The 576,716-nt window shown below is 44.8% G+C and overlaps 18 protein-coding genes, 1 long non-coding RNA gene and 2 pseudogenes across 23 annotated transcripts; 10 read left to right on the forward strand and 11 right to left on the reverse strand.

The window, feature by feature from the left end:
* Positions 1–7,355: 7,355 nt before the first annotated feature.
* On the forward strand, positions 7,356–23,452 carry LOC143956173 (uncharacterized; annotated as a pseudogene). The gene is made up of 12 exons (XR_013269858.1): positions 7,356–7,486; positions 7,598–7,747; positions 7,856–7,928; positions 8,427–8,524; positions 18,601–18,750; positions 18,849–18,990; positions 19,244–19,341; positions 19,455–19,604; positions 19,718–19,867; positions 19,981–20,145; positions 20,769–20,910; positions 21,513–23,452. The product of XR_013269858.1 is annotated as an uncharacterized LOC143956173 (transcript).
* A 5,586-nt stretch (positions 23,453–29,038) lies between these two features.
* Positions 29,039–33,128, forward strand: LOC143956399 (uncharacterized). The gene is made up of 5 exons (XM_077466613.1): positions 29,039–29,430; positions 30,254–30,351; positions 30,461–30,610; positions 31,214–31,352; positions 31,683–33,128. The coding sequence occupies exons 1-5, from the start codon at positions 29,346–29,348 to the stop codon at positions 32,987–32,989; spliced, it is 1,779 nt and encodes a 592-aa protein (XP_077322739.1). The 5' UTR covers positions 29,039–29,345; the 3' UTR covers positions 32,990–33,128.
* Positions 33,129–42,595: 9,467 nt separating this feature from the next.
* Positions 42,596–263,648, forward strand: LOC143956391 (uncharacterized; annotated as a pseudogene). The gene is made up of 11 exons (XR_013269903.1): positions 42,596–43,370; positions 43,482–43,631; positions 43,744–43,816; positions 44,290–44,387; positions 114,053–114,194; positions 205,257–205,354; positions 238,401–238,539; positions 238,785–238,882; positions 239,408–239,549; positions 240,436–241,224; positions 261,745–263,648. The product of XR_013269903.1 is annotated as an uncharacterized LOC143956391 (transcript).
* On the forward strand, positions 67,463–74,467 carry LOC143956181 (uncharacterized). Its single transcript, XM_077466334.1, is given in 10 exon segments — positions 67,463–67,929; positions 68,018–68,058; positions 68,174–68,287; positions 68,418–68,559; positions 68,817–68,914; positions 69,028–69,177; positions 69,799–69,940; positions 71,833–73,906; positions 73,908–74,012; positions 74,014–74,467. Coding segments are annotated over 10 exon segments (2,943 nt in total). The 5' UTR covers positions 67,463–67,895; the 3' UTR covers positions 74,057–74,467.
* Positions 77,121–93,035, forward strand: LOC143956252 (uncharacterized). 2 transcript variants are annotated; one of them, XM_077466442.1, is made up of 7 exons: positions 77,121–77,222; positions 85,973–86,092; positions 86,230–86,421; positions 86,509–86,629; positions 86,746–86,843; positions 89,599–89,731; positions 91,483–93,035. In XM_077466442.1, exons 1-7 carry the CDS (start codon positions 77,199–77,201, stop codon positions 92,622–92,624), a joined length of 1,830 nt encoding a protein of 609 aa, XP_077322568.1. In that variant the 5' UTR covers positions 77,121–77,198; the 3' UTR covers positions 92,625–93,035. The 2 variants fall into 2 exon arrangements, with proteins under 2 accessions (XP_077322568.1, XP_077322569.1); XM_077466443.1 differs by lacking the exons at positions 86,746–86,843; positions 89,599–89,731.
* On the forward strand, positions 151,486–208,208 carry LOC143956199 (uncharacterized). Its single transcript, XM_077466357.1, is given in 9 exon segments — positions 151,486–151,589; positions 152,413–152,524; positions 152,651–152,785; positions 152,872–152,995; positions 153,102–153,397; positions 153,496–153,711; positions 153,810–153,989; positions 154,638–154,779; positions 206,760–208,208. Coding segments are annotated over 8 exon segments (2,487 nt in total). The 5' UTR covers positions 151,486–151,589; positions 152,413–152,446; the 3' UTR covers positions 208,076–208,208.
* On the forward strand, positions 178,432–186,248 carry LOC143956228 (uncharacterized). The gene is given in 9 exon segments (XM_077466403.1): positions 178,432–180,389; positions 180,513–180,675; positions 180,796–180,930; positions 181,017–181,140; positions 181,257–181,339; positions 181,431–181,634; positions 182,355–182,496; positions 184,143–185,210; positions 185,213–186,248. Coding segments are annotated over 8 exon segments (2,013 nt in total). The 5' UTR covers positions 178,432–180,389; positions 180,513–180,579; the 3' UTR covers positions 185,374–186,248.
* Positions 215,674–218,278, reverse strand: LOC143956412 (uncharacterized). Its single transcript, XR_013269912.1, has 2 exons — positions 216,701–218,278; positions 215,674–215,841 (listed from the first exon to the last, which is right to left on the reverse strand). It is a non-coding gene; the product is annotated as an uncharacterized LOC143956412 (long non-coding RNA).
* Positions 218,857–227,858, forward strand: LOC143956266 (uncharacterized). The gene is made up of 7 exons (XM_077466473.1): positions 218,857–218,919; positions 219,358–219,477; positions 219,602–219,736; positions 219,823–219,946; positions 220,419–220,507; positions 221,027–221,168; positions 226,410–227,858. Exons 2-7 carry the CDS (start codon positions 219,373–219,375, stop codon positions 227,558–227,560), a joined length of 1,746 nt encoding a protein of 581 aa, XP_077322599.1. The 5' UTR covers positions 218,857–218,919; positions 219,358–219,372; the 3' UTR covers positions 227,561–227,858.
* LOC143956366 (uncharacterized) lies at positions 257,890–261,601 on the forward strand. Its single transcript, XM_077466586.1, has 6 exons — positions 257,890–257,970; positions 259,274–259,390; positions 259,515–259,649; positions 259,736–259,859; positions 259,976–260,073; positions 260,569–261,601. Exons 2-6 carry the CDS (start codon positions 259,289–259,291, stop codon positions 260,713–260,715), a joined length of 606 nt encoding a protein of 201 aa, XP_077322712.1. The 5' UTR covers positions 257,890–257,970; positions 259,274–259,288; the 3' UTR covers positions 260,716–261,601.
* An 18,392-nt stretch (positions 263,649–282,040) lies between the features above and the next one.
* On the forward strand, positions 282,041–288,335 carry LOC143956192 (uncharacterized). Its single transcript, XM_077466347.1, is given in 8 exon segments — positions 282,041–282,112; positions 282,651–282,770; positions 282,897–282,957; positions 282,960–283,030; positions 283,119–283,242; positions 283,359–283,456; positions 283,973–284,114; positions 286,184–288,335. Coding segments are annotated over 7 exon segments (2,589 nt in total). The 5' UTR covers positions 282,041–282,112; positions 282,651–282,665; the 3' UTR covers positions 288,172–288,335.
* An 18,038-nt stretch (positions 288,336–306,373) lies between these two features.
* On the reverse strand, positions 306,374–350,592 carry LOC143955209 (uncharacterized). Its single transcript, XM_077465295.1, has 17 exons — positions 350,489–350,592; positions 347,871–347,990; positions 347,571–347,741; positions 347,361–347,484; positions 347,147–347,244; positions 346,920–347,058; positions 343,522–344,283; positions 338,599–338,792; positions 338,394–338,532; positions 338,074–338,242; positions 337,938–337,989; positions 329,027–329,170; positions 328,827–328,953; positions 328,613–328,710; positions 328,375–328,516; positions 324,431–325,684; positions 306,374–307,074 (listed from the first exon to the last, which is right to left on the reverse strand). The coding sequence occupies exons 2-17, from the start codon at positions 347,964–347,966 to the stop codon at positions 306,431–306,433; spliced, it is 4,353 nt and encodes a 1,450-aa protein (XP_077321421.1). The 5' UTR covers positions 347,967–347,990; positions 350,489–350,592; the 3' UTR covers positions 306,374–306,430.
* A 12,989-nt stretch (positions 350,593–363,581) lies between these two features.
* On the reverse strand, positions 363,582–368,437 carry LOC143956340 (uncharacterized). 2 transcript variants are annotated; one of them, XM_077466557.1, is made up of 2 exons: positions 368,114–368,437; positions 363,582–365,720 (listed from the first exon to the last, which is right to left on the reverse strand). In XM_077466557.1, exons 1-2 carry the CDS (start codon positions 368,175–368,177, stop codon positions 364,609–364,611), a joined length of 1,176 nt encoding a protein of 391 aa, XP_077322683.1. In that variant the 5' UTR covers positions 368,178–368,437; the 3' UTR covers positions 363,582–364,608. The 2 variants fall into 2 exon arrangements, with proteins under 2 accessions (XP_077322683.1, XP_077322682.1); XM_077466556.1 differs by having other exon boundaries at positions 363,582–365,723.
* A 348-nt stretch (positions 368,438–368,785) lies between these two features.
* LOC143956364 (gastrula zinc finger protein XlCGF53.1-like) lies at positions 368,786–373,289 on the reverse strand. Its single transcript, XM_077466583.1, has 5 exons — positions 372,188–373,289; positions 370,308–370,416; positions 369,953–370,120; positions 369,743–369,866; positions 368,786–369,626 (listed from the first exon to the last, which is right to left on the reverse strand). Exons 2-5 carry the CDS (start codon positions 370,401–370,403, stop codon positions 369,328–369,330), a joined length of 687 nt encoding a protein of 228 aa, XP_077322709.1. The 5' UTR covers positions 370,404–370,416; positions 372,188–373,289; the 3' UTR covers positions 368,786–369,327.
* A 611-nt stretch (positions 373,290–373,900) lies between these two features.
* On the reverse strand, positions 373,901–404,732 carry LOC143955210 (uncharacterized). Its single transcript, XM_077465296.1, is given in 14 exon segments — positions 373,901–377,719; positions 379,836–379,983; positions 385,714–385,802; positions 385,919–386,042; positions 386,129–386,299; positions 386,514–386,633; positions 390,358–390,427; positions 397,991–399,245; positions 400,846–400,987; positions 401,086–401,220; positions 401,283–401,429; positions 401,516–401,686; positions 402,124–402,243; positions 403,650–404,732. Coding segments are annotated over 14 exon segments (4,056 nt in total). The 5' UTR covers positions 403,875–404,732; the 3' UTR covers positions 373,901–376,580.
* Positions 404,733–407,843: 3,111 nt separating this feature from the next.
* LOC143956184 (uncharacterized) lies at positions 407,844–429,112 on the reverse strand. The gene is made up of 8 exons (XM_077466339.1): positions 429,020–429,112; positions 417,979–419,092; positions 412,367–412,486; positions 411,922–412,092; positions 411,712–411,835; positions 411,228–411,595; positions 410,995–411,136; positions 407,844–408,919 (listed from the first exon to the last, which is right to left on the reverse strand). Exons 2-8 carry the CDS (start codon positions 419,089–419,091, stop codon positions 408,132–408,134), a joined length of 2,826 nt encoding a protein of 941 aa, XP_077322465.1. The 5' UTR covers position 419,092; positions 429,020–429,112; the 3' UTR covers positions 407,844–408,131.
* A 9,814-nt stretch (positions 429,113–438,926) lies between these two features.
* On the reverse strand, positions 438,927–476,755 carry LOC143956406 (uncharacterized). The gene is given in 12 exon segments (XM_077466619.1): positions 438,927–442,164; positions 442,166–443,029; positions 457,767–459,286; positions 473,527–473,665; positions 473,779–473,922; positions 474,039–474,188; positions 474,317–474,457; positions 474,581–474,672; positions 474,789–474,912; positions 474,999–475,166; positions 475,290–475,409; positions 476,654–476,755. Coding segments are annotated over 12 exon segments (3,705 nt in total). The 5' UTR covers positions 476,741–476,755; the 3' UTR covers positions 438,927–442,008.
* LOC143956371 (gastrula zinc finger protein XlCGF66.1-like) lies at positions 446,096–448,961 on the reverse strand. Its single transcript, XM_077466590.1, has 3 exons — positions 446,719–448,961; positions 446,415–446,585; positions 446,096–446,328 (listed from the first exon to the last, which is right to left on the reverse strand). Exons 1-3 carry the CDS (start codon positions 446,800–446,802, stop codon positions 446,137–446,139), a joined length of 447 nt encoding a protein of 148 aa, XP_077322716.1. The 5' UTR covers positions 446,803–448,961; the 3' UTR covers positions 446,096–446,136.
* A 10,315-nt stretch (positions 476,756–487,070) lies between the features above and the next one.
* LOC143955212 (uncharacterized) lies at positions 487,071–504,043 on the reverse strand. The gene is given in 9 exon segments (XM_077465297.1): positions 487,071–488,467; positions 489,847–489,988; positions 490,101–490,271; positions 490,357–490,452; positions 500,802–501,895; positions 502,530–502,649; positions 502,652–502,910; positions 503,041–503,158; positions 503,784–504,043. Coding segments are annotated over 8 exon segments (3,120 nt in total). The 5' UTR covers positions 503,119–503,158; positions 503,784–504,043; the 3' UTR covers positions 487,071–487,307.
* Positions 490,461–493,084, reverse strand: LOC143956368 (uncharacterized). Its single transcript, XM_077466587.1, has 3 exons — positions 491,466–493,084; positions 491,073–491,192; positions 490,461–490,965 (listed from the first exon to the last, which is right to left on the reverse strand). The coding sequence occupies exons 1-3, from the start codon at positions 491,550–491,552 to the stop codon at positions 490,567–490,569; spliced, it is 606 nt and encodes a 201-aa protein (XP_077322713.1). The 5' UTR covers positions 491,553–493,084; the 3' UTR covers positions 490,461–490,566.
* A 5,786-nt stretch (positions 504,044–509,829) lies between the features above and the next one.
* On the reverse strand, positions 509,830–548,995 carry LOC143955213 (uncharacterized). The gene is given in 17 exon segments (XM_077465298.1): positions 509,830–511,023; positions 523,592–523,600; positions 528,410–529,837; positions 531,494–531,629; positions 531,723–531,820; positions 532,605–532,746; positions 532,855–532,952; positions 533,069–533,175; positions 538,229–538,464; positions 538,576–538,850; positions 540,632–541,696; positions 542,798–542,942; positions 544,049–544,140; positions 544,257–544,380; positions 544,467–544,637; positions 544,759–544,870; positions 548,929–548,995. Coding segments are annotated over 16 exon segments (5,253 nt in total). The 5' UTR covers positions 544,843–544,870; positions 548,929–548,995; the 3' UTR covers positions 509,830–509,980.
* Positions 548,996–576,716: the final 27,721 nt, after the last annotated feature.

Genomic DNA, 576,716 nt, shown 5'->3' on the forward strand with positions numbered 1-576,716 from the left:
GACGTAACGCGTAGGAGAGAGGCATACAAACACCGGAAGTGATGTCTGGAGACGAGCGCGATGCTCGTTTTTACACTGCGCTGTTTATGCTGACTGAATGTGAGTAAATTTAATGCTAAATAAATTCAACAGATGGTTTTAAATTACTACACTATAGTAGGCTCTTTATCTCTCTAATTGCTCACACCAAGTGCTCAAGCGGTCCCTACGGGACTCACCTGCGGGTGAGAAGCTGACTGACCCCCGCTGGATAAATTATACTGTCACTGTTATATAGTAGGAACGCGCTGGATCCATCCCCTTTCCATCTCCCAAATGCTGTTTACCTTATAGCAGTAAGGTAATTACCCAGTATATTCCATGGGTGTCACTAACACCGAAGGATCACTCTTCACAGTGTCACCAGATGTGGTTTATTTTAGGAAGCTTCCACTTGTCGTTCCCTTAAGAACTTTCACTTACCTGCACTTTGCACTTTGGATCCAGATCCATGTCCAAATATTCACTTATTTATGTTGAACTGTTATATTGATTTTCTTGTGTTTTTTTCTCCTTTTATGGCAATATTCCATATTTTTTCTATGGATTGAGTCATTGACTCATCACTATAGTCACGTTTGCTTTCACATTGTTTGTGTGCATTCACATTTGCATGTAAATATTTGCTAGCACATCAGCACTTTATGCACTTTTTACTGTTTATGAATTTTTATTCTGTATATGTTTTTTATATATTTATTTGATATTTAGTTTGCCACGTAGGAGATACGGTGATAGATATATATTTATTTTTTCACATATAAGAATTGTTTTCACAAGATTAATTATTTTTATTGTATTAGGAGCGCAACACCATCATTTTATCGATGGTAGAGGAGAGCTGTCAGAGAATGTAGTGTGGAAGGTGGGCGGAGAGCTGTTGGGCAATGTAGTATGGATGGAGGGAGGAGAGCTCTCAGAGAATGTAGTGTGAATGGAGGGATGAGAGCTGTTGGAGAAACTTCGAAACGAGCGGACGAGGAGGAAAGGTGTAAGCCATCTTGAAGTTCCAGTGACACGATAATGCATCTACTCCCTCTGCTTGTGGGTGTGGAAGGCGAGAGAAGAACCTTCTGAGCTTGGTATTCTCCTGGGTAGCAAAGAGGTCCACCTGTGGGGTCTGTAATAGATGGGAAATCTGGTTGAACACATGGGGGTGGAGTGACCACTCGTTGTTCCCAAATCTCCTCGATAAGACGTCTGCCTCTGTGTTCATTTTGCCTGGGAGATATATCACTCTGAGGTCCACCAGGTTCCTTTTGGCCCAGACCATTATAGGTTCCACTTTCCTCAGAAGCGTTTTGCTGTGGGTGCCTCCTTGTTTGTGAAAATATGAAACTGCAGCTTTGCTGTCCAGGCACAGAAGCGCCCTCTGTCCCTTGATTTGGGGTGCAAACTAAGTTAAGGCTAGAAAAGCTGCTCTGATTTCCAATATATTGGACAGTATGCCCTTGGTGGGAAAGGACCATCTCCCCTGGATCCTGATCTCTCTGCAATGGGCACCCCACCCCCGACCACTCGCGTCTGATGTAATTATGGTCTGAGTGTGGGAACCCAAATGATGAGACCGGGGGAGATTTTCTGGCTTGGTTCACCAATGCAGGCTCCTGGTCATCAGGGCCGACAACAGAATTGTCTGAGATGGTTGTTGCTTTTTCCATTGTCTGGAAGTGCCTCAGATGCCAGTGAGACCATGGCACCAGAGGAATACAGCAAGACATTGTGCCTATGAGGCTCAAACATTGTGAAGCTCTCAGCAGCCAATCTCCAGACGACGTCCTATCGTGACAAAATGCATAGGGAGGAGCTTGTGTTACTGACGTCATCACATTTTCCTCTCCGGAGGTGATGGTTTGCAGCGGACAGCGAGCAGAGGAAGCTTAAAGCGGGGTTCCACCCTAAAGTGCAACCTCCGCTGATCGGATCCCTCCCCCCCTCCGGTGTCACAATTGGCACCTTTCAGGGGGGAGGGGGGTGGAGATACCTGTCAAAGACAGGTATTTACACCCACTTCCGGGCATAGACTCCCGTGGGAGTCTACGCCATTTCCTGTCCTGCTGCACTGTCTGCTGGGACACACACGGGTCCCAGTGACAGCGCGGAGAATTTCTATTGCGCTGCGCGACTCGCGCATGCGCAGTTGGGAACCGGGAAGTGAAGCCGATTCGCTTCACTTCCTGATTCCCTCACCTAGAATGGTGGCGGCAGCAGCCGAGGGCCGAGCGATCAATCGGCCTCGGCTGCCGGCATCGCTGGGACCCGGGACAGGTGAGTGTCCATTTATTAAAAGTCAGCAGCTGTAGTATTTATAGCTGCTGGCTTTTAATATTTTTTTTTTTTGGTGGAATCCCTCTTTAAGGAGATGTCGCCATTTGAAACTATTGAGATATGTTGTGATACACCACGCATAGCAATCTATATCCTGTAAGTGCAATCTTTTTGAGCCTATTAAATTTTATACTCAAGTACTGCACTATGGGAGCCTTCCTTGCTTATGTCTTTTGAGTGAAACGGATCCAGGATTCTCATACATCGGTATAGGTTTTTGGGAGACCGAATTCCCAGAGCTTGTTGAGACCAATTTGTTGGTCTTTTGAGTTGGTGAGGAGAATATTTGCTCACTTTGGGTGCTCAGCTGCTTGAAGGAGGGATCCTATTTCACAATTTAGTGTTGTCAATTTACTCAAGATTCATTGGCTTTTTTCATCACTATACTATTGTTCAACTGGGACTGTTCATTCAGTTTTTTTACCACTTGGGACTTTGCTTTAGTTTTCTTTTTATTTGGGCCTTTGCTTTAGTTTTCTTTTTTCAGATTATTTTTATTTGGGACTTTGCTTTAGTTTTCTTTTTTTAGATTATTTTTGCATTAGATTGCATAAGATTGCTTTCACATATGAATTTTTGAGATTGATCATTCAATGTTTTTTTAAATTACTCATGATTATTTTATGCACATTTATTATTTATGTATGTATACTCAGTGGTTTTCACCAATTTTTTTGCTATATTTATTTAGAATGTTTTCTCTTTTAAGTTTGGGATTATCACTGGTCTAATTATTTTCCCTCTTTTTCGTATTTTGGGATTTTCATCTGTTTAGAGCTGCACCTGTTTTTTTATTTTTAGATAATTTGTTGTGTTGGAATCACCTGGCTCTTTCGGTGATTCACTAACCAACCTAGTTCTGATAATGACTGCAGAAGTATTTCTCTGTGGGTTATAATTTGATCCGGGTTGTTTGATAATAAGAGGATATCGTCCAGATAGTGATAAATTCTTAATCCTCTCTCCCTTAGAGGGGCCAGGACAGATATTAACACCTTCGTAAACACTCGAGGGGAGGTGCACAGCCAAAAGGGTAGAGCCTGGAATTGCAGGTGGACATGACCCACTGCGAACCTTAGATACCTTTGAAAAGATGGTAGGATAGGGACATGGCGGTAGGCGTCCTGTAGGTCTACTGATATACAACCAGGAGATTGGTTGATGACTTGAATGATTGTCTGCAATGACTCCATCTTGAAACTCTCAAGATAAATGTATCTGTTGAGTCTCGTCAAATCTATTACAGGCCACCAGTCGTCTGTTTTCTTCTGTACCAGGAAAAGGGTGGAATAGAAACCTGTAAATCGTTCCGATTTAAACAGATTTAAGGCCAGAGCTTTCTCTGGAGAGGTCGGCATCTTGGTTTCTTTGACGGATGTGTGAAGAGGCTGATGAGAAAAGGTCCGAATTGTTGATAGGACCCATGGGTCCTGGCATCTGGTAGCCCAGCCTGGGGAGAAACATTTTAGTCGAGCTCCTACTGGGGGCATCTCCACCCCTCTGGCATCAAAAATACTTCGTCCCCTCCTGAAGAGCGGTGAGGGTCTTGTTCTTTCTACTGCCCAGAAAGGACAACTAAGTGCCTCGCCATGATCTCTTGTTATGTTTAAAGGGGCGAGACTGCCTAAAATCTCTGGAGTTTGATTGTCAGAAGCAAGATAAATAATTTCTTGTTCTCCGGACCTTCCTGTCCTGAGGAAGCAAGCCGGATTTCCCCCCTGTTACCCAGGAAATTGCTTTATCCAGCTTCTCGCTGAAGAGGGATTTGCCATCAAAAGGAATCTTGCACCAATTTTGTTTGATGCAAGATCACCAGTCCATAGTTTCAGCCATAGGGCCCACTTCGTCATGACTAAATGTAGCAATGAGTTAGCTGAACAGCAGACCATGTCAGTGGCTGCTTCACCCACAAAATCCACTGCCAACTTAAGCTCCTCCAGAGCTTTGATTATATCATCCTTGGGGACATCCTGGCGGAGGGCTGCTTCTGTTTTCTGTCCATGACCTAATAGCATTGGAAACAGACGCTGCAGGCCTGCAAGCTGCTCCTGCAGCCAGATAGCTCCTCTTGAGATCCAGATCAATTTTTCTGCTCAGGGGATCCTTGAATGATGTTGAATCCTCCATCGGCAAGGTCACGTTCTTTGCTAGCTGTACAAGTGCCGCATCAACCACAGGCATTGAACTTACAGATTGTTTATCTGTATCTCCTAAAGGATACAACTTGGACAGATGGGCTAAGGAAAACTTCTTGTCTGTTTTGTTCCATTCATCCTCTATGATTTCCTTGATTTCCCCCATTAATGGGAAAAAGACTTGTTTTCTTTTGAGGAAAGGAAAATAAGCCTTTGACTTCTGAGGTGGCTCTTCCTGGTCCTCCCAACCAATAGCATTTTTCACTGCCTCAACAAATGGCAAGGAGAAACTGAAAGCAAATGGTTCAGTGTCCTCTGACAACTCTCCAGAAGGATCCTCAGGTGAAGAGTGTCTACCTGTGCTTCCTGAAGCAGGTAGCTGGTTACTTCCCCACAAAGGATCTGGAGTGTCTGGATCTAGGCCTTATGCCTGGACAGCCTGAGATGCCGAATGGGCGGGAATTATGGCCGCCAGTTCTGAGAAAGAATCTTTCATGGTCTGTTTGAGCAGATTGACCTGACGACTCTAGTTCTCGGTTGGCTGCGTAGTCCCTGAGACAGTCCTTACAGACGACTAATTTATCAGGGAGTGGTACAGCGCCACATGCCCAGCACTTTTTGTTTGACCCTCGAGATGGGGGTGAAGGAGAGCGATGATGTCTTTGAGACCCAGATCTCCTGGAAGACTTATGACGTGAAGAACGTGACTCTCGCTCAGGATTGTCATAGCCTCTTGAAGACTTTCTGGACCGCTTTGTGGGAACAAGGCTGCAACAAACAGGGTTTGCAGTGGTGCACTTTTTTTTTATACTCGCATAAAGATGGTCCCATACCTTTTAGACACCAGAGGATCTTGACTGCGAGATGAATGGCTCATGGTGAAATGGGCAGGAAGATCAGCTGCAGGGAGACGCAGTAAGAAAGAAAGGATAGAACCCAAAAGGGGAAAACTAACAAAATCAATATCCGAAGTGTTCGAACAAAAAGTGGCACATACCTGCTTGCTGAAATGTTTTCGAGCTGCAGGGCACACATTGGCTATGTGGAGCAACCCTGAGCCCAAAAGGAGCCAAGCTTTTACAGGAAGAGGGGGTGGGAAAACCTAATTAATGAACCCACCCCCCTCCGGGCAACAATTACCAATCTGGAAAGTTCCTTTCCAAAAGAAAGATGGTGGTCCAAGCCTCACCGCCCTATGCGCCTGCGCGCGTGCACTAGCATCAGCAGAAGGCTTCATTGATAATTGTGTCACGCTATGTGTTCCGGGCTGCGCACAGAGCTTCGGGGGACTTCGTGCCATGCCAAGAAGGATGCCACCGTCCCCCGTTTTCCCACCTCTCGTACAGTGAGTGGGGAGCAGGAACGACAAACCGGAGGTCACAGTAAGACCTCCCGATCGCCTTGAGAGTGGATAGCACCATTTCCTGCGATTCAGATCTCAGGAAAAGGACGAACATATTAAAGGGGACAAGAAATACCATTGTGTATATATATATATATATATATATATTCCCCCTTTTCTCACTTTTTTTTTTTTAAAAAGCTCAAACTTACTTATCTTTCTTAATTTACGAAATAAGGAAGAAAGTCTAACCTGACCAAGGAAACAAAAAGACTGATCCTCCTGCTGCATTCACAGACATTTGTTTGTTCTTAAAGTACCACAAGAATGTGTTCCTGTGAGTAAACTCTGCAAGACCCCAAAAGATCCACAGAAGGGGTTCCCAGTCTTATTAGCGCTTATTAGCTCTGCCGACTGCAGAGGTATGGACGTAGTGCTACTCTTCACCAGTTCCAGAGGTATGAGGGAAAAAAAGGAGAATTTTGGGGGAGGGGCTATGCCTTTAATTTACGCTATTCACTAGTCCTCAAGGAGAAGTCGAGGTGGAGCTCTATCACATGTATGCTGCTATGGAGGCACCAGGAAAATATTTTATGGAGATGAAAAACATGACAGGTAAGCAATTAACATACCTTACTTTATTTGCTCATTTACCTGCAATGTTGTAAGATGGTAACAGGTCTAGTGGCTCCTATTTTTTAACCATTGTAGTGTTATCTTATAATGTTCACATACCGCAAATAGACATGACCCCCCTTTAATGACCTTACTCTCAAGGTGGTCTTTTCCATTTATATTGAGTGAAACAAAAGCACGACTGGAAGAGTGTGTTTGTACAGACACAGGAAATTATGCCAGAGATGGGGAGGAAAAGATGTCAGGTGCAGTCAGGAAGTGATCTACAGACAGGAAGTGAGGTACCATATGAACAGGAAGTGATGTAGGGGCATAAAAAAGAAAGTTCCGGGTCAGAGGTGGGTCGGGAGGAAGTCGAGTGGAGACATTGCTGGAACTGGCAGCAGAGGAGGTAATCAGATAGACAAATTAGGCTTTAGCTGGAATTATACTTTAAACCTCACCCTGGGGATCATCCACCTGATGACCGGAGAGGTGAGGAGGATTCTGGGAGCTCACATGACAATATTATTGCTTTTTCAAAGCACACTGTTCATCTAGTGAAATCTGGTGACCGACCATTAAACTTCAGAGTGCCTTCACCTCAATTCCTGAAATACAGTAGAAATAATGACAAGAAGATTCTAGACATTACTAAGAAGATAATTTTGCTGTTGACAGGAGAGGTGAGCGGTGGTGGGAATTCTGGGACATTATCCAGTAACAGACAAGGGATGTGTCTGGATGGTGACTGTATCATTGTGTGTGTCAGGTTCCTATAAGGTGTCAGGATGTCACTGTCTATTTCTCCATGGAGGAGTGGGAGTATTTAGAAGGACACAAGGATCTCTACAAGGACGTCATGATGGACAATCAGCCGCCCCTCACATCACCGGGTAAGAAGAGACTTTATTGTAAAGGAGAGAGCAGTATGGAGGGTCCACCTCGATCCCCCATCACCTTTCCTTTTCCTCTGCATTCCTGGGATTCCACACAGGAAGATCACACCATCCCTCACCATCATCAGGTAGGTGGGAGTGAGCCACAAGAACTGAAAAGGAACTCTAAGCTATGAGAAGACATTCCAATGTGTAATTTCTTGTTCCTTTTTACAAATATATTCTTTTTTGGGGTTTAGGGTGAAGAACTAAAAAACATCAAACCTGAGGTAAAAGAGGAAGAAGAAGAGACATTGATAAGTGGAGGTCAGCCATTCATGGAGGAGGGTGTTCCTCTGTATTCCCGGGATTCCACACAGGAAGATCACACCATCCCTCACCGTCATCAGGTAGATGGGAAGAACACAAAACGTGACTCTAGACTGTATGAGATTATACTCTTCTTTCGGCCTATTTGTTGTCACATTTTCTTTTTTTTTTTCTTTTTAATGGCTTAGCATAAAGAACAGACGTATGTAAAAAATGAGGTGACAACTAAAGAGGAGGAACCTTTTAAAGATATGAGCACGGGTGAGTAATAAACACTAAATAAATAAACTGCTTAAGAATATAGATTGATGATCGGGGATATGTAGACCTTCACGTCAAGTAAAATGCTCTTTACAAGGACGTCATGATGGAGAATCAGTCGCTCCTCGCATCACCGGGTAAGAGGAGATTTTATTGTAAAGGAGAGAGCAGTACAGAGGGCCCACCTAGATCCCCCATCATCTGATAAACACAAAGAAGCAATGGGGATTATTTACTAAAGGAAAATCCCTTTTGCACTGCACGTGCACTTGGAAGTAAAGTCACTGTAGATCCGAGGGGGACATGCAAGGAAAATAAAAAAACAGCATTTTAGCTTGCACATGATTGGATGATAAAATCGGCAGAGCTTCCACTCATTTCAGATCTACCCCTTAGATTTAGAGTGACTGCACTTCCAAGTGCACTTGCAGTGCAAAGTGGATTTGCCTTTGGTAAATAACCCTCACTGTATTCAGTCAGTGTGTGTGTTTCCTACAGATGGATCCAGTAATGGGAACCCACCAGAGAGATGTCCCCGTCCTCTGTATTCCCGGGATTCCACACAGGAAGATCACACCATCCCCCACCATCATCAGGTAAATGGGATTGAGGAAACAGAACGCAAAAATAATTCTAAGCTATGAGAACTTTCTTATACGTAATCTCTTGTTCCATTTTACAAATGTTTTCTGTCATCTTTGGGGTTCAGGGTGAAGAACTGAAAGACATCAAAGCTGAGATTAAAGGAGAAGAAGAGGAGACATTGATGAGTGGAGCTCAGCAGTTTATGGAGGAGGGTGTACCTTTGTATTCCCGGGATTCCCCACAGGAAGATCTCACCATCCCTCAGTATGATCAGGTAGGTGGACTCGATGTCTGGAGCACAGAAATATTTTGGAATTAGTAAGATGGTATTCTTCTATGTAGTCTGATGTTTTCATACTTCTACTACTATATCCGAATTGCTGCCTGCACCCCCCCATCTTCATTTGCAGCTCCTTCTTTGAGCACCTCACATTTTTCACCCCTCCTTCCTTTCTTTCTTCTGTGGGTCTTAAGTCTAGTCATATGTCATCATGGGTCCTCTTCCTCCTTGTGTCCCTTTAATGGGGGGGATGCTAATTGACATAATGCTGCTTCTCTGTTCCTGTAAGTCCAGGCTGAGGTGATCATCTGCCCCTAGGGGGTGGGTCCCTGGCTTCCATGATTTTTAGGAAATGGCCAGTAGACCTGGTTTATCTCTGCTTCAGGTTAGTAATGACTACCGGTCTTGTCCCTCCCCTAGTGCTTATGCACAGGTACTGCAAGAGCCTGATATCAGGCCACATTCTTAAACGTATACTGCTTACATTTATGAAAATAAATCTGATTCAATAATAAATGCACCGCATTAATTTGTGTCATTTATATCTGCCTGGAGTCCAGCTTTAATAAATATTTTCTAGAGATGCACTGAAATTTCGGCCGCCGAAACAATTCGGCCAAAAATGGCCTTTTCAGCAATTTGCCGAAAGAGAAAAATGGCTGTTAATGGAGCCGAAAATGGGGCAGCCCCCCCACCCCGGGGCCGCCCATCATGGGGGTGTCCTATAGCGCAGAATAGAGAGGAAAGCCGCCGCCTGCTTGATAAGAGCACCAGGAACATAAGCAGCTTTCATTTCCATAGCTGTGTGTTCCTCGCTGCGTGCAATTATATACAGCCCTTCCCCCTTGTCTGGGGAACTGTGATAGACAGATCACCCGTCCCAGGATTGGACGGGTGATCTGTTTATCAAGGTGCACGGACAAGGGGGAGGGGCTGTATGTGACGGCGCGTGGCAGGGAACACACTGCTATTGAAATGAAAGCTGTTATGTTTCCAGTGCTCTAATCAACCAGGCGGCGGCACTCCTCTCCTCTCTCTTCCCCCGCACAGACTGGCTGCACTGGGGACACAGGCAGGCTGCATCTGACAGGCACTGGTGAGGCTGCATTGATCTATTGTGTCTGCAGTCTCTGACCATCTCCTATGCCATGTCCCCAGTCTCTGACCATCTCCTATGCCATGTCCCCAGTCTATGACCATCTCCTGTACCATGTCCCCAGTCTCTGGCCATCTCCTGTACCATGTCCCCAGTCTCTGGCCATCTCCTGTACCATGTCCCCAGTCTCTGGCCATCTCCTGTACCATATCCCCAGTCTCTGACCATCTCCTGTACCATGTCCCCAGTCTATAACCATCTCCTGTACCATGTCCCCAGTCTCTGGCCATCTCCTGTACCATGTCCCCAGTCTCTGGCCATCTCCTGTACCATGTCCCCAGTCTCTGGCCATCTCCTGTACCATGTCCCCAGTCTCTGGCCATCTCCTGTACCATGTCCCCAGTCTCTGACCATCTCCTGTACTATGTCTGCAGTCTCTGACCATCTCCTGTACCATGTCCCCTGTCTCTGACCATCTCCTGTATAAAAATATTTTTTTTTAAATAAGTTTCAGTATCGGTCATTTTCGGTATCGGTTTCGTTTTTCGGTCGAATGTATTTTTCATTTTCATTATCCGTTTTCGGCACCAAGAAACCCATTCGGTGCACCCCCTAATATTTTCTATTATTTTTGTGTTCAGGGTGAAGAACGGATTAATATAAAAGTTGAGGTTAAAGAGGAAGAAGCAGAGACGTATGTTGGGGGTGGTCAGCCATCCATGGAGGAGGTTGGGATGATTATGAAGAGTGAACAGGATGAAATTTCTCCACCTTTCGACACAAGTAAGTAACAGACACTGAAAGCGGGGAATAAAATGTACAATTCAGTTAGCCCTTGAGGGTATAAAGTGAAGCTTGATAAGAAGGAGAAGCAGCCAATTCCTGAGAGGGAACCGTGGTGACCATTGATGGAGGTTCTGTTGGTAGGGGTAGGTCTGTCAGTGCGAGTGGAGAAAAGCTGATACACGGCTCTTCATGTTTACACCGTGATCAGCTGTGATTGGACACAGCTGATCACATGGTAAAGAACCTACTCCACTTGTTACGGAGATGAAGCTAAAACTCCAGGTATTTGTGAACTATTGAAATGTTTTACTTTTTTTTGTCCCATCAGATGGATGTGATGTCAGGAATTCCTCGGAGAGACGTCTTCTATTATCTGCTGATTGTAAGTCAGAAGATAATGTCATCACACAGGATCCTCCAGGAGGAAATCCAAATACACAAAATATACATCACAGACCTTCCTGTCCGGAGACATCAATGGATCCCTCTGATCAGGGGGAATCTTCTCATCAATCACATACTATGATTGGAAATATCCATGTAAGATCTCACACTGCAGATCCATCAACAGATCCTTCTAATCCCGAGGAAACGTCCTCACCCCATGAAGGAGATCACCGAGGTCAGAATCTCTTCTCATGTTCAGAGTGCGGGAAATGTTTCACTCGCAAACGAGACCTTGTTCAACACCAGAGAATTCACACGGGTGAGCGCCCTTATTCATGTTTAGAGTGCGGTAAATCTTTCACTCAAAAAGGAGGCCTTGTTATGCACCAGATAAGTCACACGGGTGAGCGCCCTTATTCATGTTTAGAGTGCGGGAAATCTTTCACTCATCAAGGAGCCCTTGGTATACACCAGAGAATTCACACAGGTGAGCGTCCCTATTCATGTTTAGAGTGCGGGAAATCTTTCACTCATCAAGGAGCTTTTGTTATACACCAGAGAATTCACACAGGTGAGCGTCCTTATCCATGTTTAGAGTGCGGGAAATCTTTCACTTACAAAGGGGCCCTTGTTGAACACCAGAGAATTCACACGGGTGAGCGCCCTTATTCATGTTTAGAGTGTGGGAAATCCTTCATTCAAAAAGGGGCCCTTGTTGAACACCAGATAAGTCACACAGGTGAGCGTCCTTATCCATGTTCAGAGTGTGGGAAATCTTTCACTCATCAAAGAGCCCTTGTTAGACACCAGAGAATTCACACAGGTGAGCGTCCCTATTCATGTTTAGTGTGCGGGAAATCTTTCACTCAAAAAGGGGGCCTTGTTAAACACCAGAGAATTCACACGGGTGAGCGTTCTTATTCATGTTTAGAGTTAGGGAAATCTTTCACTCAAAAAGGGGCCCTTGCTGAACATCAGATAAGTCACACGGGTGAGCGTTCTTATCCATGTTTAGAGTGCGGGAAATCTTTCAATCAGAAAAGAGCTCTTGTTAGACACCAGAGAATTCACACAGGTGAGCGTCCTTATTCATGTTTAGAGTGCTGGAAATCTTTCACTCAAAAAGGAGCCCTTGTTGAACACCAGATAAGTCACATAAATGAGCATTGTTATTCATGTTCAGAGTGCGGGAAATCTTTCATTCTTCAAGGAGCCCTTGTTCGACACCAGAGAATTCACACAGATGAGCGCCCTTATTCATGTTCAGAGTGTGGGAAATCTTTCACTCGGATAGGAGGTCCTGTTAGACACCAGATAAGTCACACAGGGGAGCATCCGTATTTATGTATAGAGTGTAGAAAAACATTTTACTCTGTAAGGAAACCTTGTGAAGCACCACAGAAGTCACACAGGTGAGCGTCCCTATTCCTGTTTAGAGTGCAGGAAATCTTACATTTGTAAAGAAGACCTTATTAGACAACAGATAATTCACATGGGTGGGGGGGCTTTTTCATGTTCAGAGTGCGGGAAATCTTTCAATAAGAAAGAGAATCTTATTAAACATCAGAAAATTCACACGGGTGAGCGTCCTTATTCATGTTCAGAGTGAGGGAAATCTTTCACCTGGAAAGGACAACTTCTGAAACACCAGAAAAGTCATGATATGCTCTAAGTGCGGGAGTGTGTCATCCTCATTTCTCCAGCCTGTAACTGTCCTTCCCCCTGTGCTCATAAGGCCGGGTACAAGGTATATCCTCTTATTGCCACATGTGAATGCAATCTTTTTATGAATGTATTTATATCTCAATAAAGTTTTCATTAGATTGTGTACTTCCTTGTCTTCTCTTTACGTCATATGGGTGAGCATTAGAGCATAGAAAATCCTTCACTCTGAAGGGAAACCGTACGGAACACCAGAGACGTCACACAAGAAAAATACTGCGTAAATGGCCAACTGACAGCTGAACCACGAAAAAATAAAAAAGTTGGTAAAAGAAAAAAGTAAAAAAATAAATAAATAAAAACTTGGTGTTCCCCTCCCAAAATCCATGCCAATCCCCTATCCAAGCATCATCAAAGCACCACCGGAGCTTCATCGAAAAACACCACTGAAGTATCAAAAACACATCAGAAAAGCATGTTGAAGCGGTAGGAGCTTTAATATGCGTTGAAGCCGAAGCAAGCGTAAATGAGCCCTAACACCCAAGTTTGGATTACCCCCCTCATACACTACATATACTGAGCCCTGGATATGTGTGTGTGGCCATATGGTACCAGTAACTTCAGTTCCTTGGAAGAAGAAGGCCTTGAATCTTCAGATAGCCAAAAGTAGTTGGTGCACTTAGATGTCTTGTTTGGCAGGAGTGATGCAAAGTGTACCGTGAAATCGAAGCAGAAAGAACACTTTTGCTGGCTGGCAGAGGATGAGGGCAGCAGAGTGTTCTACTAGTGTAGGCAAAAATAGGCAACGCTGTCTGGATTCAGTGTGTCTGTAAGATGGGCAAGTTCCCACTCACCAATCCTGCAGCCAAGGCCCAAAGGAGATGTCCTGGCAGGCAGACTCTTCAGGTAGCCCCACTGGCTATGTCATAACTGGAATGATTCATGCTGTCTGTACAGGTGTGACTGGAGATGCAACTGGGATCCCCCTCTCAGGTAGGATGTCCCTGACCGGCCATCGATCTCTGGGAGGAACGGTGCACCGACCCGGGAAGGCAGCACCTCAACCCTACGTCTGGTCTTCTCACTTGCCTTGTGGTGTCTGCCTAGCTCCCAGGCAGCCTCTTGATATTTTTCTCTTCTTTGCCTCTGGGGCATGCTGGGCTGTGTGAAAGCTGGGGACTACATGTCCCAGTATTCTTTGCTCCTCTGTGGTCCCATTTGTTCCCTCCCCCTGCTAATGAGTAAGCAGGGGAGAGAGTAGATTGGGCGGCTGTGTCTCCTGCACTGCAGAGTGAGGGGGAGAATTACCCCACAGGAGCTGACAGGCTGTGTCTCCTGAGTCTGTATCAGTCCCGGTGGGGGCGAGCAGGAAATGCGGGCCTGAAGGCCACTCGCTACAACTGCATATCCTTTCCTATTACATTCATCCCTGGTGATGGAATTCGCAGCACTGTAAGTAGAAGTTATTAAATGGAATATAAATTGGTAGTATGAGCAGAAACCCCCCCGTTATGTCTGTCCTCTTCCTCCATAGTCACTGTGACGTCTTTTATCTCCAGCACATACTACGTATACATATAGAGGGATATAAAAATGATATAATTTCACCTTTACCACATTTCCTGTGACAGAAAACAGAACCCATTCCACCGTCACTTCTGGCACCAATGTAAAACAAAATGGAGAATTCAGTCATAGAAGAGCTGAGGAGAGCCGGATACCTCACACCTCAGAGTTCCCGCTTCACACCACCTCCACTGTCATTGGCTGCACTGCCTCCACACCAACCAATCACAGGGCAGGATCTCAGTCACCAGGGGGATTCTACTTTCAACTCAGACTATCCTAACAGCTCTGCACTGCCACTGGCTGCATTCCCTCCACAGGAACCAATCACAAGTTGGGACACTTGTGCTGGTCACATTAGTCTCTACACAAACGGAACTGACAAGAATATCTGGTTTTTAGAGCGGATACATTCTAAATATAGAACCATTTCTCCAACTGTCCATCCAGAGCCTCTGGTTTATAGACCGGATACATCCTAAATATAGAACCATTTCTCCAACTGTCCATCCAGAGCCTCTGGTTTATAGACCGGATACATGCTAAATATAGAGCTATTTATCCAACTGTCCATCCAGAGCCTCTGGTTTATAGACCGGATACATGCTAAATATAGAGCCATTTATCCAACTGTCCATCCAGAACCTCTGAACACAAATAGAACTTTCTAGCATCTACAAACTATGGGATTGTTTTACATAATTATTTTTTTTACTAGTAATAGCGTCAATTAGCGACTTATAACGGGACTATAACATTGTGGCGGACAAATCGGAAACTAAGTGACACTTTTTTGGGGACCAATGACACCAATACAGTGCTAAAAATCTGCACTGTCACTGTACTAATGACATTTTTTTTATAAATTCTTTATTTTTCATAAAACTCACAATACAGTACAATCCATCAAAATCATACAATATCTTTATATAGTGTCTTTGATAATTCCATCTAACTGTGTACATTATATTACCCTTTAATCAGCTCATTAACTCAGTGTGACTTCTCTTTTTCTTCTTTACCCACAAGCACTTTCTAATAATACCACAAACCAAAATAAAAAACCTTTCCCGACATATCCCTCCTCCTCCCCTCTCAGCCGATTTCACTACCCTCTTACCTATCTACTCTCAGCACCTCCCTATATGCAAGATAAGGGGCCCATGTCTGTCGGTACTTCTCATTTTTCAGTGTCAGAGTAAGATTCTCTATTTGTTGGATTTCTGCAATTCTAGCGAGCCACTGTGCTCTAGATGGAGGACTATCCTTCTTCCACAGGACTTGCTGCTGAAAGAAGGTGTTTCAACAATTTTTATATTTTTCCAGTGGTATAGGGATGTCATGTTACAAAAAAGCTGACGGTCCTTCTCCGAGAGACACTCCTGTTATTATTTTAACGGTTTCAGCAACCATTTTCCAAAACTCCTTCATTTTCACACACTCCCCAAAAAGGTGCCCCATGACACCTCCAGCAGACATCTGACACCTGGGGCTTTGATTGAATAAAGTCGTCTAGTTGCATCACCCTGAAAAATCTAATTCTGGTACTATCTCTCGTTCAATCTCTCTTTTTGTCATTAAACGGTTATCCACTGAATAATAGATGATCCTACTATTACCACTTCGCTGTATGGCTCCAAACCTCAGATCTGTCATACCTGGCTGAAAAGCCGGCATACCCAGAATCTGGGTCATGGGGCTTGAGTGTGTCGACATAGTCGTTTTAAAAAAAATCTATGGGTAGGGTGGCACCTATCATTGGGTGTTCCCTCACTTCCACTGGAACATCGGCTTCCGGTATCCATACCAGACCTTCCAGAGGAATGTCTATCGTCGCCTGTTCCATTTGTACCCAAGGTTTCTTCTTATTAAGCCCACACCACTCCCCCACTCTGACTAAGTGTAAAGCTTTCTGGTATCTTATTGGGTCAGCAAAACCAATACCTCCTTTTTCCTTAGGAAGTCTTAGTCCCTGTACACACGGTCGGAGATTCCGACAACCAAATCCGTCGGATTTTGTTTGTCGGATTTTGTCCGTCGGATCTTGTCCGAAACTGTTGCATACACACGGTCAGACTAAGTTGTCAAAAAATACGATCTTTCAGAACGTGATGACGTAATTTCGTTACGATGGGACTACGTTCAGGCTAGTAGCCAATAGCTTTGATGTAGGAATTTGATCTGAGCATGCGTGGCACTTTGTCCGATCAAAATTCTCTACACATGATCGGAGTATGTCCGATTGAACCAGTTGGTCGGGAAATATTTCCAACAAGTTGGAAAATTGGATCCGACGGATATTCCGACGGAATCAGTCCGATGCATACCACACACAGTCGGATTATCCGACAACACGGTCTGATAGGACACATTCCGACGGATTCTCCGACCGTGTGTACAAGGCTTTAGGATAGCTCTACATACTCTTGCTGGCTTCCCGGCCCAGAGAAACCTCAAAAACCTTGATCTAAGATCTCTTCAAAAATTTGGAGGAATCTTAATTGGCAGGGTCTGTGTCAGATACATAAGCCTTGGCATCACATTCATCTTTATAATATTTGTCCTCCCGAACCATGTAAAGATTTCTTTATCCCATGTCTGGAAATCAAGTTTCATCCGTCTCCCCATTGGAGCATAATTGAGTTCAAATAGCTTATTCAAATTCTTCGATATTTTAGTTCCTAAGTAGCTTATATGGGATTCTGTCCACCTGAAATCAAATCACGTAGTTATCAGATGTAATAGAGACGTATTTATTTCCACCCCCATCCTTTCCGATTTTCCGTAGTTTACTTTAAAATTTGATATTCCCCCATATTCGCGTAACTCCGACAGTAGGTATGGAAGAGAAATGACTGGGGAGGTTATAAAAAAAAAATTAAATCATCGGCGTATGCCACGAGTTTCTGTTCCTCTGCCTTTATTGGTATACCCCTAATGTTTGGATTAGCCCGTATACGTCTAAAAAAAAAAGGTCCTATTGTAATAATGAAAATAATGGGTGACGGTGGGCATCCCTGCCGTTGTTCCATTTCGAATGGAAAAAGGCTCAGAGATTCTATTGTTTATCTTTACCCTAGCACTCGGTACTGAGTATAGATTTGAAAGCCAGCTCAACATCCCATCTCCCAGACCTATATGTTGTAGAGTAGCTTTTAGAAACATCCAATCTACCCTATCAAAAGCTTTTTTTGTGGAGAGGAAAAACACGGCAGGTAAACAATTAAGATACCTAATTTGTTTTTGCTCATTTGCCTGCAATTTTGTAAGATGGTTACAAGTCTAGTGGCTCCTATTTTTTAACCATTGTAGTGTTATCTTATAACGTTCACATACTGAAAATAGACAGGACTCCCCCTTCAATGATATTACTCTCAAGGTGGTCTTTCACAATTATATTGAGTGGAACAAAAGCACGACTGGAAGAGTGTGATTGTACAGACACAGGAAATGATGCCAGAAATGGGGAGGAAAAGATGTCAGGTGCAGACAGGAAGCGAGGTAACATATTAACAGGAAAGGATGTAGAGGTCTAAAAAGGAAGTTCCGGGTCAGAGGTGAGTCGGGAGGAAGTAGAGTGGAGACATTGCTGGAACTGGCAGCAGAGGAGGTAATAAGATAGTAGAAAATTCCATCTAAAACCTTACTAGTCTTAAAAATGCTGCATATCCCTGCTAAGACCTACATTAACTAACCTGTGCAAGAAAAACTATGAACAGTATATACTTACCTATTTTCAACCCTCTCTGGACTGGTCATGTGATCCAGCTTCCATGTGTCATTGACAACTGCAGAGAGGAGGGACCTCCGACAACGGCTGCATGATGGGAGCCTATGGACGCTTTCACAGTCATTGTTGGGTGTTCTTTAAAGACTAGTTAGGCTTTAGCTGTATTTCTACTCGTCTACTGAGGAGGAGTCTGGGAGGTCACATGACAATATTGTTGCTTTTTCAAAGCAGACTGTTCATCTGGCGATGTCTGGTGACCATTTAACCTGCCTTCACCTCACTTCCTGAAACAAGGACGTCATGATGGACAATCAGCTGCCCCTCACATCACCGGGTAAGAGGAGACTTTATTGTAAAGGAGAGAGCAGTACGGAGGGTGCACCTAGATCCCCCATCATCTGTCTCTTTCCTCTGTATTCCCGAGATTCCACACAGAAAGATCACACCATCCCTCACCATCATCAGGTAGGTGGGAGTGAACCGCAAGAACTGAAAATGAGTTCTAAGCTATGAGAAGACATTCCAGTGTTTAATCTCATGTTCCTTTTTTCAAATATATTCTATAATTTTTGGGGTTTAGGTTGAAGAACTAAAAAACATGAAACCTGAGATTAAAGAGGAAGAAGAAGAGACATTGATAAGTGGAGCTCAGCTGTCTATGGAGGAGGGTGGTCCTCTGTATTCCTGGGATTCCACACGGGAAGATCACATCATCCCCCACCATCATCAGGTAGATGGGAAGAACACAAAATGTGACTCTAGACTGTATGAGGTTTTACTCTTCTTTCAGCCTATTTGTTGACACATTTTTTATTTTTAATGGCTTAGCATAAAGAACAGATGTATGTAAAAAACGAGGTTAAAGAGGAAGAAGAGGAGACGACTGAGATGGGGTTTCAGGAGTCTACAGAGGAAGTTGGGATGATAGTGACAACTAAAGAGGAAGAACCTTTTATAGATATGAGCACGGGTGAGTAATGAACACTAAATAAATAAACTGATTAAGAATATAGATTGATGATTGGGGATATGTAGACCTTCACATCAGGTACAATTATCTCTATAAGGACTTCATGATGGAGAATCAGCCACCCCTCACATCACCGGTTAAGAGGAGACTTTATTGTAAAGGAGAGAGCAGTACGGAGGCTCCACCTAGATCCCCCATCATCTGATAAACACATAGAAACAATGTATTCAGTCAGTGTGTGTGTTTCCTACAGATGGATCCAGTAATGGGAACCCACCAGAGAGATGTCTCCATCCTCTGTATTCCCAGGATTCCACACAGGAAGATCATGTCATCCCTCACCATCATCAGGTAAATGGGATTAAGCAACCAGAACTCAAAAATAATTCTAAGCTATGAGAACTTTCTTATACGTAATCTCTTGTTCCATTTTACAAATGTTTTCTGTCATCTTTGGGGTTCAGGGTGAAGAACTGAAAGACATCAAAGCTGAGATTAAAGGAGAAGAAGAGGAGACATTGATGAGTGGAGCTCAGCAGTTTATGGAGGAGGGTGTACCTTTGTATTCCTGGGATTCCACACAGGAAGATCACACCATCCCCCACCATCATCAGGTAAATGGGATTGAGGAAACAGAACGCAAAAATAATTCTAAGCTATGAGAACTTTCTTATACGTAATCTCTTGTTCCATTTTACAAATGTTTTCTGTCATCTTTGGGGTTCAGGGTGAAGAACTGAAAGACATCAAAGCTGAGATTAAAGAAGAAGAAGAAGAGACTTTGAAGAGTAAAGTTCAGCAGTTCATGGAGGGGGGTGTACCTCTGTATTCCAGGGATTCCCCACAGGAAGGTCACACCATCCCTCATCATCATCAGGTAAATGGGATTGAGGAACCAGAACTCAAAAATAATTCTAAGCTATGAGAACTTTCTTCTACGTAATCACTTGTTCCATTTTACAAATGTGTTCTGTCATCTTTGGGGTTCAGGGTGAAGAACTGAAAGACATCAAAGCTGAGATTAAAGAGGAAGGGGAAGAAGAAGAAGAAGAAGAGACGTTGATGAGTGGAGGTCAGCAGTGTATGGAGGAGGGTGTACCTCTGTATTCCTGGGATTCCCCATGGGAAGATCACACCATCCCTCACCATGATCAGGTAGGTGGGCTCGGTATGTGGAGCACAGAAATATTTCGGAATTAGTGAGATGACATTCTTCTATGCAGTCTCTTGTTTTCATACTTCTACTACTATATCTATATAATTGCAGCCTTTGCTGCCTGCACCCCATCTTCATTTGCAGCTCCTTCTTTGAGCACCCTCCCCCTTTTTTTTTGCGGTTTTAAATCAGTATATGTTTCTTTCTTCTGTGGGTCTTAAGTCTAGTCATATGTCATCATGGGTCCTCTTCCTCCTTGTGTCCTTTCAATGGGGGGATGCTAATTGACGTGATGCTGCTTCTTTGTTCCTGTAAATCCAGGCTGAGGTGTTCGTCTGCCCCTAGGGGGCGGGTCCCTGGCTTACATGGTTTTGAGGAAATGGGCAGTAGACCTGGTTTATCTCTGCTTCAGGTTAGTAATGCCTACAGGTCTTGTCCCTCCCCTAGCACTTATGCACAGGTACTGCAAGAGCCTGATACCAGGTCACATTCTTAAACTTATACTGCTTACATTTATGAAAATAAAACTAATTTAATAATGAATGCACCGCATTAATTTGTGTCATTTATATCTGCCCGGAGTTCAGCTTTAATCAATTCTTTCTCTTATTTTGGGGTTCAGGGTGAAGAATGGATTAATATAAAAGCTGAGGTTAAAGAGGAAGAAGAAGAGACGCATGTGGGGGGTGATCAGCCATCCATGGAGGAGGTTGGGATGATTATGAAGATTGAACAGGAAGAAATTTCTCCACCTTTGGACACAAGTAAGTAACAGACACTGAAACTGGGGAATGAAATGTGCAATTCAGTTAGCCCTTGAGGGTATAATGTGAAGCTTGATAAGAAGGAGAAGCAGCCAATTCCTGAGAGGGAACCGTGGTGACCGTTGATGGAGGTTCTGTTGGTAGGGGTAGGTCTATCAGTGTGAGTGGAGCAAAAGGCAATACACGGCTCTTCATGTTTACACTGTGATCTGCTGTGATTGGACACAGCTGATCACATGGTAAAGAACCTACATGAGAGGCTCTTTACCAAGATCGGTGATGCGGTGGGTCAGACTGACAAACCACACCAACGATCTCCAGCGGGTGCGCGATCACGGCTTATCCCGCTGGACATCATGTGACACCCAGTCAGGATAACTTAACTACTTTGCGCACATCATTCTGTTATATGGCGTGTGGGAAGTGCTTAAAGAATTTTCAAATTGTATACAGACTCCAGTATGAACACTTTTCTGATTAATTTTGGAGGGAGCTCAGATTAGAGATTAGAAATTTTCCACTCACTCCACTCGTACGGAGATGGAGCTAAAACTTCAGTTATTTGTGAACTACAGAAATGTTTTACATTTTCTTTCCAACAGATGGATGTGATGTCGGGAATTCCTCGGAGAGACGTCTTCTATTATCTGCTGATTGTAAGTCAGAAGATAATGTCATCACACAGGATCCTCCAGGGGGAAATCCAAATACACAAAATATACATCACAGACCTTCCTGTCCGGAGACATCAATGGATCCCTCTGATCAGGGGGAATCTTCTCATCAATCACATACTATGATTGGAAATATCCATGTAAGATCTCACACTGCAGATCCATCAACAGATCCTTCTAATCGCGAGGAAACTTCCTCACCCCATGAAGGAGATCACCGAGGTGACAATCTATTCTCTTGTTCTGAGTGTGGGAAATGTTTCACTTGCAAACGAGCTCTTGTTAAACACCAGAGAATTCACACAGGCGAGCGACCTTATTCATGTTTAGAGTGCGGGAAATCTTTCACTCATCAAAGAACCCTTGTTAGACACAAGATAATTCACATGGGTGAGCTTCCTTATTCATGTTTAGAGTGCGGGAAATGTTTCACTCAAAAATGGAGCCTTGTTATACACCAGAGAATTCACACGGGTGAGCGTCCTTATTCATGTTTAGAGTGTGGGAAATCTTTCACTCATCAAAGAGCCCTGGTTAGACACAAGAGAATTCACACGGGTGAGCGTCCCTATTCATGTTTAGAGTGCGGGAAATCTTTCACTCATCAAAGAGCCCTTGTTATACACCAAAGAATTCACACAGGTGAGCGCCCTTATCCATGTTTAGAATGCGGGAAATCTTTCACTCATCAAAGAGCCCTTGTTCTACACCAAAGAATTCACATGGCTGTGTGTCCTTATCCATGTTTAGAGTGTGGAAAATCTTTCACTCACAAAGGGGCCCTTGTTGAACACCAGAGAATTCACACGGGTGAGCGTCCTTATCGATGTTCAGAGTGCGGGAAATCTTTCACTCATCAAAGAGTCCTTGTTAGACACAAGAGAATTCACACGGGTGAGCGTCCCTATTCATGTTTAGAGTGCGGGAAATCTTTCACTCAAAAGGGGGGCCTTGTTACACACCAGAGAATTCACACGGGTGCGCGTCCTTATTCATGTTCAGAGTGTGGGAAATCTTTCATTCTTCAAGGAGCCCTTATTAGACACAAGAAAATTCACATGGGTGAGCGCCCTTATTCATGTTTAGAGTGTGGGAAATCTTTCACTCAAAAAGGGGCCCTTGTTGAACATCAGATAAGTCACATGGGTGAGCGCCCTTATTCATGTTTAGAGTGTGGGAAATCTTTCATTCAAAAAGGGGCCCTTGTTGAACATCAGATAAGTCACATGGGTGAGCGCCCTTTTTCATGTTTAGAGTGCGGGAAATCTTTCACTCAAAAAGGGGCCCTTGTTGAACATCAGATAAGTCACATGGGTGAGCGTCCTTATTCATGTTCAGAGTGCGGGAAATCTTTCATTCTTCAAGGAGCCCTTGTTAGACACCAGAGAACTCACACAGGTGAGCGTCCTTATTCATGTTCAGAGTGCGGGAAACCTTTCACTCAGATAGGAGGTCCTGTTAGTCACCAGATAAGTCACACAGGGGAGCATCCTTATTTATGTGTAGAGTGTAGAAAAACATTTTACTCTGTAAGGAAACCTTGTGAAACACCAGAGAAGTCACACAGGTGAGTGTCCCTATTCACGTTGAGAGTGCGGGAAATCTTATGTTTGTAAAGAAGACCTTATTAGACACCATATAATTCACACAGGTGAGCGTCCTTTTTCATGTTCAGAGTGCGGGAAATCTTTCATTTGTAAAAGAAAATTAAACACAGAAGAATTCACATGCGTGAGCCTCCTTATTTATGTACAGAGTGCGGGATATCTTTCACTCCCTCATTTCTTCAGCCTGCCACTGTCCTTCCCCCTGTGCTCATAAGGCAAGGTATATCCTCTTATTGCCACATGTGAATGCATTTTTTTTTATGAATGTGTTTATATCTCAATAATTTCTATGCATTAGATGTGTACTTCCCTGTTTTCTCTTTACGTCATATGGGCGAGCATTAGAGCATAGAAAATCCTTCACTCTGAAGGGAAACCGTGTGAAACACCAGAGATGTCACACAAGAAAAAAAACAGCGTAAATGCCCCACTGACAGCTGAATAAGGAAAAAAAATATTGGTAAAGAAAAAAAGTAAAAAAAAAATCAAAACATGGTGTTCCCCCTAAAATTCATACCAGACCCTTATCCTAGCATGCAGCCTGGCAGGCCCAGAAAGGGTGGGGGACGTGTGAGCATCATCAAAGCACCACCAAAGCTTCATCAAAGCACCACCGAAGCATCAAAAACACATCATAAAAGCATGTTGAAGCTGTAGGAGCTTTAATTTGTGTTGAAGCCGAAGCAAGCATAAATGAGCCCTAACTCCCAAATTCAGATTACCCCCTTCATACACTACATATACTGAGCCCTGGATGTGTGTGTGTGTGCCTGTATGGCACCAGTAACTTCAGTCCCTTGGAAGAAGGCCTTGAATCTTCAGCTAGCCAAAGTGGTTGGTACACTCATATGTCCTGTTTTGGCAGGAGTGATGCAAAGTGTACTGTGGAACTCCCGAAGCAGAAAGAACACTTTTACTGCCTGGCAAAAATAGGAAACGTTGTCTCTGTAAGATGTGCAAGTTCCCACTCACCAATCCACAGTGGGGCGGCAATGTGATGTAGTGGGTAGCACTCTCGCCCAGCAGTAAAAAGGGTCACTGGTTGGAATCCCAACCACCACACTACCTGCCTGGAGTTTGCATGTTCTCTCTGTGCCTGTGTGGGTTTCCTCCAGGTACTCCAGCTTCCTCCCACTCTCCAAAGACATGCTGGTAGGGTAATTGGCTTCTGTCCAAAATTGAATAATTATAATGAATAAATATATGAATGTGAGTTGGGGACCTTGGATTGTGGGCTCCTTGAGGGTAGGGACTGATGTGAGTGTGCGATGTATGTGTGGAGCGATGTGTAAATTTACAGTGCTATATGGGTACCTTAAATAAATAGGGATAATTGTAGACTAGCACCCACACTCACTCAGGATGGACTGGTCTCTTTATTCAACCTTACTAACTATGTAAACCAAGGCCCAAAGGAGATGTCCTGGCAGGCAGACTCTTCAGGTAGCACGACTGGCTACTTCACAACCGGAACACTTCATGCCGTCTGTACAGATGTGACTGGCGATGCAACTGGGATCCCCCTCTCAGGCAGGATTTCCCCTGACCGGCCCTGGATCTGTGGGAAGAACGGCACACCGACCCGGGAACGCAGCACCTCGTCCCTGCGTCTGGTCTTCTCACTTGCCTTGTGGTGTCTGCCTAGCTACCAGGCACCCTCTTGGACCTTTTCTCTTCTTTGCCTCCAGGGCATACTGGGCTGTGTAGTTCTTAAACTAGGGTAAGCTGTGGGCCTATGCTGGGGAATACATGTCCCACAATTTTTTGCTCCTCTGTGGTGAAGTCCCATTGGTTCCCTGCCAATGAGGAAGCAGGGGAGAGAGTAGATCGGGCGACTGTGTCTCCTGCGAGCGCCGCTCGCACACTGCAGTGTGTGGAGGAGAGGGAAGGGGAGAATTACCCCGCAGTTGCTGACAGGCTGTGTCTCCTGAGCCGGTGTCAGTCCCGGTGGAGGCGAGCAAGAAATGCGGGGTGCCCGCTACAACTGCATATCCTTTCCTAGTACATTCATCCCTGGTGATGGAATTTGCAGCACTGTAGGTAGAAGATATTAAATGCAATATAAATTGGTAGTATGAGCAGTAAACCCCCCGTCATGTCCATCCTCTTCCTCCATAGTCACTGTGACGTCTTTTATCTCCAGCAGACACTACATATACATATAGAGGATATAAAAATGTGACTCTGATAGTATTTTACCTTTACCATATTTCCTGTGACAGAAAACAACCCATTCCACCATCACTTCTGTCACCAATGTAAAACAAAATGGAGGATTCAGTCATAGAAGAGCCGAGGAGAGCCGGACACCTCACAGCCATCACCTCAGAGTTCCCGCTTCACACCTTCTCCACTGTCATTGGCTGCACTGCTTCCACACCAACCAATCACAGGGCAGGATCACAGTCACCAGGCGGATTCTTCTCTCAACGCAGACTAACAGCTCTGCATGACCACTGGCTGCATTCCCTCCACAGGAACCAATCGCAAGTTGGGATAACAGTCACCAGATTCAGCTTTCCACAGAGATTCATCTCAGACTTCACCACAGTCACACACTATTATTATTATTATTATTATACATTTATATACCTCTAACCTATACCACAGTGCTGTACAGAGAACACTGTGCTGGTCACATCAATGGAATTTACAAGAATATCTGACTTATACAGTATCTCACAAATGTTACTACAATGTAAAGTAGTGAGTGTACAGCTTGTATAACAGTGTAAATTTTCTGTCCCCTCAAAACAACACACAGCCATTAATGTGTAAACTGCTGGCAACAAAAGTGAGTACACCCCTAAGTGAAAATGTCCAAATTGGGTCCAATTTGCCATTTTCCCTCCCCGGTGTCAGGTTACTTGTTAAAATTACAAGGTCTCAGGTGTGAATGGGGAGCAGGTGTGTTGAATTTGGTGTTATCGCTCTCACTCTCTCATACTGGTCACTGGAAGTTAAACATGGCACCTCAAGGCAAAGAACTCTCTGACAATCTGAAAAAAGGAATTGTTGCTCTACATAAAGATGGCCTAGGCCATAAGAAGATTGCCAAGACCCTGAAACTGAGCTGAAGCACTTTGCCAAGACCATACAGCGGTATAACAGGACAGGTTCCACTCAGAACAGGCCTCGTCATGGTCCACCAAAGAGGTTGAGGTCAGCCTGTCAGTGCTCAGACCATACGCTGCACACTGCATCAAATTGATCTTCATGGCTATTGTCTCTTCTAAAGCTGGAGCTCAAGAAAGCCTGAAAACAGTTTGCTGAAGACAAGCAGACTAAGGACGTGGATTACTGGACCCATGTCCTGTGGTCTGATGAGACCAAGATAAACTTATTTGGTTCAGATGGTGACAAGCGTGTGTGGTGGCTACCAGGTGAGGAGCACAAAGACAAGTGTGTCTTGCCTACAGTCAGGAATGGTGGTGGGAGTGTCATGGTCTGGGGCTGCATGAGTGCTGCCGGCACTGGGGAGCTACAGTTCATTGAGGGAACCATGAATGCCAACATGTACTGTGACATACTGAAGCAGAGCATGATCTCCTCCCTTTGTGGGCTGGGCCACAGGGCAGTATTTCAACATAAACGGATAACGAACCCAAACACAACCCCCAATTTGGACATTTTCACTTAGGGGTGTACTCACTTTTGTTGCCAGTGTTTTAGACATGAATGTCTGTGTGTTAAGTTATTTTGAGGGGACGGCAAATTTACACTGTTATACAAGCTGTACACTCACTACTTTACATTGTAGCAAAGTGTCATTTCTTCAGTGTTGTCACATGAAAAGATATAATGAAATATTTACAAAAATGTGAGGGGTGTACTTACTTTTGTGAGATACTGTAGACCAGATACATTCTAAATATAGAACCGTTTATCCAACTGTCTATCCAGAGCTTCTGTTTATAGACTGGATACATTCTAAATATAGAACCATTTATACAACTGTCTATCCAGAGCCTCTGAACACAAATAGAGCTTTCTTTTGGTGGTATTTGATCACCTCCTGAGGTTTTTATTTTTTGTGCTAGAAACCAACAATTTTGAAAAAAAATAAAAATGTCTTACTTTCTGCTATAAAACATATATACTAAAAAAAAAAAATAGAAAAAATCTATTTTTTTCATCAATTTATGTCAATATGTATTCTGATACGTTTTTGGTAAAAAAAAAAAAAAAAATCCCATTAAGCGTTTATTGAATGGTTTGCACAAAAGTTATAGCGTCTACATACTATGGGATTGTTTTACATAATTTTTTTTTTTCACTAGTAATGGCGGCAATCAGCAACTTATAGCAGGGCTGTGACATTGTGGTGGACAAATCGTGCGCTAAGTGACACTTTTTTGGGGACCAGTGACACCAATTCAGTGCTAAAAAATATGCACTGTCACTGTACTGACATTGGCAGGGAAGGGGTTAACATCAGGGGTGTCCCTAAGGGGTACTTTCTAAGTGTGTGGGGGATGGTTGCACTGTGGGAAGACAGAGATCCTTATTCCTGCTTAGCAGAAACACAGGATCTTTAACTTCCCTACTAGCAGAATGGCGTTCTGCCTTGTTTACAAACTGCTGCTCTGCTTCCCTCGGAAACAAGCGCTGGGTGCCAGCGGACATCGGGTCCGCTGATTGGCTCCCGCTGTGCCCACTCACAGCAAGAGTGGGTTGCCAGAAACACGCCCCAGACCCGGAAGAGTGAAATTGCGTACCTGTACGTGATTTCACGCAGGAGAGCCGCCGCCCCGCAGTATAGGTACGCGGGGCAGTCGGCCAGTGGTTAATTACAGAGGAGCAAATGGGAGTCTTAGAGACACATCAATGCACATTGCAAGGGAGGAAAAAAATACTTTATGGAGATGAAAAACACAGCAGGTAAGCAATTAACATACCTCATTTTTAAGGATGAGCTCAGGCGTGTTCGCAAACAGCACGTGCAGAGCCTGACAGGTATTCGGCACTAGGAAGCGCTAATGGCAAGCAGTGAGACATTTCCCGATCTCTGCAGCCGCTCATCGGGACAATGTCTCACTGCTTGTGATTAGCGCTCCGCAGTGCCGACTTCCTGGCGGCTCTGCACATGCTGTTTGCGAACACGCCTGAGCTCACCCTTGTTCTTTTTATTTTCTAATTTACCTGCAATTTGTAAGATGGTAACAGGTCTAGTGGCTCCTATTTTTTAACCATTTCAGTGTTATCTTATAATGTTCACCATACTGAAAATAGACAGGACTCCCCCTTTAAAGCTGGGTTCCACCCTAAAGTGTAACTTCCGCTCATCGGAACCCTCCCCCCCTCTGGTGCCACAATTGGCACCTTTCAGGGGGGGGGGGGGTGCAGATACCTGTCTAAGACAGGTATTTGCACCCACTTCCGGGCATAGACTCCCACGGGAGTCTATGCCTCTTCCTGTCCCTGCGCGCTGTCTGCTGGGACACACACGGGTCCCAGAGACAGCGTGGACAATTCTTATTGCGCTGCGTGACTCGCGCATGCGCAGTAGGGAACTGAGAAGTGAAGCCGCAACGCTTCACTTCCTGATTCCCTCACCTAGAACGGCGGGGGCAGCAGCCGAGAGCCGAGCGATCGATCGGCCTCGGCTGCTGACATCGCTGGATCCCGGGACAGGTGAGTGTCCATTTATTACAAGTCAGAAGCTGCAGTATTTGTAGCTGCTGGCTTTTAATAATTTTTTTCACAGTGAAATCCCTCTTTAATGACATTACTCTCAAGGTGGTCTTTTCCAATTATATTGAGGGGAACAAAAGCACAACTGGAAGAGTGTGATTATACAGACACAGGAAATGATGCCAGAAATGGGGAGGAAAAGATGTCAGGTGCAGTCAGGAAGTGATCTACAGACAGGAAGTGAGGTAACATATGAACGGGAAGTGATGTGGGGACCTAAAAAAAAGAAGTTCTGGGTCAAAGGTGAGTTGGGGGAAGTAGAGAGGAGACGTTGCCGGAACTGGCAGCAGAGGAGGTAATAAGACAGACCAGTTAGGCTTTAGCTGGATTTCTACTTTGAACCTCACAATGGGGATCATCCATCTGCTGATTCTGGGAGGTCACATGACAATGTTGCTTTTTTAAAGGTCACTGTTCATCTAGTGACTATTTAACCTTCAGACTCACTGTCCATTTCTCCATGGAGGAGTGGGAGTATTTAGAAGGACACAAGGATCTCTACAAGGACCTCATGATGGAGAATCAGCCGCCCCTCACATCACCGGGTAAGAGGAGACTTTATTGTAAAGGAGAGAGCAGTACGGAGGCTCCACCTAGATCCCCCATCATCTTTCCTTTTCCTCTGTATTCCCGGGATTCCACACGGGAAGATCACACCATCCCTCACCATCATCAGGTAGGTGGGAGTGAGCCACAAGAACTGAAAAGGAACTCTAAGCTATGAGAAGACATTCCAATGCGTAATCTCTTGTTCCTTTTTACAAATATATTCTTTTTTTGGGGTTTAGGATGAAGAACTAAAAAGCATCAAATCTGAGATGAAAGAGGAAGAAAAAGAGATATTGATAAGTGGAGGTCAGCCGTTCATGGAGGAGGGTGTTCCTCTGTATTCCTGGGATTCCACACAGGAAGATCACACCATCCCTCACCATCATCAGGTAGGTGGGAAGAACACAAAACGTGACCCTAGACTGTATGAGATTATACTCTTCTTTCAGCCTATTTGTCATCACATTTTCTTTTTTCTTTTTAATGGCTTAGCAGAAAGAACAGATGTATGTAAAAAATAAGGTGACAACTAAAGAGGAGGAACCTTTTAAAGATATGAGCATTGGTGAGTAATAAACACTAAATAAATAAACTGCTTAAGAATATAGATTGATGATCGGGGATTTGTAGACCTTCACGTCAGGTAAAAGGATCTCTACAAGGACGTCATGATGGAGAATCAGCTGCCTCTCACATCACCGGGTAAGAGGAGACTTTATTGTAAAGGAGAGAGCAGTACGGAGGGTCCACCTAGATCCCCCCATCATCTGATAAACACATAGAAACAATGTATTCAGTCAGTGTGTGTGTTTCCTACAGATGGATCCAGTAATGGGAACCCACCAGAGAGATGTCCCCTTCCTCTGTATTCCCGGGATTCCACACAGGAAGATCACACCATCCCCCACCATCATCAGGTAAATGGGATTGAAGAACCAGAACTTAAAAAGAATTCTAAGCTATGAGAACTTTTATGTAATCTCTTGTTCCATTTTACAAATGTGTTCTGTCATCATTGGGGTTTAGAGTGAAAAACTGAAAGACATCAAAGCTGAGATTAAAGGGGAAGAAGAAGAGACGTTGATGAGTGGAGCTCAGCAGTGTATGGAGGAGGGTGTACCTCTGTATTCCTGGGATTCCCCACAGGAAGATCTCACCATCCCTCACCATCATCAGGTAGGTGAACTTGGTGTCTGGAGCACAGAAATATTTTGGAATTAGTGAGATGGTATTCTTCTATGTAGTCTGATGTTTTCATATTCCTACTACTATATCTGAATTGCTGCCTGCACCCCCCCATCTTCATTTGCAGCTCTTTCTTTGAGCACCTCACATTTTTCACCCCTCCTCCCTTTCTTTCTTCTGTGGGTCTTAAGTCTAGTCATATGTCATCATGGGTCCTCTTCCTCCTGGTGTCCCTTCAATTGGGGGGGATGCTAATTGACGTGATGCTGCTTCTTTGTTCTTCTAAGTCCAGGCTGAGGTAATTATCTGCCCCTAGGGGGCGGTTCCCTGGCTTCCATGGTTTTGAGGAAATGGGCAGTAGACCTGGTTTATCTCTGCTTCAGGTTAGTAATGCCTACCGGTCTTGTCCCTCCCCTAGCACTCATGCACAGGTACTGCAAGAGCCTGATACCAGGTCACATTCTTAATCTTATACTGCTTACATTTATAAAAATAAAACTTCTTTAATAATGAACGCACCGCATTCATTTGTGTCGTTTTATATCTGCCTGGAGTTTGGCTTTAATAAATATTTTCTATTATTTTGGGGTTCAGGGTGAAGAACGGATTAATATAAAAGCTGAGGTGAAAGAAGAAGAAGAGACGTATGTTGGGGGTGATCAGCCGTCCATGGAGGAGGTTGGGATGATTATGAAGAGTGAACAGGATGAAATTTCTCCACCTTTGGACACAAGTAAGTAACAGACACTGAAAGCGGGGAATGAAATGTACAATTCAGTTAGCCCTTGAGGGTATAAAGTGAAGCTTGATAAGAAGGAGAAGCAGCCAATTCCTGAGAAGGCACCGTGGTGACCGTTGATGGAGGTTCTGTTGGTTGGGGTAGGTCTGTCTGTGTGAGTGGAGGAAAAGCCGATACACGGCTCTTCATGTTTACACTGTGATCTGCTGTGATTGGACACAGCTGATCACATGGTAAAGAACCTACTCCACTTGTACGGAGATGAAGCTAAAACTCCAGGTAATTGTGAACTACTGAAATGTTTTACTTTTTTTGTCCCAACAGATGGATGTGATGTGAGGAATTCCTCGGAGAGACGTCTTCTATTATCTGCTGATTGTAAGTCAGAAGATAATGTCATCACACAGGATCCTCCAGGAGGAAATCCAAATACACAAAATATACATCACAGACCTTCCTGTCCGGAGACATCAATGGATCCCTCTGATCAGGGGGAATCTTCTCATCAATCACATCCTATGATTGGAAATCTCCATGTAAGATCTCACACTGCAGATCCATCAACAGATCCTTCTAATCCCGAGGAAACTTCCTCACCCCATGAAGGAGATCACCGAGGTGACAATCTATTCTTATGTTCAGAGTGCGGGAAATGTTTCACTCGCAAACAAGACCTTGTTCAACACCAGAGAATTCACACGGGTGAGCGTCCTTATCCATGTTTAGAGTGCGGAAAATCTTTCACTCATCATGGAGCCCTTGGTATGCACCAGAGAATTCACACAGGTGAGCGTCCCTATTCATGTTTAGAGTGCGGGAAATCTTTCATTCAAAAAGGGGGCCTTGTTAAACACCAGAGAATTCACACGGGTGAGCGTCCTTATCCATGTTCAGAGTGCGGGAAATCTTTCACTTGCAAATGGGCCCTTGTTGAACACCAAAGAATTCACACGGGTGAGCGCCCCTATTCATGTTTAGAGTGTGGGAAATCCTTCATTCTAAAAGAGGCCCTTGTTAAACATCAGATAAGTCACACAGGTGAGCGTCCTTATCCATGTTTAGAGTGCGGAAAATCTTTCGCTCATCAAGGAGCCCTTGGTATGCACCGGAGAATTCACACAGGTGAGCGTCCCTATTCATGTTTAGAGTGCGGGAAATCTTTCACTCAAAAAGGGGGCCTTGTTAAACACCAGAGAATTCACACGGGTAAGCGTTCTTATTCATGTTTAGATTTGGGGAAATCTTTCACTCAAAAAGGGGCCCTTGTTAGAAAGCAGAGAATTCACATGGATGAGCGCCCTTATTCATGTTTAGAGTGCGAGAAATCTTTCACTCAAAAATGGGCCCTTGTTGAACACCAGAAAAGTCACATGGCTGAGCGTTGTTATTCATGTTCAGTGTGCGGGAAATCTTTCATTCTTCAAGGAGCCCTTGTCAGACACCAGAGAATTCACACAGGTGAGCGCCCTTATTCATGTTCAGAGTGTGGGAAATCTTTCACTCAGTTAGGAGGTCCTGTTAGACACCAGATAAGTCACACAGGGGAGCATCCGTATTTATGTGTAGAGTGTAAAAAAACATTTTACTCTGTAAGGAAACCTTGTGAAACACCAGAGAAGTCACATAGGTGAACGTTCATATTCATGTTCAGAGTGCGGAAAATCTTACGTTTGTAAAGAAAACCTTATTAGACACCATATCATTTACACAGGTGAGCATCCTTTTTCATGTTCAGAGTGTGGGAAATCTTTCATTTGTAAAGGAAAATTAAACACCAAAGAATTCACACGGGTGAGCCTCCTTATTTATGTACAGAGTGCGGGAAATCTTTCACTTCCTCATTTCTCCAGCCTGCCACTGTCCTTCCCCTTGTGCTCATAAGGCTGAGTACAAGGTATATCCTCTTATTGCCACATGTGGATGCAATTTTTTTATGAATGTGTTTATATCGCAATAAAGTTTTTTTCTATGCATTAGATTGTGTACCTCATTGTCTTCTCTTTAAAGAGGAAGTAAACCCGGATGGGTTTACTTCCTCTTTCATTCCCTGCAAAGGCAAAGCATAATGGACTACTATGCATCGCATAGTAGCCCATTATGTGTCACTTACCTGACACAGGAGACAGCGATGTCACCGCTGTCCCCTGTAGTCCGGCACATCCATCTTTTCGGTGGGGTCTGGCAGCTCCGCCGCTGTCATTCGGCGGTGCCATGATGACGTCACTCCCGCGCATGCGCACGGGAGCCGACACGCGCGGCAGCTCCGTTGTTGGAAATGCCGCGCTCAGTGCGCCTGCGCGCCGCTGTCTACGGCGCATGCGCCGTAGACAGCGGTGCCTGTCTTCGCGCAAATATCTCCTAAACCGTATAGGTTTAGGAGATATTTCTTGGACCTACAGGTAAGCCTTAATCTAGGCTTACCTGTACGTCAAAGTGGTTTGTAAGGGTTTACAACCACTTTAAGGCTGCTTTCACACTGAGGTGCTTTACAGGTGCTATAGAGCTAAAAATATCGCCTGTAAAGAGCCTCTCCTCTCACTCCAATGCTTTCACACTGAAGCAGTGCGCTGGCAGGTCGCCCAAAAAAGTCCTGCATGTCGCATCTTTGAGACGATGTAGAAGCGGTGTATACACCACTCCTACAGCGCCCCTGCCCATTGAAATCAATGGGCAGTGCCGGCAAAGTGCTGCTGCAGCAGCGCTTTGCGGATGTATTATCCCTTTTTCGGCAGTTAAAACAACGGTAAAGAGCCACTAAAAATAGTGGCACTTTACCGCCGACGCCCCCAACAGCATAAATGCCGCACTGACAGATGAATCACAAAAAAAAAAAAAATATTGGTAAAGAAAAAAGGTAAAAACATGGTGCCCCCCCCCCCCCCCAAAAAAAAATCCATACCAGACCCTTATCCTAGCACGCAGCCTGGCAGACCAAGAAAGGGGCGGGACATCTGAGCGTCATCAAAGCACCACCGAAGCATCAAAAACATCATAAAAGCATGTTGAAGGGGTAGAAGCTTTAATTTGTGTTGAAGCCGAAGCAAGTGTAAATGAGCCCTAACTCCCAAGTTCAGATTACCCCCCCCCCCCATACACTAAATATACTGAGCCCTGGATATGTGTGTGTGCCCATATGGCACCAGTAACTTCACTCCCTTGGAAGAAGAAGGCCTTGAATCTTCAGCTAGCCAAAGTAGTTGGTACACTTAGGCTGCGTACACATGGCTGGAATTTCTGATGGAAACAGTCCGATGGAAGCTTTTCATCGTATTTTCCAACCGTGTGTATGCCCATCGTTCTTTTTCTGTCAGTATTTCGGACGGTCTTTAGATTGAGAGCCTGTTCTTAATTTTTCAGACGGAAAACCTTTCTATCAGATTTTTCGATCGTGTGTATGCAATTCCGACACGCAAAATTCCGACACATGCTCAGAAGCATTAAACTTCCCTTTTTATAGTGCCGTCAAACGTGTTGTTTGTCACTGTGTTATTGACCGTCGGAATTTGGTGTGACCATGTGTTGGCAAGTCAGTTTGAGCGAAATTCCGTTGGTATTCCAATGGGAAAACCATCAAAGCTTTTTCCTACGAGAATTCTGATCGTCTGTACGTGGCATTAGATGTCCTATTTGGCAGGAGTCATCCAAAGTGTACTGTGGAACTCCCGAAGCAGAAAAAACACTTTAACTGCCTGGCAAAAATAGGCAACGTTGTCTCTGTAAGATGTGCAAGTTCCCACTCACCAATCCACAGTGGGGTGGCACATTGGTGTAGTGGGTAGCACTCTCGCCTAGCAGCAAAAAGGGTCACTGGTTTAAATCCCAAACACAACACTAGTTTGCATGTTCTCCCTGTGCCTGTGTGGGTTTCCTCTGGGTACTCCGGTTTCCTCCCACACTCCAAATACATGCTGGTAGGTTAATTGGCCCTAGTATATGAATGTGAGTTGGGGACCTTGGATTGTGGGCCACTTGAGGGTAGGGACCGATGTGAATGTGCGATGTATGTGTGGAGCGATGCGTAAATTGACGGTGCTATATGGGTACCCTAAATAAATAGCGATAATTTTAGCCCCTGTACACACGGTCGGAGATTTCGACAACCAAATCCGTTGGATTTTGTCCGTCGGATCTTGTCCGAAACTGTTGCATACACACGGTCGGACTAAGTTGTCGAAAAATCCGATTTTTCAGAACGTGATGATGTAATTTCGTTACGATGGGACTACATTCAGGCTAGTAGCCAATAGCTTTGATGTAGGAATTTGATCTGAGCATGCGTGGCACTTTGTCCGATCAAAATTCTCTACACATGATCGGAGTATGTCCGATCGAACCAGTTGGTCGGGAAATATTTCCAACAAGTTGGAAAATTTGGGTCCGACGGATATGCCGATGGAATCAGTCCGATGCATACCACACACAGTCGGATTATCCGACAACACGGTCCGATAGGACACATTCCCTATACCTATGTGTACAAGGCTTTAGACTAGCACCCACACTCAATCAGGATGGACTTGTGTCTTTATTCAACCTTTGTAATTGTCAGGGCTGGCTTAGCCCTTCCTCCTCTGGGCTGGCTGCTCAGCTGATAGCTAATTGCCATCTCTCTTCTCTCTCCACTGTTACCAGCTGTTTCCGATGATGCTCGTCTGGGCAGCCTATTTTAAGTCTCCAGCTCATTTCTCCATTGCCTTCACGTTTGGTCACATCACTAGGAACCATCTCCTGCTGTTGTTTCAAGACTGGCTTATTGACATCCCACCTGGCTTCCATCCTGCTTGCAGTTGCTCACCTTGGATCCCTGAAGTCTGGACTGGCTGATTACCCGATCTGGTTTATGAACTTTGGACTGGCTGACTACCCAATCTGGAAAACGATGTCCTCCGAGATTTGTTGCAGTTGTGTGTGGTGGTGTATCTCGATGATATCCTCATATTTTCCAAGTCCCTGGAGAGCCACCACACAGATGTCTGTCGTGTACTTAAGAAACTAAGAGAGAACAATCTCTATTGTAAACTGGAGAAGTGCAAGTTCCATCGTGAACAGGTTACATTCCTGGGCTATGTCATTTCCAGTGCTGGTTTTTCAATGGACCCAGAGAAACTTTCAGCAGTCCTACAGTGGCCTCGACCCGTGGGTTTACGTCCTCTGCAGCGTTTCCGGTGCTTTGCCAATTACTATCGGAAGTTTATTCGTAACTTCTCGTCTCTGGTCAAGCCTCTGACTGATATGACCATAAAGGACGGTAACCCACAGAGTTGGTCTTCGGAGTCCATTAAGGCCTTTGAGACTCTCAAGGCTGCCTTTGTTTCTGCTCCTGTGTTGGCACATCCTGATCCTACGTTGCCTTTTATCCTAGAAGTTGATGCTTCTGAGACTGGAGTGGGCGCCCTTCTGTCTCAACATCCTAACTCTGAGAGCGCTATGCATCCATGTGGCTACTTTTCCAAGAAACTGTCACCTGCTGAGTGCAATTATGAGATTGATGACAGAGAGCTGTTGGCGATCATTTTAGCCCTGAAAGAATGGAGACATCTCCTTGAAGGTACCACTGTGCCCGTTCTTATTCTTACTGACCATAAGAATCTTACATTCTTGTCTGAGGCTAGGCGACTCTCTCCCAGAAGGGCACAATCGGCTCTTTTTTTTGTGGAGCTTTAATTACATTGTCTCATTCTTACCCGGTACTAAGAATGTAAGGGCTGATGCCTTGTCACGACAATTTTCCTCCACTTCCAAGTCGGAGTTGGTTCCAGTTCCTATGATTCCTCCTGATCGTATCTTAGCTACGGTTCGCACCAGTCTTACTTCTCCTTTGGGTGACAAAATTCTTGCTGCTCGGGCCCATGCTCCTCCTGATAAACCTTGTGACCGCTGCTTTGTCCCAGAGAGTCTCAGTACTGCAGTGCTCCAGACTTATCATTCTCCTAAGGCAGCTGGCCATCCTGGGAAGAATCAACTCATTTGGGCCATCTCCCAAAAATTCTGGTGGCCCTGTCTATGGGCTGATGTTACTGCTTTCGTAGCTGCCTGTTCCGTGTGCGCTCAGAGTAAGACTCCACGACACCAGTGGGCCTCCTACAACCCATACCCAATGGAGAGAGGCCCTGGACTCACCTGTCTATGGATTTCATTGTGGAATTGCCCAACTCCCATGGCAACACTGTTATCCTTATGGTGGTTGACCGGTTCTCAAAGATGTGTCATTGTATTTCACTTAAGAAGTTGCCCACCTCTAAGGAACTGGCTTGCATTTTTGCTCGGGAGATCTTTCGCTACCCAAGGTCACTGTCTCGGATAGGGGCAGTCAGTTTGTCTCCCGGTTCTGGCGAGCCTTTTGTACACAGTTGGGAATCCAGCTTGCGTTCTCTTCTGCTTATCACCCGCAGTCTAATGGGGCTGCAGAACAAGCCATGGAGCAATTCCTGCTATATTTCTGACCATCATAACAACTGGTCTGACCTATTACCTTGGGCAGAGTTTGCTCACAACAGTGCCTTGAATTCTGCCTCCCGATTGTCTCCATTTTATGGCGAATTATGGTTTCCAACCTTCCATGTTGCCTGACTTGTTTTGTTCCGCAGAGTATTCATGCATTAGAGGAGCATCTCCGTGGTCTTCGTTCCACTTGGGTACAGATCCAGGAGGCTTTGCGTCATGCTAATGATAGGTACAGACTCCATGCTGACCGCAGACGCCTGCTAGCGCCTTCCTACCAGGTTGGGGATGGGGTCTGAATGTCATCTCGCAACTTCCGACTTCGTGTTCCCTCACTGAAGTTTGCACCTTGGTTTATTGGACTGTTCCGTATCCTTCGCAGGATTAACCCAGTAGCTTACGCGTTGGAACTTCCTCCTAGTATTCGCATCTCAAATGTGTTTCATGTCTCCTTATTGAAACCGATGGTCTGTAACCGATTTACCACCTCTGTGCCACGTCCTCACCCTATTCAGGTTGAGAACCATGAGGAGTATGAGGTACGATCCATTGTTGACTCCCGTAGGCGCATACAGTACCTGGTGCATTGGAAGGGGAACGCTCCTGGGTTTCATCCTGGGACGTACATGCCCCTGTCCTCCTCCGCGAGTTCCATAGACGGTTTCCCCTCAAGCCCGATGGCCCTTCGAGGGAGAGGGGTTATTGAGGGGGGGGGGGTACTTTTAGGGCTGGCTTAGCCCTTCCTCCTCTGGGCTGGCCGCTCAGCTGTTGGCTAATTGCCAGCTCTCTTCTCTCTCCACTGTTACCAGCTGTTTCTGATGATGCTCGTCTGGCCAGCCTATTTGAAGTCTTCAGCTCATTTCTCCATTGCCTTCACGTTTGGTCACATCACTAGGAACCATCTCCTGCTGTTGTTTCAAGACTGGCTTGCTGACATCCCACCTGGCTTCCATCCTGCTTGCAGTTGCTCACCTTGGATCCCTGACGTCTGGACTGGCTGATTACCCGATCTGGTTTATGAACTTTGGACTGGCTGGCTACTGGACTCTGGCTTGCTTGACTATGCTTTTTCCTATTTACCTTTTTATTTCTATTAATAAACAAGAGTGATTTGATTGTACTTCTGTCTCTGTCTGTTTCATGGTTCCTGACAGTAATCCTGCAACCAAGGCCCAAAGGAGATGGCAGGCAGACTCTTCAGGTAGCCCAACTGGCTACTTCACAACTGGAACACTTCATGCCATCTGTACAAGTGTGACTGGCGATGCAACTGGCAGACAGGATGTCCCTTGACTGGCTATGGATCTGTGGGAAGAACGGCACACCAACCCGGGAAGGCAGCACTTCGTCCCTGCGTCTGGTCTTCTCACTTGCCTTGTGGTGTCTGCCTAGCTTCCAGGCAGCCTCTTGGACTTTTTCTCTTCTTTGCCTCCAGGGTATGCTGGGCTGTGTCGTTTTTAAACCAGGGTAAGCTATGGGCCCATGCCCCACAATTCTTTGCTCCTCTGTGGTGAAGACCCATTGGTTCCATCCCCCTGCCAATTAGGAAGCAGGGGAGAGAGAAGATCGGGTGGCTGTGTCTCCTCCGAGCGCCGCTGGAGGAGAGGGAAGGGGAGAATTACCCCGCAGTTGCTCTCTTGAGCCGGTGTCAGTCCTGGTGGGGGTAAGCAGGAAATGCAGGCCTGCAGGGCACCCGCTACAACTGCATATCTTTTCCTAGTACATTCATTCCTGGTGATAGAATTTGCAGCACTGTAGGTAGAAGATATTAAATGCAATATAAATTGGTAGTATGAGCAGTACACCCCCCGTCATGGCCATCCTCTTCCTCCATAGTCACTGTGATGTCTTTTATCTCCAGCAGACACTACATATAGAGGGATATAAAAATGTGACTCTGATATTATTATTATTTTACCTTTACCACATTTCCTGTGATAGAAAACAGAACCCATTCCATTGTCACTTCTGTCACCAATGTAAAACAAAATTGGAGAATTCAGTCATAGAAAAGTTGAGGAGAGCCGGACACCTCACAGCCATCACCTCAGAGTTCCCGCTTCACACATCCTCCACTGTCATTGGCTGCACTCCCTCCACAGGAACCAATCACAGGGCAGGATTAACGTCACCAGGCAGATTCTACTCTCAACACAGACTATCCTAACAGCTCTGCATGGCCACTGGCTACATTCCCTCCGCAGGAACCAATCGCAAGTTGGGATAACAGTCACCGGGCGGATTCAACTTTTTTTACAGAGATTCATCTCAGACCTCATCACAGTCACACACTATTATTATTATTATTATTATACATTTATATACCTCTAACCTATTCCACAGTGCTGTACAGAGAACACTGTGCTGGTCACATCAATGGAATTGACAAGAATATCTGGCTTATACAGTATCTCACAAATGTTACTACAATGTAAAATAGTGAGTGTACAGCTTGTATAACAGTGTAAATTTGCTGTCCCCTCAAAATAACTCAACACACAGTCATTGATGTCTGAACGGCTGGCAACAAAAGCGAGTACGCCATAAGTGAAAATGTCCAAATTGGGTCCAATTTTCAATTTTCTCTCCCCGGTGTCAGTTTACTCATTAGTGTTACAAGGTCTCAGGTGTGAATGGGGAGCAGGTGTGTTGAATTTGGTGTTATCGCTCTCACTCTCTCATACTGGTCACTGGAAGTTAAACATGGCACCTCATGGCAAAAAACTCTATGACGATCTGAAAAAAGGAATTGTTGCTCTACATAAAGATGGCCTAGGCTATAAGAAGATTGCCAAGACCCTGAAACTGAGCTGCAACATGGTGGTCAAGACCATACAGCGGTATAACAGGACAGGTTCCATTCAGAACAGGCCTCGCCATGGTCAACCAAAGAGGTTGAGTGCACGTGTTCAGCGTCATATCAACAGAGCTTGTCTTTGGGAAATAGACGTATGAGTGCTGCCAGCATTGCTGCAGAGGTTGAAGAGGTGGGGGGTCAGCCTGTCAATGCTCAGACCATACACCGCACACTGCAACAAATTGGTCTGCATGGCTGTTGTCTCTTCTAAAGATGGTGCACAAGAAAGCCCGCAAACAGTTTGCTGAAGACAAGCAGACTAAGGACAGGGATTACTGGAACCATGTTCTGTGGTCTGATGAGACCGAGATAAACTTATTTGGTTAAGATGGTGTCAAGCGTGCAAACAGGTGAGCGCAAGGGCTCTAACATCCACCAGCTCCTTGATGTCGTCATGGAGAAGTGGAAGAGGTGGCAACCTGTGAAGCTCTGGTGAACAACATACCCAAGAGGGTTTAGGCAGTGCTGGAAAATAATGGTGGTCACACATAATATTGACACTTTGGGCCCAATTTGGACATTTTCACTTAGGGGTGTACTCACTTTTGTTGCCAGTGGTTTAGACATTAAATGGCTGTGTGTTGAGTTATTTTGAGGGGACAGCAAATTTGCACTGTTATACAAGCTGTACACTCACTACTTTACATTGTAGCAAAGTGTCATTTCTTCAGTGTTGGCACATGAAAAGATAGAATGAAATATTTACAAAAATGTGAGGGGTGCACTTACTTTTTGTGAGATACTGTAGACCGAATACATTCTAAATATAGAACCATTTATCCAACTGTCTATCCGGAGCCTCTGGTTTATAGACTGGATACATTCTAAATATAGAACCATTTATACAACTGTCCATCCAGAGCCTCTGAACACAAATAGAGCTTTCTTTTGGTGGTATTTGATCACCTCTGAGGTTTTTATTTTTTGTGCTAGAAACCAACAATTTTGAAAAAAATTAAAATGTCTTACTTTCTGCTATAAAATATATACTAAAAAAGAAATAGAAAAAATCTATTTTTTTCATCAATTTATGTCAATATGTATTCTGATACATGTTTTTGGTAAAAAAAATCTACGAACTATGGGATTGTTTTACATAATTTTTTTTTCCACTAGTAATGGCTGCGATCAGCACCTTATAGTGTGACTGTGACATTGTGGCGGACAAATCGCACACTAATTGTCACTTTTTTGGGGACCAGTGACACCAATATAGTGCTAAAAAATATGCACTGTCACTGTACTAATGATATTGGCAGGGAAGGGGTTAACATCAGGGGTGATCAAAGGGTTACACATGTCCCTAGGGGGTACTTTCTAAGTGTGTGGGGGATGGTTGCACTGTGGAAAGACAGAGATCTGTATTCCTGCTTAGCAGAAACACAGGATCTCTAAATTCCCTACTAGCAGAACGGCGTTCTGCCTTGTTTAGATAGGCAAACCGCTGCTCTGCCTCTCTCGGGAACGAGCGCTGGGTGCCAGTGGACATCGGGTCCGCTGATTGGCTCCTGCTGTGCCCAATCACAGCAAGAGTGGGTCACCGGAAGAACACCCCAGACCCGGAAGAGCGAAATCACGTACCTGTACGTGATTTCGCGCAGGAGAGCCGCCGCCCTGCAGTATAGGTACGCGGGACAGTCGGCCAGTGGTTAATTACAGAGGGACATATGGGATTCTTAGAGACACATAAATGCACAAGGGAGGGAAAAAACACGGCAGGTAAGCAATTAACATACCTCATTTTTTAAGGATGAGCTCAGGCTTGTTTGCAAACAGCACGTGCAGAGCCCGCCAGGTATTCGGCACTGTGGAGCGTTAATCGCAAGCAGTTAGACATTTCCCGATCTCTGCAGCCACGCATCGGGACAATGTCTCACTGTTTGTGATTAGCGCTCCGCAGTGCTGACTTCCTTGGCAGGCTCTGCATGTGCTGTTTGCGAACACCCCTGAGCTCACCCTTGTTCTTTTTATTTGCTAATTTAAATGCAATTTTTAAGATGGTTACAGGTCTAGTGGCTCCTATTTTTTAACCATTGTAGTGTTATCTTATAATGTTCACATACTGAAAATAGACAGGACTCCCCCTTTAATGACATTACTCTCAAGGTGGTCTTTTCCAATTATATTGAGTGTGATTGTACAGACACAGGAAATGATACCAGAAATGGCGAGGAAAAGATGTCGGGTGCAGTCAGGAAGCGATCTACAGACAGGAAGTGAGGTAACATATGAACAGGAAGTGATGTGGAGTCCTAAAAAAGGAAGTTCTGGGTCAAAGGTGAGTTGGGTAAAGTAGAGAGGAGACGTTGCTGGAACTGGCAGCAGAGGAGGTCATAAGATAGACCAGTTAGGCTTTAGCTGGATTTCTACTTTAAACCTCACCCTGGGGATCATCCACCTGCTGATTTCGGGAGGTCACATGACAATGTTGTTGCTTTTTCAAAGCACACTGTTTATCTGGTGACCGTTTAACCTTCAGAGTCACTGTCCATTTCTCCATGGAGGAGTGGGAGTATTTAGAAGGACACGAGGATCTCTACAAGGACCTCATGATGGAGAATCAGCCGCCCCTCACATCACCGGGTAAGAGGAGACTTTATTGTAAAGGAGAGAGCAGTACGGAGGGTCCACCTAGATTCCCCATCATCTTTCCCTTTCCTCTGTATTCCTGGGATTCCACACGGGAAGATCACATCTTCCCTCACCATCATCAGGTAGGTGGGAGTGAGCCACAAGAACTGAAAAGGAACTCTAAGCTATGAGAAGACATTCCAATGTGTAATTTCTTGTTCCTTTTTACAAATATATTCTTTTTTGGGGTTTAGGGTGAAGAACTAAAAAACATCAAACCTGAGATTAAAGAGGAAGAAGAAGAGACATTGAAAAGTGGAGGTCAGCCGTTCATGGAGGAGGGTGTTCTTCTGTATTCCTGGGATTCCACACAGGAAGATCGCACCATCCCTCACCATCATCAGGTAGGTGGGAAGAACACAAAACGTGACTCTAGACTGTATGAGTTTATACTCTTCTTTCAGCCTATTTGTCATCACATTTTCTTTTTTCTTCTTTTTTTTTTTAATGGCTTAGCATAAAGAACAGATGTATGTAAAAAATGAGGTGACAACTAAAGAGGAAGAACCTTTTATAGATATGAGCACGGGTGAGTAATGAACACTAAATAAATAAACTGCTTAAGAATATAGATTGATGATTGGGGATATGTAGACCTTCACATCAGGTAAAAATAATCTCTACAAGGACGTCATGATGGAGAATCAGCCGCCCCTCTCCAGGTAAGAGGAGACTTTATTGTAAAGGAGAGAGCAGTACGGAGGGTCCACCTAGATCCCCCATCATCTGATAAACACATAGAAACAACGGGGGTTTTTTACTAAAGGAAAATCCACTTTGCACTGCAAGTGCACTTGGAATTAAAGTCACTGTAGATCCAAGGGGGAAATGCAAGGAAAATAAATAACAGCATTTTAGCTTGCACATGATTGGATGATAAAATCAGCAGAGCTTCCACTCATTTCAGATCTACCCCTTAGATTTTGAGTGACTGCACTTTCAAGTGCACTTGCAGCGGAAATAAACCTCACTGTATTCAGTCAGTGTGTGTGTTTCCTACAGATGGATCCAGTAATGGGAACCCACCAGAGAGATGTCCCCGTCCTCTGTATTCCCGGGATTCCACACAGGAAGATCACACCATCCCCCACCATCATCAGGTAAATATGATTGAGGAACCAGAACTCAAATATAATTCTAAGCTAAGAACTTTCTTCTACGTAACCTCTTGTTCCATTTTACAAATGTGTTCTGACATATTTGGGGTTCAGGGTGAAGAACAGAAAGACCTCAAAGCTGAGATTAAAGGGGAAGAAGAAGAGACGTTGATGAGTGGAGCTCAGTGGTTTATGGAGGAGGGTGTACCTCTGTATTTCTGGGATTCCCCACAGGAAGATCACACCATCCCTCACCATCATCAGGTAGGTGGACTCGGTGTGTGGAGCAAAGAAATATTTCGGAATTAGTGAGATGGCATTCTTCTATGTAGTCTCTTGTTTTTATACTACTATATTATTATTATTATTATTATTATTATTATTAATGTAGCACTGACCCCTGAAGGAGCTGCTGGTTTTATTGGGCTTACCGTTACCTTCTTGTTTACTTCTCCGTCTAGGGACTCCCGTGGTAGATGGCCCAAAGAATGTGGAAAATGACACTGAATCTTTTATTTTGGGTTATTTATTTGTAACAGAAACAGAGTCTTTCAATAAAGGGTAGAGGGTTAGGAGTGAGTTCAGGTACTTAGATTGCAAAAATAATGGAAGTCCTTAGAGAAAATCCAGAGTATAAAGACTGTTTTTCACAACTGGATTTAACAACCCCTGGATAGACCTCTCTCACTAGGCCTAGCAGCCAGTAGGGATGCTCGACAAAGTCTCTGCCACAGACTTGTGATGTACACTCGAGTGTTACTGAGGGACGTAGATAAATTTAAAGAGCTAACATACGGTACCAGGTTCTCTCAGCCGATCTGGCGATACCATATGTGTGTTGATCCAGGTTGCGTCCTTCAACTAAGCCTCCAGGCTCCTTCAGAGAAGCCAGCTTTGCGCACGGCCTTCTCCTGAAGAGTCCTCCCCTGGGGTTCTTCAGTTGCTGGGCCTCTCCCTTCAGATGAGATGGCACCGGACCACCCTTGGATCAGTAGGCCCCGAAATCCAGTCAGGCCTGTCCCTACAGTTGCGTCGCCTTGGGCCAGCCAGCCCTCCGAGATTTAGGATGCATGGTTCCGCACCCCAGGCCAGGAGGGCCATGGGGCTGGTTCAGGAGGACCACCAGAATCGAGCAGACAGAAAATAATCAGCTCCCCCGCCACGTGGCATCAGTACCTTAAATACCACCCCCCAGAATGCACAGCAGGAAAACACTCCCACTGGGTTGGTTCCGAGAGAACTAGCGGCATTCAATGCACCCAGCTAGACTGCGTTTCTACTCTTGCCGGCGGTGACCGCGACACCTGCAGTCAAGGAGAACCCAGTGCAACCCAGCTGGACTGCTACAGAAACCAGAAATTTTGAGAAATAATCCTGAAACCCAACTGTGGTTTCAGGAAAATTAACTTTTCAAAAAACCATAGAGCCTGCTCGTCAGGAGCCAACACTACATACACGATTTATATAGCGCTAACAGTTCATGCAGCGCTTTACAAAGTATAGGGGGGACAACACAATTACAGTACAATACAAAAGGTACAGGAGGGCCCTGCTCGTAGAGCTTACATTCTAAAGGGAGGGGGTGGTGGTACAAAAGGTAATAGATGTGGGGAATGATTTGATGGGGGGGTGCTAATTGAAGTGATGCTGCTTCTTTGTTCCTGTAAGTCCAGGTTTAGGTGATCGTCTGACCCTAGGGGGTGGGTTCCTGGCTTACATGGTTTTTGAGGAAATGGACCTGGTTTATCTCTGCTTTAGGTTAGTAATGCCTACCGGTCTTGTCCCTCCCCTAGCTCTTATGCACAGGTACTGCAAGAGCCTGATACCAGGTCACATTCTTAAACTTATACTGCTTACATTTATGAAAATAAAACGCATTTATTAATGAATGCACCGCATTCATTTGTGTCGTTTATATCTGCCTGGAGTTCGGCTTTAATAAATATTTTCTATTATTTTGGGGTTCAGGGTGAAGAACGGATTAATCTAAAAGCTGAGGTTAAAGAGGAAGAAGAAGAGACGTATGTGGGGGGTGATCAGCCGTCCATGGAGGAGGTTGGGATGATTATGAAGAGTGAACAGGATGAAATTTCTCCACCTATCAACACAAGTAAGTAACAGACACTGAAACCGGGGAATGAAATGTACAATTCAGTTAGCCCTTGATGGTATAAAGTGAAGCTTGATAAGAAGGAGAAGCAGCCAATTCCTGAGAGGGAACCGTGGTGACCATTGATGGAGGTTCTGTTGGTAGGGGTAGGTCTGTCAGTGTGAGTGGAGGAAAAGGCAATACACGGCTCTTCATGTTTACACTGTGATCAGCTGTGATTGGACACAGCTGATCACATGGTAGCGAACCTACATCAGAGGCTCTTTACCAAGACCGGTGATGCGGTGGGTCAGACTGACACACTACACCAACGATCTCCAGCGGGTGCGCGATCGCGGCTTATCCCGCTGGACGTCATATGACACCCAGTCAGGATAACTTAACTAATTTGCGCACATCATTCTGTTATATGGCGTGTGGGAAGTGCTTAAAGAACTTGCAAATTGTATACAGACTCCAGTATGAAAACTTTTCTGATTAATTTTGGAGGCTGAACAGGACCTAAGATTTTAGATCGGAATCTTCCCCTTACTCCGCTCGTACGGAGATGGAGCTAAAACTCCAGTTATTTGTGAACCACTAAAATGTTTTACCTTTCTTACTTTTTTTTTTTTACATTTCTTTTCCATCAGATGGATGTGATGTGAGGAATTCCTCGGAGAGACGTCTTCTATTATCTGCTGATTGTAAGTCAGAAGATAATGTCATCACACAGGATCCTCCAGGAGGAAATCCAAATACACAAAATATACATCACAGACCTTCCTGTCCGGAGACATCAATGGATCCCTCTGATCAGGGGGAATCTTCTCATCAATCACATACTATGATTGGAAATCTCCATGTAAGATCTCACACTGCAGATCCATCAACAGATCCTTCTAATCCCAAGGAATCTTCCTCACCCCATGAAGGAGATCACCGAGGTAGAAATTCATTCTCATGTTCAGAGTGCGGGAAATGTTTCACTTGCAAACGAGACCTTGTTCAACACCAGAGAATTCACACGGGTGAGCGTCCTTATCCATGTTTAGAGTGTGGGAAATCTTTTGCTTATCAAGGAGCCCTTGGTATACACCAGAGAATTCACACAGGTGAGCGTCCCTATTCATGTTTAGAGTGCGGGAAATCTTTCACTCAAAAAGGAGGCCTTGTTAAACACCAGAGAATTCACACAGGTGAGCGTCCTTATCCATGTTTAGAGTGCGGGAAATCTTTCACTTGCAAAGGGGCCCTCATTGGCCACCAGAGAATTCACACGGGTGAGCGCCCTTATTCATGTTTACAGTGCAGGAGATCTTTCACTCAAAAAGGGGCCCTTGTTGAACATCAGATAAGTCACGTGGGTGAGCGTTCTTATCCATGTTTAGAGTGCGGGAAATCTTTTACTCATCAAAGAGCCCTTGTTAGACACCAGAGAATTCACACAGGTGAGCGTCCTTATCCATGTTTAGATTGTGGGGAATCTTTTACTCAAAAATGGGCCCTTGTAGAACACCAGATAAGTCACATGGGTGAGCGTTGTTATTCATGTTCAGAGTGTGGGAAATCTTTCATTCTTCAAGGCGCCCTTGTTAGACACCAGAGAATTCATACAGATGAGCGCCCTTATTCATGTTCAGAGTGTGGGAAATCTTTCACTCAGATAGGAGGTCCTGTTAGACACCAGATAAGTCACAAAGGGGAGCATCCGTATTTATGTGTAGAGTGTAGAAATACATTTTACTCTGTAAGGAAACCTTGTTAAACACCAGAGAAGTCACACAGATGAGCTTCGCTATTCATGTTCAGAGTGCGGGAAATCTTTCCCCCAGAAAGGACAACTTCTGAAACACCAGAGAAGTCACTTGCGGGAGTGCGTCATCCTCATTTCTCCAGTCTGTCACTGTCCTTCCCCCTGTGCTTATAAGGCTGGGTACAAGGTATATCCTCTTATTGCCACATGTGAATGCAATCTGTTTATGAATGTGTTTATATCTCAATAAAGTTTTCATTAGATTGTGTACCTCCCTGTCTTCTCTTTACGTCATATGGGTGAGCATTAGAGCACAGAAAATCCTTCACTCTGAAGGGAAACTGTATGAAACACCAGAGACATCACACAAGAAAAATACTGCGTAAATGCCCAACTGACAGCTGAACCACAAAAAATAAAAATAAAAAATGTTGGTAAAAGAAAAAAGTAAAAAAAAAAAAAAAATGTGGTGCCCCCCCCCCCAAATCCATGCCAGACCCCTATCCAAGCATCACTGAAGCATCAAAAACACATCAGAAAAGCATGTTGAAGCTAAAAAGTAGTTGGTGCACTTAGATGTCCTGTTTGGCAGGAGTGATGCAAAGTGTACTGTGAAATGGAAGCAAAAAGAACACTTTTACTGCCTGGCAGAGGATGAGGACAGCACAATGTTCTACTAGTGTAGGCAATAATAGGCGACGCTGTCTGGATGCAGTGTCTCTGTAAGATGGGCAAGTTCCCACTCACCAATCCTGTAACCAAGGCCTAAAGGAGATGTCCTGGCAGGCAGACTCACCAGGTATCCCACTGGCTACTTCACAACCGGAACACTTCATGCCGTCTGTACAGGTGTGACTGGAGATGCAACTGGAATCCCCCTCTCAGGCAGGATGCCCCTGACTGGCCATGGATCTGTTGGCAGGAATGGCAGACCGACTCGGGAAGGCAGCACCCTGTCCCTGCGTCTGGTCTTCTCACTTGCCCTGTGGTGTCTGCCTAGCTCCCAGGCAGCCTCTTGGACTTTTTCTCTTCTTTGCCTCCAGGGCATAATGGGCTGTGTAGTTTTTAAACCAGGTAAAGCCGTGGGCCTGTGCTGGGGACTACATGTCCCACAATTCTTTGCTCCTCTGTGGTGAAGTCCCATTGGTTCCCTCTAGGGATGCACCGAATGGTTTTTTTGGTGCCGAAACCGATACCGAAAATGAAAAATACACTAGGCCGAAAACCGATACCGAAACAGCACCGATACCGAAAATGACTTTTTAAAAAATATTTTTATACAGGAGATGGTCAGAGACTGGGGACATGGTACAGGAGGTGGTCAGAGACTGGGGACATGGTACAGGAGGTGGTCAGAGACTGGGAACATGGTATAGGAGGTGGTCAGACTGCGGACATGGTACAGGAGGTGGTCAGACTGTGGACATGGTACAGGAGATGGTCAGAGACTGGGGACATGGTACAGGAGATGGTCAGAGACTGGGGACATGGTACAGGAGATGGTCAGAGACTGGGGACATGGTACAGGAGGTGGTCAGAGACACTGGACATGGTACAGGAGGTGGTCAGAGACTGGGGACATGGTACAGGAGGTGGTCAGAGACTGGCGACATGGTACAGGAGGTGGTCAGAGACTGGCGACATAATAAAAGAGATAAGTGCAGCCAGTGTTGCCCCAGTGATGCAGCCAGCGTTGCCCCCAGTGATGCAGCCAGCGTTGCCCCCAGCAATGGGGGCAATCACAGCTTTAATTTCAATCACAGCTTTAATTTCAATAGCTGTGTGTTCCCGTCACGCGCCGTCATACACAGCCCCCCCCCCCCCCCTTGTCCAGGCACTCTGATAGACAGATCACCCGTCCAATCTAGACAGGTGATCTGTCTATCAAAGTTCCCCGGACAAGGGGGGGGGGCTGTGTGTGACGGCGCGCGACGGGGAACACACCGCTATTGAATTAAAGCTGTGATGTTCCCAGCACTCTATTCAACCAGACGGCTCTCTTCACTGCAGAGGGGCATCGCTGGCTGCATCAGTCCTGCGCTATTCACCCCCATCATGGACGGCACCTGGGGCGGGGGCGGAGTTCCGCCCCCACGCCCCGCCCCATTTTCGGCTCAATTATCGGCTGTTTTTTCCTTTCGGCAAGTTGCCGAAAAAGGCATTTTCGGCCGATATGTTTCGGCGGCCGAAATTTAGGTGCATCCCTAGTTCCCTCCCCCTGCCAATGAGGAAGCAGGGGAGAGAGTAGATCGGGTGGCTGTGTCTCCTGCGAGCGCCGCTCACACACTGCAGAGTGTGGAGGAGAGGGAAGGGGAGAATAACCCTGCAGTTGCTGACAGGCTGTGTCTCCTGAGTCGGTGTCAGTCCCGGTGGGGGCGAGCAGGAAATGCGGGGCCACGGGGCACCTGCTACAGCTGCATATCCTTTCCTAGTACATTCATCCCTGGTGATGGAATTCACAGCACTATAGGTAGAAGATATTAAATGCAATATAAATCGGTAGTATGAGCAGTACACCCCCCCCCCCCACGTCATGTCCATCCTCTTCCTCCATAGTCTTTTATCTCCAGCAGACACTACATATACATATAGAGGGATATAAAAATGTGACTCTGATATTATTTTACCTTTACCACATTTCCTGTGACAGAAAACAGAACCCATTCCACCGTCACTTCTGTCACCAATGTAAAACAAAATAGAGGATTCAGTCATAGAAGAGCCAAGGAGAGCCGGACACCTCACAGCCATCACCACAGAGTTCCCGCTTCACACCTCCTCCACTGCCATTGGCTGCACTGCCTCCACACCAACCAATCACAGGGCAGTATCACAGTCACTGGGTAGATTCTACTCTCAACTCAGACTATCCAGAAGCTCTGCACCGCTATTGGCTGCATTCCCTCCCGAAGGAACCTATCACATGTTGGGATAATAGTCATCGGCCGGATTCAGCTCTCCACAGAGATTCATCTCAGACTTCACCACAATCACACACTATTATTATTAGACATTTATATACCTCTAACCTATACTACAGTGCTGTACAGAGAACACTGTGCTGGTCACATTAGTCTCTACACAAACAGAACTGACAAGAATATCTAGTTTATAGACCGGATACATCCTAAATATAGAGCCATTTATCCAACTGTCCATCCAGAGCCTTTGGTTTATAGACCAGACACATCCTAAATATAAAACTATTTATCCAACTGTCCATCCAGAACCTCTGGTTTATAGTCCAGATACATCCTAAATATAGAGCCATTTATCCAACTGTCCATCCAGAACCTCTGGTTTATAGAGCAGATACATCCTAAATATAGAACAATTTATCCTACTATCCATCCAGAGCCTCTGGTTTATAGACCAGATACATCCTAAATATAGAAACATTTATCCAACTGTCCATCCAGAGCCTCTGAACACAAATAGAGCTTTCTAGCGTCACCAAACTACGGGATAATTTTACATATTTTTTTTTCTTTTTTACTAGTAATGGCGGCGATCAGTGACTTATAACGTGTACAGTGTATAGTAACATTGTGGCGGACAAATCGGACACTAATGCCACGTACACACAATTAAACAATCAGGTGGAAAAGTCTGGCAAACTCAAGTCCGCCGGACAATCCCCCGTGTATAGCCTCCGGCGGACTTTTTTTACCCGAAAGTACGGCGGACTTAGAAAGTATTTTTGCACTCCAATCTTCCCGCCGGACTCGCATTTCGGCGGACAATCCGGGCGTTGGTATGCCAGTCCGCCGTACTTTTGAAATGAGCGGACTTTTCCCGCGCAGAGAAAAGTCCGCTCATTTTGAGCACGTCTCCATGTAGACGGGGCCAGCGAAGGAGGCGTCGCTGGCCCCGTCACCTGGTATGGACTTAAAGGGGAACCCCAATGCCGAAAAAAATCGGCGTGGGGGTCCCCCCCAGGTCCACATCAGACCCTTGTCCGAGCACGCTACCCGGCCGGCCAGGAAAGGGGGGACGAGCGAGCGCCCCCACCCCAAAGCACCCAGTCCCCATGTTGACGAGGACAAGGGCCTCTTCCCAACAACCCTGGCTGTTGGTTGTCGGGGTCTGCGGGCGGAGGGCTTATCGGAATCCGGGAGCCCCTTTTAATAAGGGGGCCCCCGGATACCGGCCCCCCCACCCTATGTGAATGAGTATGGGGTACAATGTACCCCTACCCATTCACCTGTAAAAAAAAGTATAAAAAAACACAACACACAAGGGTTAAAATAGTTTATTGCACAGCTCCGGGGGTCTTCCGTCTTCGGGGGTCTTCTCGCCGGACTCCTCCGCTATCTTCTTTGGCTCACGGCCAAAGTTAAAAAAGCTATAAACTATAAAAAAAGAGCTTTTAAAAAATATAAAAATGAAGGAACGCTAGTGTAATTTAAATGTTACAAGGAATATAACAGAATATGTAAAAAGGAAATCAAGGATGCAAAAATTCAAAATGAAAGACAGATTGCAAAAGATAGTAGGACAAACCCAAAGAAATTCTTCAAATATATTAATAGTAAAAAGGTTAAGTCTGAGCATGTAGGCCCTTTGCAAAATAATCTGGAGTGGGTGACTGGGGACAAAGAGAAGGCTAACTTATTAAATACTTTCTTCAGCTCTGTGTATACAAAAGAGCATGGGGGAGCTCATATCCATAATGGGGGTGGTACTGACGCAGCCCCAAATCCACAATGGCTCAAAAATGATATGGTCCAGAAATATTTGGACAGAATAAAGGTGGATAAAGCACCTGGACCTGATGGCATCTACCCACGGATCCTAAAAGAATTGAGCTCTGTAATTTCAAAGCCATTGTATCTAATTTTTAGGGACTCATTAATGACAGGAATAGTACCACTGGATTGGCGCAGGGCCAATGTGGTGCCTATATTTAAAAAGGGAACAAAGTCTTTACCAAGTAATTATAGACCCGTTAGTTTAACTTCTATAGTTGGGAAGATCTTGGAGGGATTATTAAAGGACCACATAGACGAGTTCTTTCAGGAAAAAAATATTTTGAGCAACAGACAGCATGGATTCATGAAAGACAGAAGTTGTCAGACAAACCTGATTTCTTTTTATGAGGTGGTAAGTAAAACCTTGGACAGAGGGGTGGCAGTGGACGTGATATATTTGGATTTTGCAAACGCGTTCAATACAGTTCCGCACACACAGCTCATGTGTAAGGTAAAGTCTACAGGTTTGGAAATATCAGTTTGTAAATTGATAGAAAACTGGCTAAAAGACAGAATTCAGAGAGTAGTGGTTAATGATTCTTACTCTGAATGGTCTAAGGTTATCAGTGGTGTACCCCAAGGTTCAGTGTTGGGACCCTTACTTTTTAATATCTTTATAAATGATATTGGGTCTGGGATCAAAAGTAACATTTCCGTGTTTGCAGATGACACCAAGCTATGCAGTGGAATAACGTCCTTACAGGATGTCACCAATTTACAAGCCGACTTCGATGCTCTGTCTACTTGGGTTTCTTCACAGTAAGAGCTGTGAAAATGTGGAATAGACTCCCTGCAGAGGTGGTTATGGCCAGCTCAGTGGATTGCTTTAAGAAAGGCCTGGATTATTTCCTAAGTGTACATAATATAACTGGTACTAACATTTATAGGTAAAGTTGATCCGGGGAAAATCCGATTGCCTCTCGGGGAGATCAGGAAGGAATTTTTTCCCCTGCTTTAGCAAATTGGATCATGCTCTGCTGTTTTTTTTTGCCTTCCTCTGGATCAACTGTGGGTATATGGGCTGGTATGATATTTATTGTGTATATGTATATATGTGTATATATATATATATATATATATATATATATATATATTGTAATATTTGGGGGTTATTTTAGCTTAAAGGTAGAGCTTACCAGTGAGCTGAGTCCACGCCAGATATGCCGTTTTAAAGGCTTGTAGGCCCACTTTTATTAAAGAAAGAAAAGTCTGATAACAAAATAGTTGCCCACACAGGGGTTACAGCTTTCCACAGCAATAATGTAAGTAGAAACCAAAAATACCAAGCCACCTGGCTCTCTTTAGCAGCACTGCTGCTCAGACTTCGGCTGCAGCCCTCTTGGCTCTTTAACAGAGTTCCTGTACACCCAGTACCTCAGCACTATTTACTAGCTTCGTTTTTTCAGTCCACAAGCTTGGACCCTCTGTCTGCTCTGACAGACCGACCTGTGCAGACATGCACACTTCTTCTCCCTTACACGCCTGGACTCCTCGGGAGGGTGGAGCCCAGAACCATGGTGTTGGCTTTGTTTTAAGCCCAAGACCCACCTGTGCAATCATCCAGCCAGACTGCTGGCTGTTCCCAAAACCCGGTCCCAGGATTGGAGATTCCGTACTACCACATATCCCCCCCCCTTTGTTTCGACCCAGAGGGCGGAACACCCAAGTTACTTTTGGCACCTCTGTGCCAGATACCATTTACAGAAGTACCCTCCTGTCCAACCTCGCTTCTCCTAACGGGGAACTCCACCCAATGCCTCCTTTGGTGTCTCCCTCTAAGCCTTACTGTCACTCTGCTATGAGCTTTGATGCGACCTTCCCAACTTTTCTTCCGAGTGCATTTCCACAAGCACTTCCTCTCCTGAAATCTTAATGGGTTCCCATTGGTCTTCCTACCAACCCTTCTGCCTCCACGCTTCAGGTTCCCAGGTTTCCCCAAAACTTTCTCAGCAGTACTGTTCTGAGACTGTAGGGGGCCTATTTCTATAGTGTTTAGAACGGAAACCCACCTCTTATTTCTGGTACCTGACTCAGCAGTCACTAATTGATTATCAGGTTTACCTGTACCTTTGGACACCACATTATCATGTACCATTAACACATTATTTGGTTCATCATTGACAGACATATTCAAACCAACATTAGACCTCTCAATGTTGCACATGTCACCAATGCCTTTTTTTCCAACATTTGCTAGGGTAGAGTCCACAGAGGGCACACATACTGGAGGGCCGCCATCACCCACAGGAACCTCACAGGACGCCACCTCCCCTGGGTTCACCCACTCTGCAGGCAGCTGTCCTACCACTTGACCCGTTCTGATGCTACCTGTATTTTTATCCACCGGAACAGGCAAGCTCTCGTCTGATCCACATACAATTTTTACCATGCTCCTTGTCCATTCCCCTGTCCCAGGGACCTTATTAGGTTTGTCACCTAAACCAACCATTGGACTGGGGATCCCAGTCTCTTTAACCACCTTTGTTTGAGCCCTAGTCAGGATCTCTGCTGCTTTCAGGTCCACACATGGCCCTTCCACCTCATGTGGTTTTTCTACTGGTGCAGTATACACGCCCTTCACCAACTGACCAGCACCACACTGGACCATAGCAGCAGAAATGCTTCCCATCTGGCTGTTAGGAGGTGTAACCACAGGCAATTTAGGCTTATTTTCAACTTCTCCAACTTCTGTCTCAAATATTTCTTCTGGATCTAATCTAGCAGCATACGTAGCGGCAACTTTTAACAAAAGTAGCAAATTTAGGAATAAACCATTCCTGTCCTGTTTTGCTTTGCTCTGTACAGCCTGCCATACAGTGCTCCACCTAGTGGTACTGCGCAGTACCAGCCCATCAGACTGTGGAGGAGACACACTAGTATAGATTGGCTGTACATCCCAAAGTTCAAGCATCTCTTTTAATGCTTTGGTTAATAACCAGGCCCTTGACTCCAGACCCAAGTCCTTCCTGGGAATTTTCATGACACTGGGGATGCAGAGAGACTCACTTGCTGAGACTTGAAAAGTTGCAATGGTTAACGGAACCTCCTCCCGGCTGGAGGTAAACACAGCCTGGTGCTCCACCAGAGCGCTGCCAATTGCTGGACTCATACCCAACTTCTCAGGCTCAGCATCAGTGAACTGCTCCAGAACATTACCAGTGACGTCACGTTGACACTCCATGTCAACCTCAGTTTTGTGGGTCACGGACAATGTCTCTGCTGTGCCCTTATTTGGTTCATCCTGCTCACCAGGGTTAACTCCTGCAGCAGCCACCGCGCCCTCAGGTACAGGCTGTTCTGCAGCCCCTCCTGCTGGCCCAGCAGAAACCGTGTCCACCTTATCTTTGTGCATAAAAGCCCTATCTATCAGGGAGATAAGATTTTTGCTCCAACTATCCCAATCTGTTGTATGTGCGCTCCCTTCTGCGGTATTCCTCAGCACCGATCCATCTGCCCAAGGAGACACATAAGAACAGACTGGCTCAGCTGCAGACTCATTACACCAGTCATTGTAAATCATGTCAGACTGTGGTAGCACAGGTTGCAATACACCATATACCTGCACATTTTTAGTACTAGCAGCTTGCACTAACACATTACCATTACACGGTACAGTTCCATTCTGTCCCACCAGAGTGACATCGCAGTTGTCCAGGGCAACCTCTGACTCCAACACATGAAGTTCCCTGGAGATTCCTGTGGACAACTGTGCTGTCTTACCACCAGTTGCTACAGGCAACGGCCCATTTTTGATAACCCCAGGTTCTTTCAGAGCTAAAGTTTTCCCAACAGCATTAAACTTTTCATTAACAGTAACACTTATAGCATTTTTCGCATTTGTAGGCTGTCCTAGCCCACGGTCAACTTGAGCCTGATAGTCATTAGACACAATACTTTTAGACATCAACACAGGTTCTATTTGGATTTTAACCCTTGCATTCCCACTATATAGGGAAAAGTCATTCTCAAGTGCACATTCAGTGGCCCCACTAACTGGGGTCACTCTCACATCATCATGGACAGTCTCGTAACCAGTCCTTTTATACATGAAATCAGCAGTTCCAGCCATCATTTCATTAAAGACAGTCTTACCCACCGCAGTAGTTGGGGTCACCATCTTCATTTGAGTACGTCGTCTTATGCACCAGTCCTCTGCTGCACTTTTACTGGCCAACTCCTCCTGGTGGCCATGGGATGAAACTACAGCAGGCATCTCCCACCGTTTAGCACCCCCTGCAGGCACAACAGGAAACTTCTTGTTGCTAGGGGTGACTGCAAACATATTTTCACCGGACTCTGGGCCTACAGACAAAACTTTCTCAGCAACATTATCTCCAGCCGTATTCCACAACCTAGGGCAAGAAAACATGCCATGCCCCAGCTGGCCACATTCCAGGCATGGTACTGGACGACTTTTTCCCAAAGCGATTCTCTCCTGGTGATTCCCAGCTGGCCGGAATGCACAGGCCTCTTTATGGGGACGCTGAACCAAACCTCTATTGCAGCTCCTTTCAGGCATAAATTTCACTCCGGTTGCCATGGGAGACCGCACTCTCCCAGCAGAACTTTGCTGGCTCTCTCCAACATGATAAATTGGCTCCTCCTTAAGCCACTTTCCACGATCCTTATTAGACATAGCCCATGGTACAGAGACAGCCCGATTGGCTTCCTTTGCGTTGCTATGGGCAACCACTCTCATCCTAAGCCTTTGATCAGCCTCTCTCCTTGCATATCGCATGGGCTTCGCTCTGCTGGATCCCATCTCATGCTGTGACACATTCACATCTTTCACAATAGCTGTTGTTTTAACTGCAGCAGCTTTGCCAGGGGCAACAACAGCCCTCTTCCAGTTATGGACATCCAGCGGCTTTTCCCTTGCACTGAGGGTTGGCTTCCTTTCCTCTGTAGCTTGGTTCAGTGCTGCTAAATGCCGCTTGCACCAATCCACTGCAGATTCAAATGCTGGTGGACTCTCCATAACAGCAGTCACCTGTGCACTCATTGCACCAGGGTTGCTAGGGACAACCCCAGCCCTTTTTCTCCTTGATAAACTCTGATCAGGTATGTATGGGGCTCGTTCAGGCGGTAACATCCCCTCCAACCACAGAGCTCTGTCTCTCATTTCAGCAAACCTGGCTTCTTTTAAGAGCTTTGACCGCCCCATACTTAGAGACTCCAGAACAACTTTAAACAGTCCAGGAAAATGAAAGTGTCTCTTTTAAAGCAAGTTGCTTTTCTCTTCATGCAAGCTTTTCTCACCTGCACATTGCACACACTGATTGTGCGGTCTCATGCACACAAACACAGTTCATAGCAAGAGAAAAAAAAAAATTGACTTTTCATTCACAGGTACACCACCTGCAACACGCAATGCCTTTTGCCTGGCTGCACTTCCACACACAGCCAATAGTTCCTGACTTGAACTTACTGTGGAGCAAGGACCCGGATTCCACCATCTAATGCCCGCATTCGAACACCACTTGTAATATTTGGGGGTTATTTTAGCTTAAAGGTAGAGCTTACCAGTGAGCTGAGTCCACGCCAGATATGCCGTTTTAAAGGCTTGTAGGCCCACTTTTATTAAAGAAAGAAAAGTCTGATAACAAAATAGTTGCCCACACAGGGGTTACAGCTTTCCACAGCAATAATGTAAGTAGAAACCAAAAATACCAAGCCACCTGGCTCTCTTTAGCAGTACTGCTGCTCAGACTTCGGCTGCAGCCCTCTTGGCTCTTTAACAGAGTTCCTGTACACCCAGTACCTCAGCACTATTTACTAGCTTCTTTTTTTCAGTCCACAAGCTTGGACCCTCTGTCTGCTCTGACAGACCGACCTGTGCAGACATGCACACTTCTTCTCCCTTACACGCCTGGACTCCTCGGGAGGGTGGAGCCCAGAACCATGGTGTTGGCTTTGTTTTAAGCCCAAGACCCACCTGTGCAATCAACCAGCCAGACTGCTGGCTGTTCCCAAAACCCGGTCCCAGGATTGGAGATTCCGTACTACCACAATATATATATATATATATATATATATATATATATATATATATATATATTATTATTATTTTTTGTGGTTGAACTGGATGGACTTGTGTCTTTTTTCAACCTAACTATGTAACTATGTAACAATATCTTTCTATAGAGTCTTTGATAATTTCATCTAACTGTGTACATTATATTACCTCTTAATCAACTCATAAAAGAATAAGTAAAGGCAGGAAAAAAAAAAACACACCCTGTAAGGCAAAGGCATAATGAGCTAGTAGGCATAGCTACTATCTCATTATGAATAACTTACCTGTGATGGAAGCCCCTGAAGTGACCCTCGTTCTTTTCCTCAATCTCCGCCATCTATCCCAGAGTGACTTCCGGGTATCGTCACAACACCGGAGCCGCAATCACATCACTCCCACGCATGCGTGTGAGAGCCGCCACTAATGGCATGATCGCTGCTAGCAGCAGCATGCTCAGTGCGCCTGTGCGCTGCTGTCTACGGCACATGCGCCATAGACATCGCTGCCAGTCTTGCAAATATCTCCTAAATCGTGTAGGTTTAGGAGATATTTGTCGCACCTACAAGTAAGCCTTAATCTAGGCTTACCTGTAGGTAAAAGTGGTCCCAGAGGGTTTACAACCACTTTAACTCAATGTGACTTCTCTTTTTCTTTACCCACAAGCACTTTCTAATAATACCACAAACAAAAAAAAAAACTTTCCCTGACAAATCCCTCCTCCTCCCCTCTCAGCCGACCTCACTACCCTCTTAGCCCTTATACACACGGTCGGACATTCCGACAACAAAATCCGTCTGATTTTTTCCGATGGATTTTGTCCAAAACTGGTGTTGCATACACACAGTAGGACAAAGTTGTCGGAAAATCTGATCGTTCAGAACGTGATGATGTTCATTCGTTAGGACGGGACTATGTTCAGGCTAGTAGCCAATAGCTTTGGTCTCGTAATTTGATCTGAGCATGCGTGGCACTTTGTCCGATCGGAATTCTCTACAAACGATCGGACAAGGTCCGATTGAATCATGTTGTCGGAAAATTTTATAGCCAAGCTCTCAAACTTTGTCCGTCGGATATTCTGACGGAAACAGTCCGATGGAGCCCACACACTGTCGGATTATCCGACAACACGGTCCGATCAGACATTTTCCGTCTGAATATCCGACCGTGTGTACAAGGGCTTACCTATCTACTCCCAGCCCCTCCCTATATGCAAGATAAGGGGCCCATGTCTTCCAGTACTTCTAATATTGATCTTTCAACGTCAGAGTAAGATTCTCCATTTGTTGGATTTCTGCAACTCTAGAGAGCCACTGTGCTCTAGAATCTAGATGGAGGACTATCCTTCTTCCACAGGACAGGGATACACACCCTTGCTGCTGTAAGAAGGTGTTTCAACAGAGAATTTTTCTATTTTTCCACTGATATAGGGATGTCATGTAACAATAAAGCTTCCGGTCTTTCTCCGAGAGACACTCCTGTTATTATTTTAATGGTTTCAGCAACCATTCTCCAAAACTTTTCACACAATCCCAAAAAATGTGTAATATAGTACCCTCCACCTCATGACACCTCCAGCAGACATCTGACACCTGGGGATATATCCGATGTAATGCGGTCGGTGTTCTGTACCATCTAGTAAGAATTTTATATCCTCCCTCCTGATATCTACTCGCTACTGATGCCTTATGAGTAAATAGCAAAATCCTGTCTGCACTTGGGAAAATGTCACACCTAAATCCCTTTCCCATACCTGAAGGAAAGTAAGTTCTTGTGCTTCTAATCCAGTTAGTGTGGCATAAAAATATGACAAAGAATGCCTCAGTGACTCCCCCTCCAAGCATATCTGCTCAAACCTTGACGGTGCCCTGACTTTGGAGTATATATTTGACTTTGATCGAATAAAGTCATCTAGTTGCATCACCCTGAATAAATCTAATCCTGGTACTATCTCTCCTTCAATCTCTCTTTTTGTCATTAACCAGTTCCCGACCAGCGCACGCCGTTGTACGTCGGCAGAATGGCATATTGGCGTACAGGTACGTCCAATCTTTAATGCCGCCCTGCCATCGTGAGCACGCCGCCAGCGGCGCGCTCGCGTGCTGGTCGGGACCCCCGTGAGTCCGGTCACGGGTCCAGCGGACTCGATCGCCGCGGGCATACCCCCGATCGTCTCACGGGGCGGCTGAATGGAGAGATGCCGTTGTAAACAGCATCTCCCCGTTCTGCCTAGCAACAAGTGACGCTGATCTCTGCTCCATGTGATTGGAGCAGAGATCAGTGTTCACTAAATGAAAGCCCAGCCCCCAACAGTTAGTAACACACCCCTAGGAACACTTAACTCCTACACTGCCACCCACTGGTTAACCCCTTCACTGCCAGTGTCATTTACACAGGAATCACTGCATTTGTTTAGCAGTGAAGTGATTGCTGTATAAATGACAATGGTCCCAAAAATGTCCGATGTGTCCGCTATAATGTCGCAGTCACAATAAAAATCACTGATCGCCGCCATTTCTAGTAAAAAATAAATTATTAAGAAAAATGCCATAAAACTATCCCCTATTTTGTAAATGCTATAACTTTTGCGCAAACCAATCAATAATAGCTTATTGCGATTTTTTTAACCAAAAATATGTAGAAGAATACGTATCGGCCTAAACTGAGGGAAAAAAATGTTTTTTTATATATTTTTGGGGGATATTTATTACAACAAAAAGTAAAAAATAATGCGTTTTTTTTCAAAATTGTCGCTCTATTTTTGTTTATAGCGTAAAAAAAAAACGCTGGGGTGATCAAATACCACCAAAAGAAAGCTCTATTTGTGGGAAAAAAAGGACGTCAATTTTGTTTGGGAGCCAAGTCGCATGACTGCGCAATTGTCAGTTAAAGCGACGCAGTGCTGAATCGCAAAAAGTGGTCTGGTCTTTGGCCAGCAAAATGGTCCGGGGCTGCAGTGGTTAAATGGTTATCCACTGAAAAATGGATGATCCTACTATTACTCTGTCACCGCATGGCTCAAAACCTTGGATCTGTCATACCCGGCTGAAACACCGGCATACCCAGAATCTGGGTCATAGGGCTTGGGTATGTCGACATAGTCATTTTAAAAAAAAAATCTGTTTGGTAGTTCGTAGGGTGGCACCTACCGTTGGGTGTTTTGGAACATCGGCTTCCGGTATCCATACCAGACATTCCAGAGGAATGTCTATCGTCGCCTGTTCCATTTGTACCCAAGGTTTCTTCTTATTAAGCCCACACCACTCCACCACTCTGACTAAGTGTGAAGCTTCCTGGTATCTTTCTGGGTCAAGAAAACCAATCCCTCCTTTTTCCTTAGGAAGTGATACCGGTAGGATATCTCAACGTATTCTTACTGTCTTCCCGGCCCAGATAAACCTCAGAAACCTTGATCTAAGATCTCTTAAAAAACGTGGGGGAATCTTAATTGGCAGGGTCTGTATCAGATACATAAGCTTTGTCATCACATTCATCTTTATAATATTTGTCCTCCCGAACCATGTAAAGATTTCTTTATCCGATCTCTGGAAATCAAGTTTCATCCGTCTCGTCATTGGAGCATAATTGAGTTTAAATAGATTCAAATTCTTCGATATTTTAGTCCCTAAGTAGCTTATATGGGATTTTGTCCATTGGACATCAAATTGAGTAGTTATCAGATGTAATAGAGATGTATTTATTTCCACCCCCATCGCTTCCGATTTTCCGTAGTGTATGTTAAAATTTGATATTCCCCTATATTCTAGTAACTCCGACAGAAGGGATGGAAGAGAAATGACTGGGGAGGTTATAGAAAAAAATGTAATCATCGGCGTATGCCACGAGTTTCTGTTCCTTCCCCTTTATTGGTATACCCCTAATGTTTGGATTAGCCCATATCAATCTTAAAAAAGGTCCTATTGTAATAATTAAAATAATGGGTGAAGGTGGGCATCCCTGCTGTTGTTCCATTTCGAATAGAAAAAGGCTCAGAGATTCTATCGTTTATTTTTACCCTAGCACTCTGTACTGAGTATAGATTTGAAAACCAGCTCAACATCCCATCTCCCAGACCTATATGTTGTAGAGTAGCTTTTAGAAACATCCAATCTACCCTATCAAAAGCTTTTTCCGCATCAGCGGAAACCAATACCAATGATTTCTGCTGTCTTTGTGCAAAATAGGTAGCACTCACCCGCTGTGTGTTCTCTCTTCCCTCCCTCCCGGGAGTGAACCCCACTTGGTCTAGATGTGTCAGACATGGGATATGATCTGCTAATCTGGTGGCGAGGATCTTTGTGAACACTTTAAGATCTACATTCAACAGGGAGACTGGACGATAGCTAGTACATTGGGAAAGGTCTTTCCCTTCTTTTGGGATAACTGTTATGTGTGCTAATAATGTTTCTGTCGGTATTTCCTGCCCCTCGTGTAGTGAGTTAAAAGCTGCTATGACTCTCTGGGCCAATTTCTCAGTACTAATGACACTGGCAGGGAAGGGGTTAACAGCAGGGGCAATCAAACGGTTTGGCGTGTCCCTAGGGGGTGCTTTCTAACTGTGTGGGGGATAGCTGCACTGTGGGAAGACAAAGATCTGTGTTCCTGCTTAGCAGAAACACAGGATCTCAATCTTCCCTACTAGCAGAATGGTGATCTGCCTTGTTTACATAGGCAGACCGCCGCTCTGCCTCTCTCGAGTATGAGCGCCGGTTGTCAGTGGACATCGGGTCCACTGATTGGTAGACATGTGCAGAGTAAAATATTTCGTTTTGGAATTTCGTTTTCGTCTGAAAACTTAATTTATTTAGTTACTCCCGAAATTCGTTTTTATTTATTTCGTTTTTCGTTCAAAAATTGCATTCGTCCGAAAATCCACATGAATTACGGTCGAATCTGTCTTGGAAGGCTTATGGTGTCTGTCGAATGTATAAAGAAGATTCGACGGAGCTAACTATATAGCATACTTTAGAACCCTATTAAAGTCTATGGGACTCCAACGTTCAAAATCTAAAGTGCTAATTTTAAAGGCTAATTTGCAAGTTACTGTCCTAAAAAGTGTTTGGGGACCCGGGTCCTGCCCCAGGGGACATGTATCAATGCAAAAAAAAGTTTTAAAAACGGCCGTTTTTTCGGGAGCAGTGATTTTAATAATGATTAAAGTGAAACAATAAAAGTGTAATATTCCTTTAAATTTCGTAGGGGGGGGTTGTCTATAGTATGCCTGTGAAGGGGCGCATGTTTCCCATGCTTAGAATTGTCCCTGCACAAAGTGTCATTTATGCAGGAAAAAAAGTCCTTTAAAATCACTCGCAGCTATAATGAATTGTCGGCTCCCGTAATACAGAGAACACTCATTGAAAGTCATTGATAAAAAAAAAAAAAAATAAATAAATAAAAAAAAAAGCGTGGGGGTCCCCCAAATTCAATTACCAGGCCCTTCAGGTCTGGTATGGATATTAAGGAGAACCCTGCCTCAAATTTAAGAAAAAATTTGACGTGGGGTTCCCCCTAAATATCCATAACCAGACCCTTCAGGTCTGGTATGGATATTAAGGGGAACCCCGCGTCAAATTAAAAAAAAAATTGACGTGGGGTTCCCCCTAAAAATCCATACCAGACCCTTTATCCGAGCACGCAACCTGGCAGGCCGCAGGAAAAGAGGGGGGGACGAGAGAGCGGCCCCCCCTCCCTCCTGAACCGTACCAGGCCACATGCCCTCAACATTGGGAGGATGCTTTGGGGGTCTGTGACCCCTCAAAGCACCTTGTCCCCATGTTGATGAGGACAAGGGCCTCATCCCCACAACCCTGGCCGGTGGTTGTGGAGGTCTGCGGGCGGGGGGCTTATCAGAATCTGGAAGCCCCCTTTAACAAGGGGACCCCCAGATCCCGCCCCCCCCCCTGTTTGAAATGGTAAGGGGGTACAAAAGTACCCCTACCATTTCACAAAGAAAGTGTAAAAAATGTTTAAATAAAACAAACACACTTTTTAAAAATTCCTTTATTAAAAATAAAAAAAAGATTCCAGCGGCGGTAATCCACTCTTGCTATCCAGCGACGGACGGTCAGCTCTCCATCGATGTCTAATGTCATCCAGCGCAGCGCAGCATCCTTCTTCTGTCTCCTCCACGGAGACACTGGAGGCATTCCGGCGCTGACGTTTCTTATATACGGAGGGCGGGGCCACCCGTCACCTGACCCCGCCCCCCTCTGACGCAAGGGGAAACCCGGGGTTCCCCGTGACGTATGGGTGACCCCGCCCCCCTCTGATGTAACGGAAACCTGCCTGTGTTACATCAGAGGGGTGCGGGTCACCCCTACGTCACAGGGAACCCCGGGTTTCCCCTTGCGTCAGAGGGGGGCGGGGTCAGGTGACGGGTGGCCCCGCCCACCCTATATAAGAAACGTCAAGCCGCCGGAATGTCTGTAGTGTCTCCTCCACGGAGACAGAAGAAGGATGCTGCGCTGCGCTGGATGACATTAGACATCGATGGAGAGCTGACCGTCCGTCGCTGGATAGCAAGAGTGGATTACCGCCGCTGGAATCTTTTTTTTATTTTTAATAAAGGAATTTTTAAAAAGTGTGTTTGTTTTATTTAAACATTTTTTACACTTTCTTTGTGAAATGGTAGGGGTACTTTTGTACCCCCTTACCATTTCAAACAGGGGGGGGGCCGGGATCTGGGGGTCCCCTTGTTAAAGGGGGCTTCCAGATTCTGATAAGCCCCCCGCCCGCAGACCTCCACAACCACCGGCCAGGGTTGTGGGGATGAGGCCCTTGTCCTCATCAACATGGGGACAAGGTGCTTTGAGGGGTCACGGACCCCCAAAGCATCCTCCCAATGTTGAGGGCATGTGGCCTGGTACGGTTCAGGAGGGAGGGGGGGCCGCTCTCTCGTCCCCCCCTCTTTTCCTGCGGCCTGCCAGGTTGCGTGCTCGGATAAAGGGTCTGGTATGGATTTTTAGGGGGAACCCCATGTCAAATTTTTTTTAAATTTGATGCGGGGTTCCCCTTAATATCCATACCAGACCTGAAGGGTCTGGTTATGGATATTTAGGGGGAACCCCACGTCAAATTTTTTCTTAAATTTGAGGCAGGGTTCCCCTTAATATCCATACCAGATCTGAAGGGCCTGGAAATTGAATTTGGGGGACCCCCACGCTTTTTTTTTTTTATTATTTATTTATTTTTTTATCAATGACTTTCAATGAGTGTTCTCTGTATTACGGGAGCCGACAATTCATAATAGCTGCGAGTGATTTTAAAGGACTTTTTTTCCTGCATAAATGACACTTTGTGCAGGGACAATTCTAAGCACGGGAAACATGCGCCCCTTCACAGGCATACTATAGACAACCCCCCCCTACGAAATTTAAAGGAATATTACACTTTTATTGTTTCACTTTAATCATTATTAAAATCACTGCTCCCGAAAAAACGGCCGTTTTTAAAACTTTTTTTGCATTGATACATCTCCCCTGGGGCAGGACCCAGGTCCCCAAACACTTTTTAGGACAGTAACTTGCAGAATCTTTTCTCTCTGTCAAATCTTTTTTCTCTGTCGAATATTTTCTCTATATAATCTTGGACTAATAGAGGTAAGGTTAAGCACATTCGACCACAGGTTCTATAGACAGATTGTTATCGTCAGAGTCATGTCGAATCTCCTATTCTATATCGAACTGTTGTAACAATGAAAACGAAAATAAAGCATTTATTTATGTCGGATCTTTCGTTTTTCGGATTTTGTGCTTTCGTTATCGTTTGTCAAAACGAAAACGAAAATAGCTGAAATTCGGACGAAAATGCATTCGGACGAAAACGAATGCACATGTCTACTGATTGGCTCCCGCTGTGCCAAATCCCAGTGAGAGTGGGTAAACCGCAGTATGCCCTAGACCAGAAAGAGCATAATCACGTTTTTCTGTATGTGATTTCAGGCAGAAGAGCTCTGCAGTACATGTACGTGGGGCGGTCGGCAAGTGGTTAGCTACAGAGAAACTAATGGGAGTTTTACAAACACATAAATGCTCTTTGCAAAGGAGGGAAACAATGTTTTATGGAGAGGAAAAACATGGCAGGTAAGCAATTAGCATACCTAATTTGTTTTTGCTCATTTACCTGCAATTTTATAAGATGGTAACAGGTCTAGTGGCTCCTATTTTTTTAACCATTGCAGTGTTATCTTATAATGTTCACATACTGAAAATAGACAGGACCCCCCCTTCAATGACATTACTCTCAAGGTGGTCTTTCACAATTATATTGAGTGGAACAAAAGCACGACTGGAAGAGTGTGATTATACAGACAGGAAATGATGCCAGAAATGGGGAGGAAAAGATGTCAGGTGCAGACAGGAAGTGAGGTAACATATTAACAGGAAGTGATGTAGAGGTCTAAAAAGGAAGTTCCGGGTCAGAGGTGAGTCGGGAGGAAGTAGAGTGGAGACATTGCTGGAACTGGCAGCAGAGGAGGTAATAAGATAGTAGAAAATTTCATCTAAAACCTTACTAGTCTTAAAAATGCTGCATATCCCTGCTAAGACCTACATTAACTAACCTGTGCAAGAAAAACGATGAACAGTATATACTTACCTATTTTCAACCCTCTCTGGACTGGTCATGTGATCCAGCTTCCATGTGTCATTGACAACTGCAGAGAGGAGGGACCTCCGACAACGGCTGCATGATGGGAGCCTATGGACGCTTTCACAGTCATTGTTGGGTGTTCTTTAAAGACTAGTTAGGCTTTAGCTGTATTTCTACTCTTCTACTGAGGAGGAGTCTGGGAGGTCACATGACAATATTGTTGCTTTTTCAAAGCAGACTGTTCATCTGGCGAAGTCTGGTGACCATTTAACCTGCAGAGTGCCTTCACCTCACTTCCTGAAACAAGGACGTCATGATGGACAATCAGCCGCCCCTCACATCACCGGGTAAGAGGAGACTTTATTGTAAAGGAGAGCAGTACGGAGGGTCCACCTAGATCCCCCATCATTTGTCTCTTTCCTCTGTATTCCCGAGATTCCACACAGAAAGATCACACCATCCCTCACCATCATCAGGTAGGTGGGAGTGAACCACAAGAACTGAAAATTAGTTCTAAGCTATGAGAAGACATTCCAGTGTTTAATCTCATGTTCCTTTTTTCAAATATATTCTATAATTTTTGGGGTTTAGGTTGAAGAACTAAAAAACACGAAACCTGAGATTAAAGAGGAAGAAGAAGAGACATTGATAAGTGGAGCTCAGCTGTCTATGGAGGAGGGTGTTCCTCTGTATGCCTGGGACCAGGTGAGGTCACATCATCCCCCACCATCATCAGGTAGATGGGAAGAACACAAAATGTGACTCTAAATGATGAAATTATACTCTTCTTTCAGCCTATTTGTCATTTTTGTTTTTTTTCTTTTTAATGGCTTAGCATAAAGAACAGATGTATGTAAAAAATGAGGTTAAAGAGGAAGAAGAGGAGACGACTGTGATGGGTTTTCAGGAGTCTACGGAGGAAGTTGGGATGATAGTGACAACTAAAGAGGAAGAACCTTTTATAGATATGAGCATGGGTGAGTAATGAACACTAAATAAATAAATAAACTGATTAAGAATATAGATTGATGATCGGGGATATGTAGACCTTCACTTCAGGTAAAATGATCTCTATAAGGACTTCATGATGGAGAATCAGCCGCCCCTCACATCACCGGGTAAGAGGAGACTTTATTGTAAAGGAGAGAGCAGTACGGAGGCTCCACCTAGATCCCCCATCATCTGATAAACACATAGAAACAATGTATTCAGTCAGTGTGTGTGTTTCCTACAGATGGATCCAGTAATGGGAACCCACCAGAGAGATGTCCCCGTCCTCTGTATTCCCGGGATTCCACACAGGAAGGTCATACCATCCCCCACCATCGTCAGGTAAATGGGATTGAGCAACCAGAACTCAAAAATAATTCTAAGCTATGAGAACTTTCTTCTATGTAATCTCTTGTTCCATTTTACAAATGTGTTCTGTCATATTTGGGGTTCAGGGTGAAGAACTGAAAGACATCAAAGCTGAGATTAAAGGGGAAGAAGAAGAGACGTTGATGAGAGGAGCTCAGCAGTTAATGGAGGAGGGTGTACCTCTGTATTCCCGGGATTCCCCACATGAACATCACACCATCCCTCACCATCATCAGGTAGGTAGACTCAGTATGCGGAGCACAGAAATATTTCGGAATAAGTGAGATGGCATTCTTCTTTGTAGTCTGATGTTTTCATACTTCTACTACTATATCCGAACTGCAGCCTTTGTTGCCGGCACCCCCATCTTCATTTGCAGCTCCTTCTTTGAGCACCTCACATTTCCCCCCCCCCCTTTTATTTTTTTTGCTGTTTTAAATCAGTATATGTTTCTGTCTTCTGTGGGTCTTAAGTCTAGTCATATGTCATCATGAGTCCTCTTCCTCCTTGTGTCCCTTCAATATGGGGGGGGGGAAGCTAATTGACATGATGCTGCTTCTTTGTTCCTGTAAGTCCAGGCTGAGGTAATCCATCTGCCCCTAGGGGGTGGGTCCCTGGCTTCCATGGTTTTGAGGAAATGGGCAGTAGACCTGCTTCAGGTTAGTAATGCCTACCGGTCTTGTTCCTCCCCCAGCTCTTATGCACAGGTACTGCAAGAGCCTGATACCAGGTCACATTCTTAAACTTATACTGAAAATAAAGCACATTTAATAATGAACGCACTGCATTAATTTGTGTCGTTTATATCTGCCTGGTGTTCGGCTTTAATAAATATTTTCTATTATTTTGGGGTTCAGGGTGAAGAACGGATTAATATAAAAGTTGAGGTTAAAGAGGAAGAAGAAGAGACGTATGTGGGGGGTGATCAGCCGTCCATGGAGGAGGTTGGGATGATTATGAAGATTGCACAGGATGACATTTCTCCACCTTTAGACACAAGTAAGTAACGGACACTGAACCTGGGGAATGAAATGTACAATTTAGTTTACCCTTGATGGTATGAAGTGAAGAATGATGAGAAGGAGAAGTGGACAATTCATGATGGGGAACTGTGGTGACCGTTGATGGAGTTTCTGTTGGTAGGGGTAGCTTGGCACTTTGAGAACTTTACTGAGAGTCTGGGTCCTTAACTTGGGGTCCGCTACAGAACCCTCCTATGAAGCATGCCTGGACCCGTGATGTTCAGGTCCTCCTGTGGTGGTTTTCCTCTTTGGGTTGGACATCATGGTGAAGTGTACAATGCATTTTTGTAAAGAGCTGGTGGAGGACAACCGGGGCTCAGCTCTATTCCCCTCAAAAGGTCTCTGTAGTCAGTGCCAGGACAGGTGTCACTGGTAGGTGATAAGACTGGATCCTTCTGGTGTGGGGACTGGAGAAATAACGTGACCTCCAGCCATGAGGTGGCACTAATGCCGCATATACATGACCGGACTTTCTGGCAGACTAGGTCCGACGGTCTTCCTGAATGAATGGACTTGGCCACACACAATCACACCAAAGTCCGACGGATTCAACCACGATGACGTACGACCGGACTAGAATAAGGAAGTTCATAGCCAGTAGCCAATAGCTGCCCTAGCGTCGGTTTTCGTCCGTCGGATTAGCATTCAGAAAAATTGATTTTTCGACCGGACTCAAGTCCGTTGGAAAAATTTGAAACATGTTCTAAATCTTTAGTCTATCTGATTTTTCGACAGCAAAGGTCCGATGAAGCCCACACACAATCGAATTGTTCGCCGGATTTGTTCCGTTGGACCTTTTCTGTCGAAAAGTCCAGCCGTGTGTATACGGCATTACCCATAGTTGAGACCCATGCAAATGCAAGCAATCCGATGTATTAACAATTGACCAACGCGTTTTGGCTAATGAGGTCATAGCCGGCTATTGAATATTAACCACTTCAATACGGGCCACTTTAACCCCTTCCTGCCCAATATAATTATAAGCTTTTAGCGCTGTCACGCTTTAAATGACAATTGCCCGGTCATGCAACACTGTACCCAAACAAAGTTTTCATCATTTTGTTCCCACAAATTGAACTTTCTTTTAGTAGCATTTGATCACCACTTGCATTTTTATTTTTTGCGCAACAAATAAAAAAAAGACCTAAAATTTTGAAAAAAAAAAAAAGTTTTTCTTTTTGTTTCTGTCATAAAATGTTGTAAATAAGTACATTTTCACCTTCACTGATAAGGTGGCACTGATAAGGTGGCACTTATGATGAGGCCCTAAGGTGGAACTTTTAGGTGGCACTGATGGACACGTTTAGGTGGCACCGATGGGCATTGATAGGCTGCACTGATGGTCACTCATAGGGGGCACTGATGGGCACTGATAAATGGATCTGATAGGCGGCACTGATGAATTACTGGCAGGCATTACTGATGGGCACTGATTGGCACCTCTAATGGACACTGATTGGCAACCCTGGTGGCCATGGGTGGGCATCCCTGGTGGTCCTGGTGATAATTAATCAGCGTAAACCCTCCTCTCAGGAGAGCAGACGACTGGCTCTCCTCTACTTGTGTCTGTCAGTGCGAGTGGAGGAAAAGCTGATAAACGGCTCTTCCTGTTTACGCTGTGATTGGACACAGCTGATCACATGGTAAAGAACCTACGTCAGAGGCTCCTTACCTAGATCGGAGATTTGGTGTGTCAAACTGACAAGCCACACCAACTATCGCCAGCAGGGAGTAAAGGTGCCCAGATCTGAAATCTGAATTTTCCACTTACTCCACTCATACGGAGATGGAGCTAAAACTCCAGTTTTTTGTGAACTACAGAAATGTTTTCATTTTTTCTCTTTTTTTTTTTACATTTCTTTCCAACAGATGGATGTGATGTCGGGAATTCCTCGGAGAGACGTCTTCTATTATCTGCTGATTGTAAGTCAGAAGATAATGTCATCACACAGGATCCTCCAGGAGGAAATCCAAATACACAAAATATACATCACAGACCTTCCTGTCCGGAGACATCAATGGATCCCTCTGATCAGGGGGAATCTTCTCATCAATCACATACTATGATTGGAAATATCCATGTAAGATCTCACACTGCAGATCCATCAACAGATCCTTCTAATCCCGAGGAAACTTCCTCACCCCATGAAGGAGATCACCGAGGTGACAATCTATTCCCATGTTCAGAGTGCGGGAAATCTTTCACTCGAAAAGGAGACCTTGTTAAACATCTTAAAATCCACATAGGCGAGCGTCCTTATTCATGTTCAGAGTGCGGGAAATCTTTTCCTGAAAAAGGAGACCTTGTTAGACATCAAAGAACTCACACAGGTGAGCGTCCTTATTCATGTTTAAAGTGCGGGAAATCTTTCACTCAAAAAGGAAATTTTGTTACACATCAGAGAATTCACACAGGTGAGTATCTTTATTCATGTTTAGAGTGCGGGAAATCTTTCACTAAGAAAGGAAGACTTATTCAGCACCAGAGAATTCACACAGGAGAACGTCCATATTCATGCCCAGAGTGCGGGAAATCTTTCACTGGGAAAGGAGCACTTATTCAGCACCAGAGAATTCACACGGGTGAGCGTCCTTATTCGTGTTCAGAGTGCGGGAAATGTTTCACTAAAAAAGGAGCCATTGTTGCACACCAGAGAATTCACACGGGTGAGCGTCCTTATTCATGTTCAGAGTGCGGGAAATCTTTCATGCAAAAAGGAGCGCTTGTTGACCACCAGATAAGTCACACGGGTGAGCGTCCCTATTCATGTGTAGAGTGTGGAATATCTTTCACGCTGAAAGGAAACCTTGCGAAACACCAGAGAATTCACACGAATGAGCGTTGTTATTCATGTTCAGAGTGTGGGAAACGTTTCACTCTAAAAGGAAAACTTATTCGGCACCAGAGAATTCACACTGGTGAGTGCCCTTATTCATGTTCAGAGTGCGGGAAATGTTTCCCTCGGAAAGAAGCACTTACTAGACACCTGGAAACTCACACGGCTGAGCGTGCTTTTTCATGTTCAGAGTGCGGAAAATGTTTCAGTCAAAAAGGAACACTTTCCAGACACCAGAAAATTCACACAGGTGAGCGCCCTTATTCATGTTCAGAGTGTGGGAAATCTTTCATTCAAAAAGGGGCGCTTGTTATTCACCAAATAAGTCACACAAGTGAGCGTTCTTATTCGTGTTCAGAGTGTGGGAAATCTTTCGCTCATCAAGGAGCCCTTGTTATACACCAGAGAATTCATACAGGTGAGAATCCCTATTCATGTTTAGAGTGCAGGAAATCTTTCACTCACAAAGGGGGCCTTGTTGAACACCAGAGAATTCACACGGGTGAGCGCCCTTATTCATGTTCAGACTGCGGGAAATCCTTCATTCAAAAAAGGGCCCTTGTTGGACACCAGAGATGTCACATGGGTGAGCGCCCTTATCCATGTTTAGAGTGCGGAAAATCTTTCAATCAGAAAAGAGATGTTGTTATACACCAGAGAATTCACACAGGAGAACATCCCTATTCATGTTTACAGTGCGGGAAATCTTTCACTCAAAAAGGGGGTCTTGTTAGACACCAGAGAATTCACACGGATAAGCACGTTTATTCATGTTTAGAGTGCGGGAAATCTTTCAATCAGAAAAGAGCCCTTGGTAAACACCAGAGAATTCACACGGGTGAGCGTCCTTATCCATGTTCAGAGTGCGGGAAATCTTTCAATCAGAAAAGAGATCTTGTTAGACACCAAAAAATTCACACGGATAAGCTCCCTTATGCATGTTTAGAGTGCGGGAAATCTTTCACTCAAAAAGGGGCCCTTGTTGAACACCAGATAAGTCACACGGGTGAGCATTCTTATTCATGTTCAGAGTGCGGGAAATCTTTCATTCTTCAAGGAGCCCTTGTTAGACACCAGAGAATTCACACAGGTGAGCGCCCTTATTCTTGAGTGTGGGAAATGTTTCACTCAGATAGAAGGTCCTGTTAGACACCAAATAAGTCGCACAGGGGAGCATCCTTATTTATGTGTAGAGTGTGGAAAAACATTTCACTGAAAGGAAACCTTGTGAGACACCAGAGAAGCCACACAGGTGAGCGTCCCTATTCATGTTCGGAGTGCGGGAAATCTTACATTTGTAAAGAAGACCTTATTAGACACCAGATACTTCACACAGTTGAGTGTCCTTTTTCATGTTCAGAGTGCGGGAAATCTTACAATAAGAAAGATAATCTTGTTAAACATCAGATAATACACACAGGGGAGCATCCTTATTTGTGTCCAGAGTGCGGGAAATCTTTCACTCGGAAAGGACAACTTCTGAAACACCAGAGAAGTCACGATATGCTCTAAGTGCGGGAGTACATCATCCTCATTTCTCCAGCCTGTCACTGACCTTCCCCCTGTGCTCATAAGGCTGGGTACAAGGTATATCCTCTTATTGCCACATGTGGATGCAATCTTTTTATGAATGTATTTATATCTCAATAAAGTTTTCTATGCATTGATTGTGTACTTCCTTGTCTTCTCTTTATGTCATATGGCTGAGCATTAGAGCACAGAAAATCCTTCACTCTGATGGGAAACCATGGGAAACAGCAGAGATGTCACACAGGTGAACTAGGGTGACCACATTTCCAAACTGCCATTTGGGGACACCACCCCCCCCCCCCCCCAAAATCCATACCAGACCCCTTTTCTAGCATGCAGCTTGGCAGGCCAGGAAAGGGGGGGGGGAGAACAAGCACCCCCTCCCTTCTGAACCATGCCAGGCCACATGCCCCCAACACGGGGTGGGGGGGGGGGTGTGGTTTATGCTTTGGGGCCCTGCCCCACAACCCTGGCCAGTGGTTGTGGGGGTCTACAGGCAGGGGCTTTTCAGGATCCGGAAGCCCCTTTAATGTTGAAGGCTCCACCGTTTGACAGTTCTTATATAGATAAGGGTGGGGCCACCTGGTGGTACCGCCCCCCGTGTGACATCACAGACTGGTGCATGCTGGGTTGGTAACGCCACGGAAGCGTGACCCACCCCTTACCTATCTAAGAACTGGGCCCGCAGATCCCGCCCTCCCCCATGTGAATGAGTATGGGGTACATGGTCCCTATACCCATTCACCAAAAAAGTGTCAAAAAGTTATAAAAACACAGAGACCATTTTTGATAATTTCTTTATTTAAAAAATAAAAAAAACAATGCCCCCTGATGTAAATCCATCATAAATCACACCGCACTCATTAAAATCCACACCAGACCAGAAAGGCCTGGTATGGACTGGGAGAGGGGGGCCGCACACTGTTTTTTTGTTTTTCACCGGCGGTTGTTTTTTTAAATTATTCAGATGTCAGCAGAGAAGCCCGCTGACAGCTGATCAGTTGTTAAGGATGCGGCGGCCAGCTTCCTGGTCCAGCTCCCTAACAACAAGCTTTTACTGCGCCCTGATTGGCTGCAGCGCGCAGTGCATTGCAGGGCCAACACCCTGCAAATTCGGGTCATTAGGGTGGCTGTTTTAAGGTACCCGGGACAGACCTGCAAAATGCGGGCAATGGAGAACACATTGTCACCCTAAGGTGAACGTCCCTATTCATGTTCAGAGTGTGGGAAATCTTTCTATAGGAAAGAGAAGATAGATGATGTTCAGCAGAGAAATCACATGGCTGAGCATCCCTATTCATATTCAGAGTGCAGGAATCTTTATTCAACCGCTTTCAGCCCCGGACCATTTTGCTGGCTTAAGACCAGACCACTTTTTGCGATTCGTCACTGCGTCGCTTTAACTGACAATTGCGCGGTCGTGCGACGTGGCTCCCAAACAAAATTGATGTCCTTTTTTTCCCACAAATAGAGCTTTCTTTTGGTGGTATTTGATCACCCGTGCGGATTTGTATTCTTCTACATATTTTTGGTAAAAAAAAATCGCAATAAGCGGTTATTGATTGGTTTGCACAAAAGTTATAGCGTTTACAAAATAGGGGATAGTTTTATGGCATTTTTATTAATTTTTTTTTTTTACTAGTAATGGTGCGATCAGCGATTTTTATTGTGACTGCAATATTATGGCGGACACATCGGACATTTTTGACACATTTTTGGGACCATTGTCATTTATACAGCAATCAGTGCTATACAAATGCACTGATTCCTATGTAAATGAGAAGGGCAGTGAAGGGGTTAACCAGGGGGTGGCAGTGTAGGGGTTAAGTGTTCCTAGGGGCGTGTTACTAACTGTGGGGGGGCTGGTCTTTGTGTTAGTGAACCTGATCTATGCTCCAATCACATGGAGCAGAGATCAGCGTCACTTGTTGCTAGGCAGAACAGGGAGATGCTGTTTACATTGGCATCTCCCCGTGAGACGATCGCAGGTATCCCCACGGCGATCGAGTCCGCGGGACCCGCGACCTGACTCACGGGGGTCCCGACCGGTACGTGAGCGCACCGCTGTCGGCGCGCACACGATGGCAGGGCGGCATGTAGAAATGGACGTACCTGTACGCCAATATGCCTGCCTGTGCCATTCTGCCAATGTACATCGGCGTGTGCCGGTCGGGAAGTGGTTAAAAAAAGGAGGCCTTGTTCAGAATTCCCCCAGGTCAGCGTACGTTTTCACATTCAGAGTGCAGGAAAACATTCTGAAAGGAAACCTTGTGAAACACCAGAGAATCCACAAGGGTGGGCATCTCTATTCCGACTTAAGAATATGAGTAAGAGGGGCACACAAAGGAGAAGAGGGCCTGTGGCCAAAGGAGGGGGTGTTTAACCCCTTCCCTCAAAAAGATGTACACATATGTTCTCTGGTTGAAGGGGTTATACCAAGACCATGGCTGCAGCTGCAGGAATGTCCACGGCATTGTTTCTTTACATCTAGCAATGTTAAAAATATAAAATCAATCTGAGCAGCTAAAAAAAATGCTGGATTGCTTTTACAAGCGGCGGAAGGGGCCTGCTGACACCCTCCTGGGCTCTCCCACCAGGCAGCCCAACACTGAAGCATGGCGGTTCTGCCGGGTGACCATAGAGAGGACCGAAGCCTGGAGCGACAGGGTGGAGATCTTTACCAATTATATTGAGTGGAACAAAACGACAATTCATGGTGGAATGTAGATACGGGAAGAGCCTGATTGTAGGGGAGGAAGTGATGTCAGGTGCAGACAGGAAGTGAGGTAACCAATGAACAGGAAGTGCTGTTGGGGTCCAAACAGGAAGTTCCTGGTGAGAGCAGTGTTTTGAGGGAGTAAAGAGAAGATGTTGGAGATGGAAGCAGAGGAGGTATTAAGATTTACTTTTATAAAGTAACCCCCACTATGTCTGCCTTTTTACTCCTATATACACTCACCGGCCACTATATTAGGTACACCTGTTCAGTTGCTTGGTAACACAAATTGCTAATCAGCCAATCACATGGTAGCAACTCAATGCATTTAGGCATCTACACGTGGTGAAGATGACTTGCTGAAGTTCACCAAGATTAAAAAAGGGGATTTAAGTGACTTTGAACATGGCATGGTTGTTGGTGCCAGACCGGCTGGTCTGAGTATTTCAAAAACGGTTGATCTACGGGGATTTTCGCACACGATCATCTCGGGTTTACAGAGAATCGTCCAAAAAAGAGAAAATATCCAGTTATGTGGAGGAAAATGCCTTGTTGGTTTCAGAGGAGAATGAGGCAGACTGGTCCCAGATGATAGGCAACGGTAACTCAAATAACCCCTCGTTACACCCAAGGTATGCAGAATACCATCTCTGAAAGCACAACACATCAAACCATAAATCAGATGGGCTACAGCAACAGAAGACCACACCGCATGCCGCTCCTGTCAGCTAAGGACAGGAAATTGAGGCTACAATTTGCACAGGATCACCAAAATTGGACAATAGAAGATTGGAAAAACGTTGCCTGGTCTGATGAGTCTGGATTTCAGCGGCAACATTCAGATGGTGGGGTCAGAATTTGGCATAAACAACATGAAAGCATGGATCCATCCTGCCTTGTATCAACGGTTCAGGCTGGTGGTGGTGGTGTAATGGTGTGGGGGGGGGATATTTTCTTGGCACACTTTGGGTCCCTTAGTACCAATTAAGTATGGTTAAATGCCACGGCCTACATAAGTATTGTTGCTGACCATGTCCATGTTAGGTGTGACTACTGCAAGTCACCTATTCATAAGTTATGTTACCGTTTCCCAATTATTATTAGAGTCTTATCTAAGCAAGGAGACACGGAAAGAGTTCTCAGTATGTCTGCTCAGACGGTCGCACTCACTCACTCTGAGACTCTTTATTAACACAGGTCTTATATACACAAAAGACAGGCAGGCGTTAAAAATGTTGAAACAAAACAACTTCTATAAAAGGCAATTTCTAAGTGTCTTCTGCTTTTAGAGCTGATGCAGCAGTTGACCCTTATGACATGGCTTCCTCTTTGTGTGTACGTGACTGGATGTGACTGCACCCATCCGGCCTTTAAGAATGATGTCTTTAAAACAACTGAAAACAGACGAGATAAGCATTTAAAGAAACATACTGTCAACCATTTTTATTCTTATACCTTGATCCTCACAACTTCCCCCTTTGACATCACCCTTCCCTCTTACCCTGGGTCCACCTGAACAAGTTCTAGTCGGCCTATGTCCAAAGTACTCTCCCTGACCGCGAGTTGTCAGAGGGGTATACACCCATCCCCCTGGATAGTACCAACATCTAAAATTCAGGAAGAGTGGCTTTTCTAACAGATGGGTGATATCAAGGAACCAAATCCACCTATCTTATCCAACTTATCAACTTACAAAAGTTCCATCTTTTCTACAGCATTTACCTTGGCTTTCTTGCAAAAGCACATAAACAACTTAAAACACAAATAAATGAGAAATATGAATATAAGCACTACTATAATCGTCATTGCTGCCTTCTTGAACCAAGAAAATAACCCTGAGAAACTAAAAGTTCCACCAAAAGGATCCCAGTCACGGCCAATATTACGGGCCTTCTCCTGTAGATCCTTTACTTCCGTGCGGTGTCGTGCAATGATGTCATAATAGTCGGGTATCTCGATGCTGGTGTTATGTATCCAAGTACAACATTCATAGTCTTCTGTAGCCTCACAGAGTCCTGTTAATGCTGCACTCATACTTTCAATCGCTAACTCATGTAATTCTATTTGTTTTGTGATGGCTCTGGTCTCTAGATTTAACTTAGTAATGTCATCAGAGTTTTTCTCCAAAATATCATTAATTATTCCAGTATAGTTATTTAGTCGCTTCATTAAGTCTATACCCCATCCTGTCCAGGACGGGAACCAAGCCCATGCCATGTCCTGCTCTAAGAATATTTCTCTCTTGCTACGATATCTGAGGGGATATCTGGGGTGCATACTAGCTTCTAGTAGGTGATCACCTCGTTCATCACCCACTACTCCCATTACTGGTACCAAACTTGCGAGGTAGCACCATCCCTGAGCCCTTCTAGGTATCCAGGTATAACACTTATCCCCACAACAGATGTATATATTGTTTCCTAGAGCTACTGATCTTGAACTGATATCATTTCTATAACGAGAGGTGTATCCATAGAGGGATAAGTTGGATACTAACCACCTAACATTATTATCCACAATGTTAGTGAGGAAGTCAGATAATGTCTGGTGTGTGCTGGAATTACTGGGGTAGAAGCTTCCATTTAATACGACAATGGACAAGTTAAACTTGCTGTCTTGGCATTTTCTATTTCCTCCCGTTGTGTTCCCTAAGTTGAAACACCAGGCAGGGGGAAAGGCGAGACCATTTGATTTAAACATTACTGTCTTGCTGGTATTTGTTCCAGTTATGTTAATGCTACTGTTAGCAAGGTCAGTATAATTTATAGGAACTGCCATCAGTGGTATGTTTGCTGTACTGGGGTGTAATTTACTGCAAATCCAACATTTCTCATATCCTGACTTCCGAGCATAAGCATATTTAAACTTCAGTAATAACATTTTTTTAGAAAATCCTTCATCCTTGTGAATTTCATTCTGTGAGGTAACCAAACTATTGGTCAGGATTACGGAAACAAAAAGAATAAAAAGATACATGTTGTCATTTGCCAACTGGCTCCTTTTTACAGTGTGAAGCGTGGATCCAGGCTGCTTTACCCTCCAACTTGACCGATGTGGGAGTGGTCAGCAGTACTTGATATGGTCCTTCAAACCGTGGCTCTAAAGCTTTTCTGGTATGTTTCTTTACATAGACCCAATCTCCGGGGCTCAGCGAATGAGTACCTGCTATTGAGTTAGGGTCTGGAAGAGAAGAATACACACTTTTGTGGATCTTAGTTAGATGCTGTTGTAATTGTATCACATATGCAGTCAAACTATCACATTGCAATTGCATACTCTGTGGAAAGTATAAACCTAGTCTGGGTGCATTCCCAAAAAGTATTTCATATGGGGATAACCCTGTTTTTCCCGTTGGAGTATACCTTATGGAGAACAAAGCTAAAGGCAGACATTCTGGCCAAGGTTTATTTAACTCTTGCATAGCTTTTTGTATTTTTAACTTTATTGTCCCATTTACTCTTTCTACTGATCCTGAACTCTGTGGGTGGTAAGGGGTGTGGAAACTTTGTTGAACCCCTAACATAGCCATTACATTCTGCATGATTTCTCCTGTAAAGTGTGTTCCCCTATCTGATTCTATGGTTTCAGGAAGACCAAACCTAGGTATTAACTCTGTGATCAGTTTCTTCGCTGTGGCTTTCGCTGTAGCTGATTTCACTGGATAACTTTCTGGCCAGCCTGAAAATAAGCAGATGCACACGAGACAAAATTCAAATGGGCCGCTCTTAGGCATTTGGATATAGTCAATTTGCAGTCTCTGAAAGGGATACTGGGCCCGAACCTGATGTTTACGTGGGGTTTTCACTCTCTGTCCTGGGTTATTTAACAGACAGATTTGGCATGCAGCACAGTAGTTCCTTGCAGTACTACTGAATCCAGGGGCTAGCCATCCTTGGCTTACAATCCTATACATAGAATTGGAGCTGACATGAGTGGGCAAGTGGACAGCCGCTGCCATTGCTGGGTATAGAGAGGCAGGTAGGCATATTCTGCCTCCTTCCCTCCATATATTGTCAAGGCCTGGTGCTGCTCCCATTTTTACCCATCTATCTTTCTCGCTCTCTCCTGCTTGCTCCTGTAGTTTACTCATCTGCTGCCATGTCGGTTCTGGGATGCTCACCTTTACCGTAGCTAAGGTCTCAGGGCTTACTTCCCCTAGAGCTGCTTGTTTTGCAGTTAAATCTGCAAATGCATTTCCTTTTGCCTCAATTGTTTTTGCGCTCGTGTGTGCCGCTATCTTCATAATGGCTACTCTTCTAACTTTTTGAAGATTGTTCAGGACTCTTTTGATTCCTTCACCATGTTTTACAGGTGTGCCTGCTGCTGTAAGGTAACCTCTAGCTTTCCATATGTGGCCATAATCATGTGCAACACCATAAGCATAGGCAGAGTCAGTGTAAATGTTCCCTTCTTGTCCCTCTAAGTGTTCTAAGGCTTTTTCTAAGGCCGTTAGTTCCGCTTCTTGTGCCGACATGTGTGCTGGTAATGACTTTGCCTCAATTACCTGTGTGTCCGTTACCACAGCATAACCTGTGTGATATTTACCTTTGTCATCGGCAAATCTACTACCATTTATGTACAGTGTGTGTTCTGCATTTGCAATGGGTGTGTCTGTGACATGTGGGAACCCCGTGATCTCTTGTTCCATAAGTTGAAAACAATCGTGTTCATCAGATGTTATGTCATGAAATGAAAGTGTGTCAGAATCCTGAGTTTCTTGTGCTGTGCCTTCACCATTACTCCCCCCTGTCAAATCTGTCTGTAAGGGTAGAAGTTGTGCTAAGTTAAAGGAAGTGCATCGCTGGAAGGTAACATTGGGAGGTAGGAGCAAGGTGCATTGCAGACGCAGCTGCCTCGCCATTGATATGTGCTTTGGCTGAACTTGCGACAAGATGGCGTGTATGTCATGTGTGGTATGTACCACTACAGGATTGTCTAAGACAATTTCTGAGGATTTGTCAATGATAATTGACACTGCTGCGACTGCTCGTACACAGGACGGTGATCCTCTAGAGACAGGATCGAGAGCCGCTGAGAAATATGCTACCGGCCTTTGTTTGATGTGTTGTTGTGTCAACACCCCTGTTGCGTGTCCCGTGATTTCAGCAATGTACAAATGAAATGTTTTGGTATAGTCAGGGATCCCGATCGCAGGTGCCAAAATTAGTAACTTTCTTAAGGTGCTAAAAGACTTATGACCTGCTTCTGTGAGTACATAGGGTACTATTTTCAAGCAATCATATAATGGCTGCATCAGAGAACTGGCATGTGGTATCCATTGTCTACAATATGATACCATTCCCAGAAACATACGAAGTTGCTTTAAGTTGCGTGGGACATTCATTTGTCTTATGGCCTGGACTCGTTCTTCAGTGAGGTGTCGAGTACCCTGGGATATACAGTGGCCCAAAAAGACAACCTTTTTCTGGCATACCTGTAACTTAGTTCTATTCACTTTGCACCCTTTTTCAGCCAGGAATTGTAACAATGATAGAGTGGCTTTTAAACAAGTATCGTTATCCGGACAACATAACAATAGGTCATCTACATATTGCAACAATACACAAGTGTCAGGTGGTTGCCATTCCCTATTTTTACTTTTAAAGGTTTAGTCAGTGGGGCATCGGACAAAAGACCGTCATAACCACTTATGGGTATGGTGTCACGGGATGTCATGTGTGGAGGGACTACTGAATCAGATAATAAGCTGCGTGATGCTCCTGTGTCAACTAAACAAGGAATATGTTTACCTTCCACCTTCATCAACATGTGGAGCATTTTATTCTCTGATTCAGCTAGGACTGGGGCAAGTCATGCGGTCGGATCGTCCCTATCGTTGGTACGCCTCTGTCTGTAGTCCCTCGTGTCTCTGTCCGTGTTTCCTTCCTGTTCGTCTTTTATTCTTTTCCTACAGTCTCTTTTTATATGTCCCACCTTGTTGCAGTAATAACAGGTAAGAGGTTTACGGGAGGAATTCCCTCCTTCATTGACCCGGGCAACAGTGTTAACTCCCGGTGTCCTTCTGGGTTTAGCTTCTGCTAAATCAGCCTCTATGCCTTGTGCTTTCTGCAACAATGTTCCTCTGTCCCGTATGGCTCTCCATTCGGGAGTACATGCCTTCAGTTTGTCACCTATTTGGGGTACTAGTCCTTCCATAAACTGTCGATTGAAAGCCCTAATGGTGACGGGTAAGGCTAAATCTAGACCTTCGTCAGCCATCATGCTTTCCATGTTGAGGTAAAATTCTGTAACAGTCTGACCTGGGGCCTGTTTTATGGGCGCTGTCGAACCCCTTTCCTGCTGTTTCCCTTGGCAAAATTCTCGTAACTGATTAATAAACAGGAGTCTAGAGTCTATATGACGGGGGTGTACTCCTGGTGGATTTGTCGCTGGATCCCCTTGTGGTCTATGTGGAGCAATTTCATTCATAAATTGATTAAACATCGTCAGTGTCATTTTATGTCTACACAAATCTTCCCCATCTTGCCAAGCTGCTTCATGTGTGTCTAGTAATTGTGTCACGAATCTACAGAATGCGGCAGGTTTTGCTACGGGATCAGGAGCATTCTGTATTAATGCCATAAGAGTGTCAGCCGACCAAGGTGTCCATGTCCTCAGAACGACTTGTTCAGTCACTGTAGGTGGCTGTCCTGCTTGACCCGCATTTGGATTATTTACTTGTATTACCCTAGTCCGACTGTGGACTGGAGCTACGGGCTCTGGTCTTTGAGCTCCGCAATGTACACATTCCTGTGCCCAGTCTGTATTTTGGGTACCGCATACTCGGCATACCCATCCTCTTCCTCTTAAGGAAGGATAAAGTTTTGGTCTTTCGCTACCCGGTGTGGTAGTGGTATAAGGAGGTGGAGTACCTTCCATTTTTACTCCATCCTCGGGAGCAGAAGGGAGACTCTTGCGTCGGACCTTCATGTCCCATCCACCCTGTTCATGACAATACTTCCATCCCTCCTCTTTAGCCCTGTTGGAAACCTTAATTAAACATTGTATTTGTGATACCCATCTGTTCTGCAGGACCTCCCCCTGTCTGTCTCTCTTTATATTCTCCCAACCTTCTACACTTAGCCCATTTTCTCCATCCATTCCAAATTTCTTGAGAACCCTATTCGTGCCCTGTGCCTTGTCCTTCCCATACAACATTGTAATTATGTCTTTAACAGCATAACATTTCTGAGATTCCTCCTGGGGTTTACCATGTTTCTGGCCAATTTTGACAGTCCTGCCTAGGTGGCGTTTGGATCACTTACTAAGTGTCTCGTTGCCTTCTCCTCCTAGGGTGCCAAAATACTAAAAACCTCTCCTGGATGAGATTTCTGAAATCAAATTACTTTATATGCTAGCCAACTGACAAATATTATGACCAGACTGACGGCTACAACATGTACAAGCATTCCTTTTGGTGGCCAAACACATATAACTAGATCTCCGGACTTTGTGGAGACCTTATTCCCTTCCCATTACCATGGAATCTCTCAGCATTCGTTTCTTATTCCTGCTTTATCGAGGCAGTCAGGACTTATACTTTCAACCCGTTTTTAGGCTCATGAATCAAAAAGCGTATATCAAACTTAAGTGTCGGACCCCCAAGTACTCTTACGAGTTAAGGGCGCATTCCGTTACCCATTGGGATGATATATGTTTCAATTCACACCATACAAACAGGGCTTATCTCAGTCACAACAGACAGATGACAAGGAGACAGACAAGAAACAACGGTAACATAAGTCAAATATTAAATTCAAGACTCCCTTACTACAGAGGTTGGTTTTACCTGAAGAACAATACAGACAGATCGGGTGGGCACAAATCTAAGAAGCACAGAGTTTATAAGAAAATAAAGCTTTTCTTACCTGCGCAGGATTTGTCTGTGGTTCCTGATGTGCCCGACCTCTTTGTTCCGTCCTTATGTTCGTTCGCCTCTTGTAGTTTCTTTAGCGAAGTCCCTTGTTCGTGCGCCAAAAATGTTAGGTGTGACTACTGCAAGTCACCTATTCATAAGTTATGTTACCGTTTCCCAATTATTATTAGAGTCCTATCTAAGCAAGGAGACACGGAAAGAGTTCTCAGTATGTCTGCTCAGACGGTCGCACTCACTCACTCTGAGACTCTTTATTAACACAGGTCTTATATACACAAAAGACAGGCAGGCGTTAAAAATGTTGAAACAAAACAACTTCTATAAAAGGCAATTTCTAAGTGTCTTCTGCTTTTAGAGCTGATGCAGCAGTTGACCCTTATGACATGGCTTCCTCTTTGTGTGTACGTGACTGGATGTGACTGCACCCATCCGGCCTTTAAGAATGATGTCTTTAAAACAACTGAAAACAGACGAGATAAGCATTTAAAGAAACATACTGTCAACCATTTTTATTCTTATACCTTGATCCTCACATCCATCCCTTTATGACTACAGTGTCCCCATCTTCTGATGGCTCCTTCCAGCAGGATAATGCACCATGTCACAAAGCTCCAATCATCTCACCACTGGACAATGAGGTCACTGTATTCCAATGACCTCCACACTCACCACATCTCAATCCAATAGAGCACCTTTGGTATGTGGTGGAACGGGAGATTGGCATTGTGGATGTGCAGCCGACAAATCTGCAGCAACTGCATGATGCTATCATGTCACTATGGACCAAAATCTATGAGGAACGTTTCCAACACCTTGTTAAATTTATGCCACGAAGAATGAAGGCAAAGAGAGGTCCAACCTGGTACTAGCTAGGTGTACTTAATAAAGTGCCAGATGAGTGCATATAGTCAACACATGGTTTTCATGTTGAATATATTTGGTATTTATTGACACAAATACAGTTCTAAGCCTCCCTCACCTTTGGACGGAGGGTTTAAAATTAATCTATTCTTGTCTAATGATCAATGATAAAAAATTATCTGTCTACAGAGATCAGAGTCTTGTATGGATCACATGATCTCATCAGTGAGGATGGAGGAGAACCCGAGTCACATGACTGAGAGGATATTAAACCTCACCCTGGAGATCATCTACCTGCTGACTGGAGAGGTAAGGAGGATTCTGGGAGGTCACATGACATCACTCTTATCTCTATTAATAAAACACAGACCTGATTGGAGAGGTGAGGAGGATTCTGGGAGGTCACATGACATCACTCCTTGTATTCTGCTCTTCCCCTTTAATAGAAATATGCTGCAGTAAAGATAACATGTATTGAAGGTCTTTTACAAGGGATGTATCCAGCGATGTCAGAACGATGGGGTCGAAGCCAGAACTCCATTGCAGTGCCTCCACCTCACTCCCCCGTTCTTGAGAGAAACAACATGCAGAATATTCTAGAAGTCACTGAGAAGATCATTGAGCTGCTGACAGGAGAGGTGAGCGGTGCCGGGAATTCTGGGGACATTATCCAGTAACAGACAAGGGATGTGTCTGGATGGTGACTGTATCATTGTGTGTGTCAGGTTCCTATAAGGTGTCAGGATGTCACAGAGAATATCTCCAAGGAGAACAAATATTTAGAAGTGCGTAAAGATCTCTACAAGGACGTCATGATGGAGAATCAGCCGCCCCTCACATCACCGGGTAAGAGGAGACTTTATTGTAAAGGAGAGAGCAGTACGGAGGCTCCACCTAGATCCCCCATCATCTGATAAATTCATAGAAACAATGTATTCAGTCAGTGTGTGTGTTTCCTACAGATGGATCCAGTAATGGGAACCCACCAGAGAGATGTCCCCGTCCTCTGTATTCCCGGGATTCCACACAGGAAGATCACACCATCCCCCACCATGATAAGGTAGGTGGTCTTGGGGTATAGAACACAAAAGAGATTGTGATTTTTGTGACATGACATTCTATGTATTTTCTTGTTTTAATGTTTTCTTTTACATCGGAAGTCCAGACTTTGTTGCCCCTCCCCCATTCCCATTTACAATATTCATTTTTTTTAATCGATATTGATTAAAAATTTGTGGGCGGCACAGTGGTGTAGTGGTTAGCACTCTCGCCTAGCAGTAAAAAGGGTCACTGGTTTGAATCCCAACCACGACACTACCGGCCTGGAATTTGCATGTTCTCCTTGTGCCTGCGTGGGTTTCCTCCGGGTACTCCGGTTTCCTCCCACAATCCAAAGAAATGCAGGTAGGTTAATTGGCTTCTGTCCAAAATTGGCCCTAGTATATGAATGGAGACTTTGGATTGTGGGTGCCTTGAGGTTAGGGACCGATGTGAGTGTGCAATGTACAGGGATAGGGACAATTGTAGACACACACTCAGGTTGAACTAGATGGACTGGTGTCTTTATTCAACCTTACTAACTATGTATGTTCCTTTTTTTCTGTGGGTCTTGGGTCATATGTCACATGACATCCTCTGTGTTCCTCCAATGGGGGTCATGTTTTTTTTTTTTGAAATTTTTTTTATTTGGTTTTACAAATAAAAGGTTACAGAAGATAACTGTACAAAACAAAAGTATACAGATACAAACACTTATGTAGCGAGTAGAAAAGAACCAATGGCAGGGTCGGGGCAAACGGACCCGAGTGGGTCTCAATAGTCTATACAATCCGAATATACCAGAGATATGAGTAAAATCGGTAGCCTCAGGGTCACAACCTCTAGAACAAAGGAAAGACGAGGAAACACACAGTTATGATGAGAAATGCACATCTTAGGGTCAGAATGTCAAGGTGGCCTATAGGCCGCAGGATCTCCCCGGGGAGACAGTTTAAGTCTACCCAAAGAGCCAGCCAGATCCTTTTGGAGATACCAGGCCGTAAATCGGAATGGATGCATTGCTGTCTGAATGTCAGCGTGAGTTAAAGTGACCTCCATATAGTTACGCCATCTCGCAAAGAAACGGTGTGTAGGACGAGGAGTTCTGGTGATGGCGTCCAGTCGTTCCATATAGAAAAGTGATTTGATAGCCTTTTGTACCGCTAGCAACGTGGGGGGATGTTTGGATATCCAAGATTGCAGAATCGCCCTACGAGCAACAAGAAGTGCCAGTTGTGCCCAGTGAGAAACAGACGTCGGAATCCCGTCTCCCGCTGGGGGAGTTTGAGGTGCCCATCCAAATACACAAAGCATAACATCTTTCGGAATCCGCTGTTTAGAAACAGATTCAACGTAGGTAGTTACTGTGTCCCAGTAGCTTGCTATGGCAGGGCATTCACACAGACGATGGAGTAGAGTGGGGCGAGGTGAAGAGCACCATGGACATATTTTCAAGTTCATATTGCTATTATCATTGTACATGGGGTAGTAGGCCCTGTGAATTATCTTAAATTGTGTTTCACGCCACGTTTCGGAGAGTGTGAGTTTACGTATTTGCCGGTAACCATCTATAATTTTAGTAGGGAGATTGTCATCCCCTAGGAGGGTCGCCCATTTCTGGAAAGGTGTGAGATGGTATTTATCTGAATGGTATTGAATGAGGCAAGAGTAAAGGTTGGAAATGGAATATTCCCCCGAGTTCAACACAGTGTCAATGAAGGACTGCTGGAAAGGATTCGTCTGGGGCCCATATTGCGAGCTCAAGTAGTCGATTAGCTGGTTATAGTAGAAAACATGGGTCGGAGGTAGCGAGAATTCCTGAGACAGGGTCTCAAACGACTTAAACTCACGATGATCTGCTTGATATAAAGCTTTCGTGGAGGCGAGTCCCTTGAGTTTCCATTGTGAATATGTGCCGTGCAAAGTGGAAGGGATGAACATAGGGTTTCCTTGAATGGGCAGAAAACTCGAGATGGTTGTGGGTAGTCCTAATAATTTGCGTATTTCTCTCCATGCAATGTTGGTGTCTCTGATAAGCAGATTAGATTTAAGATGAGGTGGCAGAGCATGTAGGTTGGAGTGAAGGACTGCTGCCAACGTGTAAGGAGAAGCCATAGCCCCTTCCAGATGTACATTACAATACCTAGAGGTGCCCGAAAGCCAGTCTAGACCCTGCCTTAACAAACATGCAAGGTTATAGAAACGAACACTGGGTAAACCCGCACCCCCCTCAGCCTTCGGGAGGCATAATTTATGTAAAGCTATGCGCGCTCTCTTACCCGACCATATAAAGGTAGACAGTGCCCTGTACAGTTTCTGGATATCTGCGTGTTTTAGCGGGGGTCATGTTTTGAATGTCATGTTGCTGGTCTTTGCTCCTGTGATTCCAATCCAGTGTGATGCTGCGCCCCCCAGGAGATGGATCCCTGGCCCCCCTGTGTTCACAGGAAAGGGGCATGTGATCTGTTCTGAAATAGACAGGAGAGTAGACCTGCTGGTCAGTAACACCTGCAGATGCTGTATTGTCCCTCCCTCAGTCTGTGATTAGAAAGTTAAAGCCCAACTCCTGGAAACTTAAAAATGAGTGGGACTGTATCTGCACTGCAAGGGTCAATGGGACAGATTAAAGAAGGTCTAATTACAGTACACAATACCCAGTCCATAGCTCTGCACTGTCTGGATGTTATGATGCCAAGGTCCACTGCTGATGTGTGGGGGAACGCCATCTGCTGGGGGAGCAGAGGAAGGCAAATAAAAGTGCTTCTCTTCACCCCTAGGGCGAAGAATCGATTAATATAAAAGATGAGGTAAAAGAGGAAGAAGTGGAGGGGGGTGATCAGCTGTCCACAGAGGAGGTTGGGATGATTATGAAAAGTGAACTGGGTGAAATTTTTCCATCTATCGACACAAGTAAGTACAGGCACTGTGGGGTTACATTCTCATTTTACTTCTGAGTATAAGGATTGTATTTATCAGATCTTCACATCTCCATTTCCACGTACTCACAGTATACCACGGCCCTAGTCCCAGCGTACAACAAAGGATTTATTATCTATTTTACCTCCCTCTATTTACTTAAAGAGATCTCCAGTCTTAGGCAACAATTCTTCATTTGTTTATCCAGACAACAAAGATTTGATACTTTGTATGAGGACCAACACAAACATTTTACCTTTTTACTGCCACCCCTCTTTTTTTAGTCTTACCTCACTCTCCTCAGGATAGGACTGTCATCTATTCCTCAATATATCGTCATGTTCCCAACAAATGAGGAGATACTGTACACCATATGAAAGGTCCATCTCCATTCCTCAATATAACGTCATGTTCCCAACAAATGAGGAGGAGATACTGTACATCATATGAAATGTCCATCTCCATTCCTCAATATAACGTCATGTTCCCAACAAATGAGGAGGAGATACTGTACACCATATGAAAGGTCCATCTCCATTCCTCAATATAACGTCATGTTCCCAACAAATGAGGAGGAGATACTGTACACCATATGAAAGGTCCATCTCCATTCCTCAATATAACGTCATGTTCCCAACAAATGAGGAGGAGATACTGTACACCATATGAAAGGTCCATCTCCATTCCTCAATATAACGTCATGTTCCCAACAAATGAGGAGGAGATACTGTACACCATATGAAAGGTCCATCTCCATTCCTCAATATAACGTCATGTTCCCAACAAATGAGGAGGAGATACTGTACAACATATGAAAGGTCCATCTCCATTCCTCAATATAATGTAAAGTTTCTATAAAATTATTTGATATCTCCAATATGCCTCTTATGCCGTGTACACACGACCGGACTTTTCGACGGACTAGGTCAGACGGTCTTTCCAACTGACTTTCGGCAGAGGTCCGACGGACTTTCTGAACGAAACAGACTTGGCCACACATGACCAGACTAAGTCCGTTCGAAAGTCAGTTTGTTTTGAACGTGATGAGGTAAACAGGACTAAACAAGGAAGTTCAATCGCAAATAGCTGCCCTTGCGTCATATTTGGTCCGTCAGACTAGCACACAGATGAACAGTTTTCCCGATTTTTATTTTTTTATTTTTTTTATTCCGTCAGATAGATTTGAAGCATGTTTTATTTCTAGGTCCATCGGACTTTTAGGAAAAAAAGTGGAGCCCACTCATGATCGAATTGTCCGACGGATTCCAGTCCGCCGGACCAAGTCTGCCGGAAAGTCCGATCGTGTGTACGCGGCATTATCTGTCTTTAATGCACAAAGCAATGTTACCCAGTATGCCAGTTTGCAGTTCATTGCTAGTCCAACGTACTTGAGTCTTTTATTACTGCCGTTTTTTTTTTAAAGTGTTCAGATTGGAGTCCATATATGATCTGCAAATTCTTTATTATTTAAAATCTAGACTTATGCAGGCAATCCAATTTAATAACAAATCACTAACCCATTTTGGATAGTGAAGCCTTAGTCATACAGTAGCTATTTAATATGAAAGTATTTACAGATCATATATGGACTCGATGTGAAAACTTCCTGATAGGCTACTTACTGTCCTCCATAATCTATCTGTAAGATTGGCATTTCCGTTATTGTATTGGCCTGGAGGAAAAGCTAAAGCTCTAATTAAAACTACTGACATCATTACATTAATTTAAACCTTGTTTTCCAACAGATGGATGTGATGTCAGGAATTCCTCGGAGAGACGTCTTCTATTATCTGCTGATTGTAAGTCAGAAGATAATGTCATCACACAGGATCCTCCAGGAGGAAATCCAAATACACAAAATATACATCACAGACCTTCCTGTCCGGAGACATCAATGGATCCCTCTGATCAGGGGGAATCTTCTCATCAATCACATACTATGATTGGAAATATCCATGTAAGATCTCACACTGCAGATCCATCAACAGATCCTTCTAATCCCGAGGAAACTTCCTCACCCCATGAAGGAGATCACCAAGGTCACAATCTATTCTCATGTTCAGAGTGTGGGAAATGTTTCACTCAAAAAGGAGCACTTACTAGACACCAGAGAATTCACACGGGTGTGTGTCCTTATTCATGTTCAGAGTGTGGGAAATCTTTCACGCAAAAAGGGGCCCTGGTTGACCACCAGATAAGTCACACGGGTGAGCGTCCTTATTCGTGTTTGGAGTGCGGGAAATCTTTTGCTAATAAAGGAGTCCTTGTTATACACCAGGGAATTCACACGGGTGAGCGTCCTTTTTCATGTTCAGAGTGTGGGAAATCTTTTACTCTGAAAGGAAATCTTGTGCAACACCAGAGACATCACACGGGCGAGCGTCCCTATTCATGTTCAGAGTGCGGGAAATCTTTCACTGTGAAAGGAAATCTTGTGCAACACCGGAGATATCATACAGGCGAGCGCCCCTATTCATGTTCAGAGTGTGGGAAATCTTACTATAAGAAAGATACGCTTGTTAAACACCAGAGAAATCACACAGGTGAGCGTCCCTATTTATGTTCAGAGTGCGGGAAATCTTTCATTTATAAAGGAGACCTTGTTAAACACCAGAGAATTCACACAGGTGAGCGTCCCTATTTATGTTCAGAGTGCGGGAAATCTTTCATTTGTAAAGGAGACCTTGTTCAACACCAGAGAAGTCACACTGGTGAGCGTCCCTATTTCTGTTCAGAGTGTGGAAGATCGTTCACTTGGAAAGGACACCTTATGAAACACCAGAAAAGTCACACGGGTGAGCATCCTTATTCGTGTTCAGAGTGCGGGAAATCTTTCACTCAGAAACAGCACCTTGTGAAACACCAGAGAAGTCACAATACTCTCTAAGTGCGGACGTGAGTCGTACTCTTTTTTTTTTTTTTTTTTCTCCTGGTCTGTCGGCACTTATAGAAAAGGTTACTAGCTACACCGCACCACTGGCCATGGTGGCTGCTATCACCCATCATACACTGGGCTTGTGCGTTGGCTGAGATTTTTCTCTACGTGTTCTGTGGATTACATGGAGTCGGGATGGACTCTAAACCTGACCTGCTCCCTCAGTGGAACACGCCGAATGGAGGACATAGATGCCGCAGCAGAAACCCTAAAGTCGATTTAGGTTCACCACTGGCCATGGTGTTGGTGTCCATCACCCTGTGGACCTAAGGCTGCGTACAAGGTCTCTCTCTTTACTGAAAAAGGTGAATTCAACTTTTTCTATGAATTTTCTTTATATTGATTAAAGCGTTTTCAACTGCACTAGGCTGTGCGCCTCCCTGTCTTCTCTTTAACCACTTAAGGGCCGAGCCTCTTTTTTAAAATTTTTGTTTACAATTTAAAAACAGGGTTTTTTTGCTAGAAAATTACTTAGAACCCCCAAACATTATACTTTTTTTTTTTTTCAAAATACCGCAGAGAATAAAATGGCGGTTGTTGCAATACTGTCTGTCACACCGTATTTGCGCAGTGGTCTTACAAGCACACTTTTTTTATTTATTTTTTTTAGTAAAAATACACTTTTTTTTAAATTAAAAAATAAGACAAATGGTATAGTTAGCCGAATTTTTTTATTTTTTTATATTGTGAAAAGATAATGTTAGGTCAAGTAAATTGATACCCAACATGTCACGCTTCAAAATTTCACCCGCACGTGAAATGGCGACAAACTTTTACCCTTAAAAATCTCCATAGGCAACGTTTAAAAAATTCTACAGGTTGCATGTTTTGCGTTACAGAGGAGGTCTAGGGCGAGAATTGTTGCTCTCACTCTACCGATTGCGGCGATACCTCTCATGTGTGGTTTGAACTAGGGCTGCAACTAACGATTATTTTCATAATCGATTAGTTGGCCGATGATTGTTTCATTGGTTAATAACCTTAGAAAAAAGTGTGGTATATAATTTAGTTAATATGTAAAGTTTAAAAAAAAAGGCAATTTATTCTTAAATATCTCTATATGCAATGGTAACTATAAATAACCAACTATATGGTTAGGGAGCAAAATATCTAATCCACTCTGAGAATAACAGACAGAAGAGATATACTGTACATTCGAGGGGATATATACTGTATATACTGTTAGAGGAGATACACTGTATAAACTATTGAAGATATATTCTACTGTATATCCTATTAGAGGATATATAAGAAGGCCAGTATGGTGGCCTGAAAATTATGGGAGGAGCCTGGATGGGTATTTAATCAGCCCGTTCGGCTGCGTTCCTTGTCGGTTCCTGTGTGCAATATCTGCTACGTCAGAGATTTAGGGCCGACTATTCGAGACCATTCGTTAGAGTGAGTTCAGTGTTCGTGAGTTCCCGTGTTCGTTAAAGTCTCGTCTTCGTCTCCGTGTTACGAGTCTTTCTTGTCTTCGTGAGCGTTCGTGTATTATCCTTGTCTGAGTGTCGCAATACTCGAAACTTGCCGTTGTCGTACAACGCATCTGGTCCAGCTGCTTGCAGGTAGGGCTTCGGCTCCCATTTCTCATTTCATGTTATTATGTCACTAAACTGTGATACGTTGAACTCACGAACCACTCACTAACATGTCACAATCGTATTACGATCTTGTCGCACGCATTCGTTACCACAAAACATTGTTGCTCCTTAGCTTCTCGAAAGAAGTCGTTGTCACTCGTCCGTGACACCATGTTGAGCATTCATTTCACAGACATTTCACTATGCGGACCGAATCATTGGTCTCTACCAAACGTCCCGAATTGTTCGGATCATTTAAAAAAAATGTTTTTCAAACAAATTGCTCACCATATCCAAAGTTCTAATCAAACCGGATCATTTCAAATCATTTCATAATAATTTCATTCATTTTTGTCGCAAGTTGCGCTCCGATTCGAATCTAGTTGCATCTCCGATGCACCGATTTGCTCCGGTGTGCCCCAGTTTTCGGTCTCATTTCAGTACATGCTCCAGAGAGAGAATCATTCGCAGGTTCAGGCACAGTTTGGATTCTTGTCTTTGTCATGGAATATCATTTCTGGTCACGTATTACGCCCCGTTACGAATCCAGTCGCATTTCAGCAATGCACCGATTCGCCTTGGTGCGCCCAGTTGTTTGGCCTCATTTCTGTACATGCTCCAGAGACGGATTCTTTGTCGAATCGTTGGTCCAGTCGCTGATTCCCGTCTCTGTCATGGCGTATCATTTCTTGTCACTTATTACGCTCCGATTCGAATCCTGTTAAAATGCACCGATTTGTTCCGGTGTGCCCAGCTGCCTGGCCTTATTTCAGTACATGCTCCAGAGACAGGGTTCATTATCGAGTCATGGGCGCATCCACTGATCCTTGTCTTTGTCATGGGTATCATTTCATTTCACCTACCACGCTCCGACACAAATAGTCACGCCTGTGCACTAATTCGTCTCGGCGTGCCCCAGGACAGGCCTCATTTCAGTACATGCTCCAGAGTCCGTTTTGTGCTCGGTCGCAAAGTTATGGTATGGCGATCCGGGCCTCTGTCATGGCGGACTCACTCATTTCACTGTCACCTCCTGCACCCTGGTTCAAACCCAGTTGTTTTGCAATGTTCAGGTTCTAGCCGAGGGGCCTTGCTCATTTGGCCTCATTTCAGTACATGCTCTGTCTTGTTGTCTGTTGCGTCAGCGACACGATTGAGTCGCGCCTCTGTCATGGCAGATTTCTTACTGAAAGGCAACATTTCATTTTTTTGTTTGTTCGTCTCATTTCATTTAAAAAAAAAGGAAAAAGGAAATAAAAAATAAAAATAAAAACCCCATCACCTCACCGAAGTCACTATTTTAGCTAGTTGTGTGTAATCAGGGTGGAACTCTCAACAAATTTTACTTTCATGTTCTCAGGTCAGTCGAGTCACAGTAGGTCCACCCTGCACCTGTTTGGACGGTGCCTCCTTAGGTAAGGAAAAAAAAAACGGGGGGAGGAGGCGCAAGTAAGCAGGAGTGCCCCTCCTCTTCATTAGGTATGTATCCCATCAGAGAGTCTTGTAATCCATGTCACCCTGAATAGGTTCCGCTCAGAGGAAAATCCAACTCCGAGGACAAGTTGATCCGCCCAGGCCTGGACTACACCATCATGTCTCTGGGCGGCAGTGAGGATCTCACAGCCCCGTTGTCCCTATCCCCAGCTTCAGAGGGTGGCACCCTGCGGTCCCCCAGGGCATGGACCATTCCTAGGCTGACGGCGAAGTTGAGGCGTAAAGGTGTTCCCTTCCCTGCGACTGCTAGGAAGGCCGAGCTCTTCAAGCTCCTCTTTCCACCTCCAGCCATGGCAGGTCCCAGTATCCAGCAGGCCTCCCTGGATTCCATCGCCTCTTCCATCACGCAACATCATGCCCTAGTGTCTTCCCTGGCTACCTCAGTTTCTGATGTCCAAAATAGGGTGGCTCTCCTGGAGACTCCCCTGCCCGTCTCTTCTCCTGGACCAACAGGAGGCAGTGGCTGTTCCTCTCACAGGTACCTCAGGAGGCGGGACCGTGGTCTACCCTTCCCATCTGGTCCCGGCCAGCGTCAGGAAGGACATCCTGGAGGGCAAGGACGTCAATCTCGCTTCCTTGCTCATCTCTGTCCATGATCTCGCGGAGAACAAGGCGTACACATGGGGGGATGTGTCAGTGGTCCTCAAGGCCAAAGACCCCAGGCTGGACAGAAAACTTTCAGTTATAGAGTTCACCTTGGCCTTTGGCATGTTGAGGGACGTTGTCTGCTCAGCCTCCCCCAGCAAGAGGGAGGAGCTGGAGCGGTACCATCCACACAGTTGTAGATCTGGGCTACAAATACAGTGGCTTCGGGTTTTACGACTACCACCGCTCTTTCTCTGCCAAAGCAGCCGCTAGACTCCTACAATTTCAGATGCCTACTGACTGGAGCATCATGGGCACGGAGTTGTTCTGCCGCTACTTTGCGGGCCTACGTTCTCCCCTTTGTGTAATTTGCCAGTCAGCCACCCACACTGCCACCTGGTGCGCCAACTCAACAGCAGTTCGCCCCTCAGAAAACCCTTCAACCTTGGGTACCGCTCAGGGCCAACAGGCCCCCGCACGCCTACCTCAGCTAGACAAGTTCGGGCGTCCGGTCAAAACCGTAGGAGGTGCGGCCATCTGTAACAATTATGGCTGGTGCAACTTCAGCCAATGCCGGCTGCTCCATATCTGCACCCTGTGCCAAAGGGCTCACCCCAGGCTCACGTGCGAGGTGAAACGACTCAAAAAGACATGACTAAGCCGGGTCGACGTTTCTTGGCTCAGCTTCTACCTGGCGGCTCACCCCACTCCAATGCTGTCCGTCTACCTTGTTCAAGGCTTCACCCAAGGCTTCCACACGGGTCTCATATCTCTCCCCCATGTTACGCATGAGCGCCGGAACCTACGGCCAGCGGCCTTTGACGAACCAGCCATAGACCAGCTCCTGCAAGCTGAGCTAGATCGGGACTTTATAATAGGCCCTTTCACCCAGCCCCCCTTCAACACCTGGAGAGTCAGCCCTATTGGGCTTGTTAAGGGTAAATTTTCAAATAAATTGAGATTGGTGTACGACTTGTCAGCGCCTCATTCCTCTCCTATCCCCAGTCTTAATTCCCTCACCCCCTCCGAGGAGTTCTCACTCAAATATGCCTCCGTAGACATGGCTATCCAGGCCATACTCAAGACAGGCACGTGCACCTGGCTCTCTAAGGCCGATATTGCGGATGCTTTTAAGCTCCTCCCCATCCACCCGTCCCTTTGGTGCTGGCAAGGCATCAAGTGGAGGAAGCTCTATTATTTTGCTACCAAGCTGACCTTCAGATCTAAAAGCAGTCCCTGGCTCTTTGACACATTTGCTCAGTCACTTACGTGGGTCCTGCTACACGTAGCCCGATGTCATGAAGTTATACACTATCTGGACGACTTCCTGTTGATTGAGCCACCCGGCTCACCGCTAGGGGACTTAGATAGATTGAGGGTAGTTTTCAGTAATCTTAATATCCCTATTGCGGAACACAAGGTGGATGGTCCAGCACAGTCCATCACTTTTCTCGGGGTTAACCTGGTCTTCTGGGGTCCCTCGGCAGCTGTCTCGGCTCCCCCCCGCAAGGACTCAACACCTTCATGCGAGCTCCCGCATGGTGTGGAATGCTTGCGGCCGCGCTCCCGTGATAAAGCCGGCGGCCATAGCCGCTCACTGCATCACTCGGCCCTGCTCCCCAGCGCACCGCGTCACTGAATGTGATTGACAGCAGCGCGAGTCAATGGCTGCGCTGCTTTCAATCCATCCACTGTAACCAATCAACGGCCGGGCTGAGCGGCGAAGAGGATGTCGGGGCGAGTGCAGGACTTTCGGGGGGGTCAGGGAAGTAAGACAGGGGGCTGGGGGTGCCGGCATCGCCGGGTGTTTTTTCACCTTAATGCGTAGAATGCATTAAGGTGAAAAAAACTTTTACCTTTACAACCCCTTTAAACGCAATAAATAAAAAATGGCATTTAAAAAAAAAATGGCCCTTTAAGAGCTATGGGCCGGCAAAAGTGACGTTATGACGTTGTTTTGACCCTGCATTGTTATGGAGACAGGTGAAGATCCAATCGCCTCCGCCACTACCGACACTGGAGCACAGCGGGGGGGAGGGGGAGCCCCTCTCCTGCCACCGATAAAAGTGATCTTGCAGCAAATCCACCGCAGAGACCACTCTTATTGGAAACCGGAATGCCAGCCGAACACGAGGATACCGGGGTTATTGCAGGCTAGCTGCTGCCATAACAATGAAATCCCCCTTCAACTTAATGACGTATATCGGCGTGCGGCAGTCCGGAAGTGGTTAAGTCGTACGAGTGAGCATCCTTCTCCTCCATATTCAGAGTGCGGGAAATCTTTCACACAGAAGGGACACCTAGTTGAACAGCTGAGAATTCACACTAGTAAACATCCTTTATTCATGTAGAGTGCGGGAAATCTTTCACTCAGAAAGGAATCCTTGTTACACGCCAGAGAACACACACCGCACAATGGGGTTGATTTACTAAAAGCAAATCCACTTTGCACTACAAGTGCAGTTGGAAGTGCAGTCGCTGTAGATCTGAGAAGGACATGCAAGGAAAATAAAAAACAGCGTTTTTGTTTGTACATGATTAGATGAAAGAAATCGGCAGAGCTTCCCCTCATTTCAGATCTTCCCCTAAGATCTACAGTGACTGCACTTGTAGGGCAAAGTGGAATTGCCTTTAGTAAATCAACCCCATTGTCCTCCATGTGGGGAGACTGTGGGGGAATGATTTACAGATAAAAGAAGTCTATATAGACATCAGAGGGAAAGCAATTGTGGATTCTTTTGAGAAACGAACATAAACGAAATATAAATGAAATATTTTCTTCTATGTGCTAAGGGGAGGCATCTTGGCAAAGGTGATAATAAATTTATAGGTGGAATTTGATGGGCTGAGTCTTGTCTTTGCTTCTTGTACTTGTTTCTGCCTGTAATTTTTGTTGATAAATGTGTATATGGAACTAGTCTACTGGATGAAGAAAGGGTCACCATAAAAAAAAAAAGCACTGAAGCATCCACTCAGGATTTCCACCTGGTAAGTGAAAGACCATCTTTCATAGGTGGAAAGTGCAGAAGGACTTACTTAAACTGGTTATCGGTGGGAAGAAGAATGTAGCTTACGCTGGTGGTCAGTTGGGTAAAATCACACTTATAGACAACCTAAAAGAATGCTGCAGTAAACACATTGAGAAGCTCACAAGTAAAGTTACTGCAGAGAGTGAGGTGTCAGAAAATGATGCATGAATGTGAAGAAGAGCTGCCAAGAGAATGTAGTGTGGATGGTGGAGGAGATCTGTCGGAGAATGTAGTGTGGATGGTGGGAGGAGAACTGTCTGAGAATGTAGTGTGGATGGTGGAGGAGATCTGTCGGAGAATGTAGTGTGGATGGTGGGAGGAGATCTGTCGGAGAATGTAGTGTGGATAGTGGGAGGAGATCTGTCGGAGAATGTAGTGTGGATGGTGGGAGGAGATCTGTCGGAGAATGTAGTGTGGATGGTGGAGGAGAGCTGTCGGAGAATGTAGTGTGGATGGTGGGAGGAGAACTGTCTGAGAATGTAGTGTGGATGGTGGAGGAGATCTGTCGGAGAATGTAGTGTGGATGGTGGGAGGAGATCTGTCGGAGAATGTAGTGTGGATGGTGGGAGGAGATCTGTCGGAGAATGTAGTGTGGATGGTGGGGGGAGAGCTGTCGCAGAATGTAGTGTGGATGGTGGAGGAGAGCTGTCGGAGAATGTAGTGTGGATGGTGGGAGGAGATCTGTCGGAGAATGTAGTGTGGATGGTGGAGGAGAGCCGTCGGAGAATGTAGTGTGGATGGTGGAGGAGAGCCGTCGGAGAATGTAGTGTGGATGGTGGAGGAGAGCCGTCGGAGAATGTAGTGTGGATGGTGGAGGAGAGCCGTCGGAGAATGTAGTGTGGATGGTGGAGGAGAGCCGTCGGAGAATGTAGTGTGGATGGTGGAGGAGAGCCGTCGGAGAATGTAGTGTGGATGGTGGAGGAGAGCCGTCGGAGAATGTAGTGTGGATGGTGGAGGAGAGCCGTCGGAGAATGTAGTGTGGATGGTGGAGGAGATCTGTCGGAGAATGTAGTGTGGATGGTGGAGGAGAGCTGTCGGAGAATGTAGTGTGGATGGTGGAGGAGATCTGTCGGAGAATGTAGTGTGGATGGTGGAGGAGAGCTGTCGGAGAATGTAGTGTGGATGGTGGAGGAGAGCTGTCGGAGAATGTAGTGTGGAAGGTGGGAGGAGATGTGTCGGAGAATGTAGTGTGGATGGTGGGAGGAGATGTCGGAGAATGTAGTGTGGATGGTGGGAGGAGATGTGTCAGAGAATGTAGTGTGGATGGTGGGAGGAGATCTGTCGGAGAATGTAGTGTGGATGGTGGGGGGAGATCTGTCGGAGAATGTAGTGTGGCTGGTGGAGGGAGATCTGTCGGAGAATGTAGTGTGGATGGTGGGAGGAGATCTGTCGGAGAATGTAGTGTGGATGGTGGGAGGAGATCTGTCGGAGAATGTAGTGTGAATGATGGGGGGAGAGCTGTCGCAAAATGTAGTGTGGATGGTGGGAGGAGATCTGTCGGAGAATGTAGTGTGGATGGTGGAGGAGAGCTGTCGGAGAATGTAATGTGGATGGCGGAGGAGAGCATGTCGGAGAATGTAGTTTGAATGGTGGGAGGAGAGCTGTCAGAGAATGTAGCATGGATGGTGGAGGAGAGCTGTCGGAGAATGTAGTGTGGATGGGGGAAGAACAGCTGTCGGAGAATGTAGCATGGATGGTGGAGGAGAGCTGTCGGAGAATGTAGCGTGGATGGTGGAGAACAGCTGTCGGAGAATGTAGTGTAGATGGTGGGAGGAGAGCTGTTGGAGAATGTAGTGTGGATGGTGGGAGGAGAGCTGTCGGAGAATGTAGTATGGATGGTGGAGGAGAGCTGTCGGAGAATGTAGTGTGGATGGTGGAGGGAAACTGTTGGAGAATGTACTGTGGATGGTGGAGGAGAGCTGTCGGAGAATGTAGTGTGGATGGTGGAGGAGATCTGTCGGAGAATGTAGTGTGGATGGTGGGAGGAGAGCTGTCGGAGAATGTAGTGTGGATGGTGGAGGAGAGCTGTCGGAGAATGTAGTGTGGATGGTGGAGGAGAGCTGTCGGAGAATGTAGTGTGGATGGTGGAGGAGAGCTGTTGGAGAATGTAGTGTGGATGGTGGAGGAGAGCTGTCGGAGAATGTAGTGTGGATGGTGGAGGAGAACTGTCGGAGAATGTGGTGTGGATGGTGGAGGAGAGCCGTTGGAGAATGTAGTGTGGAAGGAGAGCTGTCAGAGAATGTAGTGTGGATGGTGGAGGGGAACGGTTGGAGAATGTAGTGTGGAGGGAAACGGTTGGAGAATGTAGTGTGGATGGTGGAGGAGAGCTGTTGGAGAATGTAGTGTGGATGGAGGAGGGAAACTGTTGGAGAATGTAGTGTGGATGGAGGAGGGAAACTGTTGGAGAATTTAGTGTGGATGGTGGGGGAGAGCTGTTGGAGAATGTAGTGTGGATGGTGGAGGGAAACTGTTGGTGAATGGTGGGGGAGAGCTGTCGAATGTAATGGGGATGGAGGCGCAGAGATGTTGGAGAATGTAGTGTTGGAGAGCATGTATTGTGTATGGTAGAGAAAAGCTGACAGCAAGTTATTGGGGATGATTTGTTATAACTGGAGAGTGCAAAATCTGGTGCAGCTCTGGACAGATAACAATCGCCTTCCAGGTTTTTTTATTTGTTACAGCTTAAAGGCAAACTACAGCCAAATTTTCTTCATTCTGCACTCCTGTGACCCGTTTTCAGCAGACAGCAGGCGGAACCCTGCTGTCGGGAGAAATCACAGAGCCGATCCAGGCTTAAGCAAGAGAGCGACCACATGGGCGGGGTCTGCCCATGAGCCTGGATCAGCCTCTCAGCGAGACTGACCGTGACTAGCTCTCTGCTCAGGGAGCCTTAAGAACCAAGCGATCAGCGGTGTTTGATCGCTTGGTTCTCAGTCTTAGAGGCGGCAGGGAACGGATGCAGCATCCACCTAGGTACTGTAACTATGAATCTGAAAAAACAAAACAAAAAAAACATACTTCTCTTTCAAATGAACAAGGTGAAGTTATGCTCTGATTGGCTATCATGCACAGTTCACTAAATTTTGTACTCTCAGTCTTAGCAAATCAACCCCACTGTGTGGATGGGATGGATTTTCTAGAGATTATAGTACAGATATTGGGAAAAGATGTATAATAGACAAAGAGTGCAGAGAGTGTTTAGTGATGTGGACTCTGCTGAGAGAACAATGTGTGTTAGGGATGTAATAACTGGTGAGAAAGGAGTATCTCTACCAGGGTTCGATATTATTGAGGAAACCCAATGTAGACTTTTCTGCATTGCTGTCATAGCTGCATATCGTTTACAATTTCATGCATTATTCCAAGGACCACGGCTATGGAATGCTCTACCTGCGGACATCCGCTCAGACGAAAACTATCTGGCCTTCAGGAAGAAGCTCAAGACCCATCTCTTCTGAAAACCCAGACGGACACTGGCGGCAAAAGCGCCCCTGAGGCGATTCCGTTTGCATATGTAGCTCTATACAAGTTCTTCATTCATTGCTGGTTATAGAATTTGCAGCACTGTAGGTGAAAATTATATTATGGAATATAAATTGGTAGTATGAGCAGTACCCCCCCCCCCCTCCCCCTGTCACCCCCATCCTCTTCCTCCATAATCACTGTGAGCTCTTTTATCTCCAGCAGACACTACATATACATATAGAGGGACATAAAAATGTGACGCTGATATTATTTTACCTTTACCACATTTCCTGTGATAGAAAACAGAGCCCATTCCACTGTCACTTCTGTCCCGCTTCACACCTCCTCCGCTACCATTAGCTGCACTGCCTCCACACCAACCAATCACACAATGAGATTACAGTCACCAGGCAGATTGTGATCTTAACAGAGAATCACCTCAGACCTCTCAACTACCACTTTTTTCACAGGAACCAATCACAGGGAGTGATCACAGTCACCGGGCAGATTCTACTCTCCACAGAGATTCACCTCAGACCTCCCCACAGTCACACACTATTATTACTATACATTTATATAGCTCTCACATATACCGCAGTGCTGTACATGGAAAACTGAACCAATCACATCATTCTCTGTACCAGAGGAGCTTACGCTCTAATGTCCCCCCACAGTCTCACACACTATTATTATTATACATTTATATAGCTCTCACATATACCGCAGTGCTGTACATGGAAAACTGAACCAATCACATCATTCTCTGTACCAGAAGAGCTTACACTCTAATGTCCCCCCACAGTCTCACACACTATTATTATTATACATTTAGCTCTCACATATATCGCAGTGCTGTACAGAGAACACTGAGCCAGTCACATCATTCTCTGTATCAGAGGAGCTTACACTCTAATGTCCCCCCACAGTCACACACTGTTATTATTATTATTATACATTTATACAGCTCTGACATATACCGCAGCGCTGCACAAAGAACACTGAGCCAGTCACATCATTCTTTGTACCAGAGGAGCTTACACTCTAATGTCCCCCCACAATCACACACTGTTATTATTATACATTTATATTAGGGGTGCACAGAAAGGACATTTTGTTGTCAAAAACAAAAATGAAGGACGCACTAGGCCAAAAACCGATACCGAAAATGAGTTTTTAAAAAAAAATGATATTTTATATACAATTGTATTATATTTGACTTTTTAACTCTCCTGGCGGTCTGATTATGTTTTTTTCCCCCTCATTACATTGTTTTGCATAGATATTTAGTGTTTTATATTGTAGGCCTGTAATTCTTATGCCGCGTACACACGAGCGGAATGTCCGACAGAAAAAGTGCGACGGGAGCTTTTCATCGTATATTCTGATTGTTTGTGTGCCCCATCGGGCTTTTTACGTCAAAAATTCTGACGGACCGAGAAATAGAACACGTTCTAAATATTTCCGTCGGGAACCAATTCCTATCGGGAAAACCGCTCGTCTGAATGCTGTTCCGACGGACCAAAAACAATGCATGGTCTGAAGCAAGTACGAGACGGAAGCTATTGGCTACTGAACTTGCTTTTTCTAGAACCGTCGTATGTGTTGTACGTCACCGGCTTCTTGGCGGTCGGACTTTGGTGTGATCGTGTGTACGCAAGACAGTTTCAGCGGAATTCCGTCGGAACTCCATCGGAAAAACCTTCAGAGTTTATTTTGACGGGAAAACTGGTCGTGTGCACAGGGCATAAGTAATAACTCACTTAAATCTGTCCAAACAAGAGTCTAGTAGACATCCAGGTTTTCTATCGATTTGAGCCCTCCGTCGAAAACTGCCCGCGAATGCGCAGAGCGGAAGGACACTCCAGCTGAGTCGCTGGTCAGCTGGAGTGACGTCACCATAGTGCATGCGCACATCGTAGGAGTTTTTTTTTTCTCCGACGGGCGATACCATTTCACGGCCACAACTGAAAGGTATGCAAAGAGCGGAGGGACACCGTAGATGTTAGATTATACCTCGCTGTAAACCCACGGCGCAACAGCAAGGCAGAATATGACAAATACGGTGTCCCTCAGCTGCTTGCAAAGCATTAAACTCCTGTCGAAAAAAAGGCTCCTACAATATGTGCATGCACTATGGTGACGTCACTCCAGCTGACCGGCAACTCAGCTGGAGTACCCTTCCGTTCTGCGTGTGCGTGGGCACTTTTCGACGGCAGGCACATCTCGACAGAACATCGGGCATGATAAAGTTTGAAACACGAAATCTTAAATTCTAATATAATAAATAATTATAAAAAATAATAACATAATAATAAAATTAATTTCCCCACAATTCACTTTCGCTGAATTCTGCAAGTGTTCTAATTTATTATCGCTGTGGTCTAAAACCACTCTTGAGGTTAAAGGACACTTTTACCATGGACAATCTCAAGTTTCCAGACAGAAAGAACAGTATATATATATATATATATATATATATATATATATACATGTATGCAGAGCACTGGACAAAGCACTAGGGACAAAAAGGGATGTGAAATGATTTCATACAGTAATGTAAGCTGTAAGATTGCAGTGTACTGTATGTGTTGTGTTTTTGTACTTTTTGAATTTGCCGCTGGGCTCCGCCCTATGCGTTGCGACACTCACAGGGAAGGGACAGCATTGGGCGAAGGACACGGCCCGGGGACACAGCGGGGGACATTGCAGGATCCTGGTAGGTAACTTAGACCAGGATCCTGATATGCAATCCCGAGTGTGGCTCGGGGTTACCACTAATGGTACTGAAATTTAACCCCCTAGCCACACTCGAGATTACTGCCAGGGAGGTTAATTAACCACTTAAGCCCTGGAAGATTTGCCCCCTGAATGACCAGGCCATTTTTTGCAATATGGCATTGCGTCGCTTTAACTGACAATTGCATGGTCGTGCGACGTTTTGTCCAAACGAAGGTATTTGATCACATCTGCGTTTTTTTTTTTTTTTTTGCTATAAACCAAAAAATTCACAATTGTGTAAAAAATTTATATTTTTTACTTTTTGCTATAATATATATACCCAAATTTTATTTTTTAAAAACGAATTTCTTCCTTTAGTTTAGGCCGATATGTATTCTTCTACATATTTTTGGTAAAAAAATCGCAATAAGTGTATATTTATTGGTTTGCGCAAAAGTTATAGCATCTACAAAATAGGGCATATATTTATGACATTTTTATTATAAATTTTTCTTTACCAGTAATTGCGGCGATCTGCGATTTTTATCGGGACTGCGACATTGCGGCAGACGTATTGTACACATTTGACACTTTTTTGGGACCAGTGACATTTATACAGCGATCAAAGCTAAAAAATAGCCACTGATTACTGTATAAATATCATTGGTAGGCAAGGGGTTAACACTAGGGGGCAATCAAGGGGTTAAATGTGTTACCTAGGGAGTGTTTCTAACTGTGAGAGGATGGGACTGCCTGGGGGAAGAGACCGATCGTTGTTCCTAAGCATTAGGAATAACTGATCAGTCTCCTCACCCCTGATATAATGGAGATCTGTCTATTTATATTGACAGAGTTCCGTTTTGTCTATCTCAGGAGCGATCACGGGTGCCCGGTGGACATTGCGACCACTGAGCATGTGCATCGACTCTGTCGTCGGGCACCCCCTAGTGCTCTTAAAGTGGCCGACGTACAGCTACGGAGGCTTGCCCAGGGGAGCCAACCTGCTGCAGTATAACTGTGGCGGATGGTCCTTAAGCAGTTAATATCATCAATTTAAATTAATATGTATTTGTTGTTGGCCATTATTGGCATCTTTAGTGCAAGAAAAGCTCAAGGAAAATGCAGTCTGCAGTCTCTAACCATCTCTTGTATCATTTCCTCAGTCTCTAACCATCTCTTGTATCACGTCTGCAGTCTCTAACAATCTCTTGTATCATATCTGCAGTCTCTAACCATCTCTTGTATCATGTCCACAGTCTCTAACCATCTCTTGTATCATGTCCACAGTCTCTAACCATCTCTTGTATCATGTCCACAGTCTCTAACCATCTCTTGTATCATGCCCTCAGTCTCTAACCAGCTCTTGTATCATGTCCTCAGTCTCTAAAAATCTCTTGTATCATGTCTCCAGTCTCTAACCATCTCTTGTATCATGTCCACAGTCTCTAACCATCTCTTGTATCATGTCCTCAGTCTCTAACCATTTCTGGTATCATGTCCTCAGTCTCTAACCATCTCTTGTATCATGTGTCCATTCTCTAACCATCTCTTGTATCATGTCCTCAGTCTCTAACCATTTCTGGTATCATGTCCACAGTCTCTGACCATATCTTGTATCATGTCCTCAGTCTCTAACCATCTCTTGTATCATGTCTCCAGTCTCTAACCATCTCTTGTATAATTTCTCCAGTCTCTAACCATCTCTTGTATCATGTCCTCAGTCTCTAACCATCTCTTGCAGTATGTCCTCAGTCTCTAATCATCTCTTGTATCATGTCCTCAGTCTCTGACCATCTCTTGTATCATGTCCCCAGCCTCTAACCATCTCTTGTATCATGTCTGCAATCTCTTACTTAAACTTAAACACTCTGCTAATAGAATTAGAAAAATTTCCATTCGGTGCACCTTTGGCTAACATGATATAGGAGATGGTCAGAGACTGTAGACATGATACAAGAGATCAATGCAGCCTCACTAGTTTCCATCAAATGTAGCTTCACCAGTGCCTGTCAGATGCAGCCTACCAGTCAGATGCAGCAGCATGGCTGTGCCCATCAGATGCAGAAGCCTGCCTGTGCCCGTCATGCAGCCTCACCGGTGCCTGTGCCCATCAGATGCAGCAGCCTGCCTGTGTCTGGATCAGAGCAGTGATCTCCGTGTGTCACAGAGCTGGATTTTTTATCAATTTTTTCACAAATAACACAGAGCTGGATTTAAATTGTCTGGGCCGCAGTAACAATGTCCCACCTCCTGTGATCATGTCACACTGATTCAATGCCCCGCCATTGGATCAGTGTGCCATCAGGACCTGGACCAGGATGATACTCTGCAATGGGTGGCACCCGGCAGTGCAGCCACCGCTACTGCGCATGCACAATTATCGGCTTTAATTATCTGCATTTTTTTTTCTTTCGGCAACATGACGAAAACATATGCAGCTTTAAAAAAAAAAATAGAAAAAAAGTGACAGTTTTTTCCATCTGAGAACAACGAGATTAGGAAATGAGAGTCACATGGCTAAAATAGAGATGTGTACACTTGTTTTAAAGCTTTCTATATTGAGCCTTATATGTTGTATTTAAGCTTGTAATATGTTTTTCATTATTTAGTTTCACCTTATACATTTTAAAACGCTATCAAAATGTTGTTCTTCATTTTAGTCTGGATTTTATCTGCGGTATAATCAGCTTGTGTAATCATGGATATAACATAGAGGAATGGATGATGAGGCAGCGAGCAAAATGCTGAAACATAATGTAGACTGCAGTACTTATATTAAACACAAGGTGGTGATCTCACCTCAAAATACATAGACAGGAAGTGATGTAAGGTAGAAAAATAAACAAAAACGTGAATTAGAAGGAAAAAACATTCCTGGAATTGGTAGAGATAAGGAGGTAATACGATTTCTTTCATATTTACAACCAGTAATATAGAGCCATTTATCCAACTGTCCATCCAGAGCCTCTGGTTTATAGACCGGATACATCCTAAATATAGAATAATGTATCCAACTGTCCATCCAGAGCCTCTGGTTTATAGACCAGATACATCCTAAATATAGAACCATTTATCCAACTGTCCATCCAGAGCCTCTGGTTTATAGACCGGATACATCCTAACCATTTATCCAACTGTCCATCCAGAGCCTCTGGTTTATAGACCAGATACATCCTAACTATAGAGCCATTTATCCAACTGTCCATCAAGAGCCTCAGGTTTATCGACCGGATACATCCTAAATATAGAGCCATTTATCCAACTGTCCATCCAGAGCCTCTGGTTTATAGACCAGATACATCCTAAATATAGAACCATTTATCCAGCTACCCATTACTAAAATCGCTGAACCCAGTCAATCTGAGTTTTTATAACTTTTATTTTGCTTTGGGACATAGTACTCTGGGTCATAGCCATCACAAGGTACAGAGCTGCTCAGATTGACTCAGTACATTATCTCCGTCATCTGAGCCATCTAATGATGACTCAGATCATAGTCATTTACAGACGCACTGGCTACCCATGTGAAATACATGTCTACTACTCCACAATTATTAAACAATATAACAACATATGGCAGTAGTAAAGTGTTTAAACAATGCACCTTTTAAACCCCCCCCCCCAGGATAGTGCAATTTGGCACCACCCACCATTTGGTGTCACTACATTGGTTGCCCCAGATCTTTTCCAATCACAGCAATGCTCCTGGTCTCTGCAGCAGCGGACATTGGAACACTATGTCCCTTTTCTCAGGAAGTTAGGGGGGAGTGGTGACATCACCCCCTCTGTCATGTGACAGTGCGTGGGCCTTGCAATTGGCTGTTACACTTGTGTAACTGTCATTGGGAGGAGGTCAAATGCTCCCACATACAGAAGCACCATGGGATCCCTGGTAGTGTGAGTATATCTGCGGGGAGAACTTAAGAAACATACTTTGTCCTGAATGTTTAAAATGAGACAAACTGTCATCAGACCATTATTTTTAACAATGTTCTTACCATAGGGTGTGCATCTAATGCATTTTATTCATTTTCATTACCTATAAAAGCCCCCCCCCCCCCCTGTTTTGATCTCCAAAATCCCTCTGACTGCTCATTGGAGCTCATAGGGCTCCACCTTTATGTGTTACGGCCTTCTTTTCCTGGATAAGCTGTTATATTTGTGATGCTGCTTATTGACTATCTTTGTGATATTATTTTTGGAGCGATGCGTAGACACCCAATACTGCTGCTGGCCGCTGCCAGGGCGGTCTTTAAGGCAGGGCAAAAGGGGCAGCTGCCCTGGGCCCTGCCATTGATGTGGGGCCCAAAGCAGCTTCCCCATACTTGTCAACTATCCCAGTTTAAATTCCATTGTCCCTTGAAGATTTAGTCCTGTGCTGTGTCCCGATATCTCAGTGTGAAGTGCTGATACTAATGCTGCCCAGCTCTGCCATATTGTTGTGTACAGATGACTCACCAGCGGACCCCATGTTTAGATGTAAATAACTGGCATTCATATTAAATAGCAGTGGCCGGCGGCAATGATATGTAAATAAAGGCGGCATTCATATGTATAGCATGCTCCCTTGCAATGAGGAGATGATGTGCTGTAACCTCTAGCAACTAATCAGTGAGCCATAATGTGTGCTGTAACCTCTAGCAACCAGTCAGCAAACAGTAATGATAAAGGTGGCATTCATATGTATAGCATGCTCCCTTGCAGTAAGGAGATGATGTGCTGTAACCTCTAGCAACTAACCGGTGAGCCATAATGTGTGCTGTAACCAGTAGCAACCAGTCAGTAAGCAGTAATGAGAAAGGCGGCATTCATATGTATAGCATGCTCCCCTGCAGTGAGGAGATGATGTGCTGTAACCTCTAGCAACCAATCAGTGAGCCTTAATGCATGCTGTAACCTCTAGCAACCAGTCAGTAAGCAGTAATGATAAAGGCGGCATTCATATGTATAGCATGCTCCCTGCAGTGAGGAAATGATGTGCTGTAACCTCTAGCAACTAATCAGTGAGCCTTAATGTGTGCTGTAACCTCTAGCAACCAGTCAGTAAGCAGTAATGATAAAGGCGGCATTCATATGTATAGCATGCTCCCTGCAGTGAGGAAATGATGTGCTGTAACCTCTAGCAACTAATCAGTGAGCCTTAATGTGTGCTGTAACCTCTAGCAACCAGTCAGTAAGCAGTAATGATAAAGGTGGCATTCATATGTATAGCATGTTCCCCTGCAGTGAGCAGATGTGCTGTAACCTCTAGCAACTAATCAGTGAGTGCTGTAACCTCTAGCAACTAATCAGTGAGCCTTAATGTGTGCTGTAACCTCTAGCAACCAGTCAGTAAGCAGTAATGATAAAGGCGGCATTCATATGTATAGCATGCTCCCCTGCAGTGAGGAGATGATGTCCTGTAACCTCTAGCAACCAATCAGTGAGCCTTAATGTGTGCTGTAACCTCTAGCAACCAGTCAGTAAGCAGTAATGATATGCTGTAACTGCTGGCAACCAATCACACTGTCTGATCTGATACAGTAAACTGATTTTAAGCCTAGCTGCTATTTATTGTATGTCTCAGAGCAGGTGGGAAGTGAAATTGCATAGGGGGGGCTCAAGAATTTTTTTGCCCAGGGTCCAATCAATATTAAAGATAACCCTGGCCGCTGCCATCTTGGATGTGATCTCAGCAGACTCAGAGCTGGCACTCAAGTGGCACTTTATAGCAGTAGCTCCCAAACTCCTTTCCAACCTTAGATACCCCTAACAAGCCGTGCTTTGGTAATTTCCCTTAGATATAATAGCTGTCATAAATACCAAGCAGTTGAAATTGATTTAAAGCAATTAAGCAAGGTGAAGGAAATCCTGAAAACTTGACCTGTTGGGGGTAAGATTTTGTTCGCATTGGCGTCCAAACTTGGAGGGCCATTTTTACCCACACAGGTGTGCATCTCCGTGCAGGTAGTCCCAGTGATGTCAGTTGGGGCACAGTGGCTCCATAAGACACAGACAATGATCCCATTCAGACATCCATGTGGGTGGAGGTGTACGGCCACAAATGTCCATTGTCTTAATTTAAAATGCATCTCTACTTGTCTGTGAGTTATAGCGATCAGCGGGTCTGTAATATGATCTGTCTACAGAGATCAGAGTCTTGTATGGATCACATGATCTCATCAATGAGGATGGAGGAGGATCGAAGTTACATGACTGAGAAGATATTAAACCTCACCCTGCAGATCATCTACCTGCTGACCGGAGAGGTGAGGAGGATTCTGGGAGGTCACATGACATCACTCTTATCTCTATTAATAAAACACAGACCTGACCGGAGAGGTGAGGAGGATTCTGGGAGGTCACATGACATCACTCTTATTTCTATTAATAAAACAGACCTGACCAGAGAGGTGAGGAGGATTCTGGGAGTTCACATAACATCACTCTTATCTCTATTAAAGCGTTTGTATACCCGCTGAAGTTTTTTTTTTTTACTCACCTGCAAAGGAAAAGGCATAATGAGCTAGTATGCATCGTATACTAGCTCATTATGAAATACTTACCTTAGAAGGAAGCCCCAACATCTGGCCTGATCCACGCCGAGAGAGCTGACATGTTCCTTCGACGTTTCTTCTGGGTATCGCAGCTCCGGCGCTGTGAGTGGCCGGAGCCGTGAAACCGTCACTCCCGTGCATGCGCACGGGAGATTTCTCCCGGGCAGGGTCCGGCGTCTGCCAGACTTTCAGCCGAGAATCCCCTGTGCCCATGCGCCGCTGCAGTCAGCGGTGCATTGCGAGGGGAATATCTCCTAAACCGTACAGGTTTAGGAGACATTTTTTTTACCTACAGGTAAGCCTTATTATAGGCTTTCCTGTGGGTAAAAGTCCCAAAATTGACTATACAACCACTTTAATAAAACAGACCTGACCGGAGAGGTGAAGAGGATTCTGGGAGGTCACATGACATCACTCTTATCTCTATTAATAAAACACAGACCTGACCAGGGAAGTGATCTCTAGCTCTATTAAAGCAGAGTTCCACCCACTTTTTCAACTAGATCTTAAAGGAAAGACTACCCCTCCACTACTCGTTTTTGGCTATTGATTTTTTCTTCTCCTTCCTACCTTTATCGAAGTGCCTTGTGTACTTCTGTCCCAGCATCGCCGTGCCCCAGGGCATCATTTCCTGCTGCTCGCCTGCTGCCTTCTGGGACCTGTGTGTGTTCCAGAAGACAACAGAGCCATTCAAATCGTCAGTGAAGCCTGAAGGCTCCACTTCCGGTTTCCCTTATGCCGCGTACACATGACCGTTTTTTCCATCAGAATAAACTCTGACGGTCTTTCCGACGGAGTTTGGCTGAAACAGACTTGCCTACACGGGATCACACCAAAGTCCATACATTTAGAACGTGATGACGTACAGCGGGACTAGAAAAAGGAACTTCAGTAGCCAATAACTGCCCTTGCGTCGTTTTTGGTCCGTCGGAATAGCACACATACGAACTGTTTCCCCGATAGGAATTGATTCCGTCGGAAAGATTTAAAACATGTTCTATTTCTAGGTCCATCAGAATTTTTGAAAAAAAAAAATCTGATGAAGCCCACACACGATCGGAATATCCGATCAACTGATTCCGTCTGACTTTTTCTGCCCGGAAAGTCCGACCGCGTGTACACGGCATTAGAATGGCGGCGGCTGCACCCGATCCGATCGATGGATCGGCCTCGGGGGGGTTGACAATGCAGGCTCCGTGCACAGGTAAGTGACCTTATTAAAAGTCAGCAGCTACAGTGTTTGTAGCTGCTGACTTTAAAAATTGGGGGGCTGGAACACTGCTTTAATAAAACAGACCTGACTGGAGAGGTGAGGAGGATTCTGGGAGGTCACATTACATTATTGTTGCTCTTTCAATGCAGATTTTTCCTTCGTTGAAGTCTGGTGACCATCTAACCATCACAGTGCCTTCACCACATTCCTTGAAATCCAAGAGGAACAATGATAAAAAGATTTTGGACATCACTAACGAAATCATTGATCTGCTGACAGGAGAGGTGAGCGGGGCCGGGAATTCTGGGACATTATCCAGTAACAGACAAGGGATGTGTCTGGATGGTGACTGTATCATTGTGTGTGTCAGGTTCCTATAAGGTGTCAGGATGTCACAGCCTCTGTGGAGGAGTATTTAGAAGGACACAAGGATCTCTACAAGGACGTCATTAGGCCCCTCACATCACCGGGTAAGAGGAGACTTTATTGTAAAGGAGAGAGCAGTACGGAGGCTCCACCTAGATCCCCCATCATCTGATAAACACATAGAAACAATGTATTCAGTCAGTGTGTGTGTTTCCTACAGATGGGTCCAGTAATGGGAACCCACCAGAGAGATGTCCCCGTCCTCTGTTTTCCACACAGGAAGATCATACCATCCCTCACCATCATCAGGTAGATAGGACTGAGCATGTAGACCACAAAAAGGTATTCTTAGCTATGAGAAAACATTATTCTGTGTGACTTCTGTGAGTTTTAGGGTGAAGAAATTAAAGTCATCAAAGTTGAAGTTAAAGAGGAAGAAGAAGAGAGGTTGGTGAGTGGAGATCAGCAGTCTATGGAGGAGGGGGAGATGACTATGGAAAGTAAACAGGAGGAATCTTCTCTACATATGGACACAAGTAAGTAATAAACACTAAATACAGAAACAATTGACATTTCCATGTTACATCTGTGAGTATAAGCCCTTGTACACACGGTCGGAGATTCCGTCGGAATGTTTCCTACCGGAGCGTTTTGTCAGATATTCCGACTGTGTGTGGTCTGCATCAGACTGTTTCCGTCGGAATATCCGTCGTACCAACTTTTCCAACTTGCCGGAAATATTTTCAGACAAAATGCTCCGATCGGACATACTCCGATCATGTGTAGGCTACTCCGACGGACAAAGTGCCACGCATGCTCAGATCAAATTCCTAGACCAAAGCTATTGGCTACTAGCCTGAACGTAATCCCGTTGTAACGAAATAACGTCATCACGTTATGTACAATCGGATTTTCCGCCAACTTAGTCCGACCGTGTGTATGCAACATCACTTCCGGACCTGGTCCGGAATTAATCCGTCGGAATAACTCCGACGGATTTGGTTGTCGGAATCTCCGACCGTGTGTACAAGGGCTTAGGTACTGTATGTATTTAGATCTTTTCAAAAGTCCATTTAGTTCACCCTGCCAAAAAAAATAAAAAATCGAAAAATACATAACTGACCAAGAGGTAAGCAGAAAAAGCATGTAAAAGCTTGTCCAAATTTGCTCAAAGAAGGATTAAATAATTCCTTCCTGATTCCAAAGCAACCAGATCATGGTATAAAAAGTCCATCTCCATTCCTCAATATAACGTCATGTTCCCAACAAATGAGGAGGAGATACTGTACACCATATGAAAGGTCCATCTCCATTCCTCAATATAACGTCATGTTCCCAACAAATGAGGAGGAGATACTGTACACCATATGAAAGGTCCATCTCCATTCCTCCATATAACGTCATGTTCCCAACAAATGAGGAGGAGATACTGTACACCATATAAAAGGTCCATCTCCATTCCTCAATATAATGTCATGTTCCCAACAAATGAGGAGGAGATACTGTACACCATATGAAAGGTCCATCTCCATTCCTCAATATAACATCATGTTCCGAACAAATGAGGAGGAGATACTGTACACCATATGAAAGGTCCATCTCCATTCCTCAATATAACGTCATGTTCCTAACAAATGAGGAGGAGATACTGTACACCATATGAAAGGTCCATCTCCATTCCTCAATATAGGGTGGGGGTGGAGTAATAGCTAAAACTCCAGTTATTTTTGATATACTGACATTTTTAAATTTCATTCCAACAGATGGATGTGATGTGAGGAATTCCTCGGAGAGACGTCTTCTATTATCTGCTGATTGTAAGTCAGAAGATAATGTCATCACACAGGATCCTCCCGGAGGAAATCCAAATACACAAAATATACATCACAGACCTTCCTGTCCGGAGACATCAATGAATCCCTCTGATCAGGGGGAATCTTCTCATCAATCACATACTATGATTGGAAATATCCATGTAAGATCTCACACTGCAGATCCATCAACAGATCCTTCTAATCCTGAGGAATCTTCCTCACCCCATGAAGGAGATCACCGAGGTGACAATCTATTCTCATGTTCAGAGTGTGGAAAATGTTTCACTCAGAAAGGAACCTTAGTTAGACACCAAGAGATTCACACAGGTAACCGTCCCTTTTCATGTCCAGAGTGTAAAAGATCTTTCCTTTATAAAGAAGTCCTTGTTAGACACCTGAGAGTTCACACGGGTGAGCGTCCCTATTCGTGTTCAGAGTGTGGGAAATCTTTCACTGTGAAAGGAACCCTTGTTAGACACCAGAAGATTCACACAGGTAATCGTCCGTTTTCATGTTCAGAGTGTAAAAAATCCTTCCTTTATAAAGAAGTCCTCGTTAGACACCTGAGAAGTCATATGGGTGAGCGTCCCTATTCATGTTCAGAGTGCGGAAAATCTTTCACACAGAAAGGAAGCCTTGATGAACACCAGAAAATTCACACAGGTGAGCGTCCCTATTCATGTCCAGAGTGCGGGAAATCTTTCACTAGAAAAGGAGACTTTGTTAGACACCAGAAAACTCACACAAGTGAGCGTCGTTATTCATGTACTGAGTGCGGGAAATGTTTTACTCAGAAAAGACACCTTGTTAAACATCAGAGAACACACACCGCACAGTATCCTCAGTGCATTCAGACTGCGGTAAACGTTTTACAGATAAAAGTCTAATTAGAATTCAAAGCCACCTATCTTATTCTATACATTGACAAATGTATGATGGTTTTACTATTGGAACTGTTTAGTCCAAAGAACAACTATAGGAAGAAAATACTTCATTTATAAAGGGGCGCACCCTGGCAAAAGTGATATTAAATATATAGGTGAAGTGTGATGGACCGAGTCTTCTCTTGGCTGCTTGTATTTTTCCGAGACTCCAATGGTGAGATGTTCCTCCTGCAGTTTCTGCCCCCACTTTGCGGTATCCCCCTTCTCCTTTGTAATTTTGCATACTTTAAAATAAAAATACAATCCAGAGAGTGGTAGCCCCTCATAATAGGTAACCGGGGGGTATACAAGGATATGAGTATTCCAGGGAGCACTTGTAACTTGATGAACCTTAGATTCTCCTGGGAGGGGGGGCAAGTAGGCCCAAATGGTGTACAATTCACATCACAGTACATTGGGGCCTTAGAGAAAATATCAGCATTTTTAAGGGGCTGGTTTGATTGTTATATACAGAGCCTTGAAAAAGTATTCATCTACCCTTGTCATTTTCCACATTTTGTCATGCTACAACCAAAAATCCCAACCACGACACTTCCTGCCTGGAGTTTGCATGTTCTCCCTGTGCCTGCCTGGGTTTCCTCTGGGTACTCCGGTTTCCTCCCACACTCCAAAGACATGCTGGTAGGTTAATTGGCTTCTGTCCAAAATTGGCCCAAGTATATGAGTGGGGACCTTGGATTGTGGGCTCCTTGAGGTTAGGGATAGGGTTGTCACCTTTTCTTCAAGCCAAACCTGAACACTTTAGCGGCACAGGGCACATTTGTTTTCGTAGTATACACAATGGGGTTATAAAAGACCTGGGACACCTTTGGGTGCCCCAAGGAGCAAACAGTGGGTGTGGCCAAACTGCTCTTTCTGATATCATGCCCCCCCCCAGTGATGCCAAACCTGCCCCCAGACAGCGGCCCGCAGCTCCCGAATGGCAACAGATTTTTGTGTGACTACAGTGGAACCTTGGTTAATGAGTAACGTGGTTAACAAGCGTTTTGAAAGACGAGAAACTTTTTTTTTTATTTATTCTGACTCGGCAGAAGCAGAATTCAAGCTAATGGGGTGTGCAGTACCACATTTGGCCAGAGGTGCAGGGGGCACCGGTGACACTCGGAACTGTTTGGAGCCATTTGGAAATACATAGAATCACTTGGAAATACTCAGAAACACTCAGTTCTCAGGCTTTCTGAGTTCAGTCGAGCTGTCCTTGGTTATTTCTGGCGCCCGCCCCCCCCCCCACCTCTGGCCACATGCTGTGTTGCATGCAATAGAAGTCAATGCGGAACAAATTATCTTTGTTTCCATTGACTTCTGTGGGGAAACTCATTTTGATATGCGAGTGCTTCATTCTCCTGGAGCGGGTTATGCTCGTAATCCAAGGTTCCACTGTATCTCCGTTACTTGAGGAGCCAAAGCCCAGTCTATATAATGTGTCCGGGTTTCAGTCAGTCTGACAAGATTCCAAACCCGAACTGTCCGGGTGAATCCTGGACAGGTGGCAACCCTAGGTAGGGACCAATGTGAGTGTGCAATGTACAGGGATAGGGACAATTGTAGACACTCACTCAGGTTGAACTGGATCTACTGGTGTCTTTATTCAACCTTACTAACTATGTAAAACGTAAATGTGTTTTATTGGGATGTTACATGATAGACTAATACCCTTAAATCCAACACAGAACAGTCTGATCGGCCTGTTACCGACCACTGAAGTAACCGATCAGACTGTTCTGTGTTGGATGCCAGAGGAGAGATATTGCGTGTAATAGACCCCAGATCTATCCATAAAGAGGACTTGTCATGGCCCATGCTTTCACAAGGAATGTTGTTCATCCCTTGTGATAGCAATAAAGTTGATTTAAAAAAAATGAAAGGGACAGTGTAAAAAAAAAAAAAAAACTCCCCCTGTCCTCCATGCTCATGTGCAAATACGAAAGAATGCGTAAGTACTGCACATGAACAGTAATTGCACCACACAAAGGATGTATCATCACGAACGTTAGAAAGGGACCAATAATTCTAGCTCCAGACCTCTTGTGTAACTCTAAACTGCTAAGCTGTAAAGGCTTTTAAAGTGTGGCCTATGGAGGTTTTTAGGTACTGTAGTTTGGCACTATTTCACTAATTCATCGGGGCTAAAAACAGGATGATGCAGGCCTTTCCAATCCAAGCGCTGACCTGTTTTTAGCGCTGATAAAGGGTGTTGAGCCCCCGAAACACTGTCATAGTATTTGGTCAATGAAAAACTATCTGCTATTTTGTATGAGGAAGTAGAGAAATAAAAAAATACAACCCCTGGATTTTAAATTATTTAGGGGGGTGATCAAAATTACCTGTTGTGGTCACTCTAACTGGCATCTAGCTATCACTCGGAGGTCCACCCTGTGGGCGCGGGATAGCCCCTGGGCCAGCTCCAACCCAGTACTTGTTCCCCTCCCGTCCACTCCTCTCTTTTTTCTTTTTTTTTATTCTCGTTACTTTTCTTACTTTTTTGCCTGGACTATGTCTAAATTATGTTTCACAGGGTTCGCTATCTGTTATGGGGTTCTTTTCAACCCCCTTTCATGGGGCAATGTAACTTTTTAAAGCTACATGTATTACAGTTATGCTTCCCTTACTTTTTTGGGGGGGCTTGACTCCCTTACGTTATGTGCCTTTTTGGTGCTCACACTCTTGCTTCTCATCTTCGGATGGAGGAATGGTTGTCATCTGTTTTTTTTTTTTGTGGGCCGGGAAAAAATAGTTCTGAAGTTATAGGTGCCTATTGTTTACCATCAATGTAAGATTGAAGTTGTTTTCTCTACTGCAGTTTGATCATAGGCCAATGTAAAACATACTGTAGTCCTTGTTTGATAAGTGTACTATCACTTTTCTAAAACCTCCAATAAAAATGATTGAAACTGAAAAAATTTGATATTTTAAAAAAGACTAAAAAGTAAGAAAGAAAAAAAAAAAAGTCGGGCCCCCCCCCCCCCCCCGACTTTTTATTTTTTCTTTCTTACTTTTTCAAGGGGAAGTTTCGAGGGGAAGTTTGTGTCTGATTTGTGTCTGATTTTGATGTATACAAAAGAAACAATTTTAATAAAGAAATAAAGTTTAAAAAAAAAAAGTCCGTACAAGCTGGTGCTCCAATCATTTCAAAACTTCAACTAATATGGTGTTGGACCGCCTTTTGCATCCAAGCCGGCCTGAGTTCTCCTGGGAATTGAAAAATGTAAGTCTTGCATAGTGGATAATGGAATCTGTTGCCACTCTTCATGGAAAAAATCATCACAGTTCTCACAGAGATGTTAGAGGCAGAAAACTAGCCTTAACCATGTTCTCCAAAATGACCACAGTGGCTCTATGATATTGAGGTCTGGTGACAGCGACACAAGGGGAAAGTGTGAGACTTCGTCTGCACACTCGTCAAATCACAGTTTGACAACACCAGCTGTGTGAATCGGAGCATTATGGTCTTGGTAAATGGCGCAGTCTTCAGGAAACAATGTCTGTGCCATGGGGTGCACATGGTCGGCCAAAAGTTGTGTATCTGCTTCTCTTGCTTCTCCTCCTGCACATATACGTCGGCAGAATGGCACGGCTGGGCACAAGCACGTGCCGGTACGTTGCTATTTAAGTGCCCAGCCGTAGGTTAGGAGCACGCTCCCGACACGGTCCTGAGCTCCGTGACCGTGGTGGCGGGACCAGCGGACCCGATCGCCGCTAGTGTCCCGCGATCGGGTCACAGAGCTGAAGAACGAGGAGAGGACTGTGTAAACAAACCTCTCCCCCGTGCTTCCTACTGTGGCTGTCACCGATCATCTGGTCGCTGATATAGGGAAAGACGATCAGTGATGTCACATGCCAGGCCACGCCCCCTACAATAAAAAAAAAACACATAACGTCACACATAACCCCTCCTCGCCCCTAATGGTTAACTCCTTCACTGCCAGTGTCATTTACACAGGAATCAGTGCATTTAAATAGCACTGATTGCTGTATAAATGACAATGGTCCCAAAAATGTCTAATGTGTCCGCCATATTGTCGCAGTCACAATAAAAATCGCTAATCGCTGCCATTACTAGTAAAAAAAATATTTTTTAATAAAAATGCTATAAAACTATCCCCTATTTTGTAAACGCTATAACTTTTGCGAAAACCAATCAATAATCGCTAATTGCGATTTTTTTTTTACCAAAAATATGTAGAAGAATACGTATCGGCCTAAACTGAGGAAAAAATGTTTTTTTTTATATATTTTTAGGGGATATTTATTATAGCAAAAAGTAAAATTTTTTTAATTTTTTTCAAAATTGTCGCTGTATTTTTGTTTATAGCGCAAAAAATAAAAACCGCAGAGGTGATCAAATACCACCAAAAGAAAGCTCTATTTGTGGGGAAAAAAGGAAGCCAATTTTGTTTGGGAGCCACGTTGCACAACCGCGCGATTGTCAGTTAAAGCGACGCAATGCCGAATCGCAAAAAGGGGCCTGGTCCTTTGGCTGCGAATTGGTCCAGGGCTTAAGTAGATATAGTCATTGGCGGTGACTCTACCTTTTAAGGGGATGATGGGGCCTGTAGAATACCAAGATATGGCTGCCTAAACCATGATTGCACAGCCACCATGCTTTACCGTTGGCACAAGACAGTCCTGGTCGTAAGTTTGGGATGGTGTCCAGCACACGTCAACACATCCGGTGTCCTATTGTCTCTTTCGGTCAGTTGTCCGCGTAGACCGCGCTTATGCTTATCAGACGAAGTTTATATGCCATCCTAACTTTTGATACTGTACCTCACGACACCGCAAATAACTTGGCATCTTCAGTCACAGAGGCACCAGCTAAGCGGGCACCAACAATTTGCCAGGTCCAGAGGGCCGCATCATTCATTCACAATTTCCTGTGAATGAATGCCTACATGTTCCATCAGCTGTTGAGGCAGATGGCTTGTAGTTCTCAGTGAACTGCCATGGTGCTGGTGAGTGCTCCAGGAGTGGGTGAATGCTCCCTGCTCTCACGTAACTGCCTGCCCATAGGAGGTACGGGCAGACAGCTATGCTGAGAGTCTGCAGGAGGCTGAGTTTGTGCCTATGATCTACTGATCACAGGTGCGATGCTCTGCAGGCTCCAGAAAACAAAAAATGCTAATTTTTTTCACCAGCAAAAAAAAAATTTGCAGTCATTTTATTTTTCTTGAAAAAGGTGAATTTATCCTGTAAAGTTTTCTATATGGAACATTATATGTTATATTTCAGCTTGTAATATCTCATTCATTTTTTAATTTAACATTTATCAGAATGTTGTCCATTTTATTTTGGTGTGGATTTTATCTTGGCTATAATCTGCTTGTGTATTCATGGATATAACAGAGGAATGAATGATGTAGCAGGGGACAAAATGCTGAAACATAATGTAGACTGCAATATTTAAATTTACCACAAGATGGTGATGTCAGTTCAGAAATACACAGACAGGAAGTGATGTAAGGTAAAGACAGGAAGTGGTGTAAGGGAGACACAGGAAGTGATGTGGAAATAGTAACAGGAAGTTCCAGGTGAAAGGTGAATTGGAAGGACATAAAGAGGAAACATGGCTGAAACCGGTGGAGCAGAGGAGGTAATGAGATTCTGATAATATTTACACCCAGTAACCCCCCTTCGTGGCTGTCCTCTTCTTCCATAGTCACTTAGACATCTTTTATCTCCAGTAGATGCCACCATAAACGTTTATAAAGGGTTATAATATGTAAACCAATACAACCTAAATATAGAGCCATTTATCCAACTGTCCATCCAGAGCCTCTGGTTTATAGACCAGATATATCCTAAATATAGAGCCATTTATCCAACTGTCCATCCAGAGCCTCTGGTTTATATACCAGATCCATCCTATATATAGAACAATTTATCCAACTGTCCATCCAGAACCTCTGGTTTATAGACCAGATACATCCTAAATATAGAACCTTTTATCCGACTGTCCATCCAGAGCCTCTGGTTTATATACCAGATCCATCCTATATATAGAACCATTTTTCCAACTGTCCATCCAGAGCTTCTGGTTTATAGACCAGATACATCCTAAATATAGAACCTTTTATCCGACTGTCCATCCAGAGCCTCTGGTTTATAGACCGGATACATCCTAAATATAGAACCATTTATCCAACTGTCCATCCAGAGCCTCTGGTTTATAGACCAGATACATCCTAAATATAGAACCTTATATCCGACTGTCTATCCAGAGCCTCTGGTTTATAGACCAGATACATCCTAAATATAGAACCATTTATCCGACTGTCCATTCAGAGCCTCTGGTTTATATACCAGATCCATCCTATATATAGAACAATTTATCCAACTGTCCATCCAGAGCCTATGGTTTATAGACCAGATACATCCTAAATATAGAACCTTTTATCCGACTGTCCATCCAGTGCCTCTGGTTTATAGACCAGATACATCCTAAATATAGAACCATTTATCCGACTGTCCATCCAGAGCCTCTGGTTTATATACCAGATCCATCCTATATATAGAACCATTTTTCCAACTGTCCATCCAGAGCTTCTGGTTTATAGACCAGATACATCCTAAATATAGAACCTTTTATCCGACTGTCCATCCAGAGCCTCTGGTTTATAGACCGGATAGATCTTAAATATAGAGCCATTTATCCAACGTTACTAAAATCGCTGAACCCAGAGCCTCTGTGTTTACACACACAGGGAGGCATAGGTGTGCACCCCCATACAGGCAGTCCCAGTCATGTTAGTTGGGACCCAACAGCATTTAATAATGAATTTCTAGTTGTCTATGAGTTCTAATGATCAGCAATGCCGTTATATTATCTGTCTACAGAAATCAGAGTCTTGTATGGATCACACAATTACATCAGTGGGGATGGAGGAGGACTCGAGTGACATGACCGAGAGGATAATGGACCTCACTCTGGAGATCATCTACCTACTGACCGGAGAGGTGAGGAGGATTCTGGGAGGTCACATGACATCACTCTTATCTCTATTAATAAAACACAGACCTGACTGGAGAGGTGAGGAGGATTCTGGGAGGTCACATAACATTTTGGTTGCTCTTTGAATGCAGAGTTGTCCTCCAGTGAAGTCTGGTGACCATCTAACCATCAGAGTGCCTTCACCTCACTCCTTGAAGCTCAAGAAGAACAATCGCAAAAAGATTCTAGAAGTCACCAAGAAGATCGCTGAGCTACTGACAGGAGAGGTGAGTTGCTGGGAATTCTCAGTCACTATCCAGTAACAGACAAGGGATGTGTCTGGATGGTGACTGTATCCTTGTGTGTGTTAGGTTCCTATAAGGTGTCAAGATGTCACTGTCTATTTCTCCATGAAGGAATGGGATTATTTAGAAGAACACAAGGATCTCTACAAGGACATCATGGTGGAGAATCAGCCGCCTCTCACATCACCGGGTAAGAGGAGACTTTATTTTAAAGGAGAGAGCAGTACGGAGGTTCCACCTAGATCCCCCATCATCTGATAAACACATAGAAACAATGTATTCAGTCAGTGTGTGTGTTTCCTACAGATGGATCCAGTAATGGTAAGCCACAAGAGAAATGTCCCCTTCCCCTGTACTCCCAGAAACCCACACAGGAAGATCACACCATCCCTCACCATCATCCGGTAGATGGATCCAGTAAAAGAAACCCACCAGAGAAATGTCCCCGTCCTCCATATTCCCGGGATTCTACACGGGAACATCAAACCATCCCTCACCGTCATCAGGTAGGTGGACTCGGTGTATAGATCACATACCTTGTTCTGAACTTTGTGAGATGACTTTCTTTGTGAGATGACTTCCCTTGCTTTAATGTGTACTTTTAAGCCTTTGATCCCTCCATCCATACTCAGAGTTCAGTGCTTGTTTATGCCTAGGGTTGTAGGGGGATATACTTATCTGATACCCACTCCATAGCCTTGCATTGGACATCATGACGCCGAGGGACATGTCCACCACTGAAGTGTGGGGGGGCACCATCTGTCAGAGGAGTGGAGAAGGGTAAGAAAAGGTGCTTCTCCTCTTCCCTAGAACATTCGACCCATTATCTCTTGCAGTACGGGTGCAACCCCACTGCAAAGGATCATTTTTGTTATGTCCTCCAGGGTTGGGAATTAAAGGCGAAGCAGCATTCAGATGATCTCATCTCTCTCACTTTGCTCTCTCCTCTTGTCAGCATGTACTTTGTTAGCCCTGCAGCAGAGCCTATCGGGTCCTTAGTCTGCTTCCCCCGGTCTGAGCTCTGCTGCACAAGGGTCAGCAACTTACACTGCTTGCAGTAATAAAAATACAACTTATTTAATGATGCATGAAGGATTGCAGAGCTGCATTGAATTTTCTGTCTTTCATATCTGCCTGACGTTAATAGAGTTTTTAATTTTTGGGGGGGTTTAGGCTGAAGAGCTGCTTAATATAAAAATTAAAGTGGAAGAAGAAGAAACGTACGTGGGGCATGGTCAGCCGTCCATGCCGGAGGTTGGGATAATGACGAAGAGTGAACAGGAAGAATCTTTTCTACTTATCGATGAAGGTAAGGAACAGAGACTATGGAGGAAAAAGGTCACAGTCTTATTTTACTTCTGAGTATAGAATTGTAGTTTATTCATTTAAATACTGTTGCAAGTTGTAAAAATCTGCATCTCCCCCTCCCAATGTATGTATTACCTGAAAGCAGAGATCCTGGAGAATGAAATAGTGATAGTTGCAATTATTTTACATTGCACAAACACATTTTCATTTTTCATATATTTTTTTTTTTTATTACGTTTTCTTTTTTAATAGTTTTTCAATTTGTATCAGCAGCAGTCCTCAAATTTATAGTGCCCCAAACCCCACATTTCATTCAATAAAGTGCATCCAATCACCCATTTCCTATTATCTAATAAATTTGTGTACTAAGCACCCCCCCCCCCCCATCATGTCTGGGAGGCCAACAAGGAGAGGCAGATGTTCCCATGGCACTGTGAGGGAGCCAGCAGCGTCTGTATCCACAGGCAAAGATGGACGTGGACCTTCTTCAGGCAGGGCACCTTTTGTCTCTGTTTAGTGATGTGGCCCGTTCTATCCAGCCACAGCATGCAAATGAGGTGGTGGACTGGCTTACCAAACCATCCTCATCCTCTATCACTCAAGCTGACACTAGTGCGCAGTCCACCACAGCTGCAAGAGCGGCTTATTCTTCCTCTTTGTCCACAGCTACTCCTGCCATAGCCCCACTATCATGCATGGAGGAGTCAGCTGAATTATTTGAACACAGTGTCAGCCACTTGCTTCTTGATGCACAGCCAATACTTGATTCTGATGTTGGTTCTGACTGGGGTTGAGGAAGGGAGTAACATGAGCCTACTGAGAGGGGAGAACACTGATGAACAACAAATTGCCAGTCCTGTTCCCCCAGCCGCAGCGTATAGCCAACTTGGCTCCAGTGATGAGGATGGAGGAGATGATGATGAGGGACACAATTCTTCTTCTTCTCACCTTTCATCTCTACCCCAGCTACATCTCATGATGACCTCTTAGCAGCCTCCATTGACGAGAATAATGGTATAGCAAAGGGCGTCCCAGGTCCTTGCAACAAGTCTGCCAGCAGCACACCACCATCTGTAGAGTATAGCAGGTGCATTTCTCTGCCCCAGCTGCTGCAGCAAACAAAACAATACACTCCCTCCCACCCACATGCTCACTGCCTAAATTTAAAGCGGGGTTCCGCCAGTTTTTTTTTTTTTTTGTTTTTTTTAAGTCAGCAGCTTCAAATACTGCACCTGCTGACTTTTCAAATATGGACACTTACCTGTCCAGGGCGCCCTCGCTGTCGGCACCTGAAGCCGATCTGTCCCTTGGCTCTTGGGTGAAGGTGCCGCCATTTTTAGTAAGGGAATCAGCCTGGTTCCCTACTGCGTATGCGTGATCCCACTGGTCCCTGTGATCTTCTGGGACCTGTGTGTTTCCCAGAAGACACCAGGGGAAATGGAGGAGGCGCCAGGTATGGCATAGATAGCCTCAGATACCGCGGCTATCTATGCCCGGAAGTGGGAGCAAATACCTGGATTATACAGGTATCTGCTCTCCCCTCTCCCTGAAAGGTGCTAAATGTGACACCGAAAGGGGGGGAGGATTCCGAAAAGCGGAAGTTCCATTTTTGGGTGGAACTCCGCTTTAAGCTTGACCAAATTGTTGGGTTTACAACTCTTGCCTTTCCGTTTGGTGCATTCTGTCCCCTTCCCTAAATGTGAAGCATGTGCTGTACCACAATGACAGGTTCCCAGTCACTATTACTTTGCGTAAGGCCATTCCAGCTCTGTACTATCATGTGGAAGCCAATGTTTTGGCATTGTTGGGGAGGGCAGTCAGCAGTAAGGTCTATGTTAATGCTTACACATGGTCCAGCAGACATGGTCAGGGACAATATATTTAATTCACAGCACACTGGGTAATTCTGCTTGCAACTCCGAAGGATGCCGGATAGGGCACAGTGCTGCAGCTTGTTTTGCCTCCACGTCTCCATACAGCTAGTGGTGATGACCTGAGATCTGTCAGCTCTACCCCTCCTCCTCAATGCTTTCTTCTGCTGAACTGTCCTGTGAACCATCAGTACCCCCTAAGCGTTGAAGGAACTTTTAAACAGATCAGGCTAAAAGATGCTATGCAGTGCTTCAGCTTGTCTTTGTAGGGGACAGGAGCCATACCGAGATTCTTTCAGCTCTGCAGGAGCAGGCCCAGAGGTAGTTAACTCCACAGCCAGGAATGGTGGTATGTGATAATGTCTCAGAGGAGCTCTGCTTTTTTTCCCTACGCCAATGGCTGCTGATAAAGGATGCATGTAATGTACTGTCACCATTTGAGGAGGAGAGAAGGATGGTGAGCCGTGACAATGCATACACCAGTGTCCACCATTATGGATAGGACACTCAAGGCAGAACAGGAAGAGCCCTGTTTTCTGCAGACACCATTCTTCAGAGGCCATATAACAAACAAGAAGTGGTGGAGGAAGAGGAGGATTCTTGCAGTTGTGGAGGCATTGAAGTAGAGGAGGACTTATGTAAATCTTTATGAAATGGTTTTCAGTCTCCAGAAACCTTAGGAGTAGTACATGGCTGGGTGGAGGCAGTTCCAAATAGTGTACTCCTCAGTGACCCTCGAGGACTCTGATTCTCATTCCTCTGAAAACTTGTGGTGCATGGGCTCCCTTATTCAAAGCCTGGGAAAGGACCAAAGAATTTGTGGCTTCAAGGAGAATGATCGTTATTGGTTGGCAACCCTCCTTGACTACCATTTACAAGGTGAAAGTCTCGGACTCATCCTGCCCTTGCAAAGGGAGCACAGGATGAAATATCTTTAGGACGCCTTAAAAAGGAGTTTATGTAATACCTTTGCAGACAGGTAGGCTACAGTCTAATGGAAAGGGTATTTTTGAGGCTTCTGTTGGTCAAAGGAGGAGTGGTGGAGAAGGGGGTCGCCTAAGTGACACATTAAAAACATGTTTTAGTCCTCATTACCCAGGGCTCTCTGCTTCAGCATTCCATTGGCAGCATCTGCATCATATGGTGGGAGATTATCTAAGGGCAAAAACAGACATGGAGAGCTTTCCAGTAGACGATCCACTGAATTACTGGGTCATAAGAATAGACCACTGGCCAAAATTTTCCTCATATGCAATTGAGCTGCTGGGCTGCCGGGGAGGATTTGTGTCAGTTAAAAGATCGCGTCTGTCCACAGACTCTGTTGACTGGCTGACGTTTCTCAAAATGAATCAGTCCTGGATTAGCAGCAGCTATCAAGCCCCTGATGCTGATGTTGTTCATTAAATTTGTTGGGGATCTGGAATCTCTGAAATACTGTCTAGGCTGCCTAGCTTTGTGGGTGTTTGTTATCTTAAAGTAGATCCAGTCCTGTGCTTTCCAAGAGTAACTCTGAGGGGTTACAATGTGCAGGCACTACCAACACTTAAGGCCTGTTCGATAGGTGCATTTAATTTACATTTTTTACAGCAAGGCCAATTCTTACTTTCATCAAGAGTACCTCTAAAGCAGTGGTTTTCAACTCCCTGTCCTAAGGACCCACTAACAGGCCAGGTTTGCAAGATAACTGAAATACATCACAGGTGATATAATTTGCTGCTCAGTGATTGCAGTATTCTAGTCTGCATCCCCCTCCAAGGTAATACGTCACACCTGTTAGTGAGTCCTGAGTACAGGAGTTGAGAATCACTGTTCTCTATAGGGTTACGGTCTGGAGGTACCACCAACCACTCATATAATTAGAGTTTTTTTTTTTTTTTGCAGCAGAGTCCAGTCCTGCACTCAGGATAACTGTGAAGGGTTATGGTGTGAAGGCACCACCAACACTCAAGGCCCAATCTTTCTGCACCTGTCACTTCTATCCAAAGTCTATGAAAGAGACACCAGACTTCATCAAAAAAAAAAAAAAAAAATCATTAATCTTGGCCTGAGTGTACTATAATTTGGCCTCTTCACATAAGGCTTGCTCACTGTGCTGCAAAAATGTCCAAACTTTCCATCCAAAGTCTACCAATGAGACACCAGAATTTATCCAAATAAATCTCTAATCCTGTTTACCGAGTGCACTAAATTGTAGCCTCATCATACAGACTGGTTCCCTAAGCCGTTGTTTGTAAAATAAAGAAAGCTTACAGGGAAAATCATTCTAAATGTCTTTTTTTTTTTTTTTTCCTTTTTAGCTGCAGCAGGTTCTATACATGGTACAGATAGCTAACTTTACTGCCAGACTAAGGAGATTTTCCACATTTTGTCATGTTACAACCAAACACGTAAATGTATTTTATTGGGATTTTATGCGATGAACCAACACAAAGTGGCACATAATTGTGAAGTGGAAGGAAAATGATAAATGGTTTTCAATATTTCTTTTACAAATAAATCTGTGAAAAGTTTTGTATACCGTACATTTTGTATTCAACTCCCCTGAGTCCATACTTTGTAGAACCACCTTTCGCTGCAATCACAGCTGCAATTATTTTTGGGGACGTCTCTACCAGCTTTGTACATCAAGAGAGGGACATTGTTGCCCATTCTTCTTTGCAAAAATATCTCAAGCTCTGTCAGATTGGATGGAGAGCGTCTGAACAGCAATTTTTAAGTCTTGCCACAGATTCTCAATTGGATTCAGTTCTGGAATGTGACTGGGCCATTCTAACACATGAATATGCTTTGATCTAAACCATTCAATTGTAGCTCTGACTGTATGTTTGGGGTCATTGTCCTGCTGGAAGGTGAACCTCCGCCCCAGTGTCAAGTCTTTTGCAGACTCTAACAGGTTTTCTTCTAAGATTGTCCTGTACTTGGCGCCATCCATCTTCCCATCAACTCTGACCAGCTTCCCTGTCCCTGATGAAGAAAAGCATCTCCACAACATGATGCTGCCACCACCATGTTTCACTGTGGGGATGGTGTGTTCAGGATGATGTGCCGTGTTAGTTTTCTACCACACATAGCGTTTTGCTTTTAGGCCAAAAAGTAAAATTTTGGTCTCATCTGACCACTTCACTTTCTTCCTCATGTTTGCTGTGTCCCCCACATGCCTTCTTGCAAATGGGACTTCTTATGGCTTTCTTTCAGCAATGTTTTTAGTCTTGTCACTCTTCCATCAAGGCCAGATTTGTGGAGAGCACCACTAATAGTTGTCCTGTGGACAGATTCTCCCACCTGAGCTGTGGATTTCTGCAGCTCCTCCAGAGTTACCACGGGCCTTTTGGCTGCTTAGCTGTTTAATGTTCTCCTTGCCCAGCCTGTCAGTTTAGGTGGACGGTCATGTCTTGGTAGGTTTGCAGTTGTGCCATACTCTTTCCATTTTCAGATGATGGATTGAACAGAGCTCTGTGAGATGTTGAAAGCTTGGTATATTTTTTTTATAACCTAACCCTGCTTTAAACTTCTCCACAACTTCATCCCTGACCTGTCAGGTGTGTTCATTGGCCTTCATGATGCTGTTTGTTCACTGAGGTTCTTTAACAAACCTCTGAGGGCTTCACAGAACAGCTCTTTTTATATTGAGATTAAATTACACACAGGTGGACTCTATTTACTAATTAGGTGACTTCTGAAGTTAATTGGTTCCACTAGATTTTAGTTAGGGGTATCAGAGTAAAGGGGGTTGAATACAAATGCACACCACACTTTTCACTAATTTATTTGTGATTTTTTTTTTTTAAAACCATTTATAATTTCCCTTCCACTTCACAATTATGTGCCACTTTGTGTTGGTTTATTACATGAAGTCCCATTTAAATACATTTACATTTTTGGTTGTAACATGACAAAATGTGTAAAACTTTAAGGGGTATGAATACTTTTTTAAGGCACTGTAAGTCTTCAAAACGGGAACTTTAGAATTTTTTAGTTCGGGTCCCATTGACTTTAATTGGGTTCTGGGTTCGGGAGTTTTGGGTGTCGAACCGAACCCGGGGTATTCAAACCCATCACTACCAATAAAAAAATGTTTTATAAAATTTTTCATATTGATTGGTTTGCGTGAAAGTTATAGCGTCTACAAATTATGACCTGTGTATTTGTACTGCAATTTTTTTTTTATACTACTAATGGCGCCAACAGCGACTTATAACGGGCCTGCGATAGTGCAGCGGGCAATCTGACACTTAGGGTGGCCATACATGGTTTGAATCACCGGTGGAGATTCGAACCATTAATGAGCAGGTTGAATGTACCAAGTCGATCGATTGATCATCTTGGGTACAACCAGCCTGCTGGATTCACTTATGATTATCCCAAGTGGCTACTGAAGCTGCTAGCAATAGTCACTGTCCTGGGGCTGCCATGTAAAATTTGATTGTGAAACACGTTGTATATCGCCACACACTCCAGAGTGAGAGCAATCATTCTAGCAGCAGACCCCTCTGTAACACTAAACTGATGACCTATAGGGGGCTTTTAAAGTGTTGCCTATGGAAAATATAGGAAATTTAAGTTTGTCGTCATTTCACGGGCGCACGCAAATTTAAGGTTTGACATGTAAGGTATTTACTTTGTGCAACCTCGTCTTTTTTTGTTAATTCTTTATACAAAAGGAGGCAGAGAGTCCATTAATACATCAAGTTCCACAGAATACATACACAATCTCTTTTAGTATCGATACATTTTTATACTCTTTACTTTAACCAAGGCCTGTGGAGTGGAGTAAACCTTGGCAATCCACTGAAGCATATGGTCTCCCAAGCCCATATTCCTTAATGCCTTAGGACTGCAAACATAAAGTGCCAGTTTACTCTATAAAAAGCTTTTTCTGCATTGGTACTCAAAAAGGCGCGAGGGGTGTTCGTTTTGTTAGCATAGTGAACCAAGTTAAGTACCTTAACCACTTGCCATCCGGCGCAAGGCGACGTACGTTGGCAGAATGGCACAGACAGGAAAATGGGCATGCAGGTACGTCCTTTGAAATTTGGCTCCGTGCGGTCGGGACCTCCATGAGTCCGATCGCGGGTCCCGCGGATTCGATCGCCGCGGGGAGGAAGAACGGGGAGATGCTAATGTAAACAAACATCTCCCTGTTCTGCCTAGTGACAGTGTCACTGATCACCGCTCCCTGTGATCGGAGCAGAGATCAGTGATGTGTTGCACACAGCCACACCCCCCCTCCCCCACAGTTAGAAACACTCCCCAGGGCACACGTAACCCTTACACTGCCACCCACTGGTTAACCCCTTCACTACCAGTGTCATTTACACAGAAATCAGTGCATTTGTATAGCACTGATTGCTGTATAAATCACAATGGTCCCCAAAATGTCCGATGTGTCTGCCATAATGTCGCAGTCATGATAAAAATCACTGATGGCCGCCATTACTAGTAAAAAAAAAATATATATATATATATATATATATAATTAAAAAAAAATGCCATAAAACTATCCCCTATTTTGTAAACGCTATAACATTTGCGCAAACCAATCTATGCTTATTGCGATTTTTTTTTTCCAAAAATATGTAAAAGAATGCGTATCGGCCTAAACTGAGGAAAAACATTTTTTTTATATATTTTTGGGGGACATTTATTATAGCAAAATGTAAAAAAAAATGCGTTTTTTTTTTCTTCTAAATTGGCGCTCTTTTTTTTTGTTCATAGCGCAAAAAATAAAAACCGCAGGGGTGATCAAATACCACCAAAATAAAGCTCTATTTGTGGGTAAAAAAGGACGCCAATTTTGTTTGGGAGCCACGTCGCACGACCACGCAATTGTTGGTTAAAGCGACGCAGTGCCGAATCGCAAAAAGTGCTCTGGTCTTTGGCTTGCAAAATGATTCGGGGCTTAAGTGTTTAACGGTATTGTCTCTCACTTAATGAGAGGGAATAAAACCCACTTGGTCTAAGTGAACCAGCTGGGAAAGCTGTGATTGAAGATGAGAGGCAAGTCATTTAGTAAAAAGCTTTAAGTCCACATTAACCACTTACGGACCGCCACGCGCTGATATACGTCATAACTTTGAAGCGGAATATCGTTGTTATGGCAGCAGCTAGCTACCATAAGGCCGGTATCCTCTTCTTTGGCCAGCAGTCCGCTGTCCGATAATGGTGGTCTCTGCGGCGGATTCGCAGCAAGATCACTTTTATCGGCAACGGGAAAGGGCCCCCTCCCGCCGCGCTCTGGTGCTCTCTGCCGCTTACTAGAGCCGTCGGCAGAGGCAATCATATGTTACCCCTTGCTGGGTATGGAGACGAGTGAGGGGAAGATGGCCCCCACCCATCTCCATACCATTGCAGAGTGGAAGCGACGTCAAAACGTCACTTCTGCCCATAGCTTTTAAAAGACCATTTTTTGTATTTTTTTGTTTTTTATTGCATTTTTGTGTTAATATGAGATCTGAGGTCTTTTTGACCTCCAGATCTCATATTTAAGAGGTCCTGTCATGCTTTTTTTCTATTACAAGAGATGTTTACATTCCTTGTAATAGGTAAGAGTGACAGTTTAAAAAAAAAAAAAAGAACCGGGTACAATAAATGAGGGGTGCAATTTTGAAGTGCGACATGTTCGGTATCAATTTACTCGGCATAAAATCATCTTTCACAATATAAAAAAAAAATTGGGATAACTTTATTGTTGTCTTATTTTTTAATTCAAAAAAGTGTATTTTTTCCAAAACTGTGCTTGTAAGTCCGCTGCGCAAATACGGTGTGACAAAAAGTATTGCAACGACCGCCATTTTATTCTCTAGGGTGTTAGAACCCCCAAACATTATAAATATTTTTCTTTTCTAAGTAATTTTCTAGCAAAAACAACAAATTGTTTTTAACTTGTAAACAACAAATCTCAAAAAGAGCCTCGGTCCTTAAGTGGTTAAGCAACTAAATTGTCCGGTAACTACCGCCTTCCGGCGGGTCTTTCCTTTCTTTTGGGATAACTGAGATATGTGCCAGGAGTGCATCTGGGGGAAATGCGGTCACCTGGCCTTAAGCATTGTACGCTTTTATCATATGCGTACCTAGCAGTGGGAGGACATTTTTATAATACTGTATGGTAAATCCATCAGGGCCTGGTGCCTTCCCAGGTTTAAACATCTTTATCACCGTATTTAATTCCTCATTGGGGATAGGGGCTTCTAGATTGCAATGAACCGGGGAGGGTAGTCGAGAAAGGTGTGCTGAGGAGAGATATTCCTCCTGGGAAGAAGGGAGTAAAAGTGATGGTGCCACATTATAGGAGTAATATTCTACAAAATGTCTGAGCAATATCTTTTGGCAATGAGTAATTGTCCATCCCTTCCCTGTATATGGGGCATGTATGATGCCGTACCCCTTTTTCTTGGGCTTGTCCTCAGTCTCTGACCATCTTCTGTACCATGTCCTCAGTCTCTGATCATCTCCTGTACCATGACCTCAGTCTCTGACCATCTCCTGTACCATGACCTCAGTCTCTGACCATCTCCTGTACCATGTCCTCAGTCTCTGATCATCTCCTGTACCATGTCCTCAGTCTCTGACCATCTCCTATACCAGGTCCTCAGTCTCAGTCTCTGACCATCTCCTATACCAGGTCCTCAGTCTCAGTCTCTGACCATCTCCTGTACCATGTCCTCATCTCCTGTACCATGTCCTCAGTCTCTGATCATCTCCTGTACCATGTCCTCAGTCTCTGATCATCTTCTGTACCATGTCCTCAGTCTCTGATCATCTCCTGTACCATGTCCTCAGTCTCTGATCATCTCCTGTACCATGTCCTCAGTCTCTGATCATCTCCTGTACCATGTCCTCAGTCTCTGATCATCTCCTGTACCATGTCCTCAGTCTCTGATCATCTCCTGTACCATGTCCTCAGTCTCTGATCATCTCCTGTACCATGTCCCCAGTCTCTGACCATCTCCTGTACCATGTCCTGTACCATGTCCTCAGTCTCTGATCATCTCCTGTACCATGTCCTCAGTCTCTGACCATCTCCTGTACCATGACCTCAGTCTCTGACCATCTCCTATACCAGGTCCTCAGTCTCAGTCTCTGACCATCTCCTGTACCATGTCCTCATCTCCTGTACCATGTCCTCAGTCTCTGATCATTTCCTGTTCCATGTCCTCAGTCTCAGTCTCTGATCATCTGCTGTATCATGTCCTCGGTCTCTGATCATCTCCTGTATCATGTCCTCGGTCTTTGATCATCTCCTGTATCATGTCCTCGGTCTTTGATCATCTCCTGTATCATGTCCTCGGTCTTTGATCATCTCCTGTATCATGTCCTCAGTCTCTGACCATCTCCTGTACCATGCCCTCGGTCTCTGACCATCTCCTATACCATGCCCTCGGTCTCTGACCATCTCCTGTACCATGTCCCCAGTCTCTGACCATCTCCTGTACCATGTCCTCAGTCTCTGATCATCTCCTGTACCATGTCCTCAGTCTCTGATCATCTCCTGTACCATGTCCTCAGTCTCTGACCATCTCCTGTACCATGTCCTGTACCATGTCCTCAGTCTCTGATCATCTCCTGTACCATGTCCTCAGTCTCTGATCATTTCCTGTACCATGTCCTCAGTCTCTGATCATCTCCTGTACAAGGTCCTCAGTCTCAGTCTCTGATCATCTCCTGTATCATGTCCTTGGTCTTTGATCATCTCCTGTATCATGTCCTCGGTCTCTGATCATCTCCTGTATCATGTCCTCGGTCTCTGATCATCTCCTGTACCATGTCCTCGGTCTCTGACCATCTCCTGTACCATGTCCTCAGTCTCTGACCATCTCCTGTACCATGTCCTCAGTCTCTGACCATCTCCTGTACCATGTCCTCAGTCTTTGACCATCTCCTGTATCATATCTGCAGTCTCTGACCATCTCCTGTACCATCTCTGCAGTCTCTGACCATCTCCTGTACCATGTACCCAGTCGCTGACCATCTCCTGTATAAAAATATTTTTAAAAACAGTCACTTTCAGTATGGGTGTTTGTTTCGGTTTTCGGGATCAAGGAAGATTTATTTTCGCTATCGATTTTGGCACCAAAAAAAACATTCTGCAGTAGACTCTCATTCAAATGACAGCGCCACTCTGGGGAGTAAGTCGAGCCAGACAGGGAAAGGCTGTGTACTGGATGGGTGGCTGTATGATGGGGGGGGGGGGGCTGTGGACTGGATGGGGGGCTGTATACTGTATGGGTGGCTGTATACTGGGGAGGGTGACTGTATACTGGATGGGGGGCTGTGTAGTGGATGGGGGGCTGTGTACTATGCAGGGGAGGGGGCTGTGTACTGTCCACGGGGAGGGAGGGCTGTGTACTGGATGGGGTGGCTGTATACTGGGGAGGTGGGCTGTGTACTGCATGGGGGAGCTGTGTACTGGGAGGGGGGGGGGGCTGTGTATTGGGAAGGGGGGCCTGTGTACTGGGGTGGGGGGGGGGCCTGTGTACTGGGCAGGGGATATACGGAATCCGGTGTGAACACTTTTCTGATGGCCAAACTGGAGCCAGCTGTGGGATCGCCATTTCCACTAGAAGAAAGGGAGTTGTGGGGGGTGGAGCTAAAACTCCAATTTTATTTGAACTACAGTACTGATATTTTTACATTTTCTCTCCAACAGATGGGTGCGATTTCTGGAATACTGCCGAGAGACGTTCCATGTTATCTGCTGGAGTAAATCCAAATACACAAAATATACGCCACAAACCTTCCTGGCTGAAGAAATCAATGGATCCCTGTGATCGGGGGGAATCTTCTCATCAATCACATACTATGATTGCAGATGTCAATTTAAAACCTTACACTGCAGATAAATCAACAGATCCTTTTAAGCTCGAGATATCTTCCTTACCCCAAGACGGAGTTCACCCAGGTGAGAATCTGTTCTCGTGTTTGGTGTGCGGGAAACATTTCACTCGGAAAGGATCACTTATTGCACACCTGAGAATTCACACGGGTGAGCGGCCCTTTTCATGCGCAGATTGCACGAAAACTTTCATTCATAAGGGCGATCTTGCTAGGCACAAGAAAGTTCACATGGGCGAGCGTCCCTATTCATGTTCAGAGTGCGGGAAATCTTTCATTTATAAAGAAATCCTTGTTAGACACCAGAGAATTCACTCGGATGAGCGTCCTTATCCATGTTCAGAGTGCGAGAAATCTTTCCATAACAAAAATAATCTTGATAAACACCAGAGAATTCACACGGGCGAGCCTCCCTGTCCACCCCCACCCCGTGAAGAAATTATCCAAGTTGAGAATGTATTCCCGTGTTTAGAGTGCGGAAAATGTTTCACTCACAAAGGAGAACTTGCTGAACACCAGAGAATTCACACTGGTGAGCGTCCTTACGCGTGCTCAGTGTGTGGGAAATCTTACATTTATAAGGGAGATCTTGGTAGGCACCAGAAAGTCCACATGGGTGAGCGTCCCTATTCGTGTTCAGAGTGCGGGAAATCTTTCATTTATAAAGAAATCCTTATTAGACACCAGAGAATTCACACGGGTGAACGTCCCTTTCCATGTTCTGAATGTGGAAAAGCTTACATACAGAAATCGGGCCTGAATGAACACATGAAAATGCACATGAAGAAGAATGCTATTCAGGCTGAGAGTGCGGATAATCATCAATAAAAAAAGAGAACCTTGTTGAACACCGGAGAAATTGCAAGGGTGAGCATCCCTATTAATATTCACAGTGCGGGAAATCTTTCCATAATAAACGTGATCTTGTTAAATACCAGGAAGCTCACATGGGTGAGCGTACTTATTTATGTTCAGAATGCTGGAACTTTTTCACTACAAAAGGAAACCTAAAAAAATACCTGAGAATTCACACAGTTGAGCATCCTCATTCATGTGCTGAGTGCGGGAAATCTTTCACAAGAAGCCCCCTACTTGGACACGCGAGAATTCACAGGGGTGAGCATCCTTCTCAATGTACTGAGTGTGGGAAATTTTTCACAAGGAAGAAATCATAGTTGGTGTGCAGAGTACGGTAAATCTTTCACAAGGAAAAAAAAAACATACTGGGACACCTGAGAATTCACACGGGTGAGCATCCTTATTAATGTACTGAGTGCGGGAAATCTTTCGATCAGGAAGGAGAGCTTGCAAAATCAAGGACACATCGCATAGCTCATCCAGAGAATTTAAGCATGAATAGAGCAGGAAATCTTTCACTCATCAAGGAGACCTTATTAAACAGCAGAGAGTTCCCACGGGTGAGGGTCCATATTCATCTTCAGTGTGTGGGAAGTCTTTCACCCATCAAAGAGACCTTGTTAAACACCAGAGAGCTCACACAGGTGAGGGCCCTTATTCATGCTCAGAGTGCGGAAGATCTTAAACATACGAAGCAAACTTAGTTGAACACCTGAGAATTCACACGAGTGAGCATCCTTATTCATGTTCATTTGTGGGAAATCTTTCACTCATCAAGGAGACCTAGTTGAACACCTGAGAATTCACACCTTGTTAAACAGCAGAGTGTTCACAGGGGTGAGGGTCTATATTCATGTTCAGAGTGTGGGAAGTCTTTCACCCATCAAAGAGACCTTGTTATACACCAGCGAGTTCACATTTGGGAACGTCCTTTTTCATTTCAGGGTGTGAGAAGTCTTTCACCCATCAAAGAGACCTTGTTAAACACCAGAGTGCTCACACAGGTGAGGGTCCTTATTCATGTTCAGCGTGTGGAAGATCTTAAACCTACAAAGGAAATTCAGTTGAACATCTGAGAATTCAGCGTGTGGGAAATCATCACGGAGACATTGTTATACACCAGAGTGTTCGCATGTGGGAACTTCCTTTTTCATGTTCAGGGTGTGGGAAATCTTTCACATATAAAGAAAACCTAGTCGAACACCTGAAAATTCACACGGGTGAGCATCCTTATTCATTAACTGAGTGCAGTAAATTTTTCACTTATCAAGGCAACCTTGTTATACACCAGAGGGTTCACATGGAACGTCATTAATGTCCGGGGTGTGGGAAATCTTTCACATACAAAGGAAACCTAGTTGAACACCTGAGAATTCAAACGGGTGAGCATCCTTTTTCATGTTCAGGGTGTGGGAAGTCTTTTACCCATCAAAGAGATCTTGTTAAACACCAGAGTGTTCATATGTGGGAAAGTCCTTATTCATGTTCAGGGTGTGGGAAATCTTTGCCATATCTAGGAAACCTAGTTGAACACCTGAGAATTCACACGGGTGAGCGTCCTTATTCATTAACTGAGTGCAGTAAATTTTTCACTCATCAAGACAACCTTGTTATACACCAGAGAATTCACACGTGTGAGCATCCTTTTTCATGGTCAGGGTGTGGGAAGTCTTTCACCCATCAAAAAGACCTTGTTGTACACCAGAATGTAGACATGAGGGAACGTCCTTATTCATGTTCAGCGTGTAGAAGATCTTAAACATACAAAGGAAAGTTAGTTGAACGCCTGAGAATTCAGCGTGTGGGAAATCATCAAGGAGACCTTGTTATACACCAGTGTGTTTGCATGTGGGTACGTCTTTATTCATGTTCAGGGTGTGGGAAGTCTTTAACATATCAAGGAAACCTAGTTGAACACCTGAGAATTCACATGGGTGAGCTTCCCTTTTCATGTTCATGGTGTGGGAAGTCTTTCACCCATCAAAGAGACCTTGTTAAACACCAGAGTGCTCACACAGATGAGTCCTTATTCATGTTCAGCGCATGGAAGATCTTAAACATACAAAGGAAAGTTAGTTGAACACCTGAGAATTCAGCGTCTTTATTCATGTTCAGGGTGTGGGAAGTCTTTAACATATCAAGGAAACCTAGTTGAACACCTGAGAATTCACACGGGTGAGCACCTTGTTACACTTCAGAGAAGACACACTGCACAGCGTCCTCAAGGCATTCAGACTGCAAAAAAGTGTAATTAGACTTCTAATTGAAAGCACCTGCCGATTTCTTTTGACAAATGTACAATAGTTTTTTTTTGTTTTTTTTACTGATGGAAATGTTTAGTCCGAAGGACAACTATGGAAAAATATATATATATATATATAGTTTATAAAGGGGTGCACCCCTTAAATTTATAGGTGACGTTTGATGGGCTAAGTCTTCTTTTTGCTTCTTGTATTTCTTGTAGACTCCAATGACGGGGATGTTCCTGTCCCCCACTTTCCCCATTCCTCTTCCTTTTGATTTTGCATTCTTTAAAATAAACATACAGCACAGAGAGTGGTAGCCCCTCATAATAGGTTAGGGGGGAGGGGTACACAAAGAAATAAGCATAACAGGGAACACTTGTAACTCTATGAGCCTCATATTCTCCTAGGGGGGCAGGTAGGCCCAATTGCTTGTACAGTGCACATCACCGTATATGGTGGGGGTGAGGGGCACAGAGAAAATATCTGAGTTTTTAGGTGGGTGGTGTGATAGTTCTATATCTATATAGTAATAAATGATAGTAATACAACCTTCATTTGAACCAATACTGAGCTACTCCAATACTTAGCATAGCTGGCACCACATAAATTGTCCAATAGGTGGGTAACAAACTAGCAATTGTGACAGCAGGTGGGTAACGTTTTAATGGGGCACCAAAGGTGAAATTGTGAGAATTTTATGAATACGTGGGCAAGAAACGAGCAATAGCAGCAATACATGGGCAGTAAAATGCAGGAACAAATAACTGGAGCCCGGAATGCCTTTTATTTTTGTGTTCTGCTGAAAAAATGTGTATTGGGAGTCTCAAACTGGTGGCCCTCCAGCTGTTGCAGGACTACAAGTCCCATGAGGCAGTGCAAGGTTAACTCCCACAGCAGAGGCATGGTGGGACTTGTAGTTTTACAAGAGCTAGGGGGGCCACCAGTTTGAGACCCCCCCGGTGTATATGGATCTAGCCTACTGCATACATAAAGAATCATTGTTGAAAATGTACTGACCCCCAAAGCATACAATCAGGATTTCCACCCTTTTATTGGTGGTAAGTGAAGGACCTTTCTACATAGGTAGGTGATCAGTGCGTAAGGACTTCCTTAAATTGGCCGTCATTGGGAAGAATGTTCTTACACTGGTGGTCAGTTGGCTAAAAGCACACGTGCAAACAACACAAAAGAATTCTGCAGTAAATGCATTGGGAGCAGTTGGCAAGAGAAGTTACTGCAGACAGCTAGGGGTTAGCTGTCAGAAAATGTTCCATGAACAGGGGGGGAGAGCTAGCAACAAATTAGGTGTTGGATGTGTTTTTTTGGGGGCGCCCCCCCCCCCCCCGATTCCAGATATCCCCATCTTGGCTAGGGGGGTCCTGGGAAAAACAGAGTATTGCCATTCTAGGAGAAGCTTATACCAACTTGACATCTTATCTCTGTATTTAACCTATGGTCTGAATGGAGTGCATATAGTAATAAGCTCTTGTTTGTTTTCTTAAATTTTTTTTGTATTATGTAACTATTGAGCCAGGGTATGCCCATACGGCTCTGTTTTTGTATCATTTATACTTACAAATTCATTAAATAAGAACTTGGGCAAAAAAAAATGTGGTGTGGATGGTGGGGGGAGAACTACCAAATAATGATGTGGACGGTGGAGGAGAGCTGTCGGAGACCGTAGTGTGGATGGTGGAGGAGAGCTGTCGGAGAATGTAGTGTGGATGGTGGGAGGAGAACTGTCGGAGAATGTAGTGTGGATGGTGGGAGGAGAGCTGTCGGAGAATGTAGTGTGGATGGTGGGAGGAGAGCTGTCGGAGAATGTAGTGTGGATGGTGAGAGGAGAGCTGTCGGAGAATGTAGTGTGGATGGTGGGAGGAGAGCTGTCGGAGAATTTAGTGTGGATGGTGAGAGGAGAGCTGTCGGAGAATGTAGTGTGGATGGTGGGAGCAGAGCTGTCGGAGAATGTAGTGTGGATGGTGGGAGGAGAGCTTTCGGAGAATGTAGTGTGGATGGTGGGAGGAGAGCTTTCGGAGAATGTAGTGTGGATGCTGGGAGGAGAGATGTTGCAGAATGTAGTGTGGATGGTGGAGGAGATCTGTGAAGGCAATGTAGTGTGGATGGTGAGGAGGGGAGAGCTGCCGGGGAATGTAGTGTAGAAGGTAAAGGAGATCTGCCAAGAGAATGTAGTGTGGGGGAGAGCTGTTGGAGAATGTAGTGTGGATAGTGGGGGCAGGAGCTGTCGGAGAATGTAGTGTGGATGGTGAAGGAGATCTGTCAGAGAATGTAGTGTGGATGGTGGAGGAGAGATGTCGGAGAATGTAGTGTGGATGGTGGAGGAGAGCTGTTGGACAATGTAGTGTGGATGGTGGGAGGAGATCTGTGAAGGGAATGTAGTGTGGATGGTGGGGACGGGAGAGCTGCCAGGGAATGTAGTGTACATGGTAAAGGAGATCTGTCAAGAGAATGTAGTGTGGGGGAGAGCTGTTGGAGAATGTAGTGTGGATAGTGGGGCAGGAGCTGTCGGAGAATATAGTGTGGATGGTGAAGGAGATCTGTCAGAGAATGTAGTGTGGATGGTGGAGGAGATCTGTGGGAGAATGTAGTGTGGATGGTGGAGGAGAGATGTCGAAGAATGTAGTGTGGATGGTGGAGGAGAGCTGTCGGAGAATGTAGTGTGGATGGTGGAGGAGAACTGTCAGAGAATGTAGTGTGGATGGTGGAGGAGAGCTGTCGGAGAATGTAATGTGGATGGTGGGAGGAGAGCTGTCGGAGAGAGTATTGTGGATGGTGGGAGGAGATCTGTCAGAGAATGTAGTGTGGATGGTGGGGGGAGATCTGTCGGAGAATGTAGTGTGGATGGTGGAAGGAGAGCTGTCGGAGAATGTAGTGTGGATGGTGGAGGAGAGCTGTCGGACAATGTAGTGTGGATGGTGGGAGGAGATCTGTGAAGGGAATGTAGTGTGGATGGTGGGGACGGGAGAGCTGCCGGGGAATGTAGTGTGGATGGTGAAGGAGATCTGTAGGAGAATGTAGTATGGATGGTGGAGGAGAACTGTCGGAGAATGTAGTGTGGATGGTGGAGGAGAGCTGTCGGAGAATGTAATGTGGATGGTGGGAGGAGAGCTGTCGGAGAATGTAGTGTGGATGGTGGGAGGAGAGCTGTCAGAGAATGTAGTGTGGATGGTGGGAGGAGAGCTGTCGCAGAATGTAGTGTGGATGGTGGGGAGAGATCTGTCGGAGAATGTAGTATGGATGGTGGGGGGAGATCTGTCGGAGAATGTAGTGTGGATGGTGGAGGAGAGCTGTCGGAGAATGTAGTGTGGATGGTGGGAGGAGATCTGTCGGAGAATCTAGTGTGGACGGTGGAGGAGATCTGTGAAGGGAATGTAGTGTAGAAAGTAAAGGAGATCTGTCAAGAGAATGTAGTGGGGGGGGGGGGAGCTGTCGGAGAATGTAGTGTGGATAGTGAAGGAGATCTGTCGGAGAATGTAGTGTGGATGGCGGAGGAGAGATGTCGGAGAATGTAGTGTAGATGGTGGAGGAGAGCTGTCGGAGAATATAGTGTGGATGGTGGAGGAGAGCTGTCGGAGAATGTAGTGTGGATGGTGGGGGGGACATCTGATGGAGAATGTAGTGTGGATGGTGGGAGGAGAGCTGTCGGAGAATGTAGTGTGGATGGTGGGAGGAGAGCTGTTGGAGAATGTAGTTTGGATGGTGGGGGAGATCTGTCGGAGAATGTAGTGTGGATGGTGGGAGGAGAGCTGTCGGAGAATGTAGTGTAGATGGTGGGGGGAGATCTGTCGGAGAATGTAGTGTGGATGGTGGGAGGAGAGCTGTTAAAGCGGAGGTACACCCTAAAGTGGACCTTCCGCTCATTGGAACTCTCCCCCCCTCCGGCGCCACAATTGGCACCTTTCAGGGTGGAGGGGGGTGCAGGTACCTGTACAGTACAGGTATTTGCATCCACTTCCGGGATGGCTCTCTGCGGAAAGGGGCGTAGATTACGCCCCTTTCCGAAAGTCCCCCGCTGCCTGCTGGGAAACACACAGATCCCAGAGGCAGCGGGTTCATCCTTATTGCGCAGCGCGACTAGCGCATGCGCAGTAGGGAACCGAAAGGCTCCACTTCCTGATTCCCATACCCAAGATGGCGGCGGCAGCACCCGAGAGACGATCGAGAGATCGGCTTCGGGTGCCGACATCGCGGGCGCGCTGGGCGGGTAAGTGTACTTATTTTAAAAGTCAGCAGCTGCAGTATTTGTAGCTGCTGGCTTTTAAAAAAAAAAAAACGGCGGAACTCCGGGAGGACTCCCGCTTTAAAGAATGTAGTGTGGATGGTGGAGGAGAGCTGTCAGAGAATGTAGTGTAGAAGGTGGAGGAGATCTGTCGGAGAATGTAGTGTGGATGGGGGAGGAGAGCTGTCGGAGAATGTAGTGTGGATGGTGGAGAACTGTCGGAGAATGTAGTGTGGATGGTGGAGGAGGGCTGTCGGATAATCTAGTGTGGATGGTGAATGAATGAATGAATGAAATACTTATATAGCGCACAATGCGAACTGAATCGCCTCTAGGCGCTGTGGCGAGCTTTGATCATCTGCTAAAAGAGGAAGGTCTTGAGTTTTTTCCTAAAAATGGAGGAGGGCTGTCGGAGAATGTAGCGTGGATGGTGGAGGAGATCTGTCGGAGAATGTAGTGTGGATGGTGGGGGAGATCTGTCTGAGAATGTAGTGTGGATGGTGGAGGAGAGCTGTCGGAGAATGTAGTGTGGATGGTGGAGGAGGGCTGTCGGAGAATGTAGTGTGGATGGTGGAGGAGATCTGTCGGAGAATGTAGTGTGGATGGTGGAGGAGAGCTGTCGGAGAATGTAGTGTGGATGGTGGAGGAGGGCTGTCGGAGAATGTAGTGTGGATGGTGGAGGAGATCTGTCGGAGAATGTAGTGTGGATGGTGGAGGAGAGCTGTCGGAGAATGTAGTGTGGATGGTGGATGAGGGCTGTCGGAGAATGTAGTGTGGATGGCGGAGGAGGGCTGTCGGAGAATGTAGTGTGGATGGTGGAGGAGATCTGTCGGAGAATGTAGTGTGGATGGTGGAGGAGATCTGTCGGAGAATGTAGTGTGGATGGTGGAGAAGATCTGTCGGAGAATGTAGTGTAGATGGTGGAGAAGATCTGTCGGAGAATGTAGTGTAGATGGTGGAGGAGATCTGTCGGAGAATGTAGTGTGGATGGTGGAGGAGAACTGTCGGAGAATGTAGTGTGGATGGTGGAGGAGATCTGTCGGAGAATGTAGTGTGGATGGTGGAGGAGATCTGTCGGAGAATGTAGTGTGGATGGTGGAGAAGATCTGTCGGAGAATGTAGTGTAGATGGTGGAGAAGATCTGTCGGAGAATGTAGTGTAGATGGTGGAGGAGATCTGTCGGAGAATGTAGTGTGGATGGTGGGAGGAGATCTGTCGGAGAATGTAGTGTGGATGGTGGGAGGAGAGCTGTCGGAGAATGTAGTGTGGATGGTGGGAGGAGAGCTGTCGGAGAATGTAGTGTGGATGGTGGGAGGAGAGCTGTCGGAGAATGTAGTGTGGATGGTGGAGGAGATCTGTCGGAGAATGTAGTGTGGATGGTGGAGGTGAGCTGGCAGAGCGCAACTTACCGCTCACTGGATATTTTTTCTTTTTTCGGACTATTATCTGTAACCCTGAGAGATGGTTGTGTGTGAAAATCCCAGTAGATCAGCAGTTTTTGAAATACTCACACCAGCCCGTCTGACACCAACAACCATGCCATGTTTAAAGTCACTTAAGTCCCCTTTCTTCCCCATTTTGATGCTCGGCTTGAACTTCAGCAAGTTGTTCACCACATCTAGATACCTTAATGCATTGAGCTGCTGCCATGTGATTGGCTGATTAGCAAATTTGTGTTGCCACCAAAAGTGTTTGGTGAGTGGCGCCTTTGCTTTTCATTGGTATTGCTCTGAATGGCGAACTGATGCCAGCTCCCTTCATTGCAACCGATGGGAAGATCTCTGTATCTGCTTAGAGTGGCGCAACACATTTGGATCACAAAGAGAAAACCTAGTTGGACATCCTATTTTATTTATTCCATGTGTATGGTCATGATCCAACAGTACCACAAATCTATATACAAAATAATATAAGCTTAGACTCCAATGCTGTGTATTTAAATAACACATAGATACATCGCATACTGCGGTCAGAATCATGGTGTATTCACTTAAGAAACACCCAACAATCAGTAATACGTATGTAATTGAGGCCTATGCTACAAAGCCAACAATTAGCATAATCATGTGGCCTAAATCTATCTGGGCTACAAGCCCATCATACAGTGTCTCACAAAAGTAAGTACACCCCTCACATTTTTGTAACTATTTTATTCTTTTTTTCATGTGACAACACTGAAGAAATGACACTTTGCTACAATGTAAAGTAGTGAGCGTACAGCTTGTATAACACTCAATTTTCTGTCCCCTCAAAATAACTCAACAAAAATGAGTACACCCCTAAGTGAAAATGTCCAAATTGGGCCCAAAGTGCCAATATTTTGTGTGGCCACCATTATTTTCCAGCACTGTCTGAACCTTCTTGGACATGGAGTTCACCAGAGCTTCACAGGTTGCCACTGGAGTCCTCTTCCACTCCTCCATGAGGACATCACAGAGCTGGTGGAGGTTGGAGACCTTGCGCTCCTCCACCTTCAATTTGAGGATGTCCCACAGATGCTCAATAGGGTTTAGTTCTGGAGACATGTCTGGCCAGTCCATCACCTTTACCCTCAACTTATTTAGCAAAGCAGTGGTCGTCTTGGAGGTGTTTTTGGAGTCGTTATGTTGGAATACTGCCCTACGGCCCAGTCTGCGAAGGGTGGGGATCATGCTCTGCTTCAGTATGTCACAGGCATTCATGGTTCCCTCAGTGATCTGTAGCTCCCCAGTCCCGGCAGCACTCATGCAACCCCAGACCATGACATTCCCACCACCATGCTTGACTGTAGACAAGACACACTTGTTTTTGTGCTCCTCACCTGGTTGCCACCACACACGCTTGTCACCATCTGAACCAAATAAGTTTATCTTGGTCTCATCAGACCACAGGAAATGGTTCCAGTAATCCATGTCCTTAATCTGCTTGTTTTCAGCAAATTGCAGGCTTTCTTGTGCATCATCTTTAGAAGAGGCTTGCGTCTGGGACGACAGCTATGCAGACCAATTTGATGCTGTGTTCGGCGTATGGTCTAAGCACTGACAGGCTGATCCCCCACCCCTTCAACCTCTGCAGCAATGCTGGCAGCACTCATACGTCTATTTCCGAAAGACAACCTCTGGATATGACGCTGAGCACGTGCATTCACCTTCTTTGATCGACCATGGCGAGGCCTGTCCTGAGTGGAAGCTGTCCTGTTAAACTGCTGTATGGTCTTGGTCACCGTGCTGCAGCTCAGTTTCAGGATCTTGGCAATCTTCTTATAGCCTAGGCCATCTTTATGTAGAGCAACAATTCTTTTTTCAGATCCTCAGAGAGTTCTTTGCCATGAGGTGCCATGTTGAACTTCCAGTGACCAGTATGATAGAGTGAGAGTGATAACACCAAATTTAACACATCTGCACCCCATTCACACCTGAGACCTTGTAACTCTAATGAGTCATATGACACCGGGGAGGGAAAATGGCTAATTGGGCCCAATTTGGATATTTTCACTTAGGGGTGTACTCACTTTTGTTTCCAGCGGTTTAGACATTAATGGCTGTGTGTTGAGTTATTTTGAGGGGACAGCAAATTTACACTGTTATACAAGCTGTACACTCACTACTTTACATTGTAGCAAAGTGTAATTTCTTCAGTTTTGTCACATGAAAATGTATAATAAAAATATTTACAAAAATGTGAGGGGTGTACTCACCTTTGTGAGATACTGTACATCTATCTAGTGGAGGAGCCCATGGAGTTTCAGATGATAGAAGCCTAAGGTACATATTCAGCCCCTAGACATAACCAACATTTTAGTTGGAACAGAAGCAAATTTGAGTCCCCTTAATTCTACATATTTAATCAATGCATATAGACAGTGATTTGAGTTGGCCCACCCTTTGCAGCTATAACAGCTCCAACTCTTCTGAACGGGCTGTCCACGAGGTTTAGGAGTGTGTCTATGGGAATGTTTGAGCATTCTTCCAAAAGCGCATTTGTGAGGTCAGGCACTGATGTGGACGAGAAGGCCTGGCTCGCAGTCACTGCTTTAATTGATCCCAAAAGTGTTCTATCAGGTTAAGGTCAGAACTCCACCCCAAACTCGCTCATCCATGTTTTTTATGGACCTTGCTTTATGCACTGGTGCACAGTTATGTTGGAACAGGAAGGGGCCATCCCCAAACTGTTCCCAGAAAGTTGGGAGCATGAAATTGTCCAAAATGTCTTTGGATGCTGATGCCATAGGAATTCCTTTCACTGGAACTAAGGGGCCAAGCCCAACACCTGAAAAACAACCCCCCACCATAACCCCCCCTCCAACAAATGATTTGGACCAGTGCCTGACCTCACAAATGCACTTCTGGAAGAATGGTGAAACATTCCCATAGACACACTCCTAAACCTTGTGGACGGCCTTCCCAGAAGAGTTGAAGCTGTTATAGGTGCAAATCCACGGTACAAGGGTAAGGTTGCCGACCTTATCTTGCCGTCGCAGAGGATGAGACATCTCCGGGAGGCCTTGCAGAAAGGTCTGTGCAACGCGTTCCCAGAGACTGGGTGGTTACAGACTCCTGGTCCTGGACAACGTGTTGCTGAGGCTTCAGTCAGAAGGAGCGGTGGAGAAGGTGGCCATCTGACCGATGCGTTCAGACAATTGTTTAGTCCGCAGCCCCAAGGTATGATTGGTTCCAGCAACCATCGCCAGCGTCTGATTTACATGGTGCAGGAATACCTAGGGGCAAGGTCAGACTTGGACACCTTTCCCACCGAAAATCCTCTGGCTTACTGGGTCTTGAGGATGGATCACTGGCCAGAGCTTGCACAGTATGCAATTGAGCTACTGGCCTGTCCTGCATCCAGCGTTCTTTTGGAACGCAATTTCAGTGCTGCTGGTGGTTGGCCCACCCTTTGCAGCTATAACATCTTCAACTCTTCAGAAAGGCTGTCCACAAGGTTTAGGAGTGTGTCTATGGGAATGTTTGACCATTGTTCCAGAAGCACATTTATGAGGTCAGGTACTGATGGTGGCTTTAATTCATCCCAAAGGTGTTCTATCGGGTTGAGGTCATGACTTTGTGCAGGTCATTCAAGTTTCTCAAACCCAAACTCGCTCATCCATGTCTTTATGGACCTTGATTGTGCACTGGTGTGCAGTTATGTTGGAACAGGAGGGGGACATCTCCAAACTGTTCCTACAAAGTTGGGAGTATGAAATTGTCCAAAATGTCTTGGTATGCTGATGCGTTAACAGTTCCCTTCACTCGAACTAAGGGACCAAGCCGATCCTCTGAAAAACAACCCCACGCCATAATCCCCCCTCCACCAAATGATTTGGACTAGTGCACAAAGTAAGCTCCATAAAGACATGGATGAGCGAATTTGGGGTGGAGGAACTTGACTGGCCTGCACAGAGTCTTGACCTAAACTCGATACAATGCCTTTAGGATGAATTAGAGCGTAGACTGCAAGCCAGGCCTCCTCGACCACATCAGTGCCTGACCTCACAAATGCGCTTCTGGAAGAATGATCAAACAATTCCATAGACACACTCCTAAACCTTGTGGACATCCTTCCCAGAAGAGTTGAAGCTGTTATAACTGCAGAGGGTGGGCCAACTCAATATTGAACCCTACGGACTAAGACTGGGATGCTACTAAATTTTATGTGCGTGTAAAGGCAGGCGTCCCAATACTTTTGTTAATATAGTGTGTCTGCAAGGGGGTAGTTCTTCCCAGTAACCACACATGTAATGATCATTCTTCCCACTGACCATCACACATAATAACATAATGTATCATGAGTTATGGTCATTTTCAGCAAGGGTTTCTTGATACCAGCAGGGCTTTTTTTCAGCTGGAACATGGTGGAACTCAGTTCCACCACCTCTGGCTCAGGCCCTCTGCTCACCACTATCACTTGTAATCACTGAAGTTCGGCTGAGGTCAGAGCTAAAGAGGGGTGAAAGTGAAATGTGGATGGGGGATGCAGAGGTAAGCAGCTGTAGAAGAAGGCTGAACTCTGCACTCTGTGTGTCGTGCACCCCTGAACTCTGCACTCTGTGTGTCGTGCACCCCTGAACTCTGCACTCTGTGTGTCGTGCACCCCTGAACTCCGCAATCTGTGTGAAGCGCACCTCTGAACTCCGCGTGTAACTGTGTGATCTGTACATAATGCACCCCTGGCATTTAATGCCCCTTTAAGACCCTTCCACTGTTTGACATAAAATGTGACTACACTCACTATTTGATGCAGTTTAGAGGGTGGGTGTGTGTGGGACATGGTTGAGGGGTTGGGGGGGGGGGGGGGGCATGGTTGAGTTCCTGCACCTATTTTCTAAAAAAAAGCCCTGGATACCAGAATGTTATTTTGAGGGTTCCTCTGTGTTCTGGTCTAGAACTACGTCTCCACAGTTCAGTGTTGGTGTGATAGCGGTGGTGGGAGACGGGGCCAGCTTTCCTGCAACCGCTGCTCAGCAAAAGCTGCACAGATATATACAGGAACAAGTACACTAGTGCAGTGTAAAAAGGATCCCCTGGGGATTTAATAACCATGTTTTAATTTCTGGTGAAAGTTCTCCTTTAAGGACAAAAGTGAAGATCTCCTTCAGTTATATCAAGTGGAACGAAAACATACCTCCCAACATTTTGAAATGGTAAATGAGGGACACCTACTAGCAAATGTTTGTTGGCATAGGACATGCCCCCTGCCACGCCCCCTTAAAGGACAGTTAACCCCAAAAAAGGTTAAACCGGTTGTATACCCGCTGAATTTTTTATTTTTTTGCTGACCTGCAAAGGAAAAGGCATAATGAGCTAGTATGCACCGCATACTAGCTCATTATGAAATACTTACCTTAGAACAAGGCCCCGACATCTGTCCCGATCCACGCCAAGGGAGCTGACATGTTCCCTCTGCGTTTCTTCCGGGTATCGTCACTCCCGCGCATGCGTGTGGGAGATTTCTCTTAAGCAGGATCCGGTGCCTGCCGGGCTTCCAGCCGGGAATCCCCTGTGCGCATGCGCCGCTGCAGTCAGCGGCGCATTGCGAGGGGAAAATCTAAACCGTACAGGTGTAGGAGATATTTTTTTTTTACCTACAGGTAAGCCTTATTATAGGCTTTCCTGAAGCTAAAAGTCCCCAATTTGACTATACAACCACTTTAATTAAATCCACGAGGGCTTTTTTTTTTTTTACCAACACTATTTTTTTTATATTGGCTTTTAAAATATAAAACTGCAGCAATTTAGAAATTGGATGAAAGGTTTAGCACTGAGAAACTTTTTTTGAAAGATAAAAAAAGTGAATTTTATCTATAACCATAGAGATCAGACCAAAATGAGGGACAAATGAGGAGGACAGAGGGACTTTGTTCCAACTCAGGGACAGTTCCTTGAAATCAGGGACAGTTCCTTGAAATCAGGGACAGTTGGGAGGTATGCAAAAAGCAAGAGCGTGATCATACAATCAGAGGATGTGATGTCATAAACAAGGAGGAAGTTCTGTCAGGGGAAGAGAGGAACCGCATAAAGACAGGAAGTGATCCCCCATGAAACAGGAAGTTCTGGGTGAAAGGTGAGTCGGGAGGAAGTAGAGAGAAGACATTGCTGGAACTGGCAGCAGAGGAGGTAATAAGATATTATTTTATATTTACACCCAGTAACCCCCCCCCTCATGACCGTCCTCTTCCTCTATTTTCATTGTAATGTCTTTTATCTCCAGGAGATGTAAATACCCAAACACACACACATCTAAGGATTATATTATAATCTATAGAGAGATATAACCTAAATACAGAGTAATATATTCAACTATATAAACGTATGGTGTCTCCATAAATAGAACTTGTAATTTCTATAGCAATACCAATAATAATGATAAATGAAATATATTTTTAAACGAAATAATTAAAAAGTATGAAACACGCCCTTACACACACAGTTCAGATGCACTTAGATATGTAAACCCATATAGCATTATAATTATAAAACAGTGAATATAACCCCCACAAAACATTCTCTGGTGGTGAATAAATGACTGTCATTTTAAAACTCATACATTCAAAGATTCATCTAGTGAGAAAGTTTGATAAATATCGTATTTACAGCTTTATAAACATACCCCTTATTGTGATTGATATATATATATATATATATATATATATATATATATATATATATGTTAGGTTTTCCTACACAAATGCCAGAGGTAGAAGGATTATTTTAGGGCCACCATTGAGCTTTATCTCCAAAGTGATGAGGGTTTAAAATTTTTTGTATATTTACCATTTTGGGTATCGTCGTTTTTTGTTTTGGTTTTGATGCCGAATGTAGTTGGTGTTTATTAACACTGACACAGTTCTCTATCTCCCCAACATTTGGACGCAGAGTTTGAAAAAAAAAAATCTTCACTTGTAATAATCAACGAAATTGATATGTTATCTGTCTACAGAGTTCAGAGTCTTGTATGGATCACATCAATAAGGATGAAGGAGGACCCGAGTCACATGACTGAGAGGATATTGAATCTCACCCTGGAGATCATCTACCTGCTGACCGGAGAGGTGAGGAGGATTCTGGGAGGTCACATGACATCACTCTTATCTCTATTAATAAAATACAAACCTGACCGGAAAAGTGAGGAGGATTCTGAGAGGTGACGTGACATTATTATTGTTCTTTCAATGCAGAGTTTTCCTCCGGTGAAGTCTGGTGACCATCTAACCATCACAGTGCCTTCACCCCACTGCCTGAGAACAGAGGTAACAAGTGCCAAGAAGATTCTAGAAGTCACCAACAAGATGATTGATCTGCTGAAAGGAGAGGTGAGCGGTGGTGGGAATTCTGGGACATTATCCAGTAACAGACAAGGGACGTGTCTGGATGGTGACTGTATCATTGTGTGTGTCAGGTTCCTATAAGGTGTCAGGATGTCACTGTCTATTTCTCCATGGAGGAGTGGGAGTATTTAGAAGGACACAAGGATCTCTACAAGGACGTCATGATGGAGAATCAGCCGCCCCTCACATCACCGGGTAAGAGGAGACTTTATTGTAAAGGAGAGAGCAGTACGGAGGGTCCACCTAGATCCCCCATCATCTGATAAACAATGTATTCAGTCAGTGTGTGTGTTTCCTACAGATGGATCCAGTAATGGAAACCCACCAGAGAGATGTCCCCGTCCTCTGTATTCCCGGGATTCCACTCAGGAAGATCTCGCCATCCCTCACCATCATCAGGCAGATGGATCCAGTAATGGAAACCCACCAGAGAGATGCCCCCGTCCTCTGTATTCCCGGGATTCCACTCAGGAAGATCTCGCCATCCCTCACCATCATCAGGCAGATGGATCCAGTAATGGAAACCCACCAGAGAGATGTCCGCGTCCTCTGTATTGCCAGGATTCCAAAAAGGAAGATCACACTATCACACATAAGGTTAAGTTGAAAGATAAAAAATACTAGCTGATACTTACATTTTGACATGTTTAGTAGATATATTGTTAGAGCTAGTTTTGTTTTTATGAAATATTCAGGGTATAAACCAGAGTGATTGGACTAATGCTGTTAGAGAAGAGATAAAAGAGGATGATGATGATGAGATTGGTGTGGTGGAGAAGTTTTTAGGACACAAAGATCCCTTCAAGAACATCATGATGGAGCCTTTTGGTGACACAAACTCACCAGAGAGATGCCCCAGTCCTCTGTATTCCCGGGATCCCACACAGGAAGATCACACCATCACACATAAGGTTAAGTTGAAAGATAAAAAATAGTAGCTGATACTTACATTTTGACATGTTTAGTAGCTATATTGTTAGAGCTAATCTTGTTTTTATGAAATATTCAGCGCATAAACCAGAGTGATTGGAATAATGCTGTTAAAGAAGAGATAAAAGAGGAGGAGGAAGAGGTTGGTGTGATGGAGAAGTTTTTAGAAGGACACAAAGATCCCTTCATGAGATGTCCCAGTCCTCTGTATTCCCGGGATTCCACACAGGAAGATCACACCATCCCCCACCATCATCAGGTAGGTGGGCTGTATGAAACACAGAAGTGACTCTGAACTTTGCAAAATGACATTCCTCAATGTAGCCTCTTGTTTTGTTTACCTTTACATCTGAAGAGTTCCCTTTCCACCCCTTCCCCCGTCTCCTGTTCTCCCTTGGAGCAGCCTAACTTTAGTTTTTTTTTTAAATGAACATACTTACCTTTCTTCCATGGGTTTTGGTTCCAGTCTCATGATATCATGGGTCCTTTCTTCCTTGTGTTCTTCCAATGATGAGCACATGTTGAATGATGCAGTGCTGTTCTTTGCTCTTGAAAGTTCAGGTTGCTGTGATGATGCAATTCCTGGGGGGAGGGGGCTCACAGAAAATGGGTAGAAAACCAAATCTTTACCTGCAGCAGGTCAGTGACACCTGCCGGACTTGTCCCTCCCCCAGCCTGTGACTAAACAGTGAAAAAAGGAGCAGATTGGCTCCTATTGCTATTCCTCTCTTCCTCATTCTAAACTGTATAGGGCCTGCAAGAGTCTGATACCGGGTCACATTTCAGGTGCTTGTATAAAAAAAAATTCAATGGTGTATTAATGGATGCAGAGCTGAAAGCATTTGTGTCTTTTAAATCCACCCGGAGATCAACTTTAAGAGATATTTTCTAATATTTTGGGGTTTAGGGTGAAGAACGAATTAATATAAAAGTTGAGGTTAAAGAGGAAGAAGTGGAGACGTATGTGGTGGGCGATCAGCCATCCATGGAGGAGGTTGGGATAATTATGAAGAGTGAACAGGAAGAAATGTCTCCACCTATCAACACAAGTAAGTATAGGCACTATGGAAGAAACGGTTCACAATTTCATTTTATTTCTGAGTACAGGGATTGTAGTTTAACAATAGATATTTACTGTATCAGATCTTCACATTATCAGACAAGATGAGACAGAATTATAAATGGTGTACCATCGGAGTTGGGAAGAAAGATTGAACCCTGTAAGATAAAGGGGGTCGTCGTTTCCCGATAAGCATTAGCCCTTGTACACACGGTCAGAAATTCATAGTTACATAGTTAGTAAGGTTGAATAAAGACACCAGTCCATCCAGTTCAACCTGAGTGTGTGTCTACAATTGTCCCTATCCCTGTACATTGCACACTCACATTGGTCCCTACCCTCAAGGGGCCCACAATCCAAGGTCCCCATTCATATACTAGGGTAAATTTTTGGACAGAAGCCAATTAACCTACCTGCATGTCTTTGGAGAGTGGGAGGAAACCGGAGTACCCGGAGGAAACCCACGCAGGCACAGGGAGAACATGTAAACTCCAAGCAGGTAGTGTCATGGTTGGGATTCAAACCCGTGACCCTTCTTACTGCTAGGTGAGAGTGCTAACCACTACACCACTGTGCTGCCTGACGGAATGTGTCCGATCAGACCGTTTTGTCGTATATTCTGACTGTGTGTGGTCTCCATCAGACTGTTTCCGTCAGAGTATCCGACGGACCAAGTTTTCCAACTTGTTGGTAAAATTTTCCGACAAAATACTCCGATCGGACATACTCCGATCATGTGTAGAGAATTCCGATCCGACAAAGTGCCACGCATGCTCAGATCAAATTCCTACATCAAAGCTATTGGCTACTAGCGTGAATGAAATAACATAATCACGTCGGATTTTCCGATAATTTGGTCCGACCATGTGTATGCAACAGTTTCGGACAAAATCCGACGGATTTGGTTGTCGGAATCTCCGACCGTGTGTACAAGGGCTTAGGATGATCCCTTCTGGCAAATAAACTCTAATCATATGACCTACATACGCATGTTTGGCCCATTGTCATGGAAAAATTAAGGAATTAAGGCTTTTGACAATCCCGTTTCCTCAAGTCTGTGCCAATCTTGTTCAATACAGAGAATTTCTTATCCTAGTGAGATTGAAAAGATGTGTCCATCAAGTTCAACCAAAAGAACATCTTAGGTCTGAGGTTGATCCAAATAAAACCTTCAAATACCTGGATTGATTAATCAAATTTTTCCCAGGATTCATTGGGGAAAAGAGCATATAGCCTTTGGGTATACGAGGAGCAACAATATAATTCCTGGAATGCCCGTGGCATAGCACTATGGTGGTGGGTCACACAACCATTCACACTCGAGCGTGTTCTGACATGGTCTAACTTGCCCTCGCCTGGGTTGCAGACCAGGGGACTCAGACTTTATGGAGTAGTAGAAGAAATAACACGTGTGTGTTGCGCTATTGGTGGAAAATGAGTGACAGGAATCTGGAGCAGCCAATTAACGTCAAATTATGTGTGAAAATTGGCAAAAGTGAGAGTGAAACTTTAGCTTTGTTACACCAGGTTTATGGTGAACACTCTGTGGAAAAAAAATCCAGTGTTTTTAAAGGCAGGGGTTGACAAATTTGCTTGGAATCTAGGAGCCAGCTTAAAAAGTTAGGAGCCAGGTCCGTGACGACGATCCGGACCTGTCCCTGGCCTGACATGGAGACGAGTGAGGGGAAGATAGCAGCGCCGTCGCCGCCCCCCCGTCTCCAAGTCATTGCCCATAGCTCTTAGAGGGACATTTTATTTTTTTTAAATGACAATTTTTTTTTCAATTGCATTTTAGTGTAAATATGAGATCCGAGGTCTCTCTGACCCCAGATCTCATAAGAGGACCTGTCATGCTTTTTCTATTACAAGGGATTTTTACATTCCTTGTAATAAGAATAAAAGTGACACAACATTTTTTTTAAAAGAACAGTGGAAAAAAAAAAAGTTAAAATAAAGCAGAAAAAATAATAATTTTTAAACGCGCCCTGTCCTGCCCGCATATAAAAATCGGTGTTCGAACCACACATAGGAGGTAGCGCCGTGATCGGTAGAGCGAGAGCAATAATTCTACCCCAGACCTCCTCTGTAACTCAAAACGTGCAACCTGTAGAATTTTTTTAAACGTCGCCTATGGAGATTTTAAAGGGTAAAAGTTTGTCGCCATTCCATGAGCGGGCGCAATTTTGAAGCGTGACATGTTGGGTATCAATTTACTCGGCGTAACATTATCTTTCACAATATAAAAAATAATTGGGCTAACTTTACTGTTGTCTTATTTTTTTATTAACTAAATTATTTTTCCCAACAAAAGTGCGCTTGTAAGTCCGCTGCACAAATACGGTGTGACAGACAGTATTGCAACAACCACCATTTTATTCTCTAGGGTGTTAGAATAAAAAATATATATAATGTTTAGGGGGTTCTAAATAAAGGGAAGAAGAGGCAGGTAATATAATACAGGCAGAGGAATCTTCATTAACATTGCTGGTTTGTCATACCAACGGCGACCACAAGAGGGCGCCAGATTCCATAAGGAATCATAGGACCGCAGAAGGCCTCAAAGCCGCGGCCTAAATTTTCGGCCGCCGGCGGAACGGCCCGACGCGATCACGCTGGGGGGGTCCACAGACACAGGATACCCCCAGCTGTGCTGCCCCAGGCGCGAGGTCGCTATTTCTAGTCGCCAATGCGACCTGGCGACCGGGTTTTGTCGAGCCCTGTTTAAATGAATAGACAGTTTGGGGAGTGGGGGGGGGTTGTTTTGCTTTGGTGTCTATTAAAGGTTCTTGTTGAAAACCCAAGGAAGCTTAGACCTCAGTATATTAACCACTTTGCGCCCAAGCTATAGCGAAAAGACAGCTACAGCACAAGCTTAAAATGGCGTGAGGGCGTCCATGTACGTCCTCCCATTCTCGTGCTATCCATGTGCCCCAGAGGGCGCACTCTGTGATCCCTGAGTTCTTGGGAATTGGCACATCACAGAACAGGGTAAAGGGCCAATCACAGAGGGCCCTTTACCATGTGATCAGCTGTCAGCTAATTACGGAAGAAAACAGAAGCCGGTTTCTGGATTTTTTTTTTCCCTCACACTGTCGGCATGAAGAAAACAAGAAAGCCGTTAACCGGCTTCTGTTAGAGGGACATCAGTTCCCTTAGTGATCACAAGCAAAGGAAGAGGCGCCTCTGGGTGTAGAGATAACATACACTTTAATTATAAAAACTTATTTAATACAGGCAACTCACATTTTGGATGTGATGTATGAGCATGCATGTGGTCATCTGATAGTCCGTCAAGCTGAGGCACTGAGTTGCCTGTATTAAAGCGGTTGTATAGTCTATTTTGTTTACTTTTACCTACAGGTAAGCCTATAATAAGGCTTACCTGTAGGTTAAAAAAATATCTCCTAAACCTGTATGGTTTAGGAGATATTTCCCTGGCAATGAGCCACTGACTGCAGCAGCGCATGCGCACAGGAGATTCTCAGCTGGAAGCACGGCAGACGCTGGACCTTGCCAGAAAGAAATCTCCCGCGCGCATGCGCGGGAGTGACGATACCGCTGCTCTGGCCACTCACAGTGCCACGATTTTGGTTTCAATTGGTGAGAGACTGGTGGACATTGGGGAAAATCTTTGACCCTGTTTTTGCGCATTTACTTGTGTATTGTCCCTTAGTGATCACCAGTGCTGTTAATCAGTGCTCTCTAGTGCCGATAATCAGTGCCCACCAGTGCCACCTATCAGTGCACATCAGTACTGCTAATCAGTGCCCACCAGTGCCACCTATTGGTGCCCATCAGTACTGCTAATCAGTGCTGTCAATTAGTGCCTCCTATCAGTGCCGCCTTTCCTTGCCGCCCATCAGTGCAGCCTCATCAGTGCCCATCAGTGAAGGAGAAAAATTACCTGTTTGCAAAATTCTATAACAAAATATGAAAAACATTTAGTTTTTTTTCTCAAAATTTCGTTTGTTTAGCAAAAAATAAAAACCCAGTGGTGATTAAATACCACCAAAAGAAAGCTTTGTGTGAAAAAAAAAATGCAAAAAAATTCATATGGGTACAGTGTTGCATGACCACACAATTGTCATTCAAAGTGTAAGAGCACTGAAAGCTGAAAATTGGCCTGGGTAGAAAGGGGGTAGAAGTGTCCAGCAAGCAAGTGGTTTACCACTTGCTGCCCGTAGGACATCCATGGACACCCTCAGGTTTCAGTGGTTACACCGGGATGATGCCTGCACCTACAGGTATCTTCCTGGTATGTATCTTTTCAGCCAGCGATTCCCTCGAAGGCAGAAGTGATCGGAGTGGCTAATCAGCCACTCGATCACTTTTGCGGGTGGCGGAGGGGGGCCCATATTGGCCTAAATTGATGAAGAAATTTGATTTTTTAACATTTTTTGTTATTATTGGATCTGTTTTATAGCAGAAAGTTTTTTTCAAAATCGGCGGCTTTTTTGTTTATAGCGCAAAAAAATAAAAATAAATGCAGAAGTTATCAAATACCACCAAAAGAAAGCTCTATTTGTGGGGAAAAAAGGACATCAATTTTATTTGGGTACAACGTTGTATGACCGAGCAATTGTCAGTTAAAATAATGCAGTGGCGTATCACAAAAAATGGCCTGGTCATGAAGGGGGGGGTTAAAATTCAGGAGGGCAATTGGTTAACACAGTATTTTGATCCCCAGACAAGATGAGTGGGAAAAGAAAGAGCTATTCTGTTGAGTACAAGAAAGCCATCGTGGAGGACTCCCAAGGCAAGAATCTTACGGCTTTCTGCAAAGAGATGAAGTTGGATCTCCGAATGGTCCGAAAATGGCGAGCAGAGTACGGTAACCTGAGTCAAAAGGTGGACGAGGGAAATGCTAAGAAGCGCAAGTGTGGATCAGGTCGGCATCCGTTATTTCCCGAGCTGGAAGACATCATCTGTGAATGGATTGCTGACAAGAGAGCAAAGGCTGTGGTTGTGCACAGGGCTGACATTCAAGCATTTGCCCTTACAATGGCACCAAAGTTTGAACTATCCTCAGAAGAGTTCAAAGCATCACAGCACTGGCTGAATGGCTTCCTTCAGCGATATGACCTGTCTCTAAGAAGAAATGTTAATTTTGGCATTGAATTTTGATTTAGTTTTAGTTATAGTCTTTTGAATAAAATGCAGTTTTAGTGCCATTTTAGTCATCTGCAATTGTTTTAGTTGTATTTTAGTCAACTAAAATCTCCAGTACATTTTAGTCGAATAAAATCATTTTAGTCAACTGAAATCCTAATGTGTTTAGTTAAATTAAGCAATGAATTTATTGAAGCATTTCTATAGAATTTACAAACTCATTATATACTCCTAGAGTAAAGAAATCTAATATCATGTTATTATTTATGGCATTAAATTGGTTGTAAACCCTTTACAGCCACTTTATACTACAGGCAAGCCTATAATTAGGCTTACCTGTAGCTACACTGGATAGCTCCAAAACCTGCACTGTTTAGGTGATATCCCTGTATTTGCATGTGCCGTACTAGGAAACTGAAGCAATGGCACGTACTGTGCCATTACCGGCGACGTCATCGTGGCTGTGGTCAATCACAGCACTGGAACAGCAATACCTGGAAGTAACCCCCTGGGGAGATGTCGGCCGCCGGAGCAGTGAACGAGTGCTGCTGCGGGGGCTTCGATCTCAGATAAGTAATTCATAATGCCTTTGTCCTGCAGGTGTTTTTTTTTTTTTTTTCTTTAAAGGGTTTACAACCACTTTAAGGTTTGAACAAACTAACAGATTCATATTTAGCCACTCTGGATGGTCTGAGGAATTCTGTAGTGATGTGCACAGTGCTCTGGATGGTGGTCTGAGGTGTACTGTAATCCTGCACACAGTTCTCTGGATGGTGGTCTGTCTGAGGAGTCCTTTTAATGCAGCACAGTGCTCTGGATGGTGGTCTGAGAAGTACTGTAATGCTGTGCACAGTACTCTGGATGGTGGTCTGAGGAGTACTGTAATGCTGCGCACAGTGCTCTGGATGGTGGTCTGACTCCAAGGAGGCCTATTATGATACACAGTGCTCTAGATGGTGGTCTGAGGAGTACTGTAATGCTGCACAGTGCTCTGGATGGTGGTCTGACTCCAAGGAGGCCTATAATGATGCACTGTGCTCTAGATGGTGGTCTGAGGAGTACTGTAATGCTGCACATTGCTCTGGATGGTGGCTGTAATGCTACACAGTACTCTGGCTGGTGGTCAGAGGAGGCCTGTAATGCTGCACAGTGGTCTGAGGAGGCCTCAGGCCTGTAATTGTAATTTACACACTTACAGTGCTTCCTGCTCTGGACGGTTGTGAGTCAGGACTCTCGTCGGGAGGCCTGTAATGCACAGTGCTGATCTGGACAGTCGTCTGAGAACTCAGAGGAGGCCTGTAATGCTGGATGCACAGTGCTGCAACTGCTGTTAAACGAAGCGCGCTACGGACTCAACTTGCTTGCTGGGATCAAAAGCAGGCGGAGCTCCATGGAAACTGGAAGTTCATGAGGGTAAACGTCCCCACCTCACATTTTCGTTTTGTCTTTGTTCATTAACGAAAACAAAATAGATTTTTGTTAGTGGACGAAATTGTGGTGTACCTTTCGTTTAGATTTCGTCACTGTAAAAAGGGCGCTGACGAAAATGTTTTTGTCTATGAAATTAACACTGCTAAGGACATTGACAACACTGTTCAAGCTGGAAAATAAGTCATGGGTCAAGTTCATGGCATTCACTTTTCTAAATACCAACTCCCCAACATGATTGCAATGGATGAAACTGCGGTGTTTATGGGCCAAGGATCTTATACGACAATTGATCAGAGGGGTGCCTTGCCAATCTACATTCCCTCCACTGGTTATGAAAGTGCACGTGTTACCTGTATTTTAGCAATTCCTCTGGATGGAAAGAAAGCCACACCTCTAATCATCAGAAAGGGCAAGAAAGATAAGATTGAACCAGCGGAAGCCCATCCATAAGGGCACTACGAGCAGGCTACATGGACAAGAATTGCTTGTTTAAGGAGAGCTCTGGAAGCTGGGACTGGCCCTCTAGTGGCGGAATTGTATCATTGCATCCCTCCTTTGGATTTCCTGATGGCTATTATTTATTATTTATGAATGAAATAAGAGAATCCTGGAGTTTGTTTGATTTGCTTATTCACTTCGTTTAAAGGTGAGAGTTCTGGGAGCCTTGAGTAGCGGACATTTTATTATTGTTCTATCATTAAACCTTTTTTCCATTTTTTTATATATTTTTTATATATTTTTATGCGTGCTGTTTTTTGGACTATATTTTTTTTCACGGCATTGTATGTATGCACATATTTATATTATTTTGAATTTGTGTATTTTATTTGAGTGGCACGATTTGCGCAGGACCCACCCCTTTATATACACCTGTATCTACCCTTTATTGCTGGTGTTCTATAATACAGCCATCTGCAGGAGTTAGTGGGTGTTGTGTGCCTCCAGCACAGTATACACCTATATCGACCCTTTTTTGCTGGTGTTCTCTAATACAAGCATCTGCAGCCTTTACAGTGGGTGTTGTGTGCCTCCAGCACAATATACATTACCCAATTGCTGGTTTTCCCATCTCCCTGCAGGCCCTTACTATGTCTGGAAGGCCAACAAGGAGAGGCAGACAGTCATGAGCCAATAAAAGAGGGCAACAGGCTCTGTGTCTAGAGACAACAGTGCTGGTCGTGGACGTGGTGCATCGTCATCAGCACGTGGCCATGGGACACGCTTGTCCTTATTTTTGGCAGCTGGACGTGTTGAGCTGCATCATGCCGAAGACTTGGTAGAGTGGATGACCAAGCCCTCTTCATCCTCTCTCACCCAGGCTCAGGGTACGAGCAAAGCAGCTGCCAATGCATTCTCTTCCCTCGTCTTAATGTCATCAGTCACTCTTTCCCTAGACCCACCATGAAGAGTCCCCCGAACTGTTTGATCACAGTGTTGGGTATATGCTCCAGGAGGATGCCCAGCGTTTTGAAGGCTTTGATGATGATAGCCAGCTAGAGGAAGGCAGTGGCGTGAGCGCAGAGAGAGGGGATGCTCAAGAAGGACAGCAATCTGGCAGTCATGTTCCACCAGCTGCAGCATACTGCCAGGTTTGCTCCAGTGATGAAGAGGGAGGGGATAATGAGGTCACTGACTCCACGTGGGTGCCTGATAGGAGAGAGGAGGAGGCATATCTCCAATGAGGCAGGATGCCCTCCAGGGGCCAGCTTAGGGGCAGCACACCGACGGAATCACACCACAGAGCTCCACTTGTGCAGGGCGCTGCCTCTGCGCGTTATTCCAAAAGTTCTTTGGTGTGGGCCTTTTTTGAGACCAGTGCATCAGATAGCACCGCTGCTATTTGCAACATATGTCTCAAGCGTATCTCGCATGGCCAAAACGTCAGCCGCTTGGCACCACATGCTTGACCAAACATATGTTGACCTGCCATGCAGCTCGTTGGCAAGCGTACCTGAAAGACCAACACCAAAGAACAAAGTGGACCTCTCCTTGCTCCACATCAGCTGGGATCTCCAACCCCACTAGACCTCCAATCCTCTCTGAAACCTGCACTGAGAGGAATGAAGGTATAGAATTAGGTGTGTCACAGCCAAGTACTTGCGGCACTCTGCTAGCAGTACACCCACGTCTGATTGTAGCAGGCAAATTTCCCTGCCCCAGCTGCTGGACCGTCAAAATAAGTTCACTCCCAGCCATCCACATGCCCAGTGGTTAAATGCTAGCTTGGCTAAATTGCTAGCACTTCAACTGCTGCCTTTTCAGTTGGTAGACTCGGCCCCCTTCCGTGAGTTTGTGCAATGTGAGGTTCCTCAATGGCAGGTCCCCAAATGCCACTTTTTCTCACGGAAGGCGATTCCGGCTCTCTACCGGCATGTGGAAGGCAATGTCCATGCCTCGCTGGACAGGGCGGTCAGCGGTAAGGTGCATTTTACCGCTGACTCATGGTCCAGCAGGCATGGACAGGGACGTTACCTATCCTTCACGGCCCATTGGGTCACTCTTCTTGCAGCTGGGAAAGATGTAGGACAAGGTGCAGTAGTGTTGGAGGTAGTTCCGCCTCCACGCCTCGAAAATGCTACTACTGGTTGTGACAAAACCTCCTCTTATTCTTCCTCCATGGCCTCTTCCAGTGCTCTGTCCTCAGAACCAGCGGTGCTCCGTAGGCACTCAAGGGGCTACGCAAGTACGCAGGCAAAAAGATGCCATGCCGTACTTGTGCTAGTTTGTTTGGGGGACAGGAGCCACACTGGGGCAGATATTTTGTCAGCTCTGCAAGGGCAGGTCGAGAGGTGGTTGATGCCATGCCAGCTTAAGCCAGGAATGGTGGTTTGCAACAATGGCACCAACCTCCTCTCCGCCCTCCGACAGGGACAACTGACCCATGTGCCCTGTGTGGCTCACGTCCTTAACCTGGTGGTGCAGCGGTTCTTGGGCAGGTACCTGGGCTTACAGAATGTCCTGAGGCAGGCCAGGAAAGTCTGTGTGCATTTCCGCTGATCAGTTAATGCCAGGGCACGGCTGGCTGAGCTCCAAAAGGAGTTGAACCTGCCCAAGAACAGCCTTATATGTGATATGCCCACCAGGTCGAACTCAACGTTGGCCATGCTGCAGCGGCTGCACACGCAGCAGAGGGCCATCAATGAGTACCTGTGCGACTACGGCACCAGGGGAGCTCGTTTTTTTTTTTCACCACGCCAGTGGGGCATGATCAGGTATGCATGCACTGTCCTGTCACCATTTGAGGAGGCCACGAGGATGGTGAGCAGTGACACTGCATGCATCAGTGACACTGTACCTCTTGTCCACCTCTTGGAGCATACGCTGCATGGAATAATAGACAGGGCACTTGAGGCAGAACAGAGGCAGGAAGAGGAGGACTTCCTTGCCTCTCAAGGTCCCCTTTATCCAGACAGTGTTCCTGCTGTCCCACCCATCACACAGGAAGAGGAGGAGGAGGAGGCTTGTGTCAGCATGGAGGTGAAGCCTGGCACTCAGCATCAGCAGCAGCAGTCTTTTGGGGATGATTTACAGTCCCAAGAAACACATGGACTTGTACGTGGCTGGGAGGAGGTAGTTGCTGATCATGTTGTCCTTAGTGACCCAGAGGACTCCGGACCGAATGCCTCAGCTAACCTACGCTGCATGGCCTCCCTGATCCTGCAAAGCCTGCGGAAGGATCCTCGTATTCTTCGGATCAAGGAGAGGGACCATTACTGGCTGGCCACTCTCCTTGATCCACGGTACAAGGGTAAGGTTGCAGACCTTATCTTGCCGTCGCAGAGGGAGCAAGGCCATCTCCAGAAGGCCTTGCAGAAAGGTCTGTGAAACACGTTCCCAGAGACTGGGAGGTTACAAACTCCTGGTCCTGGACAACATGTTGCTGAGGCTTCAGTCAGAAGGAGCGGTGGAGAAGGTGGCCGTCTGACCGATGCGTTCAGACAATTGTTTAGTCCGCAGCCCCAAGGTATGATCGGTTCCAGCACCCATCGCCAGCGTCTGATTTACATGGTGCAGGAATACCTAGGGGCAAGGTCGGACTTGGACACCTTTCCCACCGAAAATCCTCTGGCTTACTGGGTCTTGAGGATGGATCACTGGCCAGAGCTCGCACAGTATGCAATTGAGCTACTGGCCTGTCCTGCATCCAGCGTTCTTTTGGAACGCACTTTCAGTGCTGCTGGTGGTTGGCCCACCCTTTGCAGCTATAACAGCTTCAACTCTTCAGAAAGGCTGTCCACAAGGTTTAGGAGTGTGTCTATGGGAATGTTTGACCATTGTTCCAGAAGCACATTTATGAGGTCAGGCACTGATGGTGGATGAGAAGGCCTGGCTCGCATTCTCCGCTCTAATTCATCCCCAAGGTGTTCTATCGGGTTGAGGTCAGGACTTTGTGCAGGTCAGTCAAGTTTCTCAAACCCAAACTCACTCATCCATGTCTTTATGGACCTTGATTGTGCACTGGTGTGCAGTCATGTTGGAACAGGAGGGGGACATCTCCAAACTGTTCCAACAAAGTTGGGAGTATGAAATTGTCCAAAATGTCTTGGTATGCTGATGCGTTAACAGTTCCCTTCACTCGAACTAAGGGACCAAGCCGATCCTCTGAAAAACAACCCCACGCCATAATCCCCCCTCCACCAAATGATTTGGACTAGTGCACAAAGTAAGCTCCATAAAGACATGGATGAGCGAATTTGGGGTGGAGGAACTTGACTGGCCTGCACAGAGTCTTGACCTAAACTCGATACAACGCCTTTAGGATGAATTAGAGTGTAGACTGCGAGCTAGGCCTCCTCGACCACATCAGTGCCTGACCTCACAAATGTGCTTCTGGAAGAATGATCAAACAATTCCATAGACACCCTCCTAAACCTTGTGGACATCCTTCCCAGAAGAGTTGAAGCTGTTATAACTGCAGAGGGTGGGCCAACTCAATTTTGAACCCTATGGACTAAGACTGGGATGCCATTAAAGTTTATGTCTGTGTTAAGGCAGGTATCCCAATACTTTTGGTAATATAGTATATGTGGACCTACGGCTCATACCCCTAAGTCTCTCAGGGCACGTCTTGTATTTCCAAAATACCTAGTTGGTCACATCCTTGCCCATGTCATTATTATATATGCTTGATGTGCTGTACCCCTGCATGGGTGATTGACTGTTTTATTATTGAGCTTTTTTTTTTACAATAAAAATTATTGTACCAAAGAATATCCAATCTAGCTGAGCAGGACAGAAGGACGGGGGCTTGATCAAACATTACACACGTTTTCACAATCTAGCACAAGCATGAGAATGCAGGTTTGGCTGGCTTAAATCAGGTGTGGTCTCCACTCAGAGTCTGGCCACAATCAATCAGCTTGCAGTTGCACAGACAGACAAGGAGAATTCCATAGCAGAGAACCAGCAGCTTTGACGGAGCAGGAGCGCATGCGCTCCTGAAAATGCCGTTGCAAACAATGGGCTGCGACTTGTCATGTCACAGTCGCATGGCAAGTCGCACAAGTCTGAATGGGGCTTTATACCCAATTTCATAGTAGAGCCCTGTTAAACTGTTGAATGCTAAAATAGCATACATGGTAGATGTGCTAGACTCTTTATTTGAAACAGATGCATGTGATGTCAGGAATTGCTTGGAGAGACGTTCTCTATTATCTCTGGATCAGAACTCTGAAGATGGTTCCATCACACAGGATCCATCAGGAGTAAACCCAAACACACAAAATATATATCACAGTCCGGAGACATCAATGGATCCCTCTGATCAGGGGGAATCTTCTCATCAATCACATACTATGTTCGCAAATATCTGTTTATGCTTCCACACTGCAGAAAGATCAACAGATACTTCTAATCCCAAGGAATCTTCTTTACCCCATGAAGGCTTTCTCATAGAGGTGACAATCTATTCTCACATTTGATGTGTGGGAAATGTTTAATTGAAAACAAAAACCTTCTTCAACATCGGAGAGTTTACACTGGAGAGCGTCATTCATGCTCAGAGTGCGGGAAATGTTTAACTGAAAGGAAAACTTCTTGTACATGGAGATAATACATGGTTTAGTGTCCGGTTTCCTGTTCAGAATACGGGAAAAGTTTCTCAGAGAAAAAAAGATCTTCTACACCAGAAAATTCACACAGGTGAGCGTCCTTATTCATGTTGAGAGTCCAGAAAATCCTTAATTCATAAAGGAGACCTTTTGAAGCACCAAAAACTTCACACAGGCGAGCGTCTATATTCATGTACAAAGTGAGGGAAATCCTTCATTCACAAAGGAGACCTTGTGTAACACCGGAGAATTCACATGGGTGAGTGAATGTATGATGGAGGGTTGAGCAGAGCTGTCGGAGAATGTACTGTGGATGGTGGGAGGAGAGCCGTCGGAGAATGTAAGGGTGGAGGAGAGCCGTCGGAGAATGTAGTGTGGATGGTGGGGAGAGCCGTCGGAGAATGTAGTGTGGAACTGGGGGAGAGCCGTCGGAGAATGTAGTGTGGAACTGGGGGAGGAGAGATGTCAGAGAATGTAGTATGGATGGTGGGGTGAGAGTTGTCGGAGAATGTAGTGTGGATGATGGAGGAGAGCTGTCGGAGAATGTAGTGTGGATGGTGGGGGAGAGCTGTCGGAGAATGTAGTGTGGGTGGTGGAAGGAGCTGTCAGAGAATGTAGTGTGGATGGTGGAGGAGAGCTGTCGGAGAATGTAGTGTGGATGGTTGGGGGAGATCTGTCGCAGAATGTAGTGTGGATGGTGCAGGAGAGCTGTCGGAGAATGTAGTGTGGATGATGGAGGAGAGCTGTCGGAGAATGTAGTGTGGATGGTAGGAGGAGAGCTGTCGGAGAATGTAGTGTGGATGGTAGGAGGAGAGCTATCGGAGAATGTAGTGGTGGGTGGTGGGAGGAGAGTTGTCGGAGAATGTAGTGTGGATGGTGGAGGAGATCTGTCGGAGAATGTAGTGTGGATGGTGGAGGAGAGCTGTCGGAAAATGTAGTGTGGATGGTGGAGGAGAGTTGTTGGAGAATGTAGTGTGGATGGTGGAGGAGGGCTGTCGGAGAATGTAGTGTGGATGGTGGAGGAGATCTGTCGGAGAATGTAGTGTGGATGGTGGAGGAGAGCTGTCGGAGAATGTAGTGTGGATGGTGGAGGAGAGCTGTCGGAGAATGTAGTGTGGATGGTGGGGGGAGAGTTGTCGGAGAATGTAGTGTGGATGATGGAGGAGAGCTGTCGGAGAATGTAGTGTGGATGGTGGGGGAGAGCTGTCAGAGAATGTAGTGTGGGTGGTGGAGGAGAGATGTCGGAGAATGTAGTGTGGGTGGTGGAGGAGAGCTGTCGGAGAATGTAATGTGGATGGTGGAGGAGAGCTGTCAGAGAATGTAGTGTGGATGGTGGGAGGAGATCTGTAGGAGAATGTAGTGTGGATGGTGGAGGAGAGCTGTCGGAGAATGTAGTGTGGATGGTGGAGGAGATCTGTCGGAGAATGTAGTGTGGATGGTGGAGGAGAGATGTCGGAGAATGTAGTGTGGATGGTGGAGGAGAGCTGTCGGAGAATGTAGTGTGGATGGTGGAGGAGAGCTGTCGGAGAATGTAGTGTGGATGGTGGAGGAGAGCTGTCGGAGAATGTAGTGTGGATGGTGGAGGAGAGGAGTTGTCAGAGAATGTAGCGTGGATGGTGGAGGAGAGGAGTTGTCAGAGAATGTAGCGTGGATGATGGGGGGAGAGCTATCCGAGAATGTAGTGTGGATGGTTGGGAGAACTGTCCGAGAATGTACGCTTTGTCCTGAATGTTCAAAATGACAGGCTCTGTCATCAGAACATTAATTTTCACAACATTCTCCCCATAGGATGTGCTCTTAAAGTATTTTATTCATGTTATCTACCTGTAAAAGTCTCCCTGGCGTAGACATCCAAAATGCCGAGACTGCTGCTGGGGGCCATCATCTTGGATGTGATGTCAGCTGACTTAGAGCTGTCACCCAAGTAACACTTTATTGCAGTAGTTCTTAATCTCAGGTACCTCCTTTGTACGCTTAGATACCCACAACAGGTCGTGCTTTGGAAATTTCCCTAAGATATAATAGCAATCATGAATACCAAGCAGTTGACATGGATCTAAAGCTTCTATGCAAGGTGAAGCAAATCCTGAAAACATGAGTTATTGGGGGTAGGACCTCATTCATACAGGGCAAACTAAATGGTATACCCTTGCAGGGCCACATTTCCCTGTGCAGGCAGCCTTAGTGATGTTGAGGTGTAGCAGCTGCATAAAGACATGGATACCATTCTGACTAGTGATGAGCGAACCCCCCCTGAACTGTAAAGTTTGGGTTCGTACCGAACTTTTGGGTTTTTTGGTCCTGAACCCGAACTCGAACAATTGACTGTATGTTCGGGTTCGGTGTTCGGTAATGTAATGGTGCTTTTTTAACAGCTGCAGGGCAGCCGATTAACATTTGTTTAACTGGTGTTCCCTTAGAAGCCATCACAGCCATGCCTACTAATGGCATGGTTGTGATTGGCCAGTGCAGCATGTGACCCAGCCTCTATTTAAGCTAGAGGCACACAGCACAGCACGTCACTCTGCTTTTAGTGATGGGAAGTCCGGATCTTTAAAGTGGTTGTAAACCCTTACAAACCACTTTGACCTACAGGTAAGCCTAGATTAAGGCTTACCTGTAGGTCCAAGAAATATCTCCTAAACCTATACGGTTTAGGAGATATTTCCCCGAAGACAGGCACCGCTGTCTAAGGCGCATGCGCCGTAGACAGCGGCACGCAGGCGCACTGAGCGCGGCATTCTCAACGACGGAGCTGCCACGCGTGTCTGCTCCCGTGCGCATGCGCGGGAGTGACGTCATCGCAGCTTCGCCGAATGACAGCGGCGGAGCTGCGAGACCCCACCAAGAAGATGGATGCTCCGGACTACAAGGGACAGCGGTGACTTCGCTGGCTCCTGTGTCAGGTAAGTGACACATAATGGACTTCTATGCGATGCATAGTAGTCCATTATGCTTTGCCTTTGCAGGGAATGAAAGAGGAAGTAAACTCATCAGGGTTTACTTCCTCTTTAAAGTGAATCGGTTCATTTCGAACTACTCACTGAAATGAACCGATTCAATGAATCGATTCTTCAGTTCACCTGTTGAGTCTCCTGACAAGCAAGTGAACCGAAGCTCTGACTCAACCATATTAAATGATTGGAATCAGAAGACTGATTCATACAGAAGGTTGGCAGCTCCTCCTGGGGACATTTACTTTTATTTAGTTCATTGGCGCAGAGCACAAGCCTATTGTTGTCCGACTACAATTTGTCAGATTAGCCGCGTCATGAATTTTGGTGATACACAAACAGCTGTGTTAGGCTGGGTTCACACTTGTGCGATGCGGGAACCCTGCGACTCCACTGTGGGTTCCCGCATCGCACCCGTCTCGCACGCCAGTTCACACTGACATACAGTGGTGTGAAAAAGTATTTGCCCCCTTCCTCATTTCCTGTTCCTTTGCATGTTTGTCACACTTAAGTGTTTCGGAACATCAAACCAATTTAAACAATAGTCAAGGACAACACAAGTAAACACAAAATGCAATTTGTAAATGAAGGTGTTTATTATTAAAGGTGAAAAAAATCCAAACCATCATGGCCCTGTGTGAAAAAGTGATTGCCCCCCTTGTTAAAACATACTATAACTGTGGTTGTCCACACCTGAGTTCAATTTCTCTAGCCACACCCAGGCCTGATTATTGCCACACCTGTTCACAATCAAGGCATCACTTAAATAGGAGCTGCTTGACACAGTAAGGTCCACCAGAAGATCCTTAAAAGCTACACATCATGCCAAGACCCAAAGAAATTCAGGAACAATTGAGAAAGAAAGTAATTGAGATCTATCAGTCTGGAAAGGGTTATAAAGCCATTTCCAAAGCTTTGGGAATCCAGCGAACCACAGTGAGAGCCATTATCCACAAATGGCGAAGACATGGAACAGTGGTGAACCTTCCCAGGAGTGGCCGGCCACCCAAAATTACCCCAAGAGCGCAGCGACGACTCATCCAAGAGGTCACAAAAGACCCCACAACAACGTCCAAGGAACTGCAGGCCTCACTTGCCTCAGTTAAGGTCAGCGTTCATGCCTCCACCATCAGGAAAAGACTGGGCAAAAATGGCCTGCATGGCAGAGTTCCAAGGAGAAAACCACTGCTGAGCAAAAAGAACATCAAAGCTCGTCTCAATTTCTCCACAACACATCTTGATGATCCCCAAGACTTTTGGGACAACATTCTGTGGACCGATGAGACAAAAGTGGAACACTTTGGAAGGTGCGTGTCCAAGTATATCTGGCGTAGGAGGAACACTGCATTTCATAAAAAGAACATTATACCAACAGTAAAATATGGTGGTGGTAGTGTGATGGTCTGGGGCTGTTTTGCTGCTTCCGGACCTGGAAGACTTGCCGTGATAAAAGGAACTATGAATTCTGCTGTCTACCAAGAGATCCTGAAGGAGAATGTCCGACCATCTGTTTGTGTACTCAAGCTGAAACGAACTTGGGTTCTGCAGCAGGACAATGATCCTAAACACACCAGCAAGTCCACCACCGAATGGCTGAAGAAAAACAAAATGAAGACTTTGGAGTGGCCTAGCCAAAGTCCTGACCTGAATCCTATTGACATGTTATGGTATGACCTTAAAAAGGCCGTTCATGCTCGAAAACCCTCTAATGTAACTGAATTAGGACAATTCTGCAAAGATGAGTGGGCCAAAATTCCTCCAGGACGCTGTAAAAGCCTCATTGCACGTTATCGCAAACGCTTGGTTGCAGTTGTTGCTGCTAAGGGTGGCCCAACCAGTTATTAGGTTTAGGGGGCAATCACTTTTTCACACAGGGCCATGATGGTTTGGATTTTTTTTCACCTTTAATAATAAACACCTTCATTTACAAATTGCATTTTGTGTTTACTTGTGTTGTTCTTGACTATTGTTTAAATTGGTTTGATGTTCCGAAACACTTAAGTGTGACAAACATGCAAAGGAACAGGAAATGAGGAAGGGGGCAAACACTTTTTCACACCACTGTATGCGAACTGCTGGGGAGTGTCATACAATGTTAATGACACCCCCATTTCAGCTCACATGTCGCACTGTGAACTGTCAGTTCGGACATAAATCGGATTGCATAGGTGTAAACACCCATGCGATCCGATTCTGGTGCGGACCAAAAAAGGTGCTGTGCGAGTTTAGTCCGAATGCGATACGATTTCAGCCATACTATCTGTATGGCTGAAATTGCATCACACGGACATCACATGCGATTTTGCACCACTCAGCAATGTGAACCAGCCCTGAGCCTAGGTTTCCACAAATTTGAAACCTAGGCCCATCAGAATGCAGTTCACATGCACAAAAGCCTGCTTTTCATTTAGGCTCCGTTTCCACTTGTGCAACTTGTCCTACGACTTGTGACTGCAACGTTGCATGACCTGTCGTACCCAATGATTTCCAATGAGAACCATTCATATCTGTGCGACTTCAAAGTAGTCCCTCCATAGACCTCCAGAATACATAGGCATTGCTTCAAGTCGCTGCAAATTAGTGGCAAAAAATTGCAGCCGAATCGTGCGACTTTCAGGCTTTTCAGGCTAACGCAGCCTGAAAGTTGCATGATTCTGCCTCAATTTTGATGCGACTTAAAGCAATGCCTGTGTATTCTGGAGGTCTATGGACCTCAAGTCACATCAAAGTGGACCAAAGTAGTGCAGGGACTACTTTGAAGTTGCTGTGACTTGAAGTCGCACAGATATGAATGGTTCTCATTGGAAATCATGGGGTACGGACTTGTCATGCAACTTTGCAGTCGCAGGACAAGTCGCACACGTGTGAAAGGACCTCAGGCTGTCTGTACCACCTTATCACTGCTGCAACCTGATCATTGATTTAGTGTATTGTTCTACTGGTGGGGACTCATGAATCTTTGAGTGTACTGTGTTCTAACAACTCGTATGATTCTTTAAAGAGGAAGTAAACCCTGATGAGTTTACTTCCTCTTTCATTCCCTGCAAAGGCAAAGCATAATGGACTACTATGCATCACATAGTAGTCCATTATGTGTCACTTACCTGACACAGGAGCCAGCGAAGTCACCGCTGTCCCCTGTAGTCCGGCGCATCCATCTTCTCGGTGGGGTCTCGTAGCTCCGTCGCTGTCATTCAGCAAAGCCGCGATGACGTCACTCCCGCGCATGCGCATGGGAGCCGACACGCGCGGCAGCTCCGTCGTTGAAAATGCCACGCTCAGTGCGCCTGCGCGCCGCTGTCTACGGCGCATGCGCCTTAGACAGCGGTGCCTGTCTTCGGGCAAATATCTCCTAAACCGTATAGGTTTAGGAGATATTTCTTGGACCTACAGGTAAGCCTTAATCTAGGCTTACCTGTAGGTCAAAGTGTGTTGTAAGGGTTTACAACCACTTTAACTCAGTAACTCGTATGATTCTTTAACTCTATGTACTGTGTACATCTGGTTATGAGTGTCAGTGTGCTGTGAGCCGGTTGATTGGTTGCAGGGAGGGGCGGAGCTCTCTCACTCTTGGATCATATTACCAGGCCTGCCTTGCTATGCTAGTATTGAGTCCATAGTGAACTGTTTCAAACTAATCAGTTCAGTTAGATCAGGGATAGGGAACCTATGGCTCTCGAGCAAGATGTGGCTCTTTTGCTGGCTGCATCTGGCTCTCACCTCTCAATCCGCGGATTGCATGGTGTGCCGTTACGTGGATTAAGCCCATAGGAAAGGCCGCAGCTTTGGCCTAGCTCCGGAGCTGCGGCCATCTTAGTACACCCAGCGGCGGCCTAGGTGAGCGGAGCGCTGACGTCATCATCACCCGCCTCAACTCCTTGTGGATCTGCCTGCCTGTGTAGTGGTAAGCAAGCAGACAATCGTAGGGGAGATGTGGATATTACACAGGGGGAGATGACGTGGATATTACAGTTATAATTGAAATTAGTCGATTAAAAAAAAATAAAAAATAGTTTTAAACATATTGTATGGCTCTCGCGGAATTACATTTTAAAATATGTGGCGTTCGTGGCTCTCTCAGCCAAAAAGGTTCCCTACCCCTGAGTTAGATGAATCGATTCATCCAGTTCACTGAAAAGAATCGATTCAAAAGAACGATTCGTTCATGAAGTGGACATCACTATCTGCTTTAGACAGTGTAGGGAAAGGTTCCTGTCTGCTGTTAGTGAGAGAATAACATAGGAGTCCTGATTCTGAAACCTATTCTAATTAGTCAGCGATTTTACACTGCACTGAGAGAAAAGATAGACAGTGTAGGGCAAGGATTTGGTTGTCGAAATCTCCGACCGTGTGTACAGGGGCTAAGATACACGTTTACATACTCTGGGTGTATTCTGCTATTGCAAAAACATCCATTTAGTGCAAAAAAAAACTTTGCAGTGTTTTCTGCATATGTGGAGGTGCGTGTTACACAATTTATATATTTTTCTTCTATTGTGCTATTCAAAAAAAAAATTTTTAGGGCAAAAACATTTTTTTTTAATAGCATTTTCACCATTTCTGCAGCTCTAAGATACACTTTTACATACTCTGGGTGTATTCTGCTATTGAAAAAACACCCATTTAGGGCAAGATCCTCAATTTGGAAAATATGAGGAGAACGTTAAAGAAGGGACGTGGCTCCGGTCGTGGTGATGCTGGTGGAGATTCTGTTGCAGGGAGAGGACGTGGTCGATCTGTGCCAGCTACACGCACAAGTGAAAACAAACGTACGCTGGTAGACGCGCTGCTGGTGGCATTCCCACCTGACAGTGGGGGTACAGTGGAAGCACAAGGCGAAGGCAGAGGAGGAGGAAGAGGTCGCCAACGCAGCCAGGGCACCGCCAGCACCTCAGTAGGCAGGGTTAGCATGGCCGAAATGTGGAAAAGCTTTGTCAGCACGCCACAAGAACCAGCACCACCAGCTGAAATGGAACGTCTTAGCAGGAGGCAGCATTTCACCAACATGGTGGAGCAGTATGTGTGCACACGCTTACATGTACTGAATGACGGGTCTGCCCCCTTCAACTTCTGGGCCTCCAAATTGAGCACATGGCCTGAGCTTGCCCTTTACGCCTTGGAGGTGCTGGCCTGCCCTGCAGCCAGTGTATTATCTGAACATGTTTTAGCCCGGCAGGGGGCGTTATCACAGATAAGCGCAGCCGCTTGTCCAGAGCCAATGTGGACAAGTTCACGTTCATTAAAATGAACCAGGCATGGATCCCACAGGACTTGTCCATACCATGTGCAGAATAGACATGTATACCGTTGTTCTGACAAAAACTGTCTGGCCATCGGATAGTGTCCGGCCCGAGGACAAGGAGATTCCAAAAATCTCAGAAGATGAACGGCGCCTGCCCCGTGAGTGCAGGTTCAAACCCCACCATCCAAGTGGACATACGGTAGCACATAGTAACAGGGCCCCTCACAGGCTCGCTTCGCTCGCCACGCTTCGGGCACGGCCTCACTTCGCTCGGCTTGAACCTCGGGTGCTGTGGCTTGAACCTGGACTCACCGCGCAGCGCCGTTCATCTTCGGAGATTTTCTAAATCCCCTTGTCCTACATACTGAGCAAACGCAGTACAGGGCGGACACTATCCAACGGGGGACAGAATTCGACACATCGCCGGCCTTACCCAGCCATTGTTGTATTTTTGAACCAGTGTTGGCTACCTTGTCCTCCTCCACCGCCGCTTCCACCTACACCGCCACATCCACCGTCACCTCAACCTCCTACTCCATATGGACCTCGTCCTCCTAGGTCAAGATTATAATTTTTTATTTCAAAGTTTTTATTTTCCCACTAGCTTATCCATTAAATGGAATAATTTTTTCCAGAAAGGGTGTATTCTGGGGCATTCCCACCATATATGTAAGGGAGTTTCTGAGGTTCTTAATCACATCCTGTACCTCTTCTTCTGAGAAGGGGGCCTCCAGCATAGATATTCATATTTTTTTTTTATGTTATTTTAAGTTATTTCCCTATCCACATTTGTTTGCAGAGCACTTGCCATGCTCTTAACAACATTTTGTTGCCATTTGCAGCCCTCTAGCCATTTCCATTACTTTTTTAGAGCCATTTTAGTCCTCAAAAGTTTGGGTCCCCATTGACTTCAATGGGGTACGGGGTCAAGTTCGGTCCCGAACCCGAACTTTTTTCCGAAGATCGGCCGAACCCGAACATCCAGGTGTCCGCTCAACTCTAATTCTGACATCTGTGCAGTTGTATGGCCCCAAATGCACACTGTCTGCTCTCGGGGCCATACAACCACATGGGTGCAGCATCTGTGCCCATGCAACTGCTGCATCCAGGGGTCAAGTCCTAGGGAAAAAAAAAGTGTGGGAACTCCCACCCAAGATCCACTCCCCCACCGAAAAATAATTAAATAGGACATCAGGGCACATTATGGGGCACATAGCACATAAGGGCACGGGGCACATCAGGCCACATGGCACATCAGGGCACGTGGGCACATAGCACATCAGGGCATAGGGCACATTATGGGGCACATAGCACATCAGGGCACATTATGGGACACATAGCACATAAGGGCACAGGGCACATCAGGCTACATGGCACATAGCACATCAGGACATGGGTCACATCAGGGCTCGGGGCACATATTGAGGCACATAGCAAATCAGGGCACATTTTGGGGCATATAGCACATCAGGGCACTGGGCACATAGCACATTAGGGCACATCAGGGCATCTTACTAGCCAGCATGCAGAGTAGCGCAGAAAGCGTTTGTAGTAAGTTTTCTCTCACGTCACGCATCGCTGCTCGCTCCTCGGTGGCCCATCCTCTCTTCTCGTCTATCCCCATTGGCTTGTGATATCATCTGGGATAGACAAGAAGAGAGGAGGGAATGCCGGGGAGCAAACAGCGCTACGTGACATGAGAGAAAACTTACTATAGACCAACGCTTCCTGCGCTACTCTGCATGGATCTTGACATTTGGCTCGGACGGCTCTGGTCCTGCAAAGGGAACGGTGTTCCTGCTGTGAAAAAAGTGCAGGGACGCCATTCCAGCAGGACTCGAGCCCTGGCTGCATCCCATTTGACATCACTGCGGCTGCCTACACAGAAAAACGTGGGCCCTCCACGGGCGTATGCTTTAGTACGCCCCACGTGAACAAGGCTTCATTGAGAACCGAGGTTGGGCACCACTGCTCTACAGTATTCCCCTTCACTCCTCCTCAGCATTTACATAAAAATTACATAGCAGGGCATTCCTCCTGAATTAAGAATTTAGGTAAGAGGGACAACAAGGGACCTTTGGCCAGAAGTGGGGGTGTTTAAGTTACACTGAATACTGGGTGTGTAGAAATAGAGTATAGGCCTACTTGTGTATAGACCACACGTGCCCGAGGTTTAATTCCTGAAATGGACAGTAAAAAATAAATAAAATCAAGCACCTCTGAATTCTTCAAAAGATTGGATCATATTTGAAGATGACCTTCTTTTTGGCCTTCTGTCAATATTGGAGGCGCAATATTTGGGAGAAACCTCCTTTAGAATCTGCCACAGCGTTTCCCTGTTCATGTTCAATTCTTCTGCCATAATTCGCATACTCAGTCTTCAATCTGAGCAAAGAGGCTTCGCACTCTGTCCACACTTGCATCCATCCTTTGTGTTTTTGGCTGCCCACTTTTTGCCCACTATCATTGCTGACATCTTCTTACTCCTCCTTAAACCACCTATGCCATTCAAAAACACTTGATTTCTTCATGAATGTTCACCACAAAAAACAGGAAACAAACAATCAGCGCAAACACACTATAGCCCCATACACACTATCAGATTGTCTGCTGATTTTTTCCATCAGATTTACCAAAACCGTATAATATGAGGTCAAACCTTAGGGGTTTCAATGTGTATGCAATCAGGCAGGCCCTTGTACTACATGGTTTTGGTAAACCTGAAGGAAAAAATCAGCAGACAATCTGATAGTGTGTATGGGGCTTTAGAGAACGTGAACTAATGCAAGCTGAACACTATAGGCAATCACATTCACCTAAAAAAAAAAAATCTAACAATATAATATAAGTCCAGCGCAAATAACGGGGGGCAGAGCTTTGTTGCATGGACGTCACCCACTGCCACCTCTGTGCACTGATCCGTGGATCGTGCTAAAATATCTTTTTATATATTGCTACTGTTTAACTAGTGTGCTAATGAGCGCTTGTTTTTAGTACTTTCATATGTCAATAAAAGAAGGAGTACACTTAGAGCGTTCCCTCTTTTTTTCTTTTTGGGATGGTCTTCATAATATACTGCCACCACCGGCTTTATGAGGTATCCGGTTCGGTGGGATCTCACTGCTGGACAGGAGCTCCATGCTGTTTGGATTGAAGACCGCTCAGGCTGTATATGAGGTTAGCACCATCCCTGTGGGGAACTATACGCATTTGAACTTCTGTGATAAAAGGTCCACCATTGAGGGTAAGCGTATTTTGGCTTCCTAATATTGAAATTATTTTTTCACCTTTCTTCACAAGGAATTTTTATGAGGTATCCGAATTTTTATGAGGTATCCGGTTCGGTGGGATCTCACTGCTGGACAGGAGCTCCATGCTGTTTGGATTAAAGACCGTTCAGGCTGTATATGAGGTTCGCACCATCCCTGTAGGGAACTATGACCATTTGAACTTCTGTGATAAAAGGTCCACCATTGATGCAAAGCGTATTTTGGCTTCCTAATATTGAAATTATTTTTTTACCTTTCTTCACGAGGGATTCTTTCATCTCATCTGTCCGGTTATTGGAGCCATTTATCTAGATTGGACTTTCTTTTCATCTATTGCACTGCACTTAATATTGTTTTAAAAGTTCACCACAAGCCTTTTGTAACAGAGCACTCAAACTTTTGACAAATTTCACACAAAATTTGATGTTAATCCATTGCTCCAGATTCCTGTCACTCATTTTCCACCAACAGCGCAACGCTGGTCCACTGGTCTGTGACCCAGGTGAATGCAAGTTAGAACATGCCAGAACCACGCTTGAGTGTGAATGGTTGACCACAGTGCTACTCAGTGGGAATTAAATTACCACACCTCCTGTGTCATAATCCTTGCACTCACAAAATACTCTTTAAAGCGGTGCTCCACTAAAAAGGGGAACCTCCACTCGTTTGCTTCCTCCCCCCTTCCGCTGCCACATTTAACACCTTTCGGGGGGAGCGGGGACCTGTTTTTGACACTTCCGGGGGACCGCACCTAGGGTTGCCACATCGTCCCTTTAATCCAGAACACATATGAATTACATGGGTTCTGAGGCTGATTTAATGCAGATAAGGCACCAAGTGAGTTTAATTACCACCTTAATCAGCCACAGAACCTGTGTAATTAATGTGCGTCCTGGATTAAAGGGTGCTGACATTGTGGGATCCCTGAAGGGGTATGTGTCCTAAAATTAAGTCAGCAGTATTTGTAGCTGCTGACTTTGAATTTTTTAGTAGGGGGCTGGAGCACCTCTTTAATTACAGTGGAACAAATGAGAGTCTGACACATAAAACACACAAGAGGAAAAACACGGCAAGTTAGCAGTTCACATACTTAATTTTTCTGTGCTTTTATCTGCAATTTTTTAAGATGTTTACAGGATTTGGTGGCCATTGCTGTGTTATCGTATAATAATTCACATGTACAGACAAAGGGAGACAGAAACAGGAAGTGATACCAGAAACAAGTGATATCAGGCACAGACAGGAAGTGAGGTAACACACAAAAAGGAAGTGATGTAAGGTTCTAAAAAAAAAAGGAATTTCCGGGTGAAAGGTGAGTTGGGAGGAAGTAGAGAAGAAGCATTGTTGGAACAGGCAGCAGAGAAGGTAATAAGATATTATTTTATATTTACACCCAGTAACCCCCCCCCCACCCTGTCATGTCCGTCCTCTTCCTCCATAGTCACTGTGATGTCTTTTATCTTCAACAGATGGGGATACACAAGCACACTGAGAGATGGAGAGAAAGACATATAATGCCTTCATAAATAGAACTTCTCGCTACAGTAATAATAACGATAAATAAAAAATATATATTTAAAGAATATAAAATATTAAACAAATTGTTGTAGTTCTAAACCTCCCTCTGTGTTGAAAAGAGGGTTTAAAATGACTCTTTACTTGTCTAGGGGTTATAACGATTAGCAAGGCCATTGTATTATCTGTCTACAGAGATCAAAGTCTTGTATAGATCACATGAAGTCATCAATGAGGATGGAGGAGAACCCGAGTCACATGACTGAGAGGATATTAGATCTCACCCTGGAGATCATCTACCTGCTGACTGGAGAGGTGAGGAGGATTCTGGGAGGTCACATGACGTCACGCTTATCTCTATTAATAAAACACAGACCTCACCGGAGAGGTGAGGAGGATTCTGGACATGACATTATTGTTGCTCTTTCAATGCAGAGTTTTCCTCCAGTGAAGCCTGGTGACCATCTAACCATCAGAGTGCCTTCACCTCACTCCTTGAAGCTCAAGAGAAACAATCGTAAGAAGATTCTAGAAGTCACCAAGAAGATCGCTGAGCTGCTGACAGGAGAGGTGAGCGGTGCCGGGAATTCTGGGACATTATCCAGTAACAGACAAGGGATGTGTCTGGATGGTGACTGTATCATTGTGTGTGTCAGGTTCCTATAAGGTGTCAGGATGTCACTGTCTATTTCTCCATGGAGGAGTGGGAGTATTTAGAAGGACACAAGGATCTCTACAAGGACGTCATGATGGAGAATCAGCCGCCCCTCACATCACCGGGTAAGAGGAGACTTTATTGTAAAGGAGAGAGCAGTACGGAGGCTCCACCTAGATCCCCCATCATCTGATAAACACATAGAAACAATGTATTCAGTCAGTGTGTGTGTTTCCTACAGATGGGTCCAGTAATGGGAACCGACCAGAGAGATGTCCCCATCCTCTGGATTCCTCAATGGAAAATCACATCAGCTTACATAAGGTTAAGTAGAAAGATAATAGCTGATACTCACATTTTGACATGTTCAGTAGCTATATTGTTTAAGATAACTTTGTTTTTATAAAATATTCAGGGTATAAACCAGAGTGATTGGAAACATGTTAAAGAAGAGATAAAAGAGGAGGAGGATGAGGTTGGTGTGATGGAGAAGTTTTTAGAAGGACACAAAGACCCCTTAAAGAATGTCATGATGGAGCCATCTGGTGACACAAACCCACAAGAGGGATGTCCCCGTCCTCTGTATTCCCCAGATTCCACCATCCCTCACCATCCTCAGGTAGGTGGGACTAAGAATATAGAATACAGAAGTGATTCTTACCTTTTTAAAATAACATTCTTCAAGGTAGTCTCTTGTTTGGTTTACTTTTACCACGTCCACTGTTTCTAGTTCTCCCTTGGTGCACCCCCACTTTTGTCTTTTGAAAATGAACATACAGTGCTTAACTTTCTTGGGTCCAGTCACATGACATCATAGATCCTCTCCTTCTTTCTGTTCCTCCAATGGCGAGTGCATGTTAAATGACGCAGTGCTGTTCTTTGCTCTTGTGTGTTCAGACTGGCGTGATGATGCTCCCAGAGGGCAAAGGGCTCCCTGGGCTCACATGAAATGAGTAGAAAAACACATTTTTATCTGCTGCAGGTCAGTAACCCCTACCAGTCATGTCCCATCCCCAACCGGTGACTGAACAGTGAAAGGAGAAGCAGCAGACTGATGAGTTCATCTTTCTGTCACTCTGCTCTCTCCTCCCATGTTAGCACTTTAGCACAACGGCTTGGCTCTCAGTGCTGCCTTACTCTCCTAGTCTGAGCTCTGCCGTATAGGACCTGTAAGAGGCTGATACCAGATCACATTCAAGTACTTACACTGCTTGTATTATAAAAAGAAAAAAATGACTTTAATTGTGTATTAATAAATACAGGACTGAATATTTTTGTGTCTTTTATATCCATCTAGAGATCGACTTTAATAGATTTTTTTTATTATTTTGGGGTTTAGGGCGAAGAACGGATAAATATAAAAGTTGAGGTTAAAGAGGAAGAAGTAGAGACTGATGTGGGTGGTGATCAGCCGTCTATTGAGGAGGTTGGGATGATTATGAAGAGTGAAGAGGATGAGATTTCTCTACCTATCAACACAAGTAAGTATAGGCACTATGGAAGAAACGGTTCACAATTTTAGTATAGGGATTGTAGTTTAAGAAAAATTATGAAAACAGGGGTCCAGCTCGGCATTACTGTGCAAATATGTTGTGCCACATCTTATAGAGACAGCAAAAAAGGGAAAAAAAACCCTATTGGTGGACTTTAAGGGTACGTACAATAATCAAATAAAGTAAGAAAGTTTTTTATTGTAACAATTTATAAAAGGCATAACAGCAAAAAAAGTATATATCACAGAACAATTTAAAACACATGCGACGGTGTCCGTAGTGTGATATAGATAATGAATAAAACGTGTCACCCATACAAAGTACGATAGACCAAGGTACTTAATACCCTACGCGTTTCTGAGATATTCTGGTCTCCTTCATCAGGGGTGAGTATGGGGCATAAAGCGTATTTCTGATAAAGAGCATAAATAACAAAACTTTAGGATATAAAGACGGCAGACAGGAAATGGAGGTACATCAAAACATTGTTATACTCACATATCAAGGTACAAAAATAGACATATGGAGCATGTTGATGGTTAAAAACACAGTGTTTTTTAACGCGTAGGGTATTAAGTACCTTGGTCCATCGTACTTTGTATGGGTGACACATTTTATTCATTATCTATGTCACACTACGGACACTGTTGCATGTGTTTTAAACTGTTCTGTGATATATACTTTTTTTGCTGTTATGCCTTTTATAAATTGTTACAATAAAAAACTTTCTTACTTTATTTGATTATTGTATGTGCCCTTAAAGTCCACTAATAGGGTGTTTTTCCCTTTTTTGCTTTAAGAAAAATTATTTGATAATTATCAAATCTTCACATTATCTGATTAAGATGAGACTGAATTATAAATGGTGGACCATCGGAGCTGGGAAGAAAGATTGAAAAAGAAAAAAAAAAAAAAAGGAACAAACGTAGTCAAAACATAGCCAAAGTTCAGTAACCGAAACGGATAGTCAGCCAAGCCAGAAGTCAGGGATCAATGTAGTGGAACAGCAAGCAGGATCTGGAGCCAGAAGGGATGTCAGCAAAGCAATCTTTAAACAGGCATGCAGGAGAATTGTCTCTGTGATGTTGACCAAGGCGAAGGCAGAGATCCTCTGGACTGGACGGCTTAAGTAGGCAGGACTGACGAGCAGGATATCATCAACAGCTGAGTACCTGTGGAGAGATGGGATCTGGCAATTAGCTGACAGCTGAGCGGCCAGCTCTGAGAAGGAAGGGCTGAGCCCAGCCCTGACAGTTTTGCTTCTGGGAAGGTGGACTCCGGACACAATCATTGGCATAATATACCTAGTGGTTATTAATTGATTTCTATTCATACTTTAGGGTCCTCCCTTCAAACCATTGTTTGAAATCCCATCTATAACCTTCTCTCGGGAGCTAGGCCTTCCTATTGGCAGAAGGGTATCAAACGTGGCAGCACTTTCTTGTAAATCCAACTTTCTTGTTCTTCACAAGTACAAGGTTGTGTTATTATCCTAGAGCTGTTTTGTATCCTTTAACTGGTTAATTTTCATAATTTACTATTTGTATCCAAGAGCTCTGGGAAACTGTTAAATGCCAAAAAAAAAAACATGGTAGTTATATGATAGACACTTTAATGTAAACATTTATTTCCAGCAGATGGATGTGATGTCAGGAATACCTCAAAGAGACATCTTCTGTTATCTGCTGATCAGAACTCCGAAAATGGTTCCATCACACAGGATCCCCCAGGAGGAAATCCAAATACACAAAATATAAATCACAGACCTTCCTGTCCGGAGACATCAATGGATCCCTCTGATCAGGGGGAATCTTCTCATCAATCACATACTATGATCGCCAATATCTGTTTAAGCTTCCACACTGCAAACAGATCAACAGATCCTTCTAATCCCATGGAGCCTTCTGTACCCCAAGAAGGCATTTACAGAGGTGACAATCTATTTTCATATTTGGTGTGCGGGAAATGTTTCGCTGAAAACAAAAACCTTCTTAGACATCAGAGAATTTACACAAGCGAGCGTTCTTATTCATGCTCAGAGTGCGGGAAATGTTTAACTGACAAGGGAAAACTTCTCGTACACCGGAGATATCACATGGTTGAAAGTCCGGTTTCCTGTTCAGAATGCGGAAAATGTTTCTCTAAGAAAAAAGATCTTCTTGTACACCAGAGAATTCACACGGGTGAGCGTCCTTATTCGTGTACCGAGTGCGGGAAATGTTATACCCGAAAAGGCGCACTTTACGAACACCGGAGAATTCACACGGGTGTGCGTCCTCATTTATGTTCAGAGTGCGGGAAAGCTTTCACTGAGAAAAAGGCACTTCTTAAACACCAGAGGACGCACACGGGCGAACGCCCTTATTCATGTTCAGAGTGCTGGAAAACTTTTGGTTACAAAGAGAGCCTCGTTAAACATGAGAGAAGCCACACAGGGGAACGTCCTTATCTATGTACAGAGTGTGGGAAATCTTTTGTTTGTAAAAGAGACCTTGTTACACACCAGAGAATTCACAAAAGTGAACGTCCTTATTCATGTTCAGAGTGCGGGAAATATTTCAGTAAGAAAGATTATCTTGTTAAACACCAGAAAATTCACACGGGTGATCGTCCTTATTCGTGTTCAGAGTGCGGGAAATCTTTCACTAGGAAAAAGTTATTTCTTACACACCAGAAAAGACACATGGGTGAACGTCCTCAGTGCATTCAGACTGCGGAAGGAGTATAACCGATGAAAGAAGTCTAATTAGAAATCAAAGTAATACATATATGATGACTTTTGATAGGTGGAACTGTTCAAAGAACAACTGTAGAGTAAAGAAAACGAGTTTATTAAGAAGTACATCCTGGCAAAAATATATTTAAAGGGGTTGTAAAGGTAAATGTTTTTTCACCTTAAAGAGGAAGTAAACCCTTCCAAACAACTTGGACCTATAGGTAAGCCTAGATTAAGGCTTACCTGTAGGTCCAAGCAATATCTCCTAAACCTATATGGTTTAGGAGATATTTGCCCGAAAATGGGCACCGCTGTCTACGGCGCATGCGCCGTAGACAGCGGCGCGCATGCGCACTAAATGCGGCAAGTCCAAGAATGGATTTGCCAAATTTGTCGACTCCCGTGCGCATGCGCGGGAGTGACGTCATCGCGGCCTCGCCGTATGACAGCGGCGGAGCTGCGAGGCGCGACTCCCGTGCGCATGCGCGGGAGTGACGTCATCGCGGCTTCGCCGCTGTCATTGGTCGGAGCTGCGAGACGCCACCAGCAAGATGGACGCGGCGGACTACAGGGATCAGCGGCGACTTCGCTGGCTCCTGTGTCAGGTAAGTGACACATAATGAGCTACTATGCGATGCATAGTAGTCCATTATGCTTTACCTTTGCAGGGAAAAAAAGAGGAAGTAAACCCATCAGGGTTTACTTCCTCTTTAATGCATTCTATGCATTAAGGTGAAAAAACATCTCACACTGCCGCCACCCCCAGTCCCCCCCTTTTACTTACCTGACTCCTCGAAAGTCCCGCGCTCGCCCCAGCCGTCCTCTCCGCCACTCAGCCTGGCTGTTCCACAGGAGCGTGCCCGCAGGTGCTTCTCACCATGCGAGGGAGCTGGCATGAACGTGAGAAGTACCTGCGGGAGGAAGCAGAGACAGCCGCCGAGGGACCCCAGAAGAGCAGGTTCGGGGCCACTCTGTGCAAAACGAGCTGCACAGTGGAGGTAAGTATAACATGTTTGTTATTTAACCACTTCAATACCAGGCACTTAAACACCTTCCTGCCCAGACCAATTTTGAGCTTTCAGCGCTGTCGCACTTTGAATGACAATTGCGCGGTCCCACTGGTCCCATTGTACCCAAATGAAATTTTTATAATTTTTTCCCACAAATAGAGCTTTCTTTTGGTTGTATTTGATCACCTCTACGGTTTTTATTTTTTGCTAAACAAATAAAAAAATACCGAAAATTTTGAAAAAAAAAAGGTTTTTTTGGTTCAGTTTCAAAACTTTGCAAATAAGTAAGTTTTCTCCTTCACTGATGGGGTTACACTGATGGGCAATGATAAGGTGGCACTGATGGGCACCGATGAGGTGGCACCAATGAAGTGGCACTGATGAGGTGGCATTGATGGACACCGATATGTGGCACTGATGGGTGGCACTGATGGGCGACACAGATGGGCACTGATAGGTGGCATGGATGGGCATGGATAGGTGGCACAGGTGGGCATGGGTTAGGCGGCACAGGTGGGCATGGGTAGGCGGCACAGGTGGGCATGGATGGGCACTGATAGGTGGCATGGATGGGCACTGATAGGCGGCACAGATGGGAACTGATAGGCGGCATTGTATTATAATATATTGTACTAATGGATGCCAATCAGTGCCAATCAATAATGCATGCCAATCAGTGATGCCCATTGTGGGCACTGATTGGCATCCATTATGGGCACTGATTGGCATCCATTGGGGCACTGACTGGAATCCCTGGTGGTCTAGGGTGGCATACCTTGTCCTGGGCATCCCTGGTGGTCTGGTTGCGTCCCTGGTGGTCCAGTGTGGGCATCCTCGGGGGGGGGGGGGGCTGTGCTGATGATCGATCAGCACAGACCCCCCCTGTCAGAGGAACAGCCGATCGGCTCTCCTCTACTCGCGTCTGACAGACGCGAGTGAGGAAAAGCCGATCACCGGCTTTTCCTATTTACACTGTGATCAGCCATGATTGGACATGGCTGATCACGTGGTAAAGAGTCTCCGTCGGAGACTCTTTACCGAGATCGTAGTTGCCGGGTGTCAGACTGACACCCCGCAACAACGATCGCCGCGATGCGCGCCCCCGGGGGCGCGCAGCGGCTCATAATCCTGATCACGTCATATGACGTCCGGTCAGGATTATGCAACCACTTTGCCACCGTCTATTTGTTATAGGTATAGGGCGGGCGGCAAGTGGTTAAAAAAAAATGTTTTTACTTTACAATCACTTTAATTTGTAGATGGAGTTTGATGGGTTGAGTCTTCTCTTGGGTGTAAATGCAAATCACAGTACATTGTGGCCATAGAAAAATATTCAAGTTTTAAATAATGTGGTTTTATAGAAATAAACAATTATAGTAATATGGTCCTCCTATGAAACAGTACTGAGTCTTATGCCCTGTACACACGGCCGGCCTTTCCGACGGAAAATGTACAATTGGACTGTGTTGTCGGAAATAGCGATCCTGTGTGGGCTTCATCAAACTTTTTCCGTTGGAATTTCCGACACACAAAGTTTGAGATCTGGATCTAACATTTTCCGACAACAAAATCCGATTGTTTCAATTCTGATCGTGTGTATACAATTTCGACACACAACGTGCGATGCATGCTCAGAATAAATTACGAGTTGAAAGCTATTGGCTACTGGCCTCTTTATAGTCCCGTCGTACGTGGTTTACGTCACATCGTTCTGAACGATCGGATTTTCCGACAACTTTATGCGACCGTGTGTATGCAAGACGGGTTTGGGCCAAAATCTGTCAGAAAATATCCAACGGATTTTTTCGTCGGAATGTCCGATCGTGTGTACAGGCCATAATACTTGGAAAGAAGGCAACATAAAAATATCCCAGTAGGAGCGCAACACACTGGCAACTGTGACAGCGGGTGCATAAGGATCTGGGTAACACATCATCAACAAGGACAATACATGGAGCCACAAATCAGCAATTGTGACAATATATGGAAGCAATACATAGGAAATAAAATGCAGAAACAAGAACTGGCCTGCTCGTTATTTTTGAGGTTATGCTGAAAATGTGCTTATGGATCTAGCTAGATCTGCCAGGATGTAGTGTGAATGGTGGAGGAGAGCTGTCGGAGAATGTAGTATGGATGGTGGAGGAGATCTGTCGGAGAATGTAGTGTGGATGGTGGAGGAGATCTGTCTGAGAATGTAGTGTGGTTGGTGGGGGAGATCTGTCGGAGAATGTAGTGTGGATGGTGGAGGAGATCTGTCGGAGAATGTAGTGTGGATGGTGGGAGGAGATCTGTCGGAGAATGTAGTGTGGTTGGTGGGGGAGATCTGTCGGAGAATGTAGTGTGGATGGTGGAGGAGAGCTGTTGGAGAATGTAGTGTGGATGGTGGAGGAGATCTGTCGGAGAATGTAGTGTGATTGGTGGGGGAGATCTGTCGGAGAATGTAGTGTGGATGGTGGAGGAGATCTGTCGGAGAATGTAGTGTGGATGGTGGAGGAGATCTGTCGGAGAATGTAGTGTGGTTGGTGGAGGAGATCTGTCTGAGAATGTAGTGTGGTTGGTGGGGGAGATCTGTCGGAGAATGTAGTGTGGATGGTGGGAGGAGAGCTGTCGGAGAATGTAGTGTGGATGGTGGGAGGAGATCTGTCGGAGAATGTAGTGTGGATGGTGGAGGAGATCTGTCTGAGAATGTAGTGTGGTTGGTGGGGGAGATCTGTCGGAGAATGTAGTGTGGATGGTGGAGGAGAGCTGTCGGAGAATGAAGTTTGTGAGCCAGCAGAGCAGAATGACTCTTGAATCTATGAGTGACTCATCAGAGCACATTAGAATCATGAGCTGCTGTGAGAAGTCTCTAAGCGAGGCTAGCTTCGCATTGGTGCAATAATGCGGGAAACCCTGCGGTTCGCGCATCGCACCTGACTCGTAGGCAGTTTCGCCCTATGCGATTGCGAACTGCTGGAAGTGCCAATACAAAGTTAATGACACCCCCAGGTCAGTTCACATATAGCAATGTGAACTGTCTAGTTGGACAGGTATTGGATCGCATGGGTGTGTGAACACTCATGCGATCTGATTCTGGTGCGGACCAAAAAAAGGGTCCTGCACGACTTTGGTCTGAATGTGATGCGAATTCAGCCATACATATCTGTATGGCTGAATTTGCATCACACAGACATTGCATGTGATTTGCACGGAGCGCAGCACTATGAGAACCCAGCCTAAATCAGAGAGAGCACACAATCATTCTGTATTTTAAAATGAGCTGTGTATGTATGAACCAGCAACATGACTCTTGAATCTATGAATGACTCACAGACTAGAGAGCTCACAATGAGTCTCTATTGAATCATGAGCAAACAATAAGTCCTAGTTGCAATCTCAGAACACCTAATAAGAGGATACTATGCAACCCGGTCTAAACTACGTGGCATGTTCACCAATGCCAGGAGCCTGGCAAACAAGATGGGTGAACTAGAGATACTGTGGTATGAGGAGGATTTGGATTTTGTGGGAATTTCAGAGACCTGGTTCAACAGCTCTCATGATTGGCTGGCAAATATTCAAGGGTATACCCTTTATCGCAAGGATAGAGAGGGTAAAAAGGGGGAGGGGTATGCCTACATATCAAGAATAATGTAAGTGAATGTGAGAGATGACATCACTAAGGGAGCAAGGGAGGAGGTGGAATCCTTATGGGTAGAGCTCCAAAGGGATAAAGCTAAGGGGGAAATAATACTGGGAGTATGCTATAGGCCCCCAAACCTGAGGGAGGGAGGAGAGACAGAGGGGGAGACAGATCTCCTATCACAATTTGGATTAGTAGCATGGATGGGAAGTGTTATCATAATGGGGGATTTTATCTATCCAGACATAGACTGGGCGGAGGGAACCACGCATTCATCTAAGGCTCACCAGTTCCTACCGTAAATGTCTTGCAGGACAATTTTATGGGTCAGATGGTAGACACACCAACTAGAAATAAAGCATTACTGGATCTACTGATTACCAACAATACAGATCTGATCACAGATGTGGAAATATGGGGCAATTTAGGTAACAACAATCATAGGTCAATTGGCTTCAGTATAAATCACACAGATAGGAAACATAAGGGGAATACAAAGATAATGAATTTCAAAAGAGCCAACTTCCCTAAACTACGAGCCTTGCTAGAAGGCATAAATTGGGATAAAATCTTAGGAACAAAGAACACAGTGGAGAGATGGGTTTGCTTTAAGAGCATATTAAATAAGGGCATTAGCCAATGCATCCCATTGGGTAAAAAATTTCAAAGAGTGAACAAAAGTCCTGGATGGCTTAACTCCAATGTAAAAATTCATATAAAAGCAAAGGAGAAGGCATTCAAAAAATACAAGGTTGAGGGATCATCATCAGCATTCAGACTTTATAAAGAATGCAACAAGAAATGTAAGGGTGCAATAAGGACAGCCAAGATAGAACATGACAGACATATTGCGTAGGAGAGCAAAAAAAAAAATCCCAAGAAATTCTTTAAGTATGTAAGCAGTAAAAAAGGAAGGACAGACAATATTGGCCCCATAAAGAACGAGGAAGGATATCTGGTTACAAAGGATGGGTGAGATGGCAGAGCTATTGAATTTATTCTTCTCCTCAGTCTTCACGAGGGAATCAGGGGGCTTCAGTAGCCAAAACTGCAGTGTTTATCCTCATGACACATCACAGGAAGCACCTCCATGGTTAACAGAGGACAGAATTAAAATTAGACTTGGGAAACTTAACATTAACAAATCAGCGGGACCAGATGGCTTGCACCCGAGGGTACTTAGGGAACTCAGTCAAGTAATTGCCAGACCATTGTTCCTAATTTTTACTGACAGTCTACTGACTGGAATGGTACCAGCTGGTTGGAGAAAAGCCAATGTAGCACCAATATTTAAAAAGGGGCCCAAAATACATCCCTGGGAATTACAGACCAGTTAGCCTAACATCAATAGCATGTAAACTCTTGGAGGGGATAATAAGGGACTATATACAAGATTTTAGTACAAGAATGGTATCAGTAATCAGCATGGAATCATGAAGAATCGTTCTTGCCAAACCAATCTATTAACCTTCTATGAAGAGGTGAGTTGCCATCTAGATAAAGGAAGGCCCGTAGACATGGGGTATCTGGATTTTGCAAAAGCATTTGACACAGTTGCCCATAAACGTTTACTGTATGAAATAAGGTCCGTTGGCATGGACCATAGGGTGAGTACATGGATTTAAAACTGGCTACCAGGGGCGAGCTCAGAGGACGGTGATAAATGGCGAGTACTTGGAATGGTCAGGGGTGGGTAGTGGGGTCCCCCAGGGTTATGTGCTGGGACCAATCCTATTTAATTTGATCATAAATGACCTGGAGGGTGGGGTAAACAGTTCAATCTCTGTATTTGCGGATGATACTAAGCTAAGCAGGGCAATAACTTCTCTGCAGGATGTGGAAACCTTGCAAAAAGATCTGAACAAATGAATGGGGTGGGTAACTACATGGCAAATGAGGTTCAATATGGAAAAATTTAAAATAATGCATTTGGGTGGTAAAAATATGAGCGCAATCTATACACTGGGGGGAGAACCTCTGGGGGAATCTAGGATGGGAAAGGACCTGGGGGTCCTAGTAGATGATACGCTCAGCAATGGCATGCAATGCTAACAAAGCAAACAGAATATTGGCATTATAAAGGGGATACACTCCAGAGATAAAACGATAATTCTCCCGCTCTACAAGACTCTGGTCTGGCTGCACCTAGAGTATGCGCTCCAGTTCTGGGCACCAGTCCTCAGGAAGGATGTACTGGAAATGGAGCGACTACAAAGAAGGGCAACAAAGCTAATAAAGGGTCTGGAGGATATTAGTTATGAGGAAAGGTTGTGAGCACTGAACTTATTCTCTCTGGAGAAGAGACACTTGAGAGGGGATATGATCTCAATATGCAAATACCGGACTGGTGACCCCACAATAGGGATAAAACTTTTTCGCAGAAGGGAGTTTAACAAGACTCGTGGCCGCTCATTAAAATTAGAAGAAAAGAGTTTTGACCTTAAACTACGTAGAGGGTTTTTTACTGTAAAAGTGGCAAGGATGTGGAATTCCCTTCCACAGTTGGTGGCCTCAGCGGGCAGCATCGATAGTTTCAAGAAACTATTAGATAAGCACCTGAACGACCGCAACATACAGGGATATACAATGTAATACCGAGATATAATCACACACATAGGTTGGACTTGATGGACTTGTGTCTTTTTTCAACCTCACCTACTATGTAACTATGTAATAAATGAAAGACGTTCTCAACTTTCCAGAAATAAAGTTTCAAAAATCCTGTTTTTAAATGTTTACTTAAAGTGGGAGTCCGCCGGGAGTTCCGCCATTTTTTTTTTTTAAAAGCCAGCAGCTACAAATACTGCAGCTGCTGACTTTTAAAATAAGGACACTTACACGCCCAGCGCGCCCGCGATGTCGGCCCCCGAAGCCGATCTCTCGATCGTCTCTCGGGTGCTGCCGCCGCCATCTTGGGTGTGGGAATCAGGAAGTGGAGCCTTTCAGCTTCATTTCCCGGTTCCCTACTGCGCATGCGCGAGTCGCGCTGCGCAATAAGGATGGTCCCGCTGCCTCTGGGATCTGTGTGTTTCCCAGCAGGCAGCCGGGGACTTTCGGAAAGGGGCGTAATCTACGCCCCTTTCTGCAGATAGCTATGCCGGAAGTGGGTGCAGATACCTGTACTGTACAGGTACCTGCACCCCTATCCCCCCTGAAAGGTGCCAATTGTGGCGCCGGAGGGGGGTAGGATTCCAATGAGCGGAAGGTCCACTTTAGGGTGGACCTCCGCTTTAAAATAGGAGCAGATAATAATGTTTTTCAATGTTCAGGTCAGGATCCATTTCAACTTTATTTTTTCATGTTTTTGTTGCGTCAGAACAAGCCATAATTTGTATTTTTGGTTATGTTAATATTTTTGGATAATTCAAGGTATTTGTTTTTTATTTTACTGTATTGCAGTTTATAGAATAGTTATTGCAGCAAAATGAAGTTACTTAACATCTAATATGCTGACTTTACTGACTGAGTGTATCACAAGACTGAACTGACAATTCAGTGATTCAAATCATTTCACTGAACTGATCCAAATGATTCCAATCACTAAAATTAATCACTCTGCCTAAGTCTATCCCCCACCCCCTCTTCCCCTCCCTGTCTCACCCCACCTCTTCCTCCTGCCCCCCCCACCTCTTTTCCCTCTCCTGTCTTTCTCACCCTCCTCTTCCCCTCTCTGTCCCACCCCACCTCTTCCTTCTCTCCCCCAACCTCTTTCGCTCTCCTGTCTTTCTCACCTTCCTCTTCCCCCTTCTTTCTCTCTCTCACCCCACCTCTTCTTTCTCTCTCCCCCCACCTCTTTCCCTCTCCTGTTTTACTCACCCTCCTCTTCCCCCTTCTTTCTCTCTCTCCCCCCACCTCTTTCCCCCTCCTATCTTTCCTACCTTCCTCTTCCCCCTTCTTTCCTTTCTCTCACGCCACCCCTTCCTTCACTCCCCCACCTCTTTCCCTCTCCTGTCTTTCTCACCCTCCTCTTGCCCCTTCTCTCTCTCACCCCACCCCTTCCCTTTCTCACCCTCCACTTCCTCCTTCTTTCTCTCTCTCCCCCCACCTCTTTCCCTCTCCTGTCTTTCTCACCCTCCCCTTCCCCCTTCTCTCTTTCACCCCACCCCTTCCCCCCTCCTATATTTCTCACCCTCCTCTTCCTCCTTCTTTCTCTCTCCCCCCCACCTCTTTCCCTCTCCTGTCTTTCATACCCTCCTCTTCCTCCTCCTTTCTCTCTCTCACCCCACCTCTTCCTTCTCTCTCCCCCCACCTCTTTCCCTCTCCTGTCTTACCCTCCTCTTCCCCCTTCTTTCTCTCTCTCCCCCCACCTCTTTCACCCTCCTATCTTTCCCACCCTCTTCTTCCTCCTTATTTCTCTCTCACCCCAGCTCTTCCTTCTCGCTCTACCCCCACCTCTTTCCCCCTCCGATCTTTCTCACCCTCCTCTTCCCACTTCTTTCTCTGTCTCACCCCACCCCTTCCTTCACTCCCCCACCTCTTTCCATCTCCTGTCTTTCTCACCCTCCTCTCCCCCCTTCTCTCTTTCACCCTACCCCTTCCCCCCTCCTATCTTTCTCACCCTCCTCTTCCTCCTTCTTTCTCTCTCCCCCCCACCTCTTTCCCTCTCCTGTCTTTCATACCCTCCTCCTTTCTCTCTCTCACCCCACCTCTTCCTTTTCTCTCCCCCCACCTCTTTCCCTCTCCTGTTTTACCCTCCTCTTCCTCCTTCTTTCTCTCTCTCCCCCCACCTCTTTCCCCCTCCTATCTTTCTCACCCTCCTCTTCCCCCTTCTTTCTCTGTCTCACCCCACCTCTTCCTTCTCTCTCTCTCCCCCCACCTCTTTCCCTCTCCTGTCTTTCTCACCCTCCTCTTCCCCCCTTCTCTCTCTCACCCCACCCCGTCCCCCCTCCTATCTTTCTCACCCTCCTCTTCCTCCCTCTCCCCCCATCTCTTTCCCTCTCCTGTCTTTCTCACCCTCTTCTTCCCCCTTCTCTCTCTCACCCCACTCCTTCCCCCCTCCTATCTTTCTCACCCTCCTCTTCCTCCCTCTCCCCCCATCTCTTTCGCTCTCCTGTTTTTCTCACCCTCCTCTTCCCCCTTCTTTCTCTGTCTCACCCCACCTCTTCCTTCTTTCTCCACCCCCCCCACCTCTTTCCCTCTCCTGTCTTTCTCACCTTCCTCTTCCCCCTTCTTTCTTTCTCTCACCCCACCCCTTCCTTCACTCCCCCACCTCTTTCCCTCTCCTGTCTTTCTCACCCTCCTCTTCCCCCTTCTCTCTCTCACCCCTGCTCTGAAGAGGTTGAGTTCAAACAGGAAGGGGTGGAGTTTACAGATGAAGGGGTGGATCTTAAACAGGAAGGGGTGGGACAAATTTAGATGAGGGGTGCCCGATTTTAGTATTTTCTAGGGCAGCACAAAACCACAATACACTACTGCCCACATGGATGTCAGTTTGGGAGCCACATCTGTTTCTGTGCAGCTGCTGCACCCCGGGCAACATCACTGATTCTTCCTACTCTGGGAAACATGTCCCTTTAAAAGCGTATGCTTTAGTATGCCCTATGTGACCAAGGCTTAATTGTAGATTGAGGTTGGTTACCACTGCTCTGCACTTTTCCCCTGCTCTCCTCAACATTGACATAAAAGATTATGTAGCATACCTCCCAAATGAATGCATTTGTAAACCCAACATTTCATATTCCTGTTATGTGGCTGCTGTACCATGTTCTTGTATGAGAAAATATCCTGTTCTCTCTGTATTGCTTCCTTTATTTGAAATCCCTGGTGTTCCTGCCAGTCCTTCTGCTTTCCTATTAAAAACTTACCACACTAAGCAAGAGAGCAAAGCGTGGTTAGTTTTCTAGTTTTCCGCACAGTCATTTACTGGGAAGGTAAGTGTGCTGCTGTTTCTCCTCCCCTAACTCTTATATAGCTGAGAACAGAGGTAATGTGATCACTTGTAAAAAAAAAAAAAGGAAAGAAAATGTGTTTATCGTAGTTTTTTTGATCTATACACAAATGTTTTGCTGTTCAATTAAGTTTTCGACCGAATGTGTTGTTTTACAAGGTGATTGTTTGTTTATGATCACTTTAGACATTTAAGTAAGGACACCCATGGGAGAAGAAGACCTGCGCCAAAATAATATTTTTTTTTTCAATTACACTGAATACTGGGTGTTGTAGAGTGAGCTTCCTTGTGTATACACCACACATGTATGCTGTATTCCATCTACTCACAGACTACTCCTTCATCACAGAGGAACAAGTGAGAGTCTTATGCCACGTACACACGACCGGACTTTTTGATGGACTAGGTACGACGGTCTTCCCGACTGACTTTCGGTGGAGTTCCGATGGACTTTTCGAACGAACGGCCTATGCCACACACACAAGCACACCGAAGTCTGACGGATTCAAATGTGATGATGTACGACCGGACTAGAATAAGGAAATTCATAGCCAGTAGCCAATAGCTGCCCTAGCGTTGGTTTTTGTCTGTCGGACTAGCATACAGACTAACTGATTTTTCGACCGGACTCAAGTCCGTCAGAAAGATTTAAAACATGTTTTAAATCTAAAGTCCGTCTGATTTTTAGACAGCAAAGGTCCGATGAAGCCCACGCACGATCAAATTGTCCGGCGGATTCGTTCTGTCGGACCTAGTCTGTCGAAAAGTCCGGTTGTGTGTGCGCGGCATTACAGACATACAAACACACAATGCACGGGAGGAAAAAATACATTTTATGGAAAAACATGACAAGTAATTACCATACTTAATTTTTCTGTGCTTTTACCTGTAATTTAATACAGGATCTGGTGGTTTTTATTTTTTTTTAAACCAGTGCAGTGTTATCTTATAATATTCACATACTGAAAGCGAAGTCACCGCTGTCCCCTGTAGTTCCGAGCGTCCATCTTCTTGGTGGGTCTTGCTGCTCCGGCGCTGTGATTCGCTGGAGCAGCGATGACGTCACTCCCGTGCATGCACACGGGAGCCGACACTCGCGGCATATCGCTGCGATCTGCGGCCTGCCCAGTGCGACTGCGTGCCGCTGTCTACGGCGCATGCGCCGTAGACAGCGGTGGCTGTCTTCGGGTAAATATCCCCTAAACCGTATAGGTTTAGGAGATATTTCTTGGACCTACAGGTAAGCCTTAATCTAGGCTAGCCACTTCCTGGTCCGCGGAGCTTTTCGTCACTTCCTCCCTCGCCTGAGTCTGTGGGCAGTACTGTGATCAAAAATCGTGTTATTTCCTGACAGGAAATGACGCAATTTAAAAAATAAATAATGCTCGGATTAATTTAAAAACAAAATATTTGGCCGGGACTCCGTTATAAAGGGGTTGTACTGGGATGATGCATGCAGCTGCACGCATCACACCTGTACCATTTTTATAGAGCCGGCAGTTGGCTTTCTTTGGATAACAACTGATGCGGCTAAGAAGCCGCTTGGCTGTTATCCCAAGCAGCGGGAGGGTCACATCCGGTCTACAAAAGACTTAAAGTGGTGTTGCCACCAAAAAAAATAAAATAGCTTAAAATTAATAAAAAATAAATACAATAGGAAAAAAAAATGTTTTTACTCACCTCTAAATGCCTGTTGCTAGGGGGTCCCTCGTAGTCTGCCTTCTTCAATGCCTGGGCTGGTGACATCACTTCCCCTCACACCACACAGTCACCTGGGACCTGTCAAGTGTCCCAGATGACTGTGTGGCGTATCAAGGCGCCCTGCGCCGCTCGCGCATGTGCAGTGGGTGCCTGGCTGTGAAGCCACAGCCGGGTGCCCACAGTGAGAATGCCAGAGTCGCGAGCAGAGCGGAGAATGAGGGGGGGGGCTTCGTTCCCCCCCATCGCTGGATCCTGGGACAGGTGAGTGTCCAATTATTAAAAATCAGCAGCTGCAGTATTTGTAGCTGCTGACTAGGGATGAGCTTCGTGTTCGAGTCGAACATACGTTCGACTCGAACATTGGCTGTTCGGCCGTTCGGCGAATTCCGAACGTTTGGGCCGTTCGCGTCAAAATTCGAGTGACGCGCGCGCGGACCACAATGCACTGCGGTGGCGCAGTGCATTGCTGCCCCATGATTGGCCAAGCATGCACTGTGACCCCGCATGCTTGGCCAATCGCAGCGCCGGCAGCGAGGAGAGCCATGATTGGCCACAGGCATCCTGCCTGTGGCCAATCATAGCTCAGGCTGTGTAGTGCACGCCCCACACTATATAAGGCCGCCTTTGAGGCGGCCTCGTGTAGTGTGTTACTTAGCACCTGAAGCAGTGGGTGTTCTGTGTACCTTCAACACAGTACACACCAATCGTTTTTGGCTGATTTCCTATCTTGCTGCTGTGTAGTGGTTGTTGTCTGTGCCCTGACTGCAGTATACACCACTATATTCACCTCACCTATATAGCTAGTGATCTAGCTTTAACCACTTAACAACTGCCCATTGCCGATTAACGGCTTCAGGGCGGTTGTTTAACTCTGAGAGGCCTTCCAGAATTCTGCTCTCGCGTGCCCCGAGGTGCGCGCACTCGAGAGCATCTGTGACCGCCGGGTCCACAGGACCCGGCGCATCACGGATCACGGTAAACGGCCGCTCATAGCGGCCGTTTACCACGTGATTGCTCCGTCAAATGACGGAGTGATCACTTGGAAACAAACCGGCGTCATGTTATGACGCCGGTTCCTCCCTCCCCTCTCTGTACCGATCGGTACAGCGGAGGGGAAAGAGATCGGTGTCAGCAGCGATGTGGGCTGCATCTGCAGTACCCACATCGCTGCTCACCGAATTTAACCCCTCAATTCCCTGCCAATACTCTGCAATACCAGTGCATACTCTGCAGTACCCTGCCATTACTCTGCAGTACCCCGCCATTACTCTGCAGTACCCCGCCATTACTCTGCAGTGCAGTACCCCGCCATTACTCTGAAGTACCCTGCCATTACTCTGCAGTGCAGTACCCCCCATTACTCTGCACTACCCTGCCATTACTCTGCAGTACCCCCCATTACTCTGCAGTAACCCCCATTACTCTGCAGTAACCCCCATTACTCTGCAGTACCCCCCAATACTCTGCAGTACCCGCCATTACTCTGCAGTACCCGCCATTACTCTGCAGTACCCCCAATACTCTGCAGTACCCTGCCATTACTCTGTAGTACCCCCCAATACTCTGCAGTACCCTGCTATTACTCTGTAGTACCCCGCCAATACCCCGCCAATACTCTGTAATACCCTGCCATAAATTGCCATACCCAGCCATACTCAGAGATACCCAGCCATACTCGGTGATACCCTGAAATACCCAGCCATAGACGCCCCCCACCCCTCACCGCCCTCCGGTGCTTCTACCAACTCGCCAGTACGATCAAAGCCAGAATCTTTTTTCTATTTTTTATTTCAGGCTTCCCAGCCTAGAGGTGAGATGTGGGGTCATATTGACCCCCCAGATTTCACTGTAAAGAGGACCTGTCACCCCATATTCCTATTACAAGGGATGTTTACATTTCTTGTAATAGGAATAAAAGTGATCAAAAATATATTTTTGGGGAAAAAAATGTCAAACTAAAATAAATAAAGTAAAATGAACAATAAAAAAATAAAATTAAAATTAAAGCGCCCATGTCCCCATGTGCTCGCATGTGCCACACATGTGAGGTATCGCCGAGAATGTTAGAGCGAGAGCAATAATTCTAGTCCTAGACCTCCTCTGCAACTCAAAACATGTAACCAGTAAAAAAAAATTTAAAGCGTCGCCTATGGGGATTTTTTAAGTAGCGACGTTTGGCGCCATTCCACGGGCATGTGCAATTTTGAAGAGTGACATGTTTGATATCTATTTACTCAGCATAACTTCATCTTTCACTTTATGCAAACATTGGGCTAACTTTACTGTTTTTTTTGTTTGTTTTTTAAGCACAAAACTGTTTTTCCCCCCAAAAAACGCGTTTGAAAAATTGCTGTGCAAATACCGTGTGAGATAAAAATTTGCAACGACCACCATTGTATTCTCCAGGGTCTTTGCTAAAAAAATATATATATATATAATGTTTTGGGGTTCTCTGTAATTTTCTAGCAAATAAATGATGATTTTTACATGTAGGAGAGAAATGTCAGAATTGGCCTGGGTGCTCCAGAACGCCTGATGGCGCTCCCTGCATGTTGGGCCTCTGTATGTGGCCACGCTGTGTAAAAGTCTCACACATGTGGTATCGCAGTACTCGGGAGTAATAGCAGAATGTGTTTTGGGGTGTAATTTGTGGTATGCATATGCTGTGTGTGTGAAAGAACCTGATAATATGACAATTTTGTGTAAAAAAAAAAAAAAGGAAATAGGCCGTCAGTACTTCAGGTGTGATCAATTTTCAGATATTGGCACCATAGCTTGTGGACTCTATAACTTTCACAAAGACCAAATAATATCCACCAATTTGTACTTATTTTTACCAAAGATATGTAGTAGTATGAATTTTGGCCAAAATTTATGAAGAAAAAATGACTAATCTGCTAAATTTTATAACAGAAACGAAGAAAAATTCATTTTTTCGCAGAATTTTCGGTCTTTTTTTCTTTTGTAGCACAAAAAATAAAAAACCCAGCAGTGATTAAATACCACCAAAAGAAAGCTCTATTTGTGTGAAAAAAGGACAAACATTTCCTATAGGTCCAGTGTTGCATGACTAAGTGACTGAGTAATTGTCATTCAAAATGTGAGGGCACCGAAAGCTGAAAATTGGTCTGGTTATTAAGGGTGTTTAAGTGCCCAGTGGTCAAGTGGTTAATAATAGAGCTTGCAGTCAGTAGTGTTAGGAGATAGTGCGTGCTGTCTGTGTGCTCTGTACCCAGTACATACCGCTATAATATAGGGCAGGCCCCTACTTTCAAACATCCAACTTACAAACATCTCCTACTTGCAAACGCAAGGAGACAGCAGCAAGTGAGATGAAAAAAGATGGACGACAAAACAAATTATACAGGGGTGATAACCCTTCCCTATGTTTTCCAAAAAGCTTAAAAATCGTTTTTTTGACTGGAGCTACACTTTAAAAATGTACCGGTTGAAAATGACAAACAGATTCAACTTAACACAACAAACCTACACAGTCCCTGTCTTGTTTGCACCGCCCGTATACTGCTGTTCTGAGTATATAGGGCCTGGGGGCCACACGCATTTCCTTTTTTTAATATGGGTACGGGGTTCCCCTTAATATGCGTACAAGACCCAAATAGGCTGGTAATGGGCAGGGAGGGCTACCCATGCCATGTTTCTCAATGATTTTCAACCATATTGCAGGAACCAGATATAACATTAAAACCGCAAGCAGTTTTAAATGGTGTTATTTCCGTTTAATGTCATTTTGTGCAGGGACTGTTCTAAACACGGGAAACACGTGGCACTTCACAGGCATACTACAGACACCCCCCAGGCACCATATTTAAAGGAATATTTCACTTTTTTTTTTCACTTTAATCGTCATTAAAATCAGTGCTCCCGCCAAAACGGCAGTTTTTAAAACTTTTTTTTGCAGTGACCCATGTCCCCTGAGGCAGGAGGCAGGTCCCCAAACCCTTTTTAGGACACTATCTTGCATATTAGCCGTTAAAATTAGCACTTTCCATTTCGAACGTTCGAGTCCCATAGACTTCAATGGGGTTCTAACGTTCGTACCGAACGCGGGGGTCGTTCGCAAGTTCTGGTGCGAACCGAACCGGGGGGTGTTCGGCTCATCCCTACTGCTGACTTTAAAAAAAAAAAATTTTTAGGGGGCACCCCACTTTAATGGCGCCAAATATAAAAAAAAATATGACAGCATTCAAAACAGCCAAACTTGGGGTTTTTGTTACTTTTAAGTGCAAAAGGAGGGATTTGGGGTAAAGAGCACCTGTCACATGTCTATTACCGTCACAAGGGATGTTTACATTCCTTCTGACAGCAAAAAAAGAATCAGAATTATTTTTCAAAGGGTCAATGTAAAAATAAAAAATAAAAATAAGTAAGAAAAAAAAATATTTAAAGCACCCCATCCCCCCCGAAATCGGGTGTCAGAAGCAACCGCATGCATAAGTCGCGACCGCAAATGTAAACGGTTTTCAAACCACACATGTCAGGCATCGCTGTGATCGTTAGAGCGAGAGCAATTATTCTAGCACTAGACCTCCTCTGTAACTCTAAACATGTAACCTGTAGAAAATTTGAAAGCGTTGCCTATGGAGATTTTTAAGTACCGTAGTTTGTTGCCATTCTACGAGAGTGCGCAATTTTAAAGCATGACGTGAAAGGTATCTATTTACTCAGCATAATATCTTTCACATTATAGAAAAAAAAAATTGGGCTAACTTTACAGTTTTTTTTAAATTCATAAAAGCGTATTTTTTCCAAAACAATTGCGTTTGAAAGACCGCTGCACAAATATTGTGTGACATAAAATATTGCAAGGACCGCCATGTTATTATATAAGTTCTCTGTTAAAAAATAAATAAAAAAAATTAATATATATATATATATATATATATATATATATATATATATATATATATATATATATATGTATATATATAATGTTTGGGGATTATAAGTAATTTTCTAGCAAACAATACGGTTTTTAATTTTTAAGCAACAAATGTCAGAAAAAGGCTTAGGCAGGAAGGGGTTAATGACATTGCTGTCAAGGTGGAGATCTTTTCTCATTATATGGAGACAATTCATGGTGGAGCACAGACAGAAAAGCATACTCAGACATCAGAACCAGGAAGTAGTACCAAAAACAAGGAGGAAGTGATGTCACTTGCAGGAAGCCATGACATTTAGACAGGAAGTGAGGTAATATGTAAACAGGAAGTGATGTAAGGTTCAAAAAAAAGGAAGTTCTGTCCAAGTGAGAGTTGAGGCGGGAGGAAGTAGAAAGGAGACATTGCTGGAACTGCCAGCAGAGGAGGTAATAAGATATTACTTTATATTTGCACCCAGTACACCCATAAAAAAAGTGCATTAATCTAGCCTGCAATGGTTTGTACCCATGATCAGCAGATCATAACTGCAATTTCAGGCTCCTGCGGACACTTACTGCTGCTTTCTGCCCGTACTACCATACAGGCTTTCAGTGAAAAGAGCATAAATGTCAATGAACTAAGACAGCACTCATCAGCACCCTCACGGGTTTATTCAGAACTATAGCTGTCTGCCATTGTGGAAGACAGGGCTCGTCATTTCCTTATTCACAGACAGATGTGAATGAATGGCTGTGAGCTAATCCCTGCAAAGCCACACTCATTTTGAAAGAAGACAGTGGGTGCAAGGAGAGGACCCTCCAATGACTTTAACAAGAAAGGGAACCTTTGAGCATGTTACATGTTACACCCTAAACACGGGTTTAACATGTAACATGCTCCAAAGGTGTACTTAGCCTTTAAAATTAATCTTCACTTGTCTGTGTGTTATAATTAGGGTTGCACCGATACTAGTATCGGTATCGGCGCCGATACCGAGTATTTCCCCCGAGTACTTGTACTCAGGCAAATGCTCCCGATGCTTCGCCCGATACCTGCATCCTGGAAGTCAGTGGAGGGGCGGAGTGGGTGGGAGAAGGCGGAGCGCGGGTCCAGGCATGGTGAGACCCAGGCATGATCCTTGCAGTGGAAGAAGGTAAGCCTGTGGGCAGGGTTGTGGGTCGCAGTACAGGCCGTGTGTAGCCGTGCATCCATTGGTGACCGGGCCATCAGAATCGTTAACGGAAATGACAGTCCGAGTCTCCGTCAGAGGCTGTACACAGCAACGCCCATCTTGGTACACCCTGCACTCGGCCTCAGTAGCCTGCATTCACGCAGCGGACATCTTGTTACACCCAGCCCATATACTATATGGGCTGGGTGTAACAAGATGTCCTCTGCTGCATTCTGACTAGGCTTACTGAGGCTGAGTGCAGGGTGTATCAAGATGGGCGTTGCAGTGTACAGCTCACTCTTTGATTTGATTTTAGTGCTGCGTTATTTTCAGTGCCACTGCCTACCATTGCCACCCATAAGTGCAACCTATTAGTGACCATAAGTGCCACATATCAGTGCCAGCCATCAGTGCCCCATACAACTGCCACCTATCAGTGCCAGCCATCAGTGCCGCATATCAGTGCCCATCAGTCAGTGCCGCCTATCAGTACTCATTAGCGCTGCTGCATATTAGGGCCTCCTCATCAGTGTCAGTTACAGTTCTTCATAATTATAAAGAAGATATCGTTAGTCTGTATTGTGCTTTGAAAACTGTCACTTAAAAGTATCGGTAATCGGTATCAGCGAGTACCTGGAAAAAAGTATCGGTACTTGTACGCGGTCTTAAAAAAGTGGTTTCGGTGCAACCCTAGTTATAATGATTAATGAGGCCACTATAATATCTGTCTACAGAGATCAGATTTTCGTATTGGATCACATGATGTCACTAATGAGGATGGAGGAGGATCGGAGTTACATGACTGAGAGGATATTGAACCTCACCCTGGAGATCATCTACCTGCTGACCGGAGAGGTGAGGAGGATTCTGGGAGGTCACATGACATCACTCTTATCTCTATTAATAATACACAGACCTGAACGGAGAGGTGGGGAGGATTCTGGGAGAATGAGAAATGTCACCAGCACACCATGGATCTCCAGAATGGGTCAATGCTTTATTCAGAAATCACATTTTTACAGCAAATAGCAATGTTTCAGAGTCACGCAGGACTCTTTCATCGGGAATGTGACGATGAAGGGGTCCAGCATGACTCAGAAACATTGCTATTTGCTGTAACTATGTGATCGCTGAATAAACCTTTGGACCCATTCTGGAGATCCATGGTGTGCTGGTGACATTTCTCTCATTGACTATTCACTGTTCCAGCCGGTGGTCCCTTCAGCATCCACTTGTGTGTGTTGGGAATAGTGCATTGCATGATTCTGGGAATGACATTGTTGTACTTTCAATGCAGAGTATTCTTTCGGTGAAGTCTGGTGACCATTTAACCATCACAGTGCCTTCACCTCATTTGCTGAAACCCAAGAGAAACAATGATGAGAAGATTCTAGAAGTCACCAACAAGATCACCGAGCTGCTGACAGGCGAGGTGGGTGGTGGTGGGAATTCTGGGACATTATCCAGTAACAGACAAGGGATGTGTCTGGATGGTGACTGTATCATTGTGTGTGTCAGGTTCCTATAAGGTGTCAGGATGTCACTGTCTATTTCTCCATGGAGGAGTGGGAGTATTTAGAAGGACACAAGGATCTCTACAAGGACGTCATGATGGACAATCAGCCGCCCCTCACATCACCGGGTAAGAGGAGACTTTATTGTAAAGGAGAGAGCAGTACGGAGGGTCCACCTAGATCCCCCATCATCTGATAAACACATAGAAACAATGTATTCAGTCAGTGTGTGTGTTTCCTACAGATGGATCCAGTAATGGGAACCCACCAGAGAGATGTCCCCGTCCTCTGTGTTCCCGGGATTCCACACAGGAAGGTCACACCATCCCCCACCATCATCAGGTAGGTGGACTTGGTGTAAATAACACAGAAGTGATTCTGAACTTTGTGAGATGACGTATGTCTATGTATTCTCTTGATTTAACCTTTACTTCTACATCTAAAATGTTGCCTCTACTCCCCCCTCCCATTTCCAATTCTCCCTTGGAGCACCTTTCATTTTAGATTGTTTTTATCAATATTCACACTCTTCTTCGGTGGGGTTTGTGGCCTAGTCATGTGACATCATGGGTCCTTTTTCTTCTTGTGTTCCTGTTAGCAATGGGCATGTGTTGAATGACATGGTTCTGCTCTTAGATCCTGTGAGTCCAGGCTGGCATGATGACGAGCCTTCAGAGGTTGTGTCACTGCTCCTCTGGGCTCACAGGAAATTGGCAGGAGACCTACATTTTCTCAGCTGTAAGTCAGTGACACCTACTGGTCTTAAGGAAGGATTAATGAATGCAGAGCTGCATATTCACTTGTCTCTTTTATCTGCCTTGAATGCAGCTTTAATAAAAGGTTCTCTATTAATTTGGGGTTTAGGATGAAGAACGGATTAATATAAAAGCTGAGGTTAAAGAGGAAGAAGTAGAGATATATGTGGGGGGTGATCAGCCGTCCACGGAGGAGGTTGAGATGGTTATAAAAAGTGAACAGGATGAAATTTCTCTACCTATCAACACAGGTAAGTGACACTATGGAAGAAATAAGTTATAGCTTAATTTTACTTTTAAAAGCAACAGGTTTGGGCAAAACCTTGAGATAAGTGAATCTTTGCATCCTTATATAAGATGAATCTAAATTATAAATGGTAGACCACCAAGTTGGGACAACCTACCTATTACTAAATGATGTGGCCTGCATTTTGCCACCCATTCATAAAAATGTGTGCCATGGTATTGAGTTTTAAAATAACTCTATTTATTTTTATTCTGCGTTACCTTTTTGTAGTGAAGAGGCTTTGCACAGGAAAGTTTGCTGAGTTTCATCAGCCAGGGATGCAGGAATCGGGGTCCTCAACTGCTCTCAATTCTCTGACTACCCTTTAGTCAGTAATGATCACTTTTACTTTGCTGGCAGGCAATATTCAGAATAGTTCCATGATTATAGCAACTCAGAAGGGAAAATCAGGCCGTCTTTGTTCCTAGATATAACATCATGTTTCCAACAAAAGAAGGGTAGCTACTTTATATCATATTAAAAAGGACCATTGCTGCTAGTCAATAGGACATCATGTTTCGAGCAAATGAGGAGGAGATACTGTACACCATATGAAAGGTCCATCTCCATTCCCCAATATAACGTCATGTTCCCAACAAATGAGGAGGAGATACTGTACACCATATGAAAGGTCCATCTCCATTCCTCAATATAAAGCTCTAGGTTATTTGTGAAATACTGACATTTAAACCTTGTTTTCCAACAGATGGATGTGATGTCAGGAATTCCTCGGAGAGACGTCTTCTATTATCTGCTGATTGTAAGTCAGAAGATAATGTCATCACACAGGATCCTCCAGGAGGAAATCCAAATACACAAAATATACATCACAGACCTTCCTGTCCGGAGACATCAATGGATCCCTCTGATCAGGGGGAATCTTCTCATCAATCACATACTATGATTGGAAATATCCATTTAAAATCTCACACTGTAGATAGGTCAACAGATCCATCTAATCCCAAGGAATCTTCCTTATCCCATGAAGGAGTTCATGGAGGTCAGAATCTATTCTCATGTTCAGAGTGCGGGAGATGTTTTACTGACAAAGGACAGCTTCTTGTACACCAGAGAATTCACGTGGGTGAGTACCCTTATTCATGTATTGAGTGCGGGAAATGTTTTTCTCAGAAAGGAGACTTTGTGAAACACGAGATGATTCACACAGGTGAGCACCTTTATTCATGTACAGAGTGCGGGAAAGGATTTTCTCAGAAAGGAGACTTTGTTAGACACCAGAAAATGCACATGGGTGAGCGCCCTTATTCATGTTCAGACTGCGGAAAATTCTTCACTAAAAAAGATCACCTTGTTAGACACCAGAGAATTCACACGGGTGAGCGTCCTTATTTATGTTCAGAGTGTGGAAAATCCTTCACTAAGAAAGATCACCTTGTTAGACACCAGAGGATTCACACGGGTGAGCGCCCTTATTCATGTACGGATTGCGGGAAATGTTTTTATCAGAAAGGAGATCTTATTGTACACCAGAGAATTCATGTGGGTGAGTACCCTTATTCATGTACAGAGTGCGGGAAATGTTTTTCTCAGAAAGTAACCCTTGTTAGACACCAGGAAATCCACACACGTGAGCGCCCTTATTCATGTACGGAGTGTGGTCTATTTTTTTCTCAGAAAGGAGACTTTGTTACACACCAGAGGATTCACAGGGGTGAGCGCCCTTATCAATGTTCAGAGTGCGGAAAATCCTTCACTAAGAAAGATCATCTTGTTAAACACCAGAGAATTCATACGGGCGAGCGTCCTTTTTTCTGTACAGAGTGTGGAAAATCCTTCACCAAGAAAGATCACCTTGTTAGACACCAGAGAATTCACACTGAGAAGCGTCCTCATTAATGTACGGAGTGCGGGAAATGTTTTACTCAGAAAGAAGATCTTATTGTACACCAGAGAATTCACACGGATGAGCATCCTTATTCATGTACAGAGTGCGGGAAATGTTTTTCTCAGACAGAAGACTTTATTGGACACCAGAGAACTCACACGGGTGAATGTCGTTGATGATACACAACCTTTCATTGACTTCTTCCACAAATGACAAATGTTGAATTAGGAATCCATCAGTCTGGTGTGCTTTAAACTACCATCACATGTGTTCAGTCTTTGTACGAATAAAAAAAGGATTTTAAGGGAATTGAATTGTAGTCTTTTTTTTTTTAATGTAGTATAATAGCATTTTGTTTTTCTATATATTGGTCGATAAATCAGGGTTTGGTCTTTGACTGGTATACATTAACAATAATGACAACACATAACACAACACATAATGCAAAAAAACGAGCAGTTGTGACTTTACTTGTGACAACTGTATTAGTACATGAGCAAGAATCAAGCAATGGCAGCAATACACAGACAATAAAATGCAGGGGCTTCAGATCAGTGTATTCAGACAGCCTCACCTGACGTTAACCACTTGCCGACCGCCGCACGCCGATATACGTCAGCGCAATGGCAGCGGTGGGCAAATGGGCGTACCTGCACGTCCCCTTTAATTGCTGGGGCTAGCAGGCGCTTGCGCCCGCCGTGTACAGCTTCAATGTGCCCGCGGGACCCACGGACTTGATGTCCACTGGTGTCCTGACGATCGTGTCACGAAGCTGCAGAACAGGGAGATGTCTGTAAACAAGGCATTTCCCCGTTCTGCCCTGTGACATGACAGAGATCACTGCTCCCTGTCATCGGGAGTGGTGATCGCTGTCATGTCAGTGGTAGCCCATCCCCCCCCACAGTTAGAATCCCTCCCTAGGACACACCTAACCCCTTGATCGCCCCTTAGTGTTTAACCCCTTCCCTGCCAGTGTCATTTACACAGTAATCAATGCCTTTTTATAGCACTGATCGCTGTATGAATGACAATGGCCCGCCATAATGTCGCAGTCATAATAAAATCGCAGATCTCTGCTAATAAAAAAAAAAAAAATATAATAAAAAAATGCCATAAATCTATTCCCTATTTTGTAGACGCTGCAACTTTTGCATAAACCAATCAATATAAGATTATTGCAATTTTATTTTTATTTTTTTTACCAAAAATACGTAGAAGAATACATATCAGCCTAAACTGAGGAAAAACATTTATTTTATTTATTTTTGGGTGATATTTATTATAGTAAAAAGTAAAAAAAATTGTTTGTTTTTTTCAAAATTTACACTTTTTTTTGTTTATAGTGCAAAAAAATAAAACCCGCAGAAGTGATCAAATACCACCAAAAGAAATCTCTGTTTGTGGGGAAAAAAAGGACATCAATTTTGTTTGGGTGCAACGTTGCACGACAATTGTCAGTTATAGTAGCACAGTGCCGAAATCGGAAAAAGTGCTCTGGTCAGGAAGGGGATCAATTCTTCCGGGGCTGAAGAGGTTAATGACCAAATATGGTATTACCCACGTTTAGTCAACAACATCACCCGGAATGGCCGTTGGCTTTTTTTTACAAATTTCATAAAAAGCCTGTAGACAAGCAGGATCCTTGGTTGTTAGGATGCTGTCAGCTGCCTGCGCCCTAGCAACCAAAGATGCTTGCGGCCCACACACCAGGGAGTGTTGTCTTTTAGTGGCAGTACTAATACTGCCACAAAATAAACGACTACCTTCTGCAGCAGCTGCAAGAGGTTTGGACAGGCGAGTATTGCCAAATCTGGCCTTTGACTTTAACCAGTTTGCAAACAAACTGTAACAAAACATTTTTTTAGTAGTTTTTTATAAAATTTTGCAAATGGGCAATTTTTCTCCTTCACTGATGTGCTCTGATGAGGCTGGGACTGATGAGCATGGATTGGCAGCACTGCTGGGAACTGATTGGCAGCACTGGTGGAACTCCACTGATAATCAGGAAAATGATAATCTGTGCTGATGTTCCTTTAACATAAACTGGTTATTGGCTCCAGTTTTCTCTCCTCGCGCTGTCAGGATGAGGAGTAAAAACCCGATAACCGGCTTGTGTTGACATCCGTAATCAGCTGTCATTGGACTCCGCTGATCACGTGGTAAAGGGCCACTGTGATTGGCCCTTTACGCCGATCTGTGATCAGCTGAGGCCAAAGGACAGAGCGCACCGCAGCGTGATCACGGGAGGACATCCATGTAAACCCTACTGCCAGTGGCCTAACTAGAACCTTCAGGGCCCCGATGCAAGAAACCATGAAGGGCCCCCCTGAACCCCAGCCAGGGCCTTTCCCTCTGATTCCGGCGGTGGAACTCCAAGGCGTGGTCACAGGTATGACCTTTGTGAGCCCTGTAGTTCCACCACTGGTATCAGTAGTTTTTTTTTATTATTTTATTTTTTTATTTTTAGGTGCCCCATTGGGGGACTGTCCCTAGGCAGGATGGGGTCCCCGTCCCCAGAAGAGATGAGGGCCTTTTCTCCAGGGCAGATGAAGTTACTTCCCCCAGGTGAGAAGGGGTCCCTGTCCCCAGGGGAGGTGGGGGTCCCTGTCCCCACGTGAGAAGGGGTCCCTGTTCCCAGGGGGAGATGGAGGGGGTATGTAATGGTGTGTGGGGGATGGGGTCCTCTCACTCACCATGACCAAGCTGTAGGCCGTGCACTCATTCATGTTGGCCTGGGCTCCATCCAGTGTGCTGGACGGGCAATCTGCATATCTCCCAGAAAGACCTTTCATCATCTGTGTATGACGGGGAGGAGGGGGGCTGGCAAACAAGCCTGCAGTGTCCTCCAGGGGGCTCTCATAGGGCTGCACTGCATCTGTGTGCTTAAAGTTTGTTTACCCGGGAGAAGTATGCAGTGCAGTGTGGGCCGGACTGGGGGGGCGGGACTCTGGCTGGGGAGAACAGACATCGGACTGAGCGGCAGTGCATGGAGCAGGAGAGGGGTACTCTGAGGAGCCGGCCGAGGACACAGGTCATGCGGGGAATGCACAACTAAAGAGCAGCCAGTGCGATAGTAGAGCATGGAGCTCTTCTAGTCACCCTCCACCTCCAGCCACCCGTGTGCATGGTGCACTGGTACCCCTAGCTGCCTATGCTGCTGCCGGCCATATGTAGAGGGGGCTGCATGGGCCCCCTGCATCACAGGGCCTGGTTGCGGTCACGACTGCTGCACCCCCTGCCTACTGGCATTGTAAGCTCGCATTGTAGCCGTCCTTTGGCTATAGCACGGGCGGCAAGTGGTTAATCAAATATATAAATTAATAAAAATGCGGCGCTACCAAAAAAATGCTAAATTAAATCAGTGTATAATGATCTCAAAATAAATGTGAATCATATATTGTCCACTAAATATAAATACAATAGGAAATGAATCAATTTCAAACAATCCAAAAAATATATACGTGTATGCAATAAATGTGCAAAAATAGTGAATAAAAGTCTGTGGAGAAATATTCAGACACCTAGACAATCCACATAGACAATCCAAATGCAAACAAACATAATAGAATATCCATATGAAAAATATAAAAAATATAAAAAAACAATAGTGAAATATCGTGAAGAAATAAATATTTAAACATTCGATATACACACGTGATAGTCCATAATTAAAGTGCATTAATGACTGATGCCATTGCAAAATTAATAAATAAAGTTCATGCAAAAAATGTGAAAAGGCGATTCCCACAAGTGACAAATCACTGCAAACTTCAGTGCTTAATGGGTGCACCACCTATTTCCCCCAGCCTCTCACCTCCAATATCTGGTATACAGGCACTGTGTAGAGGGGTAACTGCTGGCTTCTATTTCGTTCACACTGCTTCACCGCTGATTAAATTTTCACTGTGAGGATATATATTACATGCCCTCCCAATAGCTCCAGGATATCCAGGCCATAAAGAGTGGAAAAACACAGAGGGCTCTCATGTGTAGTAACTTCGCTATTTTATTGAAAACAACAGTAAAATGCACACTTACATTTAAAATAACAGCAGAGTGTGCAGCAGACGCGGACTTCCGGTTTCGGCCGTAAACCGGAAGTGATGGGTCCGACACTGAATTCCTTCCCTTAAGTGGTTAATCAAGATATCAAAAAATCAGTATTGCGTGTAGCTCCGATGCTTATGTGCTAGTCTAAATGGTGGCTGGGTACCGTTGCCAATTTGAAACAAACCAGTAGACAGTAGGATCCTTGGTTGCTAGGATGCTGTCAGCTGCCTGGGCCCTAGCAACCAAAGATGCTTGCAGCCCACGCACCAGAGAGTTTTCATTATGTGGCAATAGTAAAACTACCACCAAACAAATGACTTCCTGCTGCAGCTGCTCCAAGACTATTGGACAGGCGAACATGGTCAAATCTGGCCATTAACTTCAGCCGCTACACAAACAAACTGAGCCCTAAGCAAGAGACATATCAAAGAATCAAAATCGCGTGGAGCTCTGGTCCTCTTGTGCTAGGTACCAGTCCCAAAAAAGCTTGTCCTCACTCCACGAAACACCATCAATATAAAGTGGAGCCGTACACTGATGATATCGCCCTGAAAGTCGAAAATTCAGCCAAGCTGGCTTCCTAAGACAGTCCCAGCCTATTGGCCATGCTGCTGACGCATTTTACCCTGATTATAGAAATAAGCCCAAAAGGGGGCATTTCTTCTAGCCCCTGAAATGCATTGGCTGTTTTTTAGTGTATAACAGTACGTTGATTTGGACTCCCTCATGATTTGGTCTGGCGCTCCTTCTATTGATAAATTTTTGTTTTCTGTTAACCGCTTCCCGACCGCCTCACGCAGATATACTGCGGCAGAAGGGCACGTACAGGCAGATTAACGTACCTGCACGTTACCCTTTAAGAGGCGGCTGGGGGCTCCATGATCGTGATCGTGATCGTGATCGTGATCCTGGGTCCTGGCAGACTCGTCTCATGGTGAGGAAGAACGGGGAGATGCTAATGTAAACAAGCATCTCCCTGTTCTGCCTAATGACACTGTCACTGATCACCGTCACTGATCACCGCTCCCTGTAATCGGGAGCGGTGGTCAGTGTCGTGTCACACACAGCCCCTCCCTGCCACAGTTAGAATCACTCCCTAGGACACACTTAACCTCTACCGCGCCACCTAGTGGTCAACCCCTTCACTGTCAGTCACATTTACACAGCAATCTATGCATTTTTAATCGCACTGATCGCTGTGTAAATGTGAATGGTCCCAAAATTGCGCCAAAAGTGTCCGATGGGTCTGCCATAATGTCGCAGTCACAATAAAAATCGCTGATCGCCGTCATTGCTAGTAAAAAAATTATCGATAAAAATGCCATAAAACTATCCCTTATTTTGTAGATGCTATAACGTTTGCGCAAACCAATCAATATGCGCTTATTGTGATTTTATTTTTTTTTTACAAAAAATATGTAGAAGAATACATATTGGCCTAAACTGAGGAACAAAAATGTTTTTTATATATTTTTTGGGGATATTTATTATAGCAAAAAGTAAAAAAACTATTTTTTTTTCTTTTTCAGAATTGTCGCTATTTTTTGGTTTATAGCACAAAAAATAAAAACCGCAGTGGCAATCAAATACCACCAAAAGGAAGCTCTATTTGTAGGGAAAAAAGGACGTCAACTTTGTTTGGGTGCAGCGTCGCACGACCGCGCAATTGTCAGTTAAAGCGACGCAGTGCCGAATCGCAAAAAGTGCTCTGGTCAGAAAGGGGGTAAATTCTTCCAGGGCTGAAGTGGTTAACCTGCTGGGTACCCACAGGAGGGTAGCCTTGTCTGTTGTCAGCAGCCTAACCTGGGCTAGCGAGCTTTGTATGAACTCACATCAAAGTCCCAGAGCCTCTTGGGTGTTTTTTGGACCTCTTGCCCTATAACAGCCACATATCACATAGTCGCTGTATGTACAGTGTCTATGCCCCCCAATCCAGATCAATACAGTCACATATAGAGCCCCTGTCTATTCACAATGTAGACCCCTTTCACACCACACCGCTCATAGCGTCGGCGGTAAAACACCGCTATTTTTAGCGGCATTTTACCACTGGATTTGCGGCGCATTTCGGCTGCTAGCAGGGAGCTTTTACTACCCCGCTAGCGGCCGAGAAAGGGTTAAACCCGCCAGCAATACGCCGCAATAGCGGCGTTTTGCCGGCGGTATTACAGCGCTGCCCCATTGATTTCAATGGGGAGCAGCGGTGGAGGAGCGGTAAACACACTGCTCCTTCACCGCTCCAAAGAAGCTGCTGGCAGGACTTTTCCCTGATGTCCTGCCAGCTCACCGCTGTAGTGTGAAAGCCCTTGGGCTTTCACACTACAGACAATGGTGCAGCTTTTTTCGGGCGGATTGCAGGCACTATTTCTAACGCTATAGCGCCTGCAAAATGCCCTGGTGTGAAAGGGGTCTTATAGAGAATACCAGGATTGGTTTTCTCTCATCAGCATAGCAGATACACATTGTTGGAGATCACAGTACTCCCACTGTGCAGTAGGTGGTGAGCTCTACTGAGTGGAAGACAGGAAGTGATGTCACATGCACGCAGGAAGTTCAAAGTTGTGAGGAAGTAGAGAGGAGACATTGCTGGAACTGGAAGCAGAGGAGTTAATAAGATATTATTTTATATTTACACCCAGTAACCCATCCCCACTCACTGTGACGTATATTATCTACAGCAGACACTACTTATACATATAGAAGGATATAAAAATGTGACTCTGATATTATTTTACCTTTGCCACATCTCCTGTGACAGAAAACAGAACCCATTCCACTGTCACTTCTGTCACCAATGTAAAACAAAATGGAGGATTCAGTCATAGAAGAGCCGAGGAGAGCCGGATACCTCACAGCCATCACCTCAGAGTTCCCGCTTCACACCTCCTCCACTGTCATTGGCTGCACTCCCGCCACACCAACCAATCACAGTGCAGGATTACAATCACTGGGCAGATTCCTCTCTCAATAGAGACTCTCCTCAGAGCTCCGCGCTGATATTGATTGGTGTGAAGGGAGTGCAGCCAATCACAGGAAGAGATCGCAGTCGCCGGGCGGACACCACTGAGATTGTATGCGCTTCCTTCACAGCAACCAATTACAGGCTGGTATCCCAGTCACCGGGCCGATTCTGCTCTCCACAAAGACTCGCCTCAGATCTCTCCACTGAGATTGTCTGCACTTCCTTCACAGGAACCAATTAGAGGTCGGGATCACCGCAGATACTCACCTCAAAGCTCACCACAGTCGCACACTATTATTATTATTATACATTTATACAGCTCTGACATATACTGCAGTGCTGTACAGAGAATACTGAACAAGTCACATCAGGTTCTGTGACAGTTTTATTTTTTACTAGTTATACCAGCGACCACAGACTAGCGGGACTGTGATATTACGAGATTATATTGGGACTGCGATATTGTGAATTATAGCGGGACTGCGAGATTATAGCGGGACTGCAATATTACGAGATTATAGATGGACTGCAAGATTATAGCAGAACTCGATATTGCGAGATTGTAGCGGGACTGCGATATTGCGAGATTGTATCGGGACTGCGATATTATGAGATTATAGTGGGACTGGGATATTGCAGCGGACATTCTGACACTGGCACTTTTTGAGGACCAGTGGCACTAATACAGTGATCAGAGATAAAAACATTCACTGTGACTGTACTAATGAAGATAAACGAAAAAAGGATGGCCGCACTCCCAGGTCAATGAAGTAAATTTATTTCAGGAGATATTAAAAGCAAATATAATTATTGCTCTCGCTCCAACGATCGCGGTGATACCTCACATGTGTGGGTGGAACACCGTTCTCATATGCGGGCGCTACTCACGTATGCGTTTGCTTCTGCGTGCGAGCTCATCAGGATGGGGCGCTTTAAAAAATATATATATATATATATATTATTTATTTTACGTTTAATTTTTTATTTTGACACAGTTTTAAAAAAGATAAAAAAAATTTGGGTAACTTTTATTCCTATTACAAGGAATGTAAACATCCCTTGTAATAGAAAAAAAAGCATGACAGAATCTCTTAAATATGAGTTCTGGTGTCAAAAAGAGCTCAGATCTCATATTTACACTAAAATGCAATAATAATAAAAAAAAAAGTTGAAAAAAAAGTCTCCTTTAAGAGCTATGGGCAGAAGTGACGTTTGACGCCACTTCCGCTGCCTTCCCATGCCTCCCATGGAACCAAACAGGGGCCATCCTATCCACCCCTCAGTCAGCAGCCAGACATCCACAGGAGAGGACACGATCATCGCTACCGGTGGGTCTGGTAAGCGGGGGAGACCACCGGATCGTGGCAGGAGAGGGGTGAGCACCTCTCCCGCTGCCGATAAAAGTGATCTCATGGCGAATCTGTATCTTAAAGAGGAACGCACGCCGTTCCTAAAAATACCGGAGGTTATGGTGGCTAGCTGCTGCCATAACCCCCCATATTAAGCATCAAAGTACCGACGTACGGGTACGGCAATTTGCGTGTAGTGGTTAAGGTAGCGCAGGGGTTTTACACTGGAATTAGCCATCAGAAGATGGGTACACTATAGTCATAAAGGGATGGACATGTTCAACAATAATTTAAACGATGCTCAGTTGGTACTAAGGGGCCCAAAGTGTGCCAAGACAATATCCCCCACACCATTACACCACTACCACCAGCCTGGACTGTTGATACAAGGCAGGATGGAGCCATGCTTTCATATTGTTTACGCCAAATTCTGAACCTACCATCTGATTGTTGCAGCTGAAATCGAGACCAGGCAACGGTTTCCAGTATTCTATTGTCCAATTTTGGCGATCCTGTGCGAATTGTAACCTCAGTTTCCTGCTCTTAGCTGACAGGAGTGGCACCCGGTGTGGTCTTCTGCTGCTGGAGCCCATCTGCTTCATGGTTCGATGTGTCGTGCATTCAGAGATGGTATTCTGCATACTTTGGTTTTGTAACGAGTGCCCATTCTCCTCTGACCTCAACAAGGCATTTTCGTCCACACAACTGCTGCTCACTGGATATTTTCTCTTTTTCGGACCATTGTCTGTAAACCCGAGAGATGGTTCTGCATTAAAATCCCAGTAGATGAGCAGTTTTGAAATACTCAGACCAGCCCAGTATGGCATCATCAACCATGTAATGTTCAAAGTCACTTAAATCCCCTTTCTTCTCCAATCTGATGCTCGGTTTGAACTTCAGCAAGCCATTTTCACCACGTCTAGATGCCTAAATGCATTGAATTGCTGCAATGTGACTGGCTGATTAGCAATTTGTGTTACCAAGCAATTGAACAGGTGTACCTAAAAAAGTGGCTGGTGAATGTACATTACTTTCATTCAAGTAAGGGCACCCAAGAGAGAAGAAGACCTGCGGCCAAAAGTGGGAGCGTTTAAGTTACAGTACAGTGAATACTGGGTGTGGTATAATACAGTCTGAGCCTATTTGTGTATACACCACACATGTATGCCGTATTCCTTCTACTCACAAAATACTCCGTAAATACATTGGAACAAATGAGAATCCTACAGACACATAAACACACAATGCAAGGGAGGAAAAAAATCCTAACGGGATTACCTTTACATAGGCTATCCCCCCTTCAGTCCACCATGAATGTTGCTGCCAGGCTCATCCACCTTACCAACTGTTCTGTGTCTGCTACTCCTCTCTGCCAATCCCTCCACTGGCATCCGCTCCCGCAACCGCTCTGTGTCTGCTACTCCTCTCTGTCAATCCCTCCACTGGCATCCACTCACCCAACCGTTCTGTGTCTGCTACTCCTCTCTGCCAATCCCTCCACTGGCATCTGCTCAACCAACCAATACAATTTAAAATATTAACAATAACTTACAAAGCCATCCACAACTCTGCCCCCAGCACATCACTAACCTGGTCTCAATATACCAACCTAATCGTTATCTTTGTTCCACCGAAGACCTCCTGCTCTCTAGCTCCCTCATCACATCCTCCCATGCTCACCGCCAGGACTTCTCCCGAGCCTCCTCTTCAGAGAAGCCTTTCCTGCCCCCACCTAGCAACTGTACTTTTATTTTCTCCATCAGCTCATCCCCCCACAGTTATTACATTTTGTATCACTTGACTCTCCCTCCTAGATTGTAAGCTCTAATGAGCAGGACCCTCTGATTCCTCCTGTACTGAATTGTACTGTATGACCTCATGTAAAGCGCTGCGCAAACTGTTGGCACTTTATAAATTCTGTATAGTAATAATTTTTATGGAAAAACACAACACGTTAGGAATGAACATACTTAATTTTCCTGTGCTCTTTACCTACAAATGTTTTGGATGGTTACAGGATCCGGTGGTTCTTATTTTGTTAAACCATTGCAGTTTTATCTTATAATAATCACATAATGAAAATAGATGGGACTCCATCCCCTCCCCCATAAAAGGCGATTTGTACAAAAAAAATGATTGGTTAAAACCACAAGTGCTTTTTTTACTACTACTATTCCTTTAGATTTTAAATTTAGATTTGGAATTCACAAATGCAGCAATTTAGAAATTAGATGAAAGGTTTAGCACTGGGAAACACTTTTTTTATAGACATTTTATATACAACTATATAGATCAGACCAATATGAGGAAGAAAGAGGGATGTTGTTCCAAATGAGGGACAGTCCCCCCAAATCAGGGACAGTTGCAAGCTATGCTTTTCTAATTATATTGAGTGGAAGAAAAAAAAATGACAATTAATGGTGGAATGCAGAAAGAGAAAACCACGATCATACAGACATGAGAAGTCAGAAACACGATGTGGTAACACAAACAAGGGGGAAATGATGTCAGTTGCAGGAAAGAAGCGACATTTAGAAAGGAAGTGAGGTAATATACAGACAGGAAGTGATGTCAGGTTTTAAAAAGGAAGTTCCGGGTGAAAGGTGAAACGGGAGGAAGCAGAGAAGAGGAGAAACTGCAGAAACTGGCAGCAGAGGAGGTAATAAGATACTTTATATTTACACCCAGAAAAAAAAGTGCATTTATTATTTAGCCTGCAAAGCTTTGCTCTCACAATCAGCAGATCGCAGGTGCAATTTCAGGCTCCTGCAGACACTTACTGCTGCTTTCTGCCCGTACCGCCATACGAGCTTACTGTAAAAAGGGCTTGGAGTAAGTGTTAATGAAATAAGGAGGTGCTCAGCAGCATCTTCACAGTTTACAGCCGCGCCAATTTTGAAATTTGACAGATGGTGCAGGGAAGGGAACCTTCACCCTCTCTCTCAGGAAGGGGAAGCTTGGAGCATGCTACATGTTACACCCTAAACACAGGTTTGATATGTAACATGCTCCAAAGTTGCACTTAGCCTTTAAGATTAATCTTTACTTGTCTGTGAGTTATAATGATCAGCGATGCCACTATAATATCTGTCTACAGAGATCAGAGTCTTGTATGGATCTCATGAAGTCATCAATGAGGATGGAGGAGGACCCGAGTCACATGACTAAGAGGCTATTGAACCTTACCCTGGAGATCATCTACCTGCTGACTGGAGAGGTGAGGAGGATTCTGGGAGGTCACATGACATTACTCATATCTATTAAAAAAACACAGACCTGACTGGAGAGGTGAGGAGGATTCTGGGAGGTCACATGACATGATTGTTGCTCTTTCAATGCAGAGAGTTCCTCCAGTGAAGTCTGGTGACCATCTAACCATCACAGTGCCTTCACCTCATTTGCTGAAACCTAAGAGAAACAATGATGAGAGGATTCTAGAAGTCACCAACAAGATCACTGAGCTGCTGACAGGCGAGGTGGGTGGTGGTGGGAATTCTGGGACATTATCCAGTAACAGACAAGGGATGTGTCTGGATGGTGACTGTATCATTGTGTGTGTCAGGTTCCTATAAGGTGTCAGGATGTCACTGTCTATTTCTCCATGGAGGAGTGGGAGTATTTAGAAGGACACAAGGATCTCTACAAGGACGTCATGATGGACAATCAGCCACCCCTCACATCACCGGGTAAGAGGAGACTTTATTGTTTCATAGTTTCATAGTTAGTAAGGTTGAATAAAGACACCAGTCCATCCAGTTCAACCTGAGTGAGTGTCTACCCCTATGCCTGTACATTGCACACTCACATTGGTCCCTGCCCTCAAGGAGCCCACAATCTAAGGTCCCCATTCATGTACTAGGGCCAATTTTGGACAGAAGCCAATTAGCCTACCTGCATGTCTTTGGAGTGTGGGAGGAAACCGGAGTACCCGGAGGAAACCCACGCAGGCACAGGGAGAACATGCAAACTCCAGGCAGGTAGTGTCGTGGTTGGGATTTGAACCAGCGACCCTTTTTACTGCTAGGTGAGAGTGCTAACCACTACACCACAGTGCTGCCACCAAAAGGAGAGAGCAGTACGGAGGGTCCACCTAGATCCCCCATCATCTGATAAACACATAGAAACAATGTATTCAGTCAGTGTGTGTGTTTCCTACAGATGGATCCAGTAATGGGAACCCACCAGAGAGATGTCCCCGTCCTCTGTATTCCACACAGGAAGATCACACCATCCCTCACCATCATCAGGTAGGTGGACTTGGTGTAAATAACACAGAAGTGATTCTGAACTTTGTGAGATGACGTATGTCTATGTATTCTCTTTATTTAACCTTTACTTCTACATCTAAAATGTTGCCTCTACTCCCCCCTCCCATTCCAGTTCTCCCTTGGAGCACCTTTCACTTTTATTGTTTTTATCAATATTCACACTCTTCTTCGGTGGGGTTTGTGGCCTAGTCATGTGACATCATGGGTCCTTTTTCTTCTTGTGTTCCTGTTAGCAATGGGCATGTGTTGAATGACATGGTTCTGCTCTTAGATCCTGTGAGTCCAGGCTGGCATGATGACGAGCCTTCAGGGGTTGTGTCACTGCTCCTCTGGGCTCACAGGAAATTGGCAGGAGACCTACATTTTCTCAGCTGTAAGTCAGTGACACCTACTGGTCTTAAGGAAGGATTAATGAATGCAGAGCTGCATATTCACTTGTCTCTTTTATCTGCCTTGAATGCAGCTTTAATAAAGGTTCTCTATTAATTTGGGGTTTAGGATGAAGAACGGATTAATATAAAAGCTGAGGTTAAAGAGGAAGAAGTAGAGATGTATGTAGGGGGTGATCAGCCGTCCACGGAGGAGGTTGAGATGGTTATAAAAAGTGAACAGGATGAAATTTCTCTACCTATCAACACAGGTAAGTGACACTATGGAAGAAATAAGTTATAGCTTAATTTTACTTTTAAAAGCAACAGGTTTGGGCAAAACCTTGAGATAAGTGAATCTTTGCATCCTTATATAAGATGAATCTAAATTATAAATGGTAGACCACCAATTTGGGACAACCTACCTATTACTAAATGATGTGGCCTGCATTTTGCCACCCATTCATAAAAATGTGTGCCATGGTATTGAGTTTTATAATAACTCTATTCATTTTTATTGTGCGTTTCCTTTTTTGTAGTGAAGAGGCTTTGCACAGGAAAGTTTGCTGAGTTTCATCAGCCAGGGATGCAGGAATCGGGGTCCTCAACTGCTCTCAATTCTCTGACTACCCTTTAGTCAGTAATGATCACTTTTACTTTGCTGGCAGGCAATATTCAGAATAGTTCCATGATTATAGCAACTCGGAAGGGAAAATCAGGCCGTCTTTGTTCCTAGATATAACATCATGTTTCCAACAAAAGAAGGGTAGCTACTTTATATCATATAAAAACGACCATTGCTGCTAGTCAATAGGACATCATGTTTTGAGCAAATGAGGAAGAGATACTGTACACCATATGAAAGGTTCATCTCCATTTCTCAATATAACGTCATGTTCCCAACAAATGAGGAGGAGATACTGTACACCATATGAAAGGTCCATCTCCATTCCTCAATATTACGTCATGTTCCCAACAAATGAGGAGGAGATACTGTACACCATATGAAAGGTCCATCTCCATTCCTCAATATAACGTCATGTTCCCAACAAATGAGGAGGAGATACTGTACACCATATGAAAGGTCCATCTCCATTCCTCAATATGATGTCATGTTCCCAATAAATGAGGAGGAGATACTGTACATCATATGAAAGGTCCATCTCCATTCCTCAATATAAAGCTCTAGTTATTTGTGAAATACTGACATTTACTACCTAAGATACTTTATTTGGTGTGGCATGCACCCCTGTATATACCACAAAAGTTTTTCAAAACAATTGAATCAATTCTTAATTCATTCGTATGGGGTCACAGCAGACACAAATTGTCTTGGAAAATTCTGAAGAATCCAATGACATTAGGAGGGGCTGCTCTTCCAGATTTCCAGGATTATTATCTTGCCTCCCAATTGTCCAATTTTTATCATTTTGACAAGAGCGAGCTACCAAGATACCAGACATTACTTTGTCAACGCCCTGACGACCCGGCCCATACCCCACTTCAGTCAGTCCTTCGGGCCCCTTTGTCAGGACGTTCCCCCCATCACAAAGTAGACATGCTGACACACCACTGGAGGATATGGCAGACGGCCCTGAAAAAATTTGGGACCCCGCAGGTCCATTCCTATACTCCTCTCTGGTTCAACACTCATTTGCCCAAACTGTTGTCCGTTCCAGACCCCGCTGCTTGGATACGTTATGGGATCCTGTGCATGCACCAAATTATGACTAACACTGGGCTCAAATCATTTTAAACGCTAAAGGAAGAATTCTCACTCCCTAACCATCTCCTCTTCAGGTACTTACAGCTCCGACATGCTTTACAGACTCAATTCGCCAGCTCCAACCCAACCCTGACAGTCCCTCCTATAGTTGAAATAATCACAGGTGATGAGCCAACCAAGTTGATTTCCACCCTATACTCCACCATCCGTCTCCCAGGCACTGTGACATTGGCTTATGCTGCTAAGACCAGATGGGAGGTGGATGTTGGAATAATTGAGGATGAGGAGTGGGATGAAGTCTTGGGGGATGTGAAGAGAGTTTCCCCCAGGCTGTCGGACTGCCTTACACAGTTGTACATCATACATAGGACATACTTGACTCCTCAGAGGATAGCACGGTTCAAACCAATGTATAATCCAGGATGCCGCTTATGCAACCACACCCCGGGCTCCTTTTATCACCTTATATGGTCCTGTCCGGTTATCCAAACATACTGGATACAGGTGATTCGCTTTCTCCATGATCAGATGGGCTCTCCTGCTAGCCTTGACCCAAAGATGTGCCTGCTTGGTCTGTTACCAGAGTTAGATGCTGACAAACCCCTTCGCACCTTTTTACATGAAACGCTGTTCCTAGCGAGAAAATCGATTGCTCGTGGCTGGATGCAGGCCCTCCCCCCCCCCCCCCCCACGGTCCAATGCTGGAAGAAAGAGATTAACGATACCCTTCCTTATAAGAAATTGATCTATGCACATAGAGGATGTCCACTTAAAGGGGTTGTAAAGTAAAACATTTTATTTTTTTAAAATAACAAACATGTCATACTTACCTCCACTGTGCAGCTCGTTTTGCACAGAGTGGCCCCGAACCTGCTCTTCTGGGGTCCCTCGGCGGCTGTCTCAGCTTCCTCCCGCAGGTGCTTCTCACGTTAATGCGAGCTCCCTCGCATTGGTGAGAAGCACTGCGGGCGCGCTCCCGTGATACAGCCGGCGGCTATAGCCGCTCGCTGTATCACAAGGCCCCGCCCCCCCGGCGCGCTGCGTCATTGGATGTGATTGACAGCAGCGCGAGCCAATGGCTGCGCTGCTTTCAATCCATCCACTCCAGCCAATCAGCGGCCAGGCTGAGCGGCGAAGAGGACGGCGTGAGCGAGCGCGGGATTTTCGAGGGGTCAGGTAAGTAAAACGGGGGGACTGGGGGCGCCGGCAGTGTCAGATGTTTTTTCACCTTAATGCATAGAATGCATTAAGGTGAAAAAACATTTACCTTTACAACCCCTTTAAATATGAGCAGATCTGGGGTAGATGGTTGGGAGATGGGGAGACATGTACCTGATTTGCTGCTGTATTGATCCCTTGCCCCCCTCCCCCCTCTGCTTCTCCCTTTCTGTGTTTCTTCCACCCCTTGGGCCTCCTCTTATTATATTTCCCTCCTCCCCCCCCCCCCCCTCTCTTTCCCCTTTTTTCTTTTATTTATTTATTTTTATTTTTTTCCTTTCTCTGTTTGCTCCCCCCTTCCCCAGCTGATACAAAATGGCTTTATAGGTCATGGGGGTAGCACTGCCGCAAGCGACCATGCGAGGGCTTCGTTCCAGCTTTAATTTTAAATGGACATCCACGGCTCTGTCGTACCTGGGGACTTTTGTCCCTGCAAATCTAAATCACATCTTTAAATTTAACTTCCCTCCCCTGCTGGCCAGAACCAGGACCCTATGAGAATCCTTGAATAAGGGCCTTCACTCCTGGTTTGGCAGGTGTAATCTTCTTAAGATGTGCATCTTGCCCAAATTTTTATATTTGCTGCAAGCACTTCCTATTTTGGTACCTACGATGTTTTTTAGACACGTACATGGTCTGTTCACCGGCTTTATTTGGGCACATAGAAAACCAAGACTAGCCCGGACTTTACTCTCCATGCCCAAGCTCTACGGCGGCCTCGCCGTTCCGGATGTAAAGAAATACTATCAAGCGGTGCATCTCAGTAGAATTATAGACTGGTGCCGACACCAAGATCTGAAGCTGTGGATACGTCTGGAACAAGCCCAGATGCAGGTGCCGCTACAGGGGTGCCTGGTGTTATAAGCATCTCCCAGCCCACATGAAGAGACATCCCCTGATAGGGACGACCCTCCGGGTGGGGTCACAGATTTACTCAAGAGTCATTCTCTGCTATATCCTATTATAGGGAACCCGCAATTCTCTCCATGGCTGGACCCCCAACTTCTGAAGGCCATGTCCAGTAGCAAGTGCACACAAGCACGACACTTCCGGGCGAATGGGGACTGGCCATCCATAGAGACGCTCTGTAGCACATCGGGACCCTATAAACTAGCTTTTTGGACTGCTGTCCAACTTAGACACTTTCCTTCGAGCTCTCCATGCGATTTGACGAACTGTTGACCGCCTTTGAGGAATACTGCTCTGGTAACGGGGCGCTTCCGAGAACGCTGTCCACAATGTACAACCTTCTTATCACACCCGTGGACAACACTCATTTGACCTTCCTGACAAAATGGGAGAGGGAATTGAACTGTACATTTACTCCGAGCCAGACTCAAAGTATTGTAACATTAGTCTACCATCTGTACGAACATACAGGAAACTAACTACAAATTCCTGACGAGATGGTACTTAACCCCTCAGGCTCTACATTCCTTCTATCCGAACACCTCTGCGCTTTGTTGGAGATGTGGACAAGAGCAGGGCACATTGTTGCATATATTTTGGTCATGTTCAAAGTTGTCTCACTTTTGGTCCACAGTCAGGACCGTTATTCAAAAATTTACAGAATACAATGTCCCCAATGACCCGGCCTTCTTCCTACTGCACGTAAATACCATGTCCACTAAAAAGTACAAAAAATCCATTCTATGTCACTTAGTAAATGCTGCTAGAGCATGTATACCGCTCCACTGGAAAAGCCAGGCCCCTCCATCGGTGGCATCCTGGATTCGTAGGGTGGAGGATGTTAGTAAACTGGAAGACCTGGTGCTCACGGGGAGGCAATGGCAGGAAAAATTTAGGAAAACATGGGCGCTCTGGCACCAGTTCATATTCTCATCCGAAGGAGTATCTTTGAGGACCTTGTAATATGGTCGGCATTATAGACTACATATAGGTTAGGGCAGTCCTGAATCAACCCCTCACCTTCCCCCCCTTCAGTGTCCCTTTCCCCCACTCCCGATGGCCTCTGCCCTCTGGTACTGGGCTTTTGCCGGGGTACTGAGGTTCTGACGAGAGCAAAAGATGAGGGAAATGAACGGACTTAGGCTCTTGAATACACTTCTGGCTTCTTAATGAAGATTTTATGCTTGGATAGGCGGTAATCACCAGATGGCAGATTGAATTAGGTCTTCCATAGAGTTATGATTGGTATGCCACGTAAAGTGTATACTGTGTACCTACCTCTTCCTTGCTCTCGGTAATATATTTACTATGTACTCCCCTTTCCCTCCCTCCCCCTTATGTATCCCACTTCTATGTTGTATGATATGTCCATGCCCATGTTGGGCATTGTTTGAAATTAATAAAAATGTATATTTGAAAAAAAAATGGCTTTATAATGACTTTACCTATGATGAGTATCTATCCTTATACAGCACAGCTAATCCAATGTACTCATGTATGCAATACTGCTTTGGCCAGGCTGGCCCATGTTACTTGTTGTACCTTAGGTATGTTTGCTATGTCTGCTTTTTACCCTGTCTCTTGCTCCTTTCAATAAAGTTTGTTTTTCAATAAAAAAAAAAAAAAGAAATACTGACATTTAAACCTTGTTTTCCAACAGATGGATGTGATGTCAGGAATTCCTCTGAGAGACGTCTTCTATTATCTGCTGATTGTAAGTCAGAAGATAATGTCATCACACAGGATCCTCCAGGAGGAAATCCAAATACACAAAATATACATCACAGACCTTCCTGTCCGGAGACATCAATGGATCCCTCTGATCAGGGGGAATCTTCTCATCAATCACTTACTATGAGACCAAATATCCATTTAAAATCTCACACTGTAGATAGGTCAACAGATCCATCTAATCCCAAGGAATCTTCCTTATCCCATGAAGGAGTTCATGGAGGTCAGAATCTATTCTCATGTTCAGAGTGCAGGAGATGTTTTACTGACAAAGGACAGCTTCTTGTACACCAGAGAATTCACGTGGGTGAGTACCCTTATTCATGTATTGAGTGCGGGAAATGTTTTTCTCAGAAAGGAGACTTTGTGAAACACGAGATGATTCACACAGGTGAGCACCTTTATTCATGTACAGAGTGCGGGAAAGGATTTTCTCAGAAAGGAGACTTTGTTAGACACCAGAAAATGCACATGGGTGAGCGCCCTTATTCATGTTCAGACTGCGGAAAATTCTTCACTAAGAAAGACAACCTTGTTATACACCAGAGAATTCACACGGGTGAGCGTCCTTATTTATGTTCAGAGTGTGGAAAATCCTTCACTAAGAAAGATCACCTTGTTAGACACCAGAGGATTCACACGGGTGAGAGTCCTTATTCATGTACGGATTGCGAGAAATGTTTTTATCAGAAAGGAGATCTTATTGTACACCAGAGAATTCATGTGGGTGAGCACCCTTATTCATGTACAGAGTGCGGGAAATGTTTTTCTCAGAAAGTAACCCTTGTTAGACACCAGGAAATCCACACACGTGAGCGCCCTTATTCATGTACGGAGTGTGATCTATTTTTTTCTCAGAAAGGAGACTTTGTTACACACCAGAGGATTCATAGGGGTCAGCGCCCTTATCAATGTTCAGAGTGTGGAAAATCCTTCACTAAGAAAGATCATCTTGTTAAACACCAGAGAATTCATACGGGCGAGCGTCCTTTTTTCTGTACAGAGTGTGGAAAATCCTTCACCAAGAAAGATCACCTTGTTAGACACCAGAGAATTCACACTGAGAAGCGTCCTCATTAATGTACGGAGTGCGGGAAATGTTTTACTCAGAAAGAAGATCTTATTGTACACCAGAGAATTCACACGGATGAGCATCCTTATTCATGTACAGAGTGCGGGAAATGTTTTTCTCAGACAGAAGACTTTATTGGACACCAGAGAACTCACATGGGTGAATGTCGTTGATGATACACAACCTTTCATTGACTTCTTACACAAATGACAAATGTTGAATTAGGAATCCATCAGTCTGGTGTGCTTTAAACTACCATCATATGTGTTTAGTCTTTGTACGAATAAAAACAGGATTTTAAGGGGATTGAATTGTAGTCTTTTTTTTTTTTTCTGTAGTATAATAGCATTTTGTTCTCCTATATCTTGGTCAGTATTGGTCGATAAGTCAGGGTTTGGTCTTTGACTGGTATACATTAACAATAATGACAACACATAACACAACACATAATGCAAAAAAACGAGCAGTTGTTACTTTACTTGTGACAACTGTATTAGTACATGAGCAAGAATCAAGCAATGGCAGCAATACACAGACAATAAAATGCAGGGGCTTCAGATCACTGTATTCAGACAGCCTCACCTGACGTTAACCACTTGCCGCACGCCGATATACGTCAGCGCAATGGCAGCGGTGGGCAAATGGGCGTACCTGTACGTCCCCTTTAATTTCTGGGGCTAGCAGGCGCTTGCGCCCGCCGTGTACAGCGTCAATGTGCCCACGGGACCGACGGACTTGATGTCCACTGGTGTCCTGACGATCGTGTCACGAAGCTGCAGAACAGGGAGATGTCTGTAAACAAGCCATTTCCCCGTTCTGCCTTGTGACATGACAGAGATCACTGCTCCCTGTCATCGGGAGTGGTGATCGCTGTCATGTCAGTGGTATCCCATCCCCCCCCCACAGTTAGAATCCCTCCCTAGGACACACTAAACCCCTTGATCGCCCCTTAGTGTTTAACCCCTTCCCCGCCAGTGTCATTTACACAGTAATCAATGCCTTTTTATAGCACTGATCGCTGTATGAATGACAATGGCCCCAAAATAGTGCCAAAAGTGTCCGATGTGTCCGCCATAATTTTGCAGTCATGATAAAAGTCGCAGATCTCTGCTAATAAAAAAAAATATATAATAAAAATGCCATAAATCTATTCCCTATTTTGTAGACGCTGTAACTTTTGCATAAACCAATCAATATACGCTTATTGCAATTTTTTTTTTTTTTTTTTTTTTTTTTACCAAAAATGCGTAGAATACATATCAGCCTAAACTGAGGAAAAAATTTTTTTATATATTTTTGGGGGATATTTATTATAGCAAAAAGTAAAAAAATTGTTTTTTTTTTTCAAAATTTACACTCTTTTTATTTTTTTGTTTATAGCGCAAAAAAATTAAAACCGCAGAAGTGATCAAATACCACCAAAAGAAATCTCTGTGGGGAAAAAAAGGACATCAATTTTGTTTGGGTGCAACGTTGCACGACCGTGCAATTGTCAGTTATAGTAGCACAGTGCCTTAATCGCAAAAAGTGCTCAGGTCAGGAAGGGGATCAATTCTTCCGGGGCTGAAGAGGTTAATGACCAAATATGGTATTAGTCAACATCACCCGGAATGCCCGTTTGTTTGTTTTTTTACAAATTTCATAAAAAGCCTGTAGACAAGCAGGATCCTTGGTTGTTAGGATGCTGTCAGCTGCCTGCGCCCTAGCAACCAAAGATGCTTGCGGCTCATGCAGCAGGGAGTGTTGTCTTTTAGTGCCAGTACTAATACTGCCACCAAATAAATGACTACCTCCTGCAGCAGCTGCAAGAGGTTCGGACAGGCGAATATGGCCAAATCTGGCCTTTGACTTTAACCAGTTCGCAAATAAACTGGAACAAAACATTTTTTTAGAAGTTTGTTATAAAATTTAGCAAATAGGTAATTTTTCTCCTTCACTGATGTGCTCTGATGAGGCTGGGACTGATGAGCATGGATTAGCAGCACTGCTGGGAACTGATTGGCAACACTGGTGGAACTCCACTGATAATCGGGAAAATGATAATCTGTGCTGATGTTCCTTAACACAAGCTGGTTATTGGCTCCATTTTTCTCTCCTCGCGCTGTCAGAATGAGGAGTAAAAACCCGATAACCGGCTTGTGTTGACATCCGTAATCAGCTGTCATTGGACTCCGCTGATCATGTGGTAAAGGGCCACTGTGATTGGCCCTTTACGCCGATCAGCTGAGGCCAAAGGACAGAGCGCACCGCAGCGTGATCACGGGAGGACATCCATGTAAACCCTACTGGCATTGTAAGCTCGCGTTGTAGCCGTCCTTTGGCTATTGCACGGGCGGCAAGTGGTTAATCAAGATATCAAAAAATCTGTATTGCGTGTAGCTCCGATGCTTATGTGCTAGTCTAAATGGTGGCTGGGTACCGTTGCCAATTTGAAACAAACCAGTAGACAGCAGGATCCTTGGTTGCTAGGATGCTGTCAGCTGCCTGGGCCCTAGCAACCAAAGATGCTTGCAGCCCACGCACAAGAGAGTTTTCATTATGTGGCAATAGTAAAACTACCACCAAACAAATGACTTCCTGCTGCAGCTGCTCCAAGACTATTGGACAGGCGAACATGGTCAAATCTGGCCATTAACTTCAGCCGCTACACAAACAAACTGGAATTCTGAGCCCTAAGCAAGAGACATATCAAAGAATCAAAATCGCGTGGAGCTCTGGTCCTCTTGTGCTAGGTACCAGTCCCAAAAAAAGCTTGTCCTCACTCCACGAAACACCATCAATATAAAGTGGAGCCGTACACTGATGATATCGCCCTGAAAATTCAGCCAAGCTGGCTTCGTAAGACAGTCCCAGCTTATTGGCCATGCTGCTGACGCATTTCACCCTGATTGTACGAATAAGCCCAAATGGGGGCATTTTTTCTAGCACCTGAAATGCATTGGCTGTTTTTTAGTGTATAACAGTACGTTAATTTGGACTCCCTCATGATTTGGTCTGATGTTCCTTCTATTGGTACATTTTTGTTTTCTGTTAACCGCTTCCCGACCGCCTCACGCAGATATACTGCGGCAGAAGGGCACGTACAGGCAGATTAACGTACCTGTACTTTACCCTTTAAGACGCAGCTTGCGGCCGGGAGCTCCGTGATCATGATCCTGGGTCCTGGCGGACTCGTCTCATGGTGAGGAAGAACGGGGAGATGCTAATGTAAACAAGCATCTCCCTGTTCTGCCTAATGACAGTGTCACTGATAACCGCACCCTGTAATCAGGAGCGGTGATCAGTGTCGTGTCACACACAGCCCCTCCCAGCCACAGTTAGAATCACTCCCTAGGACACACTTAACCCTTACCGCGCCACCTAGTGGTCAACCCCTTCACTGCCAGTCACATTTACACAGCAATCTAAGCATTTTTAATCGCACTGATTGCTGTGTAAATGTGAATGGTCCCAAAATCGTGCCAAAAGTGTCTGATGTGTCTGCCATAATATCGCAGTCACAATAAAAATCTCTGATCGCCGCCATTGCTAGTAAAAAAAAAAAATTATCAATAAAAATGCAGGGGCTATAACTTTTGCGCAAACCCATCAATATACGCTTATTGTGATTTTTTTTTTATTTTTTTACCAAAAATATGTAGAAGAATACATATCGGCCTAAACTGAGGAACAAAAATGTTTATATATATATATATATATATATATATATATATATATATATATATATATATATATATATATATATTTTTTTTTTTTTTTTGGGGGGGATATTTATTATAGCAAAAAGTAAAAAAATGTGTTTGTTTTTTTTTTTCAGAATTGTAGCAATTTTTTTGTTTATAAGGCAAAAAATAAAAGCCGCAGTGGCAATCAAATGCCACCAAAAGAAAGCTCTATTTGTAGGGAAAAAAGGACGTCAATTTTGTTTGGGTGCCACATCGCATGACTGCGCAATTGTCAGTTAAAGCGACGCAATGCCAAGTCGCAAAAAGTGCTCTGGTCAGAAAGGGGGTAAATTCTTCCAGGGCTGAAGTGGTTAACCTGCTGGGTACCCACAGGAGGGTAAAAAAAGGGAAAAACTGCGCTACGGAATACAAATGGTATTGAACGGAAGCTGCAATTCAAATGTACACCAAGAATACACCAAACAGAAATAGAAAAAAAAAAAAAAAAAAAGAACTGCGCTAACCACGAATACCCAATGTGAGTAGGGTATGTATATGTGCCAGACCCACGATATGGGTCTAAGTATCTTAATGTCTCCAAGACCACCTCTAAAATATAATGCAAACCATATACAAATAAGTGCAATTTAAATACAAAAACAAACCATAAATGCGTGTCAAGAGTGTGAGTTCACCAAACACAATATGAGTATATCAAACTCAGTGCATATACCTCTAGAAAATAAAAAGTTAAAAAATAGAATAGAATATGAAAAAAAATGTTTGCAATTTTTTTACATAAATGAACTATCAAGAAAAAATATTGTATTTAGAGACACTCTATATAATGTCCATATAGTCATATGTCAAAAAATAATAATAGAATGTCCATATAGTAAACAAACACCAGTGAAGTAAAGCTTCAAGTGGAGTACAGCAGTGAAGGACAAACTTCAAACAGCTGAGTTATAAGTACACAAATTAAAATCTTCTCCAAAGATGTACTGTGCTTTTCCCAACACCGAATGAGTGAATTGGCTCCTTACCAGATCCAAGCGACCCCCCGTTACAGAGGGTCACCACAGGCGACAATAGTCAAAGGATATCCGGATAGCGATTCCTCCTCAAGCGATCCTGAATCTTTCACGCGATAGGGTTATGGCTGTTATTCCACATATCACTCCCAACTCAACGTGGTATCACATAGGGAAAAACATAGGCTCCACTTCCGGAAGTGGAGCCTATGTTTTTCCCTATGTGATACCACGTTGAGTTGGGAGTGATATGTGGAATAACAGCCATAACCCTATCGCGTGAAAGATTCAGGATCGCTTGAGGAGGAATCGCTATCCGGATATCCTTTGACTATTGTCGCCTGTGGTGACCCTCTGTAACGGGGGGTCGCTTGGATCTGGTAAGGAGCCAATTCACTCATTCGGTGTTGGGAAAAGCACAGTACATCTTTGGAGAAGATTTTAATTTGTGTACTTATAACTCAGCTGTTTGAAGTTTGTCCTTCACTGCTGTACTCCACTTGAAGCTTTACTTCACTGGTGTTTGTTTACTATATGGACATTCTATTATTATTTTTTGACATATGACTATATGGACATTATATAGAGTGTCTCTAAATACAATATTTTTTCTTGATAGTTCATTTATGTAAAAAAATTGCAAACATTTTTTTTCATATTCTATTCTATTTTTTAACTTTTTATTTTCTAGAGGTATATGCACTGAGTTTGATATACTCATATTGTGTTTGGTGAACTCACACTCTTGACACGCATTTATGGTTTGTTTTTGTATTTAAATTGCACTTATTTGTATATGGTTTGCATTATATTTTAGAGGTGGTCTTGGAGACATTAAGATACTTAGACCCATATCGTGGGTCTGGCACATATACATACCCTACTCACATTGGGTATTCGTGGTTAGCGCAGTTCTTTTTTTTTTTTTTTTTTTCTATTTTTTTTCTACCCACAGGAGGGTAGCCTTGTCTGTTGTGAGCAGCCTAACCTGGGCCAGCGAGCTTTGTATGAACTCACATCAAAGTCCCAGAGCCTCTTGGGTGTTTTTTGGACCTCTTGCCCTATAACAGCCACATACCACATAGTCACTGTATGTACAGTGTCTATGCCCCCCAATCCAGATCAATACAGTCACATATAGAGCCCCTGTCTATTCACAATGTAGACCCCTTTCACACCACACCGCTCATAGCGTTGGCGGTAAAACGCAGCTATTTTTAGCAGCGTTTTACCACCGGATTTGCGGCGCATTTCGGTCGCTAGCGGGGCGCTTTTACCCCCCGCTAGTAGCCGAGAAAGGGTTAAAACCGCCAGCAATACGTCGCAATAGTGGCGTTTTGCCAGCGGTATTATAGCGCTGCCCCATTGATTTCAATGGGGAGCAGCGGTGGAGGAGCGGTAAACACACCGCTCCTTCACCGCTCCAAAGAAGCTGCTGGCAGGACTTTTCCCTGACGTGCTGACAGCACACCGCTGTAGTGTGAAAGCCCTCGAGCTTTCACACTACAGATAATGGTGCAGCTTTTTTAGGGCAGATTGCAGGCGCTATTTCTAACGCTATAGCGCCTGCAAAACGCCCTGGTGTGAAAGGGGTCTTATAGAGAATACCAGAATTGGTTTTCTCTCAGCAGCATTGTTGGAGATCACAGAACTCCCACTGTGCAATAGGTGGTGAGCTCTACTGAGTGGAAGACAGGAAGTGATGTCACATGCAGGCAGGAAGTTCAAAGTTGTGAGGAAGTAGAGAGGAGACATTGCTGGAACTGGAAACAGAGGAGTTAATAAGATATTATTTTATATTTACACCCAGTAACTCCCCCATCATGTCCGTCCTCTTCCTCCTTAGTCACTGTGATGTCTTTTATCTCCAGCAGACACTACAAATACATATAGAGGGATATAAAAATGTGACTGATATTATTTTACCTTTACCACATTTCCTGTGACAGAAAACAGAACTCATTCCACTGTCACTTCTATCACCAATGTAAAACAAAATGGAGGATTCAGTCATAGAAGAGCCGAGGAGAGGCGGATACCTCACAGCCATCACCTCAGAGTTCCCGCTTCACACCTCCTTCACTGTCATTGGCTGTACTCCCTGCACACCAACCAATCACAGTGCAGGATTACAATCACTGGGCAGATTCTGCTCTCCATAGAGACTCTCCTCAGAGCTCCTTTACATGGCTATCCCCCCTTCAGTCCATCATGAATGTTGCTGCCAGGCTCATCCACCTTATCAGTCTGACACCCGGCAACTACGATCTCGGTAAAGAGTCTCCGACGGAGACTCTTTACCACGTGATCAGCCGTGTCCAATCACGGCTGATCACAGTGTAAATGGGAAGAGCCGGTGATTGGCTTTTCCTCACTTCCGTCTGTCAGACGCGAGTAGAGGAGAGCCGATCGGCTGCTCCTCTGACAGGGGGGGGGTCTGTGATGATCGATTATCAGCACAGCCCCCCCCCCCCCCGAGGATGCCCACACTGGACCACCAGGGAAAAGGTAATCCTCCCTAGACCACCAGGGATGCCAGTCAGCACAGTGGATGCCAATCAGTGCCCATAATGGATGCCAATCAGTGCCCACAATGGGCATCACTGATTGGCATGCATTATTGTTTGGCAATAATTGGCATCCATTAGTACAGTATAACACCAATGCCGCCTATGAGTGCCCACCTGTGCCGCCTATGAGTGCCCACCTGTGCCGCCTATGAGTGCCCACCTGTGCCGCCTATCAGTGCCCACCCATGCCCATCTGTGCCGCCTATCCATGCCCATCTGTGCTGCCTATCCATGCCCATCTGTGCCGCCTATCCATGCCAATCCGTGCCGCCCATCCATGCCAATCCGTGCCACCTATCAGTGTCCATCCATGTCGCCCATCCGTGTCGCCCATCAGATATCAGTGTCCATCAATGCCACCTCATCAGTGCCACTTCATTGGTGCCCATCAGTGCCGCCTTATCAGTGCCCATCAGTGTAGCCCCATCAGTGCCAATCAGTGAAGGAGAAAACGTACTTATTTACAAAGTTTTGAAACTGAAACAAAAAAATAATTTTTTCAAAATTTTCGGTATTTTTTTATTTGTAGCGCAAAAAATAAAAACCGTAGAGGTGATCAAATACCACCAAAAGAAAGCTCTATTTGTGGTAAAAAAATGATAAAAATTTCATTTGGGTACAGTGTAGCATGACCGCGCAATTGTCATTCAAAGTGCGACAGCGCTGAAAGCTCAAAATTGGTCTGGGCAGGAAGGTGTTTAAGTGTCCTGTATTGAAGTGGTTAAATTTACAAATGCAGCAGTTTAGAAATTAGATGAAAGGTTTAGCACTGGGAAACACTTTTTTTTATAAATAAGTAGTGCAACTATAACAGGGCTAAGTTATTGTTACCCTTTACATCCGCCTATGTTTTTTTTTTTACTTCATAAATTTTTTATTTTATCAAAAGAGAACATAACAATTAAGATTGTTGTAAATGGTACATATAATTGTAATGGCATATAAAATAGGTTTTGTTCAAATCTTGATGGTCAATGTGGTGACCTCCCAGACCTACAGCATGGACCCATTAGGGGTAGGCTGGATTGGTCCATCAAGATTTGAACGAAGCCTATTTTATATGCCTTTACGATGTTTTTTCATTACAATGATATGTACCATTTGCAACAATCTTAATTGTTATGTTCTCTTTTGATAAAATAAAAAAATTATGGATAAATAAGTAGTGCATTTTATATACAACTATATAGATCGGACCAAAATGAAGAACAAATGAAGAAGAAAGAGGGACAGAGGGACTTTGTTCCAAATCAGGGACAGTCCCTCCAAATCAGGGACAGTTGGGAGCTATGCTTTTCTAATTATATTTAGTGGGAAAAAAAAAGAGGATTCAAAAAAAGACGATTAATGGTGGAATGCAGAAAGAGAAAACCACGATCATACAGACATGAGAAGTCAGAAACACGATGTGGTACCACAAACAAGGGGGAAATGATGTCAGCTGCAGGAAAGAAGTGATATTTAGAAAGGAAGTGAGGTAATATACAGACAGGAAGTGATGTCACGTTTTAAAAAGGAAATTCCAGGTGAGAGGTTAGACGGGAGGAAGTAGAGAGAAGACGTTGCTAGAACTGGCAGCAGAGGAGGTAATAAGATATTATTTTATATTTACACCCAGAAAAAAAGTGCATTTATTATTTAGCCTGCAAAGCTTTGCCCTCGCAATCAGCAGATCGCAGGTGCAATTTCAGGCTCCTGCAGACACTTACTGCTGCTTTCTGCCTGTACCGCCATACAAGCTTACTGTAAAAAGGGCTTGGAGTAAGTGTCAATGAAATAAGGAGGTGCTCAGCAGCAGCTTCACAGTTTACAGCCACGCCAATTTTGAAATGTGACAGAGGTAACCTTCACCCTCTCTCACAGGAAGGGGAAGATTGGAGCATGCTACATGTTACACCCTAAACACGGGTTTGAGACACGCTGGTTGTCTCTGCCTTCTAAACAATCTGTCAGCTGTGCTTTTTACTTTTGTTACTTTTACAAATAAAAACATTTTCAACCCTAAACACGGGTTTGATATGTAACATGCTCCAAACGTGCACTTAGCCTTTAAGATTAAAGGGATTGTAAAGTTAAAATTTTTTTTTTTTTAAATAACAAACATGTTATACTTACCTCCACTGTGCAACTCATTTTGCACAGAGTGGCCCCGAACCTGCTCTTCTGGGGTCCCTCGGCGGCTGTCTCAGCTTCCTCCCGCAGGTACTTCTCACGTTCATGCGAGCTCCCTCACATGGTGAGAGGCACCTGCGGGCGCGCTCCCGTGATACAGCAGGCGGCTATAGCCGCTCGATGTATCACACGGCCCCGCCCCCCGGCGTTTCGCATCAGTGGATCTGATTGACAGCAGCGCGAGCCAATGGCTGCGCTGCTTTCCATCCATCCACTCCAGTCAATCAGCGGCCAGGCTGGATGGTGAAAAGGACGTCGGGGGCGAGCGCAGGATTTTAGAGGGGTGAGGTAAGTAAAACGGGGTGGGGGGGCCCGGCACTGTCAGATGTTTTTTCACCTTAATGCATAGAATGCATTAAGGTGAAAAAACATTTACCTTTACAACCCCTTTAATCTTTACTTGTCTGCGAGTTATAATGACCAGCAAGGCCACTATAATATCTGTCTACAGACATCAGAGTCTTGCATGGATCACATGAAGTCATCAGAGTCTTCTATGGATCACATGAAGTCATCAATGAGGATGGAGGAAGAAGACCCGAGTCACATGACTAAGAGGCTATTGAACCTTACCCTGGAGATCATCAACCTGCTGATTGGAGAGGTGAGGAGGATTCTGGGAGGTCACATGACATAATCCATATCTATTAAAAAAAACACAGACCTGACCGGAAAGGTGAGGTGAATTATGGGAGGTCACATGACATGAGTGTTGCTCTTTCAATGCAGAGTTTTCCTCCGGTGAAGTCTGGTGACCATCTAACCTTCACAGTGCCTTCCCTGCATTTGCTGAAACCCAAGAGAAACAAGGACAAGAAGATTGTGGAAGTTGCCAACAAGATCATTAAGATGCTGACAGGAGAGGTGAGCGGTGGTGGGAATTCTGGGACATTATCCAGTAACAGACAAGGGATGTGTCTGGATGGTGACTGTATCATTGTGTGTGTCAGGTTCCTATAAGGTGTCAGGATGTCACTGTCTATTTCTCCATGGAGGAGTGGGAGTATTTAGAAGGACACAAGGATCTCTACAAGGACATCATGATGGAGAATCAGCCGCCCCTCACATCACCGGGTAAGAGGAGACTTTATTGTAAAGGAGAGAGCAGTACGGAGGCTCCACCTAGATCCCCCATCATCTGATAAACACATAGAAACAATGTATTCAGTCAGTGTGTGTGTTTCCTACAGATGGATCCAGTAATGGGAACCCACCAGAGAGATGTCCCCGTCCTCTGTATTCCTGGGATTCCACACAGGAAGATCACACCATCCCTCACAATCATCAGGTATATGGGTAGAACACAACGTTTCTCCAGACTGTATGAGATTATACTCTTTTATGTAGTCTTAGCCTATTGGTGATGAGATTTTCATGATTTTATTTTCCATAATTTTGTTGGTTTAGCATGAGGAACAGATGTATGTGAAAGTTGAGGTTAAAGAGGAAGAAGAGGAGGTGTGCGTAATGGATTATAAACAGTCTACAGAAGAGTTTGGGATGACAGCAAACATTAAACGGGAGGAATCTTTAAATATAATCACAGGTGAGTATTAAGCACTAAATATAGAAATTGTTTTGTTATTAATAACTGAGGATATGTAGTCCTTCACATAATAAGAATTAGTTCTAGGAGGACATCATGATGGAGAATCAGCCGCCCCTCACATCACCGGAGAGGAGACTTTGTTGTAAAGGAGAGAGCAGTAAGGAGGCTCCACCTAGATCCCCCATCATCTGATAAACACATAGAAACAATGTATTCAGTCAGTGTGTGTGTGTTTCCTACAGATGGATCCAGTAATGGGAACCCACCAGAGAGATGTCCCTGTCCTCTGTATTCCCGGGATTCCACACAGGAAGATCACACCATCCCCCACCATCATCAGGTAAATGGAACACAGAAGTGATTTGTGAAATAACATTCTTCTATGTACTCTCATATTTTAATGTTTACTTCTACATCTAAAATGTTGCCTCTACTCCACCTTCCCATTTCCACCTTGGAGCACCTTTTTATTTTTTTATTTTTTTTAATATCAATATTCACACTCCTCTTTGGTGGGGTTTTTGGCCTAGTCATGTGACATCATGGGTCCTTTTTCTTCTTGTGTTCCTCTTAATGATGGGCACGTGTTGAATGACATGGTTGTGTTCTTAGATCCTGTGAGTCCAGGCTGGCATGATGTCATGTGAACCCAGGCTGGCATGATGATGAGCGTTCAGAGGTTGGGCCCCTGCTCCCCTGGGCTCACAGGAAATGGACAGGAGACCTAATTTTTCTCTGCTGTAGGTCAGTGACACCTACTGGTCTTAACAATGGATTAATGAATGCAGAGCTGTATATTCATTTGTCTCTTTTATTTGCATTGAATACAGCTTCAATAGATGTTTTCTATTATTTTGGGGTTTAGGGTGAAGAACGGATTCATATTAAAACTGATGTTAAAGAGGAAGAAGTAGAGACGTATGTAGGGGGTGATCAGCCGTCCACGAAGGCGGTTGGTATGATTATAAAAAGTGAACGGGATGAAATTTCTCTACCTATAAACACAGGTAAGTGATGCTATGGAAGAATTCCTCAATATAAAAGTCATGTTCCCAACAAATGAGGTGGAGATACTGTACACCATATGAAAGGTCCATCTCCATTCCTCAATATAACGTCATATTCCCGACAAATGAGGAGGAGATACTGTACACCATATGAAAGGTCCATCTCCATTCCTCAATATAACGTCATGTTCCCAACAAATGAGGAGGAGATACTGTACACCATATGAAAGGCCCATCTCCATTCCTCAATATAACATCATGTTTCCAACAAATGAGGAGGAGATACTGTACACCATATGAAAGGTCCATCTCCATTCCTCAATATAATGTCATGTTCCCAACAAATGAGGTGGAGATACTGTACACCATATGAAAGGTCCATCTCCATTCCTCAATATAACGTCATGTTCCCAACAAATGAGGAGGAGATACTGTACACCATATGAAAGGTCCATCTCCATTCCTCAATATAACGTCATGTTCCCAACAAATGAGGAGGAGATACTGTACATCATATGAAAGGTCCATCTCCATTCCTCAATATAACGTCATGTTCCCAACAAATGAGGAGGAGATACTGTACACCATATGAAAGGTCCATCTCCATTCCTCAATATAACGTCATGTTCCCAACAAATGAGGAGATACTGTACACCATATGAAAGGCCCATCTCCATTCCTCAATATAACGTCATGTTTCCACAAAATTATGTAGGTAAAGATGCACAAAACTATTTTACCCAGTGTAGCATAGATGTTTTGTATCCTTAATCTGATATGTTTTCATATTTTGTACCTTTTTTTTGAACTACGCAACTGTTGACTGCTAGATCAAAATACATGACTTTTTTTTTTTTACATTAATTTAAAAATTTCTTTCCAACAGATGGTTATGACGTCAGGAATTCCTCAGAGAGACATATTTTGTTATCTGTTGATTGTAAGTCAGAAGATAATGTCATCACACAGGATCCTCCAGGAGGAAATCCAAATACACAAAATATACATCACAGACCTTCCTGTCTGGAGACATCAATGGATCCCTCTGATCAGGGGGAATCTTCTCATCAATCACATACTATGATTGGAAATATCCATGTAAGATCTCACACTGCAGATCCATCAACAGATCCTTCTATTCCCGAGGAATCTTCCTTACACCATGAAGGCGTTCACCGAAGTGACAATGTATTCTCATGTTTAGAGTGCGGGAAATCTTTCAATGAAAACGAAAACCTTCTCAAACACCAGAGCATTCACACAAGTGAGAAAGTTTATCCATGCTCAGAGTGTGGGAGATGTTTCACTGACAAAGGAAGGCTTCTTGTACACCAGAGAATTCACACAGGTGAGCGTCCTTATTTATGTACGGAGTGCGGGAAATGTTTTACTCAAAAAGGAGACCTTGTTAAACACCAGAGGATTCACACACATTAGCACTCTTATTCATGTTCAGACTGCGGGAAATCCTTCACTAATAGAGATAACCTTGTTAGACACCAGAGAATTCACACGGGTGAGCGTCCTCATACATGTACGGAGTGCGGGAAATGCTTTTCTCAGAAAGGAGACTTTGTTAGACACCAGAGAACTCACATGGGTGATCGTCTTTGATATACAGAGTGCGGAAAATCTTTCACTGAGCAAAAGCTACTTCTTACACACCAGAGACATTGTGGATTCAACGTTGACTTAGGCATTCATAAGTCTCGTGTGCTTTAAAACTACCGTCATATATCTTTAGTCTTTGTATGAATGAAACAGGATTGGATTTTAGTGTATTTCTTTTTCTGTAGTAAAATAGTATTTTGTGCTCATATATCTTGGTCAGTATTGGTCGATAAGTCAGGGTTTGGTCTTTGACTGGTATATGTTAACAATAATGACAATACACGGGGCAAAAAAAAAAACAATAGTTGTGACATTACTTGTGACAATTGTATTAACACATGGGCAAAAATCAAGCAATGGCAGCAATACTCAAGCAATGAAATGCGGGAGCTGCACATCAATATATTCTGACAGCCCCACCTGACGTTATTGACTAAATATGGTATTACCCACGTATGGTCAATAACATCACCCAGGATGCCCGTTGGCTTGTTTACAATTTGAAAAAAGCCAGTAGACAAGCAGGATCCTTGGTTGCTAGGATGCTGTCAGCTGCCTGCGTCCAAAGATGCTTGAGGCCCACGCACCAGGGAGCTGCCATTTAGTGGCACTAGTAAAACTGCCCCCAAATAAGTGACTTTTTGCTGCATTAGCTGCAAGAGGTTTGGACAGACGAACATGGCCAAATCGGGCCATTTAATGATTCAATCGGTCCACAAACAAACTGGAATCTCATTCTAAGTCCTAATCAAGATATCAAAGAATCCATATCACATGTAACTATGATACTTATATACTAGTCTTAACCACTTGTTAACTGGGCACTTAAACCCCCCTCCTGCACAGACCAATTTTCAGCGCTGATGCACTTTGAATGACAATTGCACGGGTATACAACACTGTACCCAAATGAAATTTTTATAATTTTTTTCCCACAAATAGAGCTTTCTTTTGGTGGTATTTAATTACAACTGGGAGTTCTATTTTTTGCTAAACAAACAAAAAAAGATGCAAAAAAATAAATAAATCATGTTTAATAGTTTGTTATAAAATTTAGCAAACGGGTAATTTTTCTCCTTCATTGAAGTGCGCTGATGAGGCGACACTGATAGGCTGCACTGGTGGGCACTGATAGGCATAGTTAAGGCGGCACTAATAGGCACAGATAAGGTGGCACCGATAGGCACAGATAAGGCAGTACTGATGGGCACAGATAAGGCGGCACTGATGGGCAAAGATGGGCACAGATAGAGTGGCACGGATGGGTGGCACTAAGGGGCACTGATAGGTGGCTCTGATAGATGGCACTGCTGGGCGGCACTGATGGGCACTGGTAGATGACACTGATGGGCATGGATATGTGGCACTGGGGTGCAGCACTGTTGTTGAGGCAGATTGTGGGCACTGCTGGGTGGCACTGTGGGCATTGCTGGGTGGCACTGACGGGGGCACTTATTTTTTAATGAGGTGGCACTGGCAGGGGGCAGGTGGGCACTGGCAGGGCTGGCCGTGATCGGGACTGATGTCCCGATCACGGCCGTCGGTGATCGGCTCTTTTTTTTTCTCCTCGCGCTGAATAATAGCCGATTACCGGCTCCGTTGTATCACATGATCAGCTGTCATTGGCTGACAGCTGATCCCGTGGTAAGGGGTCGGGATCGACCTCTTGTTCAGATCAGTGATCAGGCGAGTCTCATAGACTCGCCGATCCCAGAGCGCGCCGCGCGCGCCCCTCGTGCACGGGACGACGTCAATAGACGTAGTCCCGGCAAAGGAGGTCCGTGCTGTAGCCGTCATTCGGCTATAGCGCAGGTCTCAAGTGGTTAAAGATGGCTAGGCACTGGTCCCAATTTAAAACAAGCCAGTAGACAGCAGGAGTCTTGGTTGCTAGGATGCTGACAGCTGCCTGTGCCCTAGCAACCAAAGATGCTTGTGGCCCACACAGGAAGGAACTGTCATTCAGCAGCAGGAGTAATACCGCCACTAAATAAATGACTTCCTGCTGCAAATGGTTTGGAGAAGTGAACATGGCCAAAATCTGGTAATTTACTTCAACCGGTCCACAAACAAACTGGAATCTCATTCCAAGCCCTACTCAAGATATCAAAGAATTAGAATCACGTGCAGCTCTGATGCTTATGTGCTAGTCTTAAAGATGGCTAGGTACCGGTCCCAATTTGAAACAAGCTAGTAGACAGCAGGAGCCTTGGTTGCTAGGATGCTGTCAGCTGCCTGTGCCCTAGAAACCAAAGATTCTTGCAGCCCAGACACCAGAGAGTTGTCATTTAGTGGCAGTAGTAACACTGCCACCACATTAATGACTTCATGCCGCAACTGCTCCAAGAGATTTGGACAAGCGAACATGACCAAATCTGCCCATTTACTTCAACCGCTCCACATACTGAAATCTCATCCGGCGCCATAATCAATATCAGTATCGTGTGTAGCTCTGGTGCTTATGTATTGGTCCACAAAATGCCCAGGTACGGGTTCCAAAAGAGCGTATCTTCCCTCCATGAAACACCATTGATATAACGTGGAGCAGTACACTAATGATATTAGAGAAAGTCTTACATTTAGCCAAGCTGGCTCCACCTCAGTACAGTCACATATAGAGCCCCTGTCTACTTACAATGTATAGAGAATACCAGGAGGGGATTGGTTTTCTCCCGGCAGCATTGTAAATACACGTTATTGGAGGTTTCGCTACTGAGTGGAAGACAGGAAGTGATGTCAAATGCAGACAGGAAGTTCTAAGTTGTGATAAAGTAGAGAGGAGACATTGGTGGAAGTGGCAGCAGAGGAGGTAATAAGATATCATTTTATATTTACACCCAGTAACCCCCCCCCATCATGTCCGTCCTCTTCCTCCATAGTCACAGTGACGTCTTTTATCTCCAGCAGACACTACATATATATATATATATATATATATATATATATATATATATATATATATATATATTAGGGATATAAAAATGTGACTCTGATATTATTTTACCTTTACCACATTTCCTGTGACGGAAAACAGAACCCATTCCACTGTCACTTCTGTCACCAATGTAAAACAAAATGGAGAATTCAAGAATAGGAGAGCCGGACACCTCACAGACATCACCTCAAGAATTCCCACTTCACACCTCCTCCACTGCCATTGGCTGCACTGCCTCCACACCAACCAATCACAGGACGGGATCATAGTCACTGGGCAGAATCTACTCTCCATAGAGACTCTCCTCAGAACTCACCACTGAGATTGATGGGTGTGAAGGGAGTGCAGCCAATCACAGGGAGCAATCTCAGTCACCGGGTGTTTATGCTTGCGTCTATCTAGCAAAGGTTACTTTGCGGTATAAGCAAGGAAAACTCAGACCTCTGCAGTGTGTAAATGTGCTTTTACTAAACAAAAATGCTGTACATACAATACAAGGAATACAGTACAAGGCTGACAGATATCTATAGCGAGATGCCTAGCAAATAAGCAGAAACTATGGTCTGTAAAAAGTAGAAATATGCTTAAAAAGTTACTTAACCACTTGCAGACCGGACCAATTTGCTGGTCAAAGACCAGACCCCTTTTTGCGATTCGGCACTGCGTCGCTTTAACTGACAATTGCGCGGTCGTGCGACGTGGCTCCCAAACAAAATTGACGTCCTTTTTTTCCCACAAATAGAGCTTTCTTTTGGTGGTATTTGATCACCCCTGCGGTTTTTATTTTTTGCGCTATAAGCAAAAAATAGAGCGACAATTTTGAAAAAAACGCATTATTTTTTACTTTTTGTTATAATAAATATCCCCCAAAAATATATAAAAAGAATATTTTTTCCCTCAGTTTAGGCTGATACGTATTCTTCTACATATTTTTGGTAAAGAAAAATCGCAATAAGCGATTATTGATTGGTTTGCGCAAAAGTTATAGCGTTTACAAAATAGGGATAGTTTTATAGCATTTTTATTAATAATTTTTTATTATTTTTTTTTTTTACTAGTAATGGCGGCGATCAGCGATTTTTATTGTGACTGCGACATTGTGGGGGACCCATCGGACATTTTTGACACATTTTTGGGACCATTGTCATTTATACAGTAATCAATGCTATATAAATGCAGTGATTCCTGTGTAAATGACACTGGCAGTGAAGGGGTTAACCAGTGGGTGGCAGTGTAGGGGTTAAGTGTTCCTAGGGGTGTGTTACTAACTGTGGGGGGGTTGGGCTTTCATTTAGTGAACACTGATCTCTGCTCCAATCACATGGAGCAGAGATCAGCGTCACTAGTTGCTAGGCAGAATGGAGAAATGTTGTTTACACAGCATTTCCTCCATTCGGCCGCTCCCGTGAGACGATCGCGGGGATGCCCGCGGCGATCGAGTCCGCGGGTCCCGCGACCGGACTCACGGGGGTCCCGACCAGCGCGGGAGCGCGCCGCCGGCGGCGCGCTCCCGATGGCAGGGCGGCATTGAATATTGGACGTACCTGTACGCCAATATGCCTGCCCGTGCCATTCTGTCGACGTACATCGTCGTGCGCTGGTCAGTGGTTAAAGAGGAGGTCCACCTAAAAAATAAATAAATAAATAAATAAATAAATAAATAAATAAATATATATATATATATATATATATATATATATATATATATATATATAAATATATTTATTAAAAGCCAGCAGCTACATATACTGCAGCTGCTGACTTTTATAAATGGACACTTAGCTGTCCCAGGGTCCAGTGATGTCGGCAGCCGAAGCTGATCAATCGCTCGGCTCTCAGCAGCTGTCGCCGCCATCCTCGGTGAGGGAATCAGGAAATTAAGCATTGCAGCTTCACTTCCCGGTTCCCTACTGCGCATGCGCGAGTCTTGCTGCGTGTCCTAACTGGTCCCCGCTATCTCCTGGGACCTGTGTGTGTCAAAGCAGACATCGCTGGGGGACGGGAAGAGGCGTAGACTCCCGTGGGAGTCTATGCCCCGAAGTGGGTGCAAATACCTGTCTTAGACAGGTATCTGCACCCCCCCTTCCCCCCGAAAGGTGCCAAATGTGACACTAGGGGGGGTTCCGAAAAGCGGAGGTTCAATTTTTGTGTGAACCTCCACTGTAACTTCGGTTACTGTGTGTTCGTGATCTCCTTTGACAATGAGGAGGCAGTTACTTTGGAAATCAGGTATCTTTCTTCTTGGCTGGTTACAAACCTTCTACCTGCTATGGTGTTAATCCATGTTGAAGTCGCGTGTGTTTAAGGCTTGATAAGTCCTTTTATATGTCAAGTTATTTATTATAACAACCGACTAACCAACATTTCTGTAGCTTTCCGTTTGAGAGACACTCTCTTACCTGTTTACTGCAGCTATAGAGACAACAGACTGTTCAAACTGTCAACTGAATACAACAATGGTTCTACGTTCCCATTGTATCCAACAGCACATGTTTGAGAAGTTCTGTGTCTGTGAAACCAGAACGCTGTTTAAAAAAAATCATATTTTATATCACACACCACACCGGGCAGATTTTGCTCTCCACAAACACTCACCTCAGATCTCTCCACTGAGATTGTCTGCACTTCCTTCACGGGAACCAATTAGAGGTCAGGATCACAGTCACCTCAAAGCTCACCACAGTCACACACTATTATTATTATTATTATTATTATACATTTTTATAGCTTTGACATACACCACAGTGCTGTACCGAAAACACTGAGCCAGTCACATCAGGTTCTGTGCTTGTTTTATTTTTTACTATTAACCCCCCCTAGCGGTATTCCCGAGTCTGGCTCGGGGTGGAAGTTTTATACTAAAAGCGGTAACCCCGAGCCAGACGTGGGACCGCATCGCTGAATGCAGGGAGAGTTTGCTTACCTTCTCCCCTGGATCCAGCATAGTCCCCCCGCTGTACGAGCGGCTCGCCCTCCGCTCGATTCCCCCACGGAGCCGATCTCCATTCCCTGCGAGCGTTGCGATGCACGGGGACGGAGAACGGCGCCAAATTCAAAAAGTGAAACACACCGTATACATACAGCATAATGTAATCTTACAGATTACATTACTGTATGTAATTATTTCACATCCCTTTTGTCCCTAGTGGTCTGCCCAGTGTCCTACGTGCAGTTTTATATTATAAAAACTGTTCTTTATGCCTGGAAACTGGAGATTGTCCATAGCAACCAAAACTGTCCCTTTACATCAAAAATGGTTTTAGACCAGCTAGAAAACAGCGATAATAAATTAGAATCACTCGCAGGAATTGAGCGATAGCGATTTGTGGGGAGATCCGTCATCAAATATTGAAAAGTAATGACAGCGACAATTCTGAAACTGAGCAAATTTCAGTGTTTTTGATTACATTATTGAATCATTTTTATTATTGTTATATTATTATTTGGTATAATTATTTATTATATTATAATTTATGATTTCATTTTTCAAACTTTATCATACCTGAGATGTCTGCTAGACTCTGGTTTGGACAGATTTAAGTGAGTTATTCCTAAGCCCTTGTACACACGGTCAGACATTCCGACAACCTTCCTTGTTTAATAATCTTTAGTGTTTAGTAATCTTTAGTGTTTAGTAATCTTCCTTGTTTACATAGATTGCCATTCTGTCTCTCTGCCTAACGATCGGCAGGTGCCGGAAGACATCGGGTACCATGCACCCAATGAACGGCTTCTGCTCTGTGTAATCACAGCAGAAGCAAGACACCGGCTACCCCTACCTGGAAGCGTTGCATCATGTATATATATGTGATCCGATGCACAGATGCCACCCTGTAGCAGTAAAACTGATATAGAATGAACCTGAAGCAGTTAATATAGCAAGATCACTATACTGGTCGCATTGGAGTGGGTTAAAATGTTGTCAAGGATGAATTTTATCACCAATTCGCTGGAAGCATATACTTTATAGACTGAATATTTTTATTGTGCACTTTATTTGGATATTGGGCAGAATATATTAATTTATATTTGTTAATTCTATATGTTTATTTAAGTACTTTGGTTTATATATGTATGCACACCATTATACAGGTTTGGCAGCACTACACTATTATCACACATACACACGATCAGACATTCCGACAACAAAACCGTGAATTTTTTGGTGACGTACAAGACGTACGATGAGCCGAGAGAAATTAAGTTCAATAGCCAGTGCGGCTCTTCTGCTTGATTCCAAGCATGCGTGGAATTTTGTGCATCGGAAATGTGTACACACGCTTAGAATTTCCGACCAACAAGTTTTGTTGTCAGAAAATTTGAGAACCAGCTCTCAAACATTTGTTGTCGGCAATTCCGACAGCAAATGTCCGATGGAGCATACACATGGTCGGATTTTCCAACAACAAGCTCACATCGAACATTTGTTGTCGGAAATCCTGACCGTGTGTACGCGGCATAAGGGTTGCCACCTGTCCGGGATTTGAATCATGTGTTCGGGGTTTAGGCGGACTGAAACTCAGACACATTATTCAGACCAGGCTGTGGCTCCCCAAGTAACCAAGATAGTCAAACAAACATCTGTTGTCACCCAGGAGCTGTGGGCAGCTGTCTGGGGGTAGGTTCGGCAAACTGGTGGCAGGGCAATTATCTCAGCAAGAGCAATTTGGCCACACTCACTGTTTACTGCATTACTACCCTCCTTGGGGCACCCAAAGGTGCCCCAGGCCGTTAAAGCGTTTGGGTTTGGCTTGAAGAAAAGGTGGTAACCCTGAACACTACACTACATCTGTTCACTTTGTGATTTGTGAAAACACAAATAGGTGTATTAGCAGCAGCTTACCTCCCTTTTAACCCTAATGCCGCGTACACACGAGCGGATTTTCCATCTGAAAAATCTTGGATGTTTTTTTCGGACGGAATTCGGCTCAAGCTTGGCTTGCATGCACGGTCACACAAAAGTTCTCTGAACTTTCGACCATCAAGAACATGGTGACGTACAACACTACAGAGAGCCGAGAAAATTAAGTTCAATGCTTCCGAGCATGCATCGAATTGTTTCCGAGCATGTGTAGGAATTTTGCATGTTGGAATTGGTACAAACGATCCGAATTTCCGATCAAACTTGTTTAGACCGAAAAATTTACAACCTGCTCTCAATCTTTTGCTGGCTGGAATTCCACCAACAAAAGTCCAATGGAGCATACACGGTCGCATTTTCCGACCAAAAGCTCTCATCAGACTTTTGCTGGCGGAATTTCCGATCGTGTGTACGCAGCATTAGTCTGACTTATCAGGCTTTATTCTATAAAGTTTAATTTAGTTTGTTTTACACTTTTACACTTCACCCATCAATGAGTATATATTTAATTTGTTTTCAGTTTTTTGGTTGCTAATTACATTCCTTAAAGTAGCGCAGTGGTTATACACGGGAAGTAGCCATCAGAAGATGGGTCCACTGTAGTCATCAAGGGATGGACATAGTCAGCAACTATTTAAACAATGCTTAATTGGTACTAAGGGGCCCAAAGTGTGCCAGGAAAATATCCCCCACACCATTACACCACCACCGGCAGTCTGAACAATTGATACAAGGCATGATGGATCCATGCTTTCATGTTGTTTATGCCAAATTCTGACCCTACCATCTGAATGTTGCAGCTGAAATCGAGTCTCATCAGACCAGACAACGTTTTTCAAATCTTCTATTGTCCAATCTTGGTGAGCCTGTGCGAACTGTAGCCTCAGTTTCCTGTTCTTAGCTGGCAGGAGTCACACCCGGTGTAGTCTTCTGCTGTTGTAGCCCATCTGCTTTAAGGTTCAATGTGTTGTGCGTTCAGAGATGGTATTCTGCATACTTTGGTTTTGTAACGAGTGGTTATTTAACCACTTGCTTACTGGGCACTTAAACCCCCCTCAGTCCCAGACCAATTTTCAGCTTTCAGCGCTGATGCACTTTGAGTGACAATTACGCGGTCATACAACACTGTACCCAAATGAAATTTTTATCATTTTTTTCCCACAAATAGAGCTTTCTTTTGGTGGTATTTAGTTACAGCTCGGAGTTTTATTTTTTGCTAAACAAACAAAAAAAGATGCAAAAAAAAAAAAAAAAAAAAATCATGTTTTAATAGTTTGTTATAAAATTTTGCAAACGGGTCATTTTTCTCCTTCATTGAAGTGCGCTGATTAGGCGGCACTGATAGGCTGCATTGGTGGGCACTGATGGGCTGCATTGGTGGGCACTGATGGGCTGCATTGGTGGGCACTGATGGGCTGCATTGGTGGGCACTGATGGGCTGCATTGGTGGGCACTGATAGGCTGCACCGGTGGGCACTGATAGGCATAGTTAAGGCGGCACTAATAGGCACAGATAAGGCGGCACCGATGGGCACAGATAAGGCGGCACTGATGGGCAAAGATGGGCACAGATAAGATGGCACGGATGGGTGGCACGGATAAGTGGCACGGATGGGTGGCACGGATGGGCACTGATAGGTACCACAGATAGATGGGACTGATGGGCACTGATAGGTGGCACTGATAGGTGGCTCTGATAGGTGGCACTGCTGGGCACAGATGGGCGGCACTGGGGTGCAGCACCTTTGAGGCAGATTGGGTGGCACTGTGGGTGGCACTGTGGGTGGCACTGTGGGGTGGCACTGTGGGCACTATGGGCACTGACGGGGGGCACTTACTTTTGCTTTTATTTTCAGGATGACACTTCAGGATGGCACTGCGGGAGGCAGGTGGGCACAGGCAGGTGGTCCCTAGTATTATGGCCGTGATCGGGACTGATGTCCCGATCACGGCCGCCGGTGATCGGCTTTTTTTTTCTCTCCTCGCGCTGTCAGCGCGAGGAGGAATAATAGCCGATTACCGGCTCCGTTCTATCACATGATCAGCTGTCATTGGCTGACAGCTGATCACGTGATAAGGGGTCGGGATCGACCCCTTACACGGATCGGTGATCAGGCGAGTCTCACGGACTCGCCGATCACAGAGCGCCCCGGAAATGTAGGTCCGCGCTAATGCCGTCATTTGGCAATAGCGCGGATCTGTAGTGGTTAAGTTACTGTTGCCTTTCTATAATCTGAAACCAGTCTGCCGCTTACTGGATATTTTATCATTGTTGGACCACTCTCTGTAATCCCTAGAGATGGTTGTGCCTGAAAATCCCAGTAGATCAGCAGTTTTTGAAATACTCAGACCAGCCTGTCTGGCACCAACAACCGTGCCATGTTCAAAGGCACTTAAATCCCCTTTTTTCCCCATTCTGATGCTCGCCTTGAACTTTAGAAAGTAGTCTTCACCACATCTAGATGCCTAAATGCATTGAGTTGCTGCTATGTCATTGGTTGATTAGAAATTTGTGTTACCAAGAAATCGAACAGGTGTACCTAATAAAGTGGCCGGTGAGTGTATATTACTTTTATTCAAGTAAGGGCACCCAAGGGAGAAGATCTGCGGCCTAAAGTGGGAGCATTTAGACCCCTTTCACACTAGGGGCATTTTTCAGGCGCTATAGCGTTAAAAATAGCGCCTGCAAACCGCCCTAAAACAGCTGCTCCATTCACTTCAGTGTGAAAGCCAGAGGGCTTTCACTTTGGAGTGGTGCGCTGGCAGGGAGTCAGAAAAAGTCCTGCCAGCAGCTTCTTTGGAGCTGTGAACTCGCCCCCATTGAAATCAATGGGGCAGCGCTGCTATACCGCCGGCAAAACGCCACTGCGGCGGCGGTTTGCAGGCAGATTTAACCCCTTTTTGGCCACTAGCAGGGGGGTTAAAACCTCCCCACTAGCGGCCGAATAGCGCCGCTAAAACAATGCTAAAATAGAGCCGCTTTACTGCTGATGCCGGTGGCGGCACAGTGTGGAAGGGGTCTTAGGTTACAGTACACTGAATACTGGGTGTGGTATAATATACTTTGAGCCGGGGCGGCACTGTGGTGTAGTGGTTAGCACTCTCACCTAGCAGTAAAAAAGGTCGCTGGTTCGGATCCCAACCACGACACTACCTGCCTGGAGTTTGCATGTTCTCCCTGTGCCTGTGTAGGTTTCCTCCGGGTACTCTGGTTTCCTCCCACACTCCAAAGACATGCAGGCAGGTTAATTGGCTTCTGTCCAAAATTGGCCCTAGTATAGGAATGGGGACCTTGGATTGTGGGCTCCTTGAGGGTAGGGACCAATGTGAGTGTGCAATGTACAGGGATAGGGATAATTGTAGACACTCGCTCAGGTTGAACTGGATAGACTGGTGTCTTTATTAAACCTTACTAACTATGAAACTATGAGCCTACTTGTGTATACACCACACATGTATGCCGTATTCCTTATACGCACAAGATTACAGTGGAATAAATAAGAGTCTTACAGACACAAACACACAATGCAAGGGACTAAAAAAAAATCCATCATGAATGCTGCTGCCAGACTCATTCACCTTACCAACCATTCAATGTCTTCTACATATACATATAGAAGGATATAAAGATGTGACTCTGATATTATTTTACCTTTACCACATTTCCTGTGACAGAAAACAGATCCCATTCCACCGTCACTTCTGTCACCAATGTAAAACAAAATGGAGGATTCAGTCATAGGAGAGCCGGACACCTCACAGCAATTACCTCAGAGTTCCCGCTTCACATCCCCTCTACTGTCATTGGCTGCACTGCCTCCACACCAACCATTCACAGTGCAGGATTACAATCACTGGGCAGATTCTGCTCTCCATAGAGACTCTCCTCAGAGCTCCCCACTGATATTGATTGGTGTGAAGGGAGTGCAGCCAACCAGAGAAAGGGATCGCAGTCGCCGGGCAGATTCTGTTCCCCACAGAGACTCCCCTCAGGTCTCTCAACTGAGATTGCGTGTGCTTCCTTCACAGCAACCAATTAGAGGTCAGGATCATCGCAGATACTCACCTCAAAGCTCACCACAGTCACACACTATTATTATTATACATTTATATAGCTCTTACATATACCACAGTGCTGTACAGAGAATACTGAGCCAGTCGCATCAGGTTCTGTGGCAGTTTTATTTTTTTACCAGAAATACCAGCGATCACAGACTTACACCGGTGTCTTGCCAAAAAAAGGTCCCCCGGCGGATAATGTCCCCCCTGTACTGCGCAGGCTCAGTACGAATGACTACGGAGCTGCCGCAAGTCCCTGAAGATGAACAGCTGATCGTCAGCTCTATGCGGCGCCTGCGCACTACATTCTGCCCTGAGTCCAGGTTCAAGCCCCACCATCCAAGTACACATAGAGTTAGAATATAAATATGCCGAGTGAAGCGAGGCTATGCCCAAAGCGTGGCGAGCGAAGTGAGGCCATGCCCAAAGCGTGGCAAGCGAGGCCATGCGGTGGGACTTTTCTCGGCAGAACACACCGGGACTGCAATATTGCGAGATTATAGCGGGACTGCAATATTGCGACATTCTGGCACTTTTTGGGGACCAGTAGCACTAATACAGTTATCAGTGCAAAAAATAGTCACTATACTAATGAAGATAAAACGAAAAAAAAGGATGGCCGCACTCCCAGGTCAATGCAGTAAATTAATTTCAGGAGGTATTAAAATTAAATATAGTAGGCATATGGCATATTGCAGGGAATAAGGTGATGTGTTTCACATGACTAGCGTGCTTCGCCACTGTACTAATGACACTGGCTGGGAAGGCTTTACAAATCTGGGGCGATCAAAGGGTTAACTGTGCCTAGCCAGTGTTTTACTACACTGGGCGAGGTGCATTTACTAGTGGAAGAGATGGAATTTATTCCTTGCTTTGCAGAGAAACAAATTCCATCGCTTCCATTCTGTCAGAACAGCGATCTGCCTTGTTTACAAGATTGCCATTCTGGCTCTCTGCCTAACGATAGGTGGGTGCCGGAGGACATTAGGTACCCTGCACCCAACGATCGGCTTCCGCTGTGTGTAAAAAAAAAAAGTGTTCGGGTTTGGCTTGAAGAAAAGGTGGCAACCCTATAAGGTGAATTTGGTTTGTTTTACACTTCACCCATCAATGAGTATATATTTATTTTGTTTTCAGTTTTGTGGTTGTTAATTACATTTTTTAACCACCAAGCCTTTTTTTTACACTTAGAACCCCAAAACATACATATACATACATATTTTATATATATTTTTTTCTAACACCCTAGAGAATAAATTGGTGGTCGTTGCAATACTTTCTTTCACACTGTATTTGCGCAGCGGTCATGCAAGCACACTTTGGAAAAAATACACTTTTTTAAATAAAAAAATAAGACAACAGCAAAGTTATCCCAATTTTGTTTTATATTGTGAAAGATAATGTTACGCTGAGTAAATTAATACCCAACATGTCACGCTTCAAAATTGCGCCCGTTTGTGGAATGGCGACAAACTTTTACCCTTATAAATCTCCATTGGCGATGTTTAAAAATGTCTACAGGTTACCAGTTTTGAGTTACAGAGGAGGTCTAGGGAATTATTGCTCTCGGTCTAACGATTGCGGCAATACCACCCATGTGTGGTTTGAACACAGTTTTCATATGCGGGTGGTACTCATGTATGCGTTCACTTCTGCGTGCGAACTCGTCAGGATGGGGCGATTTAAAAAAATGGATTTTACTTTTTAATTTATTATTTTAACACAAAAAATTTTTTCGGTCACTTTTATTCCTATTACAAGGAATGTAAACATCCCTTGTAATAGTAAAAAAAAGCATGACAAGACCTCTTAAATATGAGATCTGGGGGTCAAAAAGACCTCAGATCTCATATTTATACAAAGATGCAATAAATAAATACATTTCTCCTTTAAGATCTATGGGCGAAAGTGACGTTTGACGTTGCTTCCGCCCTCCCCTCCCATGCCATGGAAGCCGAGCAGGGGCCATCTTCCCCTTCAGTCGGCAGTCAGGCATCCACAGGAGAGGACCGGTGGTGGGTCCGGTAAGTGGCAGAGACGGCTGGAGCGCGACGGGAGGGGGTGGGCACCCCTCCCGCCACCGATAAAAGTGATCTTGCGGCAAATCCGCCACGGAGATCATTTTTCTCTTAAAGAGAAACGCACGCCGTTCCCGAAAATAACGGGGTTATGGCAGGTAGCTAGCAAATAAGTGTATTAGCAGCAGCTTACTTCCTTTTTAACCCTAAATCTGATTTATCAGGCTTCATATCTATAAGGTGAATTTAGTTTGTTATACACTTCATCCATCAATGAGCATATATTTAATTTGGTTTCAGTTTTGTAATTGTTAATTACATTCTTTAAAGTAGCGCAAGGGTTTTACACTGGAAGGGGCCATCAGACGATGGGTCCACTGTAGTCATATAGGGATGGACACGGTCAGCAACAATTTAAACAATGCTCAGTTGGTACTAAGATGTCCAAAGTGTGCCAAGAAAATATCCCCCACACCATTACACCACCAGCCTGAACCGTTGATACAAGGCAGGCTGGATTTATGCTTTCATGTTGTTTACGCCAAATTCTGAACCTACCATCTGACTGTTGCAGCTGAAATCGAGACCAGGCAACGTTTTTCCAATGTTCTATTGTCCAATTTTGGTGAATCTATGGGAATTGTAACCTCAGTTTCCTGCTCTTAGCTGACAGGAGTGGCACCCGGTGTGGTCTTCTGCTGCTGGAGCCCATCTGCTTGAAGGTTCAATGTGTCGTGCATTCAGAGATGGTATTCTGCATACTTTGGGTTTTGTAACAAGTGGTTATTCGAGTTACTGTTGCCTTTCTATAATCTGGAACCAGTCTGCCCATTCTCCTCTGACCTCAACAAGGCATTTTCGTCCACACAACTGCTCCTCACTGGATATTTTCTCTTTTTCGGACCATTGTCTGTAAACCCGAGAGATGATTCTGCTTTAAAATCCCAGTAGATGAGAAGTTTTGAAATACTCAGACCAGCCAAGTCTGGCACCATCAACGATGTAATGTTCAAAGTCACTTAAATCCCCTTTCTTCCCCATTCTGATGCTCGGTTTGGATTTCAGAAAGTCATCTTCACCATGTCTAGATGCCTTAATGCATTGAGTTGCAATGTGATTGGCTGATTAGCAATTTGTGTTACCAAGCAATTGAACAGGTGTACCTAAAAAAGTGGCCGGTGAATGTACATTACTTTCATTCAAGTAAGGGCACCCAAGGGAGAAGAAGACCTGCGGCCAAAAGTGGGAGCGTTTAAGTTACAGTACAGTGAATACTGGGTGTGGTATAATACAGTCTGAGCCTATTTGTGTATACACCACACATGTATGCCGTATTTCTTCTACTCACAAAATACTCCTTAACTACATTGGAACAAATGAGTCCTACAGACACATAAACACACAATGCAAGGGAGGAAAAAAATCCTAACGGGATTACCTTTACATAGGCTATCCCCCCTTCAGTCCACCATGAATGCTGCTGCCAGGCTCATCCACCTTACCAACCGTTCTGTGTCTGCTACTCCTCTCTGCCATTGCCTCCACTGGCATCCGCTCAACCAACCGTTCTGTGTCTGTTACTCGTCTCTGCCAATCCCTCCACTGGCATCCCCTCACCTAACCGTTCTGTGTCTGCTACTCCTCTCTGCCAATCCCTCCACAGGCATCCGCTCAACCAACCGTTCTGTGTCTGCTACTCCTCTCTGCCAATCCCTCCACTGGCATCCCCTCACCCAACCATTCTGTGTCTGCTACTTCTCTCTGCCAATCCCTCCACTGACATCCGCTCACCCAACCAATACAATTTAAAATATTAACAATGACTTACAAAGCCATCCACAACTCTGCCCCCAGCTACATCACTAACCTGGTCTCAATATACCAACCTAATCGTTCTCTTTGTTCCTCCGAAGACCTCCTGCTCTCTAGCTCCCTCATCACCTCCTCCCATGCTCACCGCCAGGACTTCTCCCGAGCCTCCTCTTCAGAGAAGCCTTTTCTGCCTCCACCTAGCAACTGTACTTTTATTTTCTCCATCAGCTCATCCCCCCCACAGTTATTACATTTTGTATCACTTGACTCTCCCTCCTAGATTGTAAGCTCTAATGAGCAGGACTCTCTGATTCCTCCTGTACTGAATTGTACTGTATGACCTCATGTAAAGCGCTGCGCAAACTGTTGGCACTTTATAAATTCTGTATAATAATAATTTTTATGGAAAAACACAACATGTTAGGAATTAACATACTTAATTTTCCTGTGCTCTTTACCTACAAATGTTTTGGATGGTTACAGGATCCGGTGGTTCTTATTTTGTTAAACCATTGCAGTTTTATCTTATAATAATCACATAATGAAAATAGATGGGACTCCACCCCCTCCCCCATAAAAGGCAATTTGTACAAAAAAAAATTATTGGTTAAAACCACAAGTGCTTTTTTACTACTACTATTCCTTTAGATTTTAAATTTAGATTTGGAATTAACAAATGCAGCAATTTAGAAATTAGATGAAAGGTTTAGCACTGGGAAACACTTTTTTTATAGACATTTTATATACAACTATATAGATCGGACCAAAGTGCAGGACATATGAGGAAGAAAGAGAGACGTTGTTCCAAATGCGGGACAGTCCCCCCAAATCAGGGACAGTTGGGAGCTATGCTTTTCTAATTATATTGAGTGGAAAAAGACAATTAATGGTGGAATGCAGAAAGAGAAAACCACGATCTTACAGACATGAGAAGTCAGAAACACGATGTGGTACCACAAACAAGGGGGAAATGATGTCAGTTGCAGGAAAGAAGCGACATTTAGAAAGGAAGTGAGGTAATATACAGACAGGAAGTGATGTCAGGTTTTAAAAAGGAAGTTCCGGGTGAAAGGTGAAACAGGAGGAAGCAGAGAAGAGGAGACATTGCAGAAACTGGCAGCAGAGGAGGTAATAAGATATTATTTTATATTTACACCCAGAAAAAAAAAAGTGCATTTATTATTTAGCCTGCAAAACTTTGCTCTCACAATCAGCAGATCGCAGGTGCAATTTCAGGCTCCTGCAGACACTTACTGCTGCTTTCTGCCCGTACCGCCATACGAGCTTACTGTAAAAAGAACTTGCGTAAGTGTTAATGAAATAAAGAGGTGCTCAGCAGCAGCTTCACAGTTTACAGCCGCGCCAATTTTGAAATTTGACAGAGGGTGCGGGGAAGGGAACCTTCACCCTCTCTCACAGGAAGGGGAAGCTTGGAGCATGCTAAATGTTACACCCTAAACACGGGTTTGATATAGGGTTGCCACCTTTTCTTCAAGTCAAACCCGTACACTTTAGCGGCGCACAGAATTATTATATATTTTTTAATATAAACTATACATATATTTTGCTATTAAATAGCATTTCTAATCATATGAATTTAATAACAAGAGTCCCGATTTACATCAGAGTCCACAGAGTTCTCCTTTTACATTTGAACTCTCAGAGTTCCCATCCACTGTAAGGGGGGGTTCTGCAGACTCTGATGTAAGGGAGAACTCTGGGGACTCTGACATAAGGGATGCTCTGGGAACCCTGATCTAAGGGGGAACACTGAGAACTCTGATGTAAGAGGGAACACTGTGGCTTTGGTGTAAAGGAGAACTCTGATGTAAAGGGGGCTCTAAGAACCCTGTTTTACCTTAGTGTACTCACTCAGAGGCAGGAAAGAGAAGGTGGGAGACTTCAGTCACAAACAGGGATGGATGGTGAGCTCACTTACCCATTGGCAGTCAGCACCTTTCATCCAGATGTCTCTGAGGCTGCTGGACTTCAAATTTCCAGCCCCCACTTTCCATTTCCGAGGCACATCCCTGGGGATTGGAATGTGGACAGAGGGGTAGGGGCGGGAGGAAGAGGTGCAGATCGAGCCTTCGCTCCTCTCCCATCTGTACGTGTATTTGGGGGGGGGATTGTTAATAATGGCTTTGGGCAGTGTGAAACAGAGCGTAACAGACACTCTCAGCTTAGACAAATGCAGACAGCAACCCTTCTGGGAAGCCATAGTCCAGTCTCAATAATGTGTCCGGTTTTCAGGCAGGCTGAAACCTGGACACATGATGCCAAACCCGAACTGTCCGGGTGAATCCTGGACAGGTGGCAACCCTAGTTTGATATGTAACATGCTCCAAAGTTGCACTTAGCCTTTAAGATTAATGTTTACTTGTCTGTGAGTTATAATGATCAGCGAGGCCACTATAATATCTGTCTACAGAGATCAGAGTCTTGTATGGATCAGAAGTCATCAATGAGGATGGAGGAGGACCCGAGTCACATGAATAAGAGGCTATTGAACCTTACCCTGGAGATCATCTACCTGCTGACTGGAGAGGTGAGGAGGGTTCTGGGAGGTCACATGACATCACTCTTATCTATTAAAAAAACACAGACCTGACTGGAGAGGTGAGGAGGATTCTGGGAGGTCACATGACATGATTGTTGCTCTTTCAATGCAGAGAGTTCCTCCGGTGAAATCTGGTGACCATCTAACCATCACAGTGCCTTCCCTGCATTTGCTGAAACCCAAGAGAAACAAGGACAAGAAGATTGTGGAAGTTGCCAACAAGATCATTAAGATGCTGACAGGAGAGGTGAGCGGTGCCGGGAATTCTGGGACATTATCCAGTAACAGACAAGGGATGTGTCTGGATGGTGACTGTATCATTGTGTGTGTCAGGTTCCTATAAGGTGTCAGGATGTCACTGTCTATTTCTCCATGGAGGAGTGGGAGTATTTAGAAGGACACAAGGATCTCTACAAGGACGTCATGATGGACGATCAGCCGCCCCTCACATCACCGGGTAAGAGGAGACTTTATTGTAAAGGAGAGAGCAGTACGGAGGGTCCACCTAGATCCCCCATCATCTGATAAACACATAGAAACAATGTATTCAGTCAGTGTGTGTGTTTCCTACAGATGGATCCAGTAAGAGGAACCCACCAGAGAGATGTCCCCGTCCTCTGTATTCCCGGGATTCCACACAGGAAGATCACACCATCCCTCACCATCATCAGGTAAATGGAACACAGAAGTGATTTGTGAAATAACATTCTTCTATGTACTCTCATATTTTAATGTTTACTTCTACATCTAAAATGTTGCCTCTACTCCACCTTCCCATTTCCCCCTTGGAGCACCTTTCACTTTTGTTTTTTTTAATATCAATATTCACACTCATCTTTGGTGGGATTTTGGCCTAGTCATGTGACATCATGCGTCCTTTTCCTTCTTGTGTTCCTCTTAATGATGGGCACGTGTTGAATGACATGGTTGTGTTCGTAGATCCTGTGAGTCCAGGCTGGCATGATGATGAGCGTTAAGAGGTTGGGTCCCTGCTCCCCTGGGCTCACAGGAAATCGACAGGAGACCTAATTTTTCTCTGCTGTAGGTCAGTGACACCTACTGGTCTTAACAATGGATTAATGAATGCAGAGCTGTATATTAATTTGTCTCTTTTATCTGCATTGAATACAGCTTTAATAGAGGTTTTCTATTATTTTGTGGTTTAGGGTGAAGAACGGATTCATATTAAAGCTGATGTTAAAGAAGAAGAAGTAGAGATGTATGTAGGGGGTGATCAGCCGTCCACAGAGGAGGTTGGTATGATTATAAGAAGTCGGAATGACATTTCTCTACCTATCAACACAGGTAAGTGATGCTATGGAAGAATTCATCAATATAATATCATGTTCCCAACAAATGAGGAGGAGATACTGTACACCATATGAAAGGTCCATCTCCATTCCTCAATATAACGTCATGTTCCCGATAAATGAGGAGGAGATACTGTACACCATATGAAAGGTCCATCTCCATTCCTCAATATAACGTCATGTTCCCAACAAATGAGGAGGAGATACTGTACACCATATGAAAGGTCCATCTCCATTCCTCAATATAACGTCATGTTCCCAACAAATGAGGAGGAGATACTGTACACCATATGAAAGGTCCATCTCCATTCCTCAATATAACGTCATGTTCCCAACAAATGAGGAGGAGATACTGTACACCATATGAAAGGTCCATCTCCATTCCTCAATATAACGTCATGTTCCCAACAAATGAGGAGGAGATACTGTACACCATATGAAAGGTCCATCTCCATTCCTCAATATAACGTCATGTTCCCAACAAATGAGGAGGAGATACTGTACACCATATGAAAGGTCCATCTCCATTCCTTAATATAACGTCATGTTTCCACAAAATGATGTAGGTAAAGATGCACAAAACTATTTTACCCAGTGTACCATAGTTGTTTTCTATCCTTAATCTGATATGTTTTCATATTTTGTATTGCAATTATACCCTTTTCCATATAAGAACTACGCAACTGTTGACTGCTAGGCCAAAATACATGACTCTTTTTTTACATTCATTTAAAAATTTCTTTCCAACAGATGGATGTGATGTCAGGAATTCCTCGGAGAGACGTCTTCTATTATCTGCTGATTGTAAGTTAGAAGATAATGTCATCACACAGGATCCTCCAGGAGGAAATCCAAATACACAAAATATACATCACAGACCTTCCTGTCCGGAGACATCAATGGATCCCTCTGATCAGGGGGAATCTTCTCATCAATCACATACTATGATTGGAAATATCCATGTAAGATCTCACACTGCAGATCCATCAACAGATCCTTCTAATCCCGAGGAATCTTCCTCACCCCATGAAGGAGCTCACCAAGGTGAGAATCTATTCTCATGCTTAGAGTGCGGGAAATCTTTCACTGAAAACGAAAACCTTCTCAAACACCAGAGCATTCACACAGGTGAGCATCTTTATTCATGTTCAGAGTGCGGGAGATGTTTCACTGACAAAGGAAAGCTTCTTTTACACCAGAGAATTCACACAGGTGAGCGTCCTTATTCATGTACGGAGTGCGAGAAATGTTTTACTCAAAAGGGAGACTTTGTTAAACACCAGAGGATTCACACAGGTGAGCGTCCTTATTTATGTTCAGACTGTGGAAAAGCCTTTACTAATAAAGATCAGCTTGTTAGACACCAGAGAATTCACACGGGTGAGCGTCCCTATTCATGTTCAGAGTGCGGAAAATCCTTCACTAAGAAAGATCACCTTGTTGGACACCTGAGAATTCACACTGGTGAGCGTCCTTATTCATGTACGGAGTGCGGGAAATGTTTTACTCAAAAAGGAGACCTTGTTAAACACCAGAGGATTCACACGGGTGAGCACCCTTATTCATGTTCAGACTGCGGGAAATCCTTCACTATTAGAGATAACCTTGTTGGACACCTGAGAATTCACACGGGTGAGCGTCCTTATTCATGTACAGAGTGCGGGAAATGTTTTTCTCAGAAAGTAAGCTTTGTTAAACACCAGAGGATTCACACGGGTGAGCACCCTTATTCATGTTCAGACTGCGGGAAATCCTTCACTAATAGAAATAACCTTGTTAGACACCAGAGAATTCACACGGGTGAGCGTCCTTATTCATGTTCAGACTGCGGAAAATCCTTCACTATGAAAGATCACCTTGTTGGACACCTGAGAATTCACACGGGTGAGCGTCCTTATTCATGTACAGAGTGCGGGAAATGTTTTTCTCAGAAAGCAAGCTTTGTTAAACACCAGAGGATTCACACGGGTGAGCACCCTTATTCATGTTCAGACTGCGGGAAATCCTTCACTAATAGAGATAACCTTGTTAGACACCAGAGAATTCACACGGGTGAGCGTCCTTATTCATGTTCAGACTGTGGAAAATCCTTCACTATGAAAGATCACCTTGTTGGACACCTGAGAATTCACACTGGTGAGCGTCCTTATTCATGTACAGAGTGCGGGAAATGTTTTTCTCAGAAAGTAAGCTTTGTTAAACACCAGAGGATTCACACAGGTGAGCACCCTTATTCATGTTCAGACTGTGGGAAATCCTTCACGAATAGAGATAACCTTAATAGACACCAGAGAATTCACACGGGTGAGCGTCCTCATACATGTACGGTGTGCGGGAAATGCTTTTCTCAGAAAGGAGACTTTATTAGACACCAGAAAACTCACACGGGTGATCGTCGTTGATGATATACAGAGTGCGGAAAATCTTTCACTGAGCAAAAGCTACTTCTTACACACCAGAGACATTGTGGATTCAATGTTGAATTAGGCATTCATAAGTCTGGTGTGCTTTAAAACTACCGTCATATGGTGGCACAGTGGTGTAGTGGTTAGCACTCTTGCCTAGCAGTAAAAAGGGTTGCTGGTTTGAATCCCGACCAAGACACTACCTGCCTGGAGTTTGCATGTTCTCCCTGTACCTGCATGGGTTTCCTCTGGGTGCTCTGTTTTCCTCCCACACTTCAAAGACATGCTGGTAGGTTAATTGGCTTCTGTCCAAAAAATTGGCCTTAGTATATGAATGTGAGTTGGGGACCTTCGATTGTAGGTTCCTTGAGGGTAGGGACCACGGTGAGTGTACGATATATGTGTGGAACGCTGCGTAAATTGATGGCACTATATGGGTACCTTAAATAAATAATATATAATAGAGGAGCATCTTAATGAGACACAATGTACAGTTTCATTTTTGCATGAATAAAACAGGATTGGATTTTAGGGGATATTTTTTTTTTTTTTGTAGTATAATAGCATTTTGTGCTCATATATCTTGGTCAGTATTGGTCGATAAGTCAGGGTTTGGTCTTTGACTGGTTTACATTAACAATAATGACAATACATGCTGCAAAAAAAAAAAAAAACAATAGTTGTGTCATTACTTGTGACAATTGTATTAACACATGGGCAAAAATCAAGCAATTGCAGCAATACTGAAGCAATGAAATTGTCAGAAACCATAAACCAGACCGAGACAGATGTACATTAAATCACACTTGTTTATTAAGAAAAAATAAAAAGCTAAATAGAGTAAGCGTAGTCAAAGCATAGCCAGAGTCCAATAACCAGGGTAATCAGCCAGGCCAGAAGTCAGGGATCCAAGCGAAGGAACAGCAAGCAGGATAAGGAGCAAAAAGGGATGTCAGCAAGCCAGTCTTTAAACAGGAATGCAGGAGATGGTTTCTTGTGATGTGACCAAGGCGAAGGCGGAGATGAAGTGAACTGGACAGCTTTAAGTAGGCAGGTCAGACGAGCAGGATCAGGAACAGCTGGGTAACTGTGAAGAGAGATGGGAGCTGGCAATTAGCCGGCAGCTGAGCAGACAGCCCAGAGAAGCAAGGGCTAAGCCAGCCCTGACAGAAATGTGGGAGCTGCAAATCAATATATTCTGACAGCCCCACCTGACGTCATTGACTAAATATGGTATTACCCACGTATGGTCAATAGCATCATCCAGGATGCCCGTTGGCTTGTTTACAATTTGAAAAAAGCCAGTATACAAGCAGGATCCTTGGTTGCTAGGATGCTGTCTGCTGCCTGCACCCTAGCAACCAAAGATGCTTGAGGCCCACGCACCAGGGAGCTGCCATTTAGTGGCAGTAGTAAAACTTCCCCCAAATAAGTGACTTCTTGCTGCATCAGCTGCAAGAGGTTTGGAAAGATGAACATGGCCAAATTGGGCTATTTACTTCAACCGGTTCTCAAAAAAACTGGAATCTCATTCTAAGTCCTAATCAAGATATCAAAGAATCCATATCACATGTAGCTCTGATACTTATGTGCTAGTCTTAAAGACGGCTAGGCACCAGTCCCAATTTGAAACAAGCCAGTAGACAGCAAGAGCCTTTGTTGCTAGGATGCTAGTGCTACCACCACTAAATAAATGACTTCCTGCTGCATGTGGTTTGGAGAGGCGGACATGGCCAAAATCTGGTCATGCACTTCAACAGGTCCATAAACAACCTGGAATCTCATTCCAAGCCCTAATCAAGATATCAAAGACTCAGAATGACGTGTAGCTCTGATGCTTATGTGCTAGTCTTAAAGATGGCTAGGTACCAGTCCCAATATGAAACAAGCCAGTAGACAGCAGAAGCCTTGGTTGCTAGGATGCTGTCAGCTGCCTGCTCCCTAGCAAGCAAAGATTCTTGCAGCCCAGACACCAGAGAGTTGTCATTTAGTGGCATCAGTAACCCTGCCACCAAATGAATGACTTCCTGCTGCAGCTGCTCCAAGAGCTTTGGACAGGCAAACATGGCCAAATACTTCAACCGCTCCACATACTGGAATCTCATCCGACACCATACTCAATATCAGTATCGTGTGTAGCTCTGGTGCTTATGTGTTGGTCCACAAAATGGCCAGGTAAAAGAGCTCGTCTTCCCTCCATGAAACCATCGATATGAAGTGGAGCCGTACACTGATGATATTAGAGAAAGTCTTACATTTAGTCTCAATACAGTCTCGTATAGAACCCCTGTCTACTTACAATTTATAGAGAATACCAGGAGGAGATTGGGTTTCTCTCAGAAGCATTGTAGAAACACATTATTGGAGGTTTTGCTACTGAGTGGAAGACAGGAAGTGATGTCACATACAGACAGGAGGTTCTAAGTTGTGAGGAAGTAGTGAGGAGACATTGGTGGAATTGGCAGCAGAGGAGGTAATAAGATATTATTTTATATTTACATCCAGTAACCCCCATCATGTCCATCCTCTTCTTCCATAGTCAATGTGATGTCTTTTATCTCCAGCAGACACTATATATATATATATATATATATATATATATATATATATATATATATATATATATATATTGTAGCGGGGTCTCTTTAAGAACTATAAAACTACTGTTCCCAGAACCCTGCTGGTTCCCAGGATTCTTTGAGTTATGCCCCAGAGACTTATGGGGGAGGAAATATAAGGAGGGGGAGAGGCCTAGTTCGCTCTCTTTGGACACCCCCCTCTCTTCAAGCAAGAGGAGATCTGTGCTGAACTGCTGAGGCACAAGGCCTGAAGCCTGGGCCTTGTGCTCTTTTCCAAAGAGCTCTCTGCCAGCCTAGTTGTACCTGAGAGACATTTTCTCATTCCTTGCTGCTGTACACCAGAAGGATTGAAGACTCGGAGGTCGGTGGATTCCTGTTCCTAGACGAAAAGGCAGAGAAACCGGACTTGGACTTGTCCGGGTGGTGAGAGCTGTTTAAAGACAGATGATTTATCATTTATGATTTTATTTTCCATCTAGATCAGTCAGGCCTGACTGCATAGGTAGACAGTGCTGGGTGTTTACCCATGTGGGGAAGTAGCTGAAAAAGGGCAGCGCTAGAGTTGCATAGCAATACTTTATTATGCTGATTACTCTGTTTATCTTTATTACTGGTTACTGCAGGGACCTGATTATGTGTTGCAATCCAAATGTTTGATTCATGTTATTCCTTTTATAAAAACAATAAGTAAAGTCAGTTATATACTTTCAAAGATTGTCTATGAGCTTGAGTTACCCACGCACACACACACACATATTTAGAGTATAAGTGATTTAATGTGTATTGCTAGATACTAACTGTGCCAGAGTGGGTAGTGCAGATTGCCGGGGGGTTGGCGGAGCTGTGCTCAGGACCCAAACCAAACTTGCGGCCCTCTTAAGTGAGGGTATCGCTATACGTGGGGGCTCATAAATCCGGAATTTCTGAGACAGCGGTGAACACACCAGAGGTACCGGCATGGACCCACAGGGAGTCAGAGCGTGGTGTGAAGCGGCTAAGGCCGACCCAAGTCAGTCAGTGGTCATTAGCCTCCCAGGGGAGAAATGGTCGACAGAGACTGTAGAGGAGTTAATGAAGTCAGTGTCCCCAGACCATGAACCATGGGTGATGGAGATAAAATCAGACCCAGACATCTCATATCAGTATGCGCTAGTGAAATACTGGGATGGGATGCCGGAGGCTTGCAAGCGCAACCGTGTACGGACACAAGACAACAGATCCTATAGGTTGGCGCACGCAACAAAGGAGGAGCCATCGCCAACGGGATCACCGCAGGCTGCGGCCCGTACCTCACCCGAGAGTCTCAGATCAGCACCGGCCACCCTTAGCGCAGAACTGTGTGCTGTCCTGGGGGAGATTGTGGCCCAGTGCAAGAAGGATCCCACAGATTACCCGATGTCGGGGTACAGAAAACTCCGGATGTTTTCAGGGAGGAAACCTGTACCTTCGGAAGAAGAGGGATTTGAAGATTGGTTAGATAGCGCAACTCAGGCACTAGAGGAATGGGAAGTTCCAGAGCGCAGAAAGAAGCAGAGGATTGTGGAAAGTCTAAAGGGGCCTGCTCTAGAGGCCGTTCGCAACCTGAAGATGAGCAGGACAGACTGTAATGCGCAGGAGTACCTAGATGTACTACAGACTGTGTTTGGTGGGACAGAGAAAATCTCTGAGCTTGCTTATCAGTTAGAGCATTGCTACCAGAAGAAAGGTGAAAAACTATCAGACTACATGGGACGTTTAGATAAAATCCTGCATAGGATGATCCTAAAGAAGGGGATCAGCCCAGGAAAAGTAGATGAGGCCCGTGCTCAACAGGTACTGAGGGGAGCTCAACCCATGGATCCTATTGCATGGACACTGCGTGCCCGACTGGATGGGAAGAATCTGGAGTACACTGACCTCATCCGAATGATCAGAGAGGAAGAGGCCCTACTGGAAGAGAAAAGGGAAGAACATCTCACCGAGCCCGTCAACCAACCGGTAGCAATAGTTACACCGGCCATGACTCCCGCTAGAGATAAGGAGCTGGACACTTTGAAGTTACAGATGTCCCAGGTGATGGAGATGTTGACTGCTATGATGGCGAAAGGTCAAGGGGGAGCCGAGAACCCAAGTCCTAGGAAGGAGTTGTTTCCAGATACACCAACACCAAGCCCCACTCGAGACCGAGAAGAGATGCTATGCTACAACTGCGAGGGCAGTGGCCACTTCGCCAGTAGATGTTCCAGTCCCAAGAAGAACAAGATAGATAACTGCCAGCCGGCGGGAAACTTCAGAGGGCCCCGGTGAGGGAGTCAACCGGGTGCCCATGCCTTTCAGTGAACTCCAAACTGAATAGAAGAAAGAGAGAGAGAGGAAACCAGACCCCTCAGAAGGAATGTCTACAAATAAGAGACAATAACATCCCTCAGCAGGTTTGTACTCCCATTACTGTGGGGAGGGTCAATGCATACCAGGCTCGAAAAAGAGTAAAGTCAAAAACCAACTGGATGAAGACGGGTCCCCAGAAGAGGGTGGCCTCAACCCAGCCGTTCCCAGAAGAATTGGTCGGCCCGTCCCCCACTGTCTCCATCCAGGTGGAAGGAGTCTACACGAAGGCCCTCCTGGACACTGGAGCTCAAGTGACTTTGTTGTACAGAGACTTCTATGATAGGCACTTGAGCCATTTGCCTATACAGAAGATAGAAGAGCTGGAGATATGGGGCCTTGAAACTCAGAGTTTCCCCTACGATGGTTACATGCCCATAAAGCTGACCTTCGATCCATCTGTGGCAGGGAAAACGGAGGTGTTTGACACCCTGGCAGTTGTGTGTCCTAGACCGCCCGGGGCCAGCAAGATGTCCCTCATCATAGGGACCAATACGGATCTGGTGCGAAGACTTCTGACCCCTCTAGTGGAGACGAGTAACCATCAAGATCCCAATATCCATCCCATGCTGAAGACAGCCTACCAACGGTTGGTCCTATAGCAGAAGACCCCAGGAGAGGGGATAGGGAAGGTGTGGAGACTTGGGAGAGAGGGAGTGGTGCTGCAGCCCGGAGAGGTAGCCTGCCTCAGGGCCACGGTGAAGCTTACCTGGGAGCAGCCTGGCCCCTTTGTCATGCTGGAATCCGATCCAAGGGAGGATCACTCAGGCCTGGAAGTGATACCGGAAGTGATTTCAATCAAGGCCCTGAAGAAGGCTCGAGGAAGAGTCCCAGTGAGTGTGAGAAACCCTACGGAGAGACCCATAGAGATCCCTGCCAGAATGCTGTTGGGGCAGGTGAGTCCTGCGGCCCCAGTCAGCTGGTCTGAAGTAAAAGGAACGGGCGAAGGAGGAGATGTTTGGGAAAAACTTTCCATGGAGAACCCGGACCTACCTGGAGCCTGGAAGGAGAGAGCCAAGGCCCAGCTGACTAGATGGGAGAGGATTTTCTCAAAGGATGAGTTTGATGTTGGATGTGCCAGGAGTGCCACCCACCGAATCTGCCTCCAAGAAGACAAACCCTTCAGGGAAAGGGTTAGGCGGGTCCCTCTAGCTGACCTGGAGGATCTGAGGGAGCAGCTTGCGGAGTTGAAGAAGACTGGTGTGATTCGGGAGTCTAGAAGTCCCTATGCCTCCCCCATAGTGGTGGTCAGGAAAAAGAATGGGTCGTTGAGGCTTTGTATTGACTACAGGACTCTCAACGGGAGGACCATCCCTGACCAGTATACCACACCGAGAATAGAGGATGCCCTACAGAGTTTGGCTGGTGCCAAGTGGTTCAGTGTAATGGACCTCAAGAGTGGGTACTACCAAATCCCCATGCACCAGGAAGACCGAGAGAAGACAGCTTTCATAACCCCAGTGGGATTCTTTGAATTCAACAGAATGCCTCAGGGCCTGTCTGGAGCCCCTGCTACCTTTCAACGCCTTATGGAGAAGACCGTTGGAGACATGAACCTCATAGAAGTCCTTGTGTACTTGAACGATGTCATTGTCTTCGGGAAGACTTTGGAAGAACATGAGGCCAGGTTGGAGAAGGTGTTGAGAAGACTCAGCGAAGAGGGACTCAAGCTTTCTCCCGAGAAGTGCCGGTTTTACCAATCCTCTGTGAACTATCTGGGACACATAGTGTCTGAAAAGGGAGTGGCTACAGACCCTGAGAAGTTGGAGGCAGTTACCTCCTTGGCCAAGACCGACAACAGTCACAGAGCTCAGATCTTTCCTGGGGTTCTGCTCCTATTATAGAAGATTTGTGGATGGGTTTGCCCGGATTGCCAAGCCACCGAACGAATTGCTCAAGACTGAAGGAGAAGAGGATGGTTTGGGACCCAGGAGGGCCGGTGAGTCGGTTCAAGATCAGTGGAGCCCAAGGTGTGAAGAGGCTTTCCGAACCTTGAAGAGGAGCCTTACCACGGCCCCAGTCCTGGCCTATGCCGACCCCACCAGACCATATGAGCTACATGTCGATGCCAGTCATGAGGGCCTAGGCGGAGTGCTCTATCAAGAGCATGAAGAGCAGCTGCGACCAGTGGCCTATGTGAGCCGGAGCCTGACTCCCTCAGAGAAGAACTACCCCACTCATAAATTGGAGTTCTTGGCCCTCAAATGGGCAGTAGTAGACAAACTGAAGGACTATCTCTATGGGGCGGAGTTTACCGTAAAGACAGATAACAATCCTCTGACCTACCTCTTCACTACTGCAAAGTTAGATGCAACCGGACACAGATGGTTGGCTGCATTATCCGGATTCAACTTCAGTCTAAAATACAGACCAGGGGCTGGAAATAGGGATGCAGATGCCCTGTCCCGAAGATCTCATGTCATGGTCGATGACTGGGAAGACTGGACTCAGGTAGCACCGGAAGGAGTGCGAGCACTCTGTCAGGGTGCTGAGTTTCAAGCAAGAGGGGGCTCCAGAGCAGAGGAGATAGGAGTCACCGCAGTGGGAGTCCCTCAACCCTACTGTGGGGTAATTCAACTAGCAGAGGAACTCCTGCCAAAGCTGTCCAGAAAGGAGCTGAGCTATGACCAATTGGAAGACCCCATGGGGAGATTGGTCCTTGAAGCTTTGGAGAATGAGAATCCAGAGGGACTTCGACATCACCCTTCCAAGGAGGCTCGCCTGCTGAGGAAAGAGTTGGATAAGCTACAAGTACATCAGGGAGTGGTCTACCGAAGGGGCCCCTCTGATAACTCAGAAGATAAGTGGCAGTTGTTTCTCCCAGAGAAGCACCGAGAGACGGTACTAATTGCCTTACATGACCAGCATGGCCATCTAGGGGCGGAGAGAACTTTTCAGCTTGTCAGAAGCCGGTTCTATTGGCCCTGTATGAGGGCAGAAGTGGAGGAATATTGCCGTTCTTGTGCACGATGCATCCAGAGGAAGACTCTACCCCATCAAGCTGCCCCAATGGGCCACCTACAGAGTCAGGGTCCAATGGATCTGGTGTGTATTGACTTTCTCTGCCTCGAACCCGATTTGAGTGGATTGGGAAATGTTCTGGTGGTAACCGATCATTTCACCCGTTATGCCCAGGCTTTCCCCACCAAAGACCAAAAGGCCTGCACTGTGGCCAAGGTGCTCATGGAAAAATACTTTGTCCACTATGGATTACCACAGAGAATCCACTCAGACCAAGGAAGGGACTTTGAGAGTCGTCTGATCCGGAACCTACTGGACTGGGAGTAGAGAAGACCAGGACTACACCTTATCATCCACAAGGAGATGCCCAACCTGAGAGGTTTAATCGGACCTTACTAAACATGCTTGGAACTCTAGAGACAGAGAAGAAGCAACACTGGAGCCAACACATATCAGCTCTGGTGCACGCTTACAACTGCACCACAAGTGATGTGACAGGTTACTCCCCCTACCGGCTCATGTTTGGGAGAGAAGCAAGATTGCCGGTGGATCTGGCCTTTGGCATTTCCCTAGACCATGCCTCTGCTACCTCCCACAAGGGATATGTGGACCGACTTAGACACAATTTGAAAGTGGCCCATGAACGAGCTCAGGCGGCCTCGGACCAAAGGGGAGCCCGCAACAAGAGGAACTTCGATCTGAAGGTTCGAGTGCAAGACCTGCAGCCTGGGGACCGTGTACTGCTACGCAATCTGGGGATCCCTGGGAAGCACAAGCTTGCTGATAGATGGAGATCGGACCCTATGTCATTTGCAGAAAGCTACCTGGATTGCCTGTGTATAAGCTAAAACCAGAGGGGAAAGTGGGGCCCTTGAAAACTTGGCACAGGAATCATTTGCTCCCGCTTACTGAAGCAGTCAGAATACCTCCAGTGAGAAATCCACCTGAATCTGTTTCCATTCTGGATACCCTAGGACCTAGCACTCGGTCTCAGACCTCCCGGGTTAGAGATGGACAAGATTCCCAACAAGGTGAAGGTGGAAGAGGAGAGCTTGAGTGGCTGTGGCCTTCATCAACTCCAGGAAATTCTGCCATAGATCTCCCACCTACTGAGGATACACAGGATGGGACACTGAACCCAGAAGCTACAGAGTTCATTCCATCTAGTGGTGTGCCTGAAGGCTGGGAAGATATCCCTAGCATTTACTCAGAAGAGGAAGAAACTGATGTTCCAGAACCAGTGATGCTGTCAGAATGTGTTCCTGAAGTAGAGCCTGTGGCACCAGAGCCTGAAGTCCCAAGAGAACAGAGAGCTCGCCGAGTTGTGAGACCCCCCAAGAAGCTAACCTACTCTCAAATGGGAGAGAGCTCTGAGGACTCTGTTGTGACTGCTAGAAGAAGTGCTGAACGCTCTAATCCTTCCACTGACCATTTGGTGGAGGGCAACCCCAGCTCACTCTCTGGCACAGTTAGGCAGGCCACTCATGTCAGTGTGACCTGTGGGACAGGGAATCCCACCTCTGAGTTCTGGTGGAAATTCCCTGTACCAACATCATACTCAGCACTTTCAAAATTGGTACAGGATATGTGTTAAAAGTTTATCTTTGGGGACCAAAGAGTTTAAGTGGGGGGAGTGTGTAGCGGGGTCTCTTTAAGAACTATAAAACTACTGTTCCCAGAACCCCGCTGGTTCCCAGGATGCTTTGAGTTATGCCCCAGAGACTTATGGGGGAGGAAATATAAGGAGGGGGAGAGGCCTAGTTCGCTCTCTTTAGACACCCCCCTCTCTTCAAGCAAGAGGAGATCTGTGCTGAACTGCTGAGGCACAAGGCCTGAAGCCTGGGCCTTGTGCTCTTTTCCAAAGAGCTCTCTGCCAGCCTAGTTGCACCTGAGAGACATTTTCTCATTCCTTGCTGCTGTACACCAGAAGGATTGAAGACTCGTAGGTCGGTGGATTCCTGTTCCTAGACGAAAAGGCAGAGAAACCGGACTTGGACTTGTCCGGGTGGTGAGAGCTGTTTAAAGACAGATGCTTTATCTTTATTATTCGTTTGGATTACAAAGTTGTTCTTCAAGTGCACCACCGAAAGATTGCTAGCGAATATTGTTTTACTGGACTTCCATCTAGATCAGTCAGGCCTGACTGCATAGGTAGACAGTGCTGGGTGTTTACCCATGTGGGGAAGTAGCTGAAAAAGGGCAGCACTAGAGTTGCATAGCAATACTTTATTATGCTGATTACTCTGTTTATCTTTATTACTGGTTACTGCAGGGACCTGATTATGTGTTGCAATCCAAATGTTTGATTCATGTTATTCCTTTTATAAAAACAATAAGTAAAGTCAGTTATATACTTTCAAAGATTGTCTATGAGCTTGAGTTACCCACGCACACACACACACACATATTTAGAGTATAAGTGATTTAATGTGTATTGCTAGATACTAACTGTGCCAGAGTGGGTAGTGCAGATTGCCGGGGGGTTGGCGGAGCTGTGCTCAGGACCCAAACCAAACTTGCGGCCCTCTTAAGTGAGGGTATCGCTATAATATATAGGGATATAAAAATGTGACTTTGATATTATTTTACCTTTACCACATTTCCTGTGACAGAAAACAGAACCCATTCCACCGTCACTTCTGTCACAGATGGAAAACAAAATGGAGAATTCAAGAATAGGAGAGCCGGACACCTCACAGCCATCACCTCAAGAGTTCCCACTTCACACCTCCTCCACTGGCATTGGCAGCACTGCCTCCACACCAACCAATCACAGGACGGGATCACAGCCACTGGGCAGAATATACTCTCCATAGAGACACTCCTCGGAACTCACCACTGAGATTGATGGGTGTGAAGGGAGTGCAGCCAATCACAGGGAGGGATCACAGTCACCGGGTGTTTATACTTACGTCTATCTAGCAAAGGTTACTTTGCAGTAAAAGCAAGGAAAACTCAGACCTCTGCAGTGTGTAAATGTGCTTTTAATAAACAAAAATGCTGTACATACAAAACTATTACAATACTAGGGATACAGTACAAGGCTGACAGATATCTATAGCGAGATGCCTAGCAAATAAGCAGAAACTACGGTCTGTAAAAAGTAGAAATATGCTTAAAAGTTACTTAACTTCGGTTACTGTGTGTTCGTGATTTCCTTTGACAACTAGGACTCAGTTGGCAATTGCTTTGGAAATCGGGTATCTTTCTTCTTGGCAGGTTACAAACCTTCTACCTGCTTTGGGGTTAATCCATGTTGAAGTCCCTTGTGTTTTAAGGCATAAGTCCTTTTATATGTCAGGTTATTTACTTTAACAACTGACTAACCAACATTTATGCAGCTTGAGAGACACTCTCTTACCTGTTTACTGTAGCTATAGAGACTGTTAAAACTGTCGACTGAATACAACAATGGTATCTACATTCCCATTGTATCCAACAGAATTTGTTTGAGAAGTTCTGTGTCTGTGAAACCAGAACGCTGGATAAAAAAAAGTGATATTTTATATCAAACACAACACACCGAGCAGAATCTGATCTCCACAAACACTCACCTCAGATCTCTCCACTGAGATTGTCTGCACTTCCTGTGTTCGGGTTTGAGGCGGACTGAAACCCAGACACATTATTCACACCAGGCCGTGGCTCCCCAAGTAACCAAGATAGCCACACAAACATCTGTTGCCGCCCGGCATCACTGGGGGCAGGGTGATTATGTCAGCAAGAGAAATGTGGCCACCCAAAGGTGCCCTAGGCCGCTAAAGTGTTTAGGTTTGGCTTGAAGAAAAGGTGGCAAGCCTATACACTATAGATTATCAACATCTGTTCACGTTATGATTTGTGGGAACACAAATAGGTGTATTAGATGCTTGCCTCCTTTTTAACCCTAAATCTGACTTATCAGGGTTCATATCTATAAGGTGAATTTAGTTTGTTTTACACTTCACCCATCAATGAGTATATATTTAGTTTTCAGTTTTGTCGTTGTTAATTACATTCTTTAAGGTAGTGCAGTGGTTATACACTGGAAGGAGCCATTATAAGATGGGTACACTGTATTCATAAAGGGATGGACATGGTCAGCAACAATACTCAGGTAGACCGTGGCATTTCAGCGATGCTCAATTGGTACTAAGGGGCCCAAAGTGTGCCAAGAAAATATCCCCCACACCATTACACCAACAGCATGAATCATTGATACTCGGCAGGATGGATCCATGCTTTCATGTTGTTTACGCCAAATTCTGACCCTAACATCTGAATGTCGCAACTGAAATCGAGTCTCATTAGACCAGGCAACATTTTTCCAATCTTCTATTGTCCAAATTTGGTGAGCCTGTGCGAATTGTAGCCTCAGTTTCCTGTTCTTAGATGGCAGGAGTAGTGCTCAGTGTAGCCTTCTTCTGTTGTAGCCCATCTGCTTTAAGGTTCAATGTGTTGTACATTCAGAGATGGTATTCTGTATACTTTGGTTGTGTAACAAGTGGTTATTTGAGTTACTGTTGCCTTTCTATCATCTCAAACCAGTCTGCCCATTCTCCTCTGACATCAACAAGGCATTTTCTTCCGCTCACTGGATATTTTATCGTTTTTGGACCATTCTCTGTAATCCCTAGAGATGGTTGTGCCTGAAAATCCCAGTAGATCAGCAGTTTTTGAAATACTCACACCAGCCCGTCTGGCACCAATGACCATGCCATGTTCAAAGTCACTTCAATTCCCTTTCTTCCCCATTCTGATGCTCATTTTGAACTTTAGCAAGTAGTCTTCACCACATGCCTAAATGCATTGAGTTGCTGCCCTGTCATTGGTTGATTAGCAATTTGTGTTACCAAGCAATCGAACAGGTGTACCTAATAAAGTGTCCGGCGAGTGTATATTACTTTTATTCAAGTGAGGGCACCCAAGGGAGAAGACCTACGGCCCAAAGTGGGAGCATTTAGGTTATAGTACACCGAATACTGGGTGTGGTATAATGCTGGGTGTGGTATAATAGACCGAGCCTACTTGTGTATACACCACACATGTATGCCATATTCCTTATACTCACAAAATTACAGTGGAATAAATAAGAGTCTTACAGACACATAAACATACAATGCAAGGGAGTAAAAAAAAAATCCATCATGAATGCTGCTGCCAGACTCATTCACCTTAACAACCATTCAGTGTCTGCTACTCCTCTCTACCAATCCCTCCATTGGCTTCCACTCACCCAACAAATTAAATTCAAAATATTAACAACTTACAAAACCATCCACAACTCTGCGCCCAGCTACATCACTAAGCTAGTCTCAAAATGGGGGCGTGTCTGGAATGGAGCTGGGAGCAGACATGTTTGTCTGAGCTCCCTGAGACCGGAGCTGCAATCCTGCATTTATAGGGTGCAGACTCACAAAAAACTACCCTCCAGCTTCGGCAGCCTTAATGGGATATGCACAGGAGGAAATCCCAGCCGAAATTCCAGAAAAAGGCCGCAAAACTGGACATCGCGGACAAGGCCACAGGCGCGGTTTTGCCTAAAAAGCCTGCCCGGATGGAGAACCAGGCCAAGGACCCCAAATGGCTGCCTGCTACTGCAGCCGATTTCAAAGCAGTCATGCAGGCTATAACCACCCTCACTGATAATATCGACCACATACAGACCAATGTGGAGTTTATAAGGAAGGACTTTGACACACAATTCATGGCCAAATGACTGAGGTGGAAAAAAGGGTCTCTCAGACCGAAGACACGGTACGTGATCATGAGGCAGACCTCCATACACTTAAAACAAGGGTTAAGGTGCTAGAATCCTGCACAGAAGATGCAGAAAACCATAACAGAAGAAATAACCTGCGTATCTTGGGACTCCCTGAGGGTGCAGACCCCACTTCCTTTGCTGAACACTTATTGCAGCAATTACCCCCCTCAGCATGTTTTTTTTACCCTTTTTCACTGTTGAGAAGGCCCATCATATACCCTCCACTAGGGGGCCCCAGGGAGTACGACTCCGCACTTTTATTTTCAAGCTGCTAAACTTCCGAGACAGAGATACAGTGATGAAAGAAGCTACAGCTCAAGTTGAACTCCACTTTGAAAACACCAAACTCCTAATCTTCCCGGATTATTCGCTGTAAACCCTGAAACAGCATAAATCATATGACGCAGTAAGAGCCAGGCTCCGCTCCAAACATGTCAAGTATAGTATGTTGTTCCTGGCCAAACTGAGGGCAGAGGACGGGGAAGCTGTACGTTTTTTCACATCTCCAGAGGAGCCTTCCATGTGGATCGGCACTCTACCGCACAGATAAGTAGCTAACATGGTTGCTGGCTCAAGCAGGCCAAATTCTCTTCTTGCCTTATGAACGTGCCTTCTTTGTATAAACTGGTCTAGCTCTGCCTCATGGGTCATGCCAATCTCCACGTGCCACCATGTTCCTTATTGCATGACCCCTGGAGACCAGGAGATCATACTCCGCACTATCCCCTGAGGTCTCACAGCTGGATGTATACCTACAGGACTGTATCCTGTTTCTCTCCCCCCTCCATCCCGAGGCCCAGGCCTCTGAGCTTTAAGGCGCAAGCATCGTTATAGTTAAAGTTTGTACCCCCAGCACTGCTGGGAGACTGCACTCACATCTTTTGATCCGGTCCCCGGCAAAGGACTAGACGCATGTCATCTAACTGCTGGACTGTGATGGCGTTCCGCACATTTCCCCATTGCAGGCGTGTTCGCCTTTGGTTTGAGTTGGGATCCTAAGTCTCCCCAAAGTTGGGCTTGGGGTTGGTGGGTTGGTTGGGACTGTTTGGTTATGTAGGTTATCTCATTATACTCTCATAAGCGATGTTTTAATATGCGACATAGGATGTTTGGGTTGTCATATCCTGATATGTGTGATGGTCCGGGTTTGGCTGCTGGGCCTCATAGTTGTATTCCAGCTTAATCTAACCACAGAGCGAATATGGCTATGTGCAATATAATCTCGTGGAACATTAGGGGCCTAAATTCCTCTGTGAAGAGATCACTGGTGTTTAAGTTCCTTAATAGCTACCGTCCCCAAATATGCATTCTACAAGAGACCCATCTAATAGGCAGCAAACTTTTAAGCCTTAGAAGGCCCTGGGTGGGTCACCAGTATCACAGTACCAGTTTTGTGAGTGCAATGTTTGATGGTTTTATAATTAAATAAAAGACTTGTTTTTTATGGAATTACACTATATGTGTTTTTTCTGAATATTTATTTTTGAGATATTTAATTAACGAATTGCACATGATGGTGAAGGAGAATTAAGCCGAGAACCAACAGGAGATTCTGATAAGGCTTGTGAAACCAGCTGGTTCTGGTAAGAGGAATACCAAAGGGGGATTCTCATCCATCACATATCCCCCTGTGTTTAGTGTTTTTGTGCACGTGTGGAGGTGTTTTGGGGTAACGGGCAGAAGTGCAATATATGTTAAGACACTTAAAGAGGAAGTAAACCCTGATGAGTTTACTTCCTCTTTCATTCCCTGCAAAGGTAAAGCATAATGGATTTCTATGTATCGCATTATGTGTCACTTACCTGACACAGGAGCCAGCGATGTCACCACTGTCCCCTGTAGTCCGGCGCATCAATCTTCTTGGTGGGTCTCGCTGCTCCGCCGCGGGAGCCGCCACGTGCGGCATATCGCCTGCGCGCTGCTGTCTATGGGTTTACAACCACTTTAAGAACCTCTCCAGAGTCTTCTCACATCTATATCAATAATTGCTGGATAAAGATGGACATTTGATATGAACTATATGATTATATGCATGCTTTGATTTCACGTTTTCTTAGACCATATGAACATTTATTACACTTAACAAGCATCCGAGTTTGCATAAATTGATAAGCGCTGCTTGATCGATTGATGGATTGATTCATTGTATCATTAACTGTTTGATTGATTTATTTATTTATAGATCTGGTGGGGTCACCAGTATCATTCGACCTATACCAATTACTCCAGGGGCGTTAGCATTTTAGTCCTTACCCTTCAGATGGCACTGGAGCTGGACCCGGACGGGAGATATCTCATACTACATGCTGTGATAGACAGGCTGGAGCTGGTGGTGGTGGGTCTTTATCTACCTCCCCCGGCCTCCATGAGGTTACTCAACCAACTAATATCCAAGATTGCTATATTTGCTATGGATAATGTGGTGATAATGGGTGATTTTAATTTGGTCCCGGGCCCTGGATTGAACAGAGTGGGACCAATTTCAGACCTGCTATCGTGGGCGGATGCCTCCAACTTGACTAATATGTGGAGGTGGCGCTATCCTCATCAGCGGACCTACACACGCCACTTAGCCTCATACAAAATGTTCTCCCGCATAGATCTGGCCTATGCGGGGGGGGGGGGGGGGGGTGTCTGTCCTCCCTAGAGTTCGAAACATTTCTATCCGTCCCCGGGGAATATCGGATCACGCTCCCTTGGTGTTGACGCTGAGCGTGTCCGCGACGTCCTGGGAGAGTCTATGGAGATTATCCAAATTCTGGCTATCTGACTCCAGGATCTTTGAACCATACCGATCTGAGATGATAAAATACGGGCGGGACCTTGACCATTCTATACCCTTGACCACATCGTGTGTAAAGCGGCAGACCTCCACGTTTAGCCATCTCCACTTTTCAACTCCCAATCACACAGAGAGGCCTATCCATACCGGACTTTCAGGTGTATTTCTGGGTGGCGGTTCTGGTAACAGTCAGATGGTGGTTCTCCCAGCCCAAAGACAATCCAGCAGTAACCCTCAAGCCGTGATTAAGGGATCTTACTCCTCCCTCAGCAATCTAGTGTTCAGAGGCCCGAGATCTCACCCCGGCCTTACAAAACATATACGTACAACAATTTTGGTGTGGTGCAGAGTTGGAATACGAAATAACTTCCCCAGGATGTACTCCTCCCACCCCCCCCCCCCCTGGGATAATTCTAACCTCCCACACCTGAACAAAGTCCCGGATCCTCAGATTTGGGCAAAAAAGGGGATAGTGAACCTTAAACATATAGTTACTGGCGGCTAACTGCAAGCATTCCCTGACCTCAGAGATGCATATCAGCTACCAGGCTGGATGTTATTTAGATACTACTAACTGCACCATGCATACAGTAAAAAATTCCCCCATTATCCTCAAGTCGGACTCCGTGGAGGGGCTACTCACTGCCAAGGTTATAGATAAACCCCTGTACCTTCATTTGTCAGTAGTGCCCAAAAAAAAACTGGAGAAGACCCTAGCCAAATGGAGAGTGGACATCCCTGACTTAACAAAGGAGGAATGGGAAGCTAGCCTATCCTCCTTTGTGACAAACATGATCTCAGCCAAGGACCATTTCCTACAGGTTAAGTTCCTCCACAGAGCCTACTTCACCCAAACGACTAACACTTATTAATCCAGCGACCCCAGTGACTTGTCCTAGATGTGACCTGCGGGCTGCCTCCTTTCTTCACATGGTCTGGTCCTGCCCACGCTTGGTAGACTATTGAGCAGGGGTCGTGGATAGCCTCAACAGTGTCACATCCCTGGACATGGGATCTGACCCTAGGTTGATGCTGCTCAATATTTTTGACACCGGTATTCGGGGCAATTATACTAGACTGTTCCTAGGCTATGCCACATTCTATGCCCAGAAAGAGATATTCCTTCATTGGAAGGACGCTGCACCGCTGACTGTGTCTTCGTGGAGTAAGGCGATGAATTCAGTATTACCAATATATAAAATCATATCTATTAACCGAAACTGCCCTGCCAAATTCAATAACATATGGTCAGGCTGGATAGATGGCTGGGGGGGAGGAGTTCTTGGACGATGCTCAAGATGTTATAGCTGAAAATCCACCACAACAATCAATCATGTGATCTGATTTCCTGTGGGTTGATGACCTGTTATGATGTGTAAATTACCCACTTGCACATGGTCCCCTTCCTCCCTCTTTGTTCCCCTTCTCTATCCCCCCTACACACACACACACACACACACACACACGACCTCCCTGGGAAATTGTGCTGGAATATCCACTTAATGTATTAATATTCAAATGCGAGATAAGGATTTTGCTCCCATCTATCCTATGAATAGTAACAATGATGGTTTCTATTTCATTCTGTATAATTTCACGTGACAAATTGTGTATATGCATCTATTGTACTGTAAAGATTTCAATAAAATATTTTCTTGTAAAAATAAAAAATAAATTAAAAAGCTGGTCTCAAAATACAAACCTACTTGTTCTCTTCATTCCTCCTAATCTCTAGCTCCCTTATTACCTCCCCAATGCTCTTCACCAGGACTTTTACCCAAGCCTCTCCTTTCCTATGGAACTCCCTACCTCAATCTGTCTGACTATCTCCTAGTCTGTTTGCTTTTAGACGATCCCTGAAAACCCTCCTCTTCGGAGAAGCTTTTTCTACCCCCACCTAACAACCGTTTCTCCATCAGCCCATCCCCCACAGTTATTACCTTTTGTATCACTTGACCCTCTCTTAGATTGTAAGCTCTAACAAGCAGGACCCTGTGATCTGATTCCTCCTGTATTGAATTGTATTATTAATGTACTGCCTGCCCTCATTGTACAGTGCTGTGCAAACTGTTGGCGCTATATAAATCCTGTATAATAATAATTTTACAGAAAAACACGGCAAGTAAAGAATTAACATACTTCATTTTTCTGTGCTTTTACCTGCAATTTGTAAGGATGATTATAGGATCTAGTGGGTCTTATTTTTTAAAGCATTGCAGTGTTATCTTATAACAATCACATAATAAAAATAGATGGGACTCCCCCCTTTTTTGACCATACTGCCAAGGTGGAGATCTGTTCTAATAACATCCAGTGGAATAAAATGCCGATTCATGGTGGAATTTTGAGAAAGAAATGCATGACCATACAGACAGTCAGACACATGAAGTGTTATCACAAACAAGAAGGAAGTGATGTCAGTTGCAGGAAGGAAGTGACATTTAGACAGGAAGTGAGGTAATATGTAAACAGGAAGTGATGTCAGTTTTTAAAAAGGAAGTTCCGGGTAAAAGGTGAGTTTGGAGGAAGTACAGAGGAGACATTGTTGGAACTGGCAGCAGAGGAGGTATACATATATTATTTTATATATACACCCAGAATAAAAGTGCATTCATTAGTTAGGCTGTAAAGCTTTGCACCCACGATCAGCAGATCGCAGGTGCAATTTCAGGCTCCTGCGGACACTTACTGCTGATTTCTGCCTGTACCGTCATGGGTATTCAGTAAAAAGAACTTAAGTGTCAATGAATTAAGAGGGTGCTCATCAGCACCCTTAAAGCTTATTCAGAACTACAAGCCATCTTCCATAGTGGAAGACGGGGCTTGTAGTTTTCTCATTCACAGATTGTTGTGAATGAATAACATGGCTGTGGGAGCCATTACCTTCACAGTCGTGCCAATTTTGAAATGAGACAGTGGATACGGGGAGAGGACCCTCCACTCACTTTAACAGAAAAGGGAAGCTTTAAGCATGCTATATATTACACCCTAAACACGGTTTTAACGTGCAACATGCGCCAAAGGTGCACTTAGCCTTTAAAATGAATCTTTACTTGTCTGTGAGTTATAATGATTAGCAAGGCCACTATAATATCTGTCTACAGAGATCAGAGTCTCGTATGGATCACATGATGTCATCAATGAGGTTGGAAGAGTACCCGAGTCACATGACTGAGAAGATACTGAACCTCACCCTGGAGATCATCTACCTGCTGACTGGAGAGGTAAGGAGGATTCTGGGAGGTCGCATGACATCACTCTTATCTCTATCAATAAAACACAGACCTGACTGGAGAGGTGAGGAGGATTCTGGGAGGTCACATGACATTATCGTTGCTCTTTCAATGCAGAATTTTCCTCCTGTGAAGTCTGGTGACCATCTAACCATCACAGTGCCTTCATCGCATTTGCTGAAACCCAAAAAAACAATGAGAAGAAGATCATAGAAGTCACCAACAAGATCATTGTTCTACTGACAGGAGAGGTGAGGAGGATTCTGGGAATTCTGGGACATTATACAGTAACAGACAAGGGATGTGTCTGGATGGTGACTGTATCATTGTGTGTGTCAGGTTCCTATAAGGTGTCAGGATGTCACCGTCTATTTCTCCATGGAGGAGTGGGAGTATTTAGAAGGACACAAGGATCTCTACAAGGACGTCATGATGGAGGATCAGCCGCCCCTCACATCACCGGGTAAGAGGAGACTTTATTGTAAAGGAGAGAGGAGTACAGAGGCTCCACCTAGATCCCCCATCATCTGATAAACACATAGAAACAATGTATTCAGTCAGTGTGTGTGTTTCCTACAGATGGATCCAGTAATGGGAACCCACCAGAGAGATGTCCCAGTCCTCTGTATTCCCGGGATTCACCACAGGAAGGTCACACCATCCCTCACCATCATCAGGTAGGTGGACTCTGTGTATAGAACGCAGAATTGATTCTCAACTTTGTGAGATTACATTTTTCTATGTATTCTCATTTTAACATTTACTTCTACATCTAAAATGTTGCTTCTACTCCCCCTCCCATTTCCAATTCCCCCTCGGAACACCTTTCACTTTTATTGTTTTTTTAAATATCAATATTCACACTTTTCATGTTTTTTTTTTTTTTTTTGGGCTTAATCATGTGACATCATGGGTCCTTTTTTTTTTTCTTGTGTTCTTCTTAATGACATGGTTCTGCTCTTAGATCCTGTGAGTCCAGGCTGGCATGATGACGAGCCTTTTAGGGGTTGTGTCACTGCTCCTCTGGGCTCACAGGAAATTGGCAGGAGACCTGATTTTTCGATGCTGTAGGTCAGTGACACCTACTAGTCTTAAGGAAGGATTAATGAATGCAGAGCTGCATATTTATTTGTCTCTTTTATCTGCCTTGAATTCAGCTTTCATAAAAGGTTTTCTATTATTTTGGGGTTTAGGGTGAAGAACGGATTAAAATAAAAGTTGAGGTTAAAGAGGAAGAAGTAGAAACATATGTGGGGGGTGATCAGCCGTCCATGGAGGAGGTTGAGATGATTATAAAGATTGAACAGGATGAAATTTCTCAACCTATCAACACAGGTAAGTGACGCTGAGGAAGAAATTTACAGTTTAATTTGACTTTGAAATGTCACATACATGGTTTAGGCAAAACCTTGAAATTGGCGGATCTTTGCATCCTTTGATAAGATTAAATTATAAATGGTAGACCAGCAAAGTTGGGACAACCTACCTATTGCTAAGTGCTGTGGCCTGCATTTTGCCACCCATTCATAAAAATATGTGCCATGGTATTGAGTTCTCTTTGCCTAATGCAGCAGAGAGGACACCATGACTAAAGTAGATATGGGCATGTGACTATGAAAGGTCACTTGACTGGAATCTCCTCCTGCCATTTTTCTTCTTTAGAACAACCCTATTTATTTTTATTGTGTGTTTCCTTTTAGTAGTGAAGAGGTTTTCTGTGTTTCATCAGCTAGGGATGTAGGAATCGGGGTCCTCAACTGCCCTCTATTTTCTGCCTACCCTTTGGTCAGTAATGCTCACTTTTACTTTGCTGGCAGCCAATATTCAGAATCCTGGCAACTCAGATGAAGGGAAAATCATCCCATCTTTGTTCCTAGATATAACATCATGTTCACAGCAAAAGAGGTATACAATATAAAAGGAGCATTGCTGTTCCTCAATAGAATGTCATGTTCCCAACAAGTGTGGAGATACTGTACACCATATGAAAGGTCCATCTCCATTCCTCAATATAACATCATGTTCCCAACAAATGAGGAGGAGATACTGTACACCATATGAAAGGTCCATCTCCATTCCTCAATATAACGTCATGTTCCCAACAAATGAGGAGAAGATACTGTACACCATATGAAAGGTCCATCTCCATTCCTCAATATAACGTCATGTTCCCAACAAATGAGGAGGAGATACTGTACACCATATGAAAGGTCCATCTCCATTCCTCAATATAACGTCATGTTCCCAACAAATGAGGAGGAGATACTGTACACCATATGAAAGGTCCATCTCCATTCCTCAATATAACGTCATGTTCCCAACAAATGAGGAGGAGATACTGTACACCATATGAAAGGTCCATCTCCATTCCTCAATATAACGTCATGTTCCCAACAAATGAGGAGGAGATACTGTACACCATATGAAAGGTCCATCTCCATTCCTCAATATAATGTCATGTTCCCAACAAATGAGGAGGAGATACTGTACATCATATGAAAGGTCCATCTCCATTCCTCAATATAATGTCATGTTCCCAACAAATGAGGTGGAGATACTGTACACCATATGAAAGGTCCATCTCCATTCCTCAATATAATGTCATGTTCCCAACAAATGAGGAGGAGATACTGTACACCATATGAAAGGTCCATCTCCATTCCTCAATATAACGTCATGTTCCCAACAAATGAAGAGGAGATACTGTACATCATATGAAAGGTCCATCTCCATTCCCCAATATAATGTCATGTTCCCAACAAATGAGGAGGAGATACTGTACACCATATGGAAGGTCCATCTCCATCCCTCAATATAACGTCATGTTCCCAACAAATGAGGAGATACTGTACACCATATGAAAGGTCCATCTCCATTCCCCAATATAACGTCATGTTCCCAACAAATGAGGAGGAGATACTGTACACCATATGAAAGGTCCATCTCCATTCCTCAATATAACGTCATGTTCCCAACAAATGAGGAGATACTGTACACCATATGAAAGGTCCATCTCCATTCCCCAATATAACGTCATGTTCCCAACAAATGAGGAGGAGATACTGTACACCATATGAAAGGTCCATCTCCATTCCCCAATATAACGTCATGTTCCCAACAAATGAGGAGGAGATACTGTACACCATATGAAAGGTCCATCTCCATTCCTCAATATAACGTCATGTTCCCAACAAATGAGGAGGAGATACTGTACACCATATGAAAGGTTCATCTCCATTCCTCAATATAACGTCATGTTTCCACAAAATGTTTTGTATCCTTGATCTGATATATTTTGGTGTTGTAATTGTACCCTTTTCCACGTAAGAACTATGCAACTGTTGACTGTTAGACCAGAATACATAAATCTTTTTTACACTTATTTAAAAATTTATTTCCAACAGATGGATGTGATGTCCGGAATTCCTCGGAGAGACGTCTTCTATTATCTGCTGATTGTAAGTCAGAAGATAATGTCATCACACAGGATCCTCCAGGAGGAAATCCAAATACACAAAATATACATCACAGACCTTCCTGTCCGGAGACATCAATGGATCCCTCTGATCAGGGGGAATCTTCTCATCAATCACATACTATGAGACCAAATATCCATGTAAGATCTCACACTGCAGATCCATCAACAGATCCTTCTAATCCTGAGGAATCTTCCTCACCCTATGAAGGAGATCACCGAGGTGACAATCTATTCTCATGGTCAGAGTGCGGGAAATCTTTTACTGAAAACAAAAACTTTCTCAAACACCAGAGCATTCACACAGGTGAGCATCTTTATTCATGCCCAGAGTGCGGGAGATGTTTCACTGACAAAGGAAAGCTTCTTGTACACCACAGAAGTCACACAGGTGAGCGTCCTTATTCATGTTCATACTGCGGAAAATCTTTTACTAAGAAAGATCACCTTGTTAGACACCAGAGAATTCACACGGGTGAGCGTCCTTATTTGTGTACGGAGTGTGGGAAAAGGTTTACTCAGAAAGGAGGTCTTATTGTACACCAAAGAATTCACACAGGTGAGCATCCTTATTCATGTACCGAGTGCGAGAAATGCTTTACTCAGAAAGGAGACTTTATTAAACACCAGATGATTCACACTGGTGTGCGTCCCTATTCATGTTCAGACTGCGGGAAATCCTTCACTAATAGATCTCACCTTGTTAGACACCAGAGAACTCACACAGGTGAGCACCCTTTTTCATGTACAGAGTGCGGGAAATGTTTTTCTCAGAAAGGCGTTTTTGTTAGACACCAGAGAATTCACACAGATGAGCACCCTTATTCATGTACAGAGTGTGGGAAATGTTTTTCACAGAAAGGAGACTTTGTTAGACACCAGAGAATTCACATTGGTGAGCGTCCTTATTCATGTTCAGACTGCGGAAAATTCTTCACTAAGAAAGATCACCTTACTAGACACCAGAGAATTCACACGGGTGAGCGTCCTTATTCGTGTGCAGACTGCGGGAAATCCTTCACTAAGAAAGATCACCTTATTAGACACCAGAGAATTCACACGGGTGAGCGTCCTTATTCATGTACGGAGTGCGGGAAATGTTTTTCTCAGAAAGGAGACTTTGTTAGACACCTGAGAATCCACACAGGAGAGCACCCTTATTCATGTACAGAGTGCGGGAAATGTTTTTCTCAAAAAATAACCCTTGTTAGACACCAGAGAATTCACACAGGTGAGCACCCTTATTCATGTACGGAGTGCGGGAAATGTTTTGCTCAGAAAGAAGACTTTGTTACACACCAGAGGATTCACAGGGTTGAGCGTCCTTATTCATGTTCAGCCTGCGGGAAATTCTTCACTAAGAAAGACCACCTTACTAGACACCACAGAATTCACACGGGTGAACGTCCTTATTCATGTTCAGAGTGCGGAAAAACCTTCACTAAGAAAGATCACCTTGTTAGACACCAGAAAATTCACACGGGTGAGCGCCCTTATTCATGTACGGAGTGCGGGAAATGTTTTTCTCAGAAAGGAGACTTTGTTAGACACCAGAGAATTCACACAGGGGAGCACCCTTATTCATGTACAGAGTGCGGGAAATGTTTTTCGCAGAAAGGAGATTTTGTTAGACACCAGGGTAGTCACACGGGTGAGCATCCTTATTCATGTTCAGACTGCGAAAAAAACTTCACTAAGAAAGACCACCTTGTTAGACACCAGAGAATTCACACAGGGGAGCATCCTTATTCATGTACAGAGTGCGGGAAATGTTTTACTCAGAAAGGAGACTTTGTTAAACACCAGAGAATTCACTCTGGTGTGCGTCCCTATGCATGTTCAGAGTGTGGGAAATCTTTCACTAATGGCTCTCACCTTCTTAGACACCAGAGAACTCACAAAAGTGATCGTTGTTGATCATATACATAGTGCGGAAAATCTTTCACTGACCAAAAGATACTTCTTACACACCAGAGACATTGTGGATTCAACGTTGAATTAGGCATCCATCAGTCTGGTGTGCTTTAAACTACCATCATATGTGTTTTAGTCCTTGTATGAATAAAACGGATTTTAGTGGATTTTGTTTTCTGTGGTATAATATTGTAGCATTTTGTGCTCATATATCTTGGTCAGTATTGGTCGATAAGTCAGGGTTTGGTCTTTGACTGGTATACATTATCAATAATGACTATACATGGGGGGGAAAAAAAAAGACTAGTTGTGACAACTATATTAGTACATGGGCAAGATTCAAGCAATGGCAGCAATACTTGGGCAATAAAATGCAGGCGCTGGAGATCAGTGTATTCTGACAGCCCCACCTGATGTTATTGACCAAATATGGCACCCAGGACGCCCGTTGGCTTGTTTACAGTTTGAAAAAAGACAGTAAACAAGCAGGATCCTTGGTTGCTAGGATGCTGTCAGCTGCCTGCACCCTAGCAACCAAAGATAATTGAAGACCACACACCAGGGAGTTGCTATTTAGTGGCAGTACTAATACTGCCACCAAAATAAGTGGCTTCTTGCTGCAGCAGCTGCAAGAGGTATGGACAAGTGATCATGGCCAAATCTGGCCATTTCGTTCAACCGGTCCACAAAGAAAATAGACTCTCATTCCTAGTCCTAAACAAGCTATCAAAGAATCAATATTGTGTGTAGCTCTGGTGTTTATGTGCAGGTCTGTAAGATGGCTAGGTACCGGTCCCAATTTGAATCAAGCCAGTAGATAGCAGGATCCTTGGTTGCTAGGATGCTGTCAGCTGCCTGCACCCTAGCAACCAAAGATACTTGAAGACCACGCACCAGGGAGTTTTGTCATTTAGTGGCAGTACTAATACCACCACTAATAAAATGAATCGTACTACGGAAGCTGCAAGAGGTTTGGGCACACAAACATGGCCAAATCTGGCCATTTACTTCAACCGGTCCACAAACAAACTGGAATCTCATTCCAAGCTTTAATCAAGATAACGAAGAATCAGTATTGCGCGTAGCTCTGATTCTTTTGTGCTAGTCGCAAAGATGGCTAGGCACCAGTCCCAATTTGAAACAAACCAGTAGACAGCCCTTGGTTGCTAGGATGCTGTCAGTTGCCTTTGCCCTAGCAACCAAAGATGCTTGCGGCCCACACACTATCAAAGAATCAACATCACGTGTAGCTCTGGGGCTTATGTGCTGGTCCACAAAATGGTCAGGTACCGGTACCAAAAGAGCTTGTCCTCACTCCATGAGACACCATCACTAGAAAGTGGAGCCGTACGCTAATGATATCACCAAGAAAGTCTTCAATTCAGCCAAGCTGGCTTCCTAAGACAGTGCCAGGCTGTTGGCTATGCCACTGATGCATTTCACCCAGATCATATGAATAAGCCCAAATGGGGCATTTCTTCTAGACCCTGAAATGCATTGGCTGTTTTTTTTAGTGCATACCAATACATTTATTTGGACTGCCTCATCATTTGGTCTGGCGCTCCTTCTATTGGTACATTTTTGTTTTCTGGTAACCTGCTGGGTACCCACAGGAGGCTAAGCCTTGTCTGTTTTGAGCAGCCTAACCTGGGACAGTGAGCTTTGTATTAACTCACAATCAAAGTCCCAGAGCCTCTTGGATGTTTTTTTGGACCCCTGACCTATAACAGCCACATACACAGTTCCCACACCACATACCCTGTTTCCCCCAAAATAAGACCTAGCATGATTGCTGTGATGGCTGCAATATAAGCCCTACCCCCCAAATAAGCCCTAGTTAACGCCCTTGTAGGTCTTATTTTCAGGGTAGGGCTTATTTTTGGGGAAACGGGGTAGGGCTTATTTGGGTGGTAGGGCCTATATTGCAGCCTTTACCGACAATCACGATAGGTCTTATTTTCAGGGAAACAGGGTAGTAGCTAAGGATGAGCTCCGGCGTGTTCACATGCTCCACGTGCTCCGATGCACGGCTGTAGAGATTGGGCAATGTCTGCCTGTGATTAGCGCAGCGCTGCGCTGACTTCCTGGCGGGCTCTACATGTGGAGCGTGTGAACACGCTGGAGCTCATCCCTAATAGTAGCTGCATGTATATTGTCTATACCCCCCAATCCACTCACATATAGAACCCCTGTCTACTTACAATGTATAGAGAATACCAGGAGGGGATTGGTTTTTCTCTCAGTAGCATTGCAGATATACAATATTGGAGGTTTCTCTACTGAGTGGAAGACAGGAAGTGATGTCACCTGCCGACAGGAAGTGATGCCACATGCCGACAGGAAGTTACACATTGTGAGGAAGTAGAGAGGAGACATTGGTGGAACTGGCAGCAGAGGAGGTAATAAGATATTATTTTACATTTACACCCAGTAACCCCCCCCCCCTCCCCCGTCATGTCCGTCCTCTTCCTCCATAGTCACTGTGATGTCTATTTCCAGCAGACACTTCATATACATATAGAGGGATATAAAAATGTGACTCTGATATTATTTTACCTTTACCACATTTCCTGTGACAGAAAACAGAACCCATTCCACCGTCACTTCTGTAAAACAAAATGGAGGATTCAGTCATGGAAAAGCCGAGGAGAGCCGGACACCTCACAGCCATCACCTCAGAGTTCCTGCTTCACGCTGCACTCCCTCCACACCAACCAATCACAGGGTGGGATCACAGTTGCTGGGCAGACTCTACTCTCCATTCATACTCACCTCAGAGCTCACCACTGAGATTGATGGGTGTGAAGGGAGTGCAGCCAATCACAGGACAGGATCACAGTCACTGGGCAGATTCTTCTCTCCACAGACACTCAACTCAGATCTTTACACTGAGATTGTGTGCACTCCCTTCGCAGGAACCAATTAGAGGTCAGGATCACAGTCACCACAGAGACTCACCTCAGATCCCTCCACTGAGATTGTGTGCACTCCCTTCACAGGAACCAATTAGAGGTCAGGATCACAGTCACCACGGAGACTCACCTCAGATCCCTCCACTGAGATTGTGTGCACTCCCTTCACAGGAACCAATTAGAGGTCAGGATCACAGTCACCACGGAGACTCACCTCAGGTCTTTACAGTGAGATTGTGTGCACTCCCTTCGCAGGAACCAGTTAGAGGTCAGGATCACAGTCATCACAGAGACTCACCTCAAAGCTCACCACAGTCGCACACTATTATTATTTTACATGTATATAGCTCCGACATATACCACAGTGCTGTACAGAGAACACTGAGCCAGTCATGTCAGTCTCTGCACCAGAGGATATATATCTTCCAAAAATCAGCTTGTGAAAAGCCGGCATTTTTCTGGTGGTTGTGGAAATGATTGGGCCTTATATGTCATATTTCAATTTTTAGTTTACTTTTTTCATTCTTTCGTTTCACGATTATAAATATATTAAAAAAAATGTTTTGTCTGGATTTTAGCTGAGGTATGACCAGGGAGTTTAAGAAATCTAGGAATCTAGAGTTTAATCATTTGTCTGCTGCCTCGTGGTATAGGAGGCAGCAGACAAATGATTAAACTCTAACATAAGCTGCAGTATCTAAATTCAGGTTGCTGGTGTCACTGGGAATGCACAGGCAGGAAGTGAGGTAAGGTACAGAGAGGAAGTGATGTAGGCTTATCAACAGGAAATTCCAGGTGAAAGGTGATTTGGAGGGAAGAAGAAAATACACATTGCTGGAACTTGCAGCATTGGAGGTAATGAGATATAATTTTATATTTACAGCCAATATCTCTACCCCTGTAACTTTCATTCTTTCTTCATATTTCCTGTAATTTCTGTTTATGGCACAACCCCAACCTAAATATAGAACCATTTCTCCAGATGTTCCTCCAGAGCCAATAGTTTATAGACTGGATACATCCTAAATATAGAGACATTTATCCAACTGTCCATCCAGAGCCTCTGGTTTATAGACCGGATACATCCTAAATATAGAACCATTTATCCAACTGTCCACCCAGAGCTTCTGGTTTATAGACCAGATACATCCTAAATATAGAGCCATTTATCCAACTGTCCATCCAGAGCCTCTGGTTTATAGACCAGATACATCCTAATTATAGAGCAATTTATCCAACTGTCCATCCAGAGCCTCTGGTTTATAGACCGGATACATCCTAAATATAGAGCCATTTATCCAACTGTCCATCCAGAGCCTCTGGTTTATAGACCAGATACATCCTAATTATAGAGCAATTTATCCAACTGTCCATCCAGAGCCTCTGGTTTATAGACCGGATACATCCTAAATATAGAGCCATTTATTCAACTGTCCATCCAGAACCTCTGGTTTATAGACCAGATAGATCCAAACTATAGAACTATGTATCCAGCTGTCCATCCAGATCCTCTGGTTTAGAGGCCAAAACGATCAGAACTATAGAACCATTTATCCAACTATCCATATAGAGCCTCTGGTTTATAGACTGGATACATCCTAAATATAGAACCATTTATCCAACTGTCCATCTAGAGCCTCTGGTTTATAGACCAGATACATCCTAAATATAGAGCCATTTATCCAACTGTCCATCCAGAGCCTCTGGTTTATAGACTGGATACATCCTAAATATAGAACCATTTATCCAACTGTCCATCCAGAGCCTCTGGTTTATAGACCAGATACATCCTAAATATAGAACCATTTATCCAACTGTCCATCTAGAACCTCTGGTTTATAGACCAGATACATCCTAAATATAGAACCACTTATCCAACTGTCCATCCAGAACCTCTGGTTTATTGACCAGATAGATCCAAACTATAGAACTATGTATCCAGCTGTCCATCCAGATCCTCTGGTTTAGAGGCCAAAACGATCAGAACTATAGAACCATTTATCCAACTGTCCATATAGAGCCTCTGGTTTATAGACTGGATACATCCTAAATATAGAACCATTTATCCAACTGTCCATCTAGAGCCTCTGGTTTATAGACCAGATACATCCTAAATATAGATAAAGGTGTCCAATTGCCGATACAGAGCCTCTGGTTCATAGACCAGGTACATCCTAAATATAGAGCCATTTATCCAACTGTCCATCCAGAGCCTCTGGTTTATAGACCAGATACATCCTAAATATAGAGCCATTTATCCAACTGTCCATCCAGATACATCCTAAAGATGTTGCCATTATGCAGTGTGCAGAAAAGCCATTTGTCACTGTGAGCTAAAGGAAAATCCACTTTGCACTGCAAGTGCACTTGGAAGTGCAGTCCCTGTAGATCCGAGGGGGACAGGCAAGGAAAATAAAAAAAAAACAGCATTTTAGCTTGCACATGATTGGATGATAAAATCGGCAGAGCTTCCCCTCATTTCAGATCTACCCCTTAGATTGAGAGCGACCGCACTTTCAAGCGCACTTGCAGTGCAAAGTGGATTTGCCTTTCGTAAATAACCCCCAATGTCTACTCCGGAGCTAGATATAGATGGTGCCATGACCAAACCGCAGGAGAAGTCCTAAAAGGGCAACGAATGTTAATACTGTTGTTTCAAAGTGTGTTAGAGAAGATTTGGTTGGCAGCAAATGGTGTCGCTGCGAATAAGAAAAATCAAAGCGAATTTTAGTAAAAAAAAGCTCTACTGTTACATATACCTCTCTACACACAGAATATAGACCCAGAGATAATGTATTGTCTGAGTCTGCCTTAAAATAGAACTTGATTAATATACTCTGGGACTAATTTACAGTCAGCAGATGCTGAGACAAAGAACAATTTATTCTTCTTTGGTCTATAGAGGGCACCAGTCAGGAGACATAGAATATAGTGGGTAGTGGTCAGAAGAATGTAATTACAATAAGACCTATAGAGTGCAGTGGTCAGGAGTATGTAATGCACAATATGGCATATACAGTTCAGTGGTCAGAAGTATGTAGTTGCAATAAAACAGAGTGCAGTGGTCAGGAGTATGTAATGTACAACGTAGCATGTAGCATTGGGCGGCACAGTGGTGTAGTGGTCTCACCTAGCAGTAAAAAGGGTCCCTGGTTTGAATCCCTACCTGCCTGGAGTTTGCATGTTCTCCCTGTGCCTGCGTGGGTTTCCTCCGGGTACTCCGGTTTCCTCCCACACGCCAAAGACATGCAGGTAGGTTAATTGGCTTCTGTCCAAAATTGGCCCTAGTATATGAATGGGGACCTTGGATTGTGGGCTCCTTGAGGGTGTAGGGACCGATGTGAGTGTGCAATGTACAGGGATAGGGACAACTGTAGACAGTCACGTTGAACTGGATGGACTGGTGTCTTTATTCAACCTTACTAACTATGTTACTACTATGTAACTATGTAGCGTGTAGCGGCCAAAAGTATGTAATGTACCACATAGCATATGGGGTGCGGTGGTCAGAAGTATGGAATTATAATAAAACGTATCAAGTGCATTGGTCAGGAGTATGTAATGTAAAGCATAGCATAGAGCGTGCAGGGGTCAGAAGTATGGAATTATAATAAACCGTATAGAGCGCAATGGTCAGGAGTATGTAATGTAAAGCATAGCATAGAGCGTGCAGGGGTCAGAAGTATGGAATTATAATAAACCGTATAGAGCGCAATGGTCAGGAGTATGTAATGTATAACATAGCATATGATGCAGGGTTCAGGGGTATATAACATACAACATAACATAGGACATAAAGCTTCTTACATTGTTGGTCAGTGGGCACAAAATGAAGTACTGTACTTTTGTTGGTGCCAGTGAGAGCCTCTGCATTGGTGTTCAGTGGTTACTGACCTGACCACGCACTCTTCTCCTGGTCTGCTGTTCTGTCTGTATTATTCCACTGGTACTATGCTGACACTGTTGATCACTCCACCCCACAGCATCCTCTTTAGTGCAGAAAGTACACCCGTAAACTACCTTCACTCTGGACGGTGTCCCGGGTCACATGTCCATTTTATGAGGACAGGTCTCCCTTTCTAGAGGTTTATATAAAGGTGAGAAGTTTTTTGTAGGCCAATAATACACAGCAGCTGTCTTCACACAAAGACCCCTTTTTAAGACATCATAATGGATTCATCCAATGACACAAACCCACCAGAGAGATGTCCCCGTCCTCTGTATTCTTGGGGTTCCACACAGGAAGATCACACCATCCCCTCACCTGATCAGGTCAGTGGACTCCGGTGTAGACAACTTTGTGAGAGGACATTCTTCTATGTAGTCTCTTGCTCTACAAAAAACCTAGTTTGCAGTCTGTAGTGTAGCCTCCACCCCCCCTTCGCTACCCATTTCCACCCCCGCCCCCCCCCCCCCCCCCCCAGAGCATCCCCCACTTTTGTTTTTTAACTTTCTTCCTTAGATCTTGGGTCCAGTTACGTGGCATCCTGGGTCCTCGTCTTCCTGCAATGGTGGGCGCGTGCTGAATGATATGGTGCTGTTCTTTGCCCCTGTGAGTCCAAGATGGGATGATGGCAAATTCCTGGCCCACTGGAAATGGGAAATTATTTCTTTATGATTCTGATCAGTAACATCTCAAGGACTCCCCCCCAGCACGTGACTGGACAGTGAAAAGAGAAGCAGCAGACTGAAGAACTCATATTTCTTTCACTCTGCTCGCTCCTCCTAGCAGCATGTCCCTTGTTGGCACCTCAGCACAGCTGATTGGCTCCTGCTGTTTCCACTTTCCCCAAATCTGAAGTTTGCTGTACTACAAGAGGCTAATACCAGATCACATTCAGGTGCTTGCATTATAAAACACGCATTTATTGATGTATACGTGAATACAGAGCTGCATCCATTTGTCTTTTTATATCTGCCTAGAATTTGGCTTTATTAGATGTTTTCTATTATTTTGGGGTTTAGGGTGAAGAACGGATCAATATAAAAGCTGAGGTTAAAGAGGAAGAAGTAGAGAAGGCTATCTGCGGAGGAGGTTGGGATGGCGAGTGAACAGGATGGAAGTTCTCTATAAATTGACCCACGTAAGTACAGACGCTATGGACAAAATGGTTCACAGTTTTATTTTGCTTCTGAGTATAAGAATTGTCATTTAACCAGTTCCCGACCAGTGCATGCCGATGTACGTCGGCAGAATGGCACGGGCAGGCAAATGGGCGTACCTGTACGTCCCTTTAAATTTGGCGCCTGCCATCGGTAACGTGCCGCCGTCAGCGCGCTCCCGTGCTGGTCGGGACCCCCGTGAGTCCGGTCGCAGGTCCCACAGACTCGATCGCCGCGGGCATACCCGCGATCGTCTCACGGGGCGGCCGAATGAAGAAATGCCGTTGTAAACAGCATTTCTCCATTCTGCCTAGCAACTAGTGACGCTGATCTCTGCTCCATGTGATTGGAGCAGAGATCAGTGTTCACTAAATGAAAGCCCAGCCCCCAACAGTTAGTAACACACCCCTAGGAACACTTAACCCCTACGCTGCCACCCACTGGTTAACCCCTTCACTGCCAGTGTCATTTACACAGGAATCAGTGCATTTATATAGCAGTGATTGTGGTATAAATGACAATGGTCCCAAAAATGTGTCAAAAATGTCCGATGTGTCCACCATAATGTCGCAGTCACAGTAAAAAATTGCTGATCGCCGCCATTACTAGTAAAAAAAAATTATTACAAAAAATGCCATAAAACTATCCCCTATTTTGTAAACGCTATAACTTTTGCGCAAACCAATCAATAATCGCTTATTGCGATTTTTTTGTTTACCAAAAATATGTAGAATACGTATCGGCCTAAACTGAGGGAAAAAAAAGTTTTTTTATATATTTTTGGGGGATATTTATTATAACAAAAAGTAAAAAATAATGCGTTTTTTTTCAAAATTGTTGCTCTATTTTTGTTTATAGAGCAAAAAATAATAACCGCAGAGGTGATCAAATACCACCAAAAGAAAGCTCTATTTGTGGGAAAAAAAGGACGTCAATTTAGTTTGGGAGCCACGTCGCACGACCGCGCAATTGTCAGTTAAAGCGACGCAGTGCCGAATCGCAAAAACTGGTCTGGTCTTTGACCAGCAAAATGGTCCGGTCTGTAAGTGGTTAAGGAAAAACATTAGAAAGTCATCAGATCTTCACATCATCAGATACGACGAGACTGAATTATAAATTGTAGAGTAGCCTTTCTCAACCTTTTCAACACAGAGGATCCCTAAAATAACTTTCCAGTCTCAGGGAAACCATATTTTTATTACTATATCTGCAACTCCTGATACATTAGTGTGATGGTCAATGGGAAGAATGTTCCTTACACTTGTGGTCATTGGGAAGAATTACCCCCTTACAGATAGCTGAAAAAATCAATGGTGTCAGTGGAAACTTATCTGGGAGGCAGAAGTTGCTCAAGGAACCTCTAGCAACCTCTGGAGGAACCCTAGTTGAGAAACCCCCACGGGACACCATTAAAGATGGGTATTCAGGTTCAACTGAAAAAGTAATCTTCCCTATTGTAAGATGAAAGGGTCGTCAATTTCTGATTAGTGTTGGGATAGTTGTAGTCATTTGCAGCCACTCCTGATCCGATGATGATACCTCTTGGCTTTGTGTTGCTCTCCTATGTTTTACCATTGGGAAAGGATGATGTATATCTCCTTTTTGAAGTTATCACACACACACACTGTTTACTTTGAACCACTTGAGCTCTGGGAGATTTTACTCCCTTCATGACCAGGCCATTTTTGCAATTCGGCAATGCTCTACTTAAACTGGCGATTGCGCAACCATGCAACGCTGTACCTAAACTAAAATTTATATAATTTTTTTTTTCCACAGTAGACCTTTCTCTTGGTGGTAGTTGATCACCACCGGCTTTTTTATTTGTGTGTACAATCACACACACAACCCTCAAACTTCCTCTGTGCCGTACACCGGGAAGTGATGTCATCCTTGGGGCACATACACCTGGAAGTGTACATCACAATCTCGATGCAAGGAGCAATAGGTGGTGGCAAAGACGCCATTACTGGAGTCGCCACAGACACAGATAAGGCCCATACACACGATCAGGCTTTTTGACAACAAACATGCAAATTAGCTGTTTTGGAGCAACATCCGACCGTGTGTACGCTCCATCGGACAGACTTTTTTGGTTTTCATCGGACTTTTGTTGGCTGTGCAAACGGACAAACTTTCTGGCAACAAAAGTCAGATGGAGCAAAGTCTGATCGTGTGTACAGAAAACCATAGAACTTTTGTACAAAGTACAAACAGGCATGCTCAGAACCAATTCAAAAGATCAGACAACAATACAGAAGTTGACCAAAGGTGGCGGTAAAGAGCAGAAAAAACACTTGATTTGGTGAAAGTTGGCTGAAAAAGTCCTGCTGTGTGTATGCAATACAAGTTCACAGCCGACGCCCTTTGTACAAACTTTCCCTTGGATTTTTGTACAAAGTCCTATCGTGTGTATGAGGCACCCACTGAACAGCATAGCTACGGTGTCCAGGCAAGACAAGTGTGTCTTGCCTACAGTCAAGCATGGTGGTGGGAGTGTCATGGTCTGGGGCTGCATGAGTGCTGCCGGCACTGGGGAGCTACAGTTCATTGAGGGAACCATGAATGCCAACATTTACTGTGACATTCTGAAGCAGAGCATGATCCTCTCCCTTCAGAGACTGGGACGCAGGGCAGTTTTCCAACATAATGATCCCAAATACACCTCCAAGATGACCACTGCCTTGCTAAAGAAGCTGAGGGTAAAGGTGATGGACTGGCCAAGCATGTCTCCAGACCTAAACCCTATTGAGCATCTGTAGGTCATCCTCAAACGGAAGGTGGAGGAGCGCAAGGGCTCTAACATCCACCAGCTCCGTGATGTCGTCATGGAGGAGTGGAAGAGGACTCCAGTGACAACCTGTAAAGCTCTGGTGAACGCCATGCCCAAGGGGGTTAAGGCAGTGCTGGAAAAGTATGTCAATGTACAAAAAGAATATCATATTATAGTAGATTTTTTGGATTACAGAGTGGTAATTTACATCCCTGAAGAAGATAATCGAAACTTCGGAATCAAAACCATTGGATACAGTACCCATTCTATGTCATTGCTGTAGTGCAATCAATCAGCCTTCTTAGTTTGGGTATCACCACTTTACATATGTTTTCTATGCAACAATTCTGTATGTACAACATTGTTTTTACATGTGGGAGTTTTATGAATATTTCAATAAACCTTATTTTTTTATATATATACGGTTGTTATGTTGGTTGCCTTTAAGTCTCAATTTAGAAATTTGTCATTTTGTAGACAATGTATCAAAGGTTCACCTCAATTCCTCCACGTAATGTCATGCTCCCAACAAATCTGGAGATACTGTACACCATGTGAAAGGTCCATCTCCATTCCTCAATATAACGTCATGTTCCCAACAAGTGAGGAGGAGATACTGTACACCATATGAAAGGACCATCTCCATTCCTCAATATAACGCCATGTTCCCAACAAATGAGGCAGAGATACTGTACACCATATGAAAGGTCCATCTCCATTCCTCAATATAACGTCATGTCCCCAACAAATGAGGAGGAGATACTGTACACCATATGAAAGGTCCACCTCCATTCCTCAATATAACGTCATGTTCCCAACAAATGAGAAGGAGATACTGTATACCATATGAAAGGTCCATCTCCATTCCTCAATATAACGTCATGTTCCCGACAAATGAGGAGGAGATACTGTACACCATATGAAAGGTCCATCTCCATTCCTCAATATAACGTCATGTTCCCAACAAATGAGGAGGAGATGCTGTACACCATATGAAAGGTCCATCTCCATTCCTCAATATAACGTCATGTTCCCAACAAATGAGGAGGAGATGCTGTACACCAGCCCTCAAAAATTCCACTCGCATTTGGCAAGTGGATATTTAGGTAGGGCGAGTGGAGCAGGTAGAAGCAGCCAGGATGCTGCTGAGGGAGGAGAAGAGGCACCTGGTGGATGCTGAGGGGATAACCCCCAACTGTCCTGGTTTGCTGGCAATTTCTGCTCGCCCCCTTCCTCAATGCAGACATCGATCGTGCAATTTTCAGGCCAGCTCCGCCCTCCGTCTTCCGCTCCTGTTCCCGCTTTCTGCCTCGGTCTCAGCGGCTCCCCTGGTAAGGAATCTCGCAGCCCCTGCATCATGTTTTCGTTTGGAGAGACCGCTTTTTTGTGCGAGCGCCAGGCACCCAGGGCATATGCTGATGGGTGTCCTGGCGCCGCAACCGCCCACATTGCTTTTGTTCCAGTCTGAGGCGCCTTCTTTCTCCGACTGTTGGAACTGTAGTATGTAGCCGAGTGAAGTGCTGTGTAACTTCTCCTCGGCCCTGTGCTACAGTCCCAACAGTTGGAGCTCTGTCAGCGGCACTTTCCTGAAGAAAACACCAAGCAACACAGTGCCAGCTGCATTCTATATTTCCAAGAGGCAACAGCTGCTGGGGGTGTATTAGTAAGAGAGCTGAGGGGGATTGGTGAGAGAGCTGGGGGGCAGCATTGGTGAGAGAGCTGGGGGGGATTAGTGAGGGAGCTAGGGGGCGCATTGGTGAGAGAGCTAGGGGGCGTATTGGTGAGAGAGCTGGGGGGGATTAGTGAGGGAGCATAGGGGTGGCACATTGGTGAGAGAGCTAGGGGGCGCATTGGTGAGAGAGCTAGGGGGCGCATTGGTGAGAGAGCTAGGGGGCGCATTGGTGAGAGAGCTAGGAGGCGCATTGGTGAGAGAGCTAGGAGGCGCATTGGTGAGAGAGCTAGGGGGGAACATTGGTGAGAGAGCTAGGGGGGAACATTGGTGAGAGAGCTAGGGGGAACATTGGTGAGAGAGCTAGGGGGGAACATTGGTGAGAGAGGTAGGGGGGCACATTGGTGAGAGAGCTAGGGGGCGCATTGGTGAGAGAGCTAGGGGGGAACATTGGTGAGAGAGCTAGGGGGGAACATTGGTGAGAGAGCTAGGGGGGCACATTGGTGAGAGAGCTAGGGGGCGCACTGGTGAGAGAGCTAGGGGGGCGCATTGGTGAGGGAGCTAGGGGGGCGCATTGGTGAAGGAGCTAGGGGGGTGCATTGGTGGGAGAGCTGGAGGGGCATTGGTGAGAGAGCTGGGAGGCTTTGTGAGAGACCTGGGGGACATTTGCAATCATGGCATACCGTGTTTGATCTAGATAAAATTATAATTTATGAGGGCATTTAAGGGCGGGTTTAGGGACGGGGCAACTGGCGGCGAGTAACACTTAAGGCCTGGTGAGTAGCTTTTTGGCTCTGCTGTACACCATATAATAGGTCTATCTTCATTCTTCGAGGTTACGTCATATTCCCTACAAATGAGGAGAAGATACTGTACACCATATAAAAAGGTCCATCTTGATGGATTCACTGGGTCTAGGTGAGTGGGTCCAATGAAGGCCACCATGTGAGAGGGTAGCTGAAGAGGCAGCGTCAGCTTCTTGAAGCCAGATTCCAGCAGGCACATAAGAAGGGGGACCTGTCTTAGGCATCAGGGAGCTATAAGAAGCCGATGACAGCCCAAGAATCCTGGTCTATAACTTAGTTATAAGAAAGCTTTGACGTTTTTTTACATTTAAAATAATAAACCTGTAGGTGCTTATTCTGGAGTTACTTGGCAGGGGGGGGCCAAGCGCCTGGGCGGGGGACCCAAGAAGAGGAGGATCGGGGCTGCTCTGTGCAAAACCATTAGAAAGAGCAGGTAAGACAAGCTCTCTGTAATGGTTTTGGACAGAGAAGCCCCGATCCTCCGCTTCTTGGGTCCCCCGCGAGCGCTCCTCTCCTGCCAGTAACTCCAGAGCAAGCAGCTGTTTGCTGTGGGGACACACAGGCAGGCTTGCTTGAGAGCTGCTGCTCTGTGTGTCTATTCACACACACAGCAGTGGCTCAACCCTGCCCCCCCCCCCCCCTCTCTTCTCATTAGCTCACTAGCTGTGATGCCAATGGCTCCTGCTACGGTCTCAACCAATGAGGAGGGAGAATCCCCAGAGAGCTGAGTGTAGCAAAGTGCTATAAAAAAATTAGGCTCAAGTAAGTATGGACTGAATTCTAAACTTCTTCTAGAACTTGCTACTGCTATAACCCACATTAATATAGATCTGCAGGTCCACAAATGAAGAGTAGGTCCTTCCCCTTCCATGCTGCACTTACACACCAGGTCATAGGGTGAGCAAAGAAAGATGAGGCCAAAAGGGTTTGAGAAATTCTGAAGAATCGAAGTGCTATATATATATATATATATATATATATATATATCTCTAATACTTTGGTTGACCTTCACCTTCCTGCTTGACCGCAGATAAGTTTTGCTTGTTAAGGTCACTCGGTGTGCATTACCACATTGTTTTTCAGTTCCTGTCATAAGATCTATTCTGTAGCATACTCATGGATTTTCAAGTTAGAGCAATAATTTCATTAAAGTGGTTGTAAACCCTTCCATATACCCAGTGTAGTGACTGGCCTCAGGTGATACACAGAGATTAAACAAATCTTCCTATCTACGCTATATTACCAAAAGTATTGGGACACCTGCATACTTGCCAACAATCCCGATTTTGGGAGGCCGTCCAAATTAAAATCCTGGGATTTTGTTTTTGCCAGCTCCGCTGCCAAAAAAAAATAGATAGCAGCAGCTCTCTCTCCAAAAATATGGCCACCGCGAGATCGCTTTCCTGCTTCCCCCTAGCTCCCAGCTCAGATCTGAACTCTGCCCCTCCAGCCCTCTGCACTGCAGCTCCTCCCACTCTCCCTCGCAATGTTATGCGGCCGTCTACCGCCCCGTCCCCTGTTTTCATGGTGTTGTATTGAGACAGCTTTCCCCATGAAAACTGGGTTGCGCACGGGAGCAGTAGACTGCCGAATAACATTGCGAGGCAGAGTGGGAGGAGCTGGAGTGCAGAGGGCTGTAGGGGCGGAGTTCCGATTTCAGCCAAGGGACTCTACTGCACTGGGGATACCTGATGTAAAAAGGGACTCCGCTGGAGACTCCTGATGTAAGGAGGGGCTGCGCTGGGGAAGCCTGATGTAAGGAGGGACTCCGCTGGGGATGCCCGATGTCAGGAGGGACTCCGCTGGGGACGCCCGATGTCAGGAGGGACTCCGCTGGGGACGCCCGATGTCAGGAGGGACTCCTCTTGGGACACTTGATGTAAGGAGGGACTCCTCTGGGGACGCCTGATGTAAGGAGGGACTCTTCTGGGGACGCCTGATGTAAGGAGGGACTCTTCTGGGGACGCCTGATGTAAGGAGGGACTCTTCTGGGGACGCCTGATGTAAGGAGGGACTCTTCTGGGGACGCCTGATGTAAGGAGGGACTCTTCTGGGGACGCCTGATGTAAGGAGGGACTCTTCTGGGGACGCCTGATGTAAGGAGGGACTCAGCTGGGGATGCCCGATGTAAGGAGGGACTCAGCTGGGGACACCTGATGTAAAGAGGGACTCTGCTGGGGATGCCTGATAGCATGTGGTGGCAGGCAACGTGACAGGTAATACGTGCAGGGCTCCCACTGATTCTGCATTATGTTGAACCATTTCATTTTATATTACAATGTAATAATAGAAATAATGTGCTTCAATCATCCTGACACCATAACAACCATGGTGCCGGGTTGATTGAAGCACTAGCACCAGGTGTTTGGAGTATCTTTATCTGCTGATTGTTAACCTTTCTGGAATACACATTTCTATTGTGGTGTAGGATCTGGGTCTACTGTCCCTTTATTTCTCTTTCCTTCCTTCTCTCTCCTTCCCTTCCTATCTATTTCTTTCTCCCTCCATCCCTCGTTCATCTTAGACTCGGAACACATACTCTTGAGCCATGCCCACTATTTCATTTTAACCACAAACTTTTTTTCTTTTCCTTCTACACCACACTTTAAAACAAATGCCCCGCTCCCTAATTATAATAAGACGCCTACAGACGAAAAAGTGTCCCTATAAATTTTTTTTCCAATGTTGGAAACTATTCACCTGCCTTTACACGCACATGAACTTTAATGGCATCCCAGTCTTAGGCCTGATTCACACCTATGGCATTTTTAGTGCTTTTGCATTTTGCAGATTTGCACTACAGAACGTGTTCCATAGGAAACCATGCTAAATGGAATGTAGTGCAAATCTGCAAAATGCAAAAAGCACTAAAGATGCATAGGTGTGAATCGGGCCTTAGTCCGCAGGGTTCAGTATTGAGTTGGCCCACCCATCGCAGCTATAACAACAGCTTCAACTCTTCTGGGAAGGCTGCTTAGGAGTGTGTCTATGGGGAATGTTTGACCATTCTTCCCAAAGCGCATTTGTGCGGTCAGGCACTGATTTCGGACGAGAAGGCCTGGCTCGCAGTCTCCGCTCTAAGGCTGGATTCACACCTATGCATTTTTAGTGCTTTTTGTATTTTGCAGATTTGCACTACAATGTATTTACCATGGTTTCCTATGGAACACGATCTGTAGTGCAAATTTGCAAAATGCAAAAAGCACTAAAAATGCCTAGGTGTGAATCCAGCCTAATTCATCCCAAAGATGTTTTATCGGGTTGAGGTCAAGACTCTGTGCAGGCCAGTCAAGTTCCTCCATCCCAAACTCGCTCATCCATGTCTTTATGGACCTTGCTTTGTGCACTGGTGCGCAGTCATGTTGGAAAAGGAAGGGGCCGTCCCCAAACTGTTCCCACAAAGTTGGGAGCATGAAATTGTCCAAAATGTCTTGGTATGCTGACGCCTTAAAGTGGTTGTAAACCCATGGAAAAAAAAAAAAGCAACCTGCAAGGCAAAGGCATAATGAGCATATACATAGCATACTAGCTTATTATGAATGACTTACCTGAGAACGAAGCCCCCGAAGCGGTCCTCCGTCTTCATGTCCGCCGCTGCCATGGATCCCGGAGTGACTTCCGGGTCTCACTGCTCCGGCACCGTGATTTGCCGGAGCAGCGATGACGTCACTCCCGCACATGCGCACGGGAGCCGATACTCGCGGCATATCGCCGCGATCTGCAGCCTGCCCAGTGCACCTGCGTGCCGCTGTCTACGGCGCATGCACCGTAGACAGCGGTGGCTGTCTTCAGGTAAATCTCTTCTAAACCGTATAGGTTTAGGAGATATTTCTTGGACCTACAGGTAAGCCTTAATCTAGGCTTACCTGTAGGTCAAAGTGGTTTGTAAAGCCCCGTACACACGAGAGGACATATGTCCGACAGACTTCCGAAGGAGTTCCGTCGGAGTTCTGCCGGAGTTCTGACGGACTTTTCGGCGGAGCGGACTTGGCCACACACAATCACACTAAACTCCGACGGATTCGAACGTGATGACGTACGACTGGATTCGAATACGGAAGTTCATAGCCAGTAGCCGATAGCTGCCCTAGCGTCGGTTTTAGTCCGTCGGAATAGCATACACACGAGCGGAGTTTTCGAAGGGACCCGGGTCCGGCGGAGTTCGGTCGGGAAAATTTGAAGCATGTTCCATATTCTAAAGTCCTTCGGACTTTGGCGAGTCAAAAGTCCGTTGCAGCCCACACACGATCGAATAGTCTGACGGACTCAGTCCGTCGGACTTTGGATGTTGAAAAGTCTGCTCGTGTGTACGCGGCATAAGGGTTTACAACCTCTTTAAGAGCTCCCTTCACTGGAACTAAGGGGCCAAGCTCAACCTCTTAAAAACAACCCCCACACCATAATCCCCCCCTCCACCAAATGATATGGACCAGTGCACAAAGCAAGATCCATAAAGACATGGATGAGCGAGTTTGGGGGGGGAGGAACGTGATTGGCCTCAACCTGATAGAACACCTTTGAGATGAATAAGAGCGGAGACTGCGAGCCAGGCCTTCTCGTTCTATATCAGTGCCTGACCGTACATATGCTGTTCTGGAAGAATGGTCAAACATTCCCATAGACACTCCTAAACCTTGTGGACGGCCTTCCCAGAAGAGTTGAAGATGTTATAGCTGCAAAGGGTGGGCCAACTCAATATTGAACCCTACGGACTAAGACTGGGATGCCATTAAAGTTCACGTGCGTGTGCAGGTGTCCCAATACTTTTGGTAGTATAGTGTAAGTTGTCCATGTTTATCTGCAGTCTTCTCTCTACATCTGTTCAAAGTCCAGAGTTTATAAAGCTTGCCTGATTCAGCCCATCAGACTTCAGCTTTAACCAAAATATTACTTTCACGTTTGCTAGGATGTTCCCCATTATAAACCCATTTTAATCATACAGTTGACTGAACAGTTGCTTTATTAGATCATTGTCTTGTGTAAAACATTTCCCACACTCTCAACATGAAAAAGAGCCATCCCGAATGTGAATCTTCTGGTGCCCAACCAGACTTCGTTTCCTAGAAAAAGCCTTCCCGCACTCCGAACAGGCAAAGGGCCGCTCCCCAGTGTGAATACTGCGGTGTCGAAAAAGTATGCTTTGCTGAGTGAAACATTTCCCGCAATCCAAACAGGAAAAAGGACGTTCGCCCGTGTGAATTCTCTGGTGTCTTATTAGGCTTCCTCTCCTGGAGAAACTTTTCCCGCACTCCAAACATAGTAAAAGACCATCCTGAGTGTGAATTTTCTGGTGTTCCACCAGACTACATTTCCTAGTGAAACATTTCCCGCACTCTGAACACGAAAAAGAACCCTTGCCTGCGTGAACGCTCTGGTGTCTAAGAAGTATGATATGTTGAGTAAAACTTTTTCCGCACTCTGCACAGGAATAAGGCCGCTCATCAGTGTGAATTCTATGGTGTAAGATGAGGCTTCTTTTCTCAGTGAAACTTTTCCCGCACTCTGAGCATAAATACGGGCGCTCGTCTGCGTGAATTCTCTGGTGTAGAATAAGTTTTCCTTTACGACTGAAACACTTCCCGCACTCTGAACATGAATAAGTGCATTCACCTGTGTGGCTTTTCTGGTGATTAAGGAGGTTTCCTTTTTGACTGAAACACTTTCCACACTCTGGACATGAATAGGGACCCACAATTGCATTACTTTTCTTGTGTTTGACAGGTGCTTTGTTCCCACACACTGAACTTGACAATGAACTCGATGCTGTGTGAGCTCCATCATTTAAAGGAGATGGGACCAGTGTTCTTTCTGCACTTTGACAATTCACATAGATATCTGGAATAAGAGTATTTTCTTCACAATAGTCTGTAGGTAAAGTAAGATGTCTCTCTGCTGTATTCCAGACATAATGCCCATCTGGGAGAAAGCAAGATTTTTTAAAAAGTTATAAATATCCTTCATGTTATTTAATCATATATATATATTTGATGTAATTATAACTCCAAAATATGAAGACAAACCAGTTAAATCACACAGTACATCCATATTGCACCATAAACCGTCTTTCATACTGTGATAATGGAGATGGACCTTTCATATGGTGTACAGTATCTTCTCCTCATTTGTTGGGAACATGACGTTATATTGAGGAATGGAGATGGACCTTTCATATGGTGTACAGTATCTCCTCCTCATTTGTTGGGAACATGACGTTATATTGAGGAATGGAGATGGACCTTTCATATGATGTACAGTATCTCCTCCTCATTTGTTGGGAACATGATGTTATATTGAGGAATGGAGATGGACCTTTCATATGGTGTACAGTATCTCCTCCTCATTTGTTGGGAACATGACGTTATATTGAGGAATGGAGATGGACCTTTCATATGGTGTACAGTATCTCCTCCTCATTTGTTGGGAACATGACGTTATATTGAGGAATGGAGATGGACCTTTCATATGATGTACAGTATCTCCTCCTCATTTGTTGGGAACATGACGTTATAGAGGAATGGAGATGGACCTTTCATATGATGTTCAGTATCTCCTCCTCATTTGTTGGGAACATGACATTATATTGAGGAATGGAGATGGACCTTTCATATGGTGTACAGTATCTCCATCTCATTTGTTGGGAACATGACATTATATTGAGGAATGGAGATGGACCTTTCATATGGTGTACAGTATCTCCTCCTCATTTGTTGGGAACATGATGTTATATTGAGGAATGGAGATGGACCTTTCATATGGTGTACAGTATCTTCTCCTCATTTGTTGGGAACATGACGCTATATTGAGGAATGGAGATGGACCTTTCATATGGTGTACAGTATCTCCTCCTCATTTGTTGGGAACATGACATTATATTGAGGAATGGAGATGGACCTTTCATATGGTGTACAGTATCTCCTCCTCATTTGTTGGGAACATGACGTTATATTGAGGAATGTAAATGGACCTTTCATATGGTGTACAGTATCTCCTCCTCATTTGTTGGGAACATGACGTTATAGAGGAATGGAGATGGACCTTTCATATGATGTACAGTATCTCCTCCTCATTTGTTGGGAACATGACATTATATTGAGGAATGGAGATGGACCTTTCATATGGTGTACAGTATCTCCTCCTCATTTGTTGGGAACATGATGTTATATTGAGGAATGGAGATGGACCTTTCATATGATGTACAGTATCTCCTCCTCATTTGTTGGGAACATGACGTTATATTGAGGAATGGAGATGGACCTTTCATATGGTATACAGTATCTCCACCTCATTTGTTGGTAACCTGACGTTATATTGAGGAATGGAGATGGACCTTTCATATGGTATACAGTATCTCCTCCTCATTTGTTGGGAACATGACGTTATATTGAGGAATGGAGATGGACCTTTCATATGGTGTACAGTATCTCCTCCTCATTTGTTGGGAACATGACGTTATATTGAGGAATGGAGATGGACCTTTCATATGGTGTACAGTATCTCCTCCTCATTTGTTGGGAACATGACGTTATATTGAGGAATGGAGATGGACCTTTCATATGGTGTACAGTATCTCCTCCTCATTTGTTGGGAACATGACATTATATTGAGGAATGGAGATGGACCTTTCATATGGTGTACAGTATCTCCTCCTCATTTGTTGGGAACATGACGTTATATTGAGGAATGGAGATGGACCTTTCATATGGTGTACAGTATCTCCTCCTAATTTGTTGGGAACATGACGTTATATTGAGAAATGGAGATGGACCTTTCATATGGTGTACAGTATCTCCACTTCATTTGTTGGGGAATATGCGATGGTGGTGTTCCTACAGCATTGATTTTCTTCCTGTTGGCAGTTATGGTTTCCCAATCTTTTTGCCTTACCAAAGGATGCCAAGTTCTCTATCTTGGATAGTAACAGAACAAACTGAGTTACAGGAGGAAATAATGTTTAACCTCCAAATATTGAAAAGAGTACTTTGCTGAAGTGAAAATCAAAAATGGTTTTCTACAGAAATTGTCTTTTGCCAAATCAATCTTTTTTATTGTATTGGATGTTTTAAGCACAAGATATACCAATGCATTCTATTATTTGTAGAAAGAATGTGGCAGAACATTGATTGATTCTGCTGTTCATCTGGATCAACTGTGGGTTTTGCCTTTTTTTCTTCTAATTTTTATTATTTTTTTGCTGGGTTTATGGACATTTGTCTTTGCTTAACCCAGGAAGTTATTTAAATATATATATATATATATATATATATATATATATATATATATATATATATATATATATATATATATATATATATATATATATATATTTTTTTTTTTTACTTCTATAAAGTAACTGGAAATTGTCTCTGCCTTTTGTGTTTATTACTTACTTGTATCTATATGTAGAGAAGATTCCTCTTCTTTAATTTTCACAGTCATCTCCCCCTCCTCCATAGACTGCTGATCTCCTCTCACCAACCTCTCTTCTTCCTCTTTCACCTTAATTTTTAGGTCTTTCAGATCTACAGCCTAAACCCCAAGATAATATAACAAGGAGCAAAAAGAACGTTATCCAATTGCTTGAAATATGTTTTCAGGTATATATGTTCACTTTCTACCTACCTGATGATGGTGGGGGATGGTGTGATCTTCCTGTGTGGAATCCCGGGAATACAGAGGACGGGGACATCTCTCTGGTGGGTTCCCATTACTGGATCCATCTGTAGGAAACACACACACTGACTGAATACATTGTTTCTATGTGTTTATCAGATGATGGGGGATCTAGGTGGATCCTCCGTACTGCTCTCTCCTTTACAATAAAGTCTACTCTTACCCGGTGATGTGAGGGGCGGCTGATCCTCCATCATGACGTCCTTATGGAGATCCTTCTGTTCTTCTAAATGCTTCTGTTCCTTCATTGAGAAAAAAAGGTGTAACATTTTGACCATTATAGGAACCTGACACACACAATGATACAGTCACCATCCAGACACATCCCTTGTCTGTTACTGGATAATGTCCCAGAATTCCCGTCACCGCTCACCTCTCCTGTCAGCAGATCAATGATCTTCTTGGTGACTTCTAGAATCTTCTTGGCACTGGTTACCTCTGTTGTCAGGCAGTGAGGTGGAGGCACTGTGATGGGTAATGTCCCGTGAAGATGGCTGCTGGGTGATAATGGATCACCAGATATTTTCTTCACTGATTTATAATCCTGTATAAAGATAGAAAGTAAAAATTGGCACTAGAGTCTTCCCAGAATCCTCCTCACCTCTGAGGTCAGATCTGTGGTTCATTAACTATTTATTATTTAGGTTGGATATCATGTGACTCTCCGAACATCCTCCACACCTCTCCAGTCAGTAGGTAGATGATCTCCAGGGTGAGGTCCAATATCCTCTCAGTCACTTGGCTTTGGTCTTTGTCCATCTTCATTGATGTGCCCACGTGATCTATACAGTCCAAAGACAAAGTAAAAATGAGGAGATGGCTATAGATTTTTAGAGGATCAATTGAATTACCACATGACATACTAGCTATGGTTGGGTAACACTTCGTAAAACAAGGACACCCCTTAGAAATGGGGAAAACCCAGAGTAGAGGATAGTGAAAACGCAGGGTACAGAATCCACGAGGATGTGTCACATTTTAAGTTGGGGGCATGTAGAAAGATCTTATTTCCCCTTCTACTATTCAACCTGCCCTGAATTACTTAAAGTGGTTTTAAAGGCTGAAGGTTTTTTTACCTTGCATTCTCTGCACCCCCCCTCCCCTCACATACTTATCTGAGCCCGACTTCGATCCAGTGATGTGCTTCAGATCAACGGCTCTCTTCCCCCCTCATTGGCTCAAAGATAGCAATCACAGTCAGTGAAAAGGGAGTGGGGCAGAGCCGTCAACGAACACACAACCAGCTCAGAAGTTAACCTGCCTAAGAGCCCCCATAGCAAACGGCTTTGCTATGGTGGGCACTCTGTGTGGGGTGGAGCCATGAGTGCTGGTGTCATGTCACATTCGGCTACCGATCACATTTTGCTACCCACTTGAGCGTGCATGAGCGACGCCGCCATATGCGTTCCAACACAGGGCCGCTCGCCAGGCTTTGGGCACGGCCTCGCTTCGCTTGGCATAATTATAACCTAACTCTATGTCCACTCGGATGGTGGGGCTTGAACCTGGACTCAGGGGTGGAACGCACATGGCGGTGTCACGCATGCACAGTCCAGCGGGTAGCCAAACGTGATGGGTCGCCATATGTGACAAAACACCGGCAGGAGACTTGAGAAGAAGAGGATTGGGGCTGCTCTGTGCAAAACCATTGCACAGAGCAGGTAAGGAAAAAAAATAAAAAATAAGGGTTTACAGCCATTTGAAGGGAGGAGAGGGGTTCCTAGCGGATGAGTGGAGTGGTTTGACTATTGCTAATAATGAGTGCTCTCCCCTTTGAAAATGAGGGTTGTCATCCTTTAATGGAAATCTAAGAATTAGAAGACACGGCACAGCAATCGTGAGTAGCGCAGTTCTCGCTCCTTCTACCCTTCGGTTTATTGAAGCACCACCCTCTAATGGGACTACTACCATCTTCTCAGACTGCTAAGGTACCAATATCATAATTATGGAGTTGTACTGATCCAACAGGAAAGTTAGTAAAGTTAGCCCACTTTTTTATATATTGTAAAAGATAATATTATGCTGAGTAAATTGATAGCCAACACGTCACGCTTCAAAATTGCGCCCGCTCGTGGAATGGCGACAAAAAAAATTAAAACATTTCTACAGGTTACCAGTTTTGAGTTACAGAGGAGATCTAGGGCTAGAATTATTGTTCTCGCTCTAAAAGCATGGCGATACCTCACATGGTTTGAGCACCTTTTTAATATGCGAGCGCTAATCGCGTAAGTATTCACTTCTGCACGCGAGCTCGGCGGGACTGGGCACGCTAAATTTTTTTTTCTTTATTATTTAATTTAATTTTTATTTTGACACTGTCCTTTTAAAAAAAAAAAAAACATTTTGTGTCACTTTTATTCCTATTACAAGGAATATAAACATCCCTTGTAATAGAAAAAAAGCATAACAGGACCTCTTAAATATGAGATCTGGGGTCAAAAAGACCTCATATTTACACTAAAATGCAATTTAAAAAAGAAAGTCTCCTTCAAGAGCATTGGGTGGAAGTGACGTGTTTGACAATAGCTTCTGCCAGTCAATGATATGGAGCCGAATGGGGGCCATCTTCCCCTCACTCGGCAGCCAGCCAAACAGGAGAGAGGACCCGATCGTCTCCGCCAGCTATCGGCGGGTCCGGTAAGCGGCAGAGACCACTGGAGGGTGGTGGGAGGGGGCCCTCCCCCACCACCGATAAAATGTGAATCCGCCGCCGAGACCACTTTTATCTGAAAGCTGACCGCCCGCTGAAGAAGAGGATACCGGGGGTTATGGCAGCTATGTGCTATGTGTCATATGTGCCATAACGATATTCCTCTTCAAACAGCCAACGTATAATGACGGTGGGTGGTCGGCAAGTGGTTTATGGTAGGGCCCCAGCAGTAGGGTTTGGCCCCATGGTACTGTTTCTGTATTTAGTGATTACTTACTTGTGGTCATATGTAAAGAAGATTCCTCCTGTTTACTGTCCATAATCATCTTCCCCTGCTCCATAGACTGCTGATCTCCACTCACCAACCTCTCTTCTTCCACTTTAACCTCAACTTGGATGTCTTTCACTTCTTCACCCTAAACACCAACGATGACCGAATACATTCATAAAAAAAAGCTGACACCTTATAGAAGTGATGGCGAACCTTGGCACCCCAGATGTTTTGGAACTACATTTCCCATGATACTCCTCTATACTGCAGAGTGCATGAGCATCATGGGAAATGTAGTTCCAAAACATCTGGGGTGCCAAGGTTCGCCACCACTGCCTTATAGGAACCCGACACACACAATGATACAGTCACCATCCAGACACATCCCTTGTCTGTTACTGGATAATGTCCCAGAATTCCCGGCACCGCTCACCTCTCCTGTCAGAAGACCAATGATCTTCTTGGTGACTTCTAGAATATTCTTGGCTCTGGTTACCTCTGTTGTCAGGCAGTGAGGTGGAGGCACTGTGATGGGTGATGTCCTGGGAAGACGGCTGCTGGGTGTTAATGGATCTTCAGATATTTTCCTCACTACTTTATAATCCTGTGTATAGAGAGAAAGTAATAATTATTGCTAGACTTCCCAAAATCCTCCTCACCTCTCCGGTCAGGTCTGTGTTTCATTAATAGAGATAAGAGTGATGTCATGTGACCTCCCAGAATCCTCCTCACCTCTCCGGTCAGGTCTGTGTTTCATTAATAGAGATAAGTGTGAAGTCATGTGACCTCCCAGAATCCTCCTCACCTCTCCGGTCAGGTCTGTGTTTCATTAATAGAGATAAGAGTGATGTCATGTGACCTCCCAGAATCCTCCTCACCTCTCCGGTCAGGTCTGTGTTTCATTAATAGAGATAAGAGTGATGTCATGTGACCTCCCAGAATCCTCCTCACCTCTCCGGTCAGCAGATAGATGATCTCCAGGGTGAGGTCTAATATTCTCTCTCTCGCATGGCTTTGGTCTTTCTCCATGCTCACTGATGTGGTCCTGTAATTTATACAGTCCAAAAACAAGAAAAAAAAACGGGGAGCTGGATATGGATTTCCAATGGGTCAGTTGAATTATCACATGGCGCTCTAGCTGCGGTTTGGCCACACTCCACAAACGGGGACACCTCTTTAAGACTGGGGAAAAACCAAGAGTTAAGAATTCAAGTACATACAGTCCAATGAGAGTACCAACCAAACAACCACATTTTTACTGATGAATCTGGGTCATAGCAGAAAAACCAACGCATTTTGGAGGCCAGACTCCCCCGTTCATCAGGGCTACAAAACAAATGCAAACATATAAATCATATAAATATAAAAATAAAGATGCAAATAAAAATGATATACTGTATACAAAACTCGAGTTCGCACATGACTTATTGTTGTACGTCACAAACCCCCACACGACCACGCCTCTATCATTTATGGCTTGCTTAGTAACTTTAAAGTCAACTATTCTGAATCTTGGATCTTATGCATTTCCTTACTCAACCAAAACATTCCTTTAAAAAAAAATGCGCCCTATCAGGACCTGGATCTGAACTCAGGACCTCTGCTATGTCTGACAGTAATTGTTCTTGCTGAGCCACCTGACATGCTGGACAGCTCCCTGCCTGATCCGTTAGACAATCTGGTCTTGAACCTTGTTTCTGGTGAACCTTGAATGCTTTGCTCCTCCTATTAACTTCCTATTTATGCCATGTCTTTGGACTTTCTGTTTGCCAGATTATTAGGCTTTCTCCAGCCAATTTCTTACACTTTTCACTGTAGCGGTTGTCCTTGTGTTCGCCACTAGTAGTTACCAACCTTTGACTTGTTTCTTGACTACGCTTCCGCTAGATCCCAACCTGCAACCACTCGTTACCGACCATTGGCTTGTTCCTTGACTAAGCTTCCACTAGATCCCAACCTGCAACCACTCGTTACCAACCTTTGGTTTGTTCCTTGACTACCTTTCCGCTTGATCCCAACTTGTATTCACTTATTACCAACCTTGGCTTGTTTACTGACTACACTTCTGCTTGACCCCCTTCTTTCTATATCTGCTACTGGACCCCAGCTTGCTCGCCTTCTGGTGGGGCAATCCTGAGGACCACGACACGGTACTAACATGCAGTAAAACCCATCTTCACTATCTGGAGCCTTGGGAGAGCCCATGTAAGCTTTGGAACAAACTTTCCTCTCAGCTGTTGGCTACTGGCCATTGAACTTCCTTTTCTAGTCCCGTCTTACGTCATCGCGTTAGAAACAAATGGACTTTGGTGTGATGGTGTTTAGGCAAGTCTGTTCGGTCCGAAAGACCGTCAGTTTATTCTGACGGAAAGTCCGGTCATGTGTACGCGGCATTAGTCCATGCCCTTTGTTGGTGATGAATGGCTCTATGTTTAGGATGTATCCAGGCTATAAACCAGAGGCTCTGGATGGACAGTTGGATAAATGGTCCTATATTTAGGATGTATCTGGTCTATAAACCAGAGGCTCTATATTTAGGGTGTATCTTTGTACATATTCTAATACAGTAAATTAAGTATGTAGCAATAGCTGATGGAGATAACAGACATCACAGTGACTATGGAGGAAGAGGACGGACATGACGGGGGGGGGGGGGGGTTACTGGGTGTAAATATAAAATAATATCTTATTACCTCCTCTGTTGCCAGTTCCAGGAATGTCTCCTCTCTAGTCAATCCCGCTGACCTCTCACCCAGAACTTCCTGTTTGTACCAGACATAACTTCCTGTCTGTCTCTGACATCACTTCCTGTGTGTGCTTTTCATGTACTGCCAGTGAAATCCCCACCTTGTGTATAATATAAAAACTGCAGCCTACATTAAGTTTTAAAAGAGAAGTATGGCCAAAGCTTTTTTCCATATTTCTCTTCTGGGTCACAGCTAGGGCTACCACCTCATCCCTTTAAAACTGAACACATTTTAATTACACGGGTTCTGTGGCTGATTAAGGTGGTAATTAAACTCACTCGGTGACTAATCTGCATTAAAATAGCCTCAGAACCCGTGTAATTCATATGTGTTTGGGTTTAAAGGGATGATGAGGTGGCAACCCTAGTCACAAGAGTGCACTTGCTTTTGCCCGCTATCAGCTGATGCCACAGAGCCACACTACCCTGCTTCCCTGAAAATAAGACCTAGCGTGATTGTCGGTGATGGCTGCAATATAAGCCCTACCCCCCCAAATAAGCCCTAGTCCTTGTAGGTCTTATTTTCGGGGTTTGGGCTTATTTGGGGGGTAGGGCTTATATTGCAGCCATCACAGACAATCACGCTAGGTCTTATTTTCGGGGGAAACAGGGTATATGGGCACCATAGGCTCCGGAAGGATCCTGACCGTTATGTTGGGATCAACCCAGCTGCCTGATTGACAGCTGGCTCCGACTCTCATGTCTGAAATCTCAATTCGGTGCTCCGGGGGAAAGTCGGCGGGGCAGAGCAAAGTACAAACATGCATGCTCGGAATCAATGCTCACCAAACACATTAGCAGAAGGTGTCCAAAGGGTGGCGCTCAAGAGCTGAAATTACACATCCTACTCTGCTTGCTTTTAGACTCTCCCTGAAAATCCTCCTCTTCAGAGAAGCCTATCCTACCCACACCTAATAACTGTACTTTTACTTTCTCCATCAGATCATCCCCCATAGCTTACCTTTTTGTATCACTTGATCCTCCCTCCTAGATTGTAAGCTCTAACGAGCAGGGCCCTCTGATTCCTCCTGTATTGTAACTGTACTGTCTGCCCTCATGGTGTACAGCGCTGTGCAAACTGTTGGCGCTATATAAATCATGTATAATAATAATAAGACCTGCTGTATGTTAGTAAATGGTGGTCTCTGCCTGGACCCCCGCCAGGCTATGCCTCCAACACATTTCACTTCACCCACCAGAGCTTTCTGTGTAACTCACTCAATTAAGCTCTGGTGGGAGGAGTGAAACTCATTGGGGGCGTGGCCTAGCAGGGGTCCAGGGTGAGACTACCGTTCACTATCATACAGCAGGTCTTGACTTGATGTGTGGCTCCCGGGACACCTAGTCACTCACTACCATTACCTGGAGTATAGATGACCTGGCCAGTACTCACAGCGGTGGGCACAGGACTTCATTCCCATACAGCCTGAGCGGCTCACACACATACCCTTGGTTGTATTCTTTATGATATGTGCATATTATAGCTGCATTAACTGCTTCCCGACCACCTCACGCAGATATACTGCGGGAAAGAAGGGCACGTACAGGCAGATTAACGTACCTGTACGTTACCCTTTAAGAGGAGGCTTGTGGGAGCTCCGTGAGCACGATCACGGGTCCCGCAGACTCGATGTCCACGCGGACACCCGCGATCGTATCATGGTGAGGAAGAACGGGGAGATACTAATGTTCCTGTAATCGGGAGCGGTGATCAGTGTCGTGTCACACACAGCCCCTCCCCCCCACAGTTAGAATCACTCCCTAGGACACACTTAACCCCTACAGCACCACCTAGTGGTTAACCCCTTCACTGCCAATGCCATTTTTACAGTAATCAATGCAATTTTTTTTAGCATTGATTGCTGTATTAATGCCAATGGTCCCAAAAATTTGTAAAAATTGTCAGATGTGTCTGCCATAATGTCGCAGTCATGATAAAAATCGATGATCGCCGCCATTACTAGTAAAAAAAAAAAAATTATCAATAGAAATGCCATAAAACTATCCCCTATTTTGTAGACACTATAACTTTTGCGCACACCAATCAATAAATGTTTATTGCGAAGGAGGGGGCAGGGAATATACACGGGCCACGGCAGAAGCTCCTTCTTTATCAGTATATCAGTATAGGTAAGTTGTAGCTGATCTTTTGCATAAGGAGAGGATTTGTGGGGAGCTCTGTACTTGGGGAGAACTTGGGAGTACACAGCACACCCTTCAATTATGCACTCAGTACGCAGCGCATCCCTCAACCCTACAATCTGTATGTATCGCACTCTTTAACCATGCACTCTGTACAAAGCACATCCTTCAGCCCTGCAATCAGTACGTAGCACACCCCTCAAACCTGCATTCTGTACGTAATACACACCTTAACCCTGTATTCTGTATGTAGCACACCCCTCAACCCTGCACTCTGTATGTAGCACATCCCTCAGCCCAACACTCTGTATCTAGCACAACCCTCAGCTCTGCACTCTGTATGTAGCACACTCTTCAATCCTTGACTCAGTATGTAACACACCCCTCAACCTTACAATCTAATTGTAGCACAGTCTTCAACCCTGCACTCTGTACGCAGCACATATCTGAACCCTGCACTCTGTAAATAGTGCACCCCCTCAACCCTGCACTCTGTAAATAGCGCACCCCCTCAACCCTGCACCTAGCACATCTCTTAGCCCTGCACTCTGCACGTAGCATACTCTTCAACCCTGCACTCTGTAAATAGTGCACCCCCTCAACCCTGCACTCAGTACGTAGCACACCCCTCAACCCTGTATGTAGCACATCCCTCAGCCCTGCACTCTGTACGTAGCACACTCTTCAACCCTGTATTCTGTAAATTGTGCATCCCCTCAACCCTGCACTCTGTACGTATCACACACCTCAACCCTGCATTCTGTACCTATCACACTCTTCAACCCTGCACTCTGTACGCAGTACACCCCTCAACCCATTATGTAGCACATCCCTCAGCCCTGCACTCTGTATGTAGCACACTCTTCAACCCTGCACTCTGTACATAGAGCACCCCTCAAATCTGCACTCTGTATGTAGCACATCCCTCAGCCCTGCACTCTGTACGTAGCACACTCTTCAATCCTGCTCTGTGTACGTAGCACACTCTTCAACCCTGCACTCTGTACGTAGCACACTCTTCAACCCTGCACTCTGTACGTAGCACACTCTTCAACCCTGCACTCTGTACGTAGCACACTCTTCAACCCTGCTCTCTGTACGTAGCACACTCTTCAACCCTGCACTCAGTATATAGCACATCCCTTAACCTTGCACTCTGTGCATAGTGAACCTCTCAACCCTGCACTCTGTACATAGCACACTCTTCAACACTGCAGTTTGTACACAGCACACCCCTAAGTCCCTCCCACTTTGGCCACACCTACATTTTGACAGGGCACACAGGCCACTTCCTCCTTTCAGTGAGGTTCAAAAGTTGGGAGGTATGAGAAAGTGAAACTGTAACCCAGCTTTTGTGTAATTAAGGAATTCACAGTTTAATGTTTCTATATTCTCTGAAACAAAAAAATTGCAGAACTAAAACATTTTAATGCAAAAATGCCACAATAGTGATTTCAATGCACCAACCACACTACATTCTCCAACAGCTCTCCTCCCACCATCCACACTACATTTTCCGACAGATCTCCTCCCACCATCCACACTACATTCTCCGAAGCTCTCCTCCCACCATCCACACTACATTCTCCGACAGATCACCTCCCACCATCCACACTACATTCTCCGACAGATCTCCTCCCACCATCCACACTACATTCTCCGACAGATCTCCTCCCACCATCCACACTACATTCTCCGACAGATCTCCTCCCACCATCCACACTACATTCTCCGACAGATCTCCTCCCACCATCCACACTACATTCTCCGACAGCTCTCCTCCACCATCCACACTACATTCTCCGACAGCTCTCCTCCACCATCCACACTACATTCTCCGACAGTTCTCCACCATTCATACTACATTCTCCAACAGCTCTCCTCCCACCATCCACACTACATTCTCTGACAGCTCTCCTCCACCATCCACACTACATTCTCCGACAGCTCTCCTCCACCATTCACTACATTCTTCAACAGCTCTCCTCCACCTTCCACACTACATTCTCCGACAGATCTCCTCCCACCATCCACACTACATTCTCTGACAGCTCTCCCCCACCATCCACACTACATTCTCCGACAGCTCACCATCCACACTACATTCTCCGACAGATCTCCTCCCACCATCCACACTACATTCTCTGAGAGCTCTCCTCCTCCATCCACACTACATTCTCTGACAGATCTCCTCCCACCATCCACACTACATTCTCTGACAGCTCTCCCCCACCATGCACACTACATTCTCCGACAGCTCTCCTCCCACCATCCACACTACATTCTCCGACAGCTCTCCTCCCACCATCCACACTACATTCTCCGACAGATCTCCTCCACCATCCACACTACATTCTTCGACAGCTCTCCTCCACCATCCACACTACATTCTCCGACAGCTCTCCTCCACCATCCACACTACATTCTCCGACAGCTCTCCTCCACCATCCACACTACATTCTCCGACAGCTCTCCTCCACCATCCACACTACATTCTCTGACAGTTCTCCACCATTCATACTACATTCTCCGACAGCTCTCCTCCCACCATCCACACTACATTCTCTGACAGCTCTCCTCCACCATCCACACTACATTTTCCGACAGCTCTCCTCCACCATTCACTACATTCTTCAACAGCTCTCCTCCACCTTCCACACTACATTCTCCGACAGATCTCCTCCACCATCCACACTACATTCTCCGACAGCTCTCCTCCACCATCCACACTACATTCTCCGACAGCTCTCCTCCACCATCCACACTACATTATCCGACAGCTCTCCTCCACCATCCACACTACATTCTCCGACAGCTCTCCTCCACCATCCACACTACATTCTCTGACAGTTCTCCACCATTCATACTACATTCTCCGACAGCTCTCCTCCCACCATCCACACTACATTCTCTGACAGCTCTCCTCCACCATCCACACTACATTCTCCGACAGCTCTCCTCCCCCATCCACACTACATTCTCTGACAGTTCTCCACCATTCATACTACATTCTCCGACAGCTCTCCTCCCACCATCCACACTACATTCTCTGACAGCTCTCCTCCACCATCCACACTACATTCTGCAACAGCTCTCCTCCACCATTCACTACATTCTTCAACAGCTCTCCTCCACCTTCCACACTACATTCTCCGACAGATCTCCTCCCACCATCCACACTACATTCTCCGACAGCTCACCATCCACACTACATTCTCCGACAGATCTCCTCCCACCATCCACACTACATTCTCTAAGAGCTCTCCTCCTCCATCCACACTACATTCTCTGACAGATCTCCCCCACCATCCACACTACATTCTCCGACAGCTCTCCTCCCACCATCCACACTACATTCTCCGACAGCTCTCCTCCACCATCCACACTACATTCTCCGACAGCTCTCCCTCCAACATCCAAACTGCAGATTTCTAGTTCTGTATGGATACAGTGGGTTATTATGTTTTTTTTGTTTTTTTGTTTTGTTTTTTAATATGCGGATCCGTTGAAATTAGTGGGCTAGATCTGTACACACATTTTTCAGTAGAACAAAAAAATAATAGGCAGACAAGATTCAGTTGTTATTCCTGTTTTGTATCGCCTTTTATTGTCATTGTTTGTTGTCCACAAATTGGTATAGTTTTTTGTTATTATGACGAGTGTCCATTTGTTGCCCCTATGGATTTTCATGATTGCCAGTGTGTTACCCATCTGCTGTCACAATCACCAGTGTATTGCCCATGTATGGCCTTATTTGCCCGATGAATTACCACAGTTTAGGACTGTGATGCCACCTTTGTAATACGAGTACTGAGGATCATTACTATAATTTAATCGTCACAAGCCTATAAATATAAAATTATTGATAAGCCCCAACTTTACTCTATAACCAGAGAATGTGAGGAATGTGCAGTTAGAAAATGTCTCTGGTATAGAGGTGCATCTCAAATTTAAATATCATGAAAAAGTTCATTTATTTCAGTAATTCAATTTAAAAAGTGAAACTCATATTATATAGATTCATTACACACCGTGTAATATATGTCAAGCATTTCTTTCTTTTTGTATTTATTTATTTTTTATGATTATGGCTTACAGCTAGTGCAAACCCGAAATTCAGCATCTCCGAAAATTAGAAATATTACATAGGACCAATAAAAAAAGGATTTTTAATACAGAAATGTTGGCTTACTGAAAAGCTATGTCCGTGCACAGTATAGTATGCACTCAATACTTGGTTGAGGCTCCTTTTGTATGAATTACGGCATCAATGCGGCGTGGCATGGAGGTGATCAGCCTCTGGCAATGCTGAGGTGTTATGGAAGCCCAGGTTTCTTTGATAGTGGCCTTCAGTTCCTCTGAATTGTTGGGTCTGGTGACGTGCATCTTCCTCTTGACAATACCCCACAGATTCTCCATGGGGTTTAGGTCAGGCGAGTTTGCTGGCCAATCAAGCACAGTGATACCATGATTATTAAACTAGGTATTGGTACTTTTGGCAGTGTGGGCAGGTGCCAAGTCCTTCTGGAAAATGAAATCAGCATCTTCATAAAGCCGGTCAGCAGAGGGAAGCATGAAGTGTTCTAGAATTTCCTGGTAGAGGGTCTGCGCTGACTTTGGACTTGATAAAACACAGTGGACCAACACCAGCAGCTGACCTGGCTCCCCAAATCATCATGGACTGTGGAAACTTCACACTGGACCTCATGCAACCTGGATTCTGTGCCCTGCCACTCTTCCTTCAGACTCGGGGACCTTGGCCCGCCACTCTTCCTTCAGACTCGGGGACCTTGCCCTGCCACTCTTCCTTCAGACTCGGGGACCTTGCCCCGCCACTCTTCCTTCAGACTCGGGGACCTTGCCCCGCCACTCTTCCTTCAGAATAAGGGACCTTGCCCCGCCACTCTTCCTTCAGACTCGGGACCCTTGCCCCGCCACTCTTCCTTCAGACTCGGGGACCTTGCCCCGCCACTCTTCCTTCAGACTCGGGGACCTTGCCCCGCCACTCTTCCTTCAGACTCGGGGACCTTGCCCCGCCACTCTTCCTTCAGAATCAGGGACCTGGATTTCCATGAAATGCAACATTTACTTTCATCCGAAAAGAGGACTTTGGCCTGCTGAGCAACAGTCCAGCCCTTTATCTCTGTAAGACGCTTCTGACATTGCCTCTGGTTCAGGAATGGCTTGACACAAGGAATGTGACAGTTGTAGCCCATGTCCTTGATACGTCTGTGTGTGGTGAGCTCTTGAAGCACTGGCACCAGCCGGAATGTCCACTCCTTGTGAATCTCCCACAAATTCTTGAGTGGCCTTTGATTCACAATCCTCTCAAGGCTTCGGTTATCCCTGTTGCTTGTGCACCTTTTTTCTACCACACTTTTTCCTTCCTTTCAACTTTCCATTAATAGGCTTGGATACAGCACTCTGTGAACAGTTAGCTTCTTTAGCTCTACTGTCTTCTGATCAACTGTCAAGTCAGCAGTCTTCACCATGATTGTATAACCTTCTGACCCAAACTAAGAGACCATTTAATGGGCCAGCAACCCTTCACAGGTGATTGGACTGTGACACCATAAGTATACAATATTGAACTTTTTCACAATTTTCTAATTTTCTGGGTTTTTACTAGCTGTAAGCCATAATCGTCAAGCTTTTTGATGATATTCTAATCTTTTGAGATGCAACTGTACGCATACCTATTGAGTTCCTGGGTCTGTATTCATGCTGCGTCCAATGTAAGGGGCTCCCCCTCTCTCTGATGCATAGTTTTCTGTTTCATGAAGAATGTAAAAATAAATGAGGAGATCCCAATGTAGGTGAGAAAAGAGAAACGATTGGTTATAGTCTGGTCTTACCAATGGATTCTCCAAGGAATGTAAGTGACCGACAAGTGTCTCAACAACTTATGCCCTGTACACACGGTGGGACATTACGACCAGAAAATCCATCAGATTTTTTCCTAAACTGGTGTTGCATACACACGGTCGGACAAAGGTGCCGGAAAATCTGATCGTTCGGAACGTAATGACGTTCGTTCGTTACAACGGGACTACTTTAAGGCTAGTAGCCAATAGCTTTGGTCTCGTAATTTGATCTGAGTATGCGTGGCACTTTGTCCAATCGGAATTCTCTACAAACGATCGGAAAAAGTCCAATGTTTTTTTTTTGTTGTAAAATTTGAGATCCTGCTCTTAAAATTTTTCCATCGGAATTTCCGACTGAAAAAGTCCGATAGAGCCCACACACACGATCGGATTTTCTGACAATATATTCCGATCTGACCTTTTCCGTCTGATTTTCCGACCGTGTGTACAAGGCATTAGACTTCACCTGTAACCAAATATCACTTTTGCTAGGATGCCCCCCCCCCCCCCCCCCTATAAATTAATTTGATTCGCACAGTTGTTCAATTGGCTGAACGGTTACTTTATTCGATTTTCTTTTTGTGTAAAAAATGTCCCGCACTCTCAACATGTTAAAGGGCGTTCCCGCGCGTGAATTTTCTGGTGTTCACCCAGACTATCTTTCCTAGAGAAACATTTCCCGCACTCCGAACATGGAAAATAATTTTCACCCTTGTGAATACTCTGGTGTCTAAGAAGTACACTATGCTGCGTAAAACTTTTTCCGCACTCTGAACAGGGAAAAGGACGCTCGCCCGTGTGTAGCTTTTCATGTGCTTGAAGGCTTCTTTTCTCAAGGAAACATTTCCCGCACTCCGAACAGGAAAACGGCCGCTCGCCGGTGTGACTTCTCTGGTGTCTAACGAGATCTTCTTTCTGAGTGAAGCGTTTCCCGCACTCTGAACAGGTAAAAGGACGTTCGCCGGTGTGAATTCTCTGGTGTCTCATAAGGTGTCCTTTCTCAGTAAAACATTTCCCGCACTCTAAACAGGAAAACGGACGCTCGCCTGTGTGACTTCTCTGGTGTCTTTTGAGGTCTGCTTTTTTAGTGAAACATTTCCCACACTCTAAACATGAAATTAAGCCATCCTGGGTGTGAATTCTCTGGTGTAATTGAAGGCTTCCTTTCCTAGAAAAACATTTCCCGCACTCAGAACAGGTAAAGGGACGCTCGCTGCTGTGGCAACTCTGGTGCCTTATAAGATCTGCTTTCTCCGTGAAACATTTGCCGCACTCTGCACAGGAAAAGGGACGTTCGCCTGTGTGAATTCTCTGGTGTCTAATAAGTCTTCCTTTCTCAGGAAAAGATTTTCCACACACTGAACAAGAATACAAATGCTGACCCGTGTGACTTCTCTGGTGCACAATAAGATTTCCTTTCTTACTGAAGCACTTGCCGCACTCTGAACAGGAAAACGGACGCTCGCCTGTGTGACTTCTCTGGTGTACAATAAGTTTTCCTTTCTTATTAAAACACTTCCCACATTCTGGGCATGAATAGCGATGCTCAGCTGTGTTACTTTTCTTGTGCCTGACAAGTGCTGTGCTCCCGCACACCCAACCCGTCCATGAGCTCTCTCCTGTGGGATCCCCGAAACGTAGATATTCCTTGGAATTAGGTGGATCCATAGTTCCTTCCGCAGTGTGAGGTCTCAGATGGACATCTGGAGTAACCGTAAGTGATTGGTCAGAAGATTCCTCAGGATTAGAGGGATCCATTGATCTCCCCAATTGGTAAGCTCTGTGATTTATGTTTGGAGTAACGAGATTCACTCCCGGAGAATATTGAGTGATATCCTCCTCATCTTCTTTATAACAGTCTCTGGATAAATGATTATGTCTCTCTATGGTATTCCAGACATGGCTTCCATCTGTAGGAAAGCAAATAAATGTTATGGGTTTCTCGGAGATCAGGCATGGAATTGGTTTTCGGTTATAACCACAAAATATGACAAAAAATCAGATTAACCACTTCCGGACCGCCCACCGTCATTATACGTCGGTACTTTGAAGAGGAATACCATTGTTATGACAGCAGCTACTACCATAACCCCGGTATCCTTCTCTTCAGTGAGCGGTCCGCTTTCAGATAAAAATGGTCTCTGCAACGGATTCGCCACAAGATCACTTTTATCGGCGGAGGGAGAGGGCCCCCCCCCCGCTTACCGGTGCCGTCGGTAGCAGCGGAGGCGATAAAGTCCTCTCCCTGGCTTGGTATGGAGATGAGTGAGGGGAAGATGGGGGCCCCCCACCCGTCTCCATATCATTGCAGGGCGGAAGCAACGTCAAAACGTCAGTTCCACCCATAGCTCTTAAAGAGACTTTTTTTTTTTTTAATGACATTCATTTTTTTTTTTTATTGCATTTTAGTGTAAATGTGAGATCTGAGGTCTTTTTGACGCCCCAGATCTCATATTTAAAGTGGTTGTAAACCCTTACAAACCGCTTTGACCTACAGGTAAGCCTAGATTAAGGCTCATCTGTAGGTCCAAGAAATATCTCCTAAACCTATAGGGTTTAGGAGATCTTTACAAAAAGACAGCGGCGCGCAGGCCCACTGGGCAGGCCGCAGCGATATGCCACGAGTGTCGGCTCCCGTGCGCATGCGCGGAAGTGACGTCATCGCTGCTTCGGCGAATCACAGCGCCGGAGCAGCGAGACCCGGAAATCACACTTCGGGATCCATGGCAGCGGCGGAAAAGGAAGACAGAGGACTGCTTCGGGGGCTTCGTTCTCAGGTAAGTTATTCATAATGAGCTAGTATGCTATGCATACTAGCTCATTATGCCTTTGCCTTGCAGGTTGCTTTTTTTTTTGTCACATTGGTTTACAACCACTTTAAGGCTTATCTGTAGGTCCAAGAAATATCTCCTAAACCTACACGGTTTAGGAGATATTTACTAAAAGACAGTGCAGGCGCACTATCGCCGTTAGCGGCATGCCGCTGCTAACGGCGATATGCCATTAGTGGCGGCTCCGTGCGCATGCGCGGGAGTGACGTCATCGCTGCTCCGGTGCTGTGAGTGGCCGGAGCAGCAATACCCGGAAGAAGATGGATGCTCGGAACTACAGGGGACAGCGGTGACATCGCTGGCTCCTGTGTCAGGTAAGTGACACATAATGGGCTACTATGCGATGCATAGTAGCCCATTATGCTTTGCCTCCCTGCAAAGGTAAAGAGGAAGTAAACCCATCAGGGTTTACTTCCTCTTTAAGAGGTCTTGTCGTGCTTTCTTTCTATTACAAGGGATGTTTACATTCTTGTAATAGGAATAATTTACATTCTTTGTAATAGGAATAAAAGTGACACCATTTATTTTTAAAAGAATAGTGTAAAAATAAATGGTAAAATAAATAAGAAATATATATATATATATATTTTTTTTAAATGTGCCCCATCCCACCGAGCTCGTGTGCAGAAGCGATTGCATACGTGAGTAGCCCCCGCATATTCAAACCACACATGTGAGGTATCGCCGCAATGGTTAGAGCGAGAGCAATAATTCTAGCCCTAGACCTCCTCTGTAACTCGAAACATGCAACCTGTAGAATTTTTTAAACGTCACCTATAGAGATTTTTAAGGGTAAAAGTTTGTCTCCATTCCATGAGTGGGCGCAATTTTGAAGCGTGACATGTTGGGTACTCGGCCTAACATCATCTTTCACAATATTTAAAAAATAATAAAATCTGGGATAACTTTACTGTTGTCTTATTTTTTTCATTCAAAAAAGTGTATTTTTTCCCAAAAAAGTGCGCTTGTAAACCGCTGCGCAAATACGGTGTGACAGAAAGTATTGCAACAACTGCCATTTTATTCTCTAGGGAGTTAGAAAAAAATATATATAATGTTTGGGGGTTCTAATTTTCTAGCAAAAGAAAATGTTTTTAATGTGTAAACACCAAAGTTCAGAAAGAGGCTCAGTCCTTAAGTGGTTAAGAATACAATTTATTCAAATCGCACCGGATAACCGTGTTTCTATATTAATTACAATTTAAAACTGAGAATGAGAGATGAACCTTCTTCCACTTAATTTCTTGGAAAAAATGTCGTCATGCTGAGGAATGGAGATGGACCATTCATATGGTGTACAGCAGGGGTAGGCAACCTGGGGCTCTGCAGCTGTTGCAGAACTACAAGCCCCATCATGCCTCTAGGAGAAATTATAACTTCCAGCCTTGCAATGCCTCATGGAAAATGTAGTTCCACAACAGCTGGAGGGCCCCAGGTTGCGTACCCCTAGTGTACAGTATCTCCTCCTCATTTGTTGGGAACATGACGTTATATTGAGGAATGGAGATGGACCTTTCATATGGTGTACAGTATCTCCTCCTCATTTGTTGGGAACAGGACGTTATATTGAGGAATGGAGACAGATGGTCTTATCCGACTCATCTGGAATTAGGAAGAATTGTGTTTTCTTCCTTCATCTGGATCTCTGGTCATTTTAGTGGGGTGTACTTGATATTTGTCTTTTGTTAATCCATAAAATCATTTGAATACACATAATATATACTCAGAAGTAAAAAAAACTGTTTTTGCATTTGAAGTTGATTACTTACATGTGTCCATATGTAGAGAAGATTCCTCCTTTTCACTTTTCATAATCATCTCCCTCTCCTCCATAGACTGCTGATCTTCACTCACCAACCTCTCTTCTTCTTCTTCTTTTATCTCAACTTTGAGGTCTATTAGTTCTTCATCCTAAACCCCAAAAGATGATACAATATATTTATAAGAAGGAAAAGAGGATACAGAAGAATATCTGGCTCTTAGAATAAATTTCTAGGTCCCACCTACCTGATGGTGGTGGGGGATGGTGTGATCTTCCTGTGTGGAATCCCGGGAATACAGAGGACGGGGACATCTCTCTGGTGGGTTCCCATTACTGGATCCATCTGTAGGAAACACACACACTGACTGAATACATTGTTTCTATGTGTTTATCAGATGATGGGGGATCTAGGTGGAGCCTCCGTACTGCTCTCTCCTTTACAATAAAGTCTCCTCTTACCCGGTGATGTGAGGGGCGGCTGATTCTCCATCATGACATCCTTGTAGAGATCCTTGTGTCCTTCTAAATACTCCCACTCCTCCATGGAGAAATAGACAGTGACATCCAGACACCTTATAGGAACCTGACACACACAATGATACAGTCACCATCCAGACACATCCCTTGTCTGTTGTCCCAGAATTCCCGGTACCGCTCACCTCTCCTGTGAGCAGATCAACGATCTTGTTGGTGATTTCTAGAATCTTCTTGGCACTGGTTACCTCTGTTGTCAGGCAGTGAGGTGGAGGCACTGTGATGGGTGGCAATGGAACACCAGGTATTTTTTTCACTACTTTATAATCCTGTGTATAGAGAGAAAGTAACAATTGTCACTAAAGATTTCCCAGAATCCTCCTCACCTCTCCAGTCAGGTCTGTGTCTTATTATTAGAGATAAAAGTGATGTCACGTGACCTAAAAGAATCCTCCTCACCTCTCCAGTCAGCAGGTAGATGATCTCCAGGGTGAGGTTTAGTATCCTCTCAGGCACATGAGTTTGGTCTTTGTTCATCGTTACTGATGTGGTCATCTCATCTATACAGGACGGGGCTCTCTGTAGATGGATAATAAACTGAGAATTATCTGGACTGTACTGGGATGAATAACGTCTGCACAGAGTTCCTCCATAATTTGGAAACCTCAAACTACTTCCTTTACGATATTAAAGCAGTTGTACTCCCAGCATTGTTATTTTTACCTACAAGTAAGCCTATAATAAGGCTTACCTGTAGGTAAAACGAATATGACCTAAACGTGCATCGTGTAGGAGATATTCACCCTGCGTGTAGAAGCTGATGCCAGTGGCGCATGCGATCTGAAGGTCTGGTATATCGTGCTGGGACTTCAGAGCTTCTTGCTGGAACTGAGGGCTCCGGGAGTGACATCACTGCGACTCTGACCACTCACAGAGCCCGTTCCTTCCCGTGAACTGGGAAGGAACGCCGGGGAACATGTCAGCTCCCTCAGCAGTGTCCAAGTGCCGCTGTGGTGGGCTTTGTTCTAAGGAAAGTATTTCATAATATGCTAGCATGCAATGCATGCTAGCATATTATGCCTTTGTCTTGCAGGTTTTTATTTTTTATTTTTTTATTCCAGAGGTTCACTACTGCTTTAACCACTTGCTTACTGGGCACTTAAACCCCCCTCCTGCCCAGACCAATTTTCAGCTTTCAGCGCTGATGCACTTTGAATGACGATGGCACGGATGGGTGGCACAGATGGGTGGCACGGATGGGTGGCACTAAGGGGCACTGATAGGTACCACTGATAGATGGGCACTGATAGGTGGCACTGATAGGTGGCTCTGATAGGTGGCTCTGATAGGTGGCATTGCTGGGCACTGATGGGCGGCACTGATGGGCACAGATGGGCGGCACTGCTGGGCATGGATATGTGGCACTGGGGTGCAGCACCTTTGTTGAGGCAGATTGTGGGCACTGCTGGGTGGCACTGTGGGCACTGCTGGGTGGCACTGTGGGCACTGACGGGGGGCACTTATTTTTTAATTATGTTTAGTGATGAGGGGGCAGGTGGGCACTGGCAGGGGGCAGGTGGGCACTGGCAGGGCTGGCCGTGATCGTGACTGATGTCCCGATCACGGCCGCCATTGATCGGCTCTTTTTTTTTCTCCTCGCGCTGTCAGCGCGAGGAGGAATAATAGCCGATTACCGGCTCCGTTATATCACATGATCAGCTGTCATTGGCTGACAGCTGATCATGTGATAAGGGGGTCGGGATCGACCCCTTGCTCGGAACGGTGATCAGGCGAGTCTCAGACTCGCCGATCACAGAGCGCGCCGCGTGCGCCCCTCAGGGGGTGCGCAGGCCGCTCGTGCATTGACGTCGTCCCGGCAAAGGAGATCTGCACTGTAGCCATCATTCGGCTATAGCGCGGGTCTCAACTGGTTAAAGAACACTTAATCTCACTTCATGTAAACCAGAGATCCCTGTATAGCTCAACACTAACCAAAAACCTTTTAATTTAGGTTTGAATTGCCAAGAAACTGATTGTCTCAGCACCTGGACCTAGCCAGCAAGTCCACTGTTAAACCCTGCTGGGACCCACCAATTCCCAACAGTCCTTTAAAATGGCACTGGACCAAATAGCCACTAACGGGTTTGGAACTGTAAATACATGGACAGTTAGTACTTGATGTGATTTGTAGCCGTATTAATGCAATTGTGACAGAAAATTGAGTACTGTCCGTGATACTTTTTTATTTGGTGGTGGTGGAAATTGGTTGGTTTAAGTGCTGTCACTAGGCGACAAATCTCTGGTGATTGGTCCTCTTTAATGAGACATCATGGGTCCAATAGCTGAAGACACCATACATCTGCAGGCCATAAACCAGGGGTCTTCAAACTACGGCCCTCCAGTTGTTCAGGAACTAAACTTCCCAACATGCCTAGTCACGTCTGTCAATGTCAGAGTTTTACGTTACCTCATGGCATGTGTAGTTCCACAACAGCTGGAGGTCCATCGTTTGAAGATGCCATAAACTGTCAAGTACATAAACTGTCAAGTACGTAAGAGCTCCAGACCCAGCAAGCTGGAAGCTGTTCTGTTTCTATGAAACCCCTGGTTTTAATGCATTCTGTTAGACAGGTTTAATTGGTTGTCTGCGAGCTGATCAGTAATTTAAGCTTGGTTTTTCCTTGGATTTATCCTTGGCCTTGTTTGTACCTGTTCCTATCAAAGGCTTGTGTCCAGGACAGTGAAAGGGTAATTAGAGTTCGTTAGAGTCCAGTCCTCCAATAATATTTCTTGAAGCTACATATGGGGTCACTACCATGAAATAACGAAAATCACAAACGTTATCCCCTATGTACTGTAGGGATGTTCGTTCCTTCGGCTGCCTTGATTAGAACTTGTAATGTAGTTCAGTCTTCTTCCTTCCCATATCCTGATGCAGAGAATACATGGTATCCATTAGTTTACGAGGATGGACATGACGGGGGTAAATATAAAATAATATCTTATTACCTCCTCTTCTGCCGGTTGTAGTCTCCTCTCTACTTCCTCCCAACTCGACTCTCTCTGGGAACTTCCTATTTATATCTCTACCTTACTTCCTGTCTGTACCCTACATCACTTCCTGTCTGTACCCTACATCACTTCCTGTCTGCACCTTACATCACTTCCTGTCTGTGCGTTCCACGCTCTCTAAGGCAGATTGCCACCCTGTGTGAGAATGTAGAAACTGCCGTTCCTATCATGTTATAACATTTTATCCATGGCCTCGTTCTTCAATTACGTAGCACTTGTTCTACACAACCAAATTAAAACATAAACAATATAAAAATTATAATAAAAGAAGAAGGGGGTACAGCTTGTTCTGAAAAATTGTATGTTAGTGCAAATAAAGTCTCACGGACAGTATTCAATAGTTTCTGCTAAAAAACAGAAATGCGATAGTATATTAATACTTACTACTGAATAAATTTATATACCATGATATGAAATTATTATTATTATTCAGGATTTACCATATATATTGCTATCAGTTTGTGCAGTGCTTTACAATTGGATTACCTTTACATAGGCTTTCCCCCTTCAATCCACCATGAACACTGCTGCCAGGCTCACCCACCTTACCAATTCTTCTGTGTCTGCTACTCCTCTCTGCCAATCCCTCCACTGGCATCCACTCAACCAACCAATAAGATTCAAAATACTGACAACAACTTACAATGCCATCCACAACTCAGCCCCCAGCTACATCACTAACCTAGTCTCTAAATACCAACCTAATTGTTCTCTTCATTCCTCCTAAGACCTCCTGCTCTCTAGTTCCCTCATCACCTCCTCCCATGCTCGCCTCCAGGACTTTTCCAGAGCCTCTCCCATCGTATGGAACTCCCTACCCCAATCTGTCTGATCATCCCCCACAATTATTACCTTTTGTATCACTTGACCCTCACTCCTAGATTGTAAGCTCTAATGAGCAGGGCCTTCTGATTCCTCCTGTATTGAATTGTAATGTAACTGTACTGTTTGCCCTCCTGTTGTAAAGCGCTGTGCAAGCTCTTGGCGATATATATATCCTGTATTATAATAATAATAATAATAATAATAATTCAATTCACTATAAGAGGTATCAGAAGGTCCTGTTCGTAAAGCTATATAGCCATTCTCATTCATGAGAAGTCAATCTATCAATCAACTTCTCATGAACTGGCTTGTTTTAAAATGTATCTTCGAGCAGCGCATGCAGCCAGTGGGGTTTGCGTTCGGTTTGTGAAAAAAATAAAATGAAGCTGGTTTTAAAGAGTAATTTGGCGGCAATTTAACCACTTCAGCCCCAGAAGGATTTGCCCCCTTCATGACCGGGCCATTTTTTTGCGATACGGCACTGCGTCGTTTTAACTGTCAATTGCGCGGTCATGCGATATTGTACCCAAACAAAACTGATGTATTTTCTTTCCCATAAGTAGAGCTTTCTTTTGGTGCCATTTGATCACCTCTGAGGTTTGTATTGTTTGCGCTATAAATAAAAAAAGACCAACAATTTAAAAAAAAAACTATATTTTTTACTTTTTGGTATAATACATTTCCCAAAATCTTTTTTTTTTTTAAAACACATTTTTTAAATCAGTTTAGGGCAATATGTATTCTTCTACATATTTTTGTTAAAGAAAATTGCAATAAGTGTATATTGACTGGTTTTCGCAAAAGTTATAGCGTCTACAAAATAGGGGATATATTTATGGCATTTTTATTATTATTTTTTTACTACTAATGGTGGTGATCTGCAATTATTAGTGAGACTGCGACATTGCGGCAGACAGATTGGACACTTTTTTGGGACCACTGACATATATACAGCGATCAGAGCTATAAATAGTGACTAATTACTGTATAAATGTCACTGGCAGGGGGCGATCAAGGGGTTAAGTGTGTCCTAGGGAGGTGTTTCTTAAACCTCATACACACAATCAGACTTTGTACAAACTTTCCTGTGGATTTTTGTACAAAGGGCGTCAGCTGTGAACTTGTATTGCATACACACAGCAGGACTTTTTCAGCCAACTTTCACCAAATCAAGTGTTTTTTCTGCTCTTTACCACCACCTTTGGTCAACTTCTGTATTATCTGATCTTTTGCACTGGTTCTGAGCATGTGTGTTTGTACTTTGTACAAAAGTCCTATGGTTTTCTGTACAGACGATCGGACTTCGCTACATCGGACTTTTGTTGCAGGAAAGTTTGTCCGTTCGCACAGCCAACAAAAGTCAGATGAAAACCCGAAAAAGTTTGTCCAATGGAGCGTACACGCGATCGGATTTTGCCTTAAAACAGCTAATTTGCATGTTTGCTGTCAAAAAGTCAGATCGTGTGTATGGCCCTTATCTGTGGAGACATTGCTGTTTCTAACCACTAGCCACTCTCTCCCTGATGGAACGGGGGATCTGTCTGTTTACATTGACAGATCCCCCATTCTGTTCCGTTCGTAATCCATGTAAAAAAAAAAAAAAAAAAAATGGAGGTCTCCCTGAAAAAAAACAATCCAAGCCCCCTCATCTGAGCACACAACCTGGCTGGCGACAAGCATGTGCTTCCCCCATAACAAAACCAGGTCACATGCCCTCAAAATAGGTGGTGCTTTGCCAATGGGGAAGGCCTGGCAAAGCATCTTTCCCCAATGTCGATGGGGGATAAGGGCCTCTTCTACACAACCTTGGCCCAGTGGTTGTGGGGGCCTGTGGGGAAATGCTTATTGAAATCTTGAAGACTTCTTTAAGTGAATGAATAATGGGTACATAGTAAGAATTAGTAATCTAGAATAAAAGATACCTACATGTTTGATGAGCGCTTTATTAAAAAATAAAATTCCCCAAAAAGTCCAGAGTATTAAATCCACCATCAATCACAATGGTAGCCGACTCACCAAAAGAAAATGCCAACCAACCTGGTGCACACAACTGATACAGCTGCCCCTTTCTGCTAAATGACAGCTTCCCGAGCTATATACTGGTGATAACATTCATCAAATGTGGCTGTGGCCATGTTTCGTCAATGTCATGTCACTGACATTCCTGTCCCTTTGCATGCATTGCCAGAGATTCCTACCCATGTAGGTCAGTGTGCCGATGACACCGGTGATTGCTAGGGAGGCTGTGCGTGGCCTTCCTTAGCAATTAATGGAACCGGGAAGCTGTCATGTATAAAAGAGATATAAATACCACTTCTAGATATGATGTTCAGCTCTCGCAAAACAAAGACCAAAACAGGCAAAAGTTCAAATGCTCATTTGTATACCTGAACAGTCAAAGTTTGGTCCAAACCTGGGTTTCCCTACCCAATATGCACACAAAGATCTCCAGCTCCTGTCCCATCCACACTACATTCTCCGACAGATCTCCTCCACCATCCACACTACATTCTCCAACAGATCTCCTCCACCATCCACACTACATTCTCCGACAGATCTCCTCCCACCATCCACACTACATTCTCCAACAGATCTCCTCCACCATCCACACTACATTCTCCGACAGATCTCCTCCACCATCCACACTACATTCTCCGACAGATCTCCTCCACCATCCACACTACATTCTCCGACAGCTCTCCACCATCCACACTACATTCTCCGACAGCTCTCCTCCACCATCCACACTACATTCTCCGACAGCTCTCCACCATCCACACTACATTCTCCGACACATCTCCTCCACCATCCACACTACATTCTCCGACAGATCTCCTCCACCATCCACACTACATTCTCCGACAGCTCTCCACCATCCACACTACATTCTCCGACAGCTCTCCTCCACCATCCACACTACATTCTCCGACAGATCTCCTCCACCATCCACACTACATTCTCCGACAGCTCTCCACCATCCACACTACATTCTCCGACACATCTCCTCCACCATCCACACTACATTCTCCGACAGATCTCCTCCACCATCCACACTACATTCTCCGACAGCTCTCCACCATCCACACTACATTCTCCGACAGATCTCCTCCCACCATCCACACTACATTCTCTGACAGCTCTCCTCCACCATCCACACTACATTCTCCGACAGATCTCCTCCACCATTCACACTACATTCTCCGACAGCTCTCCTCCACCATCCACACTACATTCTCCGACAGCTCTCCTCCACCATCCACACTACATTCTCCGACAGCTCTCCTCCACCATCCACACTACATTCTCCGACAGCTCTCCTCCACCATCCACACTACATTCTCTGACATTTCTCCCTCCACCATCCACACTACATTCCCCGACAGCTCTCCCCAACCATCCACACTACATTCTCCAACAGTTCTCCTCCCACCATCCACACTGAATTCTCCGACAGCTCTCCTCCACCATCCATGCTACATTCTCTGACATACCTGCCTCCCCACCCTACATTCTTCAACAGCCCCCCCCCCCCACCATCCACACTACATTCTCCGACAGCTCTCCTCCACCATCCACACTACATTCTACGACAGCTCTCCTCCAACCTTCACATTACATTCTTCAACAACTCTTTTAAGTTGTAAGGATCCATTCCCCTCACTCCTCCGGCCTCTTTTGTATTGTAGGAACCATTCTCAATACTGACCAATAACGTAAGGGAGCCCTTCTGCACCAATAGCCAATGTAAGTGGTCTCTTTACTTACCAGTGATGTAAGAGGTCTAATACTGATTGGATGCAGTGGGTTATTACATTTTTTACAAAGATCCTTTCTGAATTTAGTGGGCTAGATTCATATACACGTTTTTTCAGTAGAACACAAACAAAAAGAACTAGGCACACCAGGCTCAGTCATTAATTTTGCTTTTCTTGATTCTTTATAGGCACAACTGCATACTTGTTGCCCACATATTGATATGGTTGGTTATGTATTATCAAGACTGCTCATTTGTTGCCCCTATGGATTTTTGTGATTGCCAGTGTGTTGCTCACCTTTGTTTCCCACATTCTGTCACAATCAGCAGTGTGTTACCCATGTATGGCCATATTTGCCCATGTATTACCACAGTTTAGGACCAGGATGCCATCTTTGTAAGTGTGGGACCAGCTCAAGATAGTTTATTTTGAGGGCCGTTAACATAATTTATTCCCTATAGGCCTAAAATTATACACACACCCATAAATATCTACAATATGATTGAGAAGTCCCAACTTTTCCCTCTACCCAGATATTCTAAAGAAAGTCAAATTAGAAAATGTCTCTGGTGAAAATGTCTCTGGTATATATATATACAGTATATCTCTTAAGTTCCCAAGTCTGCATTCCTGATGCGCTTCCATTATAAGAGACTCCCACCTCTCCCTGATTGGGAATATGTTATTTCATGGAGAATGTAAAAAGAGAAATGAAGCCACCCCAATGTGGATGAGATAATAGTCAGATCTTAACAATGGATTCTTTGAGGAATGTAAGTAACCAGCAGTGAAAATATGCACTGCCGAAACATTGTGTTCATTTTCGTTTAATTTGTTTTTCATTTTTCGGGTCATTAGTTATGATTGCAATTCGTAAATTCATAAATCTGTAAATTCGTAAATTAGAAAATTCCTAAATTGGCACATCTGAAAATCCAAAAATAAGAAAGAAAATCTGAAAATTAGAAAGAATAACTAACTAATAATAACTAACTATTAAATGATAGGTATTGGAATTTTCTTTCAAATTTGGCTGTTAGTGAACGTAACGAATACAAATTTATCCGAAGTTACGAATTATCCGAAATAACTAATGCCGCATCTAAACAAATGGAACAAAATTAAATAATAATAATAATATATGTTTTCTTTTATTATTGTTATTTATTATTATTAATTTGTTACTTTCCATTTGTTTAGATGCGGAATTAGTTACTTCGGATAAATTTGTATTCCTTACGTTCACTAACAGCCAAATTTTAAAGGAAATTCCAATACCTATAAAATAATAGTTAGTAATAGTTAAGATTTTATTTCAGATTTTTGAATTTCCCGCTCTCTGAACATGAAATAAGGCCACCCTGGGTGTGAATTCTCTGGTGTAATTGAAGGCTTCCTTTCCTAGAGAAACATTTCCCGCACTCTGAACAGGTAAAGGGATTACCTGTGTGACATTTCTGCCGTCTAATAAAATCAGTTTTCTGATTTCCCACACTCTGAACAAGAAAAAAGGACGTACACCAGTGTGAATTCTCTTTTGTCTAATAAGTTTTCCTTTCTAAGTAAAACATTTTCCACACTCTGAACAGGAATACAAATGCTTGCCCATGTGACTTCTCTGGTGTACAATAAGATTTATTTTCCTACTGAAACACTTCCCATACTCTGAACAGGAAAAAGGATGTTCACCCCTGTGTATTCTCTGGTGCTCACTAAGCTGTCCTTTTTTGCGAAAACACTTTGCGCACTCTGAACAGGAAAACAGACGCTCACCCATGTGACTTCTCTGGTGCTCAATAAGTTATCCTTTCTTGCTAAACCTCTTCCCGCAGTCTGAACAGGAAAACGGATGCTCACCCATGTGAGTTTTTCTGGTGTTCCTTAAGTTTTCCTTTCTTACTAAAACATTTCCCGCACTCTGGACATGAATAGCGATGCTCAGCTGTGTTACTTTTCTTGTGCCTGACAAGTGCTGTGCTCCCGCACACCCAACCCGTCCATGCTCTCTCTCCTGTGGGATCTCCAAAACGTAGATATTCCTTGGAATTAGGTGGATCCATAGTTCATTCCGCAGTGTGAGGTCTCAGATGGACATCTGGAGTAACCCTAAGTGATTGGTCAGAAGATTCCTCGGGATTAGAGCGATCCATTGATCTCCCCGATTGGTAAGCTCTGTGATTTATGTTTGGAGTAACGAGATTCACTCCCGGAGAATATTGTGTGATGTCCTCATCTTCTTCATAACAGTCTCTGGATAAACGATTATGTCTCTCTATGGTATTCCAGACATGGCTTCCATCTGTAGGAAAGCAATGTAATGGAATGGAAATGGAAAAAATTTCCTCTTGCTGAAGAATGGAGATGGACCTTTCATATGGTGTACAGTATCTCCTCCTCATTTGTTGGGAACATGACGTTATATTGAGGAATGGAGATGGACCTTTCATATGGTGTACAGTATCTCCTCCTCATTTGTTGGGAACATGACGTTATATTGAGGAATGGAGATGGACCTTTCATATGGTGTACAGTATCTCCTCCTCATTTGTTGGGAACATGACGTTATATTGAGGAATGGAGATAGACCTTACATATGGTTTACAGTATCTCCTCCTCGTTTGTTGGGTTGAGTGTTTATATAGTAATTACAATGTAACATTGAGAATAGAGATCAACCCCCTACATAGAAAATCTAAAAAATGTGCTGTAAGGAATTTCCCTGGTATACATTCACTCACTGGCCATTTAGCTACAACTGCTCAATTGCTTGGTAACACAAACTGCTAATCAGCCAATCGCATGGCAGCAGCTCAACACATTTAGGCATTTAGGCAGACGTGGTGAAGGCAACTTGCTAAATTTCAAACTGAGCATCAGAATGTAGCAGAAAGGGGATTTAAGTGACTTCGAACGTGGCATGGTTGTTGGTGCCAGATGGGCTGGTCTGAGTATTTCCTGGATTTTCATGCACAACCATCTCTTGGGTCCAGCAGGATAATGTCACCATGTCACAAAGCTCAAATCATCTCACCACTGGTTTCTTGAACATGATAATGTGGTCACTGTACTCCAATGGCCTCCACAGTCACCAGATCTCATCCAATAGAACATCTTTGGGATGTGACAGAATGGGAGATTGGCATCATGGATGTGCAGAAAACAAATCTGCGGTAACTGTGTGATGTTATCATGTCACTATAGGTCTAAATGTCTGAGGAACGTTTCCAAGACATTGTTGAATCTATGCCACGAAGAATGAAGGCAGTTCTGAAGGCAAAAGGGGGTCCAACCCGGTACTAGCAAGGTTCCTGGGTCTGCATTCCTGCCGTCCCCATTATAAGGGGCTCCCATGCTCCCTGGTAGGATTTTTTTTTAATTTTAATGAAAATGTAAAAAGAGGAATAAGGACACCCCAATGTGGGCAAAAAGAGAGAGAGGATGTGTAGTAGTCAGGTCCTACCACTGGAGACTCCAAGGAATACAAGAAGGAAGAGGGTGATTCACCCCATCAGACTTTATACCCAGAACAGTGGCAGAACCACCAAGGCTGTACTTGCGACCAGGCCCTGATGTTCTGCCATCATGGGGGGGTCCAAGACAGCAGGAGGGGGACGGCTGCAGAACATGTGTGGGACTGTGATAAAGGGGCCTGTTGATCAGTGGGAAAGGCCTTGGGCTCTGAGCAAAGGGCCCAGTAACCAGAGGGAAGGGTCCCAAGACTGATGGAAAGGTCCACAAGACTGATGGAAAGGTCCACAAGACCGATGGAAAGGGCTACAAGAACGATGGAAAAGGGCCACAAGACCGATGGAAAGGGCCACAAGACCGATGGAAAGGGCCACAAGACCGATGGAAAGGGTCACAAGAATGATGGAAAGGGTCACAAGAACAATGGAAAGGGTCACAAGAACGATGGAAAAGGGCCACAAGACCGATGGAAAGGTTCACAAGACCGATGGAAAGGGCCACAAGACCGATGGAAAGGTCCACAAGACTGATGGAAAGGGCTACAAGAACAATGGAAAGGGCCACAAGACCGATGGAAAGGGCCACAAGACCGATGGAAAGGGCCACAAGATTGATGTCAATGGACCCAGGACCAGTGGCAAGGGACACCAGGACTAGTGGCAAGAGCCCCAGGAGTGATGGAAAGGGCAACGGGACTGATGGAAAGGGCCTTGAGACCAATGGAAAGAGACACAAGACTGAAGGAAAGGGACACAAGGCCAGTGGAAAGGGACCCAGGACCGATGGAAAGAGCCCCAAGACCAATGGAAAGGGCCACACGACTGATGGAAACGGTCACAAGACCAATGGAATAGGACCTGGGACCAGTGGAAAAGGGGGTCCCGGGACAGATGGAAAGGTTAAGCTGCTTCCCTACTTAGGTCCCCCCATGTGCCACCGTCGTTTATTCCAACATTGTCCTTAAGACAAGTTGAAATTCGAAACAGAAATGTTTTGTTTTATATACTGAAAAAAAAAAAAAGGATCAATATTGTGCTTTTTTTCGGGGGAGGGAGGGATGTCAGGGGGTCCCCTCATGGTTTCTTGCACCGGGGGCCCAGTCAGGGTACCAGAAGTTGAGAAGTTGCATTAGTTCTGTAATTTCAAGAAGTTCAAGTAAAAGTTCTCAAAGTTATGAAGTGCCTGGTCTGAAGTTCCTACAAAGGGATGCATGCAAGGCGTATATAAGAACAGGGTTTGTACTAGAGGGGATGGAGAGGCAATGCAAGAAGGTCATCATGGAAGGATTAACCATGCTTTGGAGTTGGTGGGAGATGAGGCCAAGTGCCATTTGTTTGGTAACCAGTGAAGTGGTGAAGAATGTTAGAGCAGTCAGCCAGGGGAAAGTTAGTGCTTTGGCATGAGGGACGGTAACCTTGGAAGTGAGAGGGTTGGTTAGCATGATCCACTCCCTAGCGATCGCCACCCCGTATTATGGACCAACATCACGGCATGGGGAACCTATTGACCCAGCCTGGAGGCTTGAGAGGAGAGAGAAGTGGAACCAAACAAAACGTTGGGGCTCGTTGGCTAGAGAGGTCTCCGTTGTGTGAATGGCGGGATTCTCACATTGTCACTGGGCGTGAGGTGGCAATCATAGCTGTGCTGGTGGAGCGGGACCCAGGCTCCATGGTGTCTGCTCAGAAATGCTGCAATCGGAAGAGAGGAGAAGGTACAGTGCCTTGCAAAAGTATTCGGCCCCCTTGAAATTTTCAACCTTTTGCCACATTTTAGGCTTCAAACATAAAGATATAAAAAAAATTTGTGGGATACAATTGTGAAGTGGAACGAAATCTATTGGATTTTTGAAACTTTTTTAACTAATAAAAAAATGAAAAGTGGGGCGTGCAAAATTATTCGGCCCCCTTGCGTTAATACTTTGTAGAGCCACCTTTTGCTGCAAGTCGCTTGGGGTATGTCTCTATCAGTTTTGCACATCGAGAGACTGAAATTCTTGCCCATTCTTCCTTGCAAAACAGCTCAAGCTCAGTGAGGTTGGATGGAGAGTGTTTGTGAACAGCAGTTTTCAGCTCTTTCCACAGATTCTCGATTGGATTCAGGTCTGGACTTTGACTTGGCCATTCTAACACCTGGATACGTTTATTTGTGAACCATTCCTTTGTAGATTTTGCTGTATGTTTGGGATCATTGTCTTGTTGGAAGATAAATCTCCATCCCAGTTTCAGGTCTTTTGCAGACTCCAACAGGTTTTCATCCAGAATGGTCCTGTATTTGGCTGCATCCATCTTCCCCTCAATTTTAACCATCTTCCCTGTCCCTGCTGAAGAAAAGCAGGCCCAAACCATGATGCTGCCACCACCATGTTTGACAGTGGGGATGGTGTGTTGAGGGTGATGAGCTGTGTTGCTTTTACGCCAAACATATCGTTTTGCATTGTGGGCAAAAAGTTCGATTTTGGTTTCATCTGACCAGAGCACCTTCTTCCACATGTTTGGTGTGTCTCCCAGGTGGCTTGTGGCAAACTTTAGACGAGACTTTTTATGGATATCTTTGAGAAATGGCTTTCTTCTTGCCATACTTCCATAAAGGCCAGATTTGTGCAGTGTACGACTGATTGTTGTCCTATGGACAGACTCACCCACCTCAGCTGTAGTTCTCTGCAGTTCATCCAGAGTGATCATTGGCCTCTTGGCGGCATCTCTGATCAGTCTTCTCCTTGTCTGAGCTGAAAGTTTAGAGGGACGGCCAGGTCTTGGTAGATTTGCAGTGGTCTGATACTCCTTCCATTTCAAAATGATCGCTTGCACAGTGCTCCTTGGGATGTTTAAAGCTTGGGAAATCTTTTTGTATCCAAATCCGGCTTTAAACTTCTCCACAACAGTATTACGGACCTGCCTGGTGTGTTCCTTGGTCTTCATGATGCTCTCTGCGCTTTCAACAGAACCCTGAGACTATCACAGAGCAGGTGCATTTATACAGAGACTTGATTACACACAGGTGGATTCTATTTATCACCATCAGTCATTTAGGACAACATTGGATCATTCAGAGATCCTCGCTGAACTTCTGGAGTGAGTTTGCTGCACTGAAAGTAAAGGGGCCGAATAATTTTGCACGCACCACTTTTCAGTTTTTTATTTGCTAAAAAAGTTTAAATTATTCAATAGATTTCGTTCCACTTCACAATTGTGTCCCACTTGTTGGTGATTCTTCACAAAAAATTAAAATTTTATATATTTATGTTTGAAGCCTGAAATGTGGCAAAAGGTTGAAAAGTTTAAGGGGGCCGAATACTTTCGCAAGGCTATGTATATGGTTACACAGGACGAGTGCCTACAGAGAAGTTCTTAATGTACAAGGTGGAACTGTGGAACTGTGCAAGGCAAACGACTCGTTCCTAAATTAGGACGCCGCTATAATGCTGGTCTTTAAATGACGCGTTTCCCGTCCCGTTCTGGCCATTAGCGCTCACGTTGGTGAGGGATTCCCTCTGGGCACGCTGAGACCCGCCAACAAGTTGCTTTATTAGATCATCTTTCCGTGTCAAATATTTCACACACTCTCAAATGTAAAAGGGCGATCCCGGGCATGAAGTTTCTGGTGTCCAACCAGACTTCCTTTCCTAGAGAAACGTTTCCCACACTCTGAACACGGAAAATAATTTTCACCCGTGTGAATATTCTGATGCCTAAGAAGTATGCTCTGCTGAGTAAAACATTTCCCGCACTCCGAACAGGAAAAAGGACGCTCCCCCGTGTGAATCCTCTGGTGCGATTGAAGGCTTGCTTTCTCAGCGAAACATTTCCCGCACTCCGAGCAGGAAAAAGGACGCTCCCCAGTGTGGCTTTTTTGGTGTCTAATAAGAACGCCTTTCTGAGAGAAACATTTCCCGCACTCCGAACAGGAAAAAGGGCGCTCTCCCGTGTGAACTCTCTGGTGTTTTAGAAGGTTTCCTTTTAGAATGAAACATTTCCCGCAGTCTGGACATGAATAGGGACGAATAGATAGGCTACTTTGCTCGTGTCTAACCAGTACTAAGTTCCCACACACCAAACTTGACAATGAACTCTCTCCTCTGTGAACTCCATAATTTAAAGATTCCTCAGAATTAGATGGATCTAATGTTTTTTCCGCAGTGTGAGATTTCTGATGCATATCTGGAGTAATAGTATGCGATCTCCCTAATGGGTAAAGTCGGTGATTTATGTTTGGAGTAATGGGATTCACTCCTGGAGAATATTGAGTGATGTTATTATCTTCTTCATAACAGTCTGTAGATAAATGATTATGTCTCTCTGTGTCATTCCCAACATGGCTTCCATCTGTAGGAAAGCAACATAAAAATACATGTTATGAGTTTCTCGGAGATCAGGCATGGAATTGGTTTCAATTATAACCACAAAATATGAATAAAAAAACGTTTAGGAAGACAAATTACTAAAATCGCATGGTAACAGTATTTATTAGGGTTGCACCGATAGCGATACTAGTATCGGTATAGGTGCCGATACCGAGTATTTGGCCAAGTACTTGTACTGGGGCAAATGCTCCGATGCTTCCCCCGATATCTGGACAGCCAAGGGGTGATCGGTGCGGCGGTGGGGGGGAGTTACAAGCATCGATCCACCCTGTATAGGTTTCAGTAAAGTAGCTGACAGCTGCTTCTCCTCTCCCCTCTGCTGCTTCCAGCTGCTTTATTGAAATCTATACAGGGGGGGGAATCGGTGCTTTTAACACCCCCCACTGCCGCACAATCACCCCCTGACCATCCCTGTATACTCATCCAGTCCCCCCCTGTGTCCCCCTCCGTGTGCTCCAGTCCCCGTCCTCCCCCTCTGTGTGTTCCGGTCCGGTCCCCCCCTCCTCCATGTGCTCCGCTTCAGTCCTCCCCTCCTCCGTGTGATCCGGTCCCCCCACCTCTGTGTGATCCGGTCCCCTCCTCCGTGTGCTCCGGTCCCCCCCCCCCCATGCTCAGGTCTGGTCCCCCCCTCCGTGTGCTCCGGTCCGGTCCCCCCCTCCTCCGTGTGCTCCGCTCCAGTCCCCCCGCCTCCGTGTGCTCTTGCCCAGTCCCCCCCGCCTCCGTGTGCTCTTGCCCAGTCCCCCCTCCTCCGTGTGCTCCGCTCCAGTCCCCCCTCCTCCATGTGCTCCAGTCCCCCCCTCCATGTGCTCTGGTCCAGTCCCCCACTCCTCCTCCGTGTGCTCTACCCCAGTCCCCCCCTCCTCCATGTGCTCCGCTCTGGTCCCCCCTCCTCCGTGTGCCCCCCCCCCCCCCCGTGTGCTCCGCTCCAGTCCCCGCTCCTCTATGTGCTCCGGTCCCCCCCGGTGTGCTCCGCTCTGACCCCCCCCCTCCGTGTGCTCCGGTCCAGTCCACCCCCCTCCGTGTGCTCTGGTCCAGTCCCCCCCTCCGTGTGCTCTGGTCCAGTACCCCCTCCTCAGTGTGCTCCGCTCCGCCCCCCCCTCCACGTGCTCCAGTCCCCCTCCCCTCCGTGTGCTTCGGTCCAATCCCCCTCTGTGTCAATCTTTCAGGATGGAGAGCGAAGGAAGGAGCCAGTAAATCTGTTGGCTCTTTCCTATTCCAAATGAACAGAATCAGTGATTACTGACTGTGTCCATTCATAACTGAGAATCATAAACTGTGTTTATGATACTTCAGTTTATGAATGGAGAGGAGCTTCTGTCTCCTGTCCATTCATCTCCAGTGCAGCTGAGGCTGCTGAGAAAAGGACTGGGAAATCTCTATCCCCAGTCCCTTTCTGTGTCTCAAAAGGGAGATGTCAGGGGTCTGTTAAGACCCCTGATATCTCACCAAAGCCCCCCCCCCCCCCACATGGCTGATTAAAAATAAAAATAAAAGAATTGTAATAAATAAATATTTTAAAAGGTTAAATTGTAACAATAATTATAAAATAAAAAACGCACTGACACCAAAATTATTTTAATACACTTTCTTTATACTCATAGAAGTAAAATGTCACTGTGAATTGTTTCTGCATTTAATGTTTATTACTTACCGTATATACTCGAGTATAGGCCGACCCGAATATAAGCCGAGGCCCCCAATTTACCCCCAAAAAAACTGGCAAACTTATTGACTCGTGTATAAGCCGAGGGTGAGACATGCCTGTCCATCCCTGTGTGTGTGTCCGTCCATCCCTGTGTGTCCGTCCATCCCTGTGTGTCCGTCCATCCCTGTGTGTCCGTCCATCCATCCCTGTGTGTGTGTGTGTGTCCATCCATCCATCCATCCCTGTGTGTGTGTGTCTCCATCCATCCATCCCTGTGTGTGTGTGTCTCCATCCATCCATCCCTGTGTGTGTGTGTCTCCATCCATCCATCCATCCCTGTGTGTGTGTGTCTCCATCCGTGTGTGTGTGTGTGTGTGTGTGTGTGTGTGTGTCCAGCCTACCTGTGTCCCGAGCCTTTGTCCCGAGCCTCCGTCCCGTGCCTTGCCTCCTTGCCTCCGTCCCGTGCCGTGCCTTGCCGCCGTGCCTTGCCTCCGTCCCGTCCCGTCCCGTCCCGTGCCGTGCCTTGCCTTGCCTCCGTCCCGTGCCGTGCCTTGCCTCCGTCCCGTGCCCTCTTCGTCGGCGCCTCGGCGGCCATTGTAAAATTCAAAAGCTGCGCCGCCGCCTTCGCCTGTGATAGGCGGAACACTGAATTTCCCAGCAGCCTGTGTTCCGCCTATCACGGACATCGTATCATCCTCGTCCGTAGTACGAGGATGATACGATGTCCGTGATAGGCGGAACACAGGCTGCTGGGAAATTCAGTGTTCCGCCTATCACAGGCGAAGGCGGAGCCGGAGGCGCGGCTTTTGAATCCTAGAATGGCCGCTGTCTGTCTGCTCGACACGCTGATCGAGCGGGCAGACAGCGATGACTCGAGTATAAGCCGAGGGGGGCACTTTCAGCCTCAAAAAAGAGGCTGAAAATCTCGGCTTATACTCGAGTATATACGGTACTTGTGTCCATATGTAGAGAAGATTCCTCCTGTTTACTTTTCATAATCATCTCCCCCTCCTCCATAGACTGCTGATCTCCACTCACCAACCTCTCTTCTTCATCTTTAATCTCAACTTTGATGTATTTCCGTTCTTCATCCTAAACTCCAAAGATGATAGAATACATTTATAGAACAGAACAATCGATTACAACACATTTTTAGGTTTACATGTTCAGTCCCACCTACCTGATGATGGTGGGGGATGGTGTGATCTTCCTGTGTGGAATCCTGGGAATACAGAGGACGGGGACATCTCTCTGGTGGGTTCCCATTACTGGATCCATCTGTAGGAAACACACACACTGACTGAATACATTGTTTCTATGTGTTTATCAGATGATGGGGGATCTAGGTGGACCCTCCATACTGCTCTCTCCTTTACAATAAAGTCTCCTCTTACCCGGTGATGTGAGGGGCGGCTGATTGTCCATCATGACGTCCTTGTAGAGATCCTTGTGTCCTTCTAAATACTCCCACTCCTCCATGGAGAAATAGACAGTGACATCCTGACACCTTATAGGAACCTGACACACACAATGATACAGTCACCATCCAGACACATCCCTTGTCTGTTACTGGATAATGTCCCAGAATTCCCGGCACCGCTCACCTCTCCTGTCAGCAGCTCAATCATCTTCTTGGTGACTTCTAGAATCTTCTTGGCACTGGTTACCTCTGTTGTCAGGCAGTGAGGTGGAGGCACTGTGATGGGTGATGTCCTCCGAAGACGGCCGCTGGGTGGTAATGGATCACAAGATGTTTTCTTAACTACTTTATAATCCTGTGTAAAGAGAGAAAGTAACAATTGCCACTAAAGGTTTCTCAGTATCCGCCTCACCTCTTTGGTCAGGTTTTCATTTTAATAAAGAGATAAGTCTTATGTCATGTGACCTCCCAGACTCCTCCTCACCTCTCCGGTCAGCAGGTAGATGATCTCCAGGGTGAGGTTCAATATCATCTCAGTCATGTGACTTTGGTCCTCCACCATCCTCATTGATGTGGTCATCTGATCTATACAGGACTCTCCTCTCTGTGGATAGATAATAAATTGAGAATTATATGGACTGTACTGGGATAAATAATATCTGGCCAGAGTTCCTCCATAGTTCTGACCCCTCACACTGCTTCCTATAACACATTAAAGAACACTTAATCTCACTTATTGTAAACCAGAGGACCCCCTTATAGCTCAACGCTAACCCAAAACTTTTATTTTAGGTTTGAATTGACTTGGAGAAGAATTAGAACCTCTGATGGGGATATCTAAGTTTAGAGCGATTTCTTTTCACTTTCTGACAAGGTGGTCAATATCATACAGAATGGGATGGGAGGGGAAATCATCTTGATGAGGACAAAATCGGCTGCATAAATTGACGGCATTATATAAGCAGTTGTAAGACTTATATGGGGGGGGACTTTTGATGAAATTGTCTAGGCAGTTCCAGCAGGGAGGTCTGGAGGTCACTAGGTGGGATCTTGGTAGTGACAGCAACGACTGGAAGGTTGGTGACCTGATCGAATAGCCAAAAAAAAAAAGCTCACATCCAGTGATGCCAGATGCCCCAGTAGAAGTCCTAGTAGGATGAAACGCGTCGGGATTGGTTTCACCGTTCCCCATATTGCTTTTACTCGTGATCACAATTTTACTCATGTGACGCTGACGTCACTACTGAAATTCCACCTAGTGACCCCCGGACCTCCCTAGACTCCTTGGACTGTTCCGGCCGATTTGCTGATTCGGATGTTCATGCCTGATTGACCTGTTGTCGCTGACATGCAGGTCCACTGGTTCCGGTAAGAGTAAACCACCTTTTATACTGGAAGATAAATTTTCTTGGATGTTTCATATGCTCAGTTTACCATCTGTGTACATACGAGAACAACTACCCTGGCCGAGGTGTATGGTGCCATCTGTCTGGATTGACCGATTTTGGACTTGTTCTGTTTTCTTATTTGCACATATATGGACTTTAAATGTTACTTTGAGTCTCCACAGTCATTCATCACTGTTTATCACATTCAGTGCTACATTTTCACATTCCTCTACTTTTGAATTTTTGTCACATTCTTATGCAGCAGCTTCAGCCTTTTGCTTTTTATGTGTTAGCGCAAATAATTATTTACACTTTATAGTTCCAGCAGGAGCTGGTACCTTCCAAAACGAGGTACCCCCCAAAAAATAAACGTCCAATAATGTTGGGGGGCATTCTTTTTTTTTTTTTTTTTTTATAAATTCTTTTTATTCGTTTTAAAAGAAAAGTTACAAAACTGAGCTTTTGGGCATTCCCCTGGCTCGCATAATACAAAACAGTAGGTAAGGCATAACAACCTAAGAACTATCCAGCCTAACCCTAAGAACATTCATCAAAACAACCCCGTAGCTTGCTGCTAAAGTTAACAGGAGAAATATATTTCCTAGTGATCGACTTAGGCCTATTGATTCACTACAGGCAGTCCACTAAAGCAAAAGTCTATAAGTGGGTGTCTATTGGCATGCGGGCAGCTCAAATGCTCCCCCAGATGGAACCACTAGAAGAGTTATCTACGGATTCGATTGGGCTGATAATCCTATAGGGTTTTCCTGTTCCATAGTTGTTGTCTCAGACTCCAACCATATATTCCAAACCTTCTGAAACTTTTGAGGGCATCCTCGGTTAGAATATACTTCCTTGTACAAGGGTACTGCAAGGTTAACAAATGATTTCCATGCACTCAGGCTGAGGGCCGCCGTGGGGGCCGGAAGGGGCATTCTTAAAAGCAGAAATTCTCATTCTGGGTGAAGTTCTGTTTTAAAATACAGTCATTAGGAGGCAAAATCCTTTTTAATGAGACATCAAGGGCCCAACAGCTGAACCGCCCACACGTTTGCAGCCTCTGGAACTGCAATGGTCGTAGGAGCTACCGACCTGGCAAGCTGGAGACAGTTCTGTTCCAGTTGTGGCAGTGAACGGGTTAATAAGCGTGTTTTGTATTCAGTCTTCCAATAACATATTGTGAAGCTACAGATGGAGTCATTGCATGAAATAATGAAATTCACAAACTTTATCCCTTATTCTATGTACTGTCGGGATGCTCATTCCTTCTGCTGCCTTGATTAGAACTTGTACTGTAGTCTTCTTCCTTTTCACAGAAGACATGTCCATCATTTTACAAGGATGGACATGATGGGAGGTTACTGGGTGTAAATATAAAAGAATAAGGAAAGGGATGGTTGGCACTCAGAATGACATCCAAAAGAGCATTTCTTTATTACGTAAACATGCACAATGCTGTAAAACAGCCTACGCGTTTCTAACGTTAGCCTTTAGTCATACAAAGAATACTATTTTGGATGTCACCCTGAGCGCCGACCATCACTTTTCTTACTCTGGAGGTGTCAGCAGCCTCAATGTCTGAGCACCGGGTGAAGCCTTTATGTGGAAAGGTTGTATCGCCTATACACCGGTTTTACTTTTTTTTTATCCATAAATGTTTTTATTATATCAAAAGAGAACATAACAATTAATCTTACCTCCTAGAATATCTTACCTAGAATTATTACCTCCTCTGCTGCCAGTTCCTTCAACGTCTCCTCTCTACTTCCTCCCGACTCACCATCTCTGGGGAAATCCTTATTTATATCCTTACATCACTTCCTGTCTGTACCAGACATCACTTCCTGTCTATGCCTGACATCACTTCCTGTCTGTGCATTCTCCTCACTCTAAGAGAGATCGCCACCTTGTGGAGAATGTAGAAGCAGCTTCTTAACTCATGTTTTAACATTCTCTTATCTTACCGGCCTCGTTCTTCAATTATGTGGCACACTTTATCACACACCTGAATGATAAATAATTTAAAATATAAACAATATGACATTTCTTAGTTCTTTTAGTTTTTTTTCTCTTTGGTTTTTATTTTATATGTATATACACAGGGCCGCTGATAGGGCAGTACAGCCAGCCCTGTTTTACCGGGCCCGGCCCCCAGCAGCTCCACAGGGGGGCCCGGACAACTTTACAGTTAATTTCCAGCTATTACAAAATAGAGCTTTCTAAACTTCACCATCGTTCCCCGCTACTACTTGCTTAGGGAAGGGGGTGTAATTATATTTTCCTGGACCCCATCAGGTCATCAGAGAGGCCCAGGAGGTGAGAGCAGTGTTTGGACTATTTCTTGTTTTTCGGGCGGATGTACATAAAAGCACACCGCACATTGCTCTGCTTTTTAATTAGTTCCGGCCACTGCTGCTCACTGCCTTCCCTGGAGGAGGGATACTACGATGCTCCGCTCACAGTGAGTGGAGTACAGAGGATAGAATCCTCACTGTGTGTCGTTTACACACTTGGCAAGTTATGATTACTCACGCAGGCAGCACAGTCAGCATGTGCTCTGTAATCTGTCACAGTGTGTCATATTTCGGTTGGGTGCTTACTTTGTTATGGCTGTACTGGGTTAGAGATTGTAACACACAGTATAGTCAAAGTCAGAACCCAAAAGCCATTTGACACTGACAGATCCATGACAGAACACATGCTGACTGTGCTGCCTGTGTGATTTTTATAATGCTGGTAAGGACGCAGTGAGATGCTGCTTTACACTTGCATTTGGGGGGCAGTAAACATGTGCCCCCCAACCACCCACCAACCACTTCCCTTTAACCACTTCCTGTCCAGCGCCCTACTGGTAAATTGCTGATTTGAAAGGGTGAAATCTTGATTATCGCTACAGCAATGATCAAGATATAATTTTTTAGACCCAGCAAATCCGCACAAAGTAAAAGTAATCTTAGTGGCTAAGAAGCCCCTCTTATATTTTACAGGCAGTCAGTTGAAGGGGGTTCCATCACCATCCCACCACCACCTTTACTGGGCTCTCTGTGCAATCAGGGGTCCTGTTAAGGATGTGAGCAGCAGCATCCAGTTCCTGAGACACAGTGAGGGGAACTGATGTCGTTCCTCCCACTGTGTGACATCAGAAACCTGAAGCAATTACCAGTTTGAACAAGCATCTGATCAAACAGATCTGGGTTTGATCAGATGCTTTGGAGGCCAGAGGATAGGTATGGGGTCTAATAGACACCAGATCTCTCCATAAAGGGGGCCTGTCACTGCCCCATGCTATCACTAGGGATGTTGTTCATTAATTCTGATAGCAATAAAAGTGATACAAAAAAAATTAAAGACACAGTCTCTGTCCCCCTGTACTGATAAGCCATAATGATTGTGTGCGCATATGTAAATGGTGACAAATCTGCAGAAGTGGGGACAGGGGAGGGGCCTGGGGTGGGGTTGAGGGAAGGATTAAAGGGGGCCCCATCAGGTAGGCTGTATGGGGCCCCATGAATTCTAACAGCGGCCCTGTATATACATAAGAAATAGAAAATGTGCCTGTGCTGTAAATAAAGTGCTATCAGTGGAAATATTACAAATTATTCAAGTGCTTTCAGTGCCATAAATATAACATGTGCAATTCATAGATAGAAAGGAGGAATTATGTGCGACTTTAAATGAAGGTACGCCATGTATAAGAGAAAATGAAAAAATAAAATGAAATTGCAGTAAATGATTTATTTATTATAGTCTAGAATACATAGATTTTTTGTATCAGATAGATAGGTAGTCACCAGACTTATGCTAAATATGCTGCTACATTGCATGCAATACAAATAAAAAGACATGGCAAATATACATAGTATAGTAAATCGTTGGAAGACAAATGTAATAAAGACAAGTAACTGTTGGCATCTAGTGGCACTCTACACATTTTCTGGCATTTCAGCCATTCATCAGGAGTGTTATGAAGTAATAAAATGAGAAAGAAGGAACAGGGGTTAACGATAATGCCCTTAGAATAAGGGAGGACAGGGGAATTAGGTCCCAACATGGTGGAGATAAATTGGGATACTTACTAACAGCCTCAAGGCCAAGTCCGATATCTGCCAAGGAAGGCAGGGGGTAAGAGGCATGATGTCTCCCCCGGAGTTGAAACGGGGGAACCCGTATCTGCCAAGGAAGACAGGGGTAAGAGGCATGATGTCTCCCCTGGAGTTGAAACCATGTTTAGGGTTCCCCCGTTTCAACTCTGGGGGAGACATCATGTCTCTTACCCCCGTCTTCCTTGGCAGATACTGGTTCCCCCGTTTCAACTCCGGGGGAGACATCATGCCTCTTACCCCCGCCTTCCTTGGCAGATACTGGACTTGGCCTTGAGGCTGTTAGTAAGTATCCCAATTTATCTCATGTTTAGGGTTCCCCTGTTTCAACTCCGGGGGAGACATCATGTCTCTTACCCCCATCTTCCTTGGCAGATACGGGGTCCCCCGTTTCAACCTCGTGGGAGACATCATGCCTCTTACCCCCGTCTTCCTTGGCAGATACCGGACTTGGCCTTGAGACTGTATAGTAAGTATCCCAATTTATCTCATGTTTAGGGTTCCCCCGTTTCAAATCCAGGGGAGACATCATGCCTCTTACCCCATCCTTCTTCCTTGGCAGATACCGGACTTGGCCTTGAGACTGTATAGTAAGTATTCCAATTTATCTCACGTTTATGGTTCCCCCGTTTCAACTCTGGGGGAGACATCATGCCTCTTACCCCCCGTCTTCCTTAGCAGATACTGGACTTGGCCTTGAGGCTGTTAGTAAGTATCCTCCCTTATTCTAAGGGCGTTATCATTAACCCCTGTTCTTTCTTTCTCAGTTTATTACTTCATAACACTCCTGATGAATGGCTGAAATGCCAGGAAATGCGTAGAGTGCCTCTAGATGCCAACAGTTACTTGTCTTTATTACATTTGTCTTCCATCGATTTACTATACTATGTATATTTGCCATGTCTACTTTTTATTTGTATTGCATGCTATGTAGCAGCATATTTAGTGTAAGTCTGGTGACTACCTATTTGATACAAAATCTCTATGTATTCTAGACTGTAATAAATAAATCATGTACTATAATTTTTATTTTATGTTGTCATTTTCTCTTATCCATGGCATACCCTCATTTAAAGTCCCACAAAATTCCTCCTTTCTGTCTACCAAATCAGGAAAGGAGGCCACCATATGTTGTCATATAATGTGTGTCAGGTCACGTCCATTTACTGTATGTGCAATTCATAATAAATGTGTATCACAAAAATGGAAATGAATAAAAAAAAAATATATATATATATATACACATATATATATATATACACATACACATACACATATATATATATATATATATATATATATATATATATATATATACACACACACATACACACATATATGCTCAAGTGGTGTATGCGTTTTTAGGAACACTAGTCAGTCCAGACTGTATTTTGTTTTTAAGGGCACGGCAGTTTTATTTAAAGGACACAAAGTTCAAAGAAAATAACAGCAATATTCCCTCCCAGGGGGTTCCACCATCGCTGTATAACACAAACTTCAGTCTCCTGGCTTACTCGCTGTTGCTTATTCAAACTCCCTCCTGGAGCTTATTTGGTCAGCTTCACGCTGCGTGGTCACAGGCCACGTCTGTGGACATGCATGCTCAGACTGCCACCTGCAGCCTTAGACTCCTAGACCAGGCCTCCTGCCTGCAGGGTGGAGCTGTCTCCAAGTGCGAGCACTGAGCTCACTTCCTGAGGGGAATATAAACCCAGCCCACATTCAATCATCGTGCCTGTCTTTACAAAGACCAGGCTGAAGGTGCTAATACACACGGTGAAACTGGGTCACCTTGCCACAATATATATACTGTAAGGGATCTTCCCGGGGTAGGGTGTGTTTGGACACAGTTCACAGCAGACTTGGAATTTATAAAGCAGATCTTGGCATTTATTCGTGGTACAAACAGTCCAGCAAACAAAATATACAGCAACACCGTGCTTTCTAAGTACAACAAAAATAAAAGTCCTAGCCCGGCTGGGCGCTTACTAACAGGTTCTGCTCACCTATCTGACACTTACAAACACAGCGTCTTTCGCCTGGATATCGCAGGGTGAGTTTTAGCTCCAGCAGTGGCTGTGCTTGCAGCTTCCTTCAACACACAGATTGTTCGTTCCCTGGCTGAGAGCAACCACCTGCAGACCCTGCAGTGCCTTTAGCTTCCCAGGCTAATTAGGATCAAAGCTCACCTGATCCCAAACCCAGAACTGGATCGGGGGATGTGGAATGACAGGTCCCTCTACCAAACCTACCTGCCATTCCATATAAACCCAGGCCCGGCAAAATTAAATAACAACTCAGCAGCATATCGCTGCTGAGAAACTGATCCATCCTGGATTTACCATCTCACACTGTGTAGCAACCTAGGTGAGATGTACACCCCCTCAACCACTTCTCCAGTGACATGTCTACATATCCCCCCCCTCTTTTTCAGACCGGAGGGCTGAGCCTTTTGTCCCCACAGACAACTCACCCTTGACAATGCGTCAGCATTTGCCTGTAATTTCCCTGGCCTGTGTTCCACAGTGAAATTAAAGTTTTGTAGGGAGAGAAACCATCTAGTCACTCTTGCATTTCTCTCCTTGTTTAACTTCATCCATGTTAGGGGGGCATGGTCTGTCACCAACTTGAATTTCCTGCCTAGCAAGTAATACTTTAACGATTCTAGGGCCCACTTTACTGCCAAACATTCTCGCTCCACAATGGCATAATTTTTCTCGGCCGGGGTTAGTTTTCTACTCAAGTACGTCACTGGATGCTCCTCACCATTCACTACTTGTGAGAGTACTGCACCTAAGCCTGTGTTAGAGGCATCTGTCTGGACCAGAAATTCTCGCCTGAAATCGGGGGTAACTAACACAGGTGGTTGGCACAAGGCAGACTTAAAGCTTTGGAAAGCCTTCTCGGCCTCTGGGGTCCACGTGACCATTGCTGTCTTTCCGCCCTTTGTCAAGTCAGTTAGTGGAGCAGCAACTGAGGCAAAGTTCGGCACAAATCTACGGTAATACCCCGTAATACCCAGGAAAGCTCTAACCTGTTTCCTTGTCAGGGGTCTAGGCCAATTCTGTATTGCCTCAATTTTATTTAGCTGTGGCTTAATCAACCCTCTCCCAATAATGTAGCCCAGATATTTGGCCTCTTCTAGGGCTAGAGCACACTTCTCAGCATTTATGGTCAACCCCGCATCACTTATGGCATCCAACACGGCCTGTACCTTACAGAGGTGACTTTCCCAATCAGGGCTAAAAATGACCACATCATCGAGGTAGGCAGCTGAGTAATCACGATGTGGTCGCAGAATCAAGTCCATCAACCTCTGGAAAGTTGCAGGCGCTCCATGTAACCCGAATGGCATCACTACATACTGGAATAGCCCATCAGGGGTGGAGAATGCAGTTTTCTCTTTAGCCTCACCAGAAAGTGGAATCTGCCAGTAGCCCTTTGTGAGATCGAGAGTGGTTATGTACCTGGCGTTACCCAACTTCTCAATCAACTCATCTACCCTGGGCATAGGATACGCATCGAACTTGGAGATCTCATTCAACTTTCTGAAATCGTTACAGAACCTCCAAGTTCCATTGGGCTTTGGGATTAGCACAATTGGGCTGGACCATTCACTCTGTGACACCTCAATTACCCCCAGATCAAGCATACGTTTTACCTCGGCAGATACGGCTTCCCTACGTGCCTCCGGTATCCTATAGGGCTTAAGGTTTACTCTGCTTCTAGGCTCAGTTTCAATGTGATGATGGATGAGGTGTGTACGCCCTGGGAGGTCAGAGAACTTGTTTTTGTTTTTCTGTAAAAATTCCTGAGCCTCCTGTTTCTGTGACACTGATAGAGTATCACCTACCTTGACTGGAGGGATTGGTTGTGACAAATCATTAACAGTATTTGTCGCCACCAAGGATTCCCTGTCTTTCCAGGGCTTGATCAAGTTTATGTGATAAACTTGGAAAGGCTTCCTTCTACCTGGTTGGTGCACCTTGTAGTTCACCTCACTGATCTTTTCAACATATGTTTCAAAGTTTTATTAAATCTCTCCACCAATCCGTCCGTCTGGGGGTGGTACACAGAGGTACGGATGTGTGAGATTTTAAATAGTTTGCATAATTCCTTCATTACTTTCGACATAAATGGCGTACCTTGGTCAGTTAGGATTTCTTTGGGGATCCCAGTCCTAGAGAACATATAAAACAACTCACGTGCAATTGTTTTAGATGCAGTGTTTCTTAAGGGTACAGCCTCAGGATAGCGGGTCGCATAATCCAGGACTACCAAAATATACTGGTGTCCTCTAGCTGACTTTACAATGGGACCCACTAAATCCATGGCAATACGCTCAAAAGGCACCTCTATAATAGGGAGCGAAACCAAAGGACTGCGAAAATGTGACACTGGGGCACTAACCTGACATGTGGGGCACGACTCACAGTATTTTTTAATGTCATCATATATGGCCGGCCAAAAAAACCTCTGGAGAACCCTCTCTCGCGTTTTGTCAGTCCCCAAGTGTCCCCCAAGAACATGGTTATGTGCCATGTCAAGCACCTGACGCCGGTACGGCTTAGGTACCAGAAGCTGTTCCACAATCTCATCTTTAACCTTATTGACTCTATAGAAAAGATCATTAGTCACCGAAAAATGTGGAAATCTTTTTTCAGCATCTGGTTCCTGAGGTACCCCGTTCATAACAGCAACCTGCTCTCTCGCATTTTTGAGAGTGGGGTCCTGTAATTGTGCAGTCCCAAAATTATCGCTAGACACCTCTAAGTCTAGTATATTTTGCTCAGTGGGAGGAGCCTCCTCCTCCCCAGCCAGGACCTGCAAAGGAAAACAATCATTTTCATCCTGCACATTTTTATCATTCACAGTGGACAAGGCAACCCCCTTAGAGGTATCCTCACTCCTTTTGGGGATTTTTCTTTTTTCCCAAAGAGCCCAGAATAATGGAAAATCGCGCCCCAATATTACATTATGCATGAGGTTTTTAACCACACCCACTTCATATTGTACGGTGCCTTGTTCAGTCCCGACTTTAGCCAGCACTATAGGGTACACTTTTGTATCACCATGTATGCACACAACACTCATATGCTTTTTAGACTCTAAGTCCCCAGTCACCAGGCTAGCATGCACCAAGGTTACAAGGCTTCCTGAGTCCATTAACGCTTTAACAGGAAAGTCATTGATTGTGATGTTGCAGATTTGCGGTTCAGTCTCTAGTCCAGGAACTGCAGCACAAGATGGTTCCGCAAATAGCGACTGACGCCGGCTAGCGTCACATTCCATGGGTTCAGAGGTAAGAGGGCAATGGGCAGACACGTGTCCCGCCTCATGGCATCTCCAACACTGGATAGGGCCTGGTCTCTTTGGCAAGGAGTCCTTTTCAGAGCCCCTTAGCCACCCGGGACCATCACCAGTCTTTTGTCCCTGAGACACCACTTGAGCCCTTTTCCCCCCATCAGCACCCCTCCACACTCCCCCAATAGATGGAAGTCTCTTACCAGCTGACGGCACAGATCTGGCGCTCCGGGGAGGTGAAGATGCTGCAGGAACATCACGGAGGTAGTCCTCAGTCGCCTGGAACCTCTCCACAAGGTTGACAAGTTCGTTTGCGTTCCTAGGATCACCTTGTCCCACCCAGCGTTGCAGGTCAGTAGGAAGCGCTCGGAGGTAGCGATCCATCACGACCTTCTCTAGGATTTGTGCAGGAGTAGAAGTGTCTGGCTCCAACCACTTTCTTGCCAAATGGATTAGGTCATACATCTGGGACCTCGCTGATTTGTCCAGACTGTAGCTCCAGTTGCGTACCCTCCGGGCACGGACTGCAGTAGTAACTCCTAGTCGGGCAAGTATCTCCTCTTTTAGCCGAGTATAGTCCTTAACCTCTTGCTCACTGAGGTCATAGTAGGCCTTTTGAGGTTCACCTGTTAAATAGGGCGCAATTACCTCTGCCCACTCAGCGGCTGGTAACTTCTCTCGCTCAGCCACGCGCTCAAATACTGTTAAATAGGCCTCAACATCGTCCTCAGCAGTCATCTTTTGCAGCGCTTTCTGCACAGTCCTTCTCCCAAAAAAAATCTCTGGAGCGGCTCCCTCCATTGTGGGTGGATTAGCAACCACAGGCGCCTCTCGATTTACTATCAGGTGCTCGATAAGTTGTTGTTGGCTTTGGCGCAAAGCTTGCAACTCTTCCTTATGCATCCGCTGTTGTGCAGCCATCATCTGCTGTTGTGCAGCCATGGACTGTTCATGTCGTCTATTGGCCTCTGTCTGCGCCTGCTGTTGTTCAGCCATGGACTGTTCATGTCGTCTATTGGCCTCTGTCTGAGCCTGCTGTTGTTGCAAACTCACTTGCATAAACTGCTTCAGCATCTCCTCCATGTTGCTGGACTGTTTTTGGAGTGTAGTTGCAGCTTTCACCCAGGACATCAGCAGCTGTAGCCAAGTCTGTCCACACCGTTGCCCCTAGCAACCGCGTTGCCCGCTACCTCCACCAATTGTAAGGGATCTTCCCGGGGGAGGGTGTGTTTGGACACAGTTCACAGCAGACTTGGAATTTATAAAGCAGATCTTGGCATTTATTCGTGGTACAAACAGTCCAGCAAACAAAATATACAGCAACACCGTGCTTTCTAAGTACAACAAAAATAAAAGTCCTAGCCCGGCTGGGCGCTTACTAACAGGTTCTGCTCACCTATCTGACACTTACAAACACAGCGTCTTTCGCCTGGATATCGCAGGGTGAGTTTTAGCTCCAGCAGTGGCTGTGCTTGCAGCTTCCTTCAACACACAGATTGTTCGTTCCCTGGCTGAGAGCAACCACCTGCAGACCCTGCAGTGCCTTTAGCTTCCCAGGCTAATTAGGATCAAAGCTCACCTGATCCCAAACCCAGAACTGGATCGGGGGATGTGGAATGACAGGTCCCTCTACCAAACCTACCTGCCATTCCATATAAACCCAGGCCCGGCAAAATTAAATAACAACTCAGCAGCATATCGCTGCTGAGAAACTGATCCATCCTGGATTTACCATCTCACACTGTGTAGCAACCTAGGTGAGATGTACACCCCCTCAACCACTTCTCCAGTGACATGTCTACAATACACAAACCGTTAATTCAATAACATGTTTGTTCAATAAAATATATATCCCTGTCTTGTGTCCAAGTCCATGCAAAAATAAATAAATGGAGGTTTGTGTACTTCCAGTCCGTGGAACGACCTCACTGACTCCTCCTCCCTATGTGTTGCGTCACAATGCCACGTGACTTCATCAGGGGTTACATGTCATGTGATGATGAGGAGTATCTCCTCTTTAGATCTGTCATACTTCTTTATTTTGCTTATGATTCTGTACTGATTGAATAAAACAAAACAAACAAAAAAACGATAAACAATATATAAAAAAAAAAGATAATTAAAGAAACAAAGTCAATTGCGTTTTTGCATTAAAAAAAAAAAGTGTAAAAGTTGATTATCAGGCTGTGCATAAGTGATTGTAGGTTTCCCAGACATGCTGTAAAGATAATTGTATAGAATCTCCTATTTACTATATTTAATGCTTATTTGCTGTGTTTTGTGGGTGACCTCTGTTAAGTGTGATGTATTGTATGCATGATGATATTTTATGATGAGGTTATGTATAGTATTTCTTATTATTTCAATATTTGCTATTTATACACTTTTAGTCAAATCCTTTTGCAGTATATTTAGTGTGAGCGGTCGGCAGGTGGTAATGGGGGGGATCCCATTCAGAAAGGGCAGATAGGTCTTCTTAAAAATCCATACCAGGCCCTTAATGTGAGCATGCAGCCTTGCTGACAACGAGCATGTGCTTCCCCCCCCCCCCCCCCAAACCAAACCAGGTCACATGCCCTCAACAAGGAGGGATGCCTTGCAATGTACATTTTCACCATGTTGATAAGGGCCTCTTCCCCACAACCCTGGCCCAGTGGATGTGGGGGTGAATGCTTATTGGAATTGGGAAGCCCCCAGATACCGTCTCCCTAGGCACCAAGGGACCATAGTAATATAAAGTAATTGAGAAATAAAGATATCCAAATGTTAGACAAGCCCTTGAAATCCACAAAAAGAAGTCATAGGTAATCCATCATCCATCACAATGTCTGCCAACTTGCAGGGGAAAAAAACGGGCGCACACAACTTATAATGCCGCCCCCCTCCCTTCTAAATTACAGCTTCCCAAGCTGTCATCAGCTATATATTGGTGACAACAATGAACAAATGTGGCTATGGCCATATTTGGTCAATATCATTCCTAAACATAGTCAATGACCATGTTCGTTCAATGTCATTGCCCATATATGGAGTGGCCATTATCGGTCCCGTTGCATACATGGCCGGGGATTCACAGCCATGTAAGTCAGTGTGCTAATGACGTCATAGATTGCTAGGGAGACTGTGGGTGTCAGCAGCTGGCCTTCCTCAGAAACTTATTACACCAAGAAGCTGTCATATATAAAAGCGATAGAAATACCATTCCTAGATATAATGTGCAGCTCTTGCCTAACAAGGAACCAAACAGGCAAAAGTTTGAGTGCTCGTTTGCTTGCCAGAACAGCCAAAGTGTCGTCCAAACCTGGAGTTGGAATCCCTACCCACTATGCACACTAAGGTCTCTAGCAGCCCTTCTCCCACTATCCATACTACATTCTCTGGCAGTTCTCCATCTCCACCCACTGTCTGCAATAGCTTCTTTTGCTGGTTCTTCTCAATCCCTTCACTAGAGCCATCAACTTTTTAGTATGTAAGTATCGGGACCAGTATCTGAACCCATAACCTCTGTTGCATCCGGTAGTGGCTGTTCTTGCTGAGTCCCCCGAGATGCTGGACAGCTCCCCGTCTGATCCTTTGGACTTTCTTGCCTTGTCTCGTTTCGGGTGAACTTTAAACTCTTTGCTCCTCCCATGAACTTCCTGATTTAAAGTGGTTGTAAAACCTTATGCCGAGTACACACGATCGGAATTTCGGCCAGCAATAGACCGATGAGAGCTTTTCATCGGAAAATGCGACCGTGCGTATGCTCCATTGGAATTTAGCTGGCCGAATTCCCGACAGCAAAAATTTGAGAGCATGTTCTCAATTTTCTCGATGGAAAAACTTTCTATCAGAAATTCCGATCCTGTGAATGCAATTCCGACGCACAAAAACTCACGCATACTCAGATTCAACTACGAGATGGAAGCTATTCGCTACTAGCTATTGAACTTCATTTTTCTAGTTCTGTCAAACATGTTGTACATCACCGCGTTATTGGCGGTCGGAATTTGGTGTGACCATGTGTATGCAAGACAGCTTGAGTGGAATTATGTCTGAATTCCGTCAGGAAAACCATCAGACCTTTTTCTGACCATAATTCCGATCGTGTGTACGCGGCCTTACAAGCCGCGTACACGTATAAGGCTTACCTGTAGCTACCATGGAAATCTCCTAAACCTGCATGGTTTAGGAGATATCCCCTGTATCAGCATGTGCCGACATCATGCTTTGAATACACTTTCGCTTGATTCTGACCTGCAATCACTTGTTACTGACCTTTGGCTTGTTCCTCAACTACGCTTTTGCTTGATCCCAACCCGAAACCGTCTGTTCCCAACCTTTGGCTTGTTTCTCGACCACAGTTTCACTTGATCCCAACCTGCAACCACTTGTTATGGACCTTTTGGCTTGTTCATGAACTACACTTCTGCTTGATTCCAACCTGCAATCACTTCTTACTGACCTTTGTATTGTTCCTCGACTACACTTCCACTTAAAGAGGAAGTAAACCCTGATGAGTTTACTTCCTCTTTCATTCCCTGCAAAGGCAAAGCATAATGGACTACTATGCATCGCATAGTAGCCCATTATGTGTCACTTACCTGACACAGGAGCCAGCGAAGTCACCGCTGTCCCCTGTAGTCCAGCGCATCCATCTTCTCGATGGGGTCTCGCAGCTCCGCCGCTGTCATTCGGCGAAGCCGCCACTCCCACGCATGTGCACGGGAGCCGACACGCGCGGCAGCTCCGTTGTTGGAAATGCCGCACTCAGTGCGCCTGCGCGCCGCTGACAGCGGTGCCGGTCTTCAGGCAAATATCTCCTAAACCGTATAGGTTTAGGAGATATTTCTTGGACCTACAGGTAAGCCTGTAGGTCAAAGTGGTTTGTAAGGGTTTACAACCACTTTAATCCCAACCTGCAACCAATTGTTACTGACCTTTGACTTGTTTACCGACTATGCTCCTGCTTGATCCCCTCCTGCTATATCTGCTGCTGGACCCTGGCTTGCTCATCAACTGGTGGGACAATCCTGAGGAAAGCGACCTAGTACTAACACACAGAAAAACCCATCTCCACCATTAGAAGGTCTGATGAACACTGGCTAGTGCTTAGACTCTGCACCTCTGATGAGCCAACGTCATATGCAAGGGTGACCTGATTGTTTACTTATCCTGCTGGTCTTTACTGCTATAGCTACTAGTCTTCAATCCTGACCCCTAACTGTGACAGTAGGTGTGCTTGTTTTCTGCTTACCACCAATCTAAAGATGTCCACATTGATCACCATTTGTTATTACTGATGTAAGAGTGCAAATCCTGGTAAGATACTAAGTATTGCTTTTTTTTTTTTACATTCATCTTTTCAAGTAGTCTAGACCCTTGTACACATTTTTCAGAATGCAAAAATAAGACAGACTAGACAACTGTTTCTGCATTTTATTGTCTATGTATTAAAGACGTTTATTTTCATGTATTGCCATAATTTTCCAATTTCCTAAACACTCGCTGTCATAAATCACCACTGTGTTGCCCCATGATTTGCCATGTTTTACCACAATTTAGTGCTATGGTACCAACTGCATGAGGGTGGAACAAAATGTCAATGCTGTTTTTGTTTTGGAGTATCCTATTACTATCATTAAAACCCTGCAAATCTAGCAAACCACACCCCTAAATGCTCTTATTTTATACCTTTTAATACCCCATTTTATCACCAAACCACAATATGACATGAGTCGCATTTTTCACCACTTGGACAGATCCACCAACTTGCCGCCATAGAAGGTGAGATCATGGGATTTTGCTTTTTATCAAGAATTCCCAGATCTTTATACCGGTCACGCCTAATATGAGGAGCTCCCAATCTCACTGCTGATTTTTATTTTTTTTACATTATAGTGTATCAAAAATAGACAAGGTGTAGTTCAGCCTCCCTGCACAGGTGGTGCTGCTACGCACAGGAAAAGAGTAACACTTGTTCCTCTGAGGCCTCCCTAGACTTCATCAGGGGAGCAGCCATGCGTTTGGATGCTGCTGCACTGGGTGACCTTGGCAGCCATCTTTAGTGAAGACAATGCTAATAAATTCCACTATCCCACTGCAGTTGGCAAAGTCAGGGACAGAAACTCGCTAGTGAGGGACAGTGTGTCTAGCATAGGGCAAGGTTATGGTGGAGGAGGGACAGTGTAGGAACCTGAGCTGCTACCTTGGACCTGCTTCTTCTGCCTCTCAGGTTACTTTGTCACCACACCGCCTACCAGTCACCTCCTTCATCAGAGGTCGGGTACTGCAAACCTGCCAACGTGTCTTCTACAGTATTGAAACTGGGTACCACAAGTCTCGGGTGTCCAACAAGGCTTCCTTTCTCAGTGGACATTTCCTACGCTCCGAACAAAAAAAAAGGACGACCTTCTGTGTGACATATCTGATGTACAGTATGTCTTCCTTCTCATTGAAACATTTCCTGAACCCTTAACATGAAAGGATGATCACCCGTGTGAATTCTCTGATGTCTACGAAGTTTTCCTTCCACAATAAAACCTTTCCCACACTCTGAACAGGAAAATGGATATTCCCCCGTGTGAATTCTTTGGTGTCTAAGAAGGTCATTTTTCTGAACGAACGATTTCCCGCATTCTGAACATGAGTAAGGGCGCTCACCTGTGTGTATTCTATGGTGTCTAATAAGTTTTCCTTTGTCAGTGAAACATTTCCCGCACTCTGAACAGAAAAAAGGACGCTCACCTGTGTGAATTCTTTGGTGTATAACAAGTTTTCCTTTTTCAGAGAAACATTTTCCACACTCTGAACAGGGAAAAGGACGCTCCCCTGTGTGACTCCTCTGGTGTATCATAAGTTTTCCCTTACGATTGAAAGACTTCCCGCACTCTAAGCAGGAAAAAGGCCGCTCACCCATGTGCATTCTCTGGTGCTTTAGAAGGTCTGTTACCTTAATGAAACATTGTCCGCACTCTGAACAGGGAAAAGAAGGCTTACGCACGTGAAATCTCTTGTGTTTTTGAAGTTCTGCTAGCTTAATGAAACATTGTCCGCACTCTGAACAGGGAAAAGAAGGCGTACGCACGTGAATACGCTCGTGTTTTTGAAGTTCTGCTTCTTTAATGAAACTTTGTCCGCACTCTGAACAGGAAAAAGGACGCTCACCCATGTGAATTCTTTTGTGTCTTATGAGGTGCCCTTGATGAACGAAACACTTCCCACACTCTGGACATGAATAAGGGCGCCCTTTGTTACTATTCTTGTGTCTAACAAGTGCTGTGTTCCTACATGCCAAACTAGACAGTGAACTCTCTCCTGTGTGATCTCCATAACTTAGAGATGTCTTGGGGTTATGCGGATGTAAGGTTGTTCCAAAACCGTGAGAAGATTCCTCTGGATTATAAGGATCCATTAATCTTTCCAAATAGTTAGGTCTGTGTTGTGTGTTTTGGGTAACAGAATTTATTCCTGTAGAAACTGGGGCGGTGTCATTATCTTCTTCATAACGGTCTATAGAGAAAAGATTGTGTCTCTCTGTGGCGTTCCAGACATGGATCCCATCTGCTGGAAAACAATTTGTAAACAATTGCTGTGAGTATTATTTCATTCTATTCATTTAGTCATATATACACATACACACACACACACACACAGTCTAATGCCATGTACACACGATCGGAATTTCCTACAACAAATGTTCAATGTGAGCTACTGTGAAGGAATATAATGTACATACTGATAATCAGAAAACGTCTATTTGCTTATGTGTATACATGTTTCTATGCAACTCCTTACTTATTATGTAGTCTACAGATTGACTCTGTTTGGAACTAAAGATGGCGTCTATACCCTGCTTCCCATGCATTTAGAAGGATGCATATGTGACAATGGAACCAGTTTCAATCAACCTTCAAGCATCAAGTTTCTCTATTTCTCTTGTATTTCAACCAATGAGATGTACCCGTTAGCCCTTGTACACACGGTCGGACATTCCGACAACAAAATTTGTCGGATTTTTTCCGATGGATTTTGTCCGAAAGTGGTGTTGCATACACACGGTCGGACAAAGTTGTTGGAAAATCCGATCGTTCAGAACGTGATGACGTTGGGTTGTTGCGACGGGACTACGTTGCGGCTAGTAGCCAATAGCTTTGGTCTCGTAATTTGATCTGAGCATGCGTGGCACTTTGTCCAATCGGAATTCTCTACAAACGATCAGAGTCTGATCGGATCATGTTGTCGGAAAATGTTATGTCCAGCTCTCAAACTTTGTTGGTCGGACATTCCGATGGAAAAAGTCAGATGGAGCCCACACACGGTCGGATTATCCGACAACGCGGTCCGATCGGACCTTTTCCGTCGGAATGTCCGAACGTGTGTACAAGGGCTTAGACTGACATAGCAATGACGTATCTTTGTGTATAAATTATTAACGCCGCCCAGGAATAAATCAGAAGTGTAAGAAGTAACCAATCTGAACACTGTGTCAGAGAGCTTTGCTTCTAGAATGCATGCATGTATACACTTTTTAATTAGAAACAGCAGAAGATAACCTTGAACTAGATTGTAGTTCTTATCTATTGCCCTTGGTGTCGGAAAATCTGACCGTATGTGCCACCGGACATTTGCTGTCGGAATTTCCGACAAATGTTTGAGAGCAGGTTCTCAAATTTTCCGACAACAAAACTTGTCGGAAATTCCGATCGTGTGTTCACAATTCTGATGCACAAAATTCCACACATGCTTGGAATCAAGCAGAAGAGCCGCACTGGCTATTGAACTTCATTTTTCTCATCCTACGTCTTATATGTCACCGCGTTCTTGACGTTCGGCATTTCCGACGTTTGTGTGACCGTATGTATGCAAGACAAGTTTGAGCCAACATCCGTCAGAAAAAAAAATCCACGGTTTTGTTGTGGGAATGACTGATCGTGTGTAAGTGGCATAACACTTAACAGATTTTCAGAGCTCAGGAATAGAACTGGTTGCATTTAAAACCTCAAAATACACATAAAAAAAAAAATTGACCTCATACTAAGGAATGGAGATAGACCCATCATGCCTTTGGGAGTGATTGTAACTGCCAGTCTTGCAATGCCTCATGGGAAGTGTAGTTCCACAACAGCTGGAGTGCCCCAGGTTGCCTACCCCTGGTGCACAGTATCTCCTGCTCGTTTGCTGGGAACATGACATTGTATTGAGGAATGGAGATGGACCTTTCATATGGTGTACAGTATATCCACCTTATTTGTTGGGAACATGACGTTATATTGAGGAATGGAGATGGATCTTTCATATGATGTACAGTATCTCCTCCTCATTTGAGGGAAACCTGTTATATTGAGGAATGGAGATGGACCTTTCATATGGTGTACAGTATCTCCTCCTCATTTGTTGGGAACATGACGTTATATTGAGGAATGGAGATGGACCTTTCATATGGTGTACAGTATCTCCTCCTCATTTGTTGGGAACATGACGTTATATTGAGGAATGGAGATGGACCTTTCATATGGTGTACAGTATCTCCTCCTCATTTGTTGGGAACATTGACGTTATGTTGAGGAATGGAGATGGACCTTTCATATGGTGTACAGTATCTCCTCCTCATTTGTTGGGAACATTGACGTTATGTTGAGGAATGGAGCTGGACATTTCATATTGTGTAGAGCAGGTATCTCCAAACTATGGCCCTCCAGCTGTTAGGGAATTACACGTCCCATGAGGCATTGTAAAACTCTGACATTCACAGGCATGACTAGCCATGATGGGAATTGGAGTTCCCGAACAACCGGAGGGCCATAGTTTGAAGACCCCTGATGTAGAGTATCTCCTCATCATTTGTTGGGAACATGACGTTATATTGGGGAATGGAGATGGACTTTTTGTCAGGAATGCAGTGCGGTTCCTTTGCAATTCATAATGTGAACCTAGACTTAGTGTTTATTACTTACCTGTGTCCATATGTAGAGAAGATTCCACCTGTTTAGCTTTCATAATCATCTCCCCCTCCTCCATAGACTGCTGATCTCCACTCACCAACCTCTCTTCTTCTTCCTCTTTAATTTCAGTTTTAATGTCTTTTTCACTTTTTCACCCTAAACTCCAAATAAGATAAAGCACATTTATAAAAAGTAACAAGACATTATGTAAATGTGATTTCATAGCTTATAATACATTGTGAGTTCTTTTTTAAATTGCTTCCTTTTTTATTTTTACTTTTTCATACAGACAACAACAAAAATAACAAACCGCATACAAACCAGGCACGTAATGAGATGGGGAAGAAAAAATAAAAAAAATAAACGCCCCCCCCTCTCTCCCCATTGTCCCATCTAATTATACCTCCAAAATGTCAGACCATCTTCTCCATATCTTTTCAAAGTTCCCTGGGCATCCTCTGTGTAGAGAAATGTTATATTTTCCTTAACTAAGGTTTCCCTTATTTGTATCCTCCATTCTGATACTGTAGGTGGAAATGGTGATGTCCACGTTTATGCTATAAGCTTTCGAGCCTGAAATAGGCTCCTTGTTGTTGATATACTGTATTTCCCCCGGGATTCCCAATTCATCCAGGATACCCAAAAGGCACCCCCCCCCCCCCCCGACTCTGGAGACAGCCTGGTCCCGAAAACATTATTGATCATTAATACCACATCATACCAGCAACCGTGGAGTTTAGGGCATCTCTATAACATATGGATCAAGTTAGCTAGGGGCTCCTTTTACATCTGGGACATTGGGCTGCATCTCTACATTTCTATTTAAATAGTTTCTCTGGTGTGTAGTGAGCCCTGTGTAATATAAATAATTGTGTTAAGTTTTGTGTTGGGGATAGGGATGCCAGAGGTGTTACCGATAATGCCAATGCTCATTGTTCATCTGAGATTGGCCCTATATCGCAAGACCAGGCTGACCTTGCTGGTATGTTCACAGCTCCTTTTAAAATTTATCATATAATTGTGATATAAGACCCATTCTTCTCTGCTTTTTCCACCAGGGCTATTACCTCTGATTTATTAAATTTCAGTTCATGCGATCGATCCTGTGCTTGTAATGCATGCCTAAGCTGTAAAAATTTAAAGAATCTTTGATTTGGGATATTATTCATTTCTTAGTTCAGTCGAGGTTTTTAATCATATCTTCCTGGAATAGCTGTATCATATAGCTAGTCCCTTAAGCCTCCAAACCCTTCCATTTTCATCAATTGCCCATAACTACTATTATTCCATATAGGGGTATATAACGCATAACCCTTTATTTCCGTAATTGTTTTCATTTCCTGCCATACCTTTTCAAATAATTTACTCGTAACAAACCGCTTGTCGGACATTTGATTTCTCGTCTCATTGTCATCATTGTGAGTTCTAGTTCCACCTATCTGATGGTAAGGGATGGTGTGATCTTCCTGTGTGGAATCCAGAGGACAGGGACATCTCTCTGGTGGGTTCCCATTACTGGATCCATCTGTAGGAAACACACACACTGACTGAATACATTGTTTCTATGTGTTTATCAGATGATGGGGGATCTAGGTGGAGCCTCCGTACTGCTCTCTCCTTTACAATAAAGCCTCCTCTTACCCGGTGATGTGAGGGGCGGCTGATCCTCCACGATGACGTCCTTGTAGAGATCCTTGTGTCCTTCTAAATACTCCCACTCCTCCATGGAGAAATAGACAGTGACATCCTGACACCTTATAGGAACCTGACACACACAATGATACAGTCACCATCCAGACACATCCCTTGTCTGTTACTGGATAATGTCCCAGAATTCCCACCACCGCTCACCTCTCCTGTCAGCAGATCAATGATCTTCTGGGTGACTTCTAGAATCTTCTTGCCACTGGTTTCCTCTGTTGTCAGGCAGTGAGGTAGAGGAACTGTGATGGGTGTCCTATGAAGACAGCTGCTGGGTGTTAAGGGCTCATCACATGTTTTCTTTACCACCATATAGTCCTATGTAAAGGGATATTTACCATTATCACCACAGAGTTCCCAGAATCCTCCCCACCCCTCCAGTCAGGTCCGTATTTATCTCATGTCACGTGACCCTACCAGAATCCTCCTCACTTCTCCGGTCAGGTCTGTGTTTTATTAATAGAGGTAAGCATGCTGTCATGTGACCTCCCAGAATCCTCCTCACCTCTCTGGTCAGCAGGTAGATGATCTCCAGGGTGAGGTCTAATATCCTCTTAGTCACATGGGTTTGGTCTACGTCCATTCTCCTTGAGGTAGTCATGAGATGCTCCTTTCTGTAGAGAAATTAACAAGAATTATCTGGACTGTACTGGGCTCCTCGTTCCTCCATAATTCTCACCCCTTACACGGATATTATTTTGCGGGGTTCTTCCATCGCGCTGAAAGTAAACCAAATATTCCCTTTAAATTACAGCTCTAATCAAACCTTTTTTTTAGGTTTGGATTGGCAGCTGAAGACTTAAACCTCCATTGAGGCTTGCTGGATTTAGGGAGAAATTATTTCCCTGGTCATGAGGGTCAAGCCAAAAAAGACGTTAGGGGAGATCAGCCTAATGGGGACATAGACAAATAACAATCTTACACAGGATCTAACCCTTCCAATTTCCATCTAAAAAAATAAAATAAAAATAGAAAATCGGGACACCCCCTATATAACCCTTCACACTCCCAGCTAGTAGTTTTGTAACAAGCAATAAGGAGATTATAGGAACAGAGGAGAGGGCCCTGTGGCCCGTATTGTACTTCAGGAATCAGATTTTACTAGTAATTCACAAATCCTATTGCCCTGATCATATAGTACAGGTAGGGTTGCCACATCATCCCTTTAAACCAGAACGCATATGAATTATACGGGTTCTGAGGCTAATTTATTGCCGATAAGGCACCAAGTTAGTTTAATTATGTGTAATTACGTGTTCGGTTTTAAAAGGGATGAGGTGGCAACTCTACGTACAGGACACAGGCTTCTTTAAATCATTAGGACCGGGAGGTCCAAAAGCAGTCCAACTGAGAGGTGGGCAGCAAAGCAAGCAATGCCAACAGGCTAGGGTTGCCACCTCCACCTCCCTTTAAACCCGAACACATATGAATTACACGGGTTCTGAGGCTAATTTAATGCAGATAATGCACCAAGTGAGTTTAATTACCACCTTAATCTGCCACAGAACCTGTGTAATTAATATGTGTTCGGTTGAGGTGACAACCCTACAAAAGGCCCATATATCAAACAGGGCATGCAGGGCTCAACAGACTCCGAGAGCAGCCCTTACGTCTACAACTGGCACCAGATGAGGCTTGAACATCCAACTGGTAGATCTTACAGGGGTTGTAAAGGTTCGTTTTTTATTTTCTAAATAGGTTCTTTTAAGCTAGTGCATTGTTGGTTCACTGACCTTTTCCTTTGATTTCCCTTCTAAATGTTTTTTTTCTTTGTCTGAATTTCTCACTTCCTGTTTCTCCTCAGTAAACTTCACACCATCATCTGAGCGGTGTTTAGTCAGCCAGAACAGCTTACTGAGGAGGAACAGAAAGTGAGAAATTCAGACAAAGAAAACAAAGAAAAAAAACATTTAGAAGGGAAATCGAAGGAAAAGGTAAGTGAACCAACAATGCACTAGCTTAAAGGAACCTATTTAGAAAATAAAAAACAAACCTTTACAACTCCTTTAAACATGTGAACCAAAGTCCACGTGGCTTTGCAAATAAGAGAAACAGACCTGAAAGGCCTGGTATGAGATTTGGGAGGACCCAATGCCATCTTTTTTTCTTCTGACAATTTTTTTTTTATTGCTTTGGTACCTGTTCCCCAAGTGCCCACCACCATATAGCATTTCCCTGACAATCTCTATTAGCCTAGAAAATGCCCAGAGCCGATTTTTAACATTCGGCTCTCGTTGATTTCAATGGGGTTCAGCTTTGGCACCTGAACTTTAGTCATGTCCGTTGAACCCTGCCCAAGGTAAACTCAAGTACGTTGGACACATCCCTACTCCAATAACATGCTGCCAAGCAGAGATCTGTAAATATAAAATAAGATCTTATTACCTCCTCTTCTGCCAATTCCAGCAATGTCTCCTCTCTACTTCCTCCCGACTCACCTCTCACTCGGAAATTCCTATTTATAACCCTACATCACTTCCTGTTTTTACCTTACATCACTTCCTGTCTGCAGCTACATCACTTCCTGTTTTTACCCTACATCACTTCCTGTCTGTGTGTTCCATTAAGATTTCCAGCTTGTGGAGAAATGCAGAAAGTGGCGCTCACTTCACGTTATACCATCTACTGTATTTCTGAAGCCTCGTTCTTCAATTCTGTAGCATGTTTTATTATGCGACCAGATTATAAATAGTTTAACCACTTGAGACCCGCGGTATAGCCGAATGACGGCTACAGCATGGACCTCCTTTGCCGGGACTACGTCTATTGACATCGTCCCGTGCACGAGCGGCCTGCGTGCCCCCTAAGGGGCGCGCGCGGCGCGCTCTGTGATCACTGATCCAAAAAAAGAGCCGATCACCGGCGGCCGTGATCGGGACATCAGTCCCGATCATGGCCAGCCCTGCCAGTGCCCACCTGCCCCCTGCCACCTGATTAAAAAATAAGTGCCCCCCGTCAGTGCCCATAGTGCCACCCAGCAGTGCCCACAGTGCCACCCAGCAGTGCCCACAATGCCACCCAGCAATGCCCACAATCTGCCTCAACAACGGTGCTGCACCCCAGTGCCACATATCCGTGCCCATCAGTGTCATCTACCAGTGCCCATCAGTGCCGCCCATCAGTGCCCAGCAGTGCCACCTATCAGAGCCACCTATCAGTGCCACTTATCAGTGCCCATCAGTCCCATCTATCAGTGGTACCTATCAGTGCCCCTTAGTGCCACCCATCCGTGCCACCCTATCTGTGCCTATCAGTGCCGCCTTATCTGTGCCCATCAGTACTGCCTTATCTGTGCCTATCGGTGCCACCTTATCTGTGCCTATTAGTGCCGTCTTAACTATGCCTATCAGTGCCCACCAGTGCAGCCTATCAGTGCCCACCAATGCAGCCTATCAGTGCCGCCTCATCAGCACACTTCAATGAAGGAGAAAAATGACCTGTTTGCAAAATTTTATAACAAACTATTAAACATGATTTTTTTTTTTTTTTTTGCAATTGTCATTCAAAGTACATCAGCGCTGAAAGCTGAAAATTGGTCTGGGCATGAGGGGGGTTTAAGTGCCCAGTAAGCAAGTGGTTAAAACCAAAGTGATGGAAAAAGATAACATAAAACACATACCTCCCAACATTTTGAGATGTGAATGAGGGACACCTACTTGCAAACGTATGCAGGCATAGGACACGCCCCCTGACACACACCCTTAAAGTAGAATTAACCAAAAAAAGGTTAATAAAATCCACAAGGACTTTTTTTTACCACTACTATTCCTTTATATTGGCTTTTTAATTTACAAATGTAGCAATTTAGAAATTGGATGAAAGGTTTAGCAGCAACAATTTTGAAAGATAAAAAGTGCATTTTAGATGCAACTATATGGATCAGACCAAAATGAGGGGCAAAAAGGGACAGAGGGAGTTGCTCCAAATCAGGGACAGTTGGGAGCTATGTAAAACAACAATTTGATAGCATAATAAAACTCATTATTATTGTAGCGCTAACCCCGCAGGAGCTGCTGGTTACCGATTCCCACTATTCCTGCACAGCCAGGCAACACACATTTCCAACTTGCATCCAGAACCAAGAAATCAGTCCATGGGTTTGTTTTTGTTCTTTTATTGGGGAAAAGTACTCTGATAGGGTATAGGGATTATGGGAAGGCCAACTTGACTTGAAGAACAAGAGATGAGGCCAACTTCCTTCTCTATGTTCAAAAAATGAAGATCCTGTACTGTACTCCCTCCAGAATAATCGCAGTCTATGGATCAGTGGCAAAGTTCTTTAGTCTCCTTTGGTGAAATGTCCCAAACTGTATGCAGGAGTATAGTGTCTCCTCAGTAGAGCCTCACACAGTCCTGAAACTTGTAGATACTACCAGCCCACCTGGCTGCTTGACTACCAGCCCACCTGGGGCTGCTCTGAAGTACGCCCCAGGACAAGGGATCAGGATTTAGCACAACGCTGTCCTTTGTAAAGTATATTACGTCTGGTAGTCTTTCCCCTGGTATGCCCCTGGGTATGCTGAGGTACTTGCGCTGTCCTTTGCTTTCTATTGCACTGGGCAAGACTTCTGTTTAGGCCTCAAACTGAAGAGATCTTCCCATGCCAGCCTGGAAATCCAAAGGTAAAGAATACTCCTCTCTTTTGCCGCGTACACACGATCGGAATTCCGGACAGAAAAAAACCGATGAGAGCTTTCCATCGGAAAATGCGACCGTGTGTATGCTCCATCGGAATTTAGCTGTCCGAATTCCCGCCAGCCAAAAATTTATAGCATGTTCTCAATTTTCCCGACGGAAAAACGTTCTATCTGTAATTCCGATCGTGTGTATGCAATTCCGACACGCCAAAAATCACGCACGCTCCGATTCAACTACAAGACAGAAGCTATTGGCTACTGGCTATTGAACTTCCTTTTTCTAGTCCCGTCGTACGTCACTGTGTTATAAACGATCAGAATTTGGTGTGACCGTGTGTAGGCAAGACAGCTTGAGCCGAATTCCGTCAGGAAAACCATCAGAGCTTTTTCCGACGAGAATTCCGATCGTGTGTACGTGGCATTAGGCTTCCTTCCTTCCTTTCCTCAGCTCCAGCCTGAAGGCAGAGCCCCCACACTCCGGGGTTCCCCTCCCAGGCCACACAACAGCAACCTCAGCACTCCATCTTCTACCCGACTCCCCTGCTGGCCAGGCTCCACCATATTTAAGGGCTGACCCCAGCCACCCTCACAGGCCCCTTGCCTTGGGTTTGGCCAGATTCCCTCAAGTATGCAGATCAGTACCTCCTGGTCTTCACCCACTAACTTCCAGATGCTTCTCAAAGCTTCTAGATTCAGGGGGAGGTACCAGAGACCTACCCTGTAAAGCCGTCCAGAATGATCTGCAGTAACCCGACCTACTTACAACTGCAAACACAATGGCCTGATGAAGGGGCCTTGTGTGCCTCTGACATGTTTATATAGCACCAACCGCTTACGCAGCACTTTACAATACAGTTTAATACAGTATCAACTAATACTACATCAAACCAAAACTGGGAACAGGGATGTGGTGAAGAGACTCCTGCCCCCATAAACTTGGGGACAAGGTGTATTGCAAGGAAGTTGGGGAGATTTCCTAGCAAGTTACCCCCCCACCACCCCATATTGAGGGCATGTGGTCTAGTATTGTTCAAGAGGGGTAGGAGAACATGCTACATGCTCACTGCCTCCCCCCCCCCCCCCCAGGGTCTTGTATGAATTTTGGAAGGGAACCTACAGTTTTTTTTTGCATTGGGCACCCCTTAAAATACATAGCAGACCCTCATCTAGGATAAGGATCTGGTTTAGCTGGAGGGATGGATTTTGAACAAAATCCATCAGATCCCTTAGTAAAAGCACCTAACATAGCAAACAAAAACACTGGCTAGGCACACAGTTAACCCTTTGATCGCCCTAGATGTTTAACCCCCTTCCCAGCCAGTGTCATTATTACAGTGACAGTGCATATTGTTTAGCACTGATCACTGTATTAGTGTCACTGGTTACCGCAAACTGTCAGCTAGTGTCCGACTGTCCGCCGCAATGTCGCCGTCCCGCCATTTTTAGTATAATAAAAATAAATAAAAATTACCAGGATATATATCCCATCGTTTGGAGACGCTATAACTCTCACGTAAACCAATTAATATTCGCTTATTAGGATTTTGCTTTTACCAAAAATATGTAGCAGAATACATATTGGCCTAAACTGATTTTTTTTCCATCTTTTTTATTGGCTATGTTTTATAGCAGAATGTAAAAAATATTGGTTTTTTTTTTCAAAATTGTCGCTCTTTTTTTGTTTATAGAGCAAAAAATAAAAACCACAGGAGGTGATCAAATACCACCAAAAGAAAGCTCTATTTGTGGGAAAAGAATGACGTAAGTTTTATTTTTGTACATGGTCGCACGACCGCACAATTGTCAGTTAAAGTAACGCAGTACCATATTGAAAAATACGGCCTGGTCATGAAGGGGGGTAAATCTTCCGGGGCTGAGGTGGTTAAAGCTCTCATAGACTTCAATGGGGTTTGGCACTATAGTCGGGGGTTCACACATGCCCTCTATTGTTCAGCAAATATCCAGCAGAGCTGGAGATGACGTTTCGTTTTGCCATAGCGAACGGTAGCGAGCTTCAAGGACATTGAGTACAGAAAGTCTTCCTTCGATGGAACGTTTCCCGCACTCATAACAACAAAGGCCCCTCACCAGTGTGAATTATCTGATGTCTGCAAACATTCCCCGCACTCTGATCAGGAGAATCACCGTTTTTCTGTGTGAATTCTTTGGTGTCTAAGAAGGTCATTTTTCTCAATGAACCGTTTCCCGCATTCTGAACATAAGAAAGGACGATGGCCTGTGTGTATTCTCTGGTGTCTAAGAAGTCTCCCATGCTCAGCAAAGCACTTCCCGCACACTGAACAAGAAAAAGGACGCTCCCCCGTGTGAATCCTCTGGTGTATAACAAGCTTTCCTTTCCCGGTGAAACCTTTCCCGCACTCTGAGCATGAATATGGACGTTCGCCAGTGTGAATGCTCTGGTGTGCAGTAAGTTTTTCTTTATCACTAAAACACTTCCCGCACTCTAAACAGGAAAAAGAACGTTCGCCCGTGTGAATCCTCTTGTGCCTTAGAAGGTCTGTCTTCTGAATGAAACATTTCCCGCACTCTGAACAGGGATAAGGACGCTCACCCGTGTGGCTTCTCTGGTGTACAGTAAGTGTTCCTTTCACAGAGAAACATTTCCCACACTCGGAGCATGAAAAAGGACGCTCGCCGGTGTGAATTCTCTGGTGTGTAGTAAGTTTTTCTTTGCCACCGAAACATTTCCCGCATTCTGAACAGGGATAAGGACGCTCACCTGTGTGTCTTCTCTGGTGTACAGTAAGCGTTCCTTTCACAGAGAAACATTTCCCGCACTCTGAGCATGAAAAAGGACGCTCACCCGTGTGAATTCTCTGGTGTATTATAAGTTTTTCTTTACCACCAAAACATTTGCCGCACTCTAAACAGGAAAAGGGACGCTCAGCTTTGTGGATTTTCTTGTGTCTTAGAAGGTCTCCACGTTGAATGAAACATTTCCGGCACTCTGTACATGAATAGGGATGCTCAACCGTATTACTTTTCTCATGTTTAACAAATGCTACGTTACCACACACTACACATAGAGATTCCTTGGAATCAGATGGATCCATCGTTCTTCCCATAGTATGCGATCTCAGATGGACATCTGGAGTAACAGTATGTGATTGGTCAGACGATTCTTTAGGGTTAGAGGGATCCATTGATATCTCCATATGGTAAGGTTTGAGATGTATGTTCTGAGTAATATTTTCTTCCGTATAACAGTCTGAAGATGAAATAAGATGTCTCTCTGTCGTATTCCTGACATAAGTCCCATCTGTTGGAAAGCAATTGTTAAATTGTTTTAAAAAGTATTCATCACGTCTTCCATTTAGTCATATATTGTATATCCACACTGGACCTTTCATATGGTGTACAGTATCTCCTCCTCATTTGTTGGGAACATGACATCATAGTGAGGAATGGAGATGGACCTTTCATATGGTGTACAGTATCTCCTCCTCATTTGTTGGGAACATGACGTTATATTGAGGAATGGAGATGGACCTTTCATATGGTGTACAGTATCTCCTCCTCATTTGTTGGGAACATGACATCATAGTGAGGAATGGAGATGGACCTTTCATATGGTGTACAGTATCTCCTCCTCATTTGTTGGGAACATGACGTTATATTGAGGAATGGAGATGGACCTTTCATATGGTGTACAGCAGGGGTTGACAAATTTGCTTGGAATCTAGGAGCCAGCTAAAAAAGTTAGGAGCCGGGTCCGTGACGGCGATCTGGACCTGTCCCTGGCCTGACATGGAGACAAGTGAGGGGAAGATAGCCCCAAGCCCCTCACCTGTCTCCAAGTCATTGCCCCCCATAGCTCTTAGAGGGACATTTTATTTATTTTTTCAAATGACAATTTTTTTTTTTAAATTGCATTTTAGTGTAAATTGAGATGTGAGGTCTCTCTGACCCCAGATCTCATATATAAGAGGACCTGTCATGCTTTTTTCTATTACAAGGGATTTTTACATTCCTTGTAATAGGAACAAAAGTGACACATTTTTTTTTTTTTTAAAGAACAGTGAAAAAAATAAAAATAAAAGTTAAAATAAAAAAAAAAATACAGAGACCTCCTCTGTAACTTAAAAAGTGCAACCTGTAGAATTTTTTAAATGTCGCCTATGGAGATTTTAAAGGGTAAAAGTTTGTCGCCATTCGATGAGCGGGCGCAATTTTGAAGCATGACATGTTTGGTATCGATTTACTCTACGCAACATTATCTTTCACAATATTAAAAAAAAATTGGGCTAACTTTACTGTTGTCTTATTTTTTTTTTTTATTAAATACATTTTCCCCAAAAAAGTGCGCTTGTAAGTCCGCTGTGCAAATACGGTGTGACAGACAGTATTGCAACGACCACCATTTTATTCTCTAGGGTGTTAGAATAAAATATATATATATAATTTTTAGGGGTTCTGAGTAAAGGGAAGGAAGATAGGCTGGCAGGCAGGGAAAATTAGCATTGCATCCATTAGCATTGCTGGTTGTAATTCCAACGGCCACCACAAGAGGGCGCCAGATTACAGAAGGAACCATAGGATCGTAGAAGGCCTCAAAGCCGGGGGCTAAATTACCGGCCGGCGGCGGCGCGGCCCGACGCGATCGCGCCGGGGGGGGGGGCCGCGGAGACAGCATACCCCCAGCTGTGCTGCCCCAGGCGCCAGGTCTGGAATTCTAGTCGCAAATGCGACCGGGCGCCCGGGTTTTGTCGAGCCCTGGTGTACAGTATCTCCTCCTCATTTGTTGGGAACATGACGTTATATTGAGGAATGGAGATGGACCTTTCATATGGTGTACAGTATCTCCTCCTCATTTGTTGGGAACATGACGTTATATTGAGGAATGGAGATGGACCTTTCATATGGTGTACAGTATCTCCTCCTCATTTGTTGGGAACATGACGTTATATTGAGTAATGGAGATGAACCTTTCATATGGTGTACAGTATCTCCTCCTCATTTGTTGGGAACATGACGTTATATTGAGGAATGGAGATGGACCTTTCATATGGTGTACAATATCTCCTCCTCATTTGTTGGGAACATGACGTTATATTGAGGAATGGAGATGGACCTTTCATATGGTGTACAGTATCTCCTCCTCATTTGTTGGGAACATGACGTTATTTTGAGGAATGGAGATGGACCTTTCATATGGTGTACAGTATCTCCTCCTCATTTGTTGGGAACATGACGTTATATTGAGGAATGGAGATGGACCTTTCATTTAGTCTTTTCTCCAGTAGATTTTTTGTGAGGTTTACTTGATGGATATTTGTTTTTTGTTAACCCACTAAATTACTTATATACACATACTTTGTACTCATAGAAGTGCAAAGAAAACATTGTGGTTTCAGTATTTAGTGTTTATTACTTACTTGTGTCCATATGTAGAGAAGATTCCTCCTGTTCACTTTTCATAATCATCTCCCCCTCCTCCATAGACTGCTGATCTCCACTCACCAACCTCTCTTCTTCTTCTTCTTCTTCTTTATGTTCAAGTTTGATATCTTCCAGATTTACACCCTAAACCCCAATGATGATAAAATGGAAAATTCCTATCAAAATACTTACCGTAATTTTCCTTTCCTGATGGACTCCATGGCAGCAACGTGTGGGTTAAGTCCCGCCTCCACTACCCATAGGACACTACTCCCATAAATCTTTGCTCCCTGCCCCTGGCCGTGTTCGGTAACTAGCCTACTCCAGCCATTTGGGAGGGAACTCCTGCTGCCATGGAGTCCATCAGGAAAGGAAAATTACGGTAAGTATTTTGATAGGAATTTTCCATTTTCCTGACAGACTCCATGGCAGCAACGTGTGGGAAATAACTCGCCAAACACACCCGGGTGGGCAAAAATGCTGAACAAAAGATTTATTTAACACTGTCGGCCGACAGGACTTTCAAACCAAAATCAACAGAGGATAAGGAAGCTGGCTCAACACAATAGTGAGACATGAAAGTATGAATAGAAGACCAGGAGGCCGCTCTGCAGATTACATCAGGTGCAACGTGGCGCGAAGCCGCCCATGAGGTTGAGAGACTTCTGGTAGAGTGAGCTGTAACCGCCTCAGGAGGAGCCAAGCCCTTCTCTCTATAAGCCCATTGAATTGCCTGAACCACCCAAGCAGCGATGGATCTAACGGAGGCCTTGGCGCCTCTACTTTTCCCGTTAAATAGTATGAAGAGGAAGTCAGATTGACGAAAAGAAGCTGTAATATCCAGATATTGTTTTAGAGTAACTCCCAAATCGAGTGGATGTGGATCTTGACTTCCAGCAGAATTGAAGGTAGGAAGAGTGATTTCCTGGTTTTCATGGAAAACAGAGGTCACCTTGGGATTTGTCCCCAACATCGGAATTAGGACCACCCTATCTGGAAAGAAGGTGAGAAAAGGTTCCTTTGTACCTAGAGACTGAATTTCGGAGATTCTCTTCGCCGAAGTTATGGCTACCAGAAAAGAGGTTTTAAGGGTTAATTCTCTGATTGAGAGCGTTCTGTCAAATTGAGAGAAGAAATCTAGAACCAATGGAAGGTCCCATTTGGGGAATCTAGGCTTCCTTTGTGGCCTAAGCCTGACTGCTCCTTTGAAGAATTGTTGGACCAAGGGATGATTGGCCCATGCGACTCCAGAAAAAGCTGAAATTGCTGAAACCTGGACCCGGAGAGAACTAACCGAAAGGGAGATATCCAATCCTGATTGCAAGAAGCTTAAGACGTCCCGGACTGTCAGGGTATTACAGGAACTGGACCTTGAAGACAAGTGATCTGCAAACTTCGCCCAAATTCTCTCATATACCCGGTTAGTACTGCTTCTTCGAGCACTAAGAAGAGTGGGAATGACTTCTTCAGGACAGCCTAAAGCCTTCAACCGTCCCCTTTCAAAAACCAAGCCTTTAGGCGCAGGTGATCCGGGCAAGGATGTAATCTCGACCCTTGGGACAGAAGGTCTGGCCTGGATGGTAAAGGAATTGGATCCCTGACACTGAGGAGCATCAGAAGCGGAAACCAGGGTCTGTTGGGCCAATAGGGAATTATGGCTATCACTTCTGCTGACTCTGACCTGAGTCTCCTCAGGAACTGATGAATAATAGGAGTTGGGGGAAAGGCATAGGCCTTGTGGAACCACCATTTCTCTGTCAAGGCATCCACCCCGTAGGCTTGAGGATCCCTGTACCTTGAATAATACTTCTCCAGTTTTTTGTTGCAAGGGGAGGCAAACAGGTCGACTTCTGGGGAGAGCCCCATTGTCAGGATCCAGTTGAACACTTCCTCGTGGAGAGACCACTCGTTGTTGTCCAGAAGTATCCGGGAAAGAAAGTCTGCCTGAACGTTCTGAATCCCTGGGACATAAGATGCTGTCAGATCCTTCAGGTTCCTCTGAGCCCAGGTCATGATCGGTTCCACCTCCTGGAGAAGGGATAGACTTCGGGTACCCCCTTGCCTTCTTATGTACGCCACTGCTGTGGTATTGTCTAGCCTGAGTGAGACCGAGGCTCCTGAAATCAGATGCCGAAAGGCTAGCAGAGCTTGAAAGGCTGCCCTTAACTCCAGGATGTTCGACACCGTCCCTCTGGAGGGGAGAATCCAGGTGCCCTGAGCCACTTCCGCCAGACAGTGGGCGCCCCAACCCCTGTTGCTGGCATCTGTTGTTATGGTGACCCATGAGATGGGGAGAATGGAATGGCAGTTGCAGAGATTTTCCCGTTGGAGCCACCACAGAAGGGAATTCCTCATGGATAAGGTGATCCGAATCAGCTGGGTTTTGTTGCCTGACCATTGATGAAGGAAACCCTTCTGAAAGGGCCTCATCCTCCACTGTGACCACCTCACCATCGGGATTGTCGCTACCATAGTGCCTATAATTTTCAGGCACTGGAGAGCCTGGAGATGAGAGGCAGAGAGGGCTGGACGGATTCTGTCCCTGACCACTGACAACTTCTCTTCTGGTAATGAGATGGTGCCTCTGACAGTGTTGAATAGGGCCCCTAAGAACACCAGCCGCTGAGATGGGACCAGCTGGCTCTTCTCCAAGTTCAAGATCCACCCGAATTCCTGTAGGGTGGAGATGACCTGCTTTCTGTGTACTAGAAGTTGATCCTTGTCTTGAGCCAACAACAGAAGGTCGTCTAGGTAGTGATGTAGACGAATCCCTTTGGTTCTCAGAAGAGCTACCACTGCCAACAATACTTTTGAAAATACACGAGGAGAAGTTGATAGCCAGAAGGGAAGGCAAGTAAATTGAAAATGGCTTTCGCCCACGGAGAAGCGGAGATACTGCTGGTAATTTTCTGCAACTGGGACATGAAAATAGGCGTCCCTGAGGTCTATGGAGACCATCCAGTCCCCTGCTTGGACAGATTGTTGAATTGTGGATAAAGACTCCATCTTGAATTTTTCTTTTTTGATAAAACTGTTCAAGTGGGTTAGATCTATGACCGGCCTCCAGGCCCCGCTCTTTTTCCGGACCATAAACAAAGGAGAGTAGATTCCCATGCCTCGCTGAATGACTGGAACATGGATAACGGCGCCTTGAGCCAACAAAGATTCCACGTAGGCTAGAAGAATTAGCCTTTTTTCATCTGAGGCCGGGAGAGAGGTGGGGACCCATCTGAGTCTGGGAGATTCCTTGAAGGTCCAAACATGACCTGAGGAGACGGTCTTGACGGTCCAGAAGTCTTGGATCGAGGCCGCCCAGACATGGCGAAAGTGGAAAAGACGAGCCCCCACCTGCCCTGTCTGAGCGGGCCCAACCTCAAAAGGATTTAGTTGGTTCCCTCTCTCCCTTCAAATCACTTTTTGTAGATTTTTTAAAAGAGGATTGTCTTGATTTCCAGGACCTGGAAAATTCACGGCCTGGTCTGTAACTGCGAGCTTCCCTGGCTCGTTCCTGGTACTGTCTCTTTGGAAAAGACCTTCTCTGGGCTTGCAAACGCCGGTCCTGGGGGAGGAACCCCGACTTCCCACCAGTGGCTCGGGTAATAGCCTCATCCAACTTATTGCCGAAAAGGGAGGACCCTTCAAAGGGGATGCGGCACCATACTTGTTTTGAGGCTGGGTCTGCCAGCCAGGGGCGGAGCCAAAGAGCCCGTTTAGCCGTAACAGAAGAAAGCATCACCCGAGCCACCAGGCGTATAATGTCGATAGAGGCCTCCCCATGAAAGGCGGAGGCCAGCCTAAGCTCTTGGATAGGCGAGCTCTTAGCTGTATCTTCAGAGATATTTCTAAGTGTCTCATCTACACTATCTGTCCATATCTCCATTGCTTTGGACATAGCGGCCAGAGCTAGCGCTGGCTTACAGGCCATTCCTGCTGTGAGATACACTCTCTTCAAATCAGCATCAATTCGTCTGTCCAGAACATCCTTAAAAGACACGGTATCCTCTAAGGGAAGAGTGACATGTTTCACCAGCCGCATGACTGCTGCGTCTACTAATGGCGCTGACTCCAAATGCTTCACCTCTTCTTCATTGAAAGGATAGAGTTTCGAAACCTTTGATAGCATGGAATTTTTCTTCTCCACCTTGCCCCATTTATCTGTGATAATCTCACCTAGCTCAGAGATAAAAGGAAAATTAATCCGTTCCTTCTTTAATTGCTTAAAGAATTTTCTTTGTTTGGAAGGAGCAGCCACAGAATCTTCCCAGTTCAGTGTCTCTCTAACAGCTCTGACCAGAGGAGGCAGTAGAGCGAAATCAAAGCCCACACAGGGATCACTTTCATCAGTGTCACTGTCAGATATGGCAGCTGAGGGGTGGCTATGCGCAGAGGATTCCCAAGTATCCTGCAGCTAAGTCTCCCTTCGTGGAGAAAGTGGCGGCTCTGCCGGGGGAACATAGGACTGGCCCTCAATATTTCTGAGGGACTCCTTAACAACTTTTTCCACCAGGGTTTTAAGTTGTTGATCCGCGTCACCCCTTTCATTGGAAGCCTTGGCGTAGCAAGGATCGCACAAAGATTTTGCTGCCGGTACAAGAGCTCTGCACCCCCAACAGGCACTAGCTGAGTGACTAGATTGAGTCCTCGAGGAGTGCGATCTTTCTTCACTACGGTGTCCTGATCTTGAGGAGGAACCATAATGTTTAGATTTGGAAGAGGAGTGCCAGTGATGCGACTTGGAGGAGTCGCTCCCTCTATGAGAGCTGCGATGCTGTTCTGACCTGGAAGGGCTGAAAAAGGAACAAGACAAGAAACCACAGAGACAAGACATCAGGACAGAGCTAACAGATAAATACCCCTCCCCCACCAGACCTTCAGGTGATCATTAGAAATACCTTTTATGAGAGGGCTGGCCACAAGCAGGCGGTAAGGAATCCATGTCCTCAGCGATATCCATACGCGCTGAAAAGATGACAAGGGATCAGTGCAAGGGACAGGGAAGGGATAGCCTCCCTATCCCAGAATGCCACTTACCAGTGGATGCAACACAGAGGCAGGGGGAAGTCACCGCAACAGCCCGCAAGCATTCCCAAAGCTTGCAGACAAATTCCACATTTAAATAGCCCGCCCCTGTGATGTCACCGCCGTTCCTGTGCGCATGCGCGAAACAGCGGCAATTTGCCGCTATCGCGCATGCGCGAAACCAAGCCTCAATCTCAACCGCGTTCTCGCATGCGCAGTACGGCCGAAAACGCAAACCCGGAAGTAGAACGGCGGCTGGAACGTGGAAGAACCAGCCGCCATGCCTGCACATACAAACAAACAGAAACAAACGAAGACAGATAATAAGATACAAAAACTGCTGCCATAAAGAACTTTTAGAACCTCTCACCACTCCCACCACGATCGATCACTCGGCCGAAGATAAGGTAAGATGACACCGGACTTTCCAGGGGGCAAAACAGGTCACCTGCTAATAGCTGGCTATCCGACCAATGCGCAGCCTGCCTGCCAGTGGCCAGGACATGGGCTTCTTCACAGCGCCTCTTCCACTGCCCACTCCATACCCTGCTAATAGCTAGGGCTTAGCGGAGTAATGCGACTTTCCAGACCCAGAGTCGCAGACCGGCCGACCTCGATCGTGGGGATGATAAATCTTCAGGTAGGAAGACCACTTCTGGGTCCTTCAGAGGAGGACAAAAAAAGAACACGGCCAGGGGCAGGGAGCAAAGATTTATGGGAGTAGTGTCCTATGGGTAGTGGAGGCGGGACTTAACCCACACGTTGCTGCCATGGAGTCTGTCAGGAAAATACATTTGTAGAACAGAACAAGACATCACAATAAATGTTTATGTCTACAAGCTAAGTTCCACCTACCTGATGATGGTGGGGGATGGAGTGATCTTCCTGTGTGGAATCCAGAGGACGGGGACATCTCTCTGGTGGGTTCCCATTACTGGATCCATCTGTAGGAAACACACACACTGACTGAATACATTGTTTCTATGTGTTTATCAGATGATGGGGGATCTAGGTGGAGCCTCCGTACTGCTCTCTCCTTTACAATAAAGTCTCCTCTTACCCGGTGATGTGAGGGGCGGCTGATTCTCCATCATGACGTCCTTGTAGAGATCCTTGTGTCCTTCTAAATACTCCCACTCCTCCATGGAGAAATAGACAGTGACATCCTGACACCTTATAGGAACCTGACACACACAATGATACAGTCACCATCCAGACACATCCCTTGTCTGTTACTGGATAATGTCCCAGAATTCCCAGCACCGCTCACCTCTCCTGTTAGCAGACCAATGATCTTTTTGATGACTTGTAGAATCTTCTTGGCACTGGTTACCTCTGTTGTCAGGCAGTGAGGTGGAAGCACTGTGATGGGTGATGTCCTGGGAGGACAGCTGCTGGGTGGCAATGGCTCATTGGATGTTTTTTTCACTACTTTATAACCCTGCAGAAAGAGATACAGTAAAAAGGTTAATCACAGATTTCCCAGGATCCTCCTAATTCCTCCAGTCAGTTCTATGTTCAAATTAACAATAAGTGAACATGATAAGTTGCATGCCATGTGACCTCCCAGAATCCTCCTCACCTCTCTGGTCGGGTCTGGGTTTTATTAATAGAGATAAGAGTGATGTCATGTGACCTCCCAGAATCCTCCTCACCTCTCCGGTCAGCAGGTAGATGATCTCCAGGGTGAAGTCCAATATCCTCACAGTCACATGGGTTGGGTCTTTGTCCATCCTTATCGACATAGTCATGAGCTTCCTATAAGATGCTGATTTCTAGCAATAAAAATTGAGAATTATCTGTAGTGTGATGAATAATGTCTGCACAGAGTTCCTCCATAGCTCAGACTCTGACTACAGACAAATATTAATCTGAAAACGGTTCTGATATTTTTCTTTTCTCCATCTAACTGAGAAAAAATACAGAGTTTCTGATTAGGCTTTACAAGGAAGTGTTACTTGATATATGTAAATCATTTCTAAATTGTCACCTTGGCAGCTTAAAGAGGAAGTAAACCCTGATGGGTGTTACTTCCTCTTTGTCTCCCTGCAAATGTAAAGCATAAAGCATAATGGCATACTATACATCTCCCTAGGGAACACTTAACCCCTTGGTCGCCCCCTTCCCTGCCAGTGACATTTATACAGTAATCAGTGGCTATTTTTAGCCCTGATCGCTGTATAAATGTCACTGGTCCCAAAAAAGTGTCAAAAGTGTCTAATTTGTCCGCCGCAATGTCGCAGTTCTGCTAAAAAAATAAATTAAAAAAAATTAAAAAAATAAAAAATTTGCAGCTCAACGCGATTACTAGTAAAAAAATTTAATAATGGCATAAATATATCCCCCATTTTGTAGACGCTATAACTTTTGCGCAAACCAATCAATATACGCTTATTGCTTTTTTTTTTTTTTAACCAAAAATATGTAGAAAATACATATTGGCCTAAAGTGATGAAGAAATGTATTTTTTTTTATTTTTTTAAATCGTCGCTCTTTTTTGTATATAGCGCAAAAAATAAAAACCACAGAGGTGATCAAATACCACCAAAAGGAATCTCTATTTGTGAGAAAAAAAGGACATTAATTTTGTGTGTGTGTAGTGTCGCACGACCGCGCAATTGTCAGTTAAAACGACGCAGTGCTGTATGCCAAAAAATGGCCTGGTCATTAAGGGGGAAAATCCTTCCGGGGGCCGAAGTGGTTAAAGCGGTAGTAAACCCGCTATTTTTTTTTTTTTTTTACACCTGCAAAGCAAAAGGCATAATGAGCTAGTATGCACTGCATACTAGCTCATTATGAAATACTTACCTTAGAACGAGGCCCCGACATCTGGCCCGATCCACGCCAATGGAGCCGACATGCTCCCTCTGCGTTTCTTCCGGGTATCGCGGCTCCAGCGCTGTGAGTGGCCGGAGCCGTGATATCGTCACTCCCGCGCATGCGCGCAGGAAATTTCATTCCGGCCGGTCGGCCACTGCCGGATTTTCAGGCCGAGAATCCCCTTGTGCGCATGCGCCACATACCGAGGGGAATATCTCCTAAACCGTACAGGTTTAGGAGATATTTTTTTTACCTACAGGTAAGCCTTATTATAGGCTTTCCTGTAGGTAAAAGTCCCAAAAATGAGTATACAACCACTTTAACAGGAGTACCTCCGACCCATTAGTAGCATGGAGGTCAATTAAAGTGAAGGTGGAAGGTAAATGGTCACATTATATCTGAAATTTATACTTCCCTAGACACTTATGCCCCGTACACACGGTCGGAATTTCCGACAGAAAAAGTCAGACGGGAGCTTTTCATCGTATATTCCGATCGTGTGTATGCCCCATAAGACTTTTTACGTCGAAAATTTCTGAAGAACTTAGAAAGAGAACATGTTCTATATTTTTCTGAAGGACCAAATTCCTATCGGGAAAACTGCTAGTCTGTAGCCGATTCCGACGTTCCAAAAACGAGGCATGCTCTGAAGCAAGTATGAGACAGAAGCTATTGGCTACTAGCTATTGAACTTCCTTTTTCTAGTCCCGTCGTACGCGTTGTACGTCACGCGTTCTTGACAGTCGGAATTTGATGTGATCGTGTGTATGCAAGACAGTTTCAGCGGAATTCCGTCTGAAAAAAAACTTCAGAAATGGGAAAACCGGTCGTGTGTACACGCCATTACTGATAATGGCTAATGGTTCAGAAATTGCTTTATGCTAGAGGTATTTGTGGCTCACAGTATAGGTTATATTGGTGCACATGTTATAACCATGTATTTGGGCGTAGTGCTGGAGATAAAAGACATCACCATGACTATGGAGGAAGAGGATGGACATGATGGGGTGGGGGTTACTGGGTGTAAATATGAAATAATTTATGAATTAGCCGTCTCCTTCAAAACCGTGGTTGGATCAGAGAGGACAGGCCAGACCTCACAACTAGGGTTAGAAAGCACTTAAAAGTATGGGAGAAGGTACTACATGTACTTTGTCTAATACGGGACAGGACTGCAAAACATGGAATGATAGATCTTCTTTAAAGAGATTGGCTCTTGTTTCCTGTTAGGTCTACTGAACAGCAAGTGAAGTTACTAATGGGAGACATAGCAATACGATATTGAAAGGGTTATAAATAGAGTTGGGCTTGGGCATGTTCGAAAACCCCATGTGCCCATTTCCCGGTCGGCCATTACACAGATCGGGAAATGTCTCAATACCTGTGATTAGCCGTTTGCAGTTTCGGCTTCCGGGTGGGATCGGGCAGGCGGGGTTTCCAACATGCCTGAGCTCATCTCTAGTTATAACCAATCTCTGCTTTATCCTAAACAAGAAGAAAACATTTGGTTTGAATACAATTTAAGTTCAGAGATCGGAATAATATCATGTGACCTCCCATAATATTCCTTGCTTCTTCTCTACCTGCAGGTAGATGATCTCCATGTTGTGATCACCTGAGGTGCGGAGATGGTTGTGGACCGTGATGGCCAAATGGGGGGATATTTTCAGTGCTGGCAGAAATAGAAAGGAGATACAGCGATACATCTACCTGTTTTTATTTTTTCTGATGATTCTTTTTAATAACTATACAAAGTATATATGAGTATGTGTCAGCATCTGCTGGAGATAAAAGACATCACAAATGACTATGGAGGAAGAGGACGGACATGACGGAGGGAGTTACTGGGTGAAAATTTATGAATAAGCAGTCTCCTTCAAAACCGTGGTTGGATCAGAGAGGGCAGGCCAGACCTCACAACTAGGGTTAGAAAGCACTTAAAAGTATGGGAGAACATACTACATGTACTTTGTCTAATACGGGACAGGACTGCAAAACATGGAATGATAGATCTTCTTTAAAGAGATTGGCTGTTGTTTCCTGTTAGGTCTACTGAACAGCAAGTGAAGTTACTAATGGGAGACATAGCAATACGATATTGAAAGGGTTATAAATAGAGTTGGGCTTGAGCAAGTTCGAAAACCCCATGTGCCCATTACACAGATCGGGAAATGTCTCAATACCTGTGATTAGCCGTTTGCAGTTTCGGCTTCTGGGTGGGATCGGGCACGCGGGGTTTCCAACACGCCTGAGCCCATCTTTAGTTATAACCAGTCTCTGCTTTATCCTATACAAGAAGAAAACTTTTGGTTTAGCTACAATTTAAGTTCAGAGATCTGAATAATATCATGTGACCTCCCATAATATTCCATATTTCTTCTCTATCAGCAGATTGATGATCTCTCCATGCCGTGATCACCTGAGGAGATGGTTGTGGACCTTGATAGCCAAATGGGTGGATATTTTTAGTGCTTTCAGAAATAGAAAGGAGATACGGCGTTACGTCTACCTATGTTTTTGTTTTGTTCTGAGGATTCCATTTAATAACTATACAAAGTATATATGAGTATGTATCAGCATCTGCTGGAGATAAAAGACGTCAATGACTATGGAAGAAAAGGACGGACATGACGGGGGGGGGTTACTACTGGGTGTAAATATAAAATAAGATCTTATTACCGCTTCGGCTGCCAGTTCCAGCAATGTTTCCTCTCTATTTCCTCCCGACTCACCTCTCACCCAGAACTTCCTGTTTATACATCTACATCACTTCCTGTCTGTACCTTACATCACTTCCTGTCTGTACCTTACATCACTTCCTGTCTGTACCTTACATCACTTCCTGTCTCTACATTCACACCCCACGAAACAACTGTTTTTTTCAGGTCCTCCTGGCCTTTCTACTGATGGTTTGCCCTGTAGCTTCATCCAAAGAGAACATGCACACCGCAGCTCAAAAAAAAAAAAAAGCTGCTTTTACAGGCATTTGAGCTTTTATTTCTCTGTCCAAAAGCTTGGAGAAACTCGTGCTTTGTTTGTGCTTTTAAAATTTCGATTTAGTTTTAGTCTTTTGACTAAAATGCCATTTTAGTTTTAATCTTATTTTAGTCTTTTGACTAAAATGCCATTTTTGTTTTAGTCATCTGAGTTGTTTTTGTTTTAGTCAAAATTAAGTGACTAAAATCTCCAGTACATTTTAGTCTACTAAAATCGAATGGGTTTAGTTACATTTTAATGCATTATTTCTTTAGAACTGCCAAACATTGTATATTCCAGGAGTAAAAATCTGATAACATGTTTATTATTTAAGGTCTTAAGGTCTTAAGGTTTGAACATGCGCTACAGACACAGATTTAGCTGCTGTGATATAAATTCAATTTCGTTTTAGTCATAGTCTTTTGACTAAAATTACATTTTAGTTTTAGTTGTATTTTAGTGTTTTGACTAAAATGTTATTTCGTTTTAGTCGTATTTTAGTCATCTGAATTGTTTAAGTTTTAGTCCTATTTTAGTCGACTAAAATAGTATTAATTTAGTCGAAAAAAATATTTTAGTCACCGATATTAACTCTTTTTCACAAACGCTCCCCTTTGCTCATTTTTTTAATTTTTTTTGTGAATTTTCGAGCTTCCTTGAGCTTCTTTGCTGCACTTAGGCGTCTTTTCTGCTCGAAAGCTACTCTCAAAAACGCGAGTTTGGTGGGGGATTTTTTCTGCCTGTAGGAGCATATGCCTGTAAACTCCTGAAAAAGCCATAGTGTGCATGGACACATTGGCTAACATGGAGGGGAGTTTTCAGAAAAAAAAAATGAGAGCTCAAAAGCCTGTAGGAGCCGCTTCTTTGAGATGCAGTGTGCACGAGCCCTAAAAATTTATAAAATTAAAACCAAACAATACAAATGAATGTGAAGTGCAGACATAAATAAAATGTTCATTACCAAAGACTGTTTCCTCCTTTCTGATGCTTTGCCGGGCTCTAACTGCAGCTGTCTTCGGTTGTTCTTTGTTTGTTGGTCTTTCTGCCTTTAGTTTTGCCTTCAGCAAGTGAAATGCATGCTCAATGGGGGTTGAGATCAGGTGACTGACTCGGCCATTGCAGAATATTCCACTTCTTTTCCTTCAGAAGCTCCTGGGTTGCTTTTGCAGTGTGTTTTGAATCACTGTCCATCTGTACTGTGAAGCGCCATCCAATCAACTGAATTTGGCTGAATCTTGGCTGATAGTCTATCTCTAAACACTGCAGAATTCATCCGGCTGATTCTTTCTTCTGTCACATCAATAAACACCAATGATGCAGTGCCACTGGAAGCCATGCATGTTTTACAGAGGACGTTGTATGCTTCAGATCATGAGCTGTTCCAAGCCTTCTCCACACTTTTTTCTTCCCGTCATTCTGGTAAAGATTAAAGCGGGAGTCCGCCGGGACTCCGCGTTTTTTTTTTTTTTTTTTTTTAAAAGCCAGCAGCTACAAATACTGCAGCTGCTGACTTTTAAAATAGTGACACTTACCTGTCCAGCGCACCCGCGATGTCGGCACCCGAAGCCGATCTCTAGATCGTCTGTCGGGTGCTGCCGCCGCCATCTTGGGTATGGGAATCAGGAAATGGAGCCTTTCGGCTTAATTTCCCGGCTCCCTACTGCGCATGCGCAAATCGCGCTGCACAATAAGGACGGTCCCCGCTGCCTCTGGGATCTGTGTGTTTCCCAGCAGGCAGTGGGGCACTTGCGGAAAGGGGCGTAATCTACGCCCCTTTCCGCAGAGAGCTATCCCGGAAGTGGGTGCAGAATACCTGTACTGTACAGGTATCTGCACCCCCCTCCCCCCTGAAAGGTGCCAATTGTGGTGCCGGAGGGGGGGAGGGTTCCAATGAGTGGAGGTCCACTTTAGGGTGGACCTCCGCTTTAATCTTAGTTTCATCCGTCCAAAGAATGCTTTTCCAGACTTGGTCTGGCTTTTTTTAGATGTTTTTTGGCAAAGTCTAATCTGGCTTTTCTATTCTTCAGGCTTATGCATGGTTTGCACCTTGTGGTGAACCCTCTGTATTTGCCCTCGTGAAGTCTTCTCTTGATTACTTGTCTAGATGTTGTGAATGGTTTTTTCTTTACCATAGAGAGGATCCTGCGATCATCCACCACTACTGTCTTCCATGGACGTACCGGCCTTTTTATGTTGCTGAGCTCACCAGTGCGTTCTTCCTTCCGCAGAATGTACCAAACTGTTGAGTTGGCCACTCCCAATGTTGCTGCTATCTCTCTGGTGGATTTGTTTAGTTTTGAAGCCTTACAATGGCCTGTTTCAATTGCATGGACTGCTCCTTTGAACGCATGATGTAGGTTCACAGCAATAGATTCCAAATGCAAATACCACTCTTAGAATCAACTCCAGACCTTTTACCTGCTTAATTGATAAAGAAATAATGAAGGGAGTAGCCCACACCTGGCCATGAAACCGCTTTTGATTCAATTGTCCTATTACTTTTGGTCCCTTAAAAAAAGGGGGGTGGCTATTCTTAAGAGCTCTAATTCCTAAACCCTTCCTCCGATTTGGATGTACATACACTCAAATTAAACCTGAGAGTGTGCACTTTCAGCCCATATCAATTATATAACTATAGCTTGAATACGTTTTGGTAAATACCTGGAAAAAAAAAACTTAAATTGTGCCTGTGTCCAAATATATATGGACCTAACTGTATACTCACATACAAACATAAACGTGCGCATCCAGATGCCCACTCCTGAAAATATTGATTGCAATACACGTTACATATCGCTGCACGTGCCGGAATGAGCAATGTTTCTACTACCAGACCTCCTCTGTAATGCTAAACTGATGACCTATAAGGGGCTTTTAAAGCATCGCCTATAGAAAATATAGGGTACTGAAGTTTGTCACCATTTCACGGCCACATGCAAATTCAAGGTTTGACATGTAGGGTATCCACTAGCATGAATGATGAGGCACTATTCTCCCCACTTTCCCTGACAATGGTGCAATATTCCTCCCACTGACACCAACGATACCACTAATATTACCATAGATACCAATGATGAGGCTCTATTAGTCCCACTGATACCAATGATGGGGCACTATTCCTCCCACTGATAGCAATGATGGGACACTATTCCTTCAACTGATATCAATGATGGGGCACTATTCCTCCCACTGACACCAATGATGGAGCACTATTCCTCCCACTGATACCAATGATGGAGCACTATTCCTCCCACTGATACCAATGATGGGGCACTATTCCTTCCACTGATACCAATGATGGGACACTATTCCTCCCACTGATACCAATGATGGGACACTATTCCTCCCACTGATACCAATGATGGGACACTATTCCTCCCACTGACATCAATGATGAGGCACTATTCTCCCCACTTTCCCCGACAATGGTGCAATATTTCTCCCACTGACACCAACGATAGGGCACTAATATTACCATAGATACCAATGATGAGGATCTATTAGTCCCACTGATACCAATGATGGGGCACTATTCCTCCCACTGATAGCAATGATGGGACACTATTCCTTCAACTGATACCAATGATGGGGCACTATTCCTCCCACTGATAGCAATGATGGGACACTATTCCTTCAACTGATACCAATGATGGGACACTATTCCTCCCACTGATACCAATGATGGGACACTATTCCTCCCACTGACACCAATGATGGAGCACTATTCCTCCCAATGATGGGACACTATTCCTCCCACTGATACCAATGATGGGACACTATTCCTTCCACTGATACCAAAGATGGGACACTATTCCTCCCACTGATACCAATGATGGGACACTATTCCTCCCACTGACATCAATGATGAGGCACTATTCTCCCCACTTTCCCCGACAATGGTGCAATATTTCTCCCACTGACACCAACGATAGGGCACTAATATTACCATAGATACCAATGATGAGGCTCTATTAGTCCCACTGATACCAATGATGGAGCATTATTCATTCCACTGATAGCAATGATGGGACACTATTCCTTCCACTGACACCAATGATGGGACACTATTCCTCCCACTGATACCAATGATGGGGCACTATTCCTCCCACTGACACCAATGATGGAGCACTATTCCTCCCACTGACACCAATGATGGAGTACTATTCCTCCCACTGATACCAATGATGGAGCACTATTCCTCCGCTGACACCAATGATGAGACACTATTCCTCCCACTGACACCAATGATGGGACACTATGCCTCCGACTGACATCAATGATGGGACACTATGTCTCCCACTGATACCAACAATGGGGCACTATTCCTCCCACTGATACTAATGATGGAGCACTATTTCTCTTACCGATACCAATAATAAAGGACTATTCCTCCCACTGATACTAATGATGGGACACTATTCCTCCCACTGATACTAATGATGGAGCACTATTTCTCTTACCGATACCAATAATAAAGGACTATTCCTCCCACTGATACCAATGATGGGACACTATTCCTCCCACTGATACCAATGATGGGACACTATTCCTCCCACTGATACCAATGATGGGACACTATTCCTCCCACTGATACCAATGATGGAGCACTATTCTTTCCACTGATACCAATGATGGGAATCTATGCCTCCCACTGATACCAATGATGGGGCATTATGCCTCTCACTGATACCAACAATGGGGCACTATTCCTCCTACTGATACCAATGATGGAGCACTATTCTTTCCACTGATACCAATGATGGGACACGATTCCTCCTTCTGATCGCAATGATGTGACACTATTCCTCTCACTGACACCATGGCATTTTCTTCTTCCACTGGTCACAGTGCCCCCCCCCCCCCCCCCTAAAATTAGGACAATTAACTGGCCCTTTTCTTAGACATTTAGAGACCCCTGATTTAGACTCTGAGGGTTTATTTTTTCTTTCCCCTCCCCCTCTCATCCCTTATCAGCCACCATCTCTCCTGCCGTTGACCAATGAGATTGGATGAGGTTTTTTCTTTTATTTGCTTTTTTCTGTCTTCTTACCCCAAGAGTAGTTTTGTTTCAAATATAACATGTTACATGGCTATTGGCTTTTGTGTCCCACATACCCTTCCGACCTTACCCAGTCTGATGTGGCAAAGGTTTATGGAAATACTTTATTTCTGCTATGAGAACACCCTCATATTGACTTATGGAACATACTACCAATGATTCATCTCCCCAACTCATGGCACTTTCCCAAGATTTGTCATCTAATGTTTTCTTTTTTCTCTTTACGAGACACACCTGGCTGAATGTCTGTACCTGGGATTTGCTGATTTTATCATTTTGTTTTCTGTATTGTCATACTCTATAACATGGGTCTCCAAACCGTGGCTCGGGGGCTGAATGCGGCCCTTTGCTTGCCTTTATCTGGCCCTTGGGACACAATTTCTCCCACTGACACCAGTAATGAGGAACTATACCTCCCACTGACACGAAAGATTAGACACTACTCTTCTCACGGGCACCATTGATGGAGCAGTATTCTTTTCACTGACACCATTTTCTACTCCCACAGCCCAGCCTTAAGTCTAAAGGGCAGTCAGCTGGGCCTTTGTTTAGAAAGTTTGAAGACCTCTGCGCTATAAACTCTTACAAAAATATAGAATTGAAAAAAAATGAAGAGATTTCCAAGGATTTAGTCCATGTAGCAAAGTCTGTTTTAGGGCTTTATTCATTCACACATCATTGTAATACAGTGTTCTGCCCACGCAGGGGTTGTTTAGCACAACAATAAATGCAAATGTATTTCAGACTCCTGACTAGTTGTACAGCTCTGTCTATGCTTCCTTAAGATAGAGTTGCCTAATTTTCTCATCACCCGAATTGACCTGTTCCATCAGTCGCCTGACTGGACCTGTTCCATCAGTCTCCCAACTGGACCTGTTCCGTCACTCACCTGACTAGACCTGTTTCACTAGTCTCCCAAATGGACCTGTTCCATCAGTCTCCCAACTGGTCATGTTCCATGAATTTCCCACTGGACCTGTTTCATCACTCACCCTATTAGGCCTGTTCCATCAGCCTCCCAACTGGACCTGTTACATCACTGGCCCCACTGTACCTGTTCCATCAGTCTCGCAACTGGACCTGTTCCGTCACTCACCTGACTAGACCTGTTCCATCAGTCTCCCAACTGGACCTGTTCCATCACTCGCCAGACTGGACATCTTCCATCAGTCTCCCAGATGGACCTGTTCCATCCTTCACCCAACTAGATCTGTTCCATCCCTCACCCAACTAGATCTGTTCCATCCCTCACCCAACTAGATCTGTTCCATCAGCCTCTCAACTGGACCTGTTCATTTAGTTTTCCAACTGGACCTGTTCCATCAGTCTCCCAAATGGACCTGTTCCATCAGTCTCCCAAATGGACCTGTTCCATCAGTCTCCCAAATGGACCTGTTCCATCAGTCTCCCAAATGGACCTGTTCCATTAGTCTCCCAAATGGATCTGTTCCATAAGTCTCCCAAATGGACCTGTTCCATAAGTCTCCCAAATGGACATGTTCCATCGGTGTCCCAACTGGACATGTTTCATTGCTCACACGACTAGACCTGTTCCATCAGTCTCCCAACTGGACCTGTTCCATCAGTCTCCCAACTGGGCATGTTCCTTCAGTCTCCCAACTGGGCATGTTCCTTCAGTCTCCCAACTGGACCTGTTCCTTCAGTCTCCCAACTGCACCTGTTCCATCACACTCCCAACTGGACCTATTCCATCACACTCCCAACTGGACCTATTCCATCACACTCCCAACTGGACCTGTTCCATCCCTCACCTGAGGAGACCTGTTCCATTAAACTCTCAACTGGACCTGTTCCATCCCTCACCTGACGAGACCTGTTCCATTAAACTCTCAACTGGACATGTTCCATCACTCAGCCAACTGGACATGTTCCATCAGTCTCCCAACTGGACCTCTACTCTGCTCACATACTGCCAGTTGCTTGACTCCACTATCTAATCTCCAACTCTCAGACATCTGGCTTGGTGGACTGCCTGTGTAGACCAGACAGGCCTGGACAGGTTCTCTCCACGTCAGGCTTCAAACTACTTTCACAGGAGCGAAACCCTGACTAGAGAAGACTCCCTTTTGCTGGCAACACGGGCCTGACTTTAATCAATTGCAGACACTCTCCCTGCTGAGACAGACACCATGTGCATCTTTACACAGTGGCAGACCATCGCACTTCAACTATAACTGAAGTATAAGTTTTGCGAGGATGTTCCTCTCTATAAATGTATCTTTATTCACACAGTTGTTCTACTGACTGATCAGTTGCCTTATTAGATTATCTGTATTTGACAAAGGCTTCCCACATTCTCAACATATAAACGGTCGATCCCGAGTGTGAATTTTCTGGTGTCCAACCAAGCTTCCTTTCCTAGAGAAACATCTTCCGCACTCTGAAAAGCAAAATGGATTTTCTCCAGTGTGAATAGTCTGGTGTCTAAGAAGTATACTCTTCTGAGTAAAACATCTCCCGCACTCTAAACAAGCATACGGACGCTCACCAGTGTGGATTCTTTGGTGTATGATAAGTTTTCCTTTCTCAGTGAAACATTTCGCACACTCTAAACAAGCAAAAGGACGCTCACCCGTGTGAATTTTCTGGTGTCTAATAACTTTTCCTCTCTCTGTAAAACCTTTTCCGCACACTGAACAGGAAAACGGACGCTCGCCAGTGTGACTTCTCTGGTGCACAATAAGTTTTCCTTTCTCAGTAAAAGACTTTCCGCACTCTAAGCAGGAAAATGGACGCTCGCCCGTGTGACTTCTCTGGTGTACAATAAGTTTTCCTTTCTCGGGGAAACATTTCCCGCACTCTTGGCATGAAAAAGGGAGCTCATCAGAGTGAATTCTCTGGTGTCTATTAAGGTTTCCTTTCTCAGAAAAACATTTTCCACACCCTGAACAGGAAAACGGACGTTCACCCGTGTGACTTCTCTGGTGTGCAATAAGGTTTCCTTTCTCCGTGAAACACTTCCCGCACTCCACGCATGAATAGGGACGCTCATCTGTGTGAATTTTCTGGTGTAGAGTAAGTTTTCCTTTACAACTGAAACATTTCCCACACTCTAAACAGGAAAAAGGACGCTCACCCGTGTGAATTCTCTGATGTTTTAGAAGGTCTGCATTCTGAATGAAACATTTCCCGCACTCTGAGCAAGAAAAAGGACGCTCGCCATACTCTGAACATTTATAGGAACGTTCAGCTGTGTTATTTTTCTTGTGTATATCAAGCTCTGTGTTCCCATTCAGAAAACTTGACAATGGACTCTCTCCCGTGTGATCTCCAAAACGTAGAGTTTCGCTGGAATTAGATGGATCTATTGTTCCGTCCGCAGTGTGAGGTCTCAGATGGATATCTGGAGTAACCATATGTGATTGGTCAGAAGATTCCTCAGGATTGGAGGGATCTATTAATCTCTCTAAATGGTAAGGTGTGTGATGCAAGTTTCGAGTAATGGGATTCACTCCCTGAGAAAAGTCTGATAAAAGGTTTCTCTCTGTGGTATTCCAGACATAACTTCCATCTGTTGGAAAGAAATGTTTAACAAATCTTATAATTATTCTTCACGTCTTCAATTTAGTCATATATATTGGTGTAGCACTTTCTGAGAACTCAGCAAGGAATTGGTTGCAATTATAACTCCAAAATATGAATACAAGGCATATTAAGAATACAATACACCCAAACCTCCCCAGGTAACAGTGTTTCTACGTTAAAGACATTGTTAATGTAAGAATGGAGGTGAACCTTCTTCCATCTCAATACTTGGAAATATGACATTACATGGAGGAACGGAGATTGACCTTTCATATGGTGTACAGTATCTCCTCCTCATTTGTTGGGAACATGACGTTATATTGAGGAATGGAGATGGACCTTTCATATGGTGTACAGTATCTCCTCCTCATTTGTTGGGAACATGACGTTATATTGGAGGAATGGAGATGGACCTTTCATATGGTGTACAGTATCTCCACCTCATTTGTTGGGAACATGACGTTATATTGAGGAATGGAGATGGACCTTTCATATGATGTACAGTATCTCCTCCTCATTTGTTGGGAACATGACGTTATATTGAGGAATGGAGATGGACCTTTCATATGGTGTACAGTATCTCCTCCTCATTTGTTGGGAACATGACGTTATATTGAGGAATGGAGATGGATCTTTCATATGGTGTACAGTATCTCCTCCTCATTTGTTGGGAACATGACGTTATATTGAGGAATGGAGATGGATCTTTCATATGGTGTACAGTATCTCCTCCTCATGTGTTGGGAACATGACGTTATATTGAGGAATGGAGATGGACCTTTCATATGGTGTACAGTATATCCTCCTCATTTGTTGGGAACATGATGTTATATTGAGGAATGGAGATGGACCTTTCATATGGTGTACAGTATCTCCTCCTCATTTGTTGGGAACATGGTGTTATATTGAGGAATGGAGATGGACCTTTCATATGGTGTACAGTATCTCCTCCTCATTTGTTGGGAACATGACGTTATATTGAGGAATGGAGATGGACCTTTCATATGGTGTACAGTATCTCCTCCTCATTTGTTGGAAACATGACATTATATTGAGGAATGGAGATGGACCTTTCATATGATGTACAGTATCTCCTCCTCATTTGTTGGGAACATGACGTTATATTGAGGAATGGAGATGGACCTTTCATATGGTGTACAGTATCTCCTCCTCATTTGTTGGGAACATGACGTTATATTGAGGAATGGAGATGGACCTTTCATATGGTGTACAGTATCTCCTCCTCATTTGTTGGGAACATGACATTATATTGAGGAATGGAGATGGACCTTTCATATGGTGTACAGTATCTCCTCCTCATTTATTGGGAACATGACGTTATATTGAGGAATGGAGATGGACCTTTCATATGATGTACAGTATCTCCTCCTCATTTGTTGGGAACATGACGTTATATTGAGGAATGGAGATGGACCTTTCATATGGTGTACAGTATCTCCTCCTCATTTGTTGGAAACATAATCACATATTGAAGAATGTAAATGGAACCCCCTCTTCTTTTGCTACACTAATAAATTCCATAAATACACGTTATACCGTTTCTACATTTAGCATGTTTTACTTACTCATGTCTATGTGTAGAGAAGATTCTTCCTGTTTAATTTTCATAATCATCTCCCCCTCCTCCATAGACTGCTGATCTCCACTCACCAATGTCTTTTCTTCTTCCTCTTTAATCTTAAATTTGATATATTTAAGTTCTTCACCCTAAACCCCAAAGGTGGTAAAATACATTTGTAAAAATGATAAAGAAAAATACATAAAAGAAAAATATCTCATAGCTTAGAATATATTTTTAGGTCTACATCTTCCTGATGATGGAGAGGGGTGGTGTGACCTTCCTGTGTGGAATCCCGGGAATACAGAGGACGGGGACATCTCTCTGGTGGGTTCCCATTACTGGATCCATCTGTAGGAAACACACACACTGACTGAATACATTGTTTCTATGTGTTTATCAGATGATGGGGGATCTAGGTGGAACCTCCGTACTGCTCTCTCCTTTACAATAAAGTCTCCTCTTACCCGGTGATGTGAGGGGCGGCTGATTCTCCATCATGAAGTCCTTGTAGAGATCCTTGTGTCCTTCTAAATACTCCCACTCCTCCATGGAGAAATAGACAGTGACATCCTGACACCTTATAGGAACCTGACACACACAATGATACAGTCACCATCCAGACACATCCCTTGTCTGTTACTGGACAATGTCCCAGAATTCCCGGCACCGCTCACCTCTCCTGTCAGCAGATCAATGATCTTGTTGGTGACTTCTAGAATCTTCTTGGCACTGGTTACCTCTGTTGTCAGGCAGTGAGGTGGAGGTACTGTGATGGGTGATGTCCTGTGAAGACGGCTGCTGGGTGTTAATGGATCACCGGATGTTTTCTTCACTACTTTGTAATCCTGTGCAAAACGACAAAAACAATTATATCTACAGATGCCCCAGAATCCCCCTCACTTCTGTAGTCAGGTTTTAGGCTGCATTCACACCTGAGCGTAGCTTTTTCAAGCGTTTTTTACCGCGATTTGCGGCATTTTTTATCGCGATTCGCAGCAATTTTTGCCGCGTTTTGTCGCAAATTTGCGCAGGGCAAAAGGTCACCAATGTTAAAAGAAGAAAAACGCACAAATCAGCCCGATTCGCGCGACAAAAAAGGGTCCGAAACTTGTTTGCGCTTCAGGCGTACGGCTTCAGGCGACTTGGAGTGGAGATGTGAACCATCTCCATTGAGAATAATGGATTTTTTCCCCTCCAGCGTTTTGTAGCTTCAGGCGTCAAGCTACAAAACGCTCAGGTGTGAATGGGGGTCTTAATGTCAAGTGATCATAGTCCTCCTCACCTCTCCGGTCAGCAGGTAGATGATCTCCAGGGTGAGGTTTAATATTCTCTCAGTCATATGGATTTGGTCTTTGTCCATCTTCATTGAGGTAGTCACGAGAATCCCAAAAGATGCCCCTTCCTATGGAGAAATGATAAAAATAGATTTATCTGGACTGTACTGTGATGACGAATGTCTGCACAGAGTTCCTCCAGAGTCCTGACCCCTCAGGCGACTTCTTATACAATATTACAGGACTTGTTAATCTCAATGAAAGTAAACTAAAGTACAACTCTGATCAATACCTTTTTATTTTAGGTTTATACTATTTTGTTTAATATATTACTTTGTGTGTATTGGAAACAAAAGACGTCACAGTGACTATGGAGGAAGAGGACGGACATGACAGGGTGTAGATATAAAATATCTTGTTACCTCCTCTGCTGTTGATTCCAGCAACGTCTGTTTACTTCCTCTCAACCCACCTCTCGCCCCAGAACTACCTGTTTATATACCCTTACATCACTTCCTGTCTGTGCGTTCCACGTACTATAAGCGAGATCGCCACCTTGTGGAGAATGTAAAAGCCGCCACTCACATGTTTTAACATTTTCCCCACGGTCTCATGCTTCAATTATGTTGCAAGCTCTATTGCACACCTGGCTTAAATCTCATTTAAAACCTAACCAATAAAAAAAAAAAAAACATAAATAAATGAAGGAGAACAACATTTTTACAGTACAGAATGAAAAACAAACAGAAAATAGAAATACAATGTTATATTGTTTATGTACAAGTATAGTAGTTTTTATAATATACTTGTATATAAATAATATAATATTGTGTTTCTAATTTTTTTTTCTTTTTTATTCTGTTCGAGATATTAAATTGTTTTTTCATTTTCTTTTTTGCTTAGGTTTTAAATTATGTTGACATGATGTGTGTGTGTGTGTGTGTGTGTGTGTGTGTGTGTGTGTGTGTGTGTATATATATATATATATATATATTCTGTTATTTCATTTTTATTTTAAGTTATATTTAAATAATTTATTTACATACAAGGGAAAATGAAGGTGCTCTGACAAGGTTTCAGTGTAGATATATAGATATTTTTTATATATATATATATATATATATATATATATATATATATATATATATACACACACACACACACACAGGGTTACCAGTGACAAATAATAGATTTTAGATCATTTTTTTTTTTTTTTACATTTCATGCATTGATGTCTCCATTTGCTCCAAAATTACACAACAGAACAAATAAACAATGGAAGATGACTCTGAAATCATTGATTTGCTTTGGATAAGTCAAAGATTTAGATGGAATTTTGTTATGCGAGTGCCACCTTCTGCAGATGCAGCAGCCTAACACACTCGTAAAATCCTTTCTACAACAGAAAACAAATGTTGTGTCCATAGTTCCCACCAATGTGCAGCTATTGTAGCTTTCTTTGCTACCACTCTTCTATCCAGTTGATCCCAAACCAGAGCGATGAGGTTTACTAAAGATCTATACTGAACTCTACCTTAGGAAAGCGGTGTCCCAGAGGCCCCTGCTGGCCCCTGATATCTCCTGGGTTTTCGATCTTTATGTTCTGATCTTCAGCCAGTCTTCTTCCAGTATTTGACTTTGTCTGGTCTTCTTCCCAGTTCTGAACTTCCGCCATGCTTCTTCTAGGTTTCAACCTTTGGGCAATCTTCTTCTGGGTTTCAATCTCTGTCTTGTCTTCTTCCAAGTTCGTAGCTTTCATGTAATTTCATTGAGAAATAGTTTTCTACAATTAGAATAAATCTTAGCTTAACTCTTATCTATCTTATAAATTGTATATTATCTTATCTTTAACCACAGTCCTTCCTGGTTTTCGATCGGTAGGCTGTCTTCTTCCGGGTTTCAATCTTTGGTCTTCTGCTGGGGTCAGATCTTCGGCCAGTCTTCTGGGTTTCAATTTTGGTCCGGTCCTTTTCTATGTTTGTTTTGCTTTGTCTTTTAAGGTCAATTTGCGTTAAAGTAAGGAAGCATTTAAGAAAATAAAAGCCATAGCAACAGTGTTTTGATTTTTGGCTGGTCTTCTTCTAGGTTTCTATCTTTGGTTGGTCTTTTTTCCAGGTTTTGATCTTTGGCCAATCTTCGGGTTTGAATCTCCATCTTTTCTTCTTCCAGGTTCTGAACTTTCTCCAGTCTTCTTCAGGGTTTCAATCACTGGGCCGTCTTCCAGGTTTGAATCTTTGTCTGGTCTTCTGCGGGATCTGGGTTTCAATTTTGGTCAGGGTCCTCTTTCTCTTCAATTAAGCATTTAAAAAAAGCAAAGCAACAGTGTTCCAATCTTAGATTGGTCTTCTTCTAGGTTTTGATCTTTGGTTGGTCTTTTTTCCAGGTTTCGATTTTGGCCAGTCTTCTTCTGGATTCCAATCATCAGCTATTTTGATTGGCCGGGTCCAAATGGCAACACTCCTGTGCATGCACAAGACTTCATACATCTCGGCAGATGCTGAAATTGTACACTGATCGGCACATTCTTTAACAGCTCTTCTCCCACCATCCACACTACATTCTCTGAAAGCTCACCTCCCACCATCCACACTACATTCTCCGACAGCTCTCCTCCCACCATCCACACTACATTCTCCGACAGCTCTCCTCCCACCATCCACACTACATTCTCGACAGCTCTCCCCCCACCATCCACACTACATTCTCCGACAGCTCTCCTCCCACCATCCACACTACATTCTCGACAGCTCTCCCCCCACCATCCAAACTACATTCTCCGACAGCTCTCCTCCACCATCCACACTACAGTCTCCGACAGATCTCCTCCCGCCATCCACACTACATTCTCGACAGCTCTCCCCCCACCATCCAAACTACATTCTCCGACAGCTATCCTCCACCATCCACACTACAGTCTTCGATAGATCTCCCTCACATCATACACACTACATTCTCCGACAGCTCTCCTCCACCATCCACATTACAGTCTCCGACAGCTCTCCCCCCACCATCCAAACTACATTCTCCGACAGCTCTCCTCCACCATCCACACTACATTCTCCGACAGCTCTCCTCCACCATCCACACTACATTCTCCAACAGCTCACCTCCCACCATCCATACTATGATTAAGCACAGGAGTGTGAAACGCATTTGCTGACTTTCCAAGAGATTCATATGTATGTCTTGTCCCTGCTTTTAATGGATATTCAATAAAGACACTGATTTTTATGCTGAAAGTGCCACCATCTCTTCCTTCATTGTGCACCATCCACATTACATTTTCTGACAGCTCTCCTCCACCATCCACACTACATTCTCCGACAGATCTCCTCCACCATCCACACTACATTCTCCGACAGATCTCCTCCACCATCCACACTACATTCTCCGACAGCTCTCCTCCACCATCCACACTACATTCCCCAGACAGATCTCCTCCACCATCCACACTACATTCTCCGACAGATCTCCTCCACCATCCACACTACATTCTCTGACAGCTCTCCTCCACCATCCACACTACATTCTCCGACAGCTCTCCTCCACCATCCACACTACATTCTCCAACAGCTCACCTCCCACCATCCATACTATGATTAAGCACAGGAGTGTGAAACGCATTTGCTGACTTTCCAAGAGATTCATATGTATGTCTTGTCCCTGCTTTTAATGGATATTCAATAAAGACACTGATTTTTATGCTGAAAGTGCCACCATCTCTTCCTTCATTGTGCACCATCCACATTACATTTTCTGACAGCTCTCCTCCACCATCCACACTACATTCTCCGACAGATCTCCTCCACCATCCACACTACATTCTCCGACAGATCTCCTCCACCATCCACACTACATTCTCCGACAGCTCTCCTCCACCATCCACACTACATTCCCCAGACAGATCTCCTCCACCATCCACACTACATTCTCCGACAGATCTCCTCCACCATCCACACTACATTCTCTGACAGCTCTCCTCCACCATCCACACTACATTCTCCGACAGCTCTCCTCCCACCATCCACACTACATTCTCCGACAGCTCTCCTCCCACCATCCACACTACATTCTCCGACAGCTCTCCTCCACCATCCACACTACATTCTCCGACAGCTCTCCTCCACCATCCACACTACATTCTCCGACAGCTCTCCTCCCACCATCCAAACTACATTCTCCGACAGCTCTCCTCCCACCATACAAACTACATTCTCCGACAGATCTCCTCCACCATCCACACTACATTCTCCGACAGATCTCCTCCACCATCCACACTACATTCTCCGACAGATCTCCTTCACCATCCACACTACATTCTCTGACAGCTCTCCTCCCACCATCCAAACTACATTCTCCGACAGATCTCCTCCACCATCCACACTACATTCTCCGACAGATCTCCTCCACCATCCACACTACATTCTCCGACAGCTCTCCTCCACCATCCACACTACATTCTCCGACAGCTCTCCTCCACCATCCACACTACATTCTCCAATAGCTCTCCTCCACCATCCACACTACATTCTCCGACAGCTCTCCTCCACCATTCACACTACATTCTCCGACAGATCTCCTCCACCATCCACACTACATTCTCTGACAGATCTCCTCCACCATCCACACTACATTCTCCGACAGATCTCCTCCACCATCCACACTACATTCTCCGACAGCTCTCCTCCCACCATCCACACTACATTATCCGACAGATCTCCTCCACCATCCACACTACATTCTCCGACAGCTCTCCTCCACCATCCACACTACATTCTCCGACAGCTCTCCTCCACCATCCACACTACATTCTCCGACAGATCTCCTCCCACCATCCACACTACATTCTCCGACAGCTCTCCTCCCACCATCCACACTACATTCTCCGACAGATCTCCTCCCACCATCCACACTACATTCTCTGACAGCTCTCCTCCATCATCCACACTACATTTTCCGACAGATCTCCTCCACCATCTACACTACATAGAGAATACCACGGACCAGATGGTCCTCGGATGTTCAGCCGCTTCATTGTTTTTACAGGTGGCAGGAAAGAACTTCACCATAGAGAATACTGTGGAACAGATGGGCCCCGGTAGTCTCTATGACCTTCGGAAGCCAGGCGCGACATTATGCGTCTGGCCCTGACAGTTGTAAACACTGCCGTGTACACAGCTGGAAAGGCTAAGATTGCTATTTTTTTTTTTATCCCAGTCTTTCCAGGCTAGAGGAGAGATATGGGGTCTTAAATGTTTACATTCCTTGTAATAGGAATAACATTTTTTTTTTAAAGCGCCCCTTCCCTATGAACTCGCATGCAGAGGTAAACGTATAGATCTATGTAACACCCACATATGTAAACAGCGTTCAAACCACACGTAAGATATCTTTGCGAGTGAGAGCGATAATTCTAGCCCAAGACCTCCTCTGTAACAGGTAACCTGTAAACATTTTTTTAAGCGTCGCCTATGGAGATTTTTAAGTAACGAAGTTTGGCGACATTCCACGAGCGTGTACAATTTTAAAGAGTGACATGTGAGGTATCTATTTACTCGGAGTAACATCATCTTTCACATTATATAAAAAAAATTGCCTGACTTTACTGTTTTTTGAAAAATTGATGTGCAAATGCCATATCACATAAAATGTTGCAACGACTGCCATTTTATTCCTTAGGGTCTCTGCTAAAAAAAAAAAAAAAAAACATAATGTTTGGGGCTTTTGATTAATTTTGTAGCAAAAAAATTATGATTTTTCCATGTAGGAGAGGAATGCCAGAATTAGCCCGGTACAGAAGTGGTTAAGTCCGGGTGGTCGAGACGAAACATATCAGTGGGGGGGCTATTGGAATACAAGAGAGTGATTTATCCCATCAGACTTCATCTCTTCCCAAATGATCCCTTTTGCTAGGATGTTCCCCCATATAAACTAATTTCTAATCATACAAGTTGTTGTATTGAATGAACAGCTAATTTATTAGATCATCTTTTTGCGCAAAATATTTTACACACTCTCAAACTGTAAAAGGACGATCCCGAGCATGAAGTTTCTGGTGTCCAACCAGACTTCCTTTCCTAGAGAAAGTTTTCCCACACTCTGAACATGAAAAAGAGTTTTCCACCCTGTGAATCCTCTGATGTCTGAGAAGTATGCTCTGCTGTGTAAAACATTTCCCGCACTCTGAACAGGAAAAAGGGCGCTCCCCAGTGTGAATTCTCTTGTGCGATTGAAGGCTTGCTTTCTCAGTGAAACATTTCCCGCACTCCGTACAGGAAAAAGGACGCTCCCCAGTGTGACATTTTTGATGTCTGATAAGAACGCCTTTCTGAGTGAAAGATTTCCCGCACTCTGAACAGGAAAAAGGGCGCTCACCTGTGTGAACCCTCTGGTGTGTTAGAAGGTTTCCTTTTAGAAGGAAAGATTTCCCGCACTCTGAACATGAATAGGGACGCACAGTTGTGTTACTTTCCTCGTGTGTAACCAGTACTATATTCCCACAAACCAAACTTGACAATGAACTCTCTCCTGTGTGAACTCCATAACTGAAAGATTCCTCGGAATTATATGGATCCATTGTTCCTTCCGCGGTGTGGATGTCTGGAATAACAGTATATGATTCATGAAAAGATTCCTCAGGATTAGAGGGATCCATTAATCTCTCCAAATGATAAGGTCTGTGATGTACGTTTTGAGTAATGGGATTTACTCCTGAAGAATATCGTGTGGTGTCCTTATCTTCTTCAGAATAGTCTGTAGATACAGTAAGATGTCCGTCTGTGGTATTCCAGGCATAGATCCCATCTGTAGGAAAGCCATTTAAAATGTTATAAGTATTCATCATTTTCTTCCATTTAATCATATCTATTGGTCTAGCACTTAATGGTTTCATAGAAATGGTCATCATACTGAGGAGATGGACCTTTCATATAGTGTACAGTATCTCCTCCTCATTTGTTGGGAACATGACGTTATATTGAGGAATGGAGATGGACCTTTCATATGGTGTACAGTATCTCCTCATTTGTTGGGAACATGACGTTATATTGAGGAATGGAGATGGACCTTTCATATGGTGTACAGTATCTCCTCCTCATTTGTTGGGAACATGACGTTATATTGAGCAATGGAGATGGACCTTTCATATGGTGTACAGTATCTCCTCCTCATTTGTTGGGAACATGACATTATATTGAGGAATGGAGATGGACCTCTCATATGGTGTACAGTATCTCCTCCTCATTTGTTGGGAACATGACGTTATATTGAGGAATGGAGATGGACCTTTCATATGGTGTACAGTATCTCCTCCTCATTTGTTGGGAACATGACGTTATATTGAGCAATGGAGATGGACCTTCCATATGGTGTACATTATCTCCTCCTCATTTGTTGGGAACATGACATTATATTGAGGAATGGAGATGGACCTTTCATATGGTGTACAGTATCTCCTCCTCATTTGTTGGGAACATGACGTTATATTGAGGAATGGAGATGGACCTTTCATATGGTGTACAGTATCTCCTCCTCATTTGTTGGGAACATGACGTTATATTGAGGAATGGAGATGGACCTTTCATATGGTGTACAATATCTCCTCCTCATTTGTTGGGAACATGACGTTATATTGAGGAATGGAGATGGACCTTCCATATGGTGTACAGTATCTCCTCCTCATTTGTTGGGAACATGACGTTATATTGAGCAATGGAGATGGACCTTCCATATGGTGTACATTATCTCCTCCTCATTTGTTGGGAACATGACATTATATTGAGGAATGGAGATGGACCTTTCATATGGTGTACAGTATCTCCTCCTCATTTGTTGGGAACATGACGTTATATTGAGGAATGGAGATGGACCTTTCATATGGTGTACAATATCTCCTCCTCATTTGTTGGGAACATGACGTTATATTGAGGAATGGAGATGGACCTTCCATATGGTGTACAGTATCTCCACCTCATTTGTTGGGAACATGACATTATATTGAGGAATGGAGATGGACCTTTCATATGGTGTACAGTATCTCCTCCTCATTTGTTGGGAACATGACGTTATATTGAGGAATGGAGATGGACCTTTCATATGGTGTACAGTATCTCCTCCTCATTTGTAGGGAACATGACATTATATTGAGGAATGGAGATGGACCTTTCATATGGTGTACAGTATCTCCTCCTCATTTTTCAGGAACATTGGATAGAAGTACTGGCATACTCATATAAGTGTACTACAGCGTACTACATTAAAAATACAGAATTCCTTTAAATAACACGCTTAGGCCATAAATATATTTGGTCGATGGCATCACCCAAGATCCCTGCTGTTTCCTTATAATCTGAAACAAACCAGGCGGTAAGCTGTCATTTAGTGCCAGTAATGATATCATCAATAACTGAATGACTTCCAGCTGCATCGGGGTTCAAGTAGATCTCATGGTCGACCCAAACCTGAAGCTCATTCCTATTTTACTTGGGAGTGCTGAAAACTAAGAATAGTTGTCTACAGGAATTGTTTTTCAACAGCTAAATATATTTCTATAAAAAAATATTGAACTGTGTTTTTAATTACAAAATACAAATGGCTCCTAATATGTGTAGGAAAAACATGGATGAACGCTGATCTGGGAAGTTATCCGACTGCCAACTGGAATTAAGAAGGAACTCTTTCACTCCTATGGGAGGAAATTTGGCCAACTCTTACATGCGTTTTGCCTTCATCTGGACCAACTGTCAGTTTTGGATTTTTATTTATTTATTTATTTATTGGTTTAAAAGTGTCCTTTTTATCTATATTTAAATAAAGATACTTTATACTGATAGAAGTAAAATGCAAAGGGATTGTTTCTGCTTTTAGTATTTATTACTTACTTGTGTCTATATGTAGAGAGGATTCCTCCTGTTTACTTTTCCTTATCATCACCCCCTCCTCCATAGACTGCTGATCTCCACTCACCAACATCTCTTCTTCTTCTTCTTTAACCTCAATTTTGATGTCTTTCAGTTCTTCACCCTAAACCCCAAAGATGACAGAATACATTTATAAAAAGGTTTTCTTGTAACTTACATATCCTTTTGTGTTCTGGTTGCTCAGTCCCACCTACCTGATGATGGTGAGGGATGGTGTGATGTTCCTGTGTGGAATCCCCGGAATACAGAGGACGGGGACATCTCTCTGGTGGCTCCATGATGACTTCCTTGAAGGGGTCATTGTGTACTTCTAAAAATGCCTCCACCACACCAACCTCTTCATCCTCCTCCTTTATCTCTTCTTTAACCTTATGGGAGATGTTGTGATCTTCCTGTGTGGAATCCCAAGAGTACAGAGGACGGGGACATCTCTCTAGTGGGTTCCCATTACTGGATCCATCTACCTGATGATGGTGAGGGATGGTGTAACCTTCCAGTGTGGAATCCCAGGAATACAGAGGACGGGGACATCTCTCTGGTGGGTTCTCATTACTGGATCCATCTGTAGGAAACACACACACTGACTGAATACATTGTTTCTATGTGTTTATCAGATGATGGGGGATCTAGGTGGAGCCTCCGTACTGCTCTCTCCTTTACAATAAAGTCTCCTCTTACCCGGTGATGTGAGGGACGGCTGATTCTCCATCATGAAGTCCTTGTAGAGATCCTTGTGTCCTTCTATATACTCCCACTCCTCCATGGAGAAATAGACAGTGACATCCTGACACCTTATAGGAACCTGACACACACAATGATACAGTCACCATCCAGACACATCCCTTGTCTGTTACTGGATAATGTCCCAGAATTCCCGGCACCGCTCACCTCTCCTGTCAGCAGCTCAATGATCTTCTGGGTGACTTCTAGGATCTTCTTGGCACTGGTTACCTCTGTTGTCAAGCAGTGAGGTGGAGGCACTGTGATGGGTGATGTCCTGTGAAGACGGCTGCTGGGTGCTAATGGATCACCAGATATTTTCTTTGGTACTCTATAATACTGTGTAAAGACATAAAATAACAATTATCACTACAGACTTCCCAGAATCCTCCTCATCTCTACAATCAGGTCTGTGTTTTATTAAACAGAGATGTCCTATGTCATATGACGCTCCCAGAATCCTCCTCACCTCTCCGGTCAGGTCTGTTTTATTAATAGAGATAAGAGTGATGTCACGTGACCTCCCAGAATCCTCCTCACCTCTCCGGTCAGGTCTGTATTTTATTAATAGAGATAAAAGTGATGTCATGTGACCTCCCAGAATCCTCCTCACCTCTCCGGTCAGCAGGTAGATGATCTCCAGGGTGTGGTTCAAGATCCTCTCAGTCATGTCTATTTGGTCTTTGTCCATCTTTATTAATGTAGTCATCAGATCCCTATAAGATGCTCCTGTCTGTAGAGAAATGATAAACTGAGAATTATCTGGACTCTACTGGGTAGGACAATGTTTGGTCACAGTAACTTACCATCTGCGATCAAAGGCAGGTACCTCCTAAGTTTTACCCTGTGTCTCACAGCTGCGTTGGGGCAGCCTCGGTTACATGCAGCCTCAGCCTCCAAGGCACCCGCAGCCCATCTTTAGACCATTCCAGAATTTCCAGTTTCCTATACTGATTTCTCTGAGGTTTCTCCAAGTGCACTGCTGACACCTTGGATCCTCACCACTTCTTTGACTGCCCCATCGATCTTGCCCCTTGTTCTACTTCTGGAAGGACCTACCCACTCTGTCCCCAAGCACATGTCATCTCCAAATGTATATCCAAACATAAAAAAAATAAGTTTTATCTGGAGACCCACCTCGCTGATCGCAGCCAGTTTTTCCTTTGTTCAGAAGCAAGATGAAACCTTTAGACCTTGGGTAGACTACAGGGGCCTGAACACCATCACTCAAATCAAAAATTGGTTTCTGTTGCCCCTCATCTCCAAACAATTGCCTGCATGTTTGTGCCACTCAAAGCTCCAATGCTTTCAATTTGGTAATTCCCACATGCTAATGGGTGCCACATCCAAAGGGGCCCATTTGAATAGACAACAAGCAGCAGATAGGAGGGCACTATTCCTCCCACTGACATCAATGATGGGGCACTATTCCTCCCACTGACACCAACGATGGGGCACTATTCCTCCTACTGATACCAATGATGGGGCACTATTCCTCCTAATGATACCAATGATGGGGCACTATTCCTCCCACTTACATCCAAGGTTGTGGGGCACTATACCTCCCACTTACATCCAAGGTTGTGGGGCACTATTCCTCCCACTGACACCAATGATGGGACACTATTCCTCCCACTGACACCAATGATGGGACACTATTCCTCTCACTGACACCAATGATGGGGCACTATTCCTCCCACTGACACCAACGATGGGGCACTATTCCTCCTACTGATACCAATGATGGGGCACTATTCCTCCCACTTACATCCAAGGTTGTGGGGCACTATACCTCCCACTTACATCCAAGGTTGTGGGGCACTATTCCTCCCACTGACACCAATGATGGGACACTATTCCTCCCACTGACATCAATGATGGGACACTATTCCTCTCACTGACACCAATGATGGGGCACTATTCCTCCCACTAACACCAACGATGGGGCACTATTCCTACCACTGACACCAATGATGGGGCACTATTCCTCCCACTAATACCAATGATGGGACACTATTCCTCCCACTGATACCAATGATGGGGCACTATTCCTCCTACTGATACCAATGATGGGGCACTATTCCTCCCACTTACATCCAAGGTTGTGGGGCCCTATTCCTCCCACTGACACCAATGATGGGGCACTATTCCTCCTACTGACATCAATGATGGGGCAGTATTCCTCCCACTGACACCAACAATGGGGCATAATACCTCCCACTGATACAAGTGATGGGACAATACTTCTCCCCTTATACTAAACACGGGGCACTATTCCTCCCACTTTTTTTACTCTCACTGGCCCCCCTAAAGCCTGAAGGAAAGTAAACTAGGCCCTTTGTTTAGAATGTTTAGAGACCCCTGGCTTAGTTTATGTCTAAGGTAAAATGCATTAAGAAGGGCAGGGACCGGGAGGAGGAAAAGCCAAAGCCTATTTTGAAGTCCTAGAATAAAGCAGCTTCAGTGTGCACCAGTGTATATCCAAACATAAAAAAAATAAGTTTTATCTGGAGACCCACCTCGCTGATCGCAGACAGTTTTTCCTTTGTTCAGAAGCAAGATGAAACCTTTAGACCTTGGGTAGACTACAGGGGCCTGAACACCATCACTCAAATCAAAAATTGGTTTCTGTTGCCCCTCATCTCCAAACAATTGCCTGCATGTTTGTGCCACTCAAAGCTCCAATGCTTTCAATTTGGTAATTCCCACATGCTAATGGGTGCCACATCCAAAGGGGCCCATTTGAATAGACAACAAGCAGCAGATAGGAGGGCACTATTCCTCCCACTGACACCAATGATGGGGCACTATTCCTCCCACTGACACCAACGATGGGGCACTATTCCTCCTACTGATACCAATGATGGGGCACTATTCCTCCTAATGATACCAATGATGGGGCACTATTCCTCCCACTTACATCCAAGGTTGTGGGGCACTATACCTCCCACTTACATCCAAGGTTGTGGGGCACTATTCCTCCCACTGACACCAATGATGGGACACTATTCCTCCCACTGACACCAATGATGGGACACTATTCCTCTCACTGACACCAATGATGGGGCACTATTCCTCCCACTGACACCAACGATGGGGCACTATTCCTCCTACTGATACCAATGATGGGGCACTATTCCTCCCACTTACATCCAAGGTTGTGGGGCACTATACCTCCCACTTACATCCAAGGTTGTGGGGCACTATTCCTCCCACTGACACCAATGATGGGACACTATTCCTCCCACTGACATCAATGATGGGACACTATTCCTCTCACTGACACCAATGATGGGGCACTATTCCTCCCACTAACACCAACGATGGGGCACTATTCCTACCACTGACACCAATGATGGGGCACTATTCCTCCCACTAATACCAATGATGGGACACTATTCCTCCCACTGATACCAATGATGGGGCACTATTCCTCCTACTGATACCAATGATGGGGCACTATTCCTCCCACTTACATCCAAGGTTGTGGGGCCCTATTCCTCCCACTGACACCAATGATGGGGCACTATTCCTCCTACTGACATCAATGATGGGGCAGTATTCCTCCCACTGACACCAACAATGGGGCATAATACCTCCCACTGATACAAGTGATGGGACAATACTTCTCCCCTTATACTAAACACGGGGCACTATTCCTCCCACTTTTTTTACTCTCACTGGCCCCCCTAAAGCCTGAAGGAAAGTAAACTAGGCCCTTTGTTTAGAATGTTTAGAGACCCCTGGCTTAGTTTATGTCTAAGGTAAAATGCATTAAGAAGGGCAGGGACCGGGAGGAGGAAAAGCCAAAGCCTATTTTGAAGTCCTAGAATAAAGCAGCTTCAGTGTGCACTCCTATCTTCTTGTTGTTGTCAATGAGAAACCCTAACTGCATTTCTTTCAAATATTCTTCCTCTAGAACGCTTGGACGGTAACTTAGTCTACGTCTAAGCCCAGGAGTAGGTAAAACTTGTCAGAGGCACATGGTAGGAGATAGAAAACAGAAGATAAGAATGCACACAAGCTGCCTGGTTCTAAGAATTCCAAACAAGCTTCAGCTTTTCCTACTCTCGGACCATGCCCCTCCAACACATTTCACCCACTCTTGGGCTTAGACAAAGAGAGGAGTGGTCTAGGAGGAGGAAAAGCTGAAGCCAGTTTTGAAGTCTTAGAATCGGGCAGCTCCTGCGTGCTCTCCTATATTCCGCTTGCTGTGCATAAGAAAATATACCTGCATTTCTTTCAAATATTCTTCCTCCTCTTTAACGCCTGAACATTAACTTCGTCTACATCTAAGCCCAGGAGTAGGTGAAACGCGTTATGGAGCATGGGAAAAGCTGAAGTCTGTTTTAAAGTCTTAGAATCGGCAGCTTCGGTGTGCGCTCCTATCTTCTGCTTGTTGCCAATGGGAAAACCTACCTACATTTCTTTCAAACATACTTCCTCCTCTTTAATGCCTGGACAGCAACTTTAATCTTGTAATGTCTTTCTGCAATATCTTTGAGCCCATCCCACCCAACAAGCAGAAGATTGGAATGCACACAGAAACTTCAAAACAGGCTTCAGTTTTGCCTCCTCCCAGACCGCGCCTCTCTAACAGGTTTCACCAACCCCTGGGCTTAATCTATGTCTAAGGTGAAATGCATTACAGGGACTCAGTCCAGGAGGAGGAAAAGCTGAAGACTGTTTTGAAGTCATAGAATTGGGCAGCTTTGTGTATGCTCCTACTTTCTGCTTGTTCTCAATAAGAAAAACTACCTGCATTTCTTTCAAACATTCTTCCTCCTTTTTAAAGATTGGATGGTAACTTTAATAACTTTTTCCAGAGTTTCATTGACTCAACATCAGAAGACCTTGAAGGTATCGGATCTGAACCTCCAGAATAATGAACTGGAGAAAAAGGCTTCACCTTTTGCTCCTCTTGGTCCCTCTAATGGTCCCTCTAATGCCGCGTACACACGAGCGGACTTTTCAACATCCAAAGTCCGAAGGACCGAGTCCGTCAGACTATCCGATCGTGTGTGGGCTGCAACGGACTTTTGATTCGCCAAAGTCTGACGGACTTTAGAAATGAAGCATGCTTCAAATTTTCCCGAAGGAACTCCGCCGGACCCGGTCCCCTTCGAAAACTCCGCTCGTGTGTATGCTACTCCGACGGACTAAAACCGACGCTAGGGCAGCTATTGGCTACTGGCTATGAACTTCCTTATTCGAATCCAGTCGTACGTCATCACGTTCGAATCCGTCGGAGTTTAGTGTGATCGTGTGTGGCCAAGTCCGTTCGGCCGAAAAGTCTGTCAGAACTCCGGCGGAACTCCTTTGGAAGTCTGTCGGACATAAGTCCTCTCGTGTGTACGGGGCATAACACGTTCCACCCACTCCTGGGCTTAATCTACATCTAAGGTGAAATGCGTTATGAGCATGGTCTGGGAGGTGGAAAAGCTAAAGCCTGTTTAGAAGTCTTAGAATCGGGCAGCTTCAGTGTGCACTGCTATCTCCTGCTTGTTGCCAATGAGAAAACCTACCTGCATTTTTTTTAAAATATTCTTCCTCCTCTTTAAGCCCTTGTACACACGGTCGGACATTCCGACAAAAAAATCCGTCAGATTTTTTCCGATGGATTTTGTCCGAAACTGGTGTTGCATATACACGGTCGGACAAAGTTGTCAGAAAATCCAATCATTCGGAACGTGATGACATTCGTTCATTACAACGGAACTACGTTCAGGCTAGTAGCCAATAGCTTTGGTCTCGTAATTTGATCTGAGCATGCGTGGCACTATGTCCGATTGGAATTCTCTCTCTGATCATGTTGCTCTCAAACTTTGTCGGTCGGACATTCTGACGGAAAAAGTCAGATGGAGCCCACACATGGTCGGATTATCCGACAACGCGGTCCAATTGGACATTTTCCGTCAGAATGTCCAACCGTGTGTACAAGGGCCAACACTTGAATGGTAACTTTCATCTAGTAATATCTTTTCCAGGGTTGCATTGAAGGTATCGAAACGGAACCTCCAGAGTAATGAACTGGAGAAACCGGCTTCAGCTTTTACCCCCCCCCCCCCCAGACCGCACTCCTCTAACACGCTTCATCCATTCCTGGGCTTAATCTACATCTATGGTGAATCGCGATATAGGGGCATGGTCCGGGATGAGGAGAAGCTGAAGACGGTTTTTAAGTTGTAGAATTGGGCAGCTTCAATGTCCAATGAGAAAACCTACCCGTGTTTCTTTCAAATATTCTCCCTCCTCTTTAATGCTTCGAAGGCAACTTTCATCTTGTAATATCTTCTCTGGAGTTTCATTGGCTTCAACTTCAGAAGACCTTGAAGGTATGGAAACTGGACTTCCAGGATAAAGAGATGTTCGAGTTTTTCCTTCCTCAGGGACAACCTGTTCAGTTAAAAATTTCCCTTGAGATGTACTAGGTTGTTCTGGAATATCAACTTTACAAAAGGAAAACTGTAATAATAATGGCTCGACATTGCTAGATAATTGCTCATCTTTCTTAACAGGTGTGGACTTAGTCCACAACGTTAATGGAGGGAGTCTAACCAAGTCACACTGAACGGCAATGGAACTGTTATTGCTTCTAATGGACACTTGTACATTTTTATCTTTGTTGGCATACGGCCTATAAATCTGTATCGGTTTAAGTTTCCGTCCCGGAAAATGTATTGTGTTGGTACCTCTTGACATTGTGAGTTTTGTAGAAGAGAATTTTTTCTTCTTTTTTGCAGGCATTTTAAGTAAACTTTCCATCAAAACATCTGAAGTAGAAAGTTCAATTTCCTCCGCCAACATGTGTTGTGATTCCAGATCGTTGGGTGATATTTCATCAAAAATCATCTCTGAAGATGAGGATGGTTCTGGCTCTGGTGAATCAGGAGACATCGGACCGTAAAAGTGACTTGAGGGTTCAGAAATTTGAGGAGACCACGATGACTCCTCGCTCTTTATTTCCCCTTCCGATGTTTCCCTTATCAAATTCTGTCGCTTGTAATAAGTATGGTCGCTAAGTTCCTCAATTGATGGTTCTAAGGCTGGCGGCATCTGAAGTGTTGGTATAGCATTGCATCTTAAACAGCGCCCTTTTCCTGTTCCTCGCAGTTCATAGTCATCAGCTGTGAAATGATCCGAACAAACCCTATATTTTCCACTGACACATTTTGCTATGTGTGGTACCAGATACTCCATCTCATAATCTTGAAAATTCATATTCTGTAGCCAAAGCCTTATTAGTTTCTCGTTTCGAGGGAAAATATGAAGAAGTATGGTTTTCAGTTTAGTTTTTCGCCAAGAAAATGTACATCCCGGAACAAAACAGCCCGGCATCCTGGAAAATTGAAAAAAAAAACATTTTTCCCCAAAATAGAACTTTTGTTCACTTAAATATGTATTTATTTGATAGTTCCATTATTTTTATTATAAATATATCGAATTAGTGCAGCGCGGTGCTTTACAAAAAATTATAAACTAACCACTTCCGGACCGCCCACCGTGGATTTACGTTGTTACTTTGACGTTAAATACCATTGTTATGGCAGCAGATACCTACCATAACCCTGGTATCCTCTTCAACAGTCTGCTTTCAGATAAAAGTGGTCTCAGCGGCGGATTTGCCACAAGATTCACTTTCATCAGGGGGCGGGAGAAGGCCCCCCCTTCCGCCACGCTCTGGTGGTCACCACCACTTACCGGAGCCATCGGTAGCGGTGGAGACGATCGGGTCCTATCCCTTCACAGGCTGGATGCCGAGTGAGGGAAAGATGGTCCCCACTCGGCTCCACACCATTGGATGGAGGAAGCTATGTCAAATGTCACTTCCGCCCAATGGTCTTAAAGGGGAATTTTATTTTTTATTTTTTAAAAAAGACATTTAATTTTTATTTTTTATTGCATTTTAGTGTAAATATGGGATCTGAGGTATTTTTGACCCCCATATCTCATATTTAAGAGGTCCTGTCATGCTTTTTTTTTTTTTTTCGTGCTTCTTGTTTATATTCCTTGTGATTGGAATAAAACTGACCCAATTTTTTTTTTACCCACTTACAGACCGGACCATTTTGCTGGTCAAAGACCAGACCACTTTTTGCGATTCGGCACTGTGTCGCTTTAACTGACAATTGCGCGGTCGTGCGACGTGGCTCCCTAACAAAATTGACGTCCTTTTTTTCCCACAAATAGAGCTTTCTTTTGGTGGTATTTGATCACCCCTGCGGTTTTTATTTTTTGCGCTATAAACAAAAATAGAGCGACAATTTTGAAAAAAAACACATTATTTTTTACTTTTTGTTATAATAAATATCCCCCAAAAATATATGAAAAAACATTTTTTTCCCTCAGTTTAGGCCGATACGTATTCTTCTACATATTTTTGGTAAAAAAAATCACAATAAGCGATTATTGATTGGTTTGCACAAAAGTTATAGCGTTTACAAAATAGGGATAGTTTTATAGCATTTTTATTAATAATTTTTTATTATTTTTTTTTTTACTAGTAATGGCGGCGATCAGCGATTTTTATTGTGACTGCGACATTGTGGGGACCCATCGGACATTTTTGACACATTTTTGGGACCATTGTCATTTATACAGTAATCACTGCTATATAAATGCAGTGATTCCTGTGTAAATGACACTGGCAGTGAAAGGGTTAACCAGTGGGTGGCAGTGTAGGGGTTAAGTGTTCCTAGGGGTGTGTTACTAACTGTGGGGGGGTTGGGCTTTCATTTAGTGAACACTGATCTCTGCTCCAATCACATGGAGCAGAGATCAGCGTCACTAGTTGCTAGGCAGAATGGAGAAATGCTGTTTACACGGCATTTCCTCCATTCAGCCGTCCCGTGAGACGATCGCGGGTATGCCCGCGGCGATCGAGTCCGCGGGTCCCGCAACCGGACTCACTGGGGTCCCGACCAGATGGCAGGGCGGCATTGAAGATTGGAAGTACATGTACGCCAATATGCCTGCCCGTGCCATTCTGTCGACGTACATCGTCGTGCGCTGGTCGGGAACCGGTTAAAGTGTCAAAATAAAAAATAAAACAAATAAGACATTTTTTTAATTTAAAGCACCCCGTCCTGCCGAGTTCGCGCGCAGAAGCGAACTCACGTGAAAGTCACGCCCACATATGAAAACGATGTTCAAACCACACAGGTATCTCAGCGACCGTTAGAGCGAGAGCAATAATTCTAGCACTAGACCTCCTCTGTAACTCAAAACTGGTAAAAATCTTAAAAAGCCTTGATGAGGCTGCACTGATAGGCACTTATGAGGAGGTACTGATGGGCACTTATTGGCAGCACTGTTGGGATTGCACTGATAAACAGTGCCTTGATTATCAGTGTTAGCCCAGGTTCACACTGAGCTGCGGGAATGAGGCCGTGCGAGTTCAGCTGAACTCGTACGATTTCGCTCCCACATGTCAGTACCGATTTTGGCCGCAATTTCAGAGACAACGTAAATGTCAATGTAAATCACAGCCAAAAATTGCAAAAAGTGGTACAGACACTCCTTTTTGAAATTGGTGCAGCGCTGCAGCGATTAGGACGGTGCCATTGGCGGCAATTGCCACTTATTTGACATGTCAAAAACGCTCCAGTGTGAACCAGGGCTTGATGTCCCTTTTACACAAGCCGGTTATCGGCTAGCTTCTCTTCTCCTCATGCTGTCAGTGCGAGGAAAGGAATGCCGATAACTGGCTTGTGTTTACATTGTGATTGGACACAGCTGATCACATGGTAAAGATCCTCTGATTGGCCCTTTACCCTTTACCCTGATCTGTGATCAGCCGTCCTTTGGCTATAGCGTGGTCAGCAAGTGGTTAAACAAAATCCTAATAGTGAATGTTCATGATGGCAGAAAATATTTCTTAGCTTTTGTATTCTCCCATCACAGCAAGGTAAGGTATTAATAAATCTGTTTATATTGTATTTAACATTTTTCATAAAATCTATATAAATATATATATATATATATATATATATATATCTCTCTCTCTCTATATCTATCTATCTATATATATATATATATATATATTGTGAGGGGGTTCGCTCGGTAGCGGGTGTGTGTGACCCCCTGGATGGGTTCACAACACAAAGTCAGGCACAGCAGACAGCGGTGTAGGTGCAAAAAATAAAAGATCCGGTTTATTTATGCTACATGCAGTGATACATATAACAGCCAAACAAAATAAAACAAGAAAATAAATTCTGGTCAGCTTGACCTCTAACTACACACGTAGACTCCCTGTCTAACAACTGGGTGCAGCCTTGTGCTGCCCCAGTCCCTGTCTCTATTGTAGGGGTTTGCCACACAGGCGTTAACTCACCGCACAGAACAGATCTCAGACTCCCCAGTCTATACACACAAAACTGGTTCCAGGATGGAGCATCTCCCTATGCATGCTGGGGTTTTTTGTAGAGGTCTTAATGAGCCCACTTACTACAGCTGGGCTCATTAACTCTTCCCCTCTAATTGTAAAAGTCTGCATAAAGCCTGAATCTAGGACACACATATTTCCCATCCTGAATACAACCAGGTGATTTTACCTGCGTGCTGCCACATACCCCCCCCCCCCTCTTGTTTCAACCTCGGGGTTGTAACACAAGCAGTCAGACACGCATGTATCCGAGACAAAACATCCACATTCCCCATTTTAACACCAGGGCGATGCTTAACTGTAAAGTTAAATTCCTGTAGGGCCAGGAACCACCTATTTACCCTTCTATTGGTCTCCTTGTTTTGAGCCATCCACTTTAAAGGAGCGTGATCAGTCACCAGGTCAAAGTGCCTACCTAGCAGATAGTACCGAAGGGAATCTAGAGCCCACTTCACTGCTAAACATTCCTTCTCAATCGTGGAGTAATTTACCTCATGGGACTTTAACTTCCTGCTGAGGTAAATGACTGGGTGCTCTTCCCCGTTCCAGACCTGGGATAACACTGCTCCTAACCCAACGTCTGATGCATCAGTTTGTACAACAAAGTCCTTAGAGAAGTCTGGTGAGTACAACACTGGCTGGCTACATAAGGCTGTTTTTAAGGACTGAAATGCTTCTTCAGCCTCTGGGGACCATTTAACCATGACAAACTCTTTCCCTTTTGTCAGGTTGGTGAGAGGCACCGCCTGAGAAGCAAAATGGGGAATGAATCGTCGATAATAGCCAGCGATTCCCAGAAAGGCTCGTACCTGTTTCTTGCTGTTGGGACGTGGCCAACTCTGTATGGCCTCGACTTTATTGACTTGGGGTTTTATCACCCCCCTCCCAATAGTGTACCCAAGATATTTGGCCTCCTCCTGTCCAATGGTACACTTCTTTGGATTGGCCGTAAACCCAGCTTCCCGGATAGAGTCTAGGACTGCTTGTACTTTTGGCAAATGTGAGACCCAGTCTGTGCTATGGATAATCACATCATCCAGGTAAGCTGCAGCATATTTCTGATGGGGCCTCAGAATCTTATCCATTTTCCGCTGGAATGTTGCCGGTGCATTCTGTAACCCAAACGGCATTCTCTTATATTGGAATGCCCCATCTGGGGTTACAAACGCAGTTTTCTCCTTGGCCGACTCGGCCAGGGGAATTTGCCAATACCCTTTGGTGAGATCAAGAGTTGTCATATATCGGGCTGTTCCCAGCCGGTCAACCAACTCATCTATACGTGGCATGGGGTAGGTGTCAAATTTTGTAACTTTATTTAATTGTCTAAAATCGTTACAAAACCGCCAGCTCCCATCAGGTTTGGGCACTAGTACAATAGGACTGGACCAGTCACTCTGGGACTCCTCTATCACACCCAATTCCAGCATCCTTTGAACCTCCCCACGTATTGCCTCCCGTCGGGCCTCTGGTATTCTATAAGGTTTTAGTTTTACCCTTTCTCCTGGCGGGGTGATAATGTCATGCTCTACGCCAGATGTTTGTCCCGGAAGCTCAGAGAAAATCTCTTTGTTACGAAGTACAAACTCTTTAACCTCCTGTTGTTGGGGTTTCGATAAGGTGTCTGCTATTCCAACCTCAGGAACTAAGCAATCAGGCTGTACTTGTGACAAAGTCTCTGCGACTAGGGATTCCCTATCCCTCCAGGCTTTCAGCAGATTGACGTGATAGATCTGCTCCGGCTTTCGCCTTCCTGGCTGTCTAACCCTGTAGTTCACCTCACTAATTTTTTCAATTACTTCATATGGACCTTGCCATTTGGCCAGAAATTTGCTTTCAACCGTAGGGACTAGCACCAAGACCCTATCCCCCGGGGAAAAAGTACGTGTCTTGGCCCCACGGTTGTACACTCTCTGCTGTGCTAACTGCGCTTGGGTTAAATGTTCCTTTACAATTGGCATTACCTGTGCAATTCTATCTTGCATCAGGGCGACATGCTCAATCACACTCCTGTGAGGAGAACTCTCATTTTCCCAAGTTTCCTTGGCGATATCCAGCAGCCCTCTTGGGTGTCTCCCATAGAGCAACTCGAAGGGTGAGAAACCCGTAGAGGATTGGGGTACCTCCCTAATGGCAAACATCAGATAGGGTATTAGACAATCCCAATTCTTTCCATCTCTATCCACCACCTTCTTTAACATTTGTTTTAGGGTTTTGTTGAATCTTTCAACCAACCCATCTGTTTGGGGGTGATACACAGATGTACGCAATTGCTTCACTTTGTACAACTTGCATAATTCTTTCATAACCCGGGACATAAAGGGTGTACCTTGGTCCGTAAGCAGTTCCTTACAAATACCCACGCGGCTAAAAACAAGGGATAGCTCTTTGGCTATGGTTTTGGCCGAGGTATTTCGGAGAGGAATTGCTTCCGGATAACGGGTGGCATAGTCCAATATAACCAAAATGTACTGATGCCCCCTAGCAGACTTCATTATCGGACCTACCAAATCCATTGCGATCCTCTCAAAGGGGACCTCAATGATAGGAAGAGGTACCAGTGGGTTACGGAAATGTGGCATAGGTGCCGACTTCTGACACACAGGGCAGGAGGAACAATACTTTTCTATTTCCTTCATGACCCCAGGCCAATAGAATCTCTGCAATACCCTCTCTCTGGTTTTCTCTGTCCCCAGATGACCTCCCAGAATGTGTCCATGAGCCAATTCTAACACCAACTTCCTGTAAGATTTGGGCACTACAAGTTGCTCAATGGTTTCTTCTGCCCTTTGAGCCACTCGATATAGCAGGTCCCTTTCCATAGTGAAGTAAGGATTAGGGCAAGTCTTATCTGGGTTCACTAACTCGCCATCTATTTTCACCACATTTTCCCGTGCCTTTATTAGGGTGGGGTCTTTTAACTGTTCTGTGGCAAAATTTTCCCTGTGAACCTCAAGATCCGAAAACTCCACAGACGGCATGTTTTCATCTGAGGATGTTGGCTCCTCCCCAGTTTCTCGAGTTTCCCCCGCCAATACCGACAAGGGAAATTCAGGAGAGTCCTCACCACTCCCAGAGGAATTCTGGTCATCTTCCTGGTTTATAGGGGCACCAATGGGGGCCTCAGGACAATCCCAGAGTTCCCAGAATTTTGGAAAATCCCTTCCCACAATAGCATCATGTGGTAACTGAGACACTAACCCCACCTGATGAGAGAGGTTACCTTTGGGGGTCTCAAAAAACACTGAAGTTACAGGATACTCTCGGGTGTCCCCATGCACACAAATAACAGCCACCCTGTTCTTCCCAGAGACCTCTGTAGTAACTAATTCAGCTTTTATGAATGTTACCAGGCTACCTGAATCTAGCAACACATCAACATGTCTACCATTAATACACATTTTACATAAATGTTTCTCAGGTCCCCGAATGGCAGTGCATGCAACTGTCGCAAACAGCGACTGACGTCTCTCCCTTATAAAGTCACATTGCATAGGCTCATCCACAACTGGGCAATTGGCTGCAATATGTCCCTCTTGCCGGCAGCGGTAACAAATAATTTTTTTCGCTGCCTCTTGCAGCATGGGCTTCCTGGGCTGCTCCCGCCAGACCTTAGGTAGAACTCCCACCCTCTCACTCTCTCCACCCTCACCCCTTGGAGTCATCTTACCCGCCACTGGGGATGATCTGGTCTTAGGGGGGAAAGTCCGTGAGTCCCTGGAAGAGGTGGTCAAGTTCTCTGTAGCCAAGTACCTCTCAACCAGATCCACAAGTTTATCTGCATTTTCTGGGTCTCCATGGCTTACCCATTTTTGGATGGCAGTAGGAAGAGCTCTCAGGAAACGATCCATAACCACACGTTCCACAATGTTTGGTGCGGTCAAAATCTCTGGCTGCAGCCACTTCCTGCTCAGGTGAATGAGATCATACATTTGAGACCTGGGAGGTTTTCCAACCTGAAAAGTCCAGTTATGCACACGCTGAGCCCGGACTGCCAGGGTGACACCCAGCCGTGCCAATATTTCTGCTTTTAGCACCACATAGTCTTTTGCTTGGTCAGGCTCTAGGTCATAATAAGCTTTCTGCGATTCCCCAGTTAACAGAGGGGCCACCAGTCCAGCCCATTGCTCCTTAGGCCACTTTTCCCTTTCAGCAGTCCTTTCAAATGTGGTCAAAAACACCTCCGGATCATCCTCTCCAGTCATTTTTGTCAGTAAACGGCTCACACCAAAGGTTGCGGTATTATTGTACCCACTTGCTTCATTGGTCTGCGGACGTTGCTGTATCAATGTCTCTATTTGCTGTTGAAAATTCTGCTCTTGCTTCTGCAACAGGTCTATGAAGCGGGCTTCAGATCGCTGCTGGGCTTGTTGCTGAGCTTCCAAACTCTGCTGCAAAGTTGCATTTGTCTGCTGCTGATTTGCATTTGCCTGCTGCTGGGCTTCCAAACTCTGCTGCAAAGTTGCATTTGTCTGCTGCTGATTTGCATTTGCCTGCTGCTGGGCTTGTTGTTGAGCTGCAAGGCTCTTTTGTAAAGCTGCATTTGTTTGCTGCTGGTTTGCATTTGCTAGAGCCAGCTGTCTCAGTATCTCCTCCATGCTGGCCTTAACAACAAAAAAAAAAAACTGCCAAAATTCTCCACCAACTGTGAGGGGGTTCGCTCGGTAGCGGGTGTGTGTGACCCCCTGGATGGGTTCACAACACAAAGTCAGGCACAGCAGACAGCGGTGTAGGTGCAAAAAATAAAAGATCCGGTTTATTTAGGCTACATGCAGTGATACATATAACAGCCAAACAAAATAAAACAATAAAATAAATTCTGGCCAGCTTGACCTCTAACTACACACGTAGACTCCCTGTCTAACAACTGGGTGCAGCCTTGTGCTGCCCCAGTCCCTGTCTCTATTGTAGGGGTTTGCCACACAGGCGTTAACTCACCGCACAGAACAGATCTCAGACTCCCCAGTCTATACACACAAAACTGGTTCCAGGATGGAGCATCTCCCTATGCATGCTGGGGTTTTTTGTAGAGGTCTTAATGAGCCCACTTACTACAGCTGGGCTCATTAACTCTTCCCCTCTAATTGTAAAAGTCTGCATAAAGCCTGAATCTAGGACACACATATTTCCCATCCTGAATACAACCAGGTGATTTTACCTGCGTGCTGCCACAATATATATATATATATATATATATAGATAGATAGATAGATAGATATAGAGAGAGAGAGAGATATATATATATATATTTATATAGATTTTATGAAAAATTTTAAATACAATATAAACAGATTTATTAATAGATTAATACCTTACCTTGCTGTGATGGGAGAATACAAAAGCTAAGAAATATTTTCTAGCGTTCCCAATCCGGACGATAACTGTGCTGTGAAAATAGTTACATAAAAAGCCAGCCTTATACATTTTAGTTGTATTAGATCCAACATTGATTTTTTTTTTAATTTTTTATTTTTATAATAAATGACTTTGCTATTTTACAAATAGGTGCATTGATCGATAGCTGTGTAATTGATATTGAAAGCTACTGTATCTCAGGTTATCGGGCAAAGTTTGGAGGAAGTATTATGCCGTGTACACTAGTTCGGACTTTCCGTCAGAAAAAGTCAGACGGAATAATTTCATCGGATATTCCGATCGTGTGTGCGCTTCAGCAGATTTTTTATTTATTTTTGAAAATTCTGACGGACCTCGAAATAGAACATGTTTTAAATCTTTCCGACTGAATCAATTTCTATTGGGAAAACCGTTTGTCTGTATGCTGTTCCAACGGACCAAAAACGACGCAAGGGCAGCTATTGGCTACTGGCTATTGAACTTCCCTTTTCTAGTAACGACGTACGTGTTGTATGTCACCGTGTTCTAAACGATCGGACTTTGGTGTGATTGTGTGTAGGTAAGTCCGTTTCAGCGGAACTCCGTTGGCAAAAACAAGTTTATTCTGACAGAAAAAACGGTTGTGTGTACGCAGCATTAGAAATTATTTTCACAACGTATAACGGTGGTGGAACCCTCCTGCTGATGGGCATTGAGGAGGGAATGAGGATGAGAGTGAACTGTAGTAAGCGGAGGTGGAGAGGTCAGGAAAGGACAGGGTGAGATTTTGTCATGGAGGTAAGTCTACAACAGTATAGGAAAGTAAGGCAGAGGCAGAGGCAGATTCAGCATACCAGCCGGGATCAGTTCACAGCCGGGCTGCGAGGTGCAGGAACATCAGGCACCTTGGCAAGCCCTGTGCTATGGGAGCACCTGTGCCCATATCAGACACACACAAGCATAGCATGGCTTGCTCCCTTCTCATAGGATTTGACTTACAGTTGTAGAAGCCTATGGCTCCCGCTGCTCTCATAGTCTCTTGTAAAATTAGGAAGGTAATTGTTTAGGTAGAGGGGTGGGCACAACAAGTAGTGTGCCATTTTTTACCTGCATCCTTTTCCGTTTTTATAGACCTAAACATGGTGCATCGGAGGTAGCCTGATGTAAATGGACACCTGCCCACCCATAGAGCTGTTTTCTGGACCTAAACATGATGCATATGAGGTAGTCTGATGTAAATGGATACCTGGCTGCCCATAGAGCTGTCACGGGTCCCACCGGGTCCGCTGGGCAGACGGAACAGGCACAGGTGTCAAAAAGCTGACATCCATCCCATTCAGCTCCGATTTAGTAGGGGATATGCTCACGAATCCCCTGCTGAGCAGTGTGGACTGTCCTATCTCCGATTTAATGTGTTCTGTTTCTAATGCTAATATTAGTAGTTGACGAGCATGCATGATGAATTGTTTTTATATTGTTTGCAATTACCTAGTTTTATCATGTGGCACCTTTTTTTCCTACAGTAAGTATAAAATCATATCTTATTACCTCCTCTGCTGTCAGTTCCAGCAATGTCTCTTCTCTACTTCCTCAAAATTTCTCATCCAAAACTTCCTGTTTGTTCTCCTACATCACTTCCTGTCTGTACCTGACATCACTTCCTGTCTGTACCTGACATCACCTCCTGTATGCAATGTACAACATTTTCTGTCTGCAGAGATCACCACCTTGTGGAGACTGTAAAGACTGCCACTCACATTATGTGTTAATATTTTGCTCATTGTTTTCTTCTTCAGGTATGTAGCACACTTTATTGTACACCTGGATTTTACATAATTTAAAACACAAAAATATAATTGGAAAACAAAATGCAAATTGAAATACATTATAATATTTATATACAAGTTACCTATTTACCTTATTTACCTATCGTCCACCCACTGATCCATCCGTCTTACCCATCACTCATTTGTATCTAATCTATCTACACTATATTGTCAAAAGTATTGGGACACCTGCCTTTACAAGCACATGAACTTTGATGGCATCCTAATCTTAGTCCGTAGGGTTCAATATTGCGTTGGCCCACCCTTTGCAGCTATAACAGATTCAACTCTTCTGGGAAGGCTGTCCACAAGGTTTAGGAGCGTGTCTATGGGAATGTTTGACCATTCTTCCAGAAGCGCATTTGTAAGGTTCAGCACTGATGATGGACGAGAAGGCCTGGCTCGCAGTCTCCACTCTAATTCATCCCAAAGGTATGCTATCAGGTTGAGGTCAGGACTCTGTGCAGGCCAGTCAAGTTCCTCCACTCAAAACTCGCTCATCCATGTCTTTATGGACCTTGCTTTGTGCACTGGTCCAAATCATTTGGTGGAGGGGGGATTATGATATTGGGTTGTTTTTCAGGGGTTGGGCTTGACCCCTTAATTCCAGTGAAAGAAACTCTTAAGGCGTCAGCATACCAAGATATTTTGGACAATTTCATGCTCCCAACTTTGGGGGGAACAGTTTGGGGATGGCCCCTTCCTGTTTCAACATGACTGCCCACCAGTGGACAAAGCAAGGTCCATAAAGACATAGATGACCGAGTTTGGGGTGGAGGAACTTGACTGGCCTCAACCCAATAGAACAACTTTGGGATGATTTAGAGCGCAAGACTGCGAGCCAGGCCTTCTCCTCCAACATCAGTGCCTGACCTCACAAATGCACTTCTGGAAGAATGGTCAAACATCCCCATAGACACACTCCTAAACCTTGTGGACAGTCTTCCCAGAAGAGTTGAATCTGTTATAGCTGCAAATGGCGGGCCAACTCAATATTGAACCCTACGGACTAAGCCCCCGTACACACGGTTGGACATTCCGGCAACCAAATCAGTCGGATAAATTCCGACGGATTTAGTCCAGAAATGGTCCGGAAGTGGTGTTGCATACACACGGTCGGACTAAGTTGTCGCAAATTCCGGTTGCCAAGAACGCGTGACCTAAGACGCGTACGACGGGACTAGAAAAGGGAAGTTCAGAACCACGTCCGGCACCCTTTGGGCTCCTTCTGCTGATCTCGTGTTTATCGCGTGTTAGTAGAAGTTTGGTGAGAGATGATTCGCACTTTTCAGATTTGTGCTTCAGTTCGTTACTGCTCTTCAGTTTGTGCTTGTCGGTGCGTATCTGATTATCAGTGCATGTAGTCAGTAAGCATTTGTTGCTCATTGTGGACTATATCTTGGTATAGTACGCTTTGATTTGCATTGCTTATTGTCTGCTCGTTTCTGCTTTTCAGGTCGTTCTTTCTGGCATTGCTGTTTATCGGTGCTTTCTGTTGTCCGTTCTGACCAGCCGACCGTTTTAAGCCATGTTTCGTGTACGTACTCGTCGTAGAGTTTGTACTGTGCAGGGGCTTGGTGTTGGGCTTTTAGCTTTGACACAAGCCCGGTCCATGAACAGGGCGAGGAGGAGTTTGTGGACCAAGAATTGGTTGCGCCAGCGTGACCAGTTCTCGCACATACCTTTGCTCCGTTAGATCCGGGAGAATAATCCTGATGATTTCAGGAATTATCTCCTGGATGACGGACCCCGTTTTTCACCGTCTGCTGGCTTTGCTGTCCCCTTATATCACCAGGCAGCATACCTGCATGCGGCAAGCCATCACCCCGGATCAGAGGATCTGGGCACTTTCACTGGTAAAATGTGATTCTTCTTCCACATCACCTAAAAAAATAAATAAACACACCATGTATTATAAATATGCCGACATACACTGATTAGCTTACCGGAAGCTGTGGTCTCTGACACTCACCTGTTGTGGTGACAATTTGTCCAACTTCAACAATCTCTCCTTCCTCCTCCTCCTCTGCTTCTAGTGTTGGAATTTCCCCTTCTTTGGGAGGTATGGGGTCCCTGGTGTCCTTAGACATCCCGAGTCTTCTCTCCCCTATGAGACTGTAAAAAAGGAATACTTAGCACACAGCGGGCAGAAATAGGAATATGAAACATTGCTTAGAAGTGTGGTCCAATTGTGTTTTTTGGCCAAGTTCAAAGGGGAGAACATTATTTTGGACACTTTCTAAAGCTGGAATACTTATCTGCAGTGTGAACAAATGTAGTGAAGTGTAATTTGGGAAAACATCGTTTTGGCAGTGGGCTAACGAACAATGTTTATTACGAACGCTTAAACCCATGAACTTGAAAGTGGCCATTTTAAACTGTACAACATTCAATCAAAGCACATGGAGCAGTATACAAGCAATAATAATATGAACACACGACAACTACTTACTTTTTTGAAGAACTCGCTTGATCTTTCTGTACTGATCATGCTCCCTCAGTTTCAGGTCGGACCAGCGTTTTCTCAGTTGATCCTTGCATCGTCGTACCCCAAAATTCTTCTGAAGACTCTTCACAACTTTAGTCATGATCTTGGCCTTTCTGATATTTGGGTTTGGGTAAGGTCCATACTTCCCATCATAGTCGTTCCTCTTCAATATATCCAACATCTCTCCAAAATACATACTTGAGGCCTTTAAATCTTCTCCTCCAGGATCGGGACGTTTCAGGCTCCGGGCTTTCCTCGCCCTCCTCCTCGTTAGTGGAACTCTGATTGCGCACCTGCATTCTCTCTGCCATGTGCTCTCCCCACTGCGCCGAAAGAGAAGGGGCGGGGAATAGTCTAGAAAGAACGTCAGGGGTGGGCGGAGTTCCACGCATGCACACTGTATATAAAACGCAACACTCGTGTGTCGTACGTACAATCTGTGAACAGAGGGAGTAGCTGATGCACCGATCGTGCAAACAAAGGTACAATTTTTAACTTGGTACATCACTAGCCTATACTGCTTCTAGATTAAGGCCTGCATTGGGACAAGATTTAGTCGAGTTTAGCCTGACATTAGGGTTTGTCTTGTGTTGTATCTTTCAGAGATTATGGACGGTTTTAATGACCATAGTTTCCTCCGTCTGTTCATCGATAAGTACAGGGAGCTGCCCTGCCTGTGGCAAGCTACGCATCCACATTACAGTAACAAATTAAAGAGGCAGGCAGCGCTGGAGAAACTGGTTGAGTTTGTGAAGCCGGTGGTCCCCAGGGAAGACACCAACTATTTAAAAGTGAAAATTGGTGGCCTCAGGAGTACATACCTGAGGGAGCGGAAGAAAGTGCTGGAGTCCATGCAAACTGGAGCTGCAGCAGATGACGTTTATGTCCCCAGGCTGTGGTATTATGACAGGATGCATTTTCTGTCAGACCAGGCTGAGGTCAGGGAATCCCTCTCTACCCTTACTTCCACGCGTCCTTCTATGCTACATTCCACCCCGATGAGTCTTCCGATGCCCAACCTCGGCCTTCCACTCAGGAAGAACTGGGGGAGCCCAGCTTGAGCCAGGTATAGTATTGTTCTACATATTTTGGGAGTAAAAATGAATGATGTTAACTTGATTTTTGCTCTCTAATTGCTGTTTTTAGAAAGTGTTTCACATATCATTAGACAGTAGTGGCCAAAACCTTTGGGCCAAGAATGAAAAATGCTGGGCTCGGAATGATAGTCTTTTCTATTGGTTAACAATTTGCAACAGTCTTGAGCTGAAAATTGTGTGTGTGTTTGATGAACCTAAAACTAAAACTATGTCCCTTTACATACACAGGAAGACATCAGCCAGGGAGGGTGTGGAATGCAGCAGCCAAGAGGTGGCTGTGGAAAGTGGCAGCCAGGAGGAGGCAGAGGTAAGCGGCAGCCAAGCGGCGGGCGGAGGAGCCTGACTGAATCCCAGGTCCCTCCCCTCCGCCTTCCACGCAAAAGGGCCAGAAAGGGGGGGAATGTGGAGAAGTCGGCTCTGAAGCTGATCGGGGAGGCTTCAGCGGCCCTCAAAGCCACCCCCACCTATCAAGAGGCCTTTGCCGCCTTGGCTGCCTGCAAACTCCAGCAAATGGAGGAGGGGCAACAGATCTTGTGTGAGGAGCTAATTATCCACACCCTCAACAAGGGGCTGTTGGGCCAAATCACACAAGCAACACACTTGTGTTATTTGGCCCATGCCCCTCCTCCTCCTCCTCCTTCTGCCACACCTCCAGCACCACAGCCACAGCCTGGAAGGAAGCGTGGAAGGAAGACCAGAGTGTGATAACCTGGGTTCAGTCTGGTCTGACAGAAGATGCAGCCTTTTGTAGTACCACAGCCTGGGAACATAGATGTCATCTGCTGCTGTTCCGGGTTTCTTGGACTTCAGAACCAGACTACTCTCCCTCAGATATGTACTCCTCTGCCCACCAATTTTTGCGTTTAAATAGTTGATGTGTGCCCTGGGGGCCAAAGGCTTCGCTAATCTCCCCAGTTTCTAAAGCGCTGCCTCCCTCTTTATTTGTTACTGACACCTAAATAAAGGTTTTTTTTGGTTGAAAAAATACTTGCGTATGTGTTTTACTTCAAAAAGGACAGTTTATTTGTGAGCAGGCAGGTACATTTCAAAAATACAAAGTCAAATGAATAACAAGGGGCACCAACACCAAACAACCTCCTCTAGATTAAAAAAGAAAATAATAAACTAAAAAGATAATAATGGTGTTGTGGTAAGTTGACACACAAAACACACCAAAAAAATGCAAAGATGAGCAAACTGTCAAAAAAGGATTGATTCAAAAAACCAACCACAAAAAAATAAAAATATGATTGGGGAGATGTGACGAATTAAAATATTGTATTTCTGAAGTGAGTAAAAATAATAAAGAAATACGTTTGGGAGAAGTGTGTGTGAATATGAGCATCAAAACAACTTAATTCTTGCAGCATTGTAAAGAAAAAGAGAATGCGCTGCATGAAAGAATTTTTAACATTGCAGCGTGACGAATGTGCTATATCGATTACCAGCGGTAGTTTTACCTGACCGAGCGCTTCCGTCTCCAAATTTTATTGTGAGCATGCGTGGCACCTTGTCCATCGGACTAGGCTACACATGATCGGACAAAGTCCGATCGGATCATGTTGTCGGAAAATTTTATAGCCAAGCTGTAAAACTTGGTCCATCGGATATTCCGATGGAAACAGTCCGATAGAGCCCACACATGGTCAGATTATCCGACAACACGGTCCTATCGGGCATTGTCCATCGGAATATCCGACCGTGTGTACAAGGGCTAAGACTGGGATGCCATTAAAGTTCACGTGCGTGTAAAGGCAGGTGTCCCAATACTTTTGACAATATAGTCTATCAGGTCTAAATAGAAAGAGTTCCATTTTTGTAGTGACGAGTCAGTCCAGAAAATCCAAAAATATCCTGGACTCTGTGTCCTGAGTGGCATTGGTGCATGTATACTAGGGTTGCCACCTCATCCCTTTAATACCGAACACATATTAATTACACAGCTTCTGTGACTGATTAAGGTAGGAATTAAACTCACTTGGTGCCTTATCTGCGTTAAATTAGCCTCAGAACCCGTGTAATTCATGTGTTTGGGTTTAAAGGGATGAGCTGGCAACCCTACTGTATACCCAGCTCCAAGTGTCCTCTCAGCCAATCGGATCCCAGAGGAGGATCTGGGTAGGCGAGAACTTCTGAGGTAACAGCTGTGCGCATTGGCTGTAAGGTGAACTGAGAAACAACTACCCCCAACCAATCCCAGGAGAGGAGCTGGAAGGCATGAACTTTTGAGGTAACAGCTATGCGCATTGACAAACAGAAATTTCACCGCTCCAGGTCAAACCACTGACAGGCTGCAAGATCTCCAAGTAGATAGGGGTTCCAGGTGCAGGCTGATTGCATAAGGCAAATGTGTAGAAACAGAACAAAACTCTGGATGGCCGCACTCTGGATTGAGTAAAAGATAAAGTGCCTTTATTTCTTCAAATGCAGGTGCAAAACTCCATAGAACAACACATCACAGCAAAAGGGAACAAAAGAAAAAAATAAAACAAAATTGTTGACGCGTTTCACGCTACAAACAGCACTTACGAGTAAGCGCTGTTTGTAGCGTGAAACGCGTCAGTAAATTTTGTTCTATTTTTTCTTTTGTTCCCTTTTGCTGTGATGTGTTGTTCTATGGAGTTTTGCACCTGCATTTGAAGAAATAAAGGCACTTTATCTTTTACTAAATCCGGAGTGCGGCCATCCAGAGTTTTGTTCTGTTTCTACACATTTAGCTATGCGCATTGGCTGTAAGGTGAACTGAGAAAGGACTACCCCTAACCATTCCCAGGAGAGGAGCTGGAAGACGGGAACTTCTGAGGTAACAGCTGTGTGCATTGGCTGTAAGGTGAACTGAGAAAGAACTACCCCAACCAATCCCAGGAGAAGAGCTGGAAGGCAGGAATCCCTGAGGTAACAGATGTGCGCATTGGTTGTAAGGTGAACTGAGAAAGAACTACCCCAACCAATCCCAGGAGAGGAGCTGGAAGGTGGGAACTTCTGAGGTAACAGCTGTGCGCATTGGCTGTAAGGTGAACAGAGAAAGAACTACTTCCCAGCCAATCCCAAGAGAAGAGCTGGAAGGCGGGAACTTCTGAGGTAACAGCTGTGTGCATTGGCTGTAAGGTGAACTGAGAAAAACTACCCCAAACAATCCCAGGAGAGGAGCTGGAAGGCGGGAACTTCTGAGGTAACAGCTGTGCGGTGAACTGAGAAACAACTACCCCCAACCAATCCCAGGAGAGGTGCTGGAAGGCGGGAACTTCTGAGGTAACAGCTGTGCGCATTGGCTCTAAGGTGAACTGAAAAACAACTACCCCCAACCAATCCCAGGAGAGGTGCTGGAAGGCGGGAAATTCTGAGGTAACATCTGTGCGCATTGGCTGTAAGGTGAACTGAGAAAGAACTACTCCCCAGCCAATCCCAGGAGAGGAGCTGGAAGGCGGGAACTTCTGAGGTAACAGCTGTGCACATTGGCTGTAAGGTGAACTGAAAAAGAACTACTCCACAGCCAATCCCAGTAGAGGAGCTGGAAGGCGGGAACTTCTGAGGTAACAGCTCTGTGAGGTGAGTTGAATGACATCTTCTCCTCAAACCTCTTCCTGTGGAAACCTATTGGAGCCTCAATATGTGAAGCCCCATCCATCAGTAAATAGAAAACTATACTAAAAACAACTCCTTCCTGTATCTTCTTCAATTTAACGTCTTCCCGCCATGAAAGAACTGTGTGTGGGGATCAGAGGACGGTCCACCTAAGGTAACATGGCTGCCATTAAGGAAGAGTGAAAGGCCTAGTTGTTCCCATCCCATTCCAGCCTGTTTTTTTTTTTTTTTTTAATATATCAATAAATATTTGAAGGGAAGGGAAGAGAGTAAGGGAGCTGGCCAGTCACATGAGCCTGACGGGCCTGTCTGGAACTGCACAGGTGTCTGGGGGGCATCTTTTAGGCATCAGAGTGGCTGGGGGGGGCAATTACTACCCTGTCCCCCAGCTCAGTCCAGCCCTGCCATGTCTCCTCCCTGCCTCTCTCTCCTGTCTGTGTGCAGGAAAGCATCACAGCTAAGAAAGAGGAGGAGGCAAGTTCAGCCACAAGCCGTTCTGAGCTGTGTGCGAGTGCATGTCACATTTACACAGCTATGCTTGTGTGACAGCCCGCACAAGCTGCAGGGCAGGCGCTGCTGCTGCCCACGCTAGTGCATGTTTCGGGCAAGTCACTGGAGCCAAGTGCTGGAACTTTTTCCAGCACTTGGCTCCACTCCAGGACAAAGCCTTCATTCGCCGGGACACCAAGGCTTGCATCAAGTCCCGGGGAATCCGGGACGGTTGGAAGGTATGCTGGCACTGGCTGTGATCAGCAACGCTGGAAATGCTGCCACTGGCTGTGATTACTATTCAAATGACATTATGAGATTTTAGCGGCTAGGTTTACATCTGCTTTAACACGCTATGCACAAGTTCTATGAGTTGCTGTGCTGGAGTAAATATTCATCAGTTTCAATAAGTTTTTATTCAAAGATTTGTAAGCATACATGACAGCAAGCACAATGTCAGTCAACGGGAGCGTTCACACACAATCAGGGTACAATACAATAGTGTTCTGGAAGTAGAAGTGCCATGCCTATAATCTGTGTTCACCTTATTCTCCAAAGAGAACCCCCCCAAAAAACATTTAATTTTCTTAGAACAGCAAACTAGGTACAGTGCCTTGCGAAAGTATTCGGCCCCCTTGAACTTTTCAACCTTTTGCCACATTTCAGGCTTCAAACATAAAGATATAAAATTTTTATTTTTTGTGAAGAATCACCAACAAGTGGGACACAATTGTGAAGTGGAACGAAATCTATTGGATTTTTAAAACTTTTTTAACTAATAAAAAAATGAAAAGTGGGGCGTGCAAAATTATTCGGCCCTCTTGCGTTAATACTTTGTAGAGCCACCTTTTGCTGCGATTACAGCTGCAAGTCGCTTGGGGTATGTCTCTATCAGTTTTGCACATCGAGAGGCTGAAATTCTTGCCCATTCTTCCTTGCAAAACAGCTCGAGCTCAGTGAGGTTGGATGGAGAGCGTTTGTGAACAGCAGTTTTCAGCTCTTTCCACAGATTCTAGATTGGATTCAGGTCTGGACTTTGACTTGGCCATTCTAACACCTGGATACATTTATTTGTGAACCATTCCTTTGTAGATTTTGCTGTATGTTTGGGATCATTGTCTTGTTGGAAGATAAATCTCCGTCCCAGTTTCAGGTCTTTTGCAGACTCCAACAGGTTTTCATCCAGAATGGTCCTGTATTTGGCTGCATCCATCTTCCCCTCATTTTTAACCATCTTCCCCTCATTTTTAACCATCTTCCCTGTCCCTGCTGGAGAAAAGCAGGCCCAAACCATGATGCTGCCACCACCATGTGTGACAGTGGGGATGGTGTGTTGAGGGTGATGAGTTGTGTTGCTTTTACACCAAACATATCGTTTTGCATTGTGGGCAAAAAGTACGATTTTGGTTTCATCTGACCAGAGCACCTTCTTCCACATGTTTGGTGTGTCTCCCAGGTGGCTTGTGGCAAACTTTAGACGAGACTTTTTATGGATATCTTTGAGAGATGGCTTTCTTCTTGCCACTCTTCCATAAAGGCCAGATTTGTGCAGTGTACGACTGATTGTTGTCCTATGGACAGACTCTCCCACCTCAGCTGTAGTTCTCTGCAGTTCATCCAGAGTGATCATAGGCCTCTTGGCTGCATCTCTGATCAGTCTTCTCCTTGTCTGAGCTGAAAGTTTAGAGGGACGGCCAGGTCTTGGTAGATTTGCAGTGGTCTGATACTCCTTCCATTTCAAAATGATCGCTTGCACAGTGCTCCTTGGGATGTTTAAAGCTTGGGAAATCTTTTTGTATCCAAATCCGGCTTTAAACTTCTCCACAACAGTATTACGGACCTGCCTGGTGTGTTCCTTGGTCTTCATGATGCTCTCTGTGCTTTCAACAGAACCCTGAGACTATCACAGAGCAGGTGCATTTATACAGAGACTTGATTACACACAGGTGGATTCTATTTATCACCATCAGTCATTTAGGACAACATTGGATCATTCAGAGATCCTCGCTGAACTTCTGGAGTGAGTTTGCTGCACTGAAAGTAAAGGGGCCGAATAATTTTGCATGCACCACTTTTCAGTTTTTTATTTGCTAAAAAAGTTTAAAATATCCAATAGATTTCATTCCACTTCACAATTGTGTCCCACTTGTTGGTGATTCTTCACAAAAAATAAAATTTTTATATCTTTATGTTTGAAGCCTGAAATGTGGCAAAAGGTTGAAAAGTTCAAGGGGGCCGAATACTTTCGCAAGGCACTGTAAGTAAAGAATTAGGAGAAATAAGAAAAAACGAAAAGGGACAGTCTGAAGGGGTATAGTAATAAGGGGCCTGGGTGAGAAATCTGCTGGGGATGGACATGGGTCCTCTTTAACCAGATAGAGTAACATAACTGACTCATGAAGCATTCAAATGGTCAATGTCCCTAGATATACAGTATAATGTTCAACCCACTGGGGGTCCAGGCCCATTCATATTGCTTGTTCCTTGTTCTGTATTAAAACAAGTGTCCTTGTATTCTTCCAATTGCTGATTTGTGGCCCCATGTATCGTCATTGTTGATTTGTTACCCACCTTTGTTTTGCATCTGCTGTCGCAATGTCCAGTATGCTGCCCACGTATTGGGAAATTTTCATGGTGCCATCTTTGTAAATATTGTGGTAGCTCAATACTGTTGCCACTATTCCCACATATTCGTGTAGCACCCTCTAGCGCAGGGGTCTCAAACTGGCGGCCCTCCAGCTGTTACAAAACTACAAGTCCTATGAGGAATTGGAAGGCTGACAGTTACAAGCATGACTCCCACAGGCAGAGGCATGATGGGACTTGTAGTTATGCAACAGCTGGAGGGCCGTTAGTTTGAGACCCCTGCTCTAGTGTGTGCCATAAGTAGTGTAGATGTTAGAATAGGTAAAAGCACAGTTTAACTAAGGGTTAAGCCTGAGCTATGAAATCTGGGTCAGGGTTACTCAAGTTCAGGGTTGGATGACTCATCTAGGCAGCCCTCTCTGGCACTCCCCCTTAGTCTGGAAGTTTGTAGAAACTTTTAGAATTAGAGGGTGGGAGTTAGGAGGGGCTGTCATGCATATTTATGAGGCCTCAGCCAATCAGCAGTAGAGATTACCTCATAAATAGACATGGTCCATGCCAGCAGGGGCAGTCAGGTGGAAGATGGAGATGCAGTGCTAAGGAGGCTGTCAGTGGTCCTCAGGGGTGCCCCCTAGTCTGGATGGGTGGCCTTCTTTGGGCCAGGGCTCAGGTGCTGGTGGATCCTTCTAGAACACACAGGAGGAAGCCCTTCCTGGAGGCACGGGAGCAAGAGAGGACAGAAGGGACTACAAAGGGTGTAGACTGCCACACGTAGTCAGTCTGCCTTGAAGACAACAATGTGCTTAAGTCTTCAGCCTTTCCCTAGAGGTCTCACCAGAGTCAGCCAGGTAGGCTGGTGAGAGTCAGTCTGGAGGACTGGTGTGGAGAGATAGCCTGGAGGGCTGGCAGGGCCTGAAGAGGTGGTGCTGGAACTAGTGACCACAGGGAGGAAGTGATATGAAAGTACAAGCTGTGTCACTCTACTGTTCTACACTCATAGGGGCTGCGAGTCCCTGCCTGCAATGGGCTGCTGCTACATTTGACTGAAGCCTGTCAGATCATCACAAAGTGATATACAGTGCCTTGAAAAAGTATTCATACCCCTTGACAATTTCCACATGTCATGTTACAACCAAAAACATAAAATGTATTTGATTGGGATTTTATGTGATAGACCAATTCAAAAAGTGGCACATAATTGTGAAGTGGAAGAAAAATGACAAATGGTTTTCAAGATTTTACACAAATAAATATGTGAAAAGTGTGGTGTACATTTGTATTCAGCCCCCATTACTCTGATACCCCTATTTAAAATCTAGTGGAACCAGTTGCCTTTAGAAGTCACCTAATTAGTAAATAGAGTCCACCTGTGTGTAATTTCATCTCAGTATAAATACAGCTGTTCCGTGAAGCCCTCAGAGGTTTGTTAGTGAACATTAGTGAACAAACACAATCATGAAGGCCAAGGAACACACCAGACAGGTCAGGGATAAAGTTGTGAAGAAGTTTAAAACAGGGTTAGGTTATGAAAAAAAATACCCCAAGCTTTGAACATCTCACGGAGCACTGTTCAATTCAACATCTAAAAAAATGGTGTATGGCACAACTGCAAACCTACCAAGACATGGCCGTCCAGCTAAACTGACAGGCCGGGCAAGGAGAGCATTCATCAGAGAAGCAGCCAATAGGCCCATGGTAACTCTGGAGGAGATCCACAGCTCAGTTGGGAGAATCTGTCCACAGGACAAGTATTAGTTGTGCACTCCAATCTGATCTTTATGGAAGAGTGACAAGAAAGCCATTGTTGAAAAAAAGCCATAAGAAGTCCCATTTGCAGTTTGTGAGAAGACGTGGGGGACACAAAACACATGTGGAAGAAGGTGCTCTGGTCAAGTGAGACCAACATTTTACTTTTTGGCCTAAAAGCAAAACGCTATGTGTGGTGGAAAACGAACACGGCACATCACCCTGAACACACCATCCCCACCGTGAAACATGGTGGTGGCAGCATCATGTTGGGGGGGATGCTTTTCTTCAGCAGGGACAGGGAAGCTGGTCAGAGTTGATGGGAAGATGGATGGAGCCAAATACAGGACAATCTTAGAAGAAAACCTGTTAGAGTCTGCAAAAGACTTGAGACTGGGGGGGAGGTTCACCTTCCAGCAAGACAATGACTCTAAACATACAGCCAGAGCTACAATGGAATGGTTTCGATTAAAGCATAATCATGTGTTACAATGACCCCAGCCACAGTCCAGACCTAAATCCAACTGAAAATCGGTGGCAAGACTTGAAAATTGCTGTTCACAGACGCTCTCCATCCAATCTGACAGAGGGACACCCCAATGTGGACCAAGAGACCGGAGTCTCTAATGAATATAAGAAGCTGACCGGTGATTCACCTCATGAGACTTAACCTTTTGATAGGACGTTCCCCTTTATAAACTTATTTTCAGTTACACAGTTCTACTGACTGAGCAGTTGCTTTATTGAGATTCTCATTTGGCGTAAAACATTTCCCGCACTCTCAACATGAAATAGGGCGATCCCGAGTGTGAACTTTCTGGTGTCCAACCAGACTTCCTTTCCTAGAGAAACATTTCCCACACTCTGAACATGGAAAAGATTTTTCACCTGTATGAGTACGCTGGTGTCTAAGGAGTATACTTTTCTGAGTAAAACCTTTCCCGCACTCTGAACAGGAAAAAGGACGCTCCCCTGTGTGAATGATCTGGTGTCTAATAAGGTCTCTTTTCTCGGTAAAACCTTTTCCGCACTCTAAACAAGGAAAGGGACGCTCGCCTGTGTGACTTTTCTGGTGCCTAATAAGGTGTCTTTTCTGACTGAAACATTTCCCGCACGCTGAACATGAAAAAGGGCAATCCTGACTGTGAATTTTCTGGTGTGCTGCCAGATTTCCTTTCCTAGAGAAACATTTCCCACACTCTGAACATGAAAAAGAATTTTCACCCGTGTGAATACTCTGGTGTGTAAGGAGCACACTTTTCTGAGTAAAACTTTTCCCGCACTCCGAACAGACAAAAGGACGCTCACCAGTGTGAATTCTCTGGTGCACAATAAGTTGTCCTTTCACAGAAAAACATTTCCCGCACTCTGAACATGAAAAAGGGTGCTCCCCCGTGTGAGTTCTCTGGTGTCTAATAAGGCTTACTTTTTCAGGAAAACATTTCCCGCACTCTACACAGGAAAACGGACGCTCACCGGTGTGACTTCTCTGGTGTATAATAAGGTCTCTTTTCTCAGCAAAACATTTCCTGCACTGTGGGCATGAATAAGGGCGCTCACCCGTGTGAATTCTCTGGTGTCTAATGAGGTGTCCTTTCTCAGTAAAACATTTTCCACACTCGGAACAAGTAAACGGACGCTCACCCGTGTGACTTCTCTGGTGTACAGTGAGGTCTCTTTTCTCAATGAAACATTTCCCACACTCCAAGCATGAATAAGGACGCTCACCCGTGTGAATTCTCTTGTGTCTTAGAAGGACTGCGTGCTGAACAAAACCCTTCCCACACTCTGAACATAAAAAGGGACGCTCAATTGAGTCACTTTTCTCATGTCTAACAACTGCTGTGTTCCCGCGCACCAAACTTGACAGTGGAACTTCTCTTGTGTGATCTTCATAATGTAAAGATTCCTTGGAATTAGATGGATCCATTGTTCTTTCTGCACTGTGAGATCTCAGATGGACATCTGGAGTAACAGTATGTGATTGGGCCAAAGATTCCTCAAATTTAGAGGGATCCATTGATTTCTCCAAATGGCAAGTTCTGTAATGTAGGTTTTGAGTAATGGGATTCACTCCTGGAGGATATTGAGTGATGTCATTATGTTCTCTAGATAAGTCTGTAATTAATGGAGGTCTGTCCATGGTATCCCAGATGTGGCTTCCATCTGTTGGAGAGAAATTTGTAAATAAATAAGTATTCTTCTGCCATTTAGTTCACCTTCCATATGGTGTACAGTATCTCCTCCTCGTTTGTTGGGAACATGACGTTATATTGAGGAATGGAGATGGACCTTTCATATGGTGTACAGTATCTCCTCCTCATTTGTTGGGAACATGACGTTATATTGAGGAATGGAGATGGACCTTTCATATGGTGTACAGTATCTCCTCCTCATTTGTTGGGAACATGACAATATATTGGAGGAATGGAGATGGACCTTTCATATGATGTACAGTATCTCCACCTCATTTGTTGGGAACATGACGTTATATTGAGGAATGGAGATGGACCTTTCATATGGTGTACAGTATCTCCTCCTCATTTGTTGGGAACATGACAATATATTGGAGGAATGGAGATGGACCTTTCATATGATGTACAGCATCTCCTCCTCATTTGTTGGGAACATGACGTTATATTGAGGAATGGAGATGGACCTTTCATATGGTGTACAGTATCTCCTCCTCGTTTGTTGGGAACATGACGTTATATTGAGGAATGGAGATGGACCTTTCATATGGTGTACAGCATCTCCTCCTCATTTGTTGGGAACATGACGTTATATTGAGGAATGGAGATGGACCTTTCATATGGTGTACAGTATCTCCTCCTCATTTGTTGGGAACATGACGTTATATTGAGGAATGGAGATGGACCTTTCATATGGTGTACAGTATCTCCTCCTCATTTGTTGAGAACATGACGTTATATTGAGGAATGGAGATGGACCTTTCATATGGTGTACAGTATCTCCTCCTCATTTGTTGGGAACATGACGTTATATTGAGGAATGGAGATGGACCTTTCATATGGTGTACAGCATCTCCTCCTCATTTGTTGGGAACATGACGTTATATTGAGGAATGGAGATGGACCTTTTATATGGTGTACAGTATCTCCTCCTCATTTGTTGGGAACATGACGTTATATTGAGGAATGGAGATGGACCTTTCATATGGTGTACAGTATCTCCTCCTCATTTGTTGGGAACATGACGTTATATTGAGGAATGGAGATGGACCTTTCATATGGTGTACAGTATCTCCTCCTCATTTGTTGGGAACATGACGTTATATTGAGGAATGGAGATGGACCTTTTCATATGGTGTACAGTATCTCCTCCTATTTGTTGGTGGTGATGTTGATACAACAATAATTTTTTCTTCCTGTTAGCAGTTAAGATTTCCTAATCTTGTCCTTACTGAAGGATGTCAAGTTCTCGATCTTAAGAGATCAAGGAAAGAACAACTGACGTGTAACTAGAGGAAGAAGTTTTAAAGCGGAGGTCCACCCTAAAATGGACCTTCCGCTCATCGGAATCCTCCCCCCCTCCGGCGCCACAATTGGCACCTTTCAGGGGGGAGGGGGGTGCAGTTACCTGGATAATCCAGATAACTGCACCCACTTCCGGGATAGCTCTCTGCGGAAAGGGGCGTAGATTACGCCCCTTTCCGCAAGTGCCCGCCCCCTTCTGCAAGTGCCCCGCTGCCTGCTGGGAAACACACAGATCCCAGAGGCAGCGGGGACCGTCCTTATTGCGCAGCGCTACTCGCACATGCGCAGTAGGGAACCGGGAAATGAAGCCGAAAGGCTCCATTTCCTGATTCCCATACCCAAGATGGCGGCGGCAGCACCCGAGTACCGATCTAGAGATCGGCTTCGGGTGCTGACATCGCGGGTGCGCTGGACAGGTAAGTGTCACTATTTTAAAAGTCAGCAGCTGCAGTATTTGTAGCTGCTGGCTTTTAAAAAAAAAAAAAAACACGGAGTCCCGGCGGACTCCCGCTTTAACCTCCAAATAAGAAAAGTTTCTTTGCTGCAAAAGCTTTGGGCATGAGAAATAGTTTACAGGACTCAAAATATATAATACAAAAATGTTTTGTGCGTGTGTTAAAAATATTAATGATTCATAACATTTGTAAGAAAAAAAACATAGTGGAATATTGATCATTGGAATTATGTCTTCTGGTATTAGGAAGAAATTCTTTAGTCCTTGTTGGAGCAAATTGGGTCGAGCTTCATCAGAGTTTCTGGTTCAAATGCAGGCTTAGGATTTTTTTTTTCTGGTAGGCTGAACGTGATGGACATTTGTCTTTTGTTAAAACGTGATTTTTTTATTTATTTTTGGCAAGAACATATGGAATTTTTTTAATACATACTTTATACTCCTAGAAGTAAAATAAAAATAGGAACTGTGTCTATTTATCATCTACATCTGTTTATTACTTACTTGTGTCCATATGTAGAGAAGATTCCTCCTGTTTACTTTTCATAATCATCTTCCCCTCCTCCATAGACTGCTGATCTCCACTCACCAACCTCTCTTCTTCTTCTTCTTCCTCTTTAATCTCAACTTTCATGTCTTTCAGTTCTTCACCCTAAACCACAAAGTCGATAAGATACAAGAAGAGATTACGTAGGAGAATGTCCTCTCATATCTTATAATGGATTTCTAGGTGTACTTGCTTAGTTTCATCTACCTGATGATGGTGGGGGATGGTGTGATCTTCCTGTGTGGAATCCCGGGAATACAGAGGACGGGGACATCTCTCTGGTGGGTTCCCATTACTGGATCCATCTGTAGGAAACACACACACTGACTGAATACATTGTTTCTATGTGTTTATCAGATGATGGGGGATCTAGGTGGAGCCTCCGTACTGCTCTCTCCTTTACAATAAAGTCTCCTCTTACCCGGTGATGTGAGGGGCGGCTGATTCTCCATCATGACGTCCTTGTAGAGATCCTTGTGTCCTTCTAAATACTCCCACTCCTCCATGGAGAAATAGACAGCGACATCCTGACACCTTATAGGAACCTGACACACACAATGATACAGTCACCATCCAGACACATCCCTTGTCTGTTACTGGATAATGTCCCAGAATTCCCGGCACCGCTCACCTCTCCTGTCAGCAGATCAATGATCTTGTTGGTGACTTCCAGAATCTTCTTGGCTCTGGTTACCTCTGTTGTCAGGCAGTGAGGTGGAGGCACTGTGATGGGTGATGTCCTGTGAAGACGGCTGCTGGGTGTTAATGGATCACCAGATGTTTTCTTCACTACTTTATAATCCTATGTAAAGAGAAAAAGTTACAACTATCACTACACATTTCCCAGAATCTTCCTGACCTGTCCCCATCAAATCTGTATTTTAACTTCAGAAAAAAAAATCTAATGTCATGTGACCTCCCAGAATCCTCCTCACCTCTCCAGTCAGCAGGTAAATGATTTCCAGGGTGAGATCTAACATCCTATCAGTCACGTGCCTTTCTATTTCGTCCATCTTCATTGATGTGGTCAGGTGATCTATACAGGACTCTCCTCTCTGTAGACGGATAATAAACAGAGAAATATCTGCATTGTACTGGGGTGAAAAATGTCCTCACAGAGTTCCTCCATAGTTCTGGCATCTAGGACTGCTTCTTCTTACAGGTCTTGGTAACATATTTTATCTAAACCCAAAAACAAATTGTAACGTACAGTATTTCAGCTTACAAATCCTGCGTTCATTTTCTTTTTTCCTTCATTTTCACATGGAGATCCTATCAGTAACACACCTTCTGTCCCAGGGAGACATCTCTCCCTCACTGTACACAGAATAATAACAAGCAGCCAAGTCTACAGACACTTCCCCTTCTCCCTAACATAGAAGAGAGGCTCTGCAGTCCAGTTGAATAAATTGTTTCACACAATGATCACCTTTTCACTCTCCTCTCCACTATCCCTTCCCCACTTTTTATTTATTTTCAGTGTGTGTTTTGTCACGTTTTGTTTTGTCACTTTGCAGGTTTGCTGTGATGAGTAGGGTCACAGGTCCCAGGGCCTGTCCTGAAAGTCTGGGGAGGGGGTGGACATGGCCTTTTGGCTTAGTTTGCCCTCTTCCTTAGGGTTGGGGTCTCCTAGTATTTGGGTGGGTCTGTTTCGGCAGACCTTCCAAAGAACGGGGTCTGACTGGTTTCGGCCAGGAAGACCAAGTTTTAAGTGTCCTTGTCCCTGTCAGGAGCCTAACGCCTCGGGGGATTCAGGACAAGGCCCTCTGATTTCAGAGGGCTTGTGTACCCGTCTGCACTTTTTTGTGTCACTCTTTATGTGTGTGCACATTTTTTATGCACCGAGTGAAGTTTTTGAGTGTGTTTTGCATGCCACAGGCTTTCAATAAAAATAAATAAATAATGGTTCTAGATTTAGGATGTATCCGGTCTACAAACCAGAGGCTCTGGACGGAAAGTTGGATAAATGGCTCTATATTTAGGATGTATCCGCTCTATAAACCAGAGGCTCTGGATGGACAGTTGGATAAATGGTTCTATATTTAGGAAGTTTCTGGTCAATAAACCAGAGGCTCTGGATGGACAGTTGGATAAATGGTTCTATATTTAGGATGTATCTTGTCTATAAACCAGAGGTTCTGGACGGAAAGTTGGATAAATGGCTCTATATTTATAATGTATGCGCTCTACAAACCAGAGGCTCTGGATGGACAGTTGGATAAATGGCTCTATATTTATAATGTATCCACTCTACAAACCAGAGGCTCTGGATGGACAGTTGGATAAATGGCTCTATATTTAGGATGTATCTAGTCTATAAACCAGAGGCTCTGGATGGACAGTTGGATAAATGGTTCTATATTTAGGATGTATCCGCTCCATAAACCAGAGGCTCTGGATGGACAGTTGGATAAATAGTTCTATATTTAGGATGTATCTAGTCTATAAACCAGAGGCTCTGGATGGACAGTTGGATAAATGGTTCTATATTTAGGATGTATCCGCTCTATAAACCAGAGGCTCTGGATGGACAGTTGGATAAATGGTTCTATATTTAGGATGTATCCGCTCTATAAACCAGAGGCTCTGGATGGACAGTTGGATAAATGGTTCCATATTTAGGATGTATCCGCTCTATAAACCAGAAGCTCTGGATGGACAGTTGGATAAATGGTTCCATATTTAGGATGTAGCCGGTCTATAAACCAGAGGCTCCGGATGGACAGTTGGATAAATGGCTCTATATTTAGGATGTATCCGCTCTATAAACCAGAGGCTCTGGATGGACAGTTGGATAAATGGTTCTATATTTAGGATGGACATTTGGCCAAAAGAACCCCAAGCAACAGCTTACATCTCGTAGAGAGGAGACTGTCTTGGTAGCTGGAGGTCTAAAAGAAGATCACTTTGAATCTATTGATACTCCAGGTGATTGACAATGGTGATACAATGAAATTCGAAGCCCAACAGCCTCCGGTTTTCATAATGCCCACAAAAAATTTGGATAAATGGCTCTATATTTAAAATGTGTCTGCACTAAAAAAACAATGGCTGAATGTATTTGAATACATATTGTAACCCTCTATATTATTATATGTGTGTATCATCATCGATTGGAGATAAAAGACATCACAGTGACTATGGAGGAAGAGGACGGACATGACGGGGGGGGTTACTGGGTGTAAATATAAAATAATATCTTATTACCTCCTCTGCTGCCAGTTCCAGCAATGTCTCCTCTCTACTTCCTCCCGACTCACCTCTCACCCGGAACTTCCTGTTTATACTTCTACATCACTTCCTGTCTGTGTGGTCAGCTCATTGTCAGTAAAATCACCGTCTTTTGTAGAATATAGAAATTGCAGTTAGCATTATTTTTCACTATTTTGTTTCCTACTAGTGCATTCTGTAACTTTACTGCGTATTTTATTTCTCAGTTGAAAAATATATATATTTTTTTTTTATATATTACCTTAACCACCTCAGTACAGTGCAGTTACACCCCCTTCCTGACCAGACCAATTTTCAGCTTTCAGCGCTCTCACACTTTGAATGACAATTACTCAGTCATCCAACACAGTATCCATATGAAACTTGCGTCCTTTTTTCCACACAAATAGAGCTTTCTTTTAGTGGTATTTAATCACTAGTGGGTTTTTTATTTTTTGTGCTATAAATAAAATAAAACGTAAATTTTGTGAAAAAAATGCCTTTTTCTTCGTTTCTGTCATAAATTTTTGCTAATTAGTAATTTTTCTTCATAAATTTTGGCCAAAATTTATACTGCTACATATCTTTGGTAAAAATAACCCACATTAGTGTATATTATTTGGTCTTTGTGAAAGTTATAGAGTCTACAAACTATGGTGCCAATCACTGAAAATTCATCACTTCTGATCAGGCCTTCAGTACATCAGGTGTATCTCATTTCTTGAGACTCTAACTAGTCAGGAAAGTACAAATACCCCCCAAATGACCCCTTTTTACAAAGTAGACATCCTAAGGTATTAAGTAAGTAGCATGGTGAGTTTTTTTAAGTTGTCATTTTTTCCCACAATTCTTTGCAAAATGAAGATTTTTTATTTTTTTTTATTTTTTTTTACTAAATTGTCATATTATCAGGTTATTTCTCACACACAGCATATGTATACAACAAATTACCCCCCAAAATACATTCTGCTATTCTTCCCGAGTACGGCGATACCACATGTGTGAGACTTTTACACAGCCTGGCCACATACAGAGCACCAACATCGATGTAGTACCTTCAGACGTTCTACGAGCAAAAATGACGCATCTCATTTCTCAACCACCTATTACACTTTTGAAGTCCCTGGAGTACCAGGACAATGGAATTTCCCATAAAATCACCCCATTTTGGAAAGCAGACACCCCAACGTATAATCTGTGAGGCATAATGAGTCTTTTGAATGGTTAATTTTTTTCCAGAAGTTTTTGGAATATGTGGAAAAAAATTAAAACGCATTTTTTTTTACACAAAATTGTCAATTTATAAGATATTTCTAACACATAGCATGTATATAGCAAAAATTACACCCCAAAATACATTCTGCTACTCTTCCCGAGTACGGCGATACCACGTGTGTGAGACTTTTACACAGCCTGGCCACACACAGAGCACTAACATTGATGTAGTACCTTCAGACGTTCTATGAGCAAAAATTACGCATCTCATTTCTCAACCACCTATTACACTTTTGAAGGCCCTGGAGTACCAGGACAATGGAATTTCCCATAAAATGACCCCATTTTGGAAAGCAGACACCCCAACGTATAATCTGTGAGGCATAATGAGTCTTTTGAACGGTTCATTTTTTTCCAGAAGTTTTTGGAATATGTGGAAAAAAATTAAAACGCATTTTTTTTTTACACAAAATTGTCAATTTATAAGATATTTCTAACACATAGAATGTATATAGCAAAAATTACATCCCAAAATACATTCTGCTACTCCTCCCGAGTATGGCGATACCACATGTGTAGGACTTTTACACAGCCTGGCCACATAGATGGGCCAAACATTGAAGTAGTACGTTCAGGCGTTCTAGGAGCATAAATGACACATCTTATTTCATTCCTACCCATCACACTTTTGAAGGTCCTGGACCACCAGGACAGTGAAATTACCCACAAAATGACCCCATTTTGGAAAGTAAACACCCCAACGTATATTCTATGAGACATGGGCTGCAAATAGGTACTCGGGTACTCCGATGGGCTGGAGATAGGTACTCGGGTACTCAGGTGGACTGTGACAGGTACTCGGGTACTCAGATGGACTGGAACAGGTACTCGGGTACTCTGATTGCCTGGTGACAGGTACTCGGGTACTCTGATGGCCTGGTGACAGGTACTCAAGTACTCTGATGGCCTGGTGACAGGTACTCGGGTACTCTGATGGCCTGGTGACAGGTACTCGGGTACTCTGATGGCCTGGTGACAGGTACTCGGGTACTCTGATGGCCTGGTGACAGGTACTCGGGTACTCTGATGGCCTGGTGACAGGTACTCGGGTACTCTGATGGCCTGGTGACAAGTACTCAGGTACTCTGATGGCCTGGTGACAGGTACTCTGATGGTTTGGTGACTGGTATTTGGGTACTCTGAAGGGCGGTGACAGGTACTCAGATGAACTGTGACAGGTACTCGGGTACTCAGATGGGCTGTGACAGGTACTCGGTACTCTAATGGACTGTGACAGGTACTCGGTACTCTAATGGACTGTGACAGGTACTCGGTACTCTAATGGACTGTGACAGGTACTCGGTACTCTAATGGACTGTGACAGGTACTCGGGTACCCTGATGGGCCGTGACAGGTACTCGGGTACCCTGATGGGCCGTGACAGGTACTCGGGTACCCTGATGGGCCGTGACAGGTACTCGGGTACCCTGATGGGCCGTGACAGGTACTCGGGTACTCTGATGTGCCGAGACAGGTACTCGGGTACTCTGATGTGCCGAGACAGGTACTCGGGTACTCTGATGGGCCGGGACAGGTACTCGGGTACTCTGATGGGCCGGGACAGGTACTCGGGTACTCTGATGGGCCGGGACAGGTACTCGGGTACTCAGATGAACTGTGACAGGTACTCGGGTACTCTGATGGGCCGGGACAGGTACTCGGGTACTCTGATGGGCCGGGACAGGTACTCGGGTACTCAGATGAACTGTGACAGGTACTCGGGTACTCTGATGGGCCGGGACAGGTACTCGGGTACTCAGATGGGCTGGGACAGGTACTCGGGTACTCAGATGGGCTGGGACAGGTACTCGGGTACTCTGATGGGCTGGGACAGGTACTCGGGTACTCTGATGGGCTGGGACAGGTACTCGGGTACTCTGATGGGCTGGGACAGGTACTCGGGTACTCTGATGGGCTGGGACAGGTACTCTGATGGGCTGGGACAGGTACTCGGGTATTCTGATGGGCTGGGACAGGTACTCGGGTACTCTGATGGGCTGGGACAGGTACTCGGGTATTCTGATGGGCTGGGACAGGTACTCGGGTACTCTGATGGGCTGGGACAGGTACTCGGGTACTCTGATGGGCTGGGACAGGTACTCGGGTATTCTGATGGGCTGGGACAGGTACTCGGGTATTCTGATGGGCTGGGACAGGTACTCGGGTACTCTGATGGGCTGGGACAGGTACTCGGGTACTCTGATGGGCTGGGACAGGTACTCAAATACTCTGATGGACTGTGACAGGTACTCTGATGGACTGTGATTGACAGGTACTATGAGGGGTGGTGACAGGTCCTCTTTATTGGGGGGGGGGGGGGCAATCAGTATGTTTGGTGTACACTGTATGCGGTAACGAGATGTTACCGCAATCTCCTCCTCACACACGATCGGTGTGTGAGGAGGAGAACCCGGTAACATCCCGTTACCGCGGTTTGTTTACATTTTAGTGATCGGCTGTGAAAGGATCACAGCCGATCACGTGGGTAAACAGCCAGCCAATGGCTGTTTACCAGTGTCGGTGACGAGCAGTGTTCCCGGGGAACACGCCGCCACCGACGTGCACGCGCAGCGCGCTCGCGATCGCGCGCATGCGCCGTGCACGTAGGGGGTGTGACCATCTGTGATCGGCCGTGACTTCATCACGGCCGATCACGTGGTAAACAGCCATAACGAATGGCTGTTCACCCCCTTCGGTGGCGAGCGGTGTCTCCGTGACACGCCGCCACCGAAGAAACAGGGATGCGCGCGCACGATCGCGCGCATCCCTGTTTAAACGGGAGGCCGTCATATGACGGCCTCCCGCCACGATAGCTGCGCCGCCTGGCCGTCATTTGACGGCCGGCGGTCAGCAACCAGTTAATATTATTAGTAAAATTCTAAATTAGAGTGACTGTACAAGGAGGGGGTGTTATATATATGTAATATTCTTGAAAAAGACATTTAAATAAAAAAATAATAATGTAAGTATTATATGTAGAGATTCTACCAGTTATTTCCTGTAAGTGTTGCATAGAGCTCAGCCCTGATCAGCAGCTCTCAGCACACAATGATTCTTATATTCCTGGTACTCACAAAACAAGCTCATTGATTCCGTCCTCCTGATGTTTTCCAAATAGACACTTCTACTGCGGGAGGATTCTATTACCAATAATGAATGTGGTAGGAAAGAACTTACGGCTCCTCTCAGATCCCAGTGCTTCTGGTGAAAACCTGCAATGTAGCACAAACTTTATCCCCAAACATCAGTGTCTATAGTTCCTCCCTTCTCTCATTACATTTGCTATCCACCCTACATTCTCCGACAGCTCTCCTCCACCATCCACACTACATTCTCCGACAGCTCTCCTCCCACCATCCACACTACATTCTCCGACAGCTCTCCTCCACCATCCACACTACATTCTCCGACAGCTCTCCTCCACCATCCACACTACATTCTCCGACAGCTCTCCTCCACCATCCACACTACATTCTCCGACAGCTCTCCTCCACCATCCACACTACATTCTCCGACAGCTCTCCTCCACCATCCACACTACATTCTCCGACAGCTCTCCTCCACCATCCACACTACATTCTCCGACAGCTCTCCTCCACCATCCACACTATATTCTCCGACAGCTCTCCTCCCATCATCCACACTACATTCTCCGACAGCTCTCCTCCACCATCCACACTACATTCTCCGACAGCTCTCCTCCACCATCCACACTACATTCTCCGACAGCTCTCCTCCACCATCCACACTACATTCTCCGACAGCTCTCCTCCACCATCCACACTATATTCTCCGACAGCTCTCCTCCCATCATCCACACTACATTCTCCGACAGATCTCCTCCACCATCCACACTACATTCTCCGACAGCTCTCCTCCACCATCCACACTACATTCTCCGACAGCTCTCCTCCCATCATCCACACTACATTCTCCGACAGCTCTCCTCCCACCATCCACACTACATTCTCCAACAGCTCTCCTCCACCATCCACACTACATTCTCCTACAGATCTCCTCCCACCATCCACACTACATTCTCCGACAGATCTCCTCCACCATCCACACTACATTCTCCGACATCTCTCCTCCACCATCCACACTACATTCTCCGACAGATCTCCTCCCACCATCCACACTACATTCTCCGACAGATCTCCTCCACCATCCACACTACATTCTCCGACAGCTCTCCTCCCACCATCCACACTACATTCTCCAACAGATCTCCTCCCACCATCCACACTACATTCTCCGACAGATCTCCTCCCACCATCCACACTACATTCTCCGACAGCTCTCCCCCCACCATCCACACTACATTCTCCGACAGATCTCCTCCACCATCCACACTACATTCTCCAACAGCTCTCCTCCCACCATCCACACTACATTCTCCGACAGCTCTCCTCCACCATCCACACTACATTCTCCTACAGGTCTCCTCCACCATCCACACTACATTCTCCTACAGGTCTCCTCCACCATCCACACTACATTCTCCGACAGATCTCCACCATCCACACTACATTCTCCGACAGCTCTCCTCCACCATCCACACTACATTCTCCTACAGCTCTCCTCCACCATCCACACTACATTATCTGATTCCTTTGCTGCTGCCTTGTCACCCATTTCACTTTCAAGTGTCTATGGCATTGTGAGCTCTAGGATGTTATGGGCCTCTCTTTCTGCATATTACTTCTCTGTCTAATATGTTGTCTCTGAACTCCATCATCGCTTTCCTCTTGTATCTATGCTTCAGAGAATCTCCCAAGCAGACCTCCTGACTATATGGCATTTAGGGTCGGTTCACACTAGGATGACTTGTCAGGCAACTTAGCCGCCTGACAAGTAGCATCTCGTTTTGTACAATGGAACCGTTCTAATCAGAGTGACACAAGTCGCTCCGACTTAGAAAAAGGTCCCTGTACGACTTTGGGGGCGACTTGCATTGACTTCTATACAGAAGTCGTTTTGCAAGTCGCCGCAGCGGTCGCATCCAGGTCGCCTGAGGCAGTCGCGCTGTAAGTGGTGCTGCCTCAGTGTGAACCAGACCTTATAGTAGCTCCATGTAGATCTATAAGCTGATGTTTGGAAGTAGAACTTCTAGGCTCTCTTTCTCACCAATACGAATGGATGACACTCTATGAATTCAGCACAATCCAATCATCAATCAATAATTTAAGTTATTTGTAAAAAAAAAAAAAAAAAAATAGGAGACCCGAACATTGCAATGCATAGGGTTTTATTGTTTATAATACAAAATCAGAATGAGTAACGTACAATAAAAAAGATTGTGAATCAAAAACTGATCTTGTAAAATCAGTAAAATTACATTTTAAGTATTACATTTATTGCCAACTAGGCATTGGCTGGACCCACCTTTTCAGTAAAGTATAAAAAGAGGAATGGCGTGCAATATCGAAAAGCTACCTATACATGGCATCATTGGTGAAAGACAAGTCCCGATTGGATACTGTTAGTTATTGCATTGTTACTGTAATCTATTCTGTATGCAGAAGAATACAAACATAAAAGATCAGCCTCCAAGTATTGTTACTTCATATTCTTGCCCATGTATTGCCATGTACTGATTGTATATTGCCCATATGTTGGTACAGCTGTCGCTGTATTGTCAGAATGACCTCTTCTGCATCCCCATTTATTGCAAGCTTTGGCAATCTACTACCACAGTTTAGTTCTATGGTGCCGCCTGCACATTAGTGGACCAAATCAACCCGGTTTGTTTAAATACGAGGGGACTTCAAAAAGTTTCTGCAATTTTTTTTTTATATAATAGAGTTAAAAAAAGTGTGGAAACTTTTAGAAGAACCCTGGTATAACTATTCAACCACACCTCGATAGGCTCCTGTATTTCTGTCAACCCTCCAATCCAGCGCAACCTATATACACTGTATTGCCAAAAGTATTGGGATGCCTGCCTTTACTCGCACATGAACTATAATGGCATCCCAGTCTTAGTCCGTAGGGTTCAATATTGGGTTGGCCCACCCTTTGCAGCTATAACAGCTTCAACTCTTCTGGGAAGGCTGTCCACAAGGTTTAGGAGCTTGTCTATGGGAATGTTTGACCATTCCTCCAGAAATGTATTTGTGCAGTCAGGCACTGATGTTGGACGTGAAGGCCTGGATCACAGTCTCCGCTTTAATTCTTCTCAAAGGTGTTGTATCGGGTTGAGGTTAGGACTCTTCCACCAAGTTCCTCCACCCCAAACTCGCTTATCCATGTCTTTATGGACCTTGCTTTGTGCACTGGTCCAAATCATTTGGTGGAGGGGGGATTGTGGGTTGGGGGCTGTTTTTCAGAGGTTGGGCTTGGCCCCTTAGTTCCAGTGAAGGGAACTCTTAAGGCATCAGCATACCAAGACTTTTTGGACAATTTCGTGCTCCCAACTTTGTGGGAAGATTTTGGCGATGACCCCTTCCTGTTCCAACATGACTGCCCACCAGTGCACAAAGCAAGGTCTATAAAGACATGGATGAGTGAGTTTGGGGTGGAGGAACTTGACTGGCTTGCACAGAGTCCTGACCTCAGCCCGATAGAACACCTTTGAGATGAATTCGAATGGAGACTGCCTTCTCACCCACATCAGTGCCTGACCTCACAAATGCATTTCTGGAAGAATGGTCAAACATTCCCATAGACACGCTCCTAAACCTTGTGGACGGCCTTCCCAGAACAGTTGAAGCTGTTATAGCTGCAAAGGGTGGGCCAACTTAAGTGCAAGTCTTTATGGACCTTGCTTTGTGCACTGGTGTGCAGTCATGTAGGAACAGGAAGGGGCCGTCACCAAACTGTTCCCACAAAGTTGGGAGCATGAAATTGTCCAAAATGTTTTGGTATGCTGATGCCTTAAGAGTTCCCTTCACTTGAACTAAGGGGCCAAACCCAACCCCTGAAAAACAACCTCCACACCATAATCCCCACTCCTCCAAATGATTTGGAGGGGTGGCCCAATACTTTTGACAATATAGTGTGGATGAGTGAGTTTGGAGTGGAGGAACTTGACTGGCCTTCACAGTCTTGACCTCAACCCGAAAATCCTTTGGGATGAATTAGAGCGGAGACTGTGAGCCGGGCCTTCTCATCAAACATCAGTGCCTGACCTCACAAATGCTCTTCTGGAAGAATGGTCAAACATTCCCATAGACACACTCCTAAACCTTGTGGACAGCCTTCCCAGAAGAGTTGAAGCTGTTATAGCTGCAAAGGGCGGACCAACTCAATATTGAACCCTACGGACTAAGACTGGGATGTCAAAGTTGATGTTGTGTAAAGGCAGGTGTCCCAATACTTTTGGTAATATAGCGTAGCAAGGGACGCTCACCTGTGTGAATTATCTTGTATTTTATAAGTATTTATTTTCTGTTATTACATTGGAGTTAAACCATACAGGAATTTTGTTCGCTCTTTTAAATGTATTACCCAATGGGATGCATTGAAGTCTTCAAAAAGAATTTTCATCCTTGTGAACTCTCTGGTGTCTAAAAAGTACACTTTTCTGAGTGAAGGATTTCCCGCACTTTGAACATGAATAAGGGCGCTCACCCGTGTGAATTCTCCGGTGTTTACTAAGGTCTCCTTTGTGAATGAAACCTTTGCCGCAGTCTGTACACGAGAAATGACGTTCACCGGTGTGAATCCTTTGGTGACCAATTAGGTTTCTTTTCTCAGTAAAAGATTTTCCGCACTCTAAACATGAATAAGGGCGCTTGCCCGTGTGAATTCTCTGGTGACTAATAAAGTTTCCTTTCTCAGTGAACGATTTCCCGCACTCTGAACACAGATAAGGGCGCTCACCCGTGTGAATCCTCCGGTGTTTAATCAGGTCTCTAATTTGAACAAAACTTTTATCGCACTCTGTGCATGAGAAATGTCGCTCGCCTGTGTGAAATTTCTGGTGCCTGAGAAGGTCTCCTTTGCGAATGAAACATTTCCTGCACTCCGTGCACGAGAAAGGGCGCTCGCCCGTATGAATTCTCCGGTGTTTCTGAAGTACATTATTCTGTGTAAAACATTTCCCACACTCTAAACACAAATAGGGATGTTCACCTGTGTGACTTTTCTGGTGCACAACAAGGTCATCTTTCTGAGCGAAACATTTCCCGCACTCTAAACACAAATAGGGACGCTCGCCAGTGTGAGTTCTCTGGTGTACAAGAAGTTTTCCTTTGTCAGCAAAACATTTTTCACACGCTGAACATGAAAAAATACGCTCACCGGTGTGAGTTCTTTGGTGCATAATAAGCGCCCCTTTCTGAATGAAACATTTCTCGCACTCTGAACATGAATGTGGGCGCTCGCCGGTGTGAGTTCTCTGGTGTACAAGAAGGTTTCCTTTTTCAGCAAAACATTTTTCACACGCTGAACATGAATAAATACGCTCACCGGTGTGAGTTCTTTGGTGTATAATAAGCGCCCCTTTCTGAATGAAACATTTTCCGCACTCTGAACATGAATGTGGGCGCTCGCCCGTGTGAATTCTCTGGTGTATAAGAAGTGCTCCTTTCTGAATGAAACGTTTCCCGCACTCTGAACATGAATGTGGGCGCTCGCCCGTGTGAATTCTCTGGTGTCTATGAAGGCTTCCTTTCGCAGAGAAACATTTCCCGCACTCAGAGCATGAAAAAGGATGCTTGCCCCGCTGTTTGGGTAGTGCTGTGTTTTTAGTGGGAGACTTCTTGCAATCCAAAGGCGACGACGAACACGCTCCTATGTGACCCATGTCGCATAAAGAAAACTCCTCAGGGTTGGGTGGATGTGTTGATTGTTCCGCACTTTGAGACCTCAGATGGACATCTGAAGTCATAGTATTGGACTGGTGAGAAGATTCTTCAAGATTAGAGGAATCCATTATTCCCTCCAAATGGTGATCTATAATGGGAACATTGGGATTTACTCCTGGGGAACACCGTGTCATGTCATCATTTTCTGCCTTGAAAATTGGAGATAAAATTGAATTGCCTTCTGAACTATTCAGAATGAAAGGTCCATCTGAAAAGAAAAAAAAGAATAAAAAAGGAAAGAAAAAAAAAAGAATAGAAAAATAAAATTAAAAAAAGAATAAAAAAAAAGAATAAAAAAAGAAAAGAATAAAAAAGAAAAGAATTAAAAAAAAGAAAGAAAAGAAATAAAAGAATAAAAAAAGAAAAGAAATAAAAGAATAAATAAAAGAAAAAGTTTTTAATATAAACTAAAAATATTCTTCAATTCTTTTATTCAGGAGTCATATACACTACATTACCAAAAGTATTGGGACACCTGCCTTTACATGCACGTGAACTTTAATGACATCCCAGTCTTAGCCCTTGTACACACAGTCAGACATTCCGATGGAAAATGTCCGATCGGACCGCGTCGTCGGATAATCCGACCATGTGTGGGCTCCATCGGACTGTTTCCGTCGGAATATCCGACCGACAAAGTTTTAGAGCTGAACTATAAAATTTTCCGACAACATGGTCCGATGGGACTTTGTCCGATCGTTTGTAGAGAATTTCCGATCGGACAATCCTAGATCAGATCAAACTTCCTAGACCAAAGCTATTGGCTACTAGCCTGAACGTAGTCCCGTCGTAACTAAATTACGTCATCATGTTACGAACGATCGGATTTTCCGACAACTTTGTCCGACCGTGTGTATGCAACACCAGTTTCGGATAAAAATCAGTCGGACAAAATCCGACGGATTTTGTTGTCGGAATGTCCGACCGTGTGTACAAGGGTTAAGTCTGTAGGGTTCAATATTGAGTTGGCCCCCGTCCTTTGCAGCTATAACAGCTTCAACTCTTCTGGGAAGGCCGTCCACAAGGTTTAGGAGTGTGTCTATGGGAATGTTTGACCATTCTTCCAGAAGTGCATTTGTGAGGTCAGGCACTGATGCTTTACGAGTAGGCCTGGCTCGCAGTCTCCACTCTAATTCATCTCAAAGGTGTTCGGGTTGAGGTCAAGACTGTGTAGGCCAGTCAAGTTACTCTACCCCAAACTCACTCATCCACACTATATTGTCAAAAGTATTGGGCCACCCCTCCAAATCATTTGGTGGAGGGGGGATTATGGTGTGGGATGGTTTTTCAGGGGTTGGGCTTGGCTCCTTAGTTCCAGTGAAGGGAACTCTTAAGGCGTCAACAAACCAAGAGGTCACGACTCTGTGCAGGCCAGTCACGTCCCTTCACCCCAAACTCGCTCATCCATGTCTTTATGGACCTTGCTTTGTGCACTGGTGGGCAGTCATGTTGCAACAGGAAAGGGCCCATCCCCAAACTGTTCCCACAAAGTTGGGATTGTGAAATTGTCCAAAATGTCTTGGAATGCTAATACCTTAAGTGTTACTCTCACTGGAACCAAGGGGCCAAGCCCAACCCCTGAAAAACAACCCCCACACCATAATCCCCCCTCCACCAAATGATTTGGAGGGGTGGCCCAATATTTTTGCCAATATAATGTGGATGAGCGAGTTTGGGGTGGAGGAAATTGACTGGACCGCACAGAGTCCTGACCGCAACCCGATAGAACACCTTTGGGATGAATTAGAACAGAGACTGCAAGCCAGGCCTTCTCATCAAACCTGACCTCATAAATGCACTTGTGGAAGAATGGTCAAACATTCCCATAGACACACTCCTAAACCTTGTGGACAGCCTTCCTAGAAGAGTTGAAGCTTTTATAGCTGGGCCAAATCAATATTGAACCCTACGGACTAAGACCGGGATGCCATTAAAGTTCATGTGCAAAGGTAGGTGTCCCAATACTTTTGGTAATATAGTGTATGTTGGTCCAACACTAAGAAGTTTCTTGGGGGTCTGGTATGGAATTGGGTCCTATTTTTACACCAAACTATGAAAACAGGCCAGCTAAAGGATACTATTCACACATCCTACACTGGATAACAGTACTTGAGCATTCATGATGCTATAACTGTGAGAATAGAGAAGAACCTTCCTCTGCATCATTTGTTATAAACATGACAATTTACTGAAGAACAGAGATGTACCTTTAATCTTTGTAGGTACCAGATATAGGCTTCCTAAATTGTCCCTAACATCCATCACCAAAGAGCCACACGTAATTCACCTATACCACACTGGATAGCAATATTTTAGCATTGATGATATTGTAACTGTGAGAATGGAGAAGAACCTTCCTCTGCCTCATTTTTTGGAAACACGACAATGTAGTGAAGAACAGAGATGTACCATTCTGTCAAGGCTGGCTTAGCCCTTCCTTCTCTGGGCTGGCTGCTCAGCTGTCGGCCAATTGCCAGCTCTCTTCTCTCTCCACATTTACCAGCTGTTCCTGATGATGCTCGTGTGACCTGCCTATTTAAAGCCATCCAGCTCACTTCAGCTCTGCCTTCACCTTGGTCACATCACAAGAAACCATCTCCTGAGGTTTGTTTAAAGACTGGCTTGCTGACATCCCTTCTGACTCCTTATCCTGCTTGCTGTTGCTCTATCTGGATCCCTGACTTCTGGCCTGGCTGACTACCCGATCTGGTTATTGAACTCTGGCCTGGCTGACTACTCTATCCGGTTACTGGACTCTGGCTACGCTTTGGCTACGCTTTTTCTATTTACCTTTTTATTTTTATTAATAAACAAGTGTGATTTAATTGTACTTCTGTCTCAGTCTGATTCATGGTTTCTGACACATTCATCTCTGTAGGTACCAAATATAGGGTTCTTCAAGAGCTGTCCCTAACATCACCAAAGGGCCACACATAATTTATCCATACCACACTGGATAACAGTACTTGTGCATTGATGATGCTGTAACTGTAAGCCCTTGTACACACGTTCGGACATTCCGACAACAAAATCCGTCTGATTTTTTTCAGACGGATTTTGTCCGAAACCGGTGTTGCATACACACGGTCGGACAAAGTTGTCGGAAAATCTGATCGTTCGGAACGTGATGACGTTCATTTGTTGCGACGGGACTACATTGTGGCTAGTAGCCAATAGCTTTGGTCTCATAATTTGATCTGAGCATGCGTGGCACTTTTTCCGATCGGAAATCTCTAAAAGCGATCGGAAAAAGTCAGATCGGATTTTGTTGTCGGAAAATTTGAGGTCCTGCTCTCAAATTTTTTCCGTCGGAAATTCTGATGGAAAAAGTCAGATAGAGCCTACACACGATTGGATTTTCCGACAATATAATCCGATCGGACCTGTTCTGCCGGAATTTCCGACTGTGTGACTGTGTGTACAAGGGCTAAGAATGGAGAATAACCTTCCTCTTGTTGGAAACACGACAATGTACTGAAGAACGGAGATCTACCATTCATCTCTGTCGGTACCAGATATAGGGTTCTATAAGTGTTGTCCCTAACATCCATCACCAAAGAGCCACACGTAATTCACCCATACCACACTGGATAGCAATATTTGAGCACTGATGATGCTGTAACTGTAAGCCCTTGTACACACGGTCGGAGATTCCGACGGAATGTGTCCTATCGGACCGTTTTGTCGGATAATCCGACTGTGTGTGGTCTGCATCGGACTGTTTCCGTCGGAATATCCGTCGGACCAAATTTTCCAACTTGTTGGAAATATTTTCCGACAAACTGGTCCGATCGGACATACTCCGATCATGTGTAGAGAATTCCGATTGGACAAAGTGCCACGCATACTCAGATCAAATTCCTACATCAAAGCTATTGGCTACTAGCCTGAACGTAGTCCCGTCATAACGAAATAACGTCATCACGTTCTGAACGATCGGATTTTCCGACAACTTTGTCCGACCGTGTGTATACAACAGTTTCGGACAAAATCCGTCGAACAAAATCCGACGAACAAAATCCGATGGATTTGGTTGTCGGAATCTCCGACCGTGTGTACAAGGGCTAAGAATGGAGAAGAACCTTCCTCTGCCTCATTTTTGAAAACACGACAATTTACTGAAGAACAAAGATGTACCATTCATCTCTGTAGGTATCAAATATAGGGTTCTTCAAGAATTGTCCCTAACATCACCAAAGGGCCACACATAATTCACCCATACCACACTGGATAACAGTACTTGTGCATTGATGATGCTGTAACTGTAAGAATGGTGAAGAACCTTCCTCCACCTCATTTTTTGGAAACGCGACAATGTAGTGAAGAACAGAGATGTACCATTTATCTCTGTCGGTACCAGATATAGGGTCCTTCAAGAGTTGTCCCTAACATCACCAAAAGGGGCCACAAGTAATTCACCCATACAACACTGGATAACAATATTTGAGCACTGATGATGCTGTAACTGTGAGAATGGAGAAGAACCTTCTTCCACTTCATTTTTTGGAAACATGAAAATGTACTGAAGAACGGAAATGTACCATTTAGATATTATTAAGTAGGTAGCAGATACAGGATTCTTCAAGTCTTGTCCCTATCACCACCAAAAGAACACACATAATATTCTGTCAAGGATTAAAGAGAAAAAAAGGTTTACCTCTGTATGTTGTTGTGAATTCATTAAGAAAAAATAATAATAATACATTCATATTTCTGTCAAAGAGGTGAGATTGTTTAGGCCTTAGGAACAGATGATCTACAATTTTGCTATCATTGAACTATTACCCTCTTGAAGAACACAAAATACATGATCACTACATTAACTATTGAAAACTTTTACAAGCATGCATTGGGACAGAAACTCGCTGAAACAATGGTATCTTCTGTCACCAAACAAAAAGCTGTTTACTTATTTTGTTGGTTAGAGTGAGAAGGCCAAACTTGCATAAGTATTTATCACATGGAAATAACCCTTAACTAGAGAACCCCATGGTACGTAAGTAAAAGACTGTTTGGGTAGTACACAACCACGCAAATAGATAGGACAAGGTTTGGGTTATACTTTGGAGTACCTGTGACCAACAGCCATTAAACCTGAATGACCAGAACAAATATCCCATTGTCTCAGAAAGTGAAAGATCAATAAGCCAAGTAGTTAGTGTTGTCCTAGCTTCTCATGAGACAATGGCTAAGATATGAAATGGAGATCTCCCCCACAGGGCAATAAGACACCTCTATTAGAAAAGTAAACAGTGGAATGGTATCCTGAAGGCCATTGAAGACACTACAAGAAAACATTGAAAATTGTGTGCATTTTTACATCATAATATACGTATATGAGAAGCCGGGACATGATATCTTACTATAGAGTTCATCTCAAAACCTGCTGTAAGATTCATATACCCCAGTATCATCAATATTTTTCTAAGCCATTCAAATTATATATATAGGTCACAAAAAGGAGATATTGTGGTTTGGTATCTAATGATCTGGGGAATTTGGTCATGGAGAGATTATATATGAAAGTGTGATCATAAGTAGAAGTGTTTTAGCAACAAATTAGTATTATAAAAAACATATAATCATGATTAGAATTATATAAGAATTTAACCTATGTTTAGATAAACAAATATTGATTGGATACCCAAATTATACATGGATCCATATAGATAATAATTGTATGTGATATTGTTTGTGATATATCTAACCTGTGTCCTTTCTAAACGGACTAAAGATTAACAGATATACATTGATATACATATATATCAACAATTTATGCAAGTGATTATTGAAATTTATGTTAAAGAGTATTCTACATTATGCCATAATTCTTGAACACTCGAATATATTCGTTAGAACATATAAATAACGAACACATATTACAGAATTAGAAAAATATTCACTTAAAGAAATAAAACACCAAACATAGGTGAGACACCTGGTGGTGGAAGGTGCTATTACCTTAAAATCACGAGACTCCCGGGAAAGCTAACCATTAAGTCTGTCGGCCAATGAGGGGGGAACACATACCCTCTGGGCAGAACTTAGTATAATTTTATAATCCTTTTGTTGAAGAGGATATTTAAGAAACTAGAAAGAAGAAGAGAGAAAAGGAAACTCGGAGGAGAGCTGGGGGGAGAGAGTCAGGGGGAAGCTTAGGGACCCCCCCTGAGAAGGGACACTGGAAGACATGCATGAATACACAATTTACATTCATGAAGATCCCTGCTCCTTGGAATGTTGAAGCCATGGCAGCCATCTTAAAATTCCTGGTAACTAATACTCCACACTAATAGCCATATTGGAAATGGGTAAATATATGTTATCTTCTATTTTATGTTCTCTTAAATATTGATGTTTTTGAATATTCTATTATTGAAATACTTCTCCCGAATCAATAACCGCCTTTTAGATTTTTCTCTAAATTAAATTTTTCATACATTTCTTTTTGCATAGATGCCAATTTTATTGACAAACAAATGTCTAATTTATTTCACATTGTTAACCACTTACTTACCTGCAGTATAGTAACGGTTGGATGTGTGAAATACAGACATTCTGTTTAATTGTCAATTATCAAAAGGTTATTGATTCTACCGAGAAATGATAATGGTGATAATTGTGTCCAAGGTACTACTACGCCCAGTTTGAGGGTGTTCCCAGAAATTGTCAAAATGATCAAATAATGTAATCTGTATTTTAATATTTCATGTAAATATTTGTTTTCTGTCAACCAATAAATGTAGCTATTTTGTATGATCACTCGTCTCCGTGAATAAGTTTCACATATATAGACTGTGTCATATAGACTGATTCTGTATCTTAAAATATCTTCGTTAAAAATTACTTAGGAAATATTGTGCGGGAAAAATGTCCTTAAAAGCACAACATATATAAATGGAGGCACTGCTGAGATCTTCATTAAGATCCCATACCACAATTACAACATATAAATTGAGGCACTGCGTGAGATAACGTCGATATTTTGTACAGGATCAATCATAGTTACGGTGGTGACAGAAATAATATTTTGCATGAAATTATTAATTATTAACTTTTAAAAAAAAAATGTTGCCAAGAAAAATGTCTGGTCAAAGTGAATTTTATGTTGATGGGGATTGTCAAGAATCAGCCCTTAGTGGTAATATGAGTACTCAGACAGAATGGATACAAGTACAGGAAATGTTGGATATAATGTCAAAAATTAACATGATAAATCATGCCGAAAAAAGTTTGTCTAACGAGACTGGTCTAGAAGTACGCATTGAAGGCCTTATAAACCACGCCCGTCAATTAATAAAAGACGTGTGGAACGTGGAAGGTCAAAGCGTTGAACTCACAGACAGCTCATCTGAGACAAAGGAAATAGAAAGGCCTGATCACATGCATTTTGAACCAAGCACTAACCTGATGTATCTTTATAGTGAGTTTAAACGTCAATATACCCAACTAGAGAGTGATATCTTAGAATCCCAGTCCCAGTTAATAGGAGGGGAATGTGAGCTCACAAAAAAGCTAAAGGAGATTAAAGACAAGGCAGATTATTTTGATGAGGCTATAGCGAAAATGGTGAAATATGAAACAGAACAGTTACAAAATGATGTAATAATGCTGGACGAATTTCACCAATTAAATAAAAAGTATAAACAATCAAAAGAGAAGGAGAGGTTCTTAATTAAAGCAGAACAGATGCACAATAATACAATAATAATGCTGTACAAATGTTATCAATTAAATAAAGAAATAATAAACAATACAAGAGAGGAGAAGGAAAATTTTCTGCAGGAAAACGAGTCTCCTGAAGAAAGTTGCCGAGTAATATGCAGTGGAAATTTAAAAGAAGAAACAAATCAGCTTAGGTCAGGACAGGAATCCCTAATTAAGCAACCAGAAGAATTAAAAGAACAAGGGGAGTTTATGCCTCAGGATAATGCTCAGATGCTTAAACCTGAAAGTATAGAGTCTGACAATACTCCAAAATCTGACTCTCAACCTAAAATTTGGGAGTTACATAATGAAAAAGAATTAGAAAAAGAAACTATATTCTACCCCAAGCCATCTGTAGAGCAAAGGGGGGTAAAAATTGAACCACCACATGAAGGTATGCCTAATCAGTTTTCTTTGGGATCAGAGAAAAATACAGGCACCCCTAAACAGGACGCCTCAGAAATAATAAAATTTTTAAAAGATGCTGTCCCGGTGTTTAAGGAAGAGGGATCCATGCACATTATTGACCACATTGAAATCTATGAAAATGCTTTATCAGTTTTAGGCCTAAATGATGACCAATCTAAGATTCATTTCTTACCGTGGGTATTTGAACCCAAACTCCGTTCATTCTGCGAAGATGTAATAAGTCTGTGGGGTACTGCCTGGCAAATAATTAAAAACATCTGTCATCTAGGATTTGTCCCACATAAAAATCTTAACGCAGCTAGAGTGGATATACACAATATCACACGCACCAGTGATCAAAGCCCCACCGAAGTTATGGCTGTGCTCAAGGGTGCTGTCCACTTAGCAGAAAAGGAGCCAAGTTATAATGAACTTGAGTTTGAACCCATGTTCTTCGAGGCCCCGCCTACCCACATAAAAGTGAATTTGGCGAAAGACTACAAAGGGGGGTGTTCACTGGAGTCTTTGGTAAAAGAGAGTAACAATTTGTACTCTATCCAACAAACTGGTGAAAACAATGGAAGGCCTGAAAGCCCTATAATGAAATTTGTGGATGAATTTTATGTATCTCCTCAATCATCACAGCCCAAAACCAAGAAAAAGAGATACGCTGATATAGTCAGAGGAGAGATGATACCGAGTCTCCCCAGCGGGAAACCAATGTCCCCACCCATCAGAAGGGGGGAGCAGAGACCACCCTTTAGAGGGAGAGTTCAAAGACCACCTCAGAAGTCTCATCCAAAGGATCCAGACCCGAGGTTTAGGAGAAACTATAGGGTATATCTCCAACGGGTCAGATTTAAAACTAAGGGTAGACACCCTCACCTTTACCGGTGTAATGGACTTCGGGGGCCTACACGGGTAAATAGGGAGAAATTACAGGGTAAGACACCCCAAAATCCCCAGAACAATAGGGAACAACTAAGGCCCAGACAACTATCCCAGAATCAAGACAATGTTTCTGATGGGGATAGGTCTGATAAAACTGAGCCAGTAGTCCCCAGAAAGTACAGAAACCGGGTCCCACGACCCAATTCTGATCAGTCTGTAAGCAATACGGAAACCAAAATAGACAAAATTTATGTTACACGGTTTCATTGCTATACGGAACGTGAATAACACTTCTTCAAGGGGCAAATCCTGTGGCCAGCCCAAGGGCCACAGAGCCTTTTAAGCGCCTCTGTTAAAATAAATCAGAGGAATACACTGAATAAAGATATAGGAAGCAGAGGTTCTAACACCATGTTTTTCCCCAGGTTACAGTAATGAGGACCCTGAAATCCCTACCGAGGGATTGTGGTTGTTAGATATTAATTGTTCTCCTATTTTTCAGTGGTCACTTCATTCCTCTGACATAAACAGGTCGCTCCAAACAGCCCAATTTCAAGAAGTACCGAAGACGGTAATTCCAGAGGAAGACCGAATCCTAAAGACATAAATATCAGGAGGCCTAAATGGTTTGATATTTTGGTAAAAGATGAGGAGTCACCCGCATAAGGTAGTTTGATTGCCTCAAATGAGTTGTATTGACACCCCAAAGGGGGGAGATTTTATCTGTTTTATTCCTCCCAAGTAGAAGGTTGACTATGATGTCAAATATTTTGTTACTGACAGTAAGTGTCACATGTTAAACTGAAAAGTTTTTAAATGTTATTATTCCAGAACCGCTACAATTAAGCTAAAAAAAAAATGGTTCTGAAGAACATAAGTCAGTCAGAAATGTCTGGTATCCACAGATATTAATAAATGGCCTCATGATAATGAGCCCTGGAGCTTGGTCTCCCATAGCCAATGTGTCATACATTGTCTTGATTTCCAGAGTGTTTAGTTAAAGGACTGATAACATAATGGGAAAGAGGAGGGCTTTGAGAAAGCCCAGGATACCAGCTTGACACTGAGATCTCGAACACAGATCATGTTAAAAAAAAAAACATATATATCTTTTCTCATGGAATCCATTTTCATTTACAGGACTAAGATGTCGCCGGTCAACAGAACCGAGAGTCCAACATGTGTGAACATCCAGAGAAGGAACCGTATGGGGGATCCAGGGACACCACTGATGGCCAGTCTACAGGGACGGAACCCACCAGGACGGCCAGGACTAAAGGTGCCCGGAATGGTCCATTTCCTGCCAATCAACGGATGACAGTCCTGAGATGCACACATCGATCGCAAACCCATTTTGTTTTTCAAAGAGTTACACTCATCTGCAAGTGTCTATACCTCTTAATTATATATATCCATAATCCGGATCCATCGTCACAACTCAACTTACAAGGCCCGAGCGAAGCCATATTTCTTCAAACTGTTGCATTGGTGAAGTCTTTCAAACGACTTCCGGCATTTGAACACTTCACAAGGGGGGCTTTGTTGTGAATTCATTAAGAAAAAATAATAATAATACATTCATATTTCTGTCAAAGAGGTGAGATTGTTTAGGCCTTAGGAACAGATGATCTACAATTTTGCTATCATTGAACTATTACCCTCTTGAAGAACACAAAATACATGATCACTACATTAACTATTGAAAACTTTTACAAGCATGCATTGGGACAGAAACTCGCTGAAACAATGGTATCTTCTGTCACCAAACAAAAAGCTGTTTACTTATTTTGTTGGTTAGAGTGAGAAGGCCAAACTTGCATAAGTATTTATCACATGGAAATAACCCTTAACTAGAGAACCCCATGGTACGTAAGTAAAAGACTGTTTGGGTAGTACACAACCACGCAAATAGATAGGACAAGGTTTGGGTTATACTTTGGAGTACCTGTGACCAACAGCCATTAAACCTGAATGACCAGAACAAATATCCCATTGTCTCAGAAAGTGAAAGATCAATAAGCCAAGTAGTTAGTGTTGTCCTAGCTTCTCATGAGACAATGGCTAAGATATGAAATGGAGATCTCCCCCACAGGGCAATAAGACACCTCTATTAGAAAAGTAAACAGTGGAATGGTATCCTGAAGGCCATTGAAGACACTACAAGAAAACATTGAAAATTGTGTGCATTTTTACATCATAATATACGTATATGAGAAGCCGGGACATGATATCTTACTATAGAGTTCATCTCAAAACCTGCTGTAAGATTCATATACCCCAGTATCATCAATATTTTTCTAAGCCATTCAAATTATATATATAGGTCACAAAAAGGAGATATTGTGGTTTGGTATCTAATGATCTGGGGAATTTGGTCATGGAGAGATTATATATGAAAGTGTGATCATAAGTAGAAGTGTTTTAGCAACAAATTAGTATTATAAAAAACATATAATCATGATTAGAATTATATAAGAATTTAACCTATGTTTAGATAAACAAATATTGATTGGATACCCAAATTATACATGGATCCATATAGATAATAATTGTATGTGATATTGTTTGTGATATATCTAACCTGTGTCCTTTCTAAACGGACTAAAGATTAACAGATATACATTGATATACATATATATCAACAATTTATGCAAGTGATTATTGAAATTTATGTTAAAGAGTATTCTACATTATGCCATAATTCTTGAACACTCGAATATATTCGTTAGAACATATAAATAACGAACACATATTACAGAATTAGAAAAATATTCACTTAAAGAAATAAAACACCAAACATAGGTGAGACACCTGGTGGTGGAAGGTGCTATTACCTTAAAATCACGAGACTCCCGGGAAAGCTAACCATTAAGTCTGTCGGCCAATGAGGGGGGAACACATACCCTCTGGGCAGAACTTAGTATAATTTTATAATCCTTTTGTTGAAGAGGATATTTAAGAAACTAGAAAGAAGAAGAGAGAAAAGGAAACTCGGAGGAGAGCTGGGGGGAGAGAGTCAGGGGGAAGCTTAGGGACCCCCCCTGAGAAGGGACACTGGAAGACATGCATGAATACACAATTTACATTCATGAAGATCCCTGCTCCTTGGAATGTTGAAGCCATGGCAGCCATCTTAAAATTCCTGGTAACTAATACTCCACACTAATAGCCATATTGGAAATGGGTAAATATATGTTATCTTCTATTTTATGTTCTCTTAAATATTGATGTTTTTGAATATTCTATTATTGAAATACTTCTCCCGAATCAATAACCGCCTTTTAGATTTTTCTCTAAATTAAATTTTTCATACATTTCTTTTTGCATAGATGCCAATTTTATTGACAAACAAATGTCTAATTTATTTCACATTGTTAACCACTTACTTACCTGCAGTATAGTAACGGTTGGATGTGTGAAATACAGACATTCTGTTTAATTGTCAATTATCAAAAGGTTATTGATTCTACCGAGAAATGATAATGGTGATAATTGTGTCCAAGGTACTACTACGCCCAGTTTGAGGGTGTTCCCAGAAATTGTCAAAATGATCAAATAATGTAATCTGTATTTTAATATTTCATGTAAATATTTGTTTTCTGTCAACCAATAAATGTAGCTATTTTGTATGATCACTCGTCTCCGTGAATAAGTTTCACATATATAGACTGTGTCATATAGACTGATTCTGTATCTTAAAATATCTTCGTTAAAAATTACTTAGGAAATATTGTGCGGGAAAAATGTCCTTAAAAGCACAACAATGTGGAAAGGATTCTCTTATGTACGAGCTGTTAAAATGTTTAACAGCCATCCGCAGAAACGTAGTCTACCTGACTTGGTATATTACTTAGTAAAAAAAATGACTGGATGTCCCTAAATTCAAAAATTTACACGACAGCTAATACTTGTATTAAAAAAATAGTATGACAGTGGTTATCAACTTTTGAGCTAAAGGGGGCCTCAAAACGAGGCCCCTGACATCACCAAAGTGCTGCATATAATGTTCAATATAAGTAATGTTTGAGAGGAAATAAGGGTCAGAGAGTGTGGACAGGATACATTGTTGGCTGGGGATATGCTGCAGAGGACAATACGAATCTGAGAACATGTTACATGAAGCTATTAGAAACCAAAGCTATCCAGCCTTTCTCAACACAGAGGAACCCTTTAACCACCTTCAGACCGGACCAATTTGCAGGTCAAAGACCAGACCACTTTTTGCGATTCGGCACTGCGTCGCTTTAACTGACAATTGCGCGGTCGTGCGACGTGGCTCCCAAACAAAATTGACGTCCTTTTTTTCCCACAAATAGAGCTTTCTTTTGGTGGTATTTGATCACCCCTGCGGTTTTTATTTTTTGCGCTATAAACAAAAATAGAGCGACAATTTTGAAAAAAACGCATTATTTTTTACTTTTTGTTATAATAAATATCCCCCAAAAATATATAAAAAAACATTTTTTTCCCTCAGTTTAGGCCAATACGTATTCTTCTACATATTTTTGGTAAAAAAAAATCGCAATAAGCGATTATTGATTGGTTTGCGCAAAAGTTATAGCGTTTACAAAATAGGGATAGTTTTATAGCATTTTTATTAATAATTTTTTATTTTTTTATTTTTTACTAGTAATGGCGGCGATCAGCGATTTTTATTGTGACTGCGACATTATGGCAGACACATCGGACATTTTTGACACATTTTTGGGACCATTGTCATTTATACAGTAATCACTGCTATATAAATGCAGTGATTCCTGTGTAAATGACACTGGCAGTGAAAGGGTTAACCAGTGGGTGGCAGTGTAGGGGTTAAGTGTTCCTAGGGGAGTGTTACTAACTGTGGGGGGGTTGGGCTTTCATTTAGTGTACACTGATCTCTGCTCCAATCACATGGAGCAGAGATCAGCGTCACTAGTTGCTAGGCAGAATAGACAAATGTTGTTTACACAGCATTTGCTCTATTCGGCCGCTCCGTGAGACGATCGCGGGGATGCCCGCGGCGATCGAGTCCGCCGGTCCCGCGACCGGACTCACGGGGGTCCCGACCAGCGCGGGAGCGCGCCGCCGGCGGCGCGCTCCCGATGGCAGGGCGGCATCGAATATTGGACGTACCTGTACGCCAATATGCCTGCCCGTGCCATTCTGTCGACGTACATCGTCGTGCGCTGGTCGGGAAGTGGTTAAATACGTTTCTGGTCTCAGGAAACCCCTGCTAAAAATTGCCTTTTAGATCCAGAAAGAATGATTTTATTTTTGTTGAAGCAAATTGAACCAAGCTTTATGAGTTTTCTGCCTTTTGTTGGATCTTCTGTGGATTTAGATTATTTTTCTTTTGATATACGCATTTTTTTAACTCATCTAATACAATTGCATACTTTATATTCAAAGAAGTAAAACAAAAATGTTCAACTGTTTTTGTATTTAGTGTTTATTACTTACTTGTGTCTATATGTAGAGAAGATTCCTCCTGTTTACTTTTCATAATCATCTCCCCCTCCTCCATAGACTGCCAAGCTCCACTCACCAACCTCTCTTCTTCCTCTTTAACTTCAGCTTTGACGTCTTTCCGATTTTCAGCCTTAAACCCAAGAAGAGGAAAAGATAACATCTGCAAAAAGTTACTGCAAACAACAATAATGCAATCTCACAGTTTCAAATATTATTTGAGTTCTACTACTCAGTCCCATCTACCTGATCATGTGTGGAGCCGTGATCTTTCTGTATGGAATCCCAATAATAAAGAGGACCATCCTTCTCCATAGACTGCTGATCTCCACTCACCAACGTTTCTTCTTCTTCCTTAATCTCAGATTTGATGTCTTTTAATTCTTCACCCTAAACCCCAAACATTTATCATAAAATGTGGAAAAAGTTGCTGTAAATAAGAGATGACAAAGAGTCATCTCATAGTTGATGATAATGTTCAAGTTCTATTACTCAGTCCTATCAACCTGATCATGGTGGGAGATGTTGAGATCTTCCTGTGTGGAATCCCGGGAATACAGAGGACCACCCTCCTCCATAGACTGCTGATCTCCACTCACCAACCTCTCTTCTTCTTCCTCTGTTTCTTCATCTTTGATGTCTCTCAATTTTACAGCCTAAAACCCCAAAGATTATAAAACATAATGTCTAGAAAAATTACTGCCAATAATAAAAAAAATACACAGAAGGATTTCTAATAGAATAGAGAATATAATTTGACGGCTTTTTGTCAATTTTTAAATACCTGGGGGATCTTTTCATCTTCCCGTGTGGAGTTCTGGGAATACAGAGGACCATCCTCCTCCATAGACTGAGGATGTCTACTCACCAATGTCTCTACTTGTTCCTCTTTTACTTTATCCTTGATGTCTTGCCGTTCTACATCCTAAACCACAAAAATTAAAGAATACACGTGTAAAAAAGGAACAAAAAATTTATAGAAGAATGTCCACTCAATGTATACACAGCTTAGAATATATTTTAGGTCTACATGCTCAGTCCTACCTACCTGATGATGGTGAGGGATAGTGTGACCTTCCTGTGTGGAATCCCGGGAATACAAAGGACATCTCTCTGGTGGGTTCCCATTACTGGATCCATCTGTAGGAAACACACACACTGACTGAATACATTGTTTCTATGTGTTTATCAGATGATGGGGGATCTAGGTGGACCCTCCGTACTGCTTTCTCCTTTACAATAAAGTCTCCTCTTACCCGGTGATGTGAGGGGCGGCTGATTCTCCATCATGACGTCCTTGTAGAGATCCTTGTGTCCTTCTAAATACTCCCACTCCTCCATGGAGAAATAGACAGTGACATCCTGACACCTTATAGGAACCTGACACACACAATGATACAGTCACCATCCAGACACATCCCTTGTCTGTTACTGGATAATGTCCCAGAATTCCCGGCACCGCTCACCTCTCTGTTCAGTAGCTCAATGATCTTCTTAGTGGCTTCTAGAATCTTCTTGGCACCGGTTATCTCTGTTGTCAGGCAGTGAGGTGAAGGCACTGTGATGGGTGATTCCCCATAAAGACATCTGCTGGGTGTTGGATCACCAGGTTTATTTTTCACTATTTTGTAATCCTAAGTAAGTTGAGAAAAAAATGTTAAATTCTTCCTAGAATCCTCCATACCTATGCGGTCAGGTCTATAATTTAGTAACAGGTATGAGAGTGATGTCATGTGACCTCCCAGAATCCTCCTCACCTCTCCGGTCAGCAGGTAGATGATCTCCAGGGTGAGGTCTAATATCCTCTCAGTCACTTGGATTTGGGCACTGTCCATTTTTATTGATTTGGTCATGTGATCTAAAAAGGACACTCCTCTCTGTCAACAAATAATACTGATAATTGTTTGCACTATACTGGGATGAAGAATGTCTCCACAGCGGTCCTCCTTAGTTCCCGTTGGTCTCTCTTTGACTTCTTGTTATATTATATTACAGGCCTCATTTTTCAATGAACTGAAAGACAACCAGATATTATCTTTGTACAACTTAAACCGAACCTTGAATAGAAGATTATCAAATAGTTTTTTTTTTTTTTTTTAATGGAAGCCCTCATACTCTGAATACTTGGTTAAAAAAAATGAATATGCTCAAACCTTTTTTCAATTTCCTTTCTTATATAATTTTGAACCTAAATACAGCAGGAAATGATCTACGGCCCCTTTTTCTCTGATTACGTTTCAATTTGACTATATTACTTTCTAAATTATTATACATTTGGATCCAGTCTATAAACCAGAGGCTTTTGATGGACAGTTGGATAAATAGCTCTATATTTAGAATGTATCTGGTCTATAAACCAGAGGCTCTGGATGGACAGTTGGATAAATGGTTCTATATTTAGAATGTATCTCGTCTATAAACCAGAGGCTCTGGATGGACAGTTGGATAAATGGTTCTATATTTAGAATGTATCTCGTCTATAAACCAGAGGCTCTGGATGGACAGTTGGATAAATGGTTCTATATTTAGAATGTATCTCGTCTATAAACCAGAGGCTCTGGATGGACAGTTGGATAAATAGTTCTATATTTAGGATGTATCCGGTCTATAAACCAGAGGCTCTGAATGGACAGTTGGATAAATGGTTCTATATTTAAAATGTATCTGGTCTATAAAGCAGAGGCTCTGGATGGACATTTGGATAAATATTTCTATATTTAGAATGTATCTGGTCTATAAACCAGAGGCTCTGAATGGACAGTTGGATAAATGGTTCTATATTTAGGATGTATCTGGTCTATAAACCAGAGGCTCTAGATGGACAGTTGGATAAATGGCTCTATATTTAGGATGTATCCGGTCTATAAACCAGAGGCTCTGGATGGACAGTTGGATAAATGGTTCTATATTTAGGATGTATACGGTCTATAAACCAGAGGCTCTGGCTGGACAGTTGGATAAATGACTCTATATTTAAGATGTATTCGTGTACATATAACAATTGTATTATATGTGTGAAGCAGTATCTATTGGAGATAAAAGGCATCACAGTGACTATGGAAGAAGAGGACGGACACGACGGGGGGTTACTGGGTGTAACTATAAAATAATATCTTATTACCTCCTCTGCTGCCAGTTGCAGCAATGTCTCCTCTCTACTTCCTCCCAACTCACCTCTAACCCGGAACTTCCTGTTTGTGCCTGACATCACTTCCTGAAAGTGTCTGACCTAACTTTCTGTCTGCACCCAACATTATGTCCTGTTTTTACAGTTGACAAGATACCCACTTTGTGCAGAATATAAAAGACTTCAGCCTATGTCATGTCTTAACATATAATCCCCTGCTTCTTGAGGTGTTATATTGCAGTCTTTATGACATACGTACATTGTATTTCAATTGATTAATTAGACTTCACCTCCGAAACATCTGCAAAATACTCCCATTTCTAACCGTTGAGACCAATAAGCAGCTTATTCACTCCCTTGTTGTCTCTCCCCTTGACTATTGTAACTCCGTCCTCATTGCCCTACCTCACCGAAAGCTATCCCCTCTTCAGTCTATCATGAATGCCGCTGCCAGACTCATCCACCTTACCAACCGTTCAGTGTCCAACACTCCTCTCTGCCAGTCCCTCCACTGGCTTCCCATTGCCCAACAAATAAAATTCAAAACACGAATGCCTCTTACACACGATCTGAATTTCTGACGGGACATGTTGGATGTGAGCTTGTTGACTGAAAGTCCGACCGTGTCTACACTCCATCGAACATTTGTTGTTGGACTTTCCGCCAACAAATGTTGGCTAGCATGTTCTCAAATTTTCCGCCAACAAAACTTTATTGGCAGACTTTCACATCGTGTGTAAACAAGTCCGTCGCACAAAATTTCACGCATGCTCGGAATCAAGTATGAGCGCATTCGTAATGGAGATATCACATGACTATTGAACTTCCTTTTTTTTCCTCATCATACGTGTTGTAAGTCACCATGTTGCCACGTTCATAATTGTTGGCGAACATTTGTGTGACCATGTGTATGCAAGACAAGTTTGAGCCAACACCCTTCGAACAAAAATCCACGGTTTTGTTGTCGGAAGGTCCGATCGTGTGTACGGGGCATAACAATAACATACAAAGCCATTCACAATTCTGTCCTGAGCTACATCACCAAACGTATTATTATTATTATACCATCCACACTACATTCTCAGACAGCTCTCCTCCCATCATCCACACTACATTCTCTGACAGATCTCCCCCACCATCCACACTACATTCTCCGACAGCTCTCCTCCACCATCATCCACACTACATTCTCCGACAGCTCTCCTCCACCATCCACACTACATTCTCCAACAGATCTCCCCCTCCATCCATACTACATTCTCCGACAGATCTCCCCCTCCATCCACACCACATTCTCCGACAGCTCTCCTCCACCATCCAGACTATATGCTCTGAAAGCTCTCTTCCACCATCCACACTACATTTTCCGACAGCTCTCCTCCCACCATCCACACCACATTCTCCGACAGCTCTCCTCCACCATCCACACTAGATTCTCCAACAGCTCTCCTCCACCATCCACACTACACTCTCCGAAAGCTCTCCTCCACCATCCAGACTATATTCTCTGAAAGCTCTCTTCCACCATCCACACTACATTCTCCAACAGCTCTCCTCCCACCATCCACACTACATTCTGCAAAAGCTCTCTTCCACCATCCACACTACATTCTCCGACAGCTCTCCTCCACCATCATCCACAATACATTCTCCGACAAATCTCCTCCACCATCCAGACTATATTCTCTGAAAGCTCTCTTCCACCATCCACACTACATTCTCCAACAGCTCTCCACCCACCATCCACACTACATTCTCCGACAGCTCTCTTCCACCATCCACACTACATTCTCCGACAGCTCCCCTCCACCATCCACACTACATTCTCCGACAGCTCTCCCCCACCATCTACACTACATTCTCTGACAGCTCTTCTCCACCATCCACACTACATTGTCCGACAGCTCTCCTCCACTATCCACACCACATTCTCCGACAGCTCTCCTCCACCATCCACACTACATTCTCCAACAGATCTCCCCCTCCATCCATACTACATTCTCCGACAGATCTCCTCCACCAATTAACACTACATTCTCCGACAGCTCTCCCCCTCCATCCACACTACATTCTCCGACAGATCTCCCCCTCCATCCATACTACATTCTCCGACAGATCTCCTCCACCATCCACACCACATTCTCCGACAGCTCTCCTCCACCATCCAGACTATATTCTCTGAAAGCTCTCTTCCACCATCCACACTACATTCTCCAACAGCTCTCCTCCCACCATCCACACTACATTCTCCGACAGCTCTCCTCCACCATCCACACTACATTCTCCGACAGCTCTCCTCCACCATCCACACTACATTCTCCGACAGATCTCCTCCACCATCCACACTGCATTCTCCGACAGCTTTCTTCCACCATCCACACTACATTCTCCGACAGCTCTCCTCCACCATCCACACTATATTCTCCGACAGCTCTCTTCCACCATCCACACTACATTCTCCGATTGCTCTCCCCCCACCATTCACATTACATTCTCTGACAGCTCTCCTCCCACACTACATTGTCTGACAGACCTCTTCCACCATCCACACTGCATTCTCAACAGTTCTCCTCCACCATCCACACTACATTCTCCGACAGCTGTCCTCCACCATCCACACTACATTCTCCGACAGCTCTCCTCCACCATCCACACTACATTCTCCGACAGATCTCCTCCACCATCCACACTACATTCTCCGACAGCTGTCCTCCACCATCCACACTACATTCTCCGACAGCTCTCCTCCACCATCCACACTACATTCTCCGACAGATATCCTCCACCATCCACACTACAGCTCTCCCCCCACCATCTACACTACAATCTCCGACAGCTCTCTTCCACCATCCACACTACATTCTCCGACAGCTCTCCTCCACTATCCACACCACATTCTCCGACAGCTCTCCTCCACCATCCACACTACATTCTCCGACAGATCTCCTCCACCATCCACACTACATTCTCCGACAGCTCTCCTCCACCATCCACACTGCATTCTCCGACAGCTCTCTTCCACCATCCACACTACATTCTCCGACAGCTCTCCTCCACCATCCACACTATATTCTCAGACAGCTCTCTTCCACCATCCACACTACATTCTCTGACAGCTCTCCTCCCACCATCCACACTACATTCTCAGACAGCTCTCTTCCACCATCCACACTACATTCCCGACAGTTCTCCTCCACCATCCATACTACATTCTCCGACAGATCTCCTCCACCATCCACACTATATTCTCCGACAGCTCTCCCCCACCATCCGCACTACATTCTCCGACAGCTGTCCCTGACCATCCGCACTACATTCTCCGATAGCTCTCCTCCCACCATCCACACTACATTCTTCGACAGCTCTCCTCCACCATCCACACCATATTCTCCGACAGCTCTCTTCCACCATCCACACTACATTCTCTGATTGCTCTCCCCCCACCATCCACACTACATTCTCAGACAGCTCTCCTCCCACACTACATTGTCCGACAGATCTCTTCCACCATCCACACTGCATTCTCAACAGTTCTCCTCCACCATCCACACTACATTCTCCGACAGATCTCCTCCACCATCCACACTACATTCTCCAACAGCTCTCCTCCACCATCCACACTATATTCTCCGACAGCTCTCCCCCACCATCCACACTACATTCTCCGACAGATATCCTCCACCATCCATACAGCTCTCCCCCCACCATCTACACTACAATCTCCGACAGCTCTCTTCCACCATCCACACTACAATCTCCGACAGCTCTCCTCCACCATCTACACTACATTCTCCGACAGCTCTCCTCCACCATCCACACTGCATTCTCCGACAGCTCTCTTCCACCATCCACACTAAATTCTCCGACAGCTCTCCTCCCACCATCCACACTACATTCTCCGACAGCTCTCCTCCACCATCCACACTACATTCTCCGACAGATCTCCTCCAGCATCCACACTAGATTCTCCGACAGCTCTCTTCCACCATCCACACTACATTCTCGACAGTTCTCCTCCACCATCCACACTACATTCTTGACAGTTCTCCTCCACCATCCATACTACATTCTCCGACAGATCTCCTCCACCATCCACACTACATTCTCCGACAGCTCTCTTTCACCATCCACACCACATTCTCCGACAGCTCTCCTCCACCATCCACACTGCATTCTCCGACAGCTCTCCTCCACCATCCACACTACATTCTCCGACAGCTCTCCTCCACCATCCACACTGCATTCTCCGACAACTCTTTTCCACCATCCACACTACATTCTCCGACAGCTCTCCTCCACCATCCACACTACATTCTCCGACAGCTCTCCTCCACCATCCACACTACGTTCTCCGACAGCTCTCCTCCACCATCCACACTACATTCTCCGACAGATATCCTCCACCATCCACACTACATTCTCCGACAGCTCTCCTCCACCATCCACTCTACATTCTCTGACAGCACTCCCCCACAATTCACACTACATTCTCCGACAGCTCTCCTCCACCATCCACACTATATTCTCCGACAACTCTTTTCCACCATCCACACTACATTCTCCTACAGCTCTCCTCCACCATCCACACTACATTCTCCAACAGCTCTCCTCCACCATCCACACTACATTCTCCGACAGATATCCTCCACCATCCACACTACATTCTCCGACAGATCTCCCCCCACCATCCACACTACATTCTCCGACAGCTCTCCTCCCACCATCCACACTACATTCTCTGACAGCTCTCCTCCACCATCCACACCACATTCTCCGACAGCTCTCCTCCACCATCCACACTGCATTCTCCGACAGCTCTCCTCCACCATCCACACTACATTCTCCGACAGCTCTCCTCCACCATCTACACTGCATTCTCCGACAGCTCTTTTCCACCATCCACACTACATTCTCCGACAGCTCTCCTCCACCATCCACACTATATTCTCCGACAGCTCTCCTCCACCATCCACACTACATTCTCCGACAGCTCTCCTCCACCATCCACACTGCATTCTCCGACAACTCTTTTCCACCATCCACACTACATTCTCCGACAGCTCTCCTCCACCATCCACACTACGTTCTCTGACAGCTCTCCTCCACCATCCACACTACATTCTCCGACAGATATCCTTCACCATCCACACTACATTCTCCGACAGCTCTCCTCCACCATCCACTCTACGTTCTCTGACAGCACTCCCCCACAATTCACACTACATTCTCCGACAGCTCTCCTCCACCATCCACACTACATTCTCCGACAACTCTTTTCCACCATCCACACTACATTCTCCTACAGCTCTCCTCCACCATCCACACTACATTCTCCAACAGCTCTCCTCCACCATCCACACTACATTCTCCGACAGATATCCTCCACCATCCACACTACATTCTCCGACAGATCTCCCCCCACCATCCACACTACATTCTCCGACAGATCTCCCCCCACCATCCACACTACATTCTCCGACAGCTCTCCTCCCACCATCCACACTACATTCTCTGACAGCACTCCCCCACAATTCACACTACCCCCCCCCCCCCCCCCACCACCATTTCAGCATACATCAGTAAGGAGAGCTCTGAGAGCTGTCTGGAAGAAAGGGACACCCCCCCCCCCCCCCACCCTTCACACAGCATGCAGGATCAGAGCTGAGACTGTCATTTTTCTCTTGGTGTATTGAAAATTCATGAGAAGTGACTCATGCCTATAGTATAGGAATGCGGCAGCAGAAAGAAATAACACTTAGTGCTCTGGATTGAGACAACTACACACTATAGAGGGACATGCTTAGTTCATGAGTGAGGTTTACAACCAGTTTAATAGAGCTTTTTATCTTCCTCAATGGCACTCCAAACCAGTCATTAATTTAATATAATTTTGCCTTTCCTTTTTTTTGTTGTTGATCCTATTATTTCCTCCCTATCAAATCCTGCTGTGATCACCTTGTGACCAACCCCACTTTCTTGAAACCTTTCATGGGGATCTTATGCTTCCTTCCTAAAAGTATCTAGCTCTACTATTCACAGAAACTGCTGATTTCAGAATTCCTCCTATAGTGGATAGCAGATAATGACTCACATGGATGGGCATTCTACCCGCAACTGGTTTGAGGAACATGTAGGTTCCTGATATTTTTTTCTTTCTTTATCCGTAAATCCAAAAATTCAATCTTTCTCAGTCTGTATGTCTGTGAAGGTTCCGATTTATCCAGGTCATGGTATGTCCAGTAGTAGTCAGTCACACTCGACTGGATTTGCTCTGTAATGTTAATGAGGGTTTGTAGCTTTTCCAAACCACTTCTTCTATGGTTGGGAGAAGCCTTGAAGTGTCTTCCACATTACAGAACAAGTCCAGTTGAATGTGACAACTACCAGTAATTAACATTTTGACACTGGGTGTTAAGGTTCTCATATATCTAAGTCATGGTATAACTAGTAGTGGTTAGTTACATTCAACTGAACTTGTAATGTTGAAGATGCATGATAGCGTGTTCCAACCACTGAAGAAGCAATTTGGACACGTTAAAGATGTTTTGCTGCCTCCTATAGCCATTTGTTCAGTTCTGATCAGTTACCCTAGCATTTATATTCACACAGGTAGCACAGTCAGCTTAACCATTACCATGGAGTGTAGATATTGACTGTCCCAGAACAGAATTAGGTATGTTGAAATTTTTTTTTTTTTCTAATATGACATTAATGTACCTCTGTTGCGGTAAAAGAAAACACTTTCTGTATATTCCAGGGCAGGCTTTTCCTCGGCCTCCAGTTTTTCTATAGATAACTCATCCATTACTTCCTGGTACATGTCTAGGGACGTGGGACATGCAAACTGTTCATCCATTAATTCCTGGTACATGTCCAGGGATGTGGGACATGCAAACTGTTAAGAGTCAGGAAGCAGTTCAGCGGCTCAATAACGCGCCGTGCACCTACCCTCCCACTCCTGGAGATTTCTCCCACCCACCTCTGTAGTCTCATGCTTTTCCAACAAAGGCAATGTCAGTGTGCACCATTCTCCCTAAATACACAGCCAGTGTCTTCCTCATTTTGTACCTTATCTTCTTCTTGCATAGATTGTTCATTTGGCAGAGTGTGCAGGAGCTGATTGATGACATAACATCCTATGTGGAGCAGAGCTGTAGCATTGAAAACAGAGAGAGTGCATCCCTGGAAGTCTGTAAAGCTCACCATACACTATACAAACTGATTGTACAATACCTTCCTCTTGCATACATTGTTCATTTGGCAGAGTGTGCAGGAGCTGAGTGATCACATAACATCTGTTTTGTACAATCTCCTTTAGATCTACCATCAACTATGTAGTGCAAGGGGCCTGTCTGATTAGATACAGAGTGATCGGATAGACGGTGTATTCTCCTAATATATTGTTTTGCTAAATCTAAAGGAGATTGTACAATCAGATTATATAGTGGCCACCTTTATACACCTAAAATGAACAAGTTGTGCTTTCTGCGTCATTAATTGTTAAAGTGGTTCTAAAGGCAGAATTCTATGCATTAAGGTAAAAAACATTCTGGGTGAATCTCACCCCACCACTCCATATACTTCCCTGTGCCCCATCTCGATCCAGCGATGTGCATGAGAGTGGCAGCTCTCCAGGGTCTTTCCTCTTGCTGTCAATCACAGCCAGTGAGACAAGGAGGAGAAAGGAGGGGTGGGGCCAAGCTGCGCTCTGTGTGTGAATGGACAATCTCCATTCACAGGAGTGTGGCTTGGAAGCGAGCCTGCTTGAGTGCCCCCATAGCAAGAGGCTTGGTATTGGGGGCACGCAGCAGGGGGGTGAATTAAGGACCGTCGGCTGGGTAACTGAGAAGAAGAGGATTGGGGCTATTCTGTTCAAACCATTACACAAAGCAGGTAATTATGAAATATTTGTTATTTTTTTAAATGTTACCCTTTAGAGTGACTTCAATGGCACCCTCAAACCTGGAAGCAAACAGTGGCATCACTAGGGTTGGTGTCACCTGGTGCGGTAAAACCCCCCCGGTGTATCCTGCCCAGCACCCTGCATGCAGTGCACAGTCATGGGGCGCACCCCAAACCAGTCCCTGTAAATGATAGTATAGGGTGGTATAGTGGCAGGTTAGGGTAGTATAAGGTGATATAGTGGCAGGCTATGGTGGTGTAGTGGCAGGTTAGGGTAGTATAGGGCAGGTTGGGGTGACATAGGGCAGTTTGGGGTGGTATAGGGCAGGTTAGGGTGGTATAGGGCAGTTTTGGGTGGTATAGGGCAGGTTAGGGTGGTATGGGGCAGGTTAGGATGGTATGGGGCAGGTGGGGGTGATATAGAGCAAGTAAGGGTGGTATAGGGAAGTTTGGGTTGATATAGGGCAGGCTAGGGTGGTATAGGGCAGTTTGGGGTGATATAGGGCAGGTTGGGGGGGGGTATAAGGCAGTTTGGGGTGACATAGAGCAGGTTGGGGTGGTAAAGGGCAGGTTAGGGTGGTATAAGGCAGGTTAGTGAGGTATAGGGCAGTTTGGGGTGGTATAAGGCAGGTAAGGGTGGTATAGGGCAGGTTAGTGAGGTATAGGGCAGTTTGGGGTGGTATAGAGCAGGTTAGGGATCTATGCAGTGACAGTTTGCAGTACCTTACAGCATAGCTTCAGGTGAAGACACTCGAAGGCTGCTGTGTCCTTGCCTCTTTCTCCTCCTTCAGCCGCGGGATCAGCTAGAGTAAAGAAGTCTGTGGGAGGAGTGGAGGAGGCAGCCAAACCCCCAGTTCTGTCCACCAACCCTGGCTGAATTAGATATTGAAGATCCCTGAGGGTTAGCTTCACTGACTGGGTAGTGTTATAGGCAGCCTCCCTCGCACGGCTGGGTGTCCTGCTCACACTGCTCCGCTGCAGCTGTGCAAGTGCACGCAATATAGTGCACCCCCTGCCCCCCCATAGCGACGCCACTGGAAGCAAATGCATATTCTGCTGCATGCAAAAAAATTACCAACAAACTCATTGAAAAACATGCAAACCGCAACACACCAAAGTGCCCAATGAGCTACTGTGTTTCATTTGTTGGACTTCAGGAAACCCATTGAAATCAACCGTCTGCCCTATGCATGTTGCAGGGAAAAATCGGGCAAAAAAAACGTTGCTGCCACTATGCTAGGTGTGTATGGGGCCTGAAAGTCAAATTCTCCTTTGTCTTTAATGACCCAACTGTTTTCCTTTTATTTCTTTTGAGATGACCGGGAGGTACACTGCTATGCTTATATTTATATTCATGTACAATATATATATATATATATATATATATATATATATATATATATATATATATATATATATATATATATACACACACACACACACATACACATACACACACACACACACACACACACACACACACGTATTGGGACACATGAACTTTAATGGCCTCCCAGTCTTAGTCCGTAGGGTTTAATATTGAGTTGGCCCTCCCTTTGCAGCTATAACGGCTTCAACTCTTCTGGGAAAGTTGCCCACAAGGTTTAGGAGTGTGTCTTTGGGAATGTTTGACCATTCTTCCAGAAGCACATTTGTGAGGTCAGGCAGTGATGTTGGACAAGTAGGCCTGGCTCGTGGTCTCTGATTTAATTCATCCCAAAGGTGTTCTATCAGGTTGAGGTCAGGACTCTGTGCAGGCCAGTCAAGTTCCTCCACCCCAAACTCGCTCATCCATGTCTTTGTGGACCTTGCTTTGTGCACTGGTGGGCAGTCATGTTGGAACAGGAAGGGGCCATCCCCAAACTGTTCCCACAAAGTAAGGAGCATGAAATTGTCCAAAAAGTCTTGGTATGCTGACGCCTTAAGAGTTCCCTTCACTGGAACTAAGGGGCCAAGCCCAACCCCTGAAAAACAACCCCCACACCATAATCCCCCCTCCACCAAATGATTTGGACCAGCGCATAAAGCAAGGTCCATAAAGACATGGATGAGCGAGTTTGGGGTGGAGGAACTTGACTGGCCTGCATAGAGTCCTGACCTCAACCCGAACACCTTTGGGATGACTTAGAGTGGAGACTGTGAGCCGGGCCTTCTCGTCCAAAATCAGTGCCTGATCTCACAAATGCACTTCTGGAAGAATGGTCAAAGATTCCCATAGACACACTCCTAAACCTTGTGGACGGCCTTCCCAGAAGAGTTTAAGCCGTTATAGCTGCAAAGGGTGGGCCAACTCAATATTGAACCCTACGGAATAAGACTGGGATGCCATTAAAGTTCATGTGCGTGTAAAGGCAGGTGTCCCAATACTTTTTGACAATATAGTATATACATAAATAAATATATATATATCTTAAGTTAGACTATTTAAAACCTATGACCTGCTCCTTGCTTTCTTCCTCAAAGTCCAGATCCATTTCATCACTTTTACATTCAATCAATAATTCTTCTAAAGATATTTAGTATTTTTATTCTCTTTATCCATTAACCTATCAACACCCACTGAGTTCCTTTTCAGATGAAATAATCTTAACACAGAAGAAGGATTTGAACATTAAATGAATTTGATCCCTATCTACTCCTGTTACTGAAGAAAACCAAGTCCTCTGTATTGGAGGGACTACACAGTTCCACTGATTAAATGCCAACCAACAAGTGTCAACAGCTTTAGCAGGTACACGTTCTTGCATCATGTCTGCTTTGGGCGAGAAACATTTCCCACACTTTCACCAGCGTGAGTTCTCTGGTGATTAAGAACGTTTCTTTTCTTGTAAAAAGATTTCCCGCACTCTGAACATGAATAAGGACGTTCACCCGTGTGTCTCCTCTGGTGTGCAACAAGCTTTCCTTTCTCGATAAAACATTTCCCACAGTCAGGGCACGAAAAAGGACGCTCGCCGGTGTGAGTTTTCTGGTGTCTGCGGAGTTTTTCTTTGTAATTGAAGGTTTTCCCGCAAACCGTACACAAAAAAGGATAATCGCCTGTGTGGATTCTCTGGTGTATCCTGAGTTCTGCTTTCCGAGAGTAAGATTTCCCGCACTCTGGACAGGAATACGGTCGCTCCCCTGTGTGAGTTCTCTGGTGTCTACGAAGGTCTCCTTTTTGAAGGAAACATTTCCCGCACTCTAAACAAGGGAAAGGGCGCTCGCCCGTGTGGCTTCTCTGGTGTGTTAGAAGCACGCTTTTCTCAGTGAAAGACTTCCCGCAGTCGGAACAGGAAAAAGGACGTTCACCGGTGTGAATTCTCTGATGCGTAAGAAGTACGCTTTTCCCAGTGAAACACTTTCCGCACTCTGAGCAGGAAAAAGGACGTTCGCCCGTGTGAATTCTCTGGTGCGTAAGAAGGTGTGTTTTGTGTATGAAACATTTCCCGCACTCTGAGCATAAGAAAGGACGTTCACCCGTGTGAATTCTCTGGTGTCTAAGAAGGTCCGCTTTGTGAATGAAACATTTTCCACACTGTGAACAAGAATAGGGACGTTCCCCTGTGTGGCTTCTCTGGTGTCTAAGAAGGTTTCTGTTGTCACTAAAAGACTTCCCACACACCGGGCATGACATTGAACGCTTTCCTGTGGGAACTCCATCATGGCTAAAAGGAGAATTATTGGGTTTACTTGGATATGTTGGTCTATTGGTACTCTGGGATCGTAGATCGATATCTGAATTCGTATTAGAAGATTCCTCAGGAATAGAGGGATCCATTGGTCTCACCATACTGGAAGGTCTGTGATATGTAACTGGAGAAGTGGACTTTACTTCTGAAGAATATTGTGCAATGTCTTTATCGTCTGCATTATAATCTGGAGATATCATGGGATGTCCGTCTGAGATATTTATTTTCCATACATCTGTTGGAAAGCAAGTTTTACATAAATTTTATAAAAAACTATTCATGCCCTGCATTCAGAAGTCATCTATGTTGGTCTAGCACCCAACAGTAACTGTGCACAGAGACTATCGTAATAATATGGTGTATGAATGGAGGTGGACCTTCCTCAACCTCATGTATTGAAATAATGAAAACATATTGAAGAATGGAGATGGATCTCATATTTCATATTGTGTACAGTATCTCCTCCTCATTTATTAGGAACATGACATTCAATTGAGGAACGGAGATGGACCTTTCATATGGTGTACAGTATCTCCTCCTCATTTGTTGGGAACATGACGTTATATTGAGGAATGGAGATGGACCTTTCATATGGTGTACAGTATCTCCTCCTCATTTGTTGGGAACATGACGTTATATTGAGGAATGGAGATGGACCTTTCATATGGTGTACAGTATCTCCTCCTCATTTGTTGGGAACATGACGTTATATTGAGGAATGGAGATGGACCTTTCATATGGTGTACAGTATCTCCTCCTCATTTGTTGGGAACATGACGTTATATTGAGGAATGGAGATGGATCTTTCATATGGTGTACAGTATCTCCTCCTCATTTGTTGAGAACATGACATTATATTGAGGAATGGAGATGGACCTTTCATATGGTGTACAGTATCTCCTCCTCATTTGTTGGGAACATGACGTTATTATGAGGAATGGAGATGGACCTTTCATATGGTGTACAGTATCTCCTCCTCATTTGTTGGGAACATGACGTTATATTGAGGAATGGAGATGGACCTTTCATATGGTGTACAGTATCTCCTCCTCATTTGTTGGGAACATGACGTTATATTGAGGAATGGAGATGGATCTTTCATATGGTGTACAGTATCTCCTCCTCATTTGTTGAGAACATGACATTATATTGAGGAATGGAGATGGACCTTTCATATGGTGTACAGTATCTCCTCCTCATTTGTTGGGAACACGACGTTATATTGAGGAATGGAGATGGTGGTGTTGGTACATCAATAATATTCTTACTGACAGCAGTTTTGTTAACTGTTTTCATACTGTAGTATGTCAAGTTCTATATACTGAACAAGGACAAACGAGACTTTCTGTAATTGGAGGGAAAAGGTTTAACCTTCAAATGCAGGAAGAGTTCATTGCTGCAAGAAGTAGAGAATTCTTTTTTCCCTGTTGGGGAAAATTAGGGCAAGTTTTACACGTGTTTTCTGCCTTTTGACAAAACTGAGGGATTTGTTCTTTTTTTTAAGGGGTAAGTGTAAATTCGAGGATATATGTGTAGGTAAGTAAATGCATACTTTTTAATCATAGACGTAAAATGAAAATGCAAGCAATTTCTGCATTAATTTTTATGACTTACTTGTGTCCATATGTAGAGAAGATTCCTCCTGTTTACTTTGCAAAATAATCTCCCCCTCCTCCATAGACTTCTGATCTCCATTAACTAACGTCTCTTCTTCTTCTTCTTTAATCTCAACTTTGATGTCTTTCAGTTCTACAACCTAAACTTACAACATGACAGAATACGTTTTTAAAAATGAACAAGAGATTACATAGGAGAATGACATCTTCCATAAAACACACATTTAGGTCTCTATGTTCGGTTCCACTTGCCTGATGTTGGCGGGGGGTGTTGTTATCTTCATGTGTGGAATCCCGGGAATACAGAGGAAGGGGACATCTCATAATCATCTCCTGCTCCTCTATAGACTGCTGAGCTCCGCTCACCATTGTCCCTTGTTCTACATCTTCATCCTTAAATTTGCTATCTGTTAGTTTTACATCCTAAACCCCAAAGATGACAGAATGCATTTGAATAGAACAATCGATTACAACACATTTTTTTGTCTACATGGTCAGTCCCACCTACCTGATCATGGTGAGGGATGGTGAGATCTTCCTGTGTGGAATCCCGGGAATACAGAGGACGGGGACATCTCTCTGGTGGGTCCCCATTACTGGATCCATCTGTAGGAAACACACACACTGACTGAATACATTGTTTCTATGTGTTTATCAGATGATGGGGGATCTAGGTGGACCCTCCGTACTGCTCTCTCCTTTACAATAAAGTCTCCTCTTACCCGGTGATGTGAGGGGCGGCTGATTCTCCATCATGACGTCCTTGTAGAGATCCTTGTGTCCTTCTAAATACTCCCACTCCTCCATGGAGAAATAGACAGTGACATCCTGACACCTTATAGGAACCTGACAAACACAATGATACAGTCACCATCCAGACACATCCCTTGTCTGTTACTGGATAATGTCCCAGAATTCCCAGAATCCTCCTCACCTCTCCTGTCAGCAGATCCATCATCTTCTTGGTGACTTCTAGAATCTTCTCAACATTTCTCTTCTTGGCACTGGTTACCTCTGTCAGGCAGTGAGGTGGAGGCACTGTGATGGGTGATGTCCTGTGAAGACGGCTGCTGGGTGCTAATGGATCACCAGATATTTTCTTCACTACTTTATAATCCTGTGTAACGAGAGAAAGTAACAACTATCACTAATATTTTCCAGAATTCTCCTCACCTTTCTAGGTATGTCTGTGATATCATATGACCCTCCCAGAATCCTCCTCACCTCTCCGGTCAGCAGGTAGATGATCTCCAGGGTGAGGTCTAATATCCTCTCACCCATGTGACTCTGGTCCCCATCCATCTTTCTTGAGTTGGTCATGTGACCTATACAGGACTCTCCTCTCTGTAGACAGATAATAAACAGAGAATTATCTGGACTGTATAAATGGCTCTATATTTAGGATCTATCTGGTCTATAAACCAGAGGCTCTGGATGGACAGTTGGATAAATGGTTCTATATTTAGGATGTATCTATGTACATATTACAGTTGTATTGTATATGAGTTTTGTACATCATCTGCTGGAGATAAAAGTCATAACAGTGACTAAGGAGGAAGAGGACGGACATGAGGGGGGGATTACTGGATGTAAATATAAAATATTATATCTTATTACCTCCTCTGCTGCCAGTTCCAGCAATGTCTCCTCTCTACTTCCTCCCAACTCACCTCTCACCTGGAACTTCCTGTCTGTAGGAGGCATAGAGACTTCCTGTTTTCGCGTTCAAAGTAATGTGAAATTGCCACCATGTGGTAAGTTTTAAAAATTGCAGCCTACGGTGGGATTTTAAAGCAGCTTGTCGCCGAAAAAAAATAAAATAAAAGTCAGCAGTTACAAAAAGTGTAACTGGTGACTTTTAATGATCAGACACTCAGCTGTCCCACGGTCCAGCAATGTGGCCGTACGAAGCCCCATTCCACGGCGCCGGCATTCTTACTGTGGGCGCCGGGCTGTAGCTTCACAGCCGGGGCATGCACTGCACGATGTGAATGGCCGGCAATCTTCTGGGACCTGTGACATGTCCCAGAAGATTGCAGGGAGGGAGGAGAGGTGAATTTCCTTCCGGCACCCGGAGAGGAATTGGGAGCTGGATGCCTCTAAAAAGATCCCCCCCCCAAAAAAAGGACATGCCAAATGTGACATGTCAGGGGGCCACCATCACTTAAAGTGGAAGTTCCATTATTGGGTTGAACTCCGCTTTAATTTTGGCCTCCCAGTACATTCACCTATGATATTGCATGACTACACACTCATATATGTCATCTATGTATCTGTTGGTATTGTTTTAGACACAGGTGCCATTAACTGCAATATATATATATATACAGTATATATAGAGAGAGACTGTCTTTTGTCATGTATATTGTATGGTATATTTATCTGATTTCCCCTCATTTTTGTTTTCAAAGCTGTTGTATACCCCGCTTTGCGATTTTTACCTACAAGTAATCCTATAATAAGGCTTACCTGTAGGTAAAATGAATATCTTCTTATACTCCAGATGGTACAGGACCCCTGGAAGAATACATAAATTCCACCCAAGCATCCCCCCACTCTGCTGGAGATGCAACAGCCCCCATATTCAATCCTATTGGAAAGAGGTACACCAACTTATCTCCCAAATAACAACCTACACCCCAGACTTCACACCAGCTCAATACCTACTCCACCATACATCCATTTCCCAATTGCCTTACAAAAGGTCTCTCACACTAAACCTCATAAGCACAACAAAACTATGTATAAATCTATGTATACCCATTCATTGGAAAGATAGTCCCCACCGCCCCGGCATCTCCGAATGGCTCCACAGAGTAGGGAAAAGAGCTGAGATGGAAGACTTAATTCACAAGGCGTGGGACTCCCCAGCAAAGTTCCATAAAACATGGGCCCGTTGGCTTCATTTTAAGGAATAGGCAGAATACCGCAATATCTTAACCGGTTCTCCTTAGCTTGACCCGGGAGAGAGGGACAGGGCCCGACACCTAACAAATATACTGGACAAATCCCCATAAATATACAGCCCCTCCCCAACCCCCCCCCATCCCCACACCTCTTTTCCCTTACCTGCTTTCCCTCATAATAATACATTAGGCTCACAGACGGACTCTAGAATCCGACGGTTTGGAACTTATACAAAATCCAACCATCGACTAGCCTAGGACTTTAATCATTATACCAAGACTCAGAAGTAGAACCTGGACCTATATATAGAACCTAATGCCCCGTACACACAAGTGGAATTTCCATCGGAAAAAGCTTGGATGGTTTTTCCGACGGAATTCCGCTCAAGTTTGGCTTGCATACACACGGTCACAAAATTTCTCGGAACTTTTGACTGTGAAGAACGCGGTGACGTACAACTCTACGACGAGCCAAGAAAATGAAGTTCAATGCTTCAGAGCATGCATCGAATTGTGTCCGAGCAGGCATAGGAATTTTGAGTAGTCGGAATTGGTACAGACGATCGGAATTTACGATTGGAACTTTTTCCGACTGAAAAATTGAGAACATGCTCTTTTGCTGGCGGGAATTCGGCCAGCAAAAGTCCAATGGAGCATACACACGGTCGCATTTTCTGACCAAAAGCTCTCATCAGTCTTTTGCTGGCCGAATTTCCGATCGTGTGTACGGGTCATAAGATACTGTGTAGAGTGCATTCCACAACCAGGAAACCGGCAAGACAGCAGACGTAAACAGGACCGATATCGCCCCCACCCATGCACAGTTAGATCCCGACAGGGGTGTGTGGGTGTCTTGGTGACATACCCGGTCTCACGTTGAGACTTACAGTGTAACCCCACAATGGTTTCACCAGGTGAACCATACGCGTCCATCTTGCTTCAGGACCTACTATAGTTCCACATGTTCTAGTTGATCTATGTTATTACCAATTTGATTCTCCGCATTCTATATGTACCTCAATGATAACATTGTATTTCAAGTGTGTAATGACATATTGGTCGATGTTCAATTTCATGTACCAGGCAGAAACTTTAATAAAAACATTGAAATATAAAAAAAGAAAAAAAAATTTAAATCTCCTAAACCTGTATCTGTTTAGGAGATATTCACCTTGCATTCAGCCGCCGACGTCAGCGGCACATGCGCTCTGAAGGTCCGACGGATGCTGCTGGAAAATCTGAGCTCCTTGACTGTGCGAGAGTGACGTAATCGTGGCCCAGGCCACTCTCAGCGATGGAGCCGTGAACCCGAAAGAAATGCAGAGGGAACATGTCAGCTCCCTTAGCGGTGACCGGGAGGTGGTACGGGGCTTCATTCTAAGGTAAGTATTTCATAATGACCTAGTATTCAATGTATACTAGCTCATTATCCCTTTGTCTTACAGGTTGTTTTTTTTTTGGTCAGGCATTTGTTTTTTTTTGGTCAGGCATACAAGCATTGTAATTAGTACTCTTATTATTATTATTAGTCCCTAGCAAGACACGATACCAGCTATTGTACCATATGCTAGTCAGTTTCACTTTCACTTTCCAGAGCAGAGACTGGGCTTTTTATCCACTTCAATACAGAGCACTTTCACCCCCTTCCTGCCCAAGCCAATTTTCAGCTTTCAGCGCTGTCACTTTTTAAATGACAATTGCACGGTCCTGCTACACTGTTCCCAAACAAAATTTTTATCATTTTGTTCCCACAAATAAAAAAAGCCCGAAAAGTTTGAGAAAAAAAAAGTTCTTCTTTGTTTTTGTTATAAAATTCTGTAAATAAGTACGTTTTCTGCTTCACTGATGGGCATTGATAAGCTGCACTGATGAGGCGGCACCGATGAGGTGGCACTGATAGGAGGCACTGATGGGCACTGAAAGGCTGCACTGATGAGTACTTATGGGTGGCACTGAAAGGCAGCATTGATGGTTAGCACTGATAGATTTCACTGATAGGCATCACTGGTGGCACTGGCAGGCATTTTTCTTTGGCACTGATTAGCAGCTGCCTGGGCACTGACTGACATTTCTCTGGTGGTCTAGGGTGGCATATCTGGTGGTCCAGTGTGGTGGCCATCCCTAGTGGTCCTGGGCATGCATCCGAGGGGAGCTGCGCTGATAAACAATCAGCACAAACCCCCCCCCCCTGTCAGGAGAGCAGCCGATTGGCTCTCCTATACTCACATCTTTCAGACATGAGTGAAGAAAAGCCGATCACCGGCTCTTCCTGTTTACATCGTGATCAGCCGTGATTGGACACAGCTGATCACGTGGTAAAGAGTCTCTGTCAGGGACTCTTTACCTAGATCGGAGTTGCAGCGTGTTAGACTGACACGTCGCAATAACAATCACCGCGATGCGTGCCCCCGGCCTTGATATCCTGATAACGTCATATGACGTCCGGTCAGGATATCGCAACCACTTTGCCGATGTCATTTTGCTATATGGCGGGTGGCAAGTGGTTAAATTCATTGTCTTCTCTCACTTCAAAAGAAAAAAAATATCTATTACACTGTGCTTAAAGTGGTTGTAAACCCGGGGAAAAAAAACAAACAAACCCTGTAATACAAAGGCATAATGAGCTAGTATGCATCGCATACTAGCTCATTATTAAATACTTACCTTAGATTGAAAGCTGTTGCAGCAGCCCCCACACACCGATGTAACCGGCGACATGTCTCCTGGAGTTATTTCTGTGTTCCCGGCGCTGTGATTGGCCAGAGCCGCCATGACATCACGGCACGACTACGGCACGACTACTGAAGAAACAACACGAGTGGGCGTTTCCTCAGTGCGCATGCGCCGATGACGTCGGCGCAAGCGTATATCGTAAATATCTCCTAAACAGTGCAGGTTTAGGAGATATTTACAATACCTAAAAGTGAGCCTTATTATAGGCTTACCTGTAGTTACAAGTAGTGTGACAGAGTTTACAACCACTTTAAAGTGGAGTTTCCAATGTTAATAATATCTTTTGTTTATAATGCTTATTTAAAGCACTCATGTATGTGTTTTTATTCGATTGCCGATTTTAGAGAGGAATATATATTACTGTATATTCCTGTTTTGTGGCAGTTTCCATAGTGCTTGTGGGCATGTGAAGCCCACAAGCACTATCTTCCGGGCTCTGGTGCAGCTGAGCGACCAGCATGCACCGCCCATTCTCGCGCAATGCGCCGTACACTTCTGACGTTGCCAACACAATGGGCGACGGAAGTGCCTGCCCCCATTGTGATGACAATGAAGCCCTTGGCACTGCCCACTGACTCCTGGGAAATGATGACAGACATCTCCCAGGAGCACTAGTGAGCACGGGCACCGAGGCAAATGACGTCGGGCACCTTGGAGAGGAAGAGGCAGATTACGAGGGACCGCCTAGAAACAGACCTGAAAAGGTGAATAAAAAAAAAAAATATTCCAAAGGTTGTTATTTAAATTGAATGCAGCTGAATAATGTAAAAAAAAAAAAATTATGACTGGAACTCCGCTTTAACTTACACCCCATTCCTGCCCAGGCCATTTTTCAGCTTTCAGTGCTGTCGCACTTTGAATGACAATTACGCGGTCATGCTACACTGTACCCAAACTAAATGTTTATCATTTTCTTCACACAAATAGAGCTTTCTGTTGGTGGTATTTAATCACTGCTGGGTTTTTTATTTTTTACAAAAAGAAAAAAGACCAAAAATGTTGAAAAAATATATTTTTTTACTTCATTTCTGTCAGTAAATTTTGTAATTAAGTAATTTTTCTCCTTCACTAATGTGCGCTGATGATGGGCTCCGATTGGCTGCACTGGTGGGCACTGATTAGGTGACACTAATTTGCCACACTTAGGTGGCATTGATGAGAACTGATAAGCGGCACTGTTAGGTGGCACTGATGGGCAATAGGCGGCACTGGTGGACACTGATAGGCGGTACTGACAGATGTTCTAATCTCTCTCCACTATTCCAAAACGTAAAAAAAGTTTTGCCTTTAGACCCCTTTCACACTGGAGCGTTGTTTAGGCGCTACAGCGTTAAAAATAGCGCCTGCAAAACGCTGTTCACTCCAGTGTGAGAGCCCGAGGGCTCTCACACTGGAGCGGTGCGCTGGCAGGGCATCAGAAACAGTCCTGCCAGCAGCTTCTTTGGAGCGGTGAACTCACCGCTCCTCCACCGCTGCTCCCAAATTAAATCAATGGGGCAGCGCTGCAAAACGGCCGGCAAAACGGCCCTCCGGCTGCGTTTTGCGGGCGGATTTATGGACGTTGCACAAAGCAAGGTCCAGAAAGATATGGATGAGCGAGTTTGGGGTGGAGGAACTTGACTGCCCTGCACAGAGTCCTGACCTCAACCCAATAAAACACCTTTGGGGTGAATTAGAGCGGAGACTGCGAGCCAGGCCTTCACAGCTGCACCAGATTCTGAGTGCACCAGTTTCAGTAAATCAATCTCCCCGTGTATTCAGTTGTACAGAAGAAGAGCGCATTGGTGTGTATAATACAAGATCATTGACAAATGTTGTTTTTTTTTATTATCAGACATGTTTTTTCTTATGAATAATAAGAAAACAGACAAGTTTAAGAATATTGTTTGACATTTCCAAACATTGAATATTTTGGTAGTCCAAACAAAGAGATTATTTCAATAAATAATGTGGGTTGTTGGTACCAATTGAAAGTCGTTTTTAAAATGTATTTCTGCAAAACCTGCCCCACCTAAAAGATCCAACTCCGAATGGGTCCAACCAGGAGCGGACTGACCATTGGGCCACTCGGGCACTGCCCGAGGGCCCCGTGCCACTAGGGGGCCCCATCAGGGTTGCCAGCCTCAGTAAAACCAGGGAAAGTATGTAAAAATCTGTGGTTTTTTTTCTTGTACATCTGTCTCTGAAATGTCCCTTACCGACATCCTTTTGGTCTAAAAATCCCGAGATTATAGCTGCCCCACCTCTCCAGTACCTTCTCAGCCAATAGAAACATGTCTGTGTATACTGTGTGATTGTATACTGTATGTGTGTTTGTGTATACTGTGTGGGCCCCATAACGTCTGATTGCCTGGGGGCCCCATAATCTCCTACGGCCCGGGGGCCCCATGAGTTTTCAGTCCGCCCCTGGGTCCAACTGCCCCCACCCAATAGAATCTGAGGCTTATGGGGTTAACAGAAGTTCCCTGGTATGTTCATATATCTTGAGTTCCCTGGTCTGCATATACCTGTTATGGCTTCTCCGGCTGCTCTGCTGGATTCATGCTCATTATCTCGGAGGATGCCAGCAGAGGAAAGACACCCCAATGTTGCCAGGAAAAGAAGACGGGAACCCTAGCATGCAGACCCAACCAATGGAGACTCCAAGAAACACGGGTGACTCAGCCCACCAAACTCCACCTATACCCAAAATATGACTTCAGCCAGAATGTACTCCTTTGAAAATGAATCATTTTTTAATCACACAGCTACAGTATCTACAGTGCCTTGAAAAAGTATTCATACCCCTTGAAATTTTCCACGTTTCGTCATGTGACCTCCAAAAACATAAATGTATTTTATTGGGATTTTATGAGATAGACCAACACAAAGTGGCACATAATTGTGAAGTGGAAGGAAAATGATAAATGGTTTTCAACATTCTTTACAAATAAATGTGTGAAAAGTGTGGAGGGCATTTGTATGGCGCCCCCTTTATTCCGATACCTCTAACTAAAATCGAGTGGAACCAATTGCCTTTAGAAGTCACCTAATTAGTAAATAGAGCCCACCTGTGTGTAATTTAATCTCAGTATACATACAGCTGTTCTGTGAAGCCCTCTGAGGTTTGTTCGAGAACCTTAGTGAACAAAAAAGCACCATGAAGGCCAAGGAACACACCAGACAGGCCAGGGATAAAGTTGTGGAGAACTATACAGCAGGGTTAGGTTATAAAAAAAAAATATCCTGAGCTTTGAACATCTCACGGAGCTCTGTTCAATCCATCATCCGAAAAATGGAAAGAGTATGGCACAACCGCAAACTGGGATTGCCAAAGATGCTAGTGCAGAAGCTTCAACTTATTCAAAATTAATAGTAATAGGTTACTCATGGATGTCCCGTTGAGGGATCATATCACCCCTATGCATTGGCTGCCGGTCCACTATGGCATCTTATTTAAGGTAGGTTGTATTATGTTTAGAATTATGAGATGCCTGGCCCCAAGCTATCTCTGCTCTCGTTTTCATAAACGAGCTCTTGTCAGATCACCCAGATCTACCGGTAGAGGTCTCCTCTACATCTTGGTGCCCAAAAAGATCCGGCGTGGTGGTTGGGCCTTCTCCCACCAAGGTGCCGTACTATGGAATAGCCTCCCTGTCGAGCTCCAGGAGGCCCCCACTATTCCGATCTTCCACAGGCTACTGAAGACTTGGCTTTTCACGCAGGCTTTTCCTGCGTAGTCTCTCTCTTCTACCGCTCTGTGCTGCTTCTGGTCCCTGGGCCCTCTCTTCCCAGGAACTCTGCTTTGCACATCGGGACCCTTCGGGGTAAGACTGCGCTATATTAAGATACCTCTTAACTCAACCCTACCAAGAAAAGGGCCATCCACCTAAACTGACAGGCCAGGCAAGGAGAGCATTCATCAGAGAAGCAGCCAAGAGATCCATGGTAACTCTGGAGGAGCTGCAGAGATCCACAGCTCAGGTAGGAGAAAATGTCCACAGGACAACTATAAACCCTTGTACACACGCTCAGAGATTCCGACGGAATGTGTCAGATCGGACCATTTTTTCGGATATTCCGACTGTGTGTGGTCTCCATCGGACTGTTTCCGTCGGAATATCTGACGGACCAAGTTTTCCAACTTGTCGGTAAAATTTTCCGACAAAATGCTCCGATCGGACATACTCCGATCATGTGTAGAGAATTCCGATCGGACAAAGTGCCACGCATGCTCAGATCAAATTCCTACACCAAAGCTATTGGCTACTAGCGTGAACATAGTCCTGTCGTAACGAAATAACGTCATCACGTCGGATTTTCCGACAACTTTGTCCGACCGTATGTATACAACAGTTTCGGACAAAATCCGACGGATTTGGTTGTCGGAATCTCCGACTGTGTGTACAAGGGCTTAGTCGTGCTCTCCACAAATCTGGCCTTTATGGAAGAGTGACAAGAAGAAAACCATTGTTGAAAGAAAGTCATCAGAAGTCCCATTTGCAGTTTCTGAGAAGCTATGTGGGGGACACAGCAAACATGTGGAAGAAGGTGCTCTGGTCAGATGAGACCAAAATGTTACTTTTTGGCCTAAAAGCAAAAGGCTATGTGTGGCGGAAAACTAACACAGCACATCACCCTGAACACACCATCCCCACTGTAAAACATGGTGGTGGCAGCATCATGTTGTGGGGATGTTTTTCTTCAGCAGGGACAGGGAAGATGATCAGAGTTGATGGGAAAATGAATGGAGCCAAATACAGGGCAATCTTAGAAGAAAACCTGTTGGAGTCTGCAAAAGACTTGAGACTGGGGCGGAGGTTCACCTTCCATCAAGACAACGACCTGAAACATACAGCCAGAGCTACAATGGAATGGTTTAGATCCAATCTGACAGAACTTCAGCTATTTTGCAAAGAAGAATGGGCAGAAATGTCACTCTGGATGATCAAAGCTGTTAGAGACATCCCCAAAAAGACTTGCAGATGTAATTGCAGAGAAAGGGGTTCTACAAAGTATTGACTCCGGGGGGCGCAATACAAATGCCCCCCACACTTTTCACATATTTATTTGTAAAAAAAAATGTGGAAAACCATTTATAATTTTCCTTCCACTTCACAATTATGTGCCGCTTTGTGTTAGTCTATCACATAAAATCCCAATAAAATACATATTAATATTTTTGGTTGTAACATGACAGAATGTGGAAAATTTCAAGGGGTATGAATACTTTTTCCAGGCACTGTATGGACTGAACAGTTCCACCTATTATATCTCAATGTACATGTTGTACAAAAGCTTCGGCAGGTGTTTGTACTTTGATGTCTATTCAGACTTCCTTTATAAGTAAAAAGTTTCCCACACTCTCAGCATGAACAGGGCCCTCACGGGTGTGAGTTCTCTGGTGATAAAGAAGGCTTCTTTTTTCAAAAAATGATTTCCCGCACTCCGGACATAAAAAAGGGCGCTCGCCCACGTGTCTTCTTTGGTGTGCAAGAAATTTTGCTTTCTCGATGAAACCTTTCCCACAGTCAGAGCATGAAAAAGGACGCTCAGCCACGTGAATTTTCTGGTGTCTACGAAGTTTTTCTCTCTCTGTAAAACTCTTCCCGCACTGTGAACATGAAAAGGGTCGCTCTCCTGTGTGAACCCTCTGGTGTGTAAGAAAGCTTGCTTTCCTAGAGAAACGCTTACCGCAATCTGAGCATAGAAAAGGAAATTCACCCGTGTGAATTCTCTGATGGGTACGCAGTTCTGTTTTCCGAGAGTAACATTTCCCACAATCTGAACAGGAATAGGGACGCTCACCCGTGTGACTTCTCTGGTGTCTACGAAGGTCTCCTTTTTGAAGGAAACATTTCCCGCACTCTAAACAAGGGAAAGGGCGCTCGCCCGTGTGACTTCTCTGGTGTGTAAGAAGTACGCTTTTCTCAGTGAAAGACTTCCCGCACTCTGAGCAGGAAAAGGGACGCTCCCCAGTATGAATTCTCTGGTGAACAAGAAGGTTTGTTTTATGAATAAAACATTTCCCGCACTCCAAGCATGCATAGGGGCGCTCACCCGTGTGACTTCTCTGGTGTATAAGGAGTGCTCTGTTTTCAGCGAAACATTTCCCGCACTCTAAACATGTAAATAATCGCTTGTCTGTGATGACTCCTTTATGCCTTAAAGAAGGTTCCTTGGGACTTGATGGATCTGTTGATCTCTCGGGAATGTGGGAACTCTGGTGGAAAATTGAAGTCATAGATTGCGATTGATCAGAAGATTTCTCAGGAAAAGGGTGATCCATTGATCGCTCCATTGATCTTTGTTGGGTAATTTGAGTAATTCCTGGAGAATTTACTGCGGTGTCATTATCTTTTACATTATAATCTGGAGATCTAATCAAATCTCCCTCCAAGGTATTCCTATTCCAAACACACGGTCCATCTGTTGAAAAAAGAAAATTTGAGAATGGCACAAGTTGGAGAACAGCGAAAAGCATCATATATTGAGGAATGACGATGGACCTTTCATATGGTGTACAGTATCTCCTCCTCATTTGTTGGGAACATGACGTTATATTGAGGAATGGAGATGGACCTTTCATATGGTGTACAGTATCTCCTCCTCATTTGTTGGGAACATAACGTTATATTGAGGAATGGAGATGGACCTTTCATATGGTGTACAGTATCTCCACCTCATTTGTTGGGTACATGACGTTATATTGAGGAATGGAGATGGACCTTTCATATGGTGTACAGTATCTCCACCTCATTTGTTGGGAACATGACGTTATATTGAGGAATGGAGATGGACCTTTCATATGGTGTATAGTATCTTTATCCTATCCTAAGTATTTTTTATCCTATGAACTTTATACACATAGAAGTAAAATGGAAATATAAACTGGGAATCCAGAGGATGGGGACATCTCTCTGGTGGGTTCCCATTACTGGATCCATCTGTAGGAAACACACACACTGACTGAATACATTGTTTCTATGTGTTTATCAGATGATGGGGGATCTAGGTGGAGCCTCCGTACTGCTCTCTCCTTTACAATAAAGTCTCCTCTTACCCGGTGATGTGAGGGGCGGCTGATTCTCCATCATGACGTCCTTGTAGAGATCCTTGTGTCCTTCTAAATACTCCCACTCCTCCATGGAGAAATAGACAGTGACATCCTGACACCTTATAGGAACCTGACACACACAATGATACAGTCACCATCCAGACACATCCCTTGTCTGTTACTGGATAATGTCCCAGAATTCCCGGCACCGCTCACCTCTCCTGTCAGCAGCTCCATCATCTTCTTAGTGGCTTCTAGAATCTTCTTGGCACTGGTTACCTCTGCGGTCTGGTAGTGAGGTGGAGGCACTGTGATGGGTGATGTCCTGTGAAGACGGCTGCTGGGTGTTAATGGATTGCCAGATGTTTTCTTCACTACTTTATAATCCTGTGTAAAGAGAAAAACTAACAATTATCAATACAGACTTCCCAGAATCCTCCTCACCTCTCCGGTCAGGTCTGTATTTTATGAAAAGATATAAGAAAGATGTCATGTGACCTCCCAGAATCCTCCTCACCTCTCCGGTCAGCAGGTAGATGATCTCCAGGGTGAGGTCCAATATCCTCTCAGTCATGTGACTCTGGTCCCAATCCATCTTCCTTCAGATGGTCATGTGATCTATACAGGACTCCTCTCTGTAGACAGATAAAACATTGAGAAGTATCTGGACTGGACTGGGATGAATAATGTCTGCACAGAGTTCCTCCAGAGTAATGACACCTCAGACTGCTTTTTTGTACTGCAATACAGGACTCTTGCATCTCATCAAAACCAGTAAACCAGAGATTCCTTTTAAAGCACTAAGCAATATGTAGACATGACATTGTTCTGTGTAAATAGTGCCCGGAAATGTCTATATTGTGAGCCCTGTCCTATTAGGGGTGACATCAATGTGAACAGAACATGCAAACTCCAACAAAATAGGCCTGGGTGGCACCTGTGCTGTCCATTGTCTCACAACTATGAGAGCTAACAACCCGACACAGTTTTACAGACAGTTGGATAAATGGTTCTATATTAAGGATTTATCTGGTCTATAAACCAGAGGCTCTGGATGGACAGTTGGATAAATGGTTCTATATTTAGGATGTATCTGGTCTATAAACCAGAGGCTCTGGATGGACAGTTGGATAAATGGTTCTATATTTAGGATGTATCCAGTCTATAAACCATAACTAACATCACAGTGACTATGGAGGAAGAGGATGGACATGACGGGGGGGGGTTACTGGGTGTAAATATAAAATAATATCTTATTACCTCCTCTGCTGCCAGTTCCAGCAATGTCTCCTCTCTACTTCCGACTCACCTCTCACCCGGGAACTTCCTGTTCATACATCTACATCACTTCCTTTTTGTTCGTTCCTCTGACTATGAACGAGATCTTGTGTGGAATATAAATACAGAAGTCTGCGTTACGTTTCATCACTTTGCTCTCTGACTCGTACTTCGTTTTTCTCTTATGTCACATCCATGAATAGATAAGCAGATTATACCTTTTCCAAACAACTCTCTTTAACCACTTAAGGACGAATCCTATTTTTTAAATTTGTTGTTTACAAGTTAAAATCATTATTTTTTTGCTAGAAAATTACTTAGAACCCCCAATTATTATTATTATTTTTTTCAGACACCCTAGAGAATAAAATGGCGGCCGTTGCAATACTTTATGTCACACCGTATTTGCGCAGCGGTCTTACAAAAGCAATTTTTTTGGAAAAAAAATACACTTTTTTAAATTTAAAAAATAAAAAAAAAGTAGAGTTAGCCTATTTTGTGAAATATTGTGAAAGAGAATGTTACGCCGAGTAAATTGATACTCAACATTTCGCCCGCTCATGGAATGACGACAAACTTTGACCCTATAAAATCTCCAAAGGTGACATTTAAAAATTTCTACAGGTTACCAGTTTAGAGTTACAGAGGAGGACTTTTGCTAGAATTATTGCTCGAAGTCTAATGATCGCTGCGATACCTCATATGTGTGGTTTGAACACTGTTTACATATGTGAGCGCGATTTACGTATGCATTCGCTTCTGCACGCGAGCACAGCGGATGTCCCTTTAAAAAAAAAAAATTGGAATCATTTTTTTTTTTTCCTATTACAAGGAATGTAAACATCCCTTAAAATAGACAAAAAAGCATGACAGGACCTCTTTAACGTGAGATCTCACATTTACACTTTAATGCAATAAAAAAAAAAAAAATGTAAATCAATTATTATTATTTATTATTTTGCTTTTTAAGACCATTGGGCGGAAGTGACGTTTGACGTGGCTTCTGTCATCTAATGATATGGAGCTGAGTGGGGGTCATCTTTCCCTCACTCGAATCAGAGCCTCGGAGGGGAAGTGATCAGATCGCCAGTAAGTGACAGAGACGACCGGAATGCAGGGGGGGTGGGCACCTCTCCCGCCGCCGATAAAAGTGATCTTGCGGCAAATCTGCCATGGAGACCACTTTTATCTTAAAAAGGAGCCCCCGCCGTTTCTGCAAATACAGGGAGTCCCGGAGTAAAAGAAGAGAAAAGAATGGGCGGAGGGACAGCATGACATAGGTGGACAGTAGGACAGGCAGGGGTAGTTTAGGAATTGTTGCTCCTTAAAGGAAAGGGGGGGGGTGGTTAAGGGGCACTGGAGAAGTTTTGTGGGAAGGAGGAAGTAGTTGGAGTCAATCGTGAGCGGAGAGGAGAAAAGCTTCCCACCCACCCTCCCGAGGTTTGGCCAGTATTACAGTGAGGCTGTCATGACAGCGCGGCAGTGGTGGGTCTTTGGAGAAAGAGAAGAAGCCTGGAATATAACATGGTTGGGACCCATCTGTGGTATGGGGTTCGTGGGTAACTTTCCGGTTAATGAGGGGTTTAACCAGGAAGGGGTAAAAATGTAGGTTGCATCAGATGTCGAGTACTGTCTCAGAGTCGGTGTCTGTCATCACAGCCCAGCAGTGGTGGGTCTTTGGAGGAAGAGAAGAAGCCTGGAATATAACATGGTTGGGACCCGTCTGTGGTATGGGGTTCGCGGGTACCTTTCCGGTTAACGAGGGGTTTAACCAGGAAGGGGTAAAAATGTAGATCGCGGCGGATGTCGAGTACTGTCTCCGAGTCGGTGTCTGTCATCACAGCCCGGCAGTGGTGGGTCTTTGGAGGAAGAGAAGAAGCCTGGAATATAACATGGTTGGGACCCATCTGTGGTATGGGGTTCGCGGGTACCTTTCCAGTTAACGAGGGGTATAACCAGGAAAGGGTAAAAATGTTGGTCGCGGCGGATATCGAGTACTGTCTCCGAGTCGGTGTCTTGCGAACGGAGGCCTATGTTTTAATGAAGTTTGTCACAGTGACCAAGTTGTGTGTCGTTGCCCTCAAAGACCACCAAGGGATAAAGTTTGGTTCATAGTTATTTTAGATGTTATTAATATAAGTTACGTTATTTGTTAAATAAAAGGCAGTGAGGCCATTTTACTCCAAAACCTTTTCACGTCATTTATTGGGTAATTGGGGGGTTTGGAGGTTATGGTATAAAAGGTTGGGGAAAACTGGAGGTCATCTGTCCTTCACATGTCATGGGGTTATGGCAGCTAGCCATAGCCCCCGGTATTCTACGTCAAAGTACCGACGTACAATGACAGCGGTTTGCAGGAATACATACACCGGTATAGTGTGCTTTATTATTTATACGTGAAACTAAAAAATGAAAACCATGAAATATACTGTATACCAAAGACTTTCCAACACAGTAACTTTCACTGTGAAAGGATTCTAGCATCAGGAATTAAGGTAGTTGTAAATGATATGCGACTCTTATCAGATCCGGTTTTCTGGAGTCATCTTTGGTAATTTTCTCAGGAGGGTTTATACAGGTGCCTTGTGCGCATTTCAGGTTTGAGCGTTTATTTTTTGCCAATAAAAGCTAGTTACTAGGCAAGAAAATTCACAAAAAACACACATTACGCGCGTTTCTATGCACTCCCGTTGAAGACTACTATTACTGAGTAATGCAACTCTCCTCCACATGAAGCTTATGCAGTTGTTCAAGTGACTTGCTTCAAGCAACATTATGTTCAGGTGTGAATGGGCACCACTGGATAGAATGGAAGTCCTAAGGCTGAAAAGCTTCACCCTAGGGTGTAGTAGGGTTGCCACCTCTCCAGGATTCACCCAAACAGTCCGGGTTTCAGTTCGCTGGGTTGGGTAGCTAAAACATTGAGGGATAAAGGTCTCTGTGACACAGAGGAACAGTTCTATCATGCTTCATACCCAAGCAGGAAGTGGGGGATCATGTGTCCCTTTTATGCATAGATGAATTTCATAGTGGTACATAAACTTCCGTTTCTGTAATGGACATGTCAGAGATCTTATGATTTCACACACATGAAGTGCTGACTAATGATAAGAGCTTTCTTCTGGACCACCTTGCCAGACGAAAAAGCCTCTGATGACCTTCTCATTGGCCAGCACGGTCCTGTGGTTGCGCTGACCAATGGTTGCTTGCCATTATGAGCAACTAATTCAATGCAATGTATGAAGGCTACACTGGCAGGTTGGGGCTTTCGTCACCACTATGTGCCACAGGACCTGGAACACTGGCCAGGATATTTGGAGTAAAGCCCCGTACACACGAGAGGACTTATGTCCGACAGACTTCCGAAGAAGTTCCGTCGGAGTTCTGCCGGAGTTCCGACAGAGTTCTGACGGACTTTTCGGCTGAGCGGACTTGGCCACACACAATCACACTAAACTCCGACGGATTCGAACGTGATGACGTACGACTGGATTCGAATAAGGAAGTTCATAGCCAGTAGCCAATAGCTGCCCTAGCGTCGGTTTTAGTCCGTCGGAATAGCATACACACGAGCGAATTTTTCGAAGGGACCGGGTCCGGCGGAGTTCCTTCGGAAAAATTTGAAGCATGTTCCATATTCTAAAGTCCTTCGGACTTTGGCGAGTCAAAAGTCCGTTGCAGCCCACACACGATCGAATAGTCTGACGGAATCAGTCCGTCGGACTTTGGATGTTGAAAAGTCCGCTCGTGTGTACGGGGCTTTAGTTTACTTTTTCATAGTCCCTAAAACAATGGCACAGCTCTCCCTCAACCATCTACACTATATTCTCCAACAGCTCACACTACATTCTCCGACAGCTCTCCTCCACCATCCACACTACATTCTCAGACAGATCTCCTCCACACTACATTCTCCGACAGATCTCCTCCACCATCCACACTACATTCTCCGACAGCTCTCCTCCACCATCCACACTACATTCTCCGACAGATCTCCTCCACCATCCACACTACATTCTCCGACAGATCTCCTCCACCATCCACACTACATTCTCCGACAGCTATCCTCCACCATCCACACTACATTCTCCGACAGCTCTCCTCCCACCATCCACACTACATTCTCCGACAGATCTCCTCCACACTACATTCTCCGACAGATCTCCTCCACCATCCACACTACATTCTCCGACAGCTCTCCTCCACCATCCACACTACATTCTCCGACAGCTCTCCTCCCACCATCCACACTACATTCTCCGACAGCTCTCCTCCCACCATCCACACTACATTCTCCGACAGATCTCCTCCACACTACATTCTCCGACAGATCTCCTCCACCATCCACACTACATTCTCCGACAGATCTCCTCCACCATCCACACTACATTCTCAGACAGATCTCCTCCACACTACATTCTCCGACAGATCTCCTCCACCATCCACACTACATTCTCCGACAGATCTCCTCCACCATCCACACTACATTCTCCGACAGCTCTCCTCCCACCATCCACACTACATTCTCTGACAGCTCTCCTCCACCATCCACACTACATTCTCCGACAGATCTCCTCCACCATCCACACTACATTCTCCGACAGCTCTCCTCCCACCATCCACACTACATTCTCCGACAGCTCTCCTCCACCATCCACACTACATTCTCCGACAGATCTCCTCCACCATCCACACTACATTCTCAGACAGATCTCCTCCACACTACATTCTCCGACAGATCTCCTCCACCATCCACACTACATTCTCCGACAGATCTCCTCCACCATCCACACTACATTCTCCGACAGATCTCCTCCACCATCCACACTACATTCTCAGACAGATCTCCTCCACACTACATTCTCCGACAGATCTCCTCCACCATCCACACTACATTCTCCGACAGATCTCCTCCACCATCCACACTACATTCTCCGACAGCTCTCCTCCCACCATCCACACTACATTCTCTGACAGCTCTCCTCCACCATCCACACTACATTCTCCGACAGATCTCCTCCACCATCCACACTACATTCTCCGACAGATCTCCTCCACCATCCACACTACATTCTCCCACAGCTCTCCTCCACCATCCACACTACATTCTCCCACAGCTCTCCTCCACCATCCACACTACATTCTCCGACAGATCTCATCCACACTTCATTCTCCGACAGATCTCCTCCACCATCCACACTACATTCTCCGACAGCTCTCCTCCCACCATCCACACTACATTCTCCGACAGCTTTCCTCCACCATCCACACTACATTCTCCGACAGATCTTATCCACACTTCATTCTCCGACAGCTCTCCTCCACCATCCACACTACATTCTCCGACAGCTCTCCTCCCACCATCCACACTACATTCTCCGACAGATCTCCTCCCACCATCCACACTACATTCTCCGACAGCTTTCCTCCACCATCCACACTACATTCTCCGACAGATCTCATCCACACTACATTCTCCGACAGCTCTCCTCCACCATCCACACTACATTCTCCGACAGCTCTCCTCCCACCATCCACACTACATTCTCCGACAGCTCTCCTCCCACCATCCACACTACATTCTCCGACAGATCTCCTCCCACCATCCACACTACATTCTCCGACAGCTCTCCTCCCACCATCCACACTACATTCTCCGACAGCTCTCCTCCACCATCCACCATGCATTCTCCGACAGATCTCCTCCACCATCCACACTACTTGCTTTGTGCACTGGTGGGCAGTCATGTTGGAACAGGAAGGGGCCATCCCCAAACTGTTCCCACAAAGTAGGGAGCATGAAATTGTCCAAAATGTCTTGTTATACTGGCACCTTAAGAGTATGTTGGGACAGCAAAATAAAAAATAAATAGTAAGCCATGCTCTTCAGGTTCCGGCATTGTTGAGGGTGTCATTGCCCACTATGAGGGGTTGCCACTCTCCCTGCTGGATTTTTATTTTATAAAGGGGTGTATTGGGATCCCCCCAGTATTGGCAGGAGAGGATCCAGGAACTATACAGACAGATCTCATCACTAAAAGTCTTTATTGAAAGAAAAAAGTCAACAGTTAATTGAACCCGTCATATTACACATTAAAATAAACTTTTGCCAAGATGTACTCCAGTCCCATACTAAATATTTAAGCCGGTTACATTCCACTCTACATTTGTTGATCGCATCAGCAGGGGTGTGTCTTCTGATGTCTAACTAGATTGCCTTTAAATCTAAAACGTTTCCCGCACACAGTACACAAAAACAGGCCCTCGCCCGTATGAATTTTCTCGTGTCCGACGAGGCTTCCTTTTCTTGTGAAGCTTTTCCCGCACTCTTTACAAGCGAAAGGGCGCTCGCCTGTGTGAATTCTCTGGTGTTCGATCAGCACTTCTTTCCGCGCGAAACTTTTCCCGCACTCCAAACATGAAAAAGGGCGCTCCCCCGTGTGACTCTTCTGGTGCGTAAGAAGGTGTCCTTTCTGAGTGAAACATTTCCCGCACTCTGAACACGCATAAGGACGCTCGCCCGTGTGGTTTCTCTGGTGTATGAGAAGCTTTTCTTTCTCTGTGAAACACTTCCCGCAGTCTGAACACGAAAAGGGATACAGGCCCGTGTGAATTCTCTGGTGCACAAGAAGTGCGCTTTTCTGAATATAACACTTTCCGCACTCGGAGCAGGAAAAAAGCCCCTTACCGGTGTGACTTTTATGGTGTAGAAGCAGGTGTGCTTTGTGGATGAAACATTTCCCGCACTCTGAACACGAAAAAGGACGCTCGCCCGTGTGAATTTTTTGGTGCTTATATAGATTTCCTTTTTGGCTGAAACATTTCCCGCAGTCTGCACAGGAAAATGGAAGTTTACCCATGTGTCTTTTCTGGTGTCCAATAAGGTTCTCTTTCCTCGAGAAACATTTCCCGCACTCTGAGCATGAAAAAGGATATTCCCCCGTGTGAGTTCTCTGGTGTGTAAGAAGTACAATTTTCTGAGTAAAACTTTTCCCACACTCAGAACATGAATAGGGACGTTCTCCTGTGTGAATTCTTTGGTGTCTGACAAGGTCGCCTTTCTGCGTGAAACATTTCCCGCACTCTGAACAAGGGAAAGGGCGTTCACCGGTGTGAATTTTCTGGTGTTCACTAAGAACTCTTTTCCAAGCAAAGCATTTCCCGCACACCGAACATGAAAAGGGGCGCTCAGCTTTGTGGTTTTTCCGGTGCGCACGAAGTGCTTTGTTGTCCATAAAAGACTTCCCGCACACCGAACATGACAAGGAGCCCTCTTCTGTGTGGCCTCCTAAAGAAGATTTCTTGGGATTAGCTGGGTTTGTTGATCTATCTGAAGTGTGAGGAATATCAGAAGTCGTGGTATGTAAATTATGAGAAGATTTCTGGGATTTAGGGCGATTTGTTGATCTTGCCAACTGGTTGGACTTTCCTCCTGGAGGCTTTTGCGTTGATTCATTATCTTCAGTATTACATTCCGGAGATTTAACAAGAACTCCACCTGAGATACTTTTATTTTGAACGTAGTTTCCACCTGTTGGAAAGCAATCGGTAAATAAATGTTACACATATTCCTAATGAATTGCAGTTAGACGTCATCTATGATGGTCTACTGCTCAACAGTCTCTCTGAGCTCTGCCACGGAATTGACTGCAGTCATAAACACCAACATTTGAATGCAAACCAGTTCAATAATATAACATATCTAAACCACACTGGGTAACAGTGTTTGGGCAAAGATGACATTGTTTGACCTTCCTCCACCTCAAGTATTGTAGACATGGTCATAAGCTGAAAAATGGAGATGGACCTTTAATGCAGACCCTGGGCTATACAATATCTCCGATACATTTATTGGAAACACAATTCTATTGAGATGGAGCTTTCATCTCTTTATTAGTTGGGAACATAACGTTATATTGAGGAATGGAGATGGACCTTTCATATGGTGTACAGTATCTCCTCCTCATTTGTTGGGAACATGACATTATATTGAGGAATGGAGATGGACCTTTCATATGGTGTACAGTATCTCCTCCTCATTTGTTGGGAACATGATGTTATATTGAGGAATGGAGATGAACCTTTCATATGGTGTACAGTATCTCCTCCTCATTTGTTGGGCACATGACATTATATTGAGGAATGGAGATGGACCTTTCATATGGTGTACAGTATCTCCTCCTCATTTGTTGGGAACATGACGTTATTTAGAGGAATGGAGATGGACCTTTCATATGGTGTACATTATCTCCTCCTCATTTGTTGGGAACATGACATTATATTGAGGAATGGAGATGGACCTTTCATATGGTGTACAGTATCTCCTCCTCATTTGTTGGGAACATGACGTTATATTGAGGAATGGAGATGGACCTTTCATATGGTGTACAGTATCTCCTCCTCATTTGTTGGGAACATGACGTTATATTGAGGAATGGAGATGGACCTTTCATATGGTGTACAGTATCTCCTCCTCATTTGTTGGGAACATGACGTTATTTAGAGGAATGGAGATGGACCTTTCATATGGTGTACAGTATCTCCTCCTCATTTGTTGGGAACATGACATTATATTGAGGAATGGAGATGGACCTTTCATATGGTGTACAGTATCTCCTCCTCATTTGTTGGGAACATGACGTTATATTGAGGAATGGAGATGGACCTTTCATATGGTGTACAGTATCTCCTCCTCATTTGTTGGGAACATGACGTTATTTAGAGGAATGGAGATGGACCTTTCATATGGTGTACAGTATCTCCTCCTCATTTGTTGGGAACATGACATTATATTGAGGAATGGAGATGGACCTTTCATATGGTGTACAGTATCTCCTCCTCATTTGTTGGGAACATGACGTTATATTGAGGAATGGAGATGGACCTTTCATATGGTGTACAGTATCTCCTCCTCATTTGTTGGGAACATGACGTTATTTAGAGGAATGGAGATGGACCTTTCATATGGTGTACAGTATCTCCTCCTCATTTGTTGGGAACATGACGTTATATTGAGGAATGGAGATGGACCTTTCATATGGTGTACAGTATCTCCTCCTCATTTGTTGGGAACATGACGTTATATTGAGGAATGGAGATGGACCTTTCATATGGTGTACAGTATCTCCTCCTCATTTGTTGGGAACATGACGTTCTGTTGAGGAATGGAGATGGACCTTTCATATGATGTACAGTATCAACTTCTTTTATTGGGGAGGGAGGAGGTATTGTGCATAAATACTTAGTATTCATATCAAACTGATTTATTTCTGCAATTAGTGTTATTACTTACTTGTGTTGATATAGAGAGATTTCACTGTTTTATTTTTTATATTTATCTCCCCCTCCTCCATAGACTGCTGATCTCCTTCGACAAATGTCTCCTCTTCTTCCTCCTCCTCCTCCTCTTCTTCTTTAACCTCAATTTTGATGATTTTCAGTTCTTCAGTCTAAACCCCAAAGATGATAAAACACGTTCAGAATAAGGAGTCCTCTCATAGTTCAGAACACATTTTTAGGTCTACATGCCCAGTACCACCTACCTGATCATAGCGAGGGATGTCGCAATCTTCCTGTGTGGAATTCCGGGAATACAGAGGACGGGGACATCTCTCTGGTGGGTTCCCATTACTGGATCCATCTGTAGGAAACACACACACTGACTGAATACATTGTTTCTATGTGTTTATCAGATGATGGGGGATCTAGGTGGAGCCTCCGTACTGCTCTCTCCTTTACAATAAAGTCTCCTCTTACCCAGTGATGTGAGGGGCGGCTGATCCTCCATTATGATGCCCAAGCAGAGATTATCTTACCTGCTTCTCAGTCATCAATCCATAGACTATACCAGTTTTTGTATTTAGTATTTATTACTCACCAGTGCTGATATCTAAAGAAGGTTCATCTTGTTTGATTGACACCATTATTTCAACATCCTCTGCAGTCTGATGATAATTCATGACGGATGTCTCCTCTTCTTCCTCCTTAACCTTAATATACATCTGTTCTTCATTCTAAACCAACAAAATTGTAGAAAGTAAAATCTTTTAAATGTAAGAACCAGTAGGCTGGGACTACAAAGAAGAGTATAATATCATAAGTCTTGGTACACTTAGCAGTGTATCCATCTACCTGATGATGGTGAGGGATGGTGTGATCTTCCTGTATGGAATCCCGGGAATATAGAGGACGGGGACATCTCTCTGGTGGGTTCCCATTACTGGATCCATCTGTAGGAAACACACACACTGACTGAATACATTGTTTCTATGTGTTTATCAGATGATGGGGGATCTAGGTGGAGCCTCCGTACTGCTCTCTCCTTTACAATAAAGTCTCCTCTTACCCGGTGATGTGAGGGGCGGCTGATTCTCCATCATGACGTCCTTGTAGAGATCCTTGTGTCCTTCTAAATACTCCCACTCCTCCATGGAGAAATAGACAGTGACATCCTGACACCTTATAGGAACCTGACACACACAATGATACAGTCACCATCCAGACACATCCCTTGTCTGTTACTGGATAATGTCCCAGAATTCCCGGCACCGCTCACCTCTCCTGTCAGCAGCTCAGTGATCTTCTTAGTGATTTCTAGAATCTTCTTGGCACTGGTCACCTCTGTTGTCAGGCAGTGAGGTGAAGGCACTGTGATGGGTGATGGCTGGGTGTTAATGGTTTAATTTTTTTATAGTACCTTCCTGTGTAAGGAAAGAAAGTTACAATTATCTCTATAAACTGTACACAATCCTTCTGCCTTGCCCATTTAGGACTGTTTTTAACCACTTAAGGACTGCCCCACGTACATACACTGTGGGTGGGCCGCGCTTAAGTGCAAAATCACATATCTGTACGCGATTCCTTCCTTCGGATTCTCGCTCCTCCTGTGCTTGGAAACAGCGGGAGCCAGTCAGCGGGTCTGGCAGACCCGATGTCCGCCGGGACCCCCCGATGGTTCTTGAGAGAGGCAGAATGGCGCTCTGTGAGAGGGAAAGATGGAGATCTTGTGTTTCTGCTAAGCAGGAACACGGATCTCTGCCTTCCCCCTCAGTCAAAGTACCTCCCACAAAGTTAGCAAGCTCTCCCAGGGAACACATTTAAACCTTTGATCACCCCTGATGTTAACCCCTTCCCTGCCAGTGTCATTAGTACAGTGACAGTGCATATTTTTCTAGCACTGATCACTGGTCCCCAAACCAATCAATACAAACGCTTATTGAGATTTTTTTTGTTTACCAAAAATATGTAGCAGAATACATATTGGCCTAAACTGATAAAGACATTTGATTTTTTACATTTTTTAATTGTTTATGTTTTATAGCAGAAAGTAAAAAATAGCATTTTTTTTTCAAAATTGGTGCTTTTTTTGTTTATATCGCAAAAAATAAAAACCGTAGAGGTGATCAAATACCGCAAAAAGAAAGCAGAAAGAAAGGTCATTAATTTTATTTGGGTTCAATGCCGCACTGCCACACAATTGTCAGTCAAAGCGGCGCAGTGCTGTATCGCACAAAATGGCCTGGTCATGGAGGGAGGTGGGTAAAACCTTCCCGAGCTGAAGTGGTTAAAGTGTTCCTATATTGAATTTTTTACATTTTGGATGGAGGTGGGGAAAGGGTTACACACCCCTGTCAGGATTTTAGTGCTTCCTTTGTCTACATTGGGGTGATTTAACCTCCTTGCCCTGGTGACTACTTTCACTGAGATGAAAAAAAAGGGAGAATGCAAAAATTATGAGCTTTGGGAGGAGGGACGTGCTGACGTCACCGCGCTGGTAGGATCCTGGGAAGGACGGGCGTTTACACTGGCCGGCCCGCTGTTTTATTACATGCTGTTTTATGTGCTTTCAAATGTAAGTGCAATACTATTTTTACTTTAAAAACGTTAGTTGGTTTTACACTATGGCGAGTTTTCTTTTTCTGGGTCATCCTTCTGAGCATACTAACTAAAAGAGATGGTGGCTCCTTTGGATCCCAGGAAAGAGCTTAGACCATCTGCCCCGCTCTACTACATGTGAAGCTTTCTTGATACAAGCTGCCATAAGACTTCTCCCTTGAGGACAAAAAGCCCCTGGCTGGGTATTAAAGAGGAAGTAAACCCTGATGAGTTTACTTCCTCTTTCATTCCTTGCAAAGGCAAAGCCTAATGGACTACTATGCATCACATAGTAGTCCATTATGTGTCACTTACCTGACACAGGAGCCAGCGAAGTCGCCGCTGTCCCCTGTAGTCCGCCGCATCCATCTTCTTGGTGGGGTCTCGCAGCTCCACCGCTGTCATTCGGCGAAGCCGCGATGACGTCACTCCCGTGTATGCGCACGGGAGCCGACACGCGCGGCAGCTCCTTCTCTGAGAATGCCGCGCTCAGTGCGTCTGCGCGCCGCTGTCTACTGTTTTCGGGCAAATATCTCCTAAACCATATAGGTTTAGGAGATATTTCTTGGACCTACAGGTAAGCCTTAAAGAGGAAGTAAACCCCTTCAAACCACTTTGACCTACAGGTAAGCCTAGATTAAGGCTTACCTGTAGGTCCAAGCAATATCTCCTAAACCTATATGGTTTAGGAGATATTGGCCCGAAAATGGGCACCGCTGTCTACGGCGCATGCGCCGTAGACAGCGGCGCGCAGGCGCACTAAATGCGGCAAGTCCAAGAATGGATTTGCCTAATTTGTCGACTCCCGTGCGCATGCGCGGGAGTGACGTCATCGCGGCTTCGCCGAATGGCAGCGTCGGAGCTCCGAGACGCGACTCCCGTGCGCATGCGCGGGAGTGACGTCATCGCGGCTTCGGCACTGTCATTGGTCGGAGCTGCGAGACGCCACCAGCAAGATGGATGCGGCGGACTACAGGGATCAGCGACGACTGGCTCCTGTGTCAGGTAAGTGACACATAATGAGCTACTATGCGATGCATAGTAGTCCGTTATGCTTTACCTTTGCAGGGAAAAAAAGAGGAAGTAAACCCATCAGGGTTTACTTCCTCTTTAAGCTAGGCTTACCTGTAGGTCAAAGTGGTTTGTAAGGGTTTACAACCACTTTAACCATTTAAGGGCCGAGCCTCTTTCTGAGATTTGGTATTTATAAGTTAAAATCATTATTTTTTTTGGCTAGAAAATGACTTAGAACCCCCAAACATTATTTATTTATTTATATATATATATATATATATATATATATATATATATATATATATATATATATATATATAAATATACACATACATACATGCATGCATATAAAAAAAAATCCAACCCCCTAGAGAATAAAATAGCAGTCGTTGCAATACTTTCTGTCACAACGTATTTGAGTGGTCTTACAGGCGCACTTTTTATGGAAAAAAAATGAGATAACAGTAAAGTTAGCCCATTATATTTTTTTATATTGTGAAAGATAATGTTACGCCGAGTAAATTGATACCCAACATGTCACGCTTCAAAATTGCGCCCCGCTCTTGTAATGGTGACAAACTTTTACCCTTAAAAATCTCCATTGGCGACGTTTAAAAAAAATTCTACAGGTTGCATGTTTTGGGTTACAGAGGAGGTCTAGGGCTAGAATTATTGCTCTCGCTCTACCAATCGCGGCGATACCTCACATGTCTGATTTGAACACAGTTTTTATATGCGGGTGCTACTCACGTAGGCGTTTGCTTCTGCACGCGAGTTCGGCAGAAAGGGGCACGTTTACATTTTTTTTTTCTTATTCATTTTACCTTTTATTTCTTTATTTTTACAAAAAAAAAATTGTGTCACTTTTATTCCTATTATAAGGAATGTAAACATCCCGTAATAGAAAAAAAGCATGACAGGTCCTCTTAAATGTGAGATCTCGGGGGTCAAAAAGACCTCACATGTCATATTTAGACTAAAATGCAATAAAAAAATAAAAATAAAAAAATTGTCATTTAAAAAAATTATTTAAAAAAAATGTCCCTTTAAGAGCTGTGGGTGGAAGTGACGTTTTGACCCTGCAATTTCATGGAGACGGGCGGGGGGCCATCTTCCCCTCACTCATCTCCATGCCCAGCCACAGAGAGGTCCGGATCGCCTCCGACGGTGTGGGTAAGCGGCGGAGGGCACCGGAGCACGGCGAGAGGGGGGGGGGGGCGGCCCTCTCCCGCCACCAATAAAAGTGATCTCGCGGCGAATCCGCCGCAGAGACCACTTTTATTTTGTAGCGGACCGCCGGCCGAACGCGAGGATACCGGGGGTTATGGTAGCTAGCTGCTGCCATAACAATGTTATTTCTCCTCAAATTGAGTACGTATATCGAACATTCGGCGGTTCAGAAGTGGTTAATGCAGATAAGGCGCCAAGTAAATTTTAATTGCCACCTTAATCAGCCACAGAAACTTGGTAATTTAATATGTGTTCAGTTTTAAAGGGATGAGGTGGCAACCCTAAAGAAGGTTGAGAAAGACTGATATAAAACCTGTAGAAATGAGCTTGGGTGTCCAGCAAAGTTCATCTCCAGCCAAACTCCGAAACTGCCCCCATTTTTTTATTCCAATGAGCTATGGGTTGGGTCTTCAACATCACAGTGACTATGGAGGAAGAGGACGGACATGACGGGGGGGGGGGGGGGGGGGTTTACGAAGCGTAAATATAAAATAATATCTTATTACCTCCACTGCTGCCACTTCCAGCAATGTCTCCTCTCTACTTTCCTCCAAGTGACCTTTCACCTGGAACTTCCTGTTTCATTTTCTATATCACTTCCTGTCTGTGCGTTCCAAGTGAGATCACCACCTCGTAAATACTGCAGCCCACGTTGCGTTTCATCCTCTTGGCTCACGACCTCGTTCATTATGTTTTATATCTATTATTATTATTATACAGGTTTTACATAGCGCCAACAGTTTGCGCAGCGCTTTACAACATGAGGGCAGACATTACAATTTGATTACTTGTGAAGATTATATGTCAATTATAATTCAGGCAACAATAAAAATATAATGAAAAATTATATTTCGATGTTTTTAATATTTAAAAATACCAAACTAAATAAAGAAAGAACTTTAAATTGAAATACATTATAATTTATATACAGGATCAACAGTATCTCACAAAAGTGAGTACACCCCTCACATTTACGTAAATGTTTTCTTATATCTTTTCATGTGACAACACTGAAGAAATGACGCTTTTCTACAATGTAAAGTAGTGAGTGTACAGCTTGTATAACAGTGTAAATTTGCTGTCCCCCTCAAAATAACTCAACGCACAGCCATTACTGTCTAAACCACTGGCAACAAAAGTGAGTCCGCCGGAAGAAGAAAAGAAGAAGGAAGCCGCGACAGAAGACCGGGCCAACGCTAGTAAAAGAGCTATAAGAAGATAGCGGAGGCCCGGCAGAAGAACCGAAGAGGGGGACAAGACCCCCCCCCCGAAGAGCGGGACAAGACCCCGAAGTCGGAAGAAGACCCCCGGACGGCAGCGGTGACGAAGAAGAAAGCCGGGCTCCTCCGCGAGTAAAAGAGCTAGCAGAAGATAGCGGAGGAGTCCGGCGAGAAGACCCCTCAAGACGGAAGACCATCGGAGCTGTCTAATAAATTATTTTAAAAACTTGTGTTTTTTTATTTACACTTTTTTTCACCAGGTGAATGGGTAGGGGTACATCGTACCCCATACGCATTCACATAGGGTGGGGGGCCGGGATCTGGGGGCCCCCTTATTAAAGGGTGCTCCCGGATTCCGATAAGCCCCCCGCCCACGGACCCCAACCCCAACAACCATCGGCCAGGGTTGTCGGGAAGAGGCCCTTGTCTTCATCAACATGGGGATAAGGTGCTTTGGGGTGGGGGGGGCCGCAGGGCCCACCTTTCCCCAAAGCACCTCCCCATGTTGAGGGCACACGGCCTGGTACGGCTCAGGAGGGGGGGGATACTCGCTCATCCCGACCCCCTTTCCTGACAGGCCGGGCTACGTGCTTGGATAAGGGTCTGATATGGACTTTAGGGGGGACCACCACGCCGTTTTTCCGGCGTAGGGCTTCCCCTTTAAGTCCATACCAGGTAACGGGGCCAGCGACGTGTCAATCTCGCCGATGGAGGCGTCAACATTGACTTCCTTCGCTAGTCCCGTCTACCTGGAGCCGCGTTGAAAATTAACGGACTTTTCTCTGTGTGTGGGCAAGTCCATTCATTTCAAAATTCCAGCGGACTAGCACACAGATGGGCGGATTGTCCGCCGGACTGCCGAGTTTGACTGGACAATTTTGAGTCAAAACGCCTTTCTAAGTCCGCCGGACTTTTGGAAACAAAAAGTCCGCCAGAGCCCACACACGGGCGGATTGTCCGGCGGACTCTGGTTCGCCGCATAGTCCGATCGTGTATACGCGGCATTACCCTCAGCTTCTTTAGCAAGGCAGTGGTCGTCTTGGAGGTATGTTTGGGGTCGTTATGTTGGAATACTGCCCTACGGCCCAGTCTCCAAAGGGAGGGGATCATGTTCTGCTTCAGTATGTCACAGTACATGTTGTCATTCATGGTTCCCTCAATGAACTGTAGCTCCCCAGTGCCAGCAGCACTCATGCAGCCCCAGACCACGACACTCCCACCACCATGCTTGACTGTGGCCAAGACACGCTTGTCTTTGTACTTCTCACCTGGTTGCCGCCACGCACGCTTGACACCATCTGAACCAAATACGTTTATCTTGGTCTCATCAGACCACAGGACATGGTTCCAGTAATCCATATCCTTAGTCTGCTTGTCTTCAGCAAACTGTTTGCGGGCTTTCTTGTGCATCATCTTTAGAAGAGGCTTCCTTCTGGGACGACAGCCATGCGGACCAATTTGATGCAGTGTGCTGCGTATGGTCTGAGCACTGACAGGCCAACCCTTCAACCTCTGCAGCAATGCTGGCAGCACTCATACGTCTATTTCCCAAAGACAACTCTGGATATGACGCTGAGCACGTGCACTCAACTTCTTAGGTCGACCATGCATGGAGAGGCCTGTTCTGAGTGGATCCTGTCCTGTTAAACCGCTGTATGGTCTTGGCCACTGTGCTGCAGCTCAGTTTGCAGCCCAGTCTCCAAAGGGAGGGGCTCATGCTCTGCTTCAGTACATTCATGGTCCCTTCAGTGAACTGTATCTCCCCAGTGCCGGCAGCACTCATGCGGCCCCAGACCATGACACTCCCGACACTGTGTGTTGAATTATTTTGAGGGGACAGCAAATTTACACTGTTATACAAGCTGTACACTCACTACTTTACATTGTAGACAAGTGTCATTTCTTCAGTGTTGTCACATAAAAGATTTACAAAAATGTGAGGGGTGTACTCACTTTTGTGAGATACTGTATATGTTGATTTTTTTACATTGATATTGATATCATCGTCAACAATGAATTGCACTTCCTTCTTTGTTATCCTATCTGGATTATAACAGTTGAAATATAAAGAGTAACCAAAAATTTATTAGAAAAAAAATGTGAATCTAAAGAATGAAAAGCAAACTGAAGATCAATGAAACCAAAATCATAATGTATACAAATCGCTACTCACAGATTGGATCAATGATCCTAACTTTCACAGCTAAAGGACACTACCACCAAGAATGAACGAAGTATATCTGATTCTTATCAGATCCGGTCTTCTCTGGAGTTCTGCCAATACTTCAATACTGAAGGGTCCCCAGCACACACGTTGTTCCATCGTCTTGGTGGAGACATTCTTTTATCATCGACGTCTACATCCCCACCACACATTGTTTTTTTTTCAGCAGTTTCCACATCAATAAACACCCTCTGCACCTACTCTCCACCTCTTTTCCCGATGTACACTATATTAACAAAAGTATTGGGACGCCTGCCTTTACACGCACATGACCTTTAATGACATTCCAGTCTTATGCGCGTACCCACGACCGGACTTTCCAGCAGACTAGGTCTGATGGAATCAGTCTGTCGGACAATCGGATCGTGTGTGGGCTAATCTGATCGTTTTTCTTTTTGAAAATCCGGACCTAGAAATAGAACATGTTTCAAACCTGTCCGACGGACTCAATTCCTATCGGGAAATCCGTTCGTCTGTATGCTGGTCCGACGGACCAAATACGACGTAAGGGAAGCTATTGGCTACTGGCTATTGAACTTCCTTTTTTAGTCCCGTCTTGCGGCATCACGTTCAAAACAAACAGATTTTCAAACGGACTTAGTCCGTTCGTGTGTGGCCAAGTCCGTTCGTTCGGAAGTCCATCGGAACTCTGCTGAAAAGTCAGTCGGGAAGACCGTCGGAGCTAGTCTGCTGGAAAGTCCGGTCATGTGTACGCGGCATTAGTCCGTAGGGTTCAATATTGAGTTGGCCCGCCCTTTGCAGCTATAACAGCTTCAACTCTTCTGGGAAGGAAGTCCACAAGGTTTAGGAGTGTGTCTATGGGAATCTTTGACCATTCTTCCAGAAGAGCATTTGTGAGGTCAGGCACTGATGTTGGATAAAAAGATCTGGCTCGCAATCTGCGCTCTAATTCATCCCAAAGGTGTTCTATCGGGTTGAGGTCAGGAAAAGAAATAAAAGAATAAAAAAAGAAAAGAAAAAAAGAATAAAGAAAGAAAGTTTTTAAATATTCTTCATTCAGGAATCATATACACTATATCACCAAAAGTATTGGGACACCTGCCTTTACAGGCACATGAACTTTAATGACATCCCAGTCTTAGTCTGTAGGGTTCAACATTGAGTTGGCTCACCCTTTGCATCTATAACAGCTTCAACTCTTCTGGGAAGGCTGTCCACAAGGTTTAGGAGTGTGTCTATGGGAATCTTTGACCATTCTTCCAGAAGCGCATTTGTGAGGTCAGGCACTGATGCTTTACGAGAAGGCTGGCAGTCTCTGCTCTAATTCATCTCAAAGGTGTTCGGGTTGAGGTCAAGACTGTGTAGGCCAGTCAAGTTCCTCTACCCCAAACTCACTCATCTACACCATATTGTCAAAAGTATTGGGCCACCCCTCCAAATGATTTGGTGGAACTCTTAAGGCGTCAACAAACCAAGAGGTCACAACTCTGTGTAGGCCAGTCAAGTTCCTCCACCCCAAACTCACTCATCCATGTCTTTATGGACCTTGCTTTGTGCACTGGTGAGCAGTCATGTTGGAACAGGAATATATTTTAAGATTATAAGTATCTTCTGCAATGTGATGCATGAATTGTGCACTTGGCATAATATATTATTATTATTATAATACAGGATTTATACAGTTTACGCAGCGCTTTTCAATATAAAAAGGATACAATACAGTTATAATACAACAAAATACAAGAGGATTTAGAGGGCCCTGCACCGAAGAGCTTACAATCTAATAGGGTGGGGCAGGTGGTACAAAAGGTTGTAACTGTGAGGAATGAGCTGATGGAAGTGGTAGAAGATTAGATAGAGACGTGATAGGCTTTCCTTGAAAATATGAGTTTTCAGGGATTGCCTGAAGGTAGTAAGAGTAGGGGATAGCCAGACTGGTGGAGGTAGTGAGTTCCAGAGGATGTGGGAGGCTCTAGGGAAATCCTGGAGAAGAGCATGGGAGGAGGAGACGAGAGAGCTTGAGAGTAGGAGGTCTTGAGAAGAGTGGAGAGGATGGTTTGGGTGATATTTGGAGACAAGGTTGGTGATGTAGCTCGGGGCAGAGTTGTAAATGGCTTTGTATGTTGTGGTGAGTATTTTGAATTTAATTCGCTGGGTGATTGGGAGCCGGTGTAGAGATTGAAGGAGAGGGTTGGTATACAGTATTATGATAAATGTTGTGAATATCCTTATAAAATTCTAACATTGCACTAGTTCACTAGTTTCACAGATGCTATCTGTGAAACGCATTGGCCAGAAGACCTTATTATCCTACATGACGGTTGTGAGATCCCACAACTAACCTTTGATCCATAGGCACCATATCATTGTTGGAAGGGATAACATTCCAGATCTTCAGCATCCGTAAACCTTGCTGTACTGAGGTTACGACATGTTTGGCGCCTGCGTGAGTGACGGAGAGTTTGGCAGGTGCAATCCATTGATACTGGATTTGGTTGTTGCGCAGGGTTTTAGTGATGTTATTAAGTTGCCTACGTTTACTCAGGGTATGTTGGGATAAATCAGCAAAGATCTGTAGTTGAGCATATGGATCAGGGAGTGCTGGTAGCGCTCTTACTTTTTGCATAAACTGTTCTTTAATGTGAAAAAAGTGTACCCTGAGAATAACATCTCTGGGTACAGAGTCCGGCAGAAACGCAGGTTTTGGCAGTCTATGTATCCGATCAATAAGCAATTCCATATTTTTTGCTTCAGGCAGTAGTGCTTTAAGCAGGCCTTTAGCAAAGGCAGGCAGATCAGTATTTTGAATGGACTCGGGCACCCCTCTGATCTTGAAATTATTGCGCCTGGCTCTGTCCTCTAAATTCGCTAATTTGTCGGTCAGCCATTTAGTTTCCTGTGCCTGTGCCTCATGCGAATCAATTAAATCATTGATGGTGGCAGTCATGGTATCCATGTTAGTTTCCAAGTGAGTGACCCTGGTATCTATTAGGCCCAATTTGTTATCAAATCCTTGCATGAATGAGAGCATATCGGATTGCAGAGAACTACGGAGTGAAATAAGCATCTCTTTCAGGGTGGTATCAATAACAGTTTGTCCCATGGTGGGGAAAGAGGCAATGGCATCTGGCTGTGGGCCTAGTGCAAGTGTAGGAGAGGGGAGCTCTCTTAAATTACTGCCATCTTCACCTATCCCTGAGGCATCCAGCCTCATTTTACTTTTGACTGGGCTTTGGGTAGTAGGAGTCCTGGGGGGGGAGCGGAGTGGATCGCCACCCTGTGGAGCGCTTACCATAGTAGTAGGTGAGTCTCTGGATGCAGTGCTTCCATGCGGGGAGGATACGGCCGCTGCGTATGTGAGGCTTCCTGACGGAGCGGCGCCATCTTGGCCTCGCCGCGCCGACGGCTGGTACATAAAAGCCGTCAGCTTACGGGGCGGTCTGGAGTCTTTTCGTTTCAGCGACATTCTCCCGTGATAAAGCAGGGGATTAGGACGGTCACCGTGCGTTCGGTATGGGCTGAGGTAAGCTGGAAGTCGCTCAATGCCGCTATGTATGTGGAGAGCTCAGTTCTCAGGCGGCCATTCCAGTCACGCGCCGTCCCACAACTAACCTTGCTTTGTGCACTGGTCCAAATCATTTGGTGGAGGGGGGATTATGGTGTGGGGGTTGTTTTTCGGGGGTTGGGCTTGGCCCCTTAGTTCCAGTGAAAGGAACTCTTAAGGACGTCGGCATACCAAGACATTTTGGACAATTACGTGCTCCAGACTTTGTGGGAACAGTTTGGGGACGGCTCCTTCCTGTTCCAACATGGCTGCCCACCAGTGCACAAAGCAAGGTCCATAAAGACATGGATGGGCGAGTTTGGGGTGGAGGAACGTGACTGCACAACAGTGTCAACATCACTGAACACTCTCTGCACCCGTGTGTTCTACCTTTTCCCCCCATGTATGTAGTAGATTCTCTGTGCAATCCCCCCATCCACACCACATTCTCTATCAGCTCTTCCCTTACATTCTATGACCGCTCTGCAAACTTCTTTAAATCCATCAGACTAGATCCCGATACATATTTCCTTCATTGAACACACAATAGGCATAAAGGAATTCATTTATTGTTGTTGAATTTTTTTGTATTGCTGCCATTGATCATTTGCTGCTTTTGTATTGGAATAATAGTCCATGTATTGTCACCAATGCACGATGTTATTCCATGCATTATCATTATTGCCATTTTGTTGCCCAACTGTATTGCCCATCTGCTGTCATAATTACCAAGGTGTTGCTCTCATTGCCTTATTTTCCCATGGGTGTCCACAGTGGGGTTGATTTACTAAGGCCTGGTTCACACTGATGCGATAGTCGCTCTGACTTTGGAGCAGTTGTCTCATCGGAAGTCGGACCCCATTCAGTGCAATTGAACCATTCTAATTGGTGCAACTTGAGTCACTCTGACTTAAAAAAAGGCTCCTGCACTACATTTGGTACGATATTTGTGAGTCAATTGTGCCCTATCGTTGGTGTCATTGGGGGGAGGAATTGTGCCCTATTGTTGGTATCATTGGGAGGAATTGTGCTCTATCGTTGGTGTCATTGGGAGGAATTGTGCCCTATCGTTGGTGTCATTAGGAGGAATTGTGCTCTATCGTTGGTGTCATTGAGAGGAATTGTGCCCTATCGTTGGTGTCATTGGGAGGAATTCTGCCCTATCGTTGGTGTCATTGGGAGGAATTCTGCCCTATCGTTGGTGTCATTGGGGGGAATTGTGCCCTATCGTTGGTGTCATTGGGAGGAATGGTGCCCTATCGTTGGTGTCATTGGGAGGAATTGTGCCCTATCGTTGGTATCATTGGGAGGAATTGTGCCCTATCGTTGGTATCATTGTGAGGAATTGTGCTCTATCATTGGTATCACTGGGGGGAATTATGCCCTATAATTGGTGTCATTGGGAGGAATTGTGCCCTATCGTTGGTGTCATTGGGAGGAATTGTGCCCTATCGTTGGTATCATTGGGAGGAATTGTGCCCTATCATTGGTATCATTGGGAGGAATTGTGCTCTATCATTGGTATCACTGGGGGGAATTATGCCCTATAATTGGTGTCATTGGGAGGAATTGTGCCCTATCGTTGGTGTCATTGGGAGGAATTGTGCCCTATCGTTGGTGTCATTGGGAGGATCTATCGTTGGTGTCATTGGGAGGAATTGTGCCCTAACGTTGGTGTCATTGGGAGGAATTGTGCCCTATCATTGGTATCATTAGGAGGAATTGTGCCCTATCGTTGGTGTCATTGGGAGGAATTGTGCCCTATCGTTGGTGTCATTGGGAGGAATTGTGCCCTATCGTTGGTATCATTGGGAGGAATTGTGCTCTATCGTTGGTGTCATTGGGAGGAATTGTGCCCTATCGTTGGTGTCATTGGGAGGAATTCTGCCCTATCGTTAGTGTCATTGGGAGGAATTGTGCCCTATCGTTGGTGTCATTGGGAGGAATTGTGCCCTATCGTTGGTGTCATTGGGAGGAATTGTGTCCTATTGTTGGTGTCATTGGGAGGAATTGTGCTCTATCGTTGGTGTCATTGGGAGGAATTGTGCCCTATCGTTGGTGTCATTGGGAGGAATTGTGCCCTATCGTTGGTGTCATTGGGAGGAATTGTGCCCTAACGTTGGTGTCATTGGGAGGAATTGTGCCCTATCATTGGTGTCATTAGGAGGAATTGTGCCCTATCGTTGGTGTCATTGGGAGGAATTGTGCCCTATCGTTGATGTCATTGGGAGGAATTGTGCCCTATCGTTGGTATCATTGGGAGGAATTGTGCCCTATCGTTGGTATCATTGGGAGGAATTGTGCTCTATCGTTGGTATCATTGGGAGGAATTGTGCTCTATCGTTGGTATCATTGGGAGGAATTGTGCTCTATCGTTGGTGTCATTGGGAGGAATTGTGCCCTATCGTTGGTGTCATTGGGAGGAATTCTGCCCTATCGTTGGTGTCATTGGGGGGAATTCTGCCCTATTGTTGGTGTCATTGGGAGGAATTGTGCCCTATCGTTGGTATCATTGGGAGGAATTGTGTCCTATCGTTGGTATCATTGTGAGGAATTGTGCTCTATCATTGGTATCACTGGGGGAATTATGCCCTATCATTGGTATTATTAGGAGGAATTGTGCCCTATCGTTGGTGTCAATGGGAGGAATGTTGTCCTTTCATTAGGGTCAGCGGGGTGGAATTATGCCCTATTCTTGGTATCAGTGGATGAAATAGTGTCCCAAGGGCCAGCTAAAAGCAAGCAAAGGGCCGCATCTGGCTCCCGGGCCACAGTTTGGAGACCACTTCCTTAGGAGGACAATGACGAGGTGGTGGTGTTGGTGCTGGATCGGGGGGGTTGGACACCTGGAAGAGGCTGTTGCTGCCCCTCCACCTGCGGCTCCTTGTTGCACATGGCCCGCAGCTTGAGGGGGAAGAGCCGGGGGCCGTTGCTTTTCCTTACAGCCAAACAGGAAGTGAGTCCTGAGACCTGATTTGGCGGGGAGTCCTAAAGATTGGTCGGGTGGAGAATCAGGAAGACTTTAGCGAATATGAATGCGCTATTGTCACACAACTGGGTGGGCCCAGGGCACAGTGCTCTGCGCCCCTGAGTCCACCCTTTTTGAAGCCAATTAGAGCTTCAGGCTCTAATCATGTGTTAAAAAAAAAAAAAAACATTGAAAGCCATGCGGCCGGTGCCCTGCATGGAGTTTAGGGGCCTGGGTCCCTAAATTGGGAGGGCGGAGCCCCTAGACTCCTTATGAGCAGCAACCACTGCTTTGAGACAAGTCCAAGCGCAAGGTGTCAGAGGTATGGCTTGCAAGGTCAGGGAAACCTTTAGGGTCAGTCACCTTCCAGTGGCCCTCATGGGGGGGGGGGGGGGGGGGGGTACTACACATAAAACAAATTCTACACTCAGTATGAAAAAAGGGTGATCGATGAGTATCTTTACAAATCTTTTTTATTGTCCTTAAAACAATTCTTGCACCCTTAACATGAAAAAGGACCCTCACCCATGTGTTTTTTTTTATGTTTAATAAGATAGTCTTTTCTCGAGAAACATTTCCCGCACTCTAAACATGAGAAAGGACGCTCGCCTGTGTGAATTCTCTGATGTATAACAAGTTTTGCCCTATCACGGAAACATTTCCCGCACTCTGAACATGAATAAGGGGGCCCGCTCTTGTGGGTTTCCTGGTGTGTAACAAGGTCTGCCTTTTCATTGAAACAATTCCCACACTGTGGACATGAATATGGATACTCACCCGTGTGAATTCTCTGGTGTATATCAAGTTTTGCTTCATCGCAGAAACATTTCCCGCACTCTGAACATGAATAGGGGCGCTTGCTTTTGTGCGATTTCTGGTGCGCAACAAGGTCTCCTTTTTGAGTGAAACATTTGCCGCACTCCAAACAGGAGAAAGGACGCTCACCCGTGTGGATTCTCTGGTGCATAATAAGATTGCCTTTCTGACTGAAACATTTCCCGCACTCTGAACAGGAAAAAGGACTCTCACCCGTGTGAATTCTCTGGTGTGTAAGAAGGCTTCCTTTCTCAGTAAAACACTTCCCGCACTCTGAACAGGAAAATGGACGCTCGCCGGTGTGAATTCTCTGGTGTTTGAAAAGGCTTCCTTGCTGAGCAAAACATTTCCCGCACTCTAAACATGAGAAAGGACGCTCGCCCGTGTGGGTTCTCTCATGTGCAAGGAGGTGTTGTTTTCTATTGAAACATTTCCCGCATTCAGAACATGAGAAAGGATGCGCCCCCGTGTGATTTCTCTGGTGCATAAGAAGGTCCCATTTCTGAATGAAGCCTTTCCCGCACTCTGAACATGAAAAAGGACGCTCCCCCGTGTGAATCCTGTGGTGTTTAACAAGGCTGTCTTTCCTAAAGAAACTTTTCCCACACTCTGAACACGAGAAAGCGCGCTGGCCTGTGTGACTTCTCTGGTGTATAAGAAGGTCCCCTTTCTGAGTGAAGCGTTTCCCGCACTCCGTACAGGAAAAGGGACGCTCACCTGTGTGAGTTCTCTGGTGTATAAGAAGTTTTCTTTTCTCAGTAAAACATTTCCCGCACTCTATACATGTAGAGGAGCGCTCACTCTTGTGAGTTTTCCAATGTGTAAGAAGTTCTCTTTTCTGAGTGAAACATTTTCCGCACTCTAAACACGATAATGAATTGTCTGCTATGGGAACTTCCTCACGGCATAAAAAGGAGTCCTTGCGATTATATGAATCTGTTGATCTCTTCACACTGCGATATTTTAGATGAATAAGTGAAGTCCTAGTATGTGATTGGTCAGAAGATTCCTCAGGATTAGAGGGATCCATTGATGCCTCCCCATGAAGTCTATGATGGACATGTTGACTAAGGGAATTTATTCTTGGTAAATACTGGTATGGCATTGACCTCGTATCTTCTGCATCATCCTGAAATAAAATAAGATCTCCCCCTGGGATATTCATATTCCGTACACTGTGTCCATCTGTTGGAAAGCAATCATTAAACAAAATGTTATATATATTAGTTCTTCACCTCTTACATTCATCGTTCTTACATTTTGATGTAACTGTTAACAACTTCACAGACCTCTGACATATGTCTTAGGTGCAATCATCATAGAAATATATAAATGCAAGCCACATAAAAAAGGACACGATACACCCAACCACACTGGGTACCAATGTACATCGATGACATTGTTAATATTAAAACTGAAGCTGAACCTTTAACCACCTCATTGTGAGGAATGGAGATGGACCTTTCATATGATGTACAGTATCTCCTCCTCATTTGTTGGGAACATGACGTTATATTGAGGAATGAAGATGGACCTTTCATATGGTGTACAGTATCTCCTCCTCATTTGTTGGGAACATGACGTTATATTGAGGAATGAAGATGGACCTTTCATATGGTGTACAGTATCTCCTCCTCATTTGTTGGGAACATGACGTTATATTGAGGAATGAAGATGGACCTTTCATATGGTGTACAGTATCTCCTCCTCATTTGTTGAGAACATGACGTTATATTGAGGAATGGAGATGGACCTTTCATATGGTGTACAGTATCTTCTCCTCATTTGTTGGGGACATGACGTTATATTGAGGAATGGAGATGGACCTTTCATATGGTGTACAGTATCTCCTCCTCATTTGTTGAGAACATGACGTTATATTGAGGAATGGAGATGGACCTTTCATATGGTGTACAGTATCTCCTCCTCATTTGTTGGGAACATGACGTTATATTGAGGAATGAAGATGGACCTTTCATATGGTGTACAGTATCTCCTCCTCATTTGTTGGGAACATGACGTTATATTGAGGAATGAAGATGGACCTTTCATATGGTGTACAGTATCTCCTCCTCATTTGTTGAGAACATGACGTTATATTGAGGAATGGAGATGGACCTTTCATATGGTGTACAGTATCTCCTCCTCATTTGTTGGGAACATGACATTATATTGAGGAATGGAGATGGACCTTTTATATGGAGTACAGTATCTCCTCCTCATTTGTTGAGAACATGACGTTATATTGAGGAATGGAGAAGGACCTTTCATATGGTGTACAGTATCTCCACCTCATTTGTTGGGGACATGACGTTATATTGAGGAATAGAGATGGACCTTTCATATGGTGTACAGACTCTCCTCCTCATTTGAGGAATGGAGATGGACCTTTCATATGGTTTACAGCATCTCCTCCTCATTTGTTGGGAACATGACGTTATATTGAGGAATGGAGATGGACCTTTCATATGGTGTAAAGGATCTTCTCCTCATTTGTTGGGGACATGACGTTATATTGAGGAATGGAGATGGACCTTTCATATGGTGTACAGTATCTCCTCCTCATTTGTTGGGGACATGACGTTATATTGAGGAATGGAGATGGACCTTTCATATGGTGTACAGTATCTCCTCCTCATTTATTGGGAACATGACGTTATATTGAGGAATAGAGATAGGCTTTTTTATGATGTACAGTATCTCCTGTTCAATCCAACACTTAAGCTTGATGGCTATGTCTTTTTCAACCCATGAGATATCATAAATGTATACTATACTTTATACTAAACAAGAACTAAGTGTGATAATGTGAACTGTTTCTTCATTTTCTTTACTACTTACTTGTGTCTATATGTAGAGAAGATTCCTCCTGCTTACTTTTCACAATTATTTCCCCCTCTTCCACAGACAGCCGAGCTCCACCTACCAATGCCTTTTCTTCTTTAACCTCAGCTTTGATATCTATTAGTTCCTCACCCTAAACCCAAACATCATAAAATACAGGTATAATAAAGTACAAGAGATTACACAGATAAATGTCCTCTCGTTACATGTTTAGAACTACATCTACCTGATGATGGTGAGGGACGGTGTGATCTTCCTGTGTGGAATCCTGGGAATACAGAGGACGGGGACATCTCTCTGGTGGGTTCCCATTACTGGATCCATCTGTAGGAAACACACACACTGACTGAATACATTGTTTCTATGGAGTTGATTTACTAAAAACGGGGAGAGTAAAATATGGCGCATCTGTGCATAGAAACCAATCAGCTTCCAGATTTTATTGTCAAAGCTTAATTGAGCAAGCTGAAGTTAGAAGCTGATTGGTTTCTGTGCACAGCTGCACCAGATTTTGCACTCTACAATTTTAGTAAATCAACCCCTATGTGTTTATCAGATGATGGGGGGTCTAGGTGGACCCTCCTTTCTGCTCTCTCCTTTACAATAAAGTCTCCTCTTACCAGGGGCGGACTGACCATTGGGCCACTCGGGCACTGCCCGAGGGCCCCATGCCACTAGAGGGCCCCATCAGGGTTGCCAGCCTCAGTAAAACCAGGGACAGTATGTAAAAATTTGTGTTTTTTTTACATCTGTCTCTGAAATATCCCTTACCGACATCCTTTTGGTCTAAAAATCCAGAGTTTATAGCTGCCCCACCTCTCCAGTACCTTCTCAGCCAATAGAAACATGTCTGTGTATACTGTGTGATTGTATACTGTGTGGCTCCATAATCTCTGATTGGCTGGGGGCCCCATAATCTCCTATTGCCCGGGGGCCCCATGAGTTGTCAGTCCGCCCCTGCCTCTTACCCAGAGATGTGAGGGGCGGCTGATTCTCAATCATGACGTTCTTGCAAAGATAATCTTTCCTAATGGGGTGAAGACCTACAGATCCACAATCATTTATCTATATACCAAAACTCTTCCTGTATTTAATGTTCATTACTCACCTGTGCTGATATCTAGAGAAGGTTCCTCCTGTTTGATTGTCCTCATCATCCTAACTTCCTTTGTAGTTGGCTGATAATCTATTACAGACGTCTCCTCTTCTTGCTTTTTAACCTCAACTTTTATGTACGTCTGTTCTTCATTCTAAATCAACACCAACAAAGTAAAACCTTTAAAATGTGAGGACTAATAGGCAGAGATAAGAGTGTAATCTCATAAGTCTGGAGTCACTGTTGTGTTCTACCCACCTACCTGATGATGGTGGGGGATGGTGTGATCTTCCTGTGTGGAATCCTGGGAATACAGAGGACGGGGCCATCTCTCTGGTGGGTTCCCATTACTGGATCCATCTGTAGGAAACACACACACTGACTGAATACATTGTTTCTATGTGTTTATCAGATGATGGGGGATCTAGGTGGAGCCTCCGTACTGCTCTCTCCTTTACAATAAAGTCTCCTCTTACCCGGTGATGTGAGGGGCGGCTGATTGTTCATCATGACGTCCTTGTAGAGATCCTTGTGCCTTTTCTTAATACTCAGTACTAAAATAAAGTAATAGACAACAATACACCTTCACACTTGCCAATTTCCATTGACACCAGCATGCTTGCAACTCCCCCATCCCATTTTACTACTGAGCTTGTACCCCACCACCACCAAGAACGTACCTGTGCCTGCTACTCAGTCCAAACCCTGCTACACTGTGTAGGTGTATTCTGAGTAGGGTTGCCACCTCATCCCTTTAAACCCAAATACAAATAAATTAAACAGGTTTTGTCGCCGATTAAGGTGGTAACTAAACTCACTTAGTGCCTTATCTGCATTAAATTAGCATTGGAACCTGTGATATTAATATGTGTTCGGGTTTAAAGGGATAAGGTGGCAACCCTAATTCTGAGCCACCCTTGTTACCACCACTTCCTCCTCTATGCCATGTGCCTTTAACCCACCTCTCAACAATGGACCTGTGTGCGATTTCCCCTACTTGTACCAACATCTTATTACAGCCTCTGTCTCCAACTTCAACAATGTCTCCTCTCTAATTCCTCCCAACTCAACTATCCCCCGGAACTTCCTGTATCTATGTGACATCACTTCCTGTCTCATCTCACATCACTTCCTTCACGTGGCGAATATAAATACTGCAGTCTACGTTCTACGGCACATTCTTCTATTGCATTACATACATTACACATGCAGATTATACCTCAGATAAAATCCAGACAATAAAAAAAATAAAAAATAAATCAGTCTTTGAAATACAACATAATGCACATAACATTTAGATATATTTATATTTCTACATTGTTAATAACATCATCATCAGATTGCATGGTACGCATTCAGTTATTTTCACATGTAGAATAAAAATCCCCCCCCCCCCCCCCCAAAAAACAAAAACAAATATATGAATGAAAAATAAAAAGATAAAAAGGGTTTTATAGTCTTAGTAGGTACAATCCTGATGACACTGAAGAATGAAAAGCAAACTAAACAATAGTATGGAAAATTATTCCTTAAAAAATATTTATCACACAGATTAGAGCTTTCACATTTGACATTGCTGGAGGATTCTACCAACAGGAACAAATGTTATATGACAGTATATGAAGCCCTCATCAGATCCCGTCCCCTCCAGAGTTCTGCACTGCAATGCCGAAGAGTCCCCAGAACAGACATGTTCATCACCAATCAATGTATATCTCTACCAGGATGTGATTATCCTCTCAATACAAATTGTTCTGCCAGCATTGTCTACATCACTAAACACTCTGTGCACCCCTGTGTTCTGCCTCCATCCCCAATATCTACACTACATTTTCTGAGAGATCATCTAATTCATACGGTGATCTCATCAGCTCTATCCTCCCTGATCTATGAAACATTCTCCGACAGATCTCCTCCACCATCCACACTACATTCTCTGACAGATCTCCTCCACCATCCACACTACATTCACCGACAGATCTCCTCCCACCATCCACACTACATTCTCTGACAGATCTCCTCCACCATCCACACTACATTCTCCGACAGCTCTTCTCCACCATCCACACTACATTCTCCGACAGCTCTCCTCCCACCATCCACACTACAGTCTCCGACAGATCTCCTCCACCATCCACACTACATTCTCCGACAGCTCTCCTCCACCATCCACACTACATTCTCCGACAGCTCTCCTCCCACCATCCACACTACATTCTCTGACAGCTCTCTTCCCACCATCCACATTACATTCTCCGACAGATCTCCTCCACCATCCACACTACATTCTCCGACAGATCTCCTCCCACCATCCACACTACATTCTCCGACAGCTCTCCTCCCACCATCCACACTACATGCTCCGACAGCTCTCCTCCACCATCCACACTACATTCTCCAACAGATCTCCTCCACCATCCGCACTACATTCTCCGACAGATCTCCTCCACCATCCACACTACATTCTCCAACAGATCTCCTCCACCATCCGCACTACATTCTCCGACAGATCTCCTCCACCATCCGCACTACATTCTCCGACAGATCTCCTCCACCATCCGCACTACATTCTCCGACAGCTCTCCTCCCCCATCCACACTACATTCTCCCACATCTCTCCTCCCACCATCCACACTACATTCTCCAACAGCTATCCTCCACCATCCACACTACATTCTCTGACAGCTCTCCTCCCACCATCCACACTACATTCTCCGACAGCTCTCCTCCCACCATCCACACTACATTCTCCGACAGATCTCCCTCCCACCATCCACACTACATTCTCCAACAGATCTCCTCCCACCATCCACACTACATTCTCCGACAGCTCTCCACCATCCACACTACATTCTCTGACAGATCTCCTCCACCATCCACACTACATTCTCCGACAGCTCTCCACCATCCACACTACATTCTCTGACAGATCTCCTCCCACCATCCACACTACATTCTCCGACAGATCTCCTCCCACCATCCACACTACATTCTCCGACAGATCTCCACCATCCACACTACATTCTCCGACAGCTCTCCTCCACCATCCACACTACATTCTCAGACAGATCTCCTCCACCATCCACACTACATTCTCCGACAGATCTCCTCCCACCATCCACACTACATTCTCCGACAGCTCTCCTCCACCATCCACACTACATTCTCCGACAGCTCTCCTCCACCATCCACACTACATTCTCCGACATCTCTCCTCCCATCATCCACACTACATTCTCCGACAGCTCTCCTCCACCATCCACACTACATTCTCCGACAGATCTCCTCCACCATCCACACTACATTCTCCGACAGCTCTCCTCCACCATCCACACTACATTCTCCGACAGCTCTCCTCCACCATCCACACTACATTCTACGACAGCTCTCCTCCACCATCCACACTACATTCTCCAACAGATCTCCTCCACCATCCACACTATATTCTCCGACAGATCTCCTCCACCATCCACACTACATTCTCCGACAGATCTCCTCCATCATCCACACTACATTCTCCGACAGCTCTCCTCCACTATCCACACTACATTCTCCAACATATCTCCTCCACCATCCACACTACATGCTCCGACAGCTCTCCTCCACCATCCACACTACATTCTCCAACAGATCTCCTCCACCATCCACACTACATTCTCCGACAGCTCTCCTCCACCATCCACACTACATTCTCCGACAGCCTGTTCTACAGCATTAATCTAATAAGCTCTTGGTGACCATTTTCCCCACTTACGTTGAATGTAGAAGCCATTCTCCCTGTTGGCTACCTATGAAAGAGTACCTTTTTTCATTGACTGCCCATGTGAGGAGGCCCTTCTCAACTAATAGTCATCGTAAAGAGGCCCATATCCAACAAATCGGCAATTTAGGTGAAACTTTCACTTGTCACCCATATCATGTATGAATGCTATGGCTTAGTAAATTTTTATAGCCATTATAAGAGAAAAAATCCAGCACCACAATGTCTCAACAGTAAAACATATACGATTTTATTAGATTCATCCATTAAAAGGGATTAATACCTGTAATTATTCGCATTCAACCTCCTACATAGACATTAGTCTTTTTAATGTTTTTCTTATATTGGACGTTGGAATGCCAGAGTCCTGGGGCTATCCGAGGACATGAGTCTCCATCTCATCCTGTTTATTATTAAGGGCTGTTTTGGGGTAGTAGCACAAGAGATCTCTGGACTGTATTTTGATAGCCATCATTTCTACATATGCATACTGTATATATGTGTGTGTGTATATATAATATATATATATATATATATATATATATATATATATATATATATATATATATATAGAGAGAGAGAGAGAGAGATAGATAGAGGTATATATCTCTCTCTCTCTATTATATATATATTATACACACTGTAAAGGAAACATGTAAGTTCTGTATATAATTGTATTCTATTTTGTATGTATTGCACACGGCACTAATAATGTTTTCAGTACATGTTTGCATTCTTTCGAGTCCTGATTAGAATTAGCCTGCCTATGTTACGCCCCTTGTTACCACAAACGTACAATTGTAATATTAATGCAATACCTACATAATCATGTGTATAAAAACCTTAAATTATGTCATAATAAACAGTTATTTGGAAAGATGCGGAGTATATCTTTTGTGTTTGTTCTCTACTGTAGTAGTTATTAATAATTTGGAACCACTAATCAATATGGGGATAGGAGTTGCCCATCTATAAATTCCCATGGCAATATATATAGATATATATGTATAAATTAGAGTGGGCTTTAGTTATTGTATTTTTCTTTTATGTACCAATACGATTGATTATTTATTCCCTATGTTTAGGACAATGGTTGTATTTTCATAATTGTTGTGTTGCCTCATGTATTGTCATTATTACCATGGTGTTACTCACCTTCCTCTTTTGCGGTCATATTTTCTTCATATTATCAATACTTGCCCCCATATTAACATAGTAGCAGTGTGGAACTGAGTCAACACTGTTGCCTTTAAAGAGGTTGTGAACCCCTCGTGTTTTTTCACCTTAATGCATCCTATGCATTAAGGTGAATAAACACCTGGCAGCCCCCCCCCCCCATTTTACTTACCTGAGCCCCATATTTCCCTTGGCGGAGATGCGCTGTCCCTCTCTCCGTGGGGTCCCAGATCTTGTTTGGATAGCTTGATAGCAGCGCAGCCATTGGCTCCTGCCGCTGTCAATCAAATCCAATGATGTGAGCGCCGGGGGGCGGGGCCAAGTCCGGTATTCGTGTCTATGGACGCAAATGCTGGATTCTGGAGCACGCCTGCAAGGTATCCCCCTGGGAGAGCGCTTCTCCTAAGGGGTTATCTGATGCGGGGAGGAGCCGCGGGAGCCACCGAGGGACCCCAGAAGAGGATGTTCGGGGCAAAACGAGCTGCACAAACATAACAAAGATATGATATGTTTGTTATATAAAAAAAAAAAACGGAGCCTTTACAATCACTTTAAGGACTATATTGATACAGGTTTAATACCCCTAAAACCACTAATTTTAACGTCCTCCTATTGTATGGTGATGGGTATTGTAGACAACTTGGTCCTCTCTACCCCCTCAGAAAGAAGGTCGTCTTTCTCAATGAAACCTATCCCTTGCTGTAAACATGAGAAAATGTGCTCAATGATGGGACTGTTCCAGTGTCTAACAAGTTGTCCTTTCTGAGTAAAATATTTCCCACACTCTGAACAGGAATAAGGAAGATCACTCAGGTGAATTATATGGTGCATATGAATGAAACCTTTCCCGCACTGTGAACATGAATGGGGACACTCGCTTGTGTGAATTCTCCGGCGTATAAGAAGTTTTTCTTTTTCGTGGAAACATTCACCGCACTGTGCAAAGGAAAGAAAAGGATGCTCACCTACGGGAATTCTCTGGGGAACATGAAGGTGTGTTTTATGTATGAAAGATTTCCCTCTCTAAGCATGAATAGGAACGCTCACCCTACTGATGATGTCTGAGGTCCTCTTTCTGAAGGAAAGTTTCCCCCTACATGAGACAGGGCACTCGTCTTTGTGATTTTTCTGGTGATTTTTTTCGGGTGGCATTTCTGGTGTGTAAGAAGTTTTTTGTTTTCTTGCAGAAAGATTTCCTTCATGTTGAACATAAGAAAGGTCTTTTATGGTGTCTAGGAACCTCACAGAATCATTTCCCACACTTTGAATATAAACAGGGATGCTCTCGTTTGCAAGTTTTTTGGGGAAATATTTAGCACAACCTGAACATAACAATGTTATGTGAACTCCGCCATGGTGTGAATAAGATTTCTTGAGATTGGATGGATTTGTTGATCTATTCACACCATCATAGTTTGTTTATTTTAAATGAAGGATTTTATTCTTGGGAAATAGTGTACTGTCCAATAATCTCGTACATTACAATCTGGAAATAAAAGAAACTCTCCCTCTCGGGTATTATTACACAGTGACCATATGTAGGAAAGCAATATTTTAATAAAAGTTATAAGTATGCTTCAAGTCTTCCATTCAGAAATGATATATGTTTGTACAGCACTCTTCTGAGGGTTCTGGCATAGAATTGGGTGCAATCATACCAAAAAATAAATAATACAAACCAGATAAAGGATATAAATCTAGAGTACAGTATCTCCTCCTCATTTGTTGGGAACATGACGTTATATTGAGGAATGGAGATGGACCTTTCATATAGTGTACAGTATGTCCTCCTCATTTGTTGGGAACATGACCTTATATTGAGGAATGGAGATGGACCTTTCATATGGTGTACAGTATCTCCTCCTCATTTGTTGGGAACATGACGTTATATTGAGGAATGGAGATGGACCTTTCATATGGTGTACAGTATCTCCTCCTCATTTGTCGGGAACATGACGTTATATTGAGGAATGGAGATGAACCTTTCATATGGTATACAGTATCTCCTCCTCATTTGTCGGGAACATGACGTTATATTGAGGAATGGAGATGGACCTTTCATATGGTGTACAGTATCTCCTCCTCATTTGTCGGGAACATGACGTTATATTGAGGAATGGAGATGAACCTTTCATATGGTGTACAGTATCTCCTCCTCATTTGTTGGGAACATGACGTTATATTGAGGAATGGAGATGGACCTTTCATATGGTGTACAGTATCTCCTCCTCATTTGTTGGGAACATGACGTTATATTGAGGAATGGAGATGGACCTTTCATATGGTGTACAGTATCTCCTCCTCATTTGTTGGGAACATGACGTTATATTGAGGAATGGAGATGGACCTTTCATATGGTGTACAGTATCTCCTCCTCATTTGTTGGGAACATGACGTTATATTGAGGAATGGAGATGGACCTTTCATATGGTGTACAGCATCTCCTCCTCATTTGTTGGGAACATGACGTTATATTGAGGAATGGAGATGGACCTTTGTTATCTTATGGTGTAAAGTATCTCCACATAGTTTGTTTGTAACATTGTGCAGTGCGGTAAAAGTTGATTGGAGGTTTGTACACCATATCATCTACAGTACCTGCACCACATTTGTAGGGTATGTGGGGATGTAGGATAGGTACATTGACGATGTTCTTATTGTAAACAGTTATGATTTCTTGATCTTTTCCTTACTGAATGATGTGAAGTTCTCAAACAAAGGCATGACAGGCTGTGTGGTGTAGGAAGGAAAAAAGGTTTAACTTCTGACTAAAGAAAGGATTCTTTGCTGGAAGAGCTGCAGAAATATAGAATACTATTCCACGAAAAATAGTTTAAAACTGACTCAATATTATACTCTATTGCTTATTCTCTTATCATTCTAGGTTTAAGGAGGATGGTTTTGTGGGTAAAACATTTCCAGCACCCTGAACAGAAAAATGGATGTTTGCCCATGTAAATTCTCTGCTGTGTAAGAGGGTCTTCTTTCGGGTTAAAATATTTCCCGCACTCTGAACATTAAAAGGGAGCTTGCCTTTGTAACCTTTCTGGTGTTTTCTCAGTGAAACATTCCTTGCACTCTTAAGAGGAAAAAGGATGCTCACTATGGTGAATTCTCTGATGTTTAAGTAGTTTTTCTCTCACAACGAAACATTTCCCGCACTTAGATCACGCAAAAAGACTCTCACGGCTGTGAATTCTCTGGTGTCTAAGAAGGTTCCCTTTGCGGTTGAAAAATTTTCCACACTCCAAACATGAGTGCGGGCGCTTGCCTTTGTGACTTTGATAGTGTACAAGAAGGTTTGCTTTCTCAGTGAAACATTTTCCGCACTCTAAACAGGAAAAAGAATGCTCACCTGTGTGAGTTTCCTTGTGTCTAAGAAATTTTCCTTTCTTTGTGAAACATTTTCCACACTCTGAACAGGAAAATGAACGTGCACCAGTGTGAACTCTCTGATGTCTGAGAAGTTTTCCTTTCTCGGGGAAACATTTCCCGCACTCTGAACAGGAAAAAGGGCGCTCACCTGTGTGCATTCTCTGGTGTCGAATGAGGGTTCCTTTTTGAGCAAAGCTTTTTCCGCACTCTGAACAGGAAAATGGACGCTCACCTGTGTGAGTTCTCTGGTGTGTTCGAAGTTTTCCCTTCTCAATGAAACATTTCCCACACTCTGAACAGCAAAAAGGACGCTCACCCGTGTGAATTCTCTGGTGTATAAGAAGGCATCCTTTCTGAGTGAAACATTTCCCACATTCTAAACAGGAAAAGGGATGCTCGCATGTGGTACTTCTCTGGTGTGTAAGAAGTTGTCCTTCATTAGTGAAACATTTCTCGAACTCAGAAAAGGAAGACGAGTGTTCAGGAATGGGAGTTCTCTGGTGTCTAAAACATACTTTGTTTTCAGTGAAGGAGTTCCCACTCTCTAAACATGATAATGAATTGTCTACTATATGATCTCCTTCATGGTTTAAAGAAGACTTCTTGGGACTAGATGGGTCAGTTGATCGATCCACACTGTGAGATTTTAGGTGAATATCTTGGGAATGAATAGAGGATTCTTCAGGATTCAAAGGATCCATCGATCTTGCCAAACAGTATGGTGTGTGATGGAGGTTTTGATCAAAGGAATTTATTTGTTGTGAATTTTGTGCTGTTCCGTTAGCTTGTGCATCTGGAAATAAAAAAAGATCTCCGTCTGAGGTTCTTATTCCATATCCAGTGTCCATCTCTTGGAAAGCAATGATTAAACCAAATGTTATAAGAATTCTTTAAGTCCCGTATTTAGGAATCTGAGTTTCAATATAACAATGGAGATGGACCTTTCATATGATGTACAGTATCTCCTCCTCATTTGTTGGGAACATGACATTATATTGAGGAATGGAGATGGACCTTTCATATGGTGTACAGTATCTCCTCCTCATTTGTTGGGAACATGACATTATATTGAGGAATGGAGATGGACCTTTCATATGGTGTACAGTATTTCCTCCTCATTTGTTGGGAACATGACGTTATATTGAGGAATGGAGATGGACCTTTCATATGATGTACAGTATCTCCTCCTCATTTGTTGGGAACATGACATTATATTGAGGAATGGAGATGGACCTTTCATATGGTGTACAGTATCTCCTCATCATTTGTTGGGAACATGACATTATATTGAGGAATGGAGATGGACCTTTCATATGGTGTACAGTATCTCCTCTGTTGGGAACATTATATTGAGGAATGGAGATGGACCTTTCATATGGTATACAGTATCTCCTCCTCATTTGCTAGAAACATTGGGTAATACGCTAAAACAAAGATTAAATGGGCCTTTGGGAACATGACATTATATTGAATAATGGAGATACACCTTTCATATGGTATACAATATCTCCTCGTTTTTTTTTTTTGTTTTTGTAACATTGGATAGTGTAATAAATACAAAGATTACATTCTACAGGAAAGGGATGGAAATTTGTATACCATGTGGTCTACACCAACTCTACCATATTTGTTGGGAATGTTGAGTTGAAGGGTAAATACATAGATGATGTACTTATTATCAATAGTTCAATCTTTTTAATATTTTCCTTAAATGAAAGAATATGAAGTTTTCTGTCTTAAAGAAGGACAGTACAAACTGTATGTTTTTGGAGGAAAACAAATGAACCTCTGTATACAGAAAGGATTCTTTGGGGAAAAGCTGTAAAAAGGTAGAATAGTGATTGATGGGAAAGATTTTAAATGACTTGGCATATTACTTCAGGAAATAACTTACTTGTGTCTATATGCAGAGAAGATTCCTCCTGTTTACTTTCCATAATCATCTCCCCCTCCTCCATAGACTGCTGATCTCCACTCACCAACTTCATCTCTTCTTCTTCCTCTTTTACCTCAACCTTGATGTCTTTTAGTTCTACAGCCTAAACTCCAAAGATGATAGAAAACAGAAAAAAAGGAACCATAAATTACATACAAGAATGTCATCTCCTTGCTTGGAATACATGTTTAACCACTTAAGGAAAGGCAGGATTTTCCCCCCTTTAATTACCAGGCCATTTTTTTGCAATACAGCACTGTGTCACTTTAACTGACAATTGCGCAGTCGTGCGATGCTGTACCCAAACAAAATTTACGTCTTTTGCCCCCCACAAATAGCGTTCTTTTGGTGGTATTTGACACCTCTGCATTTTTTTTTTGAGCTACAAACAAAGAGCAACAATTTTGAAAAACATATTTTTTTTACTTTTTGCTATAATACATATCCAAAAAAAAAAATTAAAATTAAATAAATAAATAAAATAAAATAATATATATATATATATATATATATATATATATATATATATTCATCAGTTTAGGCCAATATGTATTCTTCTACATATTATTGGTAAAATATGCGTATATTGATTGGTTTGCGCAAACGTTATCACATCTTCAAACTTTGGGATATTTAGGGACTTTTATTTTTTTCCATTAGCAATCTGCAATTTTTAACAGGACTGCAACATTGCGGCGGATAATCTGACCCTAAATGAAACTTTTTGGGGACCAGTGAAATGATTACATTGATCAGTGCTATAAAAATGCATCGATCAATGTATAAATGACACTGGCAGGGAAGGGGTTAACACTAGGGGGTGACCAAGGGGTTAAGTGTGTTCCCTAGGTGTGTTCTAACTGTGGGGGGGGGGGGGGGGGGTGGGCTGCCTGGGACATGACAGAGATCACTGTTCCCAGTCACTGGAAACAGTAGATCTCTGACATGACCCCTGTCAGAATGGGGATCCGTCTTGTTTACAAAGGCAGGTCCCCATTCTGCCTCTGTATTAGGTGATCGCGTGCCACCAGCAAACATCGAAGTCTGCCCGTCCCACAGGAACACTCCCGCGGCATGCTCAAGAGCGCGCCACCACCTGCGCGAGCCACCCTACATTGACAGTGATTCGCGCAGGGGAGCTAACCTGCCACAGTATAACTACAGCGGCTGGTCATGAAGCGGTTAAAGTTGATGTTTAAGTCTACCTACCTGATCGTGGTGAGGAATGGTTTGATCTTCCTGTGTGGATTCCCGGGAATATAAAGGACATCTCTCTGGTGGGTTCCCATTACTGGATCCATCTGTAGGAAACACACACACTGACTGAATACATTGTTTCTATGTGTTTATCAGATGATGGGGGATCTAGGTGGACCCTCCGTACTGCTCTCTCCTTTACAATAAAGTCTCCTCTTACCCGGTGATGTGAGGGGCGGCTGATTCTCCATCATGACGTCCTTGTAGAGATCCTTGTGTCCTTCTAAATACTCCCACTCCTCCATGGAGAAATAGACAGTGACATCCTGACACCTTATAGGAACCTGACACACACAATGATACAGTCACCATCCAGACACATCCCTTGTCTGTTACTGGATAATGTCCCAGAATTCCCGGCACCGCTCACCTCTCCTGTCAGGAGCTCAATGATCTTCTTGGTGGCTTTCAGGATCATCTTGGCACAGGTTACCTCTGTTGTCAGGCAGTGAGGTGGAGGCACTGTGATCGGTGATGTCCTGGGAAGACGGCTGCTGGGTGCTAATGGATCACCGGATATTTTCTTCACTACTTTAAAATCCTGTATAAAGAGAGAAAGTAACATTTGTCACAACAGACTTCTCGGAATTCTCCTCACGTCTCTGGTCAGGCCATTTGAAAGATAAGAGTGAGGTCATGTGACCTCCCAGAATCCTCCTCACCTCTCCAGTCAGCAGGTAGATGATCTCCAGGGTGAGGTTTAATATCCTCTCAGTCATGTGACTCCGGTCTTCATCCATCCTCATTGATGTGATCTATACAGGACGGGGCTCTCTGTAGACGGATAATAAACTGAGAATTATCTGGACTGTACTGGGAAGAATAATGTCTGCACAGAGTTCCTCCATAGTTAAGATACCTCAGACTGCTTCTTATTCCATATTGGTGGTCTCGTTAATCGCGCTAACAATAAACTAGAGATTCTCTTTATAGGAAATGTAAACCCTAAGCCCTTGGATTTTTGTTGTCGGAATGTCCGACCGTGTGTACGTCGGATTTTGCCTGAAACTTGTGTTGCATACACACGGTCGGACAAAGTTGTCGGAAAATCCGATCGTTCAGAACATGATGACGTTATTTCGTTACGACGGGACTACGTTCAGGCTAGTAGCCAGTAGCTTTGGTCTAGGAATTTGATCTGAGCATGCATGGCACTTTGTCCGATAGGAATTCTCTACAAACGATAGGACAAAGTCCGATTGGATCATGTTGTCGGAAAATTTTATAGCCCAGCTCTAAAACTTTGTCGGTCGGATATTCCGACGGAAACAGTCCGATGTAGCCCACACACGGTAGGATTATCCGACAACACGGTCCGATCGGACATTTTCCGTCGGAATGTCCGACCGTGTGTACAAGGGCTAAGAATTAACCTTTCTTATATGCTCACTTTTGTTCCATTAATTATCACTGAACGAAATTTGTTATATTGATATTATTATTAATGCCAGTTGATTCTGACATAAAACTTGTCAACAAATACCTTCCTACGTTCTCTGCCTATGCTGATCTCTTAAAGTGGTTGTAAACCCTTACAAACCACTTTGACCTACAGGTAAGCCTAGATTAAGGCTTACCTGTAGGTCCAAGAAATATCTCCTAAACCTATACGGTTTAGGAGATATTTGCCCGAAGACAGGCACCGCTGTCTACGGCGCATGCGCCGTAGACAGCGGCGTGCAGGCGCACTGAGCGCGGCATTTCCAACAACGGAGCTGCCGCGCGTGTCGGCTCCCGTGCGCATGCACGGGAGTGACGTCATCGCGGCTCCGCCGAATGACAGCGGCGGAGCTGCGAGACCCCACCAAAAAGATGGATGCTCCGGACTACAAGGGACAGCGGTGACTTCGCTGGCTCCTATGTCAGGTAAGTGACACATAATGGACTACTATGCGATGCATAGTAGTCCATTATGCTTTGCCTTTGCAGGGAATGAAAGAGGAAGTAAACTCATCAGGGTTTACTTCCTCTTTAACATTTGTATTGTATCCAGCTATCTGCAAGGACAACAGAACACCCCCCTATGTTATGGAGAAGATAGGAGGGGGAGGTGCCATATGGCTTGTCCCGTTTCTGCTGTTTTTATTACAGTAGGAGGCGAGTGTTATTACCCTAGTAGAGTGGATGACCTAACATGGGCAACTTCAAATCAGCTCTTTCACATTCTGCTAAACAGCAGACAATTTTTGGTGAGTGATGAACAGGTTTCCTCCACTGCCTCCCTACCAAATTACCCCATATACTCTGAAGCAGCCGATAACGAACAGTCTGCACGTTTTGTTTCAACCTTCCATGATGGGGCTGTTGACTGAGCATACAAAACAACCAAACCAACCAACGTTAGAGGACAAGTACATTTCATGCACTGATACCCAAGCCTTATGCCACGTACACACGACCGGACTATGACGGACTAGGTCAGATGGAATGAATCAGTCGGATATTACGATCGTGTATGGGCTCCCAAAAAGTGAGACTTTTCCCAAAAGTCAGACGGACCTAGAAATAAAACATATTTCAAATCTTTCCGACATACTCGAGTCCGGTCGAAAAATCCGTTTGTCTGTATGCCAATCCAACAGACAAAAACCAACGCTAGGGCAGCTATTGGCTACTGGCTATGAACTTGTTTATTCTACTCCGGTCAAACGCCATCACGTTCGAATACGTCGGACTTTGGTGTGCTTGTGTGTGGCCAAGTCCGTCGGAAGTCCGTCAGAACTCCGCCAAAAGTCAGAAGACCGTCAGACCTAGTCCGTCGAAAAAAGTCCGGTCGTGTGTATGCGGCATTACTTTTCTCTTAGCAGAAGTAGGAGGAGGACCAGACAATGGTGAAGAGCAGGGTGGTCAGTTTCTGCAGTCTGGCTGGTGTTTATTGTAAGCTTGAAAGCCAAGTTCACCTTTTCATGAAAAAAGTTGACCTCCTGTGGACTAGCTCAACGGATGAGAAGGAAGTTACACAGCAGCAAAATCTCAGGAGAGCGAGTAGTGTACCTGAAAACAACCGAGTCCAATGCAGCAGGCCTCAGAAGCTGCATCAGGCCATCATTATCTGACAACAGAGGTACTCGGGAAAAGCTGAAGCCCGACAATAAGTCTGGTCACAGGATCCTGGTTTCTCTGTGTTCTCTAATACCTTGCCTTCTGATGAAACCATGGTCATCTGCAATATCTGTGCTCAGCACTGGCAACGAGGCAAAAATGTTTTAACAACCTGGGCACCATGTGAATGAGTAGTCATATCTTCCAGCACAGCGACAGGGCCTGCTTTGCCCGAAGGACAGAGCAGATGGGTCACCTTGGTCCATCTCCCGTCACTGTAGCTTCATCTTTCCCTTCTACCTCCCACCCTGTTCAAGTCACACAAATAACCTCTGCTGCTTCTACTCATAGGGAGGCCCTTTTGTCTTCTTCTTGCCTTTTTCAACACCAGCAGGAGTAAATGGACAGAGCCAAGAGGGGGGAAACTGGGGCTGGAATGGCAGCCCTCCCCATCGCAGCATTCCAATCGAACATCTTCTGTAGTGGTATTTATCGGACAGTTTTTTATCTAACAGGTGTTGGAGTCAAAGAATAAGCTCTCACTTAAAGCGGTTCTTCACCCTAAAGGGGAAGTTCGGCTAATCTTATCCCTCCCCCCCCTCCGGTGCCACAATCGGCACCTTTCAGGGGGGAGGGGGTTGCAGTTACCTGGATAATCCAGGTAACTGCACCCACTTCCGGCCAGACCGCCGCAGACCCCCGCAGATGCTCCCCCCCCCCGTTGTGTTCTGGGAAACACACAGTTCCCAGAGACACAGAGGGGGACCATAAGAGACGCGCAGCGCGACTCGCGCATGCGCAGTAGGGAACCGGGCAGTGAAGCCGTCATGCTTCACTTCCCGATTCCCTGACAGAGGATGGCGGCGGTGGCAGCAGCGAGACGAGCGATCGCTCGTCATCTGCTGCCGACATCGCTGGACCCTGGGACAGGTAAGTGTGATTTTATTAAAAGTCAGCAGCTGCAATATTAGTAGCTGCTGGCTTTTAATATTTTTTTTTTAGGTGCAGCTCCTCTTTAACCATATACATGCCTAGGATGTATCTGGTCTATAAACCAGAGGCCCTGGATGGACAGTTGGATAAATGGTTCTATATTTAAGAGGAAGTAAACCCTGATGGGTTTACTTCCTCTTTTTTTCCCTGCAAAGGTAAAGCATAATGGACTACTATGCATCGCATAGTAGCTCATTATGTGTCACTTACCTGACACAGGAGCCAGCGAAGTCGCCGCTGATCCCTGTAGTCCGCCGCGTCCATCTTGCTGGTGGCGTCTCGCAGCTCCGACCAATGACAGCGGCGAAGCCGCGATGACGTCACGCCCGCGCATGCGCACGGGAGTCGCGCCTCGTAGCTCCGCCGCTGTCATACGGCGAAGCCGCGATGACGTCACTCCCGCGCATGCGCACGGGAGTCGACAAATTTGGCAAATCCATTCTTGGATTTGCCGCATTTAGTGCGCATGCGCGCCGCTGTCTACGGCGCATGCGCCGTAGACAGCGGTGCCCATTTTCGGGCAAATATCTCCTAAACCATATAGGTTTAGGAGATATTGCTTGGACCTACAGGTAAGCCTTAATCTAGGCTTACCTATAGGTCCAAGTTGTTTGGAAGGGTTTACTTCCTCTTTTAGGATGTATCTGGTCTATAAACCAGAGGCTCTGGATGGACAGTTGGATAAATGGTTCTATATTTAGGATGTATCCGGTCTATAAGCCAGAGGCTTTGGGTGGACAGCTGGATATATTAGGTCTACATCTATACACATATTATAAACCTACATATTGTATTACCTTCTCTGCTGCCAGTTCCAGCAATGTCTCCTCTCTACTTCCTCCCAACTCAACTTTCACCCAGAACTTCCTGTTTCTATTTCATGCCAATTCTTCTGTCCCCCCTGAATACCTCACTTCCTGTCCATGAGTTCAACTCACATTACGTCAGATACCCTCCTTGTGGAGAATATCAATACTGCAGTCTGTATGGCTGTACAGCCGTATTTTATTATTATGTTACATTATTACACACAGATTATAACTGATATAAATGCAGACAAAAACACGAAAAATCTAAATTTAATTTTTAAAATACAACACTATAATGTATTGTATATACAGTACCAATATATATTTATGTTTTTGAATTGCTTTTACATTGCATTAGAGCTCTCCTCCCACCATCCACACTACATTCTCCGACAGATCTCCTCCACCATCCACACTACATTCTCCGACAGATCTCCTCCACCATCCACACTACATTCTCCGACAGCTCTCCTCCACCATCCACACTACATTCTCCAACAGCTCTCCTCCCACCATCCACACTACATTCTCCGACAGATCTCCTCCCACCATCCACACTACATTCTCCGACAGCTCTCCCCCCCACCATCCACACTACATTCTCCGCCAGATCTCCTTCACCATTCACACTACATTCTCTGACAGCTCTGCTCCACCTCCACACTACATTCTCCGACAGATCTCCTCCACCATCCACACTACATTCTCCGACAGCTCTCCCCCCACCATCCACACTACATTCTCCGACAGCTCTCCTGCACCATCCACACTACATTCTCCAACAGCTCGCCTCCACCATCCACACTACATTCTCCGACAGCTCTCCTCCACCATCCACACTACATTCTCCGACAGATCTCCTCCCACCATCCACACTGCATTCTCCGACAGATCTCCTCCACCATCCACACTACATTCTCCAACAGCTCGCCTCCACCATCCACACTACATTCTCCGACAGCTCTCCTCCACCATCCACACTACATTCTCCGACAGCTCTCCTCCCACCATCCACACTGCATTCTCCGACAGATCTCCTCCACCATCCACACTACATTCTCTGACAGCTCTGCTCCACCTCCACACTACATTCACCGACAGCTCTCCCCCCACCATCCACACTACATTCTCCGACAGCTCTCCCCCCACCATCCACACTACATTCTCCGACAGCTCTCCTCCACCATCCACACTACATTCTCCGACAGCTCTCCTCCCACCATCCACACTACATTCTCCGACAGCTCTCCCCCACCATCCACACTACATTCTCCGACAGATCTCCTCTACCATCCACACTACATTCTCTGACAGCTCTCCCCCCACCATCCACACTACATTCTCCGACAGCTCTCCTCCATCATCCACACCACATTCTCCGCCAGATCTCCTCCACCATCCACACTACATTCTCCGACAGCTCTCCCCCCACCATCCACAATACATTCTCCGACAGATCTCCTCCACCATCCACACTACATTCGCCGACAGTTCTCCTCCCACCATCCACAATACATTCTCCAACAGATCTCCTCCACCATCCACACTACATTCTCCGACAGATCTCCTCCACCATCCACACTACATTCTCCGACAGCTCTCCTCCACCATCCACACTACATTCTCCGACAGCTCTCCTCCCACCATCCACACTACATTCTCCAACAGCTCTCCTCCCACCATCCACACTACATTCTCCGACAGCTCTCCTCCCACCATCCACACTACATTCTCCGACAGCTCTCCCCCCACCATCCACACTACATTCTCCGCCAGATCTCCTCCACCATTCACACTACATTCTCTGATGGCTCTCCTCCCACCATCCACACTACATTCTCCGACAGATCTCCTCCCAATATCCACACTACATTCTCTGACAGCTATCCTCCCACCATCCACACTACATTCTCCAACAGCTCTCCTCCCACCATCCACACTACATTCTCCGACAGATCTCCTCCCAATATCCACACTACATTCTCTGACAGCTCTCCTCCCACCATCTACACTACATTCTCCGACAGCTCTCCTCCCACCATCCACACTACATTCTCTGATGGCTCTCCTCCCACAATCCACACTACATTCTCTGACAGATCTCCTCCACCATCCTCACTACATTCTCTGACAGATCTCCTCCATGATCCACAATACGTTCTCCGACAGCTCTCCTCCCACCATCCACACTACATTCTCCGACAGATCTCCTCCACCATCCACACTACATTCTCCGACAGCTCTCCTCCCACCATCCACACTACATTCTCCGACAGATCTCCTCTACCATCCACACTACATTCTCGGACAGCTCTCCTCCCACCATCCACACTACATTCTCCGACAGCTCTCCCCCCACCATCCATACTACATTCTCCGCCAGATCTCCTCCACCATTCACACTACATTCTCCGATGGCTCTCCTCCCACCATCCACACTACATTCTCCGACAGATCTCCTCCCAATATCCACACTACATTCTCTGACAGCTATCCTCCCACCATCCACACTACATTCTCCAACAGCTCTCCTCCCACCATCCACACTACATTCTCCGACAGATCTCCTCCCAATATCCACACTACATTCTCTGACAGCTCTCCTCCCACCATCTACACTACATTCTCCGACAGCTCTCCTCCCACCATCCACACTACATTCTCTGATGGCTCTCCTCCCACAATCCACACTACATTCTCCGACAGATCTCCTCCACCATCCTCACTACATTCTCCGACAGATCTCCTCCACGATCCACAATACGTTCTCCGACAGCTCTCCTCCCACCATCCACACTACATTCTCCGACAGATCTCCTCCACCATCCACACTACATTCTCCGACAGCTCTCCTCCCACCATCCACACTACATTCTCCGACAGATCTCCTCTACCATCCACACTACATTCTCCGACAGCTCTCCCCCCACCATCCACACTACATTCTCCGACAGCTCTCCTCCATCATCCACACCACATTCTCCGCCAGATCTCCTCCACCATCCACACTACATTCTCCTACAGCTCTCCCCCCACCATCCACAATACATTCTCCGACAGATCTCCTCCACCTTCCACACTACATTCGCCGACAGTTCTCCTCCCACCATCCACAATACATTCTCCAACAGATCTCCTCCACCATCCACACTACATTCTCCGACAGATCTCCTCCACCATCCACACTACATTCTCCGACAGCTCTCCTCCACCATCTACACTACATTCTCCGACAGCTCTCCTCCCAATATCCACACTACATTCTCTGACAGCTATCCTCCCATCATCCACACTACATTCTCCAACAGCTCTCCTCCCACCATCCACACTACATTCTCCGACAGCTCTCCTCCATCATCCACACCACATTCTCCGCCAGATCTCCTCCACCATCCACACTACATTCTCCTACAGCTCTCCCCCCACCATCCACAATACATTCTCCGACAGATCTCCTCCACCTTCCACACTACATTCGCCGACAGTTCTCCTCCCACCATCCACAATACATTCTCCAACAGATCTCCTCCACCATCCACACTACATTCTCCGACAGATCTCCTCCACCATCCACACTACATTCTCCGACAGCTCTCCTCCACAATCTACACTACATTCTCCGACAGCTCTCCTCCCAATATCCACACTACATTCTCTGACAGCTATCCTCCCATCATCCACACTACATTCTCCAACAGCTCTCCTCCCACCATCCACACTACATTCTCCAACAGCTCTCCTCCCACCATCCACACTACATTCTCCGACAGATCTCCTCCCAATATCCACACTACATTCTCTGACAGCTCTCCTCCCACCATCTACACTACATTCTCCGACAGCTCTCCTCCCACCATCCACACTACATTCTCTGATGGCTCTCCTCCCACAATCCACACTACATTCTCCGACAGATCTCCTCCACCATCCTCACTACATTCTCCGACAGATCTCCTCCACGATCCACAATACGTTCTCCGACAGCTCTCCTCCCACCATCCACACTACATTCTCCGAAAAGCTCTCCTCCCACCATCCACACTACATTCTCCGACAGCTCTCCTCCACCATCCACACTACATTCTCCGATAGCTCTCCTCCACCATCTGGACTACATTCTCCAACAGTTATCCCCCCACCAACCACACTACATTCTCCGACAGATCTCCTCCACCATCCACACTACATTCTCCGACAGCTCTCCTCCCACCATCCACACTACATTCTCTGACAGATCTCCTCTGCCATCCACACTACATTCTCCGACAGCTCTCCCCCCACCATCCACACTACATTCTCCGACAGCTCTCCTCCACCATCCACACTACATTCTCCGACAGCTCTCCTCCCACCATCCACACTACATTCTCCAACAGCTCTCCTCCCACCATCCACACTACATTCTCCGACAGCTCTCCCCCCACCATCCACACTACATTCTCCGCCAGATCTCCTCCACCATTCACACTACATTCTCCGATGGCTCTCCTCCCACCATCCACACTACATTCTACAACAGATCTCCTCCCACTATCCACACTACATTCTCTGACAGCTCTCCTCCCACCATCCACACTACATTCTCCGACAGCTCTCTTCCCACCATCCACACTACATTCTCTGATGGCTCTCCTCCCACCATCTACACTACATTCTCCGAAAAGCTCTCCTCCCACCATCCACACTACATTCTCTGATGGCTCTCCTCCCACAATCCACACTACATTCTCCGACAGATCTCCTCCACCATCCACACTACATTCTCCGACAGATCTCCTCCACGATCCACAATACGTTCACCGACAGCTCTCCTCCCACCATCCACACTACATTCTCCGACAGCTCTCCTCCCACCATCCACACTACATTCTCCGACAGCTCTCCTCCACCATCCACACTACATTCTCCGATAGCTCTCCTCCCACCATCCACACTACATTCTCCAACAGCTCTCCTCCCACCATCCACACTACATTCTCCGACAGCTCTCCTCCCACCATCCACACTACATTCTCCGACAGCTCTCCCCCCACCATCCACACTACATTCTTCTCCAGATCTCCTCCACCATTCACACTACATTCTCCGATGGCTCTCCTCCCACCATCCACACTACATTCTCCGACAGATCTCCTCCCAATATCCACACTACATTCTCTGACAGCTCTCCTCCCACCATCCACACTACATTCTCCAACAGCTCTCCTCCCACCATCCACACTACATTCTCTGATGGTCTCCTCCCACCATCCACACTACATTCTCCGACAGATCTCCTCCCAATATCCACACTACATTCTCTGACAGCTCTCCTCCCACCATCTACACTACATTCTCCGACAGCTCTCCTCCCACCATCCACACTACATTCTCTGATGGCTCTCCTCCCACAATCCACACTACATTCTCCGACAGATCTCCTCCACCATCCTCACTACATTCTCCGACAGATCTCCTCCACGATCCACAATACGTTCTCCGACAGCTCTCCTCCCACCATCCACACTACATTCTCCGAAAAGCTCTCCTCCCACCATCCACACTACATTCTCCGACAGCTCTCCTCCACCATCCACACTACATTCTCCGATAGCTCTCCTCCACCATCTGGACTACATTCTCCAACAGTTATCCCCCCACCAACCACACTACATTCTCCGACAGAACTCCTCCACCATCCACACTACATTCTCCGACAGCTCTCCTCCCACCATCCACACTACATTCTCTGACAGATCTCCTCTGCCATTCACACTACATTCTCCGACAGCTCTCCCCCCACCATCCACACTACATTCTCCGACAGCTCTCCTCCACCATCCACACTACATTCTCCGACAGCTCTCCTCCCACCATCCACACTACATTCTCCAACAGCTCTCCTCCCACCATCCACACTACATTCTCCGACAGCTCTCCCCCCACCATCCACACTACATTCTCCGCCAGATCTCCTCCACCATTCACACTACATTCTCCGATGGCTCTCCTCCCACCATCCACACTACATTCTCCGACAGATCTCCTCCCACTATCCACACTACATTCTCTGACAGCTCTCCTCCCACCATCCACACTACATTCTCCGACAGCTCTCTTCCCACCATCCACACTACATTCTCTGATGGCTCTCCTCCCACCATCTACACTACATTCTCCGAAAAGCTCTCGTCCCACCATCCACACTACATTCTCTGATGGCTCTCCTCCCACAATCCACACTACATTCTCCGACAGATCTCCTCCACCATCCACACTACATTCTCCGACAGATCTCCTCCACGATCCACAATACGTTCTCCGACAGCTCTCCTCCCACCATCCACACTACATTCTCCGACAGCTCTCCTCCCACCATCCACACTACATTCTCCGACAGCTCTCCTCCACCATCCACACTACATTCTCCGATAGCTCTCCTCCCACCATCCACACTACATTCTCCAACAGCTCTCCTCCCACCATCCACACTACATTCTCCGACAGCTCTCCTCCCACCATCCACACTACATTCTCCGACAGCTCTCCCCCCACCATCCACACTACATTCTCCTCGAGATCTCCTCCACCATTCACACTACATTCTCCGATGGCTCTCCTCCCACCATCCACACTACATTCTCCGACAGATCTCCTCCCAATATCCACACTACATTCTCTGACAGCTCTCCTCCCACCATCCACACTACATTCTCCAACAGCTCTCCTCCCACCATCCACACTACATTCTCTGATGGTCTCCTCCCACCATCCACACTACATTCTCCGACAGATCTCCTCCCAATATCCACACTACATTCTCTGACAGCTCTCCTCCCACCATCTACACTACATTCTCCGACAGCTCTCCTCCCACCATCCACACTACATTCTCTGATGGCTCTCCTCCCACAATCCACACTACATTCTCCGACAGATCTCCTCCACCATCCTCACTACATTCTCCGACAGCTCTCCTCCCACCATCCACACTACATTCTCCAACAGCTCTCCTCCCACCATCCACACTACATTCTCCGACAGCTCTCCTCCACCATCCACACAACATTCTCCGATAGCTCTCCTCCACCATCTGGACTACATTCTCCAACAGTTATCTCCCACCAACCACACTACATTCTCCGACAGATCTCCTCCCACTATCCACACTACATTCTCTGACAGCTCTCCTCCCACCATCCACACTACATTCTCCGACAGCTCTCTTCCCACCATCCACACTACATTCTCTGATGGCTCTCCTCCCACCATCTACACTACATTCTCCGACAGATCTCCTCCCAATATCCACACTACATTCTCTGACAGCTCTCCTCCCACCATCCACACTACATTCTCCCACAGCTCTCCTCCCACCATCCACAGTACATTCTCTGATGGTCTCCTCCCACCATCCACACTACATTCTCCGACAGATCTCCTCCCAATATCCACACTACATTCTCTGACAGCTCTCCTCCCACCATCTACACTACATTCTCCGACAGCTCTCCTCCCACCATCCACACTACATTCTCTGATGGCTCTCCTCCCACAATCCACACTACATTCTCCGACAGATCTCCTCCACCATCCTCACTACATTCTCCGACAGATCTCCTCCACGATCCACAATACGTTCTCCGACAGCTCTCCTCCCACCATCCACACTACATTCTCCAACAGCTCTCCTCCCACCATCCACACTACATTCTCCGACAGCTCTCCTCCACCATCCACACAACATTCTCCGATAGCTCTCCTCCACCATCTGGACTACATTCTCCAACAGTTATCCCCCACCAACCACACTACATTCTCCGACAGATCTCCTCCACCATCCACACTACATTCTCCGACAGCTCTCCTCCCACCATCCACACTACATTCTCCGACAGATCTCCTCTGCCATCCACACTAAATTCTCCGACAGCTCTCCCCCCACCATCCACACTACATTCTCCGACAGCTCTCCTCCATCATCCACACCACATTCTCCGCCAGATCTCCTCCACCATCCACACTACATTCTCCGACAGCTCTCCCCCCACCATCCACACTACATTCTCCGACAGCTCTCCTCCATCATCCACACTACATTCTCCGACAGATCTCCTCCACCATCCACACTACATTCTCCGACAGTTCTCCTCCCACCATCCACAATACATTCTCCAACAGATCTCCTCCACCATCCACGCTACATTCTCCGACAGATCTCCTCCACCATCCACACTACATTCTCCGACAGATCTCCTCCACCATCCACACTACATTCTCCGACAGCTCTCCTCCACCATCCACACTACATTCTCCGACAGCTCTCCTCCCACCATCCACACTACATTCTCCGACAGCTCTCCCCCCACCATCCACACTACATTCTCCGACAGCTCTCCTCCACCATCCACACTACATTCTCCGATGGCTCTCCTCCCACCATCCACACTACATTCTCTGACAGATCTCCTCCCACTATCCACACTACATTCTCTGACAGCTCTCCTCCCACCATCCACACTACATTCTCCGACAGCTCTCTTCCCACCATCCACACTACATTCTCTGATGGCTCTCCTCCCACCATCTACACTACATTCTCCGACAGCTCTCCTCCCACCATCCACACTACATTCTCTGATGTTTCTCCTCCCACAATCCACACTACATTCTCCGACAGCTCTCCTCCACCATCCACACTACATTCTCCGATAGTTCTCCTCCACCATCCACCCTACATTCTCTGACAGTTCTCCTCCACCATCTGGACTACATTCTCCTACAGCTCTCCCCCCACCAACCACACTACATTCTCCGACAGATCTCCTCCACGATCCACAATACGTTCTCCGACAGCTCTCCTCCCACCATCCACACTACATTCTCCGACAGCTCTCCTCCCACCATCCACACTACATTTTCCGACAGCTCTCCTCCACCATCCACACTACATTCTCCGATAGCTCTCCTCCACCATCTGGACTACATTCTCCAACAGCTATCCCCCCACCAACCACACTACATTCTCCGCCAGATCTCCTCCACCATTCACACTACATTCTCTCATGGCTCTCCTCCCACCATCCACACTACATTCTCTGACAGATCTCCTCCCACTATATTCTCTGACAGCTCTCCTCCCACCATCCACACTACATTCTCTTATGGCTCTCCTCCCACCATCTACACTACATTCTCCGACAGCTCTTCACCATCCACACTACATTCTCCGACAGCTCTCCTCCCACCATCCACACTACATTCTCTGATGGCTCTCCTTCCACCATCTACACTACATTCTCCGACAGATCTCCTCCACCATCCACACTACATTCTCCGACAGCTCTCTTCCCACCATCCACACTACATTCTCCGACAGCTCTCCTCCACCATCCACACTACATTCTCCGACAGCTCTCCTCCACCATCCACACTACATTCTCCGACAGCTCTCCTCCACCATCCACACTACATTCTCTGACAGTTCTCCTCCACCATCTGGACTACATTCTCCAACAGCTCTCCCCCCACCAACCACACTACATTCTCCGACAGCTCTCCTCCCACCATCCACACTACATTCTCCGACAGCTCTCCTCCCACCATCCACACTACATTCTCCGGCAGCTCTCCTCCACCATCTGGACTACATTCTCCAACAGCTCTCCCCCCACCATCCACACTACATTCTCCGACAGCTTTCCTCCCACCATCCACACTACATTCTCCGACAGATCTCCTCCACCATCCACACTACATTCTCCTCCACCATCCACACTACATTCTCCGATAGTTCTCCTCCACCATCCACACTACATTCTCCGACAGCTCTCCTCCACCATCCACACTACATTCTCCGACAGCTCTCCTCCACCATCTGGACTACAATCTCCAACAGCTCTCCTCCACCATCCACACTACATTCTCTGACAGATCTCCTCCACCATCCACACTACATTCTCCGACAGATGTCCCCCCACCATCCACACTACATTCACTGATGGCTCTCCTCCCACCATCCACACTACATTCTCCGACAGATCTCCTCCACTATCCACACTACATTCTCCGACAGATCTCCTCCACCATCCACACTATGTTCTCCGACAGCTCTCCTCCCACCATCCACACTACATTCTCCAACAGCTCTCCTCCCACCATCCACACTACATTCTCCGACAGCTCTCCCCCCACCATCCACACTACATTCTCCGCCAGATCTCCTCCATCATTCACACTACATTCTCCGATGGCTCCCCTCCCACCATCCACACTACATTCTCCGACAGATCTCCCACTATCCACACTACATTCTCTGACAGCTCTCCTCCCACCATCCACACTACATTCTCCGACAGCTCTCCTCCCACCATCCACACTACAGTCTCTGATGGCTCTCCTCCCACCATCTATACTACATTCTCCAACAGCTCTCCTCCACTATCCACACTACATTCTCCGACAGATCTCCTCCACCATCCACACTACGTTCTCCGACAGCTCTCCTCCCACCATCCACACTACATTCTCCGACAGCTCTCCTCCCACCATCCACACTACATTCTCCGACAGCTCTCCTCCACCATCCACACTACATTCTCCGACAGCTCTCCTCCACCATCCACACTACATTCTCCGCCAGATCTCCTCCATCATTCACACTACATTCTCCGATGGCTCCCCTCCCACCATCCACACTACATTCTCCGACAGATCTCCTCCCACTATCCACACTACATTCTCTGACAGCTCTCCTCCCACCATCCACACTACATTCTCTGATGGCTCTCCTCCCACCATCTATACTACATTCTCCGACAGCTCTCCTCCACTATCCACACTACATTCTCCGACAGATCTCCTCCACCATCCACACTACGTTCTCCGACAAGTTCTCCTCCCACCATCCACACTACATTCTCCGACAGCTCTCCTCCCACCATCCACACTACATTCTCCGACAGCTTTCCTCCACCATCCACACTACATTCTCCGACAGCTCTCCTCCACCATCCACACTACATTCTCCGACAGCTCCCCTCCACCATCCACACTACATTCTCCGACAGCTCTCCTCCACCATCTGGACTACATTCTCCAACAGCTATCCCCCCACCAACCACACTACATTCTCCGACAGCTCTCCTCCACCGTCCACACTACATTCTCCGCCAGATCTCCTCCACCATTCACACTACATTCTCTGATGGCTCTCCTCCCACCATCCACACTACATTCTCCGACAGATCTCCTCCCACTATATTCTCTGACAGCTCTCCTCCCACCATCCACACTACATTCTCTGATGACTCTCCTCCCACCATCTACACTACATTCTCCGACAGCTCTTCACCATCCACACTACATTCTCCGACAGCTCTCCTCCCACCATCCACACTACATTCTCTGATGGCTCTCCTCCCACCATCTACACTACATTCTCCGACATATCTCCTCCACTATCCACACTACATTCTCCGACAGATCTCCTCCACCATCCACACTACGTTCTCCGACCGCTCTCCTCCCACCATCCACACTACATTCTCCAACAGCTCTCCTCCACCATCCACACTACATTCTCCGATAGTTCTCCTCCACCATCCACACTACATTCTCCGACAGCTCTCCTCCACCATCCACACTACATTCTCCGACAGCTCTCCTCCACCATCTGGACTACAATCTCCAACAGCTCTCCTCCACCATCCACACTACATTCTCCGACAGCTCTCCTCCACCATCTGGACTACAATCTCCAACAGCTCTCCTCCACCATCCACACTACATTCTCTGACAGATCTCCTCCACCATCCACACTACATTCTCCGACAGATGTCCCCCCACCATCCACACTACATTCACTGATGTCTCTCCTCCCACCATCCACACTACATTCTCCGACAGATCTCCTCCACTATCCACACTACATTCTCCGACAGATCTCCTCCACCATCCACACTATGTTCTCCGACAGCTCTCCTCCCACCATCCACACTACATTCTCCAACAGCTCTCCTCCCACCATCCACACTACATTCTCCGACAGCTCTCCCCCCACCATCCACACTACATTCTCCGCCAGATCTCCTCCATCATTCACACTACATTCTCCGATGGCTCCCCTCCCACCATCCACACTACATTCTCCGACAGATCTCCCACTATCCACACTACATTCTCTGACAGCTCTCCTCCCACCATCCACACTACATTCTCCGACAGCTCTCCTCCCACCATCCACACTACATTCTCTGATGGCTCTCCTCCCACCATCTATACTACATTCTCCAACAGCTCTCCTCCACTATCCACACTACATTCTCCGACAGATCTCCTCCACCATCCACACTACGTTCTCCGACAGCTCTCCTCCCACCATCCACACTACATTCTCCGACAGCTCTCCTCCCACCATCCACACTACATTCTCCGACAGCTCTCCTCCACCATCCACACTACATTCTCCGACAGCTCTCCTCCACCATCCACACTACATTCTCCGCCAGATCTCCTCCATCATTCACACTACATTCTCCGATGGCTCCCCTCCCACCATCCACACTACATTCTCCGACAGATCTCCTCCCACTATCCACACTACATTCTCTGACAGCTCTCCTCCCACCATCCACACTACATTCTCTGATGGCTCTCCTCCCACCATCTATACTACATTCTCCGACAGCTCTCCTCCACTATCCACACTACATTCTCCGACAGATCTCCTCCACCATCCACACTACGTTCTCCGACAAGTTCTCCTCCCACCATCCACACTACATTCTCCGACAGCTCTCCTCCCACCATCCACACTACATTCTCCGACAGCTTTCCTCCACCATCCACACTACATTCTCCGACAGCTCTCCTCCACCATCCACACTACATTCTCCGACAGCTCCCCTCCACCATCCACACTACATTCTCCGACAGCTCTCCTCCACCATCTGGACTACATTCTCCAACAGCTATCCCCCCACCAACCACACTACATTCTCCGACAGCTCTCCTCCACCGTCCACACTACATTCTCCGCCAGATCTCCTCCACCATTCACACTACATTCTCTGATGGCTCTCCTCCCACCATCCACACTGCATTCTCCGACAGATCTCCTCCCACTATATTCTCTGACAGCTCTCCTCCCACCATCCACACTACATTCTCTGATGACTCTCCTCCCACCATCTACACTACATTCTCCGACAGCTCTTCACCATCCACACTACATTCTCCGACAGCTCTCCTCCCACCATCCACACTACATTCTCTGATGGCTCTCCTCCCACCATCTACACTACATTCTCCGACATATCTCCTCCACTATCCACACTACATTCTCCGACAGATCTCCTCCCACCATCCACACTACATTCTCCAACAGCTCTCCTCCACCATCCACACTACATTCTCCGACAGCTCTCCTCCCACCATCCACACTACATTCTCCGACAGCTTTCCTCCACCATCCACACTACATTCTCCGACAGCTCTCCTCCACCATCCACACTACATTCTCCGACAGTTCTCCTCCACCATCCACACTACATTCTCTGACAGTTCTTCTCCACCATCTGGACTACATTCTCCAACAGCTCTCCCCCCACCAACCACACTACATTCTCCGACAGCTCTCCTCCCACCATCCACACTACATTCTCCAACAGCTCTCCTCCCACCATCCACACTACATTCTCCGACAGCTCTCCTCCACCATCTGGACTACATTCTCCAACAGCTCTCCCCCCACCAACCACACTACATTCTCCGACAGCTCTCCTCCCACCATCCACACTACATTCTCCGACAGATCTCCTCCACCATCCACACTATATTCTCTGACAGCTCTCCTCCACCATCCACACTACATTCTCCGACAGATCTCCTCCACCCATCACACTACATTCTCTGAGGGCTCTCCTCCCACCATCCACACTACATTCTCCGGCAGATCTCCTCCCACCCTCCACAATACATTCACTGATGGCTCTCCTCCCACCATCCACAATACATTCTCAGACAGATCTCCTCCACCATTCACACTACATTCTCCGACAGCTCTCCTCCACTATCCACACTACATTCTCCGGCAGATCTCCTCCACCATCCACACTACGTTCTCCGACAGCTCTCCTCCCACCATCCACACTACATTTTCCGACAGCTCTCCTCCCACCATCCACACTACATTCTCCGACAGCTCACCTCCACCATCCACACTACATTCTCCGACAGCTCTCCTCCACCATCCACACTACATTCTCCGACAGTTCTCCTCCACCATCCACACTACATTCTCTGACAGTTCTCCTCCACCATCTGGACTACATTCTCCAACCGCTCTCCCCCCACCAACCACACTACATTCTCCGACAGCTCTCCTCCCACCATCCACACTACATTCTCCGACAGCTCTCCTCCCACCATCCACACTACATTCTCCGACAGCTCTCCTCCACCACCTGGACTACATTCTCCAACAGCTCTCCCCCCACCAACCACACTACATTCTCCGATAGCTCTCCTCCCACCATCCACACTACATTCTCCGACAGCTCTCCCCCCACCATCCACACTACATTCTCCGACAGCTCTCCTCCACCATCCACACTACATTCTCCGACAGCTCTCCTCCACCATCTGGACTACATTCTCCGACAGCTCTCCCCTCACCATCCACACTACATTCTCCGACAGCTCTCCCCTCACCATCCACACTATATTCTTTTGACAGTTCTCCTCCCTCCGTGTGCAGTAGTAGTAGTAGTAGTAGTTTCTTTTGTTGGCTTAGTCAAGTGCCTTTATTACAACAACAATAATAGAGGATGTCTATGAAGGCCACTCTTCCATGAACAATCAATATTCATGAGAATTTCACTTTTCACTCATGTAAGGGTTCATATCCTGTTGCTTGTGTGATTTTTCTGATGACTGAGATGGTCCTCTTTCTGAAGGGAACATTTTCATTACTCTAAACATGAGACGTGGCGCTCACCTGCATGGCCTTTCTGGTGTTAGCCCTTGTACACACAGTCAGACATTCCGACAACCAAATCCGTCGGATTTTGTCCGAAACTGTTGCATATACACGGTCGGACAAAGTTGTCGGAAAATCCAATCGTTCAGAACGTGATGACGTTATTTCGTTACAACGGGACTACCATCAGGCTAGTAGCCAATAGCTTTGATGTAGGAATTTGACCTGAGCATGCGTGGCACTTTGTCCGATCGGAATTCTCTACACATGATCGGAGTATGTCCGATCAGAGCATTTTGTCTGAAAATTTTACCAACAAGTTGGAAAACTTGGTCCGACGGATACTCCGACGGAAACAGTCCGATGGAGACCACACACAGTCGGAATATCCGACAAAATGGTCCGATCGGACACATTCCATTGGAATCTCTGACCGTGTGTACAAGGGCTAAGATGTTTTCCACCCTCACTGAAATATTTGTGCGTTTCGAGGTGTGTAGGAATCACTCAGTTATCTGTGAAATATTTTCCACACACTGCACATGACAATGAATGATCTACTGATTCAACTCCTTCGTGGCATGAAGAAGATTCCTGGGGATTGGATGAATCTGCTGAATCTCACATTGAGAGATCTCAGATATATATCTGGAGTACAAGTTTATGATTTTATTGAAGATTCCTCAGGATTAGAGGGATCAATTGATCTGTCCAAATGGTAAGGTCTGTGATGCATATTTTGACTAAAGGTTTTTTTTTTCTTGAAGAATAGCATACTATCCCATTACATTGTGCATAACAACCTGGAAATGAAAAAACAAAACTCCATCTGAGGTACTTGTATTCCGTAAACAGTAACCTTTTATTGAAATTAAAATTTTTAATAAATGTTAATGTATGCTTCATGTTTTACATTTAGAAGTCATATATGTTGATACAGCACTTAACAGTTCCACAGAGTTCTGGTATTGGGAGTAATCATATGAAAAAATATAAATACAAATCAGATAAACAATACAATACACTCAAACCACTTTGGATAACAGTCATTGTGCTATGAAGCAATGATGACATTTGTACTGTGAGAATGCAGTAGAGGTTTTCCACTACTACATTTGTTAGGAGCATGACATTATATTGAGGAATGGAGATGGACCTTTCATATGATGTACAGTATCTCCTCCTCCTTTGTTGGGAACATGACGTAATATTGAGGAATGGAGATGGACCTTTCATATGGTGTACAGTATCTCCTCCTCATTTGTTGGGAACATGACATTCTATTGAGGAATGGAGATGGACCTTTCATATGGTGTACAGTATCTCCTCCTCATTTGTTGGGAACATGACGTTATATTGAGGAATGGAGATGGACCTTTCATATGGTGTACAGTATCTCCTCCTCATTTGTTGGGAACATGACGTTATATTGAGGAATGGAGATGGACCTTTCATATGGTGTACAGTATCTCCTCCTCATTTGTTGGGAACATGACGTTATATTGAGGAATGGAGATGGACCTTTCATATGGTGTACAGTATCTCCTCCTCATTTGTTGGGAACATGACGTTATATTGAGGAATGGAGATGGACCTTTCATATGATGTACAGTATCTCCTCCTCATTTGTTGGGAACATGACGTTATATTGAGGAATGGAGATGGACCTTTCATATGGTGTACAGCAGGGATATGCAATTAGCGGACCTCCAGCTGTTGCAGAACTACAACTCCCATGAGACATAGCAAAACTCTGAAAGCCGCAAGCATGACACCCAGAGGCAGAGGCATGATGGGACTTTTGCAACAGCTAGAGGTCCGCTAATTGCATATCCCTGGTGTACAGTATCTCCTCCTCATTTGTTGGGAACAGGACGTTATATTGAGGAATGGAAATAGACCTTTTATATGGTGTACAGTATCTCCTCCTCATTTCTTGAGAACATGACGTTATATTGAGGAATGGAGAAGACATGTACGGAGCTATATTGAAAAGGAAGCGCAGGACATACATGACAGGGTGCAAGGGAATTACTGGGCAAAGGAAAAGCAGCGTGGGGGTGGTTAAGAGGCAGGCGTACTTACCCTATTGGTGGACGGTCACAAGGGGGGAGGAGTGTGGGTCCTTCGTCCATGTGCCAGGGTGGGGCAGGTCAGCAGTTGGGGTCAGCAAGCGAGGAGAGACGTTGTGTCCTGCAAGCAGAAGCAGATATAGAGACAGTTAGGATGAGTGGGTTGCAAGCGCTTTGGGCGCAGCTTAAGGAAGCAGCGGAGGTCCATGGCACGGAGTGGCTTCAGGGCCAGATTGCTGCCACGCTGCAGGGGGTAGGACAGGGTCCTTCCATGGCCGGGCCTGTCCAGCGGCGGGCTCGGAGGTCTAGACCCCCGGAGCGCCTGAGCCCAGACAATACCCCCCGGACTCGACGCCGTTATGGGAGCCCCAGCCGGGACCCTTCAGCCACCCCCGCCGAGCGGACACTCCGGCCAGCCAGCGGGGGGCCTGGAAGGAATCCCCGTCCACGGCAAAGTCCCAGGGGGGGGGAAGTTCGGGGGGCCGGCGGGCCCCCTCCCCCTCCTGCCACCTGCGAGATCCATTCGGCTGCTGCCTCCGGCGAGGTTCCGGTCGGGGGGGCAGTCCGCCGTGGGAGTCACAGAAAACCGGGCACCAGTGCGGGAATCGAGGCAGCTGGGGGCCTACCTCGTGGAAGCGCCATCTTGGCTGTTGGCAGTGAGCAGGATCGCGCTCTTGCCTCACGTCGGTCGGGAGGCCCCGCCTCCAGGCTCAGTGTGGGTCCTGGGAGGGCTGGCCAGAGGACTGCCTGCGCGGTGGACGGGACGGCGGCGCGGCTTGATGACGTCACCGGCTCGGCGCCAAATTTGAATTCGGAACTGCACACTGTGAGGAATCCCGGCTGTTCCCATCTGCCCAGCGCTGCAGTGCCCAGGGGAGGAGGAGGAACTGAAGGACTTCAGCGAGATCCGATGGCGGAGGACCGGGCTGGCAGCAGCAGTGAAGAGGGAGAGCTGACTGAAGATCCCCAGGAGGCTGCAGGAGTATCCAGTGGGGCGGCTGGAGGTTCTCATCGCCTGGGACAGCCTGGTGAGTGTTCACACTCTTCTTGTCTTGTGGGGTGGGGGAGGGTTGATGGGGGGGGGAGTGGAGACGGGGGGGCCTCTGGGGGGGGGAGCGTGGCGGTTGTGGGGGGGAAGGGGATGGGGGAGGGTAGTGCCCAGGCCGGGCAGGGGGTGGGGGAGGGGTCGCAGGGGTTGTTGGAGGCCCTCAGGGAGCTGCTACGGCGATTGGACGGGGGGGAGGTGAGACCCCCGACTCCGGTGACGCCGTGGGTTTTGCCGCCGGCGGCAGTGGGGGGACAGTCTGGTGGGGGGAGGACGGCGCAGAAGGTGTCGGTGACGACGGAGACGCAGACGGAGAAGGACGCCGGGGGTACCAAGCCGAGCTCAGAGACGGGGGACAAGGATTTGGACAAGGTGCGTTTGGCGGATGCAGCGCGCTGTGAGGTGTATGTGTGTTTTGAGGGCCCATTGGGGGCCCACTTGAAGAAGGAGGTGCGGGAAAAGATTTGGAAGGACGAGTTTGTGGAGATTTTTTCCCTGCTCCCCTTGGAGAAATTTAATTTAGATCGGGTGAAGCCGGATGAGAGTAAAAAGGATGAGGAGGAGAAGAGGAGGTATAGGTTAATCCCGCGCACATTTGCAAACTGGCTGCAGGCGTTTGCGATTTTTGCAAGTGTGATCGGGGAGAAGGCCCCGGAAAATTGCTCTGCACTGTTTTGCTATTTGGAAGCGATCAGTGAGGCGCATAGGGTTTATGGGGGTCTGGCATGGCTTCGGTATGACGAACAGTTTCGTCAGCGGAAGGCTGTTCGCCCCTCCATTAGATGGGATCACAAAGACATTAGTCTTTGGATGAAGTTGATGACATCTTCGAGGGGGTCGGGGCAGTTTTTTCCAGGGGGGGCCGGCGGCGCTTCCTCCGCGGGATCGCCGGCCCCAAAAAAGAAAGGGGTCTGCTGGCAGTTCAATGAAGGAACTTGCCGTTTCGGCTCAGCGTGCAGATACAAGCACGAGTGCGCAGGCTGCAGCGGGAGCCACCCCTTCCTGCGTTGCTTTAAGCAGGGCAAGGGTCGGCCAGGGGACAACGCTGGAAAAAGGGATGACGCCGGTGAGTCTGGTAAGGATGCTTCCTTTTCTAAGTAGGTATCCGGACAGGGCGGCGGCGCTGTTTTTGGAGGCTGGCTTTAGGGAGGGGTTTAGGATTCCGAGTATGGTGCGGGAAGTGCCACCGCTCTCGGATAATTTGAGGTCGGCCCGTCTCCATCAGGAGGTGGTGTCGGCCAAATTGGCCAAGGAGGTGGCGTTGGGGCGGATGGCGGGCCCGTTCGTGGATCCTCCGCTGCCGGGTTTAGTTGTTTCCCCGTTGGGAGTTGTTCCAAAAAAGGAACCGGGTCAGTACAGGATGATTCATCATCTGTCCTACCCTAAGGGCGGCTCGGTTAATGATGGTATTGACCCGCAATCCTGTGCGGTTACCTATACATCATTTGATGCGGCAGTAGCATGGGTTAGAAGATATGGTAGGGGATCTCTGATGGCGAAGACTGATGTGGAATCGGCCTTTCGTTTATTGCCTGTACACCCCGAGAGCATGTGTTTGTTGGGTTGTTGCTGGCTGGGAGAGTACTTCGTGGATAGGTGTCTCCCGATGGGGTGTTCCATTTCTTGCGCGTATTTCGAACGGTTCAGCTCCTTTTTTGAATGGGCGGTGAGGGAGGTTGCGGGGGTGAGTTCTATTATCCACTATTTGGATGATTTCTTATGCATAGGCCCCCCGGATTCTCGTTGTTGCGGCATTTTGCTCGGGACGGTCCAACATTTAGCGCACAGATTTGGGATCCCCCTGGCGGCGGATAAGACCGAAGGCCCCACATCGGCCTTGGTTTTCCTGGGCATCACAATTGATTCGATGGCCATGGAGTGTAGATTGCCGGAGGACAAATTGGTGGCATTGCGGCGGGAGGTGTGTCTGGCCAGCGGCAAGCGTAAGCTTCGCTTGAAGGAAGTGCAGTCCTTGCTTGGCAAATTGAATTTTGCTTGCAGGATTATCCCTATGGGGCGTATTTTCTGTAGACGATTGGCGGCGGCGACTGCGGGGGTACGCATGCCGAATCATTTTGTGCGGTTGACGAGGGAGTTACAGGATGACATGAAGATTTGGGATTCCTTTCTGGCGGAATTCAATGGGCGGACCATTTGGCAAGTTGGGCCGGTCGGCAATGCTGATCTGGTCCTGTTCACGGACGCGGCCGGTTCGGGTGGCTATGGCGCTTACTGTCAGGGAAGATGGAGTGCGGGCCCGTGGCCGGAGAGTTGGAGGGAAGCGGGTTTTCTCAAAAATTTAGTGTTGCTGGAGTTGTTCCCCATTGTTTTAGCTGTGGAGTTGTGGGGGGAGGTATTTGAGAACAGGAAGGTGCGATTCAATTGCGACAACATGGGGGTGGTGATGGCCATTAACAACATCTCGGCCTCTTCCCCCCCGGTGATAAGGTTGTTGCGCCACTTGGTGCTTTGCTGTTTACGCATAAATGCGTTTATATATGCTGTGCATATCCCTGGGGTCGACAATGGCTTAGCGGATGCTTTGTCTCGTTTCCAGTGGGACTCGTTTCGCAAATTGGCACCGGAGGCACGTCAGGAGGGGGAACGGTGCCCGCAGGAGCTGTGGACGGTTGCATTGGAGTCGCCGCAGGATTGATCAGACAGTCTCTCAGCGCAGGAACATGGACGGCTTATCGGAAAGTTTGGCAGGAATGGTTGGTCTTTGTGAATGAGGTAGGAGGTATGGGGGGCCCGGATGGGATGGAGATGTTGGTGTTGATCTTTGTATGTGCTAATCATGCAAAGGGAGTGTCCGGGGCAGCCATCGGACGGAAGATGGCTGCGTTGGCCTTCTGGTTTCAGATGGAAGGTAGGGTGGATGTCACGAAGGCATTTTTAGTCCGCAGAGCTCTGCGGGGGTATAGAAGGGGTTCCCAAACACGCGACTCTAGGCGCCCTGTTTCTTTTGCGGTGCTGGGGTCAGTTCTGTCAGTTTGGGGGGAGGTGTGTTCCACGGATTACGAGGTGGTACTGTTTAGGGCTGCGTTTGTGCTGGCGTTCTTTGGGGCCTTTCGGATTGGGGAGCTGGTCTCGCCGTCCAGGAGGATGGCTGGAGGACTGCGGTGGAGTGATGTCCTCTGCTCGGGAGGCAAGGTGAGGATCTGGATTAGGAAGTCCAAGATGGATCAGGAAGGAAGGGGGGCCTGGGTGGAGTTGTTTCCAGGGGTGGAGGAGCAGCTTTGTCCGGTAATGGCTCTGCAGCGGTTTTTGGCACTCCGCCCGCCGGGGGAAGGGGCGTTGCTGGTGCATCGGGATGGATCCTGCCTGTCCAGGTTCCAATTTTCTGCGGTTTTTCGGAGGTGTCTGGAGGCAGCGGGTCTTCCCTCGGGTGAGTATGCTTCCCACTCGTTTCGGATAGGGGCGGCTACTGAGGCAGCTAGATGGGGACTTCCGTCGGAAGTCATTCAGAGGATTGGTCGGTGGGAATCGGCTAGGTACCGGTTATATGTTAGGCCTCAACTGTTGTGTTAATTGTTGTTGTTTTTTGTATATCACTGCTGTTGATGGGTTTGCATGGTTTTTCTTTTCTTTCCAGATCCCCCAAGATGTCTCGTTTGGATAATGGGACATTCTTTTGTTTTTTGGGGGGCCAGGAGGGCGGATGTCAGGCCTGAAGGTAGACAACTCAGGGTGGCTAGGGAGGAAGGTACGGTCAGGTGGATCGGGATCCCGGGTATGATGTGGCATAAGGTGGTCCCCGAGGTGCATCGCTTTGCTGCCTTGGATCGGTCCCCGGATATTTTGGTGCTCCATGTTGGGGGCAATGATCTGGGGATCCGACCGATGCGACAAGTGATTAAAGATATCCAGTGGGATTTCTTGAGGCTACGTACCGCTTTCCCGGACATGACGGTGGTGTGGTCGGATATTGTGGCCCGCATGTCGTGGAGAGGGGCTCGATCCTGGGAAAAACTGAACAAGACCAGGATTAAGGTCAACAAGGAGGTGGGTAGGTTTGTGGCCCGGAATGGTGGGGTTGTCATCCGTCATTGGGAGCTAGAAGTGGACACCTGGAGGTATTTGAGGGGCGACGGGGTTCATTTGAACCCTGTGGGCATTGATCTGTGGGCCTTAGGGCTAGAGGATGGTGTGCACCGGGCTTTGCTGGCGTGGCGGCGGTCACAAGTGTAAGGTTTCACACTTGTTCCGCGGTGGCGTTGGGTCCTTGGCGACTGCTATATATATATAGGAAAAGATATATGTAGAAATGCATGGGTCAATTGAAAAAGGTTGGGACCCATGCCAGAGATGGAGTCATTGTGTTTGGGCTGGTGTCAGTCCAGATTAATGGCTAACATATGTTGGGGGTCTGTGGTCAGTTAGTGAGTCCTCGAGGCAAGTTTGGCGGCTGGGGACAGATGCTGACGAAGTGGGGATCACAGGCTCAAAATAATAAGGGGTCGTCAGGGACCAGCCAAAAAGCACTTAGGGTCTTTTGGGTAACTGGAAGTTGTTACAAGTTTTTGTATGGTTAAATATTTAAAATAAAGTTTAATTTTTTATTGTTATTTAAATAAAGGCCGTTGAGGCCATTTTCATCCAAGCAGGTGTCCGGGTATTTATTTTAAGATTAACAGTTAAGGTTTACATGTATTGTTGGGGAAGTAAGTTATCTGGCTACCCTAGTCAAGACATGTACGGAGCTATATTGAAAAGGAAGCGCAGGACATGCATGACAGGGTGCAAGGGAATTACTGGGCAAAGGAAAAGCAGCGTGGGGGTGGTTAAGAGGCAGGCGTACTTACCCTATTGGTGGACGGTCACAAGGGGGGAGGAGTGTGGGTCCTTCGTCCATGTGCCAGGGTGGGGCAGGTCAGCAGTTGGGGTCAGCAAGCGAGGAGAGACGTTCCCGCCCGCCCTCCCTAATAATGGATGGTTGTTGGGTTTGGAAGGGTTATCGTTACGGGGGTGGCGTTGGGTCCTTGGCGACTGCTATATATATATAGGAAAAGATATATGTAGAAATGCATGGGTCAATTGAAAAAGGTTGGGACCCATGCCAGAGATGGAGTCATTGTGTTTGGGCTGGTGTCAGTCCAGATTAATGGCTAACATATGTTGGGGGTCTGTGGTCAGTTAGTGAGTCCTCGAGGCAAGTTTGGCGGCTGGGGACAGATGCTGACGAAGTGGGGATCACAGGCTCAAAATAATAAGGGGTCGTCAGGGACCAGCCAAAAAGCACTTAGGGTCTTTTGGGTAACTGGAAGTTGTTACAAGTTTTTGTATGGTTAAATATTTAAAATAAAGTTTAATTTTTTATTGTTATTTAAATAAAGGCCGTTGAGGCCATTTTCATCCAAGCAGGTGTCCGGGTATTTATTTTAAGATTAACAGTTAAGGTTTACATGTATTGTTGGGGAAGTAAGTTATCTGGCTACCCTAGTCAAGACATGTACGGAGCTATATTGAAAAGGAAGCGCAGGACATACATGACAGGGTGCAAGGGAATTACTGGGCAAAGGAAAAGCAGCGTGGGGGTGGTTAAGAGGCAGGCGTACTTACCCTATTGGTGGACGGTCACAAGGGGGGAGGAGTGTGGGTCCTTCGTCCATGTGCCAGGGTGGGGCAGGTCAGCAGTTGGGGTCAGCAAGCGAGGAGAGACGTTCCCGCCCGCCCTCCCTAATAATGGATGGTTGTTGGGTTTGGAAGGGTTATCGTTACGGGGGTGGCGTTGGGTCCTTGGCGACTGCTATATATATATAGGAAAAGATATATGTAGAAATGCATGGGTCAATTGAAAAAGGTTGGGACCCATGCCAGAGATGGAGTCATTGTGTTTGGGCTGGTGTCAGTCCAGATTAATGGCTAACATATGTTGGGGGTCTGTGGTCAGTTAGTGAGTCCTCGAGGCAAGTTTGGCGGCTGGGGACAGATGCTGACGAAGTGGGGATCACAGGCTCAAAATAATAAGGGGTCGTCAGGGACCAGCCAAAAAGCACTTAGGGTCTTTTGGGTAACTGGAAGTTGTTACAAGTTTTTGTATGGTTAAATATTTAAAATAAAGTTTAATTTTTTATTGTTATTTAAATAAAGGCCGTTGAGGCCATTTTCATCCAAGCAGGTGTCCGGGTATTTATTTTAAGATTAACAGTTAAGGTTTACATGTATTGTTGGGGAAGTAAGTTATCTGGCTACCCTAGTCATGGACCTTTCATATGGTGTACAGTATCTCCTTCTCATTTGTTGGGAACATGACGTAATATTGAGGAATGGAGATGGACTTTTCATATGGTGTACAGTATCTCCTCCTCATTTGTTGGGAACATGACATTATATTGAGGAATGGAGATGGACCTTTCATATGGTGTACAGTATCTCCTCCTCATTTGCTGGGAACATGACGTTATATTGAGGAATGGAGATGGACCTTTCATATGGTGTACAGTATCTCCTCCTCATTTGTTGGGAACATGACGTTATATTGAGGAATGGAGATGGACCTTTCATATGGTGTACAGTATCTCCTCCTCATTTGCTGGGAACATGACGTTATATTGAGGAATGGAGATGGACCTTTCATATGGTGTACAGTATCTCCTTCTCATTTGTTGGGAACATGACGTAATATTGAGGAATGGAGATGGACCTTTCATATGGTGTACAGCAGGGATATGCAATTAGCGGACCTCCAGCTGTTGCAGAACTACAACTCCCATGAGGCATAGCAAAACTCTGAAAGCCGCAAGCATGACACCCAGAGGCAGAGGCATGATGGGACTTGTAGTTGTGCAACAGCTGGAGGTCCGCTAATTGCATATCCCTGGTGTACAGTATCTCCTCCTCATTTGTTGGGAACATGACGTTATATTGAGGAATGGAGATGGACCTTTTATATGGTGTACAGTATCTCCTCCTCATTTGTTGGGAACATGACGTTATATTGAGGAATGGAGATGGACCTTTCATATGGTGTACAGTATCTCCTCCTCATTTGTTGGGAACATGACATTATATTGAGGAATGGAGGTGGACCTTTCATATGGTGTACAGTATCTCCTTCTCATTTGTTGGGAACATGACGTAATATTGAGGAATGGAGGTGGACCTTTCATATGGTGTACAGTATCTCCTCCTCATTTGTTGGGAACATGACGTAATATTGAGGAATGGAGATGGACCTTTCATATGGTGTACAGTATCTCCTCCTCATTTGTTGGGAACATGACGTTATATTGAGGAATGGAGATGGACCTTTTATATGGTGTACAGTATCTCCTCCTCATTTGTTGAGAACATGACGTTATATTGAGGAATGGAGATGGACCTTTCATATGGTGTACAGTATCTCCTCCTCATTTGTTGGGAACATGACGTCATATTGAGGAATGGAGATGGACCTTTCATTAGACATGTGCAGAGTAAAATATTTTGTTTCGGAATTTCGTTTTCGTCCGAAAACTTAATTTATTTAGTTACTCCCGAAATTCGTTTTTATTTATTTCGTTCAAAAATTGCATTCGTCCGAAAATCCACATGAATTACGGTCGAATCTGTCTTTGAAGGTTTATAGTGTCTGTCGAATGTATAAAGAAGATTCGACGGAGCTAGTATATATAGCATACTTTAGAACCCTATTAAAGTCTATGGGACTCCAACGTTCAAAATCTAAAGTGCTAATTTTAAAGGCTAATATGCAAGTTACTGTCCTAAAAAGTGTTTGGGGACCCGGGTCCTGCCCCAGGGGACATGTATCAATGCAAAAAAAAGTTTTAAAAACGGCCGTTTTTTCGGGAGCAGTGATTTTAATAATGATTAAAGTGAAACAATAAAAGTGTAATATTCCTTTAGATTTCGTAGGGGGGGGGGTTGTCTATAGTATGCCTGTGAAGGGGCGCATGTTTCCCGTGCTTAGAACAGTCCCTGCACAAAGTGTAATTTATGCAGGAAAAAAAGTCCTTTAAAATCACTCGCAGCTATTATGAATTGTCGGCTCCCGTAATACAGAGAACACTCATTGAAAGTCATTGATAAAAAAATAAATAAATAAATAAATAAAAAAGCGTGGGGGTCCCCCAAATTCAATTACCAGGCCCTTCAGGTCTGGTATGGATATTAAGGGGAACCCTGCCTCAAATTTAAGAAAAAATTTGACGTGGGGTTCCCCCTAAATATCCATAACCAGACCCTTCAGGTCTGGTATGGATATTAAGGGGAACCCCGCGTCAAATTAAAAAAAAAATTGACGTGGGGTTCCCCCTAAAAATCCATACCAGACCCTTTATCCGAGCACGCAACCTGGCAGGCCGCAGGAAAAGAGGGGGGGACGAGAGAGCGGCCCCCCCTCCCTCCTGAACCGTACCAGGCCACATGCCCTCAACATTGGGAGGATGCTTTGGGGGTCTGTGACCCCTCAAAGCACCTTGTCCCCATGTTGATGAGGACAAGGGCCTCATCTCCACAACCCTGGCCGGTGGTTGTGGAGGTCTGCGGGCGGGGGGCTTATCAGAATCTGGAAGCCCCCTTTAACAAGGGGACCCCCAGATCCCGGCCCCCCCCCTGTTTGAAATGGTAAGGGGGTACAAAAGTACCCCTACCATTTCACAAAGAAAGTGTAAAAAATGGTTAAATAAAACAAACACACTTTTGAAAAATTCCTTTATTAAAAATAAAAAAAAGATTCCAGCGGCGGTAATCCACTCTTGCTATCCAGCGAGGGACGGTCATCTCTCCAGCGATGTCTCATGTCATCCAGCGCAGCGAATCCTCCGTCCTTCTTCTGTCTCCGTGGAGGAGACACTACAGACATTCCGGCGGCTTGACGTTTCTTATATACGGTGAGCGGGGCCACCCGTCACCTGACCCCGCCCCCCTCTGACGCAAGGGGAAACCCGGGGTTCCCCGTGACGTATGGGTGACCCCGCCCCCCTCTGATGTAACACAGGCAGGTTTCCGTTACATCAGAGGGGGGCGGGGTCACCCATACGTCACAGGGAACCCCGGGTTTCCCCTTGCTCAGAGGGGGGCGGGGTCAGGTGACGGGTGGCCCCGCCCACCGTATATAAGAAACGTCAAGCCGCCGGAATGTCTGTAGTGTCTCCTCCACGGAGACAGAAGAAGGACGGAGGATTCGCTGCGCTGGATGACATGAGACATCGCTGGAGAGATGACCGTCCGTCGCTGGATAGCAAGAGTGGATTACCGCCGCTGGAATCTTTTTTTTATTTTTTTATTTTTAATAAAGGAATTTTTCACAAGTGTGTTTGTTTTATTTAACCATTTTTTACACTTTCTTTGTGAAATGGTAGGGGTACTTTTGTACCCCCTTACCATTTCAAACAGGGGGGGGCCGGGATCTGGGGGTCCCCTTGTTAAAGGGGGCTTCCAGATTCTGATAAGCCCCCCCGCCCGCAGACCTCCACAACCACCGGCCAGGGTTGTGGAGATGAGGCCCTTGTCCTCATCAACATGGGGACAAGGTGCTTTGAGGGGTCACAGACCCCCAAAGCATCCTCCCAATGTTGAGGGCATGTGGCCTGGTACGGTTCAGGAGGGAGGGGGGCCGCTCTCTCGTCCCCCCCTCTTTTCCTGCGGCCTGCCAGGTTGCGTGCTCGGATAAAGGGTCTGGTATGGATTTTTAGGGGGAACCCCACGTCAATTTTGTTTAAAATTTGACGCGGGGTTCCCCTTAATATCCATACCA

Source organism: Lithobates pipiens, unplaced genomic scaffold (assembly GCF_037356315.1).
Source record: "Lithobates pipiens isolate NorthernLeopardFrog02 unplaced genomic scaffold, aLitPip1_a1.2 Scaffold_35, whole genome shotgun sequence".
In the NCBI taxonomy this organism is placed as follows: Eukaryota; Metazoa; Chordata; class Amphibia; order Anura; family Ranidae; genus Lithobates; species Lithobates pipiens.

What these genes read in the sequence shown, in the direction of transcription:
- LOC143956366 (XM_077466586.1), top strand. Translation starts at nt 259,289, where the DNA reads ATGGATCAGAAGTCATCAATGAGGATGGAGGAGGACCCGAGTCACATG. An exon ending in TTAAGATGCTGACAGGAGAG is followed by an intron (nt 259,650 to 259,735) that starts GTGAGCGGTGCC and finishes TGTGTGTGTCAG; the next exon opens with GTTCCTATAAGGTGTCAGGA. An exon ending in CCATCCCTCACCATCATCAG is followed by an intron (nt 260,074 to 260,568) that starts GTAAATGGAACA and finishes TTTGTGGTTTAG; the next exon opens with GGTGAAGAACGGATTCATAT.
- LOC143955209 (XM_077465295.1), bottom strand. Translation starts at nt 347,966, where the DNA reads ATGACCACATCAATGAGGATGGTGGAGGACCAAAGTCACATGACTGAG. An exon ending in AGAGTGCGGGAAATGTTTTA is followed by an intron (nt 338,243 to 338,393) that starts GTAAGAAAGGAA and finishes TTTCCTGTTCAG; the next exon opens with AGTGCGCAAAGTGTTTTCGC. An exon ending in ACGGCAGAAATGTCACACAG is followed by an intron (nt 329,171 to 337,937) that starts GTAATCCCTTTA and finishes CTCTATACACAG; the next exon opens with GATTATAAAGTAGTGAAAAA.
- LOC143956368 (XM_077466587.1), bottom strand. Translation starts at nt 491,552, where the DNA reads ATGCCTCCTACAGACAGGAAGTTCCAGGTGAGAGGTGAGTTGGGAGGA. An exon ending in TGGAACTGGCAGCAGAGGAG is followed by an intron (nt 491,193 to 491,465) that starts GTAATAAGATAT and finishes ATCTGTCTACAG; the next exon opens with AGAGGAGAGTCCTGTATAGG. An exon ending in TCTACCTGCTGACCGGAGAG is followed by an intron (nt 490,966 to 491,072) that starts GTGAGGAGGATT and finishes CTCGTTACACAG; the next exon opens with GATTATAAAGTAGTGAAGAA.
- LOC143956371 (XM_077466590.1), bottom strand. Translation starts at nt 446,802, where the DNA reads ATGAAGATGGACGAAATAGAAAGGCACGTGACTGATAGGATGTTAGAT. An exon ending in TTTACCTGCTGACTGGAGAG is followed by an intron (nt 446,586 to 446,718) that starts GTGAGGAGGATT and finishes CTCTTTACATAG; the next exon opens with GATTATAAAGTAGTGAAGAA. An exon ending in TTGATCTGCTGACAGGAGAG is followed by an intron (nt 446,329 to 446,414) that starts GTGAGCGGTGCC and finishes TGTGTGTGTCAG; the next exon opens with GTTCCTATAAGGTGTCAGGA.
- LOC143956252 (XM_077466442.1), top strand. Translation starts at nt 77,199, where the DNA reads ATGTTGGAGATGGAAGCAGAGGAG. An exon ending in TCTACCTGCTGACTGGAGAG is followed by an intron (nt 86,093 to 86,229) that starts GTAAGGAGGATT and finishes CCCCTTTAATAG; the next exon opens with AAATATGCTGCAGTAAAGAT. An exon ending in GCCGCCCCTCACATCACCGG is followed by an intron (nt 86,630 to 86,745) that starts GTAAGAGGAGAC and finishes TGTTTCCTACAG; the next exon opens with ATGGATCCAGTAATGGGAAC.
- LOC143956266 (XM_077466473.1), top strand. Translation starts at nt 219,373, where the DNA reads ATGGATCTCATGAAGTCATCAATGAGGATGGAGGAGGACCCGAGTCAC. An exon ending in CTGAGCTGCTGACAGGCGAG is followed by an intron (nt 219,737 to 219,822) that starts GTGGGTGGTGGT and finishes TGTGTGTGTCAG; the next exon opens with GTTCCTATAAGGTGTCAGGA. An exon ending in CCATCCCTCACCATCATCAG is followed by an intron (nt 220,508 to 221,026) that starts GTAGGTGGACTT and finishes TTTGGGGTTTAG; the next exon opens with GATGAAGAACGGATTAATAT.
- LOC143956364 (XM_077466583.1), bottom strand. Translation starts at nt 370,403, where the DNA reads ATGACTACCTCAAGGAGAATGGACGTAGACCAAACCCATGTGACTAAG. An exon ending in TCTACCTGCTGACCAGAGAG is followed by an intron (nt 370,121 to 370,307) that starts GTGAGGAGGATT and finishes CCCTTTACATAG; the next exon opens with GACTATATGGTGGTAAAGAA. An exon ending in GCCGCCCCTCACATCACCGG is followed by an intron (nt 369,627 to 369,742) that starts GTAAGAGGAGGC and finishes TGTTTCCTACAG; the next exon opens with ATGGATCCAGTAATGGGAAC.
- LOC143956340 (XM_077466556.1), bottom strand. Translation starts at nt 368,177, where the DNA reads ATGGAGGAGGGGGAGATGATTATGAAAGCTAAACAGGTGGAATCTTCT. An exon ending in TTCTCTACATATGGACACAG is followed by an intron (nt 365,724 to 368,113) that starts GTAAGTAATAAA and finishes ATTGTTTTCCAG; the next exon opens with CAGATGGGATCCATGTCTGG.
- LOC143956184 (XM_077466339.1), bottom strand. Translation starts at nt 419,091, where the DNA reads ATGCCGGGCTGTTTTGTTCCGGGATGTACATTTTCTTGGCGAAAAACT. An exon ending in AATATTTGAAAGAAACACGG is followed by an intron (nt 412,487 to 417,978) that starts GTAGGTTTTCTC and finishes ATTTCTCTACAG; the next exon opens with ACAGGAGCATCTTATAGGGA. An exon ending in CTCTCTACATATAGACACAA is followed by an intron (nt 408,920 to 410,994) that starts GTAAGTAATAAA and finishes GCTTTCCTACAG; the next exon opens with ATGGGATCTATGCCTGGAAT.
- LOC143956399 (XM_077466613.1), top strand. Translation starts at nt 29,346, where the DNA reads ATGGAGGAGTGGGAGTATTTAGAAGGACACAAGGATCTCTACAAGGAC. An exon ending in GCCGCCCCTCACATCACCGG is followed by an intron (nt 29,431 to 30,253) that starts GTAAGAGGAGAC and finishes TGTTTCCTACAG; the next exon opens with ATGGATCCAGTAATGGGAAC. An exon ending in TTCTCCACCTTTGGACACAA is followed by an intron (nt 31,353 to 31,682) that starts GTAAGTAACAGA and finishes TTGTCCCAACAG; the next exon opens with ATGGATGTGATGTGAGGAAT.